The 559668-nt window shown below is 51.3% G+C and overlaps 17 protein-coding genes and 8 non-coding genes across 30 annotated transcripts in view; 8 read left to right on the top strand and 17 right to left on the bottom strand.

Annotated features, from left to right (window-relative positions):
* Positions 1-7181: 7181 nt before the first annotated feature.
* SLC38A7 (solute carrier family 38 member 7) lies at positions 7182-12543 on the bottom strand. 2 transcript variants are annotated; one of them, XM_059824745.1, is made up of 10 exons: positions 12108-12543; positions 11686-11884; positions 11463-11607; positions 10618-10716; positions 9798-9855; positions 9319-9433; positions 8945-9092; positions 8661-8860; positions 8356-8410; positions 8134-8262 (listed from the first exon to the last, which is right to left on the bottom strand). In XM_059824745.1, exons 1-10 carry the CDS (start codon positions 12375-12377, stop codon positions 8160-8162), a joined length of 1392 nt encoding a protein of 463 aa, XP_059680728.1. In that variant the 5' UTR covers positions 12378-12543; the 3' UTR covers positions 8134-8159. The 2 variants fall into 2 exon arrangements, with proteins under 2 accessions (XP_059680729.1, XP_059680728.1); XM_059824746.1 differs by lacking the exons at positions 8356-8410; positions 8661-8860; positions 8945-9092 and having other exon boundaries at positions 7182-8262.
* Positions 12544-14051: 1508 nt separating this feature from the next.
* On the bottom strand, positions 14052-27808 carry GOT2 (glutamic-oxaloacetic transaminase 2). Of its 2 annotated transcripts, XM_059824726.1 has the most exons (10): positions 27741-27808; positions 21733-21889; positions 20250-20378; positions 19830-19889; positions 19546-19707; positions 19226-19330; positions 18158-18308; positions 17745-17910; positions 16608-16758; positions 14052-16116 (listed from the first exon to the last, which is right to left on the bottom strand). In XM_059824726.1, exons 1-10 carry the CDS (start codon positions 27806-27808, stop codon positions 15994-15996), a joined length of 1272 nt encoding a protein of 423 aa, XP_059680709.1. In that variant the 3' UTR covers positions 14052-15993. The 2 variants fall into 2 exon arrangements, with proteins under 2 accessions (XP_059680709.1, XP_059680710.1); XM_059824727.1 differs by lacking the exon at positions 20250-20378.
* A 1915-nt stretch (positions 27809-29723) lies between these two features.
* CALB2 (calbindin 2) lies at positions 29724-36296 on the bottom strand. Its single transcript, XM_059824940.1, has 11 exons — positions 36206-36296; positions 32822-32898; positions 32541-32630; positions 32321-32401; positions 31408-31464; positions 31226-31303; positions 30982-31037; positions 30567-30606; positions 30421-30474; positions 30113-30184; positions 29724-29840 (listed from the first exon to the last, which is right to left on the bottom strand). Exons 1-11 carry the CDS (start codon positions 36294-36296, stop codon positions 29724-29726), a joined length of 813 nt encoding a protein of 270 aa, XP_059680923.1.
* A 7143-nt stretch (positions 36297-43439) lies between these two features.
* On the bottom strand, positions 43440-53985 carry PNP (purine nucleoside phosphorylase). The gene is made up of 6 exons (XM_009820034.2): positions 53963-53985; positions 50457-50626; positions 50066-50169; positions 48487-48662; positions 44603-44793; positions 43440-43657 (listed from the first exon to the last, which is right to left on the bottom strand). The coding sequence occupies exons 1-6, from the start codon at positions 53983-53985 to the stop codon at positions 43440-43442; spliced, it is 882 nt and encodes a 293-aa protein (XP_009818336.1).
* Positions 53986-65029: 11044 nt separating this feature from the next.
* Positions 65030-67366, top strand: CMTR2 (cap methyltransferase 2). Its single transcript, XM_009811971.2, has one exon. It carries the CDS (start codon positions 65036-65038, stop codon positions 67328-67330), a length of 2295 nt encoding a protein of 764 aa, XP_009810273.2. The 5' UTR covers positions 65030-65035; the 3' UTR covers positions 67331-67366.
* Positions 67367-105421: 38055 nt separating this feature from the next.
* On the top strand, positions 105422-256003 carry HYDIN (HYDIN axonemal central pair apparatus protein). Its single transcript, XM_059825082.1, has 84 exons — positions 105422-105541; positions 106685-106810; positions 108706-108825; positions 112222-112356; positions 119256-119455; positions 127698-127822; positions 140506-140707; positions 143339-143522; positions 152548-152647; positions 157128-157246; positions 159264-159487; positions 163886-163953; positions 165924-166159; positions 166998-167098; positions 168890-169025; positions 169507-169671; positions 174070-174222; positions 182899-183137; positions 186036-186291; positions 188241-188384; positions 190119-190262; positions 191118-191431; positions 204602-204794; positions 206515-206631; positions 207173-207382; positions 208233-208370; positions 210013-210190; positions 210699-210829; positions 211572-211705; positions 212602-212738; positions 213598-213725; positions 213841-214032; positions 214427-214576; positions 215720-215959; positions 216240-216408; positions 216954-217145; positions 217982-218152; positions 218793-218966; positions 220153-220361; positions 220825-220977; positions 221279-221462; positions 221941-222082; positions 223902-224064; positions 224819-225451; positions 225907-226119; positions 226580-226782; positions 226963-227145; positions 227366-227485; positions 228795-228954; positions 229060-229232; positions 229702-229900; positions 230767-230866; positions 231411-231510; positions 232021-232189; positions 232472-232710; positions 233034-233148; positions 233765-233969; positions 234340-234575; positions 235305-235456; positions 236435-236627; positions 237505-237613; positions 238199-238459; positions 238958-239100; positions 239443-239661; positions 240819-240979; positions 241554-241666; positions 243262-243508; positions 244055-244267; positions 244938-245076; positions 245418-245583; positions 246011-246158; positions 247405-247612; positions 247865-248086; positions 248648-248817; positions 249007-249205; positions 249380-249538; positions 249660-249940; positions 250280-250499; positions 251339-251551; positions 252962-253125; positions 253443-253593; positions 254007-254237; positions 254852-255076; positions 255524-256003. Exons 1-84 carry the CDS (start codon positions 105422-105424, stop codon positions 256001-256003), a joined length of 15351 nt encoding a protein of 5116 aa, XP_059681065.1.
* Positions 256004-256292: 289 nt separating this feature from the next.
* On the top strand, positions 256293-323221 carry VAC14 (VAC14 component of PIKFYVE complex). The gene is made up of 19 exons (XM_059824835.1): positions 256293-256396; positions 260066-260216; positions 262587-262754; positions 263442-263504; positions 264531-264638; positions 265430-265539; positions 266560-266666; positions 267733-267867; positions 268140-268292; positions 270322-270382; positions 277942-278086; positions 278390-278455; positions 289342-289492; positions 300390-300522; positions 317185-317359; positions 318103-318221; positions 319142-319221; positions 320887-321037; positions 322631-323221. Exons 1-19 carry the CDS (start codon positions 256293-256295, stop codon positions 322791-322793), a joined length of 2343 nt encoding a protein of 780 aa, XP_059680818.1. The 3' UTR covers positions 322794-323221.
* Positions 259171-259241, bottom strand: TRNAG-GCC (transfer RNA glycine (anticodon GCC)). Its single transcript has one exon. It is a non-coding gene; the product is annotated as a tRNA-Gly (tRNA).
* Positions 269352-269422, top strand: TRNAG-GCC (transfer RNA glycine (anticodon GCC)). Its single transcript has one exon. It is a non-coding gene; the product is annotated as a tRNA-Gly (tRNA).
* A 2319-nt stretch (positions 323222-325540) lies between the features above and the next one.
* MTSS2 (MTSS I-BAR domain containing 2) lies at positions 325541-337798 on the top strand. The gene is made up of 14 exons (XM_059825083.1): positions 325541-325609; positions 329637-329698; positions 329802-329875; positions 331836-331920; positions 332077-332168; positions 332258-332332; positions 333103-333260; positions 333343-333450; positions 333541-333638; positions 334232-334358; positions 335082-335156; positions 335476-335652; positions 335750-335915; positions 337026-337798. The coding sequence occupies exons 1-14, from the start codon at positions 325541-325543 to the stop codon at positions 337796-337798; spliced, it is 2139 nt and encodes a 712-aa protein (XP_059681066.1).
* Positions 337799-340160: 2362 nt separating this feature from the next.
* LOC132318257 (C-signal-like) lies at positions 340161-342971 on the top strand. Its single transcript, XM_059824987.1, has 6 exons — positions 340161-340298; positions 340742-340793; positions 341030-341217; positions 341303-341461; positions 341584-341694; positions 342858-342971. The coding sequence occupies exons 1-6, from the start codon at positions 340161-340163 to the stop codon at positions 342969-342971; spliced, it is 762 nt and encodes a 253-aa protein (XP_059680970.1).
* Positions 342972-344735: 1764 nt separating this feature from the next.
* On the bottom strand, positions 344736-349520 carry IL34 (interleukin 34). The gene is made up of 6 exons (XM_059825019.1): positions 349424-349520; positions 349216-349319; positions 348837-348914; positions 348568-348741; positions 345082-345220; positions 344736-344989 (listed from the first exon to the last, which is right to left on the bottom strand). Exons 1-6 carry the CDS (start codon positions 349449-349451, stop codon positions 344970-344972), a joined length of 543 nt encoding a protein of 180 aa, XP_059681002.1. The 5' UTR covers positions 349452-349520; the 3' UTR covers positions 344736-344969.
* TRNAG-GCC (transfer RNA glycine (anticodon GCC)) lies at positions 345315-345385 on the bottom strand. Its single transcript has one exon. It is a non-coding gene; the product is annotated as a tRNA-Gly (tRNA).
* On the bottom strand, positions 345980-346050 carry TRNAG-GCC (transfer RNA glycine (anticodon GCC)). Its single transcript has one exon. It is a non-coding gene; the product is annotated as a tRNA-Gly (tRNA).
* TRNAG-GCC (transfer RNA glycine (anticodon GCC)) lies at positions 346763-346833 on the bottom strand. Its single transcript has one exon. It is a non-coding gene; the product is annotated as a tRNA-Gly (tRNA).
* On the bottom strand, positions 347517-347587 carry TRNAG-GCC (transfer RNA glycine (anticodon GCC)). The gene has a single exon. It is a non-coding gene; the product is annotated as a tRNA-Gly (tRNA).
* Positions 348149-348219, bottom strand: TRNAG-GCC (transfer RNA glycine (anticodon GCC)). The gene has a single exon. It is a non-coding gene; the product is annotated as a tRNA-Gly (tRNA).
* A 5370-nt stretch (positions 349521-354890) lies between the features above and the next one.
* On the bottom strand, positions 354891-384999 carry SF3B3 (splicing factor 3b subunit 3). Its single transcript, XM_059824656.1, has 26 exons — positions 384930-384999; positions 384031-384143; positions 383268-383594; positions 381932-382104; positions 381533-381674; positions 380331-380443; positions 379420-379557; positions 378285-378388; positions 376925-377090; positions 376310-376405; positions 375709-375781; positions 370094-370245; positions 369525-369680; positions 368950-369105; positions 368106-368249; positions 367042-367164; positions 365409-365563; positions 364100-364274; positions 363273-363478; positions 362202-362358; positions 360660-360785; positions 359332-359544; positions 358285-358383; positions 357691-357834; positions 356850-356954; positions 354891-355819 (listed from the first exon to the last, which is right to left on the bottom strand). The coding sequence occupies exons 2-26, from the start codon at positions 384098-384100 to the stop codon at positions 355679-355681; spliced, it is 3654 nt and encodes a 1217-aa protein (XP_059680639.1). The 5' UTR covers positions 384101-384143; positions 384930-384999; the 3' UTR covers positions 354891-355678.
* On the bottom strand, positions 380052-380131 carry LOC132318307 (small nucleolar RNA SNORD111). Its single transcript, XR_009484313.1, has one exon. It is a non-coding gene; the product is annotated as a small nucleolar RNA SNORD111 (small nucleolar RNA).
* Positions 385000-385330: 331 nt separating the features above from the next.
* On the top strand, positions 385331-401091 carry COG4 (component of oligomeric golgi complex 4). Of its 3 annotated transcripts, XM_059824735.1 has the most exons (19): positions 385331-385465; positions 386058-386140; positions 386854-386968; positions 387724-387898; positions 388480-388673; positions 389165-389270; positions 390549-390706; positions 391219-391277; positions 392660-392793; positions 393325-393443; positions 393839-394005; positions 394681-394846; positions 396396-396458; positions 396930-397046; positions 398690-398782; positions 399091-399174; positions 399485-399586; positions 399988-400116; positions 400354-401091. In XM_059824735.1, the coding sequence occupies exons 1-19, from the start codon at positions 385394-385396 to the stop codon at positions 400486-400488; spliced, it is 2271 nt and encodes a 756-aa protein (XP_059680718.1). In that variant the 5' UTR covers positions 385331-385393; the 3' UTR covers positions 400489-401091. The 3 variants fall into 3 exon arrangements, with proteins under 3 accessions (XP_059680718.1, XP_059680720.1, XP_059680719.1); XM_059824737.1 differs by lacking the exon at positions 396396-396458 and having other exon boundaries at positions 385350-385465; XM_059824736.1 differs by lacking the exon at positions 399485-399586 and having other exon boundaries at positions 385370-385465.
* Positions 401092-401973: 882 nt separating this feature from the next.
* On the bottom strand, positions 401974-410088 carry FCSK (fucose kinase). The gene is made up of 23 exons (XM_059824738.1): positions 410019-410088; positions 409775-409932; positions 409636-409686; positions 408575-408700; positions 408301-408373; positions 407915-408012; positions 407685-407765; positions 407476-407595; positions 407156-407297; positions 406788-406915; positions 406585-406686; positions 406004-406174; positions 405863-405930; positions 405331-405701; positions 404866-405076; positions 404611-404777; positions 404276-404503; positions 403986-404129; positions 403692-403811; positions 403430-403617; positions 403133-403232; positions 402352-402575; positions 401974-402158 (listed from the first exon to the last, which is right to left on the bottom strand). Exons 1-23 carry the CDS (start codon positions 410086-410088, stop codon positions 402042-402044), a joined length of 3258 nt encoding a protein of 1085 aa, XP_059680721.1. The 3' UTR covers positions 401974-402041.
* Positions 410089-422665: 12577 nt separating this feature from the next.
* ST3GAL2 (ST3 beta-galactoside alpha-2,3-sialyltransferase 2) lies at positions 422666-425036 on the top strand. Its single transcript, XM_059824887.1, has 6 exons — positions 422666-423057; positions 423193-423386; positions 423806-423985; positions 424182-424227; positions 424406-424525; positions 424817-425036. Exons 1-6 carry the CDS (start codon positions 422725-422727, stop codon positions 424988-424990), a joined length of 1047 nt encoding a protein of 348 aa, XP_059680870.1. The 5' UTR covers positions 422666-422724; the 3' UTR covers positions 424991-425036.
* A 3427-nt stretch (positions 425037-428463) lies between these two features.
* Positions 428464-455760, bottom strand: PDPR (pyruvate dehydrogenase phosphatase regulatory subunit). Of its 2 annotated transcripts, XM_009818929.2 has the most exons (17): positions 455478-455760; positions 453015-453148; positions 451964-452045; positions 451709-451872; positions 450571-450692; positions 449594-449711; positions 448091-448240; positions 445144-445336; positions 443474-443598; positions 441625-441780; positions 441389-441522; positions 440846-440994; positions 439405-439517; positions 438943-439037; positions 438203-438292; positions 437739-437921; positions 428464-436774 (listed from the first exon to the last, which is right to left on the bottom strand). In XM_009818929.2, exons 1-17 carry the CDS (start codon positions 455702-455704, stop codon positions 436370-436372), a joined length of 2640 nt encoding a protein of 879 aa, XP_009817231.1. In that variant the 5' UTR covers positions 455705-455760; the 3' UTR covers positions 428464-436369. The 2 variants fall into 2 exon arrangements, with proteins under 2 accessions (XP_009817231.1, XP_059681094.1); XM_059825111.1 differs by lacking the exons at positions 449594-449711; positions 450571-450692.
* A 1084-nt stretch (positions 455761-456844) lies between these two features.
* On the bottom strand, positions 456845-544183 carry GLG1 (golgi glycoprotein 1). The gene is made up of 26 exons (XM_059824699.1): positions 543869-544183; positions 504960-504992; positions 501552-501638; positions 497345-497560; positions 490480-490683; positions 489753-489824; positions 487277-487460; positions 485207-485421; positions 479160-479281; positions 478391-478492; positions 476326-476479; positions 474464-474601; positions 473539-473625; positions 472562-472624; positions 471758-471871; positions 471281-471369; positions 470288-470405; positions 469197-469289; positions 468511-468648; positions 467041-467164; positions 466548-466690; positions 466209-466310; positions 465454-465561; positions 464684-464804; positions 462660-462766; positions 456845-462170 (listed from the first exon to the last, which is right to left on the bottom strand). Exons 1-26 carry the CDS (start codon positions 544181-544183, stop codon positions 462003-462005), a joined length of 3417 nt encoding a protein of 1138 aa, XP_059680682.1. The 3' UTR covers positions 456845-462002.
* Positions 544184-551472: 7289 nt separating this feature from the next.
* The window catches only part of RFWD3 (ring finger and WD repeat domain 3), a 21188-nt gene continuing 12992 nt past the window's right edge, over positions 551473-559668 (bottom strand). Inside the window, exons 7-12 of the mRNA XM_009807057.2 lie at positions 557939-558167; positions 556597-556747; positions 554195-554371; positions 553360-553574; positions 552890-553107; positions 551473-552257 (exon numbers count right to left, since the gene is read on the bottom strand). Of these exons, the coding sequence (XP_009805359.2) occupies positions 552114-552257; positions 552890-553107; positions 553360-553574; positions 554195-554371; positions 556597-556747; positions 557939-558167 (1134 nt within the window). The 3' untranslated portion in view covers positions 551473-552113. The remainder of the gene's footprint in view (positions 552258-552889; positions 553108-553359; positions 553575-554194; positions 554372-556596; positions 556748-557938; positions 558168-559668) is intronic.

Consider the following 559668-nt stretch of genomic DNA (forward strand, 5'->3'; position numbering starts at 1 on the left):
ACAAGCTACGTAAGATCTAGCAATCTGTAAGCAAGAAAACTTCCATCTCATGAAAAAGAAATTTTCAAGCAGTAATATTGAAAGCATTCTTCAGTGACAAGGTAGTTGTGCTACAAAAGAATTTCAGAGCATGTTTAGAACTGCAGCAAAAAGAATGACAGAAAACTTCCAATTTTTCTTTTTTGTACATCTGACAAGTTATAATTCATTACCTTCTTTTACAGGTTCAAGAGCTCACTGACTGTGAAACGGCTTTGTAGGAAGAGGGACAGGCACAAAAGTTAACAAGATTTCTCAGTAGCACAGTACCTGATTAGGTTTTTTCAAATAACTCAATTTAGCTTTTGGAATAATCCAGAAAATGTCACTAAGCATGGCAAGTACACGCTTTCCAAGACTTCCTTACCAGCAAGGTGTAACATACAAGACCAATGTAAATGTTCAGAGAAATGTTTGTTAAAAATCAAGCAGACGGACCACATTGCCACAGCACTGACACCTACAAGAGCCACCCCAAGCAGCTAGCACAGGAAATTCAGCCATATCAGAGCACCAGATTACAGCAATCAGCCTGAAGAACTCAAGGGCTAGTTGAACTCAGGACTCAGGAACAGGACCCAAACCAAAAAACTCTGGTTCGGTCACTTTTAAGGCAAAAATGGAAGTTTCAGATTTTGCCTTTCGGGCCCCTAGGAAGAAAACCCGCATTCGTCTGGGTATTGTTCCTCAGATCAATGCAAACAGCACAGCAATCACATCTACTCCACTCCAAAATCAAGCTTTTAGGTGCTGGAACTCTTAAGTTGGGCTCAGTTGTAAATCTGATCCTCCCTGCTGCCACACAACACCCTGCAGAGCACTGACACTGACCATCCACCCTCCTCTGTTAGCATCACTGTTTTCTCCGAAGAAAAGCAGGGACAACCATGTCAACATGCTGTAACTGCACGGAAGCACAAGAAGCTTTGCCACTGTCTAACTGTAGAATCTGGCAGTGCCACCGGAGAACCCAAACTGGAGTCAAAAAGGGACTTTCCCTTTCAAGGAAGCAGAACAGGAGCCTGAGCAGACACCACAACTCAAGGACAGAGCACAATAGCTGAAGGAAGCAGCTTCCTATTTACGTTCTAAATATATGGTTTGCACAGTATGTATCCTGATACACAGAGAAAACCTGACAGCCCTCACAGGCACCAGACTAACAGCATTCAGAATGTCAAAAGGTGCAACCCAACTTACAGTAGTATATAAAGATCAGAGTAATTAAGGGAGCCCAGCCCGGAAAGCAGAAGTGCACAGGTACCTCTCTGGTCATTCAATGCAAGGCTAAAATTCAATTTCTACAGCACTGATTAAGAAAGCTATGAATGCTATGCAAAGCCCACTTTATTTTTAGATGCATATATTCTTAGTGGGAACAAATCTCCCTACACGAGCCTCAACGACTCAAGAAGCTTTCAGCCCATGGGGCAAACCTGCCATCTTTACAGGTTCAGAAAATTCAGGCCTCAGGCAGACAGAGGTTACCAAAAGAATTTAAGTTTGCTGACGAAATTACCTACTTTCAATTACAGTTCCTATGATACAGTAATGGATTAAGCTATCAGACACCGGACACAGGAGCTCTTAAAAGATTAGTATTTCGTATTGGGCATCGCAGCTGATTTTTAAAAGGTAGAAAGCATTTACTGAAATCTGCAGTATTACATAGCCTCAACACTTCCTAAGGCAAGCAACAGGCCATCAGCAAAACATTTGGCATCTATTTCAGCAGATTCTTTTCAACAGCAGAGTTCTGTTGGGTTATTAAAACAGAAATACGATGAAATTTTAGGCAAGAATCCAAAAATTACAAAATAGAGAGGGCCAATACGTATCCAGCAGTGGGGTTTGACAAAAACGCTCTCTACTAACCTGAAGCAGATCACTAGGAGTAACTAAGCCTTGCTGCTGCAGATGACAAACCTGACATCTTCCACAAATTTGGAAACAGCTTTACAAAGAAAGTCATTTCAAAATTACTTTAAGCTGAACTTTGGATCTCCTTAGTATTTTGCAGAGGTAAGTAACTACTCCCACTGGGTTTCAAGAGCTGTAAAGATTTTTAAGCCACGTGTACTGCATGTGGAGGATAAAACAGCTCGAGTGACAGCAACAGCAATATGTTCGCTGATTAGGTTCTAAACTCCTGTCAAAAAACATCATATAAAACATGCTAAAAGCACCACTGCTAAACCTGTTCTTCAGAACATGGTCTCTTACCCACTTCTCGAACCCATGCACAAACAGAACCTGTGGAAGAGCAGCCACCTCTCAGAAGCCCCACCTGACAAGCGCTCCAAGGGGGGAAGGGGGCTTTGAAATCTAGAGAGAAAAACCTTACCGTGTAAATCACATGAACAGTAAAATAAGCTACTGATTAATCTGATCATTTCAAATTTAGGTGTTTCCATGTAAAAAACCCGCCTGAACATACCACGTATTGGAAAACTGCACACAATTCCAGTCAACTGGAAGCCACAATGCTGATTAGACACGGTAACTTTAGTTCCCAGAGAGTGGCTGAACTAAGCACATATGTTTGTTCCCACACACTAAGGCCAGTTAAGTTTCAGGTTTGGAACCTACCTCAAATACATCAGGCATGCATCAATCATGACACAGCCACTTCAGGCACTTCCACATCTCAACTAGGATTGTTTACGAAAAAAAACCCCAAGAAACTCTCACTTCCCACTTCCCCTTCAGCCAAATACTGCAGGATAAAGCTTCCATTGGAGGGAAGCGAAGGAAATTTAGGGACCCGTTCTCAAAGGCTTTGTGCTCTTTTCCCATCCAAAAAGTGTTTTACAACAGTTAAATGCTATTTCAAAAGGCAAAGGAGAATTGCAGTATTTGTATAGTAGGAATGGTTATAGAACAAAAGCAAAATCTGGCTGAAATAGTGATGTTCTCAACTATGATTCCCAGTAATAAGAATTCCCAACACGATTTAGCGATGACCCATCACAGGGTCGCAAAACATCAGTGTCAACTCTTCCTAAGTTATGTCTGCATGGTTTCTCTTCCACTTATTCAGCTGAACACCAACAGTAGCCATTTCAGCATCAACTAAAATGAATTAAATATCTAGGAGCACTGCACTAGAAGGATAAACAGGGTTAGTTATTTCTCTAAAGAGGAGAGACAGGTAGATAGCAAGCTTGCTATGAGTTTGGTTTGGAGACACCAGGCCAAGGGGATCAACAGTTAACAGCAAACTTAAAACCATAAGGGCAGAAAAAACAAGACTATAACAAGTCTAGAAAGGACAAACAAATCTATTACCAACTAAGTTTGTTTCCTGTTTATAAGACAGTCACCTCACCCAGACTCATCCTGCCTATAATTTTAGTCAATGCCAATATAGTTACCTTAGAAACAGGAAACACTTAAGTTGTGTGCACTAAGAGTGACTTGTCAGGTGTCATACCTGTTTTGTTACCCACTTAAAAAAATGTTCCACCGAGAGCAGATGTCACGCTTCCTTTTAACAAGTGGGATTCAGAAACAGTCTAAGCTCATGACGTATCAACAGACTAAGTGTTGTATTCTTTGGTGTTATCTCACTTCGGTTGTAAATACAGTCCAAACTGCAGTTTGTTGAAATTAAACTATGACTGCTAACTAACCTTATTATATCAAGAGAACAAGGTACTACTCCAAGTTAGAGAACTATTACAAAGCGGCTATTTCTAACAACGCAGCATCTGTCAAAACAGCCAACTGTTGCTATTTTTGGTTTCAAAATAAGTCCATTTTACTGGGCAGCGTGTTCTTAACCGGAGGACAGCGTTGAGAAGCATTTCTTCCGTGTGGTGTGCAAGAAGGTTATGTCACCGGCTTATTAACTATAGCTGACTGTTTACAGGTTACTTGTTTTCTTTGGCTAAGTCATAACAATGCCGATCTTCTAGAGAGGCCACCGAGCCAAGCTCAGGGGCAGGCCGGGCACCGGCCGCTGTCGGAGCCTCGCAGGGCTCCACCTGTCACCATCAACGCTACAAAAGCGGACGGGGAAGAGAAATGAAAGCAGCTCAAAAGCCGGAGCCTTCCGTGCCCCCTCGAAACGACCACCGTGCAGCCTGCCGCCGCCGGAGCCTTCCTCCCCGTCCCGAGAGCCGCAAGACTCAACCCACCGACCTGAGAACACTCGCGGCTCCCACCCCGAGCCCTGACCGGCCCGGCCCGAGCCAAAGCCCTTCAAAGTTTGCTCGGCTGCTCCTCCTGGCGATCGGACGCCGGCTGAAGAAACGGGCGGCGGCGAAGAGGCGAGGGCCGGGGCGGGGAGCGGCGCAGGCCAGGCCAGGCCGCGGGGGCCCCGCCGGCCGCCCCACAGGCACCCCGGAAACGGCGGGCCGGGCGGGCTCCCTCTACCGGCCCCGCCACCGCCCGCCCGGCTCCTGCCGCTGCCGCCGCCGCCGCCCCCCCGGCGCCGGGCCCCACCGCGGCCTACACCGCCGCCCGCCAACCTCCGCGGCCAGACCGCGACCGCGACCCCGGGCGCCCCGGAGGCTCCGGTGCTCCCACACCCCCCTCACGTAGCCCACCCGCGGGGCGGCGGAGGCGCGGGCCGAGGCGGTGCTCGGCGCGGCGGGCGACGCTCACCTCGGGAGGCGTAGGGGAGCCGGAGCGGGGCGCCGGGCTGGGGCCGCTCGCGCTTTTATCCTCTCGCCTCCGCCGTTTCGCTACAAAATGGCGGACGGGGTCGCGCGCTCACGTCGCGGCCTTTCCCCTCCCCCGTCCCCTCGCGGCACGCCAGCGGGGGGGGGCAGCGGGGGCGCGGGTGGGCGGGGCGCCCGCCGAGCCTCCCGCCCCTCCTGGCGGGGCGCTCCCCCAATCAGAACGCAGGGCCGCGCGCGACCTGCCCAATCAGCGCGGCGCGACCTCTGGGGGGACGTTGCCGTCCTCCCCCCGCCCTTCCCCGGCCCTCCGCGCGGAGCCAGCGCCGCGCGCCCATTGGCCGAGAGCGGCCGGAGTCCTTCCTACCGTTTTGGCCAATCAGCGCTGGCAGGCCTATTGGTTTACGCATGCGCACAGGAGGCCAACCCGGGCTAGCAAGGCCGACCAATGAGCGCGGGGCGCTGCGCTGGGGCGGGGCGGGAAGAGGAAGTGGCGGGGAGCGCCAAAGGGCGCGCGGAGTCATGGGGGGGGGGGGGGGCGCGCGGGGGCGCCCCTCCCCGAGTGGTGCGGTCCGCCCCGCCCCCCGTGCCGTAGTACGGCCCCAGGCACCGCCCCCCCCGCCCCCTGTGGAGCGCGGTGGTACGGGCCCAGGCACTGGAGCGCCTCCCCCATCGCTGCCTTGGTACGGCCCGGAGCGCGGCCTGTGGCCCGGACACTACCTGCCCCCCACCGCCCCCCCCCGTAGTGCGGTGGTACGGCCCGAGGCGCTGCATCCCCACAACATGGCGGCGTGGGCGCAGGCAGCGCGTTCCCCTCAGCGCTGGGCCCGGGCCCCGCACACCGCGTCCCCTGCACTGCGGGGCCACAACCTGCCCCCGGCCGCTGCAGGGGCCATTTTGCCCCGAAATCCCCTCTCCATTTGCACGCTCCCGGCTCGCCAGCCTCGCTCCCCCAGAGGAAGCTTTTGGACCCCTTCAGCACCCCCTCAGGGCCGGGGCCGCCACCCCGCGCCCCCAAAACCCCACAACGGCGCCTTTTCGGCCACCTCAGGCACCTCACACCCGCCTTTTAGCCCTGGGGCGAGCCCGGGGTGCCAACACCAGGATCGGGCCCCCCAGGACCTCCCCTGGGAGGGTACCCCGGGGTATGAGGGCCTGAGGAAGGTGATGGGGCCTCACCTCTGGCAGGGGACCCCCCACCAGCCACCCTGGGGTCAGCACCAAAACCGCCCCCCCCCCGGCCCTACGCTGTCCACCCCAAAGCTCGGAGGGCTGGGCTGGTGGTTTGGAACACGGCTTCATCCCCACATCCCACCCCGGAGCACCTTCCTCCCCCAGCATGGCGCGAGCACCCCCAGCCCCACAGAAACCACCTCGTGCCCGCCCGGCCCATGCACCACAACGTCACTTTTATTGAGTCGAGGTCCCTCCGCTTCCCGCACGTAGAAAATACATTTTAAAAGGCCGGTGTTCGTAAACAGGGGAGCAGTAAGGCAAACAGAGAAACGGCCACAGCACCTCCGTACCCCGCCTGCTCTCAACCCCCTGGGGGGATCAAGGCAGCCCAGCGACTCCCCAGGTGACAACCAAAGACACGGGACACCACGTCTGCCTCCGCTTCGGCCGCAGGACCTCACCTTCGGGAAAGCCAGAGCCACAAAAGGCACCGGGTACCAAACCCCTATCCATCTTGATGGGGGACGGGCACTGAAAGGCACCTCGGCGTTGGCATCTGTTGAGCCTTGAGCATCCTGGTCCCTGCTGGGCTCCACGGGAGGTGGCTCTGTGCTCCCCACGTCCAGGAGGAGCGGTCTGTGGGGTTTGGTGGTGTCAGGGTGGGCACCCTCTTCTTTATGCCAAGGGGTCCTCCAAACTCCAGTGCCAGCTCTCAGGCAGGAGCCGGGTGAAGGGGCGCGGGAGGCAGCTGGCGTCATACAATTCGGAGGTCTGCTAGAGCCTGGTTTTGTCAAAAGTTGAGGGCACAGAGGTTGGAGGTACCTTGGGGGAGGCAGGAGGGACTCGTGCCTTCACAGGGTCCCTCAAACATTCACGCTGCCCTTGGGGCTCTTCTGCCTCCTTCTCCACCTGGGTCTCCCCATCTCGTCCTGAGGAACAGGTAGCAAGGTCCCCATTTACACACAGCAAGAGCGTTGGTAGGGAAAGACCAAATGTTTCCCTGTGGGGAAGCACCCACGTGCTGTCCTCCCACCCACCGCCACCGGTCGCAGAGGGAGAGAGCCACAGTGAGAAGTACAGAAGCACACCATGGTTCACGTTCCCACCACGGCAGCCTGAGTTGCTTCCAGAAGATGCAGAAGGAGCAAAGCCAGGTGGTGCACAAAGCTGGGTTGGACCCTCATCACCAATGCAGCGATAGATACACATGAACTCCTCCCTCGCCCAGGGTTTTAGAAGCCAAACGAGGAACAAGGGAACTCAAAGACTGAACAAGAGCAGTTTGCTGTTGAGGTTCAGCTGAATTTGCAGCTGGGGGAACTGCTCAACCCAGTGAAAGCAGAAGTGAAACTATCGTCCAGACAGGTGACGCAGGGACAGCCCAGAGCAACACCAGCCACAGAGAGTGGAAACAACCAGGGGAACAATATAAAACGGATTAATACTGACTGCTTTATCCCCAAAGCATCCCTTAAAACCTACACCTGGCCCAGTCCCATTCCCTGGACACCTCCTGGAAGAACAGGATTGGAAATTCGGAGCAGAGCTTTGCTCTAGCGTAGTGTTTCCAGTAGCTCGATGCAGCCACAGCACCTCCTCTAGCCAGTGAGCAACCCCTGGCAGGGGAAACACTGCACCGGTGTGTCCCCACCCCGGGCTCGTCCTGATCCTCCAAAGATCCTCCAAAAAAATGCCAATCAGGCTGAAGGCGACGGTCCCACTTTGTAACAGAAGGCGCAGCCCAGGCGGAGGGAGATGTAAGATTAAGGGCAGGAGACCGGCAAGATGAGCCACGGGAAAGCAGAGTTCCAACCAAACCAAACACTGACACAGAAGAGGACTACGGGGATGTCGCCCTGCCTGGTAAACATGATTACTAGTTCCCTTTACGCAAGACACACTGTCTCCCTCCAACGTTGGGAGAAGAAGGGGTTTAAGCTGTGGAGAGGAGCTCCACCGGCACAGGGGTACGCGGGTGAGAGCAGCATGCCTTCGCAAACCCCAACCGCGACCCCTTAGTGATGTCTAAGGTAGTGATGTCTACCCCGGAGGGGCAGAAAGGGCTTGACCTGGACTACAGGTCCCCTTGTAGTGATGCTCTGGCTTCACCAGGCAGTCAGGGCTGAGAGGACAAGGCTGACTGCCTGGTGTGTTAAGACAATGAGATACAAACCACCGTAGGGCTCTTTCAGCCAAGCCCCAGATTACAACGCTCCTCTTGGATCTTCCCAACACGCCAAGGTGTTTTCTCCCTACTTCCTTTTGGTCCTAGGGGAAATCTGCATCCCCATAGCAGCAGCGTGGTCCAGCCTGGAGGAGGAGTCAGGCTGTGAGATCCACGAAGATGGCGTTGGCAGTGGTCTGTCCAAAGATGAAGGCTCCAAGGGTGACCATGAACACCCCGTAGCTGACCTGGGCCCACCAGCTGTGGATACAGGACGACAGAGCAAGTTTAGAGGGGACCTTCATGCCAACATCCGCAGGGGAAGCGGGGAGAGGGGAAGCGCGTTTCAGTTACCTGATTGCCCTGGTTTCTTGGATCTCGGAGAGCTTGGCTTGAATCAGGCAGAGCCCTGAAAGGGAGAGGAGGCAAACTAAACCCAGACGAGGACTGAGCAGACACCCCACAAGCCATGGAGCTGCACTCCCTGTTACGGAGCAGAGAATCCAGTCAAAATAGTTGGGCTGCTGACTGACTTCGGCCACACTTCCGTCCTTCTCTGAAGACCTCCTGGTTCCTGCGTCTCCATCCCACTCCCTCCCTCTTCGAGACACAAGGCTAAGAGACCTCCACTGCCCCCTGAGCATCCCGGGACACTGTACCTGGGAAGACGAAGATGAAGCAGGCAGCCAAGCCCCCGATGACAGAGATGACTTTGCCGATGTCAGGAATGAAGAGAGCCAGGAGGAGAGTCAGGAGGAACCAGCTGATGGTCTGAAGCAGGCGCCTCCTCCGCTCCCGAACCACGTCCTCCTCCACCGTCACCCCGGTGTAGCGGAGCCAGAGACCCTCCAAGACAGCCCTGCGGGCACAGACCCAGGGCAGGGGGGTTTCCCTGCGCTGTCCCTCCTGCCCACACCAGCCCCTACCTCCTCCCAGCGCTCACCGGCCGCAGAAGTGCAGGATGGGGTAGGACGTCAGCACGCAGAGGATGATGAAGGCCCGGGCGAGGGCAACGGGGATGTCGTTGGAGGGGTAGGACAGCAAGACGTCCTGCTCCACGCCAGCCCCAAAGGTCAGGAAGCCACAGACACCTGCCGGGAAGGGAGCAATTAGCGGGGGACAGGGACAAGCCTCTTGCATGTGTGTTTGAGGGACCAGACTTAAATGGATATGGCACAGGTCACGTCAGAGGGGGGGTTAGACAGACTCCCCTCCCTTCCCGCCCTGACCCTCTGCTGACCGGAGGGTCCCTGCTCTCCAGAAGCTCCCAGCCCCTCCGAGGACCGTGCCACACTCACACGGCATCCCCTCGCTTACCAGTGCCCGTGTAGACGAAGAGAGCGATCACCATGGCCGCTGTCACCACCGCCCCCCAGGTCTTCACCTCCGGCTGCTTCATGCTGTTAAAGACGGGCACGCTGCTCACATGGCACTGCCGGGGACACGGAGAGAGAGCAGGGACACGCGATGGGCTGAGCCGGAGTCATGGGGAGCCACGCGGGATCTCACGCATGATATCCCCAGGTTTGTGGTGATATCGTGATCCCCCCCGGTTTGTCGCTGGAGAAGAAAGCAGGGGACGGGCTGCCCTGGCCTTCCCAGCTGGGATAAAATTGATCCGTCTCCATCCCGGAGCAGTGAAATGTTAAACCGGCTTCAGCCCCCTCGCAAAGCCGTGCGGTGAGCACACGGAGAGGGTTTTAGCTGATCACCCAGGAGAGCATCCCTGGACCATGCTGGTCCCCCACCCAGGCGGCCGCAGGGTGGGAAGGGGAGCGCCAGGCTCGTGGCCTTACCTGGAACCCAAAGCAGATGGTGGGCATGGCATTGAAGACGGCCATCCAGGTGGAGGGGCTGGCGGGAGAGAAACACCCACTGGTCAGACCAGGACCCCCCGCGCCCCCCACCCCATGCCCCAGGGGTGCTCAGCGATGGGCTCGCTCCTCTGCTGACCTGCCCCCCACCCGCAGTTACCATGTTCTCCCACCCAGGACGATGCCTTTGCACGTCGCGAGGTTTTCCTGGGACCTGGCAATCCCTGAAGACCAGGGCCTTTCACCAAGAGAGAACCAGCCAAAATTGAGGACTTACAAAAATAAAATTATCAGTAAAAAAATGAGGATCTACTTGGGCAGCGCCAAAAACTGGTCTAAACTTTGCTCTGCCCTAAAATTCCCACTGCCCTCACTGGGACCAGAAACGTTCCCGCACCGCGAGAGAAGGGACAAGCCACAGGGGCTGTGCTGGCCAAGGAAATAACCAAAATCATCCCAAAATAGACACAGTCCTTGTTCCCGGGTGAGCACAAGCACTGCACGGGCAACTCTGGGCCTGGCTGTATCAGAGCTGAAAGTCAATCAGCTCTCCTCAAAACCTGCGATGGAGCCGTGGGGACCTCCAAGAGGTCTTTTTCCTCTCCTTCACCACCTGCTCCTCTGAACCACGCAGAGATGCAGCTGCTTGGGAGCTTCTGGCAGCAACATGTAGCGTCCCCGGGCCCAGGGATGGAACTCGTGAAGGATTTGTCCCCAGCCTTTGCAGCCCTCGCTCCCACACCCCGGCCTGGCTCTGCGGTGCTGTGATGGCCACCGTCAGCATCAGGTCTCTTGCACTCACCTGGTGGGGATCTCCACAGGCATCAGCTCCTTGTCGGGCCAGATGTACTTGATGATAATGACTGCCGTGACGTACCAGGTGCCAATCACGCTTAGGGAGCTGCAAGAGGGGACAGGAGACAGTCAGCCTGCTGCCTCCCAGCTCTGCGGAGGGTCTCCTCCCAGCCTCTCCAGCCTCATCTTCCTCCCCGCACAGCCCAGGTCACCCCAATCCTTCCCATCAGGACCACCCCTGCTCTCCCTTCCCATGGGAATATGCCAAGCACTGTCACGCACTGTCCCCAGAGCAGATGCCAACGCAATCCCGTTGCGCTCAGGGGCTGTCCTGTGCCGCTGCGAGTGGCAGACCTGCCAGCAAGGGGCTGAGCTGGGTTTTGGGCAGGAGAAAGAGGCGAGCGGTGAAGAAGTGACACTCCGCGGTAGCCCTGCTCCAGCTCCCGCAGCCAGGTTACGCGAAGATGCTTGACGGAGCAGGGCTGGCCTGCAGACCAGCCGGCCCGGGGACCCTCACTGGCTCTCCTGTCTGCTGGATGGCCAACTCCAAAGACAGGGGACAACGCAGCTGAAAGCGGCTCTCCCCGCTTCCTCCAGCGAGCAGAAGGGAGGGACGCAAGCCCTGGATTATGACACTGTGGCCGCACAGTGCTCAGCAGCTCCTCTGCTTCCCAGATGGGGAAACCGAGGCACGGGAAGGCGGAGGAGGAGATGTACAACCCCTCAGGGGTGAGCGGGCAGATACGGCGCTAGAACCACGGCGTTTCCACTCCCTAACCCCTGGGACCGTGCTCAGGTGGGTGCTGGCTGGCCCACCCCGGCTCCCAGCCCCAGAGGGCTCTCCCCACCCACCTGGCGTATTTTTGGAAGCCGATCTCCTTGGGGATGGAGAGGGGCAGGATGAGGAGGAAGGCGGTGATACTGATGGTGAACTTGCGGTCCGTGTACCAGCGGCTGCTCCCAGCTTCCTCGGGCTCCGTCACCAGAGCAGCAATGACTGTGGGGACAACGGGGGCGGTCATGTTGTCCCTTTCCAGATGAAGGGATTATTTTTTTCCCTGTGGGACACACTTACTCTTGTCCTCCTGGTCTCCGATGATGATGAGGAAAGCGATGCAGGTGCCAAAGGTGTAGACGGCAATGGCCACCTCGCACAGCACGCCAGGCACCTTCCCGCAGACGGCCCACACAACCTCCTGGTAGGTCCGCTCGTTGCTGGCCTGGGAGCAGTACGCCAGGATGACCAAGCCTCCGATGATGAAGATCAACATGCACTGGGGTGGGGGAGAGACAGGGAGGGGACACTGAGGCAACAGCGTGACGAGGTCCCCAAAGCTACTCTGGGCAGCCACCCCTGAGCATCTCTGGTGCACCTCACCCAACAGGGCTTCCTCCCAGGAGCCAGGTCCTCCCCGAGACCCTTCTGGGGCTCCACGCGTCCCCCCCATGCCCCCTCCCAGGCTGGGACAGGGGACCGTCCCTTCCCCACCCTCTCACCATCTGCAGTGCAATGCCCGCGGCCACGCCGCCGGCCATGCTGAAGGCGGCAGGGAAGTTGAGCAGCCCAGCCCCGAGGGCAGCGTTGACCACGATGAAGACGGCTCCCAGAGCCGACGTGGCCCCCAGCCCGTTCCCTTGGCTCTCTCCGCTCTTCGGCACCGTCTCCACACTGGGGCTCTGCAGGAGCCTGGCCCGTTCCCCGGCATCGGCGCTCCACTCCCAATCCTTGTAGTCGCTGTTGATGCTCCCGGTGCCCTGAGCCATCATTCCTCCTAGGGTGGCACACGCAGCCGTCCACGTCCCACTAGCGCTCCTGCACCGGGCTCAGCCGTCCGCCTCGAGGAAGGTCCTCTGCCAGCGCTGGCTCCATCAGGCAGGGAGGGCAGCGAACAGGCAGGCTGGGACTGCGGCAGCGTGCGGGTCAGGCATGTCACTGCTCCTAGAAGGGGATGAAGAAGGACAGGGTAAGTGTTAATTAAGGTACATTAACAAGGGACAACCTGGGCATCAGACGGCGGTGCAGAGGAAATGAGTTCCCTGGGTCTCAGCTTGGGATTCACAGCACTCAGGTGTCCTCACGCCAGCAGAGATACGGCAGGAGAACTTACCTCTCGTCCCCCGAATCGAGGGCGAGGACGCCGCTGCTGTCGGACAGGGGACTGAGCCCCGGCCACGGGGCTGGGGAGCCGCAGCCTCACGGCGGGACTCGCCTTTCTGCGGGCACGAGCCCCAGCGTCACGGCTCGCTTCCTGATTTCCAGCCTCAATTCCTGCAAGCTCTGCAAGAGCCGCTGTGCACGTGCTCCTGGGTAAAGGTCAAGGCTGGGCTCAACAGAACGACCCACGCACGCAGCAGAAACACCGTGTCACCAGGAAAAGCAGGACCGTCCCCTTCCAGCGCACCCCCGGGGTGACCACCAGCACAAGACGTCTCAGAAGCTTTCGGACCTGAAGACCTGGTGTTTCCAGCACCGCAGCCCTCAGGGGCTGGACAGCCCAGATCTCACCCCAGTGCCTTGCTGAGCTGAAGGAGATCAACCCTCGCAACCTGGCAGGGCTTCGTGGGGACCTACACAGCCAAGGGAAATCTCTTCTCAAGGGAAAGCTCTTTTTTCCCTAGACGACGTCTCCGGGGACCCTTCCTGAGCAGCCCACCCTCTGCTTCTAGGCTAGTCAAACCCCACGCTTCTGCCATGAATCCTCTTCAAGGGTTTTTGGGGAAGGAGAAAAACCCCGCAGGTCTGCGCAGGGGAAGAAGGAAGGCAGCCCTCTCCCCGGGGGTAGGAGCGCAGAGGGGACAGGCCCCAGGTCCCCAGGCCGGTGGGTCTGTTGCCACGCGTGGGTCTGCTTCGGCTGAAGCCCCCGCCGGGACGTGGCGGAGGTCGATGCTTTTCCCAGGGGCGGAGGAGGATGCTGCAGGGCGCCCGGCTGTCCTTTCCCCCCAGGCAAAGCCACCATGCCGCTGACAACCAGAGACCCTGAGAGCAGTCGCTTCTCCGAGGGTGACTCGACAAGACCCACGGACCCGCGTGGGCCCCGGCGGCGCCCCACTGCGGGAGAAGCAAGGCCCGGAGCCGCTGACGGTCACCCCGCCTTTGCAGGGGATGCCCTCGGGGACGCGCCGCGGCCCCAGCGCACCGCTGTGCCCCCCCGCCCCGGCCACCCCCGCGCCCCGGCCCCGCTCACCGGGCGGTGGGAGCCCGCTGCGCTCCGCTCCGGCCCCGCTCCCGCTCCCGGCCGGGCTCGGCGGCGGCGCAGCGCCGGCACCGCCCTGCCCGCTGCACGCCGGGGGTTGTAGTCCGCCCCCGGCCCGCCCCACCGCCCCTGCCCGCCCGCAGCTCGGCCGGGAAGCGGTGCCCATGGCCGGGGAGCAGCGGCGAGGGGCTCCCCCTCCGGGCAGCCGCCCCGGGACCCGCAGGCAAGGAGGGAGAGAAGGCAGGGCTGCGCTCCAGCTCGACTTTTATTGTAACGGAGAAGGGGCAGCAGAAAGGCCTAACGCAAGGTCAAAGGGCTGGCTGCAACAGGGAGAGGCGGGAGGAGGCAGCTCCAGAGCCACGCAGAACCGGGGAACCACAGCAGGAGAACCCACAGCGCCGTGGGGCAGCACCCGCAGCAGCAGCGCAGAAAGCGGTTTATTGCACAAACGGGAGCAAGCGGCGGCCGTGGGCATCGGGCCATGTAAACAATCGTCGCCGTTAAAGTGCAAACCGTCTGTCGGGGAGCAGCGGGAGGCTCCAGCCCTCCTCGGCCTGGGCAAGCAGCTCCTCCTTGGCCGGCAAGTGCGGTGACAGTGTGCATGAGACAGGCCTGTCCCGGCTCCCAGCAGAACAGGGCTGCTCTGGGCACGAATGAGAAACGAGGACTGCTCTGCTAAATGTCCTGCTATGGCTGCAAAGGGAAAAGGTGCCAGTGGATGGAGAAAGCTTAGGCAGACTCAGCTGTAACCCCTCCAGGTCTGCCTAGGGAGGCAGCTTTGCCAGCTGCAAGGAGAAATGCTGTCGTGCTCCAGTAAGACGGCCTTTGGGAGCTCACACTCCCCCCAGCAACACCTACGTTTGGCCCCGTGGGCTTCAATTTCAGCTCCGTCACACCGAGTCCCACCTGGGGCAGCCTCAGCCCACAACCCTCCCTGGTGCTCTCGGGGCACACCAGTGGGACCTGCCGTCTCTCTACATGGGATTCTCAGGAGATTAGTTTCACTGGCCGTACAAGAACCTCTGTGCTGGCACATCCCCAACAGGGAATATTTGGTGCGTGGAAGGGACAGGATCCAGCTGTGTGATGACAGGAGGAAGTCCTCAGCTCAACACAGCCATGCACCAGTTTATTTGGATTAAAAATCAGAGTCCAGTGAGTCACAGGGCCTGAGGGACACTCAGTTTAAAAGGACAGAGTGTTTTTTTTGAGCTGTCAGCTCTCAGACTTCCCTTAGGCTCCTTCCCTCCTCTTTTCTGGTGTCACCAGAAATTTAGCTGGGCAGATGACAGGGACACCCCGCACTCCCAGGTGAGGGTGGGCATGGCAGGGCCCACCTCTTGGCTCACGGTTTTGGGACAAACGCAAAGATTTTCTTTGCAGGGAGGGCCGCTGGGGCTCGTACAGGAAGGGGGAGAGGCAGAGACCAACATAGAGCAGCTCTCAGGAGGTTCTTATTGTGGGGGCAGAGGGGGGATGTGAGAAATTGTTTCGCTTCAGGGCACAGGAGTGACGTCAGGAGAACCATGCAGGTTTAGAGGAGGGACAGGGCTCTGCCCCCCACACCTATCCCACTGTGAATTACACCTAAAAGGAGATTCCCAGAGGGAAAGAGCACAGCCACCTATGGAGCAGATTTTAGCAGCGAGAAGTCCTCAGCGCCGGTTGTCGGAGGGCAGCTTTGGTGCTGCCCAGCCCCCGGCAAGGATGATGGAGGAGGATGGAGCCTGCCGGCAGCAGTGATCAGTTGAGGAGATGGCAGAGGCGCACCCGAGCAGCCCTCCCACTCAGCCCACCCCGTTCCCCGCCCGCTGCCGCTCGGGCCAGCGGCCAACAGCCTCACAAAGCCTTCTCATGGAGAAACGAGTGGGGGGAAGCCTTTGGTGCAGACGCCGGTAGGATGGCAGTGCTAAGCGTTTGCTTCCTCCAGTGCAGATGGGTGCTGGGGCTGACGGACAAAGGATGGACAGCAGGGGAGAATGGCTGTGACGAGCGGGAGCCAGCAATGATGTCCCTGCTCCACAGCACAGGGTGGTTTTGACTAGGCTTCTACAACAACTCATCTACGAGATACATTCAGCAGCGGCATCAAGTGCTGTGGTTGGAAGTATTCTGCTTGTTTCCTTTCCCTCCCCATCTTCGACCGGTGGGGAAGGGAAGGCCACCAGCTCCAGGGCACACCTTTGTCTTTACTTTGTGACTTGATGGATGGCATGAGCCAGGTAACCTACATTGCCCGATGTAACTCCCGCCACAGAGATTCGTCCGTCCTTTGTCATATAGATGGAGAACTCCTTGATCAGCCGCTCCACCTGGGGTGAAAGAGCAGAGTTCAAACCGCAGGCCAACCTCTACTCTCTCAGCAGAGTGCAAATTTACCCAGCTTGCCAGAACTGAAAGCAAACCGGGAGCCAGCAGACATGGCATCGTACTACCTGCAGAGCCAGCAGTGCACCCTGTAAACCAAGAGAGATGCTGCTCGGCTCTCGGGCAACACACAAACGCTGCAGATGTTCAGCCAGGAGAGTCACCTCACTTGAGCTGACCCTTAAGGCCACCTCAGAGCAGCACCAAGCGACTGCTTCCTTTGACAGGTAAGCAGGCTACGTCTGCTTCCAACCTCCACAAGCACAGCAGGGAGCAGAGCAAGACACGGATCCCTACGGTGCTCTGGTGCTGCAGGCTTGGAGGATGCTCCTCCTGGAGAAGAACTGCCCACGAGGGCTCATTTTGGCACCTGCAGCCAAGGTCTTACTGACAAGGACCGCAAATGACACCTTGAGACCACAGGAACTGCCTTTACCTGCTCAGGCTTCAGCCCCGTGAAGCAGAACATGCCGATCTGGTCAGTGATGTGCTGCCAGTTGTGGGAGGATCCCTCTTTCTTGAGGTTGGACACCAGTTGAGTCCGCATGCTGATGATCCGGTCGGCCATGCCCTTCACCTCCACGAGCCTGAGAAGCCAACCCAGGAACCACTCAGAGCAGGGCTGGCATGTACAAACGCTGCTCCCTGCCTCAACTACCGGGAATCAACCCTCTCCACCTGGAAGGGCCTCATACCCCACAAACACGGGGGATGCAGATGAGCAAAGGCCAGAGAGCATGAACCTGTAACTCCAGCTGGGGAGCTGCTTCTTTCTCCTGGTACCTGAAGGTAACTGCTATTTATTTATTCCATAGCCGTTGGATGCTACTACCAGTGTATCGGCATCTCTCGCCTCTGAAAGCCACGGGTGATTAGGAGGCCTCATGGCAGCACTGCCCAAACCCAGATAGAATAGTATCAGCAGATAAACGAAGAGTGTGGGGGTACCTCCCAGCGCAGGCAGACATCCCTGCTCCAAGGCAGCACAGCTAGGAGACATCTCTGCTGGGCCCTGGATCAGGCACAAGCATCAGCCTGCCGAAGAAACATAGCTCCCAGCGAGGCCACAGCACGCTGCCAGCCTTTGTTCCGCCAGGCCAGCTGCCAGCAGGGACTCCACACCAAGGGGCTGGGAGAGCAGCATAGGCTGATGCCAGGAAGCAGGCTTAGGGCATGAGGGTTACATTCCTGGGCCTTATTCCCAGGGGGCTTACGCTTCCACGTCCCCTGTGTGAGACATACTACGCGGCTACACCACCTCAGTCAGGCTTTCCCACTCTTTGGACAGGCAGCTCCTGCCACCCTCAATCCTAGGGGAGCTTTATCTCCTCATTTACAGTGTTTTCTACCTTGGTAACACCAGGGAAACCTGTTTGTGTCAGGCTGAACCGACACCAGCCGATGCCAGGACACGAGCAGGGATTTCTCCAGAGGAAAGGGGTGGCACATGGTTCTGACTGTACCCCTGAAGCTATGAGCTGCCCATGACAGCAGCAGGCGGCAAACACAGCACAGGGCTGCCACAGAGAGACCTCACATCTTGCTGTCATGAGTATTCGGAGCTCCCTCTTACCACTCCTTCCGAAGGTCAGGGGTGTTCAGGATGATAGAGGCGATGCGAGCTCCGTTCAGGGGTGGGTTGGAGTACATGGGGCGGATGAGGATCTTCAGCTGTGACTCGACCCTCTTGGCTTCCTCTGCGTCACTGCAGATCACCGTGAAGGCACCCGCACGCTCTCCTGAAAGAGGGGCGGTCAGAATACCCAGGGCTGGGGCAGGACTTATCCAAATGCCATGTAGCCTTAGCGGAGCCCTGTTCTGCAGAAGGGTCTCCACCAGCTCCCAGCGGGTTATCTCCTGCGCCCCGATCAGTACTGCAGGATGAATACAGGCGGCAGAAAGACACCGGCTGCTAAACCCTGAAGGCAGCGGGGTCCCGCCAGCAGCCGGGATGAAACCGTCTCCACACTACCCACCCTTACTCACCGTACAGCCCCATGTTCTTGGCGTAGGACTGTGACAAGACGACGTTGATGCCCTGCTCAATGAAATACCGCACAGCCCAGGCATCCCGGTTGATGTCCCCGCTGGCAAAGCCCTGGTAGGCCATGTCAAAGTACACGAGGAGGTTCCGTTTCTGCCAGCGAAGAGGGGAGAGAGTGTCACAGGAGCTGAAAACCCCTCCAGGCAGCAGGCTGAAAAGAGCCATGCAGGCAGCGGGCTGCTCAGCTGCAACTGTTCTCTAGAAGTGGAGCCATTCCCCTTTGTTTGCCACAGGGAAGGCAGCCCAAAAACCACAGCTACCCACCACACATCAAAACAGCAGGTAAAGCCCCTCTCAGTGCATTTACAGGATGTGCAGTCTGGCCCAGGAGGCAGAAGTGGATTCAGCAGCAATAAATTATTCCATTTCAGCATCTCCTGTATTACCAGTTTCCAGGAAAACCACCTGGGAACCCTCTGGGCAGGTGCCAGCCCTTCCAATGCCTCCAGGCACATAACCCAGCCGTACTGCCCCTTGGTCAGGAGACCGCAGCCATCCGTAGGCCCCAGAGGCCACTTTGGTATCTACCAATTCTCAGGACACTGCTAAGGCCAGGCATCCACAAGCCAAATTTCACTGGCTACAGCTTGGGGGAGCAGCTCGGAGGAGGAGAAGGATGAAGGAAGAACGTGCCCCTGTCTGTTTCCACCTGAAGCTTATGAAGGGACACCAGGCACGTGAAAGATCTTCCAGCATTTTTAATACACCAGCACTGGGAGACCCTCTCCAGCTATTACAGCTCACTCTTTCAACCCTGCTGCTCTCCTTTCAGGTCTCCCAACCCCAGCTTCTTGAGAAGGTGCCAGCAGAAAGTCTGATGGTAAGCTAAGAAGCTTTAGGGGTGCACTTGTCTGGCTCCGGTCTTCAGTACAGGAACATGACACCCACCCTGGCTTCAGGGAAGGGAGTAACCTTTTGCGCAGTGAAGACCAGATGCCACCCGTGAAAGCCCAGAGATGTGGTGGTTTTCCCAGAACAGCACAGTACCCCTGGGACACTCGACTACTCACCTTCACCATAGCCGCCAACTCCTTCCATTGCTCCTGCCGGGGATCCACCCCGGTGGGGTTGTGAGCACAAGCATGCAAGAGGATGATGCTCTTCTCTGGAATTTTCTACGGAAGATGTTACAGAGAATGAATTATTAATGACATCCGAGCACTTTCCTCAGCAGCTGAGATGAGACTCTTGCCCTAGACAGCTTAGACAAACCCTGCAAGGCTTCTAAGCCTTGATTTGGTGCCTTCAGGCATCGTATTTAGGCTAAAGCAAGATGATCACCCATCTCCCCACATCACCTCCCTGCTTCCAGGCATGAAAGGCAACTCACGGAAATGTCATCCATGGCTCCAGAGAAGTCAAGGCTGCACGTCTTGGGGTCATAGTAGCGGTAAGCCTGAAGTTGCATGCCAGCATCACGGAAAATAGGTGTGTGATTGCCCCAGGACGGTTTGGGTAGATACACATCACGGCTAGACTTGAAGAACCGTTGCTGATCAAGAGAAAGACAAGAGTGTTCAAACAGCTTGAACAGATTCCAGCAGTTAGAAAACCTCAAAGATTCAGCTCCGGTCAAAAGATGACCTTTCCTTCCCCCATCAACCAGGGACTCACCAAAAAGTTGGCTCCAATTCGCAGAGATCCAGTCCCAGAAATACCCTGCACCGTGACATACTGCAAGGGAAGAAACAAATACATGAGTCTAGGCAGCCGCGGTATGATAGAGGGAACAGCCCTGTCACTATGTCAGCATTAGCAGACCCAAACAGGGACATGGGGCTGGAGGGGACTGCATGGGTCAGCAACTCCAGTTGCAGGGCAGGGAGTTGGGACCCCTGGCAAGGTTATTTCCCCTCCTCAGGAAGGGCTGTTTCATCCCAGCCTTCAGAGGAAGCAGTTATCCCTGGGCCTGGCCAGCTTGCAACTCAGAGGCATAAGCACCCCACCAGTCCTTCCACTTTTGCTGCGCGCCCACATACCAACCGTGTGTCAGACGGCACTGCCCACCCCCTGCTTTCCCAGCCCACTCCTTACCCGGCCGCTCTTGAAAGCTTCACTGTTTTCACCCAGAGCCAGTTCTGCGGACGCCCGGGTGAAATCCGCTAGTCCCCCAATGGGCAAGTACTCCTTGTCCATCTTCTTGGATGCTATCATGGCCTCCGCCTGGGAAGGAGGACACACATTCAGCAAGGAAGGCATCACGTGGAGAGGATGGTGGACAGCTCAAGGTCATTTCTCCTCGCATTCGCTTGCTCAAGAGGGGCAAAGGCTGGTTTACAGGAGTTTCCCTTCAGAGATCAGGGCTCATTCAAAGCCAGGGCAGCATTAAACATTTCAGGTGACACTCTGCTTTTACCACGGGGCAAGGTGCCCAGTGGCCACCAGAGCCCTCAGTGGGTGCCAGCGTCGGTATAGCAGAGGCAGAAAAGCCGGTGCCAGAGGAGAGCACCACTTCCAGCCCGTTACAAGTCAACGCTGCTGCACAAGGACACACATTTCTTTGCCCAAGCAGAAATTGTCCTGCAGGAAGGCGAGACTTGACTGTTACCGAAGGGTAGAGATTGTCTCTACATAGGGAGACATCCCAAAACCGGGTAGGGTAGCAAGCCCTTTGCAGGGCCTCATCATGCTGGGAGTGTTGTTGAACTAGATGGAGCAGGTTCAGAAAAAAAAAAAAAATCCAGAAACCCCAGCCAGTTTTGAAAGCAGCCTGTCTGAAAGCTACCTCACCCAACCCTTAAACACGGCTCCCCCCAGCTTTGCTAATCTCTACTTCTTTCAAGCAGATCCTGCGTCAGAAACCAGTCCAAGTCCTTACCTAACACAGGATCAGAGAGTGGCAGCAAGAACAGCAGACAAGGAGCCATGCTCAGGACAAATGCAGTGACGGAGACATCTGAAGCGCTCTGGGAACCCTATCCGTGCTCCCAGAGCGGCGGAACAGACCCTGGCAGCATTCGCATACCACCAGGACACTGTTCCTGCGACGCCAGCCAGGCTTCCCGGTTGTGACCCAGCTGCAATATGCGCTGATACGGGGACAGCAAGGGCAAGGGATGGCTTTAAACCCCACACCGATGAGAAACATGGAGAACGCATCCTCCCTACAGCAAGGAGACCAGCCAGTTGATATGGGTGTCAGCTGCCAGCTATTTAAGGGCCTGTTTCTACACTTAAAGCCCTGAAAGGCTCTGTAATCCCCTCAAGGGTAATGTCCACATCCAGCTCCCTCGGCTGGAGTTTTAGACTGGCTTATGGAGAAACTGGTAACAATGGCTCAGCAGAATTTCTAAGACTAATCCATTAAGGGGACAATGTCAGCTCTTTCCTTCCATGTTGGCTGGCCCAGGGAACATCAGCCTATTGAAGAAACACCTTGAAGTTCAGAGGACAGCTGGGTTGGAGGGCTCGTGGAAGTCAGCAACAAATTAGTTTACCCAGATGGGAACAGGACATGTATTCCCTGTTTTATCCCCTACTACTTAACAACCGGCTCTGTTGTGTCTCAAAAGCTCACCTTGCGAACACAGTTCAGGACGTACGGCTTCCCGTTGTCATCCCGGTACGCCCCCACACCCAGGTTCATCTTCTTGGAGTTGGTGTCGCGCTTGAAAGCTTCTGTCACCCCCAGGATGGGGTCGGGGGGACCCATCTCCACATGGGACCACCATGAGCTGATGGGGAAAAAAAGAAGCTAAGAATTAGGCTTGGGAACTGGGCAGGGACGTGCATCAACACAGCTAGAGAGAAAACCTCAAGGGAAATCTTGTCTTTAAGGCACTGGAAAAGATACAAGCAGCACTAAGAGAATTATCCAGGGGGAAAAAAACCCCAACTCCTTTATGCTCCATGATCTGGCACTGCTTTTTATGTTGCAGAATGGGCCAAGAGCTTCAGTTCACCGTGGCTGAAGATAACTGACCCGCTCCAAGTCATTAATGCATAGAAATGGCCCTGCTTTCCTTATGTGCTAACACCAAAAAACAAGCCTTAAACTCTTACGCTTTTCACAGCCTACAGGCAGGATCATGTAGGTTAATCCCCTCCAGGGAACCTTGGCCAGACCCAGGCAATTGCACGAAGCACGAACACGGAGCCTCTGCCAAACTCCTGGAAGGGCTCTTGTGCATGAAAACTAATCTGCTTTTCCCGCAACACTGGCTGACCTAATGAAGATATTTCCCTTCCCTGCCCTGCAAACTCTGCCTCACTTCAAGAGGGATGTTGTAGCCAAATGGTATTTTCCTGGAAATCGCAGAGGACACTTTCTTCCCAGTGTGACAAGTGACAAGCTCTGATGTGAAGGCCCCTTCCCTTGCCGTCAAGCACGAAACCTCCCTGCGTCAGGAGGAGCTTTGCCCCCCATTCCCCAGCAGCCGCTCTACAAACCACCTGCCTCTGCCCTCTTGGCAGGACATCCTGAAGACAGAGAGGCTCTCTGAATGTCAAGGGCAGACCAGACCATGCTATAAAAAGAAACCCGTTATTATTCTCTCTTCGGCCACAGCCTCTGCCCAGTCCCACGTCCAGGGTTTGCAGGCTTGTAGATAGTGCAAGAGAAGCGGTGTGGTGGTTTTTAACCTGCCTGGCAGAGGGCTACAGCTGTAACAGCCCCCTCCGGAAGGCAGGATTACTAAAGATGACGACTCCATGCAGCTCTGCGCATCCTGACTCACAGCATCACATTGGTGCTTACCCAGATTCCATGGGGGACAAAGCATGCAGCACAAACGGGGGACAAAGCATGCAGCACAAGGTAGATTGGGTTTACCTCCTCTGGGGCAGGATTCAGTCTTGATTGCTAAAGGTGAAACACACAGCAAGACAGCTCCCATCACTAATGCTGCCACATATCAGCTTTACAAAGCTTTGCAGCCTGGGGAAGGCCACCTCATGTGAAGATAACAAGCCTTCCCAACACAGGAATGCTGTCCCGACCTGGATCCTGCCCCAGGCAATGCAGGCAGCCTGGAGCCACCCCCAGGCCAGCCAGACCTCCTGTTGAGTGCTCGGGTGTGGTGACAGATACAGCACATCGGAAGACAGCAGGACCAGGCGGGTTAAGGAAGCTCTAACGCTGTGATCAGGAGAACTCACACAAAATCATCTTCCCCCTCCACTCTGTCCCTGTTTTGGGTCCATTTAGACCCAGTTTAGTCACTACATAAACATACTTTGCACTAGCATGTGTACGTAGACTACATCTCATCGCAGCTCCAAATACCATTTGCCCTCTTCAGACTTAACTGCTCTTCCCATCAGTACAGTATTTCCAAATAAAAAGCCTCCATTTCTCCTCCTGACAGGCTCCGTGGAAAAAAGGGCAGCAAACACGTAAGAGGCAGAGCCACCTCAGGTAGTTTAAAAATGGAAGATGCGCTTAGCATTTTCTAGACCACTAACAAGCGTTAATTACCTCTCTGGCTAAGTACAGGATCAACTTAGAAAGCAGGATGAGTCAGTCGTGCTAGCAACACACACCCTGCAGAGAGGGACACGGGCTGCAGCCAGTGGGGAGGGAGCAGCCGGGGGAGCCGACCCGAGCAGGACACGCCGAGGGGACTGTCGAGGCAAAACTCTGCCGCAGGTTCAGGCAGCATTGCAGTGCTGCTTTGGAAAACCTCTCCTGCCTGCCTTCCTGGCAAGGGAGGGCTTGGGGGAAGAAAGAAACACACTCTGCACAGGAGTGTGTCCCTCTACAGTTTACCCGGTCTACGATTATTTTGGTATCGAGGGCTACAGGAAGCCTGCCATCTATTTGAAAGAGCTGCTGCTTCTGAGATGGTGCTGGCACCTTCTTTCTGCTGGGCTTTTCACCAAGCGGCTTACAGGGTTTGGGGTATTCAGGTCCCGATCGTACAAACACTTAAGCAGGTCACTGGGCTCTAATACACTCCTGCTGCAATTAATGCTGATCCTGCGGGCATCTACCTAAGCTGCAGCACTCCTGAGAGTTAAGTACTTTCGTTCTGAGCAGGTCTTTCTATCGGCTTAAGGCAGCGAAGGGTAGGTTTAGGACTGATTTTCTCGTTCTCAGCCTAAAGGTTTTGGGGTGAAGGCTGAAGAACGACTCCTCTGCTGTTTCCAGGAGGGTGAGCTTGCAGGGAGACAGGAGAAAAAAGTCCACGCTGAGTTGTCCAAACACATCAGGATACCCTAGCGATCACAAAGGTGAAGCTTTCTAGACGGGGGTTTGGGAGAAGAGATCTACTAGGGATCCGAGGCCACAAGTCCTAACAGCACTACCCCTACGTTACCATAACGTTGTTGTCTCTGCACTGCGTTATATTTTATTTTGAGCAATTAAAAGAGCATCGGTCTTGAATAAAGGTCAAAGTTATAAACTGCACATCCTCTCTGCCAGGCTGGAGGTATTTCAGCGCGGAAAACTAAATGAAGGCAAGTTTCAGCTGGGATCGAACTACTCAAGGGATACCCGATGTAAGCCGAAGAAAGCACATTCTCCAGCTACGGGACTTGAACACAGGCGGCCGAGTCAGAGTTTAGATGCTGAGCAGAGCTGGTATCCAAGCAGTCTCCATACTCTTCAGCCAGGCTCGTCTTTGGAGCCTGTTGAACGCAAGCGCAGTGCGACAGATGGGGCAGAGGGAGAGTGTAGGGAACTGCAACAGGAACTGCGTAAACCAGCAACACCCTTTAAAAATGTATGTGGAACTCATGGCCCCAGCTGCAGAGACCTAAGAGCGTGCTCATGGACTCACGCCAAGCCCAGAAAGCAAGTTTTCCTGTAGGTAAGCAAGCGTTCACAAGTCCAGCAAAGGTTTCCATTGTGAAGAGGCCAAGCCACGTTTCCTGAGTTACAGCCACGTAAGATACTGGATTTCAAAACCTCTGCCAAAGGCCATACAGCAGTTCTGCAAGCCCGAGCAGAATGGAGGGGCCAAAGGCGACGCTGGCTAGGTACCACGGCTAAAGCAAATATTTACACATGAACAATGCCAACAGGCTGCTCGGCTACTACGGTCCTTTCAAGCCTAAAAATTCATTGCCCCAGTCAGCTGCGGTAAGCTTCCCACCAAGAAAAGCATTTAAAATAGCTGTCTGGTGATACATCAGAGTAGCAGACAGAGTTATCACCTTAATTAGCATTTGTGCGTCAAGGGAGCCATTTTAACCATTTTGTATCTCTTCACCTCTGTCCTGATTTCAGAAAGACCATTCCCAGCGCAGAGCAACTGCAGCAGCTCCAAGTTGCTGAAGATAAGGAAACAGAAACTGCTAATCACTGATTGGCATCCCCTGTCGAGGGATAACGAGCCACTCTTCGGGAACAACTGGGGGCTGTGCACAAAGGCTCTTTACTTACAAAAGGGATGATCTGCTCAGTCTCTTTTTCGGTGACATGGATTTGGTGATTTAGAGTTTGCTGTATAACAAGCTTGAGAAAAACAAAGCTGGTGCCAGTGGGCTGGCATACCTTTCACAGGCCCACTGCAGACCAAGAAAACACAAGTTCTAGATACCTGCTCCTCCGTACCTGCTGAGAAGAGCCCGCAGGCTGCCTCGGAAGAAGCAGGGGCTGGGAGCATTCGTCTCACAAGGCAGCGAGGGGCCATGCTGGACAGAACAGCGGTAATCAATATCTAACAATCACAGAATCACTAAGGTTGGAAAAGACCTGCAAGATCACCAAGTCCAACAGATCATCAAGTCTAACGGCCTTCTTTATCTGCTGGAATGGGGAAACAAAACAATCCCACTGCTTTCCTGCTCTAACAAGGGCTGGGAACTGTTCCTTAAAGCTTCCCGAGCCAGCATGGGCCAGGAGTCAAAGGGCTCGGGAGAGCAGCAAGGCCTTGCCCACATCCCTCTGCACACTCTGCTTCTTGGCCACCTGGACACAGTGGCGCTCCCAACCAGCGCCCCGTGGCTCTCAGGTCAGCTGTACTGCGTGGAGCTGTTCCGGGGTCTTCAGAGGGCACCAGCTGCACCCTGGATCTTTCTATCCATCCCTCTGCCGGCCTCAGAGACAGCGGACTGCAGAGCTGCCAGCGCAGAACTGGTCCTCGCTGGTCCTCCCTTGCTCCCATCCCGCTCACGCCAGGTTTCACACGGCTCTAGCGCAGGCAGCACAGCACGCTGCCAGCACCATTTCACGGTGGATGGGGTCCCTGTAGACCCGCCACACGCTGCATGACTCCCAGGCCCATTTCGTGATGCACGGGGTCCCTCTGGTCCCACTACACGGTGCGTGCCAGGCAGCAGCACCCCAGCCCCATTTCACAGCGCGTGGGGTCCCCCCTGCCCTCTTGCACAGCGCACACCACCAGCAGCACCCCAGGCCCATTTCTCGGTGCACAGGGTGCCCCCGGCCCCGTTGCTCGGTGCACACCGCCAGCAGCACCCCAGGCCCATTTCTCGGTGCACAGGGTGCCCCCGGCCCCGTTTCTCAGTGCACAGGGTGCCCTCGGCCCCGCTGCACGGCGCACACTGCCAGCAGCACCCCAGGCCCGTTGCTCGGTGCACAGGGTGCCCCCGGCCCCGTTGCTCGGTGCACACCGCCAGCAGCACCCCAGGCCCGTTGCTCGGTGCACAGGGTGCCCCCGGCCCCGTTGCTCGGTGCACACCGCCAGCAGCACCCCAGGCCCGTTTCTCGGTGCACAGGGTGCCCTCGGCCCCGTTTCTCGGTGCACAGGGTGCCCTCGGCCCCGCTGCACGGTGCACACCGCCAGCAGCACCCCAGGCCCGTTTCTCGGTGCACAGGGTGCCCCTGGCCCCGTTTCTCGGTGCACAGGGTGCCCTCGGCCCCGCTGCACGGCGCACACTGCCAGCAGCACCCCAGGCCCATTTCTCGGTGCACAGGGTGCCCCTGGCCCCGTTTCTCGGTGCACAGGGTGCCCCCTGGCCCCGTTTCTCGGTGCACAGGGTGCCCCCTGGCCCGTTGCTCGGTGCACACCGCCAGCAGCACCCCAGGCCCGTTGCACGGTGCACAGGGTGCCCCTGGCCCCGTTGCTCGGTGCACACCGCCAGCAGCACCCCAGGCCCGTTGCTCGGCGCACAGGGTGCCCCCGGGCCCGTTGCTCGGTGCACACCGCCAGCAGCACCCCAGGCCCGTTGCTCGGTGCACAGGGTGCCAGCAACACCCCGACCCCGGTGCACGTGCGCGCGCCATCCCGCCGCGTGCCCACGCGCCCTCCACGGCGGTTCCTCAAGGGCAGGTTAGGGGCGCCGGGCCCGGCCGCAGCCAATCAGAGCGCGAAGAGGCGCCGCGCGCCCCCCGACTCACCGCGTTCCCCAGCCAATCCGCGCGCCGTCCCCCCGGCAACCCTCTGCCCCACCGCGACGTCACCGGCGGCGCCTACAGACTCCACGGAGGGACACGCTTCCTCCCCACGGAGGGACGCGCCTCCTCCTCCCCACGGAGGGCCCGCTCCCCGCAGCCCCCCCGCCCCACAGGGTCGCCCGGCACCGGGCCCAGCGGCGGCGCGGAGCTCGGCGGAGGGAAAGCCCCTCCGCCGGCACCGGAGGGCGGCCGCGGGGGCTGAGCCGCCCCTCAGCTCTCACCTGGCGCGGGCGGCGGCGGCAGCGAGGCGCGGGGCGGCGAGGAGCCGGCGGGTGTGCAGGAGAGCCATGGCGGCGGCGGCGAGCGGGCTGGCGAACGGGCACCTCACACCGCGGGCGCCGGCCTCGCGCCCCGCCCCGCGCATGCGCCGCCCCGCGCCGACAGCTGCCCCCTGGCGGCCGGGAGGCCTCGCTGCAGCCGCGCCGCCCACCCGGTCCTGCGCTGTACTGGGATATGGAGAGCTCCACTGGGACGCGGGGGGCCGCACTGGGCTAACTGGGCCATCTTGTACCAGGCTGTACTGGGACACAGAGGACTGTACTAGACCGTATTAGGCTGTACAGCGCTGTACTGGGCTGTGCGTAGCTGTATAGGGCTGTACAGCACCATACGGGGCCATACAGGTCTGTACAGGGCTGTACTGGGCTCTACTAGGCTGTACTTGGCCATATGGAGCTGTGCAGGACTGTGTTGGGCCATACTGGTCTGTATGGGGCTGTACTTGGCCATATAGGACTGCACTGTGCCATACTGGGCTGTACTGAGCCATACAGGGCTGTACACAGCTGTACTGGGCTGTGCTTAGCCATATAGGACTGTACAGCACCATATGGGGCCATGCAGGTCTGTACAGGGCAGTATTGGGCCACACTGGGCTACAATGAGCCATACAGGGCTGTACTGCACCATACGGGGCTACACAGGGCCGTACTGGGCCATATGGAGCTGTACAGGGCTGTACTGGGCCATACTAGGCTGTATGGGGCTGTACTTGGACGTATAGGTCTGCACTGCACCGTACTGGGCTGTACAGAGCTGTACTGGTCTATATGGAGCCATACAGGGCTGTGCTGGGCCATACTGGGCTGTATGGGGCCGTACTTGGACGTATAGGCCTGCACTGCACCATACTGGGCTGTACAGAGCTGTACTGGGCTATATGGAGCCATACAGGGCTGTGCTGGGCCATACTGGGCTGTATGGGGCTGTACTTGGACGTATAGGACTGCACTGCAGCATACTGGGCTGTACTGGGCCATACTGTGCTATACAGAGCTGTACTGGGCCATACAGGACTGTACTGCACCATACTGGGCTGTATAGGGTTGCACTGGGCCATACTGGGCAGTACAGGGGCTGCCCCGCCGCCGCTCCTCCCCAGCACCGCACTCGCCCCACCGCCACGGCCCCCACCCACCCACCCACGCTTGCACCCTGCTCCCACTGACGCCGCTGACACCCGTGGGCTCCTGCATGTCCCCAGCACCCACCCCAGTGCCAAGCCACTGGGGGGGGACACACCAGGGTGCCCCCTGCACTGGTGGGAATGGTGGCACTGGGATTGCACCAGCATCGCCACACTGGGACTGGTTTCCTAAACTGGAGGTGAGGTGGGGGGGCGGACAACACTTGGGATGTCCCTGAGGCTTTGGCAGGGTCTGGGAGGGGGTAACTGGGAGGTACTGGGAGGGGTAACTGGGAGGTACTGGGAGGTGCGTTGTCCTGAAGGTCACCAAGTTGGGGACAGCGGTGTCCCCAGCCTGCCTGCGCTCTGCTCCCCAGGGATTTTTCCAACAACCCCCCCATTCTATAGGGACTTTCTGGAAAGCTCCAAATCTCCCCCACGCAGCAGCCGTGTCCCCAGTGGGGCGGGATGGGGGGGGGGGGGGGTGTCCCACTTCTGCCCCCCCCCCGTGGGACAGGGAAAGAGGGGCTGGGGTCTAGCAGTACTTGAATTTATTTGTAAACTCTTCTTTGGTAAATGATAAAAACTCAAGAAGAGACGAAACGAAGGGAAACGACCCCCCCCCCAAAAAAAATAATCTATTTAAACCAACCAGGCGATGGGGTAAAAAAAAAAAATATTAATTTTCCCCCCAAAGCGGGATTTTTAACGATCTACAGCAAATCCAAGAGCAGCCAGCGGGTGCTCCCCTGTTGTGTTCGTTTTCGGGGAGGAGCGCGGGGTGTGCGTGGGGGGGGTCCTACATGGGGGGCTCGCTGCAGAGCACGATCTCCAGTTCCTTGCGGTAGAGTTTGCCCCCGTCGGAGAGGTTCATGATGCTCTTCCTGTAGTTGGTGAGCTGCTGGATGTTCATCTCCTGCAAGGAACAGGGAGCAGGTGGGGTGGGGGGGGTCACTTGTGGGGCTAGGTACCCCATTTCTCCCTGGGGGGGCACCCCCAGACTGGGATACCCCCCTTCCCAATTCCGCCGCAGGCTCTCATGGAGAGACAGGGTTGGCATCTGGAGCAACGTCCCTCCTGGTCCCCGGGGAGCAGGGACACGGAGGGGTGGGAGATGCTGCTGGAAAGGGGAGGGGGCGCAGGGAGGGGGGTCCTGGGGGGGCCACCCAGGCTCCGTCCCCCACTTACTTTCTTATTCTTCTCGTACAGGTCTTTCAAAAGCGCGTCCAGCTCGTTCTCGTCAATGAAGCCGCTCCCGTCCTGGATAATGAGGGAACGACGTTATCCTGCCCAGGGCGGGGAAGGACACCAGCCCCACAACACCCTCCCCGGGCATGGGTGCGGGGGGCCCCCCCAGACCCTCATCCAGCCCAGCCACGGGTAAACCCAGCTCTCGCGCCCCAAGTCATGAGCGGGGAATTGACCCAAGCGAAACCACGTAGTTTTAGGGGGTTTTTTTTTGGCGGGGTTCTATTTGCCCGGGGCAGTTTCCCTACCTTGTCATAGAAGGCGAAGATGGCATTGAACTCCTCCGAGGACAGCTTCATCCCCTGGGCAGCGGCAAGGGACAGCGGGGCGTGAGGGAGGGGACGGAGGCGCAAGCGGGGATTGGGAATGTTTTTATTTATTATTTTTATTTTACCTGAAACTTCAGAAGGAAGTTTTCTTGCACAGGCAAAAGTCTGAAAAAGAAGAAGGGTGGAGATCAGAATCACAGAATCACTAAGGTTGGAAAAGACCTGTAAGACCATCACGTCCAACCATCAACCCAACCCCACCATGACCACTAAACCATGTCCCGCAGTGCCACGTCCACACGTTCCTTGAACACCTCCAGTGATGGTGACTCCACCACCTCCCTGGGCAGTTTATTCCGGTGTGTCGCGGGAAGCCGCCGGGAAAAGACGCTTTTTTAAACCAAAATGACTTTTCGCTCAGAAACATGAGCAAATTAAAGAGGAAAACTGTTTTCCTCAGAAGCTGGAGCAGATTCTTCCTAGACGCGAGTGTTTCGGGGTGTCTTTCCCTCCCCACCGCTTCCTTCCCGGTGACCTTACCGGGACATCTCCGAGAGTCCCAGCTTCCCGTCGCCGTTCATGTCGAACATCCGCAGCTGCAGGGACACAAACAGCACCCCGTCACCCGTCGCCTTCTCCTCCCCTCCCTCTCACCCACCGTGGGGTTACGAGACCCCCGGGATGGGGACCTGCCCTGCCCCAGGAGAGCCGTGGTCCCCTGGGAGAGCTGCAGTCCCCCGGGAGAGCCGTGGTCCCCCGGGACCAGCCCGGAGCTCCCACTTACGATGGTCTGCGTGTACTCCTGCAGCTTGAGCTCGTCGTAGGGCCGGTTCGCCTTCTTCAGCAGGTCCAACAAGAAGCCCTGGAAGGAGAGGGCGTCGCTGGCTGTCCCCGTCCCCGTCCGTCCCAGCGGGGATGCCCCACCGGTGGGGACCCGTCCCAGCCCACCCCGCGCCCGCAGCCCACCTTGAGCTCGTTGGCTTCGATGTAGCCGCTGCGGTCCGTGTCGTACCTCCGCCAAGCCTGCGAAGCGACCGCTGAGAACATTAGCATGGGCTTGCACCCCACGTTTCCCCCCACCGACACGGGTGTACCCCCATAACATCCCCCCCGCAGCATCCCCCACCACCCTGGCAGAGATGGGGTCATCTCACGGCTCCGATCTCGGCTCGTGGTGGCCTCCCCAGGGCCACGTGCTCTCCCCTGGGGCTGGATGCTTTTGTTCAGCCCCGTGCCAAGAGTTCAAGCGCTGTTATCCTCACCCCGGCGTGCGAGGCCGGGCTTTAATATTTGATTGCAATACAGCAATAGCACCCACTTACCACCCCCTCATGCCACGGGGTGCTCCTCTTTCAGCCATCGCTTCCACTGCGGCTTCATTTTCCAAGGACAAGCTCTCTCCCCCCGGGATGCTGCACGTCCCACTCCACCCCCAGCCGCGTTTCGGTCCCCATCAGCAATTTCTCTCCCGCCCTGCAGATAGGTTCACCCCGTGCCTGGGCCCAGCGAGGTTTTGGGGTGGCCCAGAGCAGCGTCGTCTGCTTCGGCATATCCCTTGGGCACTAAGGACCAACCACCCCAGAGCGGGAATTTACAGAAAGAGCTCCAAATCCCCGTAGCTCACCTCACCTGGAGACCGGGACGAGGTGCCCGGATGCCCTGAGAGGTGCGCAAGGGGTGCTGAGGACTGGCAAAACTCACCACACGCCCGCTCTCCCCTCAAACCAGCACTGCCTCCCAATGCCGAGTTAAAGCCAGGAATTTGGGCGAGATTGGGGTGGGTTTGGGCAATGCCAGCTCCCGGTTGTTTCTCCGCGGTGGAGCTGGGCACCGGGGATGGAATCCCGTGGGGAGCCCTGGCACAACCCGCCCCGCTCACCTCCATGAACTCCGAGCTGGAGCCCACGTGCTGGCGGAAACACAGCAGGAAATTCTCCTCCGTGGGCAGGATCTGAGCCAGCTGCGGGGAACACGAGCGTCAGGGGGGAATGGTGAGCATCCCGGGGGGAGGACGGCGAGCATCCCGGGGGGAGGACAGTGAGCATCCCGGGGGGAGGATGGCGAGCATCCCGGGGGTCCGCAGGACCAGCGCCACTCACCTCCGCCATCTCGATTTTGCCGTCCGCGTTTTTGTCGTACTTGTGCATGAACTCCTTCATCTTGTCGCCCAAGTTGTCCTTCTTGGAGTCCTGCCCCAAGGAGAGGGGATGGGGGTGTTTAACCCCTCCCCGTGCCGGTGTCCCCCCCCCCTTCCCTCCCAGAAGTGCCCCGGTCCTGCTCGTAGGTGCCATTCCCAAAGGAGATGGGACTGACATGAGCCTGAACTCTCAGGCAGGAGGGAAAGAGGGAAGGAAGGAGCAAATCCGGGAGAGGCCCTTACCACACCCGCCCCCTTCCTTGCGCTTTCCAGCTCCTGGAAGAAGTTTTCCAGCTCTTTGCCTTCGATGTAGCCATTTCCTGGGGAAGGAAAAAAAAAATGCAATAAGACCCCCCCGGTCTCGGTGGGTGGCAGGTGAGGGAGGGATGCTCCTGGGGGACGCAGCGCTTGTCCCCTTCTGCACAGGGACACGGCTCCGAGGCAACTGCGGCAGCAAAGAAACGCCGGCTGATGCCGAGTGTTAGACAAAGCCGGCGATGTCCCAATTTGCAGAGAGCCGGAGCCCCCCGTGTTGTTGCCCGAAGGGTGGGCAGAGCCCCAATCTTGTCCCCTGCACCCGCTGGAAGGGCACAGGGGACTTTGTCCCCATCCCCATCGCAGGGGACTTTGTCCCCATCCCAGCGTTTGCTGCATTTTCTGCATCTGATGCTGTAACCGGGTCGTTTAATTAAACCTCTCCTTCCCGAGCACCCCCCAACCAGGATTGTCTCCTCTCGACCCACCGCGGGGGCCAGCGAGGGCAAACGGGGAGCAGAGACAAGGCACCCGGCACAGCGTCACCCCCCCGGGTGCGGGATCAGCCCCGGGAATGGGGTCAGCCCCCAGGGCAGGGAGCCCAGCGCTGGTCTCTGAGGCGGCCGGGGGATCAGAAAGGTCCCTGTATGGGGACCCCCCATCCCGCGCTGCCGATATCTGTGCCGAGATATGGTTCCTACGGAACCCGGGGTATCCGCAGCCCTTCCCTGCCCGCGGGATGCTCGGCGGCAGGACGGCTCGCTCAGGACCCAACCCCGCGTCGCTGCCTCGGCAGTGGCCCTCGGTGACTTCGAGGGAGTGACCGGTGCGCCCCGAAGCAGCGGGGTCACGCCATGGCCGGGGGACCGCAGCAAGGACACCGGCTCTGCGGTGCTGCCAGAAATCCTCCCGCTCACCAACATCTGGGCACAGCTGGGGGACGCCGCCCTTTCCTCCAAAGTGCCTGACCAAGGGATAGCCAGGGCTTTTCCTCCTGGCCATCCCCCCAAAAATCCCCTCCCCATTTCAGCCTCCGGAGCCTTGGACCGCGGCATCCTGCTCTGTGCCGCCTCCGGCATCATCACCCGCGGGCTCCCCGGTGGCATCTCCTCCCCGCTGCAAAGCGGTGGCTGGGAATAACCCATCCACATCCCGTCTGGAAGCACCTGGGGAAGTCCCAGGGCACCTTACTCACTGACGGCCGCATCCCAATGGATGAGCAGCATCCCTCCCAGGAGGGGAGGAGGGGCTCGGGCGATGTCGGGGTGCTGGTGTGAGCCGCAGAGGGGCTTGGCTTTCCACTGTCCTTCCCAGGGGCTTTGTTTTTGCGGGAGAGCCCCAAGCTCCTTTAAATTCAGTTGGAAATAAAAAATCAACGAGAGTTTTGAGCCGGGAAAAAGAATAACGTCAAGAAAAGCCATGGTCGGTAGCTTGGTTTCCCCCAAGCAGCAGCTTGGAGAGGTCTGAGCCGTGCCCGCCCAGCAGCGGTGTGCGGAGCAGCAGGGAAAATCCCCTCGGAGAACCATGGCGGGTCCATGTCGCTGCACCTCGGAGCCTCCCTGTGCTGCGGAGCCACGGGACAGCCGTGGCTGGCAAAGCGAGGACGTCAAAGACACCCAAGGGGACACGTCTGGGGCGTGAGGAGCACCGGGGAAGCGGGTGAAAGCCCCATCGGAGGGGTTTAAGCGCAGGGAAGAGCTTGGGCGAGACAGCCCCGTCCGCAGGGGGATGAACCCCGGGTCCCTCCATCACCCCGCACCCATCGGCAGAGGGAAGCGGCCGGGGCTGTCGGAGCTCCCACCCGGTACAGCCGAGCATCGTCCTTGTCGAGGCCACCATCTCCCCCGCTGCCCTCCTCTCCGGGGCACCCGCCGTGCCGCAGCCCCACAGCCTTGCCCTGCCCGGGGGGCCGAGGGCCACGCTGGATCCGTGCCTGCCCCTGTGTTTCGGAGATGACGGAGCACATCCAAGGGCGCAGCTGGAAGAAGGCAGCTGGTCACCCACACCGGGAGCTGCCCGCTCCCACCGGGGTGCCACCGTCCCACCTTCCCCAAGCCCTCGACTGCTCCAGTGCCAGCTCCAGCGGTGACAGGGACAGCCGTGCCCGTCCCCCCGGTGCTGCGGGCCTGCAGGAGGGACCCCGACGGTGCGGCCAGGAGGGCACCCAGCCCAGGCTGAGCTCCGGACACTGCGTGACGCAGTTCCCAGGAGGGTTTTGGTCCCCAAACCGCCCCCCCAGGGTTGGGACCCCCCGGGGAAGGACAACCGCTTTCCCCAGCGGGCTGAGCCTCCTTCACCGCACCACAGCGCGGAAATCAACTATTTTCCCACCAAAACGATGCTGGTTTTTGCATTTCTCCCCCCTTTTTGGGGCTGGGAGCGATGGCGACCCGGGGTGGCATCCCAGCTGTGACACCGTGGAGAGGTGACATCCACAGCCGCTACCACAGCATCCCCGGGGAGAGGTTTTGCGGGGCTGGGGAGCGGGTGGGGAGGGACGGGGGGGGCATTCCTCACCCCCGCTGCGGGCAAGGGACCCCCTCTCTGTCACCCCCCGCCTCCAGGACAAGGGGGTGGCCCTGGGGCCAGGCTGGTGGCCGTCCTGCCCCCCCCCGCCACGTCCCGGCTACCCAGGTGCCAAGGATGGGGCACCGCGGCGGCGGGGGGGGGGGCGGAGGGCAAAGGTTTCCTGGGAGGGGGCACCCCGGGGAGGGCAGGACCCCCCGGCCAGCACCCAGAGGTGACCCCAGCCCTGAGCGAAGCCCGGCTCTCGGGGGACCCGGCACCCGGGGGGTGGGCAAAGGAGACCCGGGGCACCCCCGGGCTCAACGTCCCACGGGCGGGGGGGTCCCGGCGGGGACCGGGGGTCCCCCTCCTTTCCCGACGGGGAGGTCCTGGGGGGCGCCGATCGTCCGCCGCTGCCCCGATCCCGGAGCTCCCCCCCGACGGGGCTGCGCTCCGGGGGCGCTCCGTTCTCCCCGGGGCTCTCCGTTTTCCCCGGGGGCGCTCCGTTCTCCCCGGGGGCGCTCCGTTTTCCCCGGGGGCGCTCCGTTCTCCCCGGGGCGCTCCGTTCTCCCCGGGGGCGCTCCGTTCTCCCCGGGGCGCTCCGTTCTCCCCGGGGGCGCTCCGTTTTCCCCGGGGGCGCTCCGTTCTCCCCGGGGGCGCTCCGTTCTCCCCGGGGGCTGCGGCGGCGGAGGCTCTCCCTCCTCCTCCGGGCTCCCCGCCACGGCACGTCCGGGGACTCCCCCCCGCCCCGCGCTCCCGGGGACGCTCAGCCCGCGGTCCTCCCCGCCGGTTTTGGCGGAGGAGGGTGGAACGGGGCGGGGGGGGGGGGGGGGGGTGACGGCGGGTCCCCCGCGCCCCGGGACTGACCGTCCGCGTCGAAGTGTCGCCAGACGTCGAGGAACTGGGAGGCGGTGAGCTCGGCCAGGTGGAGGTGCGGGGCCTGCTGCGGGCCGGCCATCTCCCGCTGCCGCCGCCGCCGCCGCTGCCGCCGCCGCCCGCCCGCCGCCGCCTTTTATAGCCGCCGCCGCCGGCGCCGCCCGCCGCCGCCAGGGGGCGCCGCTGCCCCGGGACACCGGCCGGGCACGGCGGGCAGCGGGGGACCGGCACCGCCGGGGGGGGGGGGGGGGGGGGGGGGACCGGCACTGCGGGGGGGGGAAGACGGGACGGGGGGACCGGCACCGGGGGACGGGCACTGCGGGGGGGGACCAGGACACCGGGACATACGGACACCGGCACCGCGGGGGCGAGGGGGACCGGGACACCGGGAACGCTGGCACAGCGGGACACCGGGACCTGCGGGGGCAGCACTGGGCACCGTGGAGGGCAGCCCATGCTCGGCCACTTGTCCCTGTCTTGTCACCTACCCCTGCTCTACGTCACCTGCCCCACCTGACGTCACCTACCCCTGCCCCATGTCACCTACCCCTGCCCCATCACCTACCCCTGCCCCATCACCTACCCCTGCCCCATGTCACCTACCCCTGCCCCATCACCTACCCCTGCCCCATGTCACCTACCCCTGCCCCATGTCACCTACCCTTGCCCCGTGCCACCTACCCCTGCCCCGTGTCACCTACCCTTGCCCCGTGCCACCTACCCCTGCCCCATGTCACCTACCCTTGCCCCGTGCCACCTACCCCTGCCCCATGTCACCTACCCCTGCCCCATGCCACCTACCCCTGCCCCATGTCACCTACCCCTGCCCCGTGCCACCTACCCCTGCCCCATGTCACCTACCCCTGCTTCACCACCTACCCCTGCCCCATGTCACCTACCCTTGCCCTGACACCTAGCCCTGCCTTGTCACCCTGCCCTGACCCGCCACCCCCTCCTGCCTGTCACTCCATCCCTACCCCAAGTCCCTGCATCCCTTCCTGTGCCACCATGTCACCCAGCCCTCATCCACGTCACCCAGCCCTACCCCTGTCACTGCATCCCCACCCTGTGTCACCACATCTGTGGTCCAGCTGCCCCCCGCCTCTCTGGGCTCCCCAGGGCAGCTTCACGGCTCCTGATTTGCTGGTCCCGGCGGGAGGAGCAGGACTGAGGCAGCTCCAGTGCCACCGTCACTGAGGGACCATGCGATGGCCACAGCGGGGCTGTCACCCGCGACCCACGGCTGGGGCGAGGACACGAAACGCAGACGCTGCGCCTGTCTTTCGGAGGAAAAACCAAGGAGCCCTCGGATCAAGGCTTCGTCATCCCTGCTGGAGGGGCTCTCCTCGGAGGGATGGGAGCGATGCTCAGCCCAAAAAGCGACGCTTCTCCCCCTGGCTCCCCTTGCCACCCACCGGCTCATCAGGGGATTTTCTTTTCCCAAGTTTTCCCAAACAGCAGGGAAATCTCCAGGCCCAAACAAACAGCCACACGTGGGTTTTGTCACCGGCTCCAGCGCAGCCTGCCCAGGGGAAGCATTGCCATGGCTACGAGGGGAAAAAAATAATATAATTCAGATCCAGCGAGAGGGCTCGGCCGATAGAAGTGCTTAATTAAAGATGAGAAGAAGGCAGGAGAGTTCAGACGTGCGCAGAGCAGGGACGTAATCGGCGACAGGCAGCTTGCGGGGAGTTACCGGGGGGACTGCCCATCTTGCCGGCTGCTGGCGCATCTCCTTTTTGTCTCTTGGCTGGGAGAAAAGGGGGTGCGAGGTGCTCCCCACGAGTGGCAGGGAGGAGCTCAGTGGGGTGGAGATGGCCCCAAGCCTGGCTTTAACGCCGTGGGGAGCTGGGGCCGGGCAGGACGCCGGACTCCGGGCATGGGAAGGGAGGTGCTGCACCAGCTTCCCGTGAGGAGAGCCATGCTGGGACCCGGAGCAGCGGGATGGCCTTCTCCTCCTCCCTGCTGCACAACGCAGCCTTCAAGCACGCACGGAGACACTGAAGGGTGTCCCAGGCATTCAGTTCACTTTTCCTGGGGCCTGGTATGAAGAGGAGTCCCAAAAAAGCTTCCTTTTCCCATTATCGGAGCACAATTTTCCCCAGCAGAGCCCATTGCTTTTCCATCCCCCTCCCGCCAGAGCAAAGCTTTCCCGGGGGCTGAGAGTGGAACGCGGCTGCCTCAGCAGGGCTGGGTTTAGGGATGTGTCCCCACGCGTGCCGGGGCTGGGGGAAGAAGGGACACAAGGGAACATCGGGTCCCCAGCACTGGTCCATCATCCGCTCCGTGGGGAGCGGAGCCCCAGCCCACAGCGGGGATGGCTCCGGGTCAATAGTGCAGCAGCATCACGCGGCTCCAGGACACCCACCTCTCTGCTGATGGAGACCTAAGGTTGGTCAAAGTTGGCAGCTGGGAGCAAAATCTGGGCTCTGGCAGCGCCCTGAACCCGCTCCATGCCATCCCTGGGGAAATGCTTCCTTGAGCCGCCTCTGTGAAGCGCCCAGTGAGGCAAGAAGGGCTCATGACTCCGGGAAGGGGCTTGCTAAGATTGAGAAAAAGAGTTTTAGAGAGCAGGCTGTGACGCTTTGGACGAGAAAAGCAAGCGGTTGTTGTTGTTCTGTTTAAAGCCATCTCCCAGCGTGGGTGTCCAGGCTCCGGGCACGGCTGGAGAAGATGTCCCCTCTGCAGGAAAAAAGGCTGGATGGTCCCTTCCAGCCTTCACCGACCTTCTGGCTCTCAAACCAAGTCCTCTCTGAAAGTGCCGTGAGATTGGGGAAATAACAGACCATCACGCTGCTTACAGAGTCAGGCTTTAATTCGGCAACAAACCGAGATCAGCCCACTGCCACGACCCACACCGCGTCGCTCCCTCTCGCTCCGCAAATTCAGCCTGGCAGGGAAGAGTTTAATTCTTTCTTACATACGAAATCCTTGCGGTGAAGACCTAAAGCTTTTGGGGAAAAAAAAAAAAAAACAACCCTGCCATAGCAGAAATCCCTTAATTCAACTGCAGATTTTCAGTAAAGAGAAACGTCTAAGGGAATTTCGATAACTTGAAGGCAAAGCACACGCTCAGCTGCCGAGCTGAGACAGATAGCACATTTTTTTTAAAAGCTTTTTGGTTTACTTTTATATAGGAAAGAGTGCAAACAGCAAATCTCACGTAAAAGAAAGAGTCTGGGAAACCGAGCCTTGCAAAGGAAAGGCGATGGATCATACAACCAGATATTTTCGGGGAGGTTGAAGGGTTGTTTCTCAGGTAACAGCAGAGATCTCTACTTAAAAACTCATGATATGGTCCAGCTAAGGGTTGTATCAGATATTTCTCCTCTCGCCATCACACTTTTAAGTGAATCACACATGAGGGCATCACTATAACATCTCCATCTTCTCCCGGGGACTGGAAGCAGCAGGACCCCACGACCTGAAAAGTTTTCTTGAGGCTGATGAGCAAGGAAAAGGGCTGGCACAAAGGAGGGGGCAGGCTGGCTGATGAAACCACGGCTGGAAGAGGAAGGGAGCGCAGGGCAGAGCTGGCACAGCTCCTAACACAGCTCTTCCACGGATCCCCGTGCCACGGGCACCGCAGGGTGGGAGGCATTCACCCCCCAGGCAACACCTGAGCTCATGGCCAGGATCAGTCATGCGATTTGGGGTTCTCTTTCTCCACTTGCTAGGGTTTTTTGGGTTTTTAAGCTTTTCATGCCTCCTCCAGCTTATCCTTATGACCATAATAGCCTAAATTTCAGAGGTAGATAAGTGACACAGAGTACAGGAGCAAAGGAAGCCGAGGTTGCGTTACAATCTACTCGCTTCAGCCACGGACATTGCCAGAAAGCACTAAAAGCACAAAATAAAAGGCACAGGATTCCGCAACAGAAGCGTGCGTAGTGCCGTGTCCCAGGGGATGGCTGATGAGCAGCATCAAGGAAACCGCATCCTGCGGCTGACTTGCCGCACTGATACCACTGCAGCCCAGCATAGCTTTCAGCTGCTCAAAAGTTAGTTGAGGTCCTTTGGTTCTTGGTATTTTTTTCACCTGAGGGTTCCTCAGCCCAGGGGGATCAGTAAGAAATACGGGTGCAAAGTGCTGGTCAAGTGTTGGTCCCGATTATCCTGAGCTTTGAGCCCCGGTACTCTGGTCCCTCAGGGCTGTCCTACAGCCAAGCGACTCCTTCCTTATTAACCCCTGGTATTAGCACAGCAAACAAAACCACTGTTTTCAGGATCACAACAAGTTTTATTTCTTCCCTGTTTCTTCCCCACCCGCATCCTTGTATTTCAGCCTTTTGAAACTCATCAGCAGTAAAAAAAAAAAGTTGGATTAAAACTATCTCCAAAACCCAACGAGTCTACTCATTGTATACCCCCTCTTCTCCCAAAGCATGAGCCAGACCCCTTCCAAAGTGCCCAAGGCATTTTTCCCCTCTTGTCGTTTACAGGGACAAAAAAAAAAAAAATCAGGATGCTCATGCAGAGTTTGAGCCATCCACGTCAACCTCAGGCAGCAGAAAGAAGAACCCGCAACTGTTAGAGGGCTCAAAAGCTATTTAGAAAATATTTAAAAAGACATCATTTGCCAAAGATTTAGTTGCACGCTGATTTTCAGGTTAAATTTTAAGTTGTATTCAGATAACAAGTGCATGGTCCATGTCTCACGCTCTGCCTCTGGTAGGGCTGGAGAGAGGAGCACATCCTACTGCAAGCAGGTGCTGCTGCCGAGCTCCTCATCACCTCCAGCCTGGCTTGAGAAGCACCAGCACGACAGCAGGTTTTCGGGATGCTTCCCTTCACATTGCAGTCCAACCTGACTCTGATTAATTAACGGAGTCTGCTGAAATCCCAGCCTTAGCTACTCTGGCTGCTCTCTAGCTACAGCTAGCTGCACAGCTATCTTCCACTCATACTCGAGAGACTTTGTATTTACCAAGTATTAATTAGATAAATGTGAAGCACCATTTTCTAGGCAGGGGAAGTGATCTGCTCTCTCTCTGCCCTGTGAGAAGCCCATATTGGGACAAATCTGAAAAGGGAGCAGGTAGAAGTCATTCCTTCTTGCTCTGCACATCTGCCACTTTTCGTATTTCACTGCTTTTGTGGCCACTGTTGACGAGCAATTACACAGAATCACTGAGGTTGGAAAAGACCTGTCAGATCATCAAGTCCAACCATTAACCCAATACCACCATGCCCACTAAACCATGTCCCACAAAGCCACATCCACACAACTCATTCCTGCTAGACCTAAAAAGGCAACAGCCTTGTGGAAGGAGGAGCTGGAGTCTCTTCCTTTGCGTATTACCCAAAGCTGGTCTCCGGGACTGTCTTGGCAGTCAGACCCACCAAATGGAAAGAGCTGCTGTCTCAGAGGGCTCCTGCCAGCGCCACGAGCTGCTGAACAAGTGTCTCTGCCAGTAGAGCGCAGGCAACAAATCCTTCCCCTCCAGAAGTCCTCAAGACCAGGCTGGGCAGATGTTTGTCAGGACTGACCACAGGTAACCCCACCCAGGGGAAGAGAAGGGGATGGGTGGCCACCCCAAGATCCCTCCAACCCCTGAAGCACTACCTTTTCCTGGAGGACACGCACAGCACAACCCTCTTCTTGGCAACATCTGCACCACTAAGGCAGCAGTTGACACCAGGAATTGCAGCATGAAGGGCTTCAAGCCCTTCCAGAAGAAAACCCATCCAGAAGAAAAACCTCGCCAGGCCACAACATCCTTTTGCACCCAGAGCTGAAGAAATGTCATGAAGGCTGAAGGCTGCAACGGAGGGCGAGTAGCAACGATCAGCTAAATTTAGGAAGGCAGATTGGGAGCTCTCCATGACCAGTTGGGTGTCTTCAGTTCCGACCGCTGTGTCAACTGAAAACATTTAGCTATGACAGCGACGGGCCTTATCGAGAACTCCAAGATAAATGAAGAGAAAAAAGGTTACCTAATAATTACAGTCACTGTCTCACATCCAGCTGCATCCATGGCTCAGCTTGACCTTTGGGGAACAATGAATAATGCACCGTCCTGGTGAACAGTCACCCTTTTTTGACAGACCATTGACACACTGGTAGAAAGAGCGTGGTGGCCTCTTCTGTTTGTCCTTTACTCACTGCTGGGCCCAATTTCTTCATGTAAAAGGACCAGGAAAGTCAGAAAATTATCATACCTGTTCGAAAATAATTCCCACTGTAATTTCACATCACTAAACTCCACTGCAGGGACTGCAACAGAGCAAAGCTAGGGTGAAACACTGGCTCAGAGTGATCTCTCTGTCACCAAAAGGTCTCCAGTGCAAGTGGCTCAAGCTGCTGATCCCAAGACATCCAGAAACAAAAGGAACAAAACCAGGCAGAGCTGGACCTAGATCCTGTTTCCAGCTCAGCCACCTTCACGCCGTGCGTGGACAAGTCATGCCTTGTACCTAAGCTGTGCTTCCGCTCCCTGTAAAACAGGGCAATCGCGGTTCAAGGCTGGAAACAGAGCGGAGAGGTGTGAGGGGGTGTTGGGGGCAAGCCGCATTGTAGCTAACAGCTACTGAGCTCTGCGGCTGGTCGCGAAGAGCTAAGAAGTGCGCAAAGAGGGAGCTTTCCAGGGAGACCTTCGAGGGTGGAAAGGTTTTCAAAGCTGTAAAATTAATTGCAGTCTGCCTGCTCCGCAGCATTGCTTGTTCCAGGCGGATCTCGTCTTTAGCCTAGCCTGTTTTACACACCCAGGTCCTCACCCAAAACTCAGCCTTTTTGGGGACTTCCACTGGCTTCAGACCCTACCGAAGCATGCGCGGCAGGCACCGAGCCCTGCGACCAGCTCTCGACCTGGCTCACGGCATAGGGGCTCAGTGCAATGGGGGAGCGGAGACCCACGGCAGGAGGGTGCTGCGCTGAGAGAGGCAGCCCCACGGGCAAGAAGCACCGAATGCTCTGCAGCAGAATGAGGGCGAGCTGGAGCTCCCAGTACGCAGGGGCTCATTGCTGACATAGTGGTTTGGGAATCTGCGAATGGTCAGACACTGTTTAAGTGCCAGAAAGTCATTTTGGTCACTGGCTACTAACAAGGGGATCATTCTGGCAAAATTCAAAGCAAACCTGGGCACCTGACAAGCTAAAGCACAGCGACAAAGATCAAAAGGTCTATTCAAAATCAGGACAGCAGACGGACAGTCTCACCAACAGCTCGCCCCCAGCACTCGCTAGTGTTCACGTGTTGCGATATGAATGATAAATGGCTGGAGGTCACAGAGAGTTTGTGCTTTCCCCCAGCTTGCCAAGGAGGTGCGTGACCAGTTTCTGCAGGGCTTCAGCCCGGACCACCGAGACGCGCAGCACTTCCTCGTGGTTGGCTTTCTCTTGACTGTTGTAGCTCATCACCACTTTGTTGGTGATGAGGGAGATCCCGAGGACTCGGAGGCCACAGTGCCTGGCTACAATTACTTCTGGGACAGTGCTCATGCCTACGGTAGGAGAGGAAAGGACCGGTATGAGTCAGGATTTACACCAAAGCAAGATCTCTCCAAGGCTACAACCCCAATCCTACCTTCAGCACGTGCCCTTGTCTCATTCCCCCACAGCTCTCTATTTCTGAGCTACGTAATAGTTAAAGGCTGCGATAGTTGTAAGGCTGTAATAGTTGTAGCACTACAGTTACAACCCTGCTCAGCACAATAAACCACCCACATTCGATTCCTGGGCGCTATGTCTCTCTCCCCAAGACGTGTCAGACTGCTCGCAGCCTTGCTAAGAGAAGTACTGATGTGCTGTGTCATCTGGCTTTTCTCTTCCTCGGCTAAAAAAGCTATTGCAAAGAAAAATAGCTTTGTGGGAAACTGAGCTCCTCTCCTCACACAATGAATCTGCAGATATTAATGAACAGACGTTCATGAGCTGCTTCAATGACGCAGGCGTCAAGCTGGAGGAACGGTATGGATGATAATGCTTACCTTCCTCATATGCAGTTAGGAGGATTTCCATAATTACCATCCCTAAACAACCAAGACTCTAATGGAGGGCTGCTTTGTAGGGAAGAGGCATAGTGAAAATCCTTACAGTGGCAGAATTTAAAAAAAATAAGAGGAAAAAAAGGGACTTTATTTCTGATTGGGCCCCGCTCAGTCCTGCTGAGGTCAAGACATCTGAGCACGGGAGATTTGTGTTTGGGAAATAAACACAACATTGTGCTGGGATCCCTGTCCTGGGCAGCCCTAACCACAGAGACTCTCTGCAGATCCATCCTAGGAGCTGCACTAAGCCACTGCAGAACTAAGCAGAAACACACAGAGCTCATTTCTCTACGCCCAGGAGACTTAGAGAGTTAAAGACTGAAAAAAAAAGTCAGCCCTGTGCAGAATGAAATGTTTAATCCATGTGCCCAACCAACCCTACCAGCCCAGGCAGCTTACCTACAGCATCCGCTCCCAGCGCCTGCAGCACGCGGCACTCGGCAATGGTTTCATAGCAGGGACCGGCCAGCAGACAGTACACTCCCTCTCGGATGAAGCTCAGAAAGCCCAGCTCCTGCGCGCTCTCCACGGCCAGGCCGAGCAGGTCTTGTTCGTAAGCGTCTGACATGCAGGGAAACCTCTCTCCAAACCTGCAAGGCAGTAAAGGGCAGAGCCACACTGATATTGCTACTGCTACCTTCCCTCCATCAGAGTTCAGGGATGCTCACCCTTTGGAGAAAAGGGAAATGTTAAGGGCAGACCTGCCACGGATGCAGTCTTTCACCCCAGCCTCATCACCAGATACTTCTGCCATCACAACATTCCTGCCAGATCTAATCACCCGAGACCCTCAGCATGTAGAGGTCACGGCCGTTGGAAAGTTTGGCACCACGTTCCTACCGCACAAACCCTTTGGGAACGGTCTTTCCAAGGAGTCCTGTCTCCAGAGAGCACTGATGGTCAATTATCTCTCTCCCCAGTAACTGCCCATGGTGACTTTTAAACGTTGTCCATCAGACAGCTGCTGCCCTTTGCTTCTCCTCCACGACAACTCGCAGACGGGCTCCCCGGGGCACCGAGTCCCAGAGGTCGGCCCAGTGAGGGGGTATGGAGCATCTGTCATTACATTTAAGGCTCGTTACAGCTACTAAACCAGGCTGACGAAGAGGGACACCCCGTACCGCAACAGCAAGGGCTGTCCTGTCACCGCATTAACACCCACATGCTTGAAACAGAAACAGAGTTGGATGCACTGGACAAATGACATGAGATTTGAGTCTTTCCCCTTTACTGTCTAGTTGGAAGGGTCTCAAGGAAGGACTGACTTTGGAAGGCAGACGAACAAAGCTCGCTAGTCAGAAAATACATCTCAGGAAAGAGCATGCACTTCTGCGTTTGGTCCTGGCACAGCAAGATCACGCCATGCGCAAGCTTGGAGCCTCTTCTAGTACAGAATTGCAATCCAGTTGCCCATCTGAGATGCCCCAGTAGGTTCCGCCTGCCCCTCCACTGCCTTTCCACAGCATACACGCATCCCGTAGGTCTTATATTGCACCTGCCAGCCCCAGAGAATGGGCATTGGATATGAGCAGAGCGTCCCATGGTATTAGATGTCTACATTTAGGCAACGGCATCCCATTCTAGGCATCCTCCCTTGCAGGGAAATGGGGAGAATAGCCTATGTTGGAGCTCCAGGGCAGTATTTTAGGTAGCCTTTATCCGGTGCTTAAAGGCTGGGTCTCTTGCTTGCTTTGGATCTTGAGATAATAGCTCAGTCCTACTCCTGACTGAGCAAATCCTACTACTAACTCAAGGAGAGCAGAAGCGGATGGCAAAGACTGCGTGCTGCTGCTGAGGAAATCTGGAAAATAAACTCCCAGCCGTGTTCACCAACTCAATTCAGTAGAAGTGGACCAGGTTCCTCTTCTAGGCTATTAAAGCTCCCGCTTGTTTACATGTTCTTCCAGCTGAATGTTTAGGGTAGTAGGTGGCTTGTGTTTATAAACACTGAAATATTATATAAATAAAAAACAAACTTTCCCATCTGGTTTAAAGTAGTAAGTATTCATCACCATGAAAATTGGTTCTCTTTCCTGAAGGATGGCCAGCAAGGCAGAAGCTAATTTCTAGTTTATTATATTCAACCCTCAGATTCTTGCAGTATATTCCCTTTCCACATCACTTCATTGCCTCTAATTTTACTCTGTTGTGCTTAGATAAATCCTTCCTGGTGGCTGAGCTGGACTGGATTTTAGGAGGAGTTTGCTCAGCTAAAGCTCTGCAATACTTGGAAAGCTGATTCATAAAGAGCTTCTGCCCATTTTGATGCCTTGGTCAGCAGTACAGAAGTCACCTCCCAGAGCACTGCAGTCTTCACCGGGAAGCTGCTCTTGGGAGGCAATGAGACAGCTACGCTGCTTTTGAATGTTGTCCAGACGCAGTTACTGCTTGGTTGGCGTTTCTCCTCCTGTTCCTCAGCGATTATGCAAGTCCTGAGAGCTTTAACGCTCCTCCGTGTGGCTTCTGTGTTTTTGATCCTTCTTTTCTGCAACCCACACCAATACTTATGAAGACGTAAAGATGTTCTGCTTCAGATGGGTACTGTCCTCTTGCCATTTGAATCGCAGAACAGCATTTATTTCTCCTGAGGTAGTTGCTAGCAGCCTTCAGATGTCTTCAGAAGCAGGAGCCAGGTCTGGCGTGACATCGGGAAAGAACTAACTTTAACTGGAAGCCAGGCAGACCATCTTATTCTCAGCCAGAACCTTCTTTTTGGAAAGCTCCCAGGACAGTCCAGGTGCCCGCCCTGCAAACACGTCCTTATTTCAAGATGGAGGTACCAACCCAACAACGAATGTAACCATCTCGCTATCTAAACTCACTCTTTGCTCATAAACCACCACCTCCTTCACCACCTCTGTTGCTTGTCCTCTGGCTTCACATACCTGGCTTTCATCTGGCTTCTCTCCTACCAACTTGGTTAGGAAATAATTCTTGCTGCTGTTATCTCCTTATCACAATCCAGCCTCTTTCTTACCTGCCATAAGGATCTTGACAGCCCTGGATCTTTACTGTTTCCACGTTGACTTCCTTGACACCTGATGTGCTCCCCTTTGGTCAGCCTGAATCTCCAGTGGCTGCGTCCTCACGCTCTTTTTAGTCCCATTTGAGAGCCAAAGGGCTTCCATTTGTAAACACTGGTCCATCTTGGCATACCCCCTGTCAGTGCTGTGACCTTGCTGGTGCTGGTTGCCTTCCACCCTACCAGGCTGACGGTGCCTTGGAAAGGTCTTAGGATCATAGCTTAATTCAGGTTGGAAAGGAACTCAAGACATCATCTAGTCCAACCTCCTGCTCAAAGCAACTCTATGTCTGGTGGCAACTGCAGTCCAGGGATGAAAATGTGTTATAAGCCCCTCTGTGCACCATCCACAGGTTAAGGATCCTGCTACACAGCTAGTATAGGAAGCCCGATTTCCCGGCTCAACCGGTCACTCTTGCAGATCTAGAGGTCTCCCAGGAGGCTGCCAAGACAAGCACATCTCCACAGACTGATGCCTTTAGTGCATACATGATGTTAACAAAGACACCCCATGGATACAAGGGTGGTTATCAGGAGATGTTGAGGTTTTATCTTTGCTCTGCTATCAACTTACTGCCTGGCCTCTGTCCTATCAGTTCCATCACACCAGAAACGGCTGTTGATAATGCTGGCTGGAGACACCGCAGTTCACCAGATCGCTCAATTACAAGGATTAGCAGAGAGAGGGACTGACAAGAAGAGACAGCAGCGGCTCTCTTCAGCAGACGGTATGTCTGGCCACATCAGGAGAAGGATCCGGAGCCTACTCTTACAAAACAAAACCTTCTGGAGGTTTGCATACTAACTCCTTATAGGCTCGTAATAGTAAGCAACAGGCAAGGAAAGGTGCTTGGGGAAGGCAGGGCAGGTGGCACAGCACACACAGCTATTGCTTTAACTTCTCCCTCGTGGGTACCTGGAGCTAAACACTACCTCAGTAAATATTTGCCAGCGGGCACAACTAGCAGTCCTAGCCCGCAGCTGGAAGAAAGGATTAATTGGTATTGTGGGTGCTGAGGGGGCAGCCAGGGACTAGGAAAGATGTATTTAGCTACAGCACCACTTCAACTCCAGTGTGGGATAGCAGGAGATGAATCAGGATAGGAGCAAAAGCCACTAACAGAGCTGTGTTGGAAGACTGAACAACCTGCCAGGCAGCTGCTTTAAGGCAGCGACATTAATCTTTCATTAATCCATCAGAAATGTTCTGCTCTCTCATGCCTATGTCGCCCAGTTCTGGGAGGGGGGGATGCCGTCTTACCTCTCATCGTTTGGTCCACGCAGTGGATTCTGCCCTCCCAAGCCAAATATGCTGATGTGATCTCTTATGAACATTATGTCCCCCACTTGGAAGTGGGGATTCAGTCCCCCAGCAGCATTTGTGACAATTAAGATCTCCACCCCCAGGAGAAAGAAGACCCTGATGGGAAAGGTGACCTGCAAGAACCAAAGGCATATATGCCATGAGTATCACAATTAGCAGACAGCTACTACTACTACATTTGTAGTATCACAATTTGTGGACGGCTTACGTAAGGCAGAGAAAGGTCTAGGAGGCTACAAGGAGACAAAACAATTTTCCTCTGATTTTAAATATTCCTCTTATTTAAACAGAAAGAATTTTAATGGTTTTTAAACATATTAAAAAATAATCTTGAAATGAATACCATTAAAATTCAAGCCCACATTTCCTACAGTCGCACTAAGGTCAAATAAACACAGTACAAAAAGAATACGCAGATAATTTTTCCTCGCTGCCAAGGTCTTGCAGGGCTCAAACCACTGTGCTGGTTGAAGTAACGACTTATGCACATGGACTCGGGGTGTAATTGATAAACCAGGTTTTTACAGCAATGACGCATTTCACTGAAGCATAGAGATTATTTTATTCGTTTCGTTTTATTCATGTTAGTTCATTTCAGTGACCTGCTTATCCAAAGTTAAGGAACAATTGAGAACTTGAAAAAATTCTTTTACAAGTTTGATTTTGAGGAGTCGGAAGGAATTGGGATGGTATCTGCTATCTCTACAATGCCAAAGAAGCTGTGAGCAGAAAATTTCTAACTATGGACAGCACTTCTTTAAGAAATGAGTTAATTTTAATAGACAAATATGTTTTGATAAACCTAGTTTTGCACCACGTGCATTTAAAATAGTTTTATTCCATAAAAAGTTGAGTAGTGCCAAGTACTGCACTTTATTTCCAAGAACAAACTGACCTCAGCCACAAGTAAAATATCAAAGCTACCCAAATAAAAAGAAGATGCAAAACCATCAGCCAGTAAATAAGAAATATTATTAGTGTTTTCTAACAGAAATGTACATATATGCGAGTTAGGTAATATGAACACTTCAACAGTCACATATTTCTATATGTTAACTGGGAGAGAATACCAAATTAGACTGCCAGGGAGTTTTTTCCAGGGAAAAAATATCTGTAAACTATACAAACGCAAAAGATTAACATATATTGTTCTTAGCACTCAAAGTTTCCTGGGTGCTGATTTAAATCATGATTGAAATGACTGAGTTAAAGCATGTAAATTAATCTGTCTTGTATGCTATACTATTTTCCCCTGTGAGTATAACAGGGCTAGCCACTTCGTGTGCCTGCACAGCATCAACGTCACCTAACAGAAGCTGACTACCTCTCAGTTTGAACTCCTAATTTTATTTTTTGGGGAAGAAATCTAAAATCTAAGCAAGATTCATTGCACGAGCAGTGCAAGTTCCTTGCAAGAGCTAACCTCCTGCAGCCAGATATCAAAGCAAGCACTCACTTTTGCATCTTCAACAACATATCTCCCCCCACGTGAATGATTTTCTTAAGGAGAACTCACCGTGCTGACAGAATATCCTTCGTAATAGTGGAAGCGTCCCTGCATACACACGCAGGGCTGTCTGCTCAGCTCCCCAAACACCAATCTGCCAACATGCCCTGCAACTGGAAATTAATAAAGTGTCATTTTAGTTACAGGTCTCGAGGACTTTGACCTTAGAAGGGTTTGACAGTTGATGATTATGCATTATGGCAGGGCCAAGCGCTGAAAAAACAGGAGCTGAAAGTTAAGTAAGTACCACAGCACAGAAATACGTAGGGTGTTTTTACTGTGAACACACATTTCACCGCTGAGGGACTGGTTTGCAGACCAATGCCAAGTGGCACACGTTGACTTGAGTTATCTCACTGCAAGGCTGTTGGGGGCTGCTGATGCCCTGGGTTGTGCTAACCTGTGCTCCGTGGGAAGTGAGGGATGTCCTCGTACGGAAAGACTGTCTTGTTATCCAGCACATCAGCCAGACCTCCCAGTCCAGACCCACAGATGATGGCGGTCTTTGGGCGCTGGACGGTACGGGCACGTAGCCAATCTGCTGTTTCCTTATACACCTCATAGCTATTTCTGCAAAAGGAGAAGAGGTCAGTGAGGCAGTCAACCCATCCAAAGAACAAGCTTTGAAGGATAAAAGTCCTGAAAAGGTGCAAAGAAAAGAAATTTCGTTAAGACTAAAATAATAGGAGCTTAACTGCTATTATTGAAGATGTTTCGCTTTTAATCTCATATATTTTAACCGTGGCCAGAGGCAAATCATTTAAATCCTCTTTGCCAATTTCGTTCTATAGTGGAAGAATGGCTAAGGATACCTAGATCACAGAAATGTCACAAGGCATAACCACTCCTCCTTCTGATGGGCTCTGGTCTCTCCCGAGTTACTGAAGGAATGCAAAAGCAGTTAGACCAAGAAATTGCAGCCTATATGTGTGTGCACGGGGACGTCCAGCTGTGATGGGGAAATGCAAGATGATGGAAGTCTAAGAGCACCTGTACAGCACAGCCGGGACGCCGTGCTGATGACAGAGTAGACATTGTCCTCTGCAATAGGTAGGCTACAGGGACACGGGGAAAGCATCATCTACAGGGATGGAGAACCCAATCTTTGTAAGCGTTGAGTGCCATCAGCTCCCAGTGCTTCCTTCTGGGGCTGGTAACCCATCTCCAACATCCACCTTCTCGATACCTCGTGGTTTCAGTAGAGGAGGCTAAACATGGAGACATTGCTCATCTTCTCCTCGCCCACAGGGTGGGCAGTGGGTCACACCTGCAGTCCAGTCCTGGGCAAGAGGCCTAATGTCAGTCTATGTCAAAAATTAAAACCAGGAATTTCATCTCCTGGGCTTACGATGTCTGCTTTAAGAGGGGAACTACTCAAATACCTTGGCAAAAAATAGGTCTTACCCAGCGCTGAGGCACATTGCTAGAAGGTGGGGTAGAAGTTGGCATTACACTGCCTGTCATGTGTCTGTCTCATGGGAAGAGAGAAGACTTCAATTTTTAGGCCTGTCAGTCCAGTATTCAGATGCATTAATCAGTTTTGAAACACGATCAATAGCAGAATAATCCCATAATCCTGTTTCCAATAGGACAATGCAGATATCTTCTGAAAGGCAATATCAAGGTTGATTAGAAACTCTCTTCAAAAGCAAGGGTACTGATAGCATTTCTTAGTGGCAACTCAATCGTTACCATCGACGACTACAATTAATGACTATATGGTAGAGGAGTGGGTCACAGAGTGAACAAACACAGGTAGGGGCAGCAGGTTCTCTATACGAAAAGCTGATCTGCTTATTAAGGGGTGAGAAAAATCAGATATTGCGAGGTTGAAGGTGATGTAAAATTGACTGGAGATGCTGATAAGCTGTCACTGCCTGCTTCCTGAATGCGTGGGGGTTTTTTTGAATCAAGTGTCTTGCTTCCAGAGGTGCAAACCTTAGTCATGTCGTGAGTCTGCTATCTGCAGCCTTAGAGGACACACAGAAAAGCTTTCCAAGTGGTGCTCTGCACCCCAGAAGGTCTCGGACCACTGATGAAGAGGATTTGACTGTCAGCGTACAACTGGTTCCTCTAACTGGAGCATCAGATACTCAAATAAAGGATCTCAATTCTGTGTTTTTTCTTTCTATATACTGACAAGGTAAGTAGTTATTGCACAGGTATCTTCTGTGAAGATTTTCACCTCCTAGCTGTCCAGCTCCTGCTCTACATCCTGTCCAATGTCTGATACATCAAACACGTTCCTAGTTACAAACTGATGTCAAAAATACCCGACTACGTCATAAACCTGCGATCCAATGGGAAGAAATAACTTCCATATGCACGAATTAAAACGAAGCGTCATACTTAGCTGAAATACTTTTCAAAGGAAAAGTCTGGAAATGAGAAAGTTTATTTACCATAACATACTGTCAAATTGTCCAAGTGCACCATGAGCCCCTGAAATAAGGAAAAGCTATGAAAGTGACATTAATGAAACCTCTACTTGACTGACTATATTATCCCTTGCTCCCAGACAAAGCTCTGAAAGTGCTTTACATACATTAATGAACGATTCCCCCCAATTTCTCTGTTGAATAACTGTAATCCTTGTTTAGAAATTAGAGGGAGCCAAGAGAATTTGAAGGTAATACCCCAGCTTTTGACGCACCCGAGGCAGGCAGAGAAAAGAACGAGGTCACCAGGATCTGCTCTTCCTCTTGACCATTAATCCCCTTTTTTCCAGTATTTTTTTTGAAAAAAGGTGCATAGGCCCTTGCAAAACAACATTAAAGAACGGATATCATTCCTATATCCCAAGAAATTTTAGGAGTGTGGGATGAACCCCATTCAATGTCTGCTGAAGACATTGGGATTGACTGAGCTGTGCCGAGTTTGAGGTAATTTTTTTCCTTCTAAACAGAAGATGTTAAAATATCTCTTATCCGAAGAAGTACAACTCCAGTGCTGCATAACTCTCCTTGCCTGAACGGAGCTTCAGCAGGTGCACAGGGGCCTTGCGGAGCCCTCTCCATCCCAAAGGCTTTGGACATGCCAGAGCCATCCCCAGCGCCGAGAGCACAGCGATGCTGAAGATTAATATCTACAGAGCCCTGCTTGCAATATTTAGTTTTCAGAGATCTTCCGGATGCACAGCATCAAAGGGGACCAGCAGGCACAGATAATTTCTAAATACAAAGGAGATACCTGCTCAGCGGGAGTGGAGGGGGAGTTTGACCCCCAGGTCACCAAATGCAACGTTTAGCCTGGAACTGCATGAGCCCAAGGTCTGTGCAAGCTTTTTGACAGCCTGAATTAATACATGTAGCACAAAGCCCCCTATAGCTACTCCGTCTCCAACAATGCACACCTAATAATAGTGCTCAGTAGCGTCGCTTTGGATTAAATCACAGGATCAGCTGAAAACACAATCCCCTTATTGTGACTGCTGTCATCCACTGGAGAAACAGGTCTGTTGCAAAACATAGGACTGTCACCGATGACAGATCTTTTATGGCATGAAAAAAACCACCCTCATTGTGCTTCTAGGTTGGTTGAAAGCAAACCCATGTAAAAAGCAGACATATCCCACTAAACAGATAAAGCATTACGTTTCAGAGGGGCATACTGCCGTGCGTATTTGCAGCGTACGCCTCTCCACCCTACGATATTTGCCTCTTCTGGCCCAGAACCTCTCCCAAGGTCACCTGCTCCGTGCCATATTTCATAACACCAGCACCTGCCACAGGCAGACGGCCAGATTCCTCTTCAATAATAAGATGTTTACTTCTGAGCAGCTCTTGTCTGACATTTATTGAGTGCCCACTAGGAAGAGGAGGAAAACAAGGCGAGGAAAAGTGATGCAATTTCGCTAGCCCCTTCCAGCTTGGATGTCTGTGCATCCCCTATTTCACAGCACCTTACCTGTCTTCCTCAGCATAGGCCATCCTCCTCCTCTCTGCTTAACCGAAAGAAGGGGATGGTTGCTGGAAATGGAGCTGCAGGGTTTTATTTGACCAAAGAGCAGAGGCCCATTGAACCTGCAGAAGCTGCTGCTGTCTCTGGCGGGGAGTCAGGGAGGTGTGTCCCAGCTTCTCTCTGCTTTCCCCTGAGCATCTCTAATCCCCGAGTAGGAGGGGCATGTTCAGGACATCTGCTTTTCTGGTCTCACCCCCCATGACACATACGCTCTAGAGCTCTGCAGAAAGCTTACACGCACACACACTTTATAATGCAGATTAAGCCACATGGGCGCACGCAACTTTTCAGCAGCCGCCCAGAAAGGAGTAGCTGACAACGGATCTGCATGGATTTGCACGCTCTTGCGTCAACTGGGAACCAGCTAGCAGCTGGAGTCACCTGCTCCTTTGCAATTCAAACCCCTGGGAGCCTGACGTGAGCTCACGGGGAACGCGCAGACTCCACGAGACCACCTGCACCACCGACTACCGCAACAACCAACGAGACTTTTCCATCTCTCACATCATTCTCTTCCCATTCTCTCATGGCAACCAGGGGCGATGTCCCATTAGTTCCCTCCCCCACTTTATTTTTTGCTCACCTGCAATTGCCTCACCCATCTCAAAAGGAAATAGTGTCTTCAGAGAGACTAAACCTCTCTTCAGCTCATTACATTATGGAAGACACAGGAAAAAATATCAGGGCCCCCACCATCTGCCCCTCTAATTTTAGCTTTGTTTTATATGGAAATAAAGTTAAAACCACCTTGTCATGTGTGTCTGTCCGTGCAGCAGCATCCAATCCCGATGAGTGATGTCAACCACATTTTACAGAGCCATTGATGTTTCCAAGACAATTGAATGCCAAAAAAAATTTATGAGAATTGATGAAGAGTAGAGACTTGACTTGTCCCAGGTGGAAGGTTACAGCTACAACAGACACTCATAGCTTATAAAGCCAGAAAGGCCACGTGGGAATAGAATTTATAAATATCCCAAGAAGGGAGAAAACCTCCGTCAGAGCTTGCCAATTCCTAGACAACTCAGCCAGACAAAAAAACAACTTAAAATTGGGCTACACCAGTTTTAGGTCTCATAATATTGGTTATTACTTATTATTATTTATAATATTTATTATTATTATTCATATGTGCTTGTTGGTCTTGATCCCACATCAAACATCCCTTCGGTTGTTCCAGGAATCTCTCTCAGAGAACATCAAGGTAATAAATGCAGCCAGAAAAACCTGGGTATTTTCAGAGAGAGATATACTTTCTGTTGGAAAGCAGAAACCCACAGTGTCCCCCTCGATTCCAGCACAGGCTGCGAGTCTGGAACAACCAGCAGGATTTAGGCATCATGTGTAGCAGCCAGTTCTGTTGATAACCGGTATTTGTAGAAAGATACCATTGGCACCGAAGAAACAGAAAATGGATCCGAACAGAAACCTTAAGTGCTCTTTCCCCTCAAGTTCTCGACCTTCTCCCTTTCTTCCTCATGTTCGCACTTCCACTTCTTATTTACTTTCTCTTAGAAAGCTTTAAGTGCCTCTTCTACAAAGATCAGTGGGTATGTGTGCTGCTGCTGCAGCAATCAGTGGTACCTGGCTGCAACGGCATGGTGCACCCTGCTCTCAGATTGCTGGGGGCAATGGAAAAAAACAGCATTAAGGACCTAATACTGCTCCATCATCCTCTCCCTTTTATCCCCTCTTTCTCATTCTGTTTTTACCGTGCTCCCCCTTTTTCAGACATACCTCCTTTTTGGCATTTTCTCTCATTCTTGGCTTTCTGAACCTCAGCCCTCTGGGTCTCCGCCTCCTTGGTGTAGATTCTTCTTCCCCCTCAGCATTGTTTTTCTATACAAAACACAGTAGGCTGATAGCAGTGATAGTTTTAGGTAGATTTAACTGCATCAAACCCTGTGTCCAAAGAGGCCCCGCACCGCCTGCCTTCCTACATGAGCCAATATGCCAAAGGACTCTGCAAGTCACTGCCGCCCCAAGGAACGTCTGCCGAAAGCCAGGGTCTTAGAGCCACTTCCCAGCTCCCTCAAGTCTTTTTGCCCTCTGGAAATCCATGCTCCTCTTGCCAGCACTCAGGACTTCTTTGCAAGCCATTATTTGCTCCCATTAAATGAAATATTAGAGCAATGTTAGGCCCTCAATGTTGATTTTCCATACAGTTCTTTGGTATCAGCAGAGTTCTGATGCCCTCCAGATATGTTCCCTTCTTTAGCCTTAATCTGATTACATTCATTAATCTGATTCTTTTTTGCAAGCGAGATCAGACAGCCTGAGAGCTCTTCCCAATTTGTTCTCATATAAGACAATCTCCTCCCTAGTTTGGATTTACATGGAAAACAGGATTATTCAAAAGGGACCATTTTATCTATCTTCCTGCAGCGTCTCTTATTTAACAGCAATAAAAGTAACTTGAGTTTTAACCTGTAATGGTGCATTGGCTGGACAAGCACTAGATAAAGGTTCGCCCTACTAGAAAAAATTAATTTGAGCATTGAGAGCATTCATACCAATAACACTGTAGAGAGGAAGAAAAAAAACTAATTAAGCTTCAGCTCCTGTACAAGTACTCCAAAGCAGATCTCTCTAAAAAATAAGTTATTGAATAGACTGCATAATCCTCAAGAAAGAGTATTGACAGTCTTCAGTCCTGAAAGAATCTCAGTCGTCTCTTACTCTTTCAATACGTACATGTCAGCAGCAAATTGTATCTCTAACCCCGATCTTACTGACTTGGGGGTCGTTCAAATCCTGTTTCTGTCGCTGGAACTTCAATTGCTTACAGGATGCAGATACAATCACCTGAAATAATTTTATAACAATGCTTTACATTCCCACAGCAATTTCTATCTAAAGAAGTGTTGTGAAGTATTTTGCAAGCATTTCATCAAAACATTTAATTAATGCTTTAGGGTAAGTCTCCCGCTTCTCTTTGTGCTCACATTATCACACCATCAAATTATCTTGTTGTCTTCTCACGTGTACTGCACATCACCCTTTTGGGAAAGAGAACTGAGCTGCAGAAGGATTACGAGGGTGTCTACGCAGTGGAGACAACTTAAATCAGCCTACTCCCAGAGAAAGCATCCCCCCAGCAAAGTCCTACAGGTGATACCATGCCCTCATGGGTGCAGTGCTCACCTTCATCTCCGTCTGGGGGGCATTTTTCCCCGCTTCTATATATTTAGAAAAGCCAGGATACTGCCTCAGTGTTGTGGAGGAAGGTAAAATGGATAAACCCTGGAAAGATTTTACTTTTCTGCTGATTGCCTAAAGCGCATGTTCCAGGTTTGATTAAAAATTACTAAACGCACTCTTAAGAAATCATCAGGATTTTTGCAGCAATTTGGGAACTCATCATTTGGGAAACCCATCATTTGTTTGTACACTGGCTACCCTAGACAGCCCCAGGAGTGTTACTAGCCACAAGGAAGGTAAATAAAATCAGATTATGTACCAGAAGAGTTATTCCCCTACAGATCATTTTAATAGAAATCTCTAGGAAGATCTGCCTGAAGCGGTGTGTTCTGCTCATCGTACATCTTCAGCAAAGAGACCTCCGACCATAGCGAACACAGAAAAGGGCTGACCAGGGGAACAGAAAACCAGACGTTCAAAAAGCTTGTCATGGTTAGCTGAGCAAAATGAAAACTAAGCAATGCTCCGATGACAGCCTGAAAATGTTGCCATGGAGGCAGAAGAGGTACAGAAACTTAAGACAGGCACCAGGGAGCTAGGGAGATGCGTGTTCAGTTAGGCTAGACGTCAGAAAAAAGCTTTAGCTACCCAAAATGTGCAGTCCTGAAGAGCCCTCCTGTAAGGGCAGTGGGGAAAAGGCTTTTAGGGTGGAGATCAGTTAACGTAAAGGGTTGCACGATGTTCACGGGCAGGGAAGCAGACACAGCATTCAAAGTGTATGCCAACTTCGCAAAAACTCACCAGCTTTAGAAGACTCAGGCAGAAAGAGAAAGAAACTTGACCAAATCCGTGAACAAATGATAGCACAGAAATTGGGCAAAGAGCAGAGATGTCCTAAGACCAGCCAACACCTTCCAGCTCTTGGAGAGGTGCCGCAGGCTAAAGGATGAGACTGGGGTCATGGTTGTGGGAGTTTGTGGAAGCAAAAGTGCTTTATCAAGGAACTCAGTAGAGACAGGGTATAAAGAAAAGGATCATTTGGGGATTTGAGGGAAGGGAAGCTGTGCTTTCTGAAGGGACAGAAACAGCACAACCAGGGATGAGCGGTACGCCAAACTTGGGATGAGTGGATGGGCTGCGTGCTGTCAAAGTGCTTTGAGGCAGGCAGAATAAAAATCAGAGAGTTCAGGGGAAAATGTAGTGGAGAGCTGTAGCAACACTTTAGTGAGGGTAAGTGGAAAAGAAACTAAGGGTCCTGGTGGTCTAGAGACTATAACAGGCCAGATACCCCTCTGGCCGACAATAAATACAAATACTTGAAAAAAGAAGTGAAAATAGTAAGGAAGAGATGTTTTCAGGCCTGTGACAGAAGAAAACAATTCTCAAATAGTTAAATGGTACTACACAGCTGTATGTTTCACTAATGATTCTTGAAAATAGATATCTTCTCCTATTCGCCACAGGTAAATACAGTTCATATCCCGACATCACAGCCAACTGCTGACCCGGAACTCTGAGTATGCTTCTCCGTAGGAAGAATAAGACATCTCCAGGGGAAGAATAAGGACAATTCTCCATCCCGACACCACCCAGGACCAAAGTTTATTCTGTTCTGTTATCTGGTTTTCTCACTATAATCAAGAATACCTTCACACAGTGGAGCTCGAGGGCAGACCTTTCACCGGTCTCTAGGGCCATGCTCCCATTTTCCCAAAAACCCTCTTTGGAAAACGCTGCTTCTGGAGGTCAGCAGGTGAACGTGCTACCACAAGGATGTATTTATGCTGTCCCAACAGGATCAATGCTTCCTCATGATCTCATTTGCGGTGCAATAACACCACAATACCGAATAGCTTATAGGTTTTGCCTTTTAAATTTCCATTTCAGTGATTCTTGTTTAAAGAAACAAAGGTTAGACAACTGTGGATCATTTCACTAATTGTTTACAGCAGACACTGTTTATTCAAGCCTCACAATTCACTTTCAGTATAGCTGCAATTCCTCCAGCGAGGAAAGTGAAAGGCAAACCTGCCTGACTTTGGACTGCAAGCCAGAAGGAGAACAAGAGCCCTTAAGGACTAGCCCCCAAGGTCATGCCTAGCCGCGGCATTAAGCGCGACCAACCTTCCCAGCCTCACGCACCACATACCCATTTCTTGCTACAGCCGAGAGCCACAAGACATGTAAAATATGAGAGACAGCCTCAGACAGGGCTCAAGATAGCAATGGCTCCTTAACAGTCCCACCTCTCCACCACAGGAGAGGGCTTCGCTATACGTGCAACCGGTTCTAGGCAAATCAGCAGCGTTAGCCTCCCAGTCCCATTGGGATGCCTGCCTCCTCCCGGCATGGACTCAGCTTACCCAGGTCATAAGATAACCCCAGCATGGAAGTCACAGCTGAGCCCTTCAGAAACCCCACAGTGGCCTTTTGGTTTTATATCCAAAGTATTCCTCTAGAACTGCCTATAATGAGCTTTAGAAACACACTGGCATAGCCAGACCTACAGGTAAATATGCAGCATGATCCTCTAGAGATGTCAAGAAGGCTGAAGCTAGGTGGGATTTGTGCAACTGATGGGCCTTTGCAAATCCCTGGGGGGGAAATATTAGCTAAAAGTACCCCTGGAAATCTTTCCTTTGCCTTTGGTATTTGCTCTACCCTTTTACAAAAAATAATCAAGGCTGTTACCTGCCTATCTTGAAGGGACCAATGCTATCTCCCTAACTTACAAACATTTTGCATCCCGCACAACCACAGCTAAAAACATGGTGAGCCTTGATCCAAAACTATACAGTTTTGGGGCTGGTCTTTATAAGCAGGGTGAGAAGTACTGGTGTCCTGTAGAGTCTATGAAGCTTCTTCCAGGGCTCAGGATACTCCCGCCAGGTGCCTTCCTGTATATCTGATATCATTAAAAGAGCCCCCAAACCCTCCAGCAACACTCCTCAACTTCATCACATCGCATGTTTATACTATACATGGATTTTGCTATTTTAACTATGCCAAAGAGTCAGAGGCATAAACAAGACTACTTTGTTCTTAATTAGATGTCTAACTTCCAGTGTTTAACTGCACAATGTTCCTTTCAAGACAAATACTTCAGCTGAGGGCTTTCACTGCTACAGCTGTGCACACATGATCTGGTAGGGAGAAAGGGAAAATCAGCTGTCTGTTAGAAAATTAGTTCCACAGAAGTGGGGCTAATCCAGAAAGAAAGTGCTGTGCTCCCATTTTGAGTTTCTCACATGGACAGAAAAGAGATTGTTCAACATAAGACAGAAATATCTACTTGAATATCTGCTTTAACTTGAAAATATTTAGGAAAACATAGGAGGAAACTGAATCTCACAAGCTGAATTAAAGGTTTAATTTCAGAAAAAGCATCATGTTTTTCTTAAGCACGCGATTCACTTGTATTTCTTTTAGCTGGGAGTTCTGTGGTGTCGCATGCTCAGTGATGAATTGCCCTCCTGTGTATTTTGGGAGAGCCTTATCTTCAGTAACCCAACAAATAGTGACACCAAGAAGCTACGTGGTCTAGTAAAAGCATAGCAGGGTATGACTGAAAAGGTGAGAGTCTTACTTACATACCACCTCCCCCTATGTACTGAATTGTAGTTGTCCTCTTGCTGATACTTAACTGCTTAAGTGTTTGCTGATACAAACACTTAAGAACCAAAGCGCACATGAAAAAGTGATTTAAGAGAAGATTAAGAAAACTCAACTCTTAAACTCAGTTATTTAAAGAACCTATTGTCCACAGAACTTGGTCAGTGCAAGTCTTGTGGCTGGTGTATGAGCACGCAGGTATAACAAAAGGAAGGTAATAGAAACATCACTAGAGACATCAAAGAGAAAACCAAAACTACAGGAAAGCTCTGTTCAGATTTTTACTACAAACACAAAAACCAAACATTCCAGACTGTAACATATCTTTGACATCCCCATTAATTTTCAATTCTCTTACGCTAAAGATAAGATAGGATTTTAGTGATGACATTACTGCATACCCTGAATAATCAAAAAGAGACCACAACAGGCACTAGAGACCCTACCATACCCTCAGCCACCTACCTCATCAGCTGCTCACCCGCTTTAATTAATTTACTTGAACTTCCCCCCCACCTTTAAGTAGCCAAAGATGTTGATTGATTGGAAAGTGATTTTCAAACAGGCCAATGAAAGGGTGAAGAGGCATTGCAGACATACATATAAATCTTCTATTCACCCCTAAGCTCTTTCTCATTAGGTAAAACTTCTTTCTGATAAAGCAGCTAGTAGGTATCTTTTTGTTATACTTTCTGTCAGAGGAGACTATGATAGCTTTAGCTTTAAAAATACGTTTTTTTTTTTTTTTCAAGTGATTTAAAGAACAAGTTTTAGCCTTGTATTTATGTTTGCAGGGAGCACAAGGTTTTCTCTATACTGAAGGTTACTTCTATTTTGTAGCAATATTCCTTTAATTTAGAAAACAAATAAATAGCTTAAGAAGTGGGAGACGGAGATTGTCTGTTTATAGATTTATGTATTTAGTTCTAACTTTAATATGCAAGTTCTCTAATGTACCTATGCATCATTATTACATCTTTAAGATGGATGTGCCAAGTTTTCTTGCTAATTACCTAACTTCTAGCAAAATGTTCACTTGCTATATTAGTTCTCGAGTCCCTTGTACTTATAGCACTGAATTTCTGTGCTAGAACTAATTCTGGCTTAGGTCTAGATCATGCTTCATCGAGGAGAAATATCTGAGAGCACAAAAGTTGATAGCAGCAAACCTGGCATTAAAGGGAAAAAATTTCTGCAAACTCATGCTACATCATTGGATGTTTATTCCCAAATGGCTGTCAAGTGCCTCGTTCCGTAACCCGCGTATAGGAAAATCCCCACAATATTTAAAGCCTTGAGAGCATCTTGCATCTTCTGTAGTAATTAACCTGCTTTGACTTTCCTGCCTCTACTTGCAGATTAGGTGCTGGTTTACTGTCTAAAAAATGTATGTTTCCAGGGATGCTGCAATGGATGCTCAATTCTGCTCATTATTGCTCTGTTATTATTTCAAGCCTCTTGCCTCCTGCTGACCTAAACTGGGTGTAACGAGTCTCCGGCGGGTTTAGAAAGGGCAGTAAAGTGGGGTACTATGTACCAGAGTCGTCTTAAGTATCTGCTTGTGGGTTAGAGAGGCCAAATCGACCTTCTGAAGAGCATCGCTGCCGACTCCAGAGATGGGGGCTGCCCCGGAGAGGACGTGCTGAGGTGTGGCACCCGCAGGGCTGGCGGGCGATGGTGTTTCGCTCTGGTTCCTCGCTCAGCTATGGCTGGTTCTGCGGGGCAGACGTCCCAAGTCTTCGTGCAGAAAGATGCAGAGCGCTGAGCCCCAGCCCTTCCTCTCCGATGGGATGCTAGCGGTTTGCCACAAAGCTTTCCTCCCTGTTTTTCTCCAAAAAACCTGTAAGTAATATCATGTGGTAAGTGCTAGTTGAATAACTTCTGTAAATACTGATTTTTTCTGGGCTGGGAGGTGGCTCCTCTGCTCCCCTGCTGCAGAAGCCAGCCGGCTCAAAGGAGCGGGGTTTTCTGGTGAAAAGCAGCCTGCTTTTAGCTCCTGTGAATGCCATGGAGTGCCTTCGAGCGGGTGACCCGCAGCCTTCGCTTGGGGAATGCGCGACCTCGTCGCTCCTCACCCTCTCCCACTAGTAACAGCGACCGCTGGCACTCCAGACCTTCCCCTGCTGAAAAACCCCTCCATACTTGATTTGAACTAAAACAAAAGCCCTCCTGGCACGGGGGGAGGTGCCTGCAGCGCCCCGCTGAGGAGAGGGCCGGGCGGCGGGGAGCGGCCGGGGTGAGGCAGCGGGGCCGGGCCGCCGAGCGAGGGGCCGGGCCTGCGTCGGGTCCCGCCGCAGCCTGCCGGGTAAGCGCGGGGGCTCCTCCGGGCCGCGCGGAAGCCGTGGCCTCGCGTAGCGAGCGGGCGGCGTGGGGAGGCGCCTCGGCCGGGCGCGGCTCTACGAGCGGCCGGGGCGGAGGGAGGCGGCCGGGCCGCGCTGCGGCGGGCGGTGGGCGGGAAGGTGGGAGCGGGTTTCCCCGCGGCCCTGTGAGGCCCCAGCGAGTGCGGGGCTGGCTGCGGGGTAGGGCCGAGCCGAGAGGGAGCCGGTGTGCGGGGCGCCGGCGTGTGTGAGGAGCTGCGGGGTGGGGAGGAGCCCAGAGCCCTTCAGCAGGCTGGAATCGAATCCAGGCCGATGGGGGCTGGAAATAACTATAAAAAAGAAAAAGCGGGTGACTGCCTACCTGTTTCCTAGTCATGCTTTGGGTGATAGCTTCTTCAGGGATTTGCTGGTGTAACTAAAAGGCCGTGTTTATAGTTGGTATTTAAAAATGAAATAAAACTAGTTTAGGGCACGGTGCTCTCCTGTGTTTCCCTCGGTTTTCCCCTTCTCTCCAGCACCTGTAGTGAGAAAGGACTAGATTAAAGCCAGAATACATCTGTATAAAGGAAAGTGAAACTAAATATGTTTATTGAAAGGCAGTTGACTTGGGGAAATGAGATGAAACTGTACTTCTATGTACTTAACCACTTGGCTTCTCCGAGGGCTGATGGTTTTGAGAGGAGACAGTTGTGGAGCTGAGGCCTGAGATGCTACACGGATTCAAGGGGAAGAGTAAAGTGTTAGGTTGGCCATATTTTGTCTTGTTTGCTTCCAAAGTTTCTCAAGGCTTTCAATTTTATTCCGTTATTTTTTTCACACTGTTTTGTAACACAAAAGATGTAAGATGCAAGATCATCGCATTTTGCTTCTGAGGTAATGGGATGGTTTGGGGGATGGTTAAATTTGATACGCTGAGGGATTTCCTGTCTCTTGTGGTAATTTTGATTAAATTATTTTGCCTAAATGAACATCTTGCTTTTGAATAGATTGCTGCCTGGCTGATTTCTGGTTAGTGCGCCTAACTTCTGCCTTGTGTGCTTTGTGCTGTGCACTGGAGCAGATGGCAGCAGCCTCGTCAGCTTTGTGCTCAGTACGCTTGTGTTAGTCTGTCTTTATCCACTCGGAGCACAACACTTTGCACTACTTTCTTCTCTAACATCAAGCATGAGTTAGCATTGACCTCAGATGCAAGAATGTCTCTTCTCACTTGGGATTTATCACTGTTTTTCTGGTACGGAAAGCTAGGGGTGAGGATTTGCAGTGGCCTGGCAGAGAGCTGTAATGCTGAGCACAGAAAAGGGGTTTTGCGTGCAGGCTGGTGTTAAACCTCTCACCAGGGTCTCTTCAGCTAAAGGGCTGTTATCGGGGGGTGCCAGTGAGGAGGGTCTCCCAGCATCACACTGGGTTTGGTGGAAGAGGTGTGAGTTAGGAGGAAGTAGGAGGAACAGCTGTGCCCCCTCTCAAAACTGTTGTTGCTTGTGGCTCCCTGCTCTCCATACTTGAAGCTCTCTGATAAATAATATCATAATCAGATGAAGAGATTTCTGGGCCACTTGGTTAATTTGTGTAGCGTGTGGTATGTTCTCTTTTGTGACTGAGAGATAACTTACAAGTCTTTAGACCTCTATGGTGAGCAGAGTATTCAGATGGTTGAAGAGCCAAAGCAGCAGCCAACCCTTCTTCACTTCCTACATAAATAGCATGAAGGGTGACTGAATCTGTGAACCTCCATGATTTCCAGATAGCCTTATTCAGGATAGCCCTTATCTATTTTCCTCGTTGATATGTGATTCTGTGAAGCATTTCTCTCTCTCATTCTAGAATACAGAGCTTAAGCAGGAGAGATTTTTACCAAAAAACCCAGTTTTGCTCATTTTTATATATGTATGATTGGAGTGACATTGTTTCTTCTCCCCTGCTGTCCTCCAGGTTGTGAATCAATCCAAGAATGAATAAATGTAAGAAGCCTTATGTTGACCAGACTACAAACCTTGGAAAGTTCAGTCCTGAAATTCTTTCTGAAATTGAGAAGCTCTTTGCAAAGAAATTTACTTACACTAAGCCAGTGAATAATGAATGGCAGCTACCAGATCCCAGTGATGCTTTTACATGCGATCACAAGGAATTCAACTCACTCCTGGCTCTGAAGGACTCGATGAATGAAGTGAAGAATCAACTGAGTGATAAGAACCTGGATGAATGGCATCAGCACACCTCGTTTACTAATAAAGCGGGGAAAATAATTCCTCACGTGAAGAAATCTGTGAATGCTGAGCTGTGCACCCAGGCCTGGTGCAAGTTTCATGAGATCCTGTGCAGTTTTCCTCTTCTCCCTGAAGAAGCTCTTCAGGATGGAGAACTGAATTCTGTCCACCTCTGTGAAGCACCTGGAGCTTTTATAGCCAGCCTCAATCACTACTTGAAATCCCACCATGTCCCTTGCGACTGGAATTGGGTAGCTAATACTCTAAACCCGTATCACGAAGCGAATGACACCCTTACGATGATCATGGATGACCGTCTTATAGCAAATACCTTGCCTTGGTGGTACTTTGGCCCAGATAACACCGGTGATGTGATGACACTGAAACATCTAACAGGACTTCAGAACTTTGTAAGTAATATGAACACCGTTCACTTGGTAACTGCTGATGGCAGTTTTGATTGCCAGGGAAATCCAGGTGAACAGGAGGCTCTTGTCTCACCCCTTCATTACTGTGAAACAGTCACTGCTTTAATGATCCTGGGCACTGGGGGATCCTTTGTTTTGAAGATGTTCACGCTGTTTGAACACTGTTCTACCAATCTGCTCTTTCTGCTAAACTGCTCTTTTGAGGAGGTCCATGTCTTTAAGCCAGCCACTAGCAAAGCTGGAAACTCAGAGGCCTATGTGATTTGTCTTCGTTACGTGGGCAGAGAAAGCATTCATCTGCTGCTTTCGAAGATGATGCAGAACTTTGGAACAGAAATGGTCAACAAAGCACTTTTCCCCCAGCATATGCTACCAGAATCTTTTCTTAAAGTACATGAAGAGTGTTGCATGTTCTTCCACAAGTACCAGGTAGAGACTATCTCCGAGAACATCCATCTCTTTGAGCGCATGGAAGAAGCAGAGCAGATGAAACTGAACAAGTTAAGAGACTGTGCAGTAGAGTTCTTCATGCAAAGACTTAATATAAAACCCATTGCCAGAAATAACTGGCTTGTCAAGAAATCTCAGACTGGTTGCAGCATGAATGCAAAATGGTTTGGGCAAAGAAACAAGTATTTCAGTACGTACAATGAAAGGAAGATGCTGGAAGCCCTTACGTGGAATGATAAAGTGGCAAAGGGCTATTTTAATCACTGGGCCGAAGAACATAGTTTAAATAATGCTGGTAAAATGTGCATTTTGGAAGGATCATCTTCTAACCTTGAGTCTAGCTTGTGGTACATTTTGGAAGGAAAAAGACTACCCGTGGTAAAATGTTCTCCGTTTTGTGATGGTCAAGTCTTGGAAAATCTTAATGAAGCTATGAAAGAATTGGTGGGGGGGAGATCGAAAAGCAGACCGATGCTGCAGCCTTGTCATTCGTGTGAAGTTCTTCCTGGGGAACTGATACTGGCAGAAGTGTCTGATCTTTCCAGGTGTCATCAGGAAGACCTAAATGAAAAATGTAGTGACCAACTCAAGTGCCTTGTGGTGGACTCTCCATCCTTCTGTGATACTGAAAGCCAACCTGGTATGGAAGTAAAGCTCCTGGACTCGGCTACGCTGCTGACTTGTAGCTTCTCTTTGCTTTATGATGGAGAACCAGAGTACCAGCAGCAGCTTTTGGAGTGCATTCTGCATTCGTTGAATCAGCTTACAATGGGAGATGCATTGATTTTGCCTATTCTCTCTTGTTTTACACGCTTCACAGCTGGCCTGGTCTTCATACTGCATTGCTGTTTCAGATGCATCACGTTTGCTTGTCCGACCTCCTATGAGCCTCTGAGGACTAGTGCTGCTTTGCTGTGCGTTGGCTACCGAGGCCTCCCGAATCCAGTTGTTGACTACCTGCAGCACCTGAAGAAACTAATGAGTTCTTTACTAGACACGGACTCTCCCCAGCAAGTTCTGCAGTTTGTGCCTATGGAGGTTCTCCTCCAGGGCAAGCTGTTGGAGTTCTTATGGGATTTGAACACAGCCATTGCAAAGAGGCAACTCCACTTGATTGTGCAAGCTAAGCAGCAGCAAATGACTAGCGATATTTCACTTTAGAATGATTCTAGAGTTGAGCAAGTTGCTGCTGCTAGACCTTATTTCACAGGCAGGTAGACGGTGTTAAAAACATGGTTAATGTGAAAGTAATGTTACTGTAAAACCTTGATGTGACGTTTACGTGTCGGGAGGATGTTTTGAGCCATTGATCCCACTTGCACCGTCTTGACCTGAGGCTTAATCTCAGGCATGGGGGACTTCGGAGGGCCAGTGATTAAAGTGGAGAAACTGTTTCTCCTCTGTCACAGCTCTCCCTGAGCACATTTCTTTGCATACCACCTTGGTCAGAACTGTGGTCCTCACGATGAGAAGTGGTATGGTGATTTATACCTGTTGCATCAGGCCAGATGATGGGGGACCCTGTTGTGTGACATTAGCCCTCTTCTGCGGAGCAAAATGTGGGAGTTTTGGCACACCTGCATACTTTTCCAGGGTTTGTAGAAGCTGAAATGTGAGGTTTGGGTCAGAACGCTCAGCTGTGTGCAAGCCTGATATGAGACCTGAGGGATGAGTGTCTTGTGAGCAGGCAGCTGCCTCACAAAGGCTGGGTTAAAAAAATGACTGCCTGTAAGCAGTAGCAGAGGTGTCCAGGGCAAGATGCCCTGTGGTTTTAATTTTGTTTATGCGAAGAGCAGCAGGCTGTATGGTGCTTGACAGGTTGTTGTATGGCTTTGTCTCCCCATCAATGAATGGGCTGTTAAATTTTTAAGTGGCTTATGGGTCCTTCTTGAAATAATTTGAGACTCCTGAGTGAAAGAAGAGACTTGCATCTGGCTGTGGCAGCAGCTATTAATGAGGAACTGCAAATGTTTTTCAGGCTGAGAATCTGATTATGCACAGATTGGTGTATCAGGAAATGCGTTGGGTACCACTGGAGGAGCATTAAGCTGAAGACATGTGATAACTTTCTTTGGGAAAGTATGATGAAGATTTCAGTTGGTTCCCCTTACGGATGAAAATGATGAAATTGGTAACTGACTGTTCTTTTAAGGGAGTCAAATTTTATTTTCCCTATTTCTCCTTTGAGAGCTAAATTTTGAGGCCTGACTTGCGTATATTAGCATTTAGTTTTAAGTTTATAGTATATGTGGAAAAACCTGCTCAGAGGGAGGAAGGATGTTTAAAGGATAATCAGCTTTGCTGTTGATATGTGCAAGATCTTGTAGAAAAAGGTCGAAAGAGCAGAGTTAGTAAGAAGGAAAATGTGGTTTCCTGATGAATTACCAGTCACCTTCTGGAAGCACTTCTAATTGTATAATGTGGGAGCTTGAAGGATAGTTGATTACTGTTAAGAGATTAAAAACACTGCTGCAAAACTGTTTTGTCTGGAGGTGCTGCACATTCAATAGGCTTTCTTGCCACGTTGATCGGGGCAGAGCTTAACGCATTTAACAGTCCATTTTTTTTTATTTAAGAACTTGATATGTGAATGAGTTGGTGGCTCAGGTCTGACTAATTCATAACATTTTTTTACAGTTGTGTGTAAATAGAAGCCTAACAAAAGCTTCTGGGATTGGTCATTGTCCATTTGAATTTATTTAAATGAACTTGCTCTTTTTGCTGTGGGCTGAGTCATGCTTCCTCTCTCGGACCGGGAAGGAAGGGAACAGAGGCTACAGACTGGGAGATAAATGCAGTAATAGCTTCTCCTGTAAATAATTTTTTGAACCTGTAAACTCAAGAGTGCAAGCAGGGCCACAGGTGAATTTCACTGAGGAATAACAAAAGAAATACTGAAAATCAAAATAAAGGGGGAGAAATATTGTAGAAGAACGGAGGATGAGACGATATCAGATCATCCGTAAAAGTCATCTGAAACAAAAAGCAGGGCACAGGTGTTGTCCACCAAAGACACCCCTGTGTCTCTGCCACTGTTTCAGAGGTGATTAATGCTTCTGAAACTCCTACGGAGCTGAAGCATTTGAGAAGATGTCTCTTAAAGCAGGGGTAAATGAGAGATTTCAGGTGCATGGGTGTGCTTACACTGTGATGCTCCGCCATGGAGGCATGAGTAACCAGAAGCATCTCGTCTAGTAGGTACTTAAAGAACTTGGGTTTTTTCTTACTAATGTTAATCTAATATTTTTAAATTATTATTTTATAGGTAAAGTAAAATCCTGAGGTGACTGACAGACCGTGAGAGAAAATGCGTTTATTTTTTCAAGCTTTCCTTGGTCTGTTCTGTACATCTGATGAACTATGCAGACTTAACTTGAGATTCCTCCTATCCCATCGTACCCTCTATCATCAGTCTCCCTTGTTTCATTTATTTTTAGGAGAAAACATTTGAGATGGTCACAGAACTTTGCGGGGAGTTAGGACTGCGTACTTCAAGGTACACTAGACTGAGCTGGTGGGGAAACATAGCTCATCTGTTTGGAAGTACCCCCAAAAAAAGTGTGCAAGCTCTCCTGTGCAAAGCCAGGTCTCTAAACTGATGTCCTGTGGATCCTGATGCCTGATTTGCTCTGCAACTTTTTTGTTTCTTGGCAGATGTGGGGACATGACAGGAGAAATGTTTTGACGGCAGCTGCTGCTTCTGTTACAAAGAAAGGATGTGGTTTGGAGAGGTTTTTTTATTGTTGTTGTTTTAGTAGCAGGAGTTTCAAAGTTAGGAATGACACTTGTCCTTTTAATTGTGAGAATCCTGCATTGTCCTAGCTGTCTTTAGACCAAAGATTTCTCTGAGAGAAGTGACACTTAATTTCTGTTGTGACTTTTGGAATATGTAAGAATGCACAGGAAGAATGTATTAACCTTTGTGGAGAGGGTCTGATGACTCCTGCCTTCATCGAGGCTGTCAATTTTTGGCCAATTTGATTTGATTCTGGGTGACACCTGATGAAGTGTCTCAGTATCCTGGCCGCTTTTAAGTTGCTTTTTTACCTGTTTGAAGATGAACTTGAGTATTGGTTTTCATAATAAGGAGCTTCAGGTTTCACACAGGGGAAAGAAGAGGGGGTGGAGAGAATAAGTTGGTTATGATGTGATCGAGATTCATGCAAACTTGAGGTAAATTTAATTTTGCAGCCCTGCTGTTGCAGGTTTCCAATAAAGGACCGATATCTAGGCCCACTAATTAGCTATGAACTACATTATTTTTATGAAACCTTTTGGATCTTTTGTTTTAAGCTAGCATAGCGTTTTGAAATCAGTTGCATGAGGGTTGAATGACTTGGGTACTCCATTAAGTGAAAATGCTGATTTTTTTAAGTTGAGTTTTATTAAAGTTAAGAGACTTGCTACTTTTACTAATTTTGTATTGTATTTAGATTCATTTGGATGTGCACAGATTGTATGTGTTCTTGCCACTGGCTTTCCAATTTAATTTCTACAAAACATAATGAGATTTATAGTATGAAATCTGGTAGTCTATTAAAACGCTACTAATTGCTGGCTATTCATCTTAATTTAAGCTGGATCTATCAAATTACTGGTTGTAAAAGTAGAATGTGTAGCAGAATTGTATTCTATTAGAAAAACAACTTGGGACTTAATGGGAAGGAATTACTATTGCCTAAGTAGAAAGTAGGAGAAGAGAAAAACACACCTTGATTTCTGGCCACTGAGCTGGGTGCTTTAAGATGCAGAATAACACGGAATCCTCGATTCACTGGAAGCAGGGGTTGACCAGTAAGCTGAAGCCTTGGAGCCTCCTGTTACCATCCCTAAAAACTGTCTTTTGACATCCCTTTAATTTACAGTTGATTTAATTCTCAATGGTGAAGTGGGGGAGATCCTGTGTAACTTGCCCTACCATTTTGGGTGGTATAAAATGGTGTTTATCAGTACTTGTCCCCGTTTCTCATTTTTAAACAAGAGCCTTTAAATTTCACCTCGTAGCCTTTGAATATTGGTCTCCTCTTCAGCACTTCAGTGAGTGAAGACTGAGATTAAAATTTCCTTGCCAAAGTCTGCTAATGGTTTTCCCATCTCAGCCGTGCAACTGTTTTCACGAATGCCGTGCTGATATCCTTAGTTCCAGTTCTTTGTGCACTTCAGTCACTTGACAGAAAGATCAAATGGAGCTGTTTATGCCAGAAAGGAGCTCAGCCTGTGCCTGTTCATTGCTTACTCTTTAGGCAATAATTTGGATTGCCATTGAGCCCTCTCTTGTGACTCCTTATGGGTCCAGAGCTGATTTCAAGTCTTAAGAATGAAATTTGCTAAAAGAATTAGCTGGTGGCTGTAGACACTTAGAACAAGCAGAACCTTTAGGAGACATTTAAATGCAGGAAACTTTTCCACCAGCCAGGAGAGGCTAATATGACACGCAGCTGATGGGATTTGCTAGCCTTTCCTTGCTAAAAATTCTTAAAAAAAGGCTTTGAGGCGTAACAACCTGAACAAACAGTTCACCAGTTGCGTGCTGCCTTTCTTGTCCACGTGGGATGTTCATGTTTGCATGTGTGGAAGCCCCCAGGGTTGTACAGCCATGAAGCTTTTGCTTTGTAACTAATCCGTGTGTGCTTTTGTTTTGAAGGATGTATATATTTTTCTAAGTAGATGAAGGGGATGTTGGTTTACATGGCTATTGCATTATTTTCATTTGGTCTGCAAATGAGTGTTAAAAGACCTTTTTTTAAAGGAGGGGAAAATAAATGTTATTTGGAGAAAATAAAGTATTTTATTTTGGGTTTTAAATGTTTCTATTGATGTTTCTTTACCAAACATGGAACAAAACAATGAAGCACAGTAGGGAGGAGTCTGGGGAGGTTTAATATTTCATTTTTTTGAGCCACGATTTCCTCATCTTGCCGTGTGGATCCGTCCTCAATGAGTGAAGGATACAGGGGCGTTGGAGCAGCCTGTTCAGCGGGGGTGGTGTTTGGTTCTCACTTTCTTTAACTGTCTTTACCTTTGCAGTTTGCTGGCTCAAAGAGAGACTTCAGTTGCGCACGTGGCCAGAGCAGTGTGTAGGAGGCCTGCACACAGTTCCCTTGGCCTTGCCACTGAGCCTTACGATCTGTGTGCCCTTGTGTGGTTGCTGTAACCGACTCTAACAGCAAAGACTTTGTCTTAAGGCTCTTCACTTTCTCCTGGCTACGACAGCCACCCTGGTAGGACAAGGCTGTTATACACTGTACTTTTGTCTGCAAAGTCTATTATTAATCCTTATCCAAATGTTTTCATTCTAAGTGCTTGCCTTCACTGAATGGTATTATTAAGAAAAATCTGCGTGCCTTATTCTGCAGGCTTGGCTCTGCTGTACTGACAAGGGTTCCAGCTGATTGGCTTGGCTGTCTGACATATCTTGAGACTGCTTGCTAACTAATTTTGATTTCAATTATTAATGCTAACAGTTTTTTCATTGCCTTCCTGCTTTGGAAGTGAACCCCAGGTTAGGGAGCTGGGGAAAAACCCTTCTGTGTTCTAAAGGTATGAGATGACACAAGAAATACTGTTCTGATACCTTAATTTCCTTACAGCTAGTAGGTATTTGTTGGGGAAGTCTTTAAACTAGAAGCGGTGTTGAATGTATGCTGAAATGCAGGATGGTGTTGTCTCGCTTGATTTTAACGAAGCTCTGGACTGTAAGCATTGGCCGTTAATGTCAAAATGTACTTCAGGGGATGCAAAGAGTTTGGAAGTGAATGGTCTTTGAAATGGGGGGCTGGGTTGGAAGAGCCCGTTAGGATTGTCAGGTTGATTTTGGTGGAAGTACTGTTTAATGTGGTTTTACTGAATTATAGGGAAATGTAAATGCTCAAATTGTATTTGGACTCGTAAACAGTTCTATGAAATATTTGTATTCCTGATATAACAGTGTAAAAACAGTGCCTAAAACCATACGAAATGGCAGATTAGAAAGTGAAGGGAGAATATGGATGTCTTCATTTTGCTGCTACAGACCTTAAAAACGGCATAAGGACTTCTTCAGTCCTTAAAGGCAATTTATATGCTAAATTGTGTTGATTATAAATCTTATTTGAATTTTGATAGAACTTAATATGCTAGCATGCCTGCCAGTTTTTGAGTTTAAGTAGTTGGTGTCGAAAGCTAAGCCAAATCACTGAGCACAAAGCCAATCAGCTCTCTCCCTGGCTGAACAGATATTTAGCAAATTTGCTTTTACTGTGTTGTGTCAGGTCCTCAGCATTCCCCAGCAAGGCTGGGGAGGTGAAATTTTACCTGTAATACAACTCATATTTGAACTAGTGCCACAGTTAGTGTCCCCTTTTATTAAAACAATATTTTTCCTCTATAGGAATCTTGAACACATCTATTGAAGTCCATCTTCATAGTGCTTTACTGAACGAGGATGACTGTTGCTTGTTAAAGAATTCATTTATCTAAATCGGGGTATAGCAGGGAAATTGACTGTCACTTGTTGGCGAATTGATTTGTCTAAATTGGGGGATAGCAGAGAGAAGTGAATCAATGCTCAGATCTTATTTGTTGCTGAAGCCAGAGATCACTATCTGTATAGCTAGAGATGAATGCTGCCTGATGTAAAGGAAAGCTCACGCTGAGGTACCCCTAGGTCCTAAGCTGTCAGGTACCTCTGCCTCAAAACAATGACCCAGTAGCCAGTCAGTAATGAAACCTCAATTAGACTAAGGAATGAAGGGACTTTGGTGGTGAAGTGCCTTAATTTAAGTCTCTAGAGAGTTAGGGTGATTAAATACTTGCTTTATAATCACTTGACTGCCCCAGGTTGATGACAGAGCACAGCTCAACACCGTTGAGTTGAAATTAATGAAATCTGTCTTGGGGTCACAATTAAACTCGGCTTCAAGGTGGCTGCTGAATAGCTATGTGTTCCTTCAAATAATGATGCTCTCCGAAGGACGAGTGTTCAGCAGAGGAGTGTGGGTCTGGGGCAGGACTGCTGCTGCTGGGGACATTGGAATTAAGGGAGCTGTCTGAGCAGCCAGGGCTCCTGCCTTCATTGCTGCAGCAATGGTGATCACAGAATCATTAAGGTTGGAAAAGACCTGTAAGATCATCAAGTCCAACCACCAACCCAACCCCACCATGCCCACTAAACCATGTCCCACAATGCCACGTCCACACGTTCCTTGAACACCTCCAGTGATGGTGACTCCACCACCTCCCTGGGCAGCCTGTTCCGATGCTTCACCGCTCTCTCAGGAAAGACATTTTTCCTGATATCCAGCCTGAACCTCCCCTGGCGCAACTTGAGGCCATTGCCTCTTGTCCTGATAGAAGGTACCCAGCTCTGTAGCTTGAGTAAACCATGCTGCAAGCTGTGTAGACAGTATATAGAGCCCTGCGTGGACTAGATTGGTAGTGCAGGGTGTGTTTGGGATTAGTGTGCTTATGACTGGGACAGCTGTAGGATTCCTGGCTGGTAGAAACGGTGATGTTCAGTAGCAGAGGCTTGTTGTCGCACCTGAAAAACACATAGCAGCCCTGCATCTCTTGGAACTGGCATTGGGTGTTGGCACGAACTGAAAGGGACCCAGATCCAGCTGACGTATTGAGAGAGGAGAGCTAATTCAAAAGCTTAGCTCTGCTCTGTAGGAACGCTGGAGAGGTTAGTCCTCAGCTAGGCTGAGCTTGCACTTTGCATGGAATACCGGAGTAGGCTAGGTGTTTAATAACTGTCAGTACTATGGCCTTATCTATAAATCACGAAGTAATTGATTTCAGGATCTTAATGAAATTTAGATTTATAGAGAAGTACAGTGGTGACTAAGATGCACAGTTAATAGCACTGGCACTGAATAGAACCTAAATTGGCTTTGTTTGCATTATGAAACAGGGTAGTAAAGCCCATAAATTTATATTCACCTAAGTGGTTTGGCTCTTTATTATGTGACTAGTTTTGTGAAAGTTCTCTGCTTAAATACATTTTTCAGACTTGGAAACCTGTTCAAAGCTCTGGATGTTGTCCAGCTTTGAATTCCCGCACCTTCCAGGCCGACCAAGTATCACTGCTCGGTGTGAGAAAACTGAGACCGGATTCTGACTGTGCTTGATCAAACTCCTGGGGACGGCGAGGTTGAGTAGGAAGAGGATTAGCCTCGAGCGCACAGAGTTCTGTCTGACTAGTTTCTCGGGGGATTACAGCGGGGACAGGATGGCCTCTGCTCCATAGGCTGGATGCTGGGACAGTGGGGTTTGCTAAGGTGAAGCTGGCAGAGAAGTTACAGGTCTCCTCTGAGTCCTCTAGTGTGATTCTGATAAAAAGTGTGTTCAGCGTGTGTAAGGGACCTCAGAAGAGGTTTGGGTCCAAGCACGGCTAGCAGCTGAGAAGACCTGCTTAGGTTTCAGTAACTGACATCACTCTTTGCAGTTTTGGAGTAACCTGAACTGCTTCCTGAAGGAAATGGTGACAGCAGCAGTCTCAGGAGCATGAGTGGAAGTAATGAAGCAGTAATTAGCAATTAATAAAATGTGGTGAAACTTCTAATAACTGCTGCACTGGCCTAGAGGTCTGGTGCTGGAGTGAAGTAGTCCCTGGGAAATCTACAACTCTGAAGCTTAATTATCATAATTTCCTTTAGACACCATCTGCTCTCAGAGCCAACTTGTATATTTTTTTCTCCCTGAAGGTAAATGAGGTTTTAAGGACGCTGCTTCCGTGGCTTCTCACAGCAGAGATTAGACTGAAGCTGGGACTGAGATATGGGGACTGAGATACGGGGACTGAGGCTGACGTCTTGTGCAGAGACTGGGAAGGCAAGGTTCTGTTAAAATAGCCAGCAGGGTCTCAGAAAGGTGTTCAGATCTAGGAGGAACTGGGGAAAACGTGGACAGAACCTCCTCTGTAGTTTGCAGAGGGTTTTTGTCTTGTTTCCAGAGGGCGTATGACTTGAAACTGTGCTGTCTGTGTGCTCTTCTCATCCTCTTCTGCCTCAAGCCCTTCTGAGTTGTCTGGGAGATGTCCAGCTCTCACAGATACTGTGCTAATGAACGGCAAGGATTCCCAAGTAACCTTCCTGACCTGGAGTGACCGCTGGATTGCTAACAACAGGCAAACCCTGGAGTCAGAGGCCAGTGACTCTCTTCTGAGGAAGAAGGACGGCTGTAGCGGTGGTGATGCACAGCGGCGAAGCTGCTTGCTCTGCAGAGCTGTTGTGTTGCTTTGCTTTGCCAGTCGTGTGCTGGTTTACGCCTTGCTGAGCACTGGAAGGTCAGCTCAGGTCAGAAGCCAAACTACGTCACTACTCCTTGCTCTTCTAAAGATGAGCCTGAAAAATGGTCAGACCGTGAAAACAAACAGCCGAACAACACCTGCCTTCCCCTCAAGCCCCACTGTGTTAATCATTGATGGCGGGAGCTAGAAGGAAGTCAAGGAGAGTCAGGTTGGGCTGATTTTTTTTTTGTTTTCAGCTATAGGAATGCCCTATGGACTTGAAGAGAGCAAAACACTTTTCAAGCAGCAAAGGTGAGAAAATGGGACGTGGGAATTTTGGAAGACATAAGTGCAACTTTAGACGTCAGTCGTTTCCACTGAAGGGTCATATTAAGGATTCCATTTTGTCCTGTGTAAATCAGTTTTAATTAATAGAGCAGATGCACCAACAATGCATTTGAAAATGAAATGGAGGAGAAAAGAAAAGAGGCAGCTGGTGTTAGTGGATGTAAATATTTGCTTTTTGGGAAGTGAAGCTCTGCAGAAACTTCAGAGATTCCATTTCGAATTCAGAAGCCTATTTTTTTTGGCCTCTGGAGATACATGGAGCAGAAAAAATTAGCTAAACCATAATGCTTTGCTTGATTCTAGTGCAGGTGATGTAAGAAGCATAATTTTTTGGAATAGGGCCAGCACATGAAATCTTGGTTCCTACTGAAATATTAAGGTCTAGCCTCTCCTGGTGCAAGATGCATTCCTTTTAGAGGAGCTGCCTCTACGCCAAGAAGCCTTCCCAGGCCTCTGCAATGCAGTTTTGGGGGATAAGTATGGACAAAGCAATACGCTTATTTTTGGCCCCCTGAAGCAGGGCAGGGTGCTGTGATGGGCCTCACTGGCAAACCAGGTGGAAGAGGTAAATTTAAAAGCTTCTGTTGAGGAGGTGTGGCAGGGCATGGGTAGGGACTCTGATCTTCATGTGAAGCTGAGGGTTAAAAAAAAGCAAGGCATGAGTTAGGGCTTTGTATGTTTTGATGGGACCTTCCATAGTTCTCCTGTGTTAGTTTTGAAGACTGCTTGAACTGCAGAAGAACAGTCTTTCAAATATTCCTCACTTTCTTTTAGTATCAGACTTTTCATTAAATCCCTGGCTATTTGTGTTACAGTTTGGAGAGGTTTTTTATTCTGTTTTGGGTTTTTTTTGGTTAGTGCCTGTAACTGCTAAGAAGAATTTGATAACACAAGCCTAAAAGCAAAAGGTACCACAGCAAATACAGAATGTAAAAAGCAAAATGAAACAAAACCGCTTTTAAAACAACTCGTGACTGGAGAGCAACGATGTCCAACCTGGAACTGACAGTGCTGGAGAAGGAAGGCAATAAGGATCCAGAGCTGGTATTTTCTCCTTAGTGAACTGGACTGTGGGGATGGGAAGGATTCCTCTAAGTAGGAAAAGTAGTAGCACAAGTATTGTTAACGCTTATTGCAGGCTCTCTGTGGATAAGGCAGGCTTTCTTGCTCTGCAGCTTTGGTTGGAATAGTATGTCTGGATGCCTTGCACCCAACCTTGGATGCGTGTATGATGGTCTTGGGTTTTGTGCCTTGATACTGAGAATGCCCCATAGCAGAGGGAACACCTCAATGGCGATACAACTCGGGTGGGCTGGGTCTGGATCAAGGTGAAGCTCCTCTGCCCTTAAAACTTATGGAAGGAAGGTTGCAGGTGTGAATAGTGCTGCTGCTGAGGGGATTGGGTTTTTCCAGACCTTGGGAGCAGATTATTACCTTGTCTACGCTGCGTTTGCATTGGGAAAGCTCGTGTACGGTAACGCCTTGCTATCTGTCACCTCTGTTTGAGCTCTGCTGTCAGTTATTGAATACCCTACTCTGGCTACTGTTGTCATTGTCCTGTTTTCCTCCATCCTTCATCCTTAATTGACCTTGGTGAGCAGCTGGCATCTGAAGGTGATGATGAAAATGTAATGGATGGGAAGAGGCAGCAGGACCACTGGCAGTGAGAGATTTGTCAGGTGTGTGGTGTCGCAGGTGAAGCGGCTGAGATCTTTCAGATGGTGATCTGTTTGAGGATGGGTCAGACAGGGTCACCAGGACATCATGAAGTTTAATTTTGTGTTATAAAGGGATTTTCCATGCTAAACTTCAGGCAAGCAATCAGTTATTTCTTGGTATTTTAAAAGTAGTTAAATCTCTTTTACCTTTGTCATTACCAGATGTTGAGATTGGCAGCTGACAACCCCAGTGGTCTTGCTTCTGTCTCTCCATCTTCCGTGTCAGGTATTCTGTCCTTGTGCATTGAGGTTGTGTGTATTTCTGAAGTGCCTGCACGCATTCCTCTCTATCCCATTGTTTCTTAAGGGAAAAATTGAATCGCAAACAGTCACGCTTTCAGAATCACATCCTCAGCACGTGGTGGGAAATGCCTAAAATGGTAGTCTGATTGCGTGGGGAATTACTGCAGAACCAGAGTTTAGGGTTGGGAAGTCAAAATGTTTCAACAGCAATGAAGGGAGAAGGATGCAAAGCTTTCAACTACCAGCGTGTGCGCACTGAGCGTGCATCTTGTCCAATGCATGGCTGTGTTGTCCCACGCTGCGGAAGTCAGTGTGGAGGAAAGCCCTTGGTTAGCGGAATAATTCTCTGTTGTTGAGGATTTTTGGAAATTAAATAGAAGAGGTGTTATGCTTCTGTCTGACTCTTTTATTCCCTCACTACAGCCAGGGTCACTCTGTGTCCTTAAGGCCAAGACTAGAAAGGAACACCCTTTGTTTGGAGTTGGTCTGCCCAATTTTTGTGCTCCTTAATGATTCATGGTGAAAACTAGATGTCTTCATCTGAGTTCATGCCGGTAACATAGTTTGTGATTATTCTGGGGCAGGGATTGTCTCTTCTATGCTATTATGATGCTTGTTGCAGAGTTTACCAGGTCAGGGCAACCACAACTCTGGAAATCGGTGATACCCTCTGCTGCTTACCCATCTCTCAGCCCCTGACATCCCGTACCATAAATCTGGGATCAGTTTTAACCATGCAGTCCTTGCACAAGGAGTTATTGAGGCAGGGCACTAAAAGCAAATGAATCTTACCTGGCTCTGATTTTCCTGACCCAGGAAATCTGTTCCCAGTGTGATCTGGCAGCAAGGACTGGGAAATGAGTTAAGTGCAAGCCACTGATCTGCTGTAGTGAGCTGGCTGGAAAGCAGTTGTATAAAAACCAGAACCCCTCCTTGCTAAGGAGAAATGGGAAATCTCTGCTTATTTAAGAATTGTCTGTTACTCCTGTGTGCCAGGGGTACTAGTTGGGGACTAGATACCCACTGTTTTAGTGTGGTACAGACACCTAGTCCTGGACTGTCCCAGCATAGCTGGCCTTGTGAGAGGTGTGGGATCACCCCTGGATCTGGGATGCAACTTCTTTCCAAAAGAAAATGAGCGAAGCTGCGTGCTTTTGGCTGAACTCTGTTCTCTAGGGGAGCTAGAAAAGTGGCTATAGCAAACTGGGGGGAAGGAGAGGGCTCTTGAAAACAGATGTGAGCCCAGTGCTGGTTGGTTACCTGGAGATGCTTGAGCAGTCAAAGAAGGGGAGAGCTGTGTCCTCTTGAACCAGGGGATGGAGCACAGTCCAGGCAGTAAAGGAGGGAATGGAGTGGATAACGGTTGTTTCAAATACTTGGAGCTGCAAAGTGCCTGGGCACACGGCAGTCTGGAGAAAGGGGAGATTGGGAATGTCTGGCGTTTGGGACTCAGAGGGGCAATGAAAAATGTGCCTTCGGGATCAGGGAACTGAGTGCTAGGGGCTATGGCAAGTGGGACGAGGCTGTGCCCGGAGAAGGGATTTGTCTAAATACACAGCTACCTGAGCTGTAGCCACCAGCTGCCATAGCACCATAAACTGTGCAGGGCTTGATCTGTACCTTAGTTGCCTGTAAAGCATCAGGTAAACCTGTTTGATGTTTCAGTGCTGGGGTAATCTTGTTCCGTAGGAGAAACGGGAAGCTTTGGAGGCAATACTGTGACAACAGGAGTGCTGTAAAGCAACGAGAAGGAGCAATTTGTCGAACTACACCATCAGACATCGCAGATCTTTGATGTGGCGAAGGGAATCTCTGGAGCACAGGGCCGAGGGCATGGCTATCTGTGTCCTAGGTGGCTTGTCGGGGAAGGCTGAGGTTTTGTCAAGGGCTTGACTTGCCTGCTTCCCGCTGAGCTTTGGCATGCAGATCTCAAAGCCAGCTCTGTTTAGATGGAGCTCTGCTTCAGAGCTGCACTTTAAAACCTCGTGGAGAATGTACCCGCAGGGGGGACTGTAATTGCCATGTATTTTGACCATAATGATATGGGGGGAAAGAACAGGGGCAGCTGTAAGGAACAAATGAGATGCTATGTGTGATGACTCCCAGATCTTATTTTTCCTGGGTGTTAGCTCTGCTGTGGAAGGCAGGAGGAGGGAGTGGGAGCCTGGGTCTCCTCAGCTGTGCGGGTGCCTGTTTTTTTAATCCTGGCTCAGCGATGGGATGCTCGTTAAAGGCAGGAATCAAGAAGGGAGACCTGGGCTAAGCTCTTCGCTAGCAGAACCCTGCTGAACTCTGTGCCCTTGCACCAGGAGGTAATTTGCCTCCCGGTGCTGGAGGGCTGGGCAAATGCTCTCTGCGGAAGGGAAACAGTTTGCTCGGTCTCCCCCCTGCCCTTTCCTTTTTACTTAAGGAAAGAGGGCCAACCATAATGAAGATGGGATCACTGACACAAGAGGTGAGTTGTGTAGAGTTATTTTCAAAACTTGGATTACCTTTATCAAACCAGAGCAGAAAAGGACGGTTAGGGTGACTGAGCTTGGGATTTAGCTTCCACCGTGGCTCTGACAAGCCCATGAGCAATTGCCCATCCTACCATACACGCCTGTGAGCAGTGCAGCCCGCTCTAACACCTGTCAAAGCGAGCGTGTGGGATCGGGAGGGAGCTCCTCTTCCCCAGGTTCACCAGCTGGAAAAGAGGCGGTGTCCTGTCCTCACCCTGCCCTCGGAGCTGCGGCGGTCACGTCTGGGAAAGGACTGGTCTTGGTCTGCATCTGGGCAGCAGAATGGGGTATGTGCCTCTGTGTCACATAGTAACTCTAGGGCAAAGCAAAATACTAAGTAATTTTTTTAACGAATGCTAATTTTCATTCTGATTTCATGCCATCTGAACTGTTTTGATGAATCCTGCCTGTTCTCCCCAGCTGCCTATCACAGACTCATGTTTTGATGGCTCTTGTCACAAATAGCGTGGTAAAAAGATCCTGGTTATTTTCTCTTTCCTCTTTTCCCCTTTGAGAAGTCTCATTTAGTTTTTGCAGCTGTCCTGACTCTCTTCCCCCCTATCATTACTGGGAAGCAATGTGGCAATTAGAGCTGGCCACCCCCGGGAGGAGGTGTGCTCCGCGGGCTTTTAAAGAGTTTGCAGCGCTGTACTTTGTGCTCATCTCCAAAGCTTTTCCGTTCTCCCTGTGCAATGGATTTTAATGTTATGCCGTTCTAAGTACAGTAACATCTGTACAGATACAAAAATGTCTAGATCGTGGATTGGCTTCATGAAGCTAATCTCCTTTGGAAGGTATATTGCCCCACATTTTCTCTCTTCCTTCTTTGTCAAACTGTTTCACAACTGGCCTTCCTCTCCAGGCTTTGCCCCCTGGTCGGACTCGAGCTGTTCAGTTACTGCAGGCCGAGTGGCTGTTGTGGGAATTAAGCTGGTCAGACAGCAAGGGCTGATCTAGTAAGGAAGGAAGGTTTTACGGTCTAGCTCTGGTCTTGCCGAAGCTGCTTTCGTTACCATTTCAGAAAACTAAGCTCAGGCTGAATCGGACCTGGAGGTTTGCTGAAGGTACCGAAGAATGAGGGCTTTAGGTGCCAATGCCTAATCCTGTGGGCAACCTTAATTCCACTTCTTTAACTTGTAGGAGGTATTTTATTTTGGGTTTTGCATAAGGTGGTACAAAGCAGTCCCATGCAGCTGGAAGCGAGGCTATTTATTTCAGGGCTTTGAAGATCTCGGCTCCAGCGATAGCTGTCTCGCTGCTGCAGTGCTTGGTTTTATTTTGCTTTGGAACAACTGAACAAAAATGTTCCTTTCATTTCTTTTTCCCTGAGGTGGGAGAATTCCTGGAAGTCTCCTGATGGAGTTAAGGAATGTCTTCATCTCTTTTTCCTTGAAATGGGCTGAGTGCAGCTCCCAGAAAGCCAGGCTTTGGAATCCTGGGAGCACTGACCTGACCAGACTCCTCCCTTGATTGTTACCAAAAGCTTCTGTATTTTTGTCACTTGCCAAATGCCGCTAATGAATCTCTATTTTTGTTGCTTTGGGCTTTTACGTGTTGCCTTTAATTGGGGTGTGTGCTTTTCTGGCCAGGGGCTGATGGACAGTTCTCTGGTCACCAAATCCAGGAGAAAAACAGAGGGTTTGCTGTATTACTTCTACTTGGAGGAACAATCGTTTAGCCCTGATGTCTTTGGACATGTCTTCTGGGAGGGCGATACCAGGCCTCAAAATCCAGCAGTTTATGTCAGCTTATTAATTGTTTTGTTCCTGTTCTGCTTCTGGCCCTTAATTTGCAGAGACAAATTAATACTGCGTGATGCGCAGAGGTTCAGGGCAGGGTTACCTGTTCCTCCAGGGCAGGATCTGCTGATTCAGCTCAGTATTTTAAGCAGGTGTCACATGGAAGTTGGAGCTGAATGTATCACAGAATCCCTACAGTTGGAAAAGACCTGTAAGATCATCAAGTCCAACCACCACCCCAACCCCACCATGCCCACTAAACCATGTCCCGCAGTGCCATGTCCACACGTTCCTTGAACCCCTCCAGGGATGGTGACTCCACCACCTCCCTGGGCAGCCTCTTCCAGTGCTTCACCGCTCTCTCAGGGAAGAAATTTTTCCTAATATCCAGCCTGAACCTCCCCTGGCGCAACTTGAGGCCATTTCCTCTTGTCCTGTCACTTGTCACTTGGGAGAAGAGACCAACACCCACCTCCCCACAAGCCCCTTTCAGGCAGTTGTAGAGAGCGATGAGATGTATCCTCCTTCTACAAGAGCTGGTAGCAAGGATGGATGAGCAGTTCATTCACAGTCACTTAAACACTGAAGGAAAGTAGATTTGTATATTTAAAATGGCTTTCTTAACCAGTGTTTAGTGTCTTGGGGTCTCAAGGGTTAAAATACCTCTGGCACCTTGGATCAATATATGGGGATTTAAAAGTGCTCTAGATGAAGTAGGCAAATGAGTTAAACTGCATTTTGCTAATTCCCTGGCTGTGAGTAATTCAGCCCAGCCTGTGCTAAGAATACCTGGGGCTTGCCTGGTGTTCCTAGTGGGGGTTTCGGACTTTCTCAAAGACGTAGTTGGTCTGCAAGTTACTGCTTTCCTGACCAGAAGGTAGGAGGCACTTTAGAAGGAGCCCTTTTTAATGGAGACCTGAGACCTCTGCTTTTCTGTCCTGGACTTCAGACAGTGCCTTTCACAGTGGTCCCATCTTTCAACTGAGGTCTGCTTTTTGCCATTAGGATACAGATTTGGTTTGCCAAGGCTGGGCGAATTAAGACATCCTCTACTGCAGATCTGTAGAGACATACCCCTCTTGCTAGAATATGGCTTCCTAGGTACAGGACAACCTTAAAAAGACAGAAAGCTAAACCTCCCACTAATTACTTGATGGGAATGCAACTGGTAGAGCTTTTTGTCTAGATTGCATCCGTGCTGCTATTAGCTTCAGGAACCCAGTGCTTCCAGCATTGCATCTTCCTCCTTGTTTTCCCCGTGTCCTGGGCAGATCTTTGTTTTAGGTTTTGGCCCTGCTGTCTCATGAGCTGTACCCTCCTCGGCTTGGTTATCGAGTGTTAGGACAGACTTTTGGTTTTGCGCTATGATATTGCAGTGGTTGTTAAGTGACGTGTGGAGGTGACAAGTCCCATTATTTTGCCCTGACTCCAGAAAGAAATGAACACCTTCATTCTTTAAAATTTGGGTGAAAATGAGATAGAGAGCAGTTGCCTACTTTTTTTAAGGGACCAGTGAAAGAATGATCCTTTCTTCAGTTGACTCCACTAAAATGCTCTGCAGCTGTATGAATAGGCAAGCAGCAGCTCTGGTTTTGCCTTGATTTTTGCAGTGAATGCCTGTTGTATTTAATCTGCTGGGCTGTTATAAGTAACCTCCCTGCAAGCAAGAAACTTGTGAGTGGCTGAGCTGAGATTTCCAGGTTTCTAATCAGGGGAAAGGCTATCCCAGCCAAATCGGAGTTGGGCTCCTGATTGCATTGTGATAGAAGAGATTATTAATCCAGTGGAAAAAAAATAGAGCTGCTCTTTTATTGAGTGTTTGGCATATACTGGCTGAGCAAATCTCGGTGCTCAGTACGTGTTACGGCTCTGCTTTTCTGAGCCCGTGAGCTGGGTTCACTTACGGCTGGTCTGACTCTCAGGGACATTACCTGCTTTCTGACTTTTCCTCCCTTGCGGGGCTTGGGTGCTTCGGGAGTCCTCTTCCTTCTTTCCATTTTATCAGCCCATTTACCACGTGCTCTATCAGGCTGTCTGCGGCTCTGGCTTCTCTCTGCTATTCTCTGGCTGAAACCCTTTGGTTTGTATAAGCAAGCATCTGTCTGGCTGTCCACCTTTGACTTGCTATCTTTGTATTCAGCTGATAGAGCAGGAAGCGGGACAGACATCAGTGCTTCCCCACTAACCCCCTCCTACCACTGCAGGGAGCTCTGGGTGGCATTGGGAGACCAGAACTTACCATTCCTATAACATAGGTAACTGTGTCGGAGACTGGGATGTGCCCTTTCTGTGTTACTGCTCCAAGGATCACCTTTAGTTTTTTCCAGGAAGGAGAAGCAGCACAAAGATGTATCATGACATACCAAAAAAAAAAATCAAACTCTTCTTCCCAACTCGGTTACAAGCACCAGGTCAGCAAGAATTACTGATATGCTGACCCTTCTTCTCCCTGGCACAAGTCTGGAAGCCTGTGTCTTCATGTACTTCTTTCTGAAAGGGTCCCAGGGCAGACATTAGCACTTCAGAGTACCTTATCTACTTGGAGCAGATCTAAGTCTGCACCAGGTTGTTGCAATCGCCCATAGTTGAAGGTGAGTGGTACCTATTCACCCTGTAGTAGCAACAGGGCTGAATTAAGTACCCTTTCAAAAATCAGTGTTGCCATCAGGCTGTAGGGTATGGTTTATGTGCTCACTGCCTGGGTATAGCACTGGCTGCAGGGATGACCCTGGTACCGCCGTCATCTGCCTCCCCACCCGAAGGAGCACAGAGTTGCCGGTCTGGGCAGTGGTAAAGCTTTGCTTAACCCATGTGCTAGATGCAATCAGCTTTTGCAGAGCAAGGTGCAAAGGCTTGTCAGGGAGTATGTTGGATAATCTAGCCCATACCATGTCTCCTGCTCTTAGTTAAAGATCTAGCAGTTCCTTAAAAGAGTGGCACTTACTATTCTTTTACTGACTATATGTTGTTCTTAGTTTTGAGAGCCTTGGTGGTTTTTCCATCTTAACACGCAGCTTCTCTGCCCACCGTTCCCTGGCAGCACCCCAGGTACAGAGGAATACGCTCGTGTTTATGCCACGGCCTTGATGACTGGACTTCTTGGTGCTGTTGGATTGCAAGACCCCATGAAGAAGAGGTAGGTGTCTTACTACATTGGCAGGACCAAAGAGGAAAGCTGCTCAAAAGTTGCTTTTATTTTGTGGGGTTATTGGTCGGTTGCACATCTTCTGGCACTCGTATGCACAAGGCAGATAACCTCAATGCCCTTCTGCTGTACACTGGCTTTCCTCTTTGGTATGAAGCAGCTGACGTTTTGGTCTCAGACAATAGTTCAACAGATGGCTGCTTAAAAAAACCACACCCAAACCAGGAGACTTTCTTCTTTTCAAGGAGCCAAGGACTTGGAAAGCATGTGCTGAGGTTAACTTCCAGAACGAGGGCTGCAGGATCCCGACACAAAAATCTCTTGGAGCCTGTGCTGTAGTTGAGGACAAACGTGTGTGTCTGGTAACTTGAAAGGCTTATGTGACCCAGAGAGATGGGGAATCTCCATCCTGGGAGATATTTAACACTGCTGGACGCATCCCTGCGCAATCTGTTTTAACTTGGAAATTGTCAGTTTTGTGCAGAGGGGTTGGACCAGAGGCATCCAAAGTCTCTTCCACCTAAAATTTTCCATGGTTCTGTGCCTGATCTCGCTGATGACCCATGCGGTCTGCTTTATGAGGAGTGAAAGGAAGAGGAAAAAAAGCATTCTAAAACATGTAGAAATGTAGCAATATTCCTGTCTGCTGCAAGCTCTGCCGGGGAGCAGATGCTAGCTGCCTTTTCGCTCCTAGATGAATTTATTTTACTGGAAAGACAACTGCTGTTGCTGTGAATTGCCAGATGGACCTGTATATAGACTTGGGGCAAGTGGGAATGTCGAGGGGGGAATTTGGGAAGGCTGGCAGCTGCCCCTGCCCTGCCAATGTACTGAGCAGGGCTTTGGGAGGGATGTGCTGGGGAGTTCCTTGTATTGCTTCTCTCCAAGAGCAGCTGTTTCAGGCTTACCTGGATTATGACCATAATGAGAGGGTTTCTTGTGGGCATACATCCCCAGGAGAGACTGTGCTTGATATTTGACCTTTGTTTTCATTTCATGCCAGGTGTTTCTAGGCCTTGAAATTTTGCTGTGGGCTCAAATGGACAGTTAAGTCAAGGAGGACGAGCGGAGGATTAGTTCCCAGGGAGACAGGATGTGTGCAAGAGTTGTGCTCTCGTAGCTTTTGTGGGAGACAAACAAGCTTTGTGGGCCAAGAATAGCAGGACTAATGATGGGCATTTGTAGAGGGTTATGTGCCTTCAGAGCTCTCTGCAAATGTCAGCCAGTTTGTCTACTGCCCTGCAAATGCTGCTTGCCGGGAAGGAGAGATCCTGCCCTCCCAAGTGAATGGTCCTCTCCGACTGCTTTTCAGCTTGCTTTGCCAGCGAGACTAAAAAAAAAGGGCAGCCCTTATGTGCAGGGACTGTGGATTGCACAGAGATGCAACCCAGCAAGCTTGAAAGCATGGAGGGGCTGGTCTGACCTCCCCAGGGTCCCCTCTCGAGTTCAGGGCAGGGAGGGACCAGTGTCTGACGAAGCAGAAAAGCTTTCTGAGCTGTGGAGAGGAGCAAAGCTGAGTTCGGGGACCAAAGCTGTCATTATAGACTGCAATGTCCTGTCTGAAGGGAGGTTTGCTTTCTGATCTGCTGCCTCTGCCTGGGGAGGGAGGGCTTGCAAACTGGCAGAGGAGGGAGCTGTGCTCTCTTAGCAGCTGGAGCCTTCCAGAGTCCGCCTGCAAAGCTGTCACTGCTTTTGCTCACGGAGAAGAAATGTTATTCACAAGCTGGCTTCATGACTGGTCTCGTTGCTGGGCTAATTGCCCAGATCTGCTCCGTAAGGAGGTTCATCAGCTCCCCTTGCAGCCCAGCTATTCATTGTGAAGGTTTGATGTAGCTGGCTTGGTTAATCCCAGATGGATCTTTAATGAGATATCGTTTGTAAAAGTAGTTCTCAGTGCTGGTGAGACCAGCCAGGAAAAAAAAAACTCATTTCCAAGCAGGTTTAGAAACCTCTGTCTTACAGGAAAATTAAACCAAAGCCATCTTTCTGCGTTCAGCCCAGCAAGTTATTGTGAAGCTGGCTGGGAGAAATTAGCATCCAGTTCCTAATTAAAAAGGTGGGAGCAGCAGCCAGGGAGGGTTAAAAGAAGGCATCTGCCTTGAGGCTGTGCTAAAGAAAAGCTGTAGATATTTGTTTCTCAGTTAGAAGTTCAGGTGACGGATGCTCTAGAAGGTCATGGTGCTTGGGTGTAATTTTACTTGCCCTGTTCTGTTTTTCTTTAGAGGTAGAGGGTGCTGAAGGCTGAAGATAGCAGCTGGATGCTCAGTGCCCTTCCCTTTCCCTTTCCTTCAAGGTTTTTAGGTGGGTGACCAAGCGGGAGGCAGGCAGCTGTACCTGACTGCAGACGTGCCGGACATCTAACCCCACAGCAAATGTGGAGTATGATACCTCGTGTTTTCTATGGGCCAAGACCCTGCTTGTAGGCAGTTGCTGGAGAACAGCTGATGCATGATAAACTTATACCTTAATTTTCCTGTGCAGTATCATCTGCATCGCAGTTCTATCCACAAAGCCGAGATGCTTTTTCCCCTGCCTTTCAGGATTGCTGCAGGCACGTGTTTTAAAGATATGTTGATCTAGCCAGCATGCTGTAAGGGTATGGATAAGATAAGGTTTCTCACTGATACTTCTTGTTCCCATCAAGTTAGACTGGTAAAAGATAGCATTTTCTACTAAGAAAGCTTCTTCTAGGTGTTGCTAAAAACACTGGGCTGCTCAGACATTAGGGAAAGGGGCTAATTACAGAGAGAGAGGCTAGATAAGCTGCTCCATAGTAGTAACAGCACTGTGTTGAATGCGAGTTGTTTGCTAGCTCTTGTGACTGTCCTTTTCCCAAATAAGTATTGCTGGACTCGCCCTGCAGGTAGGAAAGCTACGTCCCTGTGAGATCAAACACCTTGCCTGGTCCCTGGCAGAGCTGTCATTAGATGAGTGCAAATCTTTGACTTTCAGTGTCATCCTTGGTCCATCTTCTGTGCTGTCTCTAGCATGGGAGGGGTTTTTTCTATCTGTAGGAAAGAGGAAAAGGTTTTGGGTCGGTTAAGGAAATGGGGAAGGCTTCTCCTCTGTGGCCTGGTTGTCCTGGGAATCCCTGTGCTGCTTTGTAAGGGAAAGTTGCAGGGCTGTCTCTGTGGTGGAGCCCCAGGGGGATGCTCTGGGGACAGCAATGGAGCAGGCACCTTGGAAGGGAAGGGTGGTGGATATGTGCCTTCTCCTATGCTCTTGGTTATAGGACATCAGCTGGGTCTGCTGAGGCTTCCCAGAATGCGTGAATACCTGGACTGCAGGCTGTGGGATAAGTGTGAGATTCCTGCAGGCGCTGCTAGGGGTCCCAGCTCGTGTACTGGGACTTTGCTCCTGGGTTTGCTGGTGCCTGGAGGCAGAGGCACACTGGGAAGGCTTCAGATATGGTGGCTGTTTCAGCCAGCACGCCGCCTCTCACTGTTTGCAGGGACAGGAGCGTTCCTGGATGTGTACAGTCCTCATGTATTTTCTTTCCTGATCGCAGGTGAATTTGTTCACAGAATCGTTAAGGTTGGAAGAGACCTATGAGATCGTGAAGTCCAACCATTAACCCAACACCACTCTGGCAAAAGGAGCTCTTATTTAGCAAGATTTCATCTGCTGCTGTGGTTCATTGTGCACCTGAAATCCTCCTCGTCTCCTGCTGGCCTTCTTGTCCTTCCAAGAGCAGCCAGTTGTGCTCCTGCCACAGTGGGGAGAGGGATGGAGTCAGGATGGGGTCAGTGGCTGGTAGCTGACAGCTTCTTTTTATGTTTCCATCTCTTCCCTCTCTTCCCTTTTAATGAGATCAGGTGCCAGAGTGCACTAAGAAGACTTTTCAATGTGGGAGGAAGTCACAAATGGGCTGCCCGGGTCTTTGCTTTCATCTTTGGCAGAGGAAGGCTGCTCGAGTCAAACCTGCACCTTCTTGAGCTGCTCCTGTAACAGACCCAGTAATGGGAAACCAAAACTCCGCAGTGAGGCTGACAGCTCTGGATCAGGTGGGTCTGTCCTGCCTCTCTGAGCCTTGCAACTCAGGGATGCTTGTGCTGATGGCCGCAGAGATGCAAACCTGGCGGTTCGTGGACCCACTGGGGGTGCCTATCTTTTAATTTTTTATCCTCATGTTAGGTTTTTTTCATGTGGCTACTGTCTTGTCTTCTAAAATCCCAGCTGTTTTAAATGGTAGCTTGACAGGTTCACTCTTTCAGGCCTTTGGTACTCCCTACACAGACCTAGCATCTTTTCTGATCAACCTTTCTGCTTTAGTGAGTGGCTACTCCTGCTTTGTGTTTTGAAGAGTTATTTTTCCTGTCTGCTTTTCAGGCCAGATCTTTATTACAAAGTTGGTCTTTCATGAGTGGGAAGGTTTCTCTCAAGGAGAATCTGCAGGAGGTGTTTGGGGCTGGTTTCGTTGCCGGCTGTTTGATTTCATGGTTGTTCTTGGGACATGTGAAGGACAGAAGAGATTCAAAAGAAGAACCCAAGGAGCTTGTTTAGCAGTTCAGATTGGACAATCTCTGTGTAGAAAATGAAAATCTATCTCTGCTTCCACTGCCAAGATGGGATGTGCTCGGAGTCAGCATGAAGACCTCAATCACATAAAAGCTGTAGGGTCTGACAGCACCTGTGGCAGAGGCTCTTTATAGGGATGCACTAGGTGCCCTGTTTAAGAATCAGAAAGCCCTGGCTCAGATTCCAGCCCAGGACAGCCTCTCTGTGGCTGTTCTTTAACAAAAACTCCCGGTCTTTTTGGCAAAAGACTTTTGGATATAAATGCACTCAAATATTTGACTAAGCAACAGGCAATCCATAGTCCCTTCTTAAGCAAACCAGCAATTGCTTTGGGATTTTGCTTGAGTTCAAACTCAGCAATTCGGGCTGTTGCATGGTTATATTGGGCCTGTGAAGGCAACTGCCCAGAGCAGGTAAAGCCCTTTTCAGCTTTGTTTTTTTTTCCTTGGTGCCTGCTTCAATTTAACTCCCTTGCCCAGCAGAGCTGGTGCTTGCAGACTGCCCCAGCCCCTCCCAGTGCAGCCCAGTGTGCTGCAGGGAGCTGCACCAGCTGGCCTGGCAGCGGCAAGGAGACCTGCTCGTCCCTTCAGTGCTTCACGAGTGATAAATCAAGCTATTCCTTTCACGGCACTGCTTCTGAACATGCTGTGGTGCTTTGTAGCTGCTCTGATTGTGCCAGGTGCTCCTGCGGGCTCCGGTTGAAACACATGTCATGGGCTGGGTTTGTTCCTTCCCTGTGTCCCACTTACAACTGTTATTTTCTCTAATCTTCCTCTCCCTTGCTTCAAATCGCAGAACCAGATGTTGGTGTTGGAAAGTGCCCTGCAGGAGAGGTACTAGACTGGCTGTGGATGACCAGCTTGCTGTGAAGCCAGGAGCCAAGGAGACCCATCCTATTGCAAATGGAGCTGCCAAGTGGATGCCAGAAGCTGCAAATGCCCAACAAGCTGTTTATGGACCAGGTTGAGCACATGAGGATGTTTTTTTTTCTCGGTCTGGAGAAGTTGGAGGGCAAGACTGCTTGTGGCATTTAGTGTGGTCCTTGGAGCTGACCATGGGAGGATCTTGCCATGGGTGCTCAGGTACTGCCATGCTTTTAAATGTGTATGATGCCAAGTAGTAGAGGGCTGCTGCGTGCTTAGGCTCTGAAGGAGGTCCTGGATCTCGGGTGGAGGAGAGGAGGGCCCAGTACTCCCCAGCCCAGGGTGCCCCGTGGCACTGGGTGGGATGGAGAATGCCCTGGCAGGACTCTGCCAGCTGAGAAGGGCTGGGTGTGCGGGAGGGGAGACTGACCCCTGCTCTGCCTCTGTGACTGCGGAAGACCACTGAGCCCTGGTCCTACAGTGTGGTGGTACTGCAGCATGTTGCTGTCCTCAATATCACGGGGACTTAGATGGCTTTTACCTGCCAGAGGGAACATGAGGCCTAAGGATTAAGGTAGTGTCAGTCTCAGGAAGAGCTATCGAACCGTCCTGTAACTGCGTGGGTGATCAGTGCCCTTGACATCTTTGCGTTCCCTTGTTCAGGCTGAGATGCTGTGGCAGTACCTTGCTGAGTCAGGCCTGAACCTCATCCAGAGTCTACCCATCTTCTCGTGCATTGTCTCCGGGTAATCACAGCCCCCGTTACTGCCTTGCTAACCTCTGTGTCAGACATTCCCCTTGAAATGCGATTAACTTCTTGAGGCTTGTAAATTTACTTCTGCATTTACACAAAGACAGCTGGCTGGATTAAATAGTTTCATAGTATTAAGGAAAAAGAAAACCTAGGAGGCATTACACTTGTTGGGGCCAAGGACTTTGTTTTAAAAAGCAGTGTGGGGGGGAAAAAAACAATTTACTCACTTCGAGTTTCATGGCTGTACAGCTAATGCCAGGGTCTCCAAAATGTAAGCATTTGAAATATGGTCTTGATTCAGAACAGGAGTAGAGAAGCAGTTCAGGGTTTGGAAGTGAGATGTAAACTAAGCAAAAAGCGAGGAAACAAAATTGATTCCCAACATGGGAATAAAAAGGGAGAAAGAAAACCCTGGGCTGTGCATTGAGGTCTGTGCTACCAAAAAAATCTGTTCTCCCCTGCAATGTGGGATTGCATTGCTCAGAGGAAGGCAGGGGGAAACATGGCTGAAAGGAGCCAACTTTATTGTCCTTCTTTTTCAGAAGACGACAAGTACGAACCCTGCTTGGACAAAGAGGATTATGGGCTGCCTGTTTGGGACTTCATGATTGGCACTTCATGAGGTTGCAGTTAGGTAAGTGATTTCACTGCAGTTATTCGGGAGGAAATGTTTTGATAGCGTCTAAAATGATTGAGTGTTGCAGTCAGAGCCCTTTCTTTAACCGGGCACTGGAGTTTTTCCTTTACGGGTTGAAGTGGGGGTAGTGGATGCTCCCATCTGCATCCCTGTGATGGTGTAAGCTGCCTGCGCCAGCACTTCCCTCCTCTCCCTGTATCCTCATTGCAGCTCTTGTCTTTGCCTTTGCTGTGGCTCTGTCCTCTGCAAGACACCAAATGTGTCCAGTTATTCTGTGGGTTTGTTCTGGTGAGTGCAGCACCGATGACAGGGAAGATATGTTTCTGATGTGTCTGCTTGAAACCCCCCCCAGGGGCTCTGGTGTTGGTGTTCAGAAGCTAGAGCGTGCCTGTGCTGTCAGGTCTCATCTCAGAGCCTGCAGCAGGGCTTTTGGGGATGCTGGCTGGTAGTGCTCAGCATCCCTCTAGCACTGCAGCAAAGGAGAGGTTAATAATGCAACATGCCTGCCTGTTGCCCTTGGCTGTATGCTCATTTGTTTCTGCAGGAGGATAAGAGCTATGTAAACACCACTTCTCAGGGGATGGGGGGAAGGATTTTCAACCCTGTAGAGCAGCTCCCTGCATGGACTGTTACCTGTGCCTCTAAGGAGACCAGGGCCAACAGCCTGGTTTGGTCAGACCCTGCTAGGGTGGGGAAGGGTGGCTTGCTTCTGTGCTGGGCTGTGTGCAAGTGTGATCCCCTCTCCGCTTCCTTGGGACTAGCTGCAGTCTGTGCTGCTTGAAATGTGTCCTTTGAGCCAGAAACGCAGGCAGCCAACTGAGAGCCACGTGTGAATCGGGAATGGTGGCTCCAAGCTGAACCTAATGGTGAGAGTTGGATATTGTGAAGGAAAACAGAGGTGAGCTCATGGGGCAGAGAGGGTGTTGGCAAGGGGAGAGGGGCTTGTTGGTCCCTGTGGGATTGTATGTACAGCCCCAGGAGTGGAGAAGGAGCAGTGATGTAAATGTTGTACCTTCTCTGAGTTCGTGGTCCTGAGCATCTGTGGTGGTGTGAATTTCAGCTTCTGGGCTCTCTTTTTGAAAGTGTGGGTCTCCCCTGGGGAAGATGGCTGATGCTTCACTTTGTGGCTAGCTTGCAAGCGTTCTTGGAACTGATAAGCCCTGTCCTGAGGAAGAAGCCTGGAAGAGACTTGGTCTTCCCTCCACTTCCCTGTTTCAGCTACATCTCTGTATCTGAGCAGCAAGCTCTGTGAGAGGGATGGTCTGTCTTATGACTTTCCACCTCCGAGCATGGTGAAGCCCAAGACTGGGTCAGAAAGCGGTGGCTGCAGTCTTCTACATCCTGCAGGACGTCCTGAACCGTGTGTGTAGGCTTGCAAAGTATGTACACCCATGTTGATTTTAATTTTGGGTCTGTTACTGTTTGAAAATGGCAGCTTGGCAGGGCTGCCTGGTGTCTGTATCCATCAAGAGCCACGGTTATGGTGAAGAAGCTACTGGACAAGCTGGCTGTGGCCTCCCCCTGCTCAACTGCCAGCACTCTGGCTGGTAGCGTACACCTGCAGCGACACCTCCCCACTGTGCTCTCTGGGAATGCAGTGTATTCCTACCTCTCAAAGTCCCTGTTAGCTAGGAAAAGTGATAATCTGCAGTGCTCACCTTCTCTGTCATCAGAAATGAAGCAGCTTTGGCAGAACGTGTGTGTTTTGGGAAACGCTGGAGCCCCCCGAGGGCTTTGTGTGCAAAAGCCGAGAGAATCCAAGAAAGCTGTTTTTAGCAGAGAGCACCGCTCCCCTTCTGCTTGCTCACCAGGGTCTCCGTGGCTCCCCTTTCACAGGGCTGCATCAGCTATTGCCTGCTGCCTGCCAGGATTATGTCTGGGTGTTTAAGGCCCTGGCAAAGGGAGTTGACCTCCCTCGGGGCTGGGAGCAGGTTTTGCAAGGGTTACCCAGGCTCTCCCTCTAGTGATGGGTGCTGCAGGGAGGCTGAAGAGCCTGGCTGAGCGCAGGGATAGAGCTGGGGCCCTCTGGGTGCTGTGCTTCTGTAGCCTGGGTGGCTGAAATTAGCTCCTGCAGACCGTCTTGGTGTGCTCTTCCCAAGTGGTGACCTCTTCAGGGCTGTCATTTGGAATTTCCACAGTGATAAACCGTGTTGCTGTGTGTGCTGGTGTAGTTGCCCTCTGGGTGATGGGTTTGGGTATGTCCAGCCCAGGGTCTGGCAAGAGCAGATGGAGCTTTGCCAGGAGCTGAAATAAGGGAGTTATGTATGGGAGCTGGGAAGAGGAGCCAAGGAGAAAAAGGCTTTGGAGTCTAGGCGTGTGCATAAAAAAATGTCAGCATATGTTTCTCCCTGTCCGGCATGTTTGAGCTGCCCGGTCACAGGCTTCTCTAGTACTGTGAATTCTGCTTTACTTTGGATTGAACCTTTCTAGGAAAAAAAAACCTGCCTAAACTTTGTGCAACATCTATAAGATCTCAATGGGTCTTAATCTAGAAGAGAAAATACAGTGAAATAGCCAGGCTATGGGATCCATATCCCAATGTCTGCCTGGTAGAGTGGGGGTGAATAAGCTGACCTTTGGTGATGTGAGGCGGATGGAAGGAAAGCAGTGGCTGGGAAGAACTGCAGGTCACATCTTGCCCCGGTAACCTGACCTCGGAGCCCTGCGTTTCCCTCTGTCAGTTAATGACTGGCTCGTCTCCGTGGCAGTGTACAGAACATAGGGCAAAAATGAATCTGCCCATAGCATGTAGCTCCAAGGTTGATGTATGGTGGGAGGAGGATGAGCCCAGGTTGTGCTCATGCTGAAGGCACCGGAGGTTGATGTGCTGTGTACCAGGGGTGACGCTTTATTGCGTGCGTTTGTATTTTGTCGCTCAGTCCTTGGAAGAGACTGTACGCTGAGAAGCAGACGTTCTGCTACGTGCCTGTCCTGTGGCACTGGGTGAGCCCTGCCTGAAGGCTTGCTGTTCCCCAGGAGCACAATGCACGTGCTCCCAGGTGAAGTGCGTTAATGGCTGTGGGTCTTCTCAGGTCTAGTTATTTAGGCAGGAGTCTTTTTGTTGGAGAGGAAGTGTGGGGAAGAGGAATAGGTGATGTGTTCTTTTAGATAATGATTTCACACTTGGCAGTCCTGTGGCATTTGCCCAAGGCTCAGAGTTAGAAGTGTCCTGGATGGATTCTTAGTGAAATACCAGTGATGCTCACTATGTAGCAGGAATTAACCTCCAGATACCTGCTTTGGAAGTGCTCTTGTTTGCCGTCTTAGGCAACTTGAGTTTTCCACCATGATGGAAATGGCCGGTTCCGTTTTCCTGGTCATGGAAGCATCTCTGGCCTTGAAATGGGCATGAGGGATTTGAGAGCTCTGCAAGCCCTGAGCTCCCTTCAGCCCTGTGTCAGACCCTGCACAGGAGTGCTGGGCAGAGGCACTCAGGTGAAATGTATCTGTTTGAGTGGACCAGTGGTGTGTCCTGTGATGGAGCTCAGAGCCCATCTGGAGCTCCTCAGCGAGGGAGTGAGGGGGAGCCTGGCTTCAGCGAAGAGTGTAGAGCTGTGTCTGTTGGGCTGTGCTTGTCGGGGTGTACTTATTACAGTGCTTCCCTGAGAAATGACACAGTTGGCTGTGCCGGTTTGTGCATCGGTGTTGCCTGTGCCGAGCACCGTGCCACAGGCAGAGGTGCGAGGTGGCAGCCGAGCAGGTGAGCGGGTGGGACTGGGGTGCGAGTTATCACCCAGAGAGCAGGAGAAGAGCAGATGGTCCCTTCTGAGGGCAGTGCTGGCACCTCCGTGAGGTGTGAGTTGATTTTGGGATCTGTTGGCACACGGGCTGTGTCCAGGTGGCGTGTGGCTCTTCTCGTGGTCAGTGCTGGGCCCGGGGAGAAACCCTTTGGGCTCTGCCCTGAGTGTCTCCATGGCTGCTCTGTTCCAGGGTGACCCCCGCAGGGATGTGGCCGTGCTGGAGCTGGGAGGAGGGTGCGTTGGAGGCAATTCCCGCGCGTGCTTGCCGTGGCCATTGCAGGCTGTCCCTGCGCGGCTGTTCCTGCTCTGGGATGAGGCCCTGCCAGCCGGGCCTCTGCAGTGCCCGTGCCCCCGGAGATGAGGGAAGCGCAGCTGGTCTCTGTGGTGCTGGGGCAGAGGCTCCCTGCCGAAGCCGTGTGAGCTCGTGAAGCCTTTGGCAGGCCTGGGCTCTCTCCGTGCTCTCTGGCTGTCCCCTCCAGCCAGCCGGCAGACGCAGGGGGACCGCAGGCGGCCGCGGCTCCTCAGCGGGGCCGTGCGGGCGCTGAGCGCCGCGGGCCCCTCCGCGGCCGCCATGTTGTCCCGAGGCCGCCCCGCCCCTCCCCTGCCGGCGCCCGGCCGTTGGCCGTTGCCATGGCGGTGTGGGGCCCGCCCGGAGTACCGGTTGCCTCGGGAAGGAGGGCAACAGCCCGTCTGGCAGCGGGGATCGGGGGTGTGAGTGTGTCCCCCGCGGGGGGGAGAGGTGGGGGGACGCTGGTGACCCCCCGTGCTGGGGTGGTGGTGGCTGTGTCCCCTCCCCGGAGGAAAGCGGGAGGGCGGTGCCGGCGCGCCCAGGGTGCTTTTTTGGGGAGGCTTTAGGGGTGAGGTGGCCTGTGGAGCTGTACGGCCGCTTGCTCCTGACCTGGGGATCCATTCATAGTCCACAGTGGGGCTCTGGTGCTGGGTGAGGAGCCCCCGGAGGCTGCAGCCCTTTCTCTGTGTGGGGAGGGGGAGTTGGGGCCCCTTCTTCCCCCCAGGGCTGGACGGGGAGCGAGCTTTGCTCCCTGAAGGAGAACCTTCCCAAACTTCTCCCTTTTTTCCCCATGGGATGCCGATGTGGGTTAAATGTGGAGGGGGATGGAGGCTGCCTGCCTCGCTGCTGCTGGTCTTGCCCCCCTCGTCTCACACATGGGCTTTCGGATGTTTTGGCCTCAAATCTTTGTGTGGCCCCGTCTGTAAATGAGGGACGAGACGATTTATTCTCGCTCTGTCTATAAAATGCCGTGAAGGCTTATGATGCAAAACACAACAAATGGCCTATCTCGGCGCGACTGCACAGCCAACTCACCCTGACTGTCCTTTCCTTGTCTTCTAAATCCATAGGTGATTTCCTGAGAACCAATTCCTGCCTACGTCGAGAGAATACCCAAAAGCTAGACTACTCCAGGAGGGTGCAGATTGCTCCGAACAGGTTGTCCAGCCTTGCCCTTTGGCTGAAGGGTGGGAAGTAACTCGGTGAAGCCAAAGTCTGCTCTGTAGCACCTCGGGGTTACAGCCAGTGCTGTAGTGTTACAGTAATAATCCACTCAATAGGGAATATTTGCTGTTCTGGCAGCCGGTAACGTGTGTGCTGGATAATTGGGTATGAGGCTGGAGCCAGCCAAAGTGAGGTTGCCGAGTGGTACTCCTGCCTCCACTTACCTGTCTGCGGTTTAGCATCTTTGAATTCAATTAATGTTGATGTTTTTCCAGAGCTTGAAACTCCTTTGAGAACTGGGCGTGAATACACAGAAGTATTTCACTCAGAAGGTTTTGAAAATTGAGATTAAAACACTTGGCTTGGCTTGAGGTTCACAGGAGGTTGTCGGAGAACTTGGCTGATGCCTGACCTCTCGGGGCCCTGGTTGGGGAAGGCAGCTGGTCAGGATGTGAACATCGTGCCGCCTGTGCTGCGCACTGCAAATTGATACTGCGGAAGCTGAGAGATGGCTCAGAAAGGGAGGGAGGGTGGTTTTTCGGGATGCTGGCAGTGCCCCTTGTTCCAGCTTGGGTGTGCAGTGAAATGGTAGATTAACAAATGATTGCATGTCAGCAGAGCGGAGGTTCGTATGCTTTAAGCCCCCGGGGAGTACAGAATTGTTCCTTTCATCTTAGCTCTCCTTAGCAGGCTAGTGGATGTGACGTGTCCAAGCATTTGCTGCAGAGTAAGGGATCACATGGGGAAACAATCTGATATCCATAGGAATCTTCCTATGATTTCCATGAAATTTGGATGAGGTCTTGACAGTAGCTGCTAAAGAGAGGTACTGCTTAGCAAACCTGCTGCTCTGAATTCACCATTGCAGAGTCAGCTCTGACCCCGCGTACGGCCGCTTGCTCCTGACGTGGGGATCCATTAATAGTCCTTTGGTTTCTGCTTTTCCACTCCAAAGCCTCTAGCTGCGTGGAAGCCTCTATGTATTGCGAACCAGAATGAAATGTGGCCCAGATGCCAGAAAAAGAGGAAATAAAAAGGGAGAATTGATGCAAGTTGCAAAGCCAGGAGAGCAGGGATCAGGTGCTGGGAGAGGCAGTTGGGAAAGGGACAATAGTACTGTTAATATTTCAGGCAGGAGCCACAGTTGTAAATTATAGCATGTGGAGCTGTGGAATCTCCAGCAGACCCTTGGTCCACCTTGCTGTCAGCTGAGAGTTGAAGTTTATTAAAAGAAATAACAGGAAGGTGTAACACTAGGCTCCTATTAATTATCTTGGCTATGGTAGAGCTTTTGTAATAAATTGCAGGATGACACTACCGAAGTGATAAAATACAGAGGGACTGGACTATAAAGGTGACGGGTGAGGCTTCCTGGGTAGCAAGACTTGATTTAGAAAGCACTCAGCCACTTAACAGTGGGCTGGAGGGACAAGAGGTTAGTCCTGGAAGTTGTGCTTCTCCTTTCCTGGCTTCCTTGATGCTGTTTATATGGTAATTACATCTAAGCAGGTGATTTCTAGTCACAAAATGTGATCTTGCTACTTAAGCCTGAACAGGGCAAGATGATTTAGCTGAACAAAATTGTTCAATAGCATCCTGATTCTCACTTTGAACAGATCTCCTGTCTGACTCTTCCAGCAAAGTGTAATAGAAAGGCAAATTAACCAATTAGTCCAGAGAGAGATGGTTTATCTTCGCAGAAGGAAGAAGAAAGAGGATTTATTGTGTATACTGAAACAAGATTGAGCCACTAGTCTCTGCTCCTACAAGAAAAGCTGGGTGTAGTGTTTTGTAGTGCAGAGCGTGCCAATATATCCCCAGCCTTTAAGTTTGGAGGGTGATCGGTTGGTATCGGACCAGCTCAGAGGTTGGTGCTGCTGCTTCAGCACAAGTGACGTGGAGTCCCTTGAAATAAGAGCACTGGCACGTGGCATAGTGACAGCCACAGGATCTGTATAGACATGAAGCTGTGCTTTTACATGAAACTTCCCATTTTTTTTCTTAATGTCCATTAAGAAATTTGCTGTTTATTCTTAATTTCCTGTCTTTCAGCACAGCGTCATCAGAGAGCTGTTCAGTTTTATTTCACTGAAGGAAGCTGTTGGACATATGCACAAAGGGATTTGGATGCTTTAGGGCCATGTCTAAGTGCTCACATTAACTTTTTCCTCAGCGCAGCTTTTGCCAAGCTCAGGGGCCCTGAAGGGCCCCTCTGTGCCTCTCTGTGCTGCTGAGCCTTCTGAATTTTCCAGGTCCTGGCACGACTGAGCTTGTGTGAAGCCCTACCTTGTGCCTACTGATACTTTGGCCTTATGACCCTAGCCCATATCATGAGCCAGGGAGTGTTCAGAGGTTAATGTTGCTGCCCTAAAGAGACAAGGTGAAGGTGCTTCTTTGCACCCCTAATGTAGCTCAAGGCCAAAAAAAGCTGGGAGCAGAGCGGTCCTGTGCAGACCTTCCTTTTCTGCCTAGCGTGAGGCAGGGAGCCTATACTAGCTGTGAGCCCGCACCATGAAACAAATCTTTTTCCTTCACTTTGAAGATGATCCTGGTCTCTTTTTTTTTCCCCTCTGGAGACTGCTCATGTGTTGCATGTTAAATAGTCATTAGGTAAAAGACTTTGTGATCTGAGGGGCAGAGTCCCCCAGCCAAGGCTTTTCTTTAGCCCTTAAGCATCCTAGCTGCTAGCTTGGAGGTCAGGCTTTTTCTCACTTGATTTCTCCACGCAGCAGTGCTAGGAGATGTGGCAGGGACCTTGTCTGTGCTGACAAGCAGGACTAAGGAATGGCTTTGGCCCCTTCCGTCTATCTGGGAGGGCAGGAAGGTTTGGGCTGGAAAAATAGACAGTGAGTTTGATAGCGGGAGCACAGCCAAGCATGGGAGCAGGGTTGTTGGGGCTGATGGGAGCAGGTCGAGGTACCAGCGTCGGGTTTGGCATTGGGGTGCTGAGGTGCTTGCAAGCCTTGTATGGGTTCCGTGTCACTCCTACCATGTAGCTCCACGAAGGTGCTTTGTGGCCAGCAGTTTCCCTTGCTAAGCACCCAAGGCTTCTCTGGCAAGTCCTCTGAGCATGAAAGCTGGCTCCAGGTGTGCTCTTTGCCTGCAGCAGGCAGGAGTTGCTTCTGTGCTGAGCAGGGGAGGCTCTAATGTTGCTTGTAAGGTGCTGGAGCCGTGGGAAGGAGCACGAGGTGGCAGCCCTGTGAGTGCATCTCCGGCCAAGCACAAGGGACTTGGTGGGTCTCACCTTGACATCTGTCTCCAAGTTCTGCCTTCTGAGACTGGAAGCATCACCCAGCATCCAGCTTCCTTTCCTTACAGCACTTCTGTCTTGGTGCCTTGAGTGCCCAAGGGTGTCACATCTGAGGTTTCTTTGCCCGAGCTCTCCAATTTCCACTCAATCAGTGGCTGGATGCCAAGTGGGAGATGTTTTGGAGCGAGTTTCCACAGGCTAGCTGGCTGGAGAGCCAGTTTGTTTTCAGGGCTAAGATCCTCCTTAACTGAATTGTAAACCCCCAAATAATGAATGGTGGTTTTCAGACCGAGGATTTCTTGTTCCCAGCCAAGCAGATGCGATGATTTGGTTTGCCTGTGGCCGAGAGTCTCATGAGAAGCTTTTGTTTATAGCATCTGCTGTGCTGAAAATGCGTGAAGCTCCCTGGCAGCTGAGATCCTCTTGTAAGCTGGGTGTCCCTGGCTGGTGTGTGGGTATATGTGTGCACAGTTAATTGGAACGAGCTCATCAGATGGGTATTCACCAGGTGCAACAACAGAGGACACCCCCAAAGGCATTGTTGGAGCTGTGGCAACACTGATTTGCCTGCTCTCTTTTGTATTGATGTGATTGGGGTCCTTCCTGGGCAAGCAAAATAGAAATTGAGTTGTTGTTTTGTAAGTCAGCGTGGAAACTTTTTCTTTACTCCTTAAAGAAATGATTAGCTAGTCTGCAGTGTCTAAATTAATTGATCTGAATCTCATGGAACATTAACAAATGCTACTCTAAGGCGTACTTTAGAATACTGCTGCAATCATTCACTGCGGAGTGAGATGTTTAGGAAATGGATGGGCTGCAGTGAGTTGCAGGGCTATAACTTTATCAAGGCATTTCAGTGGCATTGTAAACCACCAGAGATGAGACCGAGTCGACCAGTTGTGATGCTGAGAAAGTTCAAGGCAGAAAGCATCATTTCCACTCCAGCTTAGAGCTGAAGAAATCCCAAAGCCGCAAATGCTTGAACAGGCATCTGTTCCCTTGGTGTGGAACTGGTTAAGGTGGTAAACCTCCAGTCTTTAGTGGGTTAGTGGACCTTTCCTATTGTGCTACTTGCAGGATGAGATGCTGCTGTTTTGAGAAGCTTCTCCGCACACCACCTTGAGCACTGCCCAGTGTAGTATCTCCCCACGTTAGAGCAGGGGGAGCTGAGCAGCAGAGAAACGAGCAGACTTTTAGCTAATGTCAAGCTCTGAACCTTCTGCTTCCTTGAGGTCCTGGTAAAATCCTCCTGCTCTGCCTGGCAAGGCTGTAGCAGCTGAGGAGAGGGGACGCCGGGCAGCCCAATTCCCAAGTCCTGTCAGTTGCCTTGGGGGTTCCACTGGGTTCTTGGAAGTTGCCGGCACTGTGTCGGTTATTGCTGCGCCGGTGGGAGCATGGTCACACCAATGGCTCCCTGGCCATCTCCTGTCTTTCCAGGCTGTCCACAGCCACTGAGTAGCCCATGGTGATTCAGGAAGCAAGAGTGGGCGCTACGCAAAGTGAATCCTCCAGGACAAGCGTGAATTCCCTGTCCTAAGGGAGTGTCTGGCCACCGGGCAGGAAGGAGGCAGTTTTGTTGGCAGGAGGGCCAACAGCAGGGATGCAGCAGCTACGTGATACTCAGTAGGATTTAATTATATACCTGGTCTAAGAGCAAGTCTGGGGAGGTAAAGGTTTTCTTAATGGGTTCGAAAATTGTTGTGCAACTTGCAGTGATGGTGGACATGTCTAGCTTAGCTGTAGATACCAGGGTAAAAGGGAGCCTTGGGGAGGAGACTGAAGCTTGGATGTCCTTGGGGATCTTCAGCTTGGTGCCCTGCTCCGATACATCTTGGTTTCCTGAGACACGTCAGGAATTTCTACCCCAGCCCTGGGCATATTTCTTCATTGCTTTTCTAGGTGGTCTTAGCTGTTGTGTCCTGATTCCTCTGCCCAGGCTCAGGGCATTTGTGCTCTGAACCTAAAGCTGAGGTGGCAGCGCTGTCTGTGCCCTGAGCCTGGAGCAGAGGGGGAATTGCAACCCTTATGTTTGTGGGACGGGTAGAGGGCTGTCTGAGGTGGGGAAGATGGAGATCTCCCCCCACCAGCCAGGGGTGGTGGGCTGGAGGCGTGCTGTGGCGTGGTTGCTGTTCTATCCTGCCTCTACAGAGTGATGTGGCTGATTGCTTAGTTCTGCTCTTTTCCTCCGAATCTGGGAGGCTGATCCCTGCGGGCTCTAGGGAAGTGGAGCTGCAGAGCTGTCATAGTGCCTCAGTGGAGAGCAGGGGAAGCTGTAAGACGGGGCCAGGGCTGTGGAGGTTGGAAGCCCTCTGGAAATAAGCATTGTGGGCATGATGAATGGGATTAATTTCAAGCAAAGTGAAATTACAGGTAGAAAATTGGAACAAATAATCCAGTTATTCTCAAGACCTAGTAATAAAACGTGGAAATCCAGATTAATGCTGTATCATCCCCATTAGATTTCTCTCTTGGAAAAAGAGTTATTTCCAGCTTTAAATTCTAGCTCTTGCTACAGTATGTCCTCATGTCCATAGTGCTGTGCTGTGCTCTCTCATGTTTCTTGCAAGAACAAAAGGAGACAGCAACATTGTTGTTTCCTAACACTGTAAAGGGCCCAGTACCATGAACATGTGCAATGCTGTAGCTGTTTGGGGAGTAAAGGAATTAAGTTATTGCCTTGCTTGCAGGATGTGGGTAAACCTTGAGGGGGAGGGAATGGTCATCTTTGTATAGATGATGACTTGCTGTATACAGCAAGACATCATGCACACAAAAAAGATGATGTGGAACAGACGGAAGCAGGAGGGAATGTGAGCTGTGATTTTTGTCAGATAATGTCAGAATGAGAATGTCAGAATGAAAAAAAAAAAGTCGGAGTAGAACTGGGTTTGAGAGCACTGGCCTTTCAAGTGCCAGAAAATAAGAAGCAGGCATATCTATCTGTTCCTTGGTCCAGTTAGCCAGAAAGGGAGGGGAAATTATTTCTAGTCCAAAGTAGTGCTTAGCAAATACTGTACATGATTCTCTTAGTGTTCGAGACCACTTTCTGGGGTTGTCATCTCTTCTTGCCCTTTCTTGCACACCCACTTTGTGTGATGCAGACGGAGAGAGGTGGTCGGCAGGCTGGTGGTTGGAAGAAGAATAGCCCATGGAGCTTTTAACCCATGCTGCTTGTAGGATAAGGATGCTGGAGAAGAACTGCCATTAGGATAAAGTCTTCAGTGGCCTGGCTGTCACATATTTGCATTTGTATTTGAGCTAATTGCTCATGTTCCTTTAATGGTTTCATGCTTTTATTTCTGCTGTTACAGCCTCTAATGCCTGTAGGGAGCCTTAAGTTTGGGTGTTAATAAGTGAAAATGAGGGCCCTCATTCGCCATGGAGAAATGCTCTTGGGCACTGTGGTAATTTCATGCCTGGAAGGAGTCGTATTTGCTGGATAATTTTTGTAACTTAAACCAACCAAATTAGCCTTGAGAAACTATAGTTCTTAATCAGAGTATTGAACTCTACGCTCCATTAGTTGGAAGCATCACCAGGCTCCTTGCACAAAGGGTGGACATCGGGTTTGCAAAGTCGGCAAGTAGTCTGATTTCATTAACGCTGGGGGCAGCAGCGATCCCTGGGTTTAAGGTTGTTCATAGTACTCTGAGCACTTAGTAGGGTCAGGCACACAGTCACATCAGGTCAGCTGCCCTGGCAAAATGAAGCAGCTAAGTGACATTTACCTTCCTTCTGTTCCCACCGGAAAACTTGTAAAAAGGAATAAAGGACAGTTTGGATACTAATAGAGATTGGGTTAATAATTCCAGTAAATGGGATTCCAAAAGTAATGGAAGTGGGGGAAGGTGAGAAATGCCAGCAGGCCCTGGTGTGTGTTTGTGGCTCGTGGGACTGCACCCACAGCAAAAGGCTGTTTTGGCTCAGGGGATGTTTGTTCTGGGGTTTTACTGCTATGAATCTTGACTGTGCCACTTAAATATGGTCTAATCATGGAACAGGGTGGGGAGGCCTTAAGTTCTCCACTTCGGAAGGATGCCACAGCCTGGAGACGTGGGTGTGTCCTCTGGTTCTGCCATGAATGGGATTCTAGAGTTTCAAAGTTCCATTGTTGCTCCTTCCAGGTGAGCTGAGAGATGGCCACTGGCAAGATCCATCTGTCCATGGGGTCCTCCAAAATGGCTGATGGATTTCAGAGTAAAGTGGTAGCACCTCGTTTTCCAAAGCTAGTCAGAGAGACAGAGGAGTCTGTAACTGTAAGTACCTGCTGTGGCTGGGCAGGACATGTGTTAAGGCTGGAAACTCCCCCTGTGTCCCTCCTGCGCCTTCCCCTCCTGTTGTCTAGCAGCACTGTGAAGCTGGACACCACCTCCCCATCGCTTTGCTGCCCGGCTTCTGCCGGAGGTGGCTGTCATGGTGCAGTGGGGAATGGAGTGCGTGCTGCTTCGGGGAAGGTCCAGAGTCTTGCCTGGATGCCAAGTTAAATGAATGTCCTGGGCATTGCACTGGAATAGCTGAAGCGTGAGTGTGTGCTTCGTTCCATCCTCTTTGTGTGGGCAGTAATATCTTCTGTCACGTAGGCATACTTGCCAGTGCTGCTCTGACCATACCTGCCCTCCAGGCAGCCGGGCATGTGGTGGGCTGCTCGTGCTCTGCCTGAAGGACGTGGCTGGTCCCAGACAGAACAGGTTGCAAAACCGTAATTGTATCTCATCCTGTGTGGAGCACAGATCCAGCCCTGCAAACAGCAGTGGAGTCAGGGCGATTCCCCCTTCCCATCCACAAACGTCCCCTTTGCTGACTGGAGCTCACTTGACTGGAGATGACCTAGTGCTTAGGCTCTGTCAAGGAGATATCTCCGAGTACTTCTGCAGAGGGGTCTGTGAGGCCAGAACAGAGAGAAAACAAGTGCTAATTAAGAAGAAATAACTAAAACTTGGACCCATTCCTCTCCACATCAGTCTTGGCACAACGCTGCTTTTCTGCTTTCCTCTGACTCACCCAGCTGTGACATCACACACGTGTTGGTTGTGAGCATTGTGCAAGGATGGAGTTTGGGGATTTCTGATAACTCCTTCCCACTGTCTTCAAAGGTCACTGCCTCAATGCAGCAAAACTAAAAAGGAAACAAATGCCCGAAGAGCAGAAATCCCCAAATATGTCACATCAAATCATGAAGGAGAAGCTAACGGCAGGGCAGAGCCACTTGGTTAGAGCGTGTGTGTTCCGCTCTATATCATTAATTTACTGATGTTAAATATTTCAGCAGGTAACTTAGGGGACTTCCAGGACTATCCTAGTGGCTGTGATCACAAATTATTCATCAGTGGCACTTAAACAAGAAAAGCCTTTCTGAACAAAGGCATTTGTGTAACTCTTGCTGGTGTTTTGCATTTCAGCTGACTCCCTCCGCTTTCCTGAAGGAGATGTCTCTCACCACTGAGCAGAGGCTGGCCAGCACTCGGGAGATGAGGCGGCCCCGAATTATCCAGCTTCTAGACATGAGTGAAACCTCCCATCAAAAGGTAGCCTTTTCCTGCCCTTTTCCTTGCTGTTCGTGACATTTGAAGGGTGTGCGTGCTTGTGACAGGCCTGCCTCCAGCTTATCTGAATACCTCGGTGACTAGGTCCTGTTGTCCTTTCCAACTCCCGAGTGACTAGCGACAGGACAAGAAGAAATGACCTCAAGTTGCGCCAGGGGAGGTTTAGACTGGATATTAGGAAAAATGTCTTTCCAGAGAGAGCAGTGAAGCATTGGAAGAGGCTGCCCAGGGAGGTGGTGGAGTCACCATCGCTGGAGGTGTTCAAGGAACGTGTGGACGTGGCACTGCGGGACATGGTTTAGTGGGCATGGTGGGGTTGGGTTGGTGGTTGGACTTGATGATCTTACAGGTCTTTTCCAACCTTAGTGATTCTGTGAACTGCTGCTGGTGGTGGAGTTCCTTCTGCTGGGGGAAAAGTAAAACATTTTTCCCCGGTGAGACATTGAAGTCCTGATATGCTTAGTAGCCAATACGAATAACCTCTGCTGAACATGGTGGGTTTTGCTGGAATTTAGCTACCAGTGCTAAAGCACGATACTGGGGGAAGTCTGGGGCAGGACACCAGGGCAGGAGCTTGCCATTTTCCATCCTCCTGCTGAAATAGTCGCATCTCGCTTCGGTACAGTTGCTGGCAAATGCTTGGGGTCATAGGACTCCCTCAACGGTGGCAGCATTGGCCTTTGAAAGCTGAGGGCCTACGGTAATTATTCAAGATTTAACAAAACCAATTGCATTAATACTTTGGGTTGGAACAATGTGTGGGACCCTTGGAGGGTGTTAGAAATTGCAGGCTGCCAGATATACAGGGGAATCACGCTAGGCAGAGGCGATGTGGAGGTGCTTTATCTGGATCAACGTTTACTTTCAAGCTGCTTTTCTTACAGGACTGCTCAGTACAACACGCAGTCCAAATGGGTAGATTGCTGAGGTAGGCTGTTGAGTGGAAAATTGCCAGCCAGAGACCTGTAACGAATTGGTTAAGGATTGCCCTAGACAGCACGGGAGGTTGGGAATGCGTCAGACGAGTGCACAAATAACTGGCAGTGTGCCGCAGCCATGCATGGAGACCTGCCCATGTCTTTCGAGGGGGAGCAGTGCAGCTGGAAGAGGGGAGACAAAGCAGGGAGGAATTTCCTCAAAGTAATGCCTCTGCTCTGTAAGCATTTGCTGTTTGTGTATGTTTTCAGCCATACTTCTGCAGTGGTGTTAATTAAGAGCAATAATAGAATACAATAAAGCATCCCTTTTAAAGCTCATGGCAAAAGGAGATACCAAGTCCAGTCTTACTCAAGTTGCTCAGTAATGCTGAGAAAAGAGCTGAACCATCCAATGTTCACCTCACATGTCTTTTTCCTAACTACTGTTACTTTCTTGTTGGCCTTACCTCCTCTGGTACTGTTCTCTTCTTACTGATTTCTAGGCTCTATATCAAAAAATTATATCTGGAGATGTGTGGGATTTGGTCTCTCTGTCTCAGAGTAAAGATCATCCCAAAATGGTTTCCCATGGAGTCTCACGTAAATTCTTGGGTTTCGCTTGCTCCATGAGCGCTCATGGCTCTTTCAGTAAGTGCTCTGGAGCTGAGTGACCCCATTAGCACAGGGCTCTGCTGGAGGTAAGCGCTGCCTTGCATTTTGGAGAAGAAAACCTGGAGTACCACCTCCCAAAAGAGCTTCTTAGCTTGAGCCTGCTCAGCGTGGCCCAGAAACTTTTGATGAGCTCAGAACACAGGTGGGTGAGCTCCTGTTTCCCTAGTGTGAGCTGGGCAGACATAGTCACCAAGAGACTGTACTTCATGGGAGATCAATGTAGGAATCTCATTCATGAATCTTTTTCCCAGCAGCTGAACCTCTCACTGCTCTCTCTTGCATCTCCAGTTCTCCTCAGTTGACCTGGACCAGAGCTTGTTTCAGCCTTTTCCATCAGAGGTGGTGTTTCAGAGCTATGTCCCCTGCGAGGTCTATGAAGCGCCGCTGATTCTGAGGAACACTGACAAGGTAAGTGCTGGGACGTGGAGGTTTAACGCTGTGCTGGGAGAGGAGAGCAGTGTAATTCACATGGTGTACAGCGTAGCAAGTTATCTGCTGCAGCGCAGCACGTCAGAATAAAATGTCTCAACACCTTTATTTTGCAAGATAGTGGAAATCTTCCCGTGCTGGAGATTCTCCCCCTGATTTTGGCCATGCGTTGGTGGTATCTAGCCCAAAGGAGCTTTTCTAGTCAGCATCCTTCCTCTCGAAAGCCCCGGACTGAGGGGAACGTTGAGGGCTGTACAGTCTGTACCTGCCCTCATGCTTTACCTCGAGTGTGTATCACGTTCTGGTGGCTCCTTGGTTAATCTTGGTTTCTGGCAGGGCATCTCTGCCTCTCACAACCTGTTTAGCTGCCTCTGCAGCTCACTGTCAGAGCACAGGGGTTGAGTCTTCTCCGCTTTATGTTGGAATAAGTTACAATTAGTGGTGTTAGCACTCCAGAAAGGGTGTTTTGAAACAGCAGTGGAAGCGGACTGATTTAGCAGGAGCAGTGGGAGGCCTTTAGGGGCCACTTTAGGCTCCTGCTAAGTTTAATTCAGTTCTGCCCAGGTTTTTCTAAGGCAACGTGGGTCTCGGCTTTCCCTTTGGAGAACCACAGCGCATCCACAGTAACATGCTCTTGAAGGTCTCCACCTTTACTTGAAAAAATTGTGATCATTTTGAGACTTCCCAAGGAAGTTGAGAAGGGAAAAGTTGAACAACGTCAGCAATTTTCTTCCACTGTAAAGAGGAGAATTGAGACCTTTTGAATTTCAGCAGGGGAAATATTTGTTCGAGTGAGGCATGTGCCAAGAGCAAGCTGGTGGGAAAAGAGAGGAGTGAGGAAAGGAGCTGAGTTAGAAGGTGCTCTGGGAGAGAACACTGTACAGGCAAGGGTTTCTCTTGATACCTAGCAGTAAGTGTGCTGGAAGCAGAGAAGGGTCAGAAAAAGAAAGGTGTAATTAAAGACAGTCTTCTGTACTGAAGAGTAAGACGTATCCATGAGAGGAGGGTGGCAGGATGGGAAGATGGAAGTGTGCACGAGAGCGGGTGAATTAACCACCTCTCCAAATCTACCTGTTGGGGAAAACAAACAGGTGGACAAAAAAGCGCTGTTGGGGCATATGGCAGGTGGAGGAACAGCAAGAGAAGTCAAAGTGTATTTGGAGATGACAGGGACACGGTTGAAAAGAAGACCCTTTGGCAAGGGAGGATGCAGGCGTGGTCCCTCAGTTATTCCTGGAGAGTGCTGCGCCATTCCTGGTCTGGCGTTCAGCTCGGGGATATTGGAAAGATGCAGCGTGGATGTCCATGCCCCAGGGATACCACTTGTGTGGTCCACAGTGATTCTGGGCACTCTTTGCTGTAGGTATCCTTTCCTGATTAAAGTGTGCCTCAGTTTCTCTTTCCCTATGGCTCTGCTTCACTCCCACTAAGTCTTTTGGCTTCAGTTGCTCCGTTATCCATGTGGCACTTCAAAATGTTTGTCTTTGCCAAGTACCAGCCAACAGGCAAACAGTTAATTTGCTCTATTCATGCTTCCTCAAGTGGAAAAGAACATCTGCATCAACATTTCTGCCATTCCCAGTAAAAAATAATAAACTTGTACAGCTGCACCTTGGGATTTGTATGCCCTGTAAAGAGGAGGCAATGTGTGAACTGTTGATTTTTTCCAAAATGAATTAGTTTTGAAGCTAGTAAGACCTCAACCATTGGACAGTGCTGGTGTGAAAGTAAGATCAGCTCTAAGGAAAATCCTTGGCATATTTAAGTACACAAAGTTAGAGATGATAGTCCTAAGAGAGGTTATTATATTGTAATTTTGTTGGCTTTTGATAATGTCCTAGAGAAAAGCAACACGTGTTCTGTCTCAGTTTTCTCACCAGTTTCCCAGATTCCTCTGAATCATACTGACTTATGCTGCATGGTAGCCTGGTGCTGTCTGCTCCATAAAAATCCAGCTGACAGCAAAGTGTATTCCAAAGAGAGGCTCTGTAATCATTCAAATACAGAAGCGCTTTGCTACATACTTCCTGTTTGTACCTGTGTGTTGTACAAGTGCTCTTCTGTCTTCAGGCTGCTCCTCACGTCTTCTGGGTGGCTTTTGCTGAAGGTCTTAACTTATCTCCCAATGGACTTGGTGACCAAAATGTTTGTCTGCAGTGTGAAATTGGCTCTGGGAACTTGCTGCCCCAGGGGATTGCTGGGAGCAAAGGGTGTTTGGAGAATTCAGGACTGCCTCAGCCGTGGGTTATCAGGCTCGGGTGGGTGGTGCAGAATGAATCTCCACTTTTGCCAAGCCTCGTGTGGGTTCGTTGTTTATCAGTGAAGCTGCCTGTCAGTCAAAATCACCTGTTTTAGACTTTGTGAGATGAGATTTGGTGCTCAGGGGTTGATATCCGTGTGCTAGAAAATGCCTGTGTGCAGTCTCTGTGTTTGTGGCATCCCAGAGGGCAGAAACTTGCAGCAGGGTGCCTGCAGGGACTGCCGGGTGTGGGGAGGAATGCCCGGAGATCTGCCTTGCCTGCACTGTCAGCTGCCTGGCTACAATCAGCAGGCAGCAAGAGCCTCCGGAGAGCTGAGATTGGCTTTTAATAATGAAACCACACTGTGAGTCAGTGCTGGTCATGTATCTCAGGGCAGAAAATGCCTTTGAAGCCCATAATTGATAGGCACAGCCTGGGGGGTCGTCTGGCTTGCCATTATTGTGGTAAGTTGACTGCTCTGATCTTCTGCATCAGCCTTTCCTTGTAGAGTATCATGCTTCTTCCTTGCTTCTCTACAGCCCCCTTTAAATTCTCTTAGCCATCTCCTTGTTTCTGGGGTTGTCTTTTTGTTTTTCTGCGTTCCTCCTTTTGCTCCTCAGCTTGCTTTTATTCCCAGTAAGGCCACAATGTCTGTGGTCTCCTTCTCTTGTTGGTCTGCCTGCATGACTCTGTAGCATTGCAGCTTGACTGCCCTGCTCAAACCTGGTATGTTAGAAGTGAATTTCTTCCTTGCCCCAGTATAACACGTCCTGTTTTGCCTTCAGATAATACATTCCCCCTTTAGAGGTGTGATGGCATGGATGTGCGCAGGCAGAAGCAAGCAGGTTCTCTGGGTTTGTTGACTATGTGGATGACTTGATTCTGGTATCATATCGCCATGCTGCTGGTGTCTTATCTGCTTGGCACTTCCTTCACAGCAGGGCATTGCCCTACTGCCTCTGGCCTGGAGCTATTTTCCCCCAGCAGAAGGGATTCAGGTCCACCCTTGTGTATTATGTGGAGAGCTAAAAGTGCTTTGGAAAGGTCGTTGAGGAAGGATGTCTCCAGGGCATGGCTAGGTTTCTTCTCATGTTTCCACAACTGGCAAAGTCATAGTTTCATGTTTTTCCTGCAGGTTCCTCGGCTGGTGAAGGTCGTCCTGGAGAGCTCACCTTATTTCAAGTTGATCGGCCCCAAGGATGTGTACCGTAAGGTAGCACCTGGCATGCGTTCAACTTTCCGCATCCTTTTCACCCCTGAGGAGAACAAGGTGAGACTGGAGGTGCCCAGAGGTTGGTGCCTTCAGGGGAAGCTGCACCTGCAGGGCCGGATTCAGAACAGGGCATCTGGTGTGGGTTTTGTGGAACTGTCCTGGTTTTGGTGGGGTTGCACTGGATCTAGAACTGGCGGAAACTCTTTCCCCATGGTGAAGATTATGCTCTCATAGGCTGGAGGCTCTTACGTGTTTCAGACTTTTTATCCTTCAGCGCTGGCACATTTGACATAATGTCTATTGGCTTCAGGGATAACAGTTTACTGTCTGTGCTGGGACAGCCTCTCAAGGTGTCTGTTTCTAGTATCTGTCCGTTGCTGCATAATTATGGGTTTGCTCCACTAATTATAAATACAAAGGTCTGTTTAAAAGTGACCTGTTATTTGGGGGACCCGAAGTAAGCCTGATCAGAGTGAGGACCACCACCTTTGAAAACTGCAGTCACCTTAGTGTGTATCATGTTGGACACAGTAGTGACACAGCTGAACGTTGTGTCTAAAGTAATAGCTTTTTTTGCATGCTGGTTATAGTCCACCCCTTGCTGTGAGGTCTGCTCCAGGCTGCAGCTGGTCACATCTTGGCATTGCAGGGTGCTGCTAGGTGCTGCAGCAGGGACTTGCAGGCTCTGCTTTCCCTCCCTGTGCTTTCTTGAGCGTTTGTGAGGGAAGGTGCACGTGGAACAGTAGGAAAGTGGCAGGGAGGGGTGTTGATAAGATGTTTAGCCATCTCAATGGCAGGGGTTTAATTATTATGGAAAATACTAGAGGCATGAGTAGATCCAGAGAGCTTTTCTCTTGCCCATCTGGCAGCCACTTCCCTGCCTGGCTCTGGACTGGAGCAAAGATGATGCTTTTTCATCCCCTGTGTTTCCAAGCCTTGCAGCCGTGCTGTCCCTGAGGACACTTGCCTGCCTGCGATCCAGCTGCGAGTCTAGGGGAGAGGGAGTGCTGTGCCCATGGCAGGGAGCCAGCCTGGTGCAGAGCCACTGAGCTCTAGATGTCCTTAACTCAGCGGGAGGTTGATGTGCTGCAGATGACAGTGAGACATCTGCCTGGCAGAGCATGTATAGGACTAAAGGGGCAGGTACAGTCTGCAGGCAGACACCTTACCCCAGAGCCTGTGGGCAGTAATACTGGTGTGGCTGTGTCTTCATGCGTGTTATTGTGGTTGCTCTTACACCTGGCGCCTATTCCGTGCCACACATACTTTTGCTTGGAGGTTTGAACACCAGTGCCGTGGCCCTGGCAAGTCTGATTCTCCGTGCTGTGATGCGAAGGGTCAGTGCTGTTACCTGGAGGCTTGTTAATACAGAGGATTTAGTCCATGGCACGGAAGGGAGGAAGCATTGCAGGCAGACAAAGACAGGCAGGCTGACTCCTTCCACCAGCCCCCCGCCACTCCTTAGCACTGTTTTTCGCATGGCTTTGTTGGAGAGGCAAGGTTAGGGCATAGCTCTGAGCCAGCTGGTGTTTCTGCACCAGGCCAGAGGTGCAAGATCTCTTTGGGCATAGCTGTTTTCTCATCTTCCATTTGCAGCTTAGATTCAGTGTAACACTTTGTCCTGTCCTCAAACAGTACAGATATAGAAAACTAAAGAGGAAATGCCCTGTGGTGCCTGGCTCCCCATGCTTGTGAAATAATCTGTTCCTTTGGAGGGGCTGAGAAATTATTTAACATCATTAATATTTAGGGTAAAAATTATGTTGGCCTAGGGCAGTTCTCCATGCTACCCAAGTGACACGAGAGCTTAATGTCACTGAGGTAGGCTTTGCAAAGTACACTGGTGCCTTTAAAATGTGATTTATTAGTATAAATTAGTGTTCATCTTTGGGGTGGAAGAGGTAAATGGGTGCCCATGAAGGGCGGCAAAGTGCTGCTCTTCAAGTTTCGAGAGGCAGCAGAGCAACACGTGAACATCACCACAAGTAGAAGTAGGGTGAGATAACCCCCCAAGAGCACTGATGTCCAATACTTTGGCCCTTGTCTTGCCCTTGAACTGGCGAGCGTCTGGAGTAGGGAGCTCTGCCAGCGAGAGGTCCTCCGCACAGCTTCAGTGACACCCTGGCGGGGTTCTGAACTGGGTTTTGTGCCCCTTGCAGGGGTTGTGCAGGGCATCGGGAGAGGGGTGCGTGCTGCTCGGTGAGGAGCACGTGGGGGTTTATACAGCCGAATCAGAATTTTGTACAAATCGAACATTTTGTCTCGTCCTTGGTGGAGCGTGAGTCAGCGAAGTACCTGAGTGCTGTAGCTCAGCTAGAAATGCATCAGTAGCGTGGTCAGGAGGTGTACAGCACCTTGAAAACCCCTTAGCGAAGAGGCAGCCTCTGGGAAATGGTTCTGTAAAGCCACCTGCATTGGGTTTGCAGTTGTTTGCATGCAGAATATCTGTGGTTTAGCTGTGGAAGGCTTATGAGTGCTACCTTGGCACAACCTCTGCCTCTCTTCTGCTCCATGATCCACTGGGATTGTGGACAACCCAGTGAATCGGGATGCAGGTACAAACCCCTCTGTCAAGGTCAGTGAGCCTTCCTGGTGTGCAGCTGGTTTCTATAATTCTCTTAATTTTAATCTGTTCTTCCTCAGGGTAAGTCTGACTTCAGTGAAGTCGCTCACGATTCAAGGGAGTAAAATTGCAGCTAAGCCCTAAATAAAAGGACCATGGGAGTTGTTAGTGGCTGAAATGCCACGTGCCATGCAGGCCTTTCTTGAAAAATGAGCAGTTTCCTATTGTCTCGCAGTCATTTGGGAATGTGCCACGTGATTGGACTGTCAGAAAGTGAAGAAATAGCTGACATGTCTCTTTGTTTATTGGCACTTGTGTTACAAATATGAAATGCTAATTCTTCTGTTGGGCAACATAGGCAATTAGTTGTTCTTGCTGCTTCTGATTTACGCATTTCTGTTTTATGGCTCCGGTTGTACAGCGGGGGTGTTCTCGTGCCACCTGTGTTCCCGGGTGTCCTTGCGCAATAGTCTGACGGTCTCTGGCTAACTGGAAACCATCGTGGAACTGACTGGCAAATAAGCAACAGCCAGAAATACTGACATTTGTGTGTCCTTTAGGCTTACCAATAGATTATCTTAAAGGAAGAAGGAAGGAAGAAGACTATAAAACCACAGCACAGCCTATTTTGTTTTGTCCTCTTGCTCTTTTCACTGTAGCAATACAATATTTTCAGGCAATCCAAGTTCAGTCTGTAAGGTTTGCAAAATTCATTACCAATGCTCAGTGGAGGCTGAATTAATGCTCATTGATTAATATGAAATATGACAGGACGATGAGTTATTGCATTACTGAAATTAACTCCTTTAAAATTCAGTCCAGCCCCGTTAGATGTTTTGTAGCACACGGAAGCTATTCCAAGTATACTTTCAAGAAGACTCCTGGGAGGAGGAAAGGGGCAGAAGATCAAGGCAAATGGCCCTGTGCAAAATGAACCTGGAGCGAAGGGACTGATTTCAAAGCATCCTGTGAATTGGTAGCTGAGGGAGGCAGGAGGAGGGGTACCCCTTCTCGTCTGAAGCCATCTTCATCCGCCAGCCTCCCTCCTCTCTTTTAATGCCCCTTATTTTCCAGCCTTGATGGTATCATGGTTTCAGCAGGGAGCTTGCCCTATCTGACTTACTATGCTACCTCATGCTACAAGGATCTCTGCCGTTGCCTGCTGCAAGGAACCCAGTGAAGTGTTTAGGATCGGTTCTGCAGTAAAACTGACATCCGAGTTTGCTGGCATACTGGGCAGTTAAGGCTGCTATCCCTGTGACAGTAATTAATGTTAGCCTGAGTTTGCAAAGAGCTTGAAGTGACACCTTTGATACAAGCAGTTGCTTTAGTTTCAGCGGGTGCTAATTCAAATGCCATCGGTGATGCTTTGCAGGCCAGAGCTTGTAACTTACTGCCTATCAAAGGGGAGTAAGAGAAGAGGAACCATTGTACAATGAACTGTATTTTCCCTGAAATAGATAGCAGAGCTGTATGAAGCATGAAGTCGTATTTTCATGAAAATCTATAGCCTGAAGCTGCATCTAAACACAACGGTCTTTAAAGCATAGAAGTGATGCAACCCCTCCCTCACCCAGGCATGTTTACTTAGAGACCTGGTTTTAAACAGCCTGCTAAGGGTTTGCAGTTGCAAAGTCAAACAAGATTTTAAACTGGCTTCGACTGTACCCCTAGACTGTGAGTAAGTGCATAGCAGAGTTGGTAAGACAGGGCAGTGCTGCAGTGGAGAATTGCAGCTTTGATTTTCCAGGGGAGGGCGATTCAGCTTTCAAAAGCTTACAGGACCATGGATTCACAGCAGCGTGAGCAGCCAGCTTCTGCCTAGCACCCCTCTTTCCTTGGTTCCCCCCCCCGCCCCGTTTGGCCTGATGCTGCATTCAACTTTGCTGCGAGGTCCCACTTTGGGGTCCTAGAGCGCGGTTGAAGGGGCAGCACATGCTGAAGTGCTTTGAGTCAAGCTTTGTGTAGGATGCACCGTCCCAGGGCGTCCCTGGAGAAGGGGCTCAGCACACAACATGCGTGTAGGTGAATGGCAAGAGGCAGCTTTCTCTCTCAAAGGTCGCGGTTGTCTCTGCGAGGCCAAATCCTTGTTGCTTTAGCCTTGTCTTTGCACACCTGGAGAAGTCCCTTCCCCAGGCACTGCTGTGCAGGCAGTCCCAGTGCCCCTCACTGGCAGCAGAGCTGGGAAGGCTGCCTGTGCTTGCTTTTGGGGGGGATTGATTCCTTGGGCTCTTATTTACCTTGCTGCTGATCTGCTCCTTAGCGATGACAATGACTTGAAAATTATTTCCTTTTACTTCCCTCAAATGCCTCCAATTGATGAAGTTTTCTTTTTTCTTTATCCCCCTGCTGATCTGAACTCCTTGCGTCCTCCTCTGTCTACCTGGCATCTGGAAGGGAGAGATAAGTAAATATGGCATGCCAAGACTTAATAAGGCACGCAGATTTCAATTGGATTTACAATGCCTTTGTTACAGTAGTGTGGCCAAAATAACAAAAAAAAAAGTAAATAGGAATCTTTATTTGCTAATGCAGTTTCTGAGGATCTAAACAGTCCAGGATGTGAAGTACCCAGCTAATAGGTGCTTTAAATTCACATGGGCTGCCCATAGCTTTTATTTTAGAGGGCTTAGGCTGCAAAGTTGAGTACAAAATTGCTAATTCAGAAGGACTTGCTGAAGATGAAACGCGTTCCTGAAATGTGATATTCCAGTCTGTAGGTCGTTTGCTGCAGTTCCTTTCCTGGTATTTTACCTTCCAAATATGAGAAGCAAAAGCCCTTCTGCAATATCCAGTGTGAATATTAGAGATACCCAGAATAAAAGATCCTTCTTTATTCTTTTTCCACCTTGGATGTGACAGTGTCTGTTAGTGCAACCTTGAACCCCAGCCGAGCAGGCGGTTGGTAGGCGCTGGGTGTTAACTTTTGTGCTAAAGCCGTAGCTATGTGTCTGTGCCTCGTCTGGCTGCTGTAGGTCCCTTGCAGGCTTGGAGAGGACGGGTATTGGAGCAGGAAATCCCAAGTGCAGAGGAATCCGAATCCGGTCTGGTTGAGGGGGTTTGCTGCTGCGGGCAATTCTTAAATTGTCTGCTTGCTGCTTCAACAATTATAAAAATACCAAACGAGATAAAAGCACTGAGGGGAAAAAAGATCAGGACAGCAAGTGAGTGATAAGAGGCAGAGCTTTTATCAACTGGTCAATAAGAGCTGCTGGAGGTAATGGCTCCTGGTCCTATTAAACAGTTTTACCACTGATTTCAGCAGGGGGCAAGGTGATACTTCCAGCCCAGCTATGCCACACTGTAGATCTGGAGATCGATCTGCTCAACCCTACAGCAGAATGATTTTGGTGATTTGATTCACCTCCCTACTGCTAAATGCCAGACAGCTTGGGGGGGGCTGTCTGGCGCTTTTCTGAGCAAGCCAATGACTGGGAATAGCAGAGCTGAGTTTGCTCTGGTCGGGATGTCTGACCTGCCTCAGGGAGGCATGCTAGCAAGGCAGCAAGTCGCTTATTCTGGAGACTGTGCAAACGAGAGGTGATGAAGACATCAGTCATGCAGTGGAGAGGAAGCAAAGCTGTTTGCTGCCTCCCCTGAGGCTAGGAGGAGATGTAAAGGGAAATTGAGATTAGACACAGGAAGAGCTCTCTTTAAGCCTAGGGCAGAGCTGGAACAGGCTGTTGAGGGCAGGGGTGGAGTTGCTAGTGCTTTCAAGTACTTGTCAAACATCTTTTGAGTAGTTTGGGTACAGAGCTGAGCCAGTTCTGGGGTGGGGAGGTGGATCAGATAACCTTTTAAGGGTGTGTGTCCCCCACTTTGTCTCCATAATGCTATGGGAAGGGGTGGGAAATACACCTGTACCCTACACTCAGCTGATATAAATCAATTATCGTGTCCAGCTTGTTAAGTATTTCACCAGACTGACTCTTGATCGTGCATGTAGCGAAGTCCTTCTGAAAATGTACCTGAGCATCTCCTGCCAAGCTTCAAGCAGGTCACTGCATTGCTGGGATTGAGGTTGGCCCTGTGGCACAACTGGGTTCTTAGTGGTGCCTTTAATAGTCTGCAGTGGCGATCAAGGCAGGTTCTTGTTACTGCTGTAATCCCGTACATGAAATGACACTATTTTGGTGCCTCAGAATCCAAGTGTCAGACGATTTTGTCTGGTTCTGCCAGCTTGCTGGGAAAGCAGGTGACTCAAGGGGGTTGTTCCTTCTTTGTGAGTTAGCAGCCCTGTTCAAGTCGTGCTACTGGACTGAAAGGTCATTAAGGCAAAAAGGACTATTACATTATTGAATGCTCCTGTTAGAGTCCTAGAAAACAGCAGCTTTCCTTCTGCTGTGGGGGTGGTATTAAATGCACTGCGCTGAGATTGTTTCTTTCCCTGCAGGATTACTTCCACCAGCTCACCTGCATCACGGAAAGGGAAAAGTTCGTTGTGCCGATCCGAGCTATAGGTGCCCGAGCCATCCTGGACTTCCCTGACCAGCTGAACTTCGGTGTCTGTCCAGTCAAGAACAGCACCCAGAAAACTTTGCTGGTTCGCAACATCGGGAACCGGGAGGCCCGCTACCGCATGAGCACTCAGAGGTAAAGGAACTCAACACGTTGTGCAAAACACTGTTGCGTGATAATATAGCTGGTAAACGGTAACAAAAAGGAATCAGAGCATCTGAGCTGCTGTATTGCAGTCGTAGCTGGAAACGGGCAGGACATGTGGGTCTGGCAGTTGCTTATGGTGTCTTAAGCATGATACAACCTTTGATAAAACTCTGCAAGCTGCAGCAAAGTTTTACACTGCAGTGGTGTCTCCAGCACAGCATCTCACTAGACCAATTCTGTTAGCTTGAAAGAACAAATAAAGGAAGGCAACCTGACCGCCCTTGGGCTGAATGGGATAGTGCGTGGCAGATGACAGCTCTAGGGAGCTCGGTTCTGTAGACTAAACGCAGTGTTAGGAAATGGCTGGCTATGAGCTGGTGGAAGAGACATTTAAGAGTTTATCAGCAGCTGTGTCTATGTTAGCAAGTAATTCTGAGCAATTGGAGATCAGTAGATGAAAGCTGAGGGTACTGAGGCCCTGACAGTAACACTGTGTGGTCCAGGAACTTTGTTTTCCAATAGGATTCGTCTGGTCCTTGGGACCAAAATATTCTTAAGTAGAATGAGCTCTTAGGTGGAGATGAGTAGACACTGGCTTCAAGATTGCACTACAGCCCCAAAGCAGAACGCTACTGAGGGCACAGGCAAAAGATGCGGCAAAAATCTGGTGCATGGATTGGGAGCGTTTTCTCCTGGAGCTTTATCTCCCCTAGGTTTCTTGGAGAGTGCTAGAATGTTAGTAGCTAGCTTGCAGCCTGCTGATGGTAAGTACCTTCTGAAACGGTTGCATACCACTGTCAGCCAGATACACCTGTTCTCTAGGAGGCCGCAAGCACAGGGTATTCTGGTGGTCCCCTAATCAAATGCCTGATGTGAATTGTGTTGCGGACAGCCTGTGCTGTTCCTTTTGGTCTCAGAAGGCAGTCACTGGTTTTCCAGTTTGCTGAACTGGAGAGGGTAATGAGTTTTTTGACACCGCATCTGCAAGGAAACCAGTTCAGTTGGCTGGTAATGAGTTGAGAGTTGCTTGGTCCCAGAGGTCTCGGTGTAGGAGCTGAGGTCAAGAATGCAGCAAAGACCCGCTGTCTGACTTGGTGCATCTGCGTTGCCTCAATTTCTTCCCCAGGAAAACAGGGCTCGAAAGAAGACTTCTTACTTTTGTCCTGTGAAATGTGAGGGTCCAAGAGGAGCTTCCACCAAAGCCTGGCAAAGCTATTTAAGCAGGCTTCCAGGATGCTCTTTAAGCAGGCTGCTGCTTTTCACCATGGAGAATGCATAGGCAGGAACTTGTAAATCAGTGTACAGTTTTCCTCTGGGATTTCCAGATCTGGTTGTCACAATTAAAATAAATCCCCAGTAAAGTCTAGCGTCTTTTTGCAGTGTACTTGCCAACTATTCTATTGAGTGATGAAGCGTATGTTGAATCCTGCTTGATACAGATTTTAAGACTTCTCTGAACTTCAGCAATTAGGTATTTCAGTCCTGATTTGCAATAAAGCAATGGGAAGCGTTACGAAAGTTTTGCTTCAAACTACACAAAGTAGAATTCTGAATAACCGGATTGCATGTTTACAGAGATCAAAAGCTAATATGATTTCCCTTGTTAGCTGAGGGCAGCAGTCATCTCTTGCATTTCATTATGAACTTTTGACAGCCAGTTTGAAATTTCAAACAGATGATTTAAATCTTTGAATATAATCAGTATTTTATTCTAATTAAGTTGGTCCTACTTTTATTCGGATTTCTTTTTAAATACTCTGAAGTTCCTGTGTTTCTGCTCTCTCTTTTTTATTTTTGCTTTAAGTGTTCAGCAAAATGTCATAATGAATTCTTCATTGGGAATTTTCTTAAAGGTTGAGTTCCTCTAATGCCTGTCTGTCTACCATCTGCCTATACAGACATGCACAGATGTATAGGAAATAAAATGAGAAATTTGAGGCGTGTGTGAAATGGGATTGGGCTGATTTAGAAGATAAAATCGTAGACTAACTTTGGAAGGGACTGCTGGAGATCATCTGAGCAAGCACCCTGCTCAAAGCAAGAGCAGCGTCAAAGTTTGATCAGGTTTGCAAGCAACACATCTTGCTACTCTGGACCTTTTCGTGTTGAGCTTTGAATGTCTTCAAGGTTCCCTCGCTTCTCTGGGTCTCTGTTCTAGTGTTTGACCACCCTCATGGTGACAATTTTTTTTCTTAATATCTGCTCAGATTTCCCATTACTGCAACTTATGCTCATTTTCCCTTATTCTACACTGTACATCTCCAAGAAGAGCTTGTCTCCATCTTCTTTACACCTTCCCTTTACGTGGTTGTGACCAGCGCTAAGATCACACTTCATCTTTCCTTCTCAGGACTGTACAAACCCATTTATCTCAGCCTGTCCTGTGCTCCAGCCCCTAAGGTCCTCTTCTGTAGAAATGTTTTCTGTCCCATCAGTGCTCAGCCTGTACTGCTGGAGGTTATTTCATCCCAAATCCAGGATTTTGCCTCTTTCCATCCCTGAACTGCATGAAGTTCACATCGGCCTGTTTCTCCAGCCTGTTGTGGTTCCTCAGAGCAGCCCAGCCCTCCAGTGTGTCGACCACTCCCCAAAGTGTGGTATCCTCCAGCACATTTTGTGTTCCCTGCTGTTGACCAGGTCAGGATGTCCCCTTGCAGCCCAAGACCAGAACAACCATGTTCTCTCTCTGCGATGAGGCTGTGGTGTGCCAGGAGTGGTCATTCCAGCCAGTGCTGGTGACTGTACCAGGTGATATGTCATCACTGCATTGCACCAACTCTTCTTGCTGTCTGAGTGCCTCTGGACCCTCTACCGTAGCTGTAAACTTTCACATTATTGACTGAGTCTCTTGATAGCAGTGATCAATGGTTGATTCCTTGCTGCTTGTGCTATGAGAAGTTGCTCAGATACCTACCACTGAGCTCCCAGGTGAGCCCTGGGGTTCTAGCAACCCCAGCAGACAAGAATTGGCCTCCCAGCTGGCATGACAAGCTGGCTTGAGAATCAGACTGATACACCGCTCCACAGGCTAGTAGATTATTAGCTGGCAATTGTCTTCGAACAAATATATTTACACAGGCTTTCACAAGAGAGGCCATTTTCCTCCTAACATTAGGGGATTAATTTCCCTGTTGTAGAGGCTATGACAAAGGCTGCATCATTATTAACAACAGAGGTAGTGAAGGTTTAATGTCACTAATTCGTTTGAATGACTTTCATAATAACTTGGTGATTAATTATTACCACAGAACACTTAAAACTGTGCTTTGGAAATGAACGAGTTATGTTCCCTGTCCTGGAGAGCTTATAGTGTAAATTAGATGCATAATCAAGAGTTAGGGAAAGGAGTGCCAGCCTTCCAGACTGAACTTTAGGACTGTTTTAGTCTTTCTTATTTAGTGGAGAATTTAAGCAGCTTAAGTTGAATGTATGCTTGACTTCTGCTGAGTAAGGATGCGGTGTTGTGTTAAAGGCACTCTTAATATCACGTAATAGCTTTGGTGTGTGTTGATACGTACAAGCACATGCATGCATACGAGAGAGGGAGGAAGATTAGTGGAGTAGAAGGGAATGAGAGATCTGTCTAAGTTTATAGACCCATCAGCTGCCCTCTGTCCTTTACTCTCTATCAGCACAATTGAAGCCTCTGTCTTAGTTGCCCCAACTTTTGTTTTCTGGCCTGAGCAAATTCAGGGTCTTGCCCATTCGCAAGCCAGCTGCAGATGCCACCCTTTCCTAGTCCCTTGCGCTGCTCATATCGCTTCTCTTGGCCTCCTTTCTCTGGATTCCCTTCTCTATAGCATCAAGCGTTACCTATCTGCTTTCACCTTTGGTGCATTTTTCAGCCCATCTCCCATCCTAACCTTTCCTCTGTCAGTATGAACAGCTTGGCTCTTACATCTGGTCAGTTCATGATGTTCCCTGCCTGTTATTCATTTATCTAAGGAATTTGTTTTCTGTTGTGCATTTCACTCCAAGGAAGACCTCTTAAGTGAATCCGTGGGCCCAATACAGCATCCTTCTGCTGCTCCATGTTCAGAGCTCTCCCTTGCCATGGTGTCTACCAGAAGACATGGCCACATTTTTAACTACTTTCTGAAAAAGGAAAAAAAAACCACTAAAAGCACTCATCATGCAGTCTGGCTTTGTGCCTGTCCTCTCTCTGCACGTCCATACCCAGCTCTTAACTGCATAGCTTGGTGGTAATAATAATAATAGTATAAATATAGAAAGTCTCTTCCTGTCGTTCTCATTGTTAAGGCAGGATAATGAGTTTCTTCTCCATGACATTCAGGGAGATAAATGCCATTCCAGTACATTTGAGTTGAAAATGGTGTCTAGAAGATCTCAGGGCAGCACTACCTTTTTCTGACGCTACAGACACTGTACTATGCCATGCTATAGGTCTAGAGAGGATCAGTCTGAGATAAGATCGATTTAGGAATGTCCCCACCAAGCTCTGAAAACCCAGGTAATTATGACAAATCACACAGAATCATTAAAGTTGGAAAAGACCTGTAAGATCATCAAGTCCAACCACCAACCCAACCCCACCATGCCCACTAAACCATGTCCCACAGTGCCACGTCCACACGTTCCTTGAACACCTCCAGGGATGGTGACTCCACCACCTCCCTGGGCAGCCTCTTCCAGTGCTTCACCACTCTCTCAGGAAAGACATTTTTCCTAATATCCAGCCTGAACCTCCCCTGGGGCAACTTGAGGCCATTTCCTCTTGTCCTGTCACTTGTCACTTGGGAGAAGAGACCAACACCCACCTCCCCACAACCCCCTCTCAGGCAGTTGTAGAGAGCGATGAGGTCTCCCCTCAGCCTCCTCTTCTCCAGACTGAACAACCCCAGCTCCCTCAGCCGCTCCGCATCAGACTTGTGCTCCAGACCCCTCACCAGCTCCGTCGCCCTTCTCTGGGCACACTCCAGCACCTCAATGCCCTTCTTTTAGTGAGGGGTCCAAAACTGAACACAGCATTTGAGGTGTGGCCTCAGCAGTGCTGAGTACAGGGGCACGATTATCCTACGAGGCACAGTGCTTGGAGCCCCCTTGCATCCCTCCCTATAGTACCCATAGACTACATGGAGGCATGGGATTGAAAAGCTACAATAAGACGTACAAAGATCATCCAAGAATATGAAAATAGAGCCTAGGTGCAGTGAAAGAGGGAAAGATAGAGCTGTGGGATGCTGACTCTACGCAGGGTTTTTCAGCACAGGGATGGAGTCTTGGGTGCTTTGACCTAGCAGACTGGGTTTACTGGAATAGTGACACTGCTTGACTTTGGCTCTTATACCATTACTAAAAGTAATGTATACTGAGATTAAATGATCTTTGGGTTTTTCCTGCAGTAGATCTTAGTGGACAGATGAGGCAATTCAATCACCAGTAGATTTTACTGCCTTCCATGGGGTTGGAGGTAGCTTTGGATGAAATCAATTCTCCCAAACTCAGATCATTTTATAATGCAAATTAAGTGGTCAGCAGACCAAAGGAAGTTTGGTTGTAGAAGGTAAACATAGCATGGGACTTGAGGAAAGGATATTGCAGCCTCCCTGCACACTGCATTTGCTAAATGCGTGGTTGCAGGAGAAAAGGTGGCATGGTGGCTTGAGAGCCTGAATTGCCAGCTTTGTTCACTCATCAGTTGTGTTTCTAAATTACGTCAGGAGTATTTGGCCCTTGGTATCCTCATGGGCCGTAACTTTTGCCCAGCTCTGTAAAGAAGGGGGGCTGATGCCTGGAGAAAGTAAGCAAGATGTAAATGCCAAAATATATAATTATGAAATTGCTTACCAATCTAGCGTTGATCTCTTTCTAAAGGACAGTAATAGGCAAGATCTCAGCAGGTGCTGGTGGGAAGGTCTCTCCTAAATTGCTGTGGCTAGATGAGTTTATACAAGCTGGGGATTGCAAGGTACCGTTGGGAGATCTGGACCTGTGAAAGTTTAGATGTCATACAACAACGCAAATGTCCAAGTGGACATGGTTAAGAGGCATGTTGGAAGAAAACAAGCTATTAAAAAAACCTCCAAGCCTTGTCATTCCTGTTTTTTGGGAGCGGTAGTGATTCATTAAAAGGGTAGATCAAACAGGACCGGAATTATCTTAAAGAGCAGCTCACAACTAATGGACAAAAGGCCAAAGTTTACCTTGCCAGCTTCATCTCTTGGCAGTGGTCTTCATTTGGCTTTTACAATGCATCAGGGATGTTTCCGTAGCATCTCTTCTTATCTGTAGGCTGCAGGGAACAGCTTAGTGATGTTGACTGCAATTCGGAGGAGTTAAGTTTAGCCATGGAGCTTGCATCTTTGGGTCTTGGAGAACCAGGTCTATGTGAGGGATAATGAGCTCTTGCTACAGCAGTAACAGAGTTGTCTTGTGGGTACAGCATGGGGTGGGGTGTAGGAGATGCAGTGTCTGATTTGTGCTCGGTTTCTCAGTCCTGAGAACAGAGTCCTGAACTTGGCTAGATCCATTTCTGAGAATTTGAAAACAGGAAGATACTTTTTTCTCAGGGGTCCCCTGAAGTCACCCGCAGGAGTGTTATTCCCATCCCAGCCATCTGAGGGCAGGAGTACTTAGACATGGGGAAGGAGTAGGAAGATGATGGCAGTGCTGAAGTGTTGCCAGGAGTCTCCTTCCTTAGCTAGCAGCTTTTCTGTTCTGGCAACGCTTCTGGCAAAAAAAGGGGGGGGGGGGGCGAAATCCGTGCCTTTCCCACGGCAGGCCATGATCCCACCCATGCGCCAGCAGAGACCTACAGCAGTCCTGGCGTAACCACCAGTGGAGGTGCAGCACCATGTAGAGCAATCCGGTTCTGAGGCTGATGGTGCCTTGTCTTTCTTCCTCCTCCTCTCTCTCAGAAGTCTCAAGTCCAGCACGTAAACATTGCAGGCCCAATGCTTCTCCATTAGTCAGCGGTAATGTTCTCACTAGTTGTAATGGGAAGAGGTCAGGCCCCTAATCGCAGTAATATCTCCTTAACGAGCAGAAACTCCAGCAATTTCATCACTGTCACTACTTACGTGAACAAAGTTCAGCTTGCGCACGGCTCCGGTTGTTCTCATTATTTTTGTGTGCGCATTGCGTTCTCTAATCACGGTAAAACTCTCCAGAACATGTTTTTACGGCGACAAATTGACCACCAGCAAAGCACTAAACCCAGTAACTTTTGTTTTCTAAGTGGGGCTGCACAAGAGCCACGAAGCGCAGCTGCCATTGTGCAGAAGCATGTTTCATCTGACTTAGCCCTAAGCATTAAAGCACTGAGTTTTGTGTCTGTCAGGCAAGAGCTGTTTACCTGGTGACAAATCATAACTGCTCATATTAAATCCAAAGTATGCCAACACATTTTCATAATTATTTCCAACACATTGCACAGAATTTGTCTGGTGGGCCAGGCAAACAGTTACCCAGCTTGGATTACAACCCAGAGTCCCAGATTGTGTTGCTTGTGAACACAGAGAAAACCTCCTGTTAAACTCGCCTTGATATGCTCCTGTTAATGGCGCTTCATTTAGCTAGAGATTTAATTGTTCAGGCTGTAAATGGGATACTCCTTTTGTGTCTTGTTTCCATGCCATGGGATCGCTCCGATCTGCATTTGCACTCAGATTTTTCTGATGGTTCATTTTCTTGGAGCAGCTTTCATTGAAATGCTGATAAAACGTGCCCTTTCTTAGGCTAAAACAGGATGTTTCCAAGGTAAAAAGAAAAAAATGAATTCTGCAAATTAAACCATAATTAGTCTCTGGTCTTCAGAAAAGACTTCTGTTCTCTGTCTGATTTCTAGGCTGTAATCTCATTGAAACAGGTATTGCATCTCTTGAGGTTTCTAGGTGGCAGGAAAAGACAGATTCCTGAGGAAGTCAGCATCAGGTTGTGCGTGCAAATAGCTGTTACCATTTCTGTGCTCTTCACAAGCCGTTTTCTGATCGTAGTGCTAGCAGTCGGACTCCTGAGGCTGCAGAGAATCGGACGCAGAGCATGGGGGAGATGAGGTCATTTTATGCCATAGGATCTTCTGAGGGCTGGATCTCCGCAGAAGCGGGAGTCAGTCACTCTGTTTCTGATCCTGTATGTTGTGTTTGTCTTCCGCTGGCTGTGGTTTGTTTGCTCCTTGCTTGCGCAAGTGAGCTGAAGGGAACTAGACTGCCAAAGGAATACAGTCCCCAAATCTCCCGCAGTAGTCCTGATAGCTCTCTTTGCCTTGCAGCCCTTTCTCTGTCGATCCCTCCGTCGGGACTCTTGGGATTGGTGACGCCATGCAAGTGACAGTGGAGTTTCACCCACTGAAGACCGGGCACCATTCCAGGTCCTTGGTAGTTCACTACGACACAGGTAAGTGCTGGGCGCTGCATGGTGCACGCTCTTTGCGTCCTTCAAAGCAGAGCCCTTTCTAAGCAGAATAATATTAAGCTTGCTTTGTGGGCAACTTCTAAAACATTTTCTTGCAAAACCTCTGCATGTTTCAGTGCTTAGAAGTGAGAGGATAAGGGGCAAAGGCTGAGCCTGTCCTTGTTCTGTATCCTGTGCGCTGGTCCCTCCCTGGGGGACCCTGGTGTCAGCATGGTGTTCTGCACCCAGCACCTTCTCGTGACAGTCTTCCACCATCATTCCCCGTTGTCCCAGCCACCTCAATTCCCTCTCCAGGTGTACTGCCCTGCCCCAGCTTTACCTCGGATAAAAGTGAAGAATAGTTGGTGTTGAGGGGGTTGTTAAAGTAGATCCCCTCAAATGGGAATGAGATTTTGGAATGCTGTTTTTCTGGGAGTTGCTGAGCGGAGGAAGGAGAAACCTTGACTCACCATTGCAGCCTGCATATGTATGGGTGAGGTTTTATTCCTAGACAATGCTATGTTTGAAGCGTAAAACAGGGAACACACATCTCTGTTAGACTCTCTCCAGTGCCCGCTGTCTCTTACACACCTCAGTCCCATGTACTGCTTCTCCATCGTCTTGCCGCAGACCTTTTTTTCCATATTGCCCTCTACCCATCTACAGCCCATGCTTCACAACATCAGGACTAAAGTAGCCAGGACTTGAGGGCTCTTGGGATTTGGCAGAAAGTGCTCACTGCCTCCTGAGATAGGTGTAAAATGTATGCTAGGGTATGAGAAGCCAAGATCAGGCCACAGAAATACTGTCAGCTTTATAAGTCGCTTTAGGAGTGAGTGGGGAAAACTCAAGAAGAAGGTGCGACATGTTTAAGTGCTTCTGTTGGCCTTGGTTCAGGAGAGGTATCTTGTGATGCTGAATGAGACGCTTTCTCCGTTGCATGAATACATTTGGTGTGCGTTTTCTCTTGCTGGAAAGAGAGGTTTGGTTTGTCCCTATTCCTGACTGTTGGTCCTGGGAAGTGTGATGTCCTAATCTAGGTGATACTGTGATGCTTTAGCCCAGCAGTGAACATTTTAGTTGTTTTGAGTTTGTAGAAGTTATAAAAATGCTCCTTTATCTTCCAGATGCTCTTTGTGGCTTTGAGTTATCACAGCTTTGTTCAATATTTGTCAGTTAGTGACATATTCCCAGAGAATGGTTGATGCTCACTCTGAGAAGCTCATGGATTTGGGTAACACTTTCTTGAAAGAACTACTGAAAGAAGCACAAAAAGTGCCTCATTTGTATGCATATAGAGAATTTATAGGATAAAATTCAGAGGGCTAGATCTTTCTCTGGGGTAAATCAGTAGTAACGCTAGAGGTTAGGGCTGTAGGGTTTATACTTTGTGACTGAGAAGACTGAGTGAATAATTAGGGCCAGGATCTTCATGGCTTCCTTTGAAAACCTGAGTCTTGTTCTTACTGAAACACCTGGTTCCTCCGTGGTTAATCTTTGCTGAAGCAATTTGCATGGCTAGATCATGGAGATGAAACTAGCTGCTGGCTCTGAGATGGGCGACCTCGCAGGAATACGTACAGCTACCTGGGAGATAAACCTATGATTTCATTCCTGCCTGTCAGTACAACAGTGCGGTTATTTTTAAATAAACCATGGAATAAGGAGGAGAGCAAGGGAATAATTAAGGGATTATCTCTCTAGTGTTGAAGCATACAAATAAGTAAAAGGCTGCTGTGATTAATTGCTAAAGTGAAACCCAAACATTTAATCAATCCGTCTTAAAAGCTGCTTATTGCAGGTGTAGTGCAGAGCACCAGACAATGTTACCCAACCTCGTGTGGCAAGCCCTGACTAATTTGTCCTGCACTAAGTCAGACTCCCTGTGACTCGCATACAAAAAGCAGCTGTGTTGCTCTATCAGAGCCACCAACCGACTGTTTATTACGAAACAGAAGTGCTAAGAGCATCACAGCGGTTTAGGATGTTGGGAGGCATTTTCCTTGCTTTGCTGTGTATCCATATTGACTTGCTCAGCTCACAAGTGGCAGTAGTTCTCAATAAATCATGCTGTTGTGAGTGTGACTTACGCAGGATCAGGTGCGTGTTGCATTGATTTAATTTTTGCTGAAGTTGGGTCAAATCTGTCCCTAGCATTGCTTAAGCAAACGTGGAGCCTTTCTATGTCAGTAAGTCACAATTTTCCCTTTGCCTATTTATTGGTTGATTTAAATTGTGCATTGTTTAGACTGCCCTGGCTAGGAATGTAGGTACTGTCCCCTCGATAGACAGTACGTATATTGGTAGTCCTGTTGCTACAAACTTTACAGATGGGTGTGAAGGAAGTGTCTTTGCTGCTAAAAGCATAATGATTTACAATGAAAAACTGATCTTCGGTGCTTTACATGTCCAAACTGCTCTATATTGCCCCATGCACCTGTGTAACTTGTGTCTGCCCATCCTGAAATGAAGGTGACTTGGGATGTTCTGGGCTTCTCATCATAAATCATAGAATGGTTTGGGTTGGAAGGGACCTCCAAGATCATCTAGTGGTCCTCTCTATCCATCATCTTCACGATGGTATCAGAAGGCATTTCTGAAGCCTGCATGCCAAGCAGATGTGTGGGTTTGGAAAGCATTCTGCACTCAGGACCGCTTGAAGGTTGGTTGGTGGCTTGGCCCTTCCCAGGTGACATTTAGCCCACCCCATGTGGATGTGGGAAAATAAGTTTATGGAGTTAAGTCTCTAGTTTCAACCAAGTCATTATTCATAAAGCTTAGATATTCTTGTAGCTCTCAAGCAGTTCTCAAGTGAGCTACCCAAGCTGGTTGCCCTGAGTGCTGCTGTGTTTGTACATCAAACCCAGTCTGCTGCAATCAGAACGCTCATTGCAACCTGACGGCATAGCACAAGCTTGGGGCGGGAGGGTGAGCTTTGCTCAGGGACACGTGGTTAAGGAGATGCGTAACAGCTTCCCAGAGCTCTGCCGGAGCTGCAAACAAACTCACCAGTCCCATAGCACCCAGAAACAAGAACGTCTATGGCAGTCCTCCACGCAAGTAAAGGAGGCTGCCAGAGACAGGAGGTGCTGGAGAGATGGTGGGAATTGTGGAAGGAGAATCACTTCTCTGCTCAGAGCTCCCTGAATCCTGACTCACATTAGACTCCTGTCTCCAAGAAGTACCTACTCTGATATGATGGGTGGCCTTCAAGGTGTAAGACCAGATTCTGTGCTTGTAGGTGGGTGCCTGCAGTGCCCCCGGCACCCTGTGGCAAGGTGCTACAATGTGCTTCTAGTCTAGGAGATCTGTTGTGCGGTGCTGAAAGTCCTCTGTACAGGTTTTTTTCCCCATCAGTCACTGCATCCCTTGGGATGCCTTTGTCAGCACAGGAAACTTCAGTAATTAGCAAAGCCTCACTGAGCTTGTGCGTGGCTGACAGACACTATATATTGAGATGCCTTTATTGCTGTCAGTAATAAGTGTAATTCTGCAGACCATTTTCCTTTGGTGGCTCTGTGAGACTGTAACACAGAAGCAAAAGCCTGGGGGCAGGATCTCATCTTCTTCGAGGGGGAGAGATCAGAGCCAGTACTCGTATGTGAATTTTAGGAGGCACATCCAAGAAGAGCCAGCCCTCAGGCAGGAGTGTCTACTCCATTACTGTCCTGTCTCCCCTTGGTGCAGAGCCCCAGAAAGCAGCTTCCCCAGAAGAAGAGGGAACCTGAGGCTCAGGAATAGTTCTCAGTCGTTTTAGTCCTGCTGGAAGCCTCCAGCCTCGTGCTAAAAGCCTGCTGAGGAACCATCTGGGTATTTGGCAGATTAATATCCTGTTTTCCCTCCAGTTCCTACACAACTTACGGGAGGGCTTGACAGTTCCTGAGCAGGAGGTCTCCCAAAGCGAGTATCAGTTTGTTTGATGTGGATCACAGACCTAGGCTCAGAGCATCCTTTGTGGCTCTGCACACCCAGGGCAAGGAAGGGAGAGCTCAGCCTCAGCTCCTTGATTAATTACTTCAAGAGCAGGTAGAAGATATGGGCAACATCTTCCTCCGGCTCCATAGTTGTCAATCAGATGGAGTTTTCCTGCACTGGGTTAGTTACTGTCCCGGTAGGAAGCAGATGAAGTAATGTCTTCTGAGCCCTGGGGAAGCAAAACTTGCTTTCTATCAAATTCAGGTTATTCCTGTATGGGAGAAAAGAGAGCAGCTAAATATTTCTCCAGTGCTGGACACAATGTGGAGCTGAGCTTGCCCAGCCCTGGGTCAGGGAAGGGTCTGGCTGCCCTGTTCCCCTGCTTCTGGGCTTTGCTGGCTGGCCCTAAAAGTATGGGGTCCCCAGCGTTGTTTCCTCCCCATTGCTGCTCACTTTAGATGTAAGGCAAGACATCAGCCTCGTGTTACGTAGCACTAGGCTGCAGCGTGGAGAAGCAAGCCCTGGCCTGAGATGTCTCCTCCTTGGCAGTGCCCCTTTAGTTTCTTCTGGGGTCCTTTCCAGTCCTGAAAGCTGGCCAACAACCAGGCACTTAGGCTGGCTGCGCTGAGGGGAATCACTGCAGGGGATTCCGGTACTGAGCACCAGAGAGCCAAGACGATGTGCAGTTTGGGTTGACCAGGATCTGCCTGCATGGACTGCCTCTACAGCTGCTAGCCCTACCGGTGTCTGGAGCGAGCGTGCTTAGCAGATCTGTGATCATCCCCTTCCTCTGAGCCAGCACGAACACTCGTAGGCTAGATACGACTTCCTTGGGGCAATGTAAGAAGAAAAAAATAGTAAAAAAATTTCCTGGGTGGATCTCAATCAGCTGCCCAGGGAAGCGGTGGAGTTGCCATCCCTGGAGGTGTTCAAGGAACGTGTGGATGTGGCACTGTGGGACATGGTTCAGTGGGCATGGTGGGGTTGGGTTGGTGGTTGGACTTGATGGTCTTAACAGGTCTTAACCGTAGTGAATCTGTGATTCAAAGATCTGAATGGGAATGGCTGTACTGAGTGTGGCAGCAATGCTTAGGGTTCCAGGGGGCTATCAGAGATGATTCTAGGTCTTCTACTCTACGTAGGACACCCTGAGATGCCTCTGCCCTTCTTGGTCTAAGCACAGACAGCTTTTCTGTGCTGCAGCAGTCTCTGGAGCCATGAGTAAAAACTGCCAGCTTGAGAAAACACTGACATTTCATCTCAAATGGGGAAAACGAGGCATGAGATCACAGGAAAAATTAAGGCATATTAAAAACTGACTAATTAGAGAGCTGATGTGGAGCTCTTTAGTCACCCGTGGAATGACAGCGAGTTTGACGTGATGTATTAGAGCCATTTGGGTTTGGTGAAGATGATGGGTAAGTACAGAACCGGGTGTGCTTGGCTGGCAGCGGAGGGAGGAAAGCCTGTGCGTCTTGGCCACGGTGCTAAATTGTAGTAGGGGCTACATCGTATGGCAAATGGGCCAAGGGGAATTGTCAACCGTGTTAGTGACCGTCCAGCTCCTATGTGGATCAGCATGGGGTTGCCAGCTGGGAATGTAAACGTGTCAGGATGCTGAATCCCTTTCTTCAGGTAAAATCGATGCTGGGTTTAGCTGAATCAGCTTACTATGGTAAATGAGGCCACCCGTGCGAGGGCTTGGCGGTGTGTTAGTGATCACTGTGCGCATGCAAGAAACTCATTAAATCCCAGCCCTGGTTGTTTCTCGCTGTTTGAGGCTGAACAAGTGACTGTAGCACGGGTGTGCCAGCACCTCCGAACATCTCAGCTACCCACAAGGATAAAGCATCTGAGGAAAGCACTGCCTTGCTGTGTTATTCATCTGTGTTTGTGTGTAGACTTTGGAGAACACAACCACCTTTGCATAGCTCTGTTCTCTCTCCTTTAAGAACCTCTTTTCTACCAAGGGTCTTGTCATCTGTCTTGCAAGGCCGGCGTTGCAATCAGTGGCTTCCAGGAACTTGTTTGAAAATGAAATGAAAATCCTATTGATATAGTTTCTAGATCAAGCCTTTTCCTTTCTCTTTTTTTCTTCTTTGCAAATCTGCTGATGGATGTGGGTGGGCAGCAGGGTTTCGCTGAGGTTTAGCCCTTGTCGTGTTGCGTGTTCCCTTCCTGAGATGACTCAAACAGGTTGCTGAGTGCTCTCAATTTGTACTGACCTCAGCCAGAACGGAGGAGGCTCAACGCTTGCCTGAGCAAACTTGCTGCCTCTTTAGATATTTATCTGAGTCGTCCCTGTGTTGTGCAGGATACCAGGGTGGGAATACCAAAACCGTTTTCTGGTTTTAATCTTAGTCTTTTGTGAATGTTTACGGGGGCTCGGATGTTGCCGTGAGTGGCGTTAAGCTACTATTGAGCTAAATTCACGGCAACAGACCCTGAGCTTCTGATTGCCGCCGCTGTGTGCCGTTGCTATTCACCGCTGTAGTCGTTCGTCTTCGTGCAATTCTCCATTCCTTCAACACCAGACAGGTTTATAGTAGCTTCTTATGAGTGCTAAGAGTTGGGAAAATCTTGTGCTTCCTAAGCAGCAGCCTCTTTTGACTCCGAAGCTTTGTTGTAGTGCACTGATGCAGTTTTTTTATTTGTTTAGTGCTGGCAGATGTTTAGAAACTTATTTTATTCCGTGAGTTTATAAAGACCTTGTTTCCCATGTTATCGTAAGGTGTAAGCCAGACTGATGCTGTAGCTGGTACAAGAGGCTTCTCTAGCTTTTTCTTGGGCCATCAAGCATTTAACAACTTTGCAAAGGGATTTTTCGTTCTGCTTGTGGCAGGTGGTGACTGCGGGTTGGGCTTTTCTTCCTTTGCGCGAATTCCCAGCAGTACGGCTGGTTTCTGACTGACTTATGTTCTTGTACGCCTGCTTCGAAGGGAGTGGGAACTAGGTGGGTGGAGGGAGGCGCATATTGTAGGTGAAAAAAAGGTGTAAATAGGAGTTTGTGCAATTATATGTTGACTTTGCATCTTAACAGTAGCGGCGTTGCAACAGATGGAGGATTGGTAACTAATACTTTATCCAACGGATTGGTTATAGGCTTTTATAGTCCAAATCAATTAGATTGATGGGTGAGTCTAATTGGTCTCCAAAGTGTTCGTTTATGTCAAAACAGCTAATAGGTAACAACTGTTCCCTGTCTTTGTTCCCCTTTTCTAGTGCTGCTTGCAAGAATGATTTTTTATACTGTTTTAAGTAAGGTTGTTACACTTCTTGCAAACAGAGTATGGCCTTTGCCCCCTCTCCAGGGCCTCGTGTTTCAAGACAGATGGTCCATTGCTTTGAGGGTAGATGAAGGGGAATCAGGTTTGTGCTTCATTTGTGCTTGAGGTTTTTTTGCACGGCTTTATAGCTCCATAACTACCTAACACCCGTCCTGACAAAAACCCTGCTAAAGCAACCCATGGAGTTGGCTGCATGAGCACAGACTGGGGGGGTGTGTGTGTACTAGGAGGGTCGTTAGGAAGTTAAATATCTCCTTTTGCCAGTTTTTGTTCATCCCCAGGTATTCACAGAAACAGACTTTCGTGTGACGCCGCAGATTCCATTTTTAGCGCATGACAGATTTCTGGAAGAAGGTGGTTTTCATCTCGTTGCAGGTCATCCTTGAGCGCAGCTTGTCTACCCTATCATCAGTGGAAATCACTAATACATTCTTAAGTGTCATTGACTCTGGATGGGTTTCAGGGCAGAACTGACCATTCATTAACCTCCTTTCCTTGTGGATCAATCAGTATCTGCTGAGAAGCAGAAGAGCAGCTTGAAGGGTGATTGATTTATTAAGTGGTATATTGGGCATGTCTCTGCCAGGCAATCAGAATGAAAGTTCCTGCACTATTTTCCCCGTGGGCCAAAAGCAATGTTTCAGCCAGTCAGGTACCCCAGCGTATCGTTACTGTAGTAGCAATAATGATTAAAAATAGCCCGCGGCAGCGCTGTCTTTCATCATCCGATGGTTTCATTGTCCTTTTCAATACATTCTGTGAGGCTCCTTCACGCAGGGCAGAACGAAGCCTCCCTGCTGGCTCCCAGATATTCCCGTGCCGGAGTATTTCATCCTATAACAAGGCAAAGAGCTCTTCCTAAGCATGGTACAGAGGAGCTAATGGGGAATACTTTGGGTGCTCCATTACAGATGGATGCACAACAAAGAGCCTGATGGACAATGAAATGACTTTTAATGTGCAAGAGAGCTGTCTGAAGAGCCTGCAACCTGTCCCATAGACCACTGCCGGCCTGTCGTTGCTCTCCATCTCCCTCTTCCTCCCCATCTGTTGTCTTACGGTTCCTTGCAATGCCTTTGGGGTAGAGACCCTCTTCTGTCCATGTGCCGCATGGGCTCAGCGGGTGCTTTGCTGAGGCCTGCGCCATGCCAGGGACTTCTGATGGTTAACAGCGATAACTGTGGCAGTGGTAATGATTAGGGTGCTCTGAGCTTTGTTGTAGCCTGGGAATGATTCTTTAGAGACACCCGTGTTAGCAGCAGCTGTTATTTAGTGGTGAGGTTTTTAAACAAGCTGCTCCTAGGGCTGGAGTAAATAACGTGATGATTTAAGAGTCTGAAGGTGGCTCGTGAACACCGCCTCGGAGAAACACTTAAAAATGACTGTCGCTGCTCTGCATTTTGTTCTAGTGCTGGCAATTCAAGCGTCGGGGCTGACAGATCGCCTTCCTCAGGCCAGCGGAGACCCAGTGCACCTCGTAGGTGATGCCATTAGCTTCCCGACAGTGAAAGGGCTCAGAGCAGTGCTCCTGACTCTGATCTAGTGGTAGCTCTGCAGGAGATGCAGCAAAAAGCATCTCTGGCGGGGAGGGCTGGATCCAGCTGTAGGTGACTTCTCTAGCTTTCCAGAGATGGCTTAGCCTGGTGGAGTGGTAATAGCTGTCCTTTGCATGCTGTTTGAAAAACAAGAGTGTGCCGGCAGCGGTGAGGCAGTTGGGTATGATAGTAGCGGGAGCAGAAGAATTACTTATCGCAGATTGGTGTGGAGGTACAATAACGCCCTTTTGAGTGAAGAGCTTTGCTTTCACTGCTTTTCTGGTATTTTGGTGAAAAAGCAGCAGGACCTGTCTGTCTTCAGCTGCGTTCATAGAAGTCATCTGAGCGAGGCACAGTCTTCTGACAAACTGGGCAAATGAACTTGCTTTCCATGCTACCCAAATACTCCAAATTTGACTGTCATGCACTCCTAGAAAGACTTAAAATCCAAATTCAGCAAAGAGGGAGTGACAGGGATAAAGGAAGAATAATCTCAGTGAAGGCGAGATGCAGCAGGGTGCTGTTTTGTTTCTATTTGGTCTAATCTATCTGGCTACCAGCTTTCTAGTATTTAGAGCGGTGATCAATGAAGGAAAGTACTACTGTTGAATATTAGGAAAGCGTTCTTCATAAATCCCAAAATTTGTTTTGAAATCTTGTTCGAGGGTTTGCTCATCCATTCATTGAGCTACACTTTCAGACTAAACCAAATTTGTCTTTTTATTTAAGAACAATTTGTACTGATCTGAAAACTATTTCCTCTTGCACCAGGATGATCATGTAGCATTAGAAGAATTCGGAGAGGTGTTTTAGCTGTCCTGTAAATTCCCCTTTTTTTCCTGCAGAATAGGCCCCAGGAAGGATGACCCAATACTAGATTTCTTGATTCAACACAGTAAAAAGTAATGATGTGCTAAGACACCTGCATCCATAGTCATGCAGATGGATGGTGGAATAAAACATAGTGGTGTTTCTGCTGTGTCAAAGAGCACAACCCAAAGCGTCTGCTGTACTGCTGTGTAAAAAGTCTAGCTTTTAATTTCAAGTTTTGGCATTGCTTTGTTCGAGTTGCAGAGTGAGCGCTGTGTCCTGACGCCTGTAGGAAATGTATCAAAAGCATGTAAGGAGGAAAGAATTGACAGCCTGTAATAAGATCGTGTTGTGTAAATAATGGTAGGGCAGATACATCTAGATTCAGTAAATGTGCTTTCATGGCAGCAAAGCATCCCAGACTACACACCATGGACATTACCTTGTCAAGTGCAATGCCTAGTGCTACATCACTGTTGCAGTAGAGAGATTTTTTTTTAAACTTATGTATTAGACAACCAAGAGTCTTAAATGGCATGTCACATCTAATTTGGCACCCAAGACATGAAGTCTGCAGCTGCCCTTGGCCAACCCTGGCAGCTCCGCTCTCTGTGTCAGTTCATCTGCCTGGCAGACAGAGCTGCGGCTTCCTCCTGACTCACCGGCATCTGTGCACGCTCTACTGTACCGAGCCATTTCTGGGTTTATATCTTCAGCATGATGTCAAATACTTCTCCTTGCGGTAGAAGGTGCTCCGGCAAGCCCTCCAGCCTTCAAAAGCGTCCTCGGTGCCTGCAGCCAGGAGTGTAAGGGTGGCTGCGTCCCCAGCTTATCTCCAGAAGAGCAGTCACGGGGGATGCTCAGCAAAGCATGTAGAAACAGGCAGTGCATATGCTTTTTCCCCCCTGGGCTCTGGAGTTAGCAGTTTTCTGTGCTGGAGGCTTCATTCTCATCTTTAAGAGCTTCTGATGGTTTTATCTCCTGAGAATTTGTCCGGTTGCTCTCTGGATTTATAGCTGTTAACCTCTACAGCATCCTATGGCAGTATATGGCAAAGGAAGGAATATTTCCTGGAAAAGTACTACTACTTCTGTGTAATTTCTGACTAATAACATGATTTCAGGCCCTCAGGTTCCTGTTTTATGACAAATCCTGAGAAATCTTTCCTCATTCACATTTCCCAGGCCATTCATGCTTTTACAAACCTCTCCCATCTATCTCCCATATGATTGTTAGGTTGAGGAATCCTATTCAGTCTTCATGCAGAAGCTGCTCCATACTTTTAATTGTACTTTCTGCCCTTCTCTATTTAATTTCAAACGCTTCAACTTGTTTTTTGAGATCAGAACTATACCCAATACTTGAAGACCCACGTGGCCATGGGTTTAGACAGTCAGATGATAGTTTTCATGGTGTTTATTTTGTAGTAGTTTGTCTTGATCGTTGTGGAGGATTAGCTCGTGTTTCCAGAAACCGGCGTTGTGCACGCTCGAAGCACTGTGCCTATCTCCCATTTCTTGGGTCCTGGCTCATCTGCTTGCCAGTGTATGCCGAGGATTCAGCGCAGGGGAAAGGTAATGCTTATAAAGCATACCTGCCTCTAACTCTTCTGAACTTCAGTTATTTTTATACTCTAAATTGTCCCTTATGGGAGGCGGACTGTCCAGTCATTGGACACATTGCTGGTTTTCTCCCAATGTAACTCAGCTCTGGCCACAAATCCCTGTCACGCCAAACTCCCTTAAGAGCAAAGAAATTGAGGCTTATACAGGCATGAAGGCTGAATTCTCCATGTGTGGAGATGAATGAATGACTGTAGAGATCTGCTATTTTAAGGGTGAGTCTTGCCTCATTCCCCGCTCCCAAAATGAATGTGATTCTGCTGTGTTGCCTGGCTTAGGATTGAAGGAGTCCATCCAGCTCTCCCCTTGTGTTGTTGCATGGCAGCCGTTTTAAAGGCAGGTCCATCCACTGGCTGCCTTGCTGGAACCCCTGCAGTGAGGAGAAGGCTGTACCTTTGCAGAGGGATGCTCTCCAGGCCATGGCCGGGTTGCTGCGCTTGTCAGTTGGGGCTGGCTCGGAGGCTTTAAGCACCACTCCCTAGAAATGCTGTTTCTGGAGAGCATGTCTGATGTTTGCTGTTTGCATCTCACCTGGGAAACACTCACCCACAACAGGAAGAGTGGGCTTGGTAGTGAAGTTTGAGCTCAGTTGACTCCCAGGAGTTCCTTGGTTGGGAAGAATGAAGGTTTGAAGGCTCTGGGAATGAGGGAGCCTTTGGTGGGAGTCTGTTCTCGAGGGTGCGATGCTGCTAGGTACCCTAGCCAAGACTCCGGTCATTAATCAGTTGATGTGCACAGCCAGGGGCTCGCTCTTCTTCAGCTTGGTCTGAGTTGGAAAGCAAAGATGTCCTCACTCTGGTCGTTGAATAGCTTGGGAATATTCAGCGTAGACTTGCGCCCTCGGGCATAGGCAACAGGATCCAGGCTGAAGAAATGGGCTTGCAAGTCTGTAATGGGCGGGTTGGTGTGGGCCGTGCCCCACCAGTCTCGTTTTGACATATCTTCACAAACCCACAGCAAGTGAGGGCACTGCTTCTACAACACAGTGAGGTTCTCTTCTGCGTGCCATCCTGCCGTGGGCTGTCACTTCACTTGTTCCTCTGAACCTCCCTTTTCTGTCCACATGCCCCCAGGCATCTTCGCTTGTCAGTTACAAGGGGTCCTCAGGAGAGACCCACTACTGGTGGTGTGCCTGCAGGAGACCCTGGGCAAGCTGTGACCCTGGTGGGACTCCTCAGAGTCACCTGAATGACTTTGATGCAGAATTCCCTGTGACCTGAGTGGGATGACAACCCAAAGGCTGCCTGGGCACATCTGAAAAATCTCACTGTAAATGCTGTCACCTTGGGGATAAAGCTCTACAAACACACCCAGAAATTAGGTGCTTAAGGTGGTGTCCAGGACATCCTTGTGCTGTACACATGTATCTATCAGGATGTGATAAATGTACTGATCCGTGGAACTGCTAATACAGCTAAAAGTTGTAATGCTTTTTTCTGTTACTTGTGGTTTGCTCTGTTCCTTGTACTTCTATCGGCAAGTGAGATGAGCAAAGACTGCCTTTTGCTTTGTTGCAGGTGAAGATGTTCACACAAGCCTTTATGGAGCAGCTGGAGATGTCAACATCAGGCTAGACAGGAACTCCTTGGCAGTTGAGAAGACTTACCTCTCGCTGTCAAACCACGGATCCGTCATCATCCACAATCGGAGTGAAATCATAGCCCACTTCCAGTGGAAGCCTTTTGCTACGCAGGAAGCGGAGGATCAGCAGAAGCTGAGGTTCGTTTGAAAGATGCGTTTCCATAACGTACGCTGTCCAAGGATAAAACTGATGTGTGGCCTCAAGGGTGTTGGTACTTTTGAACTGTTTAGGACAAGTAAACCATCCCCAGTGTCAGGGTATGTGTCACTGAGCTTCAGGGTACTGGAGCTCAGCACTTCCCATGCCAGTTCCACCCATACTCCAGCTGAGGAAAATGTTTTAGGGAGGAAAGGTTGGTTGCAATGACTAGATAGCAAATTGGTGGTTTGTGGGAGCACAAACCACTGAGGTCCAGGCATCCCTGGGCTACAGAGGGTCCATGAGGCTGAGGAAAGTGTCAGCACTCTTTACCTGGGATGTAATGTAGCTGCAGATAACATAACTATTACGATAGTCACTGCAGTTTCTTCTCCTCCAGTTTTGATAAGGTGGCAGGCTCCTTTTCCAGCAATGTGCAGGGTAGGGTGGAAGTTGAGGCCACCCTGCTGTCGGGTGTTAATTGCCTCGCGCTACCCTGGTTTCCAGCACAAGGAGCTATTTGTGCCCTTCCTTCGAGGCTGGGGGGAGCTTGGAGGTGGAGGGTTCTGCAGGGAAGGTAGGGCAGCACAGGACCTGGAAGTGCATTTGGGCTTCAGTCACCTGTGTCTTCATGGTGGTGAGAGATGGAGCAGGTTCTTCAAAGCGTGTCTGTGCTCAAGCTTTGAAATTCCCATTTTGGGCAGCAGAGAAACACACACAGCCTGGGGGGGGTGAATTGGAAATGACACTTCAAAGCTTGGGTGATTTAGGGAATCCCTGTGTGACTTTTCAGACTTGGATGGATGTGGATATATTGGAGTTAGTTTGAACCCATAGCTGATCAGGAAACTGCCTTAAAGTGGAGCGATTTTTAAGGGCTTCTGAGCAAATAAAGTTCAATGTAATTAGGTCAGAAATGCCTTGAAGGCCAAAACTAGTTTTCCACTGTTCTCTATTTTTAATTACACAGTGTGTGACTTCTGTGCAAGCTCAGTGTGTTGAAAGAAAACCTCATGACCTTCTCTTGGTACTTCCCTGGACCATTCCTTTACCATCTCTCCCAGTTGCCTGTCTCAGCCTGGACCCTGAGTGATCCTATTTCCCCTCAGAAGCATCCAGGTTTCCCCCCAGTAGACTTCAACCTGATCATTTTTTTTTTTTTCCAATTGCATTTGATCTCTATGCCAGTTTGTGTCTTAAAGTCTGAGCAGGACGTTTTGTTCTTCCTTACTTGGAAGTCATAGGGATGGTCATAGCTCTAAGACCGCTGTCCTGGTGTCAGAGAAGCTTTTGAGGTCTTGGAGCAGGGAGGACTTTTTCATGGGAGAAGGCAGGACCCTGCACTGGGATGTGACCCAAAAAGACCTGGATCGTCTCCTTCCTGCAGCACTTTCTGGGATGTAACGGTGGAATTATTGTCCCTTGAGGTTGAGTTGAGGGTTGCTCATTTCAGTGGCTGGAAGCCCCCTGAGTGCGCGGCATTGCAGGTCAGCCACGGAGAACCATTTCCATCGCCCTCCACAGGGAGCAAGCCAAAGCAAGTATTTTGGGCTCTGGTGATGGCATTTGCCCGAGGCTCTGTCTGCGTGCAGCTAGTAACATCCATGACTGTATTTCCTTTCTAATTGTGTTTGAATTTAGCTGGGTGATGATCGCTCTCCTGTTTATACCACACTGCCTCGATTTGCTGCATAGGGAGCCTTTCGCTCATCCCCCCTCGTGTTGTCATCTGCTGGTTCCTGATGGCCAGGGGACTGGATCATGAAGGGGGGACAGGAATATGCCAGCTCGGAAGCAATGGCTCTGTAGCAGTGCTGCCTTCTCATCTCTTGGTTGCGATCTTGAAACACTAGAATGATTTCTGCTACAACTACCAAGTAAGGGAGAGAGTAACGGTGTCACAGCTCTGGAGAGAAGGCCAAAAAGGGAAAAAATAAGGTGGTTCAAGGCTAGACTGAAGGGTTTGGATTCAGAGGTGCTGGTCATGACTTCTTTATGGGGTGATGCTGGGCAAAGTCCCTTCCTTTCTCAGGGCCTCTGTTTGCATGCATATAAACCCATTAATTTCACCGAGGGGGTGTGATGCCTAAATTCATTAGTTTGCTTGTCAAGTGCTCTGGGCTCCTCTGGTGGAAGGCCGTATAGGGAACAGAGAGCAGAGATTGTTTCCTTATCGTCATGGGTCCAAAAAGGAAGGGAAAAGAGTGATGCTAGTAACCTGCAGCTGTACCCCAGGTGCTTCTCCCCTTGCTGGTGAAGTCCTGCAGCGGGTGCTCCTTGGTCTTTATCTGCTTCCTCCGAGCAGCTCTATGGTGGGAAAAGGCAGTTGAGGTTGGTGGATTTTCCATCAGCTGCGGCAGCGCCTTTGAGCCGGGAGGCTCTCTTGAGGGCTGCTAGCTTTCCAAAACCTCTTCTTAACTTGTGAATGTGGAGTAAAACTACCTGCCACGCCAGCGAGCAACAAGTGATCATCTGAGCCATTTGGGACCCCATGGCTCGGGGTCAGCCCCTTGCTGAGCTGCTGCTGGTTCTTCCCCAGTGCGTTGCTGCCCCTGCACTTACCCGGCAGTCTCTGCAAATATGTTGCTTATTGAATTATCTGTTTGGTTTGTCTCTCCCCGTGGCCGCAGGCTGTGTCGCAGGCTGCAGAGGCAGGAAGAGGACAAGACGGATTGCATCCTCAAGGAGTGCATGGTGGACCCCGCTCTCCGAGAACGCCTTTCCCTTCTCTCCCGCACCTTCCGGAACCAGAGGGCAAAGGTGCAAGGAGACTCCATGCTTTTCTCAGATGATATCTTCACTGTTGAGCCAGCGGTAAGCTGTTAGCTGAGAACCTCCCCTCCTCCTCCTCTTCCTCCTCCCTGAATGAGGTCACTTGGCAGATTCCTGCATCGGCTGCCTTGATGTGCCGAGAGAAAACATCAGGTTTCTAGCGAGGCTGGGAGAGCTTGTTACGAAAACCACTTCTGAACTGCGGGCTCCTGACAGGCAGCGAGAGCCTGCCTGAAGCTGAGCTACTGCAAGGGCTATAAATAAGTGTTCTTAGTGTTCAGAGGTATCGATTATTATACGTAAGGGCACACCTTTACGCATACTGTATGGGGAGTAACAAAGGGTATTAGAGCACTGTCATATTGACCTGAAGAATGAAATGGTCCTCTGTGGAAAGGAGGCCAAATTCAGCCCAAGTTTAGTCATGGAAATACCAATCCCTTCGTATAACCTGGACTTACACCACGTCGGAATCTCATGTCCAGGGTCATCTGTGAGCCTGGACACAAGACTGGCAGGTTTAAACGGTCTTTTTGAGTTGTATTGTACATAAGTACAGAACATTCTTTGCTTTTCTGTTTCTGCAAGCAAAACCCTATGTCCTTCAATTAACCAGAGCTCTGATTCTGAGTATTTGCATGGTCTGAGACGAAGAATGCTTGCTGCCTGAGCAGTGCAAAATCTCTTCTCATTGTCGAGTAAACCCTAGAATAAGCCCAACCTCTTCTTTTTTTAAAATAGGTGAAAATAATTTCTTGGTTTTTTTCAAGGAAGGGGACTGTGTTCTCTTCTTGGTTATTCCTAGAGCCCATCTAAGGCTGAAGAGCCACCAATGTCAGCACAGCTGCGGTTTCACACCACTGTAGCTGGCAGCAGCATGGTGTGACCAAGAGATAGTGAGAGCTGTAGGAGTATTGTGGAGGGTGGGAGCTGATCAGTTGAGCATTAAGGGCATCCTGCAGTGCATTAGAGCTGGTTTTGGAGTGAGTCCCAGGGCTCCTGCTTCGTTACAGTTGGTGTATGTCTCCAGAACTAGCTCGACCCACCCTTGACGTATTACATATGTTAAGGTGAGGTCCCGAAGTCTGGCTGCCCACAGTACTGCGTGCTGGTACTCAATGTAATGATGTACGGATGTGACGTGTAGCCTGGCCTCAAGTCTTGAGTGGAAACATCTCCTGAATGGCTATGGTGATGTTACACAGTTTGCTCCAGGGCTGAATATAAGTGGGCTACTACGTGGGTCTCTCCCCTTCTGTCTTGGCCAGCATTATCAACCTTTTGATTTCCATTAATTTCATTATTTATGGAGCAATCAGTTTCACGTTCGGAGTTTTACTCATGTCTGTCTTCTCCCTCCCGCCTGACATTTGGGTGTCTTTACCTCAAAAGATAGCAAGTATTTTCTCCTTTTTATCAAATGTAGAATCTACAAATTCACCGCCACTGACTTCCACAACCTTCTCTCCAGTGACAGCCCTGTAACATTTAGCTTGGACAGACACCCTTCCTGCACTGCCGTGTAAACGTGCTGGAGAGCCCCCCCAAAGCTGGGACCTTGCTGCCTCACAGACCTTCTGGCCCAAAGTGGCTGCTCTCTTCTTCCCACCTATCACCTGGGATGTCGCAGAGCACCCTATGAAAATAATCAAACCCTTGTAACAAGTGACTGGAGGAAGCATTTGCTTCCAGAGGTTAGGAAGCTGATGGAGGGATAGCGGTCTGGGAAATGCTTTCTGGGCAGGGTGGCTTTGTGGGGCTTGTGCAGAAGCTCTGCTGTGTAAGTGGACCATTAGCTGCTGTTTTTTCCAGGTGTTGCTATCTGTAGAAGCTGCAGCAGGTGACTTCAGTCTGTATAGGGTTAATTTGCTGGTGAAAATAATAACAAAAAAGAGGAGGCAGTGATTTTGGAATTACCACGTGACCATGAACATTTTGAGCAGCCGTCCAAGCCTGTGGGAGACAAGCTGTTATGCAACTCTGACTTTCTGAGTGCATCTCAAATTCGGTTTAATTTATTTTTGCAAATACACATGCTATGTCAGCAGAAGCAGCTGTGATAGAAGCCCAGGTGGCTACCAAAGGAGAAGGTCCTTGCTTTTTGCTGCACCCTCCGCAGCACAGCTTAGCTGTAAGTCACATTGCAGACCCGTGGGTGCTGACTCCTTGGAAATGGAAACCGGAGGAAAGGGAGGGCAAGGATTTGTTACCATTGCACTGACCTTGACAAGTCCTCCGTATCCTGTCACTGCTTGGTAGTGACTCCTCAGTGCCATGTGTTAGCTCTGAGCCGATGGAGGTGGTCTTCGAGATGTTCAGGTTATGAAGCTGCTCGTGGTGTTGATCCAGAGGCTGGGCTGGGAGCTAACTGTGTTGTTTGTTCCTGCAAATCTCCACCTCAGCTGGGGAACCAAGCTGGTCCCCATCCAAATGAAAGGTTACTACAGAGCACTTCAGTTTTTGGCAGAAGACACTATCTCCAGGGGTTCAGTTATTTATGGGAAGAGGCAGATGTTTGCTTCAGCACTGCCTTTCTCCTAAATGCCCTGAACTAGCAGGGTGCGCTTTAGGTGGCATTTCGGTACTTCTCTTGCCAGCTCTGTCTTTGGTTTTCTGTCCGCTTTGAGCAGCGATTTCCATTCCGTGGATCGCCTTCCCCCTCTGCAAAAGAAAGTAGGGGATTTGGCCAACAGTTGGTGGTCCCCAGCTATTCAAGACTGGCTTTTTCTTACTCAGGCTGGTGGATATCTAGCGGATTCTCATTATTTAGGGCCTGAGGGGGGAAAAATAAAATCTGCAAGTATTTACGGTTGGGTTCTTGCATAGAGATCACTTCTGGAGCTGTGAGTCATGGTGTGTTATCCCCTCCCGTATCACGTTGCTTTACGCTGTAGCGAAGCCAGGGTACGACAGCTGGAGTTTTTGTGCTGTATCACCATACAGCCACTGTCTGTATTTTCTGCCACCTGCCAGTTGCAGCCTGTCTGAGACTGACATGAAGCCAGAAGCGTTGCAATATCCTGTTCCCAGCACTATATGTTTTATTTCTGTCCTGGTTAGCATCCATGGTAGTTTTTCGTGCTCTGACTCAACTGCCATCCTATAGAGGACACGCTAGCCCAGGCAGACCGCTGGCTCCTGAGGCGTCCCGAGGCTCTTACGCATGTAGCGGCAGCCTGCAAGGGTGGGTAATGAAGCATATCCTTTTAACCAGCAGCTCTTTTCTTCCCTGTGGGGTAGCAGGAATGTGAGGAACCTCTTCAACAGCCTATTTTAATTTCCCAGGAGAAATAACTCACAGTATTTTTCTAGTTTGATAGTCTAACATACAGCAGTAATGAAGGGAGAAATGACAGACATTTCCCAGAATAGTTATGTCTTGAAAGACTTTGTTTTAGCTATGGTATAGTAGAATAAAGTGTAACTGATTATTTCTTCTTGCTCTCCACCTTTGGAGTCAAACGATCTGGCTTACAGCTTCACTGACAGGAGAGGGAAGCTATCTGTGGACGTACTGCCAAAAGTTTCTGCCCAAATAGATTGGATCCTGCTGAATGGCGATTTCATATCAGGAGCCCAAGAGACTGAATCCATTAACTGCTGGTGCAGGTTTGCTTGGGAGTCGGGATATGAGCGCAAGGCTCCAGTAATGATGCGGCATTAGGATCGTTCCAGAGAGCTGTGCTGATGCATACAGAAGGCAGGGTTTTATTGCTAGTCCGGAGATTTGTTTCCTGCTGGTGCCTTAGAGGCGTCTCATCTGACTGTGCTTTGGGATCCAGCAGCCCCTCAGATGTATGGAGATCTGTCCCTTGTCAGGATCTTGGTGCATCACTGAATGGCTTCCTGGAGTGTGGCAAGGCATCTTCCCCGGCAAGGGGGGTTTGTCTGTTTAGGTTGTAAAAGAAGACATGACATCGGCACAAAGCTCTAGGCTCCCTCCCACACTGGTTAATTATACAGTGTACAGAGAGACCCCGGCAGCATTGCAGCCGTCACCGTGGTCTTGGTGGTATTGAGCAAATCATCCCACCAGGATCTCGGGCACTCCGAGTAACGCCTGCAGGGACTCGCTTCCACTCCCTCGCTGTTTGGAGATGTGCACTTGCAGTGTTCCCCCAGGTCCTTGCTGAAGCTGTGGTTTTTGGTGCAGTGGCAGTTCCCCATTTTGATGTTCACTTTGGGCTATCTTGGGCCAGGATCAAATTCCAGAGTTGGATATATGCCCTGCCAGCACTGACCCAGCTCCGGTTCCCCTTCCGACAGCAACGGTGATGCAGGAATGGGAGGAGGCCAGGACAACTAGGGCTTTGTGTCAAGACCAGTGTCTCATATCCCACATGGAGACCAGCAGGCAGCCGGAGCAGATTGCAAAGCCCCGATATCACCCTCCTGCCCTCCGTGCCCACTTGTCCGTAAGCAGAGGGAGCCTCGGACAGTGAGTCCTGGCTGGGGTAGCCAGCTCCCTGCCAGCCTTCATCTGCGAGCTGGTTTCCAAATACCTTCTGCAAAGATGGAGGCGGGCATGGTTTTCTCCCCAGGAGCTGATCTGAGATGTCCTGCTGGGTGCAAGGCCTGGCACACAGCGGGAGGCAGGGTATCGCTGCTGGCTCTGCCAGCGTCCGGCTACCTGGTGCCGGTTACAGATGTGTGTGCTACGGGGGGCAGGGGGACGGGGGGTTAGGTGGGGGCAAGAGTTGAATGGGGGCAGGTCCCATGGTGGAGAGAGAGAGAAAGGATATTGAAGCGGACTTGGTATTGCACAAGGCGGTTTCGTGGCAAGAGGCAGTGTCCCTCCTGAGAACAGGCTAAGTGTGGCCGTTGTTATCCCAAACCAGGTTAATCCAAAGCCACGAAGACCCGAAGGGATTCCTCTGAGGGACAGCCCTTGGTATGGAGCTCAGTGCCTGCAGAGAGCCCAGGGCATGTGCAGAGGCTGCTCTCTGGACTATGAAATAGCGTGTAGTCGTGCACTCCTGGGGCTAGTACACCACCGGAGTGGTGTGAGGACTATCAAAGGTTTTTATGTTACTCTGGGGAGGAGGGGTATCCCCGTTGCCTGCCCTTGACACCAGCCTCAGGTGTCCTGGGGTGGTGGAGAACCTGGGCAGTTCAGCTTCTGCACTCAAGGGGATGTAGGCTTTGTAGCCCGAGGCTCCCTGTAGATGATCCAAGTTAGAGATAGAAAGTTTATATAGTGTGAATACTCCCACATCTCCCCTGAACACTTAAGGGCATTCAGGCCTTGAGGATTCAGCCCTTACTCCTTCTATATGTTGGAACCTCCGTGGAGCGCCTGGGGCTAACGGTGCTGCCCTGCCAGGGGAGCTCCTGGACGGTTTCGCTGCCCTGAGAGGAGCAGTGGAAGTCCCGCAGTAGCCTGGGTGGACTCTGCGGTGAGTGAAAGCCTTGCTGTGCCTCCGTTTTGGTGTGCTGTAAAATAGGGGAGTGGGATTTACTGAATTTTTTTATGAAGTTCTCTTTCTATTCCCTACTCCCTGCTGTAGTCAATGTCACCCTGTGCATATTCACCGCTGCAGTCGGGATTGTTGCCGTGTAAGTCATGTTAGGGGCTCAGGCATGCAGAGTATCTGTCTGTCTGACTGCCAGAGCTTAGTGGGGGAACAGGTAAGTTTGCCATCCTAGTCCTGTTCACCCAAAGCTCAGCTGGCAGTGACCAGAGCCGGACAGGTGATGTGGGTGCAGCTCGTAGCAAGGCAGAGCTGTCATGAGCATCGAGCACAGGCTGTTTCTGAACCATCTCCCACTCCTGTCCCTGCCTTCTGGCTCTGCACCGCCTTCCTAGGTCCCCCGCCCCGTCAACTCTGTCCCTATCGCTGCCTCCGTGATATATTGCTGTTACTGTGCTCCAAAACAATGGGGTAAGATCACCGTGTCCGTTATATTTCTGTCACAGATGTGCCGGCATTGGAATTCATCGAATCCCAAAGTCAGCTAAACTCGCTCAGCTAGAAAAGTGCCCGTTGTTAGCAGATACATATTCATCAGGCCAATGGTTCTTTTGAATTCTCTTTCTTTCCTCCTTAGCTTCATTTTCGCTTGTGAATTGTATTAATGGGAGATGTATTGCCTCTGTCAACCTCTGAGTAATAACCAAACTGGCCCGAAGTGTCCGCAGGGCTGATATATCTGATTGCCGCACATAAAATAGACCAGCGAGTACCATCAGCTTGCGATCCAGCAGAAGCCAGCAGCTAAACAGTACTTTGTCACATCGTTGACATGAAAGACTGATACTGCTGCGTTAGGCTCAGAGAAGTTTGTTTCCTGGCCTCGGTGGAGGGAAGGATGCTGTCCGAGTTTCCCAGGAATGATTTGGCTCTATGAAACCTCGTTCTTATTCGTATGAACTCCTGCTTTAGAGCAGCCACTATTGCACTAAATGGTGACATGGTATAAATCTCACTCTGCTTTTTCAGATAGGTCCCAAAGTCTTGAAAGCAGTAATGCCGTCCCAGCAAATGGGATGCTCAGTTTATGGTAGGCATCGTCCGTCTGGCAGCCAGCGCAAACTCTAAGCTGCATGCCCCTGGTAATCTGGCTGTGCACAGCCCTCGTAAGCTTGATTGCAGACCTCCAGCCAAATCCTGGCATCAGTTTTCACCCTCAGCCTCTCTGGTTCTGTCCTGTCTCATTCAAATACCTTCTCCCAGCTTTGCTGTCTGGCCCGTGGGGCTCTATGGAACAAATGGAGACTTCCCCTTGGTGTGATGTGGGTGGTTGTTATGAAATTGGGCTCTCTTCACTCCCACTCCTTGCTGAAGTCCTCTTTTAGTGCATGCCTGTGTTTTGGTTTTAAGGCTCAGGATGTGCTATCCTCCCCTGCTTTCTGCCCCTCTATAAGATGAAGACCTCAAAGATCACCACCGCTTCAGCGTAGCAGCAGCAAGTGTTTGCAAAGCTGATGGTGCTGGCAAGGCACCGTTTGCTGTGCAGGAATGAGGGCTCTCTGCAGCTCTCTGGGCAGAGGATCACAGCAGCTGGAGGATCAAACGGTGCCGCTAGGCAGCTCAGCCCATGCAGCACCCTTTAAGGAGAAGCGTAGAACGCCGGTGAGCTGAGATCTGTGTTCAGCTACAGGCGTTGGGCTTGAAGCAAATGCCAGCAGCTGCCTAGTGCATCCCTGCCTCCCCAGGAACGCTCTGCCCAGGGTGAGACTGCTGAATTCAGTCTGTTGAACACACAGCGAGCTGCTGCGTGATGCGCACTGCCGAGTTACTCAATTCTAATTAGCCAAGCCAGGGAAATCTATCATCCGAGTGGTTTTTCTCAGTGCCTCAGCTTAGGCAAGCTCCAGACGTAGCAGAGCTTCTGTTGTTTGGAGCACCCGGAATGCTTTTATTCCTGCAAATCTGAGATAATTCTGTGGGCGCTCAGTCCATGCGGCATCCCTGTGGGACCCAAAGGCTCTGATACCTGGCACGCTGACTGTGGGTTGCAGGCTGATGTCCCCAGCTTGCTTCCTCAAGCAAGCGTGTCATCATAGAATAAAGCTTCATCTTCATCCAGTCGCTTGCTGGGTAGAAACACGAAGTACGTTTGGTCTGGCAAATGTGTTTGCTCTAGGTTTTGAGAGGAATCCAAGCGACTTTATGCTTTCAGACTTCCCTTTCCTTATTATTGTGGTGGTGATGGGTAGTTGGTGTTCGAAACTGTTCTCTGCCTCTTCTTCCCTCTGTTCTGTTGACTCTGAGCAGGCTGTGCATTAGGGAATTATTTGCAGCTGCAGCCCAATAACTCACCATGTCACAGCCCTTTAATTTTTGTGGGGACTGTCCTTTGAGCTATAAGTGCTAAGTCAATGGGAAGTATTATAGTTATTTAATATTTATGCTGCAGGAGCACCGGAGGCTCCAGTCAGTTCATGACTCTTCTGGACAAAGTATTGAGGATCCCCAGCAGCAAGCAGAATCAAAGCCTCACTTTACTGATAGAAAAAAGAACTCTGTTCTTTTTGTCTCCTTCTATAACTAAATTTTTCATTCCTTGTAGAGTATTATTACAGCTGTCAGATGTGCTTGTATTTATGTCAATAAATGCACGAAGAGACGCTTGTAATGTTAGGAGTTGAGGGGATGTAAGTGGTGCCTTTGTTTAAAGCAGTTGCAAGAAGTGAGTGAGAGCCTTTACAAACCAGGGATGCCTCCAAAAATGAGCGACAGGGCTCCCTGGGACTGGGCGCCAGTGCCAGGACTCTTTGGGGGTGAAGTAGAGCGAGAAGACCCCAAGGAAGCAGCAGACCCTTGCAGAAGCACTGGTGGCATGGCCCAGACTTCAATCTCTGAGCATGACAAGGGAAAGAACTGTTTGATTTTTGGTTGAAAGAGGTGTGGAGCTATAAGCAAATCCCATCTCTTATTGTTTGAGCCTGTGTTCAGGGAACCAGGAGCGCATGCACCTTGCAGAGGTAATCAGGTCACATCCAACTCTCAACTTCATTCTCAGATCTTTTGTAACCTGTGTGCTGGCTGACTGCTCACAGCACGGGGCAGAAGCAGCCATCGACAAGGAGTCTGTTCTTCATTGATCCCCAGGTGGGAGGGCTTGTTCTGCTGAGCGCCCCGACTCACCGGAGTATGTCATATATTTAAATACATGTACAGGTGAAGGGGAGAAGAGGCAGAACCTTTATAACTAAGAATGGAAAAATCCATTTGATTTGCTAAATCTCTTCTGATCTGAGCAGAAGTGTTCACGTAGCCATAGTGATACAGGGATATACGGGAAGGTCTGCAGGAGAGAGGTCCTTTTTCCGTAGACTGGCTAGCACCTTTGAAGAAATCCTGCTTGATTCGCTGGAGTTTGATTGCCAGTTTGGTTGCTTTGTTGTAGCCCTAATTTAACAAAATGCTTCTACCAGGTGCCAGTAAAGGTAAGGGGTTTAGTTTTTTGCAGCTGCTTCCAAACTCTCTTATGAATTTTGTTGACAAGTGTTGCTTGCTCCTTGCTCCTCACTGATGCTCTAAATATAGGCTACAGGGCTGGGCTTGAAAACAAGACATGTAACAATGGAAGATAAATGGTTTGCTGTCTGCTTCTGTTTTAGGAGGGAGATGTCTGGCCAAACTCTTCGGCTGAAATAAAGGTGGTCTTTAAACCCCGTGAAGCCAGAGTCTATCAACAGACGGTCTACTGTGACATCTCAGGTACAGCTCCATTCTCCTGCTTCTGTTACCCACGGTGAAGGCGAGGCACAAATAGTCTTCCAGCCCCCTCGGTTCTCATGTAGTTGCTGGGAACGGTGGGTGGTCAGCAGGGCAGGGCTGGCACATGCCCGCTGTCCCTGCGGTGGTCTCCTATCCGAGGCCAGCCCTCGGGATGTCTGGCTACAAGCTTGGATCACTGATCCCAGACAACCAAAGCAGAGAAGGGATAAGCTTTCATGCCACGGGTTTGCCAGCGTTTCCTCTGCTGTGAGGTGCCTGGGAATGCCAAAGAAGGACACAGCAGAACAGCTTTTGTGGATGAGCACTAAGCCCCTATAGACCATTTACTTCCCAGATGAGTCTATTACACGGATGCATCATCAGACTCCTGAGGCAGCAGGAGCTGAGTTACAAATGTGCTCCCAGACCCTGGATCACCTCCCGCTCCCCAGATGCTGTCAGACCTCAGGTGACTGAGCCCTGCTGAGCACGGGGTGTCTGCGGAAGGACCACTTCTGGCTAGTCCACGCTTCTCTCACTGCGTGGGAATTGTCACCTCGTGGCTCGGAGTCTATGGTGCATACGGGTACCGTTGCACAGGCCTTGCTGTACTCAGCAGGGTGAACGCCTTCCCTGGAAATTGGAGTCCGAGCAGTCTGCTAGACAAGCTTTCTGCTCATCCTGTCTTACAGAAGTGCTGTCAGGTCTTCTTCTGGGAGCAGTTATTGTTGACCCACCCGAGTTATGCCATCTTTGCCCTTCAGAGGTGATCCCTTTGCTGTGTTAGCACGGGGCAGGGAATGTTTGCAGCAGGCTGCGTGGTTCGGATTACCTTGTCCTTCCTCTGCGTCTCTGCACGGTGCTACTTAAGGTGTTTTTTGAGTGGGACATCGCTGTCAGATTTCCCTCCAGGGAACATGATGGTTTTCCCCATGGAAGAGGTGCGAGACCCGTGGCCCTCCAGTACCCAGGCTCCCGTTTTGGAGGGTGCTGAAATCACTAACCCAGCCGCTTTGTTGCTTTCCTTACCGCACCGAGCTGACAGACACAAATGCCATGAAACAGCTTTTTATTTATACAGTAATTGCGCAGGGTTTACTTGGCAAATGCCACCTACAGTAATTACAGAGGGCTTGTGTTAACAAACTGTCTTCCTGCCCACCAGCTGCAGTTGTTAGAGCTGTGGAAGGCAAGGATTGATTTAAGAAGTTGCTCCCAAGGGATTCCTTGCTCAGTGCTATGCTCATAGCTCTGGGATTCTTGCTGTGGTGATGGGGGGCTGTCTATCACTTTGCTGCAGGGATCTCCAGGGGTTGTGCCAGGAGAGCTTTTTCATTGCAGAGAAATGGGAAAACTACTTGCATGCAAGCCTTGAGCTGGTCTGGGAGTTAGAGGAAATGGAGCTGGGCAAATGATCTGTGTTTAGAAAGAGGAGCCTGCTTTTGAAAGACCCTGATGGGCCCTCCGGAGAGCTTAACTCTTCCACTGGCTCCTTGGAAAAGGATGTTGAGGAGGTCATTTAAATGATGCATCTACCCCCCATCCCTGACAAAACAGAGCTGCTCCACTGTGTCGTCAGGATGGAAGCTGTGCCAGAGTCAAGGTCCCTGGGTGCGAAAAGGCTTTAAAGAGGAAAAACAACGATCTTTAACTAGGGAGTCAATTAATCTTGCTTCTTGGTTCCTCTAAGAAGCATGACTGCCTTCCTCCTACATCGGCGTGCCAGTCACACATCCCTTTGGAGCGTGATGTGCAGATGGTGTGCCTGCCCCTCGCGGGGAATATTTGGAAGCTTTGCCCCAGTGTGGTGCTGTGAATTGTGCAGCTGGATCTCATGCCCCACTGGAAAGGGGCTTTGCTGGCCTCCGCTTTTTTGCAGGTGCCTCCATAAATTGCTTAGCAGATGCTTCTGGATCAGGTGATTTACAGAATTAATCAGCACTGGGCAACTTGCAAAGCTGGCAGTTAAGAAGTGGTTTGAAATTTGCTCTTGGCAAATATTTAAGCTCAAAATGAACTTTTAGTTATTCATGCAAATAAAGCTGGAGCTCGTGAGTGCTGGAAGGAAGCATATGGTGGGGGGCTGAGACACCTAAAATTCATTTTTAGGTTTGTCTGCACACAGAACTGTATTAGGTTGCACTTTGCAAAACCCGTTTCTGAGCCACTCTTGCAGGGAGAACCAAAATCCCAAATGACAATCACTCCCTTAACTTGTGAGAAATCTGTCCTGCATCATGTGCAACTGTTAATTGACGTGGTCAGATGAGAATCATGCTCAAAACCAGTCACAAAACACGGGGACGTTCTGTGAACAAGAAACTGAGTGTCAGAAAGCAGCAGAAGTTAAGGACTTCGGCAACCAAGTGCTGTGCTGTTGGGCCACCTACGCCCCTCTTGATTTGAAAGCAAGGCAGCAGTGCCAAATTGTATACCCTGCATGACGTGCTAAGGTATTATTCCTCCTGAGATCCAAATTCTCATACCAGGTGTGGATTTGGGATTGAGGATGAGGAGGCTGTAGCTCCTCCATGCCCTTGGTCTGCGTGCTCTGGGACATGTTATGGTGGGAGCATCACAGGGCCACAGGCCAGCTGTACCCAGGCCTTGGGCAAAGGTTGGATGCTCCTGAAAGCCCCAGCTCCTAGCAAAGAGGAGGATGTACTCTCGTCTTTCTTCTCAGCTCTCCTGAATGCTGCCTGTAGTTTAGTTTGCTGCTCCTCCTTTGGGAAAAGCCCACTCTGAGGTTCACCTGGAAGGAGGAAGAGCAAAATTTCAGGGATTTCCTAGAGTTTCAAGTTCAGCGTAGGGGTAGAAGAAAGGATGGTTTCCCTGGACCTTCAGGAGAGGATGAGGACCTACTGCAGAAGGGGAAGAACTGTCACTGAGTTTTCCATCACAGTGGCCATGGCATGTGTGTCTCAGCAAGGTCATGGACAAAAACTTGTCATTTGGCAATCTTTGCCATTTCCCAAGAGCTTTCATGGCTTAGACCTAGAGTTTTTAAAATGAAGCCACACGTGATGCAAGACTGAGAATTCTTTTGACAGTGAGCACCCAATACTGCCTCTTTTATGGTGTCTGAGAAATAGAAATACACAGCCCTCTGTTAATGCCAGAGCTGTGGAACATAACTCTCATCGTTGCTGTCAGCTGGGCTTTGGCTGGGTCCACGCTAAAAATGTTGAATTGAACAAAAGCTCCCTAGCTCTTCCTTTCTGGCTTTGGACATTATCAAACATCCTCATCCCATGGTTGCGAGATCAAAAGTCAGTAATCGTTGAAAAGGCTGTTCCAGGAGGGTTTTTTTAAGTGTGATCTAGTTGCTGTGTTGCCACACCTGGGCTGCTCTTTCCAATAAGAAGTCATTTTGGACATTCTCGAATAGCTCTGCAGAAGACTTCTTTCTAAAAGCAACCTTCAATCCCTACTCTTCAATAAACGGTGAGCATTGCGCAAGGGGAACTTGAAGGAAAGAGGAATATTTTTGCACAAAAGCTACGGTGGAAGTTGTATGCAACTTTTGGGGCGCTCTCTTCCTCCTTGTGCTACTCGCTTTCCATGCAGAGTAGAATGGGAAGGCAGGGAGACCCAACCTGAAATTCCAGCTAGGATTCAGGCACTTTGGGCTGCTCCGGTGGTTCAGAAGAGCCTTCAGACTGGAAGACCCTGCAGTCTGTCGGCTTAGCAGACTTATGGATGAAAACAAACATCTTAGAGTTTAGCTATGAGCCTTGCGGTCTCAGTTACCTTTGCAGCAAGGGATGTGTGTATTCGCGGTATGTTTATGGCTTATTTCATCTCAGTAGTGAGGAGGTTGGTTTTCCATAACTGCTCAGTGTGCTTCAGCTAAGGTGTCTTTACAAAGCTGAGCTCTGGTATCGTGGTGGGAATAGATGAGTGCTTCTCATCTCTGGAGATCGTAAAGCCCTGTGTTATTTAGGCGCTGCTGCAGGAGGTGAGCCCTGGGGCGCCCAGGTACGGAGCTGTATACTGGGCACAGGCGGTGGCTGAGATGCTCTGCTTGCTCGAGGCAGCGCTCGGATGTGTGTGTGGCCCTTAGCAGGGAGCTTCGCCTTGCTTGGGCTCGTACTTCTCGGCTCTTGTGCTGTTGTCTCCAGTATAGATGGCGGATTTTATCTTCAGTTCTGTTTCGTGAGCTTTGTGCCTTCACTGAATGGATTTCAGAGCTCGTCTAAGTGCGTGGGGAAAAAATTCAGAGATCACGTTTTAAACTCGGCATCGCTTTTTCAGGGTGCAAATTGTTTGCTAAATTAGGAACCATCCCAAGGGATTGGTGCGCAATTAGAAACCAGCCCAAGGGCATATCTCCTGAGGGCCGAGAAGGGTCCTGTATCCTCTGCTAGAGCATCTAGAGCAGGTCGCATCCATCCCGGAGTCAGGGACTAGCATTGAGGCAGGCTGGAAAATCCAGGACAACAGAGGGAATTACTGTACTGAAACGGCAATCTCTCCCCAGGCCGAGAGACCAGGCTGCCCCTGCGCATCAAGGGGGAAGGCATAGGGCCCCGGCTCCGCTTCAACTTTGACCAGCTGGACATTGGGAAGGTTTTCGTTGGATCGGCCCACAGCTATGAGGTGAGCAGGAGGGGTTCGCAGGGGTTGGGCTGGATCCTCACGGCTCCCGGGGCAACGCTGAGCCTCGTGGACCTGGGGGATTCCTGGCAACTCAGGCAGTTGTGAGCAGGGAATATTTGACATACTAATCAAATTTGAGGGGTTTCACACAATCTGGATACTTTTGATGGGATCTGAAAGGTATACGTGTTTAGGAAGCCCTAATCCCTGCTTTTTGGCAACCTCCATTTGAGATCAGCTGGGAGACTTAATGCAAAAAAGCCCCTTGACACAGGAAAGCACCACTGGGTCAAAAAGATAAGTATCCAGAGGCTTTTGTTTCAGCCCTAGATGCAAAGCACCTTTGTACTCTGGCTCTTAAAAAGCAGCTGGAACAAAGTTACTGTGTTTGAACTCAAGTCCCTTGCAAAGAGTTTTCAGTTAAGTGCATCCTACCGATTCCTGGGAGTCGGAGGGAAGCCGTGCAGCCTCCTGGCTCAGAGCTGTCCCCAGCAAAGAAATTGGGAGTGCTTCCCCTCGCCGACCAGTGCCTCATCACGCTTCAGACTTGGTCCATCTCTGGCTATATAAAGAGCAAAGCATTTCTGGAAATAAAGCAAAGGCACTTTCTATATATTTGCCTCCCCCCAGTCGTGCCAAGTCTTCCGCAAAAAAAAAAAAACCGCAAGCGAAAGAGGTAGAAAATGAGGCAATACATCATGCCAGACACTTTAAAAACCTTGACTATGGCAGGGAAGGACACATTAAGGTGTTTTCTTACCAAAATTTTGTGCTCTCTGTGCATTTTTAATGCTGCTACTTTATTGATTGTCTCTATATCAATTTATTATTTTCATTACTTGAGAAAATGTGAGTAAGTAGATGATGCTGTTAATGCTTTCCTAAGCAGCTAGACTGGAGGTAAACCCCAGCTCAGCGTAGGATCCCCAAGTGCAATTTGTAATGAAGGTGTAAAACACATGAGAGGAGAGAGTAGTTTTCAAGTTACCATTGTGGAGTTTGAATACATAAATATTTTCAAGAGCAGCTGCAAAATTGAAAGACAAGGGATGTTTCTATGCTTCTGTCTCAGGTTTTCTGACAGGTTTTGCAAGGACAAAAATTAGGGAAAAGAAATTCAAAGCAGATAGCTAAGTCCATGGAAATGGCAGGATTTCACCCTGCAGCAATCAAAAACTCTACAGCTTTGCTTTGGGTATGTTTGCTGGTGACTGACAGCATGCTGGTACTCACAGGCAGATGCGGGCGTTTCTTGCCCAACATGAAAAGAGCTGAATCTCAACAAACGCTGCGGGATTGTGTCACTTGTTAGAGGCAGTAGATCGAGTGTTCAACAAAATACAGCTTGATTCTAAATTTGCGGTTTATTCTAATAATGGTAAAATCTTAGGTGGTGGCTGTGAATATTTAGGAAAGAGAAATTCTTTGGAATAGATGGAGCTGCTATGCACCTCACGCTCATCCTTTCCTGACATGTCTGTTTGAGCAAAGACTAAAAGTATCCCATTAAAGAAAAAAGAGACCTAAATTCTATGCTGTAGCAGAGTTGGGGAGCACTTGGTTGGTTATAGTGCTGGCCTGAGGTGTCTTCTACATGCAATAAACTTGTTGGCTGCAATGGAAGCTGAACGTGTTCTGCCCTTGGCAGGACCGGGCTCATCTGGAGCAGAAGCAGTTGTGTGATGACCCACTAGTAATGCTGCAACCGCCCTTCGCTGCTTTTAGGGATGGGTCTGAATCAATTCGGTGATGCTGAGCACTGCAAGTCAAAGTGGACTACTTTGTCAGTGGAATAAACGCAGCGTGACTCTGTTTAGATGAAGTTATCACTGCGTTGCATGAAAAAAATCAAAGGCAGAACTTGTCTTGTTGCATTTTCTTTGGCTTCTGGCAAGCAGCAGCACATGGCATCTTCTGCCTTTTACAGATGTTAATTGATTAACGGGAAAACAAATCAGCCTTCTGTAAGAAAGGAAGATTCCTTATGTATTTCCATTTTGCTTTCTTGCTGCTGCAGGCGGTCCTGTTTAACAGAGGAGCCATCAATGCTTCCTTCAACTTGGTCCCTCCAGCTACAGCTCTGGGCTCCTGCTTCACCTTTCTCCCCCAGGAGGGCACCATTTTGCCGGATGGGCTCCAGGTCATCCGGATCTCCTTCAGTTCCACCATCCTGGGGCAGTTTACTGAAGAGTTCAGTTTCAGTGTGAATGGATCGCCTGAGCCTGTGACCTTGACTATCAGGTGAGAAGAATTACAGGAGCTTGGTGGACACATCTGTAGCTATCTCTGGGTAATCATCTCCCACCTACCTCGTTTTATGATGGAGCAGAGAAAAAAGGGGTTGTCTAAGCTCTTAGTCTTGGCTCGGATCCTAGCACCCCCCCACTAAGAGCCAAAGCTTTTTCACCTTGACTCCAGTTTGAACCTTGCAATTGCAGCAGCAAATAAAGTGTAATTGTCCACGAGCAGAACTCATAGAATGGTTTGGGTTGGAAGGGACCTTTTAAAGCTCATCTAGTCCAACGCCCCTGCAGCGAGCAGGGACATCTTCAACTAGATCAGGCTGCTCAGAGCCCTGTCCAACCTCGCCTGGAGCATTTCCAGGGATGGGGCATCTACCACCTCTCTGGGCAACCTGTGCCAGTCTTTCACCATGCTCATGGTAAAAAAGTTTTTCCTTCTATCTAGTCTGAATCCGTCATCTTTTAGTTTAAGACCATTGCCCCTTGTCCTATTGCAACAGGCCCCGCTAAAAAGTCTGTTCTCATCTTTCTTATAAGCCCCTTTAAGTACTGGAAGGTCTCCCCGGAGCCTTCTCTTCTCCAGCCTGACCAACCCCAACTCTCCCAGCCTGTCCTCATGGCAGAGGTGCTCCATCCCTCTGATGATCTTTGTGACCTCCTCTGGACCTGCTCCAAAAGGTCCATGTCCTTGTTGTGCTGAGGACCCCAGAGCTGGACCCAGTGCTGCAGGGGGGGTCTCACCAGAGTGAAGTAGAAGGGCAGAATGACTTCCCTTGAGCTGCTGGCCACCTATGACCATGCCTCCTCTGCTCTCAATACCCAGTTTAACTTTTAAAGTCTTGGGTTCCTCTGGGAAGCAGCTTTGCCTTCATGGTTGAGGCAGGGTGGCTCTGTAACTTTCCAGGACAGTGTTTGCACCGACTTTCAGCAGCAGCAGGTTCCTTTTGTGACCCTTTGACATCTCTGTGTGAGGACCCTGGGGCTTTAAGTGGCTACCCATGCTGGAAAAAAGTTTGACAGGAAAGGTGTGGAGATGCCTTCTGCCCTGTGCGGGTACCCAGGAGCTGAAGTGACTCCTTCCTACAGGTAGCTCATTCCCCCTTGGGCCATGGCAGACAGTGTGATGGTATCAGCTTTGGGCAGTAGATGGTCTGGGATGTCCCACTGAACACCCAGCAAGGCCAGGAGGGCTTTGGAGAGGGGCCAGCCTGGGTGATTCTGCAGCCAGAAGCAGTGTTTTTAAAATCCTCTGTTAATAAGCCATACAAAATGGGTAGCAGCAGCTTCAACGTAATTTCTCATGCTAATGCATTGGGACAAGCTGTCCTCCCGGCTCTTGTGCAGCAAGTGCTACGGTACCTCCTTTCTGCAGCCAGAAAAGTGCTGATGCGGGAGACGGGAAGCTCTGCAGCAAGTACTGTCACAAGGACTTGGGCATCATCCCATGGGCTGGTGCCTTTGGAGAAGATAATCCTCACCGAGCAAAGGGGAGAAGGGGGGGGGGGGAAAGCTGATGACAGGAGAGGCCAAGCTCACTTCTCAGGAGCACAGCAGCATGCGAACTCGTCCCAGCAAGTCTTAACCATGGGCTGGCGGGATAAGGTGGTGTAGGCAGGGAAGCTGATGCTGGGTGCTCTGGAGCTTTGGGGCTGACTGTGCATCCTCGGCAGCCAGCCTCCCGGGTGGCTGCTGTGGGGAGGCCCTAGATCAAGGTAGTAAAGAAACAAAAGGAGTCTGCAGTTGATTTTACCAGTAAGGTAAGGGAAATGGATAAAAAAGAACAACAAGGTTATTACTTTGCAAGAGAAGAGTGGTGAGTAGGTCTGTTGACCTCAGTAGAGAAACAATTATGTTGGCTTTGTGTTTGGAGGGAAAGTGCTGCTTTTTTTGGAAATCAAGAGGGAACATTTCACAATCAAATAATTTATTCCCTTCTGTCCCTCCCCCAAATTGGTCATGGGATGTTATTGCATAAGCAGCTTTCTCCTTGAGCAAGGGCAGGTTTCGCTTGTTAAGATGTGCTTATCACAGGTAGAATACAGTTTTTCTTGGGTAGTGCCCACTGCCTCTGCCCTGCAATGGCCTTGAAAGAGCTGTCAGCAGGATAGTTGTCTTCTGGCTTCCCCACAACCAGATGAAGTGGTCCTTTTTTCCCCACTGATGCCCTGGCTCTCGGTGCCCAGCACATCCTTCCCTTCTCCATGGCCGCTCTGCCCCGTTCTGCCAGCACGGCCCTGAGCTCGGTGCAGACCTCATCACAGAATCACGAAGGTTGGAAAAGACCTGTAAGATCATCAACCCAACACCACCACGCCCACTAAACCACGTCTGTCTCAGTGAAAGAGGATTGCTGGTCCTTTTTTATTTATTTCTTCCCCATCCTTGTATTCCTCCTTGCTGGCTGGTGGCTCCTGTGCAGCCCATCTGAGGGTACCCCAACATCCCCGCCTGCTCCCGTACACCTATCCCTCAGCAGTAATTCCCATTGCAATCCACTCTTCTGACATGTCATCTGCCTCCTTGATTTCTGCCTTGCCTTTGTTTCAAGGATCCCTATTCAGTCCTTATCTCTCATTCTCCAGCCCCACAAGTCAAGCTGTTTGTTTTTCAAAAGCCTTTGAGATGTCCACCCACCAGGTCAAGCTGAGCCTCCCTCGTCGGGAGGTTTTAAGCACTGGATTTAGTCCTCCATGGAGAAAAACTCCCAGTTCTTTTGAATGGAGGTGAGCTGGCTGGTGGGACACTGGGCTGCAAAGGAAGGAATGGGGATGAGTGAAGTGGTTCCTCTCCCACCTTGTGTTATCCTTCGTGCTCTGCAAGGACCCTGATCTCCCTTCACAAGTGCATTACTTAATGCTACTGTAAAACGCGGTAGTTGCCAAAACCACTGCCTTTTCCCCCATTTTCTCACAAGCTGTACTGTTATCAGCTGTGGTGCACAGGGCTCTGGGTTGGCTCCTTGCCCGAGCCTTCTGGCAGTCATTCAGGTTAACTCACTTGAGCCCAGATACGGCGCACTCAGCAGAAATGGCAGTCATTTCTCCGCTTGCCTGGCAAGGCTCATCCTTGGCAGTTTCCCAGCGTGATCCCCAGTCATGGTTGGTTTGGAGGTAGTTTTCCATCGTCTCCTGGCAAGTGCTGTGACGGAAAACATGCCTGCTCCCTTTGCTTCATCCAAAATAAGCTGTTAGGGCTTTGGAGGTTAGGTCTGATTATGTGAGGTCCTTGGAGAGGGAACTTCATCAGCAGCAGGGATTTGCTACCTGACTTAGTCTCAGGAACTGCTTCAGCTCCAAGAACTGAGAATTAGTATTGGATTGAAACTCCTGAAAGTCAGGTTTTGAGTGCTTTTTGACTATGCAATCAGAAGATGCCCAAACCGTAGGTGATTCTTCTTTACTTGGAACCCAACCTTACAAGGTCCTGAATGCTTGGTTCTTTGGTGTTTAGAAAGGGATGCTGGAAATGGGACACCACGGATGAACGCAGGGCCCTCCTGCGGGATGCTGGGGTCTGTTGATGTGCCGAACAGACCCAGTGGCAGTCCTGTGATTAAAACTAGAAGGCACCGTTCACTGTGGTCCTTGATTTTTAACTAAGAGGCAGAGCTGGCATTGATTGGCATCAGCCATGAACTAAATTAATGAATGTTGTGCAGCTCCAAGTGCTGATTTCGGTGCGTTTTGGTGAGTTTTTGGAGTTTGGAGCCTGGCTGCTGAATTTAAGGATGGGTATGATGGCTTCAGGACATCCATGTTCGGTGGTTGGACACGTGTGTTGCTCTTGGATGTGTCAGCTGGTGCACTGGTGACAAGCTGATCCTTTCCCCCAAGATTCAACTGTCCGCTGTGTAGAACTGTTGTTGCTCTTGTGTCAGTGGGTGTCTGGGTGCTCCCCTGGCTTCATGCCTCCAAATCCTGCATGCCTAATGATTGCATGGATCAAGATGCTCTGAGGACAAGATGTTCATATACTCCATGGGAACACCAGTTCCAGCAAAGAAATACCAAAGCAGAGAACCTGCAGCTGGCAAAGCTAGTACAATGGGTCCACTTCTGCGTGGAGACCTCTGTGTCAGCACGTTACAGATGGGGAAACTGAGGCACGGAGCCATCACTAGTTCAGGGTCCTTCATCAGGCCAGCAGCAACTTGGGGGCATACCCTGCCTGACAAGGTGCCCTAAGGCACATCAGCAGCTATCAGCTGCTGACCACTTTGCTTTGCCTGTCTCCTGTCCACATGGATGCCGTGCTGAGCAGAAGGGCGACGGGTTGATTTGAAACCCACTGTGGTTCTGAGACAGCGTTTATCCCTCCGGGCGGTAACGAAAGCTGAACACTTTGCATTTCTCTTTAACCAAACCAATGTCTTCTCTGCCTGTCTTTGTTCTCACAGGGGCTGTGTCATCGGACCGACTTTTCATTTCAGTGTACCTTCCCTCTGCTTCGGTGACGTCTCCTTCGGTGAGTGTGCCCTGGGCTTGGACCATAGGTTGAGAGGTCTGTGCGTTACCAAAACAGAGCACTTCGCATAAGAGCATGTCACTTGTGTTCTTCCATAGCAGCCTTCCAGGTGTTAAAACCAGGGCTGCTGGTTGCTTAGGCAGTATTGTGCCATCGTGAGATCAGATAGGACCAAAGGAACAGAAAGTCAGTGTTTTCTGGTGTCCCTCATAGTCTGTTCAGCCCCAAGCTCCCAATGCTTGGCAGCAGAATGGCTGTGAAAGTCCTTGTCCCAGAAGGTCCCAGGGGATGGGACTGCAGGAGAAGGGAGTTGAGCCACGTACTAGCCGGTAGCTGCTCTGGGTCAATGTGCTTGTTGCAAGGCAAGGACACCATTTCCCACCTGACCTTTAGTGTGAGATGTTAATTAGTGCTGTGAGGGCACCTCGTTCTCACCTCCCAGGTAATATGCCCAAGCAAAAGCTCGGCATCGGGCACTGATGTCCTCCGAGATCTGGGCTCCTCCTTCCCTGCCGAAAGCCCAGCTCTGCTGATGGAGCCGGTGGCTGAGCATCCAGAGCATCTCCATTGAAATGCAGATTCTGGTTCTCTATCTCTGTCTCACAAAAGGCTTTTTACTGAGGTGCTCTGAAGTTGAAATGTGAAATCAGTTGTGGATTGATTGAAGGGCCATTATCATTCTGCACCCAGGATGCCTTTGTTTTCATGCTGTTCATGGACTTTCTAAGAAAACTCATTACCTTCCCTGAGCTGCTTCCTCCCCTCCCTACATCACCACTCTGCCACTTCTTTATTTCGTTTTGAATAAATAAAACAAGAAACACACCAGGCGGAAATATGGTTATGTAATAGGAGATTCATCCTTTTAATCTGATTTTGTTAATAAGGCCTTTTCAGCTGAAGGCAGCTACTGTATTTTCGCTGCTTTTAGCTCTGCTGCTGGCTGTTGTCTGCCCCTGGAGACTTCGGTCTCCTTTGGGATTGTGAAGTCTGTGTTTGTCCTTTTAGTTTGCTGGAGTAGTTGCTGGAGGTGGGCAGTGGTCACTGTCGATGGGCATGGATGAACGATCTGCTGTGTCTGCAGATGGTTTTCTTCCCCACCTGTATTCAAGTAACGCTTGGTAAGCAGGCCATGGGAGATGTCTCCTTCTCACAGAGCTGGCCAGCCAAGCCAGATGTCCACTCCAGAGCAGGTTGTGGGCTGATGTTCTGTCTCTGCAGCACATTCCCACCACGAGTGGTTGTATCACTGCTTTTCCATTATGGAAAGCAAGTATCCAAGCTGAAGTGATGTAAACCTTTGCGGGCAGTAACCAAAGCCAGTGTGCAGCGTGGATGTGATGTCCCCGTTTGTTAGGTAAGGTGAGACACGGTTCCTGCTAATTTCTAAGCAAGCATCAGGCTTGCCTCCTGTGAAGTGGGCTGCAAGTTGTCACGAGCTGAGTCTGGTTACCCCAAAACAGGAGATGCCTTAAGGATGCTGCCTAGAGAAACTGCATTAGAGTGCTTTGCATTGTGCTGTGGTACCCAACTGCATCCATCCTTTCACTTACTGGAGCTTCTCCTCAATGACAATACACTGCTTTTATATATTGAAAACTGTGGGAGTGTTCGCAAAGTTAACAGGGAATTTTATGGACTGAATTTTCAGAATCAATGGTCTGTCCGGGTGCACGCTCATAAGTGAGAAATAATTGGTGCTGCTTTTGGGGCATGTGAGAACAGTCCTCAGAGAGAGATGAAATTCTGGTGTTCGGCATCATTAAGAGTGGCCATTGCCGAGGAAGCAATCTCTGATCAGCATAAAATGGAGCTTAAGTAATGACTAATTCCTTGCTTAGCTTCTCAATTAGCTCTAATTCAGATTGAGAAGAGCTAAACTCCAGGTGCGGTTTTATCATAACAGGATACTCACACCAGGAATCACGGGTTAATTGGCGCATAAATTCATATTTGTGTCTTTTTCCTAGGCTTCCCTCGCACCTTGGCATGTCGCCTCACTAACACCTCCTTGGTGCCCATGACTTTCACCCTTCGCATTCCTGGGGACGGCTCAGGAGAGCCCAGCGTTACCAGTTTTGTTCAAATGTCGGACAACGCTCCCCCATCCTGGAGAAGGGGAGCCCAGGGTTACGTCAAGCCAACCGAATTTACCATAACACCGTGCAGAGGGACCATCCGCTCCCAGGGCGTCATGGATATCGAGGTATGGGAAGAGTCCGGCCATACGTGCTTTAGCAGGTGGAGCTGAAGCTTCACTGATGTATGAGAGGGCTTTAGTGCTGCTAGCATAATGTGAGTAAGATATATGCATTAGTGTTAGGCTTTTGTTGGCTGGGTTACTCTGGGACGTTTCAGAAGGAGCACCGTTTTGTTTCCAGAATCCTAAGCGGAAGGTCTTGTACCATATAGTCAAGTACAGAAGCCACTCCTGTGTTTTTGAGAGCTGCTTAGAGCGATTTCTTTGATTTAAAGTGGGCAGAGGAAGAATGAGAACAGAAGGTGGCTGTTAAAAAGAGAGATGTCATTGTATAAAGCAGTTTGCCTTTCTTCCTGGTCTTATTTCTCCTGTCCTGTTGAGCAGAAGGAGCTGTATTCACTGCAGCGATCTCCAATGGGGACTGAAAAAGCTCTGGCAGCCGCGAACTGCACAGCATCTGCTGGGCCACGTTTTGCTCTCACCTTCCCCCCGTAAAGCTGAACTCATTCCGTTCAAGTCCACAGATTTCCTCTGGATTTATGTTATTGTAGTCAAGATTACAAATTGGTCCCTTAATTTTAATACAGTGGTGAGTAGAGCATTAGTCTAATTGTGCTTTAATTTACTTTGTATATACCCTGATAACTGCATGGTGTATTTAATAAAGCAGATATTGTCAGAAGACTTTTATTACTGCCAGAGCCTGTGCTCTGTACAAGGACCAGCAGAAGAATTAGAGCAAAATCATCCGTTTCCTTACTGTGGAAGGAGAACTGGAGGACACCACACATGGACAATGGCTGTTGGGAGTGATCAAGTATTTGATGGTCTTCTCTTCCACCAGGTCACCCTGTGTTCCAACACTGTGAAGAGATATGAGCTGGCGCTGGTGGTGGACGTGGATGGTGTTGGCAAGGAGGTGTTGGCATTGCCTCTCACAGCCAGGTATCGACCGAGCCCGGAGAGTCGTGATGAATGGAGCGAAATCCAGTTGGTGGCCGGTCACAAGCGGAGTCCCCCAGGGCTCAGTTTTGGGGCTGGTCTTGTTTAAAATCTTTATTAATGATCTGGATGAGGGGATCGAGTGCTCCCTCAGTAAGTTTGCAGACGACACTAAGTTGGGCGTGAGTGTTGATCTGCTGGAGGGTCGGAAAGCTCTGCAGAGGGATCTGGACAGGCTGGATCAATGAGCCGAGGCCAACTGTATGAGGTTTAACAAGGCCAAGTGCCGGGTCCTGCACTTGGGTCACAACAGCCCCATGCAACGCTCCAGGCTTGGGGAAGAGTGGCTGGAAAGCTGCCCGGCAGAAAAGGACCTGGGGGTGTTGGTCGACAGCCGACTGAATATGAGCCAGCAGTGTGCCCAGGTGGCCAAGAAGGCCAACGGCATCCTGGCCTGGATCAGAAATGGTGTGGCCAGCGGGAGTAGGGAGGGGATCGTGCCCCTGTACTCGGTGCTGGTGTGGCCGCACCTCGAATGCTGTGTTCAGTTTTGGGCCCCTCACTCCAAGAAGGACATGGAGGTGCTGGAGCGTGTCCAGAGAAGGGTGACGGAGCTGGTGAGGGGTCTGGAGCACAAGTCTGATGAGGAGCGGCTGAGGGAGCTGGGGTTGTTCAGTCTGGAGAAGAGGAGGCTGAGGGGAGACCTCATTGCTCTCTGCAACTGCCTGAAAGGGGGTTGTGGTGAGGTGGATGTTGGTCTCTTCTCCTAAGGGACAAGTGACAGGACAAGAGGAAATGGCCTCAAGCTGTGCCAGGGGAGGTTCAGGCTGGATATTAGGAAAAATGTCTTTCCTGAGAGAGTGGTGAAGCACTGGAAGAGGCTGCCCCGGGAGGTGGTGGAGTCACCATCGCTGGAGGTGTTCAAGGAACGTGTGGACGTGGCACTGTGGGACATGGTTTAGTGGGCATGGTGGGGTTGGGTTGGTGGTTGGACTTGATGATCTTACAGGTCTTTTCCAACCTTAGTGATTCTGGGAGCTCAGGTTTCTTTTCTTTCCTCTGGTTCTTCTGAGCATTAATGTTCCCGGACTTAAGCCAAAAGTTTTTCTTGCTGCAGCCGGATTTGATGCTGTTGTGCTGCAGTGGATGTCAGTTTAATTGCAAGAGGCAGAGTCATCCAGTCAGTGCCTGGGCTGCAGTTCTGTAAAATGAGTGCAAATGGGAGCAGACAGTGTATGGCCCTGTGGGGGTTGCGGAGTAAGGTAGCTACAGACATGGGGAAAGGGTGACCACTCGCTGCGTGGGGCAGGTGGTGGCTTGTGCCCTCTGTTGCTGGGGTAAACGGCTGAGTTTTCAGGCAGGGCAAGAGTGGTATGGGAGAAGAGTCATTTTTACTGAGGTACTGGGGTCTTGTGTTCCCTGAGGCTTGGTGAGTCCTGGTCATGGGTGGGAAGGCTCCGCTGGAGCTCATGCCTTGCTGGGAGCGTCAGGAGGGTGCAAGGTGTCTTCGCAAGCCTCCTGGGCGAAGGTGCCCATCAGACAGCTCTGGGACAGGGCACGGTGCTCTGCCTGGGCACTTGGCAGCCCCTACAATGCTGAGACTCAGGGTTTGCTCCTCCTTTTGCAAGAGGTTGTTGTATAAAAAGAAATTAAAGGCAATTTATTGCTGTAGGGGTATTAAACATCCATTTGATAGTGACACGTGCTATGCTCTATTTCGTGCTATTTGGGGAGTAAGGAAATTCTACATTCTCTCAGGGTCTCTGATTCTCTTTTGGTCATCTCTCTGCCTAGATGCATAGTTCCTCGGCTGCGAGTGCTCAACCCAGTCATGACATTTGGACGGTGCTTTCTGAAATTCCCTTACCGGCAGATACTGACCCTTGCGAACGACAGCAATCTTCCAGGCTGCTACATGGTTCTTCCTCAGGTTTGTCATCGTATCCGCCTCCTGCCCTCAAATGTTATCGAGGGGTTTATTAGGGGAAAAAAAAGAGTTTTGGTTAAGACCTTGCTGGTTTATATTCAAACCTAAAGGTTTGCTGAGAACAGGAACCTGCCCGAATAGAAACTTTAGGAAGCAGTTAAATAGGAACGTGCCTGAATATCAAGTTTAGGAAGCAGTTTATAGTCTAGTCTTTGGGGTGCGTTCACATAGGAGGACTTAGAGGGTCATGAAAGGCTGCTACAAGGAGGCTGCTAGCACAGGAGCGGGTGTTTGTGCCTGCAGCAGCTCTTGGACCCCCTCAGGACGCTAAGCTCATACTAGTCTTGCATCTGGTTTTGTGCCTTTCTGCTTTCTCCTAGGGATTTTTTTAAAAATATGTGGGAATTATCATTGTGGTAGATGTCAAGGAGTTCAGTGACCTTTGAGGAAGCTTTAATGTTGGGTTTGATTCTCTGCCTTATAGGAACACAAGAAGGATGCTCCTGTGTGGTACTCCAGCCCTGTGCCGTGTGGGATTATCCAGCCTCACAGCTTGGTGGAGGTCCCAGTTATGCTGGAAGCCCAGGTGATGGGAGAGAAGGAAACAGTTGCTCACGTTGCGGTCTTTGGGAGTGAAGGATCCCCACTGGTGAGTGTTAGGGGAGATGTGTGCCTTTGTGCGACTCGTCTTGGTGGGGCGTAAAGTGTACAGGGATTCTTCCTGGGAAAACAAGAACTGGTAATATATGGCTGGCGTGGACAAGGAAAGAAGGGATTCATGGCATGAGCAACGGCTAATGCCTAGAGAAGAGGAAGGATGGTATTCTCTTAGGTGGTAATCTAAGTGTCTGACACCACGTTTCATTACGGATATGTGAGATGGGATAACAAGCCCAGTCTGAAACCCAGCCCAATCCCTGGGTCTCACACTCTGCTGTGATATTAGATGAGCAGCAACTGCTGTGTCATTAGGACTCTAGTTCAGGAGCACACAGGGACCTCCCCGCATCCTGCTAAAGCGAGCATGTAAGAAACTATGCTGAAGTGATGTTTTGTGCAAAGCTGGATTTCAGCTTTTCTGAAGTCAGGCCCATCGCGTCTGAGAAATATCCATCAAATCCCTTTGTCAAAAGTCCCAGCCACAGACACGTGAGTCTCAGCACCATTTGCATCTGGAGCACAGGGAGTTTTTTCTACCAAGCTTGGAAATGGATGAGGCAAAGCATTCCTCGATTAAAGCCTCCTACAAGACGTTGTTTGCATTCAGGCATACGCGACAGCAGCAGTGACAACAAAATGTAGGCAAGAGAACATTGTGTGTAGTGTCCTGGCTTCATCTAGCTGAAATCTACAGCAAACTTAGTTAATTAATCTTTAATTGAAAATGGTATTAACTTTTGAAGCAGCTGTTTTAAAATGTCTTGTCATCTCTCTGAGCATGAAAGAGGATGTCAGAGGATTGCTGGGAACCTTAAGCTTTCTGTAACAGAAAGGAAGGCTGACATTTTGAAAGTAGTTTAGGGATTTAAACTTTCATTAAAAGGACTGGAAATGATGCTGCTGAAGCCCCTGGATGCCACTGAACCTCTCAACCCAGGCCCTTGTGGGTGTGCCATGTAAACCAGTCAACAGGAAGGCTGGGCAATGCAGGCTTGGCAGGGAAGTCTGAAGTTTGATGAAACAATTGCTTGTAAATAGAAGACATGCTTCCCTTAAAAAGGAGGGTTTCTCCCCCCTAGAATAACCTGGCTGTTTAACTGTTAGCTTGTTTAACCTACAGTGTTCTTGCAAAGCTTTTACCCTTGGGCTAAACCATGTATAGTTTCAAACTTTACCTTAATTGTTTTTATTTGGAGAGGAATATGTCAATTTTTGGCCCAAAGGGCGAGCATTTCAGCTGGAGAATCCTAGCTGTCCTTAAAGGAACGACCAGCATGAGCTTGAGCGAGTGCGTGCACCCATTAAGTTGAACTTTAACGTGCAGCGTTTATGCTCGGTTGCTTCTAGCACCCAGCAAGTGCTGTTAGGAACCTTGCTGGGTATGTTGGCAGCACAGACCTGAGTTTCTGGCCGTCAGGTGAGGTTCTTTGCATTTTCTATAGGACTGCCCTATAGTTTGGGTGTTGTTTCAGTCATTCCTTGGTCCAGAGCTTTCTGAGCTAGCAGAATAGCTAACCGTCTTGTTATACACCCTGCACTGGTGGCAAATCCTGCCTGTCTAGATCATATCATGTGAATCTGACCTCAGGGGAATCACTGCAATGTATTCCAATAAAGCAAAATTTAAGCTTGCTCTTGTTATCTTAGGTTAGGCCATTTGGTATTGATACCAAGTCTTTAGGTGAAATATCATACAGATCTTTCATCCAGGTTGTGTAGGGTCCTTCCATGGGTCTGTTGCCTCGTATTTTCTTTTGTCAGTGACTGCATGCCAGCTTCCATTTGGTGTATGTAATCTCCCAGAATCACTAAGGTTGGAAAAGACCTGTAAGACCATCAAGTCCAACATTCAGCCCAACCCCACCATGCCCATTAAACCATGTCCCACAATGCCACGTCCACAGGTTCCTTGAACACCTTATTTTTGTTGGAGTCACCATCACTGGAGGTTATGTCCTGCATTAAGGAGCTGGTAAAACCCCAGCGCTGGGGTCACGGTGGCAAGGCAGCCTCGTGTGCCACGCGCAGGGCATTTGGCAGCTGGTTTCTATCAGAATGAAGCGGTCACTCAAACCGTGGCTGTCTGCCAGGGACAGACGCTCTTCATTCCTAAATGATCAGATGTGACAGTACATACCCATCGACAAAGCCAGCAGTGCTGCTGGAGGAGGGGGTGTGTATGTGTGGCAATATGACTGATGGCAAAGTTGCTGTCTCCTTTTACTGCCTTTCCCCGTGTGCCACGTTGCCTGTAACACTGTTGAATGGGTTTTTTTTTCTCATCCCTTTTAAGACAACTGTAGATGAAGGGGGTTTTTTTTATAAGCCCATTCCTTGGCGAGGATATGTGGTGTTAGTAGACACTCTAATTGAAGCCAGCTAGCTTGGGCATCCCCCAGATGTTACTCTGCCCATCTCCAAAGGGTTCTGCTCTGCCTTTGTTGCTTATGCCCTGCTGTCACGTGGAAGCAAGGCCAGCTGGCAAGGCACAGCTCTTCCCTCCAGCTCCTTCTTCCTGGGAGCTTTGGGCAGCATCGCCCAGACTGCAGCTCTCCATCCCTCCCTTCTCCCGGAGGGATAAAAGGTCCAGCATCATGTGTAGCTTCAGGTCCCTTATTTTTGAGGTACCAGCCTTGATATGTGATTTTTGGCTCTTACTTGCACGCAGTAGTGTTCTGTCAAGGGATGAGCGTTTCTGGATGCTGTTCCTTCTGGCTGAGTTGGACTAGCGATTCTGACAGCTGCCAATGCCATTTCCTTGAGTCAGACATTATTAAAGATTTTACATCAGTCTGGTTTCTTTTGTGGTTAAATCATACTCCGTGCCCTCCAGTGAATTGTACGGCAGCTTGTCAGTGTTGTGAGTTTTATGCGTTCAGATGCTGTTTAAGAGTTGGGATGTTTGGAACCGATGAAATCCAGCCAGACTGGATAAATTCCCATTTTTAATGATGTGAGAAGGTGGTTTAGCATAGAGATCCATATTCCTCCAATAGTCTGCACCAGTTCTGCAAGAAGAAAACTTTGGGGTCTCGGACTGTCAAAAGAAAAAATACTGCTTCAATGATGTAATTAATAATTAATGTCTGTTATTCATATAATACCAGGAATACACATAAGCACAAATCAGAGACAACTAACTAGCATGATACTTTTGGACAGGCTGAATCGATGGGCTGAGGCCAATTGTATGAGGTTCAACACGGCCAAGTGCCGGGTCCTGCACTTGGGTCACAACAACTCCACGCAACGCTACAGGCTTGGGGACGAGTGGCTGGAAAGCTGCCCCGCAGAAAAGGACCTGGGGGTGTTGGTCGACAGCCGACTGAATATGAGCCAGCAGTGTGCCCAGGTGGCCAAGAAGGCCAACGGCATCCTGGCCTGTATCAGAAACAGTGTGGCCAGCAGGAGTAGGGAGGGGATCGTGCCCCTGTACTCGGCGCTGGTGAGGACACACCTTGAATGCTGTGTTCAGTTTTGGGCCCCTCGCTCCAAGAAGGACACTGAGGTGCTGGAGCGTGTCCAGAGAAGGGCGACGGAGCTGGTGAGGGGTCTGGAGCACAAGTCTGATGAGGAGCGGCTGAGGGAGCTGGGGTTGTTCAGTCTGGAGAAGAGGAGGCTGAGGGGAGACCTCATCGCTCCCTACAACTACCTGAGAGGGGGTTGTGGGGAGGTGGGTGTTGATCTCTTCTCCCAAGTGACAAGTGACAGGACAAGAGGAAATGGCCTCAAGTTGCGCCAGGGGAGGTTCAGGCTGGATATTAGGAAAAATGTCTTTCCTGAGAGAGTGGTGAAGCACTGGAAGAGGCTGCCCAGGGAGGTGGTGGAGTCACCATCACTGGAGGTGTTCAAGGAACGTGTGGACGTGGCACTGCGGGACATGGTTTAGTGGGCATGGTGGGGTTGGGTTGGTGGTTGGACTTGATGATCTTACAGGTCTTTTCTAACCTCAGTGATTCTGTGATCCGTACTCTGAAGAGCCTGCTTTGCTTCTGACTTGGGCTGGTTTTCACCGGTGTCACTTCGGGAATGTTAACAAAGTCACTCTTCAAGTGGGGCTGTGCAGTAGCAGGAGTCAGGGAGGGTGGTTTGGGGCAAGACTGAGCAGGCACAGGGTAGCGGAAGGAGAGCTAACAGTGTGGAGGAGGTGTGAAAGAGCAAGCATGGGAAACTGGGTTTCTTTATCCCCTGATAATGGGAGCTTGTGGCTTTCAGATGGGATCCCTCCAGATCCCACACTTGCTCCAGGCTTTCTGTTTCAGTCTTCAACACTGAAAACTTCAAACCACCCTAATTATCCCTCAGTCTAGGAGTACCCTTAGAGTTGTCTAATCTTTTTAAACTTTCCCTGTTCTTTCTGATCTTTCCTACCTGCTTCTTGGAGCAGAAAATCCATCTAGTGAGCATTGGAGAAGGACCAGTTGTCTACGTGCATCCGAGTAAGATAAATTTTGGCAGTATCCAAGTTCTGCAAGACACTTCCCGAACTCTCCAACTCTCCAATCAGACTGTCATCCCTGCATCCTTCTGGGCAGAGATGGTAAGTATCTGTGGGGCTATTTCCCAACAAAAATGACTGGTCCATAATAGCCTGTGACTTGATTTTTATACACAACATTTCCATATCACTCTCCGAGAGAGAAAGCAAGAGATTCCATCACAATGCGGTAAGAGGAGCCTGGTTCTGGGGGTGGTTTTAGCTGGGGCACCCCTCAGTAAAATAGAGAGTTTGTATAGATTTTTGAGCAGAAATGAGTCTTGATCATTTTTACAAGTTCTCCCTTTATTTTGTGGAAGGTATTTAGCTTGGAGACTCATGCTTTTGGAGCTCTAGGAGATGAAGGGAACCCTGTGGCCCTTTGCTCCTGAAAGAGCATGGGTTTCCCTGTGGTTTCCCTGTTCCATCTGCATCTCCTTTGCCTCAACCTCCTGTTAACGATAGAGACTAGGGTGCGAGGTCTGTCCTCCAATTGCTCGTGGTGAGGCGAGTTTCACACTTACGGGGGGTCACCCCAGCTGGGTTGTTGCACAAAAATATGCTTGTAAGGGTGGTGTAGTGACGGAGTCTGTGTTGCAGAGCATCTCTGGAGAGTAGCTGCAGAAGAAGGTTATTTAATTCATGGAGGCTGCCTAGCGTGACAAGCTGCGTAGCAGGAGGAGAGCTTGGTGCTTCCCTGGCAGGGGGAGCAGGGCTGATGCAGCCGGGAAGGGCTCGGGTGCTGAGGCTGGGTGGGATGTGCTCCCCACTGGAGGGGGGATCGAGGCAGGAAAACAGCGTTTGGAGGGGGTTTGTGCTTCTCTGTGGTGGGTTGGACTTCTGGGGCTGGTTAACCCAGGCTGGATTTCCCTCTTGCTGCTTTTCCAGCGGTTTAACTCCAGTTTCTGTGCCCAGGAGCATAAATGTAACCTCAAAGTGGGGGATTCCCAGGGCAGCTTTCTTTAGCTCCGCAACGAAAACCTGCTTTCCACCTCTGCAGAGAGCAAGCCACCTCAGATGGGTGGTACTGGTGTATAAATGATGGGTTTTGCATGCTTGTACCCAAGACTGACCTGCAGAGCTCTGTTTAGGTACTGCTGTCGGGGTGTGATGCCTTCCCTCCCTCCCCTGGGCAGCTTGCAGTGCACCCAGGGGGCTTGCAGGGGTGTATCTGCCTCTCCATTGCCTCTGTGCCTTAACTTATGAGACTGGGCAATAAATCCCATCCTGCTTCCCGGCGATCTCTGCAAATATTGTGCTAATCAATAACTCGAACAGTAATATGAGGTGGTTCAGGGATGGTTTCTTCTGCAGTAAAGATAGACTCTGCTGTTCCATAGCCCCTCTGCTGACTCCCCAGCACGGAGGTACCCCATGGTGAGCGTCTCGGCTTCTCAGGATAGCTGCTGCTATCCTGGAGGTGTTCAAGGAGGCAGGTCCCGGGAACCTGCTGGATCAGGTGTTTCAGCAAGGGCTCTTCAGGCTCTTCAAGACCGTGATGCTGAGCCTGCCTGATGGGAGCAGCACCGTGGCAGGCGAGGTGTGCTCCAGCTACTCCCTTGCCCCCAGCAGCTGCCTACTTTGGTGCTGGTTTGCTGCCGTGGTTGAAGTTTGGCCCTTTGCCGCTGCCTTAGGCTGCCTGGCAGTTTATTGATGGGAAGAAGAGAGGACTGAATAATTTTGGAGATAAAATTTGAGATGCGGTCGGGTGGCAGGGTGACCTGCACATGTAGATCTGAGAGCAGAACTGGCTCCGGCTGTCCCTTAGCCTAGCTGGTGGGTGACCTGGGCATCCTTCATTCACTTGTGCTCCTGAACCCAAGTCTTGTGTTCTCTAAGATGCCAAAGCTGCTGCTTTGATTTCCTGCTTGGAGATTGCTGCAGGACAGTGAGCTGTGATTTCCCTGTCTCCCGTTTGATGGCTAATCTCAAAACCGTGGCTTTTCGCAGTTAGGCTTGTAGATCACGATTCCCCACTCGAAAGAAAGAGCTATTGATTGAAATTTTCACAGCAACATTACAGCACGCTGACTGGCAGCTCAACAAACTGAATGAGATTAGATTAAGGGGCAGCAACAGGGCAAATAAAAGGCTGGTGTCTTGTTCAGAACAGAAAAGGGAAATGCTGTAATGCAGATGGCCATGGTGGTGTCCTTAACCATCACGTGCAAATTGCTGTTCCTGTCAAGTCGAGCTTTCTTCTTGCTTTATGGGAGAAAAGAGCATTATCTGAGCAAGCTGAGATGTTTTTTGTGGATAACTTCACTCCACGATAGCGACTTACCTGGAGTACCCCTCGTGCACGGGCTTCCCTATACCCCTCTTGTCTCCGTCAGATGAGTTGCGGGGAGCAGCACTGAGCATCTCTGCCACTAGAAGGAAGGAAATAAAAAAAATCTCCGAAGCAGTGCATTGCGATGGGGCTTTTTGGGTTTGTAGTGGAGTGTAGGGACACCGTACCCTAGTCCTCTGTTGGCTTATCCCTGCTTGCCAGGGTAGCTGCAGGGCTGTGACCCTTGGGGCCAGCGTGTCATCCCATGCTCATCCCCTGAATCTTGTGTCTGTCTGTACTTTTCCTTGTCAGATTGCTTTCCCAGCTGCCAGGCAGCCCCGTTAGAGCATCCTCTGGATCCAGCAAGGGGAGGATTTGCCTTTTTCGTGGTAAAAAAGACTGGAGGAGTAGGTCAACATGAAGGAGCTACTGCAGCTTAGCTGGGGGCTGATGCGACCTGCTGAAAAAAGTGGCTGTTACTCCTCCTTGCCGCCACTGTCATCTTTTTTCCTGTTTCCTTAAGTGTCTGATTTTTGCCATATTGACAAGTGCGGAAGAGTTGTATTGATTAATGGAAGTGTTTGCTCTCCCTGCAGAAAGGCAGAGAGGGAAAAGCATCTTTCTTTGATCATTTCCTACTTGTTCGTTGTCACTCTGTCTTCTCGGGCATCTTTTATTCGGCTGCTAAGAATGATGTCTCTCAGCATCACGGAAGGCAGCTGCGTATCACGCCTGTGTGATCAGGAAAGAGAAGACAGGCTTAGGGTGTAATTTTTGTTAATCAGTGGCAGCTTTCTTCTGCCTGCATAACCACTGTGCTGGGTCTTTTATGTGCTACCGCAGGGAGGCAAACGGTGGTTTCCTGGTGCCTTGTAATGAGGGAGGAGAGAAAAAAAACTTTCTTGGGACTTCCCCTTCTAGTGATGGTGCTCTGTTTCCTAATTTTGAGGTCCGGTCTCCTTTGATGGGATCCTTGACCTCCCTAATCCAGAGCCCTGGGCTTCTGATGGAGCTCACTGCCTCCTGGTTTTTCCAGCAGCAGCTGTCCAGCTGGATGTGTTGTCGTCTTCAGGAGAGCGCCTGGGGAACAGATCCCCTTCCACCTTCCCAGGGATGAGCTGCCGTCAGGTTCAACTGGAGCTGACGTTGCAGAAGAGACCAAGTTTTGTTTGTTTTAAAAAAAGAAAAAAGCTGTAACTGTTTATCTTCTCACTGGGATTCACTGCAGAAAATCAACTGATTTTGAGGCAGCGTATAAAGGCTCTTGGTCAAACTCGGTGTAAGCAAGGAGAGAACATGCAGTTCCCATTCCCATACTTGCTTCTCTCCTCATTTAGTGCAGGATTTGTTTCATTTACTAATTTCATTGCTTATTATCTCAAGCTTTTGACGACGTTCCCTTTGTGAAAGAAATGGTCGTACAGAGGGACAGCAAAACACGGAGATAAACTTAAAAACAGTGCCGATAAAGGGATGCTGCTTTAGTGACTCTGTTTCTTGTTCTGGCTGATGCGTGGTTTTGTTATCTGAGCGAATTGTGCAGGCTGCGGGAGGGAAGGCTTCGCAGAGCCTGTCAGCATTGTTCGTAGCTCTCTCCAACTGCTCTCGCTGAAGTCGGAGCAGACTTGAGTTGGCAAGAGGGTGGTTTTAAAATCTACTGTAAATTACATTCATTTTTTTGTTTCCCGGAGCATCTGAATAATTAGGCAGCCTGTCAGTGTTTGCTCGTAGCGAGACGCAGGCAGTGCCGTGCCCTTCAAACGATACCTGCAATGCTGTTTAGAGAGGAGTGTTACATTAACTTTGCAGGGTATGGGCAGCATTGGCCCTGAATAACGTGGTCTCTTCCAAGGTGAGCAGAGCTTTTGAAGATAAGATGCATAGGCTTAACTCTTTCCAGAGCTGTCCCACCAGAGCCTCGTGGTGCTCCGAAAGCTCACCTTTAGACTGAAACCGTTGGTTTGGTTTTTAAAGGCTGTGTTTTGCTAATACAGCAGCACCGATTTGCTGATTTCCACCCAGCTTGGTCATGCCAGAGCTGGACCATGCCTGGAAACTCATGCCATCAGTCATGAACAGGGGTCAGGGCCAGGAGGGTCCGGTCTTGTGCTGGCGACCGGTTGTATGAAAACCTGAGGAAGGTGGAAGGCCGTGTCCCTGCCAGGGTTGCACAGGCTTAGGTCCAGGGCATGTGGCTCTTAGGGGAGCAGAGGTTTGGAGGAGACCTTGGAAAAGGTGCCTGAGACCTGGCCACAGGGAGGAGGGTTTTTTTTATCACGTCAGGTATCTTATCTGAGTTCATGCCCTTTCAAAATTGCTGTATTTCAGTAATTGAAGAAGTTGTTCTGCTCCTCTAGGGAAACTAAGCTTGTCGTATTGCACTGCACCCGTTGGCCAACTGAATTAAAGAAGGGTAGAAGTCTTCAAGGCAATTATGTTCCTACAAGCAAGAGTTACTCAGCAGAGTGCTTTTCCCAAAGGAAAAGCAGGAGGAGTTTGGTTACTAAATGTTGTGCTGGACAGCAGCCGGCCAAGCCGTGCCCGAGTCCTGGCTGGCGAACCCCGATGTGCGGAGCGGTGGCACTGGTCTCCCCAGCTCAGTGGGGAGGGCAGAGGGGGTCTGGAGGGGTGAGCTGTGGGCAGGGGCCAGAGGTGGAGACAGGCTTCGTTAGCTCCCTCACCAGTCTGCTATTAGCTGAACCAAGCGTGACAAATTAGGCTCCGTTGTCAGTGGCAGTGAGTGCCACGCTTTAGTTTTTATATTTTTACTGGCTTTAAAGGCTCTGCCTCTTGATTTCATAAAGCATCCCCTTGATGGTGCGCTGGGGCAGAGGCTAAACCAAGGTGGTCCTCACGCTTTTGCCGAGGAGATGCTGGTGCTGAGGTGGCGGGAGGAGGCTGGTTGTTGGTGGGAGCACCTAGCCAGCCTCGCGCTCTGATCTCCACCTCGTGCTGGGGCTCGGGGTGCTTTTGCGCTGTTTTCTGCCACTGGCAGTTTGTGCGGATAAAGAGTAGCTTTGAAACGAAGAAGGTGGGGTCCCCCACCTCGGGACTGCGAAAACACCTGGGACAAGGCTCTCCGCACAACTGATGTAGGATGGGGTTTTATTTCTCCATCATGTGCAATCTCCACGAGGAGCGATGGGTCAGCCTGACGTGGTGGGAACGCTCTCTCGCTAGAGCTATGGCTTGGTAAAGTACAGCTGCATCTTTAATACTGAGTTCTGCTTCCTCTTTCGCTTGTGCAAGGCCAGAATGACCAGACCCCTTTAATTAACTCGCTTTGAGTAGCTTCAAGAGAACGGAGTGTGGTGGCTCCTCAGTCGTCCCTTTGGGCAGCCAGCCATCCTTCCATCCATCCGTCTCTCAGATGCACGCTGGTGTCTGTTATCATCAAATTTTGGCAGCTCTTATTCACAATGGAAATCTGTCCTGGGAGAAGCTAATGATCTTAGCATTGAACTTCTTGATTAAGTGATTGATCCCTACCCTTGCCTAGCACTCAGGGACTCTGATGTCCGATAGTGCAAGCTCCTACAGGGATAAAAATAGCCACTGTCTTTGTCTATCCAGTGCGTACATCTATTCCATCATTTTCCAGAGCATTCAGGGAGAAGCAAGTAGCAGGGGTGTCATCAGAAGTTAGATCTTGTTCTCCAAAGTGATGGAGTTCTTCAGCAGTTCTTTCCTGTCTCTGGGACACAGCCTGGCTGGGTGTAGGCAGGAGCTGCCCTAGAAACCTGAGTGAATGTGGCCCGGCAGAGCCTTTCGGTCCCGGCAGGTCTCCTGTTCAGTGATGCACTGTTCTGCCCCTCGGACCCGCACCAAACGCTGACTGAAGGAATGAGGACGCGATGCAAATCACACTCCTCCGGAGTGGGCTGTTAGCCTGGTAGGGCTTGGTGGGTCTGCGCTGGGTCACCCTGGGAAATTCAAAGTCTGGCTCCGTCAAGACAGCCCATCGTTATTCCTCAGTAATAGTTTCTTGGGTACAATTTACTGCCCGGCTTGTTGCCAAGCTTTGATAAATGAGCTTTGTCAGATAGCAGACTTGCAGATTCACCTCTGGAGCAGAGCTATCAGGTCTCCTTTTCAAGCGAGCTACCCTGTGTCAGCATGAATCAGAGGAAAAGTTGTACATTAACGTCAATGAAGACTTAACACCCACCGGCTTGGCATGAATGTGTTGGCTGGGTAGCCCTTGGCTGATGGCAGCGCAGTGGATGCCTCTGAGGCTCCACTGAGGCTACGCATGGGATGCAGGGACAACAGCAAAGGGTTGGTGGGATCCTATGTGGTGAGTGAGGTCAGTCTTCTCTTGTCTACTTGCCTGGGGTTGTGTGCGTCACTGGCCTTTGAGATGAAAATAAATGTGGTGCTGATTTGATGGAGTTTCAGTGACTGTAGTCTCTCTGGATAAGCAGGTAGAGCTCTGCTGACAGGTTTTTGCTTTGTTTGCCATCTTCCAGTCTCGCTAAACACCCTGAGGTTCAGCCTGGTTTTCAAGCACTGCTTCCCCTCCGCAGGCAGGGAGTGTCGGGGGGTGCAGAAACCAAAATGATAATTAGCCAGACCTCAAAGGGAATATAAGAATATTCCCTAACAGAGTATGAGGTCCCAAACCAGAAGGCTGGAGAGTAAGGTTGCAGGTAATAATGGATGTGGAAGGTGTAGGAGGAGTGAAAAAAGCCTCGCCTGCGCTCCCTGGAGACGCAGAGCCCCAGGGTTTAACCTGTGCCGACTACTTTCCTCCACTCAAGGACAGGGAGCTGCTGGAGAGGGTACAGCAAAGGGCTACGATGATGATTAGGGGACTGGAACATATTTCTTACGAGGAAAAGCTGAGGGCCTTGGGTCTTTTTAGTCTGGAGAAGAGAAGACTGAGGGGGATCTTATTAATGCTTGTAAATACTGAAGGGGTGGGTGCCAGGGGATGGGGCGTCTTTTTTCAGTGGTGCCCAGTGACAGGATGAGAGGTAATGGCCACAAACTTGGTCATAGGAAGTTCCATCTCAACGTGAGGAGGAACTTTTTTACTTCAAGGGTGGCAGAGCACTGGAACAGGCTGCCCAGAGAGGTTGCAGAGTCTGGAGATATTCAAAGCTCACCTGGACGCATTCCTGTGCAACCTGCTCTGGGTGACCCTGCTCTGGTGGGGGGGTTGGACTGGGTGATCTCCAGAGGTCCCTTCCAACCCCTCTCATTCTGTGAGTCTGTGATTCCACCCTTATCTTGCCGTTGTTTTAAGACTTTCTCTTGCAACTCTAGAGGATAAATGAAATGGAACTGAGTTTATTAGTTTTGCCAGCGCCTGGAATAATTGTGATGCCTTTGGCGTGCTCCATCCTGGGATGCAGGCATGCAGCCCTGACCCGCTCTCCGTGCAGGGCACAGTCAGCCTGAGGAGTTATTGTAGCTGGGGTGCCTACCCACGCTGCCGGGACCCTGAATGCTCAGCAAGTTATTGCTTTTCATTTAAAAAAAAAATATATATATATATATAAAAACCCTTTTCTCTTACAATACTGAGGTGTTTTGGGTGAGTAGTGCCTGTTGTCCCGAATACAGCACTGAACTGTGGAGTGCGTGTGCCACTAACATTGTGGTGTACACTTTGAAGCCGTACATCTACATCCCAGTGTATTTCAGGCTGGCCAGGGAGCATTGCATGCATTTCTCTTTGTCTGCTGCAAGCTTGCTCCCTGCGAACATGGTTTTAAATGGAATTGGGGGTCCAGCACCCTTATTGCCCCATCTGTAGAGGGAGGTCTGTGGGAGACCAGAGGAAGAGAATGTTTGGGAAGCCCGGGCCATGCCCACAGGGCATGTCTTGCCCTTTCTTTCTGCTTATTTCTTTACTGCCCTGCTATAAACACTTAAAAATGAATGTTTCAAAGCCAAGGACAGTGGGGCACCTCGCTGCAGCTGATGGTCAGTGGGGACTGAGTGCTTCAGTCCTTCAGGGGCTGTTGAGAAGCACTGCCTAACTCTTGGGAAAGAAGACTTTTGGTGTTGGGGTTTTGATCGACCGGTTTTGCAGAGTTATTCTTCAGGCTCTCAGCAGTATCCCACGGTGGGATTTGAGCAGTCCTGGCTTCCTCTGGCCTTGAGCCTTGATGCAGACCTGGCCACCATGGTTGGGAAGGCAGGAGAGAGAAAGTAGCTTCCCTTGGTGCGCACTCCGAAAGAGAGACCAAAAGAAGAGGGGGAATAACCTTCTCCTGAGGATGAGCATCTCTTGGGTTGGGCAAGACAGGGTTAATGAAGTGAGTCTGTTAAAGGAGGGTAAGTTGCAGGTTGTGTAAGCTCCTGCATAGTTGCTTTTTCCATACATCGTAGCTTAGATTTAGGGAAATTAAGCCTTTATGTTTTTTACCCTCATATCTTTAGTCCTTCCTTTTCCTGCACCCCACAAGAGACCAGGGTCCATGGTTTCCATCCTCATTGGTGTTTGGCTTGTCTTACAGGCTGGCAAACGCTCGCGCTGGAGGATTGAACCCCGTAGAGGAGTGATCCCCCCTGAGAGCAAAGTGTCTGTGACCGTCATAGCAAACTTGGATGACACAGAGAAATTCAAGGACGAGGTGAACCTGTTCATAGAGAACAGTCGTTCTTATGTCATCCCCGTCCAGGCTGTCGGCATCGGCACCACGATTGTCACTGACAGACCTTTTGGTCCGGAGCTCAACTTGGGACCCCACTTCAGGTAGGATATCTCTCAGCACCCGCTTCTGCCATGGGCTCAGCCAGGAGGAGTTTTGCTGTGGTCCTTCAGACTAGTTCTTCTCCCGTGCTCAAGGTCCTGGCTCTGTTTCACTGAAGCCACAGGAATTCCTTTAGAAGCATTTTATGGCCATTTGACAGACGTTAGATATCTTCAAAAGCCACCAAAATGGACACCAGTTGCTAATTTGTCACTGAATTGCCCTTAGTTATAATACATTTATTTCCTCACTTTATCAAATAAAGATACGGAGGAAAACAGCAGGTCCCCGAAGCCTCCGGCTGGAAAACGCTGCATTACAAGTATAAACATATTTCCCTTTGCACTAACATGGCTTGCTTTTTCACTCACTGTGGAGTATCATCTTGGAACAGCGGAAAACCGTGGAGGTAGCTTGTTAGCAACTCCTCGACTAAAGTAATGGTGCTGCTTTATTTCCCCTCTGCCGGGAGTCCTGGAGGAGCAGCAGAATTTCTTTGCCCTGTATCATCCCTCAGTTCACTCGTCATCCCCGGCTCCCCTGCCGGGCTGCTCTTTATTAGACGTAGTCGCTCTTTCCTCGTTTTTCCTGCCTGCTTTCCTCCCTGTCTCCTCCGTCAATGCCGCAGCAGCAGCCCGGGACACGGACAAGCGAGGGTGGCTGCAGGACCAGCTCTGAAAGGGAGAGGAGGAGAGATCTGCTGAGGTTGGGTGGGGTAAATTGAGAGTTTCAACTGAAAGAGCTTGGCTCAGAGGAGGGGATTTATCGATCCTAACAGGCATGTCTGAAACCAAGCACGTCCTTATTAAACAGGGGAGGGAAATAAGCCTTTGCAAAGTGCTGCTCGCCTTGTGTTTGGAGACCTTTTGGGGCTAGAGGCATCACGTTCTTGAGGTGCCTGTTCCTTCCCCTGGCTGCAAAGAGGGTCCACAGTGCTCCGATACCTAAAATTTTAGTTGGAGCAGGTTAATCCTACCATAAGCATTTAGGATAGATTTTTAGGGACTTAAATATGCATCCACAAGCCATCCACATCAGCAGGGATATTGCAGGGAGGTTGGTGCTTGTCCAGCGTGTCCTGTGCTCCGTGCAGCCACAAATTGGCTACGCAACACGGGGGACAATGGTAGGGTGGTTTGTGTCATCGTGCTCTGCCGCCCTTCACCCGCAGGCTCTGTTTGGAGCTATTGCCGTTGGTGTCGGCTGCAGAGCTGCCACCGGCTGAGCTGAGGTGGGACCCCGGTAACATCTCCGATGAGTTGGGCTTTCCCAGAGCCACAGATTCTGCATCTCCCCAGAGCTGCTCCAAGCTTTCATCTGTTGCTCTCCCCAATGTACACCATGTCATACTAAACTTGTATACATCATTTTTTTTAACAGTCTGTTTCAAAGACTAGTTTGTTCTATACTGTCGCTTCTGTGTTTGTATTTAGCTGCTTATGGCAGACATGCATTTTGTGAGCCACATATTCTGTACCTTTCAAAAAGACAATAACTGTTCCAGGAACTATTCATTTCCTGGTCATGCTCAGATTTATAGAGGGTAAAATAATTACTCCAGACTAGCCTGCGGTTAGTGTTTCTTTACCTGAAGGAATCAATTTCCATTGAATATTCATTTGGTTTTGTATCAAACTCTAGTTATTCATCTCTTGTTGTTCCGTTCCCTCAGCAGCTAGAGCTGGTCTTGCTGCCGTGTTCATATTGGGGAAACTTCTGTTGATCCCGTGTTCTCACAGTGCATTTATCTTCCTAAAACACAAAACCAGCTGCACTGTTCAGGCAAAGGGCGATATGTCAGGAGCGATGAGGGTTGGCTGCTCACTAAGGGATGAGATCCCACCAGCGAGGCAAGCGGTGCCCGGATCACCAGATGAGTCGATATACCCTGCAGCGTCCCCAATAGCGTCTTTGGAGGAAGCCATCTGAGGCAGCAGCTCCCAAGGGGAAGGTGAAATGGCAGCGAAGCTGTTCCTCCCTCTACTTGCGGCCAGGCCAGCTTAGCGTCCGATGCAGCGAGACCTGCACCTTGGAAAAATACTCAGATTATTAAGCCCCAAAGGCTGGTGATGCTCTGTCTGCAGCAACTGAGATGATGTTTGTGTTGGGTCTGGCTGAGATGGAGTTCATTTTCCCCACAGCAGCCCTCATAGTGCTGTGCTTGGTACTGGTAGCTGGAAGGTGTCGATAAGGCACCAGTGGTTTGGGTACTGCTGAGCAGTGCTGGCACAGCATCCGAGCTGTCTCTCCGACACTCCCCCCTCACCGGTGGGCTGGGGGTGGGCAAGATCTTGGGACCCAGACTGACCAAAGGGATGTTCCATCCCATACGACGCCTGCTCAGCAATAAAAGCTAAGAGAAAGGAGGAGGAAGGGGGGGCATTCGTTATTACAACATTTGTCTTGTGGGGCAACTGCTAAGCGTACTGAAGCTCTGCTTCTCGGGAAATGGCTGGACATCACCTGCTGATGGGAAGTAGGGAATAAATCTTTTATTTTCCTTAGCTTCCGCACACAGCCTTTGCTTTTGCTGTATTAAACTGCCTTTATCTTGACCCACGAGGTTTTTTCCATCTGATTTGCTCCCTGCCCTGTCCTGCTGAGGAGGGGAGTGATAGAGCGGCTTGGTGGGCACCTAGAGTCCGGCTGAGGTCAACCCACTACTGTGTTCTTCATGAAGCTTTTCCTTGCTGTGCACTACCAGACCAGCTGCTGGATGGCGATAAACTTAGGGGCAACCAAGGTCTGGCTCTTGCTGTAGCTTTGAGCTAGGTCAGCCTTGTCGGAGGTGCCTTTATTGCTGAGTGTGCAGTCAGATAACGCCATCAGGGTGCTGAAGCTGGGTGATCGCTGGGAAATAGCAGCTCCCATGACATTTTCCATCTCTGCTTCTCCTCTAGCCTGGATCCCTGCAATTACCACTTCAAGTTGACCAATAAAGGACGACGCACCCATCAGCTCTATTGGACGACAGAAGGTTTCGCCCCGTTTCGCCTGCATCATCGTCTCCCGGCCATCAGTAACAGCAAGGGCAAAGATGCCTCCCAGAGCCCCAAACCCGCCTGCCCCGTGTTCAGGCTTCGGCCGCTGAGGATGGAGCTGATGCCGGGCAAGACCGTGGAGATGACGCTGGAAGGCTTCTCCAGCACTCCTCAGGTGAGGTCCCCCACAAGGGCTGAACCTTTCCTATCAGATCACATCCACTGGGACTTCTTTTGCAGCCCCTTGACATTTTCCTGCGAAAATGAGCAAGAGCTTTCAAGAAACTGATTTAATGCCGCAAGTTACCATGGCAGCACCAGTTGCTTTTCTTGCTGGCCACCATCAGTTGCTAAGGCTTTTTTTCATGTTTCTATAGCTACCATAAACCCAACTTGCTGACACCAAAATGTGGGCTGAAGGAAGTATTCCTACTTCAGGGGCAAACGGCAGGTTACAAGGTGTCGTGTGCTGAGGCAGAAAGGAAGGGCAGGAAAATAAGTTACACTTAGACTAGGAACACAGGCAGAAAGTAGATTAAAAAATGCAAGGTAATATATCTGGGGGAAGCAGTGAGTAAAACAAACCACCTGTGAGGGGAGGGAGTGTCTGGGAGCAGCATCATTTTTCCTCTGTAGACAAACATAAGCCGAGGGCTTGTCTAGCACTGAGTCCTGGAGGAGAAAAACGAACACATTGTGTCAGCTCTAATGATCATTCTCCATGGGGGAGCCTGTTCCCAGGGATCATTATAATTGACAGCTTGACTTCTGTCAATATTTCCATAACAGCTCACCCCAGTCTCCCAGCCAGCCGCGGTGTCCCAAGGGCAGCCAGGTCTTGCAGCACCCTTGGGACGGCAGCTGAGAGGGGGGATTTCAGCAGGGTCACTGGGTGTTCTCCCTGGACCCTTCTTCCCAGGGGAAATCCAACTCTGCAGAGAAACTGCCAGCTAACCCTGGTGTGCATTCCCTGGCTCCAGATGTTTAAGCAAATATGGAATAAATCCCCATTAAGCTCCTGCTGATAGCAGTGCTTTGAAAGGTCTTTTAAAGGGTTGCCTCAGTAGCAGCTTGAGGAAGACTTGATTACTCACTCAGTTGACTGTTCCTGTGCGGTTCTGAGCCCAAAGGTTTTGTTGAAGAGGGAGAAAGGTACCGGAAAGGAAACAAAGTGATCAGGGCACTGGTGAGGGTGTCTTGCCTGGAAAGGCCAAAGGGGATCTGTGAGCTCAGCTGTGGCTGCTTGGCTCGTGCAGTCAAAGCCCAGACCCTGGGAGTGGGCTCTCCACCTTACTTGGGTCTTGAGAACTTAATACTCTTCAGGTTGGCCAGAAGCCCAACTGCCTGCACTGCCTGTGCAACACAGATGATTTTGGAGACTGTAGGCTCCAATGAGGAATTGGGTTGTGGTGTTGTACCGGAGGGAAGAGTGAGAAATGACGGGAGGAATTTGGGAAAGTGAAACCATGAGAAATCGGGAAAGTCTTGAACGCAAGAGCATCCAGCTTCAGCAGAGGGTTTTCGTGTGAAGTGCAAGACATATCTTTTCTGGGGAGATTGCTTTTAAAACCAGCTTTAGGAGTGCACAGTACACCCTTGGAATGAGTGATCCCCTCTTTACCTGAAGGCAGGCTGGCTAGTTGGGTTTTTCCCATGGATCCTTTCCACTAAACCCTTCCAAGGGAGGGTTTGCTGACATTTGCCTTTCTACCACTTGTTTCCCTTAATATAGTTACATATTTTTTTAATCCTTTCCTACAGCTTTCCGTAAGCATTATGCTTAGCGATGGGGCACATCAAAACAATCATTATTTGGGGCAGGGATTATTACAATTGTAGACAGCACATAACTCAAGTGCCTTTTGCGGATGTTGGGGTGTAGCGGTATGGACGTTTGAGTGCAGAATAAATAGGATGCAGCACAGGAAGAGAGGGGGCTGTTGAGGAGATGAGTGACTGTAACTTTATGGCAATAATAGCTGCTGATGGCCAAGATCCCATGGCATGGTTTTTATCCAGGCTATCAAAATCCTTTATGTCCACGGTCGGGTGGCTAGCAACTGCAGGGGGTTTTCTGGACGCCCTGCCAGCACGTGCGGAGTGACGTGTGACTCTTGCATGCAGGTGGTGAAGGAGCGGCTGCTGTGTCATGCCATGGTGGGGAGCAAGGCAGGAAAGGCACAGATCATGCAAGTGGATGTCACCTGTGAGTTTGTTGTTCCTGTTGTGCAGCTATCCTCCAGAGAAGTCACTTTCCGCGTGGAGAAGGTAAGTCTTCGGATTGCACCCTGGCATTGAATAGCTTGGCTGATGACTGAGAGCCCGTGGGGTGTGTGCGCTTGTGTTCAAAGGAGGAAGTTAAATATCTTCTCCAAGTCCTCGGGGCTTTCACTATTGATTTAAGCAGGACAAAGCTTTTGCCATTAACACAGAGATCATTATTTTGCTCCTCTGGGCTGGGGGACAGTCTCACCAGCTCTATTCTGCCTTTTTTGATGTGGAGACAGAATTGAGCTGCTGAGCCAAGGGCAGAGGGTGAGATGTGTGGGACCCCCGAGAACAGCGTGGGCTTTGCTCAGCCACTTCGTGTGCTGGGGCTGCAGCTGAGTGATGCTAAACCCGCTCCTCACCCCTGCTGAGGCGCTTTGTGAAATAAGTGAGGACATTTTTAGGGATGGGACTGTTTCTTAACTTCACCAAAGTAAAACTGAGATAACAGCTGCTCCGCTGAGGGGGATCGTGGCCACTTGTAGAGAGACACCAGTTTCTGTACTCAGTATAACGGGAGGTTTTTAAGGATCCTCCAAGGCACGGTGAAGTCTGAACACTGATCCTGTAGGGAAGCTGAGAAAAACTGATTTAGCTGTCAACTCCTCAGGCTGATGAGGAAAAACTGTCATGTCTTGTCTCTCTTTGCCTTCCCTGCTCTTGGTATGGATGCTAGCTCTTTGCATTTCCCCAAGCCTCACTTTCTTCAAAGGACCCGCAGACGTCCTTCAGCTGCAGTGGTGATAACACCAACGCGAAGCAGATGCCCCTTAGTCTCTGGATCCTGACTCCTGCATCATCTGTCCCTCTCCTGTGAGGTGTCTGAAAAAGAGAAGATATTTCATTATTTAGTTTCTGTGTTTTCAGGTCTCTCCTCCGATTCCCAGGCTTCCAGAGAAGCACAAAATCCTGTGAGCAGGCAGTTCAGATTTAATTAGAAGCTTTTCAGCTCTCCCTGATGTCTGCCTGTGGTCTGCTTGATGCCACACGCTCCGATTTATCGAGCGTTACGACGCTGCAGCTGTTTGATATCAATACACCCAGAACTAGTTTCCCAAACACTGTCTAGTTTATATACACCATGCAGGAAGCCCAGAGCAATGCGTAAACAGGAAGAAATAGCATAGGCTGAGCTTGAGCTTTGAGGCTACAGACACCTTGTCACTGTAGCAGGGGCGGCAGGAGACACGTTGCAAACGAACTGTCGAGGTTTCTCGCTGGCTGTATGTGCATGGAAATGTTCAAAGCTAACCGTAGGCTACTGCAGGCTCTCCTCTATGGGCTAAATCCTGCTTGCTTTTCTCCTCTGACTAGCATCACTGCTTTTATGAGGCTACTAGAACCGATAGGCTTATAAGAAATTACCGTATGTGTGTGAAAAGTCTTGTGCCATTCCGCCCAAGAGAGCGTACAAAACTGGAGAAAAAACGAACTGGGTTCACTTTCTCTTTTGATCTTGTTCAAGCAGCTGCCTCATCTCGGGGTCCTATCCCCCCATCTGTACCTGAGACTGTTTCCCTGTCCCCCGGGGGATGCTGTAGTTTCTAAACATGAAAAGCATCTGATATACTTCAAGGAAACCTTTCTAGAAGGGTAGAAGTGAATAAAAATAGTAAATAGAGGTGTATGCTCTTCTGGGGTTGAAAAACTTGAAACGCATCAGAAAGGAAAGGACGTCCGTGGTCGCTTCAGATTGTTTTTTTTTTTTTTTTTCCTTGTCTCCTGTTTCTGTAGCAACCCGGTGATGTCCTTGCTCTTCAGCACAAGCCTCTTGCTTTAAAAAACAACTCCTCCCTGCCACTCAGCGTTGTCCTGGCCCTAGAGCAACCCTTCATGATCTGCGATGCCGACCGGCAGCCCCTCCCCGCAGATGTTCAGGTGAGCAGCCGTGGACCTTCGTGCTGGTGGGGTTTGAAGAGGGAGGAGTGTGGTGGTGCGTTTCTGTTGGGAGGTCCTCTGGTAGAGAGGTTTATTCTTTAGAATCAGCAGTAGACTGGCCTGAACTAAATTAGATTCGAAATGAGTTGCTGAAGGAACCAAAATGTCATCTGAATTGGGGAAATACGTCCTGGCCCTAAGCCATGAGGAGAGGGGAGCGTGCAACTAGGTCTGGGCACGCCATGTAGTAAAGGTGTCTCCTGGAATCCATCCTAGCTCTCCAGCAGCCATCCAGATAATCTCAAGAAGCAGCTTGCTCCCTTCAAGAGCAGCCCTGCTTTCCAGAAGGCTGAGGATGCTCCTCCAGTTGCTCCCCGGCACCTGCCCCGTTGTTGGTGGAAGGTGTTGAGTATGGACTCTGCTAAACGTGTTGTGGTAGGCATGGCCACCGTTTCTGTGCCGTGCCAGTGACTAGCACCTGCAAGGGTGAGGCTGCAATGCCGTTGCGCTTGTGCTGTGAGGGTGAAGGAGTTCCTCTAGAGCCAGGGCAAAAGGCCCTGGCTTGCCAGAGTGCTGGTTTGGTTATGTATTTAGCGTATAGCTTCTGTGGGTCCAGAATTCAGGAGTACAATATTTACTTCCCTCTTGTACTGATGCAGAGCACAGACGCATGAGCCTGAGATAGTCTCAGACGAGTGTGGTGTGGTACTTGCGGGCACGTGTATGCTGTAAAGAAAAGGAAGGATGAACCAAGAAGGCCATGTTGGGGTCACATGTTGAATATTTACACATTTCATGCCATCAGACCTTGGGACTTCATCACACTGGTGATTAATACTCTTCATCTCCTTGCAGCCCATGAAGCTGGAGGTAGGGGAGGAGCTTCACCTCTCCATCAGATTTAACCCCACTTTTGAAGAGCATTTGAACACCTGGGTAGCAGAGAAGGCTCTGAAAATACGCTTTCTTGAGCACCCTCATGAGGAGCAGGTCACCGTTCGGGGAGAGGTCTACTTCCCGAATCTCCACATCCAGACCACGGCCCTGGACTTCGGCTGCATCTTGAACGACACTGAAGCTGTCCGATATGTTGAGATGACTAACTGCAGCCCGCTGCTTGTCCAGTACCACTGGTCGTTCCTGGTGGACAGCCACGCGAAGCAGATGAGGTATGTGCACCAATGCCCTTTCCTTGAAGCTTTTCTTCCTGGTGTCCTGTTTGTACTTTGCAAAGACCAAGCTCTTTGCCTAGGATCTGACAAATTGCCTTCAACTTTCCCTTGTGGAAAGAACACCTACCAGGCGTGGTCAGGCTCGATGTGTAGGGAATAGGTGATCTCCACCAGTTTGATGCTGGGAAAGAGGCAGCGTTCTCCAGCCAAGCTGGGACCGTAAGACATGACCAACACTTTTCACATAGCCCGTAGCCTAGAATCCTGCTTGGTGTTTGGAGCTACAGAGCCATGCTTAGGCGCTTGGAGAAGCAGATCTATAACGGGAGCTCTCTTTCTTCCCTGCCAACCCTAGTTGTCATGTCATACAAAGAACCTACACAGGCACTGCCACCAGAACCATGTGCTGCTGCCCCAGTCTGTTGCTGCTGCTTTGCCGTAGCCCCCGTATTGGTTCCCCTGGGAAGGAAAGCTGGTGTGGAAAGCTGCGTTCTCAGATCTTTGTGGCCTGAGGCAAACACCACCTTGGTGAAGTGAGTTTTCATCTGCTCAACTGCATGTCACATTCGCCAAACAGCTCTTTAGTGTTTTACGGCGAAATGGCAGGTCCTGCTGCAGCTTCAGGTACAGCTGTAGATGTTGGGGGGAGGACTTGTCTGAACATCCCCGAGAGCAGGGCCACCCCACCCTGGTCTGTGGTTTCCAGGCCAATCTTGTAGTCATGCCGGAGCACATCTATAAACAGATTTCTAGCAGTTCCTCCTGCTGTGGCCTCTCTACATAATACAAAAGTCTAGTCTGGGCAGTTTTAATTACAGTCACAAATGGTTTTTCCATAATGCCCTAGGAAACCGAGCAAAATCAACCATTGTGCATTGAAGTGCTGCTATTACAAATATCGGAGATCATCAATAAACAGTTTTGTTCAGGGCATTGGGATCTGGCTCAGAGGAGACAACCTATTGGGAAATGGAAATTAGCTATGGCCATGAGGAGGGCTTGGGGGAGAAGACCTGGGCATTGGGGTAGCCCGTCCACAGCTGGGTCTTGTGAAGTAACAACAAGTCTTTAGTGTGGCCCTTCTTGATGCACGACACCTTCAAGAACAGACCCTAAAATGCAGAGGAAAGTCTGCAAAGCAGGTGGAGGGAGATGGGCAGGGGAAGAGGAGCAGGGCTGTAAGCTCTGCTTGGAGGCCCCTGTCATCTCCTGGTAAATTAGATTAGGGTTTAATTACAAGCTAAAGGGAAAATCTAATTTTGATGATGGAACAATGCATATATTTTATAATAAGAGAAACAAACACATTACAGCGAAGCCTGTGTGGAATTAATTTCCTCTGGGGCCACTTGTTGGCCGGTTGCCTGTTTATCTTTACTCTTATTTTTTTTTAGAACCAATTTAGGTTTTTGAAAATGCGAATGCTGAATCAGTTCTCAGCTTTTAATTACACCGTCTCCACCTACATTGGTTTTGCTGGACCTGAGCCTGCAGGTGCTCATTCTTCCAGCGGGTGCGGAGTCACCCAACTCTGCTGAGTCGGTAGCAGTTGAGGGTCCTGAGCATCTGGCAGGATAGCAGCCTCTGCTCCACAGGGTTTGGCATAGCCCCTTTGCTGGCTCGTTAGCACTGTGGATGTTAAGACAGCTCCCTTCTCTGCTCTGCATATTAATTAAGCAGTAATGTACTCTCTCCGGGTCCCTCAGCAGACACCATGTGATCCTCTGTGGCAGAGCTGGAAATAAAGATGGTCTCCAAGCTATTAACACCTCAAATTGCTCATTAAGAGCCCTGCAGAAGGGCAACATGTCAGATATTATTTCTGGTCCACATTAAGCACTGTTGGTATTCTAAATTATCAGATCAAACTAACTCAGTGTGACATTGAGGGAATCAAACATCAGGTCTCAGGAAGGTGAGATCAATAGAATTTAACCGTCCATACATCTAACCTTGCTGGAGCCGATCATCAGAGACTCCCAGCGTCAATCAGACACTCACATTTATTTTGGCCACGAGAGAAAAGTGTTGTTTCTCTGCCTGGACAAGGCGCTATGTGCTTAGATATCTTTTTTTTCTCTTCAAATTGTTCAACCCATTTTTTTTCTCCTTACTCTTTAGTCGCTGCTGCTACTTTGAGCAGAGCAATCATATGAGCAACACAGTCCAACCGTTGTTGTGTGGTTGGACATGCCCAACTCATGCCAACCCATGCCCCTTCTCTGATGCTGCTGAGTCATAAATCTCTCATGGTTACTCTTCTTCTAGACCTATGTGGTTAGAGACAGACTGAGAATAGGCTCTCCTCACCCCTTCGACCTTTGATAGCTCAAAGCTGAGTTAAGCCTTTGCTCCAGGATGTTTTCTGCAGCGTTGGAGTGGATCTCCAGAATCGCCCAGGAGGAGATAGTAGATCTGGAGTCAAATTCAAACATTTCATCACCTTCCTTACCTTAAAGGTTTCTTGAAAGACTGATTTGTCCCCCTTTCTAAGGGCAGTACCCAGCTCCTCAGCTTTGTTTGGGATCCCCATCAAAAGGAAGACATTAAATGCAAAGGATATACAAGGATTTTCTTGGAGACCTGTGACAAAGGCTTATCCCCAAACTTAGCTGTTCTCTAGAGTTTTCATCCTTCATTAAGGGTCCACGCCTTGTCATTTACTTTGAGCGTCGCTGTTCCTGCATCACCTCTTTGTCACCTTCACGCGAGCAATGTTCCCTCCCTGGGATAGAGCTAACACATGCCGTGCGGTCCGTGTGCCAGGATGGATCAGCAGGAGCTCTGCACTTCCATGGCACATGTCAAGCCCCCTCCGTGCGTTGATCCGACATCTCTGGAGAGTGGGAACGTCTTGGCTACAAAGCCAGCGTAATGAATTGCCAGTAGATTCTTTGGAGAAACAGTTTGTTGGCCTAAACATCTAGAAAATGACTCTTCCCCTTCCATCCAGGATTTTCTTGGGCAATTTGTTTTGAACAAACCAGCAGCCTTTCTCCTCCCAAGCGGATCTTCCTGTAGTGTTAGTAATTCCTCATGCCTCTGCCCTCTCTCCTTCCATGTCCCCTGGCAGGTTGCACTGCAGGGACCCTGCAAGCCACATCTCAGCCTTGGTACTGATAAAAAAAAACCCAAATCAATTCTGTGTTGTATTTGATGAGGTTTTTGCTTTGTTTTTATAGCAAGGAAGAAATGGAAAACGTAGACGATGAAAAACAGTGCAAGGCAAAAACCTGACAGCAGTGCTCTGTCAGCCACTGGAGGGGAGGAGTAGCAACATCAGCAGTGAGAATATACATCAGACATGCACGCGTCCACCGTGCCCCTGACGCTGGGGAGTCTGGGATGGGTGACAGTAGAGCATACCCCCTTCTCACCCCCCAGTGCCATCAGCTCCTCGGGGCAGGACATTTTGGGCTTCGGTAGCCCCATGGGTGCTCTTTCTCCTGCTTAAATCCCATGGCTAACTTAGAAAAGGAGGACTGAGTCGTGATGGAAATGTGCTGCTGAACATGTCCTTCAGCCGTGTGTGGTTTGGCAGCAGCCGAGAAGCAGTTTGCTCGGTGTAACACAGAAGTGGCCTCTTATTTCTTGGAGACGGAGTCTCTTGGAGCAAGGGCTGGGTGCTGGGCAGGCTTCACTTCTGGGGTGGCAGTCCGGCTGCCATGAACAGCTTATGGAGAGGCTCTGTACTTGTGGACAGAGGCACTGGGGAGCTGAAGCAAGGGAGACTTGGGGAAATTTGTGACCTGTTCCCCTCCAGAAAGGATGAAAAGTTAAATACAGTGAGGACCCAGGAGGGGTTTGGAGCCAGGAGTGAGTGAGCTTATGTTGTTGCCAAGTCTGTATTAGAGACATAAATCCGTATACTCAGTGTGGTATGGTGATGCTTTATCAGAACGAAGGTTGGAGTGTGATGATTTTCTATTTGCATCATGTCTGTAAACTTCTTTCTTCTCTACCTTCACCTTCAGCATGGTGACCCTCACGATGTACCCTCCACCTTTGCGCCTTCCAGCACGACACTGCTTTTTCCCAGCTCATTTGCTGGGAAGCTGCAGGTTTGAGACAGCTTCTGCTGCCCCGGGGCTTCTGCCCAACGGTTTCACTGTTGAGCACCTGGAGGACTTTTACCTGGGCCATCGCGATGGAGGTTGGAGCCCAGAACGGCTGCGAGGGAATCACTTCAACTGTTACACTTGGGTTTTCTGAGGCTCAGCCCCCTCCTTTGCATGAGGGTGACAGATCCCGAGAGCTTTTATTTGGCCCGGCAGACCGGGGAGCAGCCCCAGGGTGTTGGAAGAGTGGATTGAGGGCAGGGGAGGCGACGGAGAAACTATTGCTTGGGTGTCAAGCACTGCATGTCCCTGCCAAGGTGCTGTCAGGCAGCTGACTCTCTCCCTGACTTTGTCCTGTGCCATCAGGACGAAGCGTGGGAGATATCCATGTGCCATCCGTGCCCTGAGTGGGCTGCGGTTGGACGGGGGTTGCCTTCTGGTCTTACAGCTGGCCAGCAAACGCTGGCTGGAAGGTGACTTCTTGCTCTGCCAGCGATGTTCAGCTAGCGATCCTGGGGAGCAGCCGACTTCTCTCTTTGCTTTCTGAACGTCTTCATTACCCAAGGCACGCAGTGGGAACCCGCGGTATGTTTGCACTGCAAACGACGTCCCTTTCCCTATAAATGCCATTACACCTGTGCTGCCTGGATGGCTCATGCTTTAATTGCCACTGGGCTGCTGCTCAAGACCCCGTCTCTGCAGAGCTTTACTGTTTATGCAACAAAATGTTGATTTTGGGGGGATTTTTTTTGGTTGGTTTGTGGGAACAGCTCACTATCGTAGCCTGGCTGAGGCAGAGCGACAGCATCGGTTCGGGAACCGAATCCTGGGTGGCAGGATAGGCTGTTTGCGCCTGTTTATTTGCTGAGCTGCTGTCACTGCATCTGGTGATGATGAGTAAGGTGACATAATTTTCCAGACCTCATTTCTCTTAATCTTTCCAGCTGTTTCTCACCCATCACACTTTTCCTACATCATGCAAGCTGTGCATCAAACAGTGTTCCTTAAGGGAAAATCCGTCTGAGCCCGCTGGCATTGCTCTGCCCAAGAGTGTCGTTTCTAGTATTGCTGTGCTCTTTGGTACATCCCTGTCTTTACAGGGGAGCTGAGAAACCTTTAAACTCTTAGGAGTAGGAGCTCAGGCCAGATTTGAATCCACGTGTCAAATCTTCACATGTTTTCGGGTATAAATCTGTACTGGGGATTTTTGTGCTGATTCCTTCTAGTCCAAGGCGCTTCCTAGCACACAGGTGATGGAGAGCTCAGCTCCCTGCCGGTCCCATCTTCAGCCCGGAGCTGGCTGTTGCCGAGACAGGGATTTGCAGCAAAAACCCTTCCAGAGAACAGGGATTTTGTCGTGTGTGAGGCTGGACAGTGAAGCTAATGCTCTTTCCCCTCGAGAGACTGATACCGGGATGGTGGGTGGACAGCATGGGTTTTGGGTGGGTTTCAGATCCCTTGGTGCTTACTGGCTGGTTTAAAGCAGACGAGGAGAGTGCCAGTGAGGGAGATCGTTTCCCAAGACATCATCACGCATTTCTTTTTCAGAAAGCGTGGGATCTGTCCGGCATGTGCCGGTGCTCTGTTTCCCTCTTCTATCACTGAGGAGGCCGGAGATTGTCCCAGCGTGGAGCAGAAGTAATGCTTGCTGTTCCTCTCAAAGTCAGGTGGCCAAAGCCAGTGTTTTGGTCCCCAATGGTTTCTTTGGCCACAGCCACCAGCTCCATGTGCTCTAGGTGAGGAGCCACTCCGTGCTGCCATAGACTCTGTTAAATGACCCTGTTAAAAAAAAAAAAAATCATCTGTCATCAGCTGGCCCGTCTCTTCATCCCTGAAAATAGCCGCGGTGTGAAGAACTGCCATTCCTACTGCCCTTGTAGCTGCACAGGAGCGTTGGTTCATAGAATCATAGAATATCTCAAGTTGGAAAGGACCTATAAGGTTTATTGAGTTCAACTCCCTGCTCCTCGCAGGACTATCTAAAACTAAACCATTTGACTAAGACCATTGTCCAGATGATCCGTGAACTCTGACAGATTGCCGTGCTGCTCGCGGAAACAGATGGATTGTCTTTGCCCACTCAACAAACAAGTAGCAATTGGGTTATGAGAGTATGGCCCCTGTGTTCAAACAGCCTGGGTGAGGACTTTGGGATGTTGAGGGGGTATCGCCGTAGATGTACATCTCCTGACTCGGAGAGGGAGGCAGGCAGGGGCGAAGAGAGGGGAACCCTTTAGCTCTTTAGTGCAGAGCAGCTTGGGGAGGACTTCAGCTCACAGGGAGATTTCATGGGGCTCCGCGAAGAGCAGGGCAGCCCAGTGAGATGCCCACCCCAGAGTTAGTGGTGTGGGCTGGTGCGAGGAGGATTGATTCATTCCCCACTGTCTGCTTTGTGTAGTGGAGGGAGGCAGGGGTCCCTGGGGGGGTCGGGCACCCCAAGGGTCCTTCTGGGCCAGCTGGCATGCCATGCGTTTTCGAGAGTGCCTGACTCAGTTAATGCCGCCTTTTCAGCGGCTCTGCCCTCGGAAGCGTCATCTTTCTCCTCTGCAGGAAACCTTTCCAACTGTGAGCTTGCTTTGCTTGCTTCGTCTTCGGTGGTAACTGTCCCCTCTCCCTCGCCCGCTTGCCTCTGTCACCCCACACTTGTCCTCAGCTGTGCCCGGTGTCACCTGGACCAGGCCAACCCTGTCCGGTCGTCCCTCGCCCCGTCCCCAGGAGCTCAGTGGGACCGTTGGACTGTGAGCACGTTTCCCGGCAGTACATCTGCCTTGCTCTGGGTAAAGCAGGGGGTAATTCTGTTGTACTCTGTGAGTGACCTTTAATTAATAACTCAGCAGCCGTGTTAACTAGCCTTTTACACTGACCCTATAAATCAGGGTGAAAGCCACGCTCAGCCTTAAATCTGTGATTTCTGCTGGTGTGACAAGTCCTGTTCCTTCTGGACAGGGGATGGATGGCGGTGCCAGCGTACTCAGCGGGGTGGAGCTTCAGTGTGTGTCTGATTTTGGGATGCGACCCTAGGAAGTCTATTAAACTGGAGCTTTTCTTGGTTTGTTTTTCATTCTGCCTTCGTTATCGTTGCTGCTTTACCTTCTCCCGCTTTTCACTGCGGTGACCGGCTGTGGAGTCCCATTGGGAGGACGTGCTGGGCTGTGGCATTGCTGCCCGCCTGGGATGTGCCAGGCAGCCTGCATCAGTGCGGGCCAGTGGAGACACCTTCTGGGGTTCTGCAGAAGCGGTGGAGACGAGCAGGGATGTTTCCCCCTAGGTGAGGACTTCAGGATGTGCTCTGTCTTTTCATCTCCCTCCTTTTCCATGCTCTGCTCTTGGCACCCTGGAGGGACAGTGATGCTAGCTGGTGGGCAGAAGAGCCCAGGGACACACTGGTCCTCAACCTCCAGGATGCCTTAGCTCAGACTTGAGCTTCTTTTTGACTTCTTGTAGGGTGAAGCTGGCCTGCCAAGCCCACCCAGCCTGCTCCCTGTGACCTCAGGCTCTCTCCTGTTCATCCCTTTCACAAACTTGTTGAGATCCAGCTATGGTCTCCTGCAGCCTTTACCCTAAGGAGAGGCTAGATCAGGAATCTCTCTCTTCCCATGGCTGGGAGCCTTCTGCTTGCCTAATGCTCCCCGAACCAGCCTGCTGCTCTTGACTGGTTATTCTCAACCAGTTCTTTGGCTCACCCCCCACTTCCTAATAATTTTAACCATTGCAGCCGTACCCTTCATGGCTTGCCAAGCTCTCAGGCTTGACCCTCTGAAGACATCTCAAAATGGTGAATGTCCAGATCGCTGCCACAAAGAGAGCTGGAGCACATCTCTCCTCCTTTGCTATCAGTTACAGGGGTCAACACAGTTGTCTGTTTGCAGAGCCAATTTTTGAAGTAGCTGGTAAGATTGTAATTGGTGCTGATTACTTTAAATAGCATCTCTAAATTACAGCTGTTGGGGCTCGTTTAATTTTCAACAAAGATGACAAATCATCTTTATCGTTAGAGCTACTGATTTGTTCAGAGGGACCTTTGGCCGGAGTCTGATTAAGAAGCATTTTTCTGTCTGATTGAGAACCCAGAGCTTCCTATGGCCTCACCTGATGCTTCTAAATCACCTGGCTGGTGTGCAAAGCATGAGGAAGGAGAGGACTTAATGGGTAGTGTTTTGCCATCTGTAAAATCAGAGCAAGTCAGAATAACTCTGGTGAAGTCGGTGGAGACTTCTTCCAGGGCTATAACTTGCCAAGAGGCAAGTACTGCTGCTGAAGGGTGATCTCCAGCAAGACCCACTGTGCCTGCAGTGCTGGTGGCTGGCCCTGACTCAACTTAGGCTGGACCAAGGTGGCTGAGGAGCTTTAGCACCTGCACCCTGCAAAACCAGACCAGGCATGTCCCGTGGGAATCCTCTGAGAGAGGTACAAACCATGTCAGAAGAGCTTGAGGGGCCTCAGATCCTCCTCTGACTCTTCTCACCAAAAGTGATGGTACAGTTGAGGGCAGTGGGCTTCAGCAGGAGCCGAGGACTCTTGGCGCACCCCAAAATCAAATCCTGTGGCTCCTGCTTGGAAGGTGCTGGAGCATTTTGGTTGCTACCCCAGGAATGTGATACTTCTCTTCAGTAGGAACATCCCTGCATCCATTCCTACACAATTTCTATTTTCAAAGAAGAAATCAAAATTCTCCCTCATCTCTCAAAACATTTTTTTTGACTCAAGTAAGTGGCTCTTAAAACTGCTTATTAACTTTCAGTTAATTAATACTCGGTCACAGGGGGACATCCCCAGGACCGCTCGCTGCATTCAGATGAGCGCCGAATCCAGCTTAATCATTTCCAGCGTGTGCGAGACAGAAATTGGAGGTGTCAGATCTCACTGCAGTGATGTTGCTTCTCTTCTCTCTCTCTCCACTGCCTGGTCTGAATTTCAATGGGTGGTTCAGGAAATACCCAAGCCTTAGCTCAGCAGAGGAATTTATCCTAGCAAAGAAATAGTTGTCGGGGCCATTTGAATGAAATGCAGTTTAATATTTGCTATTGATGAGGGCAAACCATCCCCACCACCTTCCTCAGCTGCTGGCCAGGTGGCCCAGCTCAAGCCCAGTGTTCCCACATGGTACACTGGGAAGGGTTTCGGTTTGCTCCGGTGTTCCGTTATTTTGCTTTCAGTTGCAAACACCCTTGAGCTGTCTGTGGCTTGGTCCAAAGTGCCTTTTTAATATGCATCTGATGGCCTCAGGGAGAAATGAAAGTGCGTTGTAGGGGTCTGTAAGCCTGTGTAGATGCTTCACGGGCATGCGGTCTGCGGTGCCTTGCCCTGTCATAACCTGAAAAGAGCTCGTGCTTTGTTGGGAGGCTTGTTTGTACCCCCTGCCATGGCTGTGCCTGATGGGTGCACCACCGGGTGGCCGTTGGAGGGCCAGGCAAGGGTGTGAGGGTACATGTGGGTGCCATGCACTAGGGAAGCAGCCTCAGCACTGTTTAATGCGAAGGGGTGGTGGCTTCTGGCCCGTGTCCTCGGTGCTGACAGGGGCTGCGGGGGATTCGGGTGCTCCCCTTGCAGCGCTGCAGGTTCGGGGTGACGCTCCTGATGTCGATGGCTCTCGCGCAGCCTGAGCTGGCAGGGTCACATCATCCCACGTGAATCTTCACATGGAGTTTGCAGGAGCGGTGTGATTTCTAGCTCCTCTATTTTGGGAGGCAGGTGTGGGAAGCGGTGTGAAGCTGTGTTCCTAGCAGGCTCAGAAACCAAGAGACAGGGTGAGATTTATTTTTTTTCTAATGTCTCAGAGGCTGGGGACGATGGGTGGCACAAGCTTGTCCTGGCCCTAGCAGGAAGGACTCCTCTCTCCCCGGTGTCAAGCCACCCGTGCTGCCATTAAATGCCCACTGTTAATTCCTGGATGCATTTTGTCTCATCTGAGGGGTGGCCAGGTTGGATGAGACAGACCCAGAGGGGTTAACACCTCGCTTTCAGCCCGTCTAGCTCCCTGCTGACCTGCTTATGTCAGGAGGCTCCTTGCTTCAGCTCCACCGTGCTGGTGGAGGCAATTCCACAGCCCTTTAGCCTCTCTGGTTTGGGATGGGTCCTCTCTGCAGGTGGAGGAGCTGCTCTCTGCTCCTTGCCTTCCTCCCTGCGTTCACAACCTTGGCCAGAAGGTGCTGGGGAGGAAAAGGAAGAGCTGCCTAAAGCCTGAGCTGATGCTGAGCTTCTTAACTTCCCTCTCCTTCTCCTTTTCTGAGACAACTCTCTTTCCTTCAGTGCCAAGAAGATTTCTTGTCTCAGAGATCAGAAATAAGGCAGCTTTCTGTTGACACCTTGGGTTCCTCGCTCCCTCCCTTTTCACGTTACACTTCTTGTTATTCATTTTGACTTTCCCCCACTGGAAAAAGTCCCTTGTGGTCCTCTGTGCTTCTCCGCAGCAGGACTCGCTAATCACATCATCTCCCAGCACTGGGTCCCAGAGGGCTTCTGCTTTAGAGTGAAAAATATTGTTGTTGTCTAGGCACCGAGGTTCCGTGAAGTTGCCTCAAACCATTCTATAAAACTAAAGGTAATTTAATAAACGATTATGGATTTTCCATCTCAGGGGTTTATCTCTCCTCAGGAGTTGTTATTAACCCGCAGTATTTATCACAAGCACTCTAAGAGCCGCAGTTTCATTTCCTCGCTAGGATGGATCGCAGCTAGCAGTTTTGGGACAGCCGCCGTGATGATGGCCAGGGTCATGTGCTGAACTGGTTTGTGGACTGGTGCATAGCTGGAGGGCTTCAGAGTGCTCCTGGCCCTGGATATTTGTACCCCTATACTGCAGGCATCTCCTTTATCACCCAGGAGAAGTAGTGTTGCCCAGAGGCACTGTTGTCGCAGCTGAGCTGAATTTATTTCATCCTTACATAGATGCCCAACTTAGTTGCTGCTGGAGGTGTGGATTGGTTTGGTTGCCTAGTGTGAAATGTATTAAGGTGCCTCAGCTGAGAGGAGCGAAGGTTATGCAGGTGGGCATGGAGATGGGTGATGCTCTGCAGGGGCAAGCGACTGCCTTTGTCCCCTCCAGTCCTGGTTTGTCCTTCCACGCAGACAGTGCTGAGGTTGTCTTTGGGGTCCCCCATGGGGTCCCAGCAGCAGGCGGAGGGAGGGTTGGGGAGGGGTGACGGCACCCCTGCTCATCGGTCCCTGCTTGGGGAAGCTTGCCTGGGTCAAGCCTTGTTCTTGCATGTGGTTGCAGGAAGGACAAGTCAGGTGAGACCTCTTGGGGCTTGTGAAGAGCAGAGCCGCTTATCCAGAAATGAAAATAATAAGCTGCAAAGCTAAGGACAAATATTTATTTGGGAGCAATGTCATTAGAGGCACCAAATTCCCAGCTGGGAATGAATCACAGAATCATTAAGGTTGGAAAAGACCTGTGAGATCATCAAGTCCAACCACCAACCCAACCCCACCATGCCCACTAAACCATGTCCCGCAGTGCCACGTCCACACATTCCTTGAACACCTCCAGTGATGGTGACTCCACCACCTCCCTGGGCAGCCTCTTCCAGTGCTTCACCACTCTCTCAGGAAAGACATTTTTCCTAATATCCAGCCTGAACCTCCCCTGGCGCAACTTGCGGCCGTTTCCTCTTGTCCTGTCACTCGTCACTTGGGAGAAGAGACCAACACCCACCTCCCCACAACCCCCTCTCAGGTCGTTGTAGAGAGCGATGAGGTCTCCCCTCAGCCTCCTCTTCTCCAGACTGAACAACCCCAGCTCCCTCAGCCGCTCCTCATAAGACTTGTGCTCCAGACCCCTCACCAGCTCCGTCGCCCTTCTCTGGACACGCTCCAGCACCTCCATGTCCTTCTTGGAGTGAGGGGCCCAAAACTGAACACAGCATTCGAGGTGCAAGCACCCAGGTTGCTGTGAAAAAAATCTGCCTTGTTTGCCTCTGGGGAACACTTGCAAATAGGCACGGTGACAGGCAGGAATGGTTCGAGTGCGTGGCATTAGAAATAGGAGCAGAGTTACTGTGCAGGGAATGTAACCTGAGTCACCTGGGAACGTTTGAAAAAGTTAAATCGTATACCTCTTCCTGAGAGATGTTGTAAAATGAGCTGTTAAACTGCTTTGCTGAATCATTTGCCAAATTGGCCCTCAACTGGTTTGTGTTTAGAAACTGCCGGGGAGGTAACCGCACTGTTGGTAACTGCCATGTCAGTTATAACCCTCTTTCAGTAGAGTTGCTGCCCTTTTAGCGCGAGGTGCTGTTGGAGCCCTTGTTCTGCAGCCGGGGAATACCTGCGGCACGGCAGGGAGCTGTATCTTGTCATCCACGTTTGCTGTATATTGATTAAAAACGACCAAAGCTTTCTTTCCCAAAGTACTAATCGCTGCTGCTCTGGCGCTCATCAGGGATCAATGGGCTGTTTAATTGTGAGTCTCTGCCGGGAATTGTTCGACGTGTCTTTCCGTGTTGCCGTGCGCGTGCGAGGGTGTCCCACGCTGGGCTCCGTGGGTGCCCCGAGCGGTGCTGGGCTCTGTCCGGTCAGGGCACAGCAGGCTGCGGGCTCCACCCCTGCTCCTGCCCCATCACGCTTTGAGAAAGCCACCAGCATTACTGCTTGCTCCGACTGACCTACGGTTGCGGGTAATCATCAGGGGAAATATTCAGGGTGAAGGTGTAGTAGAGGTGTAGTAGTTCTTGCTTTGGCCCTCTGGGTGAGGAAGGATGGTCTGCGGTGGTGGGTGCTTTCAGGAGGGCACTGGTGGGTCTGTACTGGCTCATCGCTGTCCGGTTCTGCCACTTTGCATCTCGGTCTCACGGTTTTTTGTACAATTTCTGTCCCTTTTCCTTTCCTGCTGCGCTTTTTTACCTCCTTATAAGCTATTCTCCTCTGTCCTCTTCCATTTCTCCTTGCAGCCCCTTGCTAGTTGCCTGTACAGCCGCTATAGCAGCATCATCCCTGGGCAGCCCCAAGCGTTGTCCTGCTCCATCCTGGTTTCAGAGCTGCTGGGTCAGACCCATCGCTGAGCTCAGACCACCAGTGCCACACCAGGGGCCGCATTCTGCCAAGGGACCGCTGGTGCAGGCTCTCCTCCTTCCCACTGCAGGTCCATGACCAAAGTTATGTTCTCTTCCAGGTTCAGCCCTCCAGCACCTAGATTTTTCATCAAATCCCAACCACCAAAGAAGGAGGGAGGCCTGTCAGAGCACTCAGTGTCTGCAGAGAGCAGCTCCAGGGTCGGGCGTGCGGAGGAGCCGGCCAGAGTCCTGGCAGCAGCGGGGGATCCTGCCCAAGAGCCAGCAGCTGCAGATGACTCCCTGGGAGCAAAGGTAGATTTTCTTCTGCACCTTCTTTTCCTTGGAGAAGCCCACTCAGATTCTCCTGACTTCCGTTGGGTTTGGGATTTTTTTGGTTTTTGTTTTGGTTTGGGTTTTTTTACAACACCAAATGAGGCTTTTATCTGCATCACGATGTGAAGGCTTCCAGTTTCTTTTCCGTATCAAGCCATGCCAAGTACTGATCTCCACGTAGCACCTTCTCAAGCCCAGCTGGAGCCACCCGTTTTCACGCTTCTGGCTTCCCCCAAGAGCTGGTGTTGCAGTGACGGCCATAGAGACTATTTTTATAAAACAAGGCTTTGCAGACAAAGTCGCCTTTGATCTGCTGACCTTCCTGGTGAACCTCGCTGCTTTGGAGCTTGACCTTGGTACTAGTGGGAGCTGGCACCTTGTTCTGCATCATGTGGGATGAAGGCTGCTCCTGGGGCAATAAAAAAGGATGTAAGAGAGCATGAGAGGTTCTGAAGGTGCCAGCGTTGACATTAAGTTCAAGGAGGGGGCTTGCACCTGCTTACATCTAAATATCAGCAGTTTTAATGTTATAACTCTGCACGTTTTTTCTGAATCAGGAGAAATGATGCCCTGTAGACGTAAAGAATAGCATGGCTGAATGTTTTTGGATAGACATATGAAATCATCTTTATTTCCTGCTTTGTTGCCATGTATGCGCAAATAAACCAGGGAAATACAAGTGGACCAGGCTAGGTAGGATCCAAAATTACTTCAAAGCATTCTTCTGGATTCAAAGGATGCTTCTGGATTGCAGTTTCGTCTTCTGCTTGTGTCACTGTACGCAAACTCCATATAACCTCCCTGGGGAGGTGGGAGACCACAGGCCTAGGAAAGATGTGGGTTAGCATCTTTGGGAATATATGCTTGGCAAAGCTTTGCTAAGCTTGAAAATGTGGAGACAACAAAAAGAGCAATGAAATGAGAGAAAACTCTTCTCTCCCCAGTGCTTTATCTGCTGGGGAGATGTAGCTTCTGATTAGATCTAAGGATGTCCTGTAAATACTCTTGTAGATTCTGCTGAAGTCAAGGCCACAGCACAAAGCACTTCTTCGCGTTAGTGAGCGAGGGGGTATTAAACTTCAAGAGCAATCACAAAGCCCTCTGTTATAAATAGGGGTCAGAAGCCCGGGGATGAGGTTCCTTTTGAGAGGTGGTGCCTTTGAGGTTAAATACCAGCTCTCAGCTGCTGCAAGACAGAAAACCATCTCAGCTGCCTTCTTCAGGAAGGTGCCGTTGGAGAAGAACGCCCGAGCAGAGATCCTCAGCTCTCCAGCACCGATGAGTGCATGAGATGAAACCTAAGCACCATCTGAAACAGGATAGTTGTGCTGAGCACTTTCTAAGTCCTTATTTTCCTGTTTTTAATACATCTCATTTGCAGCTGTGTTCCTCTTTTTGTCTCAGAAAACCAAACACAAGGGTGCAAAATACCCTTGAGGTCTCTGCCAGGACTCAGTGCTGGGCGCACGCAGCTTCCTCGTGCAAGCTTGCGTCTAGGAAGTGCAGATGGAGCCCGTGTCTCAACTGTGGGTGGGCTTGGACCCATGCTCAACTGATGGCACGGGCATACCCCTGCTTGATTTGTGCCCAGGTCCCATTTCAGCTGCTCCTGGCTTGGTGAGGTGGTGGATCCTGCAGCAGAGTGGTCTCACCCGGACCAGGCAGCTGCTTTCTGCAGCCCATGGTGCTTGTTTTCCAGTTGCTACCATCCTTTGCTGCGGAGCTGGAAGGTGCTGTGGAGACTCAGAGCCTGGTGAGGGTCAAGAAGTTGACGCCGTTCATGGAGGCAGAGCGTCTCACCTTGGGAGTGGAGGAGGTAAGTGGGAATCTGACGTGCTTATGTAGCCCCCACTCCCACTGGTGGCCCTCGGTGCGGCTCACGGAGTGGCCTCACATCCCTCCAAGCATATCGCACAGCACTGCTGAAGCAACCGGTCATTGGAGAGGCCGTGTAGGACGTGTCGTAGGGTTGGCCAAGGACATTACCTGTGCAGCACCTATGGAGGGCATTATTCATCCTGCTGTTCCTAACCAAGTGGTCGATAGGAAAATTTTGCAGTAGACTTTGCTGTAGCATCCTGAGAGAGAGCAGCATGCAAATCAGAGAGAGAGCGAGGAGACCTCCCAAATTACTTTGATGTAGTGTATTAATTAATGTATTAATTAGTGAGTATGGGAGATTTTTCCCATGGTTTCTTCACTAGAAAGTGTAATGGATGTAGGGTGAAATTAGGATGATTTTGCCTGTGTTAGAGGAACAGGCCCCTCCAGTCATGTCTGTCCTTTGCTTCAAGCCATGGCTCTTCTGCATCCATTTGGATGCTTTGACATCTTGATCTCTCCTCCTCTCCCTCCAGGTTTTTGACATCGTGCCGCTGTACGGCGTGCTGCAGCCGGGCGAGAGCCAGCGGGTTACATTCACCTTCTTTGGCCACGCGAACATCGTCGCCAGCGTCACAGCGCTGTGCAAGGTGGAGGGCGGCCCGACTTACAAGATTTCACTGAGTGGGGAGGCTTCGCTCATCGACTATCTCCTAGATGTTACGGAGATCGACTGCGGGCTGCAGGTACCGTGCACTTCTCTTGGCAGAGGTCTTTGAAACCATCGCCGGCGGGTTGCTGCCCACCTAGGTCTAGGGCTCTCTCCCCTTCCCAGCTACTTTGTCAGCTGTATGGCTTGGAAGTACAACCTTTGAGCGATACATCCTGCATCCAAGCTGGTTTTTAACGGCCATCTCCATCCTCCCCCCGCCAAAGTTGGGAATTCCTGGGGCAGGCAGGATCCCGGTGGTGATCTCCAGAGGGACATGCCCCAGGACATCCAGCCACTGGTCCACTCCTAAAGCCTGAGGTGCAAGGAGATGCTCTTTTTCAGTGCTCTCGATTAATCAACAAAATAAACCAGGGAGGAAGTTAACTTGGGCTTCCTGTCACTGTAGCTGGAGAGAGTTTCCCAGAAGAATCCCCACTTTACTTCTTTTCATTTAAAAACCCCATAGATATTTCCAGCTGTTGGCCCTGCATGTGTTGCACTGTCTGTCTCCCTTTTTGCTGGTATTTTGCTTGCAAGTAGTTGTATGCAGGTGCCTTTTCCTCTGAAATGCCTCCGTCTTTGTTTCAGCTAGCTGTTCGATGACACCTTAAAGCGCAGAGGGCTTGTATCCCCTGGTTTCTTTGTTACTGCTCTTTACATGGTTGTCATTGCACCTCTGCGTGCTGCTGTGAATATCTGTTCCTGTGTAGGGCTAAGAGGTGCCCTGTGGCTGTGGTTAACCCGGGAGAGTCAAGTGCCCATATGTCCTCTGCGGTCCCTGCTGCTGCGTTGGGTTCGTTTCCTTTCAAGCCAATGAAAGAGGAAGGAGATTCCCAGCATCAGGCCTGTGTCTGTAACTTCCCGCTTCTCTGTATTCTCTTCAGCTGTTTAACAAAGTCATCGAAGCAGAGGTCACCCTGCAGAACAGCGGCAAGGTGGGATTCACCTACACGGTGCTCAGCCCCAGCGCGGCCGCTGCCGACAGCCCTCTGCCCGGCGTGCCCCTGGTCGTGCCCAGCACGGTGAGTACGGAGGTAGTGCAAGTGATTAACCCTGGCCCTTTGTCAGGCTGCCTAGGAGAGGGTTATAGGGAAAAAAGCCATGAAGAACCGCATAAAAGCAGCCAGGAGAGAGAGGGCTGTAAGCAATTCCTGCTGGGGGGCAGAGAAGGTCAGGCAAGCGCGGTCCTAATAGACTCCCTTTAATGGCCTTTGCTGGTGGGTGGCTCTGCTGTCATTCAGCAGCCACGGGCGGGAGGCACGAGTGCTTGATAGCTCTCCGGACCCCAGCTGCTGAGCTCTCTGCTTGTGCCAGCACTGGCGCTGGCCGGTGCAGGCTCTCCTGAGGGTCACCGTACCCAGGTTGTGTGATCGGAGAGGACTTAGTCCTTGTCCCTGCCTGTAACAAACCCTGCCTGCCCCCTGCCAGCACTGACCGGGTGAGAATTCAATACTCTCTGTCTTGGGCATGACGCTCTTTGGCCAGAAATTGTAACAGCCCCTGTGCCGGTTCCTCGCTCCTCCAGCTTTGCTGCTCTGCAGCAGCTTTGTGGGGCAGTGAGGGGGCCAGAGAGGAGCAGGGCTGGAATAGCAAGGAGAGGAGTTTGCAGCATCCCACCATCCCAGCTTCTCAGTCCTGCATGGATGTCTTTGAGCTGAAGCAGTGTTCCTATCTTGGACACTTTTTGCAATGGGAAGGGGAAGCCAAATGGCTTTCACATTCCCTCATGCCTGTCTCCCACAAGGGATGACACGCTGATGCCCTCTTCCTGCGAGCTTCCCAACACACAGCTCTGCTCGGACCCACGCAGTTGTTGCTGTAACGGCGTTGTCGGCCCTGCAGCTTGACAGGGCTCGCTTTCGCTGCAGCTGTGTTGTGCGCTGGAGTAAGGGCTCGGAGGACCAAGTGGCAGGATCCGTCCCGCTCTGTAGCTTGCAGCATGGAGGGGAGTGGGGAGCCGAGGAAAGCTGTGGCTGTGTCCTGTCATCCAGAGCTGTGTTGCCATCTGCTTGTGTTTGCTCTCAACCTGGCTGGCGTGAGCCCAGCCCGGGGATCGGACAGTCCTTCTGGAAGCCTGGAGAGGAGGTGACCTTCCTGGCAACACCTTCTTCCCTAGATCTCATCCTAGTCTCTGCTCCTGCGTTTCCAGAGATGTATGTTTGCGGGTCATCGTGAGTCCAGATAGGCTCGTGCACCCTCGGTGTAACCACACAGGCAGGAGATGTTTGGTTGGGGTCGTTAATAAGGGGTGAGGCCCTTCGGCACCAGCCTGGGAACCACTGATGTGCTCTGAGAGGAGCTGCTGGCTCTGCTGAGAGCACAGGCACTTCACTCATCTTCCACAGCAGCTGGTAAAAGAGCTTTTATTTATTCAGTCTGGCTCTGGCTAGCAGAGAGTGAACACCGTTAGCAGAAGAGCTGTGCTCCTGCTGAGCGCAGGGCAGTCTGTGCTGTGGGAATGCATCCCTACGAGCCCTCTGAAGGACACACTGCATGTAGGAGACTTGAGCTTTTGGATAGAAGAGAGCTAGAAGGCGATGTTTTCTGATGCTTTTTTCTCTTTGAGAACCTGCCTTCTCCTCTCAGCATGTCTATCGTCTGAGCCATCCCTCCACCAAATCCTCTTTGATTTGCATTCTCTCCCTCTTCTCCCACACCCTGCAGGGTTACCTTGGACCTGGCAAGCAGCACGTGTTGAAAGTCTATTACCTGCCGGGAGTGCCTGGAATCTTCTTTAAGACTTTCGAGATCCAAGTGGGTCACTTAAAACCAAAAGAAATCTCCCTGAAAGGAGAGGGGAGTTTTCCCAGGATCTCCTTGGACTTGCCCAGGAACATCAAAGGTGAGCACTGCCTGTCTGCTCCCCAGGAAGGTCCCCGGCTTTTTCCCCCATGTCATATGGCCATAGGGCAGCTCCCACCCATCTCCACCAAGCCTGGAGGTTTCAGGGCTGTCAGACCAACACTCAACCCTCTGGTTGCTTCCCAAGTCTCTAGCAGACGAGTCCATGTGGGCTTTGCCCCGGGAACCATCCTGCAGAGCTTGCCAGCGTATCTGTTGGTGGCCTGGAAAGATGATGCCTAGACAGAAAAGCTTGGGAAAGCTGTCAGGCTGGCAGGGATTTTGGCAGAGTAGGCTTTGCATCACATTGCGGGGGATGAGATGCTCCTATGTGGGGAGGAAGATGGGTGGGGGTGAACATCAGGATTCAGAGGGGAGTCGCAGCATCCATAGGTTGCTCGAGGAGTTTGTTTCTGGGAGAGCCCAGCATCGGGGCAGTGGGACTTCCCAGCTTAAGCGAGAATGGTGCTGCGCTCACCCTTCTATTTGTGGATGTTTTCTTCCTTCAGGAAATGAAAAGTATGAGAGGATCCTCAGGGAGGTGAAAGAGAAGATGAAAAAGGACGGCCAGAGAGATGAAGCAGCTGTTCTGGGGGAGGCTGCAGCCGTGGAGCCACCCACGGATGACTCGGGCACCGTGGTGAGAACGGCTGCTGCCCCTTTTGTCACGTGCCACCCTCCCACCATGTCACTTGGGCCCCTTGCACCCTGCAGCAGGCTTCCCGGGGCCCTGCTGGCACTTGGGACCTCCCTGCCCGCATCTGGCCATGATCACGCATCAGCTCAGCGTTGCCCCGGGGGCTGCCCACCTCTAGTAGCTGTCCCTCCTGTAGATGCACCAGCTTCCTGACTGCCCCAGGGAGAGATCCTGAAGACCATGCTGACGTGATTGAATTTATGGTACTCTGTGAATGGAGATGCAGGTCATCGCTGGGGTGTTTGTGGCTCACACCCCAAGCCCTGCCAGGTTTACAGAGCTTCATAGCAGCAGCCTGACTGCGCCCTGGGACCGCGCTGTCAGTGTTCATCTCCAAGAGGCACCAGCTTCGTCGTGGTTCCCTTTTGGAGAGAGCTTTTGTCCAAGCTGCTTTGGCAGTGGCTGGGGGTAGGCAAATACTTGGAGTGCTGGAAGGTTCCTGGCTTGTCTGTCATTTGTCTGGCCAGATCAGCTTTTATAACAGTGACCGGACAAGCGAAGATGCTGGAGTTCATTTCCCTCCAGATAAGGCTAGGAGAGCGGGAGGTGTCAGAGACACTGAGCAGGGAGACAGGAGGACCCCATCACCCCCTTCAACAAAAGCAGGGTGGGATCCTCTTTCAGAGACAAGCCTCTCCCTTGGGAAGGACCTTTGCTAACCAGCCACTGTCTTTGCTTTCCTCAGTTTGACATTTGGCTGCAGATGCAGATGGAGCAGATGCTGGTAGAGGAACACGCCCTGGAGCAGCAAAAAGCTCTTGCCTCTGGTTCCCTGCAGGACACTGCCTTTGACCAGCGTGCTCGTCGGAGGCTTCTCAAGTTAGTGGGGACTCCCGTACCCTATCTCCCAGCACCCCAAGGGTAACACCCGGCGGCACACCCCTGCTCCTGAGAGCTCTTTGTGTTTGCAGAGCTGGGAATAGCTGGGGACTTCAGAAAGGGTCTGATCCTGATGGATTTACATGTTCCCTGTGAGCACCTGAGTGTCCTCACCTCTATAGTGCCACCCCAAGCTTTGGGGATGCTCAGCTCCCCACCGATAATGGGTTCTGTTCTTAGAGCTAAGGGGGTCTAGTGCAGACCACCAAGCCCATCCAGACAGCCCAGGCACCATCCCTGCTGACCAGCTCCGAAAGAGGCAACTCAAAGCTGGCATCTTTGTTCCAACTAACAGCTCACACTAAACAAAAAGAGCAGGGAACGGCACAGGTTGACAAACCCTTGACAAGCCCTAAATCGGGTGGCTTGGGTGCTGGTGGGACTGCAGGGCTCACCTAGGTAACTTGGTCCTTCCTTTTGCTCCTTCATGAGGAGGGACGGGCACCGTAGGCTCCAGTTCAGGAAGAAGAGGCTCTGCAAAACAGATTGTTTAGGTGTTTTCCCGAGTGGGATTGCTCTGGCAAAGGACCTTCCCACGAATCTTGGAGGTGTTGGTTACTGCATTTACCGGTGCTCCTCTGGGGACAGATCTGGTTGCAGAGCAGTGCAACGTAATTTTTTGTGAAGGTCCCATTGGTAGCTGACAAAACCTAGGACCTAGACTCCCCGTGACTTACCAGAGACTTATTACCAGGTGGTCAGGCTTGGGTTTCACTGGCTAGAGTTGAGTTTTTTGCAGCAGTGAATACAGAAATATCCTTTTTATTTGCATCTTCCATCCACTTGGAAATGTAGCCAGGCTGTGGTTTAAGGGCTCTCCTTACTCCTCCTTTCAGAGCTGAGCTGCCCGAGTATGTCCTGGACTTCGGCTACATCATTCTCGGGAACATCCACACGCATGTAGTGAAGATCACCAACACTGGACAGTTCCCCGTGACCTTTCACGCCGATGGACGGGTCCTGTGTGACACAGGTAACCAGTGCTGGGGAGACTTCACGTGGGTTTGAAGGAGCTGTCTCTGACAGATTGGCTTAAGCCACTGGACATGGGAGGTTTTTTGAGTGCTTGTTTGTATAGCTTTGTCCTCCTTAGTACCCCCTGCTTGGTGCCTTGGAGCCTGAGTTCTCCTGGCCAGCAGTGCCCAGAGACGTGGCCTGCCTGTGGCTGCCCTAACACATGATTGCAGGGGCTGGATGTGCTGATCATCGTGGTCACCTCTCAGCATCTTCTGCTTTTGGCTACCGTGAGCATCATCTGAGTTTTTGTGCACGCAGTGGGTTTGCGTTGCAAACAGATGGCCCCTTGGTGGTTTGGAAGTGCTTTGGTTTGGCGTTCATAATGTCACAGCACTTCTGTTCAGCCTTTATTGAGAAAACAGCCTGTGAGGTTCTCTGGTGTATCAAAATAGGCTTCCGAAACAGGCCTTGAGGTAAGGCTGCAGTGCCATCAAACGGTGACTCGCTGTGTCTGAGGGATGGTGAGGTGTCTCCTCTAAGTTGTTTTCCAGGGAGCACCACAGCACGGGGAAATCGTAGTTGGAAGTTCTCCTTTGGAGAGGTCTGGGCATCCTTCCCTGGGATACCTGATAAGGAATTACCAGTGTTCCTCAGCTAATGTTTCCTTTTTACCATGCGGACCTTGGATTGTGGCTGTGAAAAGCCTTTCTCCTTGAGCGGTGACAAAGGAGAAAGAGTGGCAGGCTTCTCTGGAGAGGCAAAGAGCCCTCTTCTTCCCAGAGTTGCCAGCCAGGACACCCCTATGGCCTTAACGTGCTTGTGACACATTTCATGTCGCTTGAGTGTCACAGCTGTTTTATTTTCATCTGTTCAAGGTTTCACCGTGGAGCTAGACCATGTGAAGCACCTGCCCTACTGCGAGACTGAGACATTTGAAGTGCGCTTTGACCCACAAAGTGCCAACCTGCCCATGGGAGAGGTGGATGTGCTCCTGCCCATCAAGGTACCTCATGGTGCCCCACCTCCCTCTGCCCGCACCACCTTTTGGGACAGGCAGCAGGTTGGGGACAGCAGTAGATGTCACTCAGGCTCTCAGCCAGATGCTTCTTCCTTTGCAGGTAGCAGAAGGCCCCACGTTTCATGTCCGCCTCCGTGCCTACGTGACTGTGCCGTCCCTCTGCCTCTCCAGGGACAGGCTGGAGTTCTCCGCTGTCCAGTGTGGGCAGTGCCGGGAAGAAACTGTGCAGCTCCACAACCAGCTCCAGGTCCCCTGTAAATGGTTCATCACTGTGATTGAGCCTGTTAAGAAGGTAAAGCGCAGACGACGGGTAGCGCCTAACTTCTTGGTTGACTTTTCATTGCCTTTCTTGCCTTTTCTGCCCCTGTGGCTGCCTGAGCACTTGGGCTACAGCTCGGGTGAGGAAGCTTTAGAGAGTACCGAGCTAATCTGGTTCGCCTGGACCTGTTCACTAGCTGATGCTTCACTTCTCTGCCATCTTCACCCATTCCTCCTCCGAGGGCAGTGCTTCCCCATCTGCCTGCCCTGCCTATATGTCTTCCCTCCAGCTGTAGACCAGTGGGGGCCGCGGCTGGTTTGGACGTGGGTGCTCTCAGCACCGTGACAGTATCTCAGAGCACTGCAGGACCCGAGGGTCTGTCCTCGCAGACCGAGGAGACCTCACACAATTGTTTTTTTGCGCTCAGGGGGACAAGCATTTGCCAGTGAGGGTGCGTCAGAAGCTGTACCAGGAGTGGAAGACCAAGCCCCGTGTCTTCAAGGTGTTGCCCTCGGCTGGAACCCTGGCTCCAGGAGAGCGATGCAATGTGCGAGTCAGGTTTTCACCCACGGAAGAGGTGAGATTGGCGGGTGTCACCCCCAGGAGGTCTGGCAGGGCAGTGTGGTAACTAGCCCAGCTCAGGGAGCAGGAGATGAGGTCTATCTGCACATGGAGCTTTCTGCAAGCCCCATACCCACTGTGCCTCAGTTTCCCCTGCAGCGCACTCTTCTGAGAGGGGCTTTGAAATGCCAATGAGGAGCTGGCACAGAGAGCATCAGGGCACTGCAGTGCAGCTCCCTCTCGGCGCATGGGGGGAAATCTGCTTGTTTCCCCTCGTCTTCCCCCTTGCATGGGTGTGTTTGGAGGCTGCAGCGCCCTGGTGCAGAGCGGCTGGCACGCTCACAGGGGATAACTAACCCTGGAAGGGCTGAGCTAGGCTAATCCTGCTGCTGGTACCAGCAGACAAAACAGCCACCAGACCCCTTCCTGGGCATGGCAGGACGGTCACCTGTAGTGGTATGCTGTCAGCGGTCCCTGTGGCTCTGGCCCAGCCTGCCTGCATGTTCCCAGGTAGTTTGGGAGTCAGCATAAAGGACGGAGTGTTCCCAAAGGTAGTTTGCATGCGGCCACCATGACTTGGAAACTGGCAGTGTGTAACAGTATGGACACGAGTGTTTCCACGCCTAGGAAGCATCCCAGGGATGTTTTAATTGCTAGTAGAGCTGTAACCATCTTGTCTCTGGCTTTAACCAGAGCCAAGCCCTGAGCATGGAGGAAGACCCTTATTTCTAGCCCATGAGAGCTCATCTGCCTCCTTCATGTAGCTGATGTTTGCCTGATGCAGCAGTGCCAGGACTGTGTCTGGGCAACATAACCCTGAAGAAGGAGGTGAAGCAGCCCCTGAGTCCTGCGGGAGCTGAGTCCCCCCGCGAGGACCTTTCTTATGAGCATTGTGCTCCCTCGTGACTAGGTGGAAACATCTGATAGTCCATTTTAGATCCATCTGATCCCCAAATATCCAGTTACACTTCACACCAGGATTCATCCCAGTTCCTCAGAGCCAGCATGCAGGTGCCATAGCCCCTGCTATAAGTTAATATCTGTTTTCCATTCAGCTTAGAGGTACTGGTAACATCCCTGACCTTGGGGCAAGGGTTGAATTTGAGGCCCTGTCACCTGGGACTTCACGGAGGAGCTTTCTGCACTTCTCTCTTTTCAGAAGTCCTACAGAAGCGAGATGAAGGTTAACATTTGCCAGCGCACCCAGCCCCTCCAGCTGCTGGTCTCGGGGCAGGGGCTGGAGCCACAGCTGGAGTTCAGCCCCGCGGTGCTCGACCTGGGAGCGGTGCTGCCGTACAGCCGTGGGGCGGAGGGGACGGTGGTGGTGAAGAACCCCTGCGAGTTCCCCATCGAGTTTTACTCGCTGGAGTTCGACCAGCAGTACCTTGCTGAGGAGCAGGTGAGAGGGGAAGTCTGGTCCCCACGTGTGTAATCCTGTAGCTCCACAGTGCTCCAGCGTTCCCAGGCTTGTGCCGGGGAGACGGAGGCAGTCCCCGGAGCAAAGCCTGCTGGCATTTCAGGGTTAGCCAGCTGGGCTGGCAGGCTGTGGAGGGGCTTGGATAGTCCGTGCTGTTGGGAGGAAGGAATGAGGGAGAAGATGGGTTGGCTGGGGAGTCTGTTCATGGGATGGAGGTCAAGAAACACATCCCATACATGGTTTCTCTTCCCTACGCACACAGATCCTGCAGACACTGAAGGACTACGATTCACACAACACCTTATTGCTGCCTCCACGCGCCCCGGGTGAGAAGCTGCCCCCAGAGGTGCTGGAATACTACCAGCACCAGAAGAGACTGCAGGATGAACAGGCACAGTCCAAGACGGGGGAACCGGCAGGTCAGGACAATGGTGAGGGTTTGGCATTGGCTGTCCTGAGTGTGGACACAGCAGGGAGTCCAGCCCAACCTCCCCTGAGCTCTCCGTGACCTCGTTCTCCACGGAAAGTCCATGCTTTTAGCAGCCACCTCTTCCCCAGCTTGGTGGAGGAATTCCTGGGGCTTGGAATGTGCATCCTCTACCAGCCCTGAGTGCAGCCTAAGCAAGCTCATATCTGCCTGCCATGGACTGGGGAAATAATCAGGATATCTCCTTGTGTCCCTCATCCACAAGCAGTAGGGCTGGATGAGTTCTTCAGCCAGTAGAACCAGGTCTAATTTCAATAGCTATTTGATATTTGCTCCTTCTCAGCAACAAAAGCACAAGCTCAAAATTCCCCTGAGGGCAGAGACAGCCTGGGCAGGCTTTCCTGGGCAGGGAAACTCTGCCTTGGGAGCTTCCCTTCTCGGGAAATTTTCCGTCGTTCGCATGTGGCCATGCGAAGTGGCAAATGGCAAAGAGCAGATTACCTGGCCATGTTCACCCTCTTCTTCCCTCCCCATGTCCTTCCTCCTCAGCAAACCTTGAAGACGTCCGGACGCGGTCAGATGAAGGAGGAAAGCGCTCTGCTGGGATTGTTGACACCATCTCATCCCATAGCTCAGTCGTTCCCTCCACCATTTTTGATGAAAGCCCCTCCAACAAGGTGGTCTTTAAATCTGAATGTGGAGAAGAGGAGGAGGAAAGTGCAGAGAAAAGACATGGGACAGGTAATAACCCGAAACCCTTCACCTATTTTACGTCTGTTGTGGCAATAGGGCCTCAGTAGTGGACTTCAGTGTCACCTCCATCACTTCACTGCAGCCTGGTGCCATCTTCGCTCCTGTGGGCCCTGAATCCACTCTTGCATATGAAGTCTGTAGGATCCTGAGAAGAGTCTGGGGCAGGGAAAAGGGAGAGGCCAGGGAGGTTTTGCCCAGGTTTGCCAAACGAGCGCCTTTTCTCCCAGGAGCTGCTGGGATCAGGATGGTGATGGTCCCTTTCCTAGGCAGGGCAGCGCGCTCTCTGTCCTATATGACGTTGCAAGCCAAGATGGCTTTGGCTGACCTTCCAAGGGCAAAGGTGGCAACTCTTTGTAAATGCTGTTATGGTGAATTCAGAGCCCAGCACATCTGCTGCTCTAATATTCCTAAAGCATCCAGCTTTTGGATAATCGCTTAATTCCCAAATGGAGGAGCTCCCTTGGGACTGTGTAATATGCCCGGTTCTGCCTGTCCCCCCCTTACGCAGCAGGACCTGGGACCAAACTCCCATGAGGACCATGTTGACAGTTCAGGGAAGGAGACTTGGCCCAGTCCTTTTAGGTATTGCCAGATGCTCGTTCTTTCCTCTTTCTGCCATCCTGTTTACTATAGTCTGAACAGGAACCTCTCCCAGCATCTAGGGCAGACCCTGATCTGCACAAGCCTTAAGGAAGGGGACGGGGAGACCCTGGGCGTGACGTTGGTTTCGGCAGAGTCTTCTCTGCCAGGATCTGAGGGGATGGGGAGGATGATCAGCATCACAGGTAGGCAGGAGGCTGACTTTTCTACCCGGTCCCGCACAGCAGAGCATCGGCACAGCACCGCCAGCAGCAAGGAGGCCGTGGGAGAACTGGATGACAGCCCTGTCTATAGAGCTCTCGCCCGCCACCTTGGCATCGATATCTCTGCAGAAGGGCGCGCAGCCCGAAACCGCAGAGGGATTGTTGTCATCGTCCACGGGGCACCCCTGACAGGTACGTGAGCTGCAGCCCTTGGCTGCAAGGAGGGGGGGAAGCAGGAGAGGAGTATCCTGGTGGACCGTGCTGCCTGGTTGATCAGTTGAAGCAAAGCGAGGTAAGCCACAGCTTTGCTGGTACGTTAAACGGTCCCAGGCCTTCACCTAGCCAGCGCAAGTGGCGTGGCTCATCTTGTGTCCATACAGCCAGGCTCTGGTTCCCCCAAACAGGGTGGCCACGTCCCCGTTGCCTTGTTGGGACCACGTTGCCTAGTGTCCATGTTGCCTTGTGGGAGCAGTCCCTAGCCCGTACTGCCCCCAAACCGTGCCCAGACGTTGCCCGAGACAGCGCTGTCCAGCACAGGCTAGCAAACGGTCTGAATGGTGGTGGGACAGGGCTCCAAAGCCTGGCCCAGGGTTGAGGTTACCATAAGGGATGAAGTGTTTAGGTGAATGTTAAGTGGAGATGATCCACCTGACTGTAGAGGACAACACTTCTAACCATGCTCAAGCTGCCTCCCTCGCGGTTTCCCCTAAAGTGGCATTTTGCTTTCAGACTGTCCTTGAAACTTTGAAATCCCATTCGGGGGCTTTCCAGAGCCTGTCCCTGAAAATGCCGCATATGCAAGTGTCACCAAGCAGTCTTCCTCTCTCTCAAGGCAAGACGTCGGCAGCGGTCGCCCTGTCCAAATATTACGGTGCTGCGTGCTTGTCCATCGATGCTGTGGTGACAGAAGCCATCTCGGACAGGAGCAGCTCGGCAGGGCTCCGTGCCCGGGAGCTGTGCATCAGGGCTGCCGTCGAGCGGAGCCACAAGGAGACGGAGGATGCCGGTAAGGAGAAACAGTGAACCCAGAGCAGCGCTTTGGAAACCCACCGTGACCATCCGCTTCTGCTTGCTCCAGAGAAGAAGTTTGACAGCCCTTGGGTCTCTTAGGGAACATGGGTGTAGAAATGCAAAGTCATTTCATAAAGCATCTCAGGTTATTAACAAAATCTCTATTTTAAGGGCTCAGAGACACTTTTACTGCCGCCGGGCTTCTCAGCACATGTTCCTTTTCCTAGGAGCGGTGAAGCGCACCTGTATTTTTCTCAGGGTTTTTATATATTTCCTCAAAGCTGAATCCAGCTTCCTCCTCATGGCTGTCAGGTAGAACTGCTGCCCACTTTAATGAGGAAAAAGCCCTCTGAAGCGGCTCGTTAAGCACTAGAGGATTAACTTGGAGTGTGGCTTCACAAACATGAGAGGAAGGGAAGAATAACCTCCCGGGGGAGTTTCAGATGGGAGACACACTGCAGATGAGCTCTTTTCTCCAGAGATTTTCCTACACACGCTGTCAGGTCGCACAGCTTGTGCATGTTGTGCTGTTCTCCACGTGAGACCGGAGGCTTTTAGGGAACTTTATTGGGCAGTTGATGCCCCGAGCTCTGCAGGCTGAGGCCGGACCCTGGCTCTGGTGGGGAGAAGTTTTGCATCACTCAGCTTTGAACCTGGTTGAGTTGGGAGCTGGTGGAAGGAAGAAGAGTGTGGTTTCTGGCTGGGGGTATCCCACACCGGAGGATTTAACTCCAGGGGAGACGGGTGACTGCAGCCAGGGCAAGGCTGCGTATTACAGTCTTCGTGTGAGAATGCAGGACGGGTGCAAGGTATGGAAATGATGGTCCTGGAGGACAAATCCTTGGCTTGATCCACCCGGGAGGTACTGTGTAAATGGCATCACCTGCGTGCATGCTGCCCTGTTTGGAGGGAGGGCTGTCCCTCCCTCCCTAGGAGGGACATAGGGCTGTGCATTGAAAAGTCTGTAGCTTTAAAATCCAGTATCTGATGGTGTGGTTTATCGTGCTAATAAGAGAAGCAAGGAAGGAGCTGCTCCTGGGAAGCAGTGCTGCTAGTCCCTGGCAGGCTGGGGGACGCGTGCTGCATCCCTGCGAGGGCACAGGGCTGTGCCCATTGGGGTGGAAGGTGCCTGAAGCGCAGGGCCGTCCCCAGCCCCGCTGAGCCGTCTGTCCCCTCCGCAGGTCAAAACGCAGATGTCTTCCTCAGCCTGCCGTTCAGCGCCGAGGCCAAGCACAGCTCGGACGTGAGCCAGTCCAGCTCTGGGGACAAAGCCAGCCTGCATTCCATCAGTTCCCGAGGCCAGGTGAGTGCCGCAGCGGGCAAGAGGAAGATGGATAGCCACACATCCCAATCCCAGAAGCAGCATCCAACAGATCTGACAGGCTCCCAGGTGAAGTGTGATCTGCACTGGTTAATGCCTGGGACCTTCCAGTTGCCTTTGAGAAGTGAAGAGGCTGCTTGCAGTGGGGGCTCTGTGCCACCCAGAGCCTGGTGCCGGGCTGTATAGCGCAGAAAGCCAGCTGGGCAGGCTGGGGATGGCTCAGGGTGGGAACGAAACCCTGTGCACCAGTAGAAAAACTCTACTGGGTCTTACGGTTTGTTGGCAAAGTGCAGTCCCGACTAACGTGGCTGCAGGCAGTGGGCAAAGCTGTGGGATGCTGTGCCAGGGGCTTGCAAGCTTGGGTCTCTGCTGGCCGAGGGATGTGACCCGCAGGGTTGTCCCCTGGAGCTGCTGGTCTGCAGTTTTGTTCTGGTGTCCCGTTACTGAGAGAGCCCAACTCCAAGCCCAGCAGCTGGAATTGTTTAGGGGGTTCCAAAGTGGCTGATTTTTCTTGTGGTGCTCAATGTTGCAGGGCTCATCCAGTTCTAATCTCATCTCGCCCTCTCCGTGCGTTCCTGCGCAGCGATGGCTGAGCATCAGTGGCAGCGCGACAGGAGAGACAGGCTTTATGAGCTGCGTGCTGCCCGAGGACCTGCTGGTGGCCATCCTCTCTGACAGGCTGCAGGTACGTGGGATGGGGGCAGGTGAAACATCCCTGCTACAGAGACAGGCAGCGAGACACAGAGAGGTACAATTTGGAGAGGAGGAGATTTATATCTGCTGGTGGAAGAGTCCTGGGCTTCGTGCAGGGATCCCTGGGTGAAGCTGCAGATGCCATAAGTTGGCAGAGCACAGGGGAAGATCAGAGCTGGTCTGAGCTGATGCGCTTGGAACAATGGCTGGTGTCCTTTGACCTTGGGGTTTGACTAGCTGAGAGCCCAATGCGTGCGATAGCTGACTCTCTTCCTTCTCGAATTGATTCACAGTTGAGTGACTGCTACCAGGGAGTGGTGTTTGATGGCCTGGAGACCCTCTTTGCACGCAACACGGCGTCTGCTCTCCTCTGCCTGCTCAAAGCTGTCAGAAATCGGCCTTCTATCTATTTTGTGAACTTGTTGCAGGATTATGCTTCTTGGAAAGCCAGAGAGACAGCTGCAATAGAGCAAGAAGGTGAGACTCTTCATCTCCATACTTCTCAAATCCTCTCTCTCAAGCCCTCAACCTTATCCGTGTGTATCTGGGTTACCAGCAGAGCTTGTCAGAAATGTTTTTATTAATCTTTCCTCATTCTGCTTCAGTGTAGCCAGCGCTCAGCGCCCAGTTGCTTAAAATACATCAGAGCTGAGGCTGTAAAACTTATCTTGGTCTCTAACATTAAAGCTTGTGCCCAAGTGTGTGGCTCAATAACTAAGCACCGGCCCGCTGCCCACGCCACTGGTGCACGTGAGCCAAGCAAGGGACGAGAACTCGCTGACCGGCGACAGTTTGGGGGATTATCTGAATTTTGGAGCTGGGATATGAGCTCCCCAGTATCTCCTGGCCCGATGATAGGCTGGGCCGGGGCAGAGCTGTGAATCCTCGCAGCTCACCCAGAACAGCAAGCTCTGCTTGTGGTCGCTAATGGTTTCTCCTCTGGTCTGTGCCGAAGGACGGGAGCGGGAAGAAGCTGCCAGGAGAGAGAAAGCACGTCTCTGGGAGATGGATGAGGAGGAGTATGATGCCCTCTCTGAGGAGCAGAAAGCTCAGTTTAATAACAATATACGACAAGTCCAGCGTGAGAGGAAGAAGAGGTCTGTAAGCCTTCCATGGGTAACTCCCCAGGACAGTGTCCCTGAAGGGTTTCCCTGCTCTGGAGACCCTGGTTGAGCTCAGAGGGGTTACAGAGCAAAGGCCAGAAGTGTCTATTACAAGGGGCGCAAGGATGGCCAGTACTACCTCCCTGGTTCCCAATGGAGGAAGGAGCTTCCTCTGGTGAGACGCAGGGAGCTGGGCTCTGTCCTTGCCTTGCCACTGCGCTTCTGAGTGTCTCCAAGTTAATTATTTCAATTCTCATCTTCTTCATCCCCCTTCTTCACCACTGGGGGTTGGTGTGAGGCACAGCTGTGCTGGCTTGGTTTAGATACCAGTCCTTCTGCAGGTCAAGTCCTTGCAATGCCGATCTCCCAGGGTTTTTCGTACTGAGTGACCCCAGCCATAAAAGCTGGTGTCCTTAGGCTCACCTTCAGCTGCGGCAGCAGCAGCTGAGCCCGGGAGAAGCTCCCATCCAGCAAAGCAGCGTGTTCAGGAGGATGCATAGGATAGGCGTAAGACTGTATTAGTCCCCGCCTGAAACTCGAGGAGGGATTTGCTTAAAGCAAACATGTCTTTCAGCACTTCTTTCAGCCCAGGCTGAAGTTTGTTTCCCTGGGAGGAGGTCACTAGGGCTGCTTCCAATTGTGATTTCCAGGACAGACAGTTGTTGTGGTTTAAGCCCAGCTGGCAACTAAGCACCACCCAGCTGCTCGCTCACTGCCCCCCTGCCCCAGCGGGATGGGAGAGACGATCGGAAAAGTAAAAGAAAGCTCGTGGGTTGAGATAAGAACGGTTTTGTAAGTGAAACGAAATGAAATAATGATAATAATAAAAATTGTAATAAAAAAGAAAATAACAACAACAACAAAAAACCAAACCAAACAAGAAAGACAAGTGATGCAAATGAAAATAGTTGCTCACAACCCTCCGACCGATGCCCAGCCCGTCCCCAAGCAGCGGTTCCCGGCCAGCTTTCCCCCTAGTTTATACACTGAGCATGACGTCCTATGGTCTGGAATATCCCTTTGGTCAGTTGGGGTCAGCTGTCCCGGCTGTGTCCCCTCCCAACTTCTTGTTCACCCCCAGCCTGCTCGCTGGTGGGGTGAGGAGCAGAAAAGGCCTTGGTGCTGTGTAAGCGCTGCTCAGCAATAACTGAAACATTTTTGTGTTACCAACACTGTTTTCAGCACAAATCCAAAACTCAGCCCCATACTAGCTACTATGAAGAAAATTAACGCTATCCCTGCCAAACCAGCACAATAGCACAAGTTTTCCATGATTCACGACTGGGTTCCAGGAGGAAACCTCCTTGTTCAGAGCCTGCTTTGCAGGAGGGCAGTTCCTGCAGCCTTTACTTTCTGATGGATGTGACTGTTCTCCCTAAGGAGCAGGATATGCCCAGGGAGAAGGGCTGGATAAGCCAAGGAAGTATTGGTGCAGGGATAAGTAGGTGTTAGTGATTTGTGAGCTGTTATACACCGGGAAATCAAGAGAGGACTTCAGGCATCAGTACGGAGCGATGGTGGATCAGTCTTCGGCAGTGTGCTGGAGGTCTCCAGGTGGACCTTATTGGAGAAGCAGGGCAATTTAGGCTTTATGACAGCAAAGCCTAGATTTGGCTGGTCCTGGAGGTCCTCTCCCACCTTTCCTCACTTTGGATGTTCCCAGCCTCCCCAGGTTGAGGGAAGTACATGGAGATGATCTAATGGTTCTGCTTGGCCTCAGGGTCAATGAGTGAAGCGCAGGACCAGCTGGGATTGCGGTGAGTCCAGATTTCTGGAGGTGACTCTCAGGGATGTTTTCTTTGGCTTGCTGAAGGGAGATGGAGCGGATGGCTAAAGAGCTGGCGGAAAAGCACCAGCGGGAGCTAGAACGCCTGAAGGAGGAAGAAGAGCTGAAGAAGTCTAGGCGGAGCAAGAGAGAGCTTGGAAGAGACAAAAATAATGCTTTGGGGAAGAAAAGCCAGCCTGGAGTCAGACAGGTGGGTGGTTGTGTTTATAGAGATGAGTAAAAGCCCTGGGGACCTTCCCGCTGAGTTGGACCGTTCCCCCAGAAGCCAGCAGTCACATGCAGCGCTGGGGACGAGTACCTGGCCATGAGTAACACGTGGGGCTGTGCTGGGAAACAACAGCCGGTGTTGGATCATGCTGCTAGAGGTGTGTTTTCCCATGGGTTTGTTGGAGAACTGCTCTTCTAGGATCATGCTGCCTTGGAGTCACGGCTTCAAGTAACTCCGTACATTCACTGCGAAACCCTGGATAGTTTCAGTCCAGCGTTTCTCCCCACTCTGCATGTGACTTACACCTCTGAGCCATGATCCGTCTGGGATGTGGTGTCTTTTCCTACATGACTGGCAGGAGACACCACCAAGCCTTAGGTATTCATTAGCAACCAGACTTCCCAGAGTCAGCCAGCCACAGGGATGCTCAGCACACCACAAATGAGCCCAGAGGACTGCACAGGAATAAGGAGGTGTCTTAAGTTCCCTGTTTGGGTTGGGAAGCTGTTCTGTTCTTCATCTGGTTTGCAGGAGTCCTCATCAGTCTGGCACTGGGGAGTTTGGTTTCAGTTGAGCTAAACTGGGTACCAGCTGCATTCTGAACTGGGATTTGTAGAGCACCTAGCACAGGTCTCGGACGAGGCTTGGGGTGCTATTGTAAAGGTCATCACTGTACTACAGCATTTGAGTCGGTGCTTTGAAATGCTCACTGCTTTTTCTTGCTCCTCCTGCCCAGAATATGAACGCATCTACCAGCAACACCGTGTCCACCAGCAACTGGTCGGATGTCACCGAGGGGGTAGACAAGAAGGGACCTGTAAAGGAGCGCCCAGACTCTGTTGCAGGTGACAAGGAAGAGACGAAGAAGCGAGGCAAGGTTCCCCTGACGGATGCGTGCCCAGCGGTGGTTGTGCAACCCTCAGACCCAGAACAGGGGGAAACCAAAAACGAGGCCCTGAGTGACAGCGAGAAGAACTTGGTCATGAGGTTTAAGATCTATGAGGCATCGCAGAAGGACGTCACACATATTTTGTCATCCTGGGACAGGGTTCAGGGTATCCTGCTGTTCCCCCTGAACCAAGAGGAGGTGCGGCACCAAGCAGAAGACCAGCGCCGGTATTTATCCAGCCGCAGGAGCCGGAAGGACAGAGAGAAGCAGCGCGCGGAGAAAGAGCGCCTGGAGAAGGAGCGACTGGAAAAACTGAAGGCTCTTGAGGACTCCAAGTTATCTCGGTTGGAAGGGGACGGTGCGGAAGGGTCAGCCAGAGGCCAGGATGTCGGAGTGCCCTGCTTGAACATCCAGGTGCTGAGCTCAGAAGATGTGAGTAAGAAGATCCTGGAGAGTGGCAAGCTGCCAGCAGCAGAGCAGGTAAAGCCCTGCGAGGCTCAGATGCCGTGCCTGCCATGGTCTGGGCCCTGGTGTGTTGTGTCCTGCCAGGTGACAATGGGACAGAGCCTTGTCCAGGCCACTGATGATGTTCCACAACGGCTCCGCAGCAGCCACATGGTTGGGGAGGTTCTCAGCATCCCTCAGATGGGTGGAAAGAGGGAGTGCTCTCTCTGTTCAAGCATCCTGTCTGTTCAGAGAGTTTCCCAGTCTGGAAATCATTAAAAATGGTCCCAGGGCAGCTGAGTCGCTCAAGGGAGAGGTTTCTCTCTAGGTCCCGCTTGTAGGTCCTGGCACTGCTCTGGAGCCTGCCCACCCCACTGGGCATAAAAAAGCACTGTACTCCATATAAACAAAAAAACGCATTGCCAAAAGCTCCTTGCCTTTAAGGAACGAGTGTGAGGATGAAGGTGATGGGAGTTTCTCTTATGCTTTAGATCCTGGATGACCTGGGACTGGGTCCTTCCGGGCCTCCTATTCCCCCTACGGCTTTTTACTCTGTGGTCCACTACCCGGAGAAGCGGATGCTCCCTGCAGCAGGAGAAGCCCTCAAGCACTTCGTCTTTGTTGTGCCAGAAGATGCTGCTGCAGAAGATGAAAAGAAGGATATGGAAAGCCCTGTGGATGCCCCGACCATGCCTGCAGTGAAGGTGCCAGGGCAAGGGACCAGGCTGGGTGGGGGCATGGCGGGGGGGAGGATGGAAAAAGATCACTGTGGAAGGGCAGTGAAGACATGACAGGGTCCCATGTCTGCAGGCATCCCTTTTGTCTGTCCGAAAGAGACAGCTGTGCTTGAGACATAGGGCGGTTCTGTAAGACGAGAGAAAAAAAAAAATCACCTAAAGTCCTCAACTTCCCTTGAGGAGAGGGTCCTGGGCGAGGAGAGGGTCCTGGGCGAGGAGAGGGTCCTGGGCGAGGAGAGGTCTCGTAGGCAAAACAAAGTCCAATAAGGAAGCCCAAGTCCCTGGGCAGATATGAAACCAGCAGATGCTGGTTACTTATTTATTCTTTCTCCTGTTTGTTAGCAGACCTGCAGCTTTCTTTGCAGGATGGGGATGTCTCAGGGCAGGTCTCACCTCTCTCCCTTCTCTCTCTCCTCTTGGTGTGAAGATGCCAGAGGAGCAGGTCACCCCAACCAGGGGCCGGTCGAGGAAGCAGAAAGCCGCAGGCAGCCGGGAGGCTGCAAGGGAGAAGCGGAGCTCCAGCCGCAGCAGGCGAAGTCTCCAGGGACCAGGCACCGGAGCACCCACACGTCCCCCTGAGGCGGACCAAAGTGGCATGGACGTGGTCCCGTGCCCAGGGAGATCCGTCAGGTGAGCTGTGAGGGAGGAGGTGATCCCTCTGCCTCATGTCCATCTTGCCAAATGAGGTCCATCGTCCCCAGCTCCACAGGGACCCTCTGCTGGTGCCTCCATGGGATGGCGAGTTCACGACCCTCCTCCCTGTCTCGTTTGCTCGTTAACAATGTCTGAAGCCTCCTCTTTAATTGCCAGGCTGAGCAGCTGCCGGTGGATAGTGCCTGCCCGCGGCGAGGTGGAACTGAAGGTCCACTTCAGCTCCACGGTGCTGGGCCAGTTCGATCAGATGCTGCATTTTGAGATCCTGGGGACAAACCGTCTGTACCAGCTCCCCTGCAGGGGCACCTGCCTGTATCCCACCATCAGCCAGGACCCGCGGTAAGGCTGGCCCGTGGTAGCCTTCCCACACTGCTCCCTCCTAAACTCCGAGCCAGGGCTGTCCCTTGTACCCCTGTGGCCTTCTGGCTTGGGCAGAGCGTGCTGCCTGAGCTGGGAACCAGTACTGGTGCCTCAGCCACCAGTAAGGGTTATGGCCTTCTGAGCAGGTTTTCTACTTGGAGTATCTCGCAGCTCCTCATTCCCTGTTTTTTCTGCCTAGGCTGGTGTTTCCTCACTGGAGGAAGAGCAAGGCCGATGACGATATAATCTTCAAGCAGTATGTCACGGACACAGGTGTATTCCACTTCGGACCACTGCTGTGTGGGAAGTCAAGAGACCGGTACGTCTTGATGATCTCTTGATGTTGGGATGGAATCTCCAGGGCATTGTGCTTTCATGGACATGCTTGAGACATGCTGTCCCCGCGGCACAATTCCGGGCAGGCCCGGGCAAAAGACCTGGGAGATACCTGGGGTTGAAGGACCGCAGATGTGTGAACTTGGGTAGATAAACAGGCACATGAGTCTCGGAGGAGCTGGGAAGAGATGGAGATGATCTTCCAACATGGTGGGTGCCTTGGTGGCCAGAGCCACGTGTTGCTTCCAGTCTGAAGGTGACTTGGGGCAACTTGTGTCCCCCCTCCACATCTCAGTTTCACCACCTGTGAAATGAACTTTATGGTGCTTTTTTAAAGTGCTTTGAGCTGAACTGAACCAGCACTTATTCTGTTGATGGTTTTGTAAACCATTCATTAATCTGTAATATTAGTAAGACTTTGAGTTGACCTGCCAATATGCGTGGGGGGCGCGGAACCTGCAGAGGAATAAAAATGGGAATTACGTTTTCCTGATCCTCACTGCTGGATGAAGTCTTCCTAAAAAAGTTGGCATGGTAGCTGCTGGCGTATTTGTATTTTTAACATCGCTTTTTTTTTTAATATTAGAAATGAAGTTCTTGTCTTCATGGGAGCTCTGGAGAGCTAGTGGTATTTTGACAACCCAAGGAAATTAAATCAAAACAGTTTAAAAAACAAAAGAGGATCTTTAGCTAGGCTGATGAATGGTCTCAGGTTTCTGTTTGCTTTTTTAACCCTTTAACTCCAAATTCTCTTCCACACCTGAGAAGAAGGGACACTTGTAAAATTTAGCATTCCTCTTGGGAATCAATCCTTTCTATTTTCTTCCCTCAGACTTTGGGCTAACCCATGAAATACAAGGCAGCCTTGTGACTTTTTTGAAAGAGATAAGCTAAACTACTTTTAAAACCTCTTTTCAAAACCGTTTCTTTATACCCTGCAGGGAAGGAAACCCAACAAAGAAGGGGGAAGAACCCATGTGCCTGGTGTACTTTTATTTTTCCAGGCGCCTTTGAATTTATATTTTATAAAACGCTCTTTTAAGTGGCCTGCGCATCGTCACGCCTCTGGGATGGAGGCACCGGGTACAGAGGTGGACATCAAAGTAACGCAAGGACGAATGCGCGTACCGTGCAATGTGCCCGTGAAAGTGATCCTTTCTCCTAGCCGGCTTGTTAGACCACGGTCTTCCAGTGCAACCTCCCGCTGCCGGGACACAGTGCTTTCCTCGATGTGTGACGAAGACAACGGTCCCGGCATCTCCTCTGCAGCCTTTTCCCTTTTTTGTGGACAGGTACAAGGCGCTGCAGTATCCCAGCAACTGCGAGAAGTTAACCATCCTCAACGTCACCCCACTGGAGGCAGAGGTGCATTTCTTCTTTGAGCATGACATCAAGGCAGACACGTTCCTTTTAGACCCTCCCAGCATGAGGCTGAAACCTAACGAGAAGCAGGTAGGAGACGCACAGGTAGGGCAGGCTCTGGTAGAAGTGCCCAGGAGCCGTTCCTCCTGCTCACTGAATGCTCTTCTGTATTTCTTTTTGCGGGGACGGGGCTAGGAGCTGAGCGTTTGGGCGTACCCCAATTCCGCTGGCCTTGTGGAAGACAACCTCATCTGCTGCATTAAGGAGAACCCGGAGCCGGTGGTCTTCCGCCTGTGCTGCCAGGGGGTGCAGGTGGAGCTGGGGGTCAGCTCCAAGCAGGTGCATTTCGGCAGGCTGCTTCTGCACAGGTCAGTCATCCCGCGGCCGCTCTGCTGGCAACGAGAGCTGACAGTGGGCTTCCCTTCAGCTTCTCTCGCCAGCTGTGTGGCCACTCAGGTTGGAGGCTGGGCTAGCATCCCTTTTTCTTCCCAGCAATTCCCAGTCTCTTGCTCACCATTCCTCGCTGGCTCTGATATCCTGTAACAGCCACGAGCTCCATAGCCCCCCAGCAATGCTGTGCCATGGGCATCTCGATGCATTGGTATCTTGTCTGCTGGTTGCAGAGCAGTCCAGTGGCTCTTCCTTATCTCCCTTCTCTTGGATAAACGTCTGACACCAAGCTGTCCCCCAAGGACCTCACCTCTCAGACTTGTGACATAGGGAAAACATTAAAATATGGTTTCAAACGCATGGCTAGGGCTGCTCCAAGTTGCATTCAGTTGCAAGGCTAGCATGACAGTCGAGCAATCGGTGCTGAGTGTCGTCTTGTCTCTACAGGAGGGACAGCAAGACCCTGGTGCTGCGAAACAGCACCCTGCTACCCGTGGCTTGGCGGCTCAGCGGGCTGGAAAACCTTGGCGAGGACTTCTCCCTGTCACAGGATGAGGGCATCATTGCTCCCCGCACGGAGTTTGGCGTGCGTCTGTATTTCAAGGCCACGAAGGCTCTAAAGGTTAAGAAGATGATCCGACTAGAGGTGAGGGGGACTGTGCCCTCCCTGGCAGAGCAGGGCAGAGTGATCCCTGTGCTCTTGGGGATGGAGACTGTGCGTGAAGGGTACCCTGCCAAGAGGGCAAAAGGATGAGCCTTCCTGAGATTCCCTTCTACCTGTGTTGCCGGGGGGCCAGTCCCTTAGCAGCAAGGGACTCTCACTGAAGGATAACGTTTTGGAAACTAAGTGCTTCCTAGGGTGCTCTTGTAGCTGAACTTCATGGGGCAAGTATGCTGTGGAGTCCGGAAGAGATGTACTGCTGTGTACAGCACCTCAGGAAGAGGTGCTGCATCTGCGTGGCCTACATCTGGGTTTTGAGGCTTCGTCCTGAGCCCGTACAACAACAACCTTGCTGCTGTGCATGGTTGAGTGCTGTCGTTTGGTTGTCCAGACTTGGGCGTGCTCCCTGCAGCCATCCTGGAGTCCGTCTGGGGCTCTTAACATGGAGCAACAATCTCTCAGCCTGGGATTTTGTTCCCCATGGTTTAGGGGCTGTGTTTCAGTGAGGGTGCTGGGTGGTTGAAGAGGAGAGGGTTGGGCATAAATGCCAGGTGCTCTGGGACACTTCACACTTCTTGTGGTTGCTTTAACATCCCCTTGCTTCCCAGGGCGCTTTAGCAGCAACACTGCTGCTAGAGGAGGGCTGAGGTGTGCTGACAGGGTTTCTTACTGCGTCAGAATCTCGCTGGGTCAGCCCGTGAGATGAACGGGTTAGGAAAGTTTGGGAGTCACAAATGCTTGTCAAGCAGGGGAAGCCATGGTGGAAGCAGCCAGCAGAGGCAAGCCCTCGTATGTTGTCCTCCAAAAGAATTGAGAATGGTCTAAGCAGTGTTTGTTTCTTGCCACCTCAGGTTTCAGATGCAGAAAACATCCTGGGGATTGTTCAGGTTGAAAATATCCAAATCCTTGCGGAGGCCTATGACGTTGCTTTGAACATCGGCATTTCTAAAGGTGAGTGGATGCCCCCGAAGCCAAGTAGTCCGATGCATGGCATTGCCTTGGCAGGTGAGCAACCAGGGCACTTGGAACAGGATGGGATACCATGCAAGCGTGGCACGGATACGTAACGCACGTATCCTGCAAGCTGCGTGGAGTGAAGCACTGTCAGGACACAGAGAGAGCCTTGAGTCTCTCACCTCCAAACTTTGAAGTGTGCAACTTCATGTGCAGATTGATTTGGGGGCTTTGAAACAACAGTGATGTGAACAAGCACTTGGCAATTCGTGAAGGCTCGGCATGGCACAGAGCGTTGTTGGATCTGTGCTTGGAAGCAGGCAGGTGGAAAGTGAGCTCCTTAGCTGCTAAACCCTACACATATTCTCCAAGTAAGGGAAAGGGCAGAAAAGTAGCTAGAGAAACCTTCCATAAGAGGAACCTGCTGAAAAGGGTTTTGTGCCACCTGAGAACTCCAAATCTGTATCTTGTCACTTGGTGTAGTCTGCAGCAGCTCACAAATATTCACCATTTCTTACCTCTCTCTGGGGGTTTTCTGCAGGTACAGATGGCAGCGTGGATTTTGGGATCCTTAAGGTCCTGGATGAGGCAAAGCAGGTGCTAACCCTGAAGAACAAAGGGAAATACGAGATTGCGTACAGGTGGGTCCAGCTGCCTGGTCTGTGAATGCATGGTGCCACCACCCGTGAATGCATGGTGCCACCCAGGCCTGCATTCCCCTTCTGTCCATGGTTAGAACCTGTTCCCATGCTGACTACTTCATGCTCCACGTAAATACAAAACCTGGGCTCTCTAAGCTCAAATACTTTAATAGAGAATCCAGCCACACACCAGCAATTCTTCACAGCTCAGCAGGAACCAGAAGGAGAGACCCTAAAATGTAAGCCCCTCACTGCTGAGATTCATTGCCCTCTTTTGAGGGTCAGCTCATTTCTCTTTGAGACTCTTTAAAGGAGGGAATGAAAAAATTTGGTGTCAATGTTAGCTTACAACACTCCTGTTTGTCTGCACTCTGTGTCAAGATCTGGAATTCCCCAAGCAGAGCTGGGGGATTTTATTATTTTTTTTTATGGTCCTATGCAAAGTCCCAGCTGTGCTGGTGGCACCGCTATTTTTAACTGCAGAGGTCTGTTCCTTCCCTTTCACCCCAGTTTCAAGCTGGAAGCTGCAGATACCAACGTACGCGACCTGGCATCCCACTTCACCATCCAGCCGCAGAAGGGTGTGCTGACTGCCTCCGAGCATCCCGTGCAGGTCCAGCTGCTCTTCCATCCCAAGATGGAAATGAGCGTTGAGAACAAACCCATCCTGCAGTGCCAGGTGAGCTGCCTGGGCCAGGCGGTGTTAGCACACCGCGTTTTGGGAGTGTAAGCAGGACACATGTCTTCTGGAAGGAAGGCTTTAGTTGGGGAATCCTCTCTCATTCATATATAATAAAGTCTTTCAGAAACCATTTGTGATGCTTCCTAAGCAGAGCTGAAATTGGCTCTGGAGGAGGCGTTTAAGCAGGGAGGGTGAGCTGATGGGGACTTGAGGTGGCATCAGGGGACAGAGATAGAGCCTGGCCTCTGCTGTATTTACCAACCCCTCCTCTGGTTGCAGGTGATTGAGCCCAGCATCTGTGAAGGAGGCGAGACCATCGCTATTGTCCCAGTGAGGGTGTCAGCAAAAGCTGTGTACAGCAAGTACAGCATTTACCCTGCCTCGCTCATCAACTTCGGTGCCATGACGAATGGCAGCAGGAAAACCTGCACCTTCACGCTGGAGAACAAAGGCGTCCTTGACTTTAAATTCATGATCTACCGAGCGGACCAGGCTGCACCTGTATTGCCAAGGAAAAGGTGAGAGAAGACCTGCACCACCCTTCCTGCCCGAGGAGGCACCACAGCATGGCTGGGTTGTGACAAGCAGCCAGGACACCTGGGTTCTTGTCCATCTGCGTCACTGGCTTGTGAGCAGGGAGCCGAAAAACGCCTCAGTATCCCCATGTGTAGGACAAAGCCGGTGATACAGCTGACCTATCCATAAGCTACAGCAATGGGTGGTGCAGGCAGCTCTCCGGGAGCAGGAGGACTTTCCTCCATGGTGAGGAAGGCCAGCTTCAGCCTCGGAGAAAGGCAGGGGGAGCTCAGCGTGACGGATGTTTTCTGCTTTCTCCTCTCAGTGCACATCGAATCAAATCCGCCCGCTCCCATGAGAGTGAAAACTTGGATAAAATGACTCCCTCAGTCAGGCAAAGCAAGCGCTCGCTGCCAAAGGACGCAAACACCTTCATGCAGGTGGGTGGCTCTGGCTCCCCAACACGCGCCACTGCAGCTGGAGTGGGAGGACGCTGCTGTGCCCAGCCTCGGGGGCTCGTCGCCATGAGATCTGGTGGTCTGCATGACGGAGGTCATCTCCCAGCCACAAGCAAAGGGAGGAGCTTCTCAGTCCCACTGACAGTCCCATGCTGTGGCTCAGACCTGAAGTTGTGGGCTCAAGGGAGGGGAGCAGGTCCTGTGTTTGGTAGCTGCCAGCCAAAACAGGTCTATGAATACTGCAGATGCAGATCGTCCCTGTTTGAACTCCCAGGCCGTTGATATGAGATGACCTTGCTTTTTCTTCTTCCCAGCCCCCTCTCTCCTCTCCCATCGTTTCTGCTCTCCTGTTTTACCCCTGGAGGTTGAAGGATCCCAGCCACCACCTCCACCCTTTACACCCCAACTCCTTTCTCCATACCACTTGGGACAAGCCTATCGCTCCTCCCAGCTTGTTCATGTCATCCTGGGGCTGCCTTTGGGCCATGGAATCATCCCTCCCTGCCCTGGGACTGGGGGCTTGGGCCCGGCTGGAGGTCAAGGAGTGGCATACTCCTTGCTGGGGATGCTCAAGCCTCTCCTGGGACTCTCTCTGCAGGCTCGCCTCACTCTAGGCATGTTCACGGTGTACCCTGGCTTTGGCTCCATCCCTCCTGGGGGCCAGCAGATGATCACAGTGGACTGCCACGCAGAGCCAGTGGGGATCTGCAAGGAGTACCTGTCCATCGACATCAGCGACAGAGACCCTACGGACAATCCCCTTGGCATCCCCTATACCCTGTTTGCCGAGTCCTGCCTCCCAGGTACGCCCCGTCCACAGGTTCCTCTGGCCAGACCTGCTGCTGATCAGCACCCAGGCTTACAGAGAGACGCCCTAACCCTAAAGTCCCATCTTAAAATCCTCAGAGGTTCCAGTCCTTTTCAAGTCCACCAGTGGGGGGAGGCTGGGAGGGAAGCATGGAAGGATACAGGGAAAGCGCTGCCCTTTAAGACTGAGGGTGACTGAGCTCCATCCTCACAGCCAACTCCCCCCCCCCCCCCCGCCCCCAGGTTGGGTTTTGCAGTGACCCAGGCAGAAAGGGCTTATCAAGCCTTCTGAGAGGCCAAGAGGGTCCAGATAAATTCAGCAGGAAGGCTTCTTCATCCTCAGCCCTCCCTCTTGTCTGCTCACAGCATTTGTGGTTGATGACATGGAGTCCATCTTTGAGGAACATCGGATCTGCAGCAGCATCAACCTCTGCCGGATCCTACGGACAGTGCGAGACAAGGGCGTGTTTGTCACAGATGAGAACAAGTTCATCTTCACCAATGTTCTGGTTGGCCACCGGGCCACAGCTCGCTTCAAGATCTGCAACGTGAACAAAGTCCCCTGTGATGTGGTTTTCTCCATCAAACCCATCCCCAGTAAGGTAGGAACAAGAGGCCAAGGCGACTGTTGCTCTTTAAAGGCTGTGTGGTAGCCTGCCGCCTTCTCCAGATTCATTGCTTCCTCTCGTCTGGACTAGTTCAGCTCAGTGCAGGTCAAACTACAGGGGAGAGCAGCAATGCTGGGGTGGCAATTGAATTCAGTGTGTCTCAGGTGTTCAAGGAACGTGTGGATGAGGGACTGCGGGACATGGTTTAGTGGGCATGGTGGGGTTGGGTTGATGGTTGGACTTGATGATCTTACAGGTCTTCCAACCGTAGTGATTCCGTGATTCAAGCAAGGTTTTGGCTCAATCCTCTGGATCTTTGGTGGGAGACCTGAACCCTTCTTGGAAGCACGCTCAGATGGGGGCTTTTACTGAACTGATGTGCCAGGGCTCGAAGCAGACCATTTCCTCAGGCTCCCTGATCTTTCCCTTCTCTTTAAAGGCCAATTCTAGGTTATTTGTGGGGTTTGCCATGCAGTCCCCACCTCCCAAGTATGCTGGGCTGGCTGCCTAGCGCTCCGAGCAAGCTTTTGCACTCCTGGGCTTTATGGCAGCTCGTGTGCAAGGTCAGCACCACTTTGGAGTCACCCCCGAGATGGAAGGAGCCTGTCCAGGGAAGCAGGAAGGAGAATGCTGCCTGGGGCTGTTCCCCATGATGCATATGTGACTAAGGCAAATCATATTGAAGGATGTTTTCTCCTAACACCTCTTTGTGGGTTCCCCAAGCTTAACAGCCCTGTTAGCCACATTTTCGAGGTGGATCCCGTTCGGATGTGCGTGCCCAGCCGCTCCCACGCCTTTGCTACAGTGACCTTCACTCCACAAGCGATGCAGAGCTACCAGTGCACTTTTGAGGCTTCCCTTGATGTCCAGGCAAGGTAATTCACCCTGGGGAATCTTGTCGGGGACACCTTTCTGATAGCTGCCTCTCCTCTGGGAGGACGTGGACCTCTTGTTAACCCTAATGCTTTCATTAGCCTTAGGTAGAGTACTTAGCATTAGGTAATATAGGAGGCAGTAACTACTAGATAGAGCAGAGCAGAAAAATAAGGGTCATAGTTTAGCTTATATGAGTGTCTATGAAGAACATCAGGTAGCCAACTGGAAGTTATTGAATCAGAAAGAAACGGAGATGTGCGACAGCTGAGCTGGGGCTTTCCAAGGACAAAGGGTTAGATGAAGCGGTTTCTGTGCCAGCAAGTCAGCATGCATTATTTCCTCCTTGTTTATGTTAAAATGAGATGATCCTATGTGATTACCTGGGGTATATTAACATATTTTATGTTAAAGGAGCGATTGGACCCCTTATGAAAGAGTAGCCCAGCTCCTCTGTCCTGGGCCCTGTGTTTGTACCGGGGCTCTGACCTGCTTTTCCCCAACCCTTTAGTCGCTGAATTGGGACGAGATAAGTCAGCGTTCTGCCCTAATAAGCAATTCCTGGTTTAGTGTCCTTGGAAATAATCCTTGGTGATGGTGTTATTTATTTACTTCTCCCTTCTTGCTTTTATACTATTTTCATGCTGTGCTTGTGCTTTTTGCGTATGTCTCATATCACCGCAGCCAGTGAATTTGCCATGTCTCATCTGTTGCTCCATTATTTACCTGCTGTACTGCATGATTCGATTAAGTGAAATGATTTTTAACTGTTATTCTGGAAGGCTCTGTCTCTTCAGAGCAGATTTTTCTTGTGAATGGCCCTGATCTGACTGGGAGGAGAGGGGTGAGAGGGAGCTGTGTCGTGGGGTACAGGAGCACCGGCCAGGGAAAACGCAGTGGATGGCACTCACTCCATTGCTTGCCAAGTGGGAAATGGGTTAGTGCCAGCCATAAGGATTTCTCCTCTGCCTCTCCTGCAGCCCTGCAGCAATTAAAGCACAAAGCCTGACCTTCGATATCAGCGGAGATGGGCATCTGCCTCGAGTGACGGTGTTGCGCCCGGTCCTTCACAATAAGAGAGGGAACCCACTGCTGCTCTTCAAGAAGCTGTTGCTGGGTGATTCAGAAAAACTGTCTCTGGTCCTTCAGAACGATGGCGTCGTACCTGTCCAGGTGAGGACCTGCTCAGGGAATGCTCTGGGAACAAGTCCTTGTGCCATGGAGGAAAGGCACCAAAAAACGTGGTAGAGGTGCACAGATGCACCGCTACTCTACGTGTGCAATTGAACACCAAATGAAACCCTTGCCTTGCGCTCAGAGCCACTCCGTCGCAGGAGAATAACCCCCTCTGACTTTCTGGAAGATGCTTTGGCAAACCAGTGGGAAAAGTCTCGTTTCTCAGCCAGATCCCTCTAGGAAAGTTCCATCAGCCCTTCATCTTTTGTCCCCCTCTCCTTTGCAACCACTGCTGCTGTCTCCGCTAGTCTTGACCCACCCTTGGGTTTTATGCCGGTTACTCTTTCCACTCTGTGCCGCAGTGAACTGCACAGGAATGGGTCTCAGAAATTCTTCTTAAGCAAATGACTGAATTCTGCTTTCCAGGAAGGGTGTTCCCCTTGGCAATGTGAGTTTCTGACCAGTCTATCCTTTTCAGTTCAACACAACACAAGAAAGTTGATGGGTATTTTTCCTCCCGACTTTCTTCTCACGCTTTGGTTCTCATGTGGGAATGTGGGATGTCCTAGTTACATTAGATTGTATTTGATCACATTTTACTACGTTTTAATTAAACTCAGTTGTAGTTTAATTCCGTTCTGCTCATTGCTTTTAGTACTTTCTGTCCTGTTTGGTTCTAATTTAATGATATCCCAATGCCTCTGAACACTCTTTTTTTCTGTCTGATTTTACTTAAACTTTGTGCTAAGAGCTGTGTTTGAAGCGGGGAAGCGTGCTGGGCTCCCCGTGCTGGACCAGCAGCAGTACGGTGTCGATCCGTGTACCACTCTGTACCCACACCAGTGTGGTCGTTCTCTGTGTTCCCTTTTCTCAGTTGATGATAGACCTGTTGGATGAAGGGGGAGTTTTCTTCTTGAAAGCCAGGCCCACCACACACTGCATCTACCAAGCTGCGGGCACGAAGGAGGACTCTCCTGGAGAAGGTAAATTCATTAACCATGAAGTGTGGTCATTCACACAGGGAAGATGCATGCCCTGCTCTTGGCCTGGCGAAGCAGCAGCCAGATGTTAGACGTACTTTCTTTCCCGGGGCTCTCTGTACCCCTAGTTTTTCACGTGGACTCTTTGCAGAGTTTCCTCCTAGCAAGTTGTAGGAAGTTTTTCTGTTCTTCTGGACGTGGTGGGTTGAGTTGTCGGGGAATTATCGGCACTTGAATGGACCATCTGAGGTCTCTGCTGCATGTGGGGAGTTACCAGCCTGAACAGAGGCAGCCCTTGAGCCCACAGCCAGCCAACAAAAGCCAAAACCGCTCTTTGACTCAGCTTTACGGACGGCAGGAGAAGTTTGAGTGAGAGCTGCGTGTTAACCTAAGGTTAAGATGCTTAAGCAGTGATTATACATGGTGGTTTCATAGTCTTGTGAATATAGGAGGAGGGTCTGGAACCAGTGGTGGGAGAACCTGTACTTAGAGACAGCTGGGTTTCAACCTCTTATTCCTCTTATACCCGATGGAAATATTTCCTCTGTGCAGCAGTATCACTTGTCTCTGATTTCCATTGCTGTGCAGGGAGGAAGCCCCACACCGCTTGCCTGGTCCTGCATCACGGGGAATTAGCAGAGTTTGATGTGCTTTTCAAACCCAGCCTGGCCCAACGTGTGGAAGGGAAGATCCACCTCTCAGTGGTGGACAATCCCTATGAAGAGACTGACATTCAGCTGGTGGGTGAAGGCTACGAGGATGACTTCACGCTAGATAACATCCAGGGACTAGTGGCAGACAGCAAGGAGGAGAACACTGAAGGCAATCTGGAAGAAGACATAATTGAGGGTAAGAAAGGAGAGGCTGCCAAGATGGAGCAAGGAAGAGGAAAATACACGTTTCTGCTCACCCTGTGCCAGTGCAGGTGTGGTCCAGACTTAGCGGACAGATCCTGTTGCCTTTTGTAGCCTGCAGAGCAGCCACGCTTGAGAACACAGGGGAAGATCCTCTGTCAAGGGGGACGCATGCAGGCTGGGAGGGAAGGGTCAGAGATGCCAGTGTTCAGCTGAGTATCTCTAAAAGGAGGTCTGGTGGTCTGTGAGCGTGCCAGCCCTGTGCACAGAGGCCGTGCGTGCTGCACCGCATGTCCCCTCTGCACAGACACAGCCGCGTGTTTAGGGACATGTCAGGGTGTATCTCTGAAAGTGGTAGGATGGGGGTCTGCACCTCCCAGAGGGAGGAAGGCTTGGAGCGAGGAAAGGAGTTGGACATACCTGTGTCTGTGCGTGTGAGGGGGGCGGGCGGACCTCACAGCACGCTGAGATCCCTTGCTCTCATTCTTAACAGCTACCAGAGTGGATCACATCCAGTTCGGGGACTGTCACGTCGGGACACCCTACCCCGTGACCTTCACCATCACCAATCGCAGCAGCGGGGAGGCGGTGCGGTTTGAGTGGCTGGCAGACACCCCGTTTCACTTCTCCCCCCAGGTGAGTTTGGATGGCTCTGCCTTTCTCCGCTGGTCGAGCCCTTCCCAGCGGGTTGCCAGGAGTTAGCAGGGAGTCACCACGTCCCAGTGAGAGCCCATTCCAGTGCCACGTAGGAGATGCAATCCCGGGCTTTGCTGGGGCAGGGCTGTCAGCCCCGCAGAAACGGCTCCGTGTTGTGGGAGGCAGCATCTTCTGTTTGTACTTTTTCCCTATCAAACTTCAGATAAATACACAATAAAATGCAGATCCCTGGCACAGCTCCTCAACACATCAATCCCTTTGCTGTCAGTCCTGCCCTCGACAGTGATTCCAGTTTGGTCTTGGCTCTCCGGTTCTCCCTAGGTGGGACACCTCCATGCTGGCTGTGCTAAGGACATCACAGTGACCTTGAAATCAGATGTTGCAGCAGCTTTCAAAAAGCACCCTGTGAAGTGTAAGGTGGCTAGGATCACCTTCCAGCTGCCTCCAGAGCTGGTTACCGACTGGGACGACCGCCTGCGCACCGTCAAGTGGGTGGATGCCACGAAGGGCCCGGCAGCCACGTGGCCTCTCAAGAAGAAGGTAAGAAGCTAACTGAGCTTCTACAAAAAGAGCTGCCAACGGCAGCAGACCGCCATCCTTGCTGGCTAAGCTGGCTCCTGCTTCCTCCTGACATTTAATCCATCCGTGAAGTTAACCAGCAGTGCTTTTTAGGGGAGAGGTGGATGCACGGTGACCTGCTACGCTCGCACAAGATGGGGAAGTCTTTTTGACGAGAGATGTTTAGTTTGACAAGAGACGTTTAGCCACGTGCAAACTATCAGTCTCTGCTGATTTTATGGTGTTAAAATCTATTCATCTGAATCATTGCCTTTTCACCAACAAGGAGTTAAATCCACTGCGCTCTGTCTCCTTGTTTTAAAGTGGAGAGCAACACTAGCGCTCTCCCGTGTACGCTGGCTAGCCCACCAGCACATTGTGGGTGAGCTCTGAGCTCTGTCTGTACTGGTACTGGAGATTTTAGTTGTGGTCTCTATATCGTGTGGGATATCTCATTATGGGGCAGCCCAGGCACTGTATGGCAGTCATGCCGGAGTTCGGAGAAGTATCATCTCCAGAAACTCTTGCTTTTACTATCATCATTGCCAAACACACTTGCCTTGGGTGATGGGTCTTCCCTAATTTCTGAACCATTGTAAGACCTGTAAACCGAACTTCTTCCCCATCCGAGCATCAGCAGTTGGAGACTTTCCTAGTGAGTTTGTGCCCATCCCAAAATGCCCGTCCCCAGCCCCCACCAGTGTGGCTGTTGCCCCACCCGAGACATCTGGAAAGCACTTTCTCCTAAGACAAGAAGGAAAAGATGCTTTCTAGGTTTGTTCATTCTTGGGGTTCTCCATCCACAGAGCTCCAGCAGCAGAACTTAATCCTAATTTAGGGGCCTGCTAGATTCATGGGGAGCCAGGAAAAAGGTCAGACACTCTGCAGGGTTGAAACACGGGGACTGGTACCCGGCCATAGTCCCCATGGGTGTATTCGCAGTCGTGGTGATTCCTCTGATCAGTAAGTAGAAACAAATACTGTAGCGGAAGGGTCACGTTTTATCATCTTTCCAGGGAAATAAATGGGAATGGTCCTTTCTAGCCCCTATATGTGGCTGATTTTGGAGGCCAAAAGACTCCCTGTTCAGCCTGGCTTTCTGGACTCTGCTCAGTGATTCTTTCCTGTCCTGTTTGGAGGTGATCGAGGCAGAGCCAGAACCAGCTCACACTGTCCTGGAGAAGAGCAGCCGCGAGGTGGAGCTTCGCCTCAGTGCTGTCGTTGACTACGCCGAGTTCAAGCTGGATACGGACATGATTCAGTTTGAGGAGACCTTGCTCTTCCAGACAAGGACGTTCACGTGAGTGCTGGAGGCCAGGCAGGGACCTGCGTGTGGGAGCTGCCTTTGCCCAGGGCTGACACGGTGTCTGCTTCCCTAGAGCAGTCTCACCTACTGTTCTTCCCTTTAAACACATAATTTTTTGGTTTCATCCTTTCCAAGTCCTGGCTGGGTGCTGGGGCCCACATATCTACACACAAAGCCAAGCAGGAGATGGTGATTGCCATCCTGCCATGCCTTTCTGCTGAGAACAACCATGGTTTTGCTTTCATTGTGTGTTGCCTGTCCTTATCTGCTTGAAGACGAGTTTTCAGTCAAAATAATGCCAAACCGAGACATAAAGACCAGAGTAAGACCCTTGGATTAAGTCTCCTGGGTACCATGTCTGCCGTTCCCTCTTAAACGTCCAAACTTTGAAATACTTTGTCTTGGGGCAGCCCAGGGCAGTGATCTAGACGTGGCAGAGTTGTCTGGGGAAGAAGATGCTACTCAGCATAAAGAAAGGGGTGCCGGGAGCCCACCGTACAGGGTTACTTTTCTACTTGCTTGGTATTTATTGGACATTTTCTTTCTATGTCTCCTCCTTGCTTTTCAGTTTCCAGCTGTCCAATACAGGGAATGTGGCCCTGGAATACACCTGGATGAGGGCTGTGGAGGATGAAAGGGCGGTGAGCCCTACTGGGGAGCTGCTCCTGCCCAGTCTGGATGGTAAGGCACTAGCTCTCTGTGGCAGCTGGGCGTGCCCGGGGTGTTTCAGTTGGTAGCTGAGGGCTTTGTGAGAAGACTATACCACTTCAACCCAGAGAATGAATTGCTTTTTCATCCCTGTCCGTCACCCACCTTCATCATCATCTTCCCAGCTGCAGCTGGAGACTTTCTCCTTGCCCCCTCTCTGCCTTTCAGACCCTCCTACACTTGCTCTGACGCTTGTGCTCTGCGCGGGAGCTGGGCCTGGCTCAGAGGAGAGCCACGTGGTGGGTCGGGACTGGGAAGGGGGACATCAGGGCAAGTCTCTGAGACTGGGAAAATTGATAGTGTAACAACGGGTTTGCTGACCTGCAGGCACTGTCTGTGTGCAATTCCCCAGTCTACGGCAAATGCAAAGTCACTGTCTAAATTAACCCTCCTAACTCGGGCACAGGAGTGTTTGCTGCAGGCGGAGACCCTGCTCACAGCAGCCATCGGAGCTCAACGGCGGGGCCGTGACTCATTAACCTGCAGTAATGTGTTTGTGTCTGAGCGCGTGGTCTCCTTGGGAGCAGCGTGGTTCTGCGGGGAAACAGGGCTGTGTGTCCGAGAGGTCTCATCAGGAACAGGAATGAGGAGAGCTGTCAACCTTTGCATTTCCTAGCACAAGCAGCTTGTCTGATTGCCGAGCTGGGAGACCTCAACCAAAGTCCTTGACGCTCTGAATGTGCTTAACTCCCTCCCCTGTGGGTCCTGGTGTTGGCTGTTCCCCGGCACGGGGCACGCTTGTGCTGAAGCCGGTCTGCTGTGCCTTTAGCTGGCTGGTCGTCGGTTATGAAAGCCTGACAAAGAGGAAGGAAGGAAAGGGTATGAAGGACAGAGCAGTGCTGTTCCCCAAAGCCTTCTCTCCACCATGCACATCAAACAAAATTCAGTTCTGTAGGCAACTGGGGAGCAGGACTTAATGCTGTCCTTAATGCTAAGCGCTGAGGCTGGCTGTGCTGGGACATGAAACACTGCCCAGAAATTTTCCCAGATGCTGTAACACCAGACATCTCTACTGTTAGTTCCTGGGTATGGTTTGGGAAGGAACGCTGGCCAGAAACAGTTCTGCAGGAGAAGTTTGCATCTAGCTCCCCAATCCTGGAGATGGAGGGAGTTTAACAGCGTGGAGTGAAGCAGCGGGGTTCAGTCCTGGGCCCATTTAATTTGCTAACATAGACATAGCCTTCCTGTCCGTCATCTGAATATCTTTACAGATTGATGTTCAGTTGTATGTTTTGATTCAAGTGCTTCTCTGGGTCTCTGCTGGGCCTTTTCTCACTGCATTTGCTGCCCCCCACCCTCAGTTGTCCCTCCTGTCCGTCCTCGCTTTCACACCCGTCCCCAGGACTTTCTGGGATGATGATTTAGCAAGCAGTAACACAGAAACAAAAAGCAACCTGACCGCTCTCCCTCTTCTTCATCGGGAGTCCTCCTGCTGAAAGCGCTTGGCCAGGGATGCTCCAAGTGCGTCCCAGCTCCCTTCTGTTCACCTGCAGCAGAAGGCAGAGTTGCTGGGAACAGAGGATTTTCTCCTTGAAAGATATCCTGCTATAACCTCTTCCTCATTGCAGGGGAATTCCTTTCCTCCACTTCTGGTACCTCTGTGAAGCTCCGGTCTAGCCGTTGTTCAAGCCAGCTGGACCGCACTGTGGAGCACGTCTGCTCCTCCCTGAGCTCATCTCTGAACGCCGTCAGTGCCGCCCCGCTGTTCTCTGTTGAGCCCGGCAGCGGCACCATCGCTGCCGGCCAGGAGCAGCTCTTCCAGATGAAGTTCTCTCCGGTGTACGTGGGGGACTTTCAGAGCCGTATGCTCTGCAGGTAGGAAACGTCCAGCCACTTTTCAACTCATGCTACTGATGGATAGTCGTGGTAATACCTCTGACTGGGGTGGGTGGGAGTGCAGACCTGGGGACAGCCAGCCCCAGAGAGGCAGCAGAAACAACTAACATACAGCAACAAAGAAAGATGGTCATCTGGCCTTGGTAGAAGCAGGTATGGGACAGTGGGAAAAGACATTGTATGAAATATTAAGCTCCTGGAGGGTTGCAAAATCTGGAACGAGGGATCCAGAAAGGCTGTCAAGGGGCCAGCTAGTCCTTAGCTACGCTTCCTTATCAGACAAGCACGGCCTCCTTACCTATATAGAAACCTGTGTGCTGCGGTTGGTCTCTAGACACATAACTGGTCATGCTTCTGCCATTTCACCTCTGCTGCCTCCATGGCAGGGAGTGCAATTCTGTTCGATTTGCTGAGCAACGCTTGCACGGAGAGAGGATGCAGCGCTCTGTGCTGTACAAGGAGACAGACAAGCAGCTGCCGTCCAGAAACGTTAGTTTGGCTAATACCCAGTCCCTTTCTTCCTAGTATTCCTAACCTGAAGCCAAATCAGAAGTGCCCAGAGGTGGTTGTGAAGGGGAGAAGCTTGATGCCAAACTGCCACTTTGAACTGGAAGACTCTGACTACATCACTGCAAAAAGGCGCAACCCAGAGTTGCAGGGACCAAAAGGGGCAACGTTCGATCTCAATACAAAAGTGATTGAGTTTGCGGCAATTGGAGTGCGCGGCAGGAACAGCAGGTAGGTGTGGGCATGGTTTCTCCTGTTTGTGGTCTCCTAGTCACCCTCCTTAACCAGAGACCTCTCTAGCTACTCTTCTAAGCCCCGAGGTACCTTGTCTGTGATCTGCTGAGAGTTGGCCACCAGTCTGTTTTGGGGCTGGAACAAGCTGGTCACTGAAGACCAACTGGCCAATTTTTTGTTCTCTGTCTTCAATAAGGTATGGGTCAGTCTGGGAGGACCACGTATCCCCAGCCCATGTAATGTGGCCAGTACAACCTTTGTCCCTTTGAAGAGCATCCTTGGGACATTCTTGCACCTCTGAGATACCAGTTAGACAGGGTCAGCGAAGGCTGCAACCACAACAGAGAGTACTATCTTCTAAAGGAGTCTTGCTGGACTTCATTTTACCACTTTCGCTTGATCTCACCATTTTAATATGCAAGAGGTTTTGGCTAATTTCTTTGCTAATTTCTTTGTTGATAGCCATTAATTTTTAGCCGCCTGAGAGACAAACAGGGCCCCTAGAAAGCAGGTGAAATGTTTGTGCTCCCAACGTCGTTCCCCTATACCAAATAACTCCTTCCAGATGGTGTGCAGGATTGGCAGTGCCTGATGTCTGCTACAGGACAGAGTCATTAACATCCCAACACAACCTTAGTAGTCCTTTTTTTTTGCTTTGTGTGCCTAGGACCATCAGGGTTATGAACCCAACCAGTTCCGCGTATTCCTTCCAGTGGACTTGCCAAGACCCTGAAGCCCCACCAGAGCAGGTGGCTTTCTTCTGCCTCACAGAGAGAGGTCAGATCCAGCCGGGGAAGAAAGCGGAGGTGGGTGCAGAAAATTAAGACAGTAGATCCAGTACACGTGTATGCCAATTTAACACCGGCTATATCTACACTTACTGGGCATCCCATGTCGCTGTGAGCTTGCCAAGACCATGAAGAAACTTTTGACTGCAATGTAACTGAGCTGGCAGATGAACCTGTCCTCACCCTGTACCCCGCATCTGCCGTGCTTTTGGGCTGTAAGTGGTACAACGGCCTGTCTCTGAGCTCACAGCAACATAAGGTGGAGGTTTGGGGGGTTTCTTGGTGGTATAGACTGCACCCCACTCCCCTTACCCAGCCAGGGGCAGCAGCTTTCCTTCATTTGCCTCTTTCTCCCCCAGATCAAGTTTGAATTCGTCCCCCGGCACCTGGACATCACAGAATCATTCTGGGTCTTTACAATCCCTGAGCAAAGCATTTCGGTCCCGTTCCTGTTGGTGGGCAACACCACCGACCCGCTCGTGACTCTGGACAGATCCCACCTGAACTTCCACTTGGTGTTAATCGGTGAGCACCATGATTATAGCTTACGTGCTCAGAAGCGTACCTCTGCAGGGGCCCAGCAGTCCCGTTATTCCAGCAGGCTCCCACGAGGAAGGTGGAAATGGAAACGGGCACTTGTGAGCAGAGCATCCAGCTCCTGGCACCCAAGTGTTACGAGGGAGAGGAAGGGGAAGGGAGGAAGGCATGTGTCAGGGATATGGCATGTAGTTGGGGCTGTTTCCAAGAGGGGATTTGGGGGTGATGCGGGGGAGCCCAGGGGGTCAGAAGTATGTTTCCATGTTGGCATCCTGAGCGTGCCATGCTGCAGGCAGTGCTTCTCACTGCAGATTGCCTGCTGGGCTCAGCCGGCAGGCAGGAGCACAGTGGGCAGTGGTGGTCTGGTGGCCAGAGGAACAAAAGGTTTTCAGCAGCTGCTTTGTCCTCTTCCCAGGGCACGAGGTACACCAGACTATCTATATGATCAACAGTGAGAAGGAAGCCTTCAGTTTTGCTTTCAGAGAAAGCTCTCTCTTCTCAGAGGGATGCAACACCTCCGTGACAATAGAGCCCCTGGAAGGCTCCATCGCTCCTCTTTCAAGGTAACAGGGCTCACAGGTCAGATTCCCTCTCCCATGTGCCAAATGCAGCACCATCATTTTGCTTTTGAGACGCTCTCCCCTCCACAGTCACCAGGTGACTCTTGGCCATAGCATACGTCTGCCTTGTTTTGTTCCTTCCCAATGGGGACACCATGAAACTCCAGGTTCTCCATAGACTGGCTGTGCCGGGGTTACCCCGGTCTTCTAGGCCCCCTTCCTGGAGAAGTTCAGGCTTTGGATCATCTAGTTTTGATGACAAAAGCATGTTTGGAGGTTTTAACTCTGTGATTCCCCTGAGCTAGCAGCCTTAAGTGTGCAAGGTCTCCTCTCTCCTCTGTGTTCCTTTAGTGACAGAGTCCACCACGACCAAGAGCAGCAAAGCACACAAGCAGCATATAAGCCCATCATGGGGGACAGCAACAGGCTTACACAGCTAGCTGTGTTTTGCAGGATCACCTGTCAGAAAATGGATGCTCTTTTCTTGTAAACTGCAGCTATGACTTGTGATCAGACATGATCATGAATTCAAGCAGGTCACCAGCTCATCTGCTGATCCACCACAAATGTCCCTGTGCCCACTCATAGCCTGCCTGGGTGTAAGGAGAACGCGTTAGCTCCGGGCAGTTTTGCCGTGGCTTAAAAGATGCTGAATTTTGGCTCGCCACAGGGTGTAAGATAAGAGAACATCCTGTATCAGTTACTGTGGCTCACCTGAGAGGTGGTAATTCCTTAAATCTCTGTAGTTTGGTTGTGTTTGATCACGTACCCAGAAATTATCCACAGAAATTACAAAGAGGCAGTTTGGTGGCACCCGCGTTGCACAGCGGTCACGGGAGCTGGATGATTCCTCTTTGCAAAGAGGCTGTTACCCTTGTCGTATAGTTCAGAGAGATTGGGGGTTTCTAGGAGTGCCCTCCTCTGTGTGTGGGACAGAAGTGGGGTCTTAACCCAATGCTGCCTTGTAGCACATGGGCAGGGCAGTAAGGTCAGCGTTAGCTCAGGGTTTGCTGCCTTGTCGTTGTATCCTCTGCCGTTTCATTGCATGGGATCATCATACCCTAAACAGTTGTCACCAGGGCTCGCTCCATAGCGGAAGGCCCTGGAAGGGCAGAGTGTTGCTCCTGGTTTCTCCCAGGCCTGGGGTCTCACCACAGCCATTGCACAGCCTGCCCTCCCAGAGCAGGCAATGTGGGGCCAAGAAAGCAAAGAGGCAGTGAATGGAGCAAAAAGGATCTTTTCTCCCCAGGCTTCCCATTACAGTCATCTTCACACCAACACTAGAAGGAGAGGTGCTCTTCAACCTCAAGTGCGATGTCAAGAGGAAGACCCAGCCCCTCTCTTTGAATATCAAGGCCACCGGCTACAGCGTGAACGCGTCTGTCAGTTGTGAGGACGGCGACGGCTGTGTCACTGAGCTCAGCGCACAGGAGGTCAACGTCATTGATCTCAAGGAGGTGAGCAGCACTGGTTCCCTGAACCATTTGCCCCACAAAGCCCTGCAAGATTGGGCCTTAACCAGGAGCTTTGCAGATATGTTTGACTAAGAGGGAACTTTTTTTTTCTTCATTTATGGGTCTCTAGAGGGAGGGAGATTGATCTTTCAGACAGGTCATTAGCTGAATGTGAAAGATGAAGGAGCACTTGCTGGGCCGGCCAGCGCTTTGCATGTGCTCCAAGCCCTAGTCCTCACCGTCTTCTCCCTGCAGGTACAGCTAAATGAGAACATCAAGCGCATCTTCAGCATCCGCAATAACAGCAAGTTCAGCTTCACCTTCTCGTGGGAGCTGAGCGGCCCCCCAGCCCGTAAGCAGGTCCTCGCCGTCGCCCCTCAGACGGGCACCGTGCAGGCGGAGGGGAAAGCAGAGACCCAGCTGGTGTTTCACCCACAGAAGATGTGCTCTTTAAAGGACGTAGAGCTGACGCTGCAGGTGAGGCACCAGTGTTTAATACGGGACCTTCGCCTTCCCTACGCAGCAGCTTGGCGGCAGGAGCCCAGGGCTGGGGGTGAGCTCCGTCACTGAAGAGCCTGAACGAGGCAGAGAGGCTCCTGCTGCTGCAATAAAGAGCCTGACAGCTTCTGAATGGAATATTTTAATACTTAAGTGCTTATCCAGGACTACTTTGGGAGGTGCTTTTGTGGCAGGACGTATGCCCCAGGCCCCCTCTGCCCCTAATTTGGAGGGGCTCTAGATGTGCGTGGGGATGGAGCTGTTTCTTCTTGTCAGGCCTCTCCTGGGTCGGGTCTCACAGCTCAGAACGGTCTTGCCAGCACATGGCTGCACAAAGCAGGGCCATGACTCTTCAAAAACCCTTTCCCTCTTAGCCCAAGCATTCCACCTTCTCTTTCTATTCTGGGGTCCTTTGGTACTTGCTTTTCCTTACTGTCACTGCAGCCAGCTGTCCCCCATCCTCTTCCTCAGCCATCTCTGGTGTTTGGGGTTGTAATTCCCACCTCTTCACCTGGCTCATGCTGTCTTTTGTCCCACCAGATCAGCAAGGGTCCCACGTTTACCTGCGTGTTCCTGGCCACCGTGGTAGTGCCCGCTGTCCACTTCTCCACCACCAGACTCGACTTTGGAGCCTGCTTCATCTACCATGCTGGCATGCCACCTGCCCAGCGGACCCTTGTCATCACAAACAAGGCAGACAGGGATATGAGGTAGGCCTTCTCCGCACACTCCTTCAACCCTTGCTTAGCGCATGCCTGCTCCATGTCCTCATGACCGCTGGGGGTGAAATCCTGAAGATGCAGGGGGAGGAGAAAGGAGAGCCCCAAGTAGCCCTGACGTTGTTGTCTGAGCACACACAGCCTTGTGACACCTCTGCTCCTCTTTGCTGTGCTTTCTAGTTTGAACTGCTTGTTCACCAACACCGCGTACCTGGAGGTGGACTTCCCAGGGCAGGTCCTACGCCCAGGAGGGACAGTGGAGGTGCCCATCACTTTCTATCCCAGAGAGGTTGCGTCTTACCATGAGCTCATCCCTTTTGAAATCAACGGTCTTCGCCAGCAGACTGTTGAGGTCCGAGGAAGGGGCACGAAAATGAAGGTGAGATGAAATCCAAACCCTAAAACTCCAGGTAGCAGGCAGCCAGCATGGCTTTCTCTCTCATTTTCCTCATCCCTTCCCCAGCCTACCATGTTTTGGTTTTCTGCCATGAGGGTGGCAGAAAACCTTTTCTCCTTCTTTCCCTTCACTTTATATTAATCCCTCCTGCCTCAGGTTGACATTGTGGAACCACGAGGAAAGGTGGTGAAGCTGGGAGCCCTCTCCATCGGACAGACGGTGAAGAAGATCGTCACCATAGCAAACAACAGTGCTGCCCCTCTTACTTTTAAGCTCCATCTCATGTCCACCATGCCAGAGCTCCAAGAAGCTGGGGTAAGGCTCCTTCCTTCACTTGGAGAGCACTTTGGTGTGCCTGCTGGTAGCTATGAGCTGCTCTGGGCAGGAGCTAGTAGTTACAACTGTAGTAGTAGTCTCCACTCATTTCTTTGAGCAGGTTCTCTGCCTGAACCCCACCACCGAATTAAGTCTGAAGCCCAAAGGAGACACCTGTAAAGTGGAGGTGACCTTCTCCCCAAAACGCCGCATCCAGCCATTCACCGAAGAAGTGATGATGGAGTGCAACGGCCTGGTGCGCTCCCTCTTCATGGTGCGGGGCTCCTGCCAGGGCATCCATGTGAGCTTGGACCAGGAACATCTCAGCTTTGGAGCGGTGGTGCAGCAGAGCTACACATCCCGGCGCATCATCATGCAGAACACGGGCGACATAGGAGTCAAGTAATGCAAAACTCTGTTCTCTCTGAGGGCTGAGAGCTTGGATGAGGGTTGGATGGAGTTGTAGCTTGCCCAGATAGTTCTCCTCTGCTTTTCCGTCCCAGTGGAGAGTTGGGCAGCCAAGGCTGTGCAGTCAGGCCCTGGAAGTTAGCAAGGGATACAACCAAAACCTTGTTTACAGATGGGTGCTGCTGAGTCCTGCCCAGCCTGAAGCCTTATTGCCAGGTGGCTCAGCATCATGCCTGAAATCTGGTGGAAAAGCCCACAAGAGGATTAGAAACGGCACGTTGCATTCGCAGCCTCCTAATCCTTCCTTCCTGTCCTTGTGCTTTCCTTGGCAAGGTTTAAGTGGGACATCGAGACCTTCAAGCCAGATTTCTCCATCAGCCCCGCCAAGGGTTACATCTCCCCAGGAATGGATGTCCCCTTCATTGTGACCTTCCACCCCTCTAAGCTGAGCCATGCTATCCAGTACGAGGACCTGAAGTGCTTCATCCAGGGCAGTGAGCCGCTCCGGCTTACGCTGGCAGGATGCTGCATGGAGACCCCTGTGACCAAAGAGGTAACCGGAGCAGAGACAGGATGGGTCCTCTCCTTGCACCACTGTTTGCACCACATCTCTCCCAGGGCAGGGACTGGAGGATACTTACGTGCATAGACTTGCTCCTGCCTGTCATCCTGCCTAGGTATCCCAGAGACCTGAAAAAACCGTTGGGCAGGATTCCCAAAATTTCTGAGCCCTGTAATTGCCTTCCTCCCCTGTTAACGGTGCTGCTCCTCCAGCGAGCACCTCAGCTGTCCTGGCTCTGCATTGCAGCACCCTTGCTGCGGGGACACCCTGCACGGCTCTTCTGAGACCCTCCCCACAGAGCTGCCCAGCTGTACTCCCAGTATTGCAGCCACAGCCACGCTTTTCCTCCCTGTCGGGACTGGGGAGGGCATTCAGCGCTAGGAGTGAGCAAGGCGTCTGCATCCAGCTCCTAGGGCACAGGGATGCAGCGTTGGAGGACTCCTGGCCCTCACGGACATCGCAGGAGGGTGCAGCTGGGGGGTGTTGGCTCTTGCTCCCAAAAGAGAGCCCGGAGCTGCTCTCCAGCCTGCCCACGAAGGGGCTGTGTGGCTGCACGTCTTGTCCTTGCACAGGAGAGATTTCCTTCCAGGACTCCCCATTTTCTTTCTCCCCTCCTTGGGAGGCGGCATCCCCCTTCACCCAGCATGCAAAACACCCCTTCCTCTCCCTCTCTAAGAACCGACAATTTGGTTTACACCAAAATCTATGGCTCAAACGGAAATTTTGCGTACGACGAGGAAAAGCTGCTCCCTGTGCATAGAGCTAGTCAGAGTCCAAGTGGAAAGGATTCCTTGGTATGACCAAGCAGCCTCTGTGCTCCTTTGTTGCAGACACTGACTTTCGCATGCGACGTGCGCCAGGAGCACAGCCAGACCATCCTCCTGTCCAACCCAAGCAATGAGGCCTGGACCGCGCAACCTGTCATTGAGGGGGAACACTGGAAGGGGCCTGAATTTTTCCATCTAGAGGCCAATCAACAAAACAAGCCCTACAAGATCACTTACCAACCCCTGACCATGAGCTCTGAGAAGAAGCAGCATCAGGTATGTGAGCTGTGCCAGCACGCTGACCCTCGGTAGCATGACCCTCATAGCTCACCCAGCTTTGGGCAGGAAGGTTGGACAAGATGACCTTCAGAGGTCCCCTCCAAGCTGAAATTATCCTGTGATCCCATGTTGGAAGCTGGATTTTTTGGTGGCTAGAGGCCAGGTGTAAGGAAACTGCAGGTGGGAAGTCTGGACTGACCATTAAATGTATTGGAGCAGCTAACCTGAAAAACCAGGTTGTCTGAAGGTCCAGGAAATGAAATTCGTTCTGTGCAGCCCAGGGGGGCTCAGAGACCCCCCCGTGCTCAGCCCTGTGGGCTGTGCAGGCTCCCCAAGCCCTGGGCGCGACTGCTTCTGCCAGCACTGCCCTGCTCTGGGGTCCTTTTGCAGCAGGCAGGGAACAAGAGGGGCGAAGCTGCCTTGCCATTTCTCAGTGCCCCCCCTCACCATGAGCAGTCGGGTGGGAAATGACACAGACATCTCTCTTGACATCACCTTTGCTGATGTGGGAGCTTTGGAAAGAGCCCTTCCTGCAGGTCTCAGGCTGGGCAGGTAGGGTGACTGGCCCCTCTGTTTCCATGGGCACTATTTCTGAGATGCGCCAGGGACAAGCTCTTAAATCAAGGGGGTTGATTCCGAACGGCTCTGGGGTGCTGGAGGTGGGTGTCAGACACGTGCCCCTTGGCCCCCTCTAGCTGGGGCCAGAATTTAGGCCAGAGCAAGAGTGGAGGCCAGAGACTTCTGGGCTCAATCTCCAGGGTGCGGAGCAGATCTGTGCCCTGTAGGGTTGCATATGCTCAGTATCTTTTTAATGTACAGCCTTGCTGAAAACTGCAGGACTCTTCATGCTGCTCTGGAGGCAGAGGAGGTGCCGCAGGCAGGTGGCTGTGACCCCTTGGCACCCGATGAGTACTGGTTATGAGCTTCTCGTGGCCCACCCTGGCTGGTGGGACCCTGCCGTGTTAGCTTACAGGCTGCTCTCCTGGCAGTAATGCTGGGGCTAATCCCAGCACTGCCGGGGCAGCCAAGCTTAGTAGGGACTGCCACCCCCTTACCACGGCTGTCCCTGCACAAGCACAGGGCTGGCAGCTGACGTGCCCACGTTAGTAAGGCAAGTAAAAGGGTGCTGGGACGGTCAGACCAGCTCTGCTGTAGGGCTGGTGCTTCCTTGCTTTGCCTAGACGTGCTGCCTCTGTGTCCCGTGGCTGTGCCAGCCCAAGCGGGTATGACACTGCCATCTCCACCTGCGTGGGACACAGGGCTGCGGTCACAGCTCTGCCAGCTGGACCTGCTCAAAGCTGTTCGGATGACAGCCTGAGACATGGGACTGCCCAGGTGTGCTCGAGAGCCAGTAACTCGTCCAGACAGAGAGCAGGAAAGCTCACTTATCCTATTTCTTGTCTCTAGGGCTCCATCTTCTTCCCATTGCCGGATGGGACAGGCTTGTACTACCTCCTGCAAGGGACTGCTGAGGCCCCAAAGTGTTCAGGGACCATTTTCCGGCAGGTACCATGTCGGACTTCCTACACTGAGCTCATCCCTGTTTCCAACTGGCTGAACAGACCGCAGAGGTGAGTCCGGCCCAGGAAGTCTCGTCCCATCAGCAATCCCTGCAGCAGCGCAAGGAAGGGCTTCCCACTGCCCGGAAGGTCCTTCCTGCAAGCTTTTTACTCTCCTCGGCCCATTTCTGGCCATAGGTGTCTGGGATCACCCTATCCACGTTCTGCCTATGCAGACCCATCCTGGAGGGTTTTCCTCTGAGGGGATGAGAGCTGTCTCCCTCTGCCTGAGGCATTGAGGGTGTGAGGAGCTGTGTTGTGCCCCCCCACGATGGGTATCCTATGGGAGTCCTTCCCGTTGAGCTTCACTGCATTCTTCTCACCCACAGGTTCCTCGTGGTAGTGGACATGCTCAAACCAGAAAACCTGGAAAGCAGTTCTGTGCTGCAGGGGCTGGACTACATTGACGTGCCAGGCTCTGCCAAAAAGGACTACAAGCTCACGTTCCTCTCCTACAAGGAAGGAGTCTTTAACGCAACGGTAAGTGTGGACACCAGGCTGTGGAGCCCTTCAAGGAGCTGTTTGCTCACTGAGAAGCTATGTGCCTGTTTTCATACCTCTGCATGCCCACTGGTGGGCTTGTAGGTGTCCTGGGTGGGTACTGAACAGCAGGCACCTCTCCACGTGCCCCACTCACGTGTCAGTCTCTGCGAGGGTCCCACTGGGGGCTGCAGAGCACAGGTGGGTCAGGCCATTGGTAAGCTGGAAGCAATGGGCAATCAGGAGACTCCAGAGTGGAAATACCACACGTGCTTTCCCCAGTCTGGCACTCTTCCTGGGTGGCTGTTTACCACCGTTCTTGGAAGTAGGGTGCTGGGCTTGGGGGGTTCTTTGGGCTGGCTTAGCACAACTGGTATATTTTTATATAGCGCTTCCCTTTTTCTCTCATTCAGGTGACCTTCCTCAACGAGGTGACCAAGGAGTACTTGTTCTACATGGTGACTTTCAAGGCCACCGCTTCGGGACCCCTCAGCACTGTTGAAATGACCGCCGCTGTTCGGCAGAGAGCGTCTTCCACCGTCAAGGTGGAGAACCCTCTGCCTGTCCCGGTGACGTTTGCCACAGATTGCAAAGTGCCCGATGTCAGCGTTCCCCCATATTTCACTGTTCCTGCGCAGTCGGAGGTAGGAGCAAAGCTCGTCCTGTACGCTCTCCTCTTCCTGCAGCCTTTCTGGGAATGGGTGCTCTGCCCTACATGAACCATCTGGGGCTTCTTTCCAAGGGTGACAGCTCCAACCTGCTAGTAATCTGGAGGTGAAGCAGTGTGTGAGAATATCCCTAGCGGGAATCGCCCTGTGTTGGTGGAGTCTGCCATGCTGCCCCTTGTGATATGCTCCCATCAGGCCTCACGTGGCAGGTCCTTGTGCCACGTGCTCCTTACTTAGTGTGGGTATTTTCAGTTTGGAGTGGCTGCAGGGCATGCCTCACCCCGCTGGCAGGGTGTTTGCAGCCTGGATTGACAGGAGGCGTTGTGTGACCTGGGGGAGTATAGGGGCATTTTAGGGTGGGAAGCTTCTGGGGTAGTGCTGGAGGGCGCTCAGATGTTGGGGACTGTCCCCCAAGTGAACTGTCCCCCACATGCAGCAGGGCTCTGACCCAGAGAGGAGTCGGAGTGAGGGAGGGTGCTGGGTTGCCTTCCAGCACTGTGTGAGCACACCAGGGACCGATTTTCCCCATCCCGGGCCGTGCCTTCCCCATCTCTGCCTGACCCAGTGGCTTTTCCCTTCATTCCTCCCAGGCTGACCTTGTCTTTGAGTACCAGCCCATGAAAACAGGCAAGAGCAGCGGGCGCCTGGTGCTCCAGAGCAGCGATTTGGGCTCTTTCTACTACAACCTGCAGCTGAAAGCCACCACGAGCAGGACGGAGAAGCCCCTCTACTTCCGCACCACACTGGGCTCCAGTCAGACCATCACCACCAAAATCACGAATTACGCCCGACAGAAGACAGACTACCTCCTCCAGGTGACCGCAGCTTTCCCTGGGCTCTTTTGGGCGGAGGCAGCTCATCTGGCATAGCCAGGGCGGCCACATGAGCCCGGGGGTCTTCCCACCGACACTGGATCAGTCTCTAGCTGGACTGTCCTCACTCGCAGACCCCTCTCTGCTGCCCTTGTTGGAGCTGCTCTTGCAGGTTCTGTGGGGTCTGGACTTCCACCTTAAACCCCAGCTCTGGCAGAAGGGTCTCTTGGGGTTTGGGTGCAGGGTTGTCCCTGCTTGGCAGGTTTGGACAGTCCTTGTGGCCGTTGATCGTGGGTGCTCACCAGGGGTACGGTGTGGGTGGTACAGGTGCCGTGACAGGCACGGGAGAGGGACCCCGGCCTGCGTGATGGCGGGGGACCATCGCTTTCTCCCCGAGGTGCCAGCTCTGCTTTTGTGACCCGCCACCCCGTCTCTTCTCTCCCCTCGCAGACCGACTGCCCCGACTTCCAGACAGAGAGAACCATCAGCGTGGCCCCCGCCAGCCCCGGGGGCTCGGCGGTGAGCGTGGAGGTGACCTACGAGCCCTGCCAGCTGGGCAAAGTCAGGGCCACGCTGCGGCTCTCCTCCCCGCTCGGGGGGGAGTACAGCATCCCCCTCTTCGGCCTCGCCCTCCCGCCCAAGCCCCAGGGCCCCTTCCCCGTCAAGGCCGGCAGCACCACCTCCATCCCCTTCAAAAACGTCTTCCTCCAGCCCACGGCCTTCCAGTACAGGGTGGAGCACCCGGCCTTCACCCTCAGGGGCCCCGAGAGCTGGCGCTCCAAGAAGACTGCCCTCATCACCGTCGCCTTCCAGGGTGCCCCGGCCCCCGTCGCCACCAGGATGGTGGTCTCCTGCCCCGGGGCTGCCGGCGGTCAGGGGCCGGGGGTCTCCTGGGTGTACTACCTCCGGGGTCTGCCCCCTCAGCCGTGACTCGTGCCCCTCTATGGTCCCTGGGACAAGCTCGTTAATGGACTGAGGGCGTAATTAAAGGTCTCTTTGGAATAAATCCAGCAGCGCGTCCCATCCAGCCTGTGCTGAGGTGAGGGGAAGGGCCCGATCCGCGGAAGGGCGCCCCTAGCGGCGGGGTGGGGCGCAGCCGGCGGCCTCCGCGCCGCGCGGGGGCGCTGCGGAGCGCGACGGCGGGGTCACGTGGGCGGGCCGGCGGCGCGGGGTCACGTGGCCGCCGGTGGCGGCGGCGGGTGCGGGGTCCGGCGGGGCCATGAACGCCGAGCGGGACCTGGCGCCGCTGGCGCCCAGCGTGGTGCGGGCGCTGAACGACAAGCTCTACGAGAAGAGGAAGGTGGCGGCCCTCGAGATCGAGAAGTGAGCGGCGGGGGCTGCCGGGAACCGGGAGGCGAGCGGGGGCCGTGCCGCTCCGCGCTGCCCCGGGGCCCGGCGGGGTGGAGGCCGGCCCGGCGCCCCGGGGAGGGCTGGAGGGGGTCTTGGGGCCGCCTGCGGCCCCGGGGTGGTGGGAGCCGGCACGGGATGCTGGGGGGCGGGCGGGGGTCCCGCCGTGCAGCCGTGGGTCTGGGGCGGGAGGGGACCGGCCCGGTTCCCCGGTGGGAGCTGGGGGCTTCGGGGGAGGGGGGCACCCCGCAGAGAACCGGCGGGCCCGCGGGAGGGGGAACTGGGGGGGTCCGGGGGAAGGGTTCACCCCAGGGGGAACTGGGGGGGTCCAGTAGAAGGGTTTGCCCCGGGGGCACCCGGGGGGTGCGGGGGAAGGGGTCACCCCAGGGGAAACTGGGGGGGTCCGGTAGAAGGGTTTGCCCCGGGCACACCCGGGGGAAGGGGTCACCCCGGGGGGCTACAGCCCTGGGGGGCTGCAGGCCCGGGGAAGGGGCTCCGGTGACAGGGTGACCCCATCGGGGGACAGCGCCCAGGGCGGTGTCCGGGCGGGAGGGGCTCTCCCGCAGCGCTCCGCACCTCCCAGCCCCGTACCGCCGGTCGCTGAGGTTTGTCTCCGTGCCCGGCAGCTTCTGGGCGCAAGCGGGGACCCCCTGGCTCGGGGCGCGTGTCCCAGGGCAGGAGTCGTGCCCGTGAGCCCCTCGAAGGAAGCCCGGCGGGACGGTGGGTCCCCAGCGCACGGTGCTGCGCAAAATAAGCACGCGAGTAGCGTAACGAGTCAGAAACTCGTTGGGAACACGGTACTCGCTCTCCTGCGACGCTCGCGGAGGTGGCCGCCTCTGTGCCCAGCCCTGGCCGGGGGACGCGAGGGTCCCACCAGGCAGCGGGCAGGAGCCGCAGCGGGCGCGGCAGGCTGGTGTTGGGGTGGCTGTGCCCGTCGTCCGGCGCCCGTCTCGCGTCAGCCTGGGTTCATCGCCTCGTGGTGCCGTCCCGCCTCTCCCCGAGGTCTCGCCCGAGCTTGTCCCGCGCTCAATCCGGCTGCAGAGGTGGGACACGCCTGCTGTCGCCACGGCTTTTGGGTGTCGTCTTTACTTCTTCGCTGCTGTTTTGGCAGAGCTTGGGCCTTCCTTTCAGAGCATCCCAGGTCTGCAGGCATCCGCTGGCACAGCCGTGCCTCCTCTACCATTGCCCGTACGCGTTCCCTGCGCGTCTTCTCGCTCTGGTTGCGTTGGTCTGGGGGCTCTGCGCTGCTCTGGTCCACAGCTTTGCCTGGGAAGGGCTGTGTCCTCCCCGGGCACTGCCTGATTGCTCACGGAGGAGATCCGAAGCATCCCCTCGGGGGACAGCCCAGTGCAGGGCTGGGAGCGACGATCCGAGCTGGAGGGTGGATTTCGGGTAGGAGGTGCGGCTGTGGTGAACCTGCGGCTGTGGTGAACCTGCGAGGGGAGCAGCCGGTGACGCGGAGATGGAGCTGCTCTGCTCAGGTTTCAGTGGGGGACGTGGGAGGGATGGGGGGTGGGAACTGTGCGCCTCAAACATGGAGGGTGTACCTGGGCAGCAGAGAAAAATGCTTCTTGGGATGGGGTGAGTGTTTGCTCGGATACAAAGCCACTGCATCCATCCCCTTTTTCTGTTCAACATGTCTATCTTTTGCTCATTTTCTCTTTTCTTCACGGGAACAGTTTCTTAAAGGTGGGTTCTGGTGGACGTGCTGCCCTGTCCTCCCAGCTGTAGCCACGGGGATGCTTCAGGAACTGCCCCTTTGCTGCTGTGCGGGGTGATGCTCCTTATCCAAGCAGCTCTGCTCCGATCTATTTTGCCCCAGGATTAGGGTTTTGTGCTTGGCTTACGCCAACCGAAGTCTGATTCTGGGATGAGCCAGTTCAACTGATCGAGCTGGTAAACACAGTTTGGGAAGGGTATAAGGGGGAGAAAGGCAAGGGCCGACCCTTTTTGCAGAGACACAGATTCAGATCACCTTAAACTCATCGCAGAACGGCACCAGCACCGTCTCTTCCATGTCTACGGCATCGAGCGAGGAGGGACTTGCTGCCTCTCAGCTCAGGTACCTCCTTGTCCTCTGGCTGATAACGCGGGAGCAGCTCTTGCTGCCTGCAGACTCTCCGATGCTGCACGTTGCTGTTGGGTGCCTTTTGCCTCATTATTTAAATCTTGAGCCCTTTAAACTCTTGAAGGAAGCCTGTGAAGTTATTCCTGGTCAAACAAAGCTCCGTTCATTAAATCCAGGCGGTAAACGGGTCACCCCGTCGGTCCGTGCTGCTCGAGCTCGGTGTGTTCCTCCTGCTGGAGCCTGCTGCTGGGGTGGGACTGGAGATCGGAGCTTTTGCCCTAAATCAGCAGTTGGTGAGAGTAGGTTGGGCTACTGGAGAGTAGGTTGGGCTGTTGGAGAATTCGTCTCCTGAGTGGGGACACTGAGGGGCGGCTGCGTGATGCCCCCGGGGAGAACGGGGGCAGCTGTTTTGCTCAGAGCGGGGTGAGAACAGAGCGGGTGTTTTGGGGGGGAAAGCTCATAAACATTTTCTGTAACGATTTTCCTGGATTATAAAGTGGGTGACTGGCGGGTGGCGCACCCGTCTAGGGAGGGCAGCGTGAGATTCAATAGAGCGCTTAAAAAAAAACCTGTACAGAGTTAGATAGTGGAAGCTGTTGTGCCTTTATCGAAGATTAAGGTTAAGATCCTTATTTAGGTTGAGGAGTCCGCGTTACTGATAGAAGTCAAGGAAAAAAGGTGCTGCATTGGCCGGGAATCGAACCCGGGCCTCCCGCGTGGCAGGCGAGAATTCTACCACTGAACCACCAATGCTCCAGCTGTGTGCTGCTGCCTGCACAGCTGCCTGCACAGCTGCCTGAGCCTCCCCGCTGGCCAGTGGCTCGGCCGCAGGGAGAGCAGGGGCTGAAGGGCTGGCCGGGCAAGCAGGGACCTTGAGGTGGTTGCGTAGACTGGAGCAGGGTTATAGGTCTCTTCATTTAAGCGCAGCTGAGACGTTAAATATCTCTGGGTAACGAGCTGCAGGTTTCTGGGGAGGAGCGGGTATTGCACGCGGAAACCTTGTCTGCTTTTTGTTAAGGTTCACGTTGTGTAAGAGTACATACGATATACGGAATATCAGCTGAAGCGATGCGTGGGTGGCTGGAAAGGTCCAAAATCTTGGCGCTGGGCGTGGGTCTGGCGGACAATGATTCGTACCGGGCCACCAGCACCCCTGATGTGTTCTGAGCAGTTCTCTGCTGCCGTCTTGTGCTGTGTCAGGCATAAATAGTCCTCATAAATGCCTTCTTGGAGAGGGTGTTTGACTGAACGTCTGGTGACTTCTTTTCTGCATGCAGCCCTGGTGAGGTGGCCCTTGAGAGTCCGTCCCGGGCGGGGAGTTCATGAATGGTGTAGGAGGCTGCAGGCTGGGAGCAGCAGGAGGGCAGCGAGCCGCTGTTGGATGTGAGCGGGGAGGAGGGGAGAGCTCTAGTTTCACTTGTGGGTTCCTCGAGTGTTCCCCGTTTCGGTACCGCTTTCCCTGGTGTTTGTCGTGGCCGAAAATCCCTGTTTCTGACTGCTGCGGGGAGCTGAGCTCCCGAGCGTTTGTACCAGGCAGAACCTAAAGCGCCCTGGGTGCTTTCCTCTTCTCTCCTCAGGCTGGTGCGAGAGTTTGTGGCCCAGAACAACACGTCTCAAATCAAACACGTGATCCAGATCCTGTCGCAGGAGTTCGCGCTCTCCCAGCACCCCCACAGCCGGAAAGGGGGACTCATTGGCCTGGCCGCTTGCTCCATCGCCTTAGGCAAGGTAGGTGCGGGTGGGTTTTTTTGGCTTGTGCCGGTTGTGGTGGGAGAATGGCGGCTTCTCCTGGGTCAGCGTGATGGGGAGACTCAGGCTGGTGGCCCTGCAGCTCCCCGGCTCCCTCTCTGCATTGCAGCATACGGCTGGATCGTGTTTGAGTCTCCCCATCGCACCCAGCCACATCCTTTGGGCGCGGGAGCACTTTCTGGCCTGGGTCGTATCTCAGCAGCTCCCTAGGCATGGTTTAAGGGCATCTGCCCATCCTCTGTCTCCAGCAGCTGGACTAGACTCAGCAGGTCGAGTACTAATTCGTGTTAACGGAGCTGAGAAGAGGTGTAGCCCTTCTGTCTCCCACCCCCAGCTCAACTGGCTCCGGCAGCGCGGGCAGGGCCTTTGGGAAGCGGGGTTAAGGTACGGGCCAAACGGTGGCAGAGGTGTAGGCAAAGTAAGCAAGTGGCTTAAGGTGTCAAGCTGCGTTAGCTTGAGCTAGCAGCTTGGCGGAAGTTTGACTTGCTGAACACGTGGGTCGGTCAGTCCAGTTCTGGAAGTGTTATGTTGATGTCCCTTGCGCGGGAAGTCAGCTGATTTCTGTCCCAATTAAGGGCTTTCTCTAGAACTTCTCTCTTGTTAACAAGAACGAGCTCAGTAAGTTGCCCCCAGGGCTCTGCCAGAGCATCCAGGTCCCCATGGAGGGGAGCACGGACTCTGCAGGCTCACGGCTCCGTCGGGCTTTTGAGTCAAGCCATGGGGCTGGTTTTCGAAAGCGCTTGCAAGGGAAGGAGTAGTTTTGGTCTGTAGCAAGGTGTACGTCAAAGAAAGCAGAGGGCTCGGGAAGAGCAGGCTGTGCTTGTTGGAAGAGCTACAAGGTAGACTTTAATTTATTTATTCCCCTTCTAACGAGAGTCACGATCGGTCTGAGCAGATGCTTTGAAGCCTGATAGCTTCTACGTTAACTGCCTGTACACTGCTGGCTGGGAGCTTCTGAGCAGCACTCCTGTCTTCGTCCTCTTGTTAAAATGCAGAATCTCTTTGCAAAACCCTCCTCCCCGGGATGAGCAATGCTCTGCTCTGCCCTCGGCCCAGGCACGTAACCCATCTTCTCCTGCGCAGCGCGGGGACAGACACTCCGTGCTGCCGGAGCTGCTGGTGCAGCTGGCTCTGGGGGGTGGAGGACTTGTTTTAGGCGGCCTTGACGGGCACTGATAAAACTTGGAGTTCAACTCTTTAATCTGCTAGTTTGCACGTTGTTGATTTTCTTACCATCTCCTTTGCTAGACACTTGGGAAACATTTCCCCAAAGTAGTGGTTTTTAACTTCAAAACAAGCCAACCTCCTGCCTCCACCTCTGGGTTTGTCTGAAACTCCTGCTGTGCCAGTGAATCCTTAAGCAAAAATCTTTTGTGCTGGGGAGCAGCCTCATTAATGACTATATTTGCTTGTGGGTAGAGTTAAGGTCAGCCTGGTGTGGCTTTTCCACGGTGCAGGAGGACAAACTTCAATGTGTAAATCTTGCCTGGGAATCAGAGCCCTGCAGTCCTTTCCTCCAACAGATGTGTCCAGCTTAACTCCGCCAGCTGTGGTAGCTCCTCGCCCATAAGCAGGCTGAAACGGCTCCTCTCTGGTAGTTGGGACCACAGTTGGGTTGATGTTTCTGGAGACAAGAAGGCAGGAAGGTGCTTTGGGGGTTGCCGGTTGTCTTTCTTTTATGAAGCCTGTATCGCCAACTCCTCCGTGCTGCCCAGCTCCTGACGTTACGACGAGTAGCCCAACAGACCAAGGGCGGCTTCGTTTAACTGAAGGTGCAGGTAGGCTCGGTCTGTCGCTGTCTGGGACGTTCTCCCTGGTCCTGGAAACCTCGGTGGGTTTATGCAGAGACCAGCTGGTAGAGTGGGATAAATCCTGGCTGACTGCTGCGAGGACTGGTGACCGCTGGGGATCTGCCTCGTCTCCTACCTGCAGGGCAGAGGGAGGCAGGGATGGATTTCCCTGTGGGCCAGTCTCCAGCAGAGATGAGCGTCGTGCAGTGGGAAACAGCCCCTCTTGCTTTGAAAGGTGCACTTGAATAACTGCCCAAACTTCTTGCGCGTCTCTGGGAATCGAAACCAGCCGAGTACGGCTGCAGTAATCGCTTCAGTTGCTGGTGGAGACTCCCTTAAAACAATTTCTCAGCTTGCTCAGCTGGCTGTCACCGTACCCGAATAATAAAACCCAATAATTTCAAAAATAAAATGCAAAATTCATTAATAAATCCTGTCTAGCATAGGTGCACTAAGCCATCGCAGGCCTGAATTTTTGCAGTATGTTCCAGGGCAGCGCCATCTCTTCCCTCTCCCCGTGGCACGGTCCTCAACTGACCAGTCTCCTCTTGTCCGCCAGGACTCTGGGCTCTACCTGAAGGAGCTGATTGAGCCGGTGCTGACGTGTTTCAACGACGCCGATAGTCGACTGCGGTACTACGCTTGCGAGGCCCTCTATAACATTGTCAAGGTGGCCAGGGGCTCTGTCCTCCCGCACTTCAACGTGCTCTTCGATGGCCTCAGCAAGGTAAGAAGCTTCCTCTCAACCCTCGTGTGTTTTTATTTCCCACGCTGGAGAAGTAAGACTTGTTTTCTGGTCCTTGTCTTCTCTGGGTCAAACAAACCGAGTTGTCTTAGGTCTTCCTTCCAAGTAAACTGCTTTGCTTTGACCCAGGCAGCTCTGAAGGACCAAATGAGCAATTCCTGCAACAGCGCAGTGGCCACTGATGTTGCGGGTGCTGGAGTTTACTGTAACATACCTCGTTCTCTGTCCTCACCTCCAGGATGTATTTTCCTGCTCCTTGTTGAGTGGCGTTAGGAAACGAGGCTGACGGGACTGCTGCAAGTGAGGTGGCTCTGCAGTACTATGTCTTTGTGGGGACTGTAGCATCAAAACCATGCCTACATATGCCTGTCTTTGCAGCTTATCAAGGGAAACTTGTATTTCTCTGCCCCTTGAGAGCGTGGCTGCTGGCCCATGAAAACCTGCGTAGCTGGGGGAGGAGATGGGCGCTTGATATCGTCCTTAGGAAGTCTCTCAGGAGAATTTGTTGGAGCCTAACAAGGAGCTGGCGATAAAGGGGTTTCTCTGTGTCCGTTCCTATAATGCCAAAGGAGAGCAACAGTCCCGTGAGCCTGCTGGGAGCTCCGCTGCAGAGCGGGCAGCAGACCTGGGACCCTCTGCTGCAATGGCTCTTGTTTCTGTCATTCACAGCTGGCTGCTGATCCTGACCCGAACGTCAAAAGCGGCTCTGAGCTCCTCGATCGGCTTCTCAAGGTATTTTTCCTCTCCAGCTGAGTATCCTTGGTGCAGGCTGCAGGCATGTACTGGCTGGGGACGTGTCGGTTCCCGAGGCTGGAGCTCCTCAAACCATCCCGGATCAGTACTGTGGCTACTGTCAAAACATTTCTTTCTCTCGCTGACTACAGCTTCTTAGATTGAGGGTCTGGTGGCGATCTCAGGGAGCTGGGTCGAGGGGCTGGTAGGTTATTGCAGTGCCACATGTGCGTTCGGCTCTTGAGAGCTGGGTGTCTGGGGGAGCAAGGTTTTAGTCCGAGTAGGGTTGCAGCCCTATCCCAGGCAGCAGAAGGGCTGTTCCACTGCTTTTCCTCCCTTGCCTAAGCGAGTAGCGATGTGAGTGGAGCTGCTCTGCTGCTGCTTCAGGGTGGGGGGGCTCAGTTCCCGTTTATGTTCTGCCTGCCCGACGGGCTTTTGCTCTCACAGACCTCCCAGTTCCTTTTCTGCTCTTCAGAGGTGAGTGGCTCCCTGCCAGGTCCTGCCCTCACTCCTCCTCGTTAGCACAGCAGTTAACGTAGTCTCCGCATCGCCTGCTGCAAACCTTCCTGCTGGGAGATCTGCTCCGCTGCGCTGGTTTGAGAGACTTAGCCATGCGGCAAAATCCACCAAGCGTGTAGGAAAAGCTTTAAAGGAAAGCCAGGGGACCCTCCCACCCCTGACACGCATAGTTATATCAAAGGTGCTTGCTCATGTATGCCACACGCCACTGAGGCATGAATCGTAGAAGCTCCCACCCTCCTCATGCTCAGCTGGGCTGGCACACAGCAGGAGCCTCCCGCTCTGGGTCCCGCGCAGCGTTAGTCCCTGCCCGAGGGGGATTACTGGCTCATCGCCTGAACAAACCGCGTGATGCCATCTCCCCGGGTCTCCTGACCCCACAGACCCATGCATCAACTGCTTGTCATCTTTTTCCTGCCATGTGCCTTAAAAAAGGCCGGGTGGGGTGGCTGTGTGGGTGTGGGGTGGTGGCCATCCCTCCTGACACCCTCTGCTTGGGTTCTGCAGGACATCGTGACAGAGAGCAACCAGTTTGACTTGGTAGGCTTCATCCCGCTGCTGCGCGAGAGGATTTACTCCAACAACCAGTATGCCCGCCAGTTCATCATATCCTGGGTAGGTACACACGGCCCCAAGCGTGCCTGCCCGTCCGAACTCCAAAATACCAGGATCTGTCAGCATCCCACATCTGGGCAAACAGCAAATGTCCACAGTGAGGGGGGAATTCAGGCACCCAAATTTACTTGGGCAGGTTTTTTAAGCCAGCTGAGTTTTTTACCTGCTTCTTTAAAATGCCAGCTCCCTCTCACCTCGCTGTTGCAGTCCCAGGGGCGTCGTATTGCACGTCTGCCAACCTGGTTCAGCAACACCAAGTTGGAAAATACGGTCAAAGCATTGCTTGTATAAGTAGAATACGCTGTTGTCTAGAGATTACAGTCTCCCAGGGGACAGTGCCAGACTGTTTTCCATCGCCCACTAGTGATGGAGGGATGTTGCTCTCCAGTAGCCAAGGTATTTCTACTTGCTTTTGCCTTTCTGTGCAAGGCAGGAGCTCTCAGTGTCTGGCCAGGATCTGGGGAGAGATGCGTGCCTCTGTGTTCTCTCTTTCAGCCATACTGTTTGCCATCCCAGGTCTGCCTGCGTGCGTCTTGACGGTCATTCCTGATCCCTGCTCTGTTTTACAGAGCTGTGATTGGAAATGGAGCAATGCTGCAGGCTGATCGCTTGCCTGCTGTGCTAGCCCAGCTTCTTTCCGAGATGGGCAACTCCACACTGTCCTCTTCTCCTTCCCCCCATCCCACACAGCTCGGCTCTGAATTCCTTAGTATCGCGCCAGATTTGTGCTGGTGATGTTAGTTAGCTTCTCCAAAACTCACCTCTTCTTTCTTCTTCCTCCCTTGAACTAGATCCTGGTCTTAGAGTCTGTGCCTGACATCAACCTCTTGGATTACCTGCCAGAAATCCTGGACGGGCTCTTCCAGATCCTGGGAGACAACAGCAAGGAGATCCGGAAAATGTGAGTGTGGAGGCTGGCCGGGCGCGAGGGCTGTGTCTTGCTCGCTGTCTGTCCGTCGCCCTCTTCGTTTGTTTGCAACTCTTCCGTATAACTGCAGCGAAACCCCGTGTGTGCGGTGGGAGACGGAGCGATCTAGCTGGCTTGGTCAGTGATCAGTGTCCTTGGCAAGGGCCTCCCTTCCCTGGCTTGCTGTGGCTGGAGTGGCCGTGGAGGACACTGCGGTCTGTGCTGGCGGACAAACTGTTGTGGCTTGGTTGAGCTGTTGCCTTCTCAGCCCTTGCACCCATATCAGAGCTGCTGAGGCTCATGCGTGCTTCTAGGATGGGGTATGAGCTCTGTGAACAAGCTTGCAGCGTCCGCGCCTCTCTCGGCAAGGTGGAGCACCAAGCCAGCAATTCCTGGGCGCAGAAGAGAAGCGAGCACTGCGAGCTTGCTCCTCAGATCCATTGCCGGTATCAAGACGGAGGGGCATTTGGAAACACAAGAGTGGCTGGGTGTTCTCAAGGAGGTCAGAGGATCTTGGCTCCTTGCACTGAGAGAGTAACTGGACCTGTTTTGTAGGGCACAAGTAGGTGGTGAGACTGGCCTGGGTCTATCCCGCTGCCAAGCCCTACTGCATCCTTTTTCTTTCCCGGTGTGCGCATGTTGAGGAACAAGCACCGAAAGCTTTGGGGATCATCTGCCCCCACCTCGCTCCTCCCCTGCTCCCCTCCGTGCTCCCCATCCCAGGCACACCTTGAGCTCAACAGAGCCTGTGTGGCTGTTCAGGCGGTTGTGGGAGGGTGCGGGGGGCTCCGGGTGGTCACTGCCTCCATCCTTGCGGCTCTCTACAGTCTGCCTTGGGGCAGGGTGAGTTTGTCAGTCTCGTCCTTCCTCGCCCTGCCCCTGCGTGCAGGCACGTGTGCCGTGCCACCAGCATCCTTTCTACGTATGCATGTAGGAGGCTGATCTCCGTAACTTCTCCGTAACTTGTCCCTCCGAGGCATCGGAGTGCTGACCAGCTGCTCTGCCTCTCCGCAGGTGCGAGGTGGCTCTCGGGGAGTTCCTCAAGGAGATCAAGAAGAACCCCTCCAGCGTCAAGTTTGCAGAAATGGCCAATATCCTGGTGATCCACTGCCAGGCAGCGGGTGAGTGTGCAGGACCGAGCCGTAGCATCCACCTCCAGCTCTGTGGTGCCAGCCATAGGTTCAGGCCAGGAATTTTCCAGGGGGCTGTTCAGCAGCTCGCCCGCTTGCCCTTTCTTTGTCATCATGCACGCAAAGCCTGCTGAAAAGAGGGGGACAGGCAGCTCGCCCTCGGTTGACACTACTGTTCTTGAGTACTGCTGATTCCCCAGCCTCAAATACAGGTCTGGCAGCCTGTGGAAGCGGAGGTGCGTGACAGTAAAATAACTGGCTGCGGAGGGCACCTGTGGATATCCAGCACATCTAGAAGGGTCTCCTTAGCGGCTTATTTTAATCTCTGATGGCACTAGGTGCGTCAGCAGGACAGTTAAGCGCGATGGGCCGGGCGCTTTGTGTTAACGCAGCACTGTAGCTCCCGTGGGTCTGCCATGTAGGCAGTGGCAGAGGGTTATAGCTGCCGTTGGATGTGTTTCCTGAGAAGGATCTTGTCCCTGAGCTGTGCTCGTCGAGCTTAAACTGCTCTTTAAACATCGCTGGATGGGCGTGGGTTTCTTTTGAGGTAGAAAAATAGAAATAGACCAAGACTGCTTGCTCTTGATTAAACTGATGCCCAGTGAATTTATGCTGTTTAAGCCTAAAATCTGGCCTTGCATCAGCTGACTGCCCCAGCAGTGCTCCCTTGTGCAGAACCTTGGGGAGGTTAATAAAACCCCAGGTCTAGGAGTGATGCTTGACCCAGACACACAACTGCTATGGGTGTGACAGAGGAAATACCTTTATGCAATGAGAAGCTTGACAGAAAACTTGTAAACGAGGAAAACTGGATTATGGATTGAACTCTGTTAACTCTGAAACCTAATGATTGTTTTTGAATCTCAACCTCACTGCAGATTCAGGTCTTATCTGTCTCCTCTGGGACTAAACTGTTCCAGACTAGGGTCCCTCTGGACTAGGGGCTCTGGATGGAGCCGAGGCAGCTCTCTGCTTGCAGGTAGTCCTTGCCCTGTGGAGTTTGCTCAGCTGCCAGTACCATCCTTTCCCTCATCTCTGCTTGTCCTGTGTCTTCCAGATGACCTGATCCAGCTGACAGCTATGTGCTGGATGAGGGAGTTCATCCAGCTGGCTGGCCGGGTGATGCTGCCTTACTCCTCAGGGATCCTGACTGCTGTCCTGCCGTGTCTCTCCTATGACGATCGCAAGAAGAGTATCCTTGTAACTCCGAGCTGCTCCCATTCCTGCTACAGCAACCCGCAGGGAAGGACCTGTTTCCTGCCCCTGGGGCGCAGGGCTGGAGAGGGACAGGAGGAGTCTTCCCACCAAGTCCTAAAACCCCCTCTGGTCCTTTGGACGTGAGGAGGGTTATAGTAGCTGGGTTGGGGCTGCCCCGATGGGGCTGCGGTGGCTTCTCCGTGGCTGGCCAGATCTGGCGCCTAGCCGTGTGTGGGACTGCGTGTTCCTTACACTGCCTCCACTCAGACATCAAGGAGGCGGCAAACGTGTGCAACCAGAGTCTGATGAAGCTGGTCATCCCAGAGGATGATGAAATGGATGAGGCCAAGCAGTCAATGACCCTTCCGGCAGAGCCTGCCTCAGAGGAGTCCCTCTCCAAGCCAGAGGCAGCATCCAGCGGTGAGTCCCCGTTGGTCTGAGCCATTAGAGGTGTGAGGAAGGTCAAGGGAAGGGTCTTCAAGAGAAGTTCTTGAGTTGGTTTGGTGTCCTGGGGCAGCTCAGAGCACATGGGACCTCTGTGCTTTCTTTGAGCCTTGGAGTCCTGTTTCACAGATGATCCTCTGAGACAGACGCGTTTGGCGCTGTCTGCGTAGCACGGTCACCGATCTGGCCTGGAGCCCAAGCAGTGCTGCGTTCTCTGGTGAGCATCCCCATCCCCTCACTGCGCTTCACTTCAGCTTAGTCATTGAGTTGACCCAAAAAAGATCATTTCTAGTTAAATGTTTAGTGTCTGCTGCATAAGATGGGAAGAGAATAGCCCACCTGTCCTGCAGTGGCTGGTTTGGGAGGAGCTACTGTCGCCCCAAGGAGAGCTCAGAGAGCTGTGTTAGTCCTGGAGAGCACCAACACGTGCGTGGAGGATGTCTGTGTTGGGGAAGGGTAGAGAACAGAAAGGAGGAGAATTTTGGAGCCTTTCCAAATTAATGGTGCTCCTGATACCATCATGCAGCTATTGTCCCAGTCCAAAAAATTTCCAGAACGGAAAAGGCAAAAGGTTGCAAGCGTGATGGGAGGTCTGGAAGAGTGTTCAAGTGAGAAGAAACTAAATGGAGAGGGTCCTGGTGGACTGATGCCTGAAAACAGCAGCAGCTTTAGCCTTCCAGCATCCCTTTGCTGCTGTTGTCCTGGGATGACTAGATGCTACTTCTGGCACATCTTTATTGTCCAGGCATGTGAAATCTGTGTAACATTTAAATCACATGGGCTAATCAGTTTTATTCTTCCGGGGCTGCACGTTCAGCCCGGTGCTCTTCTGCAACAAGTCTGCAAGCGGCTTTTGGAAAATCCTGCCATGAGAGGGAGCAAGAAGGTGAGAATTAAAAGGTTGAAGGGTTTTAGTGTACAACAGCAGCCGGGTGGAAGGGGAGGAGGCAGGGAGCTGCCGAGGGCAGCGGGTGGGTGGCAGTGTGTGGGGCCGGCAGGAGCAGGCAGTGGGGCGTGCAGGCAGTGTATAGGGCAGCATTGGTGGTTCAGTGGTAGAATTCTCGCCTGCCACGCGGGAGGCCCGGGTTCGATTCCCGGCCAATGCAGCAGCTTTTTTGGAAGGGATGGAGGGGGAAAAAAAATGTAGTGCCCTAGCACAGCAGCGAAATGTTTTCTCTTTTGTTCCATATTTGTCCGGAGGATATCTCCTTTTATTAAAATCTATTGCAGAAGAGCTTTAAAACATCAACAGAAAGTTTAATTGCTTTAATCTCTACCCCTTTGGGGTGGGATGGCACCTTGAAGCAGGCAGGATCAGATAAACCTGCGATGCTTTTGCATCACAAACTCTCAGCTCTGCTCCCTGGTTGTGCTGATGTGGCGGTGCTGCTCCGTGTGTGAGTAGAGGCAGTTGGCACAAGGGGGCACGAAGAGTCAAGTTCATCCTGTCGTGCTTTGGCACCGTGCTTGTAAGACCCAGTTTTAGCACGGAGCAGAGGTTGGAAAGCTGTTTGGGTCGCTTGGCTTCCACGTGGATTCATGCCGTGGGAGAGCTGGCCAGGTGGAGATGTCCTGGGTTGGATTCAGCCTTTTCTGTGCTTGTGTGGTATCTCTAGGCGTTGAAATCTGGGTGATGGAAGGCAGCTCTGCAGTTCTGAGCTCCTTCTTCAAGAATGGTTGAAACCATTAGAAGGATGTGTCTGGGTCTCCGTTACAGAGGAGGAGACCCGGTTTGGGGCAGAGGTCTGAAGCTGTGCAGCCTGCATTTTGCCGGGTAAGTGCAGTCCTGTACCAGCTTTGTCCAGTACCTTTAGCAGTGGAGAAGAGCTTGACAAGGAGTGTAAAAAGCTCACTGCAGGCAGAAGGAATCCTCGGGATCCCCAGAGCCTCAGACAATGGCTGGTGATGTCTTTGCAGAAGGTCATGCAGCTCTCCAGCCTCCCAGTCCTGCTCTCCGCCTTCCCTGCCATCCCACCAACTGTGGCTCCTTTTTATCTGCCCCCAGGCTCTCTGGACGCATCCGGTGACTCTAACTTCAGCAGCAGCAGTGTCTTCACAGTAACCAGGTAGGGTCTGTTTGTTGCTTTGGAGGGGCTTGAGAAGAAGGGAAGTCTTCTCGGGGTACAGACAACGACTGACAGATACTGACAAAGCTGTAGGGAAGGATGGGCTGGGCTGGAAAGCAGTTGGGGTCTCCTGGGCCACAGCAGGGTGGGTGACTGGGGGTGCTCGAGGAGTTGACTGCTTCTCTCTGATGCTTTTGCACTGAAATGTCTTGACTTCATGGTAAACTGAGGTGTTTGCCCCGCCAAGAGACCTTGCAAAGCCCCCCGGGGAGGTCTGGTGAGGCAGCGAGTGTGCGTGCACTCGGGGTTCTGCACCTCGCCTGTCTTCAAGGCCCCATTTTTGGGCACTCCAGCTGAAAGATAGGGTGAAGGTGGGGAGAAGGTGGATGGTTGTCTTGGTTGTGGCTCTTCTGTCTTGGCCAAAATTGGAGGCACTTTGCAGGGGGCCCAAGAGGAATGGTGGTGGAGGAACAGCGGTGTGCTGGTCTGCCAGAGGTGCAAAGACCTCCTGAGAAGGTGGGACAGGAACCGTCTGGGGCTGGCAGAAGAGCTTGGAGAGCGCTGACCCTGCTTCTGGGCACCGCAGCCCTCCGAGCTGCAGTCCTGGCAGCCCACCGCGGCACGCTGCTGTGGGGCTGTGCCTGGGGACACGCCGTCCAGCTCCAGCTGCCCGAGCGGTGAAGGGTCTCGGCAGCGTCTGCTGCCAGCCTGTGCCCCTGCCAGCCTTGCCTGGCCTTAGTCAGCCCCACGCCTGCAGGGAGCAGCTCCGTGCCCAGCACGATCTCTCCCAATATCTCATCTAAATCATCTCTCCTGCAAATACCTTTCTTCCCATCCAGCTGTCGGTGAATCTGGGGACAAATCCAGCTGCTCTTCTAACGCATCTTTCCTTTCCTCCTGCTGCCTGCAGTTCCTTTCCTCGGAGATCGTGATTTCCGACAGTTTTATTGTGCTGATGCGTATATTTATTTGTTGTTGTGGTCCCCAAAATAGGATGCGTTACTCTAGCTGCATCCTACCAGCGAGGCTGACGCGTGATGCCCATCGTAACGCATCCCAGAGCAATGCAAGCGTCAGCTTTTCAGGTTGATGGTCTGTACCCTCCGTTCCTTTTTTGCACTCCTGCAAAGCCCAGCAACTCCCTTGTCTTAATGATGCCCTTAATTTTTTCCTCTCTTGAAAGTCCAGATCTTTTCATTTGCGCCTAGATTTTGGTTTATGACTCTCAAGTGGTTTTCCCCAGCTTTCCTGTGATTGCTGCGTCCTGGCCCTGCTCAGCCCTTAAAGTTTAGCCGGTGCAGAAGTGGGTGTGCGTAGGGCTGAAATTGGGAAGGGGAAGGAAAAGGGGGATGTGCTAAGTCCAGGAGGACAAGTGATAACTGCGTCTCTGTGCTGAAGAACTTGCACCTGGGGGAGAGAGGGAGCGAAGACCGAAGTGGGACAGAAGCAGGGAGCGCTGGAGTGACTTGGTGACAGTGTCACTGAGAGCCAGGAGAATGGCTGCCCGAGCTGAAGCGGTCTGTCAGATCCCCAATCGCCAGGGAAAACCATCTGGGACAGCAGGCGAGACCCTTCGTGTCTCTAAGAGACCTGGTTTTACTGAGGGACTTGTTCTTGAGCCCTCCTAAGCCCTTTTGAACAGGAGATGCCAGGTTTTATCCTGGGGTTTACCTGCCCTGAAGCCCATTTCCCCCTCCTGCGGGACCTCTCTGCTGGTGCGGCGTTGGGACCTGGAAGATTTTCACCACGGCACCCATTGTGGGGCGCTGGCACGGGGTTGGGGGGCTCTACGTGGTCATCAGGAGCCCTGGACATCTGCCTGATGCTCCAACTATTGCTCAGGTTGTCTGGCTCGGCCCCGGAGCCGGAGGAAGGCGAGAGCTGGCACCCGGAGTCAGTTGCAGCCGTAATTCACACCAGGGAGCGGGCAGCTGCCTGCATGCTGAATGCCCACTGGGTGTCAAGACAGGACCACAGGAAACCGTTCCGTTGCTTGGAAAAGCTGGAAAGCCTGCAAACGGAGGAAGTTGCAGCTGCCTTTTAAGATGAAGTCACTCTTTGCTTGTGTTTTTGTTCATTCCCCCAGTCTCCCCCGGCGAGCGAGTGATGGAGCGTGGCCCGGCGCCAGGCCTCCAGCTCTCACGCCCCCTTCTCCTGCCCTCCCCGCGCAGCCGTCTGCAGAGGGATAGCGCCGCAGCAGCGGCGAAAGGAGGAGGACCTCGGTCAGCAGGGGCGGAGGAGCTCACGGCCCGGCGCCTGCGGAGGGACGTCTTCCATGAAGATGCCGTCCAAGAAGATGACGAGGTCTGAATGCTCGATGGACGGATGCTGGGCACGTTCCTATGGTCACAAACTGACATGCACACACCCGCCCCCCTCCTAAAACGTGCTGTTGGCGATCCAAAATGCTTCCAGGGTAATTGCCAGCTTCCTGGTGGCATTCGCTAGAAAATGGGGACCGTGTCTGTGCCGAGACAGAAACTGGCTCCTGGGAGAGCCTGGCTGTGCGGGGATGGAGGGGCTGCGGGGCTCCGCGTGCAGGTGGGGGGTCCCCGCTTCCAGCCTCTGCAAAAGCCGTCATTGGGAGTGGACCAGAACTGTGTTTCAGAGGCGCCGGAGCCGTCCGGTGGCCTAGCTGCCCCTGCCGATGCTGCGATCGCTGGTGTGAGCCCGGATCAGGAAGGGGAGGTGGAAGCGTGGTGGCTGGAGCAGAGCCCGGGCTTCCTTCCGTCGGTCTGAGCTGCTGCAAGAGAAGATGCAGACATCTGTCCTGCGTCGCTGGACCAAAACACCTGGAAAGTGCCTTTTAGGCTCTTGTGACTGCATCGGTGTTTCAATACAAGACTTGGACGGTTCGAGACAACTTCCTAACCATGCTGCCGGGCGGCCACGGCAGGCACGGCTGGCGAGCGGTCAGCAGGGCTGCCCGGGTTATATGCACGGCAGTCGGACAAGGGTGATGGGACCACGAGCCCTCACCAAACTGGATAAGGGACATGGGGGCTCCAGAAGAGCCTTTGTGGTCCTTCCTGATGCAAGGAAGGCTTCTTGTTTCGGGTCATGTTCAGCAACACATGGACATGTAAAGTTGCTTGTTGCTCTGCAGGAAGGGCAAACGCTGCCACGTGGCTAAACTGCCCGAGGCTGCATTTAAATCGGACTTTTAAAGGTGGTAGTTAGGGCTTAGTACAAAGCTAAAATTGCTGCTGCTCGTCTCATGCTGGAAGTCGCCGTAGCCCCATGCCCAGAACCCGGCACGCCTTTGGGGTGCAGCCGGTGAGCTGGGAAGCTCATCAAGGTGGTGAACACTTGGGTGGAGGGTAGGGATGATGCTGGGTGCCCCACAGCACCCAGGGTATGGTTGTCCGAAGGCAGCACGATGGCTTGTTTCGAGTTCGTGCACCAAGCCTGCCTTGGAGTCCTGTTCTCCGGCAGCTTGTCTGGTGGATTCTGCTTTGCTGCAACTTTCGGGTCCAGGGTGTGCTCTTGGGGAGGCTCTTCCTGGCCCTCCTCTCCAGCCTGGAGCGAGGAGACAGATTCCCTTCCCTGTGCCGGATGGTTAAACAGCTCCTGCTGTGCCGTCAGATGGATGAGCTGGAGGGGGGACCTTGGGCACGCTGCCCCATCCCTTGTCGTGGTGATCTGCAGCTCCTTGGACTGGATGCCTCTGCCTAGACCTTAGCCTCATCACTTCGCTGGGAGAGCAGCTCGCGCTGGTCCGGCGGGCACTTCCAGCGCTCGGAAACCGCAGTAAGCAGAAGGAAGCCAAGAGCGCCGAAATGAGAGCGATGGAGGACGAGAAAGCGACAGCTTGTGGGACCGATAGCAGGGAGGAGCTATTTACCTCCTGGCCGCTGGCTCGAGCCCGTTGAGCAGCACAGCTGCCAGCCCGTATGGGAGCTGCCCTTGTGACTTGGACCACAATGAAAGAACCTGGATATTTCCACCCTTGGCAAGGCCGCTTAAAGGCTAGAGCCTGGCCTAGACCTTAACCTTGTCTGAAAATGGGGTCAGGAAAGCAGCTGGGCCGGGCAGGAGGCCAGGAGGGAGATGACAGCTCAGGCGTTGGCAGAGAACAGGCGACTGCTGAGGAGAGAGATGGCAGAAGCCCTTGAAGAAAGGGGAGAAATGAGAAAATAAATTAATAAGGGACATGGGGTGAAAAACATCGCTGTGAGTTGAGCGCAGTGGGAAAGTGAGCTCTGTTCCTGTGCTGGAGGATGCGCTCTGAGATGGGGGGACATGCTGGGGGGTGGGTCTGCTGCCCCAGCACTCAGCTTGAGCAACGGGTACCAGGATCCAGAGGTAAGAGCCTGGTACGGCCCCCATCGTTGCTCAGTTCGCCCTAAAAGCATGTTCTTGCCGTCACAGGCAAACACAGAGGTGGTGCCAGGGCCACATTCATCCTCCGGAGGAGAATCTGGGGTAGTGGGTTAGATGGAAGCGATTGCATCTGACATCTGCCCTGCTGCAGATGCCGGCGCTGGGAGCCGGCGTGGCAGGCCCAGAGGATCACATTAACGCAATGCCATTACCGCTGCTCCCGCTCCGTGCTGCCTGGGGATTAAGGATAGCCAGGGCAAGATGGGAGTCCGCTTCGGAGCTGCAGCTGCAGCAGCGCTCGCCGTGCTCGGCTGCTGCCTTCCCCCCGGGAAAGGCGGCAGCCCACGGGAATCTGGTGCCGCTCCATCTCAAAGGCAGAGGAGCATGGTCAGTGGGAGATTTTTAGCCGGGTTTCACATGTTTATCAAACCTCTTGCCTTTCAGGATGGTGCCCTGGTTTTGCGCTGAGTAAACGAGCTGCTTCTCTGCCGGCAACCCCCCTAAAAGGTTTATCTTGGCAGATGCAGGGAGAGGATAGCCGGTGAGGAGCTTTGCCCAGCTGCCATCCCTTTTAGCAGGAGCGGAGCCCGGCAGAGCCGCAGGGCCACGGTACGTGACGTGGCTGGGATCTGGCCGACTCGAGGCGAGCCCGGCGCTGTCAGCCACCTCCCGGGGTCAGCTTGGGTGGATTTTTGACTTGAGCCACTCAGGCCCTGCCCGGGTCCTGTGTCGCTGGGGAAGGGTTTTCACAAGCAATTTTGGCGCAAGCCGGGCTGGAAATGGCTTGTTGCTGTGCTGGCAGAAGTCTAGCATCCTTCTCTAACGGTGCCGTGGCAAACCATGCCACCCTGCATCCTCCCCACCTGCCTCGTGGCAGCACGGAGCTGGTGGATGTGACAGTGTCCAGGTCACCTCCGAACCAGCCGGCTTCACACGCCGCTTCTCTTTTGGCCGATTCCCTCTGAAAATATGCATTACCCTGAGGGTTTTTTTTTTCCCCCCCATCCTGCGCAGGCGATGCCTTTTTTGGCGTGGAGATGTAATCGGGTCGAGGATTCGTGCTCCTCTTCCATCAGGAGCCCCGTGCCGGGTGGGTGGCAGGCTGCACTGCTGCGGCGGGAGCTGGTTTTGCAGGAAAATCAGATACAGGGCTGGCTTACATCACCTGGGATGCTGCTCCTTGGCCATCCCCTCTCCCAAACTCCCCGTGCTCTGGGTCCCTCCTTCCCCTCGGTTCTGCATGTCTGAGTGTTTGGCCCTCGGCTGTCATTCGCAACATCAAAGCGAAACTTCGTCCAACCCGAAATGCAATTTGCAGACCCCAGCATCCGTTACGTGAGGCAGATCAAGCAGTCGGATATCTGCAGGGCTGTGAGGGGCCGCAGCCGCCTCGTCTCGCCCTTACAACGTGTGTCCTGGGGAAGATCAAATCCTATTAAGCCGCAGCTCTACTTGCAAATTATACCATGAGAAATCTGCCCCTTAGGATTTCTTACCAAATGAGATGCAGAGCAGCTCTGTGCGTGCTAGAAAAATCGGCAAGAGCCTGGTCCAGCCTTGAATAATTCAGTAGCTCGGGTAGGACAGGAGTGACTTAGCTCTTCAAAGCAGCTACCTCTTGGACGTCTGCTTCAACCGTCTCAGCTCCAACCATCTCAGGTCCAACCATCTCTCCTTAACCTAGTCTCCTGCAGCGGGTACTTCCCACGTCCTTGCTGTTGAGGAGGTGGGAAACCATCAGGTAGACTTCAGGATCACAAACCGGACCAAAAATGCCGTAATGTGACCTCTCCTGCGTTGGGGTCTCCTGTCCCAATGCAGGTCCCAACTATTTGGGGAAGAACTGGGGAGTTTTTCCACTATAGTAAGAGCTAAGGGTCTGCAGGCTGTTGGTGTTATGGAGGAGGCAATGTCCTGGGGAACTAAGGGAGTTGTTTGCTTTCATCCCTGGTTGATGACCAAGAGTTGTCTTCATCCTTTGGGATGGCTTCTGGGAAACAAGATGATGGTCTCAAGGCAGCCTTGTAGCAGAGAGCTGCATCCCAAAACCACTGCCAGCCATCTGCACCATCTGCAGTCCTCAGCACGAGGCTGCTGGGATTAGCGGAGACTGGATGTCCTCGCCTGGTTGGGTGGCCCCAGCTCGTGGAGTTTGAGGACACGTGGGTTGGAGATGTTTGAGCTGGTCAAACTTGAGTTGGGTTCTGAATGCGTTTTAAGGATCTTTAGTCTTCAAACTACAAACCTGATGACTGCAGTACGGACCAGTTTCTCAGCGCAGCCATGGTACCGGATTCATCTAGCGTGGTGTCTTATCACGCGTAGGTACCAGCTATTTCGGGGAAGTGATAAGCCTTGAAGCCTGGAAGATTTCTGTTGTTTCCAGAGCAAGTTTTTGGTGTGCTGCTGTGTCTCTCATTGCGCTTCCCCATCTCGTAATGCCAGTCAGAAACTATCGATGCCATATGGGCAAACCTGGCCATGCCCAGCCATGACCCTCAGTACAAGAAGGACATGGAGGTGCTGGAGCGTGTCCAGAGAAGGGTGACGGAGCTGGTGAGGGGTCTGGAGCACAAGTCTGATGAGGAGCGGCTGAGGGAGCTGGGGTTGTTCAGTCTGGAGAAGAGGAGGCTGAGGCTCTCTCCAGCTACCTGAGAAGGGGGTTGTGGGGAGGTGGGTGTTGGTCTCTTCTCCCAAGTGACAAGTGACAGGACAAGAGGAAATGGCCTCAAGTTGCGCCAGGGGAGGTTCAGGCTGGATATTAGGAAAAATGTCTTTCCTGAGAGAGTGGTGAAGCACTGGAAGAGGCTGCCCAGGGAGGTGGTGGAGTCACCATCCCTGGAGGCGTTCAAGGAACGTGTGGACGTGGCACTGCGGGACATGGTTTAGTGGGCATGGTGGGGTTGGGTTGGTGGTTGGACTTGATGATCTTACAGGTCTTTTCCAAACTTAGTGATTCTGTGACCGTGCAGGCTTGCAAGCCCAGAGCTTGCTTCCTGGCTATCATAACTCTTGAAGACACAGTTCTTGGGTTTGCCGTGAGCAGATCTGGATGCACAGAATAAGAAATGTGGGTGGCCAGGCTGAGTGGAGCAGGAGCAAGCCAAGGGGACAGCTGAGGTTTTTTAGGGTTTGAGCTGTTTGATGCAGCCTCTGGTGTGTTGTAGACCTTCCCACCGTGGGAGGAGTGAGTTGGACGTTACAGCGCTGAACCAGCCTCTCTCCTTTCCGTGCAGCTCCGAGAGGATCCAGGTGACCCTGAACCTGGATGGAATAGTTCAGGTGCTGGACTGCCACCTTCATGACACGTCCATTGGGATGATGACCAGAATTGCAGTCCTGAAATGGCTCTACCACTTGTACATCAAGACTCCTCGTAAGGTAGGTCATGGACTTGGCGTGCAAGCCTACTGCTCCCTCCACGGGACTGAGCTGGTCTGCTCCCAGCCTGCTCCTTGCCTTTGAATTGGCTGTAATTATCACGGCAGCATTGCAACCAAGTGTCCACCTGCCTTTTCTGAGAATGCTTTGGCTGCTGGATAGCCCGTAGCTTAAGAGAGAAGAGCTCCAGCTCGGGTGGAATATGGTGGTGAAGCTTTCGGCAGTCTCCCCCGGGGTGAAGAGTCTTGTCGCGGGGGGTGACCATGCCTGTGGGACTGATGCCATCCGTCTTTCTGGTTTTAGATGTTCCGACACACCGACAGCCTCTTCCCCATCTTGCTGCGGACCCTCTCAGACGAGTCGGATGAGGTAAGTGCTGCAGCTGCTGCAGAAGTCCTCCTGAAAGTTTACTGTCTCCACATCTAGCTGGGCTTTGGATTTTTTGGATTGAACCGAGGGGTTTTGTGAGGTTTGGCCAGTGTTGGCACTGGGGAGTTTAGCCCTGTTGGCTAAACCGTAGAAGACCCAACGCAGGGCCTGCAGGGAACTGCCCAGCTGAAAGCCCTGCTGTCTTGGTTAGGCTGGTGTGTTTGGGACCCTCTGTCTGTATAAACCTTCCTCTCCATCTCTGAGAGCTGATCCCTCAAAGCCAGTTCCTAAAAATCCTTTTTCCCTGCCTGGAAAGTCAGCTGGGGCTTCAGGTCCCAGAGCTGATATCTGCCATGGGGCTGGGTCGTGGTCAGATCCTCAGCCTCTTCTCCCAAGTGACGAGTGATAGGACAAGAGGAAATGGCCTCAAGTTGCACCAGGGGAGGTTTAGGCTGGATATTAGGGAAAATTTCTTCCCTGAGAGAGTGGTGAAGCATTGGAAAAGGCTGCGCAGGGAGGTGGTGGAGTCACCATCCCTGGAGGTGTTCAAGGAACGTGTGGACGTGGCACTGTGGGACATGGTTTAGTGGGCATGGTGGGGTTGGGGTGATGGTTGGACTTGATGATATCACAGGTCTTTTCCAACCTTAGTGATTCTGTGCGATTCTGAGTGGGGATTTCGGCACCTCACGACAGCTCTGTAGAGATGCGAGGGGGATCGTGTCCAGCCAGTGCTGCAAAACCCAAGTCAGGAGGTGGTTAAGCAGCGCCCACCGCTAGCGGGGCAGCGTCAGCTTTGCCTGGTGGGGCTGCAGTAGATGCCCAGTGGCATCAGGTTGACTGGGAACCACTCGGCTTGGGAGTGAGCAAAGAAATTCAGGCAGCGATGAGTGAGCCAGCTCGCTCTGCCTTCGCTCTCCTGCCTGCACCTTGCCCTCCCAGTGCAGTGCTCTTCATCTCCCAGGCTGCTCCCTCAATTTTGGCGTGTTTGTCATCTTCTCCCCCTCTCCGTTGCACCCTGGAGCATTTCTAGCGCTTGGGTGGGAGGCTGGCAGCTTTGGCACACAGCTGGCCCAGGCACTGGTAGCGCTTCTGCCATCGGCTGGATACCTCTTGCCCAGAGCTGCGAATGATCCTGGCTGGTTTCTCAGCCCAGACCTTCCTCGTGGAATAAAAATCGTGCGCTGTCTGCTTTGCCTTCCACGCTCCAGGGCGTCAAACCCCAACCCCACAATAAATCCCATGTGCGAGGGGGTTGTTAAGAGAGAAGGGAAGGGAATAAGCAAGCGAGGGAATGACTTGCGCTTAGAAGGCAAGCGACTGCCTGGCCGTTTTCCATACCCTGCTGCTTACGATGCAAACCTTTCCAAAAGAGTCCCCAAGCACACATCTGCCTTTGCAACGCTCTAGAAAGCCTGCATCTTGCAGATAGTCTCTCCAGCTTGGCAGGAGATCGCAGTGAGTCATGTTGCAATTACACTGCTTATTAATATTTGAAAAAAGCAGTGAAGAAAGGACCCTGGTGATGCATTTCCTCCATGTGACATAACTGGGAATGGCTCAAAAGCAATTTTAAGCTGATTTATTTAATCCTGTCTTCTATTTATTTAAATGTTTGGAGGGGGGTTTTTTTTTAAGGAAATCCATAGACAAGTCAATCCATTAAACACCACTGCTCGACTGGCTCCCACCCAGATTTGCTGCTCTCTGCAGAGGAAATAGAAATGACCAAAATAGTAGGGGGTTTTTGAGCTGGGCATTTTTGGGAATGACGAGCAAAGATTGAGCTAGCTAAGCTGCAACGTCAGTGCCTATTAGAAAAGGGGACGCAGGGTGCTCTCTCAGCCATTACTCCCTGCTCGGTACAGTATTTGTATGCACGTCCGCGTTGTCCTGGAGCAGGTCGGGATCCCCAGAAGCTCTTGGCTAACGGGCTGGGGATCACCGGGTTAGTGTGGGGTCCTCTGTGAGCTTAACCCATCAGCTCTCTGATGAGGAAGCATCTCCCTCCCTTTTCCAGGTGGTGCTCCGTACGTTGTATGGTGTTGCACAAGGTGTACGTGCATCTCCAGGGGGGTTTTTTTGCTGTCTTCATTCTGGGATGCTCCCCTCCCGAAGGGAACCTGGCTGGGCAGCAGTGCTGTAGCATCTTTCTTCCCAGCAAGGTTGAACGTCCTTTTGCGGTGCCTGCGGATCCCCTGGCCCCCATGCATGGTTTGGAGGCTAGCTATTGCTCTCCTGATGTGCCCTGAAGCTGTCCTGGAACAGTTGTTTCTCACCAGCTCATCACCAAAGGAGAATCTGGCGTTGGAGGGTCAGTGCTAGTCAGGGCTTTGCATCAGACTGAAAGACGGTGCTCAGGCACCTTATTTTTAAGTTCTGGCCTTGCTGAGCTGCTCCGAGTCTCTCTGTGCACTTGCCATGAATAATCAAGCCCAAAGCACGGAAAGAATCATAGTGGATGGAGCCGGATCCGTGCCCTTTAAGTTGTCCCGCCTGTTTTTATCGTTCAAGTAGCACAAGGTGTTGCACCACCTCCACCGTGCTGAACAGGGGCCAGTATCTTATGATGCATCTGCGGCGTCCTGAGTCATCTCTGCCTTCTCTCCTGTTCCCCTTCCTACCCAGTTCTCCCGCGCCAGTAAAGAAATGGTCAAGAGACCTAGTTAAGATTCACAAAGGCAGCGCGGAGAAGTTGGAGCGAAGCTGAAGCAAGCAATTCCCTTTGATATGTAGACAAGTCAGGATACAGGATTCCTGGCTGTCAGATGCTGTACTGCTGCACTGCGTCACCTCGTGCCGCTTCCCATGCTTCCCCGCCAGGGAGGTGCTCCATCCCGCGTTGGAGACCTGCTTTTGAAGGCAATCTTTAAAAGCCCTGGTTAAAATTTGATGTGCTTGAAAACTTTCTTACAGCTCCAAGACTAACAGCATCCTGCTAGGAATGGGGTTTTCTGCACAAGCTGCTCCTTTCATCGGTGCGAGTCTCACAGCCCTGACACCTGGTTGAAGAACTGACGTTGGAAAAGGTGAAAAGTCAAAGCCCAAGCGCCCTTTGGGAGCGGTGGGATGGACCTTTCCACCCGCAGGATAAAAGCACTGATGCTGGAAGGCACTGCTGAAAGGAAGAGCTGCTCTGTTCCAGAAACAGTGTGGCCAGCGGGAGTAGGGAGGGGATCATGCCTCTGTACTCGGCGCTGGTGAGGCTGCACCTCGAATGCTGTGTTCAGTTTTGGGCCCCTCACTCCAAGAAGGACATGGAGGTGCTGGAGCGTGTCCAGAGAAGGGCGACGGAGCTGGTGAGGGGTCTGGAGCACAAGTCTGATGAGGAGCGGCTGAGGGAGCTGGGGTTGTTCAGTCTGGAGAAGAGGAGGCTGAGGGGAGACCTCATCGCTCTCTACAACTGCCTGAAAGGGGGTTGTGGGGAGGTGGGTGTTGGTCTCTTCTCCCAAGTGACAAGTGATAGAACGAGAGGAAACGGCCGCAAGTTGCGCCAGGGGAGGTTTAGGCTGGATATTAGGGAAAATTTCTTCCCTGAGAGAGCGGTGAAGCACTGGAAGAGGCTGCCCAGGGAGGTGGTGGAGTCACCATCACTGGAGGTGTTCAAGGAACGTGTGGACGTGGCACTGCGGGACATGGTTTAGTGGGCATGGTGGGGTTGGGTTGGTGGTTGGACTTGATGATCTTACAGGTCTTTTCCAGCCTTAGTGATTCTGTGATTCTTTGGGTCGTCTTCCTCTGCAAGCTCCTGGTGCAGAGGCAGCTTCTGATGTAGCTGTTCAGTTCCCTGGGTCCTTTCCGGCTCGACCCAGGCGCTGAGTTCAGGTGGACACAACAGGCAGTCGGGGCATCTCTGAGAAAACCATGAAGCGGTGACGCTGCTGATTTCTTTCTTTGCTTTGTTTTCCTTTCTCTGGCTCCAAAATGGAGTTGTTTCTTTAGGGCTGAACGTGTTCCTGTTTCCTTATCTGCTCCTCTCAATCTTGCTGGGGGTTGGAAGTTGTGCTGGGACTTTTGTCTGACTCATGCAGGAATGACGCATGAGGTGGAGCTGGTGTCTGATGTGAAGCAGGATAGACTCCAGCTTCTTCTCATCTCCGCTGATGTGAAAACCTACCTGCGTTTATGCAGCGGCCAGGCAAGGCTTTGAATCATAGAAGGGTCTGGGTTGGAAGGGACCTTAAAGATCGTCTAGTTCCAACCCCCCTGCCATGGGCAGGGACACCTTCCACTAGACCAGGTTGCTCAAAGCCCCGTCCAAGCTGGTCTTGAACACTTCCAGGGATGGGGCATCCACACCTTCCCTGGGCAACCTGTGCCAGTGCCTCAGCACCCTCATGGTGAAGAATTTTTCTTCCTTGTATCTAATCTAAATCTACCCTTTTTCAGCTTAAAGCCATCACCCCTTGTCCTATCACTACATGGCCTTGTAAGAAGTCCCTCTCCAGCTTTCCTGTAGGCCCCTTCAGGTACTGGAAGGCTGCTATAAGGTCTCCCCGGAGCCTTCTCTTCTCCAGGCTGAACAACCCCAACTCTCTCCACCTGTCTTCATAGGAGAGGTGCTCCAGCCCTCTGATAGTCTTCGTGGTCCTCCTCTGGACTCGCTCCAACAGCAAGGAGATCCAAATGGTTTCTTAGCTGCTTGCAGCTGTATCTTCTAGAGCATCCTTCAGAAGTCTGCTCCTGGCACTGGACAAGAGTTGGTACCCTTCCCTAGAGAGGATTAACTGAGCCTGAGCTACCACTGCCTACGGAGGACTTGAACGTCTGCATGACCTTCAAGCCAGCTTCTCCATCACAAGCTGAAACATTTTGCCCCTCTCTCGGTTTTCCAGTATTAAACTAGGAGAGGAGGAGCCCCAGGTATGGTGGTATCCTGGTATTCGTCTCTCTCCTTTGTTGTTAACTCCGACACCCCTCCTGCGTATCCTGCTGCAGCACCGCAGGGTTTTGAAGCCCGGGTCTCTGCCCTGCTCTCTGAGCTGTGCTGTCGCGCTAAATCCTGACGAACTTCTCCCATCGCGCCCGATTCCCAGTACAACGAAGCTGAACAAAAGCTTGTGCCAAAGCGAATAGCTGTCTTAGCGTGGTTTGGTTTGGAGCTTTGCTCTGTTGGTTTTAGAGCCATTGTGCTCCAGCTCCCAGCCTTTAATTCTTCACGGCCAAAATATTGTGACCCCATGCAAAGCAGAGGGTGTAAACTAAAGGCTGCAAAGAGGAGCACTCTAATGTACGTGTGCCTGGCTTTTATTTTAATTTTTTTGTTGGTAAAGCTTCTCTGGAGAGAGACTCAAAGCTACAAGGTACCGAAGCAGGGAGGCTACTCGTTTTCAAGAGGGAAGTGACGCTGAGGGTGAGCCTAGGACTGAAATGGTGGGGTATAGAGAGAGGTATATAATTTCAGTTGGATGCTGGAAAACGCGGTCAGCCCAACTTGCCGTGCGTGGCAGCAGCCCCTAAGCAGAAGTCTTAAAGCAGGGTGGGGTGATGCTTTCTCCGAGGACTCGAGGCATTGCAAGGGCACTGGGTTGAAAGATAATCTGTGCACTGCGTCGTGCAGGAATAGGAAATTCCTTGGGGGGAGTGCGATCCGCAGGCAGCTTCTTGGCTCAGCACCAGCTCGGGACCATAATTGCCTGGCTGGCGTATACATATGCGTCTACGGTTTATACGTACGCCGAACAACTAGGGGTGGACTGGCAGTCTGGGCTCAAGGGGAGGCTTGTAGCGTTCCTGGGTGAAATCACGGAGCAGACTACAACCACAGGAAAACCTGTCTGCCGCGGAGGACAGGCAATCCCTGTCCCAGGGAGCTGGCTCGGGGTGGGGCCAGGGTGGGATGAAGGTTTAGGATGTGGGATTTGGTAAGCTTGGCTTTGGGTGCCCACCTCCCCAGGGTGCGGAGGAAGGTGCCGGATGGGAGACAGGGTAGCAAATAAAAGCAAACCCTTTGCCTATCATAAGCTCTGGGACTCTGGGTGCTGAATTTGAAGGGGTTGCAGGCAGCCCCCCATGGCGTGGTCCGCAGGGATGCTCTGGGGCAGCTCCAGCTTCCTCCAGCCCCATGCCCCTGGCTGGACCTGTCCTGCCCTTTTCCCTTTTCCCTTTTCCCTTTTCCCTTTTCCCTTTTCCCTTTTCCCTTTTCCCTTTTCCCTTTTCCCTTTTCCCTTTTCCCTTTTCCCTTTTCCCTTTTCCCTTTTCCCTTTTCCCTTTTCCCTTTTCCCTTTTCCCTTTTCCCTTTTCCCTTTTCCCTTTTCCCTTTTCCCTTTCCCTGAAATACCTCCTTGGCATCCCACCCTGTGACTGGCATCAGGTGGCGTGCGTTTTAAGCTCCCACTACGCTAATTAAACACATTTAAAGAGGTGCTCTGAGCTGTGACAGTGCTCCTGCTCCTGCCTGGCCCTCGCACGCCCGCAGCGGGAACGAATGGGGGATTTGCAAAAGCAGGCGGGAGGACAGGGAGTTTTCAGGTTGTAGCTTGGTTTCGGGTGATTGTGGCTGTGTTACCAAGTGACCCCCCCCCACCGCCTGCTGTATTTGCTGATGCTGTGAGCGTGTGTTAGCAAATCCAGGCGGGATTTGCTCCGGGGAGGACAGGAGAAGCCCCCAGCCCCGCTGCCTTCCCGCTGCTCCCCATCCCCTCCCGGCCACAGGCTGAAATCCGGCGGCTGTAAAGGCGGGGGAAAAAAAGGTCTTGGCAAGATCAGAGGATAAAAGTTGCTGTGCCGGGGAACCTGAAAAGAGGTCCGGTTAAATTGGTGTGGGAAGATTAATGGTGGGTTTTCTTTTCTTTTTCTGTCTTTAAAGCCGGTGGAGGCGGGGGGGACGCAAGTTTGCTTTTCACACCGTGTGTGTCTGGGGCTGGGCCAGCCTCGCTGCTGGCCGCTCTTGGCTCCCGGAGTGCCTGCCCGTGCTGGCCTCCCCTCCCCTGGCTACGGCTAAGAGGTTCGGAGGGAGGACAAAAAAAAAAAAGCCAAACCAAAATAAATTAAGCCCTCTGGGGAAGCCTCGGTGCGCGCTGCGGCAGCGCGGGGCTGCGTTGGAGCGGTGGAGCAGGAGGAAGCACCCCACAACATCCTTCCTGGTCCCCCCCGGGTCACTCTTCCACCCCCCTGCCTTGCTGATCCTGGTAATGCCGGGGGGTTTTCCACAGCCACCCTGATCTTGGTCCCCTTTGAAGAAGTGCTTTGCAACCCTTAACCTTTCTCTTCTGCATCCTGGTGGCATCTTGCTTCAGCTGGATTCCCATCTTCTCCCTGGCGAGAATAACCTTGTTCCCGGTGTCGGGAGCCCCGTTTCATTGCCCTGGGACAATCCGGGGCCGCCTGTGAGCCCCTCCCTGCTGCACGCAGGCATTTTAATCTTTAAAAAAAAAAACTTTTCCCATAAATACCAGCAAGGACAGCATCTTCAGGAGCTCTGGTCCTATTCTTGCCGTCGTGCGTGCCCCAGGAGCTGCTGCCGCCGCCTGCCTGGCTGTCCTGGGAGTCACCACGTGCTGCAGGGTGCTAAGTCTCGCTCCCCAAGGGTCTGCAGCGGATTTGGGGTCACCTCCCCTTCCTCTGCCTCTGGCCAAAACGCTGGGGTGACCCTGGCCCGTGGCAAAGTCCTCCCAAGGAGCATCAAGGTGATGCTTTGCACACGGGAGGTGCGTCCATCCGCCACACGCCATTCGGGGGCTGCTTTGCCCCTGCTTTGCCCCTGCTTTTCCCCCGCGCCGCTGCCGGCAGGGCTGGTCTCGGCTCCGTTCAACCAGAACAAGCGGCAAATTAACCTGACCTAGATCTGGAGAAGCTAGAGAGACCGACAGTTTTGTGTGCCCTCAAAATCCATGCTCTGGAGGCAATACATGGAGAAATCTTGCCTATTCCCAGGGAGGAGAAATAGCTGCTTATTTATAACAGCTTTTTTCTAAGTGTTTGATAACCTGCTCCTCATCCCCTGGCCCGGCAAAGAGTTCACCCTCCTCTGTGCTGCTCTTCATCCCTGTGCCGGGACCAGCTCGCGACGGCGGCCGCGTCTCCCCATCCATCATGATGCTCCTTCCAATTCACGCTCACCAGCCCCACGCTCACCCGGAGCAGGGGCGCAGCACCCTACATCTCATCACCACCAGGAAACCTTCATGGAAATCCCTTCTGGGCCGGGAAAACATCGTTGGTGGCTGCTCCTCCGGGCTGGCGGTCGGGATCATGCCCTCGCCCAGCGGCTGGGAACGGCTCTGGCCCTTGTGCTCCAGCGCTGTCGGGTCCGACGGCCGCTCGGCTCCTGACGGATGGGACCGACTCGCTCCTGGCGCAGCCAGCCCGTTGCCATGGCAATGGCAGGATATTGCTTTCTTACAGCCTCCTCGCTCGCACAAAGCCAGCTGCCGGCTCCAGCTTTGCTTAGCGCAGGGATGTGCAGCGCATACCAAGCGCTCCTGGCTTTCCTCCGTCCCCGGCTGGGAACCCACTCCGGAGGATGCGGGGAAGAAGCAGCAGGAGCCGGAGCTCCCTGCTTCTTTCCCACGGCTGGAAAACCCCTGGTCTTCGCAGCCGCCTGCTCCTCCTCCTCCTCTTCCTCCAGGTGCTCGTGCACCCGTACCTCCTGCTTCTTATTTCCTCCACGTTTTCCGATTGCAAAATCCAGCCCTCTCTGCTTTTTCTACCTCCTGCCTGTGACCTACACGGCTGGCTTGGGGAGCCACCCCTTAACCTCTGCAAAGCTGGAGAGGTCGAGCCGTGCCCTCGGTGGTGCCCCTCACTGGCAGCCTGGCTGGAGCATCCCGAGCCCAAGCAGCATCTCGGAGATGGGGCTCAGCACACGGCTCTGGGAGGCTGGATCAAAGATCCGACCTTACGGGATAAGACATGGCTCTAAATGCTTTGGGAAGCAGCAGGAGTGACTTTTGCCCAGCCCAGGGTCTTGGTTCTGTTTCCTGATGCTGCGGGAGCTGCTGGTGAAGGCTACGCCGGACAATAGCCCAAGCGTTTGGCTGGGTGGGATCGTGGCAGCAGCAAATGCAGCAGGGTGGCAATCACAGGCGGCTGGTTCGTGCACTACAGCAGCCATGTGTTGATACGGCCTTGGCATGGTAGGATACGTCATCCTGGTTGTGTTGGCATGCGTGCTGCGTTCAGCAAAATCAGTAGCATGAGCAAGAGTCCCGGCTCCCACCCGCCTGCCGGCCCCGGTAGCCAAGCCCTGAGTCTCTTTGCCAGTTTTAGCCAAAGACTATGAGACTTGGAAACCTCCATGGGTATTATTTCCCCAGCTGTGAGAGCTTGAGACCCAAATTAGTGCCTTCCCCTGCTCGAAGGCTGCACGTTCAGCTGAGCCATGTGATTAGCCACTAGAGAATCTACGTAGGGCGTTGTGAGGTCTGCTCAGGGGCATCCTCTGCTTGAAATGAAACCATCAGCATTGCTTTGTCTGTGCCACCGGTGCTTGAAAGCCCGCAAAGCCAGGCGGAGAGGGAGGAACAAGGTCTTTCCTCTGCCGAGGAGCGTAGCGACGCTTCCCTGGAAGAGGTTGAAGGCTGGCGGTGCCAGTGATGTCCCATGATGGCAACGAGGTCCCATCCCTGACAGCATCACGGAGGTGCCATATTCTTCGGGGACAGCAGCATCATAGCTCCTCATTGCACAAGTTGTTGTCATCTTATGGTTTTTTCATCCCTGGGGGAGTCACGCGTTGGGACTTAATCATGTCGATGAGGCAGAGGGTCTTCCCAAGCGTGCTGGAGCCTCGTGGTGCCTGCGGCAGGCTGCTTCCCCACGGCCGGCTCTGCGCTGAAGCCTGGACACCTTGCTACCTGCTCAAAGGCTGCTGGGGGCTTAAAAATCAGCCCTAATTACAAACAAAAAAAAAAAAAACACCAGCTTAAGATATCTGCAGCAGAGAAACCCAGGGGCTCCTCTTTCTGATTTTCATGTTTTCAAGTTCTGCATGATCAAAAAAAAAGATGTAATTGGCGTTTTTTTCAGGGGTAAGGGGTTTTTTTTTGTAGCTTAGAAGCTAAAAGTCCCATATAACTGCAGCTCCTCAGAAAAGTGCCTTTGTGAGAACATGTGGAAAGCCTGGGTTGCGGTGCTGGTGGGCAAGGGGTGGTCGGGGATGTGCTGTGCTGGATGCTGATGGGTTCGATGTGGCAATCGGCCCTTTTTGGCAGCCTTTCTGCTCCGCACAGCCCTGCTACACTCCGGGCATCAGGGCTGGCTGATGAAACATCTAGACCCAAGGACACTTGAATGAGGGGGGACCCAAAATAGCCTGAGACATGAGAAGGGTTGAGGACAAAAAAAACAACCCACCCTGTAATAACTTCTCCAGAAATGCTATATATAGATTAATTCGGTGACTTCTGGAAGGAAAGAGCTATGAAATCCGAATGGCAGCTCTGCCTTGCCGTCCCGGGCGCAGGCAGCCGAGCCTGCTCTCAGACGTTGCCCTGAACGGGGCGAGCTGGGGGGGCAGGCGGATGTTTGCCACCGAGGGCATCCCCATGCTCTTGCTGGGGTTGTCCCAAATCTGCGGTTACGAAGGGGAGTGGGGAAGCAAAGCCTAGACCTCCCCAGAGTAGGAAAAGGGAGAAGCAAGCCCTGCTCCTGCTTGCATAAATGAGGTTTAATTTCACACGCTCCCTTGGGACTCGCAGAGCAGAAACTGGGTTTTTTTCCTCCCCTTTTCTCTTTCCTGCCCCATCCCCTCTGCCATCATTTGAAATTGCCACTTTGAACTTCATAGGTAGCCCTCTTTTCCCTACGCCTCTCTTGATGTGTTGGGATTTGGTGTTTGCTTCCCATCTCACCCTCTCCAGCTGTGGGTTTGGAAAGGAAAGCTCACCCCGCCGGCTCCCTCTGCCCCTGTGCCTGCTCACCCCGCGCCATCCCTCTCTCCGCAGGTTATCCTGAAGGACCTGGAAGTGCTGGCTGAGATCGCTTCTTCCCCGGCGGGACAGACGGAGGGTCACGGTCCCTCCGATGGTTCCGATGCGCGACCCGGTCCGGTGGAGCTTCACGTCCCGGCCAGGGCTGGCCAGCTGAGCTCCTCCGGTGAGTGCCACAGCTCCGTGCCACCCCGCTCCCTGGGCTCACTCGATGCTCGGTGCCAGCGGTCAGATTTGCTCGGGCAGAAGGAGAAGCCTCTCTCGCAGTCATAAATCAATATATCCATCCCCACCCGGCATCGCTTGGGGATCACGTCTGCCGTGGCGCGGACCAGGGCTTTTATTGCTCTTTCCTCTAGGTCATGTTTTGGGGATTTAGGACTCTGTCTAGCAGCAGGATGCTACAGAGGCCAGTGTGGAGGGAGGTCATTCTTGTCCTGTTTTTAATGGGACCTTGGGTGCTAGCCTCTTCTCTCCTTGTAAAAGTTCTCAGAGCCTCTAAAAGCAGCTCCGGACGGGATGCTGGCTGCAAGCCCGGGTGTCCAAAACATGGATGGATCTGCACGGGGTTCAGTCTGTGCCCGTGTTGCCTGCCCACATTGACTATGAGCTGCTGTGGTGCTCTGAGTGTCAGGTAGGACCTCAGAAGAGACATGAAGAGGGACAATCCTATTTTTCGGGGACTTGGGGGATTAAAAAAAGCCTTTTATTAATCATCCTGGCGCATCGGGAAGTTTTTTTTCCACCTTCCCTTGTCTGTGGCTCATCTTTGCAGTTGCTTGGCTGCCCCTTCTCTGCTGCTGCTGCTATTTAAGGGCCTCCCTGTTGTACTCCCCGGGCCAGGTCGTCCCGGCCAAAAGCACGTTTCACGGCAGCTTTGGATTGCAACCCGAGCGCGGAGCCAAGGCTGCCTCTCCCTGCGCAGGATGCGGCCACGGGGCCTTGCAAAATCACCGCCGGAGAGGGAGGCTTTGCTTTCCGCTCCCTGGGCTTTGTTTTCTCTGACCATCCCAGATCACTCACCCCTCCCTGGGCTTAGAAAGGTCCGCACCATCAACCAGCTCAGGTTCGGGGTTGTTTGGGTGGGCTTTGTTGGTTTTTTCTACCCGTTCCAGGCTGGCAGCCCTAGCCAGGCTCTGCGATGGAGGGGTGGGGGCTGCAATGCCGGTGACCTCCCCGAGCTCTCTGCAAGTCTCATCCATCCTCCCCGTGTCAGAAGTGAGACCGCCTGGGTGGAGCAGCTCCTGCGGCGCTGGCCAAGCAGCTGAGGAGCTGCAGTTCAGCTCATGCTGACGGTTGTCTGAGGTTTCCTTCCTTGTGGGTGATCTAAAAATAGCAGGCTGCATGGCGTGGATCCTAACAGCTGCCGTGGCCCCTGGTAGCTAGCTGGAAGAGCAACTTGGCTTCACTTATTCAAGCGTAACGTTTGAAAAGGGGCTGGCTCTCCCCACGTTGAGGAGGTCTGCTGGAGCCAGAGCTTCTGTTGCCCCAGGGTGGGGCAACTTGCCCCCACGCAGGTCCTAACAGGCTCTGGCTTTCCTCACCTACTTTCCCCGTCCTTGTAATGCACCGGAAAATTGTTTCTTTGGAAATTTATTTGGGGCTGAACTTTGCAGGGTGGTTGGCTTTCACCCAAAGGCAGCTGGTTTTGGGGACGGGAAGAGGTGCCGGTTCGTTGGCCTCGGGACATTTAGCGTGGAGGGATGTGGCCCCGGTCCGGTCCGGCTCTGACCACCCAGGGCTGAGAGCGGATGGGCTGCTGGGCTCCGGCTCCCAGGGGAGTGAGGGGTCACAGTTGGGCCAGGACCCTCCTGGGTTACGCCTGGAAAAGCGGAGGCTCTTGGAAAAGACTCTTTTTGTTGGAGGGTTGTTTTGGGGGGGCTTTTTTTGGAGTGGGAGGGTGGCTAGTAGAAATCCCTGCGTCTGCATGGTCCCAGGGTAGCGATGTACGGTGAGAGTGAGCGAACCCAAACTCTGCCCTGCAGGCTGACGCGTTTGTGAGTACAACCCTTCCCAGGCAAAAATCATGAGGCGCTGGCACCGAAGAGAGGCTGTACCCCTTCTGCGGTCACTGGTTTTGCACTGGGATGTATGGGAGCGCTCCCCAAGCACACCTCCCCGGCTAGCGCACCCTGGCTCGGACGGTGCTTTCTCAGCGGTAGGATGCTATTGCACCATTGGAAGGGAGGCTGTACCCGCGCTTCTCCCCGGGGTTAAATCGCTCTGTTCCCTTCGTCACGCTTCAGACCGAGATGCCATCGGAGCTGGCAGCGGGAGGAGAGCTGCGCCGGCTGAGCCATCTCAGGTCCGCTCCCCTCCTACCCCTGAGGCCCGTCTGAGCGTGCAGTTGGTGGTTTTACAGGTAAACGAGCATGGGCACCCTTAAAGCCTTGAGCTCGCAGCAGGTTTCCATGCTGCGCTCTCCATCCCGGTGCTCCAGGCTTTGCCACCCGAGCGGTGAGGGCAGAAGGGGAGGCGGAAGGGGCTGGTGCCCCCCTGGTCTTCCCCCCGCTTCCTCTCGCTCCCTTTCTTCCCTCGGGATGTGTTTATGCAGTTGTTTCCCTGCCATTGAGTTCAGTTTCCTTCAGATGCTGGTTGATTAGTCAGGAAAGCCGTGTCCCACTTCCGCAGCCCGTTCCCAGCTCCAGTTTTTATTTAGCCGCTTTGTTCTCTGGTTACGTAAGGTCAGCTGCCCTCGACGCCTTCTCCAAACACAATGAGCCGGGGCCAGCCCAGCGCCGCCTGGGACACCCGACATCTCTCCTCCCGACCTGCTCCGGCTGCCTCGGGAGAGGGTGGCTGGGTGCTGACCTTGGCCAGCTGAGCTTGATGTGGTCCAGGAGTCTGTCCTTGGTTATCTTCTGGCCGCTTTTTAGGGACAGGGCTGTGCCCAAGATCTTGGGGTGATAGTGCAAATGCCTATCCGGTTTGTAGAACGGGAATCCAGCTGCCTGCTTTATTTTGGGAGTGTTTTGCCAACTGTGTAGAAGTTGGGACAAATAGAAGTTTGGGAGTGTTTTGCCAACCGTGGGACAAGTAGCTGATGACTCAAGAGTGGTTGTCACCAAGGCCAGCAGGTCGAGGGAGGTGATTCTGCCCCTCGGCTCTGGTGAGACCCCCCTGCAGCACTGGGTCCAGCTCTGGGGTCCTCAGCACAACAAGGACATGGAACTGTTGGAGTGGGTCCAGAGGAGGCCATGAAGATGATCAGAGGGATGGAACACCTCTGCCATGAGGACAGGCTGGGAGAGTTGGGGTTGGTCAGGCTGGAGAAGAGAAGGCTCCGGGGAGACCTTCCAGTACTTAAAGGGGCTTATAAGAAAGATGAGAACAGACTTTTTAGCAGGGCCTGTTGCGATAGGACAAGGGGCAATGGTCTTAAACTAAAAGAGGGCAGATTCAGACTAGATAGAACGAAAAACTTTTTTACCATGAGCATGATGAGACGCTGGCACAGGTTGCCCAGAGAGGTGGTAGATGCCCCATCCCTGGAAATGCTCCAGGCGAGGTTGGACAGGGCTCTGAGCAGCCTGATCTAGTTGAAGATGTCCCTGCTCGCTGCAGGGGGGTTGGACCAGATGAGCTTTAAAAGGTCCCTTCCAACCCAAACCGTTCTGTGATTCTGTGACAGCATAGGTGCAAGCCCTCCAGCCTAGTCCAGCTCTGCTCTGCCTGGGAGGAGCGAGCCCCCTCCAAAAGGATGCCGAAGCCGTCTGCCACCTCGTACAGGGTAGCTCTTGCTCACATCTCTTCCTTCCTTTCTCTGCAGCTTTGTAAGGAGAAGCGGTTATAACCCTTTGTTTCGCAGGAGGCACTTTCCTCTCCGGCTCGGTCTGGTCTCTCCTGCCTGGCTTCCTGCCGGAGACGGCGGGGACGGTGGCGTACCCTCTGAGCTCCTCACGCTATGGGATGTTTACCGGGAGGCTGACTCCATACGTGGGTGCGCTAACACACGCGAGGTCATTGCTTCCATCCGGCAGTCCCTGGATATCCTGGGAGCCGGTGGATTACTCGGGGGGGAGGCTGCGAGAAGTCCCTGAGAAACGTGTTGAGTGCAGACTTGCTGTATCCCTCCGGAGAACGTGCAGTGCTGCAGAGCCTGGACCGAACTTGAGGCGTGTTGCGATGTAGGGGTTTCCTATCGACATCTTTTTGAGGGGTTTTGTTCTCAGTGAGCCGAATCACTCCCTTTACGTTGTCTACAGCTTCATTTGTGTAATCACAGATCTGCAGAGATGGCAGTGTAGGATAAGGTCCCATCTCCAGGTGGTCTGGAAAACGTTAGGGCAGCCTCGAAAACACCGGGTGAGAACCTGTAGAGTGCAGGGAGTCTGTGAAAGGTAGGGTAGAAAAGCTGGGCTGTTGTCAGATGGCTCAGATTTACTAAACTGGCAAGGATAAGAGGGAAACCCCTCCACACTCATCCTTTGCACAGAAGGCAGGAGACAGCTGATGTTGCACAAGGGACCACTTGCTCTTGAAGGAGCCAGTTTCCGACAGCTTTCGCAGGATCGGGAGTGCGACAGCAGGGAGCAGAGGAGCCAAGCAAGCGGGAGAGGAGAGACCTGTTGCCCCTGAGAGCTCTGAGCTCAGCGCTCTGGTTCCTGATGGTCGGTGGCTCTGCCATCTCTCTGCCATCTCCTTCCCTACTGGCATGGAGCTGTGCAAGAGGGTTGACGTTCAAAAATGCTCTTCTGCCTCTTGGAGAGAAGGGGAATTAGAAGAAAAGGGTGGTTTGGATTTTTTCCTGGGTGCTCTGCAGCGGCGGTGCTGGGATGCCGTGGAAAACCCCAGGGGAGACCATCCAGAGCGTAGCCATAATTCACCTGGCAAACCTTAGGGTTTAGATCCCCCCTGAGATGTTTACAGCACATGGCTGGCTGGAAAGGTTGGGGATTTCTAAATAAAAGCTGGGGTTACTGGTCTGCAGGGGCTGACACGGGAGAAATTGATGGTGTAGGTAACGTCACTCCTAGCCAAGCACCCCACGTGTAGTTACTTTGCTGGGCTGCCTCAGTTTCCCCAAGATGTTGCAAGGAAATTGGAAGGTGGGGTGAGGAATGAGAGGAAAAGAATTAAACTAGCAAAATGAATACTGATGCAGAAATGGCCCGGCAGAACCCCTTGCTGCTCATTCCTGCTTGCAGGTTATCTTCCGTATGCTTCACCTTTCCGTGCGGTAGCCTCAGCCTGCTCTAAACTCACCACCAAGCTTAACCACTCCTGGTTTTGCAGCTCTGCTGGGTGTTTTCTTCTCCTGTACGTTGTCTGAGCTATACCCCTGCTGCATTTTTGCTTATTGATTTACCTTAACAAAGAAAAATGAGGCAGTAGCGGATTCCCATCCTTCCTAGGAAATCCATCGGCACTATTGTTGCCTGCTGCCCTGGGTGGGGGGGCGGATCCAGAGGATCAGTGCAGCAAAAGCCTCTTTTGGCATCAGAATACGCACCCCGGCCTGTCTGGGGACCCAGTTTGGGGCGAGATGCTGAAGTCTCGGGAATTGCAAACGCACAGCTCTTTAGCCAGGTAGGAAGGGGAGAAGCATCCCTGTGCCCTGGCAGCCCTGCAGAAGCAGGCTGAGCACAGCCCGTGGCCGTGCAATCCATAATTTCGGTGGTTTTATTTCCTCAGCAGCACCCTGCGCTCCGGAGAGGGGAGAGCGGAGATTTTGCAGAGCCCGGCTGAGCTGCCAACACGTTCGCATCTGTTTCCAGCTACGCCCCGCGCCGGGTTTTTGGCGGGGAGGGGGAGGATTTGCCTCTTTTTACGGCTCTATTTTTATCCCGCTCCGCGAGGCTTCGCCGCCCCGCGTTTGCAAAAGCTAAAATTCAAAACATCCTGGCGAAGGCTGCCGGGGGGAGACGCCGCGCAGATTCCCACGTCGCCGCCCCGGGGTTTCGCCGAGCACCATCTGGCAGCGCCGACTCCCACGCCGCCGGCGCTCGAGCCGAGCCCCACGCGGGTTGAAGGCTCACGGACCAGCTCCAGCTGCCGCCGGGTTTATCCTGGCTGCTCCCGAAGGAGCTGAGCGACATCCTTCTCCGGACTGAGCTGGAAACGTGATGCCTCGGGGAAGGCACTGGGGTGGGAAGGATGCTTGGCCCCGCCAGCTCTTAGCTCGCCCTCCCTATATCCGAGCTGAAATTGCTTCAATTAGGGATTGCGGTAAATCATTTTAGCTAAACCGCCGCAAATACCCTTGTGGATACTCTTTAAACAGCTTACCCAGCTTTAGCTTGCTTCGGAAAGGAATCAATTCCGGTCCAATCTTCTTTAAATTTGGTTTAAATGGAGTTAAGCAAGTCCGCACCGGTTTTAATTAAGACCGGTTTGAAACCAATTACGGTAAATGAGTGGAAGTTGCGTTTTCTGCCAGGGTGAAGTTCGGCACTTTGCGGCCAAGGTAGGAAAAGCCAAGTTCATGTCGGAGTCTGCCAGCCACCCCCCCGGAGCAATCTGGGGACACCTCGGCCGCTGCAGGTCTCGAGACGGCTCAGCCCATCGAGCAGCCAGACGGCCCGAATGTTCCAGGCTGCTATACAATATATATTTATAAGGGCCTTAATATAGATCCCTAATTGCCTGTCTCGGTTGATTTATAGCCTGGCCGTGCGAGCGATGGGAACGGCACGAACCGGTGAGCGCTTGGGGCTGCGCTGGGGGGGGTTCGGCAGGCGTTCGCCACGCTCCGCTCGAGCTAGCACCCATGGGTGGCGGGGATGGATGCTGGTGCTGGCTTAGGTGGTGCAAGAAGCCCATTCGCCTCCCTGGCTCTACCCCAGGCTGCGAAGCGTGCCTCGGGATGGGATTTGGTAGCCCAGCATCCCGGGATGCGGGAGGATGCTGTAGTCGTTGAGAAGGGTCTGGGCTGGCTGGATGGTGCGGACTCATTTCGGCCACGGAGCTGCGATTTCCACCTGCCTTTCGCAGGCTGTTTCTACCCACTCGTTTCACCGCTCTGATGTTCCCATGGGCCTAAAATTCCCTTTTGTTCCGATTATAGCTGATATCTGGGCTGAGTTTCGTCATCCCTCTGAGCAAGGATCTTTCTTCCAGCTCCTTCCCCCGTGGCAGTAAAAAAAAAAAAAAGGCAACAGAGCCGTGACGTGCCACCAGCCCCGCTCCGGGTACGTTAACAGCCGATCTGGCAGGTTACGGCTCTGCGAAGTCTCGCTTCGAGGGAAGGGGGAGAGGTGCAAGCTTCAATTAATTAAGCCGCAGTTTTCATAACACCTCTCTCCGCTTGTCTCTCGTGCTTCGTAGAAACACTTTGCAAGCTGCTCCTACGGTTCTGTTGAGCTGAGGACGCCGCTGCGCTGAGCCGTAACCCACGGGGCGGCAAGCTGAGCTCCGGGCTACGCCGGGAAGGGTTACACGATGGCAAACAAGGTGCCAGCCGCTTCCTAGACATCCTCTAAACGCAGAGCAAACGGGAAGTCTGGAGGATTGGGAGGTTTTGCAAGATGTTTTGCCTGCTTGGCAGAAGTCTTGCCCTTTTAAATTCCAGCTGAGATTCGGTTGAGCCTTTTGCAGCCTGGGAGATTCCTGCACGCTGGTTGCTCATCCCCGGCGTTACCCCGGGAGAGCTCTGGCAAGGCTGCCGCGGCACGGCGTGCCGTGGTGGAAATGCAGGGGACGCCCAGGTGTAGCTGCTGGGTGCCAGCTGGGCAAGCGATGGAGAAATGATCCCTTTTGAGTTCCACCTCGACGCTCCCAGAGGCGAAGGATGATGGAGAAGCTCCCTGGGGCGTGCAGACTGTCACATCACGCTTTCCTCTCCTAAAAAAAAAAAACAGGGCTAAGACTTGGTTTTGCCATCTCTGTGTCCTGGTCCCTCCTTGCTCCCAGCTCCCTGACCCACTGCCCGGCTTCCTCCAGGCTGGGCGGGAGGGTCGGAGGTTTGGGAGCGAGTCGGTGGAAGAAGACGGCAGGACTGGAGGCTGGAGGTTGATCGTCCCGCAGATCGCAGACGGGATCTGATCTCCAAGGTTGGCTTTTGGCCAACCAACTGACCCAGCAGGTCCTTCCGAGCCTCCAGCCTGAGATGCGGGAGATGCTGCACCACCTCGGGAGCGCGGAGCTGAGGGTGCTTCTGCCTGGTCCGTCTTGCGCCGGCATTCCCAGCCGCACGGCTCCTGGGCTTTGTCCTGTGCACATGGCTGCTGGCACCCCAGTCACAGGAGCGCTGGTCCTTTCAGGAGGCAGAAAAGTTGCTGCTTCCTCCTGTTTTTCCCTTGGGATGTGTTTTGGGACGTGTCATGGTTTGGGCTGTCACTGGAAGGCGTGCGAGGCGGCGGTAAGGTACGAAGCTGGCTTTGCCGTGCGGAGGGAGCCCTGGACAGGAGCTGCTGCCTGTGTTCCTGCCGGGAGAGACCGGCCCCGGCAGCAGTGTGGGGATCGGAGAGACAATTTTGGGGGTCTTGAGAAGGGAGAAACTCCAAGATCAGACCTTCCCCTGGACAAGCTACAGCGGTGGGACATTACTGGCTGGGGGGGGTGAAGGTGAGATGTCCTGCCTGCTCCTAGCTCTTGGGTCGCCGCGCGGCTCTGGTTTGATGCCTGGGGACTGCTGTCAAAACAGACAAAAAAGATCATTTTTGCAGCTTTGAAAGACGGTTTCCATCTGCTCTTCGCCTCCCCTCCACACCAGAAAGAAAAGCAATGTTTGCTTTTGAGGCTCTGCCCGCGGCACAGGCTGGGAGATGGGGAAGCCGTGGAAGGCAGAGCTCCTCCGTGTCGCCTTGTCCCGGCCGTGTCTCTTCTCAACCCGCTTTAAGCAGTGCTGAGCAGCTGTAGTGACGACACGTGGGGCACGGCTGGATTTTCACGCCGGGTGCTCCCTGCCTTCGAACAAACGCGCCTTTGTTTTGGAGCGCATCGGCTCAGCTAGATCCTTTTTTTTTTTTTTTTTTTGCCCAGATCATCTTCCCCGCAGCTGAGGGGAAACACGATGCTATGGCCAACACTTGTGCTCTGGGAGATGCCTGCTTCAAAGCCTGGTTTGGAGTTTCGGATGCATCAAGGCAGGGTGAACACATGGCTCCCATGGGGAGGAGACACCAGGTTCTGGTCCAGATGACCTCATATTTTATTTTCCTTTTTCTTTGGCTGTGTATGTTCTCTTGGATGCTAAATCCAAGCCTGGGGAAGCCGCCCTGGCTGAGCCTGCGTCTGCTTCTCTCTGTATCACCGGGACAGGCAGGGTGGAAAACAGCCCAGTGGCTTTTCCATCAGCTTTCCTGGGCTTTGGCGGCTTGATTGCGTCTTTAATTGGCTGCTCCGTGCTCTGCTGAGTCTCGATAGAAGCAGACAACATACATAAATCAAATTCTTCAGGCTTCCTTTGGCGATCTGATGGAAATACTGGCTGTTCTCGGAATGGGGGGATAACCTTTGGGGCGTTTGTGTGTGCCAGTTTCCCTCCTTACCGGGGTTAGACATGGTCTTTCCATAGGAGAAATTAAGGGAGAGCGCTCCCCTTATTGCAAACTCATCTTTAAAACGCTCTCTCCAAACACTCGGTTTGAGTGCCGTCCTGCTAAATAAACCATCTCCCCCGTGGCAATCTTTACCTGCCAGCTCCCTGCGCTTGGGGGTTTGAAGGGGTATTTTTTCTGATGCTCTCAGCAAACCCTGAGCCGGGAGGTGCCCCTTTGCCAGCCCTCCCTGCCTACCTGCCCTGCAAACAGCCTCGGCCTGAGTTAGGATGTCTTTCCAAGCGGGTGCCTCGCAGCAGCCCGTGCACCTTACAACCCGGAGCACCGTTTGCTGTTAAACGAGCAATAGGAGCCCAGCAAAAGGGAATTAATGGCCCTGAGAGGTGCAGAGGGGGATGCCAGCCCCTTGGCAGAGGCTGCGAGCAGAGGCTTGCCAGCTGCGGGTGCCCTGTGCGGCAGGAGGGTGCAGAGCATCCCTTCGCCGTACCGCTAGAAATCCTCCAGCCCCAAGGAAAGTGCCTAAGGAGAAAACACCAAAGAGCCTCTTGTCCTGGAAGTGCATCGGGTCTGGGTGTGTCGGAGCACATCTAGGCTCTCCCGAGCGCACCGTCTCTCCTCTCTCTGCTTTCCCACCCTCCCCTTCCCTCCGGCCGGGGCACTTCCCGCACCCTCCTTGCTCGGAGAGTCCGGCCGCTCTCATTACCCATAATTTTCTGCAGTTGAGGTTTATGAATGTGATCTGTGATAGCCGCTGCCTCAAAACGAAGCCTTGTTTGCCTTCCGGGCAGAAACCACGGCTGCTGCAGAAGCGGCGAGTGGGTTTGTGGCCTGAGCCAGCTCCCATCCAGGAGCAGGGATGCTCCAGGCTGGAGGGACCGCTGCTCCCTTGTGACAGTCTCCCTTCCCAACCTTCAGCTGCTTTTGTTATAAACGTTTTTTGCAAACAGAGAACAAAAAACAAAAAAACCCACCCATTTTTTGGTACAATCTCTAAGCTTGGAGCTCTGCTGTGGTTTGACCAGTACTTTATGCCAACCCCGGGGCACGTTGTATGTGCCGCTGTTGCACCAAGTGGCTCCTGCTCGGGGGGAAAGCACGTCACTGAGCGTAAACCGGTGGCCGTGCCGTGACCCGGGGCTGAACGTGTGTGTCTGCCGCTATGTGCACGCTGGGCTCGGGGCATCTGTGGCATGTGGGGCTGGATTAAAGGCTCTTTAACTCGCCAGCAATCTGGTTTTTGGGCTGAGTGTACATGCCGTATCCAAGGAGACGGGATTGCCTATTGATCTAGAGCCTCGGGCTCCCTTCTCCTATCAGCTACTGAAGCTGAACGGCTCTGGGATGATCTCCCAAAAAGCCCGTTTCATCCCTGCGTGCTCCTTCAGGGGCTGGGACCACCGCACGATGCTTTTCCCTGGGATGGAGAGAGCTGCGGCAGGGCTGGCTCTGCTCGGACCGAGCAGACGCGGTTACATGAGGCTTGGAAATCTTCTTTTCGTGTCCCAACCCTCCTCTGCCGAGTGCTGTGACTGTAGTTTGGGTGTTCGCTCTCTGATTAAGGACTGCTTTGGTAGGAGGGCCCCGGCTGCTCTAATCTGCTCTCCCCTTCCCCTGCCTCCCCAGGTACGAAAGGCTTGGAGTGCTCGCCCTCCACCCCCACCATGAACTCCTACTTCTACAAGTTCATGATCAACCTGCTCAAACGCTTCAGCAGCGAACGGAAACTTCTGGAGACCAGAGGAGCCTTCATCATCAGGTCAGAGCACCCCACCAGCCTCGCTGAAGCCCCCGAGCACCCCCTCGGGCAGGGTGGGCTGGGGATGGCGGGGTCGAGCAGCCCAAGCACCCAGCTCCCTCGGAGCCAAAACTGTTTCTACAAGCTTCCCTTGCTCAGCGGCAGATGGTTTTAGAGCGAACGGGACTTGGCTTTCACATGTCGAGGCACCGTATTTCTCGCTCCCATCCCCAGAGGCAAAGTAGCTCCTTATTAAATAGCATTGTCAGAGCCCGTTTCGTTAAGAAACAGCTAGACCAGCCGGAGCGCGAAGACAGGCTTGGGCTCGGGGTGCCGAGTCCGAGTGAATCCCTCCGCCCGGCTCGGCGTGACGCTCAGCCAGCGCAAGCCTCGTCCTCCAAAGCCGCGTGTTGCGATGCTGAGCTGGTAGGTTTTGCTTCGGCTTTTTAAGGAGCTGCGGCGGAGGCTGGAAAGCCAAGCGTCGTGGCATTTGGCAGGGCATCGTCTTTAATGCAGTGAAATCCGGGGCAAGGGACAGCAGTTCCTCGGCTCGCTGGGAAATAATGAGCTTAATGGTCAAGGCGAGGTGGAGAAATCGGTGAGGAGTTTGGTGGGAGGAGGGGGCAGGACCCTGGGTTTTCCTCCCTTGCTTTCAGGGAGGTGGCATCAAAATGAACGTGGGGAGAGCAAGAAACCCAAGCCATGCTCCCATGGGAGAAGAGAGCTGCCTCTCCGAAGGTGGAGGGGTGCACAAGGTGCTGATGGAGGGTCCCATCACTGCGATCGCTAAAGAAAGCGTGCAGAGCTCTCAAAAGCTGCTAAGCTGAGCTGGGTGCTGAGTCGTACCCGCTTGGGCAGCGGTTTGTGCCCCAGTCTTCAGGCCAGCCGAGAGCGCGCCGAAAAGCTGTCACTGGATTCATCCCGCCAGCGATGAGCGTCGAGGCGAAGCATGGCAGGTTGCAAAAACGATGAAACGTGGGGAGGGTTGCAGCTGCTGTTTGGGCTGCAGGGCAAGGATTTCAGAGGTTTCCCCCCACTTACATTAAATTTTAATGTAATACATCACGTTTCCCCCAAAAAATATCTAGCTGAGCGTATTTCTTTTGCTTCTGATAGGAGTCTGGCAATGTTGGGTTTAATCGTATGGGGATGTAAGGATAGGGCAGAGACAAAATCCCACTCGTAGTGCTCTCCCTGGTTTGCGCAGCCCTTGGCAGGGGAAGCAGCCCTATTCCTCATTAAGGGAGCAGGGCAATTAGAGCAGTAGTGAGCCTGGGCAGGGTCCCATTTAAAAGCTCTCCCGTATCATGGCCACCTCAAATTTTTCCCTCCGGCTCTGGCAGGATGAGCCTTGGCTGGCGGGGCCGGCTTTCCCAGCAGCCAGCCGGCGGTGCGGTGGGACCGGCTCGCGGCAGCTCAGCAAGCCGGGGCTTTTTATGGTGACTCATGCCCCAAAAAATCCAGTAAAGGGAAAAAAAAGAAAAAAAAAAAGACGACTCTGTCCTTTGTCAAGTCACGTTGTGGCTCACGTGGGGTAGATGTAGGTCTGGAGCCAAAGCGGTGGTTCTGGGCGGGGTGAGCCATGCCCTGGGGTACTAGTGATTAACTCTGAAACCTACTGATGGTGGTTGAAGTGCTGGTGTTAACTACATCTCTGCTGCCTTCAGAAAAAGCAAGATGAGAATAGAGAAGGAAAACTTCTACAGGACTCTCTGGAAAAGATTGATCTCTTGCCGGAGAGACCCAGTGAACGTGGGAGCTTCGTGGTGCTATTTTTAGCCGCTTTTCAAATTGAAGCCGTATGCGCGTTCCCACGTTACATCCCTCCCCTGTCCACAAGCCAGCTCAGCTGTTTTGCACAGCGGGGTGAGAAGCCAGCCTCATGTTTGACTTGGGAGGTGCTGGTGATGTTTCATGCTGGGCTGGAGAGCACAAGGGGGATGCTTGAGAGACCGGGACAGCGTGTGCTAAAGCGCGGTCCTCCCCCACCGCTGGCACAAGCCTTTTGCTCCCCTTGTCCCCATCATCTTCCCCTCCCCTCGGGGACCATCGCTGCTCCTTTCTGCTGCCGGCCAGCCCGGGAACGGTGAAGCAGGGAAGGAAAACAGACCTGTTAAGTTTAGGCAATGATTTCCAGCCGAAGGATGAGTGCTCAGGCGAAAGAGAAACGGGGGACAGGGTTTTTATTAAAGTCCAACGCAGCAGTTTTCCCCGTCACATTGCCAGTGGGCAAGTTCAAAGGTCCGGGAGGTCAGCTGGAGGGTCTACGGTTAAAGGTAGTTAATTTTCTAACCCAACTCAGGCTCGTTCATGCCCGGTTGCTGACTCTCAAAGGACTTTAGTCTCTCTCCTGGTATGTCCTCGGAGTCCTGGAGGCAGAGGTTACGGTACGTCCTGTGCTTGAGGACGGCAGTGCGGTTTGGGCAGCGAGCTCTGCGGGAGCCCGCGGAGGTGGGACTGTCTCTTGCTCTGTAGGGACGCGCGGTCCCCGAGATGTGCAGAGCTGCTCCAGTGCCCGCCCGGCACTGGGAGATGGGCGGGAGAAGCACCCACAGCCTTCCCGGGCAGAGGTGGGGGCTGTGATGGGTGGTCTCCCCATCAGTGACCCCGGTCCCAAGCTGGGTCACCCTTCTTGAGATGGTTTGCCAGAGGAGACAGGGTGAAGCTAAATGGTAACACAAACTGCCTCTAAAATAACAGGCAAACAGCTCCAAAAGCTTCTGTCTTTCATAAGGAAGAACCCAGATCGTTCCTTCTCCCTTCCCTGGGACCACCGGGCTGGGGGATAACCCAGCACCGGCCCGTGGTCCATCGGCCAGTGCCGCGGGTGCATCCAAGAGGTGCCCTTCTTGGTCTGCCGCTTTCCCCGGTGGGATCCAGCATGGCATCACCAGATCAAACCATGGTGTGATGCCTCGTCCATGCCACCACCCAAGCGGACCTCATGGAGGGAGAGCCTACGGCCGCGGCGCAGCTCACACGCCAGGCTGAGCCCCGGCAGAAGGAGGAGGGAAGGGAAGCATCTAGGAGAAGGTTCTTCAAGGCTCTTCAAAGCTGCTTAGATGCCTCACGAACGCCTGCGAGAGGGACCCTCCATGTGAAGGGATGTGCCGAGGGGGCAAACCGGGGTGGTCACCTGCCCGTGGCCGTCTCCTGCGGGAAAAAGCCGTCTCATGCTTTCCACCCCTCTCCCCTTGAGGAACCAGAGAGGTGGCAAACCCGCTCCCAGGGTCCTTTCCACGGATTTTTTTTTTTTTGGCTTGGCATCGGTTTCCTGCATCGCAAGCAGACGAGGGATTCCTTTGGGGGTCAGTCTCTCTCGCTGTCACCTGTGACTATTTTTTAGGCTGGAAGCCAGTGAAGTTATTCCACCTTCGAAACTCAGGATTCAAAGCACCGTCTTCTCCTTTCGAGCCAGGCGTGTTTGCACTCAAATGTGGCTCCCAAAGGGCTGTCGGAGGCAGGAGCATCAGCCATCGCCCCGTGTTACCTCTCACCTTGATGAGCAGACCCGAGACCTTCCAGCCTTCTCGTTAATTGGGAGCTATCTGCCCTAGCTGGCACGTGGCCGTCCTGGACTCAACGGAGCCCTTAAGCAAGAAGCAAATATTCACATTCAGCTGCTGGCCTCCCGACGATGGCTTGGAGCAGCAGAAAAATGCGGAGGAGCTTCCAAAGCATCACATGGCTCCTTGGAGCGGCACGGCCGTCCTCCGGGCAAAGACCCTGCCGAGGGAAAGCTGCTCGGCCGGTCAGGAGGCAGGCAGCGGAGCGGCACCAAGCTTTTCAGCCCGCACCGGGGTTTGCAGGCTGGATTTAAGGCGTGCTTGTTGGTACCAGTGCTACAGGGTGGGGGGGTTAAGCGAAAGGCTAAGCCCTACCCCGTGGACATCAGTGTTGCTGCTGGGAGCACGGTTTGAGGATAGGGCTAGCTGCCCTAGCAGCTTGCTGCCCTTGGAAGGAGCCATCGTCTCCCCCCTCATCCCTCCCCAGGGCCGGTTGTGCAGCCCCCGTGCTCTCCCCGGGTTCTGTCTGAGCTCCGGGAGCTGGTTTAGCTCACTAAGCCCAGCCCAGCACTAAAGCAGCTGCCTTTTTGCTGCTCTCTGAGGTGGAGCAGCTCAGGCATTCGTGGCCGATGTACCTTGCCAGGACGGCAAATGAACCCCCCCCGGGCTACGGGATGTGCTCAAGTGGCTAGAGACATCCCCGTGCACGTTGCGTGCGGATGCCTTGAAGTGCAGGGCTTAACTTTTAAGCCCAGAGAGGCCGTTTTCTCGCCAAGCAGTGGCACCCCGGGGTGCGAGAGGACGCCTGAGTCAGCGCTTTGCTCCCCAGGCAGGGACCCGTGCGCAGGGGTTGTCTCAGCTTGTTTTATAGAGCCGTTAAATAAACCTCCCCGCTGCCTAGCACCTTCTCACGGGGCGTTTTCCGAGGTTAAACTGCGTGGAAGGGGCCCTGGGGGTGACTTCTCAGCCACATCCCGGGCGACGCACGCGGCGGGGCTTGGCCATTCGACTAGGGATGGTCCTTGGCTTCTTGGGGGATGCCGGGAAGGTGGGCTGGTTCTCCATCCATTCTGGAAGGCGTAGGCTGGAGCAGATAAGGTTATTCGGCCAATTTACGGCATGAGCTGGGGAGCTGGAAAATCCCAAGTCTCGTGATGGGGCCGCGGGTTTATGGCTCCTGCAGACGGGAAAAGGTTACCTGGCTGGAAATCCTGCCTTTTCCTTGAAGTCTCAAAGTCCTGCTGGGATGAGGCCAGCGGAGAGCTGGATAGCGAAGAGGGCAGAGCCGGGGACAAGCACCGGCACGTCACCTTGGGTGCATGAAGGGCTTTACAGTGATGCCCATGGCATGGGGCTGGGGTGGCCGGTCCCCTCTTTTTGGGCAGGGAGGGGACTTTTCTGCCTCTGGACCTGACTGTGCAACACCCCTTTCTCCCCAAAAATTAGGGGGAAAAAACCCAAAGCGGGTTTGAACCTGCTAACCGGGGTGGGGAATGGGAGAAGGGGGGAGCGGAGGGCCGGCGTGTCTTGCGGAGCACAGGCATCCGACGCTCTTGGCAGGCGGTGAGGAGCATGTTAAATCGCTTTTTGCTCAGCCTGCCTAGTGTTCCCAGGGCCGTGCTCTCTGTCTGGGGGAGTGGGAAGGGAAGGACGGCCCGCCAGCATCCCGGTGGGGAGGGCTCTGGGGAGGGAGTGGGACGGGGGGTTTAGCCGCAGGCTCGGATAATGAGGGATGCGCCAGGGATCCTGGACGGAGCTGGCGGGTGTCTGCTTTGGTGGTAAGGGGATGTCGAAGCCCCAGGATGCCACCGTCCTGCGGTCGTGTGCTGGCCTCCTGCCCCGTCCTGGCCCCCCCACCCCATCCTTAACTCATCCTCTCCTCCTGCCTCGCTCGCCCACCTCCCCGCCCGTCACCCGCCCCTTGCCGAGCGATGCTCGGGAGCTGGGGCTAACCAAAATCCTCCTCTTCCCCCAGGCCTCGATGCTCTCGGGCTCCCCTGGACACGAGGTTTGCTTGGCCAAACATCCCAATACCTCTGGATGAGCTGGATGCTCCCAGGGCTGGGATGCGGGATCCCTTCCCGCTTCTCCTTCCTTCGGGTGTGCTGATGCCACCGTGCCCCCTCCAGCTCCCAGTGCCAAACCCGTGCCCCGAAAATCCCTCCGTCCCACCAGCAAGTGATTCGGGGCCCCGGGGGAGCGCGCGTCGCCTCTTCCTCTCTCCCACCCTCCAAGTCGCTGCGTTGCAGAACAAAACCTGCGTTTGTTTTCGCGGGAACCATTCGGCTTGTACTCAGCAAAGTGCAAAAAAAAAAAAAAGGGGGAAGAAAAAAAAAAAAATGCAGCCCCTTTGATAAACTGTGATATGAACTCGGGTAAAATCCAAACAGCTGTGAGCGCTACAAGGGAAGCTTCTGTGTCGGGAGGCAGCGAGCCTGCGAAAATACACTGCTCTGCCTGCCAGGATGCTCGCTGGCCGCCTGCCCTTCTGCTTTCATGAACTGTGCGCTCTCCATCCCCCCCTCGTGCCTTGCAGAAAGGAGGAACCAGAGAAAGCTTTTTATTTATTTTTTTATTTTTTTTTTTTTTACAGCCATTTGCAAAGCAGAAAGCGGGGCTCCCTCCCATCCGAGCCCCCGGCCGGGCGCGGGGTGATGGAGCAGGGCGGTGAGCATCCCCGGCTCTGCACCGAGGTCTCCGGGCTTCTCCTCGCTCATCTCCGGCTCGTTCCTCTGCGCCTCCCTTTGACCCCTGCCCGCTCCCCAAAATCTCCTCTCCCTGGCTCTGCCTCCACCCAGCCATGGGAAGCCCCGTGGCCGGAGATCCAGAGTGGCGTTTTGGTGGCGTGGGGACATCCAGGCTCTGTTTTTACGTGTCTCCCGCTGCCCCAGCCGGGCGCGAGCTCCCCTCGGGCTTTGATGTGAATTTGGGGTGGGAGCCAGCAGCCCCCCCCTGTACCTCCAAAAAGCCCTGGCTCTCAAATTGCCTATTTTACATCATACAATGGGTTCTGCAACCCCAAGAGAGCGTGTGCTTAATGAGGTTTTAATTCACCCAGGCTATGGGGGATCGCGCTGCGCTCTCCGATACCCTCCGCAGCCCCATGGAGTGGGAACCGGAGGGGAAAAATCCCAATTTCCCCCAGGCTAGAGATTGGATCTAGGGTTGCAACCGCTCTGGGAGCCATCAGCGGCGTGACCTTTGCGATGGAGGAGCCTGATTGCTCTGCCTAAGGATTATTCCTGCTGGGATAACAGGAGCTGGGCTGGCCCCTGCCAGCCCCCTCCTGGGGCTGGACCCCCCGGGAAGGACGGGAGATGCCTCCACTGAGCCGGTGGGGCTGGAGGAGCCGGAGGGGGGAACCAGCTCCTGGGAATGAGTTCGCTGTCCTACCCGCCGAGGCTGCTCTGGGACCGGCTGTACTCGGAGCTGCCTGGAAGGATTTGATGGGTTTTCCTGGAGAAAAATGGGAACCACATGTGAGCGGCAGCACCGGAGTGGGCTGGGACTAATTCGGGTCAGCGAGAGGGTGGAGGGGAGGAAGGGGAAGTGTGCGTAGGGGAGGAAAATCCTCCCAAAATGGCCAAGTTCCTTCAAAGGGCAGGTCTCCGGGGGGGATATTTGCTCCATCCCAGCGCTTTCCCTGGGATCCCAGCAGGAGCACAGCACCGGGGCTGGAAAAGTGGGCTGGGGAAGGGGGGGAGCCGGGACAAGGTGGGCTGGGCGGCAGGAAGAGGAGCCCACAGCTCCCGTGTTTGCTAACCATCGCGTTCCCCGGAGCAGGGCTTCAGCCTGAGCAGCTTCCAAGGTGTCTCCCAAATTTTCCTTGCCCGGCCGATGGGGTGAGGACCCTCATTGTGGGGAGGTGACGGTCGGTGCAGGAGAGGGACGCGGTTTTGGCCGTTAGCTGCTAAATGAACCTGTCTGATCCCATCGGTGGGGGCTTGGGGGTTCTGGTGGTGTTTCCTTCTCTTGCTCTGCAAATGTGACATCTCGGTTTATTCATCTCCATGGAGAGAAAAGGCAGAACAGAGAGTCTGGGAGAGGCTGAGTAACAGCATTTTTCCCCCGTCTTTCTTACAGGGGATCTTTCCCAGGATTATCCCCAAGGCGCAGGGCACACTCCGTTAAAAAACCTCAAGGCAGGGCTGAGTGTTTTGCCTCCTGCTGCCCTCATCAAGGGATTTTTCCATTCCTGGCTGCTTTCGAGCATCTCGCAGCCCATCGCTCTCCGCCGGCGCTGGGCACGCAGCCCTCCCTCCTCACGCGCCGCCCACCGATGGCCGGCACAAGCAGCGGGCGGGCGAGGATGCTCCGGCACTTGCCACAGTCACGCTTTGCCGCAGGTTTCCATCAAAGGCGGATGCTCGAGGCTGGCTGCTGCCCCGGGAAGCGCTCAGCCCAGCCGCAGGCTCCGTAGCTCCCATCGGCAGCTCCAGCCAGGCGTTCTGCTCCTGGGATGGAACATCCCGGGATGGGATGTCCTGGGATGGGACATTTTCAACTGCCTGCTGAAAGCATGGAGCTGTGCAAAAACCACCGTGGTTGGAGCTCCTTCCCTTTGCTGCTGCTCCTTCCCTTCGGTTCCGGAGCTGCTCGCGGTGCTCAGCTGGGCATGGAGCACTGGGTGCACTGGGAGCACTGGGTGCTCTTAGGGTGCTGGCACTGCAGGGAGCATCCAGCTGCTGTCCTCTCACACGTCTGCGGGCCTTGGAGGGTTAGGGGGAGCGAGGCTTCTCAGGCTGCATCCCTCCTTGGGATCCCTCCCGGGATCCCGGCTCCGAAGGCAGGGCGGGTGTTGGGATCCACCCCACGATATCGAAAGGCAGCGAGAGGTGGCAGGCGCGGAGGCAAGCCCAGCAGAAAAGCCAAAATAACATCTGGGGCTTCTAAAGCACAGCATAAATGAGGGTATTTTTTTAGCTGACGCTCTTGAGTCGGGAGTGCGGCCAGGCTCGCCGAGTTATTTGCCAGAACCTCCTTTCCTGAGCTCTAGGATGTCCCCATTCCTCCTGCTCCTTCTGTCCCTTCTCCCCAAAGTCACACGAGGATTAGCAGTGCCTCGGGTGCGTCTGCACCTGGATTTGAGCCGGGTGAGCAAAATACAGCCAGTTTGCTCAAGCAAAACAAGGGAAAAGTCAGCGGCAGGTCCGGGGTTGAGGTCTGAGTTGAGATATTAGCCGAAGAGATGAGGTAGCTGCCGGGACACGCTCGTCCCCGAGCCGAGCCCACGGGTCCCCGCCTGCTGCCACCCGTGGGATGCTGCCACCCCCTTCCAGTCCCTTTATTCTTTCCTTCTGGAAAGCTTCACCCCCAAATACGCAATGTATTCCTGCCGTACTCCACCCGCCAGCCGGTCCCTCTGCTTTCAGAGGTCCAGGGATGCCCAGCGGGACCATCTTCCCCCAAATTTGCCTTCCCTGCGGGGAGGATGCAAAGGCTCATCCACCCCTAGGACAGCAACCTACTCCTCAGCCATGCTTTTAGGAGCGAAAGCGCTTTTATTTCTTCATCCTAAAGCGAAGCGAGGGGGAGGGAAGGGGAAGGTCCAACGCAGGGACCACGGCTCCCGTCTCGCTGCCAGCTGTGCACGCCCCAAACCGGATCAGCCTCTCCCAGCTCCTGTTGTCACAGCTTTGCGCCCACTCCTTTAACCTATTTTATTTGCAGCGAAGGGAAATTATAGGGGGAGAAATAAGGCGCTTGTCAGTTTTCTTGAAAATTAGGCCACAGCTGTCAGCCTGAAAGGGAAGCGTACGTCTCAAAGGAAGGATCTGCTGCTGCTTTACGTGTCTCCCCCCCTCCCCAGCCAGCCCCTACCCTTCCTCCCCTTCAAAACAGAGGATGCTTGCCTGAAAACGTCGCTGCCCAGTGTAAGTCCCCCTCTGGGGTCAGGCTCGTTCCCCTCGGCTGGGGAGGTGGGCTGGAGCCGGAGTTTCAGCCCTGCCCGGCACGGGCTGTAACGCTGCTGCCTGTGCCTCCTGCCTGGGGCTTGAAGCCCCAAGAGCCCAGGGCGAGACTTGTATTTGCCGTCCGTTTTGCCGTCGAGTCCTCGGCAGGTTTAAAAGTTGGAGAAGAGCCGCCTCAGGGGGTTTGGGTTTGCTTTCCCGCAGGGTTCGGAGGGGGTGAGCTGCCTGTTTTGTAGGTGAACCTCCTGTAGGTGCTCAGATGTTCCTACAGCATCTTGTAAGCTTTGCCGGTGCTCGGTGACTGCTTGCGGGCAGGACAGCTTTATCCATGGGTCACCCTAAGGTTTCCTCGAGGAAACCCCTGGGACACGCTAACACGGGGAGCTGGAGGCTGGTGCTGGATGTGGGCTTCCCCTTGGAGGAGTTGTCGCATTCATCTGTGTTATGCGTAAGAGTTGGGCAATGCCTTGGGCTGAGTGGACCATTAAGTTTCCAAATTTAGTTATCTTTTAGCTTCCAGCCCATCTCAGAGGATATTGGCCGTTGATCGTCTTCTGTGCTGAAGATGATCAGAAGAAGAAACTGAAGAAGTTTGAAAAAACTTCTTGCGAAGAAACTCTTCCTTCTCCTTGGTACAGTCCTGTTTCCCGCTCCTGTTCGCTATGGAGCCGCGGGTATTTCACCCATCGTGTAAGTGCCCGGAGGTGCTGGATATCTGCTTTATGAACTGAAGGTGACCTCTTCCAAGGGCGCTGTTTTCCAGGCAGCCAAAATCCGGACTGGGGACAAGGCTGGGCTCATCACGAGTCAAGGTGGACGTGTCCAGGAGGTGACTCGCAGCTTTGGTAGGCGGGTGGGCAGTGGGGAAGCCATCCCCTGTCCCGGGACAGGGACCTCCCGGCAATCCCGGTGTCCCAGGGGAGCAGCACGAGGAGCAGAAGCCGAGAGCTGAGGCCCTGCAGGACCGAGACACCATTTCGCCAAAGCTGGTGTGAAATACTAATGTATATTTGTGCTGTGCTCCTCTCGGGGATCCCCCTCAGTTGCTCTGGGGGTCCCTGGGGAGCACCTTACGGCTGCGACGGCCCCAGCCCAGCGCCGAGCTGGCACCACGGCTCCTTCGGCGGTTGTCACGCTGACGGCTTCTGCCGAACAGATGCTCCGTGGGAGGGTTGTCTTGTTTGCAGTGAAACACTCCGCACCTTTCCCTTTTCAAGCGAAAGCATCGCAGGGCTTGGCTCTGGCTTCCCGAGATCCGCGCCTCTCCTCCCTGGATCCACACATCTCCTCATCCGCACATCTCTGGTCTGCAGCTTTCACGGAGTTTCCCAGGGGAACTTGATAACCATCATGAGAAACGGGGGCTGGCGAGGTTGAAAAGAAAGTTCAGGCTTTGCCGCGCATTAAACTAGGTCTCCCCCAAATGCCCTCGCCCTTCCCGCTGACGGGCTCCCTTTGATCCGACGCTCCCGTTCCTGGCGGACCTGACGTCTCAAAGAGCAGGACTTGAACGTCAGGACATCAAGAAGAGTCCAAAAGCCGCGTGAAGAAGGAGGCGCGAGTCCTGCTTTTCCTCACGTTGTCTTCCTGGCTCTTTGCTCACCTGGGGCGAGCCGTGACGGCTCCTGGCTCCGGAGCTGCCCTTCCCAAGGACTTGTCCGTGCTGTTCTGGGCTCTCCTTGGCCGGGTTGTGCCTTACAGCTTCCCACGTCCGGCAGATGCTGATGCTCCGCCGTGTATCTCGCTCCATCTCGGTTCCTGCAAGCCCGTCACCGGAAGACGGACCCCACTGGGTCCTCTCCGTCTCTTGACGAGGACCCGAGCTCGTTAGGGAAACGTGCCGACGGAGGCTTGCTTTGAGATGGGAACGGGTGGCTGGGAGAGAGGAAGGGAGCAGGCAGAGGGTCCCTCTCCTCCCCAGACCTGCCTCCTGCAGAAGGAGCTCCACTTCTAAACTTCCCAAACCCTTTGCAATCCCTTACATGAAACGCTATGAATTTTGAAAGCAGGAGCTGCTGGGGTTGCCATGGTTTCCCTTGCCCGGAGGAGCAGCTCCGGAGCCTGGATTCGGTAAAGGCGGGGAGAAAAATGGAGGACTGGGATTTTCTTTGCTGCCGTGGTGGGGAAGGATGGGGGAACGGCATCCTCCTGCCTTCCCTGCTCTCTCCTCCCTCTCCCCTCCGTCCTAATTTTATCTGTGCTTCCTCGGCAAATTCCTAAAGGATCCCAGCTGCTGGGCCGGGTCGGGGACGCTGCTTTTCCCAGCAGGAAGATTTCAGGGGGACGGGGACGGGCATTGCCAGGGCTGCAGGTCCCCGGGGCAGGCGGGACGAGCCGGGGCACCTCGCGGGGAGCCCGGAGGAAGGGTGGCGGAAAGCCTTGGGGAGGAGAGGGGAAGGGAGCGGAGGAAGAGGAGGGTGGGGAGGAAGGACGGAGGAGCTCTGCCCTCCTCTTAGCTGTGGGAGAGGCACTGGTCCGGCCCTGTGAGCCAAAAAGCAGGGCAAAGCCCCTCTGACCATCGCTCCCCCCAAGCTCCGCTGGCTCCTTCCCTGGCTCCAGCTCTGTCCCAGTTGCTGGAAGTGGAACGAGACACAATCCTCTGCCTGCTGGGGCCCCGTGTCTGCCCAGAGCTAATAAAGCAAAGCACTGGTGCTTAATGAAGAAGCACCTGCTTAATTGAACGCAGCAGGACAGTGCTCAGCGTGGCTGGGCGACGGGAGGGGGTCAGCAGCGCTCCCCCCCCGGGTTCCCTGCAGGTCCCAGCGGAGGAGACGGTGTCTCCATCCGCAGCGGGGCTGGGTTTCATTTTATTTTTTTTTTATTTTATGGAAAAAACAGACTTTCACCCCTATCAAGCAAGCATCGGGCTGCCCCGACGCTCCGCCGCCGCGTTCTGGCGTGGTGGCTCGGGGCAGGGGACGGGGCTGAAGCGGTTAAAGGGGCGAGCGGGTGGGATGGGAGCTCCGACAGCTCCCTGAAACGATGAGATGATGTTTAGATTAGCCGGGTTTCCAGGCATCGTGCTGTCAAAGCAAGAGGGCTGGGAGGGATGCAGGGGCTTGCCCTTAATTGGAGATGTGGCTCTGAAGCTGCCCCATCCCTCTGACGTCCGCGACACGCAGCCCCGCACCAGCTCCCAGCCCTGGGGCTTTCGGCATGTCCCCGTACGCGGCCACCCCATCCACCCCACCGATCGTTAGCGCGATGGGAATTTGTTACGATGGATATCGCTGCGCTGGCGACTCGGTGGCCGCCAGATTGGGGAGGGGGGGCTCTGGTGCTTAATGGGGTGCAGCTGGGGCACAGCTCGGGGACGCGGTGGGACCCCAGGGTGGCACGGTGATGCAAGGCTGGTGGTGACCTCCTTGGCTCTTCCCTTGGCCAGCATCGGCTTGCCGAGGGGTCCTTTAGGCTGGGGTGCGGGCAGGGACTGGTGGTGACCCCCCTGGATCTCTCGGGACCCCCACTGCAGCTCAGCCCCATCCAAGGCAATGGGCAGACGGGGGGGATGTCCCTTATTGCCACGCTGCAGGCAGGCGCTGCCTCCCATCTGCCCGCAGCCACGTTCCTTGGCTCTGTTGGAAAGGCTTGAATAACCCTTTTAATTTAAGGAGTTAAATTTTAATGGCCTAAATACCGCACTTCATTATCACTGCCATGTGCCTGCACCGACGGCTGCCTAACGGCTCCGTGATGCGGGTGCGATGATGCTCTGCGGCTGCTGCCTCCCTGGGGACGCTTCTTCCCCTCCTCTCCCACGCCGGGAGGTCCTCGGGGACTCGCCAGTTCCCCATGGGCAAGGGGACAGGCAAGGGGATACACGTGTCACCCACGGGGATGCAGGGAGAGCCCCGGGGAGAGGCATCTCGCTGGGATGATGCTTCGGGGGGGATTAGCCAGCTCCCTCCATCGTCACGTCAAAGTGCGTTTTAAGTCTTAACAGCTGGGCTGTGTGTATGTATATATATATTTATGGGGTGTATATATCTGCGGTGTATCTACCTGGGCTATATATGTATTTATGGGGTGTATATATCTGCGGTGTATATACCTGGGCTATATATGTATTTATGGGGTGTATATATCTGCGGTGTATATATCTGATATATATTTATGGGTGTATATGTGTATATATTTATGGGGTGTATATGTCTGGGGTGTACGTATCTGGGGTACGGCTCCCGCTCGCTGTCCCCTCTGCCCCGTCCCCTTCTGCGGTCGCCCCTCCGGCATCTTGGCTGCTGCCTGGTTAGTTCGGAGCCACCTGTCCCCTGTACGGCCCCGTCCCCTGCCTCCTCCCAGCCAGCCTCGCGTTCCCCTCGTGCCATCGAAGCCTCCCGGGGGATCGGCTCCGGGGGACCCCTCCCGTCCCACCGGCAGCCGCCCGGCACTGGCGGTTGGGCTCAGCTGCTGGCTGCTGTCACCAAGGCCAGCAGCTGCGTGGCCGGCCAGTTGTCCCCTCTTTTGGGGACCGCTTTTGGGATGTGCTGACCAAGGGGCTTCGTGGGGGGATGGAGTTTGGGGTCTCTGGCTGTGTCAGGGGAGGCCGCTGAGCACTGGCAAACTCATTCTGCTGGTGGTTCCCAGAGAGCCTGGGGCAGCATCCCCGGGGGTGACACAGCATCGAAGCGGGGACGGGCTCTGCACAACTGCTCCTTTAACACCCCGACGGCTTCCCGTTTCCCAGTGCCACCGAAAGGAGGGAGAACAAACCCAACCCTTCCCCGCTAATCAAAACCAGGCCTGAAATTAGAAAGCGGCTCGCGTTCAGCCCCCCGCTCGCTGGGAGCGTGGTGTTAGCCAGCCAAATGTCAGAGCTCCTATTTATGGAAAGCGAGAGCCCTCCTTTTCCACAGGGAAGCGGCGGAGGGGGGACCCAACCAGCATCCTTGCTGTGGGTGAACGAGGGCAACTCCGGAGGTTGCTGAATTGCCCTCGACACTCGCCGGCACCGTTTTTGGTTTGGCTGAGCTTCTTCAAGCTCTTTTTGTAGCCTTTCTGCCTGCAAAGTGTAAAACACCGGCTCCTCACCGGCCCCGAGCAGCCGGCAGCGGTGCAGAAGAGCCGGTCCCCGGTTGTATCAGCACACCGGGCACTTTGCAATTGGGGGTAAAACTATCCCGGTGTTTCTCCCTGGAGGACCCGTCCCTTGGGCACGGTAAATCATCCCGCCTCACCGCCCGAGTGCCCGGCACCCGCTCTGGCACAGCGCTGGAGGAGGCTCGGCAAGGACGGAGCATCCAGTTATCCCCTCTTACTGGGGAAGGGTGGGATGGAGCCAGCTTGCTCCTGGGCTGGGCTTGGACCTGCCCAGGCTGGGCTTGCTTTGCCACAGCTGGCGATGACCGGATCCCGCCTGCAACGCGGAGCTATTGATTTGCTTTTGGCTCCGTCAGGCTGGACTAAAAGCCTCTGCCTTCCCCTTCCCACCCTCGATGCTTCTCTTTCCCATCGCTCTCCCTCCTCCAGCCAGCCCGCGTCCAAGCGGCGAGAAATCGGGGAAGCGTTTTCATCCCCATGAATGCAGCCGGTTACGTAAGAATAATTGGGATAAATGAGCTTATTTATCACGGCCCGTTCCATTTTAACGGGGTCCAGGGCGATCGCCGGGTTGGGTTACGTAAAAGCCCGCACAGAGCATCTCATTGTCCGGCGGCGGCCACGCGGGATGCGGGAGCTGCCCATGGAAAGGAGCCGGGGCTGGGCGAGGAGGGGATGGGTTGCTTGGCAGAACTGGGAGAAAGATTGGAGGGGGGGGGTGTCTTCCTCCACGTGTTGGGAGGGAAAATCCATTTCTCCATTCCCCGTCCACCTCCTGCGTCCCTAAAACACCAGGCTTTAGGGTATGGTCTTTGGTGTCTTCCTGTAGCCATATAGTCTTCCACCGGTCCTTCCCCTCAAGGATGGGAGCTGGAAAATCGCCTCCTTCCTCTTCCTCACCCCAGGAGGTGAAAACGTGACCCCAGCGGAGGTTCAGGTGTGCCTCCCACCTCCCGGCCAAACCGAGACCCGCCGAGCAGCTAGCCAACACCTCCCACCCAGCCGCCGAAGCGGGTGCTCCTTGATTTGCCTCCTGAACCCTCCTGAGATGCCTCCAGGAGGGGATTTGGTTGCCAGCTGAGATTATCTGGTGGGGGACGGTGCTTGGTAGAAGCTGGGGGAAAGCAGAGATGCTCTGGGGGATGCCAGCATCTCCGCCAGTGCCGAGGTTCCCCGTCAGCCCGTGGAGGGAGATGCGGGGACCCGGGGAGCATCCCAGTTTCAGGAGAAGCTGGGGAGCTGGGTGGGCTCCCCGGGGTCTCCCCAGTGCGGGCACCGGAGAGCTGAGCTGGCGCTGGGCAGCGTTTCAGGTGTCCTCAGATAAACCGCCCAAGAAAGCAGGAGCGTGGAGAAAAACAGGAAATCCCCAAATCCAAACAAACACGGAAGAAAAAAAAGGAATCTGGGTTTTGGTTTCTGGTCTAAAATGTTGAAAACTTTGAGAATGCCCCAAGGTTTGTTAAGCAGAACATTCCTGCCGTGACCCGCCGGGCCCGGCCAGGCAGATCGTCGTGGGCTGCGGCGCCGGCTACGCCGTGTTTTGAGGAGCCCGCTGCCGGTGGGGTGTCCGGCGGAGCAAAGGCAACTTCCAGCTTCACCAGCTGGAGCTCCAGAGCCCCTCGGCACCGGATTTCCTGGGAGCTGCAGCGTGGAGGAGTTCCAAGGGCAATAGGGCAGGTTACTGGAAGAAAGGGGGGGTGTAGAGGGAAAGGCAGACTCTGGCTCCAAGGCTCCCGGGTCGATTGCTTTGTCCCAGTGACCACACTCGCTCCCTAACCAGTTCCCTGGTGTCGGAGAGATACTGGTCTGACTGGGCCATCACATGCCGTCTGTAACCGCGCTGCTACGCGCTCCCTGCGGTTGTCGGGGTGGAAGGTGATGCTGAAACCTCTGGAGGGAGGTCACCAGGAGGCTTGAGGTGGCAGCGAGCCGCGGTGGTGGGTGCCGGCGAGGTCCCAGAGCAGCGCAGCCGGGGATGTGTCTTAGCCCAGCTATTTTTTTTGGCCTTACCCTGGTGTGAATAGCCGCACCTCCAAATGCAGAGCCTGGTATTATCCCACAACAGCTCCGCTCTGGTGCTACCACGCTCATCCAGAGGCTGGTGCAGCCGTATCTGTCACCCCCGGTCCTCTCTGGAGGAAGGTGATGTGCGGGCTCAGGTCAGGGTCTCGGCTGCGCTCATTAACCGTCCTTCCCCCCCTCCGGTTTCTCTCCTCTGTGATACACAGGCAGCTTTGTCTACTTCTGAACGCTGAAAACATCTTCCACTCCATGGCAGACATCCTGCTTCGGGAAGAGGACCTCAAGTTCGCCTCTACCATGGTCCACACCCTGAACACCATCCTGCTGACATCCTCTGAGCTCTTCCAGCTGAGGAACCAACTGAAGGACCTGAAGACCCCGGTATGGGCAGCGGGAGCAGGCTGAACTGCTGGGGGGGGGCATAAAGGGGGGTGGCAGGGACCTTGCAGCCACCTGGGGACCTGTCTTGCTGGCAGGTCCCAGGGCTTGGGCTCGGGTGCCCGAGGTGGCCCCTTCGTTCCTCCTCTCTTCAGGAGTTGAGGGGGGCTCGGAGGACGTGCCCAACACTTCTTTTCTCTCCCCGGATGGGAACGGGCTCCCTGAGCCCTCGAGCAGCTGCCACCTCCCTCCCTCCGCCCTGACACGGGCCAGGGGACAGGTGACGGCGGGAGCGGAGCCCCCCCGGTCCCTCAGCTGTCCCTGCCGGAACGCCTCCGCGGGGTTTGCCGAGCAGCTGCCGCCAGTGCCAGCGACATCCAAGCAAGGCGGGGAGAGTGAGGAAGACTTCTCCTCCTCATGCTGAAGGCCAGTGACGCAGTGGTGTCCCCGTGGCCGGGCCAGCCACCATCCTCCAGCCCCTCACCCTGCGGTGGCTGCAGCAGCCCTGAGGGCCACCCCGTCGTGCTGCCACCCCAAAACCCGCCTGCTCTCCCTCTCCCAAGGGCTGGTGGGCTCATGCCGGTGCCAGGTGGACTTGGTGGGTCCAGAAATGTCCCTTTGCGTCTGGGCGGCACTGGCACCAGTGCTTGCAAACCTGGCGGGTTGGTGTCGGGGACCCGGGGCTCTCCGTGCCACGTCCTTGCTCCCGCTGGTGACCCAACCCCGATGGCTCCCTCTTTCCCCAGGAAAGCCGTAACCTCTTCTGCTGCCTGTACCGGTCCTGGTGTCACAATCCCGTGACAACTGTGTCCCTCTGCTTCCTTACCCAGAACTACAAGCACGCCTACGACCTCATCCAGAAATTGTATCCTTTGGGGGTTTTCTGCGAGGCGGGTGGCCGGGCTGGCCCCCGGTCCCTCTGTGGCCACCAAGGTCACACTGTGGGCCAGCCCAGTCTCCTGCCTATGGCCCCTGGTCCCTCTGTGGCCACCAAGGTCACACTGTGGGCCAGCCCAGCCTCCTGCCTACGGCCCATCATTACCAGGGCGGCGTCCCCACGACGCGAGGGCAGGGCAGCCTGTGCTGGGTGCGCGCCAGCTCCCTTCCCCTTGGGTCGTCCGTATTTTTTGTGGTGTAAGAAGAGGAAAACGCGCGCTGGCTGAGCGCTGACCTTCCCCTGCCCGGGAGGGGAGGCTCCTCAGCATCCTCTTCCTCCCAGGAAGACGAAGGCTTTGGCCTCCTGGCCCGATGAGCAGGCAGCGCCTGGCGCAGTGCGGTTCCCGGTGAGCTCACTGTCTGCCTGGAGCAGAATGATTATTTTCACGTGCCAGCAAACCCCGAGCCTCCCTGAGAGGCTTTCCGTACGAAGAAGCTTAATAACGCACTCGGGTTCCCTTCCCGGCACGCGTCGGCATTTCTCCTGGGGGACGAGAGCGCTCGGCATCGCCTCCATGCCATCCCCGCGGGCCGGGGGGTAAAAGCAAGCATCTTCCCTCGCACCGCCTTCCTGCCTGCTCTCTGCCGGCTTTTTGGGCAGCCTGCCTTTTCTCCCGTCCCTGCCTGCTTGTCCTGTTTCCTTCCATCATCCCTCGGCCACCCGCAGACCTCTCAGCCCTGCCTCCGTGCGAGCCCTGCCTGTTCCCTGCCTGCTCGCTTCCCGCGGGAGCTGTGGGTGGAGGGAGGCTTTGGCAGAGCCACGGTCCACGCCGGGCATCACCGGGGCGAGCCATCTGCTGCTGCCGGGTCACCCTTTTCCAAGGTAACGTCCTTAACGGCCGCATCCAGCGGGGATCTGGAGGTCACCGTGGATTTCCTCACCGAGGTGGACAAGCTGGTGCAGCTCATCGAGTGCCCCATATTCACATGTAAGGAGGAAACCCCGCGTGGGGAAGGGGCGGCGCGCGGTGCTCCCCCACCCCAGGCGCGTTCCCCCTCCCTGCTCTTCCATCGCAAGCGGCAGCCGCCACACGAATAAATAGAGCAGAAGTTATGAGACTTCTTGCCGGGAGGTTTGCCCAGTGCTGGAGCTGCCCGCCGGGGACGGGCGCGCTGGCAGCACCGGGGCGGGGGGCCGCTCGCCCCCCAGATATAGGTTAAGGGAGCGAGCGGCGCTGGCACCAAACAGAGGGATGGGGGAAGGATGAGGGAGGGGGCTGGACCACGCTGAGCATCTCCGGCGGGGCGCGGGTAGGGTGTCAGATGAGGGGAGCCACGTGTGCCACCCTTGGAGACACAGGGTGGCATCATGGGTGCTCCTGGGGCCCTTAGCGAGAAAAAAAGGTGTTTTTTTTTTCTGGAAATGGAGGATTAAGCCCTAAAAAAACAGAGCCGCTTCTCTCTCCAGATCCGGCCCCCCAGCCGCAGCAGCGTGTCCCCCCGCGTTGGGTAACGCAGCCAGGGCCTGGCCGGGGGCTCCGGGACGTGGGGGGGGAGCCGGGGTGGGGAGGGGGGACGTGGCAGGGTGACCTGTGGCTGCGGGGGGGTTTCTCATGATGGTGTTCAGCTGCCCCTGGGCTCCTTCTCCCTGGAGGTGGAGCTGGGCACTGGGGGCACTGGGAAATGTCCCAGAAGGGACTTTGGGAGGGGACTGTATAGGTCCAGGCTATTTGGGGGAATATTTGGAGGAATATTTGGGGGAATATTTGAGGGAAGAGGGTTAGAGCAGCCAGGCGATGGAGATGCGGGCTGGCCCTCGGTCACGCTTCCTCCCGTGGTGCCCTGTGCTTCATCCCAGGGATGACTTTGTTCCCACAGCCCCAAACGATTCCTTGAGGGTTCCCCATCCCGCTCACCTTAATCTCCAAGTCTTGGGGTGGGGGACAGATGTGCCCCCCCCATAAAGCAGCATCCCTGGGCGTGGGTCCCTTGGCTGGGAGACTCCAGAGGTGCTAGTGGCAACCAGGAGGCGAGATGTGGGGCAGGGACCTCTCGCCCCATCCCCTGGGCTGCCCCAGGTGGGACCTCAGTTGTCTGTAGGGCTCCATAAGACCCTTCCAGCCCTGAGCACCACGAGGGATGGAGCAGGAGGGTGGTTTCCCCTCTGCTGAGCAACACCATGGCCCAGCAACACGTAACCGTCAGGGTTGAGCGGAGAGGATCCCTGCGGCTCCAGAGAGTCCCCGGGAGGGTGTCAGCCAGCCCTCCCGACGTGTGATGCCCCAGGAGGGGTATCGCTGCTAATTCTGCGAAAGTTGAGGAGCGGTCTCGCGTTGCACGCGTGTCCTCAGGCAGACAGCGTGGACGGGCTGGGGGAGGAGTGGCAGCAGGGATGGGAGACCGGGGAGCCTCTGCCCCCCTCCCCAGCTGGCAGCTGGGGGCTGTGGGGAGGAGAGGGGCTTCTGGCCTGTGTGGGACACAAAGACGGATGAGTTAACGCAAGGGGAGAGGCTGCTGGTACCGTGCGGGTGCCCCTCGGGTCAGCTGGCAGAGGCTTACAGCCTCTCCAGGACCATCGGAAGGGTTGGGAGGATCCTGCTATTGGGGTTAGAGGCGAAATGCATTTTACCCATCCTCTTCCTCTCCTCTTCCAGACCTCCGCCTGCAGCTGCTGGATGTGAAGAACAACCCCTACCTGATCAAGGCTCTTTATGGCCTGCTGATGCTGCTGCCCCAGAGCAGCGCCTTCCAGCTCCTCTCCCACCGCCTGCAGTGCGTGCCCAACCCCGAGCTCATGCAGACAGCGTAAGTGCCACCGGGACCGAGCTCCACCAGGCTCTGCCGGACCCCCGGCATCGGGGCCAGACACGCCGTCCCCCCGCCGCCGAGCATCCCCACGATCCCGGGCTCAGCCCCATGCTCTTCGTTCGCCCCCCGGATCCTTTGCGGCCGCGGCTGCTCCTTGCCCCGTGGCCGGGAGCGTTGGCTCGGGGGGTTTTTTGTGTCTATATTTGGTAACCCTGGGAGGGCTGTGCCTCATCCACAGGCATTTGGCATCCGGGATGGAAAATTTCACTTGTGGGGTCGCTATGGAAACGAGCAGAGCTGGGAAGGAGGTTTACGGAGAGAGAGACGCCGGCAACCCGGGGTGCTCCCAAAGCGTGTCCCCCCTCCCAGCCCGCACAGCCTTCACGGCACCCAAAAGGACCCCGTCACCCAAAAGGACCCCGTCACCCATGCACACCTGGGACTTGCTTCTCCATCCCCACCCCTGACCTTCGGGGAGCCGGGAGCTGCGATGTGCAAGGGTGGCACCTCCCTGGGGATGAGCCGAAATCCTCCTGCTCCCTGCCCAGGGGTGCTGCCCACCCGGCACGAGCCGGGTGGTGGGATTTGCTCTCCAGCCCTCGGCTAATAAGCGGGGAGGGTCGATGTTAAAGCTGGGTCTTGCAAAGCCCTGGGAACAAAAAGAAGAGCTCCCAAGCTGGGCAGGTTTCTGAATTAACCCCCCACCGCCACCGCTCCTTGGCTTTTAACAGCTCCCCTGGGCCGGCTTTTATCCCTCCTGGCCTCCGGCGCTGAGCTCCTACCCACAACCCGGCGCTGATTTTAATTGGGATGGGGGGCAGATGGGGGGCTGCATGTGCTTCCTTCCCCCCACCACCTTTTTCCCCCCCTCCTTGGCCCCGGCAGCGGGGTTTTTTCGAGCAACCGGAGCTGTCAGACGGCCTGAGCATCTGATTAACACTGACCTACATTCCTTCAAACACCGAAGCCGGCTTTCATAACAGGCCAGCCCCAGCTGCCCCCTCCCCGGGGGGACGCCAGGGCCTCGAGAGCCGCCTGCCATCCTCCCGTGGGCTCCCCCGTGTCCCCCAACGGGCTTCCCGGGGGCTGGTCCCCCCACCTCCCTTGCAAGGGACCAGCTCTGAGGGATGAGCACCCATGGCTGGAGCCCCGGGGAGCCCCCGTGGGGGCTCCCCGGGGCTCCAGCCATGGGTGCTCATCCCCCGGGGCTGTCCCCGCTGCCACCAGTCCTCCTCCATGCCAAAGCACACAGATATCTATTTTTTTGCTCGCTCCTAAAACCAGGCAGGGAAACTGAGGCACGTGGTGCCAGCATCCTTTCTGGCCAGTCTCGCTGCTTTTGGCCGGAATGGGTTGGGACAGGGGGGAGCATCCATGTCGGAGGGGTTAAACCTCCCCTGTGGGGCCAGGGGGGCTGAGGCAGATGTCCCTTGTCCCCTCTCTTCTGTCCCAGGACTTCTTGGGCTCCGTCTCTTGCCTTTTGGGGGAGGGAAACGGGGCTTTGGGAGTGTTTAACGGAGCACCAGCATCACTAGGGGTACGGGCAACTCCTTCCCCTTCCTGCCCTCACGCTCCGCTCCCTCCCCGCAGGGACAGCACCAAACCGAGCGCCGGTTTCAAGAGGGCGTCAGCCTCCAACATCGACTACACGGAGCTGCTGCAGCACTTTGAGAAGGTCCAAAACAAGCACCTGGAAGCACGGCACCAGCGAGCCGGGCGGGCAGAGCAGCTGGACCGGCGGGTGGTCCTCTGAGCATCCCCGCGACAGCCATGGGTGTGCACGGATGCTAGGGCAGGGACCAGGGGACTCGGACCAGGGGACGGGGACAGCGGTTGCTGGCCGCCGGAGGATGCGATGGGTTTAATGGCAGAGGGAGATGGGCGAGCGCTCGGCGCGGGGCTGGTTTTCCTCCCCGCTGCGTGTGCGGATGGTGGGGGACCCCCAGGCTGTGCCCGGCTTCTCCCGTGGGCGATGCGGGGACCTGGGGAAGGGTTGCAGGAGGAGAGGGCCAGGGGAAAGCACCTCGTCTGAGGAAACTCCCCTTTGCTTTGCTAATGCCTTCCCCGTGACTGTCAGCTGAGCGCCCAGCCTTCAGCCAGCGAGACCGGAGGGGAAGGGAAGACCGGGAGGAACCCCCCGGCCTCCCGCCCTGGAAAACAAGCGCGCGGGGCCGCCGGTCGCCTCTCGCCACCCTGGCTTCCACCCTCCGGCTCCGAGGCCTCTCCGGAGGCTGCCGGCGGCATCTCGCCCGGGGACTCACACTCCTGTGCGTGGTACTCGGCCCCGTCCCCACGTCCACGCACCCTCCCCGAGCCCCCAGCTCTCGGCACGGATGGCGGCGCAGCCTTAACTCCCAGCGGCACGGGGCATGGCAGAGACCCCCATCACGCCCAGCCCCGGACTCAGTTCTTTGTTCCTACGTTAAGCTCCCCACGATAAAATAAACGAGCGATGCAGAGCAGGCCGTTCCTGGTAGCTGGGCTCCCCATCCTTGTGGATCCAGCCCCAAGGAGAGCCAAAAACCTGGCACGGGGCAGGGGATGGCACGGAGCATCTTGCTCCACCCCGAGCCCCGGGCTGGCCCAGTCCTGCCACGTTGGCTCACTGGCGAGCAGGGCTTCTCCGCCTGCTCCTCTTCCCAGCAGGAACAAAAAAACCACCGCCGAAATTCTTCCAGGCCACGGTCATGAAACCGCAGCGCGGTGACAGGCATTTTCCTGGCCCTGAGCAGCCGCCGGCGCTGCCTTCGCCCCGTCCCGCGGCGCCGAGAGACCGTCACCGTTGGCGCGTACCGGGCTGCTGCGGTTCGGGGGGTTGCCGTTGCATCCCTGGCACGTTTCAGGCCCTCACCTGATCCTGAGGAAAGGGGGATTGGAGGAATTCGTGGAGTTTTTATGGCTCCTGGCCTGTTTACAGTGGAGCCGAGCTCTGGCAGTGGGTTCCCTGAACAGCCCCACACCGGCGCTGCTTTGGCTGGGATAAAGACATTCCTGTCATTCCCGGGAAAGGGCTTTCCAAACCCGGTCACGGCGGGTTAATTTTAACAGCCAGCCCTTTAGGATGGACGAGCAGTGGCTTCCCCAGCCCGCCGACCGCTCGGGGTGCCGGTGGGGTTCCTGTTGCCTTTCCCAACCGCTGCCGGGATGTTGCCGGCGTGGGCCAGGGCTGCTGCCGGTCCCAGGGCTCTGCCCATCGCTCCTGCCGGGCTCACTGCCGCTGAGCGGCCCTCATGCCAAGGGACGGGGTTTATGGGGAGAAATTCCAGCCGGCTGCTGGAGCACCGAGCCGTAATCGTTTCCTTATGGATGGCTCTTGACCTGCACCGGCCAGAGCAGCGTGGTGCTGCCGGGGCAGTGCCGGCTGGGGATCGGGGCTGCTTTTTCTGGCAGGAGGGGGAATGGGTGACTCAGGCTGAGCCCCTCGCCCTGGGGTTTCACCCTGAGGTGCAGCGAGGTGCGTTGGGGCTCAGCCCGGCCCCCCAGATCCCAGGAGGCTGGAGATGGGGCCTTGGGATGGCTGCGGGGAAGGGTTCGTCTGCTGGCAGGCCACGTGTTTCCCACGGCTCTCTGGTAATCGAGTGCTGTAAGACATTTCAGGGCTGCCGTATGATCACCCCGGAGGGTGTTAAAACTTCAACCTGCACCGAGGCGATGCCCCGCAGCGCACCCAGGCACTCGCCTTCCCCGGGCAGGGAAGGCAGCGGGGCTCAAACAGCCATGGAGGGAGGCTAACAGAGCCCTGGCCCGGGGGCAGCACCCCGCACCCCCCCGCCCAGGGCCCGGGGGGCTGCCCCCGAGCATCCCACAGCGGTGCGGCTGCTGACCCCCGGGCCCAGCACTCCCCAGGGCACAGCGGGGCTCCCCACCCAACACCCCAAGACCGTCCCTTGGGGGTCCTCCGCTGCCCTGTGAGCGACCCCCGGTGCTGCCCCCACCAGCGGGGGCTGCCCCCCAGCCCCACACCCCCAGGCACCCCTCGGGGCTCCCTCCGCCGCAGCCCGGGGGCTCCCGGGGCTGCTCCCCGATGCGCCCCCCGCAGCAGCTCCCGGAGCATCCCCGAGCACCACCGGGCCCGGCAGCCCCGCGCATCCCCCGCCCGCCCGCTGCTGCCCCCCGAGCATGTGTGTCCCCCCCCGCCCCGGCCCCGCGGCGGGCGGCGCATGTGCCGCGCAGATCCCGCCCCGCTCCGCCCCCGCCGCCGCCCCGGGGGCGCCGCTCTCCGCGCCCCGCTCCGCGCCCTGACTCCGCTCCGCGCCCCGCTCCGCTCCGCGCCCCGCTCCGCTGCCAGGGGGGCGGCCCGAGGGGGGCGGCGGGTCCGCTCAGCCCCCGGGGGAAGGGGGGCGATGCGCCGCGCCGCGCCCCGCCCGGCCCCCCCGCCGCTCCGCCGCCCCACCGCCGCCGCCGCCCGGGCGCCGCCCGCCCCCCGCCGCCGCTGAGCCTGGCCCGCCGCCGCGGCCTCCCCCGGCGGCGCCGCCCGCCCCGGGCTGCCGCAGCGCCGCGATGGAGACGGCGGAGAAGGAGTGCGGAGCCCTCGGCGGCCTCTTCCAAGCCATCATCAACGACATGAAGGTAGGGACCCCCCCCCCGCACCCCGCACCCCGCACCCCGCACCGTTCCGCTGCCGTGACAGCGCTCCCCCCCGCACCCCCCCACCGGGCAGCCTCCGCTCCGCCGCTGCTGCGGGCACGGACCGGCCGGCATCGGGCCCCGCGGCGGGTACCGGGGCTCCCGCATCAGCCCCGCGGCGGGGAGCCGGGCTCCGCTGTCCAGCCCCGAGCTGGGTATCGCGGCCCCACGGCGGGTGTCGGAGCCCCACGGCGGGTGCGGGGCTCGGCACTGGGTGCCGGAGCCCCACGTCAACCCCATAGTGGGCATGGGGGCCCCATGTTGGGCATCGGACCCCACGCTGGGGATCGCAGCCCCATATCAGCCCCGTACCCGGCACCGGGTACCGGAGCCCCATGTCAGGTATCACAGCCCCATATCCGTCACCGGGTACCGGAGCCCCATGTCAGGTATCACAGCCCCATATCCGTCACCGGGTACCAGAGCCCCATGTCAGGTATCACAGCCCCATATCCGTCACCGGGTATCGGAGCCCCATGTCAGGTATCACAGCCCCATATCAGCCCCATATCCGTCACCAGGTATCGGAGCCCCATGTCAGGTATCACAGCCCCATATCAGCCCCATATCCGTCACCGGGTATCAGAGCCCCATGGCGAGTATTGGAACCCCGTATCCGTCACCGGGTATTGGAGCCCCATGTCAGGTATCACAGCCCCATATCAGCCCCATATCCATCACCGGGTATCAGAGCCCCATATCAGCCCCATATCCATCACCGGGTATCGGAGCCCCATGGCAAGTAACAGAACCCCATATCAAACCCGTGTCCATCACCGGGTACCGGCACCCCATGTCTGGTACCGGAGCCCCGTATCAGCGCCGTATCTGTCAGCGGGTGTTGGAGCCCCGTGTCGGGTACCACAGACCGGGCATCGCTGCCCGATGTCGGGTACCGCTGGCCCCGCATCGGGCATCACCAGCCATTGGGGGCATTGCATTGACACCCCCCCCCGCCACCCTCCGCTCCCCAGCTTGGATTTCTGCCGGACCCGCTTGGGTTTGCACCAAAGGAACAAAAAGGTCCCCCAGCTCCTCAATCCCATTTCCCAACCCGGGGAGGGGACGTCGCCTCCACCCTCCCTGGGAGCAGGATGGGGCCATGTTTTAAAAAAAAATGCCTTTTTTTTGTTTGTTTTCATTTCAAAAAAATAAATGAAAAATGCTGGGGGGCATTTTTGTCTGGGGGTTGAGCAGGGAGGAGGGAACCAGCCGGGTTTCTTCATCTCGGGGGGGCGAAATTCCTGCTGCCTACTCCAGCGTTGGGGTTTAGCCCCAGTCATTTTCGGAGGCAAAAGCTCTCTTCCTCCTCCTCCTCCTCCTCCTCCTCCTCCTCCTCCTCCTCCTCCTCCTCTTCCTCTCTTCTTGCTGCAGCCCAGTCCAGACAATGCTGTCATTGCCAAAGCAGGGGAGGGGGGGATAAAAAAAAAAATAAAAGCCTGGCGGAGAAGGAGATTAACCCCTTCGAGGGGTGGCGGTGGCTCCGCGGGGCCGGACTCCGGCTCAGGGCTGGGAGAAGAGCCCTGGAGGGAGACAATCCCGGCTCTCCCCAGGCACCAGCCCCAGGGCAGCGAGGGCCAGGGCTGGTGGGGAACGGTGCTGGGGTCAGCACCCCAAATGCCTTCACCCCAGCCATCCCCTCCTGGCAGCCCCACTGAGCCCCACGTCCCCAGGGTGGAGGTGAGGGCAGCCCGTGCCTCGGTTTCTCCATTCCCCCACTGAGGCTGCGGAGGGGATGAGCCCACCGGGAGCCGTCGCCTCCCCGGCTGCTGCCAGCGCTGCCAACGCAGCGGCATGCCCAGCCCCATCAGGACGTGGTTGGGCCAGGAGCCCCTCACCGTGGCGTCGCGCGCCGGCGTGGCTGAGGAAACCGTGTTGGATTCGTTTTCATGCCATTTGTAGGTGGGAAAGATGAGAAAAAAAATAATAAAAAGGAAGAAAAAAGCCCCACCACGCTCGGCTCACACCCTGCACAGCCCTGGCCCAGCGCCGGTGGCCCCTAAGGGCGCATCGTCCCCGTCCCTGTCCCCATCTCCCAGCCACGTGGTGTCCTGGCGCGGGCACTGGCGGACGGGGAAAAATAGTCCCCAGCCCACAGAACTGATGGCGTTGAACGGCAGCGATGTGCTTAGGGTCCCGCGGCTGGCAGCCCTGCGCTGGGCGCGGGGGTAAAGGGACCTTATTTCGGTGGCAGGTGGCTTTTCGGCACCCGTCGGCCTCCATTGGGGAGGGCTCGGGCAGCGAAGCCTGGTGGCAGTCCCCGAGCCGGCAGCGTCCCCGAGCCGGCTTCATTCCTGTTGCCTCTCTTCCAGCGTGCTCTGGCATCCCTGGGTGACCTTGGCATGTCCTTGTCCCCGTTGTCCTCGTCCCCATCCTCCTCCCGCCCGGCATCGCCGAGGGCCGGGGGCGTCGTGACTTGCCCCTTCGTTTGGGGGGAGCCTCCGCTCGCCCTCCCCGGGGTGGCTGGGGGAAGGTGGCCCTGGGACAGTGGCCCTGCCCTCCGGCAATGGCAGCTCCCAGGGACTCGGGGCCCTGCGCCGGGGCGCTGCCACACGTGGCACATGAAGTGGCATCCTCAAACCCCTTCTTTGCTGACTCGTGAGGAAACGGGGGCTTTCGTGGTCCCCCCAAAAACAACGCTGGGCTGGTCCCGTGCCCCCTCGGTGCAAACCCTGTCCCCAGAGGTGCCACCAAGCCGGGCTCACGGGAATGTGTGGTGACCCACATCCTGCAAAGCGGGCTCCGGTGCCCGAGTCCCAGCCCGGTGGCCACCCCAGAGGGGTTTGCAACCCCCCAGCACTGCCGTCGGATGGTGGCATCGGGATGGCACCGGAATGGTGTCACTGGGATGACAGCACCGGGACGGACCTCGCCAGGATGGCAGCACCAGCACGGCCTCGCTGGGACGGTGGCACCCGGATAGACTTGACGGGATCGTGGCACTGGGACTGGCCATGCCAGGCTGGCACTGGGATGGCCTCGCTGAGACAGCACCAGCATTAACCTCACCAGGACAACACTGTGACTGGTCTCACTGGGATGGTGGCACTGGGATGGCCTCGCTGTATGGTGGCACCAGGATTAACCTTGCTGGGATGGCACCAGGACTGGCCTTGCTGGGATTGCACTGGAGCTGGCATTGCTGGGACTGGCCTCACTGGCACAGCACCAGGATGGTCTTACTGGGAGTGGCCTCTCCAAGACACTGCTGGGACTGGTCTTGCCGAGACCGGCCTCCCTGGGACAGCGCTGGGATGGCCTCGTTGGGACGGTGGCACTGGGACAGCCCTGGGATGGCCTTGCCACAAGCGCACTGGGACTGGTCTTGCTGGGGTGGCCTCGCCAGGATGGCAACGGGGTGGCCTGGCCGGGATGGCACCAGGGTGGCCTCACTGGGGTGGCCTCCCCAGCACCTGTGACCTGTCCATGTCCATGTCCCTGCACGACCACCCCGTTCAGGCCTGGGGGGACCCCAGACCCCCCCTCCTGCCCTGTGGGTCCTCGTGGGCTCGGGGGAGCCGGGGACTGGAGCTGCCCACTGCAGGGCTGGAGCCCTCCATGGTGGTGGTTTCGACCATCGCTGCTTTTGGGGGAGGCTGGAGGTGCTGGAGGGCTCTGCTGCTGACTGGGTTCTCAAAGGTTGCCTGTGCACCAGCTCCTTTCCTCCCCTCAAATTTCCAAACCCATAAGCTGCCTTTAGCCCTTTGAGGAAAGAGGAAGAGATCACCCAAAATCCCGAGGTCTCTATGGTCTACGTGGTTGCGAGGCCGGACTGGAAAGGGAAAACCCAGCAGGGAAAAAGGGTTGTGCTCAGCCTTTATTAGCCATCAGAGAAGCCACACCTAGCCAGGCACGGCCACCGAGCTGCCCCATCTCTCTGTAACGGTGAAGGGGGGATTTGCCCTGCCTGGGGAGGGGGCGCAGGGGGGCGGGGGACTCCGGCTCTCACTGTCACCTTCCCTCCTTGCAGAGCTCCTACCCCATCTGGGAGGATTTCAACTCGAAGGCCACCAAGCTGCACTCCCAGCTCAGGTGAGTGGCTGGGGTGGGGGGGACAGGGGACCCCCCGTCCCTGTGGGCACATCCCGGGGTGCCCAGCTCCCGCTGAGCCCCCCCCTCGCTCTCTCCACCCCAGGACCACGGTGCTGGCCGCAGTCGCCTTCCTAGATGCCTTCCAGAAAGTGGCCGACATGGCCACCAACACCCGCGGTAGGGTCCTCCCCACCAGGAGTGGGCGTCCCCTGGCGTGGTCGGGCGGGGGGAGCGGGTGGCGAGTGGCCCCTGTGGGGTGACCCCTGCCCACGTGGCTGGGGTGGGCTTCACGCAGCAGCTCCACCATCCATGGAGATGTGTCCAACCTGTCCCCACCCCAAGGTGGAGCATCCCCTGGGAAGCAGGGCTGGAAAGATGGGGTGCAGCTGAGGCTGGGGGGGGGGGCGGGTGGGGTGGGCACCCATGTGGGTGCCGCTCCTCACCACCCATGGGTGCTTAGCCGGCATCTTCTGGTGAGGCTGGTTTGCTTGCGGGGAGATTCGGGGTGACGCAGCCCCGCACCGTGGCTCCCCGCACCCGTCTCTGCCCCCCAGGATGCGCCCAGATATGGGGCTGAGCCGCCCTCCCGGTGTCCCTTGTCCCCTGTGCCCACCTGGGAGGTGCCCGGGGGGGTCCCGGCTGCTCCGGGGGGGCTCCAGGGAGGGGGAATTAGATGGAGGGAGATGCAGGACCCCATGCTTGGCTGCTTCAGGGATGAACCCCGACCCGCCGAGGAGGTGATGTGAAGAGCTGAGGCTGCAGGTTGGGCCCCCCCATGCTGGAATGGGGTGGGGGGGTCGGACCCCCGGTCCCTCTCCGGGTGCCCGCTGCGGGCGAGGAGCCACTTCCCACCGCTCGGCTTCTGCCAAGCAGATGGTCCGGGGCTGGTTTGCAGACTGGCGGCATCCAGGCCATCTGGAGCTGCGCGGGGAGGAGGAGGAGGAGGAGGAGGAAGAGGAGGAGGAGGAGGAGGAGGCAGCAGCAGCTTGAGCTGGGATCAGCTTTGCCTCCAAACCCACTAGCCCACTGCACCAGGGGATTAGGGCTCCCCCAGCTCCCCTCCAGCCTGGGCACCGAAAGCGAGGGAGGGGACACGGGGGGGGATGCTGGGGACAGCTGGTGACCAGCACCGTGGGAGTCAGCATCACCAGGGCTGCCCTGGAGTGCTGCGCCGGGCGGGGGCACCTCGGGGACACCCCTGGACATCCCTGATGTTTTCTGCGGGGGCAGAGCGGCGGTGTGGGGAAACTGAGGCAGGGCACTGGGTGGGGGCCGGCTGGCGGCCTCGTACGTGGCGCGTGAGCACGTGGGGGAATCGGATTAGGAGCAGCAGGAGCCGGGATAAGAGCATTAGGAGTGGGATTAGGAGAATACCCCGGTGCAGGAGGAGAAGGCCCTCGGCCCATGGGCTCCCCCGGTTCGGCAGCACTGGGGGGCTGGGGGATGCCCAAAACTCCTGCAAAGAGTGGGAGGTGTCTCTGGAGGCTTTTTTGGGGAGAGTAAGGCAGACTATTACTCCCTAGCTTGCACCCAAGGAGTTTGGATTGCTGCTTTTCCAGCAGCACTGCCACCATGTGGCCATCCTTAGGCTTCAGAGTTAACAGCAATTTCACCGAAAAGAGATGCTCCTGCTTTCTGTTGCTGGCCAATATCCCCCCGGGGAGCTCTGACTCCCTTTTTATACGCTCGGGATCGTGTCTGGAGCTGAGGGATGCAGCTGGCTGCCTGGCACGGAGCCAGGGAGGGAAGCCGGTCCCGGAGCCGTTTGCTCCCGGCCAGCCGGTTTCTTGGTCCGTGCCTGGCTGGCTGCGCAGTACCTCGCCCCCTGCTTCCCTGGCCCCCCCAGCACCGAATTTGAGACAAACCAGGAAAAAGCGGGAGCAGGTTTTCATTTTGAAACCCTAGGAAGGGATATTTAGCGCTTTATTTATTTGTTAGTGGATGTTGATTTATTTATTTAGTGGATTTATCGGGGAAAAAAGGAGACATCCCTGACCCAAAGCATCCCCAGAGCCCAGGGCATCCCAGCACTGGTCATCTCCGCCGCCAGCCAGCCTGGTCCCAGTATACACACTGGGCTGGGACTGGTGTGGGGGTGTCCCCTGCCCCTCGTCAGTGGCGTTTTGCTCCCCCCCAGGCGCCACGAGGGACATCGGCTCCGCGCTGACCCGCATGTGCATGCGGCACCGCAGCATCGAGGCCAAGCTCCGGCAGTTCACCAAGTAAGCGTGCCCAGGGCATCGGTGACACGAGTTGGCCGGGCTCAGCCTCTGACGAAGGAGACGCTGGATGTCGGCTGGGCCCGGGATGGGGGGCACGGCCCCCCCCCCCGACTCCGGCGCTCTCCCACGCTCTCTGCCTCTCTCTCCCTGCTCCAGCGCCCTCATGGAGAGCCTGATAAACCCTTTGCAGGACAGGATTGAGGACTGGAAGAAAACTGCCAACCAGCTGGACAAGGACCATGCAAAAGGTAGCGGTGGGATGGGCCGGATCCGTGTCGGGGGGGCTGTGCCGGTCAGCGGGGGGGGGTCCCCTCTGACAGCACTTCTGTGCCCCCAGAATACAAGCGAGCCCGCCACGAGATCAAGAAAAAATCCTCCGACACACTCAAGCTCCAGAAAAAGGCTCGCAAAGGTGAGGGGGGGTCTCCTGGAGGGGGGGGTACCCCTGCCAACCCCTCCGCAGCACCCCCAGCCGGGGCGGGCAGCCTGGATGGGGCACCCCGGCTGCCTCCCGGGGATGGTGGGCACCAGGGGGGTCCCGCTGCCCACCCCCCACAGAAAGGGGGGTGCCGGCACGGCCCGGGGGGGGTGGCGGGGAGGCGGGGGCGCACGCCCCGGCCCTCGGCCTCTTTTCACACGTTTTCTCTGTCTCCTTCTCTCTTCCCTCCCCTCCACATCCTTCCTGTAGAGCTGCTTGGTAAGTGAACTGCTGGTCCCCCCCCGGCCCCCTCTCTGCTTCCTCATCTGCTCCCCGTCCCGGTCTCCCCGGGGCCAGGGCCGCTCTCCGTCTGTCCATCCGTCCGTCCATCCGCTCCCTGTGCCCCCCCCCCGACCCCGCCCTGCTTTTAGCTTAGCTTAGCTTGCGCCCCGCATCCCGGGGCGACGCCAGCCCCGCTGCGGTGGCACCCGGGCGGGTCCCCTGGTCCCAAGCGCCAGGGATGGGGACGGGGTGGCAGAGGACACCCCCCCGCTCCGCCTCCCGGGGCTGCCGCGGGGTGAGGGTGCTCCTGGGATCCGAGCACGGGGGGGGACCCCGTGGCACTCGCTGGGATGTGAGGATGGGGTGACGGGGTGATGTCGCCCAGCCGGAGCCTGGGGATGGCCTTGGCTCAGCCATGGGACCCCCAGCAGATTGGGAGGGGTGTCCGGGGAGCCCGGTGCTGATGGTACCCCGTCTCGCAGGGAAGGGGGACCTGCAGCCCCAGCTGGACAACGCGCTGCAGGATGTCAACGACATGTACCTGCTGCTGGAGGAGACGGAGAAGCAGGCGGTCCGCAAAGCCCTCATCGAGGAGCGGGGTCGCTTCTGCACCTTCATCACCTTCCTGCAGCCCGTGGTGGTGAGCGCTGGGGGCCCGGGGGGTGGGGGGGGTGTTCGCTGCTGCCCGATGGGTGCTGATGCTCTCCCTTGTCTGGCTGCAGAACGGGGAGCTCACCATGCTGGGAGAGATCACCCACCTGCAGGGCATCATTGAGGACCTGGTGGTCCTCACCGCCGAGCCCCACAAGCTGCCCCCCGCCAGCGAGCAGGTCAGCATAGGGGCGCCAGGGGGGGACGGGGTGAGTCAAGGGAGGGGGGGGGAGCATCTTTGGGGGGTTTAAACCCCATCCTTCCTGCAGGTGATCAAGGACCTGAAGGGCTCTGACTACAGCTGGTCCTACCAGACCCCCCCGTCCTCGCCCAGCAGCTCCAGCTCCCGCAAGTCCAGCATGTGCAGGTATGGTGGGGTGCGCTCCACGCCTAAAATCCCACCCCCTTCGTTAACCCCGGGGGGCTAATGATGCTCACGGCCCTTGGGGTGAGCATGTCCACCTCCACACGTCCATGTGGTTAACCGGTCCCCAGTAATGCGGAGGAACTGGTCTTGGCACACTGGGATGGCTGCGGGGTCGGGGCTGGTGGACCTATGGAGCAGGACGGGTGCCTGGCACGTTTCCCATCCTCTGGGTTTTGGGGATGGTGTGAGCTGTGCAGGGGGGGTCTGAAGGCAAACATGTCACCTTTGCCATGTTCCCCAGCCTGTCCCCTGCCAGCGGAGGACCCCAGAAGGAAAAGGGATGCCCTGGGAGGACCGCGTGCCTCAGTTTCCCCAGGCTGGGGTGTGGGGCAGGGTGCTGGGCTTGCTGCCCGGACACCCTGCTGCGTCCGAACCTCTGTCTTAAACTCTCTTTTCCTTCCTTTGTCCTCCCCACCGGCGTGTCCCCGTCCCCCCCGGCGCCCCCCCAGCAGCGTTAGCAGTGCCAAGGGTGGCATGGCGTGGCCCGGCGGGGCTCAGACCTGCTCACCCAGTTCCACCTATCGCTACCGCAGCCTGGCGCAGCCCCCCGCCGCCGCCACCCGCCTCTCCAGCGTCTCCTCCCATGACTCCGGCTTCATCTCCCAGGACGCCGCTTACTCCAAACCGCCTTCCCCCATGCCCTCGGACATCACCAGCCAGGTACAGAGGGGGTCAGCGCCGCCCCCCCCACCCCATGCCTCAGTTTCCCCTTCTGTAGAATGGGTGGGTGCTGCTGGGTGCAACACAAGGGTCTGGTGTGGAGGTGATGGGTCCCCCCAGGCGTGTTTCCAGCTGTGTTGGCATCACCCAGCCCTGCTTGGGGGCACCGCGGGCCACGGTGCAGAGAAACCCCATCTGTGACCCCCCCAGGGATGGGGTGCAGGTATCACCCCCCCCCGTGCCAGGGGGAACAGGGTATTTCCCAATCGCCCCAGCCCCGTAACACCCAGTTTGTACCAGTCCCCCAGCAGGCAGCGCGGAGCAAAGCTTCCCCTTCTCCCTGCCTTCTTCCCGGTGCTGAGGATGCTCCCAGACCCCCGGCTCCCCCCGGGAGCTGCCGATCCCTCGTGCTGGCTGTGCCGCAGGGCTGCCTGGCACGACCGCTAACCTGGCGTCGCCAACCCGGCGAGAGCCCCTGGGGAGCCCAACGCCATGGCTGCGGGGACTGTCCTCGCTCCCCAAAATGGCTTTTGCCTCTGCCGGGTCGGATTCTGCTCGCCTTCCCGCATCTGCTGCCGGGGGGGAGGCGGGCTGGGGGCCTGGGTCAGCTGGGAAAGCCATGGGCGCTGCTCTAACCCGGGACTGCGGCGCTGGCTGTGCTTGCTAACCGCCTCTTCTCTCCCCCTCCGGCTCACGGCATGGCTTGGCCTCCCGGCACGGCAGAAGTCCTCCAGCTCGGCGTCCTCGGAGGCCTCGGAAACCTGCCAGTCGGTTAGCGAGTGCAGCTCCCCCACCTCGGTTAGTTCTTGCTCCACCACCGGGGCACGGGCAGGTGGCGGAAAGGTGAAGCCTTCATCAGCAACACCCTCCTCTTCCTCTTCTCCCCTCCCCGGTGCTGTCCCCCATCCCACCGGGGTCGCATTTCACACGTGTTTTCCCCCCACGCCTCATGGGGTTCAGCCCCTAGATCCCCCCATCCCACCCTGCCACGGGGCATAGCACCCCGGGCAGCACCCGTGGCTCGGGGGACATCGGCGCGTGCCCCCTCCCGCACTGCCCCGCTTTTGGCTTCTAGCCCCGGTGTCCCCGGCGTCACCCCGTGCCTTGCCTGTTGCAGGACTGGTCCAAGGCCAGCCCCTACGACCAGCCGGTGGTCCCCACCCTGCAGCGGCGCAAGGACCGCGTGGAGCACCTGCGGGAAGCCGAGATGGGCTCACCCGCCGGCGGGTACCCGGGCATCGGCGGCGAGGATGCTCCCAGGCCCCGCATGTCACCGGCTACGATCGCCGCCAAGGTACCGGCTCCGGCGGGGCGAACACAGAGGTGGTGGGCTTTTGAGGGGCTCCTAGGAGAGGAGACGGGGCGCTGACGGTGTGCCCTTGGCCCCACAGCACGGGGAGGAGGTGTCCCCCGCCGCCAGCGACCTGGCCATGGTCTTGACCCGGGGGCTGAGCCTGGAGCACCAGAAGAGCAGCCGGGACTCGCTGCAGTACTCCAGCGGCTACAGCACGCAGACCACCACCCCCTCCTGCTCCGAGGACACCATCCCTTCCCAAGGTACCCACCCCGCAGTGGCGAGGGGCACCTGGGGCCACCCAAAAATGGCACCCGGAGAGGGGAAGGGGACGGCAGAGGCTTTGGTGGTCCCGGGGTACTTCTGCGTGCACTAGGTGTCATAGAATAGGGCTATGGTCGCATCACATGGGGGCTTGGGGGGATGAAGATTTAATGATTGTGTGTGTTGGGGGTTCGGTGTGTGGCACAAGCGTCGTGCCACGTGGTAACCACGAGATTTCCTGGTCAGCTGGGTGTTAGTTGGGTCTTGATAGCTACGGTTGTGCCAGGCAGCGACATAACAGACAGCACCACGCGGAGTGTGGTTGGTGATGGTTTGTGGTGACGTGTTTGAGCACAGCGGTCGGGTACAGGTGGAAACAGTGGCAGATGGCGGGTGATGGCAGTGGAGGTGGCAGCTGGAGATCAAGTAACCACGGGGACAGTTGTGTTGTGCTGTGCTCGTGTTGGCTGAGCCAGTCGTGAGCACGTGATGGTGGAGTTTGGCTGTGATCACATTGTGACGGTGGTGGTTGGGCTGGTTGTGATGGTGATGGTTGGCTTTGACTGTGACCATGTGGTGGTGATGGTTGAGGCCAGTTGTGATGGTCATGGCTGGGGCTGGTTGTGATCACACTGCGATGGTGACGGTCGGGTTTGGTTGTGATCTCAATGTGATGGTTGGGTTTTCTTGTGGTTGCCTTCCGATGGCGGTGGTTGAGTTGGCTTGTGGTTGCCTTCCGATGGCGGTGGTTGGGTTGGCTTGTGGTTGCCTTCCGATGGCGGTGGTTGGGTTGGCTTGTGGTTGCCTTCCGATGGCGGTGGATGGGTTGGCTTGTGGTTGCCTTCCGATGGCAGTGGATGGGTTGGCTTGTGGTTGCCTTGTGATGGCAATGGCTGGGCTTGCTGGTGAGTGTGTTGTGCCAGCAGTGGTTGGGGCCAGCTGGGATTGTGTCGCAATGGTGGTGGTTGAGTTTGGTTGTGGTCGCGCAGCACCAGCGTTGGTTGGGGCTGGCTGTGATTGCATTGTGAAGGTGGTGGTTGGGCTTGGCAGTGCCAGCTGGGCCACCCGTCTCTCACCCAGCCATGCTAACTGTGCTGCCCCCTCCCCAGGCTCTGACTATGACTGCTACTCGGTGAATGGCGACGTGGAGTGTGACCCCCAGAGTGACTTCGACAAGTCCTCCACCATCCCGCGCAACAGCAACATCGCCCAGAACTACCGGCGTATGATCCAGACCAAGCGTCCCGCCTCCACTGCCGGGCTGCCCACCGGCACCAACCTACCAGCCGGCACCACCCCAGGGGTGGCCACCATCCGCCGCACACCCTCCACCAAGCCCTCGGTCCGCCGCACCCTCTCCAATGCTGGCCCCATCCCCATCCGACCTCCCATCGTCCCCGTGAAGACCCCCACGGTGCCCGACTCCCCCGGCTATACCGGCCCCACGCGGGTGGGCAGCGAAGAGTGCGTCTTCTATGCCGACGACGCCTCACCGAACCCCCTGGATTTTGCCAAAGCTTCGCCCAAGCGGCTGAGCCTTCCCAACACCGCCTGGGGCGGCGGTGCCATGGAGATCTCCGTCTACCCCGGGGCCGGCCAGCACCTCTCTGCCGAGGAAGAGGAGGACCAACAGTTGGCCGCCAACCGGCACAGCTTGGTGGAGAAGATCGGCGAGCTGGTAGCCGGCGCCCACGCCCTGGGGGAAGGCCAGTTCCCCTTCCCCACTGCCCTCGCGGGGTCTGGCCCTGGCGAGGAGACCCCCGCGCCCCCCCCGGCGGCCTCCATGGACCCCCCGGCCGAAGACATGCTGGTGGCCATCCGGCGTGGGGTGCGCCTGCGCAGGACCGTCACCAACGACAGGTCGGCCCCACGGATATCGTGATGATGCCCCGGCCGGCGGGGACGCGCCCACCACGGCCGATGGACCTCCCGGGGGCACCCGCTGCACCTCCCTGGGGACCCCCCACCCGCCAGCACCCGCTGCCCCCCCTCCCTCGCTGCCCCCCGCTTTCTGCTCCTCTGTCCCCTCCTTCCCTTCCCTCCTGGCCCTTTCCTTTCCTTACGTCTTTCCTTCACGTGGTCTCGCTTTGGCTCTTTTTCTCTTTTTTCTTTTTTCTCCTTTTCTCTTATTCTTCTTTTATTCATTTCTTCTTTTCCTCTCTCTTCTTTTCCTCTCTCTTCTTTTCCTCTCTCTTCTTTTCCTCTCTCTTCTTTTCCTCTCTCTTCTTTCCTCTCTCTTCTTTTCCTCTCTCTTCTTTCCCTCTCTCTTCTTTCCCTCTTCCTTTCCCTCTTCCTTTCCCTCTTCCTTTCCCTCTTCCTTTCCCTCTTCCTTTCCCTCTTCCTTTCCCTCTTCCTTCTTTTCCTCTTCTTTTCCTCTTCTTTTCCTCTTCTTTTCCTCTTCTTTTCCTCTTCTTTTCCTCTTCCTTTTCCTCTTTCTTCTTTTCCTCTTCTTTTCCTCTTCTTTTCCTCTTCCTTTTCCTCTTCCTTTTCTCTTTCTTTTCCTCTTCCTTTTCCTCTTCCTTTTCTCTTTCTTTTCCTCTTCCTTTTTTCCTCTTCTTTTCCTCTTTCTTCTTTTCCTCTTTCTTCTTTTCCTCTTTCTTCTTTTCCTCTTTCTTCTTTTCTTCTTCCTTTTCCTCTTCCTTTTCCTCTTCCTTTTCCTCTTCCTTTTCCTCTTCCTTTTCCTCTTCCTTTTCCTCTTCCTTTTCCTCTTCCTTTTCTCTTTTCCCCCCTCTCTTTTCCCCCCTCTCTTTTCCCCCCTCTCTTTTCCCCCCTCTCTTTTCCCCCCTCTCTTTTCCCCCCTCTCTTTTCCCCCCTCTCTTTCCTCTCTTTCCTCTCTCTCTCTTTCCCTCTTTTCTCCCCCCCGCTCCCTCCCGGGCGCAGGCGGGTGTCCCCAACCCCAGCCGGAGGGGACGGTGCCAGCGGGGCCACGGCAGGAGCAGCACCAGGAGTGGGGGGTCCCTGTCCCCCCCCCCCCGGCTGCCTGCTTGGGGCCCGCATGGCTCAGCCCCATTTTGGGGCTCAGGAGCAGTGGGGAGGGGGCAGTGGGGCGGGGGGCACGTGTGAGAGGGCAGGGGGACAGCGGGGGGACAGTACAGCCCTCTCCAATTCGAGGGGACACCGGGACGGACTGGCTGAGGGTGCTGAACCTCCTCTTTGCCCCCCCCCAGGGATCACTGGGGACCCCCCCAGGCCCCCCCAAACCTCCTCCCCTCTCCCTCAGCACCTGCAGACCCTGCGCAGGGTTCTGCTGGCGGGGGGGGGGGGGCGTCCAGGGGACAGGAGGGGTTCACCCAGACCCCCCCAAAGCGAAGCAGCTGATTTCTGCCGGCGGCTGGAGGAAAGCACAAACCCCCCCAGCCCCCCCGCTGTACATAGCCCCCCACCCCACCCCGCTGTCTGTCGCATCGCAGCCCCCCCTTTCCTCCCCCTTAGGAATAACGATTTAGTCGCCCCCCCCCAGCCCTTCTCCTGCCCAGAACCGCTGATGCCAAGTGACAAATATTTGGGTTTGGGGGAGGGGGGGGGAATCTCTTCTTTTGTACAGAAAACAAAAATTCCTTGGAAAAGAAAAAAAAAACCAACCTGTCTTTCGACTGAAGTAACTTTTCTGGTGCTGTTGTTAACTTGGTCCTTTTTTTTCGGGTTTTTGTTTTTTTTTTTTTTTAATTTATTTCCCCTCCGTGCTCCCGCCTCTGCCGCCGCTTCCCCCCTCCCCGTCCCTCTGCCAGGTTTTCTTTCTCTTTCTTTCATTCTCTCTTTTCTTTGAATTTTTTTTTTTTTTTTTGGTGGTAATTCCCCTCTTTCCCACCCCCCCCCTTATTTCCATAGTCACTGCTACAAGTAACGAATGCACTGTGAAGATTCCAGTATTAATAAAGGTTGTACTGTAATTAATAGCCTCGCCTGCGGTCCTATGGATGTGCTGGTACCCTGGGGTCACCCCAGTAATGGGGGGGCAAACGGGAAGGTCTCATCATCCCTTTGGGGTGCCCATGGCTGGGGGGGTGTGGGTGCTCGGGGGTATGTGAGACATCCCCATGGTCAAGGTGATGGGTGACCCCTGGGATGCAGAAAAGCATCCTTCTGCCCCATCCCCTCGGGGAAAGGGGGTGCAGGCGGTGCCCCCCACCACCTCCACCCATCCCAGCAGCACCTGCGGTGCCGCCTCCCAAATTACCGGCAGGATTGCCAAACCTTGCCAAACCTTGCCGGGGCGGCACAACCGGCTGCGGCGAGCGGTGGAGATGGAAGGGCTCGGCGTGGGCAGCGTCCTGCTGACCGGCTGCGACGGGGGGCTCGGCCTGGGGCTGCTGAAGGGCTTGCTGGAGCAGCCCAGGCCCCCCCGGCACCTCTTCGCCGCTTGCCTGGACCCCCAGGGGAAGGTAGGGAGGGTGCCGAGGGGGGGACAGGGGGGTCAGCCCCGGGACAGGCTGGGAAACGCAGAGCCTGGGGGTGCTGTCGTCCCCACCTGGCTTTGGGGGGCTGACTGCCAGTGTCCCGCGCCGTGAATGGCACGGAAAAATACGTATATTTTAAAATATTTAATTTTTTTGCTTCTTTTGACACAGATAAGTGCATGGTGAGGGGTGCCGGGGGGGGTGTTGCTGGCAGCCCCCACACCGGGGGCATCGGTGCGGGGGGCTTTGAAGCCACCGGGCTCAGATGGGTGCAAAGAAGCGGCGACTCGCCCTGTACCTCTCCCACCGGGACGTGTCGAAACCTGCCGGCCACGGAACGCAGGGCCACCCTGTTCCCACCCCGGCGTGGCACAGGACCACCCCCCCGCCGAGCCCCCCTCAGCCTGACCCCCCCTTTCTCTGTGTAGGCTATCAACGAGGTGGCTTTGGGCTGCCCCAGCGTCGTGGTCCTGCCTCTAGGTAGGTGCCGGGGCGGGAAGGGGACGAAGCCTCTCGGGATTTAATGGCACCCATGGGTGGCTCTGGGAAACGCCACCCAAGCAGGCGGAGTCCCTCAGTTTGCCTCAGCCCAACCAGGTCACTGCCGGGACCAGGAGGATCCTCGGTGGCCAGGAGCTGCCTCCCACCACGTCCTACAGCATCTTGCCTGGGACATGGCCCCCAGCCCGTCCCCAAGTCCTCCTGTCCCCTTGCAGATGTGACAGACCCCAACAGCATCAAGGCGGCGGTCGGGAAGGTGCGGGAGGAGGTGGGAAGCGCCGGCCTCAACCTCCTGATCAACAACGCCGGCACCACGCGCCGCAGCACGCTGGCCACCGAGACGGCGGAGAACATGACCCTCGTCTACACCACCAACACCATCGGGCCCCTGCAGATGAGCCAGGTGAGGCCACAGGCACCCCCTGCCCCAAATGCTGGGAGGGGGGGGAGGAAGAGGATGGTGATGCCCAAGCGCCCGTCCCCTGCAGGCATTCCTGCCCCTGCTGAAGGAGGCGGCCGAGGCTGAAGAGCAGCGCGGGCTGAGCTGCAGCAGAGCCGCCATCGTCAACATCTCCAGCATCCTGGGCTCCATCGAGGCGGCGCAGGCTTGGGAGGAGAGACAGGACGTCTGCTACCGCTGCAGCAAGGTACCGCCACTCGGAGAACGGGGGGGAATTTGGGGGTCACCATCTGGGGGATCCCCACCTCTGGCTGTGGCCGTGCCACCCCATGATGGTGGTGGTGGTTGTGTCGTCCCCCCCCGCCTCAGGCTGCTCTGAACATGCTCACCAAATGCTTGGCCATGGAGTATGGAGCCAGCGGGATCCTCTGCGTGTCTGTGGACCCCGGCTGTGTGACACCTCCCTTGGAACGGGGGACGGTGAGTGTCGGGACGTGCGTGGCCACCCTGGTTCTGCAAAGTCCCAAGGGCATCCCTTCCCAAGGGCATCCCTTCCCAGGGGTATCCCTTCCCAGGGACATCCCTTCCCAGGGACATCCCTTCCCAGGGGTATCCCTCCCCATGGACATCCCTTCCCATGGACATCCCTTCCCAGAGGTGTCCCTTCCCATGGATATCCCTTCCCGTGGACATCTCTTCCCATGGACATCCCTTCCCATGGACATCTCTTCCCATGGACATCCCTTCCCATGGACATCCCTTCCCAGGGGTATCCCTTCCCATGGACATCCCTTCCCATGGACATCCCTTCCCAGAGGTGTCCCTTCCCAGGGGTATCCCTTCCCGTGGACATCCCTTCCCATGGACATCCCTTCCCAGAGGTGTCCCTTCCCATGGACATCCCTTCCCGTGGACATCCCTTCCCATGGACATCCCTTCCCAGAGGTGTCCCTTCCCATGGACATCCCTTCCTGTGGACATCCCTTCCCGTGGACATCCCTTCCCAGGGGTATCCCTTCCCATGGACATCCCTTCCTACAGGCATCCCTTCCTGGGTGCATCCCCTCCCGGCGGCACCCACAGCCCCCTGTGCAGCCCCTCGGTCCCAGGGGAGCCCCACCATCGCAGCAAAGGACCCATTCCGGGCTCTCCCCTAAAACCATCCAGTTTCTTCCTTATTTTTTATTTCATTTCCCATCCCAATCCCGTGTCAGCAGAGGGCACCCCGGCCCCGCGCTCGGTGCCGGCTGGAGGGCTGCACTCGGGGTGCTGCCTCCCCAGCACCCTGGGGCTCTCAGCACCCCAAATCCTTCTTCTCCTCTGACCATGCCAAGGGGAGCCGGGAGAGGTGGGCGATGAGCAGCCTCTTGCAGCGCACCCAGGCAGGGCTTACCCCCACGCTGGCTTGCAGAGTGAAAAAAATAAGTCACTTTTTTATTAGGAACTGTAAAATTAACTCCCCCCCACCTTATAGCACCCAAATTAGGGCTGATTCATTTGTGCACAGCTGCATCCCTTGGCTGCTAGAGCATCTGGCATCCCACCGTGCCCAGGGCTGGGGCTGGGGGTGCCGGGAAGCTGCGGGGGGTGTGTTCCTGATTTTTTTAATTTTTTTTTTCCCCCCATGCCCTTGAGCCTGGCAGGGCCCGGTGACAGTGGAGGAGAGCGTGCGGGGCGTCCTGCGGCTGCTGGCCCGGCTTTCGGCCACCAGCAACGGCACTTTCTGGGACTGGAGAGGGCAGAGCCTGCCCTGGTGAGAGCAGTGCCCGGCCACGGCGGCCGCTGAGCTCAGTAAAATTAATTCATTGCCATTTCCAGGCTCGTTCTGGTTCTGTGGGGTGAGAACAGGGACCCCCTCAGCGTGGGGTTGCTGCCCCCCCCCCCCCACCAAGGGATGTTGAGTTGGGTCGGGGCAGCAAAGGGAAGGATGCTCCAAGTGTGGTCCTGCATCCCGGTGCCAGGCTCTGCCGGGGGGTCCCCTGGGGCTGAGGGATCCCCCTGGGCATCCTCACACTGCCCAAGGGGCAGGTCTGGATTCGGCCCCGCTCTACGGCCATAAGCCACGCTGGAAAGTGGCCCGGTTGGACCGGTGGCCTCCCAGACAGCGCCAAAACCGTGGCCATGGAGCATCCTTACCGGCGCGTGGTTCTCGCCTTGCTGAGCCCGGCTCCCCCAAAAGCCATCGGCCTTTCCGTGCCCGCCCCGAGGATGCTGATGGGCTTTTTTTATTTTTTCTGCTGGTTCAAGGCCAGCAAAGGCTCTTCCTTTTCCAGCACCTGAGGGGTTCCACAGCAGGAGCATGTCCCAAGCCCTAGCACATCCCTAGGGATGTCTTCTGGGACCTCAGCACCTTGCCCTGGGCGGACGGTCCCCGCATCCATCCCATCTCCCAGGGTGTATCACAAGCTATGGCAAACGGGCTCCCAACTCCCCATCGTGTGAGTGCGTTTCCGTGACCGCTCTCAGTTGACGTTTTTGAAGCCGTCCCTCGAAAGAGGGACCAGAAAAAAAAAAAAAAAGAATGTCGCAACATCTCAAGTGGGCACTCGGGCTGGAAACGCAGGGTTTTGGCAAACCTCGAGCCCAGCCGTTTGCCGCGGGGACGCTCTGGGGTCATTTTTGCTGGGGCAGCTTCGGTTTTTCCCACGGTGGAAGAGCACGGGGGGACCGTTCCCACGCTTGACGTGAAGAGGCGGGAGGTGGGAGCTCAGCCCTTGGGGGGGGTTGTGCTCAGGACCACCCCAGGGCTATTTGCTAAAGCCAGAAGGGATGGGCAAGGGGGGGGTCCCTCGGATTAAAGCCCTTTATCACACAACAGAACACAGTTGGTGGGCTTTATATGAGCTCTGCGTGGGCTTTATATAAACATGAACCCATCGCTAGGCATGAGGCGAGGAGGAGGAGGAGGAGGAAGACATTGCATCCGCTCATGCTGCGGTGCCCACCGCCTCACCTGCACGCTCTCATAGACTTGGAAGCCTAAGCAGCCCGCAGCCAATACACCAATTAAGGGCTCTAATAGCTGATTAAGGTAATTAACTAAGCTGGGAAGGGGGGAGGCAGCCGGCCAGCCCCCAGCCCCTCCGGCGCGCCGTCCGCACCGCGCCGCCAAGCACAACAAACAAATCCAGATGTTTTCTTGCCGGGGAAGCGGCGGGGGCTGAGGGAGGCGGCTCAGTAAGCGGTGGCTCTGGGGGTCCCTATATCGGGGTGACTGTCTCCCCCGCAAAGCCGAGGGAGGGGGCCTGACACCCCAAAAGAGGAGGCAGCGGAGGCAGCTGGGGTTCTCTCTGCTGGGCCTTTATTTCGGGTAAGGTTGGAGGTTCCCGGCACCCGGTTGGAAGCTGAGCTGCGACGCTGAGCGCTAGAGAATTACCTGGTGTTTAATAAAAGCTGAGGAGAAATAAAAAAACCAACCCAGAGGAACCGGGCGATGCCCTCGCCCCCGCTGCGGGCAGGGCAGGGCAGCGTGTCCCCCCCCTGCAGCCGGCAGCTGCCTGCCCGTGGCGGGGGGGCTGCGTCCGAGCCCCCCCAGCCCGCACTCGTGCAAAAGGTGCCTGGCGTTTCGGATGGGGCCGACCCCCTGGCCGTGCACAGTCCCAGGGTCCTGGAGGGGGTGGCATTTGTGTCCCCCCCCCTGCTTTGCACCTTCCATGGGGATCCCCCAAGGGGGTCTGCTGGCGGGGGGGGCAGAGCAGAGGCAGCATCCCAGGCTCCAGGGCAAGAAGGCGTCGAGCGAGGGGTCTTCTGCAGCATTAGGTGGACTCCCACCGACCTGGGCAGGGGGGGACAGGGGTCACCGGGTGGGACAGGACCCCCACGCGTGGCACCTGCGTCCCCCAAGGTCCCCACCCGGTCCCCACTCACAGGGCACTCCGTAGAGCATCCGCATGACCTTGAGGCAGTTGTCCAGCAGCGCCTTGGGGCGCACGGCCTTCCTCCGGCTCTCGGCGCCTGCGCTGTGGACCAGCTTCACCAGGTCGGCCACCACCGCCTCCACGTCTGTCTGCAGGGACAGGTCACCGGGGCGTCACCGAGATGTCCCCCCAGGTCACCGAGATGTCCCCCCAGGGACAGCGGGGTGCAAAAGCTGCAGCTACTGCATTGGCCGGGAATCGAACCCGGGCCTCCCGCGTGGCAGGCGAGAATTCTACCACTGAACCACCAATGCCAGATGTGGGGCACCCCACAGCCCTCACCCACGGCCCCACACCCAGCGGCCTGGGAGCAGCAGCAACAGGCACTGCCGGCTGTGAACCCCTCCCAAAAAGGGGACCCCAACAAACAGCTCTGACGCCGGGGCTCCAGCCATGAAAGCGCCTCTTCCTGCTGCCTCAGACATCACCTCCAGCAAGGGCAGTTGTCATTAGCCTTCAGAGTTAACACTCTGATGAGAACACCGAGCAAAGCTCTCTCCTCCGAGAGGCTGCAGAACCCACCCCACGGCACAGGACAACTCCGCCACACTTCAGGTTCACCCTGGAGACCCAGAGCTGCCTCCCGGGTGCAGGGGCACCCCCCAGTCCCAAGCAGCCCCCACTGCCCTCGGCCAGGGACACTCACTGCCACGAAAAGCCAGATGCCACCAAGTCAAGGACCCTGACTGCCACCATTCAGGGACAATCACTGGCCCTGAGCCAGGGACACTCACTGCCACCAAACCCCCCAGCAGGTGCCAGGGGGTGCCCAAGGAAGAACCTCTGGGCTCCCCTCGGCAGTCCCCGAGGTCCCCCCAGGGACAGCGGGGTGCAAAAGCTGCAGCTACTGCATTGGCCGGGAATCGAACCCGGGCCTCCCGCGTGGCAGGCGAGAATTCTACCACTGAACCACCAATGCCAGATGTGGGGCACCCCACAGCCCTCACCCACGGCCCCACACCCAGCGGCCTGGGAGCAGCAGCAACAGGCACTGCCGGCTGTGAACCCCTCCCAAAAAGGGGACCCCAACACACAGCTCTGATGCTGGGGCTCCAGCCATGAAAGCGCCTCTTCCTGCTGCCTCAGACATCACCTCCAGCAAGGGGGTTGTCATTAGCCTTCAGAGTTAACACTCTGATGTGAACACTGAGCAAAGCTCTCTCCTTGGAGGGGCTGCAGAACCTGCCCCACAGTGAAAGAACAAACCAGATACACTTCGGGTTCACCCTGGAGACTCAGCTGTGACCAGCCACCCCCACCCACCACCCAAATGCAGCTGCCTCCCGGGTGCAGGGGCACCCCCCAGTCCCAAGCAGCCCCCACTGCCCTCAGCCAAGGACATTCACTGTCACCAAACCAGGGACCCTCAAGGCCACCAACCCAGTGTCCTCAGCTGTCCCAGGGACACTCACAGCACCGACCCAGGCCCCTTGGGAGTCACCAAGGGGTGCTGGCTCTGCCCACCAGCAATGCCACCCCGGGGGGCTGCACACCCACACAGGGGCCACAGCAGACAGCGGTGCCAGAGGTGCCCTAAGGAGCAACTCTGCCTCCCCCCATCCCACGACAAGGGCACCCCAGCAGCCCCCGAGGTCCCCCCGGGGACAGCGGGGTGCAAAAGCTGCAGCTGCTGCATTGGCCGGGAATCGAACCCGGGCCTCCCGCGTGGCAGGCGAGAATTCTACCACTGAACCACCAATGCCAGATGTGGGGCACCCCACAGCCCTCACCCACGGCCCCACACCCAGCGGCCTGGGAGCAGCAGCAACAGGCACTGCCGGCTGTGAACACCTCCCAAAAAGGGGACCCCAACACACAGCTCTGACGCCGGGGCTCCAGCCATGAAAGTGCCTCTTCCTGCTGCCTCAGACATCACCTCCAGCAAGGGGGTTGTCATTAGCCTTCAGAGTTAACACTGATGAGAACACCGAGCAAAGCTCGCTCTCTCCTCCGAGGGGCTGCAGAACCCACCCCACGGCACAGGACAACCCCGCCACACTTCAGGTTCACCCTGGAGACCCAGAGCTGCCTCCCGGGTGCAGGGGCACCCCCCAGTCCCAAGCAGCCCCCACTGCCCTCGGCCAGGGACACTCACTGCCACGGAAAGCCAGATGCCACCAAGTCAAGGACCCTGATTGCCACCATTCAGGGACAATCACTGGCCCTGAGCCAGGGACACTCACTGCCACAGAAAGCCAGATGCCACCAAGTCAAGGACCCTGATTGCCACCATTCAGGGACAATCACTGGCCCTGAGCCAGGGACACTCACTGCCACCAACCCCCCCAGCAGGTGCCAGGGGGTGCCCAAGGAAGAACCTCTGGGCTCCCCTCGGCAGCCCCCGAGGTCCCCCCAGGGACAGCGGGGTGCAAAAGCTGCAGTGACTGCATTGGCCGGGAATCGAACCCGGGCCTCCCGCGTGGCAGGCGAGAATTCTACCACTGAACCACCAATGCCAGATGTGGGGCACCCCACAGCCCTCACCCACAGCCCCACACCCAGCGGCCTGGGAGCAGCAGCAACAGGCACTGCTGGCTGTGAACCCCTCCCAAAAAGGGGACCCCAACACACAGCTCTGACGCTGGGGCTCCAGCCATGAAAGCGCCTCTTCCTGCTGCCTCAGACATCACCTCCAGCAAGGGGGTTGTCATTAGCCTTCAGAGTTAACACTCTGATGAGAACACTGAGCAAAGCTCTCTCCTTGGAGGGGCTACAGAACCTGCCCCACAGTGAAAGAACAAACCAGATACACTTCGGGTTCACCCTGGAGACTCAGCTGTGACCGGCCACCCCCACCCAGCAGCCCCATGCCACTGCCTCTGGGCTGCAACAGCTCCATCGAGGTGGCAGAGGCTTGGGAGGAGAGGCAGGACGGCTGCTATTGCTGCAGCAAGGTACCGCCGCCGGGAAAACAGGGATGAATTCGGGGGTCACCTTCTGCAAGATCCCCTCTCCAGTCGTGGCACTGCCGGTCCCCTTCCCAAGGGGGTTTTGGAGGCAAGAAAACATTAGGCTGCTGCATTGGCCGGGAATCGAACCCGGGCCTCCCGCGTGGCAGGCGAGAATTCTACCACTGAACCACCAATGCCAGATGTGGGGCACCCCACAGCCCTCACCCACAGCCTCGCACCCTGGGTGCCAACCTCTGCCCCCCCCCAGCAGTCCTCCCACGAGACCCACATGTAGAGGAGCTGTGCATGCCCATGCTGCGCTCCCCCCCGGGTGTTCGCACCCCCCGTGGGTGCCCGTCCTCGCAGCAGTGCTCTGTGTGTGTTACGTGTGCGCGTACCACCTGTGCACCCCCACATCTGCCCGTGTGCCATCCGAGCGCGCAACACGCGTGCCCGCGTGCACCGGGTGCTTGCGAAGGGTGTGCAAGGCTGCGTGCAAGCGTGCGGCTGGGCTGGGGTGCTGGGGGGGCCCCGGGTCTCCCCACCTGCCGGTACTTGCTGTACTCCTTGCCCAGGGCGTCAAAGAGCTGGCACAGCTCCTGGGTGTACTTCCAGGATGGGTGCTTCTCCGGCAGCACCTCGCGGATCCGCAACACCGCCTGGGAGCTGACGTGGAACCAGAGGTACCGCAGTGCCGCCTCCGACACCGTCCCATTGCGCTGCGGGCGAGAGGGTGCCCCGGGTGAGACCCACGCAGCCCCCACAGGTCCCCGGAGTGGCCCCGTCATGGGGCCGTCCCCCGCTGCCGTCTTACCAGGCGGGTGATGTTGGACGGCCTCAGCACCTCTTCGTACTGGACCTGGACGGTGTAGTCGATAGGGAAGTAGTGTTTCTGGAAAGGTGGAGAAGAGCAACAGGGGCTGGCAGCAAAGTGACGGGGACATCCCTGCCAGCCTCGGCGTGACACCGGGGAAGCGCTGGAAAAGCCCTTTGACGTGATCAGCCCCCAGCGATGCACCAGCAGAAGCAGCTCTGGGCACCGTTTGGCACAAGTTCCCCCTAGTAAAATAACCACCCCCCAGCACCCGGTCACTATAGAGGTGGTGGGTGCTGCCCTTCCACGTCCCCCCCTTCAGTAAACCCAGGCCCTGCGATGCCACATGTCCCCTCACTCCCCCAAAACTGGGGGTTACCATGTACTGCAGGCGCATCTCGTACTGCAGCTTGTCCTGGAGCAGGCGGGTGAGCTCGCATTCGCCCGGCGCAGCAGCCTCCAGCCCCAGCACAGCCAGGACACCTGGGCAGCCGAAAGCGAGCGGTGTCACCCCCCTTGGGGACACCCACTGGGGTGACCCCCCGAGGCCATTTCCCCCCCACCCCGGGTCCCCAAGCTGTACTCACACAGGACGGCCGCGTAGCCCTGCTGCATGTTGACGGTGGCCGGTGGCGGAGCCCCGGACTGCACCTACATGGCCGGGGCTCACCGGGAGCCTCCTGGGCAGCGGTGCTCGTGGCGGGGGGACGAGGGACGGGTGCAGGCCCCGGGCGCTGGGCTGCTCTCCGGTAGCCCCGGGCGGTTGCCCCCTGCCATGGATGGGGGGTCAGTCCCCCTCTCCGGTCGTCCCCGCTGGCTTCTCCTCTCCGGCTGGCTGCGGGGAGGCAGCAGGTCCGGGGGCCATCACAGGGTGCCGGCAGGGATGCGTTCTGGGGGTGCGGGACCCCCCCTGCACTGCAAGAGGGGATCTGGGGGGGAGAGAGCCCCAGCTGCAGCCCCACGGCAGGTGGACCCTCCGGGCTGCAGTCCCCAGGGAGGGCACCCGCTCCACGCCCCAGGAGCTGTGGGACAGGGATGGCCCCACGTCAGCCCCGGGTGGCCCCGGAGGGCTGTGGGTGGCCGTGGAGCTGTGGGTGCCTGTGCCCCACTGGGGGCAGGGCTGCCAGGGCTTCCCCCGGCACCGCCCCCAGGGGATTTCCAGGGTGGGGTGGGCCCAGCCCCCTTATCCCAGCACCACTATCCCAGCAATGAGTTTGTCCGGCCTCAGCAGGAGCTCAGCCAAGGAGCGCTGGGGGATGGGGCTGGCGAAGTAGCCAGGCCACCCCACGCCGGGTCCCCACGCAGAGGGGGACGTGTCGTGTCCCCACGCCCATGCCAAGGGGGCTGTGCCCTGTCCCCACGCTGTCACCCCAGGGGAAGGGGACCATAGCGTGCCCCTGTGCTGCGTCCTCCACAGCAGGTCCCCGCGCGAAGGGGGGCGTGGCGTGTCCCCGCACGGTGTGGCACAGGCAGAAGGGCCCGTGCCATGTCCCCGCACAGAAGGGGCCCCTCCCGCGGCCCCACACCGCGTCCCCGTGCGAAGGGGGCCGTGCTGCGCCCCCACGCCATGCCCCAGGGGAAGGCAGCCGGGCCGTGTCCCCGTGCCATATCCCACGCTGTGTCCCCACCCCACGTCCCCACGCGAAGGAGCCATGCCGTGTCCCCACGCGAAGGGCGCCGTCCCATGTCCCCACACCACGACCCCACGTGAAGGGACACGGCGCCATGTCCCCCCCGCAAACGCGCCCGGGCCGCCTCCCCGGGCCGTGTCCCCACGCGGGGCCGTGCGTGAGCAGCCGCACCCCCCCCCCCCCCGCCGCAGCGCGCCGCACCCCGCGGCGGCCCCCGCGGCCCCGGGGGGGGGACCCGCCCCCGCGCACCCCCACGCGCGAGGCGCCCGCGGACCCACCTGGCGCGGCGCGCGGGGCCGCCGGGCGCGGGACGCGTCTCCCCGCGGGCGGCGGCGGCGGCGGCGGGGCCGTGCCCGCGCTTCCCGGGAGGCGGGCGGGGGGCGGCGGCGCGGGGAGCGGGCGGGGCGGCTGCCGGGGGCCGGGCGGGGAGCGGGGACCGAGCGCCCGCCCCGCACGGCCCGGCCGGGCCGCGGCTGCCGGGCTGCCCCGGGTGGGTGGCCCCGGGGTGCTCAGTTAACCCTGGCCGGGTGTCCCCGGGGTGCCAGGCTGCCCTGGCCGGGTGTCCCCGGGGTGCACAGCTGCCCCGGTCTGGCTGTCCCCAGGGTGCTCAGCTAGCCCAGCTGGGTGTCCCCAAGGTGCTCAGTTAACCCTGGTGGGTGTCCATGGGGTGCTAGGCTGCCCCTGCTGGGTGTCCCCAGGGTGCTCGGCTAGCCCAGCTGGGTGTCCTTAGGGTGCACAGCTGTCCCGGTCTGGCTGTCCCCAGGGTGCTCAGTTAGCCCAGCTGGGTGTCCCCAGGGTGCTCGGCTTACCTGGTCTGGGTGTCCTCAGGGTGCTCAGTTAACCCTGGCGGGTGTCCCCGGGGTGCTTGGCTTACCTGGTCCGGGTGTCCCCAGGGTGCTGAGCTAGCCCAGCTGGGTGTCCCCAGGGTGCTCAGTTAACCCTGGCTGGGTGTCCCCGGGGTGCTCGGCTAGCCCAGCTAGGTGTCCTTAGGGTGCTCAGTTAGACCCAGCTGGGTGTCCCCGGGGTGCTCGGCTTACCTGGTCTGGGTGTCCTCAGGGTGCTCGGCTAGCCCAGCTGGGTGTCCTTAGGGTGCACAGCTGCCCCAGTCTGGGCGTCCCCAGGGTGCTCTGTTAACCCTGTCTGGGTGTCCCCAGGGTGTCCCCAGGGTGCTCAGCTAGCCCAGGTGGGTGTCCTTAGGGTGCACAGCTGCCCCAGTCTGGGCGTCCCCAGGGTGCTCAGTTAACCCTGGCGGGTGTCCCCAGGGTGCTCGGCTAGTCCAGCTGGGTGTCCTTAGGGTGCACAGCTGCCCCGGTCTGGCTGTCCCCAGGGTGCTCAGTTAGCCCAGGTGGGTGTCCCCGGGGTGCTCGGCTTACCTGGTCTGGGTGTCCTCAGGGTGCTCAGTTAACCCTGGTGGGTGTCCCCGGGATGCTCAGCTGCCCCGGCTGGGCATCCCCAGGGTGCTCGGCTAGCCCAGCTGGGTGTCCTTAGGGTGCATAGCTGCCCCAGTCTGGGCGTCCCCAGGGTGCTCAGTTAACCCTGGTGGGTGTCCCCGGGGTGCTCGGCTTACCTGGTCCGGGTGTCCTCAGGGTGCTCGGCTAGTCCAGCTGGGTGTCCCCAGGGTGCACAGCTGCCCCGGTCTGGCTGTCCCTAGGGTGCTCAGCTAGCCCAGCTGGGTGTCCCCAAGGTGCTCAGTTAACCCTGGTGGGTGTCCATGGGGTGCTAGGCTGCCCCTGCTGGGTGTCCCCAGGGTACTTGGCTAGCCCAGCTGGGTGTCCCCAGGGTGCACAGCTGCCCTGGTCTGGGTGTCTCCAGGGTGCTGAGCTAGCCCAGCTGGGTGTCCCCAGGGTGCTCGGCTTACCTGGTCTGGGTGTCCCCAGGGTGCTCAGCTAACCCTCCTGGGTCCCTCCCTGCTCCTTGGAGTGCTTGGCTACCCCACTTAGGTGCTCCCCAGGTGCTTGGCTGCCCCAGCTGGGTGCCCCTGGGGTGCTCAGCTAACCGCACCGCACGCTCCCTGCGCCTCAGGGTGCTGGGCCAGCCCTGCACTGTGCCCCCAGGGTGCTCACCCAACCCACCCGGGTGCCCACATGCTCCCTGGGGTGCTTGGCTAACCACGCTGTGCAGCTACGGGCTCCCCGGAGTGCTCTGCTCCGCCAGCACCGGCACCCCCAGGGCACTGGGCTCCCCTGGCCGGGTGTCCCAGGGTGCTCCCTGGGCTCAGCACCCATGGGCAGGTTTTGGGGCACTGGAAGTGGGCATCAGCCCGGTGTTTCCCGGCAGGCACCAGTGCAAGGGCTGCGCTCCAGGCAGGGGAGGCTGCCCAGAATGATGCTCGGAGGGGCTGGGACATCCCTGGGTGTCTCCAGGCTGGCAGCAATCCCGCTCCCTCAGGCCCAAGACCACTCAGGTTCCCCAGGATGCTTCGGGGCTGAACCCCTGCCAGCAGCAGGGGACAGGGGGGACAGGACACTGTCATCCTCCTCTCCGCCACCCCGAAAAGCCCCTTGGGAGAGCTGGCTGCCGCTGTGCTTGGGGCTCCCGGCCGTCCAAGGGGTCGAGGAGAGAAACCAGCTATCAAAGAGCGGGTCAGCGCTCCCAGGGAAACGCGTGGGAAGGAATGCACTTCTGCATGCGAGGAGAGCACGCTGGGATTCCCCTGGCAGGGAGTCAGGGCCTCGGCCACGCTCCTGCCAAGCTTCCTCTGGGCAGCTCCTGGGCACTGCCTTCGCCCCCCTCGCAGCTCCGGGCCGCGCTGGGGGCACAATGCTGCGCTCCGAGCAGTGGAAGGAGCAGGTCCAGCTCCTCACCTAGGTGTCCGCAGGGATTTTGCCCACATCTGCTGCAGGCGTTAGAGGAAGCCATTTAATAGCATTCCCTGCCCACATAGTCATCAGCTTAGCAGCAGCCCGGGATGGGGCGAGGAAGAGAAGGGAAAGCGCGGAGCTGCGCAGCACGGTGCTGGGGGCGGTTTGCCCTGGAAATCACCGCTGGTGCCAGCCCAAGGCAAACAGCCCCCGGCACACAGCACCGGCCCCAGGAGCTTTGCTCCCATGCGTCAACAGGGGCCAGGAGCAGGGGAGAGCCCTCACCAGGAGAAGCCCCCCCAGGGAGGCTGGTGGGGCTCCAGCTTGGAGCCCCCCCCAAAGCAAAGCAGGGCTGGGGGCTCAGCCAGCTCCCGGAGCAGCCCACCTGCTCCTCCGCACTGGGGCTCAGCCCCTCCCAGGCTTTGCCTTGCACTGGAGACAGGTTATCTACACAGGCCCAGCCAAGGAAGCTGGAACCAGTTTGGGAAGACCCTGAGCCCCCCCAGGGTGCTATTTCACCCTTAGGACTACCAACACACGGAACGCTGAGTTCTGCTAGGACCCTCATGGAAGCGCTCCCCAATCCAGGGCGGGGATCATGCCCCATAGGGGAGGACAAGGGGATGGGGAACGCATGGAGCAGTGGGTGGGCACCCCACATCCATGACAAAAGCCATGGGCTGCACCCTACCACCTATTTACCGCTCCCTGACACAGCCGTTCCCGGTAAGGTGCGGGAAGGGAGCACAAAGCCCTTCACGCCCTGGCAGAGGATGGGTGGGGCAAGCAGGCGTGCCTGGGTGCCACATCGGATGCCAAAGGGTGCAGCCCTGGGTTAAGCTACGTCTTCCCAGTCCCATAGCAACAAGCCAGAGGGTGCAAAGCACAGGGCAGGAGGGCGCGCGTTCACCTTCGCACCGTGCAGCACCCGCGCCAGAGGAGGAACGCAGAGGCTGTTTGATGCGAGTGCGTCACTGGGCCGGGGGCCGCCCGCCTTTCCGAGCCCCAGGCAGGGAGCAGCACCAGCTGGGGGAGGCCAGGCCCCATTGTGGGATGCCACCCACCAAGGGAGGTCTTCAGCTCCGCAGGGACAGACCTACTCCCAGGAGTAAGCCAGGGACCAAAGTGGAGAGAGGAGGCAAGACTGGGAAGCACCTGCTGTGTGGGTGAGCTCCGGCTGCGAGCCTTCGCAGCCAGCTAGCAGGCAGCAACACCTTCCCCAGCCATCCTGGCAGGCAGCTGCTCCTCCCAGAGCTGCAGCTGCTTTGCAGGGCAACAGAAGGCAGTCTCAAGCCGCAGCCGTGCCCTGGATGCGCTGGAGAAACAGTAGCTGGGGGAAAGACCCCTCCCTCCCACCCCTTCTCCACGGACCCGGCTTCTTGTGTGTCCCGGGGCAGAGCGGCGCTGGCGAGCGGCAGCTCTGGCCGCAGGACACGCTGCCAGGCTGGGGGCCAGCTCCAGGCAGAGCAGGGGTGTGGAGGGGGGCTTGCAGGCCAACACCTGCAGGGCCACAGCAGGGCTCCAGCAGCCACACAGGGTTGAAGGTGTGCATGTTTCTGTACTCCTCAACCTGCCAGGTCAGGGGCAGCTGCGGGGAAGGAGAAGAGCCCCGGAGTCCAGGCTAGTTAAAAAAACCAGGCTTTTATTCTTCATGTGCTGCTGCTCACAGTCACAGCTTGGAGACACTGCTCTTGCCAAAGTTATTATGAAACAAATCAAGTCCCAGACTCAGGCCTCGCTCTTCCCCACCCCCAAGAGAGTCAACATTGTACAAAACTCTATTTACAGGGAAAACAGTCAGAAATGGTGAGTCCAAAAAGCCCCTTGCAATTCAGAAGAAAACGCCCGAGAGAAGCGTGACAGTTACAGCCTCCACACAACCAGGCTTCCCACCGGCTGCTCCCGGGGCTGGTGGAAGCCCAGAGCTTCTCGCCATCGATTACTAAAAGGAGGTTGGCAATCCTGAGTCATGCCACAGCCGTTTCCTTTACCAAAAAAAAGCTGGGAAATTGCAAAACCCACTTGATCCTATGAAGGCTCAGCTGGATCTGCCCCACAGGGCTTTCTGCGAGGCCGGCGCAAGACACCCTTGGGCTCCCCCATCCTAAAAGGGGGCCAAGCAGATGGGGCTGAGGGTCAGTCTGCGCCCTTCCTCGGGCACTTCCCCAAAGGAAATCTCTCTTTCTGGAAGCCAGAAATGTCAGGAGCCTTCACATCAGCAGCGGGATGTGTTGAGGGACCTAATATCTGACACTGCATTTACTGGAGTCACATTACTTTGAAACACAAACCAAAGAGGAGCAAAACCAATATTTAAAAAGGGAAAAAAGCACACATTCCTCCTCCCAACTGTGCTTGGAAGAGCGTCCATAGGAGCCCAGCGAGAAGCTCCGCTCCTGCCAGCTGCTGCTCAGAAAGCGTAGCGTGTGCGGATGTCTTCCAGCTTCTTGGATACCTCGGGTGGGGTCCGGTCCAGCTCTTCGGCAACATTCTTCTGTTTGTTAGGCTCCATGGAGTTGAACTGCTCACACAGGTCGCCATCGATCACATTCTGGAGGGGCAAGGAGGAGAGCATTGAATTGACACAACACAGAGGCACTGAACCCTGCCTAAACGGGGAAAAATGGCAACAAACAGCTTGTTCCCAGGAGCTTCTCAATCCTGTCCTGGAAACAAGACCATGCTCGGTGACCTCATCTGCTGAATAGCAGCAGTTAGCATCAAATTAATTACTGGCCAGCTTGATTAATGAAGGAGAAACCCAAAAAGCCTGGGTGCAGCTGAAGAATCACACAAGGGAAGGGAAAATGGGTCTAACTCGGATCCAAGCACGGTGCTGGGAAGCCTGGGGGACGCTGCGAAAGATGAGTGAAAGGCATCTTCAGTCAGATGTGAGATGTCTTTGAGACTGGGCACGCTGCAAATCAGCCTCAAGCTCATCCACAACAAGAACACCCTCTGCACTCAGCCAGCTTCAGCTGCCGGGAGAGTTTTCTGACTGATACTATATACGTTACTCTGGTAGTAACCACATGGTTACTCTGGTCCAGTACTCTGGACCCTTCTGGTCACAGCATTTAGCAGTCAACAGCTGCAAACACAGTTCCTCAAAAGCAGAAATAGGTAGGAGCAGCTGTTTCTTAGAGACTTCCCTTTCCAATGGTGGCAGGGAAAAAACATATCCCCCAAGCAACACCCAGTTTGACCTAGCCACGCAAACAGCTATGTAATGCTGCTCCTCCTGATGAAAAAGGAGATACCGTGGCAAGTAGAAAAGCACAGCAACGGCACCTCTGGGATTGGGTCTCAAGAGCAACCCTCAGAAGGCTCACTACAAGGGTTAAAGAAACCAAAACAGACATGGTATTAAGTGTCAAATACCACTCTCCTTACAGAGTGCTATTCAAGAGCTCTCTTCAGTTCCTGCCACAGTCGCTACACCAGCTATGGTTTACACTGCCCCAGCTTTCCTCACTGAACAGAAACTTGGACTTGCTTCTGCCACACCTCAAAGCAGTTGTGTGTCCCGCAGCAAGTCTCTGCACCCCCGTGACCAGCTGAGCCTAAATACTCAGACCTACCTTCACCGGGAAGTAGTAGGAGCGGAAACTGAGGTGGTCTCGTCCACACAGAGGAGGGTGCTCAGACCTCAAGTGCATTTCCACATGCTGGAAGAAGTCATGATCCTGGGGAGATTAAGAATCGGTAAGAAAACAGTTTGCTACACGTCAATGCCACTGGTGAGGTAAGACACCCATCAGCCAGGCGCTCCTGTGCTGGCTCAAACGCTGCCATTACCAGGTTCTGCTCGAGCGGCCTGGCACACGGCAGCCAAGGTCACAGCTACCCCCTCACCACCTCCACCCCGGGAGCACCCACAGCAGAGCCAAGCAGCCAACCGTGCCACCTCGGCCAGGAGCAGCCTCCCGGGAATTGGAGCGTACAGCAGCGGCGCAGCATGGAGGTACAGCCCCAAGAGTGAATGTCGTGGCACCCGCCGCTCCAGGAGGCCACAGCAAACAGAGTTGAGAATACCATCTTCAAGACTTGAAGCATCAGTGCCTGATCAATAGTTTAGAGGCCGCACACCCCTACACAAAACATGCCAAAGGATCCCTCCTCATAGACACTAAGTCACCCAAGAGACACTCCTCTGGACCACGAACAGATTTAGAACAGCAGTGCAACAAGAAAAGCTCTCAACTCTTCACAGAACCAATGCAGAAGGAGTTAACAAGCTCCTTCTCTTCCCCTTTGCATCTGAGCCTGTCCCACAGCCACAGGCTTTCCTGCAGCCCAGCTTTTCACACGCTGCGGAGCCCTGGAGTTACCCTCAAGGGATGCAGCACATTAACATACCGGCTAGGGATGAGTGCACAGAGAAGCAGCAAGTCTACAGCATTAATGATGGGGTTTGCTTACCTCATGGGACGTAAATGGGACCAAGATCCCTATCCCCCCCGATAAGGTGGTATAGACAAGAGATTCAGAGCCTCCGGGGATCAGCGTGGTCTTCTGTAAGGAAAGCACTGTCTCTCCCACGTGGTAATTCATAATCACTTCAGCCTGAAAGTCAACCACAGAAGCATGTTTTTTCTTTAGCTTATATAAAAGCATCAAAAGGTTTGAGAGAGGAAAGCGGAATAAATTTGGCCACCTGCTAGTTCTGAAATGCCTTTCTGAAGAGGAAGTGCCTTCCACCTGTGACCAGATGGCAAAACTCAGCATGCCGCTGAATTACCCTCTTGAGCCGGACAAACGGATGCAAGTAATGAGGGAAAGCAGGAAAAGAAAATGAGCGTGCTGCTTCAATCAAACATCACTGAATCGGCGTCGGCCGTGATTTCAGAAACTGAATTTGGCTCCCAGTGACAGCAAAAACCGATCACCCACAGCACGGTAGATGCGTAGGAGCGGAACTGCCAATACATCTCCTGGACAACACTGCAGAGGACTTCACAGAAAAGCAGCGTATTCTTTCCCCACAACAACCATGTGCTTCCCATGAAGCATTACCTTCTGCGATGCTCCATTAAGCAGCCCCCTGTCCCAGAGAGCTTTGTTGCCTGTGGGATCCTCATCTACCTCATCATTGGTGTTGGGAGGCAATCTCACCTGCGTTGAGAGAGGAAGAGTGAGTCAACAAGCTGCAGAGAAGCAGCGCATTATCTCTGGAGAATCCTTGTGGTCTTTGAAAGGCTGCTTTTGTGGACTCTGCAAGAATCACTTCACACTTACAGCAAAATCATCCATTTGCCCCTCCAACAAGGCCTTTAGAGTTAAATGACAACCATGTTGTCAAGACTGATGGCCTGTCACTCAAAAAAATGGGCAGGACCTCGTGACCAGCCCCTGCCTGTCCCGGCACTTGCAGATCACCCTGGGAGGTAAGGTCAAAACGGTTCGAAGGTGGTTCCCGCAAAGGAAACAGTTTGATAGATGTGGGGCAGGAAAACCGAAGAGGATTGATTTGTGCCATCAGCCAAATCCTGCAGGCGCACCGTCTGACACTTGCTGAACTCTGCACTCCAAAGCACCCGAGCACGCTTCAGAGAGAGATCAAAGCTCTGGCAGAAAGACCATCTATTCTTTCCTCCTCCCCTGCTGAAATCCAGCCAAGTGGGGAAGTGTCAGCACTGACAAAGCCAACTTTCAAGAGAAAGTGACAGAGAAAGCTAAATGCCAGCGATGAGGTTTAGCCAGGGAAAGTAAGAGTGATAACCCCCTGACGCAAGTTCTCATGGGCCTTTTCACAGTCACAAGCTTCATTTCAAGGCTTATTCACAGTAAGTTTTGGGGGAATTTCAACAGAAGTTATTGAATGCTTCAGAAATATGTTTTTTGATCTGCTGATGCTTTAACTTGTTTGCTTTAATTAATGACCTGATACACTGCAGCCTTCCGCTATGACAACAGCTAGTCACCCTGTAAAAACAAGTGAATGGTACAGGGCGTTGTCTCCAGCTGAGCACAGATTCTCATTCTTTTAAAGACAAATCATGGATGTTTTAAGAAAAAGCATGTCATGTCCAAAAAGCCCCGACTTCTCTGAGGCACACTCACCACGCAGATGTTGCCAAACTTGTCTGCTCCAGCCACGGTGTCATAATCCAGGAGAGTTGCTGTAGTGACCCACCGGGGATAAGTGTCATCAGCAAAGATGATGAGCTGGTTCTCATTCCTTTTGTAGCGCACCCAGATGAAACTCTCCTGAACGTCTGAAACAATCACTCTGTGCCCAATGGTTTGGATCCCACAGATGTAGTTAGCAATATGCTTTTGAGAGAGAAAGGACAAAACCTGAGTGCCTCAAACAGGGAAGCATAACCCATTAACTCTACCTTACTCCAGCTGAAACAGTATTTCCCCCTGGGAACTATGGCTCAATCCCCATTTCCCATCATTCCCTCTAAAACTACCTCTCATTTCTGGCATGCCTCGGCCCCAATCTAAATACACGGTCAATACAGGGCCTTGCAACCTAACACCCACCACACATCACTCTCAGCCTGCTGAATACAAGCGATGTCCAGAGAACAAGCACTGCTGGTGAGCCTATGAACTGAGATGGCAGGGACAGTCCTGCAAGAAGGCATTGCTTCCATGGCCCCTCGCTACTGTGGTCACAAAAGCCCCAAGAAGGAAAGTTTCAATTTTTCATGAGAGTCATGTCTTCGGGGGGAAAAAAAAAAAAAGGCAAAAACACCCAAGATGCAAAAAAGTGTTCCCCTACAAGTTCCCAGTCTGCCTGTGAGCTTGCTGGATTTCCTTTGTGCAGTAATGAGCAACTGGGCCAGGTTCTGCAGCTTGCACGAGAGAGGGAGGAGCAGGCAGTTATGAGTTAGAAAACCATGCTCTGGAGTTTCTTTTCCCGAAGTAACAGAGATGCTCAGCAAGAAGGACCATCTACTTCAAGGTGAAAATTCCCTTTTCAAGATTCTGGGGATCTGAAGAGGTGCTTATACACACTCTCCAACTTCTGTCCCCAACCTGCTGATCACATAACCTAAAGAAAACATTTCCAGCAGTTGTCGTTTCCTATCTGGGTAAGATCTCTCTCATTTGCAGAAGATGGCCAAAGGCACAGTCTGTACAGGCTTGTGAAACTCCTGCACGTGTCCATTAACAGCCGGCATTGAGGTGGTACAAAAAGGAACCTGCAACACCACTATCTGCATGGCGACGGGCTGGGAAAGAGATGTGTGCTCGAGGTGCAGAGGGGCAGCACAACAGCCCAGTCCAGCCAGAGCTGCCAACACTACTCTGGATGCATGCACCCAGCGCACACCAGCAAGGCACAGACACGCTTGGGCTGGAGTAGCACCTCAACCCTGCTGCAAAGCGTCACTTGCTCCAAGTTGACAGCCCTGGTCAGGAACAAAAGCCCGTACCTTATTCTCACACTTCCGAAGCAGTTTCTTCTTGCCCAGGTCATAAACGCGCAAGAGCTTTCCAACTCCAATTAAGACTCTACCTTGAAACGGAGCAATGGCTGCAGGAACCTCCTCCACAGGGGTCTAGAGAGGGAAGGCGATGACTGTGAGACCCCCATTAACAGAGTTAACCTTACACCAAGTTTCAGAATTGATTCAGCTAATGCTTCGGTTGAAGCTCGTTGGCCTGTGCGCCAAGGCTTTCAACGCAAAAGGCTGATCACAATCTTTTTCTACAGGAGGGGCAAAAGATCAGTCCTCTGTTGGCCTTTTGACAGCAGCACATACCACACATGGTGCTAACAGAGCTCTGGGTACTACACAGACAACACACTGCTGGCAGTGCACCTTAACTGAAGCGTAGGACTGCTGTAAGAACCCCATGCTGGGCAGGCAGCAAAGGCAGGGAAGGATCTTGTTGCCTTGGTTCTTAGTTTTGCTTTATCCCCAACAGGAAGATTTTATGCTTTGCCTCAATCCATCCAAACTGTCTGTTTTTAAAACAAAGGCATTAATCTAATTCAGCCATCTGCCACAGATGCTCTGAAGCTGCCACTGAAGAAGCGTTACATCTGAACAATTACAGCGTGCCCACAATTCCAGTAACTCAGACAGGGCTGAAAAATCTCCCACCACTAATCAATCCAAAAGGGTAAGCCACAGCAGAGAACGGGAACATGTAGAGAGCTCCCAGTTACAGCGTTCCTTGGCTGCGCTGGCCAAGAGAAGTTATTCCACATCATCAGTGCTGTCAACTTCCAAGTGGGTGTTCAGTGGCACCAGAAAAGGCCCTCGTCCAGGACAGAACCCACTCATTCCATCAGGACCGTAGGAAGTGAATAAGCCGTAACATTCCTTTCCACGTGCTCATCTGCTCAAATTTCGGCCATGCTGGAAGCACGTGGGAAGAAGAACAGAATTTTGTTTTAACAGAGTTGTGCCGAAACCCTCACTAAACCCCCAGAGACCTGTCAAGCAAGTTGGTCACTAGGCGACTAATCATTTCTACACACAATCAAAACAGCATCAGAGGAAAGATGACAGCTCACACCAGCTTCATGTGGCCAGCCAAGGACTGAGAGCCCTAGCACCAGGGCTCAAGTGACCCAAGTATGAATTCGCTTTGTAAACAAGTGCTCAGAGCAGCTCTCTGAGCTCATATTCCAAAACGGAAACAGAGCTGTTTCTCTCCCCTCCCTAATGGGGGCATGAAAAACACCGCTCCTTTCCCATTTACCCAATTAGATGGGTAAGACTATAGCTAAGGCAAAAGACTGGGACTCTCGGGAGATCTGTGTTCAATCCTCAGCTCTGCAAAAGATGTCCCAAGTGATTTTGGAGGAGGCAGCTTATTTTCTCTGAGGCTGCTTCCCGTGTGTAACATCAGCGTGATGATCTTGCCCAGGATTCATTGAATACTGCAATATCACCATAGCATTCAGGGTGAAGTAACAGCTATTCCAACACTCTGCCTGTAAAGGACCCAGTCGTCCCTCTCACCTTGTGCAGAAACTCCAGCTTCTCACCGCTATTCACCAGCTTGTACGTGTAGACAAATCCCCCAGCAACCGAGCGCGGGTTCAAAATCAGGTCCTTGGCGACTCCCACCAGCACGTACCACTCATCACCAGTATTGGAGAACCGGCACACAGCCACACTGGGGATGACAAGACACGCAAGGAGGTCAGCGTGATCACGACACAAACGAACGCTGCACACACAGACTGGATTCCCTGACAGCACAACTTGCACCTAGCCAGGCACAGATTCGGGAGCCCAACCTTTCATCACTGACATTTCATTTTCAGAAGTCATTCTTCCTCCCTGCAGAAGTGTTTAATGCACATTTCTCTATTCTTCCACACTCCCCACAAAAAATAAAAGATGTGCTCTAGCTGTCACATATTCCCAAAGCATTAGTTTTATGCTTTCACAGGCCGGACACTGCCTAGCAATGCGCAAAGCTCCACTGGAAGCTGTTTTTCAAAGGCTGTTTCAATTTGAACACGTACATATAACTTTCCTCATCTTCCAAGTGTTATTTCCTGCCCTAGCTCAGTCAGGTTGGGAATCCTGGACAAAACAGGACAGTCAGACTTTTGGACTAGCATGACCTAACTCCACTTCACCTGCTCAGGCACTTGCTGTTCTTCATGGTTATTGTGTTGGTCTTCCCCTCCAGTCCCTCTAACATTTCCTTTCCATTTAATCTATGCTCCATTTATCTGGATGAGAAGGGGAAGTGAGAGATAGCAGAACATTCTTTTGTTCCTGGCTCTCTTATCTGTCTTTTACATCCCCATGTTGTTCTTTAAGCACTGGGGTCCAGCAAACACATCTGGAACACCAGCTCTTAGTGTCACATGCAGACAGATCAGGGTGGGAAGGGAAGGAAAAGCAAGACAAAAAGTTTTAAGCATGTGGCAATCACTTCTGGAATTTCAAGCCAGTCTCTTGATAACATGCTGCATCTGGATTTCAACTCAGCAACAGCTGAGCAGAAGGAGGAAAAAAACCACAGAAGACTCATCACACGCAGAGATTCTTGCTCTATCTGGCAATGCTTCTTACCTGAAGGCAGCTTCATTCTGCTCTAGCTGGACCAGATCTAACGTGTTTCCCTGGATGGGGTTCATCACCCTGATAACAGAGGCCCACTGTCCGTTCCCTGCCTTGGGAGCACCAAAGATGGACTCGGGAAGATTCTCGTTCAGAAAGGCTGCAGCCATCTCTGCAGCCAACTCCCTCTCATCTTCACCCGCAGCCTCCACCATTTCCTATGGCGTATTCAAGGACAGGAGAAAACAACAGCTCAGTGGATTTCCTTTCCAGACATGCTGATGCTCTGCGTAGAATATAGCCTCCCTGTTTCCCCTAAGCCCAGGTACTCCAGGGCAAGGTACTGCCTGGGAAGACATAAAAGCCACCAAATCCCAAAGCTTCCACCCACCCTGAGTTTATTCCCAAGGGAGCCTCTGCAGCTCAGAGCACAGCAGTGTCAGCTCCGCCCTGCCCAAGGGGCAGTTGTCTGCGGAGCTGTTTCTCCAAAGCAACAACTCTGGAAAGAACATTGAGAAGAAAATAACCCACTGAAATCCAAACATCCTCAGCCACAGAAAATCCAGAGAATGGTGTTACACAAGCATGACTGTCCTCCAGTACATGGTCCTTAAAGCCTGCCATAATGACATGCAAAGAAAGGAGCGCTGGGAAGTAGTGCGTTCTGCTGAAATTTATGTTTTGAGGCAGATCTTCACTCCCTTCAGCCCCTGCATTCACACAGGGCACAAAAACCCACAGGCAGCTGCAGCTGGAAAACTAGTCAGCAGGGAGGACTTCCAGCTGCAGAAGTCCCCTCTGGGTAACAGATGTGTGTACCTGTCCCCCACCCCAATTACCTCAGCCATTTGCTGCTTCCTCTGTGCCTTGGTGGCCTCAGTGTAAGCGTTATGGTCTGTCTCAATGATGATCAGGTTGTTGCTCTCTGGGTGAATGACAAATTTTCGGGGCGTGTACTGCAATGGGAAGGCAACCTGGTTGAAGACTGCCCCCAGCTTCTCCAGTGCCAAAATCCTGGGGGACAAAGACGTGACGTGTTAAACAAGGTCCGAAAGCAACTGCCCAAGAGAACAAGATTGGAGGTGAGCTTTAGGTCTGTGAAACTGGCTAGTGCCGGAGAAAAGCAGCACCTCCTTTCTCGGGCCAGACAGCAACTAGCAAACAGCTCCAGAGTAGAGCAAAACTAGCATCCTAAATGGGAGCCTATGCTGTGGGCAGGTGTGCTCGGCAGGGCTCTCACTGTCCCAGGGTGCATTCTGAGCGCCTGTCCCTTTTGGACAGGCTTCTGTGGTGCCGAAGCAAGTCTAACCCCAGAGGAACAAAGGCCACATGGAAGAGGGAAAGTGCACATTTGGGGAACACACCATCTGAATCTAAATGCGACACAGACTTTGACACGTAATCAAATGCTCCTCAGAGGCACTTCAGTTAAAACAGTATGAAAAATGCAATGCCAACTCTTCCTTTGCTTCCTGTGACTTGCCAGCTGAAATGCCAGTTCTTCTGGCATTTGGTGACTAAAAACCGCAAGTCTCTCCAGAAAGAATGACTCCTTTAAAAGCAGTGAATGCTGTAATATTTCAATGAGGACAGATATGAAAAAAGTGCCTGTTCAAGTGCATAAAGCAGAGCTCCTGAATTTGTGTTCCCCTATTATTTTCATTTATCTTTTTAATATCTAAGCTGAACTTTGAAAAGGCAACCAATACACCCCTGTCAGGCCTCTGATTTAAGAAATCACGTGGCTTATTTTCTGCAAAGTTACCGATTCAGATCACAAACCACAAGATCCCAATACACAACAGGTTCACATTTATTAAAACCTTCCCTCCTCTCTAAGGATCAGAGAATTTAAGGATAACTTCAGTTACATTTGTTATTTAAAAAAGCTGGAAAATACAAGTCAGAGAAGTGCACCCTATTTCTTTTTGACAGCATAACTATCCTTGTATTCCATTTGTTTCCTGAAATACACCCAAGTGTTTTCTATCAAATCATTATCCGTAATCAATAACCTCAAAAACCCCTTAATTCTCAAGGTAAGTCACCTTACCTCTCTCCTTTTTAATGCCTAGTGAGAATTCACCACCCCTCCCTCTGCCTGACATCCTGGCCCAGAAGTATTCGTCTTTCCCCATCAGTTCTTACCTCAGTGTATTTGTGGAGATGGCTACAATGCCCTCTGGGCACTGCTCAGAAGCAAAACCAGACGCAAACTCCAGTGTCTCATAAGACAGGGGAGTCAGGTGGAAGCGTGACTGGTAAGAATAACTGAGCCAGGAACGGCTCGACATGGCCAGCACCTGGGAAAGACAGACAGCAAATTTATTAGGGCTGGGGATGGAGGCAAGCTCGCCTCCTTGCAGTATGAATGGATGTACAGTGACGGACTTTTACCCACTAGAACAACCGAATTCTTGTAAGTGGACTCCACCCAGCTCAGAGCATACCTTCAGAGATACTGCTTGCTTTCAAGAGCCCGTTTTATCTGGAAATTGCGTATGGCACAAAGAGGAACTTTAAAGCACTATCAAGACAAAGAATACTCAAACCGGGGTGCAATAAAAACTATTTTATCTGTAAAAGCCAAGATCAACAAATACTTTCATATCTCTTTTTTTTTTTTTTAAACAATAGCCTGTTCTAATGAGAACAGGTCTTTTAAAAAAAATATTTACTGCTTCGTCACAATCCAAATGCTGTAGCACTTTAAGTGAAATTTACTTAAAATAATCAGTAGCCTATTTTCAATCAAGTTAAGGAAAACAAAGGAAGCAGATGGTCTTCTAAACTCTTCAGCTTTATGCATTGGCTAAATCAATTTCAGTGCAACCTTACTTCCTGCCTGAGTGACAAGAACTGGAATTACACTGAAGCACTCACAGGCTCCTCCAAGCCCATCACTGACTGGCCATAGGCAGTACGGTTTTTTCTCCCCGTATTGTGAGACAAGGAACCAAGACCGATCTCAAAGCAGAAAAGCACTGCGCTATTCTGTAAGCATTCTCTGCTAGAGCTGCAAAGCACCTCATCTCCAAGTTAGAGCTGGCAGAGTGGCAGGAAGAAGTTGAAGTGATGCACCCAGTGTACCATAACATTAAAGCAGAGCTCAGATTCCCAGATCCAGCCCCCTATGCTGACCGGCAGTATTTCTCAACTCTGAAGGTGTCATCCAAAAATGAGTCAAGCAGGGGGCGGCTGATCTCCCCAGTGCCACATCAGAAGGGCTGGAAATGGCACTTCTGATGAAACACGTTGTTCCCTCTATGCCAAATCCTGCAAATATTTCCCTTGAACCATTCTGGTTCAGCCAGGGGCTGGAGAGCTGCCACTTCTCAACACGCACAGGGAGACGACCATCACCTGCATCAAGCAGTCAAGGGGTAAGATTTCTGCATGGGGCTCTTTCCGCCCCCGTGCACTAAGGCAGGCAAGAGAAGATTTTTCAGTGTCTCTAAGCCCAAGAATCTCCTCAGAGCTTTCCAGACACTCTGCAAACACAGCCTACAGGTCAGATGAGTCCTAGTTCAAAGAAGGCAGGGCAGCACTACACATTACTTCCTAAGAAGTAAGGGGAATACTTACAAGAACAAGGCTGTTTGTGAAAGAGCAAGCTGTGAGCCAGGCAGCTCCATAATGAAGTCATTCGACTTCCCACCCTTACCCAGAGGGTCCTGCTGTGCTGCAAGGATGCTTCCCCACCCTGTCCACCAATAAGGAAAACCGGGATGCTGCGCCTGGGGAGTGGATCTGCACCCCTCTGAGAGCCTGCCTCACTTACCGCCTCTTGGCCTTGCATTCGGACTCGGAAGAGTTTCACAGGCCGTGAGCCAAGGTATCTGGTCCTGGTATCAGAAAGATCGCCCGTAACAGGATCCAGGACAGTTCGCAGCAGCACACCGTTCTTGACAATAGCAAACCAAAAAGTTACATCAAGATTACAGATAAGAAATAACTAGCTACCGCTATTATTCAAAACAGAGAGGCAATTTCTGAAGAATTAGGTGTTTGTTTTCCTAGCTTCCAGTACAATTCCCTTCTACAATCACGCTGTATCTAAATTGGCTCTTAATATTAAAATGCATAGCTCCTGCACGCTCCTACGGGGCAGAAAGGAATTACTGTAAAACAAACCAACCAACCAATCCGCCCCAAAACAAACAAAAAAAAGCTAAAAAACAGACCAAGAAATTTGGTGCATCACATAAGCTACGAAAAACCTGCGGGCTGATTCCAGATCCTAATCCCTCTTGGTACAAAGCATTTACCCAAGAACTCAGGCTGCTTAAAAAGAGCTTGCATTCTGACATCAAACTCGAGGCATGTGAAAGAACCTAGACTGCTCTGATTATTTTTACCACATGTTGAATTGTCAAAACAACATTTTTTGGTCAAAGATCACAGAGTCAGTACTGGATGCAACAAAAAGCTGTGCAACAGCAGAGTTATTACTGCAGAGCCTGTGGCTGTGGGCAGTTACTTCTTTGATACTCTGCCCTACAGGCAGTTTTTAAAGAACTGCCCAACAACATTTCACCCAGAAAGTTTTTTTAGAACCTGCCCTCTTTCTGGAAGGGGAAAAGCACAATTTGTCCTACATGAAGTCTGGCACAGTATGCTGCCTTCTGACTAGTCTCAAGTCTAGGAATGTATAGAGAAACTTGCATCTCTACCAAGTCACACACTGAATTCCCCAGTCACAGCTGTTGGGAGTGTTGTAACAAAGAGGGAACGGTCAGGCTTTGTGTTGTTGCACTGCATGATGACAAGGCTGTTACAGCAACCCGTCTTTCAAGCAAAGGCTCACCAAGAAATGCCTGTCAGAACCAGGCAGGCACTTCTCACCTGCAGTCCGATGTTCAGGTACAGAAAGCCAATGGAGCCCCTCTCCCCCAGCTCATCCTGCTTCTCTGTGCCACCCATCTCCACAATACACAGCGACTCGGGCTGTGCAGGCAGGGCCTGCATACTCAGTGGCTGTAAGCAATCCTGTGGGAGACAGAAAAGAGGTACCACACCAGTCAGGAAGGCTTGGCACGGCAAGAGGGAATTCAAGCTCCATCTAAGGAGCTTAAAGATGTCCTTTTAAATCTCCATAAAGAAGTATTCAGCACAAAAAAAAAAAGTCACAATAGACGCTGGCTCTGGGGATTTTGGCAAGCAGGAGTGGTAGCAGCCCTGAAGTTTGGAGAAGATAAACTGGATCCTTCCAAACTGTTCTAGCACAGTTTGTAGCTATTTAGCATGGAGAGACCTGAGCAAAGTTTATGTTACTTCAGTCATTCTTTGAACACTCATCTGTCGCAGGTAGAGGAATGATAATGCTGGTTTGCTGCTGACCTGCTTACAGAATGAGTCTGCTTTTACTACAGGTATAAGCAGTGAGACAGGGGAGAAAAAAACCAAACAAAAACAAACCCCACAACAAAAGAAAAAGAAAATGCTTTCATATCTCATCAGCTGAACTTCCAGGCAGGGGTGAGACTAGATAAAACAAGGGAATCTGTTACAGGTTAGGATCAAGGGCCACGCTTCCTCCCTACCAGCGGAGAGAAGCCATGCAAGCTCTTCATTCCTGGTCAATCACCTGACTATGGGAAGACAGCTTGGAGGGACACAGCTCACCTCTGGAGTGCCCTTCTGAACATTTCAAGCCAATGGAAGAGGCAGAAACAGCACAGCTACTCACCGAAGGGTCAAGGGAAATAATTCTGACAGTGTTGTCCACCAGCCCAACAGCAAGGAACCGGGAGCGCTGCTCCCCAGGGGGAACATTGGCCAGGCTCATGCAAACTACATCGGCCGACATCTCCTTTCTCTCCGTGTACTCATTCAGCTGTCCTGACTGAGAAAGAAAAACACAAGAGACTTATTAACTAGCCAATGGGGCAAACCAGCACCAAAACTTCTCTCCACACCTTTCCCCCACCTCTTTTTTTTTTTTTTTTTAAGATAGTGCTTTGGATTTTTTGTATTTTAAACCATTTCTATACAGCCTTATTTCAGCTACAATTGGAAGAACCAGAATAGCAACAGGGTAAGTACACAATTTCCAGCCTCAGTTACGAGCTTCAGAGACTTTAATTAGCCATTAAATCATCTCAGAGAGACACAGTCCAGATACGCAGGGCTTTGATCTACCTGTTCTAGAAGGACGCTTCATTACAGAATCCTTTTCTGCAGGTCTGATCAAGAATCAATCTCTGGCATGCCCCATACTCTGCCTTGCTCTTCCAAATTCATTCACAACATTAACACACATACCGGGTCCATCTCAAAGTAAACCAGCTCTCCTCCAGTCAGTGCTATCACTACTTGTCTCTGGTTCACAGCACATTTTACAATGGTTTTCTTCCCTGGTGTCTTCCATTCATTTACTCTCTTATCTGCTCGGATGTGCCGGATCCCATCTGGATAAACCTGAGGGAAAAGAGGTCACATTAAATTCTGTATTTACCATCTCTTCACAAGTCCCATCTCACTGGTGATTCTGGCACAGAAAAAGCCAAAGGCAAGCACTGCTCCTGGCAGCGGAGATGCACTAGCTATGCAACAGGCTCAAGGAGCGCGAAGCGACTCGCTGGCTGGAAGCACTGCATCTTGGAACTACAGCAAGGAACAACTGAGCATGCGCTGAAGGAGATTAATACCATCTTCAGCTGGTCCAGTTTCACTTAGCAGGATACAGAAAGGGGAAGGCTGAGTAAGTGTCATTCTCTGCCAATCCACACCTTTAGACATGACATATGTTGCATTACTGTAGAAACCACGGGCGTGGAGCAAGCAGAGAGTGGCAGACATAAGCAGACATGTCAGAAGCAGCTTTCCATTACCTGTACCAAAGCATCATCACCAAGAAGAGAGCAGGACAAGGTGGGTGTAGTACCCAGGAATCCAGAGTCAGTCACTTCTTCTACAGTCTCTCCAATAGACAGCACCAGTGTGGCATTTACGAAGGACACAATGATATAGGCATCAAATTCATCTGGTCAAGGAAGACAGGGAAAAAAGGGTGCTGATTAAATAAATGCAAGGCTTCCCAAAAAAATTAGCAGTCTGACAGATGTCTAGCAGTTACTCTTCAGCAGAATTCCTGTGATAATTACATCTGCTGGCAATATTATGCAAGTTCGTTCTAGGACACACTGTCCAAAAGCCAGCCACTGCTAGACTCCAAACAACGCAAGACTGAGCCACGGATCAAATGATGATCCAGATACAGAGTCAATTCACGACACTCTGGATTCTGGCAAGCAAGACTCCTGCCTACTTTTTTGAAAGACAGCACAAGGTCTAGAAGCCTTTAAGACAGTTGCCCCACCTCACACGAGGAGCTGAATCCAGATTTAACACCCAATGAAGTCACATGAAATGCTCTCCTCCAATAATCTGAACACATGGAACCCATCTGCAGAAACCACACCATGAATGCTGCGAACAGGAGGTTGCACGACCACATGTCTATCTAGTAGCCATATAATAAAAGACTGCAGAGAACGATTAGTGTGCACTGCAGCAGAGGAGCTCAGGGTTAGCCCGCTCTACCCTCAGCCAGAAGCTCAACTAGTTTACATTCACACAGCCACCCGTACCGTCTCCTGGGATGAGAAACCATTACGTTTTTAAAACTGAGCAAACACTGACCTTTACTTCTACTGGAATAAATGACAATATCGCAACTATTATCTCCAGTATTGGCTTCTCCCAAAGGGGACATCTTGGGAGAGTCCAGTAGCTTGGACATGGAAGAGCTATGCTAATCAAAATAATCTTAAGAGCTCATTTGGAAATAGGGAAACTTTGTGGGGAAAAAAGGGTAGTAGGACTGGGTAAAGAGAACGCCCCGGTTTACTGCTGTCCGTTTTCATTCTGCAGAAAGTGACAGGCATTAAAGAGGGGGAGAGGAGAGTCTCATTAAGACAGAATAACAAAAGCAACAGAAACAATGAAGTCTGTTGGGAGATGGAGCCAGGAGCCTCAGTGGAGAAATAAGATTGCCTCAGAGAAGCAACTCCACTTCTGCTGGTGTTGTCATGCAAGTGCTATTTCTTAAAAAGAAAGAATTCCCCATTTTAACCCAACTCAACCCAAAGCTCAGACTTATGCACCAAGCACAAGACAATTAGCAGAGGTGAGGGTGTAAGAGAGCTGTCATGGTTTTGGCCCTTGAGCAGAGTTTCTCCATAATTTGCAAATATGGGAGACATTGAGAAGTGGGTAATGACTCTCTAAGTAGAGAAAGAAAATAGAGAACTCTCACTGGGATGAATACAGGATGCCAGCAAATACCATGCAGCAGCTTAAAGAAACTGAGCTGGGTTAACTGAAACAAACGCTTCAGGAACTGATCCTTTTCTTATCCACCCTGTTTAGAGGCAGGCATTGCCAAACCTGCTGCATCACGTTTATAACAAAAAGTTCTGACATACAGCTGAAAATATGCAAGTAAAAAAAAAAAAAAAGATCATTCTTCTCTCCAACATCTGGTATACAGACCGCAGCTCTGATCAAACTGAAGAGCTTTATATAATTATGCCACAGACCGCTGTGGAATTGCTTTAAACTCCCATTACGACTCTATTAAGTGGTCACAGCCTATAACCTCCAACATGCTCCCGAACCCCACAAACAGGAGCAGGTCCACTTGGGGAAATGAGACAAGAACTGAACCTGCACACAGAAACCGATTAGTAACGCCAACTATTTAAACACTTGGCTTAACGGGAGAATTTCTCTAACATTAACAGCAGATGGTAAGAGTTCAAGTAAGACGTACGCCATTACACGCTGGTTATTTTCTATACTAAAGAGCATCTCCCCCTCAAACTTGCATGAATTTTTCAACACCAGAAGTCTACAAGAATTCCTCGATCGCTTTAAACTGACATTCTAGCAGTTCGCAGGCTAAGCATTTAATTCATAAATATCCTGCAGACAGGATGTTCTAAAAATTCCATTTCAAAGTCCATCGTTGCTTTCCAAACTTCTAGAGAGCTGCTGCCTTCCTCCCTGGGGGCTGTCATTCTCATGATAAACCACCATGTCCCAGCTGGAGGCTTAACCATGTGATTTGGAGCAGGACAAAGAACTCCCATTTGAAAGCAAAACAGATTCCCTTAGTCCTACTCTAAACGAAAACTCATTCCTACCTCTTAATACTTTTTTCAGCTCTTTCTTTCCACTGGCTTACAGTTATATTACAGCATGCCTTTAAGTCTGCGTCAATAATAGTGACAAGTGCGTTTTTGCTTGAAGTCCAGTAGTGTTGCTTAATGCCTCTCTGCTGGAGCTTTTGAAATAAAGGGTTTGATTTACCAGAATGAAGTCAGTGAATAAGATGCATTCATCTAGATTCAAACAATATAATTTTGGTTTAGAAAAAATAGCAGCCTAGTTGAAATTAAGAGGACTAAATCCCTGGGGCACACTGAGAAGTATTCTCAGTTAGAAAAAGAAAAGATCTATAGATTTTAATATGAAAAGATATCCACTTGCTCTGCAGAATCCCAAGCATAACATCAGGCTGCCCAGAGTTTTGAACAGATAGACATTATTTTGTATGCAGACACAAGACTTCAGAGATGCTTATTACTGTTCTAATTGCTCCAGTTAGCTCCTTTCAGCAAGTAACAGAGACATTTTAATGACTCTGAAGAACCACAGCTGGACTCATTCTCCTGTGCCTTCATTACAAGTTTTCTGCAGCTTCATGCACATGTCATGATCAGTTATGAAAACACCCCATTTCAGTCCATGAACTCTATACTACTGTCCTTGTTGTTACTTGTCATTAATTCAGTTCAAGTTAGTCCATGAGAATTCCATTCTTATATGCCAGTCCACACCCGATACAGTTTTTTTCCCCACTCCACAGCATCTGAATTTGCACCGATTCAAATGTAGTCACCACTAGCTCAGAGGAGTTCAGTGAATGAACAGATGAGCTGTGACAAAATGCAGGATTATTCTCACTTAAAAAGATACTGACGGGATGACAGCACATTTTCCTGGGCTTCTGTTTACTACTGCGTGGAGACTCCGCAGCGGTGACTCACTGCACATTGCTTTTCATGCAAGAGTGCCAGGTAGGGAACACAGACTGTTAGGTCTCGGCTCATGTCTATCTCCACAGCGAAGCACACAGCCATCTAGCTCCCCAGACCTCGATATTTAGCTGCAGAAGTGGGTTTGGTCCAAATCCCATCCACGTCTGTCTGATGGGTAGACACATCCCATAACCACAGGGCATTCCCATGCCAGCAATACCTACAAGCGCTTCAAGCCCACTCAACCATTTTCCCTTGGAGGTCTGTACAAAGCAGCTGGGAGCCAATCCTCAATCTAGAAAGGAGCCGAAAACACCCCTGAAATGCACACCTCTGATGTTAGCAAGAACTGACCGTTCTGCAGAGACAAAGTCAATTATTTTGTTCCCCAAAGACTGTAAGATGGAGTGGGAGTTGCTTTCTACTCCTCAGCTACTGAACTACAAAGGCAACAATGTCCAACTACATAACAGCTTCTAGAATTCATTTACTGAAAAGCTTAGCATAAAAGTAGCCCCATGATTTTGGGATTCTCTGCGGTTAACCTGTGGGACAGTACAGTAGCCCCTAGCAGTAGGTACACACCTGTGGTGATCAGCACCTCCACCACCAGCCACCTGTGGAAGAAAAAAAGAGGCTTGGTATTGGTAGTGTGTATCACCACGTACCAGCCAAGGTTAGTATTTGCTTTGAAGGCTGCAAACCTGTACGTGTCTTACAGAGGCCTTGCAGCACGCGCACACTGTGGCATCGAGGCAGAGCCAGGCAGCTCGACACTGCAAACTGAACACTGAAAAAACAGCTCTTGGGCAGTTTCAAGATTAGGTACATGTCTGAAAAGGTTCTGCAGTCTTTCTGATTAAAATCCACTAAAACTGTTTCTGAATTCAAAGAGTTGTAACTTGGCAATCGGTTTTATCTAACTTTAAATTGTATTCAAAAAGTAGCATGGTTCACAACAGCTACAGATTCCAGCCTTTCTGAAATCATCGAGATCTTCATGCCGGAATCTGGAGAATTCGGAAGGAGGGGAAGAAAAAAAAAAAAAGGCAGTGAGACTGGTCTGTTCCACGTAGGTTAGCAATGGTCCTCCATCTCCTGAAAAGTCAAAGTCATCCCCTGGAATCCCAAGGTTTTAAAACTGTCATGTGATGTCAGAAGCCTCTGTCTCTCAGAGGGAGCAAATGTTACCAACTCCTTTTCCAGAAGGCAGGAGCAAAGGTTTTGTCTCTAACAAACTAGAATGCCTCTTAAGAAAAGCACATGTTTTTGATATGAACTGTGAAATACTTTCCTTCTGACCCTTTCATTTCTGGGGAACATGAAGGCACTTTGTGCTCAAAGCTCCTTCCATGCTGCTTAGGCAGTGCATGAGTCTCAGGACATGCGCACAGGAATTGATGGCAGGTCTCAGACGGCAAGGTAAACTCCACAACAATGTTTGAAATTCCCACAGGATCTGGCTCCCTGGAAGACACGCTACTCTACAATTGCTTAAAGACAAGATACCATGTCACCGCAGCAGGCTAAGGTCTCCACTGCAACAATCTCATTTCTACATCCAGTGCATAAACCTACAAGAAGTCTTTGCGAGATTTATACGAAGCACTGCCTCAGAAATTACCACAAAGAGTGTCAGTATCCAGAATAGATTCATTTCAGGCTTTTTACGTGTTTCTGAGGAACTCTGTTCTCACCCCCAAAAGAAAGGGAGGACAAGGGATTACATTTCCTCTTGTAAGGCAAACCCATTATTTCACATCAGGAAAAAACCCCAAGCCCACAATTCAGTACATCCTGCCAATTTCAAATCCTGACCTTCCTGGAATCAGCAGCATCCTATACACTGCTGGGTTTTTGAATAGGGAGTGTGTCCTAGCCCAAATAGACTGTTTTCTTTGCAGATATGCATAGAGGGAAGTAATAAAATACAGACACTGCTGATTTATCTTCTTTGTTCCATAATTTGTATCCCACTCCCTCACAAAGAGCTGATTACTGTAGTTGTCAACACGCATATGAAGAATAGCGAGTATGCTCCAACAAAAAGCATAATCATTGCCTGCTGATGTTGGAGCAAGAACTTATGGGAAGTGGGAAAGGATGAGAAGTTCAGCAGCTTCAGGCTGCAAACATACAGCTGACACAGCATATTGGGTGATGGATGCAGCTGCAGGCAGGTGCTTCTTTGTCAAAGGGAAGCATGACAATTCTAGGGAACCACAGGGCAGATTTTAAGTACAAACAGGTAGCTGCTGATTCAAAACACAACTTTCGGGGATGGCACACAACCATCATGCAGCACCTTTCCTATCTCCTTGGACAGAAAAACAAAAAACCACCCAAAAACCCACACCAAAAAACATTATCAGCTCCCTGTGCTTTAGGAAAATACCACATACCTTCAACATGTCTCCTCACGGTCCATACAGCATTGGGGTTACCAGGCAGCTCTGAGACAGCCATTTCAGATACCTAAGAGTAAACAGGAGCAAAGTTCTTTTGCAAAACAGATGTTTAGACTTACTACAGTAAGTCACCAAACCACCAGCATTTTTTACACTTTCCCACAAATGGATAGGAAAGCTAACAATTCCCAACTCTCATGCTCTCTCCCCATGCCAGATCTGCTACGGGGTAGAATACATTCAGCAGTGATACAGCAACATTAGAGCTCAGATGATCAGCTGTAAAACAAGGGCACCTGCCCCCAGCAAAGAGATCAGCAGCTGGCAGATATACCAGGAATGTTCCAGCTCAAGACACACAAGTATTAGAAGAGACAAAATGCAGGTGGTTGGAGTCAACTGAACAAAAGGCCTTTGAGTGTTAAGAGTAAACAGTACAACCCTTCAATTTCCAAGAAGCAAGCCTAGAGAAAGTTGCTCTCTCCCCCAACTACGGCAGGAGGAGAATCCCTTCATTTCAGCACTCTTATTTCAAGGATTTTCTCCCACAGTCCCTGCCCCTCAAGCTGTTCTTCTGAAATGCTGGAAGTCTTACCTCAAGTCCATGCCTTAGAACCCTCAGAGACGACCGGGGCCCCCGACCACAAGCCACATACAACTGGGGTGTGTCTTCATTGGCCAAATCTGCTATCTGCATGGAGAAATACTGTCAAACAATATCCACAGGAAGAGACAAATAAAACTAAACTATATACACCACACTACTCCTTTAAGAATGTTTTTTTTCCCGAACACTGAAAACAGTGAAGATGCCATAGGGTGTACCATCTGCTGCCCTGAAATAACGTCAAGTTTTAACCAAACTCTCTGCAGAGAAAAGAACTGGTCTGATGGTCAACAGAGGAGCAGCACAGGTCTCCTGGCTGACACCCTGTGTCCAGATATGTATTTATCACCGCAGGAATCAAAGGCTGCCAGGCCAGGTACCAGTCTTAGGCAGCTGTCAGAGAATTTCACAGACTTGCTTTTCTATCAGCATTTAGTATGAACAGTACTTCTGGAAACCTAGGATAGTGTAGCTTTTGTGACTCTGCTTACACACAAATACTCTGCAGAAAAGCAAAGAAAAAAAAGCATGCACCTACGGTCAATTCCTCTGCAAACGAGAAAGACTTTTGTGGTGAATGGGAGCTTGCTGATGGCAACGTACCTGACAACACAGAATAGGAGACAAACTGTCCAACTCATCCACCAGCACCAGGTTCTTGAGAGGTCGTGGCTGAAAAAAGAACGTATCTCCTTCCTCAAGAGGCATGGCAGAAGAGAACTCTGGCTCCTCATCATCGTCACCCAGATGAGCTATCTGGTACAGGTAACTTGAGACAGAAAACAAGAGCAACAGCATGTTCAGCGCAAAGCTCATGCAGCCTTCTCTAAGAAAGGCTTAGCCAGATATTCAGGCAGTGGGGAGGAGAGAAATCCTTCCCTACATTATACATCTATTAAAATTTAGCCTTAAGGATTGTCTTCTTGGTGACAAAATGCTTAAAGGGAATCAGAGGCCCGCAAAGAAAACCAAAGAAAAAACCCACCACAACCTCCCCCCTCCAAACCTTCTTGTTTGTAGCTGTCACTGGCAAGGTATCCCAGAGTTTCAGTGTTTTCTCTCTTCACCCTTGAGCCTTTCAGTTATTCTTGTGTTAGAGCCAAAGCACCCACTGACAGCTGAGGCCAACAGCGAGGCCAACGGGTAAGAGTGCAACTCCAGTTATCCATTTTATTGCAATACTCTCACCTCACTATTTTTAACTACTTTCCCTATTCCATTTTATGAGCCTAAATATCACAACAATCAAGTTAAACTTCAGAGGAAAAAAAATAAAACCAGAAAGACGGACTGATTTACTTCCTGGTTTTAATAAAGCTCAAATGAATATGGCTTCCTCAAGAGCTTGGTTTCTACAACCCAATTCAGATTCACTCGAGTAAACTGCCTGGAGCTCCCTCAGGTGGCTGACTGCAGATGTAGTCAGAAAAGAGTACATGATCTCCATTCCTGTGAATCCCCCACTTAAGACACTGTTAAGCCATCGTCAAAGGTGTGCAGTGTCTTCTCTGAGTCTTTAGAATATTCTAGAACCCCAAACACGAATTGAGGAAGCCCTCAAGTATACATCTATTAAGGAAAGGACCACAGTTACTGATAACAAACCCAATCTACTTCTGAGTGGGCCATAACACACAGAAGTTCAATGAAAACTTTCAAACTAATTAGAAGATAATTCATCTGGATACATGATCGACCCCGTATCAACTGCAAATGCTCAGTTCTTCCAAAACCTACCGCAACAGCACGTAATCTTTTGTTCTCTGTACTGTAATATCTAATCTGGGTTCAAACAACAAGAAAATTCCCCCATTCAGTCATAGTCTAAACCAATTGTTCTGCTCGAGCCACGTAAGCAAAGCCATGTTGTCTTATGTTCAGGAAGGTCAAGGCTCAGTTTGCAATCCTGAACAGAAACAGTCTGTTTCAGGGGGAAAATGCTGACGTAAAATTGTTTACTCACTGGTTTCCAAATTCAGATGCCACAAAGAGAAACCCCGTCTTCAGCACGCACATGGCAGCAGCGACAGGAACAGTGTCAAAGTACTTCAGTCGAATCTCTGTTACCTGAAAGCAGAGGAAGACATGACCGTGCTAGCAAAGTACTAGAGCTGTGCATGTGAGATTTAATAAAAAAAAAAAAAAAAAAAAAGCTGCCTAGCTATCAGCTCCAAAGAAAGGAAGCAAGACAGTGGGCCAGGCATAACCACATCAGTAGTTTGGGGCAGCAGGTTATAAATCACAAAATCCAGCAGACTATTTTGAACACACAAGTCAGACTGCCTGATGATTCTAAGACTTTATGGCTTTGGTAACGCTGAGCAAGTTTGGAAAAAAGAGCAAGCTGTCTAAAAGAAGAAATTTGCTTCACTAAGCACCAGCCATTCCCCAACACGTGAAAAATTCACTGTCCTGAGCAAATTTCTACATTTGATATGGTCGCAACACTCTTGGTGAAACATCCAAGAACAATCTTAAGCCACTTAAAGATGGCACACAATCATCCCTTGTACCAAACCTGGCATGTTTAGATGAAGGAGGAACTAACATTCAACATTTACCCAAAAACCCCAACTGATTCACTGCAGCAGAGATCTTTTCATTGCAAAATACTAGGACAAGCAGCAGCAAGCCGCTTCAAGCCTGTTATTTCAACTCATGGACCAGCTGTACCAAGCTAGCTACCTCAGTTTGCAAGAAGATTGATTGCAACATGAAAATATTCAATTAAAGAGATGAAATAGAGCACCTACTGTGATCAGGAGAAACTAAGTTCCCCAGAATTAGTTTCTGGAATACCCTCTAGCAGGTTCATGGACCACACTTTACAATACATCTTTTGAAGAAAGGACTGCCTACAGAACATCTAAAATATGCCCAAGTGACTCTGCAGCATAATTCTCACAGGATTTTGCAAACTTTGCACTGTGTTTCTATATGAGTGAACTCTAGTTACAAGTGCAGGTATAACTATCACAAGTCACACAAAACGTGTGCCATTTCACAGCTAAAACCACAATATTAAATATTTATCACTTTGGAGAATCCTAAGAACTCTTCTCCATAAATGCTTTTGTTGTTCTTCATGTGATGCTTACCATGTCTTCATCAGTCTCCAGAGTAATTTTGAAGATGTCTCCCTGCTCTGTCTGGGCCAGGAAGAAGAACATGGACTTGGTCTTATGTGTAGCAGAGCAGACAAAAATCATACCTCTCTCTGGGTCATCCAAGTCATTCTGTCAAGACAGAGAGCGGAGGTCATTGGTGGAATTACCTGGCAAGCGCAAATGTGATTTCACGGACTGAAGTATTTCCATTTCACAGGTGCCTTCAGAGCTGACAGTATGTGAGGAGGCTTTTAACACAAAGCCCATCCCCTCTGTTACACGCATAGTTAACCATCGGTTCATCTCTGCCCCAGAAGGAAATACATTTCTAAGACACTGTGCCTAAGCATCGCCCCTGCTATCTTTTTTTTGCCCTCCTCCCTGGAAAACTCTCACATATCAAAGCCAACCACAGAGGCAAGGGCTGCCATCCACTTACAGCTGGTTTTGAGCACCTGACCCTTGGCAGGTGTTCAAAGCTCTGTCAAAGCACACAATGATTTGCAATACCAAAGGAGGAGGAAGCAGCCTTAGATGCAACAGAGCAGCTGTCAGATTCACCTGCGTACACGATGGCAACCAGAATTACTTAAGGTGGTGCGTCGTATCTTATACTGACAGCACTGCCTGATCAGAGTCTTTGGAGTATCTCCAGCATAAATCTCAGAGAAGAGACATGAAGCAAACTCATCACTTCAGGCTATGTCCACCCCCATCTTCCCTCACAGGTAACATGCAGCCAGGAAGGTAGATGATAGCCAACACACTTTTAACTCCTTTTTCCTTACTTTAAAACCTCCCTGACACCTTTAACCTTGAAAGGCAAATACCAAGCATTCATTTAGCACTGACAAAGATAATCTTAAAAAAAAAAAAAAGGGTAGGAATCCTGAAATTCTCACCCGTCTCCTGGGAATCGGGCATCTGATATCAGGCTGGTCACCAAAGTTTTTGTAAGTAATATAGTTTTCAGAACAGATCAGCACCCCACTAGGTCCATCAGAACCACCAGGAACTGAAACACAAAAAAGAAATATTATGAGAAAAGCTCTTACCACAGATCTGACTTCCTGCCTGCAGAACATTTTTTTGGGTTTGTTTTTTTTTTTGGTCTTTTTTTTTTTTTTAAAGCAACATAGTTCCCAGTGCTATCGCCCTACATATACGAATCTGCTCTTATTGAAAGTGAAGACAAAAGACTGAGCATAGCTGCCTGTGTCAGCACGAGAATAGGGCAGATGGAACCACGGGACCAGGAAGGAGAAAAAGGAAGGATGCAGCTTCAGACAAACTACTTATGTTTTACCCTTTGTGGTTTATGCTTGCCTAGAAAGTCACGACATGCCCAAAGTATCACATTAGCAACTTGTCAGTTAAACACACCCCTTGGGTTACTGGAGTGGTTGCTTGCTGTCAAAAAAATCTGACATATCTTTCACTTTTAGAGTACGTTTTTTAAAATGCTTCTATTGAGATCCCAGCATAACAAAAGGTATCATCAAAATAGTAGCAGCTGTCAGATCTGGCCCAGTATTTGGTATCTGACAGTCGCCTACAGAAGATGCAACAGCAGGGCAAGCATACAAGGATGCTCTCCTAGCTTAGCTTCCTTTGTGCTTGGAGAGGAATCTGCAGCGGTTCAGCGGTTTCCCAGGCCGAAGGTGTTAGGTTGGCTTTGCACCCAATCCCTGTAAGTAGGCTTTTAGTCCATGGATTCATCTACTGCCTTTTGAATGCATACATTAGCTGCTGGAATCCCGTGCAAGAGAGTACAACAACACCTATGCATTACCTAAAAATACATGCTTTTGCATCTGCTACCAGCTAATTTCAGTTAATATCTCTTAGCTTCGGAATCCAGAGAATATCCAGAATAAATCTAAAAGAGAGATGAGGAGCACTTTCAAACTGCATGAATTCTTGTGTATTCCCATGTGCGAACCACCAGTTGTTACCTGACTCCAAGGTCAATTAATGTATACTAATGGCTCAGACTACCATCGAAACAACTCCTAAGATGTAAAGCATATTGATTCTGTTTCCCTGGGCAATGGGAACCAAGTCGATCCACAGGAAAATGACTTAGCAGCCAGGTGGGCAGTACCTGTTATAAGGAAGTTGCCATGCTCTTCCAAGGGCTCACTGTATTTCCTAACAACATGGTTCAAACCCAGGTCCAGTTCATAAAACGTCAGAGTCTGTTGTGTGTTGGCTGCTGCTTCTCCTGTTGGATCATTGTCTGCTTCCTAAAACACAACATAAGATGCACAAAAACAGGCTCAGAGGAAGAAAAGACACACATCTGCAGTTGAACAGCAAGAATTTAAGAAGAATCACCAAGACAGAAGAGAGTTGCCTATTCTGACTGAAGGCAAGACAAAAAGGAAGTAAGCTTGTCTCAGACAGCAAAAGCAGCCAACAGCTCCCCATCTCCACAGACAGCTTAAAACCAGAGAAGGAACGACAAGGCTCAAAAGACAAAGGGAGATCAAGCTCTTCTCACCTCATAATCCATTTCCAGACAAGCAAACATCGGGTTTTCAAATCCCACATCAACTCCCACCACGTGGTAGACCAAGGTATTGGCCTTGTGGGCTTCCAGCGGGGAGGAAATGGTGAGACGAGCAGCAGCATCTCTGTTCAAAATATACACCAGCTTCTGCTTTTCAATAGCACCTGCAAGGAAAGGACAACAGCACCTGAAGGACATCACCTGATGATCAAATCCAATCATACCTGAAGCCCAGTATTGATATGTAACTTAGCAAGAAAATGTTAGCATTACTTCTGCTGAAGTTCACCACTGGTATTTATCTCTGTGCCATCAACTAACTTTGAATGTCTCACTTTAAACGTTTCAGGCCGCAAGCACAAATGACAACTCTAGTTCTTTAAAGCCTAAGACTGACCCTTTGAGATACATCCCTCTAGCCCAATATTCAATCTACACTGGCTACAGGCAGACCGCCTCACTCATTCCACCACACAAGAGATGACAGACTGCAGGGAAGGAAAAACAAATTGAAAGAAGCAGCCAGATGTTCCACCATTTAAAGATATTTGGCAAGAAGGCCTTTCCTCAGAAATATTTTAAGTAAAAATGTATTCTTGCTTGATAACACAGCATCCACAACATAACACTTACCACCTTCAACGATCTACATGAATGGCACAATTGTGATTGGGCTACCTTCTCACCCATGAAAACAAGACTTGTTAGAAAGGAAGCAATATTATTTATTGTTATTCCTGAGATAAAAGGGCACTGTTAAACTACCTATCACTGCAAGTCCTCAGTCTTAACGTGTAGGAAAGCAGCATCGCACAAAGTTGTTTTCAGCAAACTGAGACAGTTCATGTACTGAGTAACTAAGACACCTCATGGTAAATCTTCAAAAAAATCATCCAAGTATTCTTCTACCTGTGAAGCATAATTAGAAATGCATCTAGCTGTCTCCACGATACACCTCAGAGAAGAGACAAGAATTCATAACATCCTTTCAGGCTATGGGAGCTGACTGACTACACTGCAGCACGGACGCCTGCAAGCCCAACTTCTCTCCCAGACATCACACTTCAGGGCTGTCTGCACACTGCTAACCAAGCTGGCCTCTTTCCAAGTTGTTTTGGCCCAGCATTAGAATTAATTCGTGCAATTCCATCAGCGTCAGGGAACTATTCTGAATGCCTGCATTCTCCTTGACACGTCTCATAGCCTAACAAACTGCCCGAGAAGAAACGCTTCCAATTATACCTGGCAGAAACTCGCTCCAAAACAAATATTCCCAAGGCAGGAGAAAAAAAAAACAAAGAGAAAACGAGCCGACAGACTGACTTACTGATCATGACAGCACGGCCCTTCGGGTCTACAGCCAAGTACTGGCCTGGAACGATTCTGCGACATCCACTCTTGCCAAAGGTTTCCTGATGAATCTTCTCAAACACGTTCTTTGAGGGCTGGTACTCCAGAATAACAATGCGTCCCGAATCACTGCCCACGACGATATAGTCTTTGGTCCCACCTGTCAGCCTGAAGGCCATGAGGGAGCGAATGACTCCAAACACTTCCACGGTCAGCAGGGTGTGAACCTTTCCTGTGTTGGGATCGGGGCGCAGTAACTCCAGGATCTTGCCCCGGGAAACAACGATTTCTTGTTGTTTGGTTCCTAAAGAGCCCAAAACATGAAGGAGAGTTAGCAACAACCCAGCAGAACATGCAATTTCAAGAGGCACTGTAGGAAAAAAGATAAAACTTCATGACTACTAAATGCCGAAGAGTTTTATGATTACTATGGAAGAACCCAAAGCAACTGATTCACCCCATTAGGTGCCACTATTGTTTGAACATCTTTTAACAGACCAGGAAAGCGAACAAAACACTAAATTAAATCTATGCATAATCAAGCCAAACTTCCCTTGATCTTTCCACAAGTTACAATAACTCAAGTAGCACACTCAAGAGCAAATAATAATGTACCAGCAAAAGATAATATACTGAAACAGACTAGCTTCAGCAACCAAACCAAATAAAGAACAAACACCTTTTTCCTCTACTACCCGAAAAAGCTCAAGTCAAGATGTGCTAAGGGAGGAGACGATTACCTGAGAAATTGCCATGGATAGCATAGCTAATGCCGGTGGCACGCTGCAACGTCAGGTTGTAGAGAAACATGCTGGCAACGGGTTTCTTTCACCTTATCGTAGCTCCGCTGAGTCTGCAAGAAGTAGAACAAAAATATATACTTTGCAAAACCAAAGCCTTCCATATGACACAGAGAGAGGACCGCTGCCCTCTTATTTGTGTGCATATATCACTTCACATTAGAAAACTGCCTGCCACCCAACTAAAGTTATTTAGTGTTTATTAATACTGTGAGACAAAAGGTTCTCCCAAAGATAACCAGGGCTGCCGAGCATCAGCTGAGCTCCTTTCTGCTGCATGACTGATCAGGACTTCCAGCTAATTACTTCTCTTATGGTTTTAGCTGTTCAGAAACCAATTAAAACAAAGTTAGGGAACGCCTCTATAAATGCCCTATGCCGTTACACCTCACTGATCTCGCCGCTTCATTTAACGCAAACCAACCTAACCACAACTACCTGGAGCAAGCGCCTGAGTCGATTCCCTTCCCCAGGGCTAACGCGGGAGGGGACCCCAGCTGCAAGCAGGCCGCCGCACTCCTTCCGCCGGGTGCTGCAGGCCGCGGACACCAGCCCTCAGCCGCCCCGAGCCTTGCCGAGGCCCTCCCCAGGGCCCACAGCCCAACAGTGCCCCGCAGCCTGGGCGGGCTCCCCACGCCCTGCGGGGAGCAGGGCCGCAGGCTCCTGGAACCGGCCACGGATCAACGCCCGGCCCGGCCGCCCCCCACAGGCCCGGCCCCGGGGGGCCCGCGGCGCTCGGGCCTGTGGCCGCTCCCCCCGCCAAAATGGCGGCCCATACCGCGCCCCCCCAGCCCAGGGGCCGCCACTGGGCGGACGCGGCGCGGCGGGGCCGCCCTCACCGTGCAGATGAAGGCGGATGGCGGCAGATGCTGCTCCTGCCTAGGCGGGCGCGCCGTCGGCCCGCTCCGCCATGAGCCTCGCGCGTGCGCCCTGCCCTCCCGCGCCTCCTCGCAGGGGCTTTCTGCGAGCCCCGGCGCGCGCGCGCGCCGTGTGGCGGAGAAGGCTGCCCGGAGCAGCGCCTGAATGATCATGGGGCGATGGCAGCCACTCCCCGTACCCAGAGCCTCCGAGAAAAAAGCCCCAGGCCGCCTCTTAGCGTAGAGAGACGAGGGAGCTTGAGCCTCCCGCGCTGCCAGGCGGAGCCGAGCGGCCCAAAACGTTCAGGCACCGCCGTCGGCAGCCCCGAAGGGCCTCACGGCGGTATCGACCGCGTCAGCTGCACCCCAAGATGGCGGCGGCCACGGCGCCGGGCCCGCGGGTGCCGGGGGGAGAGGGTGGTGCTTCGGCTGCCTCCGCCCTCTCCATGGAGCGGATTCAGTCGCTTACCGACCTGGCGGACCTGGAGGCCGCCTACAGCCGGCTGTGTGAGGAGGAGGTGTGTGGGGGGCGGGCCCGTGAGGCGGCGGGGCCTTCGGTGGGGAGGCCGCGGGGCCCCCGGCGGCGACCGGCTGCGGCGGGGCGGGATGGGGGACGTGGCACCCCGGATGTGTTCGCGGCTCCAGCCCCCTCCGGCCCGCTGCTGTGGTGACAAGGAGAACGGGTGCCTCGCTGTCACGGCCTCCCCTAGTCGTCCGGATCCGTTTCAGAGATGTTAAATACGGGCTCAGCCGTCCCTCGGGCCCGGTGGGGTGAGCGTGCCGCCTCCGCGGTGTCCCTGAACGGTGGGCAGCCTGCAGATTCAAGGTCCTCATGCACTGAAAGCTCGGCCAGGGGAGGAGTTTGTGGGTCATCTGGCTTAAAAGTTGTGCGATGAGGTTTGCATAACTGATGCTTCAAAACGTCACGAGCATAAATATTCATAGGATTAAAATGAGAGATTAGGAAGGAATTAATTGTCATATGAGTTCTTGGAAGCGCTAACGCTTTGCTAGCAGCATGTCCTTGACTTGGATGTAGGGTCTGTGATAAGTTGCTGGCCCGGAGGAGAGCTGAAGGCACTCAAGACTTCCTTCATCCTTTTCTTTCAGAAAGTCGTGCAGGAAGAGCTGGATACCCTCCTGGAACAACAGAGCACTATAGAGAATAAGATGGTTGCACTTCATCGCATGGGGTTAGTGATCCCCACCCTCTCCCCTTCTTTCTGCTTCCACGCAGTGTTCAGTAACTCCCTACTTATTTCACGATGTGAAAATTCGTTTCAGTGTTGTGAGGAAAGCACATTCATTCTCAGAAAAAGACTTTAAATCAGTTTTTGGTAGGGAACAGTAGTTGGATCCTCATACCTGGGCACCTGGTTCTTCTCAGCAGCACTACCAGAGGGAACTGTTGCGCGCTCACAGTGACTGACCCATTTTGGCGTAGGCTGAGCAGTTCTTTCAAGGTCTCACCCCAGATATTGTCAGGTTTCAGCATCAATGCTTGGGTCAGAAGTCTTGTGTCAGGCTGTTTACAAGTGTGGATAGATATTCCCACTTCTTCGTGATGACCTTCTGCAGGCAGCCTGAAAGGTCATCCTGAGTGGCCTCATGTCTAGTAGAAGCTTGGAACACAAGTTCACAGACTTAATCTTCCACTTTAGAAGTGGAGAGTATCTTAAAGCCTCAGTGGCTTGTTCATGTCTTGCCTGATAGCGAGAACAGTCGTTTGTGCAGCCTCTTCCAAAGCAGTCTGATTTTTGATGCTTTGCTTCTGTAGGAGTGGCATGAAATGAAAGATACTGTTGCTGACAGGAGCATTTGAGTTTGGAGAAGAACCATCCTGCTGTTACAGACCATCTGACTACTTAATATTTGCATCTCACGTTCAATTCGCTTGTGTTTCTAGCCCTAATTTGCAGCTCATCGAGGGGGATGCTCAGCAGTTGGCAGGGATGATCACCTTCACTTGTAACCTGGCCGAGAACGTCAGCAGTAAAGTCCGCCAGCTTGACCTTGCCAAGGTAACTGGACCGAGAGGGTGTTTGGGAGTTGTCACCACCAAGCCATGTTCTGTCTGCTCGTGTGCTCACAGCATAATAGAGAAATGTGCTCTTTTCTGTAGTGGGCAGGTGGGCTGGAAACTGCTTTGTTCTTTATTTTAGCAGTGTCTAGTGTTGCTAGGTAATGGTATCTTGCTAGGCTCCTGGATATTGCAGGGTACAAGAGCAAACAATGCATACGCTATTCCATACAGCAACTGGTTCTCCAGCATCCCCCTTCTGTCCATGCAGCTCCTGGTAGAGTATGGTGAATAAGCAGAGGTTAGTCTTTGTTAGCACTCTTTTGTCAACTATTGCAGCGCTGAGGACAGTGGAGATGGTCATTGTCACCCAAGAGTGGCCAGGAATTCGGGCTGTCATGTTCTTTGTACAGAAGTAGGCTAAGAGGCATCAAGTCCCAGTGCCCAGCATAACTGCTTAAATCAAAACAGATGATGCATGGTTGTGTCTCTGGTCTCTGCCTGTTTGTTAAAGTGGAATATGGCCTCTGAGTTCAGTCTGAGTTTTGACGGGTGAATGCTCTTCATCTTTTGGAGTCATTAGTCTTAAGACTTTTTAAGTAGTTTGGCGTTTCTGCTTGCATAGCTGTTTATCGTATAGAGAAGTATTGCTTCAGTCTGTTTCTTCTTTCTTTTTTCCCCCATGCTGTCTTCTCATAATTCTCCTTCCCTGGTCCAGCCCACTGCAGGAAGCCTGACTGGTTGCCTTTCTTGCAGAATCGACTCTATCAGGCCATTCAGAGAGCTGATGACATCCTTGACCTGAAGTTCTGCATGGATGGAGTTCAAACAGCCCTGCGAAATGAAGATTATGAACAAGCAGCAGCTCACATCCATCGGTATCTGTCTCTGGACAAATCAGTGATTGAGCTCAGTCGTCAAGGCAAGGAAGGTAAGTACTGTTCGTGAGGAGAAGCTGGTAAGTCACCTTTCCAGTAGATAACTAGAGCCTGCATGATTTCCCGTGACGGATAGCCTCGGCCCCATAGACAAAGCAGAAGATCCAATGCTAGCCAAAGATCTTAGTATGTCATAGAGTACCACAGAGATGAAGCGTTATTAGGTTTGAATTATCATTAATGAAAAGAGAGTTCCTGGCACACGGCTTTGATAGCATTTCAGGTGCTGACTAGGTGAAGGACAAAAGAAACGAGGGAGAAGGCTCTGTCAGGGAAAACTGTTGTATCGTTATGGTGTGCTACCAAGCAGAGCAACTAGAAATGACGGATTAAATTGCCTGATCCCTAAAAGAAATGTCCTGGCTGATGTGTTCACATCCTCCATGCAAGACCACAACATTAGCTGTGTGTACATCACACACATATCTATCTTTCTTTGACTGTAGGGGAATTCCAGTATGCCTTCTGCCTTCTCACCCTAGGGCTGCACAGTGTTGGTCTCTCTGCTGGGGAAAAAAGTAGCCCTTAACATTGTACTGTCACTTTTCCCTTTCTTTTCTGTCCTTTTGACCAGGGGGCATAATTGATGCCAACCTGAAGCTCCTGCAGGAAGCAGAGCAGCGCCTGAAGACAATTGTCACAGAGAAATTCGACACAGCTATGAAGCAGGGAGACCTGCCCCAGGTGGAACGGTTCTTCAAGATCTTTCCTCTGCTAGGCTTACATGAAGAGGGGCTGAGCAAGTTCTCGGAGTACCTCTGCAAGCAGGTAACGGGTTCTGTGAAACATACTGCAACCTGTCTGGTCTCCTAGGGGAAAGCAAAACCCAGTGTCTGTCAACAGATGTTGTGGAAGGAGATCTTGGCTCTGGCTTGTTTATCTTAGAAACCAGCACTGGCCTTAGTTCATCTCTCTCCCTGCATTTTGCATCCTGGGATAGGCTTTCTGGTGTCTAAATACAGATCCCGCTGGCTGGCTGGCTTCTCCTGTGTCTTGCTCATTGTGCTTGCTTAAAGGAAAGAGAAGGGACAACAAGGGAGCCTGGAAAGAGGAGAACAAGTTTCTGCCTTTCCTTGATCCTTGAGTTTTCCACAAGAGAGGAAAGGATCCCTGTTCAAACGAGGAACAGCAGCAATAGCTCGTGCAGTGGGAAGGCCAGCAAAAGCCCGGGGCTCTGTAGGGCAGGGGACAGAGGTCCACCCTATGGAATGGAGAATGTCTTTGAGTGTTACCAGCTGATTGGTCCTGTTGTCATGCAGGTGGCCAACAAAGCAGAGGAGAACCTGCAGCTGGTGATGGGGACAGACATGAGTGACCGTCGAGCTGCTGTAATCTTTGCAGACACCCTGACACTCCTCTTTGAAGGTAATCTTCTTGCTTTCCTCTTTGCTGATTGATTGAAAAGAATCTGTGATGAGATTGTCCATCAATTTAAATGCTTTTGATTCTAGCTTCAGGAGAGCGCCTCCTTCCACTTTGAGCTATGAGAGTGTCACACTAGAGGGACAAGGACACAACTAATAGACTTTGTCCCAGCCAGGAGGCAGCATTACAATAAGCAAGCTTTCCTACGTACAGCACAAAGTAGATTTGCAAAGGATTTGTTGGCTTCTTCCAGGAATCATACTCTTCCTGTTCTCTACATCCTCAAAACAAATAGGTATTCCCTGAAGGTTTCTTCAGATATGCAGCTCTCCAGACAAAGAAATTGGATCCCTTAAGACTGAGCAGCTGTTGATGCCTCCAGGCCTGGCTCTCCAAGGAGGACCACGGGAGCTTGAAAGCAGAGAGGGAAGGGAGAGAAGGGAATATGAATGCTCTGTGGGAATGTTGCCAAAGACAGTAATTGAGATCCCATGGTGATTAACCATCTTCTCCATTAAGTCTGCTATAATTCCAGGTTGCACCTCTGCCAAATCACTCTCCCAGCCTGGCACCCTCTGCTATTGAAGGTCCTTAGAGCCGCCGAGCCTTTCTTGGCAGTAGCATCAAAAGAGAGGGAGCGTTGCTAACTCTTGGAGTAGAGAGTTTGCGAGAAGAAAGCAATCTTGGTTAGACACCTTCTTGGAGATGCACTTTTTCTCCAAGGAGGTCTTGCCTTCACTAATGCTTGCTGTCTTGGGCATCTGCCTGACAGATAAGAGCAGAGCTTTCCCTAGGCTGATTTTCCTAGCACTGTTCTCCTGTAATCTGGTAGGTGCTGAAAGCTGAGACTGGGTTTCGATGGCAGTTATGTCCCCTGCCAGGTTTAGGTGGTGCAGCTTTCTCCTGTGGAAGCTTCATACCTTCATACCTTGTATCTTGCTGGGTAGGGGGGCAGCTGACACACATCACATGGCAGGAGCTCTCTTTAGGTAGAGGCATGGCTTCTACTCCAGGAGATTTGCACTGTAGCCTTGCAATAAACAGCGGAGAGGATGGAAGGTGTCATATGCAGAGAGAAGGTGCCATGGAACGAGGGGTGGTAATGACAGGCCTCCGGTGAGGCACTAAAGAGTAGCTGGACAGTCTAAACTGTTTATCTGGGGAGTGAATGATCCCTTGTTAGGTCCTGTCTGCAGACCTGTGTAGCTCTGCTCTGAGTCCAGACTGGATGGGAACTGCTGCTTGAGTCTCTCTCTCGTGCTTCCCCTGTCCCTGCAGGGATTGCTCGCATTGTGGAGACCCACCAGCCCATTGTGGAGACCTACTACGGGCCAGGGAGGCTGTACACCCTCATCAAGCACCTGCAAGTGGAGTGCGACCGGCAGGTGGAGAAAGTGGTGGACAAGTTCATCAAAGAGAGGGACTATCACAGGCAGGTAAGAAAGAGAGGTGTGATGCTGTCTGATGCAGCCAGCTGCGGCCTCCATCCAGCTCCGTGGGGCTCCGACTGCCACAGAGGTGGCAACGCTTGACCTTGTGTATTGAGAGAAACCTTGCTTTACTCCATATTTGTGCTGATGGCTGAAGGGGTGCAGCCTGTAGCCATCCCTTCTGCTGCAGAGAAGGATTCGTTGGGAGCATGGTAAATGGATCCTGGGCACAGGATTCATTGCTCTGCAGGTCTGTAGGGCACTTTCAGTACACCTTCACCGCTGTCTCGTTCCTGCTCTGGCTGTTAGATGCAGGGCTGCTGTGACTGCCAGGCTGAGCTCTGTCTTGGTGGAGGAGGTGAACTGATGCGGTTCCCTTCTCTGGCAGTGCTTCCTGCAAAACATTCTTATCATGCCCCCAAGTAAGCACCTCCTTAGGCTACAGCATGAGAAGCTGCTGTTAACTCCAAGTCATCAGCAAAGACTTTAATGATTTTCCCTTTTTTATGTGATTGCAGTTCCAGCAAGTTCAGAACAGCATGATGAGAAGTTCTTCTGCAGAGAAGATTGAACCAAGGTACAAACAAAACCTCTTTTTGCTCTCTAACCTTCCACTCTTGAGCTGTTATTAACACTACTTAGCATTTAGATAACTCTCCGGGTCTTCCAGAGGCTTTGTGGCTACTAAAGCATAAAATCCAATTGTTAGGTGCTCTTCACTGCCCTTTTATAAAGGCAGCATCTGTGGTGGTGCTTTATTTTGCTTACTCGTTACTTTTAAGCCTTAGCCCTAAACGTTGCTGGAGGGCTGGCAATATCACCGCACACACGAAGAGACTTTAATTGCCTGTGCCCACCACCTTTCAAAGGTCAGGGTGTGGTCTTCAGAGCCCACGAAATGGAGCAGCTCCCTGGGCAGATAATTTGTGACAGAATCAGGAATAAATCTTTGGGTTCTATTTAATCTATACTGCTGCTGCAGCAAGTCTGTGACATCAGTTTCTTGCTAACGAACCAAAGTACTTTCAGTATCCCTCCTTTTCGTTTTATCTTAATTATTTATTTGTATAGCCCTAAAGTAAGGCCATTTGAAAGTGCGCCCAGCCCTTCTGGCACTGCATGACTTCTAAACATGCCTTGAAAGAAAACTTAGATCTGTCTATGAGCCTGCATGACTAATTATTTCAGCAGAAACATAAAAGATCCACTTACTATTTGCTCTGAGTAACTGTGCATGCATCCCAGGTTTTCTGAGCTTTTGCTTTTTCATCTGTAAAATAAAGATAATGGTTCCTTGTCCCACTTGGGCTTTGTGAGGCTTTAAGCAGGATTTGTAAAGTTCTTTTGTGCATACTGATGAAAAAGCTGCTGATGCAACAGTCTTCTTTTTCATAGTCATCTCTGATCTGAACACTGTGTTCTGCATTGTCACATGCTTTTTTGGTATCACGTTTCCTGAGCTGTTGAGCTTAAACAGATTCTTCATCGTTTTCAGAGAAACACATGACTGTGCACAAGAGCACATGCGTGGAGATGGCAGGGACCAGGCATTTCTAACACTGGCCATGTAGGGCTCACAGAATCATAGCAAAACTGAGGTATGAAAGGACTGCCGAAGGTCTCTAGTCCAAACTCCCACTCAAAGCAGGTCTAATTTTAAAGTTCTATCAGGTTGCTTAGAATCTTGCAGTCCTTACTGCTGTGATTTTAATGTGGTTGTTCTCACATCCATGATGAAAAAAGAAGCTTCTCTATGATTTTTTCAGGATGTTTTGATTGTATGTGCATTATTTGCACATACCAGTTATTCTGCTGAGCTTTGCCACTCAATGGCACACATGGAAAGGGGCAGTATTGATCTCATAGTAAGGGGACAGAGAACACACTACTTAACTGAGTTAAATTAGTGTCTCTCTTTTTGTAGTCTCGCTACCTTGATTCTTGCTATGTTCTTTCCAGGGAACTTGACCCTATTTTAACAGAAGTCACTCTGATGAATGCCCGCAGTGAGCTCTACTTGAGGTTCATCAAGAGACGAATAATATCTGATTTTGAGGTGGGAGACTCCATGGCCTCAGAGGAGGTAAAGCAAGGTAAAACACCTTGAATACCAGTACTTGCGGGCTCTCTGCTCCTTGCAGCCAGAAGTGGAGATGTATCTGAATTAGTGGCAGAGCAGAGTGACACAGGATCTGCAAAGATGCTTTGGGAGCACTCTGTGGAACAGGATTGCGTAGCCTGGCCTCCCCAAACCTGTTTTCAGCACTGTTTGTTCCCTCTAACAAGGAAACTAACATTAGGAATAACTGCAGAGCATAATAAACAAGGTCCCCAAAGAGAGGGAGGGCCCTTTGGTCACTGTAGGCACAGACCCTAAAGGTGGAGGCCACAGGGAAAACAGGCTCAGGGTTTTAGTACTCCATGGAGCTCTGGAAATCACTTTTGTTACCTGCAAAAATCAGCTCGGCAATTTTAGCTCCACAGTTGAGGCCCATGGTTTATTCCAGGTTGGGCTTTGCAGGTGTGCATCCGTTGGGTGCCCATGAGACAGGCAGCAAGGGGATTAGGTGGAACTGCTTTCTGGCACTTGATCCCTGCTGATGGTTCTCTTTTGTGTTCTGTAGAGCATCAAAAATACCTGGACAAGCTCCTCAACAACTGTTTGCTGAGCCGCACCATGCAAGAGCTCATTGGCTACTACATCACCATGGAGGAATACTTCATGAGGGAGACCGTCAACAAGGTAGGGCTCAGACTGCTGCTTGCAACAGCCTTCGCTCTCTGCCAGCAGCTGAGACCTCTGTGTGTGCTCCACAATCCTCTGCTGAGCATCCCTAGGGAGGGAGATGAGTACATGGCAGGTCTGCAGTTGTTGGGAAGGTCTTTTGTTTCCCTTGGCTTTGAAAAGCAAGTGTTCGTTTCTGAACTTGGACTGCAAACATACCCTGAGTACCTTCTGGAGCCAGATCTTCCAGGTCTATGGGCTACTGAAAACTAGGATGAGTGGTGCCAGCCCATACATGGTAAAGTTCAGCTCAGGGTGAAACGTGCAGGCTGGCAGTTTGGTCTCACAGCACTGCTCTGAGAAGGCACCTTCGCTCAACTCAGCTCGGGGCACTGAGACAGCTTTCTTTGCAGGCTGTTGCCATGGACAGCTACGAGAAGGGCCAGCTCACCTCCAGCATGGTGGATGACGTGTTTTATATAGTGAAGAAGTGCATTGGGCGTGCTCTGTCCAGCTCCAGCATAGACTGTCTCTGTGCCATGATCAACCACTCCACCACCGAGCTGGAGTCTGACTTCAGGTAATGAAAATACACCAGGTTCATTGTAACCTGCTTCCACCTCACATTCTGCAAACAGTGTTTGCTGTCAGATGGTCTCCCCTGTGTTCTTTGTCTTTGAACCTCTGGTTTGTCATCTCCGTGGAAGATGCTTGTAGGAAGCAGCGTCAGGTGTGGTGTGGGAAGCTGGAGCTGGGTATACTTTTCTCACAGTACCAGTGGTCACCTGTAGGACAGAAAAACAAACCTCATGGCCCAAAATCCCTATGAGACCGAGTCACCACGTAGCATTGGAGTGCTACCCTGCTTGATGGTACACTGTCACCCCTAATTGTTCTCTGGATTGCCTGTGAGATTGCTTAGTAACTTAAACTTGGGGTGAGCCTGCAGAAATTGTCCTGCTCCTGTTTTTTCATCCCAATGTGGAAATGGGGAACTATGACTGAAGACAGCAGGCAGCTGCAGGCAGGACTTTTGGGAAAGCTCAGGAACTGAGTGGTTGTGTTTTTCTTTCAGCCTTGTGTCCTTTAGATACTGTCAGGAGGTATTTGCCAGCCCTCTTCCATCCCTGTGAAGTTTCACTTACCTTGTTCAGGTCACAGCTCAGCCAGACTGCTGTCCCCTGTCACAGAGCACAACTCTGCTGTGGTGTGCAGTATTTGCTCTAAGCCCCGGTATGTTCTGCTTGTCCCATAGGGAGGTTCTGTACAACAAGCTGAAGCAGGGCTTTCCAGCCACGACTTTCCAGGACTTCCAGAGAGGGGTGACCAGTGCCGTGAACATCATGCACAGCAGCCTGCAGCAGGGCAAGTTCGATACCAAAGGCATTGAAAGCACTGACGAGGCCAAGCAGTCCTTTCTGGTGAGTTTGGTGGCTGTTCTGGTGTGGAATGAGTTGGGGTGAGGGGAAAGACAACGGGCAGCTCTTGGGAGCAGGATTGGTGCAACTATCACATGCTCAGAGAACCTGAAAACCTGTTCAGGCATGGTGGGTAGCCTGACTTTGGGTGTCTAGTAGATGCTTCTACCTCATCTCATGTTTGTAGGGCTTCCACACCAGGCCTGTGCAAGTATGATCCTGTGATTGCCTCTTAGGCTGCTGTGATGATGATTCCCTCCAGACTGGGGAAGAGTCTGTACTCTTTTGAGGCGTCCATCAAGCCTGTTCCTCACAGGCTCTGCACAAAGGTGGTGGGAGATTGCCTCATCCACACCTTCCTCTAGATGAGAAAGTTTCCTAGCCCAAGCTCAGGGCTTCTTCATTCTCGCTTATCAGATTGGGGAGTTTCCATTTGAGCAGGGTTGTCTGCTCTGCTTGGCCTGCAAGATCCTCCTGTTGCCTTCTCCTAACAGCAGTGCTGCAACTCTCTGCGTGCTTGAGCAGGCCGGAACATGGCAGTGAGCATTGGAGACCCCTTGGAGAGCATTTGAAGGGCCATCGCTCCTGTCTTCTGCGGCATAACACATCCGTCCCCACGGTGGGATGCTCTATAGACGTTGCATTGCGGAAAAAATCTTACTGGGAGAGCAACTCCGGATCTGCTCTCTCCTCTCAGCCAGCCCCGCTGTTTGAGCAGACCTGTGGGCAGAGACTCTGAGAGCACTGGAGCGGGGCTGGCTCACCCTGACTTGTCTCCCTTTCTGTAAGTTGCTGTGAACACCCAGTGCTGAAGAGGCTCCTTGGGGCTTTCACTGTACAAGGAGAGAAGGCAACACAGGGAGCAGGAGGCACTGAACTCTTCCATTTCATTAAATTCTTGGTTACAGGTTTCTGCATTTCTTGAAGCACAGTGCTTAAAATGTCAGTTCTCCCACTGGAATTCCTCATTCACCTGTCAGCTTGCCTCATTTCCCTGTCTGCACAAACCCCAGCCTTATACTGACATGTAGTTCAGCTTCAGAAGGCAGAGAACAGTCTGTTCAGTGAAGAGCAAATACTCATCTGGCAGGAGGGGTGCTGATTCCTCCTGCCTAGATACGAGTGCCTTCCTACCTCCCCTGCTTCTCTGGACACAGTGTGTAAACCATCACCTCCAGCCCCTCCTGGTCTGTTGATCTTCATGACACTGTCACAGAAAGTTGGGGGTACATCCTGTCTTCCACCAGTCACACACAAGTAACTTCGCTGCAACATCGTGGACACAATGATGAGGAAAAGAAGTAGAGTAAACTAACTCAGACTTTGTACTAGCTGCAGGTTCAGCACACATGCTCAGTTACTGTAGTTCACGTTCATGCAGCTCCGTGAATCTGCAGTGCTTTGATCACAGGGTAGCAGCTCTGTCCCTTAAATGTTTGCATTTCAGCCTGTACTGTGAGCAGGGCATGGAGTAAACGTATGGACTTGGGGCTGAGGTGTTGGGAAATTCCAATGGATTCTACTTGGGTTTGTTTTGTTGTTTTTTTTCCAGGTAACCTTAAACAATGTGGAAGTCTGCAGCGAAAACATCATGACCCTAAAGAAGACTTTGGAGGTGCGGTCTGGATTCTTTACTGTTTTTTCCTTAATGAAATTGTAATATTCTCCCTTGGGGTGGTCAGATAAACCATCTGGACTTCGCTGTGTCCAAATTCCTGAGGTCTTTGCCCTCCAGCCTTAGGAAAGCAATTTTGAGCTGGCAGAGCAATCTCTGCCTGATAGTAGCAGCTGGAAATACCAGTTCCTCCAGCTTGACCAACCTGGCACAGGCCGGGAGCCAGTGGAATAACATGTGCATCATTGAGAGGTTGTGGTTCTCCGGTGCTGGGCTAGATAGCCCTTGGCTTCCTTTCTTGCTGACCTCTCCCCAGCTGGAGCCAGCTGCCTCTGCCTTCACCGGGGCAAGAGTTTGGTGCCTGTCCTAGCCTGCAAGCGTGCTGGTGGGCAGCCAGAGCTCAGCAACACGAAGGACAGAAACTGCCCAGGTTATTAATTTGCAACTTGCTTGTGGATCTCTTCCCTGCAGAGTGACTGCAGCAAACTGCTTAATCAAGGCTTCGGGGGAGAGCAAGCGGAGGCCAAGATTGAGAGCTGCCTCTCTGACATGGCTGCCGTCTCCAACAAATTTCGTGACCTGCTGCAGGTGAGCGTCTTGCTGAGTTACTGCTGGCTTCCAACACTGGCTGGCCAGTGTCTTCAGAGAGCGCTCAGGCAGGAATCATTTCAGCCCAAGACCTGGGTCACGTCTGACTCCAGGAGCGCTGGGTAGGGAGTAAATCAGTCAGCTTTGAGGTGTGGAAACAGATCCAGCCTGTTTGCACGGCTGCACCAGCTGGCGGCTGCGTAAAAAGCACTGGCAGCAGCTGCAGAGCCAGAAGGAATGTTGCTCCATTTGTCTTCACTCAGCACGGAGTTGTAGTTGGTTCAGCATTTTCAGGAGAAGAAATATTAATAGCATTTCCATCTCCTCCATTCTCCCTCGTGGCACAGCACGTTGTCAAGTTGTCCAGAGCCTCACTAGGTAACGCTGAAGATGGGCTGTTGGCAGAGAAGAGCTGCTTTTCTCTCAGGTTTCTCCTCCTTTCCCAAATGGAAATACTTGCCGGCATGGGGCAGAAGGCTCTCCGGCTAAATCCACTGTCTCGTGTGGCACGCTGGGGCCTGTTGCCCTAAAATTTCACAGTGGTCTCTGGCAGGGAGGGGAGCAGGAAGACCCGATACCTCCTGTGGAAAGAAACCAAGCAAAAGAGAGTATTTTTAACCAGGTTTGCCATCAGCTTTGTATTTCACAGAGGGGCTAGACTATTTTTCATTTGGCTTTGCAGTTCACTGCAGCCAGATGCCTTCAGACCAGTATTGCCAGCGAACCCCTCTTGAGGCTTGTGGTCCGTATCAAAACCAGAGAGCTCATCAGTAAGGAGTGAAACGCCAGTCTAGATCTAGTGCAGAATTAAAACTGGCTGCAAAGCAATCAAGAGGCTGAGCAGCAAGCTCCTGCGTTGCCTGAGTCACACGCACATTGAATTTGCCTTAGAAAAGGGCAATTGCCAGCAGGACCTGCTCAGAAATGCCAATTTTAGTTAAAAAACTTCCATCAAATGCCAGGCAGTATCGGTACCTGAATAGTTTCATGCTGGGTGGGCTTTCTTGACATCTGGCTGAGCCAAATGGGGGTGGTTGGCAGGAGAGGGCTTTCAGAGAGCTCTCTAGCATCACAGCGGACAGAACAGCCTTTGCTGACAACCTGGTGCTCGGGGGAGATGGCGTGTGCTGGGGTTATGATTAATTCAGGGAACTAACTGTGGTTACAGCTTTTATCCTCCTTTTAGCTTCTCCTACTGAGCTAAGCTGCACTGGAGGTGGGAGGCATCAGCTGAGTCCAATCACAGCGTCCTCCTGGCTGGTACTGAGTGGAAAGACTGGTGTTTGTGTCCTTTCCTACCCTGGTGGGATGTGAACTGAACACCTCTCTCCTGCCAGGAAACCTCTGTGGGGTGGGGGAAGTACAAGCCCTTCAGACCGGGCTGCACATTAGCACAGCGACAGCTTCTGGGCCAGCGTCCTTCCTCTTCTTGTCATCGTGGTGTCCTCAGAACCCTCCAGCACCAGAAGAGTGTGGGATCTGGGACTTCTGAGTTCAGTTTCATGTGCAAGTCTGTGGGTCAGTTTCCCCAGCTTGCAGTGAGGATGGGAGGCAGCATCAAGAGAGCCTGGCTGTAAAGGTTATGTGCCATTGCACATTAGTTGTGCTCAGTCACCTTCCTCTCTTCTTCCTGTCCCCCTCAGGAAGGTCTCAGCGAGCTGAACAGCACAGCCATCAAACCCCAGGTGAAGCCCTGGATCAACCTATTCCTCTCCGTCTCCCACAACATCGAGGAGGTAAGGCTCAGCATTCTCTGCTTCCAGCCATACTTCTGCACACCATCCTCTGCTCAGCAGCACAGTCAGAGCAACCATCGTCTCATTCCCCTCAGTTCTCCACTGTTTCCTCAGCACAGAGCAACAGTAAAATATCCAGAACTTGCTCTGTGTCCCAGCTTGGGAAGGGGCATTCTGCTAGAGAGGAGCTTGAGAAAACGGAAGGAGTACAGTGCTGCTCCGGGAGGGACCTCCCTTCCTGTCCTCTGGGGCATTTGCTGTTGTCAGGGCAGGCCACATAAACAACCCTTGTTGTATTTCAATGTCAGGAGGAGTTCAGCGACTATGAAGCTAACGACCCCTGGGTCCAGCAGTTCATCGTCAATCTGGAACAGCAGATGACAGAGTTCAAGGTGAGGGAGAGGGACATGACAGCCTGCCAGACCTCCACGTGGCATTTCTCAACTCTTCCCCTGCTCAGGGGAACGGCAGAGAGAGATGTCCTCCGGTGCCTTGCAGGGCTCTTAGAGATCAATCACCCCCTTCTCCTGCAATTTTCAAAGCCTGCTTGCAGGCCTACATACCTGGATCGCTTTTGCCGGCGCTTTCCACTCGCTGAGCCTGCAAATGACGGGGCTTTATTTGAAAGCTCTCACAGGTTTGGGTTTTGTGGACCTGTGCTCAGTTGTTCCTGACAAGAATGACGCAGGTTTCTGCTTCCAGGCTGGGCTGTCTCCAGTGATTTACGATACCCTCACTGGTCTGATGACCAGTCTCATAGCCATTGAACTGGAGAAAGTGCTGCTCAAATCTACCTTCAGCAGGGTAAGCAAAACACTGTCCTCTACCCTGTGGAGTCCCTGGCTGGACTGCAAACCCTCCACCATGAAACCTCGTTACCCTCCAAAGCATGGGGCAGGGCAGAGGCAAATGTTACCCTCAAAGAAGCTCTGCCACCGCCGGTGGCCAGCTCAGGGAGACCTTGCGTTAGCATGCACAGGGAGAAAGTGTTTTGTGATGGGGTTGGGAAGAGCTTGCATCAATAAGGGGGCTGGCTTTTCAGGTGGGTCTAAACATAAGCCACTTCAACCTGCAATGAATGGTCTAACTGGAACCCTCCTGCTCAGAGACCTCCCTCTGCCCCCCTGTAACTTCTGTTAACTCTGTGTTTGGCACAACCCCTGGGCCTGCTTGGAGAGTTAACAGAGCTCGCTCGCTCCCCGCAGCTTGGCGGTTTGCAGTTTGACAAGGAGCTGAGGTCTCTCATAGCCTATCTCACCACAGTCACCACCTGGACTATCCGGGACAAGTTTGCCCGTCTTTCCCAGATGGCCACCATCCTCAATCTGGAAAGGGTAAGCTGCACCTTGCTTTTATTGGGGGATTGCGGGAGCCCCAGCTGGACTCCACATGGATTTAACTGGGCTCATCCAGACGTTGTCACATCTGTGGGGTATGGAGAAGCTGGAAAAGTTGCCCCATGCCTGATGGATGTTAGTGGCAGGAAATACCGTGACCGTAGTCGGAGTTTGAACTCACCTGTGAGGGCGGTCAGAGGAATTGTCTCCCTGCAGCTCTCCTCTTTTTTCCAGGTGACGGAGATCCTGGATTACTGGGGCCCAAATTCTGGCCCGCTCACCTGGCGCCTTACTCCTGCTGAGGTCCGGCAAGTGCTGGCTCTCCGAATCGACTTTCGCAGCGAGGATATCAAGCGTCTGCGCCTGTAGTTGGTCGGTGCTTGGGTCAGCACCGTGCTGAAGGTGACGGCAGGACGGCTGCAGCCCTGGAGCCTGCCCAGGTCCTACCCTGGGGCTGGCTGTTACACGGTGTGGGGATGGGGTGATGTCTGCCCTTCTGTTCATATTCCTCGGAGCAAAGGGCTTTCTCGGGCCTTGGAAGAAGAGCCGCCCTCCTTTTGTGGGAGCAGAAACAAGGCAGGAGAGGCATCTCTCACGTTGAGAGCAGCGTGACACCATTTCTGAAAACACGTGCTAGTCTGAGGGACAAGCTCATTTGTGCTAGCTCCCGACTCCCTTCATTCTGCCCTGTGGGAGGCACAGGATGTCCGGGAAACTTTGGGGCTGTGTGCTATAGTTAAAACACGAGCCTGCACAGCGAGCTCTGCCTGTGCTGCTGGGCACAGTTGTGTTCCTTCTCTGCCACCAGTTTAAGGGCCGGCTACTGGAGTCCTACACGTCCTGAGCCCTGGAGCTCTCCTGGTGGCTATGGGGTCTGTTCTGTAGAAGGGAAAAGGAATGATTTCCTTGTGGGGAGAGTGCTTGGAAAATCCCTAGAAAGCCGCTGTAGGCAGTGGGGCCGTGTCCCTGCTGGCTCCCCGTGCCCTGTACAGCTACTCTGTAAATAAACCTCACCTGGCTGAGCAGCAACCTCGGGTGGGGTGTGTGCCTGGGGGCCCGGAGGGAGCTGGAGAGATGTGGGATGAGAGTTATTTGCCGTTTCGCCTCTTCTACCCTGTGCCATGGCATCAAGAAGATCTTCCTGCCCACCCCTTCTCCCAGCTGGCATTGGCACAGCACGAGTACAAACACCCCTGAGGCAGTACCTGGTGCCAGCCCGCTGCTTGGCTGCCTCGGGTGGCAGCACTCCCCTGCCATCCCGTCACCCAGGGCTGCGGAGGGGGATGACCAGCACCTGCATGCTCTTTCTGCCATACCCACCCCCTGGAAGGGCTTTGTCCCCGCGTTGCTGGGCCCTTGCCATCCCATGGGGAGGGAGGAGACTTGCTGGGGACAGAGGGGCGTAAACAAAAACTGGCAACAAGTTTTTTTTATTCCAAGAGACTGCAGGGACTAGTAACTCACTGCAGAAATAGTCTCAGCATGGGACAGGGACTGGATTCCACATCCAGGTGCATCCTTGGTGCAGGAGCACTGCACGCCAAACAGGCAGCGCTGGCACCTGCTGCTGGAAGAGAGGAAGGTTCCTGCTAGAGGCAGCATGACAAGTGCTATTCTTTCCCCTTTGGAGAACCACGAAAACTGGGGTGAAACCCCAAAATCAGCCTGGAGGCCCTAGCAGACTGTCCTTCCAGCAAGGCCACCCTCCAGGGACGGTTTTGCCTGCCCAGTGGCAGCCAGTCTCTGTGGCTTTTGGGGCAAGTAGCAGCACAAAAAGGCCACATCAAGACCTAAGGCACCTGCTGGAGCCAGTGGAAGGAGCTGCCTCTAAAGCAGCGGGGATTTCTCCGCCTTGGAAGGCAGCTGGCTGCTCCCTCCCCTGCCCCACATATCTGCCAGGAATGGGTCACGGCTGAAGGCCTTCACACAGCCACGTCCTCTCTGGGGTGAGCACCGTCCTTTGGATTGCATCCCACAACCTCCACAGAGAAACCGCCTGTGTCCACTTCGATGCTGTGGATGCTGAAGTTGCCCAGTCCCTAGGAAAAAATAAAAACATACACGGGTTGGGGCAGGAGACAGCAAGGGACCTGTTCTCACCTCCCAGGTCCTGGGGAGGGCTGAGGGGACAACAAGCAATCTCATCCCACTCGTGGTGGGGCGAGATGCTATATAAAGCAAGCTTCTGCAAGCCGCCTGCGACAGCAAACCGCCTGGGAGCTCACATCTCACCTCAGTTTTTGCTAGAATTTGGTGCAAAGCTTCTTTCTGCCGAGGGGCTTTGGTTAGGACGTAAAGGAAGCCGCCACCGCCGGCCCCAGCCAAGCACTGCCCGTAGACGTAGGGCCGGAGAGCATCCATCATACGCCCGACAGCCAGTGGCTCGCACCCAGGGGCCATGCATTTCTTCTGCTGCCAGTAGCGGTCCAGACACTTGCCGACGAGCGAGAGGTTACCTGCAGGGGAGAGGATATCGCAAACTATTTGCCTCTATTTCTCGCCCAAGTGGCAGAAACCTGTCCCTGCCTCTCCTGCTCAGCCTAAGCTAAATTCCGCCTTCTCATCTAACCAATTCCTCCCAGCTCTGCCTGCCGAGCAAGCAAACCCAGCCCTGTCATGTTGCTGTTTATTTCTAATCCTCCACAGGGGGAGAATTTGCTTGCTTTAATGCTCCGGCTTCCCCTCCGCAGCATCCCAGCAGCCAAAAGCCAAATGAACCCGCCGCACAAGCTAGGCATGGCCCCCAGCCCCATCACGGATGGCTCAGAAAATCAACCAGACTGGGAGTGTCTAACCCCCCCTTCCTCGAGTCTTCACTCAAGCTTGAATTTTTGGGCACAGCCTGTAACATGCCAAGTAGGCCTGGGGGAAGATTTGAGGCTTCTGCAGCTGCAAGAAACTGCACCCCCTACAGCTTTCCTCCCCCCCAGGACTACAGAGACTCTCCCCAGGGAAGTCTGTGTTTCTTCAGTCATTAGAAGGGCCGGCCTGGCCCAGGGAAGGGGGCTCACACCTTGCCTCAAGGCCTGGGCACACTCCTCGGCGTTGCTCACCAGCGCATCAGCGTTTTGCACGGCGGAGGGCAGCCTGGCGTACCAGTTCCTTACCACATCCTGCAAGAGGCCAGAACGTCCCTGTCACTATCCTCCTGGCTTCAGCAGCACCCCGGGAGGTAGTGCCGCACCCACAGCCTTCGGTGCCGGCTCCCATTGGGGTGGCAAAGCTCTGCACCGACGAAGGGGACAGGCACCAAAGACCGCGGGTGGGGAGGGGGGTGCAGAGCCCAGAGCCTGCGGCACCCAGGCGTTACCTGGAGCAGGTTGCGGGCCAGGCGAGTCTTTCCCGTGTACACCAGCAGCAAGTGATCGTTGAGGGTCTGCGTAAAACCATCGGGCACCGGGATCTTCTCCACCTCCACCCTGAGCGGCAGCTGGGCCTTCGACCTCCCGATTTTGATGCCGGGCACGAGCCCACCGACCTGGTCCTGCCAACCGCCGCCTGCAGGGCAGAGGGTCCTCAGCCACCGCCGAGCCCCCCACCCCACAGGCCGGCTGCTCCCCCCCCGCCGCTACCTGTCGTGAGCCTCTGCTCCAGGTGCAGCACGGCGTGGATGAGGGACTCGGTGCTGGCCGCCTTCCCGGCCGCCCGGTACAGCGATGCCATCACCGCTCCTGCCAGGATGCTGCTGGTGCCTGCAGGGAGCACAGGCGGGGCCAGCGCAGCGAGGCACCGTGCGTACTTGTGAGAGCCGGGGCTGGGATCCCGGCTGCGGGGCAGCGAGGGGGATGCCCCATCCCAGTGCTGGCAGCAGGAGGGACTCCCCAGCACCAGTGAGGGACTCCCCGGTCCCTTCCCTGCAGACTTACCGAGGCCAGACCCGTGGGGCAGTTCGGACCAGGTGTGCACCTCAAACCCACCCCCGAAGCTCTCCATCAGCTGGGCCCGCAGGGGTTTCTGCGAGGGGAAGTGCACGACCTGGGTGCAGATGAAGGCAGCTTTGAGCAAGGCTCCTGGAGACAAAAAGAGAAAGTAAAGCTGATGCCTGCTGCGCTACCTGCTCCCTCACCCCATCATCCCCAAAAAGGGCCACACTGGCACCATGAAGTCAGGACACCAAGGGGACGTCACCCAGGCCATGCGGCCAGTGACACGTCACCTGGTGCGTGCGGCTGGCAGTAATCCTGCAAGTGCTCCAGCTCCCGGCACACCAGCTCCACCGCCGCCTCGCTCTGTGGCGTCCTGCTGAGGCTGACGAGGCGCAGCTCTGGCTCACCGATGCGCCGCACCCGGGCACCGATGGGCCGGCACCCGTCCACCAGCACCGCCACGTCCACCACAGCCCCCCCATGCTCATACGTGATAGGGGGGGTGTCGCTCCAGCCACCTGCCGAGGCTCACCATCAGCCCCCTGCGGCACCCCGACTCCTTTTCCCCCAGCACCAAGGGGGTGGGACGTAGACAGCTGATCCATGGCTGGGGGGACGCACTCACCGGAGAGGTCCAGGCGGGCCGGACATGCCACCTGCACCCAGTGCCCCAAGGGTGGCAGCTCCGCCTGCCCCACGGTGACAAACTGGCATGAGGACATCACTGCCTGCCGCACAAGGATCTGCTCGGCCCCCTCGTAATGCCGAGCCGCTCTCACCAGCAGAGCCGACCTGGGAAGAGAGGGATGCTAAGCCCGCCACCATGGCTCCCCGAGCACGCCCATGGGCAGGAGCGGCTGCTCACCAGCCCCAGCCTCACCTGCTCATCCACTTCTGCCGCTCAGCAGCCAACTCCCGGATGCCACCGGAAATGTCCCCACTCTCCAGGAGCCTGAAAGCCGAGGCCCACTCCCTGTTGGCAGCAGGCCCGCTCCGCAAGCCCCCTTCCCCTCGCGCCATGCAGCCCAGGACATCGGCGATGCAGGCGAGCGCCCGGGCCGCGATGCCAGCATCACCGGCCGTGGAGGCAACTAGAAAATAAAAAGCGGCTGCAAAGCCACAGCCAGGCTGCAGGTCGACCCCAAACCAGCCCGCTTCTGCGATAAGCTGGCTCCAGGGGAGAGGGATTCCCATGGCTTGCGCCCACCCTGGCTAGTTGGATGCCCTAGGGGCGCATCCCCATGGGTTCTTGCAATGGGGGGGTGGGTCATTGGAGGTGGTGGGGAGCACCGAACAGCCCCGATACCCAGAGATGCAAGACACAGCTCGTGTGAGTCCAGCTCACCCTCGTCCAGTGTGCCCAGCACAGCCTCGTGGTAGCCCTCGTGGACGGCGCTGCGGGCAAGCGGCAGGAGGCTGATGTCCTGGCGCCCCAGCAGCACCCGCCGCACCTTGTGCTGGCCCTGCAGGAAGAAGAGGGCCCGGCGGGCGCCCAGCTCGGCCGCCTTGTCCAGGCAGGGCAGCAGCTCCTGCCAGGACATGCGCCAGGCCGCCCGCCAGCGTGCCAGCCGCTCACCGGCCACCGCTGCCGGGGCCAGCAACCACAGCACGTCCTCCAGCCCCAGCGCCTCGCAGGCGTGCAGCACCGGGAAGAGCCGGGCACTGAGCAGGCAGCGGCTCCTCCGCGGCATCTCGGCGTCCCAAAGGTCCCCTTCCCTGATGGAGGGGGAGCCCATCAGCACCGCCCTGGGGCTCAAGGACACCTTCCAGGTGGGGAGCCGGAACACAGGACAGGTTGGGGTGGCAGTGACACTTCCCACTGCAGCCATCCCCACAGGAGCCGGGTCTCCTGTCCCATCCTGGCACGTGGCACCTACCGTATGCCTGTCCGATGGAAAAACTCAGCCCAGGGCACGTTCAAGTAGGTGGCCTCGTCGGCAGGGCTCTGCAGAGGGACAGAGGGGCTGGTTACACCCTGGCTTCATGGGGAGCCTCGCGCCACCTCGCCGCCCCTGTACCTGCCAGTCGTCGAGGCGGCCGGTGAGAGTGAACACGCGGCAGGGCAGGTTGTGCAGCCGGACGTGGTGGCCCTGCAGGACAACGTCGTGCAGGGGACAGCCCTGCAGGGCTGGCGAGCAGCCTGGGGTGAGGCCTGAGAGGAGACAGCCAGGACCGATCTCCAGGGGACCCTGCGGAAGAGGCAGCAGGGCACACAGTGGCATGGCCAGCCCCAGAGCAGCCCCCAAACCAGAGCCAGATCCCGACCTCGCAAGGGGACAACCACCCCGGGTTTTGTCACGGGGCTGTGGGGACATGGGCTGTGCAAATTCAGGCCAGGCGACAGCCTCCAGGGCTCTCAGCCATGATAAAGCCCCCAAGCAGAGGGTCTGCCCTGGTCCCCAGGGAGGGACAGCTGCCTCCTCCTCTGGCCTGGGGAGGGTGACAGCCACCAAGATCCCCAGCACCAGCCAAAAGGCAGCTAGAAAGAGGAAGGGCACCCCAAATCTCACAGCCATGGGTCCCCCATCCCAGCCAGGGCCATCCCACCCCACTGCCCGTTCAGTGCACTGAGGACTTGGGGGTCCCCCTGGCCACGTACCTGGAGGTGACAGTGCTGGATGACACTGCCGGTCGCCAGCCGCACGGCTCCTTCCAGCAAGCAGTTGGTGACCGAAGAGCCGTCCTCCAGGAGACAGGGCTGCTGCTGGGGGCACAGAGGCACATGGGACCGGGGTCTGGCCACATGGCCTGAAGCGACCCCAAAAAACGTGCATGAGCAAGGCTGGGGACGGAAGGACATACGTCGATGTGGGAATGGGCTGTTTTGCAGAAGCGGAGGTGGCTGGCAGAGCCGGGCAGGAGCGTCAGGCTGCGGATGTGGTCGCTCGCAGAGGTGGTCATGTAGTCGTAGGACGCATCAGGGATGCACGCTGCGGGGGGCAGGAGAGCTGTCAACACCACAGCAAACGTGGGTGTGCCTAACACTGGCATGAGCCAAGGACAGCCAGGCGGAACATCCCCAGTCAAAGGGGTGGGGAGAAAAGACCTGGGGACCCACAGTTGGGAGAAAGAGCTGGGTGCCAGGCCCTGACCACCCCATCTCTCCCCATGCAGGGGAAGGGGGCTCAGCGATGGGTCATGTCGCGTTCGCCTGCCACAGCATCGCTCACCCATGCTAAGAGGGAAGGCACGGAGAGCTGTCCACAGCACAGAGCGGGCACTTCTCACACTGGCATCACCACCACCCTTCACGAACTCCTCCTCCGTCATCCCCCCTGCCATGCACAGCACGATGTCGAAGAAGAGGGAGAGCTGGGGAGAGAAGGGACCTGCTGGGTGCAGCCACCCTGAGCCCGACCCTGCTGCTGGGTGCTCCCCTCCTGCCACACCTCTTCCACCCATATCTGGCAGTGCAGGGACAAACAGGCCCTACAGAGATGCCCACCACCCATGGGGCGAGGGGTCCCGTCCCCCCCGGAGGGGCTGTCACCTGGATGGGTGGTGCCCCTGAGTCCAGCCCCAAGTAGGTGCAGGCGTCCAGAGGAGGGATGACGTGGGTGGCCAGAAGCTGCTCGGCAGCATCTGAGGAGAAGAAAACCACCCCGCAGACCTGCCAGGGTGCAGCGGGGCTGAGGCCACGGCCATGGTGACATGAGGGACAGGGCTGGCAGGGCCACCGATGCCCAAGTTGTGCCATACCAGTGGGACGGTGCCATCAGGCCCTGCACACTGCTGGATCTGTGCCTCCGTGCCTTTGTAGATGATGTCGTGCACCAGCCCCTGGGAGCGAGACGACCCCGATGAGCTCTTTGGGGAGCCCCAAGCCAAGCAGCTGCGGCAGGGCTGGGACCTCAGCACCCAAGGGACCAAAGGGGTGGGGACTCCTGCACCTCCAAGGGATGCCTCTTGAAGGGGGAGCTGCTACCGACCTGCTCATCGGTGAGGTAGACCCCGTGGTTCCTGGCATACGCCTGGCTCCCAGGCACTGCGATCACTCTGACACCCTGGAAGCCGTCCCAGTCGATCCCTGGCGAGAGGGACAGAGACCAGTGCCCGCTGGGCCAGTGAACATACCCACACCAGGCACAACTGCCTGAAAACCGGGCCCACAGCAGAGGTGGTGACAGCAGCATCCAGCCTTGGCCACCTTGCTGCGGGCACAACAGATGCTCCCAACCGCACACAGGTCAGCAACACCCGAGCATCCACACCCTCATGGGGGCACGGCACAGGCTGAACTGGCTGTGCCGCTGCAAGCTCTGATGCCTGTCCTAAGCCGAAGTGGGTGCTGGAGGAAAGACTGGTACCCACTCACCTGGTGCCGAGGGCACAGTGAGGAGCATGTCAGTGCTGCAGACCCACACGCCGGGCGGGGAGCCCACACAGAGCTGCTGAGAGAAGGGCCACGTGCCCAGGGATGGCACGGAAGGGGCTTGGCCCTCGTGGGGCACCCAGCACCCTTCCCGCCCCGTTGGTAGCCTACTGAAGGCACCCCGAAGGCTTCAGGGGGAGCTGAACCCACCCCCACGCCAGGGAGCCCAGCATCGCATGGCACGAGCCCAGGGCCCCATCCCACAGGCCACACAGACCCGGTGGGTCATGGTCCACAGCAGGCTGTCCAGGTTGCAGACCAGAGCTTCGGCCAGGGCACCGGGCTCCTCCACGGGCAGGCAGGTGAAGGCCCGGCCACAGTCGTCAAAGGAGAAGTCACGGCCCTGGCAGGACAGGGAATGTGGTGGGGGTCACAGGGAGAAGTCGCGGCCCTGGCAGGACAGGGAATGTGGGGGGGATCACAGGGAGAAGTCACGGCCCTGGCAGGACAGGGAATGTGGTGGGGGTCACAGGGAGAAGTCGTGGTCCTGGCAGGACAGGGAATGTGGGGGGGGTCACAGGGAGAAGTCATGGCCCTGGCAGGACAGGGAATGTGGGGGGGGTCAGAGGGAGAAGTCACGGCCCTGGCAGGACAGGGAACGTGGTGGGGGTCACAGGGAGAAGTCACGGCCCTGGCAGGACAGGGAATGTGGGGGGGGGTCACAGGGAGAAGTCATGGCCCTGGCAGGACAGGGAATGTGGGGGGGGGTCACGGGGAGAAGTCACGGCCCTGGCAGGACAGGGAATGGGGTGGGGGTCACAGGGAGAAGTCATGGCCCTGGCAGGACAGGGAATGTGGGGGGGGGGGTCACGGGGAGAAGTCACGGCCCTGGCAGGACAGGGAATGGGGTGGGGGTCACAGGGAGAAGTCATGGCCCTGGCAGGACAGGGAATGTGGGGGGGGGTCACGGGGAGAAGTCACGGCCCTGGCAGGACAGGGAATGGGGTGGGGGTCACAGGGAGAAGTCATGGCCCTGGCAGGACAGGGAATGTGGGGGGGGGGTCACGGGGAGAAGTCACGGCCCTGGCAGGACAGGGAATGGGGTGGGGGTCACAGGGAGAAGTCATGGCCCTGGCAGGACAGGGAATGTGGGGGGGGGTCACGGGGAGAAGTCACGGCCCTGGCAGGACAGGGAATGGGGGGGGGGGGTCACGGGGAGAAGTCACGGCCCTGGCAGGACAGGGAACGTGGGGGGGGTCACAGGGAGGGAGAGGGTGCGAGGTGGCTCCAGGCTCGTGTGACGGAGGGGTCCCAAGCTGGGGGCAGCTCGGCTCTCACCGTGTGCAGAATGAGGATGCGGGCTTCCCTCAGGACGTCGGAGCTCACCACCTGGGAGGGCAGGGGACACTCAGCGGGGACGCGGCACCCACCGCCACCCCACCCCGCTCCCCTCCCCCGCCGGGGGAAGGCCCCTCACCGTGCAGCCCGCCCGGGCGCTGAGGTGCTCGGCCGCCACCAGCAATGCGTTGAGGGTGGCCCCGCCGCTGCCCAGGCGGGCCCAGGGGTCCTCCACAGCCAGCAGCAGCGCGGGGGGCCGCGGGCCCAGGCCGCCCCTCAGCCGGCGGGCCTCCAGCTCTGCCAAGCGAGACACGGGCGGCGCTGAGGGCTGGCACCCCCCGCCGCGCCGCGGGGAGAGGGCGAGCGCCAGCCCCGCCGCTTGCCTCGCTGGAAGGCGGAGACGCAGCCGCCGCGCTGGCAGGTGAGGAGGAGGACGCTCCACTCCGCCGCCATCGCCGCGCCGGCCCCACCAGGCCACTCGCCCCACTCCCCGCTATGGCGGCCGCGGCGCCTGCTGGGAGATGTAGTCCAGCCCCCGCCGGCGTCCCGGCAGCCGCTGCGGGGGGGGCTCGTCAGTGAGGGACTACATCTCCCAGCGCGCAATGCGCGGCGGGGCAGACCCGGGCCGCTTAAAGGGACAGTGCACCCCAGCCCCGGCGCTGTCCCCCCCCACCCCCGGGGGGCTTGCAAAGGGGCAATGGGGGTTTTGACCCGTTTCTGCCGCAAAATGTGTCCCGACGGCGGCGAGCGCCCCCAAGTGCCCTGGGTCATCGCTGTCACGAGCCCGCCCGGACTCAGCCCGGCTCCTCGCAGAGGCCTCTGCAGCGGGGCGGGGGTGCCCGGCTGCGGGCGGTGGGTGCTGGCGTCGGTGCCCCGTGGGCGCCAGGGTGGGTGCCCGGAGGGTGCTGGGGTGGATGATACCGAGGAGTGCTGCTGCGCGGGTGCGAGTGCCAGGGTGGGTACCGGGGATGCCGATGCACCGGGATGCGCACGGGGGTGAGGTACCGGGGGGTGCCGATGTCCCGGGGTGGGTGCCGGGGTGGGTACTGGGGGGTGCCGATGTCCCGGGGTGGGTGCCGGGGTGGGTACCGGGGGATGCCGATGTCCCGGGGTGAGTACCGGGGGGTGCCGATGTCCCGGGGGTGGGTACCGGGGGATGCCGATGTCCCGGGGTGGGTGCCGGGGGGTGCCAATGTCCAGGGGTGGGTGCCGGGGGGTGCCGATGTCCCGGGGTGAGTACCGGGGGGTGCCGATGTCCCGGGGGTGGGTACCCGGGGGTGCCGATGTCCCGGGGTGGGTGCCGGGGTGGGTACCGGGGGGTGCCGATGTCCCGGGGGTGGGTACCGGGGGATGCCGATGTCCCGGGGTGGGTCCCGGGGTGGGTCCCGGGGTGGGTACCGGGGGATGCCGATGTCCCGGGGTGGGTACCGGGGGGTGCCGATGTCCTGGGGGTGGGTACCGGGGGATGCCGATGTCCCGGGGTGGGTACCGGGGGGTGCCGATGTCCTGGGGGTGGGTACCGGGGATGCCGATGTCCCGGGGTGGGTGCCGGGGTGAGTACCGGGGGGTGCCGATGTCCCGGGGGTGGGTACCGGGGGATGCCGATGTCCCGGGGTGGGTGCCGGGGTGAGTACCGGGGGGTGCCGATGTCCCGGGGGTGGGTACCGGGGGATGCCGATGTCCCGGGGTGGGTGCCGGGGTGGGTACCGGGGGGTGCCGATGTCCCGGGGGTGGGTACCGGGGGATGCCGATGTCCCGGGGTGGGTGCCGGGGTGGGTACCGGGGGGTGCCGATGTCCCGGGGGTGGGTAGCGGGGGATGCCGATGTCCCGGGGGTGGGTACCGGGGGGTGCCGATGTCCCGGGGTGGGTACCGGGGTGGGTACCGGGGTGGGTACCGGGGATGCCGGTGCGTCGGGTGGGCGCGGCGCGGCCCCCTTCGCCTCCTACAAGTCCCACAAACCCCGCCGGGCGGCCCAGGACTACATCTCCCAGCCTGCCGGGCCCGGCCCCCCGCCCCGCACGGCGCGGCCCGGCCCCGCACGGCGCGGAGGGCGCGGCGCGGCGCGGGGGGCGGTGGCGGCGGGGGCCCGGGTGCGCCCGGCGGTGGGGCCATGCCGGAGCCGAGCCAGGTACGGCGGCGGGGAGCGGGCCCGGGGGTGGAGATGCGGACCGGGCCCGGCGCGGGGGGGCGGTCTCGGGGCGGGGGGATCGCGGGCTGCGGCCGGGGGAGGCTGGCCGGGAGCTGCCCCGGGGCTGGGTGCCGGTCCCGGTGCTGGGTGCTGGGTGCTGGCCTCGGGGAGCACGCACCCGGGATGCGTCGGATTCCGCCCCGGGGTGCTGGCCCCGGGAGGATGCGCTGGCCCCGCGTGCCGGCCCCGGTCCTGGGTGCCGGCCCCGGTCCTGGGTGCCGGTCCCGGTGCTGGGTGCCGGCCTCGGGGAGCACGCACCCGGGATACATTGGATTCTGCCCCGGGGTGCTGGCCCCGGGTGCCGGCCCCGCTCCTGGGGTTCTGGCTCCGAGAGGACGCGATGGGCCCCCGAGGATGAGCTGGCCCCGGTCCTGGGGTGCTGGTCCCGGGAGGATGCACCCACCTGGGGTGCTGGCCCCGGACCCACAGTGCTGGCCCCAGGGAGGGTGCCCCAGCCCCAGCCCCGGGGTGCAGCCCCCAGGGTGCTGCCCGGGGAGGATGCGCTCGCCCCAGGGAGGACGCTTGGCCCTGGCACGGGTGCCAGGGCTGGGGTGCTGCTGCTCCCCACAGCCCCACGGGAGCTGCCCCTCTCTCTAGCCGTGTGCCCCGGGGTGGTGCCGTGGGGCCGGAACCCCGGGGGGATGCTGGGCGCAGAGCCGGGGTGGCCGCAGAGGGGGCCGGGGTGTGGGTGCCAGCGGGAGCCCCCAGTCCCCACTGGTGCCAGTGTGCGTGTACCCTCAGCAGCGGTGTGACATATGCCCGTGTGACACACGGTGTCCTTCGCCTGGGTAGTGGCAGCCAGGATTTCACCAAGACAGCACCAGCATCCCTGGGGACAGGGTAGGAAACTGTGTCACCAAGCAGGGAAACGTCCCTCACCTGCGTCGGTGCCTGCGGGGTGCCAGCACGGGCGTTGGCGTGGGATCCGGCTGGCATCCAACCCCCCGGGGTGTGCGCCTGTCCCGGTGTTGCGGGGTGTTTCCCAGGCTGGGGCACAGCTGCCGGAGCGGGGTCGGCGCCGGAGCCCCGGCTTTTAAGGGCCTGGTGATGCAAAGGGTCCCCACACACGTGTCAGGGGAGAGAGGGAGAGTGCACTTCACTCGTAAGAGAGAAGCAACAATATCTTTATTGATATAAAACAGCAAGTTAACAAAGTTCAATAGCAAATGCAACGGTGGTTTAACAAGATTCGATGGCAAGGTCCGCTTGATTATTTACTGCATAGAGGACAGGGTCAGACAAAACCGCCGGGGAGACCCTCCCGTTGAGTCGTGAGGTTCGGAGAGGACCCCCTTGCTTTCTAAACCCCTTCTCAGCGAGGAGTCTGGGCGCGGCTGGATCCAGACTTCATCCCAGACTTGGTCAACGGTTTATGACTAAAGGATTCTATATGCACAATCAATCCTTTATATGACTTGGCTAAGGTTTCAAAGTTTAATGCTGTTGATCACTTCCCGAGAATCCGTTGCGGCAAGGAATCTCTCAACCCCGAGGAGTAACCTTGAGAGGCGTTCCTACTCGAGGGGAGATCCTGGCGTGCAGCCCGCCGCCGTGCGGGAGAGCTCAAAGGGTTCTTGGGCTGCTCAGTGTGGGGGGAAGATGATCTACTTGTAGTCACGTATACGTACCGACCGCAGATTTTACATTGACCAGCGGTGCTGTGGTTAGATGGGCGGGTTGCCCCAATTAGCCCTTGGCTATTGTGTTGTTATCTGTCTCGCCCGAATCCGCTTTGAGCGGGTGCAGCCACCACCACCGCCACTGGTGGTTACGGTTTGGTAAAGGTCAGGTTGCCGGGGCGGGGGGGAAGCACCCCCTCACAGCACGCCAGGGGCTTGGGTGCTGCCGGCACAGGGGGAAGGCGAGGTTTTGCTCAGGCTCCGGCTGCGGAACCGGAGCACTTATTGCAAAGCTCCTAAATATTGCCCCGGAGCAAGGGTTCCCCATCCCAGCAGGAGGATTTTGGGGCGCTCGGCCGGAGGAAGGGCCACGTCCCCTCCTGCTGAGAGTGAGCGAAAAACGTGGCTGGGTGAAACCGAATAACATCAACCCCACCAAACTTGCTGAGCTTCCCTCCGGGAAGACGGGTGGGATCCAAGCTGGTGGAGGTGGTTTTGCCCCCCGCGATCCAGGGGTCCCCCGCTGGGCCCCGGGCCAGGGGCTCCCCCGTCTCCAGCACCACCCCCAGCGGCAGTGCCGGTGTGTCCCGGCCGGGGCGGCAAGCGGGGACGGGAAGTTGCTCAGCGCTTTGGGCTTGGTTTCCCTTTTCCTTCCCCTTTTATTGAAGCCAGATGTCACGTCTGCAGCGGTGGAGCTTGGGCAGGGCTGCCTTGGCTGCCGTCCCCCCCCCCAGCGCCGTGCGCGGGCCTGTCTGTCTGTCTGTCCCCATCTGGCAGCGAGCAGCGGCCCCGCTGCCGGTTGTGTGCGGCAGCTGCCTGTCAAAAGCGTTTCCCTCTCCTCCGAGGAGCTCATGGCGGTTCTCCGGAACGGCAAGACGCGCTCCGCTCGCTCGCCCACGCCTCGCCGGCGGCAGGGAGGCAGGCGGGGAGAGCAGGCGGGGAGAGCCCCGGCAGCCGCACGCTGGGGGAACCGACTCGGGCTTGAATTTTCGTGCCCAAACAAGCTCCGAACTGCTGCTTTTGGGCGAAAGGCTCCGGCGGCACCAAGGGCGCGATGGTTTCGCCGCAGGCTCTTGGCGCTCCGGATGCCGCCTGGCTCGGCCCGTGCCAAGGACCCGGCAGCCTAATGGCTTTCATCTCCTCCCGTTGCATTTAATTCTTGCAAGAGCGCAAACTGCTAATTGCTCTCCAGCAGCTCCTCCGGCTTCGGCGCTTCTCAAGGAGCTGTGATTTATGGGAGCCCACGGGTCCCCAAGGGCTTGGGATGCGGCTGGAGAGGCTGGGAACCTCCTCTCCCTGCCCTGCCGGGCTCCTCGTCGGGCTCTGGGCGATCTCTTGGCTCCGCATCGCTCTTTGCCGTCGGCGTGTCCCGAAAGCTTTTTCGGAGACTGCAAGAGATTTGGACCCTGGCTCTGCGGCCAAGCTCCCAGAGATACCCCCAAAAACATGGATGAATGGTGAATATACATAATTAATTTTTATATATATATATATGCGCATGTGTGAGATGTGGATCTTCATTTTTCTTTTACTGGATGAACATTTCAGTGCTGGGGCTCTAAAATAACCCCCACAACAGTCACTCTCGGGAAACCAGAGCAAGCTGCAGTCACTTCGCTCCGGGTGCCACCGTGTCCCGGCGAGGGACTTTTGATCTGCAGCAGTAATTGGGCTAATTAGGAAAATGCAAATGCTTCCCCTTCTCCCTAAGCGTCCGAGCAGAACCCCAGCTAGCGGAGAGGAGAAGTCGGGTTCCCTTGCCGGCGGAGCTGCTCTAATTTTGTATTTAGTGGGAATGCCCGGTAGTAACTGGGCTGTGCTGGGATCGATGGCCTTCGACTGGGGGAGCCTTTCGTAACATCCCTGCAATCAAATCTCATAGGTACAATTTTCCTAACGAGTTCAGTGGCCGCTCAGCACCGTCTGCAAGCGGAGCAAAACCCGGGTGGTTTTACCGGGTCGCCCCGCAGTGTGCACTGAGTTTGCAGTTCTCTGCTCAGGCTGTGTTCTGGGGGAGAGAGGGAGGTGTTGGGTGCAGCACCCATCAACCAGCCCTCGAAAGCCTTTGAGTTTCCACCGCCTCCCGTCCTTGGTGCTGTTGAGCCCCAGGGAGGGGGACAGCGAGGCACGGGGGGGGGCCTGTGCCCCTGCTTGCCTTCCCTGGACAAAAGGCCACGGCCGGCAGCGGCAGTGGTGCCTTCCCGGCGCAGCGTCCACCCGTCCTGCGCTCCTGCACATATTTTCCCAGTGAGGCATTGAGTGCAAACCTAATGGGCCCGGGCTGGTAAAATGAGCCGTGGTGGTGGAGGGGGAATGGTCGGCGGCAGCCGGCGGGGAGGCTCGGGGTGCTGCTGGCGGCAGTGGCTCGCTGGGTGCTGGTGTTGGAGGGTGAGCGGGAGCCCTGCCCTTGCCGGGGAGCACGCCTGACTGCGGGGTGACCACCTCCTTGCAGGCGGCTGAGGATGGGGGGAGACTGATTCGGGGGTCTTTAGGGGGTGCAGCCCTCCCGTGGCTGGCGGGGAGGGGGGCACAGACCGGGCAGACCCCCCTGACCCCGGCCCGTGGCAGTGGGAGGATGAGATGGAAATGTAGCCGGCAGCGGGTGGCCGGCTCCCCGCAGAGCTCCGGCTTTGCACGGGGAGCTGTGGGGAGGATGGGGGAGAGGAGGAGGCAGTGGCGGGAGTGGTGAGCCCCGGGCTTTGCCACCTCTGCTCTGCTGCTGACTGGCCAGCACCCCGCCTGCTAGCCAGCCCCGAGCCCGGCCGCTCAGTGGGACCCAGCTCGGTGGTGCTTAATCCGGTGGTACCTGACTCAGTGGTACTTGACCTGGTGGTAGAAGATGCGGTGGCTCGGTGGTACCTGACCCGGTGTACAAGATGTGGTGGCTCGGTGGTACCTGACCCGGTGGTACAAGATGCGGTGGCACCTGACCTGGTGGTCCCTGACCTGGTGGTACCCAACCCAATGGCCTGGTGGTACCTGACCCGGTGGTCCCTGACCTGGTGGTACGAGATTCTTGGCTCGGTGGTGCCTGACCCGGTGGTGCCTGACCCGGTGGTACCTGACCTGGTGGTACGAGATGCGGTGGCTCGGTGGTACCTGACCTGGTGGTACCCAACCCAATGGCCTGGTGGTACCTGACCCGGTGGTCCCTGACCTGGTGGTACGAGATGCAGTGGCTCGGTGGTACTTGAACCAATGGTACCTGACCTGGTGGTACCCAACCCAATGGCCTGGTGGTCCCTGAGCTGGTGGTCCCTGAGCTGGTGGTATGAGATACAGTGGCCCGGTGGTACCTGACCTGGTGGAACCTGACCTGGTGGTATGAGATGCGGTGGCTCGGTGGTACCTAACCTGGTGGTACCTGACCTGGTGGTACCCAACCCAATGGCTCGGTGGTACCTGACCTGGTGGTACCTGACCTGGTGGTACCCAACCCAATAGCTTGGTGGTACCTGACCCGGTGGTACGAGATACAGTGGCTCGGTGGTACCTGACCTGGTGGTACCTGACCCAGTGGTACGAGATGCAGTGGCTCGGTGGTACCTGACCCAGTGGTACGTGACCTGATGGTACGAGATACAGTGGCTTGGTGGTACCTGACCTGGTGGTACCCAGCCAAATGGCTTGGTGGTATCTGACCCCGTGGTACATGACCTGGTGGTACGTGACCCGGTATTTCACTTTACCTGGTGGTTCGTGACTTGGTAGCTCAGTGGTACCTGACCCAGCGGTACCCAAATCAATGGCTTGGTGGTACCCAACCCGGTGGTACATGACCTGGTGGTACCCAGCTGAGTGGTACCCAACCTGGTGGCTCGGTGGTACCCAACGCAATGGTACCCAACCCAGTGTTTTGGTGGTACCTGGCTCGGTGGTACCCAACCTGGTGGCTCTGTGATACCCAACCCGGTTGTACCCAACCTGGTGGCTCGGTGGTACCCAACCCAGTGGCTCAGTGGGTGGTACCTGACCTGGTGGTACCCAACCCGGTGTTTTGGTGGTACCTGGCTCAGTGGTACCCAACCTGGTGGCTCGGTGGTACCCAACCCAGTGGTTCAGTGGGTGGTACCTGACCTGGTGGTACCCAACCCGGTGTTTTGGTGGTACCTGGCTCAGTGGTACCCAACCTGGTGGCTCGGTGGTACCCAACCCAGTGGCTCAGTGGGTGGTACCTGACCTGGTGGTAGGCAACCCGGAGGCTGGGTGGTACTTGACCTGGTGGTACCCAACCCAGTGGTTTGGCGGTACCTGACCTGGTGGTACCTGACGTGGTGCTACCAGATCTGGTGGCTTGACAGTACCCGGCTCGGTGGTACCCAGCAGCTGGGACAGTTGGTGCAAACTGGGGGCTCTGGGGCGGGTGCCTGGGGGTGGAGGGCACCAGGGGTGGGTCTGCCCCTTGGTTCTGTCCAGCTCTGTAGGCATTCGGGGATGGGGGGCAGAGTGTCCCCTCTGTATCAGGCTGAATGTCGAGTCCCCCTCCTCTCCCTGCCCATCCTCCCTCGGGGAGGAGGCTGCTGCTCCCGGCGCAGGGAGCTGGGATTAACAAGGCCACGCAGCGAGCGTGGCCTTGGGCTTATCAACCCCCCTGGAGCGCAGGCGCAGGGGCTGGGGGTCCCCTCTTCCCTGCAGCAGCCTGGGGAGAGCCGGGGGGCTGTTGGGGACTGGTGGAGGGTGGGGGGGAGAGGCTCTGGCAGATGGCTGAGCGGCGTCCCTTCTCGGGGACGGGGGCATCAGCCGCGTGGGCTGGCGCACGTGGCTCGCCTGTCCCGATGAGTCCATGCATGTGAGCTGCGGGGGTGGCCGGCCGCCTCGGCTGCTTCTGCCAGCGCGTGGTTTGGGGGGGGTGAGGACAGCCATATGGGCTCTGCAAACAAGGCCCCCCACACCCAGCTTAGCCCCGTCGGGCAGCGCAGGGTGTTCGGGCTGGAGCGGGTGCCCATGGGGTCCCCACCGTGCTGCGGTCGAGCCGAGAGGCTTGGGGTGCTGCAAGCCCCATCCACCAAGGGTGGGAGCATCCCTTTCTGAGCTTTCCCACTGCTGCGACCTCCCCTGCGCCCCCCAAATCCCATAGGAAACGGCCTCGGCGGTGGCTGGCTCCATCCCAGCACCGCGCCGGGAATTTAGCCTCCCGCGCTCTTTCCTGGCCCCGTCCCAGCGCCGAGGGATGAGCCCGAAATAACCCCTCCGGATGCTGGGCAGGAGGAAACGCTGAAATTGCTGCTGTTGCCAGCCAGGGGTGCGAGGGGGGTTTAAAGCACGGGAAACCCAATTAACTCGGCTCCATTAGCTGATTGAGCTGGCTGATAAGGGTATGATTAATTAAAAGGATGAAGAATAAGTTACCAGGTCCTCGCTGCCGTCAAGGTGCGGCGAGGGCTTAACCCATGAAATTGGCTTCTCCTGTTAATACCTGGTGCCCAGCTACCGCCGGCCGTCAATCCTTCACGGCATCGCTTATCCGTGGGGAGAAACACCCTTATACCAACAGCGGGTTCGCTCCCTGCTCCCTCTCCCGTCCAGCTTCCAGGGAGGAAAAAGAAAAATCAAGGGGATTATTTATGATATTTATGATATTATTATGATATTTATGATCCCTCTGGATGGGCGGTGCAGGACGGGACCTTTTTAATTAACCACGCTTTTCTTGCCGGGTCTCGGTTTGGCTTCGGAAGCCAAGTGATGCAGAAGGACGGGACTATTGTGCCCTCCCGCCATGCCCCCGGCAGATTCCCGCTCGCCATTCCCAGCGGAGCAGCGAGCTAACGCGAGCTGACGGCCGCGGCGGAGGCGAGCGGGCACGCTCTTCGGCATGCTCCCGGGCTAAAGCAGCGCCCGGAGGGGCTGCAACCTCAGGCGGCCGCTCGGGTCACGGAAAAAAGCAAATTTGAGCAATTTTAGGAATTTTTTGTAGTTATTCTGCTCGCTGAAGTCAGGCCTGAAACGAGGACAGCTCACCACTCGGCGGTTCTTTCTGCCTGGGGCTGAAGGAGGTGGGAGAAGACTCAACTCACATCCGCTCCCTTCCCTGTTGAAATAAATAAAAAAACCCCAAATGTCATTTTTTCCGCCCGTGACATCAGGAGTGATGCCGGTCCAGGGCAGGGGGGGTCCCTGCGCGCTTCCCCCTCCTCTACCTGCAAAAGCCGGGCGCTGCTCCGGCACCCGGTCGATGGTTTGGCGATGGCAGGGGTGATGTCCCTGCACGGGGACCATGGGACGGGTGGCACCTGGACACCCAGGGATGCATTTCCCGAGGACTCCCAGGGGAATTTTCAGCCCCAGCATCCCCAGCGCTGCCTCTGCTCCGCTCCTTCCCTTCTCTCCCTGCTCCAGGGGTGACATCCCAGCTCCCAGAGACGGCTCCTTCCCGTGTCCACTCCATCATTTACCAGCAAGGAAATTGGTGCCAACAACCTCAGGATATCTTAGAAATGAGCAAACAAAGCCGACAAGACTGAAAAAAGCCGTGTGGGGTCGTGTCCGGCGGCATTACAGCCGATGGGGAAGGGGGGAGGCATCCTCCAGGCCCCGGGGCTGTCACATCGCTCCAGCGTTCATCCCGAAATTAAAGATTATACATCCTGAAATTAAAGATTATATGATCAGAGAAAGCATCCAACTGTAAAAGCAGTGGAGGGATTTGGCGGAACATTTAATAGCCTCCCTTCGTTATCTCTTGCAATCAAAGAGAAACTCACGTTTGATGAGCACCCAGGCTTCCGGAGGCGATTAGGGAGACCAGGGGATGAATTTGGGAACCGGAGGGTATTTAATGGTATCGCTGAGTAGCCAGGCTTGCTCACCACAGAAGAAATCCCCAAATCCCCCGTTATTTTAAGAAGGAAACATCAAAACCCAGTGCAAAGAGCCCCAACAATGCCCCCGGCCGGTGGGGTGTTATTTGGCGGAGGCAGGTGGGGTTTGACTTTGGGAGCTGGTGGGGAGGGAATGGTTAACGCTGGGATATTATGGACGCACCGGGGTCTATAAGGCCCAGCGCGGATGGAAATAGCCGCCAGCCCTTCCTAGGAAAGTGATGACTCAAATAAGCCGCTAGTATTTAAGGATGCTTTAACCCGCGGGAGCTGGGCTGGAGGATGGTTTTTCCCCGCCCGCGGTCGGGGGCAGCCCTGGGAGGCCCCGGGATGGGGCCGTACAAAACCCGCTCCAGATGCCGGCGGGGCCGCGATGCGGCAGGCAGGACCCGGGCTGGGCTGGGGAGCCGGAAAGGGAATTTTTTTTCCCCCCTTTCACCGGGAACAAAAATACCATGAGCACGTGATAGCCGATTTCCTTTAGCCTTTAAAAAGCCCCGTGGGACGGAGAGCAGCGGGAGCAGGGGAAGGGGGATCAGCCCATCCATCCTCCTTGGTGTCCCCGCCACGTCGCGGCTAAAAAGAGCCCCAAATCACCTTTTACCTCCAAACCCTTCCAGCGGTGCGCATCTGGGGGGGGCGTTCATAGCTTTTGTCCGGCTTTATCCCAAACTCCCCTCGATGCAAACCCTCTCTTTAACAACCACCCTTGCTTTTCCCGCTGGCAGCAACCCAAGGAACCGGTTGCAGTCGCTCGCCGGCCGTGCATGTGCCGTGTAGGCGTATTTAAACACCCCCCCTCCACCCCGAGCCGGGGAAAAGTTGGACAACGATCACGCCTGGGATGTGCACCCGTTTTCCGGCTCTTTCCTTTAAAGGCTGTCGCTGCTTGGACAAATATTTGACAGCGGGTTAATGATTTTGGGCTGGAGCCGTCCGTGCCTGGCGGAATGAGGGGCTGGGGGGTGGATTTTTTTTTTTTGTGGTCCATGCTTAGGTCTCCCCTATCCCAGCAAGGAGCTTTTTTTGGGGGGGCTCAGCGGCCTCCAGCCCCGGTGAGAAAGCCGGTGTATTCCAGAGGATGTTTTTTTATAGGAAAGAGGCATCCCCAGTGCCTGCCAGCTCCTAATTAGCGCTGCCGGCCTAATTGGGGCCAGGGCTGAGCTGCAGAGGCGATGCCACAGCAGGGTTTGGCCTTGGGGGGGTCCTTCCCCGGCGTCCCCCTCCCTGAAATCCCCTGGGTGGGTGTCACATCGCCGTCTCCCCGGGATGACGGATCCTGCCCCGGCTCAGCAGCTGTGCTAAAAGGGATTTTCAGCTTTTCCTTTTTTTTTTTTTTCGGCTGAGGAGTGGGGTCTGGCTTTGCCCCCCCGGCTTGGGAGGGGGCTCAGCTGCTCCTCCCGTCCCTCCCCGGGCGCAGGCGCCGGCACCTCTGCCCCGGCTATTTTTACCCGCCGGGATCACGAGCGAGCGGGTGACCTTCCCCGAGGGACGCTGCCACGCACGGGGGGGACAGCCGCCGGTGTCGGTACTCGGGGCGCCCGTCGGGCTGCGAAACGGCTGTTTCCCGGCTGTCTTGGCGGCGGCGGCAGGCGGTGAAGAGGGTTTTGGAGGGGCTGCTTGTGGCTTGATAGAGACGGAGGATTGAGCCTGGAGAAAGGAGCCGCTTGTTCGGCTCCGGAGGCGAGTTCATGGCTGAGCCTTTGTCTGGCAGAGATAGGGAGGGCAGAGCCTGGGAGCTGCCGGGAGCTCGTCCGGCACCGCCGGTGAGGACAAGGCGATGCCGGCATCCCGGCTGTCTCCGTACCCCTTTGGGGATGGCTCGTCTCCTGCAGCCCCACACTGGGGAGGGGCTGGGTGGCATTTTGCAAAGCTCAATGACGATTAAACAAACTCCTCAGTCCCCCAGCACCCTCCTCCTGCTCAGCGCAGCCCCCCCAGTTCTGCCGCGTGCATCGCCATCCCTTAACCTGCTGTCCCCTCCTTCCCGCTCCAGGCCGGTAGCATCGTGGCCGTGTCCCCGAGCCAGCGGCGGAGGGCAGCGTGCCAGCGGATCCGCTAAAGCCCGGCGACAATGAGCACCGACGCAGCCAAGAGCCAGCTGGGGCCGGGACCTGGAGGAACCGCCGAGGCGCGGTGCCGCGGCTGAGGCCGGTGTGCCGAGCTGTGCCAGAGCCCACGCCTTGGCGGCCGGCAGCGGATGCTCTCTGCCCGGCCCGTGGAGCTGCCGGGGGCCCTCGCCGCGGCCGGACCACGCGGATGGAAAGCTGCAGCCCAGCAGGTAGGCACCCAGTGTGGCGGCTCATGGGAGGACTCTGCATCCCCTCTGCCGCCACAGCGGTGATTTAAAGCTCTGGGTCCCGCAGGGAGCCTCGCTGGCCGGCTGACGCCATCCCGCGCCCTATGCCCGAGCCCTATGCCGGAGCGGGCGCCCTCCCCGGCTCAGCCGCCCGCCGACCATGAAGTGCTCGTTGCGCTTCTGCTTCCTCTCGACCGCCTTCCTGCTCGTCTTCGTCATGTCCCTCCTCTTCACCTACTCCCACCACAGCATCGCCTACCTGGATCCCGGCGGGCTGGGCGGCATTCACCGGGTGAAGCTGGTGCCCGGTTACGCCGGCATGCAGCGGCTCAGCAAGGGGGGGCTGTACCCCCGGGGCTGCGCCTGCCGCCGCTGCCCGGCCGAGGAGGCCGGGGCTGCCGACTGGTTTGACGGGCGCTACGACGGCACCATCTCCCCAGTGTGGACCAAGGAGAACATGGACCTGCCACCCGACGTCCAGAGGTGGTGGATGGTGAGCGAGGGGACGGGTTCCCCACCGCCGGGTCCCCCAACGGCGTGCTTTGGCACGGGGGGCACAGCTCTCTCCTCCACGGGCGAGGAGGGGGCTGCTGGCTGATGCCCCCTGCCCCTCCTTCTCCCCCCGCAGATGCTGCAGCCCCAGTTCAAGTCCCACAACACCCACGAGGTCCTGAGCAAGCTCTTCCAGATTGTCCCGGGCGAGGATCCCTACCGCTTCCGCGACCCGCGCCGCTGCCGCCGCTGTGCCGTGGTCGGCAACTCGGGCAACCTGCGTGGCTCCGGTTACGGGCCGGAGATCGACAGGCACGACTTCGTCATGCGGTGAGGGCAGGAGAGCTGCCGGGGGCACTGCCCACCTGCTCAGCCCCACGGGCAGCGCAGAGGCACGGGGTGATGCTGGCAGCACCCGTGGGTGCCGGGCTCCTGCTGTGCACGCAAGCGGCATCTCTCCGGGTCTACTGCGGGTTGGGAGACACTGGTGTCCCTGTGCCGTACGCCACAGCCCGGCTCCAGTTTCCCCGTCACGGAGCCCATCATGGGTCCCAGTGGGCGGTGGGATGGATGGGAGCGGTCCTGCCCCACGGCCACGCTGAGCTGGCTGGGGGGGGCCCTCGGCTCATGCCAGCACCCTGGGAAACTGCTCCTCAGCAGCGTTCAACAGCTGGCGGAGGACACCCGTGTCACCTGCAAGGGACAGGGTGGCTGGGAGGGGGGTGCCACCTTCCCCGCTCTCTCCCCAGGATGAACCAGGCCCCCACAGTGGGTTTTGAGGGCGATGTGGGCGGTCGGACCACTCACCACTTCATGTACCCCGAGAGTGCCAAGAACCTGCCCGCCAACGTCAGCTTCGTGCTGGTGCCCTTCAAAACCCTGGACCTGCTCTGGATCGCCAGTGCCCTCTCCACCGGCCAGATCAGGTTGTAAGTACCCAGCGGGCACCGGCGGCACCGGGCGGCCCCTCGCCTGCTGCGGGGGCAGCTCCCCCCGGAACGGTGGGGATTCATCGGTTCCTCCCTCCCGGAGCATCCCCCGGCGCTGCTCCCTTGGCAGCTCGGGGTGGGGTTGGGGGGCACGGGACCCCCCGGGAGCTCACCTGCCTCTCCGCCTTTTTCCCAGCACGTATGCACCCGTGAAGCCTTTTCTGCGGGTGGACAAAGAAAAGGTAAGTGGGGGGGGGGGGCTTGTCCCAATCACTGCGATGAGCACCCGTTTGGCCACGGCCCTCCTCACCCCACCTTCCCCAGGGGTCCCCCCACGTGTCTCGGCGCTCCTTCCCGGGGTGCCGATGCCGAAGGGAGCGTGGCCGGGGCTCCGGCACTAACCCCAGCCCGTCCTCCCAGGTGCAGATCTACAACCCTGCCTTCTTCAAGTACATCCACGACCGCTGGACGGAGCACCACGGGCGCTACCCCTCCACCGGCATGCTGGTGCTCTTCTTCGCCCTCCACGTCTGCGACGAGGTGGGTGATGGCTCCTCGGGGTCCCCCTCCGGGGTCCCGGATGGGCTGTGGGATGGGTTTGCTGGGATCCTGAACCTTGCAGGGTTAAGGAGGGAGGTGGCTTCTCAGCAGTTTCACTTGCTCCGGTTGCCTGACACCACGGTGATGGGCACCCTTGAATGGGTGCAGGGTGATGTACGCCTTCAACACTGTGCCAAATCCCGCCGGCAGCGCGGCGGGTGCTCGGCCGAGGGGGTTCCCAGCCTGGCGGGGGGGTTCAGGGCTGGCTCACCCCCCTCCTCCCCACCGCAGGTCAACGTCTTCGGGTTCGGCGCCGACAGCCGGGGCAACTGGCACCACTACTGGGAGAACAACCGCTACGCCGGGGAGTTCAGGAAGACGGGGGTGCACGACGCCGACTTCGAGGCGCACATCATCGACATGCTGGCCAAAACCAGCAAGATCGAGGTTTACCGGGGAAACTGAGGGCTGCGCCTCCTCCGGCTCCCCGGCACCGGCCGGGTCCCGGCTGCCCGCGGGCGCAGAGGGCCAGGGTCTCCCCGGCAGCCTCGGGCGAGGAGCGCCGGGTGGGCAGCGCGGCCCCGCGCCACCGACGGAGCCACCCCCGGCGATATTTGGTGCCTCCAGCAGCCAATCAGGTTCAGAGCTAAAGGAGACTTTTTGCTTTTTTTTAATTATTATTATTATTATTGTTATTATTATTATTATTAAGAAACCCAGCTGAGAAAGGATTTGTAAACACAATCAACGACTGACCGGGCGGCGGGGGCGTCCGCCTCGCATCTCTTTACAGTCAAACCAAATGCTGCTCTTTTTAAAACAAGACAAAAAAAAAAAAGCAAACCCCCGAAGCCCGGTGACTTTGGGGAGCACCCGAGCATCGCGTCCGGGCCGAGGGCAACGTGGTGGCCGAGGGCTCGGCTCCCCGCTCCCGGTACCGCAGCCTCGCCAGTGGAACCAGCTGCTTCTTTCTTCCTCGAATTTGATTTTTTTTTTTACCCACCTTGGGGCAGCCGCCGCTGTTCCTTCCCCGGGGAAGGCTCCCGGCACACAGGCAGGTCCCGACACGGCCGCAAGCGCGTGAAACCATCGCGGGGAGCCGGCAGTCGGGGGGAAGCCGACCGTCGCTCCGCTGCAGGCTGCCGGCACAGCCGGGCTGGGAGATGGAGAGGAACCCCACAAGACGCTGCTTCGGGTCCGGGCATCCCCGCTCCTCCACCCGAGGATAGAGGATGGGTAGGATGGATTTCGGCAGCGACCGGGCAAGAGGCAGCTGAGAAACCCACAGGAGCGGCAGCCCGGTCCCTCCGGCCAGGCTCCCTCGCAGGATGCTGGAGGGATGCGGGATGCAGTGGGATGCGGCAGTGGGTCCGGCCCCACCGGAGGGCCCGGAGATGAGATTTCCCTTTGCTTTTGGGCTGGGAAAAAGCAGATTAGAGATAGCTTTAGTGGGTGAACGAACCGTGCTTTGGCTTTCGTGGTGTTATAAACAGACAGCTCTGGTGAGAAGCTGAAATCCCAAAGTCTTTGCTCCGTTTGTGAGGGTGGGGCTTGCTTTACACCAGTCCCGTACAGCCGGGGTCCTCGGGGTCCCCGGAGCTTTTCGGGCTGGACAGGCTGCCCCGCGGCACGGGACGGGGAGACGCAGAAGGGAACTGCCTCCCCAGAGGTGTCATTAAAACCATTTTCTTTGGGTCAGTCAGGCGGGTGGGGTTTAATTTTTTTAGGAGATGCTGGAAAGCTCAAGAAAAAGGCAATCGCGGAAAAGGTCCCCTCGGAGAGGGACTCTCTGCCTGCACAGCCGGTGACGGCGGTGGGTGCTCAGCACGACGGCAAAGCCCTGTGGTGCCGAGAGTGGGGCAGGGGCTGTGGCCGCAGCCCGGCCGGGGGAAGCCCTGCCCGCACTGCCTGGTAGCAGTAGGTATTTAAGGAACAATCACCATCGGGTTTTTTGGGCTTGGAAGGGTTTTTTTACCCTTTTGTATCTGGCTTTTCTGTAGCAGCCTCTTACCGGTTTCTTTGCTTCAGTTTGGTCGTTTTTCAGTGTTTTCTTCGCTTTTTTTTTTTTTTTGGCAGTTTCCCTCTGCACTCGTGAAACGTGGGGGTTTGGGTCTCCTGGAGCAGGCACTGAGCATCCCCGGGGCTGGGGAAATGAATCTTTTCTGTCCACAGGGCTTTAAACCCGAGTTCCATGGTGGGTTGTGGTAGAAGCGGTGCCACCCCGGCACAAGCAGCCTGCCCGCGACCTGCGACTGCTGCGGCCATCCCCGAAGCCCAGGACACGGAGGCAGGTTGCAGCGAGCCCCGGTCTCCACCTTCCTGGGCTATGTTTTTTTTTTTTAAGGGGAAGAAAAACAAAACCCAAAAAACCACACGAGCAACAATGAGTGCCTTGACCATCGCCTGTCGGCTACGTCGGGCTGTGCCCGCTCCCGTGCCGGTGGTAGGGGCTCAGTCGATTTTTCTGGCAGTCATACCTGCTTCTCTCCTTGCGCCGGGCTGGATCTTAGCTGGAAAGTGCTGCTGGGGGAGACAGGGACACATCCAGGCCACCACGCTGGTGGCTGGGGAGGCCAAATCCAGCGTGATGAGGCTGGAGCAGCTCCTGTCCCGGCTGAGCAGGGCCAGGCCAGACAATCACGGGGCAAGCGGAGATGCTGGGTACCAAACCCAGGTACCAAACCCGCCGGCAGCACGGTGCCAGCATCCGGCAAAGGGCACGCTCGCGGCTCCTTGCTGTCCTGACAGTATTTTTTTGGCTAACTTCCTTCCCCTACCCCCCCCTTCTTTTTTTTTTTAATTGTTATTATTATTATTTTTTATTTAAGCTGTCCCGCTAGGACTCGTGACCACTTCTCTTTCTCTGGCAGAGCGGCCGCCGGCCACACGCAGGAGGGGCACGCTGCATGCCCGGCGGGGAGGGGGCCGCGGGCGCGGTGCCGCCGCCGAGCACCACTGTACTGTACATAGAGGAGACGTAGGCAGAGGCTACGGGCAGGGGGGCAGGCAGGGAGGAGGTGCCCAGGCTTCCCCACCTGGCAGAGGTAGTCTTCATCACCCGGTGCCTGATCGAGCACCCATCGTCTCCCACCCCGCCGGGAGAGGGAGAGACCAGTGCTCTGACCTAGGGCTAGGAGCAGGCGGGCAGCTTTGCCCGTAGCCTCTGTGTACATGGGTACTTCTGCACACAACTGTCTTAAAACAACTTTTTTTTTTTTTAAAAGTCAATAAAAACCATGCATCGGATCCGCTCCGTGTTTTCCTTCTGCTAGCCCTGCCTGCTGTGCCTTTGCCTGAATCACAGAATCCCTAAGGTTGGAAAAGACCTGTAAGATCATCGAGTCCAACCATCGGCACCCAAGCCCAGGTGTCAGTGGGGTGGGGAGAGGAGGGAAAGGGAGCGGGAGGGTTGGTGGGGCCGGGGAGGATGCTCTCCTCTCCTCTCCATTTGTGAATCAGTCACCAGCTGCAATTAACACCCATCCACTGGAGCAGGAGCCGAGCCCAGCCCCACGCTGGCCTGGGTGCCCGGCGGCAGAGCCCTGACACAACCCCTCCAGCCAGAGCCCACCGTTAGGTGATGGCACTGCTCATCCAGACCCTGCCTCCGTGTCCAATCCAGCCCTCCTGACCATCCCTGGAGCCTAAAAAAAGAGGCTGTGGCCCCACAGGGCCCCTGAGCCCCCCCACAGGCGCAGGGGAAGACATGGACAAAACCCTTGGAGGAGGTAATTTTGAAAGGGGGTGCAGGCACAGGCGGGGGAAGCAACTTTCCCCGGGGTGACCCAGCAGGGCCAGGGCTTGCTCCAGCTCCCAGCACCAAAGGCTGGACCCTGCAACAGGGCCGGTGTCCCTGCAGGATCCATCCGGATGACCGGGGGTTTTGGGTCCTGAAAAACACACAAAGTTCTTGTGTAACAAATCACCAAATTCAGGAGTAGTTAAAACGCCTCTTTATTAATATACAAATCTAGCAACATTTAAACCAACCAAAATATTGGATGAAATAAAGCATGATATAAATAGAGCATATGTAACAACATGACCTCAGTGGAGAGCAGCAAACTCACCCTGACTTGTGCGCTTGGGAAAAACGGTCCACGTCCTCCACCACAGGGTCCAGCAATCAGAGCAGCTTTGTCTCTCCTAAACCCCTCTGAATCCAAAGCCAGCAGAGGCAAGACCACCGCTCCTCTCAAAGGCAGACCAGCCGGCGCGAGGTTTTAAACATTTCTACAACGCCAGGGCTCAAAGGGATTAAAAAAAGCATCATCCTCGACCTGCTAGAGACGATCTGTTGGCGTCTGCTTGCCACGACGCCGCGAGGGGAGAGGGAGATGGCTGTAGTGGACAGGGAACCACGCTACCGAAGTCGCTCCTTGCTCCGTCCCACCTCAGCTACATCCATTGCACAACATTCACAAGCGTAAGGCACTAGAAAAATGTTTTCACAACTTCAAACTTTAGTTGTTCTTGAAATTTTGGCAGTAGCACCCTTCAGAAGTCTTCCCAGCCCTTTAAAATCTGGTCTCAGGAGATCGATAAAAGCCCGAAGGGGCTTTTATCAAGTAAATTGGTGTACCTGATAACCAGAAGCAACGGTGGAGAAGGGACGTACCGGTGCAGTTCACAAGACAGCAGTCTCCAGTCTCTGCTCGGAGACCTGCACCGGGTACCCGTCCAAGAAGCGGGGAGCCCTTCTCCCACACAGCTCAAGTGTCCTGTAAAGCCGGTGACGGCGGGAGCCGTCACGCTTGCACAGCTGGGAACAGAGCAGAAAGTGGCAGAAAGAAAGCACGTTGCCTCAGGAGCAGCAGCAAGGAGTTGATCCGGACCGAAAAGGGTTTTCCCCAACTCTTCCCGAAGATGCAGGAAACCTCACCACCACCCAGGTGCCTGGCAGGAGGTCTGCAAACAACTGCACTCACAGCGCAGGCGCGCTCCTTTCCCCCAAGCGCGGTTTGGGTTGCTTCTCTGGCGGAAGCACGTATGAGCAGGGACGCGTCCTGCCGCAAGCCCGACCACGAGATGCAGGAGAACCCGTCAAGGACTTCAGGGACATCAGTCTGCCTCTGGTTATACTGGAAGAGGGGTGTAAGTGAAACCTGTTCCACCATGGGAAAAATAGGGAAAAGTATTTGTAGCATGGAAGAAATCTCAGCGGTGCCACGGTGAAAGGTGACGGCGCAGGACTTTTCTCCGTACACACAAAAGGGATCAGGCTGGGGACGGCTGACAACTCCCAAGTATCTGCTCTGCTTGTAGCAAGTGTCAAGCATCCAGGCGGGAAGATCGGCTCTTACCAGCACTGACAAATCAATAAACATTAATGTGAACACCCTTCCCTGGTGCCTCTTCCATTATAATTTACCACTCCTCTTCACAGAGATACCTTACTCCGAACAGGCGGTATCTCTGGACAAAGTAAATCAGTGCAGCGTGTCATACCTGCAAAGCAGCGCTTTGTTTTGTGCTGTAACTCAGAAGCCAGCCAGACAGCGGGAACCCAGCAGAGCTTTGAGACAAATGGGAGATGAGAAGTCTCAGAACCAGCTCAACAAACATTACGGGCAGCAGAAGATCCCCTCCGCTCCTGTCTGTCCTGACTCCTGCCTGCAAACGTCAGCTGGTACAGCAGGGAAGCGTTCAAGCAAAGAATTTTGTTTCCTTTAATGCAGCGGGACACTCACAGAGTACTCTACACCAGCACAGGCTTCTTTCTTTAGAAGAAAACCCATTACAGCATGAGTGATACAGTGAATAAATCCATTTCTGGGGTGGGGGGGAAAGGCAACGTGTCAGCAGGCAGCTGTACAGGCACGGGGGCTCGCAGCTCCTTTAGTTTAGTTCAATACAAATCCCAGCCTCAGCCCAGCAGCATACTGCAACAGCAGCTCCCACCACCCCCAGTGCCTGCTCAAAAATATCTGCCGACGTTCGTCTCTGCTCTGTACGCTCAGCACACAGCTCTCCAGGAAGAGAATCAAATGGCAGGCACAATCAGCGCCCAACTACCTCACCTAAAGCTTAATGGCATTTGCAAATATTCAAAGGCTTTTTCCCCTCCCTCAAATGCAAAAACTACTCTTGCCGAGCGCTACAAGCACGCTACAATCATAATGCTTAAGGAAAGTTTAAAGTGCAAAGAAAATTTTCAAATGCTTTTTAAAGACGGCTTGAAGTCACCTGATGACATGAACCCCTCCTTCCCCAAGTCCTGTTCCCTGACTGAATGGGGTTTTTTTTAAAATAAAAATCCAAACAATCAGTTAAGGAAAATGTAGTTTAAAAGAGAAAAGCATCCCAAAATAGGCAGAAATGAACCTGACCAAGTATTATAATAAGATCATTTGGGAAGACAAATCTGAAGGTTGTGAACATTTTGCTGGACGTTATCAGCAGCTCAGCGTTCTGTTTGAAATAAGAACAACTTCTGTCCTTGCAAGCAACTACCCCCCGCCCCCCAACATGGAAACTACCTTGTTTATAGATTTCTTCCCCAAATGTAACCATTTTGGTTAAGGTGTGCTGGAAGGACAAGGTTGGCCCCCGCACGCTGATGTCAGTGCTGCACCTTTACAGTCAGACACCGCTTGCAAGAACATGCCAGAGACAGACAAGTGTTTCGAGCAATCTGGTGCGCATGCTCCCCACCTCTTCCATGCGGCACGGTTTCCCTCATCGGAACAAGAAATGATAGAGGGAAACGTAAGCTGGAAGACGAGTGCCACCGCCGCTCTCGCATCCTCTAACGCTGTCCCGATTCTGCCCAGAGCCGTGGCTATCACTCAGCGCGTGTCCAGCACTAAGGCTGCAGAGGAAGAAGCTGCCTGAGCTGGGACTCAGGGCTGATCATCTCTCCAAGGCTGGGCACCTAAGTGCTTGAGTAATGGGCAAAGGATCAAACTGCTATCATGCCTCTTCTTCCAGCTCAGCCGCTCTGCCATCCCCTTGCCTGTTTTTATTTTGCCGTGCCTTGCTCTCTGATGGGCAAAAGGAACTAATGTGCTCAGCTGCCTGAGGAAGGAGATTGGGAAGTGTTAAGGAGAGTGGGAAAACCCAGCACGGGGCGAGGGAGGGTTAAACGATGGAATATACAGCCGCCACAAACCCGCCCAAGGCTTCAGACGTTGGTATCCGCACTAACTAAAAGTTGAAGAGCTTAAATCAATGCAGAGACAGCTCTAGAGCCAACCTGGCCCAGACGATGAAGCACTTGCTGGAACCAAGAGAGGAACCTTGTGCATGAGAGGTCCTACAGCAGCACAGGCTGGAGGTGCTGCAGGAAAAGCAACAGGATCGGTGGCAGCTTGAATGCAACAGCAGAAAGGAGGAATCCAGGCTTACACCAAGACTTGGAGATGCAGTGCGAGTTTCACGTAGCCTCCCCTCCTTGCCACAGTAAGAAGAAACTGTCCAACAAGGCACATGAAATCTGGACACCGCAGTCAGCACAGAGAAAACAAGAAAAAACTAACTCTGGAAAAGACAGATGTGAAAAATCACTGTAACACACCCTCCTGAAACAGAAAACGTTGTTCCTAAATAGACTGCTTTGATTTTATCCTCAGATCGTTAAATATGAACAATAAAGCCCCTTTTCTGTAATTCTATTTTTACTCAAGCCTTTCAGTACTCACTCAAGACCTTACAAAAAACATGAGAACTTCGGAAAGGATGCAACAAGAATAAGACAACGTAAATACCTCTGGAGAAATCATTTCACGGACGAGGCTGCTGCACAGGTTCCCCACACTACAGAGGACACGTGGGCAAGCAAGCCCTTCCCAGCGTACAGGAATTCTGTACGTTTAGATGGATTCACCACCGCCACGCCAGCAAACCCACTCAGACGTTGACTTCCAAGCCTACACGTGCCAAGTGCATGCCACCCGCCGTGGCATGTCTCCCCACAGGCCACGCTTTCCTTAACATTTATCACTGATGGGTAGTAAGTTTATTCTAAAATGGCTTATGCTCAACCTATAATATTTTAGCCAAAAAGACAAATTATTTTCTCATACCAAACTCCAGTTAGCTTTCCTTCAAGTGTTTCTCTCACAAAGTTGCCTGCACGAGCAAAATCTACAGGACTGTTCCCATTTTGGACAGCAAAACTCAGAGAACTGATCACACCCCTGCAGCTGCTACGCACGAGGTGCACAGGGCAGACCTGCTGCTGCTGCTCCAGCACAGAATGAGGCCATTACTATACTGTCGCTATTTTAGTATTTCCCATCCAAGGTTCATAGTCTTACCATGCAGGATGAGAACAAACCGCCTTTCTCAGCAGAAAGCATTTTAAGGCAGTTTTAAGGACGAGAACCATGATGTATAATTTTATAGTCCGCATTACTTACCATCTTAGATGCTATGACTCTTGTCATAGCGGCTTCCAAAATCCGATTTTTAATTTTCTAATTTGAAGGTGTACTAAAGGTGGTAACTCTTCAACCGATTTTGCTGTTCTTTTCTTAGGCGCTCTACTTTTAGTCATCAGATAAAGGGATTAGGTCTTACATCACTGTTTAATACCTCTGGAAGAAAACATGACACTAGAACAAGAGGCTTCCTCGGTCTCGGTATCTAGCACTATTTTAAAACATGCTATCCAATTGTCCCCTTGACAGGTATTCAAGTTGGTGAAAGCAAACTATGCTCTAACGTTATAAGGTTAAAAATAGCTGCCAGAAATTAAATTGACTACGCTTGAACAGCAGCCGAAGACTACAGGCTCAGATACAAAACAAGAATCGGAATTCATAGCAGGGAAAGCCAGAGTAGGCGTTAATGAGCTGCAAGACTGACAATTATCAAACCACCTAGCTCTTCGTCTCAAACAGCAAACGTAATATTAGAGAAAGCGTTGCTGTATCTATTGGCATGATGGAAAATTATTTTTACTCTCTTATTTTTGGTACTGAAAAGTCAATAGATCTAGACATAAAATAAACCTAAGCAGACATAATGACAAAAGTAGCTCATAAAACACAATTTTATTGTCATAACTGCTGTGGGAAGAGACACCCCTATCAAAAGTTGTCTGAGGAACTAACAGGCACCTATAAATCAGGGAAAAGAAAAAATAATCACAGGAGGAATGTAATCTGGATGCAACTGAAATGATACTTCAGGAACGAGTGGCTGGTAGAGGACAGCATGCTGCTAACTTACCAGACTGGTCTTAACTAGTTCTAATTCTGCAGAGAAACTGAACAGTTCGAGCTAAAAACCTCTCTTCAGGAGCTGCATTAAGTACTTTAGGTCGCCTCAGCTGTACGTTTTGTTTTCCCCTGAAGAAGTATCATGCCTGGCCAGTGACGACAAATGGTCAATAAACTCTCATCAGAAGGGCTGCTCTAAGATACATCCTAAGTATCACGTACAAAACTCTTTCTTCGGTTGAACGCCTGTTTCCCTGGATAAGGGAAGGCACAGTAATGTCCCACAAAACCAATAGGGAGACCAAGGTCCTCCTTCGTACGCACATCCAGCACGGGAATAGTGGGATCGCAGTATCTCTCTATGCGGGAAAGACGTGCAAGAAGTGATTGGATTTTAAACTGCTATTAGATGCTTTATGAACCTTTCATTTAAGCAATTAATTCTAACACACCAGGCAAAATTTCAATTCAGAGAGCAGTCATAGGGGAATTTGGAAGAAATGACAACCAAGCGGAATCTCCGCCTACCGCAGCCACGCAAAGTACTCTTGGCTACGAGACCTCAAAAAGGCGTCCTACTATGGTCACTACACTTTTGCACGTCAGTTCAAAAATAAGTTTGAAATCTTGAAGAGGTCACACACTACAAAGGAATTCACCATTCAAAGGAGAGCGCGCTCGAAGAAGTGACCTCTACGTTCAACCTACTACACCACATGCTCAAATCCTTAATTCTCTTACACCCTTTCCTGACTCTCCAAGGTTTCACAGCTTCCGTATCACCCTGGGCAGGGGAGCTTGCTCTGACAACCTGCTTTAAGGTGTAAAGGTTTTGGACTTTCACCTTTCCTGCCTTAGGGCCATCCGACTCCTTTTGCATGCTGAGAACACCTGGATCACGTCCTGGCAGACCAAAGACTCAACCAAAGGCATGACCTGAAGCAACTAAAGCAGCAGAAAACTAACTTAAAACAAGAACCAGGCAAGGTTTTGAGCTCATATTCACACTACTGATGCTCGCCACACAACTGGAAAAGAAAGTGCCCAAAAAAGGTTCTAGATCATAGAGAAAGGGCAGACATCAGTCTGGTTGAACTCCAGACAGAAAGAAGGTGGAGCAGGAAGACCGTGACAAGTATGCGGGTGGCAGAGGCAGGGAAAACGTTCAACAAATCTTTTTCAAGTAAATAAAGAGCATCTTTGCTTTTGACTGTGCTCACAATGAGAAGAAGAAAAAGACGACGTAAATGTGTGCAATGTTAATTCAGCATCCCCCCCACTTCTTTACCATTTACCATCCGTGTTTGAATCAGTGCATTCTGACGCTTGAAGAAGGGGTGAATCCCACCTGTGCTGTCTGAAGCATCTGTATGAGGAGCATGATGGCAAGGAGATTTGCTGAAGGAAGGCAATTTGTAATCCCACTGCCACACTCCCTACACGCCCTCTGTTCAATCCCGTCAGCTGAGGTACTACCAAGAGAGAGAAGTAAGAAGTGCAACAGATCTGAGGAGAAAAACAGAAGACAACTTTTCAAGTCTGGCAGAAGAAAACCCAGTGTTTCTTGCAATAATGCCAGCACCACAGGTGAGACAAATGCTGGGTCTTTTCCTCTGATTTCAAAATAACCACAGGCAGCTAAACCCACAAGATGTTGTCCCCTCCTGCTGCTCAAGTTGCCCAAACCAACACAAATTTTACATGAAACGCGTGTTCACTGCATGAACCTTGCCAGACGAGCTTGACTGAGGCACGTAAACAAAGGGAAGTGAAAGAAAATTCCCAAAGAGTCTGTATACTGTGCAGCTGAAACAGAAGCAGCACCGCAACACTGCTATTAACATGAAACACTAACATCTGTCCTTGTCAGAAATCAGTATTTTTGCTAATAAAAAAAATCCCATTCCTTTATAGAAGTGAAACACACATGTTGATCTTCAATTATATTTATAGAAGGCCATTTAGTTTCAGTGACCCCACGCAAAAAAATCCAATCCCAACAACAACAAACTTACCAACGCTACTATCATCTCAATGATCTGATGATTAAATCTACTTGACTCCCTGTCAGGGAAAAAAAAAAAAAAGGTGGACAAACGGGGGCAGTGACAGGCTGGACTCTACCAAAACCTGTCTCAGCTGCTGCTCACACAACGCTATGTCTTGTGCCAGTGAGGTAGCTGATCGTTCTATTGCTGTGTGCATCGATGCACCGACCCCTCTACAACATGATATGCGGAGAGCAGGGTGAAGTCACAGCGTTCGTCTGAACTACAGGCAGCAAATACCTGCCGTCCCGTGCCTTACGCTGGAGAGGAGAGAGAAAGGGTGTAGTCCTCAGGGGGTTCACCCAAACCCTTCCCATCACCATAAGGCTGGGGCCTCTGGTGGGGTTCACTCCTATACAGCCTTCCCATGGATGCATGCTCAGCACTGTGCTTCATCCACTGGGGCACGGGGGAGCCTGGCAAGCACAGGGTTGAAGGAGGGAGACAGACAGGATCAAGAAAGCTTGAAAATTAAAGTTTTAAAATATACAAAATGTAACACACTGGAAAAAGTTTAAAAGTTGCAAGACAAGAAAGGAAAAGAAAGAAATATAGAGGGTGAGCAGAGAGGACTGAAGATGGTGGGGGAAGACTCCAGCTTGGGAAAAGGAGTGGGTCAGGTCTAGACAGCACTACTCCCTCTGGTAGCCACTCAGTTCCACCTCATCCTTGCGGCGACGGTGCGTGAAGAGGGAGCTGAAGGGGTAGAGCTTGGCTTTGGCCTGGAAGCGCTGCCCAGCAATGTCGATCTCATACTCGCCCTGGTTGATGAAGTCAGTTGTCACCACCAGCTCTTCTCCCGTCTTCTCGTCAAAGTGCTGCACAAAGCCAAGGCAGACGTGGCGCTCCAGAGTGTAGCTGTAGGCACTGCTGGTGGTCTTGCCCACATAGCGGCCGTTGCGGAAAATGGGCTCCCCCCACCAGGGCCAGAGGTCCATATCTGTGTCATGGTCCTCAAGGATGAACATGGTGAAGCGCTTGTACACACCGTTCTGCTTCTGTTCCAACAGCGCTTCCTGGCCAACAAACTGCATTCCCTGCGGAGAAAAGGAAGCATCAGCTGATGAAAGGAACATGAACTGTAGCGGCTGCTGCGTTTCAGCAGACAAGCTTACCGACACAAGGCGAATTTGCACTTGGAACTCAGACCCTATCAAGACAGGCTGCTTCTATAGGCAAGAAGCCCAGCTCATACAGAAGCTTTCCTGTCATGTTTGTTGTTTCAGATGTTAAAAGACACAAAAATATTTGTGAAGTGGGCCTTTAAAAAATTCATTCTCACTTTCACTGTAGTGAAAACATGTCACCATTCTACTTTTTGCCTTTTTTCCTGTTCCAGAAGTCTACTCTGTTTTATAAACCAGAGGGAAACTGTAACAACATACGAAATCTGTGTCCCTAATCACTACATTCTCTTCTCTGAATTACTTGATATTCAGATAATTCTCTGAATTATTTGATACAAGCATTTGCTTTGGCTTAAAGATGTGAGAAAGAAGGCAACAAGCAAGTGACAGAGATGGCACCTGCCACCACAACAAGCACCACAAAAGCTTCTATGTTTTAATAAAAATAGAGAACTCCCCTGTTTTAGTAAAACTAGAGAACCTCTATTTCTTCTTGGCACCTGTCCTCTTATTTAACTTCATTAAATGCCACTTGGTGCATAGGCTGGCTTTTGCTTCATCAGATTGGGAAAACAGCTGGGAGAAAGATGAACTCTGAGCATCTGTAAGGTACACAGCACCCTCACGACACTGAGCATTGCACACGCAAGCAACACAGGATGCCACACAGATCACTGGGAATGCTGCCCAGGAAGGAGGAAGACAGAATATTTTTGATATTTCTAGCACCTTTATGAAGTACGCAGCTCCATCAGAAAAACGATATATCTACCCACTTGGATAGCAGTCTCTTCAGTTCCGTAGTGCTCTCCCACCCACTCCTCCTGCAATAGCAGACCCCGCTGCAGGAGGTGATTTCAGTTTTCTGCTATACCTTTTCCAGCTTGACCTGGAACTCGCGTCCACACTCCATAGGAGTGGTAAAGGCATCCAGATCCTGGCCCCAGAACGCAAAGAACTTCTCAATGCGCAGGCTGCGGAGCGCATAATAACCGGCGTTCCGAATCCCGTACTTCTGCCCCATGTTCATCACCTCGTTGTACACGTGAAGGGCGTACTGCAAAGGAAGGGTGAAACACAGAGCTGCAGACAAACACCAGGAGAGCGCGACAGCATCTGACACACCACCATGGATGTTGCTGTGCCCTGCCTCCAGAGCACAAGTGGTCTGCCCGACTGGAATGCTACACAAAGCAGGGAAACTCCTCCTCGTGCCTGCAGGCAGCTTTCCCATGGTACAGACCAGACATTTTACTACCCTGAATCAACTTGGAAACTGTTTCCGATTATGTATGCAAGCAACCGTCTTAATTAGCTAAGGCTACAGTGTACTCTTACCTCTATGGGGATATAAAGCATGAATCCAGGTTCTCCTGTGTGAGTGATACTCATCACACGGATGCCATTAGCATAGCCCACGCTCATCTCCTGCAGAATCAGAGGGGTTCAAATCATCCAAACTGGAACACAGCACAGAGATCCAGAAGGAGCACAAAGCGTAACGCAAACCACACTGGCCAGCCCTCTCTCCCCTTCCTCACTGCAGTTCGCCATGGCACATACTTGCAAAGAATTTACGTTTAAAATTTAAATGGTGATGTCACATTATCCAGACTTCTTAATCGCTTCATGACACTTGGCGATAAGCCTTGGAACTAGGTCAGGAAAGGCTTGTATTCTAGATACAAGAGAGACGTTGAATTGCAGCTCTCTGCTCAGCCTTTTAACGCGACAGGAGACAACGACTCCCAAGTCACCAATCCCAGCTGCCCCTCTGACTGACAGCTTCATAATTGATTATATGAAATATGGCAAGATATCAAATGGCACCAAGCCAACAGTGAGTGGAATATTGAAAACAAATGCATATTCACCTATATATTTAGCAAGCAGAACCCGAAGAGAAATAATTAAAGTGAGCCTAGTGAGTTCATTACCAACCTAGCTCAGTAACTGCAGTAAATCTATACGTAAATCTAAATTCCCCTCTAACTACCCAAAACATAATTCTTCCCCTCCTTCCACGCATGCTTCAAAAAACCTAGCAGGGCGAGGAGGAAGAAGGCACAGTCACTCACCTTGCAGAAGAGAGAGGGAAAGTGTTCTGGAGTTATCGGAGCATATGACAACTCTGACAAGACATCCACAGCACGAGGGCCGATCAGATTGAGAGCTAAAGAGGGGAAGATAACAGTATTAGGATGAGACTGGAGAGGTCTTGCCGGGTGTCTAACTTGCATGTACACATGCCCCAATTTCTAAAGTCTTAGTGTTTATTGAACTAATAGGTACATTTACATTTAAGAATGGAGGAAAGAGTCGTTAAGCTCTCTCTCCAGACAGTCCACAGGAAAGGAAAGCCGTCTCCAGGTTTATGGCTTGCTAGAAGGAAGTCTGTGAATTGCTGTTTTCATCTAACTGTTTGGAAAGGAGACCCAGCCACCACTCTAGACACCTTAAACAATTAACTGGCATACAGCACAAGACACCGTTTGTGATTTCAGGCTGTATAAGGAGGTCTGCTTTCAGTCATTTCCTACCCGTGTACTTCCAGGTCACATCCTCCATGGTCAGGTTGCTGTCATCAGGCAAGCGGTTCTTCAGCCAGGCCCAGCAATGGACTTGTTGGTCAGTAGGGGAAATCATGAAGAAGCTGGAACAGACAAATTGAAACCCAGAAACAATGAATGGACAGCCACAAGATGATTTAATTCATTCTTTGTCCACGAATTACTGGAGCCATGCAGCAGCTTCCAAGCTAACAGGAGGCCAAAACAAGCTGGTTTGCGAAAACCACAGCTAAAGTCTCTGGATCAATGCCATCACATCTGTCATGATGAGAAACCCCAGCCTTCCAGCGTCAGCAGCAGCCTGGTGACAAGAAGTGACTAGAAGAGGAAGACAGGCAGTTCTGCAGAAAGTTCCGAGGGTATCTCAAAAGTCACAATCATTTTACAGAAGGTATTTGCAGCTCTTCACCACCAGTGATTCTGTCTACTCTGACAGTCAGAAGAGCGCTTGGTTCACACAGCAAGTTCTTGTTTCAGCAAAAGTCTTTTCACACACAATGGTGGTTATTATTAACAGTTTCTAAAAACAGAACTCCACTTCATATGTGAAAATGAGCTACTTGTCGGGTGAGTCTCTTTCATACAAACTGCTAGTTAAAGTACATTATTGATAGAGATAACATCTGCAGAAATGACTAGGCAAGGAGGAAAGCTACTGGCTTCACACAGAGAAGGACAATACTTTTAAGCAATACATGAATGCAGACAGAAGAGGAAGAGAAAGAAAAGCTGCTTCTAATTGGAAGAGCAGCAAAGAATGCTTTCACACCAATACAATGAAAGCACGCATAGAAAACAGTTCAGAGAAATAAAACCAACATTCAGCTGGGACATGCCCATGAAGAAGTTTTTAAAAACGGGAAGGTTTTTTATTAAATGCCAAAGAGAGCTCAAACTGTTGAGTCTAAGGACGAGATCCTGTGACCACATCAAGTTTGCACCAGAGAGCACAAAAAAGAACCAGAGACTGCAGAACTGAGAATCAGAGTACCCATACTGCAATGAAAGTTGAAATAATCAAAAAGCAGTATTTTCGGCATGCAATTCCAGTGAGGAGATTGGCCGGAAGCCAACGAGGAACTGTTTGGTTTGCACTTTCAATGATTACCTAAATTAATAAACTCTAGCGACTGCTGAAAACAATTTGTATTTCAACTGAGAAATTAAACATCTGAAGGCCAAACATTTTATAGAAATCTATGTTCATCTGTAGTCCCAAAAAAAGGCGTATTTTCCTGAATATTGGTAAATTCAGGAGCTCCCTTTCATCTGGGTTAGGAATATAAGTGGAGAATTGCGACTTTTCTTTTTAGTTTACAGCGGTGAAAGAAGTTTATCATTTCCACTAAGAGGTTCTTAAAGGCTCTAACACCCAAAGGGTGATGGATAAAGATGCTGTCTGCACACCTACCTGCGTTTGCTCAACCGCGCTATGCTGCAGTCGTTCTCATAACCTCCTTTCTCATTAAGCATGCCTGTATGCACAACGTGCCCAACCGGCACATCCAGGTCATTTGAGAAGAGATACTGCAGACTCTCCAGGGCCTGGTCTCCTGTGGACTGTGTGAATCGAAAGGGAGAGAAAGTCAGACAAGCTGTCTGAGCAATACAAATCCACTGGGGCAGATTAAGATCTCATCAATGTTCTGGCCCAAATTATTTCAATTTGTAATGATAGTGACACCGATATCTCGAGCGTAATAGGACACAATGGTGACATAGTGCCAGAGGTCAAATTCTATTTATAGACTAAGCTGGTATTTCTATAAACTGGGTCCTCGACAGACAAAAAGCAATCTATGCTAAATATTGTGGTACAACCTGAATTTGGTCATACAGCTTGACTTCCTCTATCTGTCCTCAATAGGACACACAGAATTTTGCAAAAGCAGACAATAATAAACTGAAGGCCACCTTTACCAAGCTGATGCTTTGTCACTCTCTAGGTACTTACGCTTATTTCAAACTTGGTAAAAGATGACATGTCAATGACACAAACCGCCTCCTTACAGCACTTGACTTCGGAGCCCACAATATCAAACCAGTCTGGTTTGTAAAAGGTTTTGCTCTGATCCAAATCCAGCAGGTCTAATGTAAAGAAGAATCAAAGGGACAGTTCATAAACTGGATGAACGAAGATCTTACGCAGACCAACAGTGATGCACTAGGCAGAGGAAAATACAGTCTCACCTTTCCCAGGTGGGACAAAATACTTGACTCTCTCAAACCCGTGCTTCTCCATCCACCTAGCTCCCTGTGCATCCAGACGGTCGTACAACGGTGAAGTACGCAGCTGCCTGCCAGTCTGGAAGTCCCAACGGGGAACCTTCAGATCACACATGAGGGCTGCAACAGTCAAAGATCCATTATTAGGTAAAGTGATTATTTTTATCTAAAATTTTCTTCCAGATTACCGATAAGCATGCTTACTAATTTCTGAACCGTTAACGAAATTCCCTCAAAACAGCTCTGACCTTCCTTTTCCATTTCTTGGAAATGGGCAACTCTGTTTTGACCCATATAGCTATTCAAAATCAGAATAACAGTATTTGCACAGAACGCCTATATTTGTTGACACTTATGGTCTCATGACAATACTGTCAAGATAACAAAACCTCTCTATTTTCATTTTATTTTCTCTATTTTATTTTCATGAAGTCATGTTGACTAGCATTAATTATGCCTGATTCTTCCCTGACAGCGCACTATATCACACTTACCATTTTGACAATACTAATGCTGGGGTAAGCAGCCCAAAGCTACCAAGGATCATCTAATTCACCTTCTTAAATACTGGCAGCTCAGCCTTTTCTAATTATTGAAGCTTTTCCAAATGGCTCCTACACCTTTTCAGCCCATATAGAATATTCTTATTTAGAAAACAAGTTACCCTAATAAATAGTTAGCATCCTCTCTGGTTACCACTGGGGAGTAACAACCCAAGGGTGCTTGAATACTTCTTTATAAATGTTAAGTTTCTGTGTAGGTCATTAACTGCTTAAAATTGAAGACAAGCTGAATATTTCTTACTGAATAATTTTATTGTTTTTGCCTCATAGCTAATGATTTAATGATTTTATTGACATTATCTGGTATTGGTACTTCTGAAAGAGTGGGTATAGGGAAGAATAGATTAGAATGGGAACGTAACACCGCAGAAATGGCATCTTTTACTTAATTTGTAAAAACTAGAGTGATTCTGCAGCTATCGGAATAGAGATTTGTATTGGAAAGCAACTGCAGAATAATGCCAAGAACGTAAAGTGATTTTTCTGGGAGGAAAGTCAAAGCATAAGGTTTTTATTTCCTGGATATAGCGGGGCTAAGAGGTTTACCCAACTTCTCTGCTTTCACCAGAACACATGTTTTTGGTTTAGACTTGGTATTCAAATAACCGTTCCTGTTTTGCAGCTTGTGAAGCACTTCATACTTCTCTTTGAAACTTGAAGAGAATTTGTCCACTTTATCTCGGGACAGATAATCAAACAATATGAGGAAACTAAGTATGGCTTTAGACAGGAACAATGACATCTCAAATCTATTCTGCAAGGTATTTATCACAAACTTTGACAGGAGAAAGCAGAATAGGTCTACACAGACTTCCCGAATGATGTAAGATAACTGGATGACATACTCCTAAGTTGGAAGTGACGGTTTTTCCACACTGTAATGCTGTGCAAAGAATAACAAAGTTTGAGACAGCGTAATGTTCCCAGTTAAGACCTTGGTATTGTTTTGTTAGGCTGGAGTCCTACAAAGACACCTACAAAGATACGCACAAATTTCCCCATACCAGAGGCAAAGCACAGAAATACGAGAGAGCACGGTACCGACAGCAATTCTTTAAGAAAAGTTAATAAGACCACCACTAATAAAAAAAACCCACCCTTTCCTTTCTCCTGAGAAGAGGCTATATTGCCACAAAGGAGGCCAGGAAGAAGGAAAATAGTTCTCAGAGTGGTGATAGAAGAGACACAGTGCAGCCAAGAGGAAAATCTTAGTCACCCTGGCCAGCACTGAAGGCAGAGACCTCACTTACGCATTACTTCCATCACACGGTGACGGAGGAAAGTACGACTGCTCTGAAGGGTACCAAAACGTTTCAAATCCAGAGGCCAGACGTTTTCTGACGGATACCCATTTACCATCCACTCGGCCAGGTACCTGATGGAAGAAGCAAAGAAAGACTGAGATATCAGTCAATGTCTTAAGGGAAAGAGTCTAGCTTTGAAGTCAGAAGCAAGGCATTTTGGACATGAGAATTTCTTGCAGCAGGGAGAGAGAAGACAGCTAACATGGTATTCTAAATGCTAGCAGAATCTGGAAGGTTTCCCTTTATAAAACCCATCCACCAGATTTCCAAATGATTAATTTCCCATTAGGATGAAACATACAGGGCAGCAGGAAGTTAAGGACAGGTGGCAAACGAAGCCAGAGCCTGGACAGGTAGCCTGGCTGACACTGTCAAGTCCTTGGGCTACGCTACAAAAGGAGGTGCCGAGTACGTTTAGGTTGGAGTTAGGAGGCTGACTGCTTTGTCGTTTTTCAGTACCTGGTGTAGGCTCAGCCACAAACCATCAGTGACAGCATTCATTTCAGCACGAGGTGCCAGCCAAGTTATGTTTAGCTACACTTCTAGCAGTGAAGGAGGAAGGCATGCTCCAGAGCTAAAGGACAAAGGCAGCTCAGACCAAAGCAGAGCAGAAGGATCTGTTCACAGTCAGTAAACAGAAAAACAAAGGGGTTTAAGACTGATCATTAAAAGTTACATTAGCAAGCTAAGCTGCTTATCTTGAGGCTGTAGCAACAGACAGACAAGTAAGTGTTTACCTTCAGAAACGCTCTGATTCTTAGAGAACCTCACTGCAAAGATTCTCTGTATTTTACATGACAAAGAAAAAAAAACACCACGATTTGCTTCCCTGCTGAGTTAAACTATTAGACAACGGACAGAAACTAGTGGAGGCAAATGCAGACACTAACACCTGCCATGAAAAATGAGCAGCTTGTTTAGAAGTCTGTACGGCAGAAGGGATGCTGGGTTGCCAAAACCAAATGGCAATCAGAGGGAGTCATGACCGTTCTGCAAGGAACTCTGCTGGGACCATACTTATATCCTGTCGAAGTATTTGCACTAACACAGGAACTGGATTTTACTGGGAAATGATTCCATCCCTAGCTCACCAGCAGAGGACAGTTTTTAACAGTACTGGCAGTACTGGCATCACGTATGCGGTGCTTCATCTGCATCAAGCTCACTCTGCTTTCAGAGAAATTAACTGTTGTGTCAACTTGAATGATCTAAGGACTTCAGTCAAATAATAAATCGAAGGGGATCATCGAGTACAGAAAATGAGGGAATATATGCTTTGCTAAGCTTTTACCTCTTCCTGGTAGATAAAAAAATTGGACCAGTTAGGGCTAAGGAAGCTTACTTGATCCCCAGCAGGCTGCTGATCACTGAGATGTGATGCCTGAGGAGAGGTGTGCAGGAGAGTCCAAGACAGATTTGGAATACACACAGGAGAACATAATCAGAACACGGCAACTGCTCCTCGCCTTCACTCAAGTTGGAAACAAAAGAGGAGTCTTTGTCAGAGAGGAGGTGACAAAGGCCGACCAGAACATTCTACACAGAAAGATCACCTGAACAGTCTCTTTTCTTGGTTAAAACCTTACTTACACACATAATAGTGATAAACCACTTACTTGCCTGCTCCCCCACCATATGAGATACCAGCTGAGTTCATGCCGGCCAGAACGAAGTAGCCCCGCACGGTGGGCGACTCTCCCATGATGCACCGCATATCTGGTGTGAAGGACTCTGGGCAGTTCACTAACTGCATGATCTGCAGAGCCTCCAAATCCGGCATCCGGCGCAGAAGGGCACTCAGAAGTGGCTCTAGGACCCAAGACAAACAAAGGCAAAAAGTCACAGCCTTCGGTCTCGACACATTTCAGCTATTTCACCTTCAAACCCGACAGCGTGACAGGGGCATGCTGTTACCTGAACAGATGGAAACTGCTTCCATGTTTCGATCGCAGGATAAACCGTTTACCTGCTGAAATCAAACTACTCGAAATGGATCACACAGCATACCATAAAAACAGCTGATCCAGACCTACAGCCCAGTATTGTTCTCAACAGTGCAAGAGCGTGTTCAGTTTTGTTAGGGAAAACAACAGGAATAGATGTCAAATAGACACCTAGTGAGGAGTAAGAACAGGCAAATCTATGACACTTGTCCCACGCGCTCTACCAGCCTCCACTTACCATCAGTCCAGAGGATCTCCTAAAAACCTGGTATGTTTTCCCTATTTAGTAACCCCTAAATCGACATCTCTTCTAAGTACTTGACCAGTCTTCCCCAAACTCATGAAAATATGCTACAGACACTGACAAGGAGTTCCACATGTTTAGTATCTGTTCCACATGTTTAGTATCTGTTGTATGAGGAATCACCTCCTTTTGTTTTCAAATTCACACTCAGTTAACTTTTTTTGATGCCTCCCAGTTGGGATAATAGAAGAGACAGTGAACAGGAGATCCCCATCTATCCTGTCCATCTCATTCAAGATTTCATAGACCTCTGTTTATTTCCCTTCTGTCATCTCTTTTTCCCAGCCCACTCAGTCATTCCTCGCTTGGAAACTGTTCCAAGCTTTGATCAGCCTCTTGCTGCTCCTTCATCAGGCTTTCTCCAGTCATACGATACCCTCTGGAGATAGGGAGCCTACAACACCACCTAGTATCTGGCAAACGAAGGATTTAGTGTTGCATAATGATTGTGTTTTCTGCTCCTTCCGTAATAATTCCTAACACGTCTTTCGCTTTGACTGGTACTGAGCTGATGTCTTCACAGAACTAATACAATTCCAAGGTCAGTTCAAAGCCCATCGTTTTATACGGTGAAAATAAGATCGCCCCCACACGCCCCCATGCACTTGCGTCACTTCACATTTATCCTCACTGAATTCTCTTGCCACTTCATTGCCCAGTCACGCTGGAAAGGTCCTTCGGCAGTTCTTCACAGTCTGACATTTGAGAGCGTTAATAAAGGGATAAGCTATTTACTTTGTTCTTCCTGTCCAGAAGTTACATCTGCATAGTACTCCAGATAAAAGCCCTCAAGATTCAGCACTAATAACACTCAACTTTACACACAAGCAGTAAAATAATCAGATTTGACATTACCTAAGAAGTTACAAACAAACAGTCTTTCTGACCTGCTCTTTTCCTCCCCTCTCTCATGCAGAGTGAGAGCCTGTAGTCACAGACTTTTTTTTCTTATTGATAAAGAGAGGGATCAGTGTTAGATTTGTTCTCACATCCAGCCTAACACTTAAGCAACTGCAAAGGCTATTTTACAATCAAAAGATGTTCCAATGAAAGAGATCAAAGCAGTAATGCAAGAGCTCAAACCACAGGAACTGCAGCCCTAGAAAAGGATCAAATATTGGCTGAGTAAGCTCTGACTCTGCTCAACTGTTCGGTACATTTGAACTGATAAAAGGGAACATCGCACGCACTTGCTTCCGAAACTTGGGCAATTTGTGGGTGCCAGCAAGCAGTGCCTTTTCATTTCAGCAGTACCTAGAAAACCAAAAAAGAAGTGGGTGCAGAGCTCGAGCAACTCATTAGTGAAGCTAATATCTTCAAGCAAGTCTGTAGGCATCTATAGATCTAAAAACCTTTAGCATACGCCAGCACAAAACTGCACCCCATCCTGGCTCCACCCCCTGGAGTTCAAACTTCTACGGTATCAGTAGAGTATCTCACAAAAATGAAAGTAAAATTAATCAATTTAACCTGGGGAGTAGCTGGAAGAACATACTACCACTGCAGAAAGAAATCAGTGAAAGCCCATCCATGCCTAGAGTCACTGCCAGAGGCACACGCATTCAACAAGGGATGCAAAGAGCTCTGACACAAGGGAAAACCAGATCCCTGGAAAAAAGGCACACACAAACTTACCAGGCATAAAAGAGGGAGGAAAAAAAAAAAAGAGACTCATAGACCATGCTATGTTTTTTCCTACAGAAAGAGTCCTCCATGTAAAAGTACATCCAGAATATAAAAATAGAATCAAATAAACGGGAAGAGAAAGACAGAACATTTGGAATATAATAAACCACTGGCTACGGTGGGATGAAGTCTGGGAAGCAACAACACCAAGTTCTACCCACAAAGTAACCGCTACCAATGGAAATGCACTTGGCAGTCACTGCTGAAGAGAGCTGCAGAAACAAAATACCACGGCTACATGGCAGGTCAACAGTGTTGATGTACAGTGTCACAAGAGGAGCAGCATGTGACACTGACAGTCAAAAATCAAAACGAAATGGAAGAACAGCGTTAGAAAGTTTACGTAGTACCTCGCCGCACCAGACGAAATTAAGACATGCTGAAGGTTAGCAGATGTTTTTACATACTATACAGGTATCGGTGTAGTCCTTGGTAAAGGGGTTTTATGCAAATTACTGACAAATGAAGAGATGAATGAGTTGGAGAGGACATTCATCTCTCCTACACCTTTCAGGTAAAGGCAGACAGACATGTGCTAGCTGGTCAACAACGGCCCGCATTGTTGCCAACTCTGCCTTCTGCTGAAGCCATGTGTTTCATTGCTGTGGGAATCTTTCATCCCCAACATACCAAAATGATCCCAGTCTTCTTGAAGGTTCTGAATCTCCAGCTGGTTCCGTCCCTCCGTGAAGAGAGGTTTGGGGTTTTTCTCAAAGCCTCCCGAGAGGATGCCACCTTGCCAGTTGCGTATGTAGATCCTGCCGTCTGGGTCTACAATAGCTGCAGAGGAAAGAAAAGAGGTGGGAAGGGAATTGAGAGAAGGGATAGCTACCGTAGGCTGTTGTTCCACAAACACCAATGATGGGGTCTGGTGACAGGCTGGGCCACGCCAGCGGCCCCCTGATGCGAAAAGGGACAGTCTCTGTCCCCCAACCCAACACTTTCACACCATTCTGGTTCTCTCGTGACACCTTGATGAGCCGGTTTAGATTACTAAACCAGCATTAACTCCCATCACAGCCATGCATGTTAACTTTTCGGCAGCACAGTAGACTGCATTGAACCTGAAGAGCACCCAAGCCAGCCGGACAGTGTTACCAGGAGTGGGAGGACACAAGAGGGAGTCAGATCCCTTGTGGAAAGGTAAGCTATTTTACTGGCTTGGTTCCACTGGAACTGCACCCAAGACCAGACCTTCCACTAAGACATGTCCTGCCCTCCCCCTCTTTCTCTTCCTATATTAAGGACAGTTAATTTTAATGGGGATGCATCACTGATCCAGTTTCCTGCAGGCCACCAGCACAAAGAAGGTGGACAGCACTGGGGTGAGGACAAGCAGTCAGGTCTGGAATGCTTCTTCCAGTGGCAGCTGTCAACTTGAAGCATTTATGATACTCCACCTGACATGTTCCATAGCAACTTTTCCCATGTACGGAAAAGCTGTGAATATATATACATATATAAAAAAAACCTCAGTCAAGTAGAAGTGAAGCACTCGGGGACTCTGGTCAGAGCTGAATTCCCTGGAGAGTATATACATTACTCGCTAGAAGCAAAAACTCTTGCTAAAGACTGAGAGTAAATAAGCAAAGCTTTCTACTTCCCAACCACAGTTTTCAAACACAAGGCCTTTTCTTTAAGAGATCCAAAAGCCAGAACATGGGGGAGGAGCAATTACCTCAAGTGTTTGGTTGCCCCTACAGCTCATAGACATGTAAATGCCATTGTAAAGCCTTAGCTTCAGTTGGAGGAAAGGAATAGATGGGCCATTTGGGGACAGCAGCCTGCAAGGAAAACACAGGGCCAAGGCTAGCACCCTCTCCAGCCCACAAATGCAACAATCCAAGTCTCAGACACACCTACTAGTCAAGCTAGAGTCAAGGTCATTCTCCTGCTAAGATGACCGACTCTGAAAATCAATTTCTGCAGCGAAAGCTTTCCCAAGAGTAAGGAAAGAGATTCCACCACTGAAAGAGGAATTTCAGAGCAATTCAGCGAGAATGTACTTCACAATTCCAAATGAGCTGAGAACTGATAGCCTTTAGTTGGCCTTTATGTCATAAACTATGCATCTCCCTGGAAAGGCGGATACAATTCACCGAGAAAAGTGAGGTAGAGCTGAAGAATCCTTACTTGGTAAGTTGCTTGCCAGAGGTTCCTTCAAAGGATGTGTCAGGAGGTAGAAGTGTTCACAGGCATGGAGTGGGATATTGACTGGCTCCTCCCCAGAGTGGCCCAACTCATAGGCCCACTGAAAGAAAAAAGTGCATGTTAAAACGCAAAAGAAAAGTAACCCCAATAAAAAAAGAGCAGGACAAAAGCCCAGGTCCTCTCTGTGGGTTTGCTTCCATAAAAGGCCAAATAAGATTTGGTTTAGTCCCCTAAATCTTAAGCAGACACACATTTTTTTCTCCTTGCTTAAAATTTGCACTGTTTGGGACAAAGACTGTTTTTCTGTTCCTCACATAAGACCTAAAAAGTGGGGCCCTGATTCGAGACGAAGAAGTACCAACTTACAATACATGAGCAAAATAAGATCTGTACCCCAAAGTCAACACTAGGCTTAGCCTCTAGAAGCAGAACAGGATTTATGTGCCTGTACTGCTAAGACGCCATGCTGACAGCCAGCTGCAAGCGGAGAAACAGCAACTGTCAGTTGTATTTTCAGACTGGAGAAGACATGATGTGAAAAAAACCGACAAAAAAAGAACTTTCAGTGTGTGTGTGAGAAAGGGAGAGAGGGCTAGAGAGAGACTTAACTGCCTCACTAAGAGCCAAAGCAAAATTCTTCCTGTCAGAAGCATGCACCCCCCAGGATGGAGACAATGGGCAGAGCTGCACCAACAAGCTGCAAGGGTGCTCCTCAGCAGGTTAACATCCAGCCTTTGGTGCCAAGCAAACAGCAAGCACTGCTTTCTTCCTTCACATCCCTGCTGGTCTAAGAAGCTGAATAACATGACTTTGATCTACTCCAGTAATCCAAGCCAAAGCACAAACCATAAAAAAACCCCAAAAAAACAAAAAAAAAGAAAACCAAAAACCACCCCTGAGGAAAGTGCACATGTTCTTAACCAAAGGAAAAAACAAAAGAAAAAATTTAATAATTCAACCTGGCCAGCACAGTTGACGAAGTACTGGCATTGAATCTGTCCTCTGTCGGTCTCAACTCCAGTCACACGACCCTTCTGGACTAAGACATGACTGACACTCGTCCGTTCATGAATCTGGACACCTGAAGAGGACATCAGAAAGTCAGTATCCCACAAGCCCTCTTCCTAATGTGTCAGGCTGCTAACATTAAACCCTTAAACTCAAGCTACATGCTTATTTTCTCTTTAAGACAGAATTTCTATTCTTGAACCAGTCATTCTTAAGTAAAACCATCTTATTTATAAAATGTCATGCGTACAATTTGTACATAATTTAAAGGCTGAAACTGTGAATAGTTACAGTACTTTTTCCCACGTGACAATTTGGGTGATAAATACACCCTGTTATCAACAACATGAAAAAAAGAGTCTCAACTCTGGATTTCTTCCCGTTACAATTCCTTTACGCAACGAAGTCTGTAGTTTCAAATGGCAAGACTGGTTCTTTGATGGGGAATCAGCAGTTTTGTGAAAAGAAAAAAAATCAACAGTACGCAAAAAAAGCTGGACTAAAAGAAACTAAGAGATGTTATCTTCCTAAGTGGCTTCTTCCAATCTGATGGACTTTCATCCTTAATGAGCTTCATCTCTGTTATCATATCTAACCTTTCTCCCACTTTCAGACCACTCTGAATTTGCCAAAGTGCAGGGCAAACAGCATTTATTACTGCTCTTCCAAACCCATTTCCAAAGCATGTGTGCCCAATGAAATATTCCACCAGGACTCAGTCACACCTTTTCATTTGTAGGTAATTAAAACTCTTTTGATGTGTAGTTTTGAGTCAGGTCCTACAAAGGATTGTTTTTTTGTGATAAAAGAGTGTGTGCTTATTCAGAGAACTATATAACCAGTAAGGACAACAAACTGGTGCTTGACCTATCGCAGCAGATCTGTAAAGATTCAGTATGTTAAAAAAATTTCAGCCTGTTCTTTGAGAAAAAATAGATTTTAAAGAATCCGAACCTTACAGAAATAACCCAGTTTTGGTCTCCAGTGCTCAGTTAGAATACCAGAGGAGATGCAGAACATAATTTTCTTTTATGGAAAGAAGATGACTATCATGCAGGACAGCACTCTATAGATAAAAAAACCTCATACCATTCCATGAGGCAGCGGTTGCCAGAGCCAGACTCACATTGGCAGATGACACGAGCGCATCTTCTGGCACATACATGGCCCCCACAAGGTCGTGGATGTTGATCAGTGGGTGGAGCTGTGCCACTTGCTTTGGGGTGATAATTTCACAAGGTATCCCCATTACACTGCCACAGAACATAAGAAAAACGCCGTCATTACTCTTACAGGAGAGCTGGTGCAAGCTTAAGATCAGTTATATTTCCTGCTTATACGTACTTCAGCGATGAAGCAATGCGTTTCAGAGAGATTAGTCGATCCTGAGTCTGAGCCAGTGAAATAGAGCCTGTCTTCATGTACCCTATGACAATGACCAAAGTCAAGTCAGATTTGGACAGGTTCTTGAAATCCTTTTAATCTCAGACCCATCGCTTTAATATAATTGCAGACCTGTTGCTTCCACTACTCGGGAGGCTGGAAATCCCTAACCTCCAAATAACTTTAAAGACTTATCACTTAGTAATTAAAAACTGCATTAGTCAACTTTTTCTGAAAAGCAATTTAATTTTGACTTGTGATCTAACTCTTTCTACTAAGTTTACTCATGTTTATAAAAAAAATTAAACTTCACACATGGTACCTATTAAAAGAAAGAGAGGTTACTGGCAAAAAAAGCGATCTAATAACTACTCAGAAGAATAAAACCTCAACAACTAAAGGCAGACATTTTGTGACTCCACCACCTGCAACAGATTAATACTAATCTTCATTACAGGCACAGTTATTAACCTCTGTTGAGCCTGACATATATCACAAGTCCATGTCAGCAGAAAACTTTCAGTGACCAAGTTCTTCCTATCAGGCACATGCCTGAGCATTTTAGAGGGAGAGGGATAATTTCAACACAATGTTTTCTTATTATTTCCAGGGTGAGACTAGAGTAAGATACCTTGCTTTGCCTGTGCTTTAGCGCTTCTGTTAACCTTCTTCTCTTTCTGAGAAGTGAATCGTTGCAGAAAATGAGCCATTTGCTCCAGTCACTGCAATATACTTTTTAGTGTCCTTGTGAAAAGCCACCTACGTTTGCCCAAGTTACAGAAAACATAAGAACTGTCACAGTTTGTGGGTAGTCTGCCTTCGGTTTGCTCATCTGACACCCTTCTTCCCATTCTTCGGATTACATTAGTAACGGCCCTTTGCATCTGATTCAGTCCAAACGTATCGTTTTTGAACACTAACTCTTAAGACATGGTAAAATTACATTCGTATTTCGGTGTCGATACTTCGATTCGGTTTCCCAAAGATTCCTCAATGAATACACTTCCAGTACCTGTTTTGACGCCTGTCTCTTGTTCCAGCTGCTGGTAGAGCTTGTTTGAATAGTCTGCCATCTTCAGCTCCACGGACACGTGCCTGGCTGTGCTCACGATGCCAGCACAGAAGCGAGTGGTACCAGCAGCCAACCTGCAGAAGTTGCACAGAAGGCCTCACCCGGCTGACAGGCGCAGAGGCGAGCACCCCCCATCAGACAGCTCCAGCAGCTCTGCTGACAGCACGAAGCAGACAGCAACCTCTCCCCCAAACATACCAGACCAAAAGCTGCAAGTTGGACGATGCGGGGATAATGCAACCTCTAGAATGCTCTTCCTTTAGCTCACTTTTGAAAACACATTGTATTCCAAACCCATTTCTCTTTACCTAGTCCTAACCACTGAATTTTTTCAAAGAAAGCACTTGAAAAAACATTACCTTATGCTTAAGTCGACCTGCCTACCTGATTCTTTCTTCCTCCAAAGCAGGATTTCCCTCAAATGAAAATTAACTTGGATTTGAGTCTTGCATCTTTGCAGTTTACAGTAAGAACAAATCCCTTTTACTGTGCAGCAACTGCCATAGACAGGTACACCTATTTCTTGTCCCTTTTTACACCGCCCTTAAACCACTGTCCATCTAGCCATTTGGTGAAGGGCTGCTGTAGAGATAGAGACCTATTAAAAACTCCCTGCAGCACAGACAGGTGAAGGCAAGGCAAGACAATTAGATTGAAGCATTTCTCTCGCAACCTGCTTCCACAATACTTCTAAGTCATCTTTCCTGCTGCTAAAGCAATCCTGCATTTTTCCACTTGCCTATGCAAGCCTTGGACAAGACTGCTTTTGGCCTAGCGTGTCCATATTCTCTTAGAAATTCAACCTAAAAATGAGTTGGGTAAGGTATTCTTTTTGCTACATCCCTACTCAATCACAACCGGAACAGCTGAAGCGCAGTCTCACCATGCTGTGCTTCACGTAAGACGTTTCTGCTAACGCAATGTTGTTCTTTTTCCTCAAGCACACACACGAACTGAGCTTGCGCAGCGTCTAACTCAATGAAGATCTGTAACGGGGTATTCATACTCTGCTCCGGGCTAGTAACAATTACGTTTCCCAACAAATGAAGCCTAGCAGCTAATTTCACTCGGAAGGACACCACTCACAAGGTGTCAGATGAGATTACCCAATTTCCTCTCTTTGCAACAGTAAAGAACTTGATACTACCTGCTTCCCAGCCATGCAAAGTCAAGGAGTCGCAGCTAATTATTCTTGAAGGCAGCATCAGTCCAGAGTGTCAGAAGCTGCTGCGACAAACACCTCTTCAAACCCCCAAAATCTTAGCACTGCCTCATGCCCAAGGTCCCCAAATTGCTTAATGAAAACACCACGAATCCACCTCCGAAACAGAAATCTAAACAGGGCCGTACCGTCAACTTCCAACAGGATCTACGTACTCTGCCACAGACTGCAGAGCCAACTCACTGAGGAGCACACGAAGATTTGTATTCAGCCAAACTGTAACGGCCTTAGCTTTTTTACAGATAGGCACTAAATCCTGTAACAGACAAACTAGATAATCTGAGCCTTTAACTAGCTTACAGGGTGTTGTTTTACTGGTCTGCTTATAACTTCCACGTCTTGCAACCTCTTTTGAGCTTTGCTAGTGGTGTAACACTTTATATACATATCACATCCTACTTCTAGATGATGAATAGGGGCTGGATGATTTACACAGATTTTTAGTTCTCTTAAAACAGTCCATCTTTGTCACCTGCACTGTGTTTTACATGATTACCTGCGATTATGCCAGAGCAGATGGGTATCTCCCGAAGGAACTGCAGTCCATGGAAAACCCACGCCAGGGCAGAGTTCTCCTGATGGAAACTGCGGCCCGTGGAGGACCCAGACGGGAGCCCCGTACTGCTCATAGCCCCACCATTCACCCCCACCGCTTCTTGGGGCGGAGTGGGGGGGGTAGAAGACCCTGAAGCACAGGAGTGAAGTTGAGCACAGGAAAGGAAAGGTGGTTTGTTTAATGTTTGGTTTTTGTTTCTCACTACCTGAATCTATTTTAACTAGCATGAAATAAAGTAATTCTTTAATTATTTGAAATGTATTCTCCCTAAGGCAAGTCTGTTTTGCCCATGGCAGTAACTGGTAAGCAATCTCTATGTCTTTATCGTGATTCATGACCTTTCTCAGCCTACTTTCTCCTCCTCTTGCTGAGGAGGGAATGTGAGTGGCTGTGTGGGAGTTTGGCCCTTAAGCCAGGCTAACCCACCACAATCACAGGAGGGATACCCTCCACTTGCAGCTCTGCCCCGTGCTTGGGAAGAAGTACTAAGTGTCGTTACTAATCTTCAGTATAAGCTTATTCCAGGGGTCCAAGTCCAGGTGAAGAGGTAGAAATAACACGTTACAGCAAATGCTGCTACACATGGAAGTCCTGCTTCTTTGGTTTTGTTACCAGAAATCCTTACCTGCCCTGCTCAAGTAAGACTATATCCTTCCAGCCCATCTTGGAAAGGTGATATGCCACGGAGGTGCCCATGATTCCACCACCACAGATGACAACCTGCGCCTGTGCTGGCAAGGAAACCGGGTGAGGTTCTGCTGTACTTGAGGTACTTCGCCGGGAGCAGGTCATTCTTCTCCATTTCGGGTTAGCTGCCCGCCACCGGACATCTGACAGTAATCGGAGAAACATCCTGGCAACTATTTGTCAGTTTTCTTAAAGCACCACCTAGACGCGTTCAGACGTTAACTCAGTACCACTCCTTCTAGGAAGGAAAAGACAAGAATCACGTTACTGCTTATCTTATTACATGCAGGGTTGGCAGCGGCAAACATCACATGGCGCGTCGGGTATAAGTGGACATGGGAAGCTGATGAGTAAACAAATAGAAGAGCAGTTATTCAGTCCTGAAACAACAGTCTTGCTATCAAGATTTAAACTTATAATGGGTACAGAGCATTACACCTTCGTTTTTGACGGCAGCGTAACTTGACGACGAGCAAAGAAGCAGCCGAAAGCTGGAAAAGGACGGTGAGAACGCCCTCGCACCAACAGGTAGGTCGGAGAAAGCCAGCAGGCACAGAGCGTGCTCCGAAACCTTTTGTAACAGCTGAGGTTAAGAAGGTGTAAATAAGCTCGATTATTAATGTTGCCAGGCCTTTACCTGAGGAAGGAAACAAAGTCTGCGATCAGGGTAACTAGAGCAAGGAACTAGAGACGTGCTCTCCGATAGATAACGTTGGTTTTACCAGGCCTCCAACGGCGGGAACACCACCAGCAGCTCAGCCCGGTGCCCAAAGGCATTTAAGGCTATGCCTGCGCCGAGCCGGTTAGTGCTGGAGGTTGCGGTTTCCCGTCTCCGCAGCCTGCCACACGCCACAGATCCCTATCGAGAAGGCGGCACGGCGCCCGAAGGGCCGCCCCGCACCTGAGGGGAGGGGTGTCAGGGCGGGAAGCGGCGCCAGCCCCAGCCCCGCCGGCCTGCTCGCCTCCGCCGGAGCCCCCCACCCCGGGGAGCGGGGCGGGCCCGCGGCCGAGCGCTGCGGGGCCGCTGAGGGGAGGTCAGGGCGAGGAGCGGGGCCCAGCCCGGGCGGCCGCCGGGGAAGCGGGCCGCGGGGACGGCGGGGCCGCGCCGGCTCACCTGGGGGGGCCGGGAGGCCCGACTGACCTTCCGCGCTTTACGGCCGCCAGCCGCGGCGCGACAGCGGCCCCTGCGCGCTGCGTCAGCCGCCCGGCGGCCAATCCCCAGCCCGGCGGTTGGAGGCGTGGCCGAGCGATGCCCCGCCCCCGGGAGGCGGGCGCGCCCAGCCCTAAGGCATGAACTACAACAAGTGAAAACCTGCAGACTCTTTTATTAAATTCTCCCATTTCATCTGTACAGAAAAAAATGCACATTATTATGTTCAGAATCTCAGTAACATCTCAAAATTACACAGCATGAACATGTAAAAAAAAAAAACAAACCAAAACAAGGACCGGCCAGGATTTATACACAGAAAGGGAAAACAATTTACAAAAAGTATCTTGTTAATGTCACATTTAAAAATAATAAAAAAAAAGATACTAAGTTCAAACAGCTTCTGCTGTACAATAGGAACCCGCTGGGTCTGTTTTGTACACTGCGGGGGGCGGCCTGCAGTGCCCTCCCGAGGGGTACCCCCGCACCTCCCCGAAAAACCCGGCTCTGCTTCCTCCGGTGCGCCGCCCAGTCCAACACAAACCGCTTCTGCTCACCTCCGTCCTGCACGAGTGCCACACCTTGCCCTTTTCCCCACGTTCCCACTTCCCAAGGCAAGAGCTACGCAAGCACTCCTACCCAGTACACACAGGGGGGGTCTCGGGGTGCAGCGATCCACCCGGGAAGGGATCTCTTGCTTTCGGTCAGCTACGGAATGGAATTTGGGTGTTGTGGAAGGAGAAAACAGCAATCTGCCTTTGGCCGGTGAGCAGCAAGATGTTACTACTCCTCCTCCCTGTCCCACACAGGCAGCATTCGGGCGCTCGGTAAAGCGGACACAGAATTCCGCCGGCACGGCACAAGCAGCCGTACCGGCCGAGCCCTTTCCCGTACCGGCCGAGCCCTTTCCCGTACCCGTGTCATTTGGGTCCCCGCTCACCACCATGCAGCAGCGGAAGCCAGGCGGCAGGTTCGGCGCCCAAGCAGGGAGACGGCCTAAAGATCAGTACCTGGGAGCTGCCTCGAAGATTTTTAAACCCCGTAAGGAAGAATGTACTTCTACACAAAGGGAGACGACGGCTGTTTGAGTCCACAGAGCTGTATTTTAAATAGGGACAGAAGTGCTAGATGAAATGTTCTGGTTTCATACCACGCTCATGCACTCACACGCACCTCAAAACTACCTTTTCTTTAAACAAAACTGATAAAGTAAAAAAAAAAAAAAAGTACTACAATCTTCTTTCAACTAAATAATGAAGTTGTGTTTTAACAGAAGTCACCATCCACCTTGAACACAATTCCTCTACAATAACACGGGATTCCAGCGATCCCTCACGGCTTCCCTCTGCACCCACCCGCAGTTAGTTTCTGTTCTTACAGACATTGACTCCTCTCCATTATTTTTCATCCAATGCGCTGACTGTGGATTCTTTCAGAACAAGACTGATTCTATCCACGTGGATTTTTTTAAGTGTCAGATTCTGGGTGAAATGCTTCGATTTAGTTACAGAATTATTTGAACTTCATTAGGGCTTTCCCAGCCCTTTGCAGTGACACAGACACACGGGTACTCAGCTCGCTGGACAGCACTTGAAGTGCCAGGAATTTTGTTCCCACCTAGACACGTTACTCCAGCAGCCTGAACGACAGAGGCGAAGCAGGAGAATCCCAAGCTGAAACTCAGCAAAAGGACTTGATTAAACAATAAATAAACTTATTAAGGTCAACAAGAACAGACACTAAGGGGCTAGCAGGAGTGAAGTAACGAGGTGCACATCATGCACAGTCCCCCTTACCCATGTCATCTAAACACGTGCCATCGTTTAGGAAAAATAACTCGTTAACCCTCGCAGCAGCAGGAGAGAAGCGAAGAGCTGCATGCCTTGCTAGGTTCCAGCCGTCTACCCCTTCCGTACATCCCCGGGAGCATCAGCATCACCATCTCTAGAATAAGCTCTCCAAGAGAAGGTTTCGTGATGACAAGGAGAAAAGAAAAAACCAACCCACACCTCCCAGATTCCATTCTGCAGAAGGCAGCCTTCTCCCCCGAGAGACAAGGGTCACGAAGAGGAAGGGGTACCCCAGGTTTTGCCACACCACCACTCTTCTCTTGGTTGACGGCAGCTATTTCTAGCGCTCTCTATTAGATCAGAGAAGTTAAAAAGGCTTCCTTGAGTTCAAGGCAACAGCAGTGTTTCTTACAACCTTTTCTTTCTTTCCCCGCAATGGCAAATGGTTACCTGCAGGCAAGAGGTTGTGTTGGCAACAGCACGAGCAGGTTATTTTTGGAAGAGTACTTGCGTGGGCTTCTGTGCTTTTGAGACCTCTACATTTTTAGGTATACGTGGAAAAGGAGGAGGATGTTTCAAGACTGGGACTGGTGGATTTCTAGTCACGAAAAAAGCAAATTTGGTCACGGGCAGTGGCAGGAGGCCCCACTTTAAAACACGAAGAGAGAACTATGCTCAATGATAAAATGGGCTGGACCCTTTGCCAGTGTCACACACCTTTAAAAGGTGGCTCTGTGCCTTAACAGTGACAAAGGACATCCGAGGAAATCATGCAGAAATTTATTTAGCATCCTACCTTTGCTTGAGAGGGCCTCTAGACACATACTTGTAACACCATCCCAGAGCACTCGCACTGAAACCGAATTCCCAGCTGAGCCTGCTGACACAGTCAGAAACACCACTGACCCTAGACTAACACCACCGAAGACCAGACTCCTAACGCAGCACTCCAGGCACCCTTACCTTAACCTGCTCCAAATTAAAAAGCAAAAAAACCCAGAAAGCCTTATATCTGAAAGTAAAGAAAGTCACCTTCAGAGCTGAACAGGGTTTACATTCAGAACTACGGCTACAAACCTACAATTTTCACTGCAATTTCTTTTGGAATTTAGTAGAAGATGCTATTTCTAGACAATAAACCATCTAATTAGGCTTTTCAAGCTAATCAGGTTACAAACTGCCTTTTCAAAAAGTCACAACAGTTTAAAAAAAGCCCTCCAATAGCAATTTAATTATGCCTGGTAGACATTTTGAGAAGCAGGACTCGTGCCAAGTGCAGCAAGGCTGCACAAAGATCCCAAATCCCTTGCCGGCAGCTCTGTGAACACACCCATCTCTACAGCAGTAATTTCAGCGCTCTGTCAAGTGAAACAATATACACTTCTAATTGCCAAACTAACATTTGCGGTGTTATACACCTGCGCTACCTCAAGAGACATGATCAACCGTTCTTCTTCTGCTCCACTTCACAGGGACAGAGGGCCAGTTAAGCTCCGTTAGCACCAGGGAAGAGGGGTGAGAGAAAGAATTCAGGCTGAATTTCTGTTCTACCTAACCACTTAACTGGAATCCTACCATGCACTAATTGTCCACTGAACCTTCACTGCTCAGACATTCTCTTCTGCTTGCCTTGTGTTCATAATACTTTGATATAAAACCAGAAGTGTTTGTGAAAGACTCACTAGCACAGTAAGTCTAAAACTGTATCACTTATAGTCTGCTGTCCATCCTCAGAGCAGGATGAAGGTACGTTTGCAAAAAAGCTTCAGTTGCAGCAAAAGCTCACAGTATTTTGCATACGCCATTCTGTACATGCAGCATCATCAGAATCAGCTGGTCCACACTCCAAAGGGTCTCAAATCCACCTCCGCTGCTCTTCTAGAGAACAACGCGGAGAACTGGAAGTGTCAGGTCTTACCTAGCAGTGCACTAAGTGGGAAAATAAAGTTAGGGTTCAAGCATCAGCCTAAGTTGGACATTTTCAGGCACGTGATTTTTACTGCAGCACACGCAGGTGAGCGCATCTAAGAATAAAGTATATCCTACTGTACATGTGGACTCTTGTGCAGTCACTTCTAGATTTCACCAACACATTCAACGTTTCAGCCAAAGCACGTGGCTTATGACCTCCACGCCTCCTTGTACTTGAGGAACAAAGGTGATGGTAAGAGGCCACAACTACTGGTGCAGCTTTTCTAAAACACCTTCTTTGGGCTCTCGAGTACGAGTATCATGTTCTGGGAGTGTAACTATATACAGTGGGAGCACACACACTGACGGGAACAGTGTGAAAGCTACTTCCCTTAAAGATCCAGATGTTTCTGCCTTTCATACAACACCATCATCCTCCCAACCACTCCTGCTTGGCCTTCTGGACCAGCACCTGTGTCCCACCATCCCAGAAAACACCAGTTGCTATCCCTTATCAACTGTAATTATCGAAATGAAGAACACTCTTCGGGGCTACCATTCAAACTATTAAGACCCAGGCAGGCCAGTTACAAACCACTGCGCTAACTCACACGTAACCGTTTTACAGATAGAGCTTGTTGAGTGTTCAGTCGCTTTCTGCATCACTGACAAAGCACCATATTGCCAGCGCATCAATACCATCTGTAGATAGTTAATTTGGAAGGGTAATAGCTTAGCAGCAGCGAGGTAAAATAAAAGGAGTGTTAGAATTTTACTGCATCATCACTAATAAAAAAGTTGACCGAGTAACTAATCAGGGCACTTAATGCCCGCTGAGAGCAGCGCTGTACACTACTGACAGGCTCTACGTGCCTCGCGTCTACACCGTGTCTTTAATCTACCGAAATACAAGTTGTACAGCTCACGTGAGTATTTGATCCTGGTCAGTATTTTATTCTATCTTGCGAGTGGCAGAGGAAGAAAGGGAGGACATCTTTTCAGCCAAAAAAATCCACAGTAACAGAAGCAGGATATTCACTAGAAGAGGACACCAGGGACTGGTGTCCTTAGGTTGTCCAAGACTATGCTCTGAAGATGCTTTACATAAGACGAGCAAGATGTCCAAAACAAGGCCAACTGTGGTGTAAGATGCAATTTACCCTTTAATTTCCTGCCTCAATTTCACCCAGCCACAGAGGATGACTAGATTTCAGTATGAACCATTACCTAAATCATATAGTCGGTATGTCTTTCTTTAAAAATTTACTTAAAAACTGCTTGAGCTGCAGGTCATATCAGTCCGATTTGGAGAGTGAAGGCAGTTCCAACAGTACAATAGAGACTTGTCTACAGGCAGGTAAACGAGAGTCTGCTAACAAAGGGGTAACAAAAGCTGCTGGCTGGGCTGCCAGTGTTGCACACAAACTTTCATAGGATGAAGATGCTGTGGATGAGATCCAGGATGGGAAAACTGAGCCAACACCTGCTGCTGTTCTAATTTTTTTTTTTTTTTTTATTCTCCTCTCACAAGAGGGGGTGGGTAGACTATACAGAGGAGGGCTGTACAAAACTGGGCACTGGGCAGGCATTTCTTCAGCAGGCAATCCAGGCTCTACCTGTCCTTGAGCTCTCTTGTCACCCGCTTGGTGATGCGTCCACACATCAGGCCGATGAGGAAGAGTACACAGATGCCGACCGTGATCACAGACAGTATGTAATTCTTGGACGGAGAGGTCATAACTTGCATGGCAAGGTCAGAAAAGCCTTCCGCTGGGGCAACCTGGAGGTGAGAAGGGAATACATGAGCCAAGCTGCGCTTTCCGTGCAACCCTCAGCCTCGGCGTTTATCAGGTTTAGTCTCCAGCAATCGCTATCGCCTCCTGTCACCGTCAGACTCGGCCTGAACCGCAAACAAGCAGGCCTGCAATGATTCATCTGAAGGAACGGCTGCTCAGGAGACAGCTTTGGAACAGGAAGTTCTGCTGACCCGATTTCACTGCCCCAAACCTTCTCTACAGGAGACCAAGCCCTGTGTGCACAAAAGACAGTTTAATTCTGCACTGTTGAGGATGCATCCCAGACACTGAGAGAGTAAGATATACAAGTTCAAAAAAGGAGACCTGACCTCAGTTTTTCTGGACCAAACTCAAAATGCTAAACTTCAGAGACAAGAATTTCATTACAGTTGAAGTTTTTCGTAAATAGCTTGCAACAGAGAGATCCCATAAAAAAAAAGGAAGCAGTTTACTGAAATCCTTTACATAATCACCTTTGCAGCATAGCTCCACATTTCGATACGATCATTAAGGCGTTTCTTGCATTCAGGCTGCAACCTCACACGCTTATCTTCCAGAGCTTCCATTAAGCATGACATTTCTGTAACGCAGAGAAGAGACGGTGTTACAAAATAGAAACCGTGGCTTCAACAACACGCTATGGAAAGGCTTCTGGAAAGGGACGCTTCAATTATACTACAGGCCGATGGTTACACAGCTTTCTAAACAGACTAGCCAGCCTGATAGACTGTATACCAAGCCCTGTTGTACCCTTGAAGCTAGCAATTTCACCGAGATTCACGATTAATATTGCATTTTGAGGCACAAGGAATTTTGACTTCCAAAAAGAAATTACAGAACGTATCCAAAATGTAATTCATGTGATTTACATGAGATTTTATGAAGTCTTATAAATTTGCACTTTCAATGAGCTGTACTCTAAATTCCGTGCCACTACCTTTAGAGAGAATGAAGGTCAAATTCAGCTCAGGAAAAAACACAGTGTATCTCCTTAGGCTTGTTAGGAGTTTCTTTTGATCAACAAAATGTTTTGGAAAGGTTTAACTTCCTGCATTTTTCTGCACAGTCCTGTGCAAAGGAAATGGGCTCACAGTGTTCTGAGTGCCTACGGAGCGCCTTGGCTAATTCAAAAGCTCTTTTCTATGCTCATACGAGACACTGACATAAAATTTTTTATTTTATACTTATCCTGCCTTACTTAAATAACCTCTAATGGGATGCTTTCTGCTTTGCAGTGAAGAGTTATTTTGTTCACAGCAAACAGGCTGCAAACTTTAAACTAACTCCAGACTTTTTACACAACTGTCGGTTCAAACACTGAGAGGCAGATCCCTCTCTAAGCTACAGAATTCCGCACACCTTCACTGCAAACATGTCAGAACACACATCAAAAGAATTACGACAAAACAGGAATAAATAAAGGATATCCAGAATTTCAGAAAGGCATTCAGTAACCAGCACGAAAGATAACGATCAGGAAAATACTTGGCTGCTATTTTTAATGCCAGATAAACTCAGAAAGATGGGAAAGTTCAGAACTTCCCCCCCACTAACTTCCCTTAAACAGCCATGCATACTATTCAGCTAGCTAACATACCAGCAGTAACAAAGTGCAAAAGCTTGACCTCAAACAGCAAAAAAATGGGTTAGGAAATACTTAAATAAATGATGTTTCAAGTGGTCTGAACCTGATGAACTCAGTCTTAGGGGACTTGGATCAGTTGATGAAGTCTCAGAGCCTTTAGCTCCTGTGTGAACTTAGAAAATGTAGTAAAGATTACCTACCCTCTAATACTGGACAAGAAAAACTGGTATGTTTAAGCAGAGAAGAAAAGAGGATCAAAAAGACTTGAGTTTCATTTTGACTGTCAAAAATACTGAAACAAAGAAGCCAACCATGGACAAAGACTGACAAAGAAAGAAGGACCAAAGGGATTAGCTAAGAATGGAACTTGTGAAACCAAATTGATTTGCTTCTGTAAGAGAAGCAGCTTAGTTCCAGCAAAGCTTTTGATGCAGTCTGATATAACACTGACATAAGTAAGCTTGGGAGCTGTATCCTGTGTGAAGCTGATACAGGGTGGGACATAAAACTCACTGAAAAACGAGTCCATGTGCTTTTGGTCCATGTGTATTAAGAGCTCGTTTTCAACAGGATTTAACTGGGGAGGGATTTTACAGAAGGGTTACGGAGCCGGTATCACACATTGTTGTCAGTAATCATACGAATGATGGAATATAAAATATACTCATTAAATTTGCAGATAAGGCTGCAAGGATATTATATCAGGATTGAAGAACTGGTCCCACCTTGGGCACAAGGAACGACAACTTGACAGCCATCTTCTAGTGGCATCTACCACCTCTGCAACCATTCCACTTCATTACCCGCAAGGGACTGGTAGAAAGACCTGGTACTTAAGATAAGCTGCATTCTCTTACCAGCACTAAGGCCCTCAGGACCAAGAGGTTATAGGAGTAAAGCACGAGCACTTACGGCGTCCTCTCCCCGGTGGAATGGCAGCACAGTGGTGTTTGATGTCTAGGGCACAGGCTGTGTGGAGCACTGGGTCAACAAATATATCTGCTTTGCTTTCTTTCAGCATGTTGAGCACTTCCTGGGGAGAGGGAAATTACACATACATCTCAAAAAAAAAAAAAAGGAGAGAGAACAAAACTCATACTGCTCAATGTTTCTGAAAGGTGCATCATCTTTTTAAATCCAGGATCATAAGAAAAAACACACCACTGTCCCCAGATGAGGCTATGAATGCTGGTTTAGGCTGGATTAAAGGTCCTGGTTTATAAGGGTTACCATAGTTATGGTCATTAAAGTACCCATATTAATCCAAAATACAAAGTCAATATGCCAGGGTTACTTCAGTTAGAACTGAAATAAGGTGCCATAGCCAGGGGCGCAACTCATACAGCCCTCGATCATAGCCAGTGACTAGGCCATACCCAGCACCCAGGAAGCCTGCAACGGAGACAGCAACAGAAAACAGATTAGTAACAAGAAACTTTGGCAATCGTAATCAAGAAAGGATCGAAGCCTGGAATTGCAAAGGAGGCATTGTTGGCACAATTTTCACTGGCAAATTGAAATTGAATTGAACCACTGCAGGCCAGAACTGAGATGTGTAAGGAAATTTGCAGAGCTCTGGCTTCATACTAGCTAGAAGATGGCCTGGGCTGTGATCTGGAAAAACAACTGACTTCTGCAGGGACGGAACGGCTTTTCGTGCACATTCAATTTATTTCCTTTACCTTTTTGCACATTTCAGTTTTTATTTTCAGCAGATTCACTTTCAGACATTCTTCCACCTGCCCAGTCTGCTCCTGAGCTGCTGCTTCTTCCGCACACAAGCTGGAAATCTATTTTGAAAAAGGTATTTTAACATAAATAGTTCACAACAATTATTCTCCCTTTTAGCACATTCATATCTCAATACATTAGTTCATCACAGGGTACAGCTAGAGAACACAAGATGAGATACTTTCCCTCCCCAAATCCCCAGAGCCAAATGCAGCTTGGCTCATGCAATATGCATACCCTTCGAAACCCAACAGCAAGAAGTCAATATTACTGTACTGAGAGGAAAGCAGGGAGGAAAACAGCATAGAAATAACATTAAGATATGAAATAAGCAGTATTTGAGACATGGCTGATTCGGCTATCAAAAGTGAAAGCTCGAAATCTGAGTATTCCAGTTAAGGTTGACAAGGCCAGAGAACTAGCAGACCTTTTTTTACAACAGGCAAGGAGTATTATTTCCACAGTCACGAGTACTGACGAGAACCCAGATGAAAAAATTAGCTTTATATTAGCACTGCACAAGAAACTGCAATTCTTGCACACTGGACAAAAATCACAAGCAGAGAACCTGCCTAGCTTAGAAGCAGTTCAAGGCGGGTTTTTGTTTGTTTTAATTATCAGGATAGTTCATGTTTTAAGAAACAAAATCTGTTTCATGAAGGGAGTTTTCATCCTGAAAAAGCAGCTGCTGAGCTACTTCTCCTACCTCATCAGAACAGTGCATCTGAAGTTGGGGATCCAGCCGATAATCAAGAGCCGACTCCTGGATTATCACTCGAATTTGGTCCTCGCAGTCTGGAGAGAGACGCTATTAAGCGGAGAAAGTCATTAACCCACTCAATGACCTTTATTTTCATAAATCAATCACCTTGCATTTTAACCTATATATTCTGTAATACTTGTATAGGAGCGTAAAACCTCACTTACCTACAGCCTGTTACATACATTGAACACACCACACGCCCAAGTTTGATTTGTTATTCAGTGACTGTTGCTCAGCACAACCTTGCACAGTTTCTCATTTGCATGCACCGGCTCTACTCACTTGGTCTGCATATTTCAACTTCAGGCATGAGATGACTTGTCCTTCCAGCTCTGTATCGTCCTTGGCCCTATTCAGGATATTTTGGCAGAATTTCGGTATGTCTGCTTTGCACGCCTTCCTGAGCACTGGATTTAAGCGGTAATCTAGCCGGGGAAGATGACAGAACTTCATTAGAGTACGCATCTCTTCAGATTACAGAACATAACACTCCAAAAGAGATTTGATAGAAATTTCCTGGATGACACTGTACTACCAATAAACTTAATTTTGGAGAAAACCAGTATTTTTCACAACAGAATTTTAACTCGTGAGGTAAGAGCTTCAGGAATAAAGTGGATCCAATAATGCACACTGACCCTCAAGAACTTGACTGAATACAGCCAGTGTGTGCACTGACAACCACATGAAGGAGAATAAATCAAAGCGAATATTCTTTCAGCCATGCAGACCACTCAACAGCTCAGGCAGGTAAATTTTTTTCAGAAGAGGATACCTGTGTTCTGTGTAATCTGGCGCTTGGTAATCATTTGCTTGCATTTAGGATCCATCACTTCACTGTTCTTGTTTTGTTTCAAACACTGCAACATATTTTTTGAGTCTGCCTCTGGACAGAACCGCTACAAAAAATAAAAACACAAACAAAAACCCCAAGTTTCATCACTAAGCACTTGAAAAACACCCCACAACTATATTCATGGAAGAGAATAACCGCCTGCCCAACCCAGAGGTATACAGACACATCGCCTAGCCCCAACACCACCTATTAAAAAGAACAGTGCTACTCTCTAAATCGACCATGGGCACAAATATCTCTGCTTATGGAGTGAGCACTAAGCTGTACAGTCTTGACTGGCTTCTAGGCGTCAGCTTGTGTTGGCAGTATCAAAAGCAATTGGCCTTTTATTTTCTGTTCTTAAGTTACAGCACACTTTGCAAGAAATACCCACCAAATCGGGTCTCATACCCAACTACTTTTGCTCCCCTTTATTTTAGAAACTAAAAAGGGAATCTTAAGTCTGTACTCATGCTGCTGTTCTGCATAAATGCTGGCTGGACAAAGTAAAAGGTTAAGACCTCATTAGTAACACTTAGAACAAAGACAGACCATATGGAACAAGAAAGCAGAGAACAGCTCACTGGTACTAATTTGCCCATTCCTGCCCTGAGTTAGATAGTCAAAGTGAACCAGCTTACCAAAATTCAGACCAAGGTACTAATTTTTTTTGTTAAAACTAATTCTGTGGGCGTAAGATAAGGCTGTTGCATCTCCTAATCCTCACTGTTTTGGTGAGATTAGAGGTCTTTTTTTTAAAAAGCATGAGGCTGTACAGGAAAGCAATAAATTCTCAAGGTGAATTCTCAGATGGCTTGGGCCACAATACGGACTCAGGGTGCTGCATCCAGACCACACATATGAGTGTTTCAGGGCTTGCAATCCTGGCTACTGTGCAAGAATGTCTTGTATTAACATTCACTGCCGCTTTCCATGTGGTACCACTTTAAGCCAGCATTTCTGACTTTAGGTTTTGCATGATTTTGCCTGCTTTATCAGTTTGATGAAAGTCTGCGTGCACCAGGTCAGCAGTGAACTGAAAACGTTACTCCCCTCTGTAATCATAATTTCTTCACCTCTGCTAAAAGCCAATCCAAATCCAAACCGACTGGATGAAAACTGTGTTAGAAGCCTCAGCACAGACTTCCTCCTCAATTCTGCTGGCACTTAGGAAGAAATTTATTGGTGCACAGGCTTTGATCAGATATTTGGAGGAAGTGAATTTAAAAAGAAGAGCCCTGAAGAGACCTCAGCCTGATTCAGAGTTAAGAAACTGATTACTTTCCATAAAAGCAATGATACTTTTGAAACAACACAGCAGTCTTGTAAACAAGCCTTTATGGGAAGCTCAAAACCAATAGGGCTCTTATATCCCAACCCCACCCTCTTAAACCAGCACACTACCATTACCTTGATCATCTGCTTGCAGACTCTCATGAGCGTGTAGTCCAGTTCCGGATCCATCATCTCCGTCTCCTGCAGTTTAAACACCTTCTGGTGGCACCGGGTACTCAACTGCTTCTTGATTTCTTTCAGGCATTCAATAATCTACAACACAGTATTACAGCCAGAACAGACACACTGTTGGTATGATTCTGTCATATGCAGCTCAAAACGCACAGCTACATGTTCCCCTAATGGCTACCTTCACCTGATTTACGCAGTTCCGTTCCCAATGCCTAGATTTTATCAAAAGCTATTACCAATGCTTATTTCCAGGACTTGCTTTAAGCTCATCTTTTCTCACACAAATTTAATGAGATGAAGAGGGCCACCTGGACTTACTCCAAAACCCCAAACGTCATCTTACAGACATTATGCCTAAGAAATGTTTAGCAACATTTGAGTAACCTGCTGCTAATAGTTTAAAACTAGCATTAACTGAGGAATGAACTGCTCACAGCATTGCATTCACTCAAAATTAATGCTTATGAACCAGTGGGGAAAAAAAGTTATTCTCAGAACTACTACCGAAAGACTTCCACGGTATCAAAATGAAAATCTAATGCTTCATTCACAGAGGCAAAAGTATTCTTCAAAAGTTTTCTGAAACAAAAGTACAAATTAAATTGTAAATTATTAATAAAATCCATTACCTGAGCATTGCCATAGGGCACGTTTTGGCAGTAATTCTTGATGTCACTTTTACAAGCCTCATACAGTTCTGGTTCAAGTCTGATATCCTCCGTCTGTAGGATAAATTACAATATGAACTTTTAAGTAGGACTCTAAAGACTATTTTACTTTGCTAATCTATTAATTAGAGCCTTCTACTCACAAAAAGCAAGCAACTCTCACAACAGGCAAGTCAGTTTCTTTGAATTTAAGGGTCCTGGGTGTGAGAAGTGGCCTTAGTGGGAAATCAACTTTGCAAATCCAAGCAGTGGATCAGTTGGCTTTTTACACTGAAGAAAGGGTTTAAACCAAATTTTAGAGTTGGCAAGTTGTTTCCACTGCTCCTTCCAAGAGGGCATCAACACAAACGTCTAAGACAGCCGAAATATTTTCATGTGAAAGCTAAAGGACACAGTAATAACCACTTATCTATTGGGTGATCTGGAGGATGTAAATGAAGTTTCCGGCTTTTAGTGACACCCAGCATTTGAATTCTTTCATACAAAGCCAAGAGTGCTGCATCTTCTGATATGGTCCTACTTAAGGTAAAGCTTTAACACTCCAACAGTATCTACCGGACAAAGACCTCACGAGTTTATTGCCGCAAGCGCTGCGGTGGGAAGCTGAGAAGCAGCCTTGCCTACCAGAACAAATACTGCTCTTATTTATCCTCTGAGCAACTTAGAGCAGCTGGAGTCGAGTTGCTTCATCTGTGCTTGTTTCCTCAGTCTGTAAAATGAAGCTTTTATTCTCTTGTAGAGGACTTTAAGGACATCAGCATGTGTAGCACATTGCTATCTAACACTAAACGTAATCACTTCTAGCTGAAATTCCAATGACCATTTAGCTCGCCTTAGCCTTCATAAGATTATATTTAAGGCATTAAAGCAGACAAACATTACTTTCGCTGTGAAGGGCAACTGAGCCTCGTGTTGCAAAAAGAGTGGAAAAAATAAATTAGATACATCTTACAAATGAACTTCCTTTTTTCCCAGGGTGGACAAACCAGGAAGCTTTAATTCAAGGGCCTCACTAGAAGAGCAGGCAGATCAAGAGTTTCATGCACGTTTACCATCTCTAGCTCCTCAACACGCAGCTGTTTGCGGCACTTCAGAGAGACCCTGTGCTCCTTGGCATCCTGCAAAGTATCATTGCGCACAGTTGTGCTCAGACAGATCACTACATCCACCCTGCAGAAAAGAAAACAGCTTTTTACTCAGATATCCTTCACTTAGACCAGCCAAGATCGGTGTTGGATCACCACATCGGAGAAACTGACCCCAAGATTCCAAACACAACATTAAGTCCTTGTAACCTGGGTACAGCTCTATGTGGAGTAACTGGATCACAATTAAAACCTAAATCTGCTGCTATCTAATTGGAGTCTAGATCAGCAGACGGGAAGATATTCAAAATCCCACCACACCCCTGCCCAGCAAGACCACCGCTCTTAAGTCACATGAGCGCTTTAGAAAAGCTCTACTTCATCTCGGAAATAGATGAAGGTCAATACCTACATGACATTGCAAACAATCTTTCTGCATTATGGGAAGGGCATTTATATCATAAAATGTGCATAGTCTCGCTATCCACAAACGGGATTGACCTTGTGTGCAATTTACCCTTATGTCGTTGCAGTAGGCCATTAAAAAAACCCCCTTATACTGAAATGAATAAACTGGCTAAAACAAGTGGGAAATTTTCCCTTCCCAGATCAGCAACCAGAACAACGGTAGCCTGCATCTTAGAAGACGATGAATCTAGCAAGGACATTAAACACCCTGGGACATGCAGTCCACTAATTCGTAACCATTAGCTATTTCACAGCAAGAAAAATCAAGAGGACAGGCTTGTATGCAAGAGTAAAGCTGAAGTAATTTTAAAGAGGCAGGCAACGCCTCTACCTTAAGCATCTGCAGAATGCAGTCACTAAGGAAAAACACACAAAACAATCAGCCTTTAAAGGAAGTCCTACATTTTCTGTTCTAGCATGACAGAAACTCTATCGTGTAACTTTATTACTTATTTATACAATCAGATTGCTGTTTGGTCAGGTGCTACATACTTTTTTTTGATGTTGGGACAAAGTTTCAGCACATCCTCCTTGCAAGCCATTTTAAACTTGTATGAGAACCTAAAATCTTTCATTTGAACCTGCAAGAGAGAAATGAGAAAAACAACTTTGGTCACCCGGAGGGGGGAAAAAAAAAAAGAAAAAAGTGCTGCCCAAAAGAACACTTGTTGAATCATACTATCAGCAAATGTTTTTGTCCACAACTTATTAATGTGGAAGCAAGGGGGAGGCTGCACTGCTGAAGAAGCTGGGACCCTATCTACTATACACCAGGAAGGAAAGAGGGCCTTGAAAATATATCATTCTCCAGAAGTGACCATTTATGACCAGGCATGCAAGTACTTGCACTTTAAATACAGTGGGAAATCAATCTCAAAGAAGGAGAGGTTTCATAATTAGCTAATTTCTGTCAACACCCTCAACAAACAGAACAGGCTTCCATTGATAGCAGGAAAAAGCGCTGCTTACCAGCTGGAAATGAGTAACTCCAATTGCACATTTTTCATTCATTTCCTTCTGGTGTTTGTTCTGTATTAGACACTCCATCAGATCCCCAGAATCAATCTGGTTATCTGCAACCTCCTGAAAAACAGATGAAAGGCTTAAAAATGAGCTACTCTTACAAGTCATGATTTTTCTGCTCCTTTAGTCCACTGTGACCAGGAAATAATGGAACTTACAGTCCCACTCTCTATTGGGAGCTCACACTCACCATTAACTGACCACCCGAGAGTTGTACCACACAAGTATTTATAGATGTAGTTCAGAAAAGAACCATCTCAGGCACATGCACACTTTAGACTCAGGAGAACATACTGCAGAGACTCAATGCTTACATAAAATATTACCGTTAGGTGCCTTCATTGCTATTTAACTACTCAATCCTACAGCAATTTAAGAAGTTATTTCAGCAATGCTGAGCAGCTGCACAGAGTGGAGCGGCGAGACACACTGCTTGCGGGCAAGGGGGAAGGAAAAAAGTTTAGGTTTTAACCCACTGTAAAGAGTAACTTTTCCAATTACAGGGCAATTTTCATCTTTAAACCTCTAGCTTTTGTGCTAGGGCTCTGACAGCAGCAGAAGTACTAAATAGAACTAAGAATTCTTGTTTCAGGGTATTTTTTTTAATTAAAAGACTTTTGTAACTGCTTACTTCTGATTTTACTTCTGAAGTACAGAAAGTACATCAAGAACTAATATTAAAAACCTCTAAGCTTTCCCACACAGTTTTTTCCCCCCCCGAAGACATTCACGCTATTACAGAGTACTCACATGACAGAACGTCTGGATAATGGGCTCACATGCTCTCATCAGCAAGGCTTCAATTTGAATGTCCTGCAGAAAACATGCAATATTTCATTTTCACAGTGAATGGCCAAGAAAAAAGGCTTGAAAAAAACCCAACCTATGATAACAAGTTAAACTCAACCCAGTTTACAGGGTTTTGAAAGATGCAATCTAGATAGCTTTGCCCTTCAGTTCTGCAAATCCTAGAGTTCACTCTTGCCAGCGACGTGGCAAACACAAGACAAGCCTTCCAGATTAAAGGAAGAGCCTGGTCTCCACAGAAACTCATTGCTTGGATAATTCAGCCAATCTCCTCCGAACTGGATGTTACAGCACTAGAAATCACCTTACACCTAGGCAGGAGGTTAAAGATTAATGATAGTTCTGAGCAAACCATTTTGTAACCACTGGAAGGAAGCTGTCCCTAGGGCAGAATGTAAATTAAGAGGAATGTAAATTAAGGGAACCGTTTGGGGCAAGATAGTCAAATATACAGCTTCATAAATAAGTAAAGCTGCTGACCTCACTGAAAACCTCTAATGATGCACCTGGCAGTTACTTCTTGCAAAATTTTTGGGATGGGGGAGGGAAGTTGCAATACAGTACTCAAAACTACTTGCAAGCAAGACCAAAAAATGAAGTCCCATGACATATCTTGACTTGTACTAAAGGTAACTGGGTTACCCGTGCTAGAAAACTCAGCTTCAGTACCATAACCTAATTTTAAGCAGGAGAAATGTCATCACCAGCCTAAAATCCTGAACCATTGTTCGATCCTCTTCCCTGAGAACACCACATGGAAACTTGGATTGTATGGGGTAAAATGGATGGTCTCTGCTTGATCCCAGAGAGCTGCATTTCTGCAGCTACTCTAACCTCACTTTTTTTGTCACTGTCAAAATGACATGCTTAAACTAAACATGCTCAACTCTTCCCTTTATCCCAGGCTGAGAACCGCTCACCTCTGACTCCAGCTCAGTGAGGTTTCCCACTATGTCTCTGCAATCAGACACCAAGTCATCAAGATGGTCCTGAAGGCATTCCAGCTCCTACAAAACCAGGCATTTTAGTGAGCAATACAAGAACCCAAGTTGAAAATTTGGGCCTGAAATACGGCGACACATGTAAAACTGCCCTCCTCCTTGTAAAGTCCTAAGTCTCATTTAATCCCACTGCTCAGCTGGCACTCCCAGAACACACATACGTAGTAGTGGTTGAGAACGTTGGTCTAGGATGTTAACTGCTTGTTCTCAAAAGCTGCATGATGTGCTTTCACTTCTGGAACATCACACTTAATTTGTCCTTCGCATAGCCTTAATGAGAGGTCAATCACCCAAACTACAACCTACAGTAGACGCTTCAAAAAGACAGTGGTGTACGGTCAACTGCATCTGCTGTAGAATGGCTCCTCCCCTACAGCTATGCTAGGGCACGGCAATTGAACATGAAAGTATTTGTTGAAACTTTGTTAAGTAGCAGCAGATGTTAGTTCAGTTCTGTATAAACACAGGAAGCATGTCACTATTTGCCAAATGGAAATGGGATTAAGTTTATGTGGGAAATGTCAAGCTTGTAATAGAATATTACAAATAAGAGTCAGGGTGGGGTGGGGTTGCTTCATTAAAGTCCTTCTTGTTAACTAACCCCTTCCCCCTCCTCATTCCATTACACACTTGAACCTACTGAAGCCGTGCAGTTAGTGCAAAGCTCCTTCGTATCACCTCCGTCTCTCAGTCTAGCGTAGATTTTGTTTCAAACTGCACGCATTTTTAATATATTCTCAGCTATAAAGAGACAGCTAACAACAAGATGTCCCTTTATCCCCTTTCTGCCCTTCCTACCCCTCCAGCTTGGCAAATGAAGTAGCAGTGTTACTGTGTACAGTACCTGCCCTGTCTCCGTTTTTTCACTGCACCACTTCCCTAAGTCAATCATGCACTTGTCCTGGAGCGCTGGGTCCAGCTTCACGTCCATAGCACGCTGATGGAGGATTCTCTGGACCTCTGCTCTGCACTCTCGTGATAGCTGCAAAGAGGGCAAAGAGCGTTTAGCATATAGGGTCTCTAAATCCGTACAATGCAAACAAGATGCTGTCAAGTGAAGTACTGAGAGTGACCACGAATGGCATCAGCAATCCCAGAAAGTACAGAACAAGTCCTGTACCACCCAGCACAAGCCTGCTGGAGCCCCCCACAAGCGATCCAGGCTCCAAAAGAGTTTGGAGTTTAGTCATTTAGTTTGGAAGGAGGCTCCTTTCATTCCACTAAAATAAACTTTACATTCTTAAAGCTTCACTTTGCTTTTGAAATGAGATGTCCAAGCAGGTCCCTAGACTATCTGCTGCACTGCCTCCTTCATTCAAAGCTACAGACTGCTTCTGGAGAAGAAAGTCAAAATAGCTCATGCCCTCAATACCAGAAGGGAAGCCCAGAATGAGGCAATACAGTCCAGCTATAATTTCTTCCCAGCAATCCCCACCACAGCACCATCACAGCCAGCATTTGCCCAGACTGAGGAAGAGACCAATTGTAGAAAATCCAGGGCTACTGCAGACCTAAAACGCACCGGTCGAAGCTTAAAAATTCATACGTTTAAAAATTCAAAGCACTGGAAGTTACCGAGCATTTTGTGGACAGCACTGGAAAAAAGTACAGACCTACACTCTGATGAGTTTGCTTTCAAATGCTAAATTTCAAAGTGACAGCTGTGCCCTTAGCCTACTTTCCACAAGAAAAATACATTTAAAAGCCTTTTCTCTCTCTGATAGATTATTTGCAGGGTGGCTATTGATTTCTTTGGTCAGCACTAATATAAAATGGAATTAGTAAGTCTCAACTCAGCAGACTAAGAAACTGCATTGAAAAAAATTATTTCTAAGAGAGAGATGCTTTCAATCAATACTTGACCTCTGCCACATAAGGCCTTTTAAATCAAGCTATAGAAATTAATTTTTAAGCCAGGCCATTGTGTAAACCACCACCTCCTGGGAGCTGTGTACACCACAGAGCCAAAAGAAATGGAACCAAGCACCCAGCTGCGTTCAAGGGAGTGCCTGGATAAAGGCACGAGAGGGCAGCAAACTTGAAAAGAGTAGCTCTGAACCAAACAAATGTGATTACGGTGGATCTCTAGATTGCAGGGCAGCAAGTCAGATCCCTACTGTATTCTTTAAAAGACAGCATAAGCACATTTACCAGTACAGTATGCTCCACAGAATTGAAAGGATGCTTTGTATCAATAGGAAGAATTTAATGGGGTATAATCTGAAGTTGCACTCAAATCAAAACTTGATTAGAAACAGCCTACGAAAGCTGCTCTTGGAACTCCTTTTTGCATAAACCCCATTTTGCAGCTATGCTAGCTACCTAGAAGGAATCACATTCCTCTTTGGAAAGACAAGAGGGAGGACTTGCACTGTGTCTAAACAGATATACATGTTGTTGTCAGCACACATGTTCCCCTGCGGGCAATTGCCACATTTTGATGCGGCTATTTTGCCTTACCAGAACACCACCACAGACCTTCAAGGCACACTTGAGGAGGAGTTGGGCATCCGAAGCAGTGCAAAGTACCACCTACAGTAAATGCTTTTAAGCAGCTTTTGTGAGTTCTTGCAGTTTTAGCACAGTGTGTTCAACTTCCAAACATACATACAACCCTTCGTTTGGACTTGATCATCTTACAGGTCTTTTCCAACCTTAGTGATTCTATCGCCGATCAAAGAGCAGTAGTTGCACTCTAGCACTTACCCTCCTTCCTTGCTCCTCTGTGCGGTATGCATGCCTGTACAAGCAGGAGAAAACAGCCCCTGGAGGCATCAGCTCACTAGTCTCATTCCAGCCATGGGTATGGCAGAGACGGGAGGCGTCTCCCTGACACTTGCGGTAAAGGACTGTATCCAATCTGCAAACAAATGTTATCACTAGCATTTTATTCAAACGTTTAACGCTTTTCATATTCTCAATGCTTTTGAGGCAGAAAAAAATCTACTTAAAGTTTCATACATCACCACATCGTTTAGCAGTGGTGTCTAACCAACAAGTGGCAAAATGCCTGTCATTCACTTTGGAATCAACTCCTTAATCTTGCAAAAATACACTAAGATCTTTAACTACAGATTGAATCGTCAACGCTTCTTGAAGCACCTCCCATTCTCTTCCGCAGCATGCCAGCCAAATGCTGATACATGAGAAAAGAAATCATCTCCTTGATGTCCTAAAGCAGCAGAAAGGCAGGTACATACCATGTTTTGCTTGTATAATATCTTATGTGTACTTTGTACTGCTGCCATTTTGAAATGCCAGTTTCATAAAAATCTGAGTTAGATTAATTATTGTCTGCCCCGCATTTGAGATAACTGAAGACTCAGCATCCCTTCCTTTTGCATACAAGAAAACTGCAAGTGCAGATCTTTTAAGGCAACATCTAATTACATTAAAGCTAAGTAAGGTATCACCAACTTTCCAAAATGGAAACTTCAGATTTCTGCAACACTTTAGAAGGCAAACATCAAGTGATATCAAGTGGACACCATTATCTAGATAATGATAAAAGTAGCAAGAAAGCCATTTCTACTCCATGCATCTGTGCTAGGCACACAGTTAATACAACAGCTTTTATAAGGCAGTTCTAGGAAACAATGGTTAAACACTAAAGATGAGCTAATGTTGCCCAGTCTGCAACATGAGTTAGAATTATCTTCGCTCCCAGCAAAATGCAAATACTTAGTCTTCCTTCTTCCAATCACTTAAGTTTGACTCAAGCCATGAATTACCTGCTGGAAACATGGCACAGGCAGGAGAACCAGCAATGAAGGGCAACAGGAAGAGGAAGGGAAAAAAAAGTATTCTTGTCTACCTATGGTGGCAGTTATTGAGATGACTAAATAAACAGCCACAAAGCCCTAAAGTCTCTGGTCCACGAAGCTCCATGCATTTTAAAAGCAGAAGGTTCACAGAGCATGTCAGCTCTTAACTACAGGCAATGCTGCCCATAGATACAGCTATGAGTCAGATTTTCTTAATGTTTGATTTGAATATCCTCTACAATAATCGAAGCCCACGACTTCTTCCCTTATACTCCTTGTGGTCACCGAGAACAATTCTTCCATTTCTTGCAGCAACCCCATTTAATATACTCCACTTCCTCACCTCTCAGTCATCTTCAGACAAGTCAAATGCTTATTCTTTCCTCACTGGTTGTGTTTATCAAACTTATACTCTCATCTTAACCCACACAGACACAAGGGGCTCTGTATACATTTAAAACAAAGCATTGACATCTCTGGCTGAGAAAGTTGGAAAAGCAGTGCTCCAGAGGGAGTTACATCTGCTCTACTAGCTGTAATCACACCTAAAGAATTTGAAAAAGGCAGAAATGGAAGCAGGGAGCCTCTCACACAGTGGTTCTTTGGTATACTTAGTAGCTTAGTTTTCTTAACTCCCATTTTGTAGCACTCAGAGCAGGTAAAACTGGCTGCCACCTGCACAAAAAGCAACCTTCAACTTCAATATGGCCAGAGAGACTTCTTTTAGTTGAAGATGCATTGAATCTCAGAGCTCAAACTTGAGATGCTTTTTAGGGCCGCATCATTTCTAAGTGAGTACCTGATTTAAGTGGGCATCACACTTACTTTTTCTAAGCAGCTTTTGCTTCTGCTGTTCTAAACAGGCATTAACGCCCTACACACATGGCATGCTTAAAAGTCCTCTTTTGAACAGGCATAAGCTATACTGTTTTACAAGGAACTGCTAACGCATACAAACACTAAACACAAGCATCAAGTGAGGGTAAATCTTGTCTTACAGTACTCACTTCCAATCACGAGATATAAAATACTGGAGCTCCAGGAGCCTATGCTCACAGTCCTCTACCATCTTCTCAGTATACAAGTGCTCCATCAGGCAAGATAGAATCCTGCAAACAGAAGAAAAAAGTTAGGCAACAGACTGTTACAATCATGCTGAGCTTCCTTGTAACAGTTGGTGTTGCCAAATCAGTCTTTCCAATGAACCCTAGATAAGATGTTCAAACACAGTGGAAATCTTTCTCTTCCTTTAAAAAGATTACATCTAAAACAACTGTATACCACAATTGTAGCCTCCTAAATTCCATTGTTTTAGTTATCTCAGCAAGTCTGATATAGGACAAAATCATAAGGAGTATTCTATATAAAATCTGGCTCAGGAGACAATATATATCAGACCTGAAGATAAAGGAGACATTTCTCTCTGCAGTATGGGTTTGCTTAACTGGCCTTTCAAGGCTTGTTACTTTTCTTTATGATATAGCTAAAGGCTTACGTAGTAAGAGAAATTAGCACATTAAGTGTTACAAACTTAATCTAAGCGCCTGAGATAGCTACGTCCTTCACTGGTGCTAAACCAGCCCTGCTATAAAAACACTAGCCTGCTTATACGGCAAGAATGAAGAGAGAGCTCAGTTCACACCTCCAAGCCTGTATGAACTGCTAGTCTGGAGCCTGTCATTTCTGGACAGGTTTTAGTACCTATACGGGTCAGCCACACAGCCTTCATGGATGCCCAACAGAAACAAAAACCAGTTGTAACCGAGAGCCACTTACATTGGGTCCCCAGACCGTATGTGCTTGCAGGCAGTCTGTATCACCGATTCACAGGCCTCGTTCAACGCTCGGTCAATGCGGTAATCTGCACCGGGGTCAGTTTCTTGAATCAGTGTTTGAAGCTGGAAGGAAGAAATTGTGGATAGGAAAACAAATTACAAGGATCAAAACAAGAGCGCTCATCAACCTCTCAGCCTGGCAATTCTATGCCAATAACACCACTATCAGGTATGACCTCCGCTCTACAGTTGCTTATTTCAAGTGCTTGCGCTGCCAACTCAGTTACCAGACATGGGAGTCCAGCGCTGCTGAACCCGAATTATCCTTATGAAGCAGCCCAGCAACACTGGATGAGACCAGTCGCACACTGAAGGTCAACTGTAAATCTGGACCAGTTATATACTCATTTACAAAACAGAAATGGTGACATTTGAATATTGTATTTTTGATCCATCCTCATCCCATGAGGCCGACGATACCAAACATGCAAATTCATCACATTTCCATGAAGAATATTGACTGTTCTAAACTGAAAACCAAATCAATGTTTAAAGACCAGTTGCCAAACTACAAACAAAGCTTAAAACCATTTTTTGAATTGCAATAAAGTTTCACTGAAATACAGGATAAAATGTCTTGTTCTGCTGGCCCATGAAATATAATTTCTTCTAGTATGTCTGCTCAAGCTTTTGGAAGCCAGGGTAACCACAATTTGGTCTAGAGTACACAATTTATTATTTGTATTGGTTTTGTGTGTGTGTGTATATATATACACACGAGAAGGGAATTTGGGTAAATCTCAACCTCACTTAATCTACAGTTTTGGGGAGAAGGGTAGCTTTCTGGGCCATAACTCAGCCCAGGATCCCCACGCCCCACTTCATTTCCCACCAAGCTGTGAAGACTGACATAGGGCAGACTGGTATCATCATTTGACAGGCAAACATTTTTAGCTGACAAATTTGGAGCACAAAAAAAAAAAGAGAGCTTGCTTAGAAGGCAACTGCACACCGACATCAAATGGTCTACGCTGTTAACACCTTGACACTTACTTAATGATTTTTGTTACTGGCCCCCAGCTCAACTAAATCAAAAGCACAGTTACAGTTTTATCCTCCATCTTTCAAAGTCTGCACCTCCTAAACCCCATTCAGGAAACTTTCAGGGGCAAAGCCCTAACATCACAAAACACAGTGAAGAAAAAAGCATCAGAGAACCGGAGCAAATACAACCTAGCGCTATTTATCCAATAGGAAACTTGTAATCAAGAGGACAGACCACAGACCGCCGGGGAGGAACGCAGGATTTCCTGCGACTCGCTCTTGGCCAAAGTTAATTAAGCCCCGTCTCAGCTTCTAAAGGGATGCAGGCAGCTCGGAAGAGCGCTGCCTAGCAGGCACAAGCTGTTGATTCAAAAATTCTTGGGATATTTTCACTTAAAAGTAGTAATAAAGAAAGAAACATTTTATATGACTCTTGACAGTGGTCAAACAGAAGCCAATACAGGATCCAGTTCGTAACAGGGAGCTGCACCTTAATCAGCAGGAGAAGCGGCAAGTCCTTAACAAACTTCATAAGAGTCAATGCAAGAAGGAGAAGAATATGGTCGTTTTGCTGGCATGCACATACACACACAGCCTGCACGGATGGACGATACTCTGCACATAAAGTGCTGGGCTTACTTCATGTCAGGCGTTTACATATAAAAAGGGATCAAGTACGATTACTGGAATTACTCCCTCACGGACAAATGGGTGAATAAAACCTCAAACCTGACACTTTCTTACACACACAGATTAAATAAACTGGCCAGAGTATTATAGAGGCAGACATTCTTCCTCAGGTCTCAGTTTAAGTGGTATTTGTGTTGCTATCGAGTGGAAGAGGCCAAAGCGCACTGGGTGCGACAGCCCGGCAGCGCCTGATCGCCTCCTCGTCTCTCTGCCCTGTTTTGGGCACTACTGCAGGATTTCCAGTCCCGATTCTCAACCACGTGCAAGATGTGCAGCAGTGAGCCAGCTGCCCTGACTGCAGGGGCGAAGGAATAATTTGGCACTGGTAATAAAAGTGAAGGTTTTATAGGATTTTCCTCCCTCCCGCAACAAACCCTTGCAGCTGAAAAGCAGCTGGATAACCTTTATAGTCCTCTGAACTTTAATCCTGACATGGAACTAAATTAACAATTAACTATCGATTTATCAGCTCTATTAGAAATTGAAAGCAGAAATATCTGCCCTTTTAGCAAGGATTATAGTTTCACCTGCTCAAGGGACTGAACAGAAAAAACAAGATGAGACCAGAGCAACAAAGAAGTCACGTATTTGAGAAACAGTCTGTCAGCAGCTCTAGTACGAAATATTGCTTCCACTACGCAACACCACAGGTGCTAGACACTGCCAGCACAGCTGTGGATCCTTTAAAGGCTGATGCTCACAATTAAGGGACACATATATCCGCTGTCCAATGACCTACAGAATCACAGACCCACCCTCCCTATGCGCAGCATCTCCATCTTTGAAGAATAACGTAACAATGATATTTGCAAAAGACCATTTAATGACTGGAACATATCCAAGCTGTACATGCTTCCCCAAAGCAAAGAAAAGCTTGTTCTACATGGGAAGACATGCTCCTGAAGTAGTATCTCATTCCGATGATTTGTTTTTTCCTTAATAAAATGCATAACCCCATAGAAGTATATCAGTAGTATAAATAATAGGAGCCCTGTCCTTCACTTCAGAACAAGCAGAGCGCTCTCCAAGACAAGCCAAACTGCAAACAGCCCTTAAGAGAGCACATTGCTAGTGTACCTGGGATATGCTGGGCTGAGAAAGGTACTTAAGCCTACAGTTAGGCGAGATAAGGCTGACCAAACACCCAGGAGTTTTTCTTTTAAAACTTAGGCTGAACCATTTACATTACACAGAAAGCCATCGTTCCTCTGCCATTTACAGAACTTGGGCATTTTGGCAAGTTCACTGATCAAAACCGAGACAAAAAAACCCACAAAGCTCTTAGACATTTGGGTCTAGGCATGCCTCTTGCACAACAGCACGGTTAATTGCGAGTGCAGACACCCGTATGCAAGATCATTCTGGTTGAGGTATCTCACAAGAAATGAAACCCCTCAGATCAAGAAATTGGGGTTTGAGAACGCATTTCGTTGACAGTTTTAAATACAAAGAATCACTCATATTCCTCCTGCAGGAAAGGGCACGAGCAGATGCTCCTGCAGGAAAATAAAATCATGGAGGTTCTCCGGTTATGTTTTCTTGTTTTGGGATTCTCTGTGTTGTTTTTGGCTGATGGGCAAACATCTTCCTTTCATAAGGCAAGCAGAATCAGAGAAAACCTTGGCAGACAGGACAGTAAGTAAAAACCAGATCCAATTTCCTCAAGCAAACTGTCTAGGCAAGCATGCCTGAGGAATTTCAGGACTAGTCCTACTGCTTTGAGCTAGCCAAGAAAACTGCATTAGCGTTACCTACTGATGCTACTAAATGCACAGGGACTCAAGTTTTTGACTCCTCATAGAAAAGACGATGTCTAGAGATGGGCCCACAGCTCTGCAGCCAGCTCTGCTTGGACAACCCCAAAGCAACCATGTTGTTTTCCTCCGTTTCCACAGGTGATAAGGGAGAGATGCCACAGACCAGCAGTTCCACCATCAACAGCCACATCAAAGTTCAGTCTGAGAGCATCAAGCAGCATGTTCCCAAAATAAGAACTGCCCAAGAATATCAGAAAGAAAGGAAAAGGACCAACATCTGTCAGCTTTGGTCTAGCTGGACTTGGGCTGAAGCCATGTGGACCAAGCAGGAGATGGCTGAAGCAACCATCCCGTCTGCAGATGAGGAGCCACTGGAGGTATAAAGTGATAGGACATCTCACTGGCATTACCTTGTAGACAAAAAAAGCCCCAAAATAAAACAGTCCATGCTCCCTGATGCAGTCTGCTTACTAGTTTTTGCAAACCCCAACACCCATCAATCTTTCCCCCCCATGAATGAATTTACCAAAGCAGCACTTCTGAGACCATCCACATGTCTCGAAGACCGAAAATATACTGACACATGGCAAAGAAGCTGAGAAATCAGCTTCAGAAAAGCATCGGTGGCTCAGCAGAAGCATACATCTAAAGTGCTCTCTAGGTATCCAAAAGGAAATGAAGTAGCTTCAGCTACTTCATCCATGAAGGGATGGACCTCTAACTTGCCTTCTTCACAGCTGTCATATGGGCCAGTCTCATATGACAGGCAAGTTTGAGTCTCTTGCACAAGCCACACAGTACCTGGAAGGGTTTCAGACAATATTCTCTTACTTACAAAGATAATTAACCTACCATAGAAGGTAAAAGCAAGAAGCTCATTCTAACATAAATCAAAACAGAACAAAACCAGTGACAGCTGAGACAACCATAACCACTCACATACAAAAATATCATCAATAAATGATTTAATAGCTCAGAAGTTGTAGGCAGCTATATAACAGCACCATGCCAGTCCTCAGGAACCCAGAGCATTGGAATGTTTATCCTGTTCTTGCAATCATCTATTTCCTCCTGCCCATAAAAATATGGACAAACTAATCACATTTTTATGAAATCAACACTTAATTTGCTTCTGCTGTCTTTTGCACAGAGAACAAAACACAGGTCATTCAACCTGAAAGGGAGTCATGGACAAGCGCTGCTGTTGCATCAACTTACTGTACAAAAATAAAGCAGAAGCTTAAGTATAAGACAACTGAAAAAACCCTATAGATTTCTAGACATTCTTTTTCCCCAGAAGTCTGAAATCTCTTATCACTTTTGGGGATCCCCTGCCTTGACTTATGACTTGTTCTGAACATGCCTTTCATGGTCTGGAAGTTATGCCCAAGATGAACTGATCTTCCGACAGTTTGCAAATAATCAAGTTCTGAGGCAGCAAGTTCAATTTCATATTTAAACAGAAACAAGTATTCAGTTTTTCACACAAACATTGCAGACCATAAGTCATGCACTACAGCTCACCGCAGAAATGACTCAAACTCTACAGCTGCTGCACCAGTACACCTGGTATTTATGCAGAAATAAGCTTCGTCACAAAAGCATCCTATGCCTTACAAAAATTCAACAGATTTTCATTTATCTTTGATAACATATACAAACTGGAACATTTTGGGCTCAGGCTTGAAGCTACAGTTACACTGAAAGTGGACTACAGTGGTTCTGTATATTGCAGGAGGTCAGGAGGATGCATCTCCCCAAACCCCTCCATCAGCATTAACACTCCCTAGCCATTTTGCATCGCTGTCCCTTTTCCAGGCTCATCTCGCATACACAGGCTAAAGGGTCATTAAAAGCAGGTATTAAGTACAAAAATGTAGTATCACATTAGAAAGCACCCATCAGTTTGAACAAATATTAAATAATTGTTTTCAATGTAAAGAGACAACAAACAGGATGCACCTGGGCCAGAATGAGGTTTACAAAAGGCAAAAGAATCATTCCGTTTCAAAGAGGTATTTTGGAGAAGAACAACATTTCCTTCAGTGGCTGCAGGTATAACAACGTGCAGCAGTACCTTGTACCTACCTGTCCCTGAAGTTCCATTTCCATCGTTCAAGCTGAATGAAACAGCAAAAATAAAACTGAGCGGAAAGGTGCTCTGAGAGGATTCAGCGCATTTCCAAGGACAGGGCATAAGGGGAAAAGGGAAGGAGAGGGAATGTTTTAAAGCTTATAAAAAAGCAAGTTTCCCTACGTCTTGCACCCAGGAGAGAATTCCATGACTTGAGAGCTGCTGGAGAAGAGCTACTGGAGATCCGGTACAAAATCCAAAGCAAAACAATCCAAAGTGTATTTTTTGAGGAAAAACCCCAACATTACTACTGTGCTGCTAGACACCAAGTTACACTTCATACCATGACAATAACACAGCTGCCTCCAGCAGAGCCAGGCTGCCTTCAGCAGAATCTCCATCGCAAGGCAAAACGTTAACAGACAAATCTGTGCTTCTACCAACTGACCAACGTAGAAGTGAAATGATAGAAAAGCATCTTACTGCCTGCTGACAATTCAGCCCGACGTTTCCCTTTTCGCCCCGTACTACTTTCATCAAGCAATGCAGGGTGCGACCTTTCCGATGCAGTCCTGAGCAGTGGTGTTCAATCTCCCCTCGGCAGCTCAGGATGATTTCTGGGCTCAGCGAGAAGTCTTCCATTAGCATGCGCCGGTAATCCAACATTTCACCCTGGCACTCGCTGCTCACTTGTCGACCTGAGCCAAGAGAAGACAACATGATTTAGTATTAATGCTTAGCAGAGCCCTTCTTGACCTATGCTACCATCATGTTGGAAGAATAGGGATGATGTCTATACTCTCGCCAATGCTAGGCTGCAACAAACACGCTAGAGCAGACGTGCTGGGGATTAAACCAGTTGTTACAGTAGCTCCCAGCATTTAATTGAACCTGTAAAATAGCCAGTCTATGGATTCAAGACATGGATTTGAAAAAAGGATTCCTGAAAGATTAGGAGAATCTTATTTTGGATTTCACATTACAAGAGGTGCTTTTCAAAAACAGCTGAAAATGCTCAGTGGATCTGCAGTTCTGTGGTACAGGTCAGCTCTTCCCTGTATGCTCAAGGGCTCCTTTTTCCACTGTAGAAACAAAAGTCACCTCTGGTAATTTACCTGCTTGATATGTAACTGGGGGAGGAATTTATCTGGACAGCAGCTTAAACATTTTCTGAGGAAAAGGTTTTCTAGACCAACAGCACGTACTTGCTCAGGAATCCAAAACACAGAACAGAATATGTTACCAAGAGCACATACAGAGTGTCTAACAAACCGTCGCAGTTGCACAGCAATCTAACTTTAATCGATGCTTAGATCTGCTATAAGCTTTCCTACAGAAGCCATGTAGACAGTTTGTTGGTTTTTTTTTTTTCCTCATCGAAAGGAACACGTCTTTTTTGCTATGCCCTCCCCCTAGCCCCCATCACAACCTATTCATACGTGTACAAAGCCCCAGTGCAATAGAGGTCCTATACCCCACCAGCGGCTCCCAGGCATTGTGGAAGTGTGTGGAATAATTAGTGCTCCTCCTGGGCTACGCTTCGTGCACGAGCCACACGCTGCAGAACCTGTTCCACCGTGAAAGTGGAAGTTAGTAACTGAACAGCAGTTTTCTGCATATAATTCAGGAAAGCACCCGCCCTACTGCAAAGAGAAGGAAAAAAAGAAAACCAAACCCACAACTTTTCCACAAACAGGACACATCACTTCCACATCGATCAGAAGCAAAGAGTTACTTAAACTCACAAATGCACAGATTGCTTATGGCGTGACGGCAGCCTTTCCCTCCTGTGCCAGGGGCATTGCAGCATGCAGCCCTGCTGCCAAATCAGAAACTGCCCAGCTGCACACCAAGGGGGAAAGCAAACAATTCTCCAGTGCAGATCTAGAGGGTATAACATGTCATTTTACATGTTATGGCAATTTCACAGAGAACCTTTTAGCATGGTCCTGCTGCATAGGGCCTTCTAACGCCTTTGGGACAGCCGCTGGTGTTAGGACATCTCCAGCCTATCCTTACTTAAATGAACAAAAAGAATATTCTCACACTTACCTTCCTTTATTCAGGAAAAAAATGGAGTTAGAGAAATTAAGGCACTTACCGAAGCTACTGAACTGCAAGGAAAGAACATTACTTACAAGAGGCAGAGGACTGAGTATCCCTGGCTTTCCCTGATTGACAATAAACAGGTTCTCTATTCTGTGTTTTAACCTAGTAACATATTTAATGCTTACTACATAAAGGAGGAAAAAGACTGCTTGAATTCACAGTGAATAGAAGGATTTGTAATTACGCATTATCACTCCAAGTGGGATTTGCTATTTTGCATTTTAAACTTCTTGCCTACACAATAGGAGTCAGCATCAGAGGTTTACTCAGCTATTCTGATCTTCAAAACAGCAGCATCTGAAAGCATTACGATGAGGAAAATTGCCTCTGAACCAAAGTTTGGAAAAGGTTACTTGGAAAAGGGGACTGTAAACACATGTTGAACCTGAAGGTCCAAGAGGAACTTAAAATCAAGGTCCCATCTCTTGATTCAACTCCACTTACCTCTGTGCACAGCAGACTCTAAGCACATCAACAGATAGGAAAGCCTGGCTTCCCGAGACCGGGGAAGGTTCTCCACGTTACAGCGGTACTTCTTCAGATCACTTTTACAGGACTTTGCCAGCGAGTAACTGACTTTGTAGTCTTGGGCAATCAGCTTCTGGCGGGTCGTCAGCGCATCACGGCACTGCAGGAGACACATTGGGATGGCTGAATGAGCTTCCGTGTGCTGGTGGCAGAGAGCTAGACCTGCTGCTGTTCAAGTTTTCAAGTTGTGTTTCAAAAAGACGACTGATGCTTTAAAATTCATGTGTTTAAGCTAGACTGCAGTTAAATTTTGTTTGTCTCAGAAACCACACCGTTAACAATGCACACAGAGGTCAACAGATCAAGGGTTTTAAAGGCAGCAGCTCTCTGCAGAGCACTTCTTAAAACTGCACATTCATCCAGCTTTTTGTGAAGAGCTATAGCTGAGAGCGTGACTCATTCTTGGTAACTAGGATCAGTTGCTGACATTTGTCCCAGCTGCAGTACACACTCACCCCATGCCCTCAAGAAACAACTTTTTCCAGTTGCATTTACAAAATACAGTGTTCTTTGGATTTGTTCTGCAACGTGCTGAACAGATCACAGCAGATAAAGCAGTCTAACCATGGGGATTTCTAGCCATTTTCCACAAGCAGTGAGGCTCGTGAGGATGCACTGTGGCCAAAGCTGAACCCAGCAGCTGCGAGAACAACCCTCTGAATTTCATCCAAAAAAGGGCCTGTAAAAACACCACTACGCTTCATAGCTTTTGGTTTAAATTATATGAAAATTAAATCCGAGGGTGGCAGATAATTCAGAATAGCTCAGGCAAATTTGTCCATTCTCAGCCTATTTGAAAAGAAGGGAAACTGTGCATGTGTAGGGTGGGGAGAACAGGGAGCAATCTCGGCACAAGGAACAGAGAAGCCCTATAGCCCTCTCTTCTTCCTTACATCAGGTTTTTGACTTTTCTTCTCCCCCTCCTTCCCATACCTACTCCAGGACCTGGAAAACCCTACTCCAAGATATTCCCACCTCCTCCTTCATGCTCCCATCTCTGTGCCGTGACTGGAACCCTCGGACTGGACAGACTTAAAGCTCTGGACACAGGGAGATAGAGATAGAGGCTGGCAGATACCTCATCCCCCAAAGCAGGGGAAGGTCGGGTACAGCCAGGGAGCCCAGCCTGGCGAGCAGTTTTGGATTACACAAAGCAAGCCACCCACTAGGCAGCTATTGTTGGCTACATGTGTATGCAGCAGCCGATGCCATCAGTAAGGAGGGACCTTTTACTGGGTAACAGCTTCTACAAAACTAGTGACTTTGCAGATGGTCCAACCTTGGCAGCTACAAGAGCGAGAACTAGATTTTGTGTTCCTCCTGCTCTGCAAACTACGCTCTCAGAGCATCCATCCATCCCCCTCTCCCTACCAAGTCATTTGCCTCAGCTTTGTCTAACCTCTCAACATCTTGCATGCATATCTTAAGAGAGCTGATCATGGAAAAGACCCCTCAAAGACCACCGCTGTCCCTGTACAACCAAAACCAGGTTAAGCAAAAACAGCAGTCCACTTCGGGAACGTGCTTGTGCAAAATGAAGCTTTATTTCAAGCCCTCAGGGATCACTCTCTCAGTTTTGAGTTTGTTAATTGGAACCAAGCTTTCAGATAGCTAACACATTTAAAGAAAAGGAAATGAGTCTGATCACTCCAGGCCTCTGAATTGGGCTCCTTCAGTGGAGCTTCTCCAAGGAGGGCTTTACAGATAGCCAACTTTGTATCCTTTCAGACGGATGTTATCATTCCATATAGTCCCAAACACTACGATGCTGCTTCTGAAATCACTGAAGGCATTGCTGCCTTCCCAAAACACCTACACCAATACAAACTCTTTTCAGGACTGGCTTTCTAGAACAATTCTTTTGCTGTTGTTGAAAACCACACCTTCAGGAAAAACATCGAGAAAACTTCAGTAACTGAACTGTGCATCTTTCCCCCAGAATTTGCTGTTTCATAGTCAGACACTCATAGCCTTGAAAACAGAAGTGAAACACACCGAACTTCCTGTGCTGAGGGACTTGAGCGTTTTGTTTCTAATCTGTACATTAAGACAGCATTTATCCAAGGCTTACCCCAGCATGGTGAGACTTCTACTTTAAAGACTCAATCACAGCGCTACCACTTGAGCTCCACGTCTACCTTCCCAAATTACTCACCCAAAAGCTTTGATTTATTTAAATCCTTAACTTTAAAGGCTGGAACTTGAGTATAATTAATTCAAGCCATCAGCACGTAGCTGGAAACACAAACATATCAAAGTTAAAGCAGTCGGTTATCTGACCACGTAGATGATGGATTTTCCTCAACACTGGAAAAGAATAATGTAGCCTGGGCTGATGAATGATCTGATGATTTCTGCATTACGGATTTGTCTCACTAAGACAGATACCTACCTTTTCACTCATTGATTCTTCAAACTTGTGATTAAAGAGGCACTTGTACACTCGGCCTTCCCCAGCCTGAGTCTGTGAAACAGAACAGCAACATTTACCATTAAAAGGTAAGACTTGTAATGCTTAACGAGCAGGCTAAACTACACCTAACGAGATTTATTTTTTAAACTAGAAATACATTAAAGTTAATATTTCAAATGGCAGCGATAGCTTCTATACTATAAAAACCTTTAAAATTTTATTGCATTAAAAAAAATATCTGGTCGCATTCATCACCCTTTTAGTGAGAAGACCCTCAGCTGATAAGAGCTAATTCAGACCGAACGATGCAGCTTTCCAGCTTATTGCTCCAGGGATAAGGAGTGCTGCGAGCAGAGTCAGACCAGGCTTACCTTGTGCAACAGCCTACCGCTGCAGAAGGGAGCGGCCACTTACCTGTGCTGCCTCCTCCCCATTCGAGTCGTTCCACTCCCTGTCACACCAGCTCTGATGCCCATTAAACCATTTATGCCAATTCAGTTCATTAACCCACTGGAGATAATGCTTGTTTGTTGGGTGAGTGAATTTAACACCAGATTTATTGCAAATTGACAGTTACAAGGTGTCTGTTTTCAGTATTACATGATCTCGCTCAGGCTCCACTCTACCGTTCCATTCCTTCTACCAGTGGGGTTTTGGTTTATTTAATGGATTACTGTAGAAGAGAACGCAAGAGGAAACCACTCACATTTTCACAAAATCGTTCTCTATCATCTCGGCATGCAAAGTAGAGGTGGCGGTCCAAGTGGAAGTCATCCGAAGAGAGTTCAGCTACACGAAGAATTGCTTTCTTACACTGATCAGAAACCTGAATTCGAGGATCAGTCTCCTCCGCCTCTTTTACCAGGCCTTTTTCCAGGCATGCCACCACCTCTCCTTGTGAGTGGGCATCCTATATGAGAAGAACAAGACAACATCTGTAACCAGGCACTTACATAATCAAGTGATCTGTGATTCTGGATAAGAACCACATAAATTAAGCTTCCAAAAGTTCAGCCTAAACTGCATTTATATTCAGAGGGGGCAACAGTTAATATCTGTACTATCCACACACTATACATCACCATCCTGCTGATGGTCACGATGAACACACACCCCCCCAATGCTCTGGGTTTGTTTTAATGTGACTTAATGAGATTATCACTACTTAGTCACACTGCTCAGACCAGTTTACCAAAATGGCCAAATTATCTTTAATCTGACATAGCTCTCTTCGCACCATGGCAACAGCATCACATTAAGAACATTCTTGGGGGAGAGAAAAAACATAGTTCCTCCATGCCGAGACAAGCCTTCGGTTTGGGTGGCAATAATTAGTGATGCTAAAAAGGCCACAAAGGAGCTTTGACCAATGTAGGCTTCTCAAAGCTAATTCCTCCATTAAGAGAATAAAAAAATTTCAAAGCATTCAAGAGCAGATGAAGTCTCAGACAAAGCAGTTCTGGCCCAATACTGTACGCCACGTCCACCGTCCTGCAAGCCTGAAGACAACTTTGGACTATGACCAGCGACTGCCAATACACGTAGAGAGCCTGTGCTTGGTATGAAAGCCTGGAAGAGGCAGGGCGAAGCTGATCAAAGACTCCATTTAGTTTCCGACATCCTTTTTACGTGTTTAGAAAGGGAACCGTACCCCCTCTATACCTCTGTAGAAGGTCTGATTCCTCGAATAAACAAGAACCCATCTGGAACAGATCTCTCAAGGCTTCCGCAAGCTTCTCCTGTGAAGACACCTTCATTTATGTTGCCCTGCTGTGAAAGGATATTGCTACTACACTTAGATCAGACTATCTGGAGCATACAACAAGGCATGCGTACTTGCATACATCTGAATCACTCAACCTGGCATTGGCAGTAACCGTTTAGGAGTGATCCCTTCAGCTCGCTCTGTTAAGCAGGTTCATCCATTGCTGTTGCAGCAGCACAAGTAAGACAGCAGTCTCCATAAAACACGACCATGGACTATTCACAGCCATGCGACTCTTCCAAATCTTTTTGTTCTGACACGTCTCCTCAGGCAGGCAGCCTTTCATTTCTGTTTTAACTCTGCTACACTTGGAGCACCAGCAGAATTGGCCAATTACAAAGTTGTAAACACAACCCAGAAGTATAATCAGTTTAAAAGGGCTAAAAGTAGTTTTCCCCTTAAGAAAAAAAACCCCAAACCCACAAACACCAAAACTCCTTATTTTGGTTTGCTCTTTTCTTTGAGTGGGAACTGGCCGACTCCCCATGCTGGCCAGATATCAGCACCTTTGAAGAAATATAATTATATATCAACAGTCCCTTTAGGACTGAACCCAAAAGGGATCTGAGGAATACTAGTTAGCAGTACATTTGCCACATCACTTAAAATTGCCATTTATCCATAACCATACCAAACACAAACACTCTTCTGCAAATCCTTGTGGTCAGTCATAGGTAGTAATTACAACTGAGGAGCTGGCAAGTGTAAATGATTGAAAACAACCATTTTAAGCTCCTCTGGCAGTTTTTTTGCTCCAGTTTAGTTAGGTGAGGTTGCAGCTGGGAGGCAAAGCACACCAAGATTACTCTCACTCACCTGCAGCCTTCCCTTGCAAGCCAGCAAGGAGGGCACAAGGCAAGCTTTTCCTGCTCAGAAAATCAGAAGTTTCCTGGTTTCTTGCAGCACAGGTCTAGATTCCTGGTCAGAATCATACTATATATGAAAGTAAACCTATTTTTAATAATCTAGTGAAAGCAGATTTCCATATGCTGGATGCTGAATGTTTACTGTTGCATTTCAGGGACACAACATGAAACTACTAACTTATTGCATTGTTTTGGAAATACAATTTACATTTGGATAGATCATCCTGCAGCACGGGCCACTCTGCTGCCTTCTCTTAGAGCAATTTTAAAACACATCAGACTTAACAGAAATAGAAACACGCACAAATCAACACAGCTGGCTCCTGAAAGATGCAGTCCTATCCCTTCCTCCTACCTCCAAGCATTTACATGCCTTCTGTGGTGCCATTAGTGTTCCTGTGCCCACTTGACACTGTTTGCGAGATTTACTGACCTAATCTGGGGTTCGTTTTCAGGCAGATCAAGTCCTTGAGTGCTAGTGCTGACTAGTTAAGCCAGCTTAAGGAGGTCCTAACTCTTCATTTCTTCAAAAGTGCATGAAGACAGCCACGCTACTGGCCAAACAGAGTATAGATGGGACTTCACAAATGTGGTTTAGAGAAGTATCACTTCAAGCTTTCATTATAGGCTAACACCTACTGTATATAAGATTGTACAATCTCTTACTGCAGACTGGAGGGGAAGACAAAAGTGCATATGGCTGCACTCAGCAGTCTTTTTCTAAAGCAGCTGGCAATCAGAAGTTTGACAGGCTCGTCTTAAGGATGGCAGGACAGCTTTGACATACGTTTGCGGTACCCTGCACCACTTCGCAGCTCTACGCCACACGGAGCTGCCTGTTCCCACCTGCACTCCACATGCCACCAGTCCTCCAGGGCCAGCTCAGTTTCAGAGGCACCAAAACCAAGGGTTGGCATCCCACGGCGTGAGCTCTCCCGGTCCTGCTCCAGCACTGGCTGCCTGGTGCGTAGAAGGGTATAAATGCCTGCTGCGGCTCGAATCCCAGCAAAGCTTTTCCTCTATCCAGCACCCTGTTGTCAGAAAACCTCCACCTTAGAACTGAAGACCTCTAAGTTCACTCCACAAGTCAGGACTCCCCAAAATTGCAGCAGGGGCTGACAAAGTCTAGGCCTCGTTTCTCCAGTGCAACACACTGAAATACAAGAGACTAAATCTAAAAACCACACACAAGTTTCTTTGAATTGTTGCCTCACCACCACTATCAATCTTAAATGGAGAATTTTAACTGGAAGTTGCAAAGATCTGTTAAAACATACTAGATAATTATCTAGTCTGGAGCGCCTTGAAACTGCATAGTTTTATGAAAGGATACATTTAGATCCACAAAGGATACAAGCAGTTTTCCCGTACTGTCCTACAGCACTTCGAGCCACTGAGAAATGGAACTAAGTTCTAAATGTGCCCGGGCAAACCCCTTTCAGCACAACGCTTTGGGAGATTTTAATTCCTATGACCAAAATTCCAACTCCAGGCGCATGGCTTTAGGCCAAGACAGAATTTTAAAAACCTTGTTCTTTAATACTAATTTCCCATCAGAGATCCCCCACCCCCCAGTAGAGTTTAGGCTTTGCAATTCTTGGTTGGTTTTTTTGTCCTTTTCAGAAACTGCCCCCGAAAAGACTTTATTCTGTCCGAAACCTGACATGCCTCGAGTTCGTGACTGTTCTAGCTGCAGCCTTGCAGAGAGAAGATAGAAAAGTGACCAGAAAAGAGTCAAGAGTAGGAAGGAGCATCAGGCAGGAGGGTAAAACATAACCTGTCGTATCAGCACAGCACCTTGCACTGAAGGGCTGTGCTGACTGGCTGGAGCCAGGCTGTGGAAAACCAGCCACCAGATCTATCTCCACCTGGAATTCCACCTGGCTAAGCCAGACACCAGCGTTACGGAGATGGCTCCTAGATTAGCTAATTCCCAGTACTTCAGCTGATAGTACGCTGCTATAATACTACACTAAGTAAACAAAGAGAGAGCTGAATGTTATCACCTCTTCCCATTTAGCCTTGTTTCCCCTCTGTGTGCAGTACTTCTATGAAACTAGGGAAAGAGTGAGAGCAACTGTACTCAAAGCACTTAGAGTGGAAAAAAGCAAGAGAACGGTCTCCTAATGCGTCTTTTTTTAGGAATCTGAAAAATACTGTTATCTGGTAAAGTACTACAACAGATGTGCAACTGACACTTACCGTAGCCTTCATTATGGCAAATAATCAACTCCAGTTTGGACATCGTGGCTCAATCCAGCACCCGGGCAACTATACACTACCCACTAGTTTAATACAATCCTGGACATTAGTGGGATCGGGAAAGCAGCTCATTCTGACAGGCAGCCCAAGAAGAAAGCACCGTTGCAATTACCAATTTCAAATTAGACCCCTACTGCATGAAGACAAAGGAAGCTTTAAATACCAGGAGACCAGATTTGCTATTAAGCACAACAGCCAGCTGGAAAGGTGACTGAAACGACTATTAAATATTTCTCCATTAATTGGAAGAAAAAAAACCCCCAAATTCCACAAAACAGGCATATTGCAAAACTTAATGCTTTCAAGTGACACATCTGCAGCCTTTCTGTTATATACAGCAAAATGAAGTCTACAGTCAGATCGAGACTTCTAAACTGAACTTTATTGCTCTTACAGAGCAGAAAACCAACAAGAAACGTGGAAAAGAAAGCACAGAAAACATCACATCAGAAGCAACAAACCCAGCAGGAAGAGAATTCAATTAGGAAGCAGAAAGCAAGCTAAAAAAAAAGGAGGTATAGAAAGGAAAATGGTTAGCTAGCAGAGGGGCTTCAAGAAGTAGTGTAATTCTAGAATACCTACGAAAGTGCCTTTTACAGTTAAAAATGCCAGTTTATCCCAGCTACTATGATGAAGCTATCATACTGCAACCTCCTAGCTGTCTGATGTGGATGGAGTTAGTGGTCTAGCAACACTTATTTCCATAAAAAAAAAAAAGAGATTAATCTCTTTCCCCATCTTCCTGCTCAGGTGTCCAGGTCCTATTTATTAAATTTTACCATTACGTTCAGTCACACAAAAGGGTAATGACTGTTTCTCTACAGGCAACTCTGAGAAGCTACAGCGTGGAAATAAAAACCTGAACCAGCATCTGATGGGAGCAAATTAGATGAGATTTCTCCATAGCAGAAAAGGGATAGAAGAGAACACCAACAAAAGAAATGCTTGCATAGCCATTTATAGCTGTTTCCATAGCAGTATAAAATACTTCAATTGCTCTAAGCGCCAAGGATGACAGCATAACAAAAGACATCATATGACAGGCTGCGACACTTTCACAAACCAAGGCAAAATATTCTGGGTTGGGTACCAAGAAAGTGAGGAATATGTATAAACCGCACTAACCCCCATAGAAGTTTGGTTAGTGACTGGTTTTGCTATCCCACAAAAATCGGGTGACCCAAAGTTTGCACTGGTTTCTCTCTCCCAGGTGCCTCCTGACCTTAGCCCGGCCATCCTCAACCCTTCACCCATCTTAACTTCTGCAACCAACACGGTGGGTTATGCACAGTTCTGCACACAAGCCTGCCAGCATTGGTTTCACTTCTACTGTATGAAATTTGGCTTATGCTCACGAAATCCACTCTACTGTACCCCTCAGCGCTACCATAAGTATTGCAATTTGTTTTAATTCGGTCAAGCCACAGGTAATGTGCAGACCTGACACCCAGGACTCCCGTATTCCACTTCTGATTCTATACTGATTGTTAAAAGCAATTTCTCATTTCATGAGGTCCTTCAGCTCAGTACTAGGAGAGAGCCTTTACCTTATGGAGAAAGCAAGTTACTCTGCTGTCACCAGTCTGAACCTGTGGTGCCTGCAAGTTCCTCCCACTGCTATGGTTGCTTTTCTTCTTGAAAGCAAGTCTTTATTTTTGTGCTTTCCGTTGTTCAGTTAAGTCTTCTGGAATACACTACCACTTCAATTTAATACGCTATGCATGTGAAGCTGCTTACAGCAGCTAAAAATCTCAAACAACTAGGAAATTATTTTTTTTAACCAAAAAAAGTGTATATATTTTTTGTTATATGCCTCCTCATTAACAGGTGATTTAAGAGACTAATCCTTAAAAGCATAAGAGCTATAATTTAAGAAGCACTGTAAAAAGTTAATAGGCTAATTTTAACTTTATCCCTAAACATAAAAACGTACCATAAAAGAACCCACTCGTTCCTGCAGCACTACATAATTGCTGTCTGCATTAGCTATGCTGAAGTAAACAGGGAAAGACAGTGCCTTGAAAATAACCCCACATCTAGTCACCACAAACTGTTCTTTGCATCAACCTCTGCTTAAGTCTCATATGGCAAAAAGAACATTGATTTGGTAAAACCAGTACAGTGTTAGTAAGTCTGTACTACTAAAACTTGACACTAGGTACTACGTGCCCTTCAACCATTTCTGGGTGGGCAGGGGAAAGGGAAGCAAACAGTTAAAAGCTCTTGATCCAGTCTATCTACTATGGCCTGAGAAAGCAGAAAGGGTTATAGCACAGGCCACATCACCTTGATAACCTTCCTGCGCCAGATCCGACCAGGCTGTGAAATAAGCCTAGCAATAGGTCTGCTTAAATCTATTGTTCGGACTCATCGTATCAAGTCAAGATTGACGGAGCGTGATCAAAAACACAACTAGCTACCAGATCACCTGTAGTGCGGTAAGGAAAGACAAATGAAAGCCATCTCTGAATAGCAGTCCCTCATAGAGGAATGAATGCATATCTATTAAAAAAGAACTCCGCAGAATCGGGACATCACCCTTTTCAGACAGATGAGATATGCCATGTATTTTCCCAGTTGCAAGTAAGACAATAATACTATTGCAGAGCCTCCACATACGTTTCCTTAAGTGAATGACTTTCACAAGCCTATTGACAATCTACATGTTCTCTGGATACCTTTTCTCCAGGTCGAATGCTGCCACATTTCAGGAGATTGATGTCAGCCTTGCAGTCATCCATGAAGCCACAGATCAACCGATAATCGCTGAAGATAATGGCTGTCATTTTGGTGATGTACTGATGGCACTGATATTCAGTGATGTTGCCTCTGTGATCCACCAAACAAGACACCAAGAAGCCTTTACCAACTGGTTCATCTGCACACTCCTTGATCTGTTGAAAAAAAAAAAAGTAATAAAAATACAGCGGCTGCAGCTACTGAATTGAACCTTTTTTCTTAAAAAAAAAAAAAAATCCTCAAAGAAACTTGCATCTGTAGCTTCAAAATCTGCTGGCAAAGAAACCCTCTAGGCTTTAGTTTGATTTTAAGTAAGTCAGAATACATGAAAATATTTCAGAAATGAGAAATACCTCATTTGTGCCAGTATCTGAAGAAAGCAAACGCAGCGACCTTGAGGATTATAAACCCTCTTGCTCAATAATCATCTTTCATAATAATCACATTGAACCCCTGCAATCAAGTGGATTTGTAGGAAAAGTGCTAGTTTGACAAACCTTTATTTAGAAAACCGGGCATATTACAACATCACTAAATCATACTTGGACCCCCATTAGCCACCTGACCTCGTGCAATATAACATTTTGGCTAGAAGTGAGACTAGAAGTCCACACAATATTTATTGAACTGTTTATAACTTGCTGGAAGCTGAACATGACTATAAAGGAAAATCATCATCAAATTCATTTTTATCAGGCTCTTACAGGAACTGATTGTTGGTACTAAACCATTTTACTCAGTGGTCTAAAAAAAGATAAAAATCACGGCTAACAAAAGCTGAAAGCTGTGCAGGGATGGGAAAAGCAGTGTACATGAACAGACAGGTCCCCAGTATAAATCACAGCCTGCGCTGCTCAGGGAAGCAGACAGTAAAGCCAAAACCGTCACCTTTGGAAGTAAAAGATGCAGGCAGTTTTGACAGCGTCTTTCCAAAGGAAGGGGAAAACATGGTTACTTATCAGTTAAGGATGCTCCCCGAGGAATCTGGCGATAAGAGCAGCGCAATGCATTGCTCCAAGGAGTACCAAGGTTACGCAGACTCTTTTTAACCCTGGGAAGCCCGTGTTGAAATACTTGCCCCGTTCTTGTGTCCCCTGTCCAGGAGTACGCTGAAAACTGCAGCCGTAATGACGCAGAAAGCAGGCTTGACAGCCAGACGCTAAAGTTCAGCGGTGACAGTTTTTCAAGCAATAGATACACGGGTTCACTTGATTACATCAAAGATTTGTTCCTGTACAAATACTGAAGGGCTCATCAATCTAAAGGGAGATCCATGGCAATCAATAATCCAGGCGGGTTCAGATACCAAGCAAGGGCAACGCTAAGGCAAGAGGCAGGGAACCATTTTATCAGTTCTCAAATAACAAGCTGGAATCTTTATACTGGAAATCTTAAAAAATGGCGAGCCGTCTCTAGATTCTAAAGATATATTCTAATTCAACCAAGCATTAACTCAGGGCGTCCTGTGACAGACTCGTACAGGGTCAGACTAGACGAATAAAACAGATGTCTCTCTGCCTCAGCTTATTGAAGCCATTACTTTCTATATAACAAATAAAACATGCAACACTTTAAACAGCATTATTTGAAGGCAGATGTAGGCTGGTATAACATTTTGTATTTAATCTATGTAGCGATTAGGAAAACATAGTTACTAAGCTCAACATAATTGTTATAGATAGGGCATTAAATACATTTTGAAGCGAAAACACGTATGATTCATTGCAGGGTGAAAGGGGGAGAGTTGAGCAAGCTTTCTCCGAGAAGGCTGCATCTTCGGTTTGGCCCTACTTCAGCTCAAGTACCATGAGCCAAACCAGCACACAACGGCAACATGCTGTTTTTGGAAGAGCCTGGCTTTGGAAACAGCCCCAGAGCTCCCTGGCCTGAGCCAGCGAGCTGAGTAAAAGACCAAGCAATCATGTTATTGCCTGGCCACTTCTGAAAAAACCACCAGTATCTGGTAGCCAACTAGAATTCTAGATTAAAATTATTGCCAGAACTTATAAAATCGCAACAGTTGAGGAAAAAAGTGGATATTTAAATCTATATTTAGCCGGTAAAATTAAAGGTGGACTTTTCAGAATGTACCTGGTCAGGACAGTCACCAATTCCCAAATGACTTTTCCTAAAAACTACTCTTCTAGTTTCGTATTGTTTTTAATACAAAGTGATACTTAAAAATCAGAGCTCAGTCACCAGCAAGAAAACACCTACCAGTTAGCGCGAATTAAAGAAAAATATTAATAGGCTAATACTGTACGTTAGCAGTATATTCCCACTACACACGTTAGTTTTAAAGAGTGGTTTTGAAATTTTTTTAAAAATCAGTGGAATAGTTTATGCACCTGCCTAAGTATTAAGTATCAGAATGTCAAACACATAAGATTATTGTTACTTGTACAACTTTTCTTTTTTCTTTCAATAAAAACTACTCACCAAATGGCAAAATACCAGCAGTCCATGTTATCTTTCACCACAATTAGAAGAGGAAGACTGGTGGTTAATGTACAGCTAAAATGCTACGCTCTTCCCACTGCTTTTAGACATCACATCCCAGATTTAGAAGGCATCATTTACAACAATGCCAGACTGTCACCGTACAAAAGCGGTAATTAAACAGACTGTTAAGAGCATTTTCAAGAATGCCTTGGTTGTAAAAATTCTGCAGCAGCTATATGACATAAACCAGAAAAATATAATCTTCCCTATGATTGCAAAAAGTGAGCTTTGACAGATTTCACAGTGTTTGCTTTTGGGAGTTACTGAACTCCAAACACAACGTCACCCTTCGATGCAAGCTGTTTTCCTTCCACTGTTTAGTAGTCTAGCCTACTTGTATTAACTGTTTTCTTGATCTCTCCTTATACTAAATAACGGTTTCCCACTACTGCTATTCTTACCGCTCCTCAGCTGGTGCTGAGAAGGGGAAGCAGCAGCCCAGCAGGCCATGAAGAAAAAAAATCAAGTACCCCTCAACTACACTACTCGTTCCCAAACTTTTGGAGCCAGGCTGCTGTTGACATCCTCAATTTCACAGATCTCCGTGTCTTCCTCTCAAACGAAAACTTTGTAAAGAAGGGGCAACCACGTAGGTGGTTCCATCAAAACGTGAGGACTTGGGGAACAACTCATCCCAAACCTGCTCTGAGCACTGACATATTCTTCTTGTCTCATAGGCAAGTCTGCCCCACTGAAAGCTAGACCTAAGGAAAATAAACTGCCAACACAAACTGCGGTTGGAGAGAGAATCTGCTATTCATGCAACTGATTGTCTTTCAAGAAAACCTACTTTAAAAGCCACAAAGGGGCCATCATCTAGAGCAAACAATGTTTTTTTTAAAAAGCAGGTTTATGGGTAGGTGAAGTTATTCTGGTGGATATACAAATAATGTTTTTCAGAGCACGGTTTAATTACTGAATTAAGTCAGCTGAAGCCAGTACTGCTGTGAAGAGCCTTGGTTCCACTGCTTCCCCTGAAGTCTGGCTGAAAACAACCCCAACCAAAAGGAAAAAACCTCAGCTCAGTCAGCTCCTGCGTGGCTGAGCACACAGCCTCAAGAGCTCCAGCATGAGCACAAGGAAAGAAATGATTCATCAAGTAATCTTTGAAGCTGGGCTGAGGTGTGTTGATGCTTGAGATACAGAGGACTAACCCCTAGTGCAACCTAAGAAGAGGAAGCTCCTAACAGACAGTCCTTAGAGTAATTAAACTTTGAGCCTCGAAGAAAAAAAAAAAAAGAATGATTCATCATTTGATGTCTACGTGCTCATCCTCTCTGCTAGCGAGATACAATCCAAAACCAGCCTTATTCAGTGGAACCCCTGCTATAGCAACACTGCTACAGTTGTCCAGCACTCGATAAAGAGGGGACAAATCCAATCCACAACATATTTCTGACAAAAGGTCAGGTAAGAGCCGATGGGTTGTTGGTTTATCATTTCTTTCCCCCACCTCTTTGCCTAGCACCACTAAGGTAACTGGCTTTTTCCGCAAGGAGATTGAATCGATTACGCCTAGTAATTGGCATATAAGACTAGCGCTTCCCCAACCCCAAAACATTATTTGCACACTCATTCACTGTGACAAAGAAATGACAAACACCCTAGTGCCACAACAGCAGCCATGCCTTTCTTCTGGCTTACCTCTGCAATAGTGGACTTGCAGACTTCTCTGGCCACGGATTCAAACTTCGGATCTGTAGTCAGGTTCAGCTTGTAGTTCCACAAGAGCTATAGAGAGAGCATTTGCAGAAAGGGCGTTTAAGAGCTTTCCATAGAGAATGACAAATATTTTGCTTCAGAAAAGAATGAAACATTTATTCCGAATCTGTATCATCACCCTTCTACAGTGCCACAATCAATGCAAAGTCTCCTTGACAACAACTTTGTCCCTTCATTTCTGCAATAATTTTCTCATCTTGAACAAATTCAGACTGTTAAAAATCTCTCCATACGGTCATGAGCTGACTCATTAAAAGGAAATATATCTAAGACAATTTCATAACTGAAAGGATAAAACAATGAAAGCTGTAACTTGCTACCTCCTGCATATTTAGCAACGTCTTTAGCCCACCACACCTTTCTGTGCCATGGCTTGTCTGCCTGGTGCAAATGATCGAACAAAAATCAAGTCCTCAATATGAGCAGATTTCATGCTGAAAACCTAATAAAAGCCTAGCAAAAAAGGGACAACAATGCAGCTGGTCCCTTATTCACTTCCTTCTGTGAGGGGCTGCGACCAGACAACTTTTTGGATGCAGATATATTTCAAACCTACAGGAGGTTCTCTCTCTTGCTAAGCACCATGATACGTTAGAGGTTTGTGCTGGTTTGGGCTGGGATAGAGTTAACTTTCTTCACAGCAGCTAGTATGGGGCTGTGTTTTAGATTTGTGCTGGAAACAGTGTTGATAAAGCAGGCGTGTTTTAGTTACTGCTGAGCAGTGCTTACACACAGTCAAGGTCTTTTCTGCTCCTCACACTGCCCCACCAGTGAGTAGGCACAAGAAATTGGGAGGGGACACAGGCGGGACAGCTGACCCCAACTGACCAAAGGGATATTCCAGACCATACAATGTCATGCTCAGCATATAAAGCTGGGGGAAGAAGAAGGAAAGGGTGGGACATTCGGAATAATGGTGTTTGTCTTCCCAAGCAACCGTTACACATGATGGAGCCCTGCTTTCCTGCAGATAGCTGAACACCTGCCTGCCCATGGGAAGCGGTGGACAAATTCCTTGTTTTGCTTTGCTTCCTTGCGTGGCTTTTGCTTTGCTTATTAAACTGTCTTTATCTCAACCCACGAGTTCTCACTTTTACTCTTCCGATTCTCTCCCCCATCCCACCTGGGGGGAGTGAGCGAGCAGCTGTGTGGTGCTTAGTTGCCGGCTGGGACTAAACCACAACAAGGTTATAGACTGCAAAATGCCTCGATAAGGATGACTGTTCTTCTAGGAGCCAGAGATGAGCTCACATTGGAGCCCCGATGCATTTGGTCATTGTGCAAGAATCAATCTTGGGCAAGTCACACTCTGCAGATCCATAGACATCCCAGATGTCCTCCTGAGGCACCATAAAGTAAAAATACAGGGTAAGATAGCAAAACCCCAGCAAATAAATAGCTGAGATGTTACCTGAGAAAAGCTCTACTAGCTCATCTGTTTTTCTCTAAGAATTTAAGTTGCATTTAAACATTTTTCATTAAGATTAAGTAGTTTTAAAAATTAATTTCTAATACCCTGCCTCTGTGACAAAATCAAATATCAAAGCAATACACAGTTTGGTCGAACTTCATTTTGCAGTTTCAATTGTAAACAAAATGCTACGAAAACACAAAAACATGCTCATACACAAGGAAAGCAGTTTTACATCATCTCCAAGAGGGGCGGAAGCACACACAGAGAAGTAAAAATGGAATCGGCACAGCTGCACTGTCTTCCACACCTCACATCGTGGAGTTGTGAAAAGTTAAAAAAAAGAGGACATGATGGGATCCTAGGGTATTTCAGAGGGAGAAGTTGTAGAGATACAGGTTTAATAGATAAAAGTGAATAACAGGGAACCTATCCTCACAAAGAATGCTGTAGAGCTCTCCCAGCCGGATCAAAAGGACAAGAATGAGGTCCAACACCTCTGCATTTGTAATCTTGAATTTTGGAGAGTCTCGCAATGAGATGCTCTCCAAAGGAACCTTCCCACAGACAGAAGGAAGGTTAAACTTGCAGCTTAAAAATCCAGATTTTAGTGCTAGGCAGTATTTTCCCTGGAGATGATCAGCAGTTGTACTATCAAAGACTGCAGAGAGGGGCAAAGAAAGCATTTGGAAAGTGAGACGTCTCTCTCTGGTCTAGCTTTTGATCACTCCCCTTCAATTTCTGCCTGGGAAAAATGAGACTTTGCCCACACTTCTTATTCCTGAATGGCTTCTGTAATCCACAGCAGCCTGAGATCTGCCTTGTGGCAAGAGACGCTGTCATTTAATCCAGCAGAGGAAAGGTCCAGCTTTGATTTCTAGAATTCTCAATTTCTTCTTCATTCCGGTAATTTCTGTTGGCACATTTAAATGTCAGGTAGATACGTTTTAATTGCTGAAGTCTTTGCTTTTTCAAAAAAAGACTTAAACAGAAACATGATGTGCCCTTCACCTGATCCAACCCTGCACAACAGAGAATTACAGCTGCCATGAAGTCAGGCAGCGCAGTGCTAAAGGTTAATTTATAAACACAGTTGGAAATTACTAGTTGTACAGCATGGCCGGGTTTCATTTCTGGAATATATCTTCCAATAATAAACCAAAATACAGGTTCTCAAGCATCTGAAACCAAGACCGTCATTGAGGCGTGCACTTGTCTGTGTCCAGGGCTAACCCAACAATTACGAACCTTGATACGGTGTATTCTAACAGAATGCAAATGAGAGAAGCCAAAGGAAACCTAATACCAACCTTAGCTCTGATGATTTTTTTTTTTAGAGTCTCGGGATTTGAAGAGCCAGCTTGACAGCCTGAAAACTGGCTAACAGTTTGCTCACTGTTAAACACAGCGCCGAGAGGAAATCTGTTCTAAACCCAGCCAAGTGGTTCAAACTGCCTCTAAATATCACACCCCCACAGCATTTTCCAAGCAAGTCTAAGAATTTAGCAGCTGTGAAAGCAATACAGAAGGCTTCAACAGCTGAAATTAAGAGTTTAAATTCAGTACCGTTCACATCTTTCCCAAAAGGAGCACATCATGCTGCTCCCAGTAACTCACGGGAACCACCCCCCAACTATAAAATAGGAAAGACGTCTGCTATCCTCCTCTGATACACAAGTACAGTTTATAAAGCTCTTAGATATGTTCCGCTCTGACGTCTCCAGTAAGACCATAGTGTCTATACTGGGTTAAAGAAGTCACCTCGTGTTCCTCCTGCACAGGCCAGTACAGAAACCCAAACGTGTCCTGATTAATGCCTTTTGCAAGCTACCAAACTACGCAAAATACTGAAGGTTGGTAAGGGATGTAAGGTGCAAATGCCATAGCTAGAGACTGAGTAAAAACAAAGCAGTACTTACGTGATTGCAGTCTGAAGAGATTTCATTATCTGGCTGAAAAGAGAAAAAAGGAGCGTCAGTTCACTACTGATGTGATGCATTTAACATACAGAAGAGTATAAACTTATAGAAACTAACATACTGTCAGCTCGTTTTCATCGTAAGAAACAATTTGACATAAGTGATAGGAAATTTTAAAACCTGCATAGTAAGAGTGATGATATCTGATACCAAAAAGATCAAAATAACAGGTACTTTAGACACAATGCCGTCTTAACTCTACAGAACATAAATGACACAAGAGTAGCAGCATTTATGTAGACGCTGCAAAAACATAATGAACATGCTTGTGTGTGGCCCGATTGCCCAAACTAAGAGCATCCGTGGCAAAAAACAAAGATGCTGTAGTAAATTTCTAAAGAAAAATATGTTTCATGCATACAACTGAGGGAGGGCAGTAGGACTGGCTTCCCTGGCCCAGATCGAAGTGTTTGTATTCCCCATTTGAGAGACAACCTCTTTTCTTTCAGCTGTACATAAAGGGGCCGGTCCAAAGCAGTCCTGAGATTTACACCTTCAACCACGAGAACCTGGTAAGATCCAATGTTCATACATCATTTCAAATTACTCGCTGTATTCTTTATTTTATAGTAATGAAGGTACTGCTATGTCCTCATGACAATCCAGCTGACAAGTCCTAACACACAGCCTCCACCAGACCAGTTAGGGTGTTTGAGAGAAACACCTACGCTCCCCGGGGAGCCGCTTTGGAAAGAACTCCGGCTGCAAACCATCCTGTCCTCCTTCCAGCCCGAGAAGCTCTCTCAATGGTGAACTCCTTGAAAAAAAGTTAATCCTACAAATCCGTATCTCATCTCCATAGCGAAACAGCACAAACGCAGGACAAAATCCCCGTGCCCATCATACCCACAGAAAAATCAACCCTGACTCACAAAGTCTCTGCTTCCACTGATATTTAAGACGCCAGACAGCATGCTCCAAGAACCACAGACACTCAAAACCACTCAAAGCTTAAACACTTCATTGACGCTAACACGTCAGACCTCAGATATTTGACGTAAGACAAGTAGCATTTCACCCGTTTCGGAATCAAGCAGCCTACATACCGCAGAGTTTTTCGGTGCAAGTGTTTGCCGCTGCACGACGTGTTACGCCAACACTTGCCCCATTGCTGCTGCTTCGGAGAGCAGGAACACAAGTTTATGAGAAAAAGAGAGCATGGGAAACGTTTCCAAGTCCTTAATTACAGTCATTATTAAGTAAAGCACTTTTATTTTGTAGAGCAGGAAGTGGCAGAAATTACCTCTCCACTTAGAACATAAAAACCAAAACGGTACCTGAAGGATCACAGTAATTAATTGCAGTTTGGTCAGACTGCCACCATCTAAAACTGTGTCTCCCAAAGTAATCATAAATTTGAAAATCAGCATATCAACTTTTTTTAAAAGGCCAGCAGACACCTGCTCATTATCCTCAGACTGCAGAAACTGAGCGTCACAACTGAAAACTAAGATGACATCCAAATTGCGCTATTTTAAAGCAGCCTTTAAGACCAACATTATCATGACTTGCAAGGTGGTTTTTTCCTTAATTTTCTGCACCCACCCTAATCATTCAGCAACAGACGGAGGTTTTAGGCTAAGCTAATTTCAAAAGCTGAGAGTCAGAATGCCCTTCACTGAAGTTGCTGCCTCAGTCTTTTAGTCAAGGGTAGTTTCTTTATAAAAATATATAGGCTAGCAGTGTAATTCTCCTCTAGAGGACAGGACTTACTAACACATCTTCAAGCAGAAGAATTTGTAAGGGCCAGAGCACACTTTCCCAAAACCCTTCAGTTGCTTCAGTTATTTTTGCATCCTCCAGCCTAGTAACCTTTGCTTCAGATCCACCAAAGATTAAAGCTCAGTTTTTCTGGAAAGATGAGCCCAAGAAGATAACAGACTGGTTCTCACTGACTCGGGAAGCTTAAACAAGCTTTTCTTGAAATACACAACATTAAAATACTGCACATTGAAATATCGGCCCTCCCTGCACTCTGCAGCAAACCTCAGCTCTGAGAAATCAAGCTTTATTCTTCTGAGAAGAGTAATGGAAGTTAAACGGGACCTTAACTAAGCTTTAGTACCGCATACATGCGCAGTTCAGCACTTAAATATGCAAAAGCATAAGACCTAGCCAATAATCCTTTAAATGTGGAACAAGATGACCACCTGCTAGCTAAAAGCTGTGCTCCTTCTTCCCTCTTACCATGGCAAGTGTAGGAGAGGAGGGTTTAACGGCAATGCTGACCTGCTTCTCCCAACTTAAGTGAAGCAAAAGGAGAAAAATAATTCTTTTAATCTTGTGTCTGATTAACTGAAGGGCTGAGTTTGAGGAAAGGGAAGGAAAATCTCCCCAGTGCAACCCGCTCCAGTTCTGCCTTCCTAAGGAGACAGCCCGTGGCCCTCCATCCGCTACATCCACCCAAGAAACTTTCCAAACAAGAGCTGTTTCAGAACAGTATGCTTGTGTAGCAGGAGTCATGAAAAAAAAGGTAAGTTTCAAATTACCACTAAGAGAAGTTGAGGAGCAAGAAAAGCTGCATTGTGTCCTTCCCACGTGGTGAGCCTCAGGAACACGGCAGCTCAGAGACCCCGCGGCAGGGGAAGGAGGAGAGCAGCCCAGATGGGCACCGTGTGCTAGTCGAGGCGTTTTAGGAGAGGAAGCTGCCGGCAAGGAGGACGTTCCACCGATTAGTGAGGGAGAAGGACTCCTCTTACATCTCTTAATTGAAGGATTAAAAACAGACTTTACGGAAAGTACATGTGCCTCTGGGCTCACAGAAGCTTTTGCTGTTTAGCAGCTTCAGTGGGAATATATTGCCTCCCTTTGCAGTTCTCTAAAAAGCTCTCCAAACTCCTTTGCGCACTAACACTCACATTCCAGAGCATGAACACCACTTCCTACCTCCCAGGAAAAGCAGAGCTGAGAACAAGTACCAGCTATAAGAAAACCTGAACAGAAAAAGCATTTCCTTCCATTCAAAACACACACAACAGACAAATCGTACTGCATTAGTATTGTGAACTCTACAGGGAAATTCAAAGGTTTGTATGAAGTCATATCACCACCATTCTATGAGGTCGTCAACACCGTTGTGTTTAACAGTGCCTTTTCTCATCCACCAGATCTCAAATCACTGAAACAAGCTGCGACAGCCCTTTCTAAATCTCTGTTTCAGCAGCAGTATGAAACTAGGTCAAAACTATACAGCAAATGAGCAACCCACCACCACTACCTGGGCTCAAGGAGGCACAAGGCGCTAATGTTTTAGCTTCAGAAACAGACCATCATCATGCTGTTTTCCAGTAATACTTATCTAGTCATAGACAGATCACGAACCAGAGTCGTGCATCACCATCGAGTGAAGAGCACACTGCCAGGGTACAATTACTGTCACCCCCACAGCTTGAGTCAGACCCCCTTTTCAGCTGTGTGGACAAAACAGACTTGATTTGGTCTTACTTCATCACATCCTTAAACAGTAATTCACACCATTGGATTCTGAAAAGCAAGGTAAGAATCCTAATCAACTACTGCAGATGAAACTCAAGGTCTTGGGAGAACTCTTTGCAGGGATTAATTCAATCACCAGCAGCTGCTTGACCTTCCTTTCCTTTGCTCCCTTGCAAATGTCATGCAAATACAAGAGCCTGAAGTCAACCACACAGGTGCCTTTATTCCCAAATTTTAATCCCTCCTTAGAGCAGAACAGGGGATGACAGCAGATATTGCCACTATTCTTTTAAGGCAAGAGTAGCAGCGCACTTGCTGAAAAGTAAGGCCCAGGCATATCTCAAATACTAACTATGGATAATCTTCAGGCATTGAAGACAACAGACTTTGGACCTGCTCAAGCAAAAACCACTGAGAACCAGCATAGAGCAAACAAGCAAAATAAAAAGGCAACCGGCTTGTGGATGGGAGGAACCCAGCAGATGTTCTCTCCCTAAATTCAGGAACAGATTGTGAAAAGATCAAACAAGACAGTTAGGAAAGGATGCTAACTAAAGCAGCTACCTTCCCGTGAAAGAGAGGGTAGGCACAAGTCCAACCCCACTGCCAGTGTTCCCCAGTTTATTGCACTGTCACACGTATGATACACTACAGAGCACAGTGCATATGGATACGCAGTACAGGCAGCTCATGGTTCCCAGCCACAGCGCTGAAGTTTTCCACTCTGACCTAAACACACACGTTTATCACTGATACCTGTAGAGAAACAGCAGAGCAGGCCTGCTGACCCAGGAGCTTCTAACAAAGAGGCTATCAGGCTGATAAAGGGAAAATCGCTTCTCAGCTGTGTCCTTCCCACAGATAACAGCAATCCCTTCACACTGAACACACCCAGCCGGGACAGCAAACTCACAATAAAGTGATTCAATCCACAGGTATCAAGCTAGCTAGACTTACGACACCAGAAAACAGCACAGGCTAGACACAAGGTAGTGATCAAAGAGAGATCGGAGGGAGCCACCCTCCTGCAAACCTGATCCCTTCCCGAGGCAACCACTAGAAATGATTCTGCAGAAGAATCTGTGGAAACAAGAGCAGATACAGTAGTCTAGGCAAGAATCAACACAGCTTTTGTAAAAGGAGAAAAACCACATATCACACAACCACCCATGCTTCAAACCTACTGAAACATCCTGGAGCTCTGTGCCAACAAGCATATGGCTACAGTAAACGGTTTTCACGCATCCTGCAATCCTGGAAGAGTCATGTGTGATAAAAAAAAGTTAAAACCAGTGATAATTTAAGTTCAAAACAGATGAGAAGACTTCGTAATTTAATGACACATTTAGTGAGCAATAAAAGTTAAACTTGTTAAGCTGAGCTTCAAATACTCTCTAACGCCAGTGAACTGTTAGTACTAAAAACAAACCCAGTGTTGTCATGTCAGCAAAAAAACCTCTACACTTAGATTCATGCTTTGAAAAAAGCCCGTTTGCAGCACGGTACTGTGCATATATCATATGCACCAAAGTTACCAAGCTCCTAGCTTCCATATACTCTGCTTATTTCACATAAATAATTTTTTCCCCACTTACAGAGAGCCAAAGTCTGCAATGCTGCAAATCATTTGACCGAATAGTTATTTCCACATTGGTTAGGCACTCCTAGTTCATGCAAACTTAACAATACAAGTTATACACAAACACCTAACAACCGCCTCCAAACATACACAGAACTTTGCGTACAAAAGTCAATTTATCAGGACCAGCAGCAATTTTTTAGCCACCCTGCACACACAAAGCACAAGTAGCAAATCACCCCAAACCAAATTCTGCAACTGTTTTTCACTGTTTTAATCAAATTCTAGATTACACAAACTTTTCCACCTATGCTGACATTTTATATCCTCCATGGGTATGACACCACGAAGACAAGCATGCTCATTCAGAAAAGACAGCACAAAGCAAGATCAAAAAACCCCAGCGCAACGTCTGTGTGTCCTTCTGGCCCAGCAGCCAGGGAAAAAGGAGCCAAGGATGAAGTGGGCCTTGTCCACTTGTACTTTGAGGATCCAGTGTTCAGTACCTGCTTCAAACACCAAGGAAGTTCAATGAGTCTTATCTTTTCCTATGTAGCTTTGTTAAGAAGTCAATAGAATTTTAGTAATTGCCATTTTTTGCTTGTTTCACATTTACTTGACACTAAGCAAAGTCTTCAGCAGGCTGCATGCCCTTCCTCCACGGCAGAGATCCCTCCCTGTGCAAATACCATAGGCAGTAAAGCAACAAATAGAGGCAGTAAAGCGACAGAAAACGCTCAAGTTTTAATTCTGATGCATTGAAAGTGACCACAGATCATAGTGCAATTAAAGGAAACACACCCATTCCATTCACCTAACAAGCCAAAGATCTTTGCTGGTTATTTCTTACCAGCAGATCACTTTCTCCCAGCTGGCTGTTCCTGTGCAAAGCTGCAAGGCGGGTGCTTGGAGACGTGGGGCGGCACAGCTGCTCTGTGCTGGAAGTGCCACGCTCTGTGCAAAACAGCCCACTTGCACAAGCTATTCCTGTCCCTGCCGCTTCTGCCTCCCTGTATGGGGGACTCTCAAGCCCTTAAGCCCTCTTAGCAGGGACCTTTCTCATTTCAACGCTGATCCACGCATCAGAGCACGTTCTAACACTCAGCACGATCAAAGCAAACTCATCCCAGATGTTTATTTGTTCTTCCCTTAGTCCCCTCTCTTCCTCTTGTTGGAGGCTTTCCAGCCAGTCCCGATGCATTGTGGAGCAAGACAGACCCTGAAATTACGTGTTTGCTACAGAAGTTTGGCAGCACTGCTACCAGATAGAATGTTTCCCATAACACTCCTCCACTAAGCTACTAAGCATAGCACCGACACCGAGCTGCAGATCCAGCCAGGTTGTTTCAGCATTTGCTCCTGGAAAGCACTCTCACAACGCTGGCAAAAGACTTAAGAGACTGAAAGGCATGTAAGGATGCTGGTAGTGTCACAAGGGAGGAGGAAAGCAGAGCTGTTAGAAAGAGCCGGGTGAAACCACAGCAGACTGCTTAACCGACCTGATACCCCACCGATCGAGGTGGCGGGGAGTCCGCTGCCTTCCGCATCCCGGCCGCTGGCTCCATCTCACGGCAGAGTCCAAAACTCAGCAAATTAACAGAAAAGCTGTTCACCATTTTAGAGTTTTCTGCCAGGCTAGTGTGAACGCACTTACGGAAGAGTCCCACCTGCACCAGTCAGGACACTGGGAAATCACAGTGGCATCTCCACCTGCAGCATCAGCCAGCCCATACATCTATTTAAGCCACGCTGAGACGACCTACCTCTGAAACTACCTCCCTGGATGACTCTCTGCCCTTAACCCCCACCAGAAACATCCCAGAATAACTGAAGAGTATTCCAGCAGAGTGGCAAAATGGACAGCATGGGTTTCGGCAGTACTGCACAGCATCTGCTGGGGGATGCAGAGAAATGAGTGAAGAAAGGAACAGAGGTCCCAACAAGTAATTCCAGTGCAACAGCTAATGACAAAGCTTTTATCAAATATGTCCACCATCTCTTAGTAAGTCAAATTTCATCACTTATTCTCAATACAGAGACTTCACACCTTTTGACTGTGCGTACTCTATAGTACCCTAGGTTGAGCTTAACTTTACAGAAAACTTCCAAAAAGCCATGAAGAGTTCACAAACAAAATTCAGTTTTACACAAAATAAAAGGTTGCTGTACTTGGTGTGGCAGAGCCCGTCTCCCAAGAGGAGCACGTTATCCTAACCATGCTTTGCTCCTCAGAGAATAAAGTTTTGGATGCACATGGCCCGGAACTAGAGAAATCCTTTCTAAATTAGCTTTGTACAGAAGCTACAAAAAGAGTTCATACCAAAAGCTCTGTGTCCCAAGGCACACGGAAAGCGCAGCACTCAAGCGCAGGTTTCAGAGCGAACACTGCTTACTCATCTCCCCACTCCCACAACTTAATGAAGTGTTATGCTGCAAAGCAAAGCAATCAAGCTCCGACATTCCCCACTTGCAGGCGGCTTCATTACACTACCATTGCTCATGTGCCAATAGTATCTCTAATCATTACCAGGCTCCCCCACCAAGGGCTCTTGCTTCATTCAGCATGAACAGAGAACAATGCTCTAAACACTCAACCAGCCAATATTCATATTTGTCTTTGTTAGCCAACGCGTGGGCTCATGACTCCAATTTTCCACACTGAAAGCCATACAGTGCTCCCAAAGATCCCTCCCCAGGAGCATTTTCCTCCCGCTCTTTCAACAAGGCACACGTGTCACATCAATCAGGGCACCTATCCTCACCAAGGCTCAATAAGCATCTCATGCCCATCGTTCAGGGCACAAGCAGCACTGCTTTCATCCAGATGATTTACATTCACACATTCCACCTCTGAAGCAAAATAAGACGAGCATCCAAACAGGTGGGAAGCAGACTCAGCTATTTTTAACTCCTGCCGGCTATTCTATTTAGAGGCAATAAAAATCAAATACCTCAAAGAAGCCATTTCAGCCTTAACCACAAACCACAAGAACAACAATTTCATTTTGAAGTCTTCCCTCCTTCCTTCACGACAGTGGTGAGAGCCCTACTCTTCCCCCCCAACTGCCCCAACTTTTTAAGGATAGAGACAAAATAAACCTGGAGTTACCTCTCACAGCTGTCAGTATTTCAGATCAGAGCAATGGAGGCACAACTACATTTAACATCAGTACTTCCGAACAGTGCTGGACGTTACACACGGATAAACAGGCCTGCAAAAGTTCTTGCACAAGACCCAGCACTAGTCCCTCGCTGTTACAAGAAAAGGACTATTTTAGCTTCCCATGCAATAGTCAGCATCTGTTTTGTCACCTTGCAGTGCCAAAGGCGGGGGGCAGGATGTACCAAGGGACCCCGCTTGCCAGTTTTGCGGTGCTTCTACCCTGCAGGGGATTCCCTGAATGCACAAAGCCTCCTGGACCCCGGCTGTCAGTCCAGCTGCCTTCCCGCGAGATGAAGCGCGATGGGGAAGTCTCCCTGAAAAGCAAGAGCAACCTTAGCACAGGCAGCGTTCAGCCACTTCTAACAGCAGGATTTGAAATAAAACACTGGAATTTTCTTCAGAAGATCCACGGGGCCCCAACACATCACTTGCTTCTTCCCCGCAGTAAGAGGCAGGTGAAGAACGAGAGCCCTGAACCAGGCAACTCCCTGCTGTTAAAATAAACCATTTCAGTTCTTCTCACGCTTCAGCGTTAACCACGCTTTGCCTTTGTCAGCCCCTGTAGGTGTCAATTTTATCACAGTACTATCCAAAAAATGAAAAAACACTACGACAAACGCTCAACGACCATGCCCAGCCACCAGCCTCTCCTCAGCTGCGTCCATCCTCTCCTCCCTCATTACAACACTCACAAGCTCACTGAAAAAGCTGTAGGTACTGCACAGCCGCCGGGAAAACCCGACGGCGACCTGAGGCTCCCCCATGCTAGGGTGACAGCAATTAATACCCTGTTAAGACACGTTCCAACATAAGTTCGTTATATCAAACATAACATGGGAGCTGAGAAGAGCCATGCTGCACACAAGCTCTTGACTTGGCACCACTTGCAAGGGCCAGACGTCTGGGTTTTAAAATACGTTAAGAGATCAGCCTATGTCAAAAAAAGCTGGACTTGCTACGTTATACATTCTCCAATTATCCCAAAGAAACTTCTCTGTTGAAAACTTTCTGGCTATTCAAAATAGCACATCCTGTTACACTAGAGAGGCAAAAGTCACCAAGAGAGGCTATTATAAATTCACTTAAGGAACAGCACTGCCTTTGTACGCAGTGGGAATATGTGCAAATAAGCACAAAGTGTTAAAGCATATTAAGGTCTCCAGCACAGCCCACAGCTGCAGCTTGCAAGCAGCATCACTCCGTGACAGAGAATTAGGACACTGCCTCGGCAGGCCAGAGGCTTCTCCAGCCCTGTATGAGTTTCCCCCACGGGATCTGTTTTGCTGGACTCTCACCATCACCTGCTGAACTCAGCGGGATAAACTCTGTAGCCTATTTTTAGGGAGTCCTAGAAACAGCACGGTGCCCTGCTTCCATTTCGAGTCCGTCCCATACGGGAAGAGCTGCCCATGAGATGCACGTCCAAAATAACCCCTGTTCCCTACGTTACCCTGCACTGCAGAAGGCAGTGAGCTGTGCTTCCCAAACACCGGTCAGGATAAGCCAACCGAAGCCTTAGTCACGAAGAGGTACCCACCACCAGCCTCCGACCAAGAAACTGAAGAAATTCAAGAGAGTACAAGCAGCCAGAAGTCAAGTCCTCTCTCCTCGCACACTGGAGAACCGAAACAACCATCGAATCCGTCTGATAGATGATAGGTGGGTGCTTCTGCTCTTGAAGCCATCGGTACACAGCTCAGGAACCTGCTAACACACTGCCGCAGCAAACCTTTCCTTTCCGCCTCCGGGAACTCATCACCAACTTCTGACAAACGAGCTTTTTCCGCACACATGGACAAAATAGGTTCTCAATTACAGCTGCATTCACTTCAATACCTTGAAGCTGAGGCACTGAACGGGAACTGAAAAGAAAGAGTAATTTTTTCCTAATCATTAGAAAGAAAAAAACCCCACTTATTCTCAAATCTCAAAGGTCAAAATGACCAGGAAATGACTAGACTGATGTATTAACAATTTTTCCATGTAAAACAACTGTTCTGATCCAGTATTTAAGTTGAGTACTTCAGTTCTACTTTAACAATACTCATCTTCTGCATTTTAATGAAGTTTCCATTTCTATCCAAAAGCAGCTTGATGCATGGTAAAGTAATTCAGTAGATAATGTATTGCCATTTTTAAACATTATTAAAAAAAGATAGAAACATTAAGATGCAAGCATTTAAATAATTACAGATCATATCAATTTAGTCAGAAAATATACCAAGCTTAGCAATAAAAGCTAAAATTATCTGCAAAATAATATTCCCAGACTAGAAAGCTCTAGAAAAATTACTAGAGTGTTCAAGCAAGACTGAAATTATTCAAATCTAAGCTTCTTGCTTATTTAAATCAATCTGCCTGGGAGCCACACAAATTGTGGTAAATCGATTTCCCTAGCGTCTGGTTCTCCTTTCGTAAGAGCCACGACAAGAAAAAGGAAAAGACCAGAAAGACAAGATGAAATCAGCTGATTCACAACATCGTTAGGCGTTCTGCATTCAGACAGATTATACATCACAGCGTTAAACCAAGTTATAAATGTCTTGGCAAGTAAAGGCAGCCGGGCACAGTGACTCACGCCAGAGCTGCTAGGTGCAGCGCTCAGTCGCAGACCTCAGCACCAGCATCAAAATCAGAAATGCCATGTTTCTTCATGGAGACTCATGCAATGCAGCATGGCTAACAGACTTTATTTTACTTTACTACCTCATCTCTACTATACTTCAGCAACACACAGCTGGATTTTTATATGTGCAAGTGTATGAAACAGATTTTCAGCAAACCTACAGTGTTAATGTCTTTACTGATGCGAAAAATATAGTAGTGCTTCATTCCTGCTTGGCCAAAAGGTAGAGCACGCCATTCAAAAGAAGTCCTATTGAAAAGCATGACATATTTGATTAAATAAATGCTTAGAGCATTTAGCTAAGGAATTGTGCCGGTATAAATGGCAGCTTGTTTAAGCTTGATAAAAAAGCAAGATAAAAAAATAAATCAACAAACCCTAAGGCAGCATCAGAGAGCAGTTTCTAAGACTTACCCTTTGCTACGAGCTAACCATGCGGTCTTCAGCGAGAAAAGCCATTTGAGCTTTTTTTCAGCACCAAGTTTTTGCGCACACCGAATGAAAGTGATAGCTGTCTGTTCATTTCTCCCAGGGGAGCTGCATTTCATATGAAAACACAGAAACACTTACTATACACATCTGCACCAATAAGGAAATGAGTCATCAACCCACTGGCAGGCCTGATTCATAGCACAGCGCGCTCGGGCTATTTAGGAATCTGCGTACAGAATACAGGGGAAAGGCAGATGCAAGCCACAAGTCATTCTAAGAGACTAGATATAAAACACAAACTAATTTAAATGCTTTTTTTTTTTTTAACTCTTTTGCTTGGGCATAATTTCTTCAAAAGCACAGGACCAGCGTGGTATTGTACACAGCCGCAGAACTTTTCACCTGGATGAATCATAATGTTTTCTTTATATAACTGGAAGAAAAGCAAACTCTAATGTTTATTTTAACTCTGGAGAAAATCACTGGGATTCTGTTCCACAGAAAAATCAACATGAATAAGTCTTTACAGTCACTGCTAAGGCAAGGTTTCCATGGGATTAGTAACAAACCACCGAATAAAAATTCTGCTTGCCTTCAGAACATGCAAATAAAAGCCCTGTTCCAGGACCAAACCAAGTACCTTCCTTCACCACATTGCTTAAAGGATTAAAACAAAGAAAACTGTACATATATCACCTTATTTAAGCTCTGCACTTCCTCAAGAGGTTAGATAGGGGTTTAATTTAACCTTGTTCCCGGGAGAAGCCCGGGGCACTGAGGTGCAGCACGCTTTTCCACAGGTACTGGTCTTCTCTGCCATAGAAGCTTGGCTTTTCATGGATTTTGTATTATTGAGAGCTCCTTTCCAAAAAGCACTAGGCTTTTTCAGCTTGAACTGCTCAGCTCAATAGCTAGATAGAGCCGTTAAGCCAAGCATTTTGCTTGAAAATTCTGACTGTAATGGTAATTCAGAGGATTTAAAATGGTATCACGGCAAGCAGCCAGATCAGTAACAGTTCCCCTTAAGCCAAACGAAGAAATTATAGCCGACCAGTTTTGCACAGATGAGCAACTTTTAAAATCCAGTGTCAAACATGTCTTTTTTTTTTTTTTTAAAGTGAGCTTGAAGAGCTTTCTGGAAAGCAACGTTAGTAGAAAGACGTCTTACTGGCATGCCGGAGAGCTAGACACCTGCCCGCAAATCCTTCCAATTACTGTTTCCATAACTCCTACTTAAAAAGCTATGAATAAAGACAAGCTGCAATTAAAAAGACTGAGCACACCTACAGCTTCTCTGCTAATAGCCACCGAGAGAAAATAACGGGGGAGGGAGGGAGAGGGGAGAAAAGCAATAAGCCACACTACACCGCCGCTGCAGACAGCTCTGCACCAACACACAGCGCACCACTCCGCACGGTACCACCGCCAGTATCACTGCTGAACAATTTTCACCTGTCAAAACACGGGAATTTAATCAACAATTCCACTGCTCTAGAAACAGCTGGTTATTCTTCCTCCTGATTATTTCTGACAAACAGCAAAATCAATTACAAGGCTCAGGAATACAGACCTAAAAGCCAGCCACCCGCACCAGCCAGGGCAGGCTGGAAGGGCCACAGGCACATACGGGCAGCACTTCACCTTCTTCTTGCTATAACTTCAATGTTCGATTATATCTATAAGAGAACTTCGGAGTTTAAGTATTTAGCAGGTAACAATTGCCACTCGATAGGAAATACTTTATTCTAGTCTCTGGTCAATGGTGGTGGTCTGTATATAGTTATGCATTATTAACCTATTGGAAGCTACACACTAAAGCGAAGTTTTCCCACCATCTGAAATCCAGTTGTGGCTGAAGAAATAAACATGTAGTTATAAAGCTCTGGTGTCTGCAAGCATGGAAATGCACAACAGATAATACCTAGTTTTCAGGATTATTTCCAGTATGCTGATGGCAAAGCCCAGCCAGTCCTCGCTGCAGAACCTGGGAACACGGGGAGATGGTTTTGTCCCGATCCCTAAGTAGAATAAAGATATTTTCCCCAGCAGACAGCAGATAACACTTGAAATTTCAAGGACTTGATCTGTTCTTATCCAAGCGGCACAGGTATACGATATGGTTTGCACATCCACAAAAAGGCAGCGGCATACTTCTGGGGACATTCAGGGGAAAAGCTGACAGCAGTACCCTCAGATAAGCAGTTTTCCCCCCAGCGCGAGCGTTTAAATCCCTTCCATGCAGATTTCTATCTGAATGATAAGAAAAAAAAATGCTGGGGTAGTGCAACTTTTGCAACAACAAGGTGAGATCTGAATGCTTTAAGCATAGGTCAACATTGCAACCAAAACCACCTATTTCAGTCTCCTGGGTTGTCTTTGACTAGCCTTTAAGAGCTCTTGCTCAGGGTGAGGATTAACTCTGCTGGGTGAAAAAACTTGTCAATCTCTATACAAAAGGAAAAGAAAACTTAAAAATTTACCCATCAGGTTACTAGATAATTTACCTGTGCATTTTAGGATTACCATACAACACAGAGTAGAGATGAGGCTGGAGATATAATTGTCCCACAACAATTTTTAATGAAAAATAAAACCCAGAATATCAGAGGTATTAGATGCAACAGATCTCCAGAAACAAGTCAGATATTTCCAAGGAATGCTCTGAGAGGTAGGAGCATCCCTGGTAGGTGTAGGCAAATACCTGGCACAGTAGCAACTCATCCTACCTCTTATGAGGCACTGCTTTTTTTTTTTTTTTCCCTTTTTTTTCCCCCCAGTGAAAATTAAACCTTAGCAAACTATACACTGAAAATGAGCATTTTGAAAGCATGCAGCTCATGGCGAGTGCCAGGCTTGGCACCAACACAAATGGTTCACTGCTCTTGGCCCAAACAACCTAGAGGGCAGAGCAATATATTACCTCCATCCTCACTGCCCTTGAAAGCAAGAAGCAAGGACAGAAAAGGCTTAGAGCAAATTAAGAACTGCCACATTCAGACAATTTTCATTTAATCACAGGACAGGCATTCCAGAAGCAACATTTTCAGGCTTCCTGAAACCCACAAAATTGAAGTTAGTAAATTCAGGTTTACATTTCTAGCTCTAACATAGCATCTACCAGATTACCTGAGGCAACCAGATTAACAAGGATATTTTTATAATGGATAATCTAGCAAATTACCAAACCAGCCTTAACACCGAGGTCAAGAAGACAAGATACTGTGGAGTAACTTTAATTTTAACCTGTTTCCGCACAAGAAAACATCTCCTGGTTTAGGGTTTGTCTTGGAAAAAGGACGAGCTAAAATAACTAACTCCAAAATAAAACACTCATGAAGTATTACACAGAACTACAGCGGTGTAACTGTACTGCAAAGAATCCCCACTTAGACAAACCTATTGTCTTCACACCCCTCAAGCTGCTGAAGCACCATCTCCATCACCTGCATTTAGCAGAGAATGACAGAAGGATCACTACCACGATGCAAAGAGGGGCGATACGATTAAGCGTCCATTAACCCTTCTCAGTGATAAAAAGCTTTGCATGCATCTGTATTACAAAGCAGAAGTTTTTTGGTACTTCTTAGGTGTACTTAAGCAAAGTCATTCAGGTGAAGTCTACCACAACTCAGGGAGCAGATGAACAGCTGGTGAATTAGAACATGCATCAGTTAATCATGCAGGAAAAAAAAACCAAACCACAAAACAAACCCAAACTACCTTCCCTGCTTCTCCTTAAGAACTTCTGCAAGGAGTTTTCTACTAGTTTTTTGCTTTCCATTGAGCTGAAGCCTCTCCCAACAGCCTCAAGGGTCAGTGCTGCTGGGGGGCGGGATGACACTGCATAAGTGCAAGATTAACTTAAGTCAACCTGAGCTATCATGGACCTGTTCCCTCAAAACCAATCCCCAGGCCCAGCTCAACCTGAGAGCAGGCCAGAAGCTAGCGAAAAATCTCTTCTCTTCTCTATTCTCTTCTGTACAGGACCAGCGAGATTATCAGTCTGAAGTCCTGAGAGCATCTCTTACCGTAAGAAACCAAAGAAGGGCACAAACCTGCGAGGAAGTTACACTTGCAGGCTGACAGAACGGCTTGGTTGACTTTCGAAAGAGTAATTTTTATAAAGAAAAAAATTCCCCACTGTGCCAGGGCAGCTGCCAATTCTTCAGGCAAATTGGATGAGAAAATAAGAGTGAATTATAGATAATATCAGGAAATCTCAAGACTCATTCTAAAGTCTTCACCATACTGCACACACCTTCCTGTGCTAGATGGACTACGTTTCTCAAAAAAGCACAGGCAAAAAAAGCTAATCGTTCCTTATCAGTTGTATTTGTGATTACATTTTGGAGGCCAAGACTTGCAAACCTAGCATTCTGCAGGCAACCACCAAGCTGTTAGAGATGTGCAACAACCGCAAGGGAGCCCGTACACTCAACCCAACTCAAACCACTGCGAGAAAGGCTGTTTCGCTCTGACTAAGCTCCCAGGCTTGTTACCACAAGTGCTAGCACCATAGTTTCCCACATTTACAGGTAATTGAAGCCATATAAAGCTTCTGCCCATTTGAACTTGCAAAGCTGCTTCTCAGAGTACAAGCGATGCTACCCCATATCAGTGATGACGATCTGATGTCCTCAAGTAACCAATTGTTACTGCACAAGATGACAACGGGCTTCAGAAAACTGAGTTGTTCCACTTGTTCTTGCAAAACTGGGAAGAAAACATATTATTAAAGCATATATTCTTCTTTCATGCTTTCTAGTGAACTGTCCTTAACTGATTCCAGCCTCCCCATTCCTAAGCAGAGCTAAACGAGGATAACCCGCTGAACACGGCACCAACGGCAGTAGGCGGATGAGAGCTCTGCGGCTACATAAATAAAAATCGCTTCTGCAAACCGAGACTAATTGTGGTTTGCTTTTAGGGAAGGGAGAGGTGGGTGCAACACGATTTGTCCGGTCTAAGGGGACAAACACTAAACCCTGCTATTTTCAGCTCAGCAAGTTATCGCAAGTGCTCAGTTCGACTTCAGAATTGGAGGAAGAGATTCTGCATGGAAGTACCGAACATCTGGAATAGCACATTTCCCTACACATCGCTTCAAAGCCAGAGCAGACAATGGCACAGACTTGGCACCAAGTTTGCCGACTTTTTGCAGTAAAACACCCTCTAAAACACCCAGGTATTTTCCCACACATTTCTGGAAGACTGCCTCCTCCAATGACTCTGCTGTGCAGTGGGAAACCTTGTCAGAACAAGCGAGATCTTACTAACACAGGTGGGGCTCACCGCTAGAAGCCAGTTCTTACTGCCCTTCGAGATAAGCAAATCAGAGTTAATCCATCAATTATTCGAACTGAAGACTTGATCCTTCTTCCTCATCTTCTATTTAAAGTTTCAGTGGAAGCAGGATTAGCAGAGTGAGGCTTTACTTTGTAAAGACAGGAGAGCCAGGAAAGGTGCACGGCGTCCAGGCTTTACACAGCAGCACCGTAATGTAAGGTGCCAATAGGCCGTTTGCTGAAATGCTTTAATTCTTGTAAGGCAGATTTACAGTATCTTCTGGGGAAAAAAAAAAGAAAAAGAAGTACAGCCTATGCAAGAACACCCCTGAATTTAGAAGTCATTCTTGCTGGCTTTTCAGAAGTCTTTCCTTTTAAATTAGGCTCAGTAACAGCCTCCATGCTAATTTGAGCTACAGTTTTTTCACAAAACTAATTTTGCTACTACACTGCTCCAACCTAGTCAGCACAAAATTTCAGGCAGATTCACTTCCAGCCCCCTTTGCTGATGCAGTTTAGTGCCGTTTAGGACGGAGCAGTTTAGGACTGACCACATGTGCTCCCACCGTCTTTGCTGGAGCCAGCTTGCAGGAGACAGGGTGGCAATGTGCTTCAGGAAACCAAGCGAGCAGAGAGCTGACTCCGTCTGCAACCAAACCATTTGGTTATTAACTCTTGGAGCTGACTTACACAACTCAGAGTAATTTTTCCTCCACTTTAAAATAGACCCGATTTTGTTGACAGTTCAATGTTGCAACATAATTCTCTTACAAAGCTTAAGTCTTAGCTGCATTTTGGAGAAGAAAAGGGCTTTTGAGTACTTATTTGCTTCATTTTTTCCATTTCAAATTAGCTCAGTTTGCACAAAAGATCTTTCTCTTAATTGGCAGCACTAGAAACAAGCTGCGATCCAAAAAAATCAAGCGGGGTTTTACTGTACCTTATACAGCTTGTGGCAAAATATGTTACTAAATCAGCTGTTACAATCATTGATAAATAGGGAATGTTGGCACAAAAACGCTGAAGAGGAAAGATAAGATGTTTTGTGACATCAAAATAAGCAGATGCCTCAAGGACAAAGGTACCAACCTCACTTTTTGACCAGACCTTTACTAAATTAATCATCTCTACCTGTTAGATCGGAGTTGCTTTCTAAATATAAATTGTACAGCAGCATTTAATGAAAAACTGAATTTTAAGTGATGACAAGCATTAATAAATATGCTAATTTCTTCATTTAGCTGGCACGTGTAGCAATAGTCCGAAGAACAAGTTACTTCACGGAACACTGTGATTCCTCTAGGGAAGTATTTGGAGTCGCTCATCTTGCCCATTTTCACGACAGCCAGTTTTGGTGAACCGGGCTGTAAACGCGCTCAAATGACTCCCTATAAGGGGCAACAAGCACCAACCTCACAAAATTAAAACCTCTTCTCTTTAAAGTGAAACGAAGGAGCCGTTTGATGGCAGGCTGCGGTAGCTCTTTTCCTCCAGAGGGAACCACTCCGCAGGCAGCAGCAAAGACGAGGTAGACAGTGCTGGAGGTAGACAGTGCTGGAGCGTTAAGGGATGCCGGGGAATTCCCAGCCTAACACAGATTAGCAGGTAGCATTTGCAATCCTGATCTCCAGCACCAAGCAGTGAATTTGCATGTTAATTAGAAACAGGTCACCAGAAAATTGCACCAGACAACCTTTCTGTATTGACTAGAAAGGACAAGGACGCATTTCCATAAAGTCTATATCCCTTTTAAGCACACTTCCATCTGTCTGTGAGCCACCCAGAAGTTCACTGTAAATCAAGGTGCTCCTTTTGTTGACCGAGAGCATCCATTTCAATACATGTCTATCTCGGATCACTAAAACTGGTTTAGGATCAGACATCTTTTGAGACTTGCAAAACAAATAAGCAAGTCTGAGCAACGCTAGAGAAAATAATGGCAAATGAGCCTAACCAGAAAGTCTCCTTTTACCACAGTACAAAATTATACAGAATTAAGTCTGAAAGAAAAACATAGGTAAACTCCGCCAGAGAGAAAGCTGAGCGACTGGTTGAATTTGTGCAGCTCTCAGGTCTGAATGTTCACCCAGTTCTGCTCGCTGGTCACATACACTGGCAATGGCAGCATTAAGAGACGAGGCAGTGAGGAGAGAAGGTGTTATGGACATTTTAACTACCTGGAAATGCACTCTGTAGCATCCTTTCTCTTTGAACCTTTTTATACATGACTACTTATAGTATTATACTTAAATCAAATGCCCCTTCAGCTCAGTTTTAGGGGTCTTATGTTGCCACGTCTAATAAAACTGAATTATTGCTGCTGTTTCTCATACATGAGACTCACAGGCACCTCAACTTTTGAGAATTCATTGCGTTTTCTCCAGAACCTCTAAGACTGATCATTTGAAGTTATGAGACAGTAACCACTCAGAGAGCGATACTATTACAAGGCTATACCTCAGTTTAACACTACATTGTATTTTCAATTTTCTGTTGTTATTGCAAAGTCATAGGCAACGGACTTGATTTAAGACTTCCAGATGTTAAAGCGTGAAAGATGAAGATGAAGCTTAACAGGCGCTCTTAAGTGAGACAGACTTGTTTAAGAAGCCTTGCCCAGCTCCTCGACCACGTTTACCATCCTGCCTGTGGGACTTGCTAGATCTTGCCTGCCACTCCGGAGACTCAACAAGCTGAAGCGTGGCAGTTCAAACGGGCTTAAGGATCCACCCTGCTCCACTCTTTACACACCCCCCATCAACCTCCAGCTCCTCGTTCGCGCTGGCACCCTGAACACCATCGCAAATGCAACTGTTCGCAGAGCTGCGCTGCTCAGGTTAATGGTTGATCAAAGGTTTGGGTCCACCCCGCAACCGCCGGCTCAATCGGTAATTCGGTTCACAGCTCAGTCCTGCGAGCAACTCAAGCGGGGTAACTAAGCACACAGCAACAAGCTGTGGCACAGGAGGCTCCTCGTAAACCAGCGACAGAAAAGAAAGCAAAACACATTCTAGTTGAATAAACTAAAGCTCCAAAGATGTGGTCCAGGATATCCTTTGCAGGAGAATGTAAAGCTTCTGTGAGATCAAGAAAAGGATTTTATATCAGCTCAGCTGGCTGCAAGGTTCTCTTTGATTTTTAAGAAGCAACAGCTTTTGAACTACTTGCAGAAAGCCTGCAAAGGAGTCTGCATACAGCAACACATCCAGACATCTGATTTTAACACAGAATTAAGCAGATTTTTGAACACAACCATCAATATGCCAAGCTATGGACCACCAGCTGTGTTGCCTCTTTAATAACACTTGTATCAGTGAATACAATTGCCAGTAGCTGACCCATTAAAAAAACCTGCATTTGTTTCAAGTACCTGAGAGGTTGAGGAAAACTTAAAATTCAATTATATTAGCAGCCAGGGAACTACAGAAAATTAAGCAGTAAAGGATGAAAACGCAGTACTATTACTGTGTTACCTCACCACTTTTGCTCTTAGGAAGTCTGAATGGCTGTGGCCTTTTCTCCATGTTTCTTAGGATGACATCAACCAGACACATGGTTTGTCAACTGCACAGCTGTGCCGTTGGAAATCCAAGCAGACACCAAATTACACGGGGAGAAAATCCTTCAGCCGGTACATAGGATCTGCACTAGGAACTCACTGCAGCAAAACTACAGAACATGTTTGCCTATTCTCAAAAGATTTGCCAGTATATTTGAAGTCTTTGATATGATCCACAGCTGTACCGCAGCTTTTTTTTTCCTTTAGCACAGCCAGGAGAACCTAGGTGAAAAGGATATTAAAAAAAATCATCAGTGAGCCCAGCGGTTAGAAACCCTGTCCATATTTGAGCCGCACCTTCTTGCCGGCGACTAACTACAAGATTGCAGGAAAGAATCACTGTGGTAACAGTCATTTATGAAGCTGTTCAATAAAGGCTCTGTAACGGTCACGAGCCAGATCGGCTATGCCTTGTATGAGCATGGAAAGCACTGAAGAGCGGTAATTGTCAAATAATAATTTGTTAGACTTCTGCATATAAAAAAAGCCATCTTCCACTGAGCCACTGTTAAGGTTAGATCTTGTCCTTTTATATCCACCACTGGACAAGAAGTTTCACTCCAGTTGATATCCCTTGCCCACCCCTGTCTTTTTCTATCACTGCCTAAGGTCATTTTTAGTACGGGAATGTGAGCCATCATCTGAAGCCACTCCTAGGAGCACACAGCACCAACTTGCTAGTTAATTTTATCTCTAGTCGTGCTTGAACAATCTCTTGATAACATAACAGGGATTTTTTTCCTTTTTTAAACAAGAGCTATATCAACAGTGAAACAAAGCAGACAAGAGTTAGGCACAAAATCAACAACATTAAATGGAACATAAGAGAACACAGAATGTGAACTCTACAATTATGCTAAAGCATAAAATTCAAACTTTCTCACTCATTTCTGAAGGCATATGGAGAACAAAGTTTATTGGCTATTTTTCAATCTTGTGATCTTTCTGAAAACTTGAAGGAAACGGTATGCTGACACAACATTACACAACTGCTGCTTTCAGACAGCACAGGATGGAGGATCTCAAATTTATGAAGAGGGTGTGTTTGGTTTATCTGTAAGAGGGGGAAGAGCAGAAGGTCCCATGATCTCCACGTTACCTCTTAACCCTGTTGCTAACTGCCTGCTCCAGGGACTTCTCTCTTACAAAGCTCAAGACCCAGCTGGGCTCTGGTTTCTCTGGCTGCGAGTGACAACACCCCTCTCAAGGCTTCTACCAAGTTAACAAATTTTTGGGGTCTAATAAAAAAAGCTTTTAAGCGGACTGCTCATACCTCAGGAACTGGCTCCTCAAACTGCCTGCCAGTTTCAATTCTGAAAAGCTCCGGGGCAAAGGATCGGTTCGGTCGGCCCATTAACCACTAAATCATTTCAGTGGAAGTCAGTGAGGGTTTATAAACTTCAGCAAGACCTACAACTTGGGGTTTGTGGGTGTTTTTAAGTTAGCACCACCTAATGTTCATTTATACAGAGAATGCTCTACTTGGGATTCCCTTAATGAGACCACTAGGCTCCTACCTTCCTTTTTACAAGGCACATGCTTCTTCTCATACCCCTTTGCCACCGAAATGTAGGAAGACGGCATCTGACAGGCTGCCTAAAGCCTTCTGGTGCATAGTCATTTCCTCACTATGCAAGTCAAAGCAGGCTGCACAGATACTTTTCCATTGATACAATCAGTGCTGCTACCAACGGAGACCAGAAGCTGCAGCGGGTTGAATATACACAAGAATAAAAGCCATCTGTCTGACAGACTTGGCATTTCTCCCTGAATACTGCAAGGAATTCATGAAACAAAACTCAAGGAGATGGTGTTGCAGGCTGTTTGCTGAAGAGTTACCTTTCCTAAACCCGGTTATGCATTCATTATCCATTTGCACACACACAGTGATGTATTAACTATGAACACGCAATAGAGTTTTGCTAATTAGCTCAATCAGAAAAGACTAAACATATTCCAACTTCCTTAATATGAAGCAATTTAAAGACAGTACTTTATCCCTTAAGGGTAAGGCTGGCTGCCTGCCAGACATTCTTATTTAATATTAATGCTGAGTTCACTGAAATTCATACACAATATTCTGGAGAAAACCAAGTTTCTGACATAACATAAGAGGTGGTCCTTATATAGGTCACTTTAAGAACATACATATGCCAGAAAGTATTTACAAGAACACTTCCCTCTTTTAGAAAACCACATACATCTGCCTTGTCTGGTCTACACCAAGCATGTGAAACGGGTTCCAACCCTAAAGCAAAAAACAGACCACATTAAAGCAACCCAACTAATCGTCCCACATATTCCAATACACTTATAGCAAAGATTAGTCCAAAAACTCATGCTCTCTCAAGGCCATTTATTCACCTACATTTCCCATCAAAAATTCACAATTAATACCTCCCGAAGTGCTTAATTCTTCAATTTTAATTTACAGACAGCCTACAAATATATAAAGCCCTGGTGAACCAGAACTCTACAAACCAAGTACCTCCAGTTGTTTTGATTATATGCAGAAGATTTAAGATAGATATATCTATATATATAGTAGGGTTTTTTAAGAAACAATCTGCAAGCAGTTTGAGGTCTCCTGGGTATTGATCAAGAACTTAATAGAGTAATTAGCCAGAGTTCATTAAAACATGCTTTCATTAGTCTCCCCAGATATCTAATCTGAATTCATTTATGCAGCCACATGCCACAGGTGCAAAATTTTAACCCCCTTAAGCCCAGTTTCCCACAATATAGACATCTTTTCCCATCAAGGCTTCATCATGTCTTTGCCCTATTTCTATTACATGGAACCGAAATATTTTCTCCTCCTCACTTTAGTATCAAGCTCCTCCAAAAGGTCTTGACTTGCAACTTCAGCCACCAAGGTTTTAACCTGGATGAGCTGACACTGTCCAAGTCTCTCCAAGGATGAGCGTATCTGAAGCACTGAAACACATGAAGCTACACCTAAGCACCGCCACTCATAGCCAAACACACCAAAAACAGCGCCTATGTTCCCTGAACAAGTGCCGTGTGTTTTCTTCAGCTGTTCTAGCCACAGGAGCAGCAGCCTTCAGCAGCGAAGCAGACAACAGTTAGAAACTCAGTACTCCCAAATTTAATTTGCTTCTGTGACTCAAATCAGTGCTCGCTTCATCAACTGCCTAGACCTCCAACTATTACCCATCACCGTGATTTATGTTAATAATATGCAGTGCATAATCGTAAGATCATGCCTCAGTTTTACCTCCCTGTGTATGGATGCTCATGCTAACACGCTCCTTTAGAGCATCTTTCTCTAGCCCATCAGCTCCGAGACTCTTAACCAGAGCGCTGAGCACCTGAAGCAGCCTCACCTAGCCAGCAAGCCATCACACTTCAGCCCCTCCCAAAACCACTCTTCCAGGAGTATCACAAAGCATGACAGAATAAAGCGAGACATGGCTTTCCAGAGAATGCTCTCTCTTGAAGTACTCAGCTGAGGTTTTAACGCATCGCAAAGACAGCATAAAAACTGGGACAAAAGCTAGATAGCAAGGCTTGGCGGAGGCATGCAAACCTCCAGGGAATGCTGACCCTACAAACAAGGCATCTGTAAAAGCACAAAAAACTTCCAGGAAAGGTTCCTTAGAACTTTTAAATCATCTTTCCTCTCTGAACCAAGCATTTTGTTTTATCGTGTGTCAGGGGAAAGCAAAGATGTACGTATAATTAGCCCATACTATTACTGTCATTATTGAACGTCACGGTGTGCAGTGTTAAAGAGGACAAACTAAATTTTCTATCAGTTGAAACACATGCTATCCTCTCCTGCCCCAAACCAGCCAAATACATCCCTGAGACGATCCCTTCTTCAAAAACGAGCATTAAAACAGAGAAAAGCTCTGTAGCCAAACACCTTGGAAGCAAACGAGGCAAGTCAACTGCAGTAAGATCTTAGGGTGCAAGAGTTGCATCTAGTACTTTAAAGTGAGCACGCACCATTTTATCCAGAGAATTCACTCCTGGGAAAAGAGCTGACCGCCTCGTCCAGAAACTGTTAGGTTGGAACATTTCTGAATGAGTGACCAGACAGGCCAGCTTACTCCATAAACAGAAGAAAGAGACTTAATAAAGAAGTCCAAGCTAAAGCTGTTTCCCCTTATGGGAAACGGGAAATCCCGAATCCGCACGCAGCGATTCAGCTGTACCTGTTGACATACCCCTAGTATATATTCCCCACCTGCTGTAGACCTCGCTATTCACTCAGATGGGCTAACATGCCCCTTCACACAGACAGACAGAGCCACTGCCTCTCTTATCTGTTATAGCATTGCCAAAAATTTACAGCATAAACTGTCTGAAAGACCTGCTAAAATCACCATTTGGGACATGGGTACCTCAACACAAAGTAAATGGTCAAATAGTCTAAATCAAGCCAAATGGGGAGTCTTTTTTAAAACAAAAAACCAAAACCAACAACAGATTATTTACAATTTGTTAAACATTTCAGAGAGAAGATTTCAGCTTAGGTTCACTAGGACATTTTGTAAAAATTCAAACACCTTATTAAAAAAATTAGGCCCCGATCACATAGGTAACAAGTAGTCAACTACGACACATCCATCTAAGAGATATGCATCATTTTAGTTCTGTACTCAATTCAGCTAAGCTTGGACAAGCCTGACACATGCCAAGATTTAAAGCTATTAAGCTTAATTTTATATTTAGATCCCACACACCCTACCCAAGCAACTAAGCTCCGATCACAAAGCAAGCCCAAGGGGCTAGAGGTGCAGTCCCCCTGCTCCCTTCATCCTAAACTGTTTCGTATTATGTTAATCAAATGCAAGCGTGACCAACAGGCCTCCCTCTCCACTCCGCCGGCATCTCTCCAGGGAGCAAGGGCTATTTTGATAACTTTTGTTTTCCTCAATGAGCACTTTCTTCCTAGCAGCGAGCGGCGAGTTTCATTGATAAAACTACCCAACTGTGCCCACAGTCTTACAGCCAAGGGTAAGACGGAACTCTGCAATATTCCCAAAACCTCGAGCGGTATTCATCACACCCATCGCAGGCTCTTACACTCTCAAGCAGATCCACAGCTTGTTGCAGATTACATGCTACTTCATAATCATGTGCAAGAAACTTAGCAAGACACATAGTCTACAGAATTTGAGGACAAGCGACCTATGCCCCTTCCCTCCTCCGCAGCTGCTCCCAGGGTCTCTGTTGCATTAAAAGAAGTTCCAGTTTTCCTGAGGGATGAATGCCTAGGGCAATCAAATCCCAAGTATTTGGCAGGCACGTGAATATCAAATCTAAGAACAAATAAGCTCTTCGGGGCAGCAATATCCTACTCCAGACCACACTTCTCTTTGACAACAGCCTCAGGCATTTTGGTACAGAAATAGCATATCGCTATTCTTGTAGTCCTAGAATTCCTTTTGGACTAAAACAAGTTGCAGATCTGCTCCAGAAAAAGGACGAAGCAACACTTCTATCCCACACAATGTTCTTAAGACTCTGAGATGCCACAGACAAATGAAACTCTTCCATGATTTTCACAAAGCACAATCCATGGATTAGAGCTAGCAACAGCCAGCAAGAAAGGATGTGACACACCAAGTAACTCAGATCTATACCCAGTGCCCTGTTATATTTTGATACAGCAAGTCTTGCCTGTCTTTTTCTTGGTAAGGAAGAACAAACATAGCTATGTCTCTTTCAGCTGAGAGACTAATTTAAAAAAATAAGCAGTTTGCTCACCATTAAGAGATGCTACTCATTTCGAAGATTATACAAGCAAAGCTCAACTGTTACGGAACTCATAATACTGAAAAGCAGAAGAAAACACCTCATCTCTGTTCACGACACCGAGACAGACTCGCTGTTTTGCCCACGCTTTCAGTCTGTATACTATTCTACTGTTGCCAAGTACTGTAGCTGAGGAAACCAAAGCAGAGTTATTTTAACCAGCAGCTCCCAAAGTGACGCAGGACCGTAACACAGGTTCTCATGCAGGTCCAGCCCAAAATGTCACCAACCTCAGATACCTGTCAGATTTACAGTGCCTTTTTCAGCTTGGACAGCCAGACCCGGAAAAGCACAAGTGTGAGCAACCCAGTAAGGCAAAAACCAGACAAGGCTGCAAATTAAGAGCATATCCACGGGGGTAACTCTACAGGAATGGTAATTGATGTGGAAGAAGTTCTTCTCCCCCTTACACCAGGGCTGTAGCAGTCCTCAGAGCAAGATGCAAGATGTGCTTTACTAAGGTGGCCGCTAACAACTACCACTACCTGGAACACCAGGATAGAAAGGATTTCTGTCCTTTCCAAGTCACTGTCATTCTGGAAGATTCACCTGATCGTGTACCTCTTCCAGGGAAAGGCAGCATCTTTCTACTGTTACCGCATCCAACCAAGAACATTGGAACTTCAAGATAAGTAATTCCATGGTCAAAATCCCAGGAACATGCCATGCAATCCAAGAAGAGATTCTAAAGGAAACCTCTTATTTGCTTCCCTATGAAATCAATCATTCTTTCCAGTTACTGTATTCACTGTCATCAGACCAATTCTGTGATTTTATCAGTATCATGGAATATTACAGTCTGTTTCTAGGAAAGTAAGTACTTTCCCACACAAAGCAAGCTAGAACAATAGTTCCTGTACCTTGCCCTGGAAAGACTTAATTGAGATTATTTGGCTAGCATAGCTTTGGTTTGACATTTGAATAAGGGATATGAAAAAATCCATGTTAAAAAACCCAACAACCACCAAACAAGAAGAGTGTCCACCTTGACTATTAATGATGGCCACACGCCCAGATGCTCAACAGAAGCCTACTGCTCTAGTATTCCATGTGAAGTAAGAGTCCCAGCTGGAAAACAGTGGCAAAGAGCACTGCCTGGACTGGATCCTCTCAGCTTCTGCACATCAGCTTCTAGAAGCAGAGAGGAGAATAACTCTGACATCATCATCCTTCCCTTTGTTTCCAGGTGGCTTCATGACTGGGCAAGTGGCTGTGCTGTTCAATTCTCCATCTTCCCCAATCTCTTCCTATAAAAATGCTGATCTACTGACAACCCATGTGTCTCATCTGTCCATATGGTTTCAGATTCACCAGCGTACACAGAAGGAACCTCACTGCTGAAGTCCTGGATTCATGTTTGATCGCATAGCAAAAAATACCCAAAATAGTGCTACCAAGGGATAGGACCCAAATTGATGAACTTCTTATAGAGGGCAAACCAAAACAATGAGCTCTGTAAATATGGAAGCAAACAGCACTGTACTTGCACTGCTCAAATTTTACTCATGTGCAATGTTTTGACAGCTCTGAGGCATTATTTTATATACCTTTCAAAGACAACCTCTTGATTCACTTTATTTTATGGGTTTTAATACTACGAAAACATACAAATAACTTACAGAAAACCATGCCAAACCCCCAAATGGTTGTTCAGAAGTACTTTCAGCAACATGCTTCCCAAGGTAGTGACTGTAGTATCAACCAGCCTCCCTAAGTTTATTTTAAATGGTTCCTGAGAACAAAAGTTCAGTTGGGAAAGACTCTTCTGGCCCAATTTAAGATCAGAACAATCACGGCATAAGAAATAATACTCTGCCTTAAACTTGACGCAATAAAGTTTACGATATACAGAGGTTCTCAAACATTTTAATATCTAACAGGCCATAAGCTACTCTGCTACCTTGCTCTTAACATCTTCCTTTTTTACCATGTTGATTGAATGGCTCAATATTAGGTTCACAGAGGGGCTTCCCCCTCCCCCCCCCAAGCCAAAACTTTTATCTCTAAAACAGAGTCCCAATTCCAAATTAGTGGTCCTACTACGTAATGTAGAAGTGATTACAGACAGAGATCAAACTCCATCTCCCAACAGACCAAAGATCACTTTAAGATGGCAACAACATGCTGCCATGTTATTTAAAGTTATTCATCATGTACAATTCTAAGCCACAGGAAGGTTTTTGCCTATTTCCATTTGCCTGAAGCCACTTCAGACAACACACTGGATAATACAGCTGTGGTGGGCCAACCACCAGCAGGTACAGGGACTGGAGCACTGGTTCTCACCTTCTCTTTTCAATACACAACAGAGAAATCCAGGTTCAATGCTCCTCACAACTGTATCCCAACACCACACAGCCTACCTAAGCTCTCCAGTATTCTTAGAAAGTTTTCCGAAAATGCCTTTTGCAAGTATTCAAAGTTTAAGATACTGTGAACCCTAGTGAGTAAAATAAACATTAGAAGACAATAATCTCTGAGGGCATCACAAATTCATGATGGATTTCACTGGAATGTCTCAAGGGAGGAAAGTATTTGGGGAAATTACTTTGGGAAGAGCTGACATACAAAGAGAAGAATTTAAATTCCATCAGCACTTTCCCTAACAGAACAAGTTTAGGCTACGCTTTTATACAACAGGAGGCTGGAAGGGCTCAAAAATGCCTGGAGGAGGGGAGGGAAACAGAAAACCCTGTAGTTTGTGGCTTGTTGTAGGCTTTTCCCATTCGTGTAGGCCTTACCAGTGAGCTGCTCATAGAAAGGAAGCCAACGTAGCCTCAGAGCATTTGAAAGGGGTTTGATGTGGACAAGCTGAAGCCACACTGCCTTATCCTGGGGAAGTTTGCCCTATACACTGCTGCCATGTGTGCAGTCAGAGATGAGAGTATTATCAGTGATGGTTCACCATGTTCAGTGCCCGCTAAAGCACAGGTAATGGGTCATGAAGCAAGAATATGAAACACAGCAAGGCTTTGTTTGTGCTCTGTGAGGAAAGTGCAGAATCACATCCCTCCTACAACTACTATTTTCACAGAATCACGGAATGATAGAGGTTGGAAGGGACCTCTGGAGTCCAACCGCCCCACCAGAGCAGGTTCACCCAGAGCAGGTTGTACAGGAATGCATCCAGGTGAGTTTTAAATATCTCCAGAGAAGGAGACTCCACAACCTCTCTGGGCAGCCTGTTCCAGTGCTCTGCCACCCTCAAAGTAAAGAAGTTCCTCCTCATTTGCACATATACTTCTCATTAAGGCTATTAACAATAGCATTAGAATGAGCATACACCTCTGGAGCTGTGATTCAGTTGAGGGAAAAGTATGTTCCCTAGTACCACACCTTCCCAGATGATGCTGTTATCTGTTACCACTGGGATTCCTAGAGACGGGATAAGCATTCGCCACGGAGTCCCATTCCAGTACTCAGTTTAATAAAAAAGCAGGAAAGACTTACACCATGAACTAGCGCTTCAGCTTTTTCTTTTTCGGCTTTAAAATATAACGTTGCTTCATACAACTCATCAGAAACAAAATAAGTGAAGATGGCTGCTGATCACTGCCCAGAAGCCTTCAGTTAAATAAGTGAGTGATGTTACTACATTCACAAGACCTTTGACTTCTGCTGCAGATAGTGACTCAAACAGCTCCGTGTTTTCCAGCAGCGACCGCTGTTAAGTATTTTCTAACCTGTACTCCCTTCCAGTAAGCATTGACCTGGTATGTCTGCATTTCAGGCAGGGATTCAGCAGGAGTTGCAGAAACTTCATCTCACTGTTTTAAGCAGAAAAAAATGGATCATTAAGGTTGCCGTAAGAAATCTCCCATTCAAACCACACTTTACAGCAAGCACACTGGGTTTCTCCAGTTCCATGCTGACTAAAAAGATTCTCCTGTATGTTGTTCTACACTACTCATTAAGAAACAGTTCCAGTTGCCAACTATAACACGCAGACTTTTCCACACTTCTTTAATGACGCCACCTGCAACGCATGTACACTGCTGAAAAGCAGACTGAACCTTTGGTCTGAAGACTGACAGCAAGACAGACTGCATCAGCACACTTGTTGCTTACACAGAGTCGACTCGTCCAACTTCAGTAAGATAAGATAGATATCATCGTGAATTTGAATAGCTGTGTCACGGTGAGAGACCCAGCATCTCACCCCTCGCGTGTCTCAGATATTGAAGCACCAAAAATACAGCGCTCGCAGCATCAGTTCAAAAGTAACGATCAAAACAGCAGCAGGGTCAACACGATGTCATATGTGAATAGCAATATAAAGTGATTGACAAATAAGACTCACGGTCAACAGTTCTCTCCACCTGCATTTACTCAGGACCTTGTGTCAATGGAGACCAGATTTTGACTAGCCTGTCTGAATTCAACAATAAGAGGATCACATTAATAGCGATTTGTTTAAATCACCACGAACATGGTTGAAGAATCACAGTCTCGTGAACAATTCATATCGTAAGTGACGGCAACTGTGGTGTTGCAGTGATTTTACTTGAAGGTGGTTATTTTTTCTAATTTTATGACACATGTAGATAGGCCACACAGACACTGACATAAGCAAAAACAAAAAAAAAATCAATTCGATAATGAAAGAGCTTACTGTAAGCTTCTTCCAGATCTTATTTCAACTCAGCTGAGAACAGTGTAACAAAAGTTGACTCAGCTCAAATCAAGCCTGGCCTCTTACAGAAAGTCTACAAGCCAAGCAGGTGTTTTGGGTTTTGGGGGTTTTAGATTTTTTTTAATTCTGTCAAAACTTTTTGTAGGGCAATTACTTCAACACTTAAAAGAATGCATGCTCTGCTGAGTTTGTTTTGCAGTTCACTTGGTGGAAACTATTTTATGCTGCACTAACAGGACACTCTAGAAAAGAAAGTCATAATTAGCAAACTACTGAGCATGATGAAGGCTGGTGAGCCTCCTATTAAGATTCAAGAGATCTAGACAGCAAACTTGCCACCAGATTAAGCTAGGCATTATTTTTTAAACAAAAGACAGTACATTTGCCTGAATGATTCTGCATAGCAGGGCTGGAATAGCTATTTGTTCTTAACCCACCCGGTTACTTATAAGTACTTAATTATAACAACATAACCTGCTGCATTCTCTAGAAGAGACTCAAAACTCCTGACAATCAAATAAGGAAACTACAAGAAGTTTTTCACAGAAGAGCACACAGTTCTCCCACTAACTGCAAAAGAGTTAAATACTTCAGGCATTTAGAGAAACCATGAATACTTCTTATATTAAATACCACCTTTTTGTCACCTCGGCAGTTCTTTTGCATTGTTTCAGGCAAAGGTGCAAATATCAACAAATGCAGCAAATTAATCATGCAGGACAGGAATGTTTATGTTCATTTGCCCCTATGTTGTTACCTGGCAAAAGAGATATTAGATGTGCACCATTAGTCTTAAGCCACAGCACTGACAATAATAAAGACATCAAATGTAGAGTTTGAGTTAAGGCAAAACTTTAGTCGTAACAACTAAGTAATGCACTCTAATGCAAATGTACAAAATCTACACTCACAAAGCTCTAAGAGCTACAAGATACGTTTATCCAAAGGAAAAAAATAAAATACACTCAGGCACTACACCCCCAAAAAGCCAGCATGGAGAAAACAGACACCTCTCTAACTACTGAAGGAAATCCCTCAGCTCAGAGCTGCAGATGTTCAGACACCAGCGTGCCAGGACACAGCTTTTATGAATCCCACCCTGCTCAGGAGTAGAGCAGTATGGGTTTTCAGCTACTGCCTCGAAGAGGGGTTGCAATTATGCTACAAGCTGGTACCTGGGGAAGGGAGGATCTCTGCTCTTCACCTAACATACTGCTATGGATACCGATAAACTGAACATCCAGAAAATGAAAGTATCCCATGATGACAAAAACAAATCAGCTAACAGAACTGAAATTTTTTAGTGCCATAGCAACCAACTCCACAGACCTTAAAACTACATTAGTCAGAAGATCAAAAAAACTATTTTGAGGCAAGATTTCAAATAAAAAGGCAATTACCTAGACCTTTTATTCATCCAGTTCTTTGGGGGTTATTATTAGGAAGAATAACTGCAAAGCTTTTTCAAAAGCGTGCATTTTTCTGAAGACCAAAACAAGCAGAGTCCACCAAGAAATTGGTGCTCGCATGCAGGAAGGCTACACTATAGAGAACATCTAGACATTATCTCTATAATAGAAAATAAAGACAGCACATAATTTGCCTAGAATAATCTTTCCTCAAATCATTCTGTTCCAACCGTGACAACCCAAAGCAGAACCAGAGCCAAAGATCTCCCCTTTCTTCCAGTATGAGGGAGGAGAGGATGCAAGTGGGGAAAACACAATCTAGCTGTACCCGGCTACTGTCACAACTGACCCAGTCTTTGCTTTTCAGTATATTCGGCTATTTGGCTCAGTAAGTCACCCCCCCATAACCAGACCTCTGCATAACACAGCTTTCACAGTTCATCCTGAGCCAAGCTCAGATGGCGCAGCCTGCATCAAACTTTACTTCTCCCCTTGTATTTCCGTCCTTTTTCTCCTCGGCATTCGGAGCTGCAGCAGGCCAGCAGTGCCAGCTCACTAGAGAAAGCAGATTTGTAAAATAATCCCTTTTATTAAGCCAAGCTGATGCATAACCAGCTACCACAAGTATCAGCCTGCCAAGAACAGCACAAAACCAAAAAAAAACCACCCACCCACCCCCCAAAAAACCCACAAAAATAACTCTCTCAGATAAGCAGAAGTGTAGCGGCTGTTAAGATCCCTAAGGATATGGAGAACTAAGAACCTGTGCTTAATGCTGTGTTCACAAGAAAGTAAGTTCAGGACCTAGCAGGAGACCGCCTTAGCCTCTCGTCAGCTCACACATGGCTTTAGTAAGATGAAAAGGATACTTTTAAGTATTGCTGCATCCTGAGATGAAGCCAAAGGCTGATGCCAAAGTAACCCAAACACAATCAGACTTTTAAAGCATATTTAGAATTTTACTTTAAGACTTAGCTACAAAAGCCAGGAGGAAATTGGGCTTACACTATCTGAACACAAGCGAAAACAAGGACTTCGGAACAAAAATGTGGCTAATCTCAGTTAAGAAGCCAAGCCTCAGAAGAAAAAGCTTCAGAGAGTGTTCCAGCCTTGTCTCCATCATTTTCTTTTGTTGTTGGTTATAGGTTTTTTCCAAAACTTTATCATCTCAATCTCTTCCTCCTAGGTCCAACCATTCCCCTCCATTGACTTTGATAGATCCATCTTCCATTTTATTAATCTTAGAAGCAGGAGGGACCAGTCTTAACCATTCAAATTAATTTGCATCTGCCACAAACCACTGTAAATTTGTTAAATTCAGTTTGAGACAGAATAGTATCTGGAAATTTCTAATACAGATGCACAGGCTTCAATTCAGAGAGTCTACCATCCACTTACAGTCCAATAACTAACTCAATCTCTTAAAATTGCAAAACATTTTTACTTTAAGTTAGCTCAACTTCAACTACGGGTAAGAATCCTCCTTTTTTTTTTTCCTTAAGGATCTAAGAGTTCTTAAACTCCCGTGCCCTGTACCGGTGGCTTTGAATCATCACCAGGTCAATATCCCTTAGAAAAAAGGGAGAGTGCAAGCAAAGCCCTTGGCAAGGCTTAAGGTACATTTTCCAGGTTTCTGATCATTGCCTTTTAAAAAAAATCCCTTTGCGTGTTGGTATCTGAACCAGATAATGCTGTAGGCACTGTAAGAGCATCACCAGAATACTAACTGCCTACTCCTTTGCAATAATAATGATTACAGAACCAGATCAGCCTCCATCCAACAACTACGTTCTTACTACCCTAAGAAACAGGCAGTTCTCATTCCAAACAGTTCACCTGAAAGCCAGGGAGAATGTCTGGAGGTTTTGTGGGACAAAAGCAAACTATAAGCACTGAAGGAAATGGTCAACTCAGTAAACAGTGTCTTCACTATTTGCATTTCCTAAAAACCAGCCCACCCCCGTGCTATGTTTAGCCACAGCCCTCAATTACTTACAGCTCTGGACAGGTAAACAGTCATTTGCTGCCACAGCCCAGACATCTCAAAAAAAGGTACTTTAAATGCCAGCCTCCACTTGTGCATGGGAAAGCTGTGAGAGATGGAAATAACATGAGTACGTGCTCAAATATGAGATAATGTCACATGTTGAGTCAAAACAAAACCTTCGCCCTTCAACCCAATTAATTATGGAGATAAAAGGAGGGGACAAAAAATAAAATAAATTGAGCTACCATGACAGATCACACTTATCCACCTCAGTGCAACCAAAAAGCTTCAGGGAAGCCTTCACATTTCCAATCCCTTTCCCAAGAAAGCAGAAAAACTAGAGAACAAGCATAGGGACTGAGCACTCACGACCTTCCCTACAACTACAGTATTACCAAAAGAGATGAAGACTCCAAGCAGGCATTATTGTCTGGTTTCTCCTTTCCATCTGCAATTTTAAAACTTAGGTAATTTCACTGGCAGTATTTTATCAGACAACTTAAGGAGCTCAGGTACATACTGAGTGAGGAATAAAACACTTATATGGAAGAAACACGCCAGTTCCCAACCTGCCAAATGTTATACACTTCCTAGCCTGTAAGTCATGTCAAATGAATTTTCTGGCCTCGTACACTGGCTACGCATCTGAAATAATAGGAAAAATACTATTGTTAAAATACACAGCTTTTAAGATTAACTTGTTGTGTTCTTAACCCAACCCTCAACATTAAGAGAGCCTTGTTTTTCCCAGAGAGCAGAGCATTCAGGCTCAATTATACTGTCCCTGCCATAAAGGCGCTACCAAAGAAACGGAACCATTCAGGGTGAAGAAAGTAGCGGGAGGCCAAAACTTTGATCTCTAATCCCAACTTAACCACAACTGTTTGATCTTAGAAAAATTATTTAAGCCTGTAACGCATTAGCATTATATAGATGGATATAATGCTTTAAATATTACATAATCTTTACGAGCACAATGCAAGTAAAGCTCAACAATTATGACATCAAGTTAATTCACTGATTAATCAGATCTAAGGTATGTTTTAACAGTAAAATTATGCTCCGCTAATAAGCCAGGTAAGAGAGCTACACTGGTTAAGATATTTTCATACCTGCTGATGTTTCCTACCTCAAATTCAACAACTCAGTCGTGCTTTAAATGCAAATCATCATTAATCATGCAAGATTTTTTTACCTAGCAAAATTATTAATATTTCATGGGTTTATTTATACTATAACCACCATGAAAATTAGTTCAATAGGCAGCCCATAAAAAAGGGCTTAAAGGCTGCAGTCTATGTTGAGTGAAATGCAAGCTCTGAAGTCTCTCTAGAAACAGGCTAGCAACCAGAATCGTTTCGAAAAAAAGCACTTTAAAACACATTTTTGAAAAACAGAAGTATACACCACCCCCTTCTACTCTTTTTATATCTTGGCATAAAGTTATCCGGGTAACAATCAAAACGTTGATGACAAAATTTAAGTGACTCAAAACAGTAATGGACCCAGTGCACAAGTAATTTTAACTAGAAGGAAATTAATTCATGTGGAAAACACCAAAACATGCTTTTGATTCTATTTTCTAATTATAGTCAAAGATGTTTAAGCTGACTAGCTCTGACCACTACCTCCTCCAATGAAGAAGCATCCTTCCCATTCTTCTACTATGAAAGGAAAGCAGAAAAGCATGATTGTCCCTTGATTTCTATCTTTCAAACAGTTGAACAACCTGAAATGCAGAAGAGTTCTGCACCTGCAGAAGCAGACTCTGCACTAAGTCAATTAAGCATTTCTTTGACTTGGTGGAAAATCAGTAGAAAGTATTTGGTGTCAGTCTAGGGGTCGGATTTTTCTAAAAAAGAATTCTAAAAATACACAGTGTGTAAATATCTTTGTTGGTTGTACTTTAAATTGACCACCTACAAGCAACCTCTCAAAACAAAAACTTATAAATTTATGATTTTGGGGTTTAGTAGGGTTTTTTTACTATTTTCTTTTGTTTCAAACTATTCTTTGCTGAATATTTGTGTTAAACAGCTTCTCTCAACATTCACCCTACAAGCTCGGCTCCTCTACCAGTCAACCACAGACTTAACACTTCTGTTTCTTTAGATTCAGGACAACTACCCAGCAAAAGCAAGGGAGGTCTTACTTGAAAGACATCCACACTAACAAATCAGCAGATACTGATACGATGTGATCGCATTCACACTAACAAATCAGCAGATGCTGAAATAATGTGATCACGTTCACACTGGCTAACAAGAAAAGCACACCTTTTCTCTTCTCTATACTTCATGGCCTCAAAAGGAAGGTTTCAAGTAGCTGTTTCCCCTGGTTCTTCAAATTTAAAAGCGTCCTAGCTTTTCTGTATCACACTAAGAAGAAAAATCAACGGATAATCTCAACAGTAACACTGCCAGTTTCAAACTGAAAGTTTCTCCACTTTAGAGGAACATTTCTTATGAGAAAATTAAGATCCTCTTAAACACCTATGGAAAAAAGGCTGTTTTGGCAGCCTAATTGCATCTAAAAATCTTACCTGCTACTTGTAGTGAAGCAGTGTCCAAATACTGTCCTCATTGATGCTATCACACACACAGCAACTCCCCCAAATCCTCCATTTACTGTAGCCCAACTTTTTCAAAATGGGCTTGTATGACTTAACGACTAGTTGCCCACCCACTTGACAGCGTAATTGTCACTTTTCTGGTATTGTCCAAACAAGCTGTCAGATGCTCTAGGGTAAAAATTAAAAGTTATATCAACAACAGTAACAGCTAATGTGTCGCTTGTTTCCTTTGCATTGGAGGCCACAGCAGAGGAAACGTCTGAGACAACATCTGATCCCGTTCCCTATCACTCGATGTGCCACCCAATGTTTACAACTTATGACTTCTACTCAGAGTCTAAATATCAAGAGTTGAACAGTAGGGATACAGAGAAGTCAGTTATTTTAATTAATTTCTCAGCTCAGCAATCTGGGAAGTCATTTCTACGTCAGGACACAGCCCATCACATCTGCGCTACAGCAGGCGAACTGTTGAGCCTAAAACCAGCTGACAGTGCTCTTTACTAAGGCTGACAGACAAATAAGGACAAGGCTGCAGACGGGCGCCTTTGTAGAGAAAACTCAATCCAAAACGACCCCACGATGTCCTGTCGATGCCTGGGATGTCACCCCAGGAGAAGATTCACCTTCGGCACTAGATGGTATCAGACAGCATTACAGCTACACAAGACCAACAGCCAGCAAACTACTAACAGCAAGGCAGGCTTTGAAAGGGAAAATGAAAACCACAAGCAAGGCATAACGTTCAAAAGACAGCAGAGTTCTCATGAGATATGCAGAACCAACATCAGGGCTTGTACTTGCTAAAAATAAAGTGTGATGCGAAGCATCCCTTCATCATTTGCTTCTCCCTGCACACCCCTGTGCCCTAGCCCTGCACTCACCCCCCTCTGCGTTTAACTCGGTCAAGTGACAAAACTATTCCAGCAGAAAGCTGGTAAAACTAAACGATAAAAAGGTCCACCTCGCTAAAATGGCAGAAAACCAATAAGGACTGGAACTGTGAAAAGAGAAGGGAGGGGCCACACAACTCTAAAGAAAGGAACAACAAGAGCTTGCCTTTTTGGCAGGCTGGCAGCTTGCGAGCCACCGCCTGTACGCGCAGCTTCCGAGATCCTCTCGGAGAGGGTGCCTCCCTAACCGGGGGTCCAAAAGGTCCCAGACAGGCCGAAGAAGCAGTAAGGGACAAGTTGCTCATAAAGCAAATATCAGAGCATTTTATAACTGTGACAGATGTTGCATCAGGACTCATTTGAAATATCTACCGTGAGCGTCTTACTAAATTACCTGCCCAAAATTAAAACATGAAGTTAGATAAAAATCTAAATGATTTTCGGATTTTAAGCCGGGAAGCAATCACTGACGGTTACTGGTTCAAGACTCCCCTTGACGAGAGCAACCATTAAGTCACTGCCATCTGCCGTCTCTGCAATAACGGATGAGAAACGAGCACAGGTTTTTCCCGAATGCATTTCCACTTGATAAAACGCCATTAAAACTGACCCAGCCTGACATTCCTGGACTTCACGGCAGAGAAGCCAAGAACTAAACAGAACTCGACACCAAAACAGCTCACCAAACACACTTCCCCCAAAGGCTTCTTCAAACTGAGCAAAGAACCACCGCGGAATGAATGAAAAGATGGGGCTAGAAAAGAGTCCGAGGTGGCAGCTTAGTTTTTTCTTGAGCTAGACTTAAAGCTCTCATGACAGATGTTTGGGAACAACACAGACTGCCCAGCCAACCTCCCTGCGTAACCTAAGCCGGGTCTTAAGACTGTGTATCTGGTCTCATACGTGCACAAGCAAGCGCTGGAAACCAACCGCCTCTGCAGCCGAGCTCTACGTGAAGGTGGGACTCCGCACCTGAGAAAATAAACCTTCTCAGGCCACCGCTGCTGCCAGCCAGGCGCCTTTCCTCAGCTCTACGCGGGCGGCTCTCCCCACACCTCTGAAAGAGAACAACCCTGCGAGGCAAAGCCCAAACAAAGCCATCCCACCGAGACCTCTCCCTCCCAGGAGGGCGCTGCTAGGGCGGCAGCGCAGAGCCCAGAGGTGCGAATAAAGAGGGGGGCCGGTCTGGGGAGAGGCTCCTCTCCCGGGGCCCCCCGCCCTCACCGCGCCCCCCCGAGCCGGCCCGGCCCCCTCGCTCCAAGCCGCCACGGCGGCGGGGACGCAGCGCGGGAAGCGCGGCCGGCGCCGGCCTGCAGGCAAAGCCCGCTTTTTAAAACACAAACCCTGAGGTGAAGAAGGAACGGCGGCCCGGGCCGCGCTCGCTCCGCGGAGGAGCGGCGGCGGGGCCGAGGGGCGCGGGCGGCGCGGAGCCCCGCTCTTTGTTCGCCGCCGCGGGTAGGCCCGGCCCGGCGCGGCGCCCGGCCCTCACCTCGCGGACGTCCTGCAGGCACTCGAGCACGGCGAGGTTGTTGGCCCAGCTGTGCTTGGAGCAGAGCCGCACCACGTCCTCCCGGCACACCGCCTCCTCCGACAGCTTCCACCCGCTGCCCGAGCCGCCGCCGCCGCGGGGACTCCGCGGGCCCGCCGCGCCCGGCCCCGCCGCCTGCCCCACTAAGCCCAGGCCGCCGCCAGCGGCGGGGCCCGCGGGAGGAGGGCCGCCCGCCGCCGGCCGCGCCGCCAGCGCCAGAAGCAGGAGGAGCGCCGGGCCCGGGCAGCGGCTCCGGACACGTCCGCACGGCGCCATCTTGAATCCGCCACCTCCGGCGCGGCCGCCCGCCCACCCAGCGGCACGCACGCCGTATGCAAATCAGCGCGCCGGCTGACGTCATCGCGCCGCGCCCCCCTCCGTGGGTCACGCCCCTTTCGGGCGAAGAGGCGTGGTTTAATCTGGCCCCGCCCTCACCGCACGCCGTGGCTCCGCCCCGCCGGTCGTCTCCTCAGGCGGTGGAGGCGCCATGATGGCCCCAACAGCCATCGCGGCCCCCCACAGCCATCATGGCCCCACACGGCCTTCGCGGCCCCACGGGGGCCCCCACAGCCCCTCAGCCACGCAGGACGGTGCTCACCAAACCGCTGCGGCGGTGCCAGCGGCGGGGGACGCGAGGGGCCGTGCCCCCAGCGCACTCACACCCCCGGGAAGGCAGCCGGGCCCTGCGCCTCCCACAGCGGGTATCCAGAGGCTGTGGCCGGTTTCTGCCCCAAATCTCTCGGTTCCCACCCATGAAACGGAGCTGGCAGCGCTGCCCTTCTCAGAGGAGTGTTGGGGAGAGTCGTTAAAAGTTTGAGAAGCTCTTGGCTGCCCCGGTGGCGGAGGGCATAGGAAAGGCCACGAGGAAATGGTGCTCAGGGCAGGGCTGGACTAACGTGCTGTGAAGAAAACCCGGGGCCGCGTAAGGAACAATGAAGAAAAAATATTGAATAGCTGCTCCAAAAACCCCGGAACTTGAATAAAACATTGGGAAAAAACCCCAAAAATACTGACTAGTGACTGCCAGCTAGCCAGGATAGTTGTGGGCAAGGGCTCCCGCAGCGGGGTGGGCCAGCCCTGGGGTGCCCCCCGGGAGCCGGCAGCCGGACAAGGGTGGAAAAAATCGCATTTTGGGGGTGCCACAACACTGTTCGTTTTAGGGTTTGGTGGGTTGGCTGCCCCTCCTGCCCTTTCAGTGCAGGGCCCACTGTTTCAGGGCTGGGATTTGGCATTTCATGCTGAATTGTGGCTCCATAGGGGCATTCTTCATGGGGATGGAGAGAAATGGGTGCTCCCGTAAGAGCCATCTTGTCCCCAAAGCAGGATATACAATGGCTGATCCCACTGTAGGTGGGATCTATGAGTTCCTCCTAGGGCAATATGGGGGAGTTGGACGCTGAATTTGGTGACGGATCATATAAAAGTGGTGTCTGCAACCGCGCAGCCTCTGTCAGAGCAGCGTTTTGGTAATGCCGTGGCCCCCTCCGCCCCAGCAGCCAGACCTCTGAATTTCGCAGTAAAAAAATCCCTGTCCAGGTGTTGGGTCGGTGGCAGCAGTGGGACACAGGTCCGCCATCAGCTCAGCAACCACAGCTTTTTGGGTGCCCTCAGAGTCTCCCAGCAGCAGGATCTCACCAGGCCAGCTCACAGCACCCGCCCAGGATGGGTTTGCCCCAAAATCTCAGCTTTGCTTCCAACAGTAGATTGAAATGGGGGACGGGGAGAACTTCGTCTCAATTCCTCTGCCTGGCTGACTCCAGGAACAGTTTTCCCAGCACAAACCAGCATTGGTCCAAAGTCAGAAGCTTTTCCATGGATGCCAGCGTGCTCCAAGAGTCTGCCCTGGCTCGGTGAGCTGCGGTGAAGCAGAGCTGCCAGGCTGCTCCCTTCCTGCCCGGGGGGGGGCAAAGGCCTTTTCCCTGGGCAAAGCCCTTCTTTTGGGGATGCCACCAGCTGTTGTACCCACACCAGGAGCTACCAGAGCACCGGAAGCAAGCTGGAGCCCACCGCCGCCACCAACCTGCAGCCACCTCGTCCAGGTGGCAACGATGGCAGGAGAGGGTGGGGGGTCAGCTGGCAAAGTCCCCGCGCTTCTTGCATTTGAGTGTGACGCTGGGACACGGCGCTCAGGAAAGTGGCTTTGTGCTGGCACCCAGGGGCTGCGCAGCTGGGAACACTTAAAAACAAAAGCCAGCAAAATCCAGCCCATGCTTGGCAGCCCATTTGGCTTAGTGGAAGTTATGTGAAGAGCTCGCCCAGCGCGGGAGCTGGCTCTGCTCCTCCATCAGTCACAGGATGAGGACGGAGGGGAGCAGTGGAGCTGGGTTACAGCTCCCTTCTCCTTCCCACACCCTTGGGAGCTCTCTGGAGACTTGTTTTTTGATGAGCAGCCCACGTCCTTCTGCCAAGCACTCTGTGCTCAAGGAAAAACCTCCTCCCAACCTCGGATTTTACCATCCTGCATAATCCGCCATTAAATAAGCATTTAATAAAAAGAGCCCTAAGCTCACTGTGTCCGTGCAGCAAGTTAAAACAAGGAAGAGGTATTTCTTTGCACATAGCGACCTCTCTGCCCGTGCAATAACCCCAGCGGCTCATTGCAACTGCAGCCCCTCTGCCTCGGCACAGGCTCGGTGGAAATTCCCTTATTGCCACATTTTAAGCATTTTACCAGCAAGGCTCTCAGACTCTGGGCGCTGTGTTAAGTGCTTGCAGTCGTCTGCTTTTGTAGTGGGCAGCACACTTAAGTCTCACCGCTTCAAGTAATAAAATACATTTATATAGTCCCCAGCTTTGCAGACAGAGGCAGGGGTGAGCTGAGCTGCTGGGATGCCTCTCGCTCCTTCCCAGCAGCATCCTCACCCTCCAGCTCACTGCTTCGGGGAGAAGAAAAGCTCTTCCTCAGTCCATGCGGAGGAGCTGCTCCCATTTTTAATTGGATATAGACCACTCGCTCCCATGTGGCCACAGGGCACCGCTCCGAATTTCGGCTCAGCCTCCACACAGCGCACTGAGGCCCTCTCACTTGCACGCCGACTGGCTCAGCTGCCTCCCTCCAACGCTATGGGTCCCCCAAAACTTCAGTGCTGCATTCCCAACTGATGATCATCTCCACCAACAAACGCTGTCGCAGAGAACGTAGTTGGGTGCTTCATTACCGCTATCATTTAGCCCTTTTCTTTGACAGCTAGGACAGCAACACTATTTCATGTTTTATTTGCATGACACGCATAGGTTCAGCCTCGCTTTGTTTCAGCTTTTCTTGTAGGTCCGAGTCCTGCAGCACCGTCGCTCAGCCACGTTAGGAAATAACTAGATGGCCACAGCGGTATTTAGCTTCCGAGGAAGCTGAGGACAAACAGGAGACAACATTCCAGCTATAACCTTGTGAGTGTCAAGCGCAAGGCGAGCTTCGAGCCTTTTAGGTGCAACTCTTCACCCAGCTCGACGTGATGTTTGTGTTTTTCTCAAAAGAGCGATGCTGTGGACACACCTTTGCGTCACAGAAGCCCCAGGTCGTTACTGCAGAACCTGTTGCTCCCCCTGTATTTATGCAGCTTTGTGTTGCAGTTAGCACCTACCTTTACCAAAAAAAACCCGGGCAATTTTCCAACTGTTCCTCCATCCTGCCACAACTCTTTCCCAATCCCACTTCTGGCTTCCCAAGCACTCTGTGCTGCTCTCGGCTTGACACCGTCTGAAGCAGAGGGGGCTCACTCCCTCTTCTGCGACCTCCGCCGCTAGCAGAAGCGCCAAATTGGACTTGATGTGAGACTAAACCCCCTGGACCCTCAAATTAATTACGCTTCATGGGGTGCGATAATCACTGAAATTAGTTCAAGGCATTTTTTCTCTTGACCAGCACAGGCTGGATAAGGCCTGTTACCTGCTAAGTTTGTCCCAAGGATTAGATAAGCATTTTAGGGCACAGTTCCCCCAACTCCTCTATTTTCTTTTGCTACTCAGAGGCACTATTTTGCAAGAGACAGGATAGGAGCAACATCCCACATCCCCTTGGTGTTCTTGAGATGCCGCTACAGCTGCAAGACTTTATCAATGAACTCTCCTGCAGCAGAGCGTGAGTTTCCTACAGGCATCCACCCCTTCGTAACGCCAGGGCACCCGCAGCTCTGGCTGTTGTCCGAGCGCAGCCCGTCTTCTTTAGCAAAGAGAAGTGATGCAAGCACAAGGCATTTCTGCCTTCTCAGCAACATCTCTAAATATCTTTTAACTATCTCAAATGCAAATAAACAACGATAAATGTTATCTTAAGTGAGGGAGGCTGTTTACACCAACATGCTTGACTTTGCAGGCTGAGAGTGCTCGCAGGTGACAACAGCAGCTCAGGGGAGGGGCAGTCCCACTGCCAAGGTGCTGCAATGCCCTCTGCTCGATTTCACGGACACCTCCGCAACATTTAGGGATGCAGCTAGACTCAGAGGGTGTCTGAGCACTCAACGAATCACAACTTAGCTGGGAAAAGCCTTTACTGCAGATTTGCTAATAGGAAGTTGAAAGCAGATCCCAGCAGGAGAGACCCTGCCCCTTCCTCCTTACCTCTCTTGGCAGTGAAATCTGTTCTTTCACATTTACTAGTTCTGGTTTTCGATGCAAATCAAACCCAGCAGAAAACTAGTTTGTGCTTGCTCGTTCCTTTGTTTCTCCCATCTCTTCTTCCTTCTCCCTGAACTCCTTTTCCTCATATTCTCCCTCCTTCATGAACCAGCAGAAATCCAGGTCTGTTAAGGAATTTATTGCCTTGGTAGAAAATCTGCTTACCTACATTAGCAGAAAATCTTGCCCTGTCTCCTTGCAAACCGAAAAGGAGAACTAAATGAAATCCCACTGGGCTGCTCTGGCTACCTCACTGTAACAAGGTTCAGATTAAGCTGCTTGTTTCACTTGCTGCATTGCCTGGTTTTAATCCAATTTGGTTTGGGACACACAAAATAGCTGCTTTTCTGCCCTGGGGGAAGCAGCAGATGCAGACAGAGCCAAGGGAAGCGCTGGCAGGTCCTGCCTCGTGTGCACACACACCAAGCTGTGCTCACTTCTTTGCTTGCACTTTTTTAACGCTACCTTTTGTCATCTGCAACCTTTATTATTTTTATTGAGATCTCACCCCCGAGCCTCTACAAACTGACGGCTAAAACACAAGGGTAGATGCCACGGCAGCGAAGTCCCCGTGGCGCAGAGGCCAGGCACAGGCTGCCTCCTAACCCTCCCCTGCCCAAGCTTTTGCTCGCTCCACAGCTCACCGCAGCCTAATGCCGGATCACTCCTGTTAGAAAGAGACATGGAGGATAGCCCTTCTCGGGAAAGCACGGCTCCGACTCCGGCTTCCCCTTCCCAGCCTGCCGTCCCCCACCACTGCACCTCTGCAGGGAGCAGAGAGGGCTGCACAGGCTGGATGATGCTCAGCACCAGTGCGGCCCCCGGGTTTCCTGCTAAGCTGCCACCACAGACAGTTCTGGCCAACACTGTGCTGTCCCTCAGGCCGGGTTTTACAAGAATTAAAATTAGGAAAGGTGCTCCCCCACAACAGCTTGGAAAAAAAAAATTTAAAAATGCCTGTGCCAAGCTAAAAGCAAGGCCCTGTCAGCAGGACTTGCAGTGCTGCCCGGCTTTACCGATCGCCTCGCATCAGATTTACTATAGGAATTGCCAAGGGGACGCCCTGCTCCACGATAACAAAATCTTCCCAGAGACAGAGGCAGAAATAGCCACATCATGGCTTATTGCTTACAACACCAGTGAAACAGCTCAGCCTCTAATGACAGCTGCCCTGCATCATGCAGGGACACTGATTTTTTTCTTCCTTCCATCCCAGAATCTGCCCCTTTGACTCCAGATGGAGATGAGCAAATATTTAATTAACACATTTGACCTTTTATCAGCTGATGCTGATGGCTTTTCTGCACACAATTTAGGTGCTCTTTCCTGGAGCCTGCTGCAAACCTGTGACTAACTAGGACAGCATTACAAGGTTCTTTACATCTCAAACCTTTCAAAATCTTCTTAAACTCTGGATTTGAAAATTGAGAGAACATGAAAGCATCATCTTCCAATTATTATTTTAATAGCATTTAAAGTTTGTACCTCTTATTCCTGTAGGGCAGTATGAAGTAGAAAACAAGCACTACCTAGAAAATCAAAAGCCGAGAGGCCTTTTAATTCCTTTTCCTGGGTATGTTTGACATTTTCCAAATTTCTTGTGGGAAGAAGGGGTTGGAGTTGCCCAAGATGCCTCAGAAAGGCTGAGAACAAGCAGCTCATTGCACTAAGTTGGCAGAGAGCAGCCTGCTTCTTCTGGTTTTAGCTGGTGTTACCGGAGACCTTCTCACAACATCTGTTCACCCTTTGTTTCTGATCATTGTTAAAATGCCAAAAAGTCTCACGTCAGTGAGTTTGTTTCCAGTGAAAAGGATATCCCGGGTGCATGGCCTGACTTTGCTCCACCCTCTCCTTTCCCCCTCGCCTGGTCAGAGCGGCACGGCTCAGCAAGGACTCTTCGTTCACCAAAAGCCTCCATTATTTTCAATCTGAAGCTCAGCGTGACTTGGAAGTAACACAAAGCATGAGAAACTTTGCCTACATACGGGGACGCTTGTTTATGTTCACAAGATAGGCAGCGCATACCGCTGAGACAGACTTTTTAAAGTACAGCAGCAGCAGTTATATTTGATAACTATGAACACTTTATTTTTACAGTATATAAAAATATAGGAACAAAATACTATACAGAAAAATATAAAGTTAAGCAGAGATCTTCTCAATCTCATTTTTAAAAGGGAAGACAAACAGGATCATACTGTGCAAGCCCCAGACTTCAGAAAATAAAATTGTTCTGGCAGTTTAAGTGGTGGCACACTCAATCAGAACAGGACAGGCACTGCTTACCACAGCCAGAAGCAGAGGCATGCCGAGGGATACGTTTCCAGCACTGGGAACTTGCCTGGCAGCTTCCACCATCCTTGCAAGCTTGCTTTCGTTAAACATAAAATGAAACCCAAGTCCTCTGTCATGATCTGACCTGGAGATAAATGTTCTCACACCCCGCAGCATATTTATGGTAAGGGCACTAAGAGCCCACCTGGCCAGCGCACAGCCCCTGACCTGTGAACCCACCCAATGGGCTCAGATTTACATAAAACAGCGAGTCTGCAGCACACTTGCACGCAAATCCACCTGGAAGCTGTCTGTGACTGGCTGGTGAGGTGGCAGCTATGATTTGAGGAAGGCAAGAGGTCAATGAAAGCAAGCTGATGAAATCCCTGAGTTTCCACCAATTCCTCAAAGGGGAAAAAAAACCCCAACTAAAATAAAGCAGCCAGCATTCTCCTCCAAGGTACTGTCTGTTTCAGTGCTGTCTTGAAGGAAGGACACCGTGGACTTCAGCAGCCAACAGTACAAGACTCATCTCCTCCTCTTTACCTGTACTGCTCTAGTTTCATTTTCCACAACCAAACTCTCCAAGTTTGCTTGCGGGTGAAACAGGGAAGAGAGAAGGGGAAGGAAATGGGGGAGGGGAGAATTAAGGAATTACAGTGCAAATTATGTGCTCGTGTTAAAAAAAAAAAAACAAACAACACAAAAGAAAAAGGTTCTCTGTAGATTTTCCAAGCCTGTTCTCTCCACGGCCAGAAAACAGGAACTGTCCTCATCAGGGAATAACTGTCAACTGACCCTAGACCTTCAAAAGAACATGGGAGTATGTTCCCTAAACTTGCTTTTACACTGAGTATCAGCAATGCTAGCGAGATGCCAATATTGCCTCCTTTCCATCACCAGGTAATCACAGCAGGACTCCACAAGAAAGTGCAGCAGGAGTCTCAGGTCTTCACATTCCTCTTAGAGGAAGAGATTTGCAAGTCCCTGTGCTGTATTCACACTGGAAAAAAGGGCAGCACTGCACGCTGGAGACAGTCCAAGAATTATTGCTGTGCTGAGGCAGCCTGCAGTTTGTCTGAAGAAAATTGACCAAAGAAGAAATAAGGGCAGACCTAAAAAGGAAGATGGAGGAAGAAGGGAATTGCTCCAGGCACCAGCACATCCCAGTTCCTGCCTACTGCCAGAAAGGTGCTGCAGTGGTTCCTGTCTCCTGTAAGCAGCACGTGCAGGACAGCAGTCTGGGACTGCGCGGATGTGTAGGGTTAGTCAGCAGCATGTTTGGAAAGCCCCTCTGTGGCAGGCGTAGGGACCACTCTCACTGCCACTTGTAGATCTTCACCATCTTCTCAGTCAGAGTAGCCAGGAGGTGGGTTTGGTTCACTTCCAATGGGCAGATATCCAGCACAGGCAGGTCAGCCTGCAGCTTCTGCAGCAAGGAGCCACTTCCAGCATCCCATAGCTGTGGGAGAGACAAGGTCAAAGACTGCAGGATTCTCCCCTCCCATCCAAAACAGAGCTTCCTCTTTCTAAGGAAAAGGCTTTCCTCAAGTTACTTACAGGATCCATTTCTCTACTTTCACACCCTGCTTGGATGGTCTTTAAACAGACTCGCTGCAGGACATCACCCTGACTGCTCTCCCCTCCAACCATGACTCGTGAGCTCTCCCGCAGCCTGTTGATCCTCTGCATCTGAGCTGCTTTTTCATATAAAGGGTAACTCTTCTCCTCATCTTCCCTGTCATTCCTCAAGAGCCTGCATCCATCCCTCACAGCGCTTACCACATCAGCTATCTCACCAAGTCCGTTACACCACTTACAGTGCCCAGTTGGGCCAGTGTGACCAACTACATTCCTCTGGCAGACAACAGGGGCTCGCTGCCTGCGTCCCTTTCGATGGATGTGGACCACAGGCCTTGGCTGATATTGAGTGTCCTGCACTATCAGAAAGTTACACCTGCTATAGCAAGTACAACAGACCAACCGGCACAGGATGATGTGTGTGACAAGACAATTCCCACCAAAACACACTGATAAGGCTTCCCTCCTAAGAATTACAAAACCCTCCACCACACTGAAAGGAACAAGAGATACCAGGGCAGAATTCGATGCCTCATCACCAGCACACACAAAGACGCTGCCATCCTCCTCCGGGCTCTGAAAAATGGCGTTCTTAGTCAGCAACTTGCAGGTGGGCCCAGCACTGAAAGTCTGAACCAGGTTAGAAGAACACACCACGTCTTCAGAGGCCTCTGCCAGTTGGCTGCAGGTCAGTTCCATCATGACACAACGCACACATGGGTTATTTTTACCTGCGTGGCAGAAACAAAAAAGGTAACCTTTGGAAAGTTTAATTGCAGACAAGCTTTAACTGTAGGAATACAAGCAACACCACCCTGCAGCTGCCTCCTTTTGCCCTCACCCAGTTCTCATCTATGTGCAGATGCTCATTGCTCTGGCTAGGGCAGGTACTACGTTTCTGCTGTGCCCTCAGCACCAAAGCTGCTGTTGAACTCAAACAGCAGGCAATGAAAAGCACGTTGCAGATGCACACCATTACGTACTAGGCCTGTATGTCGCGAGGCAGTGCCGTGTGCTGATCTCTGTTTGAATATCAATGCATCCTCCAGGTTCCAGCGGCAGGTGATGAGGCCGGTAGGAGTTGCCAGCTTTCTGTTCCCAAAAGCAGGCTCCTTCCAAGGTCCCAGCTAATATTCCACCGCAAGGCAGCGACACTGAGGCCATCCGGGGCAGATAGGACAGCGATACCATGGGGCACCTGAAAGCATGATTGGCAAGAGGCAGTGCTGCCAGCTGCAGCCATGCCGGCAGTTCTGCCTCGCCGCTTCAGAGCTCCAGTCTCTCCAACCACACTGCACAGGAAGGGTCTAAGCAGGCTACAAAATGGTCCTTCTAGCAAGGAACCCCAATAGGTTTGTCAAAAATAAATGAAATTCAACTTAATTACTGAGTGCTACGCTTTAAAGAAGCATCAGACAGCACACATCAGATGGGTGTAAATCAGCATTTCACTCCCCAAGTAGAAGAGATGGAATAATAGCATCTCACACCTCTCTAATTTGTTCTTTCCAAATGAAATACTAAACCCAGCTCCAAAACAAATTCAGTTCTCCTGCTTCGGCTGCAGTGGTGGGTCCATTTCTGACCACTGTGTGCCTTAAAAAGATGCAGGTGCCAAGCACTTGTACTAAGTTATACATATACCATGCAACCTTATGAGAGACTTCTCACATCTGTGCTAAATTTGAATTTTTGAACAAGGGATTCACATAAAACAATTTAAACTATTACAATTGCTGCGTGATTTACGGAAGAAGCTATGTTTAGCTTCATGTATATTAGTGAAGTTGCAAGGAATGAAAAATCCTTATGCCATACCTGGACTTCTGAGGGACTAGTTCCTGGACATGAGAGTTTGTGTCTCTCAAATCATATATCATGATAGAGCCATTGACCAACCCAGCATAGATGTAGTTTGTATCATCGAGACACCAGCAGCAGCTCCAGACAGGACGGCCAGCGTTGTATGTCTGCACCACAGTATTCGTTGCCAAGCTGCAGAAAAAAAGCAAAGGAAAGTGTTGGCCCGTTGCACAAGCATCTACTGATGAGAAAATAGCATAATTAAGGTAAGCAAATCTGGCTTTTTAAAGTCTTTAGACAGAAGCATCTCTCTTTAGATTGAATTCTGAATTAACTCCTCCTTTACTCCAGACATTAATCTGGAAACTCTAGACAGAATAATCACTTGGATATTGTCAAATGATTTATGATTCTTCCAGGCCAATCTTTGAAGACTGGGAAAGGAAATCTGAGAGCAGGGTCTCAGCTGCCTTACTGGAAAGAAAAAGCTATGTTACTTTTCTGGAAACAATTAGGAGAAGTGACTCTAGTGTAATCCCATAATATTGCATATTCCTGAGATCACAGGGCTCATCTCTTCAGACTACATCTCTCATTAATTATTTCCCTCTTTTTACACGAGAGGAACAGTGCTTATGCCTCAAAAGAATCCAGTTTAAGCAAGAGTGAGACAGCGAGTGGGGTAAAGGCAGTTAAAAGCACATTTATAGTGTTAATCCTTCAGAAACTCAATTTGCAGAAGGAAGAAGAGGGGAGTACACAGGGGGGCACAAGCCAGGATAGCAGGTGAAGTTGGTGTCAGTTTAGAGCGTATTTGCAAAGGGCAGCATTGTCGACATAGGCTCAGCGCACTAACAACAGCGTGAGGCAGAAGACAGCACTTCCCATACCAAACTCACTCTAGATACCCTTTCTAACACATGGGTTTCTCCCCAGGGAAGGTGATTATGCTCAGAACTCCAGAGAAGCAAGTAATTGCTCCCAGGTAAGTATAAGGGGAACAACCACAAAGACAAACCTGGCTGGGGAAAACTAACAGGGAGTCATCAGAACAGTGACCGATTCAAAACAACAGGGAAAAAACCCCAAAGTCACGGTGCTATTTTAAACACTTGCGAGCCAGAACAGGAGACTTAAGGACATCTTGGAGAACTCCTTTTGGTAGGATGACTATGAAATCAGTAACTAGAGAAGAAAGATGACCAAAGGGGAACTTTTCTTTCAGAGGGAGACTGAAAGAAGTATGAAGATGCTGCTGAAGCAAGAACTCCAAGACATTCTGGGATCAAGCACGAAAGCAAGAGGATCACAAGCTCCGATGCAGCCAAGCAGACAGATATGGGAGTCAAGTGTCTGAGCAGATACTGCAACGAGAAGCCACTCTCCAGATTAAACCATGAAAATAATACCAACCTCATCAGTTAGAAATCTGACATACTGACTTTTGCATCAGAGACAGACAGTTTTATTTACTTTTAACTAGTCCAGCAAACATTTCAACATGGTAACAGGAAAGCAACATTCTTTACATTATTGTTGCAGGATTAAATTCTCTTCATTGTTTCACTCGTGGGAAAGAATTGGGACTAATCAGTCATATAACAGCCACATATCCTGCCTAACCCTATACTAACTGACAGACAGATGTGCATAAAGATTCTACTATAAGTCAGTAAGAATCAGTCAGCCAACAAAGTTTTGAAGCAGCTTAAGCTTAAGATTGGAGAGCAGCACAGAGTAGCAAGAAAATACACTCATAGGCTGTAAATTCTACCAGGACTGGACACATTTTTCTCTCAGCTTCTGTGTAATTAGTCTCCAACCTGCTGCTTTAAGTCTCTGCTAGCTCTAGAAAACCCATGTTCCACTAGCATGTGCTCAACAATGCTGTTTACGCATTTCATATCACAGATTAAGTCCATGCACTGCAAGAAGTTTAAAGTCAGAGAAGCCATCATTTGGGCAGGGAAGACAATGCCCAACCCAAAGACCCCTTGTTTCTGTTTTAGGCCATACAAGTTCCCACACTCCACATTTCCCTGCAGTAACAGAAAACCAAGCAGACAGTAAATTTCACATCTATACATCATGCTACATTTGTTCTCAACACAACTTGGCCAAGCCGGGTTGAATCACTTGGTTTTCACTGAATTTTCCACGGGAAAAGTGTCAGGGACAGGCAGCTCCATAACACCTCCACCTAAAGAATGTGAAAGCAAGAACAAGTCTTTCCCTCTGTTAGTTCCCATGTTCAGGAAGAACATATGCAGACCTGATCTCATCTTAGCAGCATCTTTTGGAAAGCAGAATAGCAAGCGCTGCAAGATATTTGGAGTGAGACCAAACAACATCCAACCCAGTCTCTTGCACATAGCAAGACTGCGCTGGGACAGGTTGCTCCCCCCAGCAGGGCTCACCTGGTAAGTTTGAGAGTGTTGTCCAGAGCAGCAGAGAGCAGCAAGCCGTCTGCTCGACTGCCGAAAGCCAGTCCCCGAATCTGTTTAGTATGGATAGGGATGTACTGACTGCTCTTCAGGTTGGCCACGCTCATCATCTTAACACCACAACCTGTCACAGAAGAAGGATAAAGCAGGTTATTGCGAAGCAATAGCAATTCTATGTCAGAACTACAACGTCTGTACTGAAGCCTGTGGTGGGATGAACATGTAGAAGTTATTTGCTGTTATGCGTAAGAACTGCCACAAATTGTTCTTTAGTTCAAATAGCAACAGGGCTAAATCCTTAAGGATCCTGGCCAGCAAGAGCTAACTCAGGATCAGTGTTACAGTTGTTGTTACAAGAGCCTGCTGCTCTTTAGCCAGTTTCTTCAAAGACATTCTTGCCTAGATAAAAAACACACACAGTATGATTACATGGCTATTTAAGAGAACAAGCATCACTGCAAAGAATGGTTACAGGTGAACTTAACCTGTGTTCTACAAGAGTCACCACAAAGCCTCCATTCAGAGATTCATTCCCTGGCTCCAGAAGCCGGAAAAATAAGGTCAGCTGAATGCAGAAAACAATTTTGTTATGCCTAGATAAGGCACATTAACCTCCAAACCATTAACCAAATAAAGTAAGCTTCGTAATTCAGAAAGCGTTGAAGCACTTTGCAAATAAACTCTCTCAGACTCCAAACGCTACATGTAGTTCATTGAAAAAGCAAGTTGGCGCTGGTCCAGACGTCAGGTCACTTCCCCCTGGCTGTAACAGCGAGACAGAAACTGGGCTGCCCATGACTTCTTGGCTCCCTATTTCCTCACTGGAAAACAGTGATCCTATAATTCATATTCAAAGTTTTTTGCCTTTTTTTTTTTTTTTTTTTTTTTTTTTTTTAAAGAGTGTTGACAAATCAGCTGCATGTGGATCAATCCACCTACAACTTGGGGAGCAATGTTTCTCACGCAAGCGCTGGAAGCTTCTCCACATGCCCTAGTGTGCTGGTCCCTTGTTCTTTCAGAAGGCCCACCTTTGCAAGGAGTACCAGACACAACTTTTACCTTCCTGTGGACTTCAGCAGAAGAGCCAGGGACCCTCTGCTAGGATTCTGCCGCAGAAGTAATGGGGGAAAACAAGCTACCTCGCTAGGCAGAAGTTACCAATGCAGGGGCCAGAAGAACTACAGGGAGTCTGTGAGTCTTCCCAGTTTACAAGGCCCATGGCAAAGGTCAAGCAGAGAAGGGGGGAGCAGGAAGCAAGCACAAAACACATTTAACTTTCACCTATGAACCCCCAAATCTTGACTTGCTTAATTACCAGGAATAAAAGTAGACTGTGGAGAAGGCTGTGATACCACAAGACAACTCAGCGAGTCACAGTATGCCATTACTCTGCAGTTCCCAGTCTGAGACACCACAAAAACCTTTTCCAAGTGGTACTTGCGCTGGCTTTGGCTGGAGGGGAGGCTGCCTGGGAGGCAGGTGCGGGAGCTGCCAGGTTGCTGAGAAGCACTCACATTGTGCTGGGCCACCAGAGCCTTCAGCTCCTGCAAAGAAAAAGACCCAAAGAGCTTTAATGCATCACTGGCAATGTAACCTACTGTCCTGTCTGTTCCAGATGCTCCAGCTGCACTTGTTCTCAGATAAACAGGGATATTATGGCCCAATTTCCACACTGTTCCTGAAATGCTGGATTTCCAAATGCTGGATTTGCTCACTGACTATGACAGTGAGCAACAAAAGCATTCAAATGCTATTCAAGTTCTGGCAGAATGTACTCGAAGTCTGTTATTGTATGTATTAGACCCTGTGAGAGAGAGGACTCTTGGGCAACACATAAAAGCCAATAACAATTATTACCAGATCAATGCTGTTTAGAAGAGAACGAACTGCCAAGTAGTACATGCAGCTAAACCACAAGAGAAAGTCAATTAGAACCATTTTCCATAATTTCCAGAATACCCCATAAAAAAATAAAAGCCCAAGTTTCAACATAAAGGGCGTTGCAGGAAACAAGTCAGTCTATTTAATGAAGATGACCCTGTTCTCGTAAACCCCGGGCAGCAGATTCCAGGAACGACACAACTCTCAAGAGCTCCAGCCTTGTTTTCCGCCACCTCCTCCCCTCTCTTCTTCCACCTCAACCAAAGAATGCTCAAGGATGCTTAGCAGAGATGTGGCTAAGGACAGCTTCCATCAGCAACAAAGTATTCCTAGAATTCCTCTTTCCACAGACATCATCAGGGGTGAGGTGGGTGTGCGAGTAGTGGCACTGGCATATTGTGAGTCAACTAAAAACGTCCCCCAAAAAAGCATGTTGACCACCTTGCTGTAAGGTGCAAGGGCAAAACCAGACAGTAGAGAACCCCAGGGATATTAAAGGGAGTGTATATATTAAGAAAATCGCTACTTGCTTTCCGTTGTCTGAGCAACATAGATTATGCTTCAAATACTATGTAATTTTTAAACAATTAAGGGCCACAAGAGTGATATTATGAATATATTAGTAGATTGCAAGCTAGTTTCAATATTGAACCAGCCACTACCACTTAACTCATGTCTAAGCAAAGGCAGCTGTTCTCAAAGAGGCAAGATCAAAGATCAAGCTCTACATTAATAGTTATCATCAAGACCTATAACTTTTAGAAACTGCTCAAGAGGAAAGCAATTCTGATATTTTACAGAGGTCTGATCTGGTTTGCATCAAACTCATTGCAAATTCCCCAAGGGAATTAATAAAAAAAAAAAATAATCAAAGCCGAAGACTCAAGATGATGCCATTAGAGCAAGCAAAGACAAAACAACCTGGGGAGGAAGAGGAGGTGTGGGGTGTGCCAGGATGCTTACGATGGAAGCTGTAGCTTCGGGCTTAGAGTAAGCAGTCAGTGAAAACAGAGGTAACTTAGAAGAAAGTGACTTTTAATCAAAAACTTAATAAACTCATTATTTCTAAAAGGCAGGAGGATACCACCACCACTGAGGATCAGAAGAGATTAAAATTATTTGTTGCTCTGGGGAGTTTACAAAACTCTCCTTGTCACCTGCACT

Source organism: Gavia stellata, chromosome 15 (genome assembly GCF_030936135.1).
Source record: "Gavia stellata isolate bGavSte3 chromosome 15, bGavSte3.hap2, whole genome shotgun sequence".
In the NCBI taxonomy this organism is placed as follows: Eukaryota; Metazoa; Chordata; class Aves; order Gaviiformes; family Gaviidae; genus Gavia; species Gavia stellata.

Excerpts from the sequence above, each read along its gene's own strand:
- SLC38A7 (XM_059824745.1), bottom strand. The coding sequence starts at position 12,377 with ATGATGGCTCAGGGCACCGGGAGCATCAACAGCGACTACAAGGATTGG. Across the intron at positions 11,885-12,107 it reads CGGGCATTGCACTGCAGATG|TGCATGTTGATCTTCATCAT; the intron begins GTGAGAGGGTGG and ends CCCCCACCCCAG. Across the intron at positions 8,411-8,660 it reads CTTCATCTTCGTCTTCCCAG|GGCTCTGCCTGATTCAAGCC; the intron begins GTACAGTGTCCC and ends TCTCCCTTTCAG.
- GOT2 (XM_059824726.1), bottom strand. The coding sequence starts at position 27,808 with ATGGCTCTCCTGCACACCCGCCGGCTCCTCGCCGCCCCGCGCCTCGCT. Across the intron at positions 19,708-19,829 it reads GAATTGGAGCCAACTTTTTG|CAACGGTTCTTCAAGTCTAG; the intron begins GTGAGTCCCTGG and ends TCTCTTGATCAG. Across the intron at positions 19,331-19,545 it reads GAGCCATGGATGACATTTCC|AAAATTCCAGAGAAGAGCAT; the intron begins GTGAGTTGCCTT and ends CATCTTCCGTAG.
- CALB2 (XM_059824940.1), bottom strand. The coding sequence starts at position 36,296 with ATGGCCGGCCCGCAGCAGGCCCCGCACCTCCACCTGGCCGAGCTCACC. Across the intron at positions 32,631-32,821 it reads CAAGGAAGGGGGCGGGTGTG|GACTCCAAGAAGGACAACTT; the intron begins GTAAGGGCCTCT and ends TCCTTGGGGCAG. Across the intron at positions 31,304-31,407 it reads TCGAAGCCAACGAGCTCAAG|GGCTTCTTGTTGGACCTGCT; the intron begins GTGGGCTGCGGG and ends CTCTCCTTCCAG.
- PNP (XM_009820034.2), bottom strand. The coding sequence starts at position 53,985 with ATGGCCTATGCTGAGGAAGACAG. Across the intron at positions 50,170-50,456 it reads TCACTTCCCACGGAGCACAG|TTGCAGGGCATGTTGGCAGA; the intron begins GTTAGCACAACC and ends ATTAATTTCCAG. Across the intron at positions 44,794-48,486 it reads CGTGGACCAAACGATGAGAG|GTTTGGAGAGAGGTTTCCCT; the intron begins GTAAGACGGCAT and ends ACTGCCTTGCAG.
- CMTR2 (XM_009811971.2), top strand. The coding sequence starts at position 65,036 with ATGAATAAATGTAAGAAGCCTTATGTTGACCAGACTACAAACCTTGGA.
- HYDIN (XM_059825082.1), top strand. The coding sequence starts at position 105,422 with ATGGCCACTGGCAAGATCCATCTGTCCATGGGGTCCTCCAAAATGGCT. Across the intron at positions 239,101-239,442 it reads CGTTTCACTTCTCCCCCCAG|GTGGGACACCTCCATGCTGG; the intron begins GTGAGTTTGGAT and ends GGTTCTCCCTAG. Across the intron at positions 247,613-247,864 it reads ACGTCATTGATCTCAAGGAG|GTACAGCTAAATGAGAACAT; the intron begins GTGAGCAGCACT and ends TTCTCCCTGCAG.
- VAC14 (XM_059824835.1), top strand. The coding sequence starts at position 256,293 with ATGAACGCCGAGCGGGACCTGGCGCCGCTGGCGCCCAGCGTGGTGCGG. Across the intron at positions 266,667-267,732 it reads GATCCACTGCCAGGCAGCGG|ATGACCTGATCCAGCTGACA; the intron begins GTGAGTGTGCAG and ends TGTGTCTTCCAG. Across the intron at positions 318,222-319,141 it reads TACGACCTCATCCAGAAATT|CGGGGATCTGGAGGTCACCG; the intron begins GTATCCTTTGGG and ends GGCCGCATCCAG.
- MTSS2 (XM_059825083.1), top strand. The coding sequence starts at position 325,541 with ATGGAGACGGCGGAGAAGGAGTGCGGAGCCCTCGGCGGCCTCTTCCAA. Across the intron at positions 333,451-333,540 it reads TGCCCCCCGCCAGCGAGCAG|GTGATCAAGGACCTGAAGGG; the intron begins GTCAGCATAGGG and ends TCCTTCCTGCAG. Across the intron at positions 335,653-335,749 it reads CGGCTACGATCGCCGCCAAG|CACGGGGAGGAGGTGTCCCC; the intron begins GTACCGGCTCCG and ends TTGGCCCCACAG.
- LOC132318257 (XM_059824987.1), top strand. The coding sequence starts at position 340,161 with ATGGAAGGGCTCGGCGTGGGCAGCGTCCTGCTGACCGGCTGCGACGGG. Across the intron at positions 340,794-341,029 it reads CGTCGTGGTCCTGCCTCTAG|ATGTGACAGACCCCAACAGC; the intron begins GTAGGTGCCGGG and ends GTCCCCTTGCAG. Across the intron at positions 341,218-341,302 it reads GGCCCCTGCAGATGAGCCAG|GCATTCCTGCCCCTGCTGAA; the intron begins GTGAGGCCACAG and ends CGTCCCCTGCAG.
- IL34 (XM_059825019.1), bottom strand. The coding sequence starts at position 349,451 with ATGCAGCAGGGCTACGCGGCCGTCCTGT. Across the intron at positions 348,915-349,215 it reads AGATGCGCCTGCAGTACATG|AAACACTACTTCCCTATCGA; the intron begins GTAACCCCCAGT and ends CCACCTTTCCAG. Across the intron at positions 348,742-348,836 it reads CGTCCAACATCACCCGCCTG|CGCAATGGGACGGTGTCGGA; the intron begins GTAAGACGGCAG and ends TCTCGCCCGCAG.
- SF3B3 (XM_059824656.1), bottom strand. The coding sequence starts at position 384,100 with ATGTTTCTCTACAACCTGACGTTGCAGCGTGCCACCGGCATTAGCTAT. Across the intron at positions 364,275-365,408 it reads ATCTCCACAAATACACTGAG|GATTTTGGCACTGGAGAAGC; the intron begins GTAAGAACTGAT and ends TTTGTCCCCCAG. Across the intron at positions 357,835-358,284 it reads TTAATGGAGCATCGCAGAAG|GCTGAAGTGATTATGAATTA; the intron begins GTAATGCTTCAT and ends GTTGACTTTCAG.
- COG4 (XM_059824735.1), top strand. The coding sequence starts at position 385,394 with ATGGAGCGGATTCAGTCGCTTACCGACCTGGCGGACCTGGAGGCCGCC. Across the intron at positions 388,674-389,164 it reads CGGAGTACCTCTGCAAGCAG|GTGGCCAACAAAGCAGAGGA; the intron begins GTAACGGGTTCT and ends GTTGTCATGCAG. Across the intron at positions 396,459-396,929 it reads CCCTAAAGAAGACTTTGGAG|AGTGACTGCAGCAAACTGCT; the intron begins GTGCGGTCTGGA and ends TCTTCCCTGCAG.
- FCSK (XM_059824738.1), bottom strand. The coding sequence starts at position 410,088 with ATGGCGGCGGAGTGGAGCGTCCTCCTCCTCACCTGCCAGCGCGGCGGC. Across the intron at positions 406,916-407,155 it reads TGCCTTCCCTCTTAGCATGG|CGTGCATCCCTGATGCGTCC; the intron begins GTGAGCGATGCT and ends TGCCCCCCGCAG. Across the intron at positions 402,576-403,132 it reads TGCCCAGGCCTTGAGGCAAG|GTAACCTCTCGCTCGTCGGC; the intron begins GTGTGAGCCCCC and ends TCTCCCCTGCAG.
- ST3GAL2 (XM_059824887.1), top strand. The coding sequence starts at position 422,725 with ATGAAGTGCTCGTTGCGCTTCTGCTTCCTCTCGACCGCCTTCCTGCTC. Across the intron at positions 423,387-423,805 it reads AGGCACGACTTCGTCATGCG|GATGAACCAGGCCCCCACAG; the intron begins GTGAGGGCAGGA and ends CTCTCTCCCCAG. Across the intron at positions 423,986-424,181 it reads TCCACCGGCCAGATCAGGTT|CACGTATGCACCCGTGAAGC; the intron begins GTAAGTACCCAG and ends CCTTTTTCCCAG.
- PDPR (XM_009818929.2), bottom strand. The coding sequence starts at position 455,704 with ATGTTTCTCCGATTACTGTCAGATGTCCGGTGGCGGGCAGCTAACCCG. Across the intron at positions 441,781-443,473 it reads CCGTGTGATGGAAGTAATGC|CCCTCATGTGTGATCTGAAG; the intron begins GTAAGTGAGGTC and ends TGACTGTTGCAG. Across the intron at positions 440,995-441,388 it reads TTACCAAGTTTGAAATAAGC|TCCACAGGAGACCAGGCCCT; the intron begins GTAAGTACCTAG and ends CGATTCACACAG.
- GLG1 (XM_059824699.1), bottom strand. The coding sequence starts at position 544,183 with ATGGCGCCGTGCGGACGTGTCCGGAGCCGCTGCCCGGGCCCGGCGCTC. Across the intron at positions 497,561-501,551 it reads GCAAGTCCACTATTGCAGAG|ATCAAGGAGTGTGCAGATGA; the intron begins GTAAGCCAGAAG and ends TTTTTTCAACAG. Across the intron at positions 466,311-466,547 it reads AGTTGAAATATGCAGACCAA|CGTCTCTCTCCAGACTGCGA; the intron begins GTGAGTAGAGCC and ends TCCGCTTAATAG.